General features: G+C 42.4%; 2 protein-coding genes and 1 non-coding gene across 3 annotated transcripts; 1 reads left to right on the top strand and 2 right to left on the bottom strand.

Moving 5' to 3' along the window:
* Positions 1-43,592: 43,592 nt before the first annotated feature.
* Trnal-cag lies at positions 43,593-43,667 on the bottom strand. Its single transcript has one exon. It is a non-coding gene; the product is annotated as a tRNA-Leu (tRNA).
* A 64,317-nt stretch (positions 43,668-107,984) lies between these two features.
* LOC124598630 (probable inactive protein kinase DDB_G0270444) lies at positions 107,985-163,923 on the top strand. The gene is made up of 3 exons (XM_047136015.1): positions 107,985-107,990; positions 123,526-124,533; positions 163,768-163,923. Exons 1-3 carry the CDS (start codon positions 107,985-107,987, stop codon positions 163,921-163,923), a joined length of 1,170 nt encoding a protein of 389 aa, XP_046991971.1.
* Positions 163,924-187,534: 23,611 nt separating this feature from the next.
* On the bottom strand, positions 187,535-516,663 carry LOC124558354 (heparan-alpha-glucosaminide N-acetyltransferase-like). The gene is made up of 14 exons (XM_047130906.1): positions 516,597-516,663; positions 370,653-370,709; positions 308,873-309,055; positions 303,068-303,195; positions 295,411-295,547; positions 276,681-276,882; positions 248,113-248,220; positions 247,807-247,903; positions 246,783-246,950; positions 220,430-220,551; positions 218,896-219,065; positions 204,643-204,829; positions 188,876-188,988; positions 187,535-187,936 (listed from the first exon to the last, which is right to left on the bottom strand). The coding sequence occupies exons 3-14, from the start codon at positions 309,020-309,022 to the stop codon at positions 187,755-187,757; spliced, it is 1,764 nt and encodes a 587-aa protein (XP_046986862.1). The 5' UTR covers positions 309,023-309,055; positions 370,653-370,709; positions 516,597-516,663; the 3' UTR covers positions 187,535-187,754.
* Between the last annotated feature and the right edge of the window lie 60,053 nt (positions 516,664-576,716).

Genomic DNA, 576,716 nt, shown 5'->3' with positions numbered 1-576,716 from the left:
CAGATTTTAAAACCTCTTCAATGCGTGGCAAAATTAACTGTTCCCAGATTATATGCGGTTTTCCAGATTTTTCAATAAGTAGCGAGATATTGTAAGGCGTCCGCAGACCATTATCATCTCTTTGTGACGTTGAAGTGAACATACAGTCCATTGTGGGTCCCTCTTAAAGTTTTTATTTAAGTTTTTTAAAGCATATCTCCACATATTTTATCAAGGAGACACCGTCTCATGTGACCGTCCAGCATGGATGGCTTCGTGGCGTCACTGCTTAGTACTTTGTTGGGTGAAAGGCACAAAGGTAATCGTTTGGTTGACAATAATCGAATGAAGCTAAACAAGTAATCAACACTGCTTATATTTCTTTTTAGATTCGGCGATGTTTAATATTAATTATCTGTGGATAAAAATTAAGCTGTTTAGCTGAATAGTATGAGACATAGCAATCAACATCAGGTAATGATTGGCGCGTCTCGACGCAGTCGAAGGAACTAGAAAAATAATTTGATAAAAAAAATTATTTACTTTTCTCTGGCACTCTCAAACAAGATGTCTTTTATTCACTGTAGCTTGTATGGTACCCAACTGCAGTCAGTTCACAAAGAGATAAACAAGGACTCTAGTTCTGGATCGGCTTCAGTCGGTGAAAGTCGGTCGACTTCGGACCGCTGATGTCTTGTATCCTGTTGCTGTCAGCCTTCTCAATGTAACACGGAACCTTACATATGTAACCACTGTGTAGTGATATCTGAGCCGTGTTGTGTTGTATAGCAAATTAATACATCTCATGACGAGTATTTCCTGGTCCGTCGTGGGCAGTGCCAGGTACTCTTTCACTCCTTCGGAGAAGGTTAAAGGGTAATACTTTACTAGAGAAAAAAATTAATAATGTCGCTGAATGCTACGAGCAGGAGAGCCAGGGAGACGAACAGTGAAGCCCACAGGAGCGAACTTCAGCTCTGTAAGAAGAATTCGGAACTTAGTTTGCGACTTTCGGATCGATTCTTATGTACCCCCATTTACATTTAATGTACTCCAATTCTCTTACCGATCACATGGACCCCTTGCAGGTTGGACTCTATCGCTGGATGGTTAATATGGACCTCTTTTGGAATCACTGAGATAGATAAAAGTTCCTGTCACATATTATCCTTCAACACACACACGCAGCCGTAAGGTGAACTCGTCCTTTTAAATCTGTAACTCCCAGCTTCATAGAATATTCACCACTGACTTCTTTGGAGAATCAACTGATTTGTCAAAGAGATGACGAAATTCCATATATAAAGGGCGAGTTACTAACTATTGCCACCAAGAATAACTCGTATGATAGGAGCTGAAAAGTTTGTGGGACAAAAGTTGCATGGGACAACGGAAGCCATAATATGACGTTGCTTTTTTGTTGCTAGGTCGGGTCGCTTTAGAGATATGACAGTCCACTTTCTTTAAAATGGAATGCTATAGTTTGGTACTTATTTTCCAATGATGTGTAAAATGAATGTCCATTTACAGAAGGTGTTCGAAGTGATGACCATTGATATCAATGCAGTGCTGCAATCTTTTTATCATGGACTGAGTGATATTCCTTATCACATGGGCACTTATCGAAGCACATGCTGTGACAATTCTCTCTCGCATATCTTCAGGTGTAGTTGGAACGTCTTTATTAACAATGTCTTTTACGAATCCCCACAAGAAAAAATTCAGAGGCGTTATGTCTGGCGAACGAGCCGGCCACGACACATCTCCTCCACGTCCAACCCAACTATTTGGGAATTGTCTGTGCAAATCATATCTAGCCATCAGCGAAAAATGTGCCGGACACCCATCGTATTGATACCATATCTGTTCCTTGTTCCTAAAGGTATTTCTTCCAATAACAGGCCTAATATTTCTTGCAGGAATGTGGTGTACTTCCTATCATTAAGATTTCCTTCGATGAAATAGGGGCCTATAACTCTGTCCTCCAGAATCCCACACCAAACATTCACCGACCCCGGTGTTTGGTGTGCAACTTGCCACAGCCAATATGGATTTTCAGTTGCCCAATAATGAATGTTATGCAAATTAGCATTTCCATGGTTCGTGAATATAGCCTTGTGAGTAAATAAAATCAAACTGATAAATGTGTCATCGCTCTGAATCCAAAGTAGCGCCCATCGGCAGAATTCATGTGACGTATAAAATCCGTACCAGTTAACTCTTGGTGGAGACTGATACGATAAGGTTGGTATTTATGGCTATTCAGAACACGAACAACACTACTCTGCCTCATGGCAGATTCCCTCGAGATTTGACGCGAACTAACACAGGGATCTCGAACCACAGCGGCAAGAGTACCAATTTCCGTTTCCTCGTTAGTAACTTTCCTTTGGTGGATATGTTTCCTATGCGTTAAAGATCCAGTTGTTCTCAATTTATCACACACATATTTAAACGTACGGTGTGTAGGGTGAGTACGTTGAGGATATCTTTCAGCGTATAAGTCTCTAGCTCTCACTGAATTCCGTTGGCGTTCTCCATAATGAGAAGCATATCGACTTGTTCTTCGAAGTGATACATCATTCACATTCGCATGATTCGACGATACTACTCTTACCGTTCCTATTAGTGTTGTGTTGCGAAACCGTCGAATGTTGTTTACATGTCAATGGCACGTTAGATGGATACGCCATATTCGGCGAATATTTACTATTTGCACGATATACGAGAGAGAATTGTCAGAGGATGTGCTTCGATAAGTGCCGAAGTGATAATGTTGGTTGGTTGGTTTTGGAGAAGGAGACCAGACAGCGAGGTCATCGGATTAGGGAAGGAAGTCGGCCGTGCCCTTTCAAAGGAACCATCCCGGCATTTGCCTGGAGCGATTTAGGGAAATCACGGAAAACCTAAATCAAGATGGCCGAACGCGGGATTGAACCGTCGTCCTCCCGAAGTGATAAGGAATACCACTCAATCGATGATTAGAAGATTGCAGCACTGCACTGATGCACTGCGAACACTCTCTGTAAATGGACGTCCATCCCACCTTTGTGACCTTCGTTGACCTTCAAAGACCTTACTGTTACACATCACTGGATTCGTCTCCATAGCCGCTATCAAAAAAAAGTACCAGACTACAGCATCCCATTTAAAAAAAACAAAGTTGACCGTATCTCTGAAGCGACCCCACCTAGCAACAAAAAACCAACGTTATATTATGGCCCCCGTTGTCCCGTGCAACATTTATCCTACAAACTTTTCAGCTACTATCATACTTTCGGAGTTATTCTATGTGGCAATAGTTAGTGACTCACCATGTATAAATGATATTCCTCACAAATAGAGATTTCATGGCCGACAACGACGGTACAAGGTTCTTGGTATCAGTACAGGACGCCAAGTCAGTTGATGACTATTTTAGAGTTACTGGGAGTTGAGTTTATCGACAATTTAAAACTTTCTTTCACATTTGGAGTTGTGACGCATACTCGGAAATCTTTCCCATGGCCCACCTGCCCCAGTCGGCCTGCATTTCATGCTAGAAGTGGTTAGCAAGAGGAAGGGTTGTAGGCAGGTCATGCGCTTCTAATCAGCGCCAACAGGGAATCAATATGATGCCGAGTCAGCCGGTGGTTGCAGTGCAGAGCCCATTCCCACCACTCTCTTATGCTTCAGCTTTCATTCGAGCAGAGGACTTTATGTTACCTGTCTCTCCCTTTCTCTCTCTCTCTCTCTCTCTCTCTCTCTCTCTCTCTCTCTCTCTCTCTGTGTGTGTGTGTGTACGTGTGTGTGTGTGTGTGTGTGTGTGTGTGTGTGTGTGTGTATGTGTTTGTGTTCTAACCGTCTAACCAAGCTTTTATTGGCCGTTTCCCTTTGGCTTTCTTCTTCTTGTCTGGGCACCAGCTAAATCAACGTGAACCGTTACCTGTATCGTCCTATTTCTTTATCCACTATGGTCATCGAGACTGGGGGATGTCCTCACAGTCCACCCCAGTTGAAAACTTATGTATTTCATATAACAGATTATAGAACGTTTTTATCTACACAGTCCTCATATTTTTATTTGGAATTACCTATATCATGTGCCAACTCCCTTCTCCATCCCGGCACCTGTATAAATGGCTGTCGAAAGTTGGGATTCGCACCTTTCAATCTGCAGAGAGGTCATTAAAATTACGGTGCACATCTGGCGCTATGTGGTCGGTAAGAAGTTCGAGCACCTTACTTTGCCTGGAGCTGGATGTTGCAGCGCACCGCCCTCAGTACCTGGAGTGCGCCGCCGTAGCACATTCCGCGGCTGCAGCGGGGAAAATTCCAGCCTGCAGTAGTGTCCCGACCCACTGGAGAGCCGTGACTGAGAATTACGCCGTGAGTCCATTGTGTCGCAGACCAAAGTCGAATGGTGCACGCGACACCACCAACAGCCATTCTGTCGTGGCACAACCTTTCCTGGCGGCCCATACGGCTGCCCGCCGGCCACGCTGCCTGCTTGCCTGTAGTCTACATCTACATCTATATCCGTACTCCGCAAGGCACCTGACGGTGTGTGCCGGAGGGTACCTTGAGTACCTCTATCGGTTCTCCCTTCTATTCCAGTCTCGTATTGTTCGTGGAAAGAAACATTGTCGGTATGCCTCTGTGTGGGCTCTAATGTCTCTGATTTTATCCTCATGGTCTCTTCGCGAAATATACGTAGGAGGGAGCAATACACTGCTTGACTCCTCGGTGGAGGTATGTTCTCGAAACCAACAAAAGCCCGTACCGAGCTACTGAGCGTCTCTCCTGCAGAGTCTTCCACTGGAGTTTATCTATCATCTCCGTAACGCTTACGCGATTACTAAATGATCCTGTAACGAAGCGCGCTGCTCTCCGTTGGATCTTCTCTATCTCTTCTATCAACCCTATCTGGTACGGATCCCACACTGTTGAGCAGTATTCAATCAGTGGGCGAACAAGCGTACTGTAAGCTACTTCCTTTGTTTTCGGATTGCATTTCCTTAGGATTCTTCCAATGAATCTCAGTCTGGCATCTGCTTTACCGACGATCAACTTTATATGATCATTCCATTTTAAATCACTCCTAATGCGTACTCCCAGATAATTTATGGAATTAACTGCTTCCAGTTGCTGACCTGCTATTTTGTAGCTAAATGATAAGGGATCTATCTTTCTATCTATTCGCAGCACGTTACACTTGTCTACATTGAGATTCAATTGCCATTCTCTGCACCATGCGTCAATTCGCTGCAGATCCTCCTGCATTTCAGTACAATTTTCCATTGTTAAAACCTCTCGATACACCACAGCATCATCTGCAAAAAGCCTCAGTGAACTTCCGATGTAATCCACAAGGTCATTTATGTATATTGTGAATAGCAACGGTCCTATGACACTCCCCTGCGGCACACCTGAAATCACTCTTACTTCGGAAGACGTCTCTCCATTGAGAATGACATGCTGCGTTCTGTTATCTAGGAACTCCTCAATCCAATCACGCAATTGGTCTGATAGTCCATATCCTCTTACTTTGTTCATTAAACGACTGTGGGGAACTGTATCGAACGCCTTGCGGAAGTCAAGAAACACGGCATCTACCTGTGAACCCGTGTCTATGGCCCTCTGAGTCTCGTGAACGAATAGCGCGAGCTGGATTTCACATGACTGTCTTTTTCGAAATCATGCTGATTCCTACAGAGTAGATTTCTAGTCTCCAGAAAAGTCATTATACTCGAACATAATACGTGTTCCAAAATTCTACAACTGATCGACGTTAGAGATATAGGTCTATAGTTCTGCACAACTGTTCGACGTCCCTTCTTGAAAACGGGGATGACCTGTGCCCTTTTCCAATCCTTTGGAACGCTACGCTCTTCTAGAGGCCTACGGTACACCGCTGCAAGAAGGGGGGCAAGTTCCTTCGCGTACTCTCTGTAAAATCGAACTGGTATCCCATCAGGTCCAGAGGCCTTTCCTCTTTTGAGCGATTTTAATTGTTTCTCTATCCCTCTGTCGTCTATTTCGATATCTACCATTTTGTCATCTGTGCGACAATCTAGAGAAGGAACTACAGTGCAGTCTTCCTCTGTGAAACAGCTTTGGAAAAAGACATTTAGTATTTCGGCCTTTAGTCTGTCATCCTCTGTATCAGTACCATTTTGGTCACAGAGTGTCTGGACATTTTGTTTTGATCCACCTACCGCTTTGACATAAGACCAAAATTTCTTAGGATTTTCTGCCAAGTCAGTACATAGAACTTTACTTTCGAATTCATTGAACGCCTCTCGCATAGCCCTCCTCACACTACATTTCGCTTCGCGTAATTTTTGTTTGTCTGCAAGGCTTTGGTTATGTTTATGTTTGCTGTGAAGTTCCCTTTGCTTTCGCAGCAGTTTTCTAACTCGGTTGTTGTACCACGGTGGCTCTTTTCCATCTCTTACGATCTTGCTTGGCACATACTCATCTAACGCATAATGTACGATGGTTTTGAACTTTGTCCACTGATCCTCAACACTATCTGTACTTGAGACAAAACTTTTGTGTTGAGCCATCAGGTAGTCTTTCGTTTGAAGTGGTTAAATAGTTCCCTGATGTTTTATAGATGTATGAAACGTCTCTCACAGAAAAAAGTAAATATATACTGCAATTCAGCGCACGTAATTAAAGCGCGTTTTCATGAAAGAGTATGAGAAGAAGTGATACATGAATGTTGCTAAGTTTTTTTCCGTTGTTAGCCTCAAGGGCACCAATGTGAGTGAAAGTTACAGCCGCCACACGACGAGACAGTGTGTCGTCTGTTATGCATAAAGTGATTTTAAGTGCATTTTTATTGAATCTGATGAATTATTTTTGGTTGTTACCTCGAGAGGACTGTGAAGGACAATTGATTAACGTCGGTCCAGCGTTGCGAGTTTCCTTTGCAAACACGTCAGTTTAATGTCTAACCTATTACATGCATTAAGTTAAGGACCACGTATCTGAGAAGCCTCGTTGATCAGAACCTTTTCCAGTGTCTGTGAACAGGATTTTCTGACCTTAGATTTCTTTAATTGAATGACACAACTACAGTATGATAACTAACCCAATTACCTACTTTGTAATTTAGGCACTTGTCACATACTGGTGCCTCCAACTCTCACTCTTCTATGTTTTACGCTAACACGCACTTGAAGCCAAGTCTGCTTATCCCACCTTTTGTTCAGCTATTTTATCAAATATCTATGGTCTAAGTACTTTAATTAGTCTATCTGAAACTATCAAACACTCCCTCCAGATTTTTTTATACTTGTATCAGGTATTCCCTGGAACTGAAAAGAATGTACCAACAAGTTACGTTCCATTAGGAATACAGATGCCGGCCGGACTGGCGGAACGGTTCTAGGCGCTACAGTCTGGAACCGCGCGACCGCTACGGTCGCAGGTTCGAATCCTGCCTCGGGCATGCACGTGTGTGATGTCGTTAGGTTAGTTAGGTTTAAGTAGTTCTAAGTGACCTCAGAAGTTAAGTCCCACAGTGCTCAGAGCCATTTGAACCATTTTTTAATACAGATGCACTTTATGATTGTGATGTGACTTTCAAAACGATGGAGCATAGCAAATCAGTCGTCCTTTTCTTTCAGGTTTTATTAAGGTTTTATTTCGTCTAGTGCCTAGCCATTTTCAATGCACTACTACATAGTTTCAATACACGTCCTCGTACGTCAGTCTCCTGTTGTTCGCGTTTCTGTCACAGTTCATTCAAGGCCAGAATGTATCAAGTTGTCTTGTTATCTATGTTCTCAGTGCTGATTTTCACAATTCTGATTTTTTGAGTACTTCGTTCTGCTGCCAAGCGTAGAAAGTGCAACCCCTCTTTTCGTGAAATTGTTCTGTCTGCCTACATTTGTGATAATTCACGTGAACGACTCCTCAATGACTTCTTTGTAGCTAATGTTGCACTGCTGTGTGGTTGAGTTAAATCTGTCTCCTATTTTGAAACACCTATTTCTGTTCTTTTCAACGTGTAAATCGTAAGAATTAAAAGTGCTGTGCTTTCGAACGAGCTGATTTCCTCCTGCATTTCTTGGCAAAGAATTTCTCCATTTTGTTTAGTGAAATTAATGTGCACTGTGTCCTACTCGCTTACATTAACTAGTGCAATTTTGTCAAAAACCAAATTGCAGTATTCTTTAGCACACCACGGTTCTTTCGTACTGAAACCTTCATTGCCTTAGTATGTCTCTGCTGCGGTTTTAATGGGGACGATGGTGAATGAGTAGTTCTTTATTCTCTTCAATATTGTGGTAATCTCTTAGCAGGGTCTCAGTTCTCGAATCTATGGTGGGTAGATATTACTAAGCAGGGGGAGCCAACAGATAGGAATTGGTGTGATTGTACCAGTAATCATGCACATAGTGTTGTTGAGGTTCGCTTCGATGAGGCTGGCATGGCAGCTACAACACCACACTGAAGCACAATTCTCTGCTAGCGAAAAAACCAGCGCAGGAGCAGGTGTACGCAGTGTCTCCATCGAACTCCCCCAGGGTGTGCCACACAGCGTCTAAATGATGTTGTTACCAGTTTTTTTTATCTTTGCTGATGTGTTTTCCGGATGTTTTTTATAAGACAGAGTGCAGTTGAGGGTGATGCCAAAATACCAGGGTACTTGTTGCGACGGAGAATATTGCCATCACACTGCACTTAGAGCCCAGTGTTAGCTTATTTGTTGTTAAGGTAAAACGCACAAACCTCGCTGTTACTGGTGCTGGACTTCAGTCTCCATTTTTTTGAAATGTGAGTTAAGGGCCGCTACATCCCCTGTTAGTGTTCCCCACTGACTGAGCAACTTCTTCCGATTGACAAGCCAGAGCGATATCATCTGCTATGCAGAATTTCCTCGAATACGTTTTTAGAAGGCCAGAAATATATACGCTGAGCAGGAAAGGTGTGAGAGCTGAGTCCTGTGGTAGACCATCATTTATTTTCATTACTAAGCTTCTATTTTCACCTAACCAAACCTGAAAATATCGATTACGTTAATGTTTAGTAATTAATTATTTTTGGTGATCTGTAAATCATCCCTTACCTCCAGACTGTGTCACATGCTGCTGTAGGGTAGATAAAGGTCATGGAAGATTTTAGTTTCTCCTGGAAACTGGGCTGCATGAAAGTCGTCGGAGCTAGTACCTAGATTTTGCAACCTCGGCGAGGCCTAAATCCTGCTTGTTCTACTGGAAAGTGTTTTAAAATACAACCACTAGTTCTGTTGTAAATAAGTCTGTCCAAGAGCTTATACGTGCGACTAACAAGGGAACCTCCCCATCGCACCCCCGTCAGATTTAGTTATAAGTTGGCACAGTGGATAGGCCTTGAAAAACTGAACACAGATCAATCGAGAAAACAGGAAGAAGTTGTGTGGAACTATGAAAAAAATTAGTGAAATATACAAACTGAGTAGTCCATGTGCAAGATAAGCAACATAAATGTGAGTGTTTATGCAGGAGCGCCGTGGTCCCGTGGTTAGCGTGAGTAACTGCGGAACGAGAGGTCTGTGGTTCAATTCTTCCCTCCACTGAAAATTTTACTTTCTTTATTTTCGCAAAGTTATAATCTGTCCGTTCGTTCACTGACGTCTCTGTTCACTGTAATAAGTTTAGTGTCTGTGTTTTGCGACCGCACCACAAAACCGTGCGATTAGTAGACGAAAGGACGTGCCTCTCCAATGGGAACCGAAAACATTTGATCGCAAGGTCATAGATCAACAGATTCCTCCACAGGAAAACACGTCTGATATATTCTATACGACACTGGTGACGGCATGTGCGTCAGATGACAGGAATATGTTGTCGACCCACGAAACTTGTACACTTAGCGAATGGGTAAAAAGATTCTTCTACCTTGTCCGATTTAGGTTTTCTTGTGGATGTGATAATCACTCCCAAAAAAGTGATGAAAACATAAGAGTCTGTCACATAAACTGAAAATAAAAAATTAAACTTTTCACTCGAGGGAAGACTTGAACCTAGGACCTCTCGTTCCGGAGCTGCTCTCGCTAACCACGGGACCACGGCGCTGTTTCACTCGCGTTACCCTTGATGTTGCATATCTTTGCATGGACTACTCAGTTTGTATATTTTACTAATTTTTTTCATAGTTCCACACAACTTCTTCCTGTTTTCTCGATTGATCTGTGTTCAGTTTTTCAAGGCCTATCCACTTAGCCAACTTATAACTAAATCTGAGGGGGGTGCGATGGGGAGGTTCCCTTGTAAGAAGGGAAATTGACCGAAAGATCTGGGGGAGATCCGGTGATTTGTTAGGTTTTAAGATCACCACAATTTTTGTATTTTCATTTCCTTGGGAGGTGTTCCTGTCTTCAAAATACTAGGGAAAAAGCGAGTCAGCCGGTGTTTGGCATTTTCTCCAAGATGGGATAAAAATTCTGGGTGTATATTATCAAACCCTGGAGCCTTACCCTTTCAACCTCTGTTAAAGCTACCTCTGTTTCATCTAGGGTGAATGGAGAAGAGAATTTTGAATCGCTTGGAGGCTGATCTTTTAGGTTTCTTAACTCTTCTTTGACAGAGGTATGTTGTTTATAGTTTATAGAGGAGCACCGATCCAAATTATACATCAGTTAAAGGAACTGGAAGTCGTGCATTCTTTTATCTGTCTTCAGCCAACCAACTGCGACACGAGGAGCTGTCAAGATGAGATAAGGAGACGGATCACACAAGAACGGGTCGCCATGAAAAAGCTCACCAAGATCTGGCGGAATAGAGTGATAACGACCAGGACAGAGGAATGGTTTGTTGAAACACTTATCTTTTCCGTCTTCTTTTATGGTTGCGAAAGGTGGACTCTTAAATTCAGAGACAAGCAGCGTATTGATGCATTTGAGATATGGTGCTGGCACAGGACACTACCCAAAAAAATGAACCGAAGGAACAAATGATTCCACTATTGAGCAACTCCATGTCTCTAAGTATCTTTCTTCCCGTATCAACTAAAAATTTTCCATTTCTTTGGCCATTTTACTTGAAGAACCGGCGAAAATACAGGGTTATTACAAATGATTGAAGCGATTTCACAGGTCTACAATAACTTTATTATCTGAGATATTTTCACAATGCTTTGCACACACATACAAAAACTCAAAAAGTTTTTTTAGGCATTCACAAATGTTCGATATGTGCCCCTTTAGTGATTCGGCAGATATCGAGCCGATAATCAAGTTCCTCCCACACTCGGCGCAGCATGTCCCCATCAATGAGTTCGAAAGCATCGTTGATGCGAGCTCGCAGTTCTGGCACGTTTCTTGGTAGAGGAGGTTTAAACACTGAATCTTTCACATAACCCCACAGAAAGAAATCGCATGGGTTTAAGTCGGGAGAGCGTGGAGGCCATGACATGAATTGCTGATCATGATCTCCACCACGACCGATCCATCGGTTTTCCAATCTCCTGTTTAAGAAATGCCGAACATCATGATGGAAGTGCGGTGGAGCACCATCCTGTTGAAAGATGAAGTCGGCGCTGTCGGTCTCCAGTTGTGGCATGAGCCAATTTTCCAGCATGTCCAGATACACGTGTCCTGTAACGTTTTTTTCGCAGAAGAAACAGGGGCCGTAAACTTTAAACCGTGAGATTGCACAAAACACTTTAACTTTTGGTGAAACGCCAATTTGCTGCACGAATGCGTGAGGATTCTCTACCGCCCAGATTCGCACATTGTGTCTGTTCACTTCACCATTAAGACAAAATGTTGCTTCATCACTGAAAACAAGTTTCGCACTGAACGCATCCTCTTCCATGAGCTGTTGCAACCGCCCCGAAAATTCAAAGCGTTTGACTTTGTCATCGGGTGTCAGGACTTGTAGCAATTGTAAACGGTAAGGCTTCTGCTTTAGCCTTTTCCGTAAGATTTTCCAAACCGTCGGCTGTAGTACGTTTAGCTCCCTGCTTGGTTTATTCGTCGACTTCCGCGGGCTACGCGTGAAACTTGCCCGCACGCGTTCAACCGTTTCTTCGCTCACTGCAGGCCGACCCGTTGATTTCCCCTTACAGAGGCATCCAGAAGCTTTAATCTGCGCATACCACCGCCGAATGGAGTTAGCAGTTGTTGGATCTTTGTTGAACTTCGTCCTGAAGTGTCGTTGCACTGTTATGACTGACTGATGTGAGTGCATTTCAAGCACGACATACGCTTTCTCGGCCTCTGTCGCCGTTTTGTCTCACTGTGCTCTCGAGCGCTCTGGCGGCAGAAACCTGAAGTGCCGAACAAAACCTTATGAGTTTTTCTACGTATCTGTAGTGTGTCGTGACCATATGTCAATGAATGGAGCTACAGTGAATTTATGAAATCACTTCAATCATTTGTAATAGCCCTGTATAAAGAAAAGAATCCCGGAAAGGAAGTTCGAGGGTGCGAGCCTGAGGGGACGAGCAGATAGCAGCTGGATGGATCAAACCAAGATGATCTCCGGCCTACCTCTTTAGCAAGCTCTAAGAGAAGCCTGGCTCAAGGGGCGACGACACTCAGCAGTGAGCACAACCAATTACAGACGGTCGAAAAAAGTAACTTGTGGGAAAGTCATTCGGTGGGGGAAAGCTAGCAGGAATTGACGCTTTGGTCGTTGCTAAGGGCAGAGTCGCTGGGGTGGTACAGGTGAACAGTCGATTTTGATAGATGCAAACTGCGACCTGAGTGAGTTGGGCTGGCGGCGGGGGCTTCAGAGGTCGCCACCGTTCATCGTGGCCTCTGGCAGTGCTGCGCGGCATTGTGCCGTCGGCCACCACTGTCGTCGCAACATCAGCTGTCAGATTGGGAGGCTCCGGTGCAAGATGGAGTCTTTTTTATGATGCTATTGAATGTGTTAATTTTTTTTAAGGAAAATGATATATTTGAAGAACTGTGGCTAGAGAAATAGTTGTCAGGCAACGTATCTGTGTCTGCGTTGGCAGCACTATTGGAGTCGTAGAATCTTTGACAGTCAGTAGCTGCGGTGTGCAACAGGCGGGGTTCGTTGAGTGTAAATTTCACTAAACTTCAGGAAGTATATGAGTTGCAGGTTTATTACGAGGAGGAGTGATGACTCAGATCAATGGTTGGATAGAGTATGGACATAAAAAGGTTTTGGAAATGAAGAAAAGGATATTATTTGTTGAGGTAAAAAGTTTATTTTTATTTTTTTATAGTTGTATCGTTGGTCCACTTCACCCTCGTCACAGTAGAGTTTTTGGTAATTATTCTGTTGATTGATCTTCCGAGTTAATTTACTGTACCATGGAAGTTATTACTTCAAATGAAATTTCATGTTTCAGTGTATAGTCCTATCTTTGATAAGTTCCTTCCTCACTGGAATTCCAGGACTTAAAGGTTGAGTCATGTGTTTCATTGGCATTCTGTGTCGAGATTATGAGCCCAATTTCCCTGGACCAACTGTAGTTAGTTTATAGCAATATTTTTTTAGCTGTTGCGGAGTCTTGCTGTTTCTGCCAGTACTTCATTTTGCAAGAGAGATTCATAATACGTGACTGTTTCGTTTCCTTTACACAATGTATGATCTGACGGTTCCCAGGCTATATGTCAGTGCAGAAATTTTCGTGTGTTTCAAACTACATTCTTATACAGGTCGAAGATACAGTTTGTTTTGGTTTTTTTATGCAGTTGCGTTCTTTTTTTCGTTCATTCAGTTCGCACTGACGAAGTCGACTGAGTGCGAAACTATTGGTTAGCATATTTATTAGCTTATGAATGAGATAGGTTTTTACACACAGGACTCTTTTCAATTTGATGTAAGTGATCCGGAATTGAGCTCAAAGAACATTTAGGTTGTCTCTTCATATTCCCGTGTTTGTATTTTCAATAATAAACGCATGAGTAAAGGTTTCTCATTTACACTGCCCAGAAAGACGAAAGAAATCCGCTTGTGGTATACAGACCGTTCAGATAAACGTCCAATCCAAAAAGCTGTCAGCACTTAATTACGAGTACAACATAACTTCCTGTCACTGTGTAAGGGGCAGTGACCTGATAAACGTTCTCCGACTCAACTAAGCGCAGGCAGCAACAGTGTAACGCGTTGGTTCACAACTCTTCCGTCAGTTATTGGTGGCTTTAGAGATCAGCATTGGTGTCTTGAACTGCTGACTTTTATTTCACTCAAGCCTTAAATATCCTATCTCTAAACTTGGACACTATCTTGTGGAACTTTGCTTGGGACACAAACAGGGAATTCATCAAACAGCAGTTGTAGTTCTCATAACTACTTGGAATTATGTTCAGTGGACATTTAAACATATCTTCCAGAAGACAATAGAATTATCATTATCAACATCTGCATTATTCCTACTACTTTCACTACTCGAAAATTATGTCTCTCTCTATCTCTTCGTCTTTCAGTCCGACCCGTTAATGTTCTTCTTTGAAGCATAGCCTAAAACAGATATAGTTTCCTTACGATAAGGGACGATGTAGCTACTCAAAATAAAGATACTGAAAATTAGGAACACACTAAAGTTTTGTGGTGACCTCGGAAAACGAACACATAGTTCCATTTACTCCTAGACGAAAGTAAGTGAAGAAACGACGCCAATGATCAACGTTTGTTGTCCACTGCGGTTTCGTTACTACGTTTCGTTTTCCACTGTCGACAACATCAACGACGTAGCATTTGCGGCACTGTAGCTGTCAGGTTAGATTAGATTAGATTAGATTAGTTTTCGTTCCATAGATCCGTGCCGAGGAAATCCTCGTGGATGTGGGATCTGTCAATTTCTTTTTTTTAAAGCTGAAATAACAATACTAATAGTATGAATATATACAATACATCATTTGTTTCTATTAAAAAATTCGTCAATGGAGTAGAAGGAGTTGACCACTAGTAAGTCTTTCAGGCTCCTTTTAAACTGATCTTTATTTGTAACTAAATTTTTTATGTTTATTGGCAAATTATTGAAGATGAGTGTTCCTGAGTAGTGGACCCCTTTTTGAACTAAAGTAAGTGCTTTTAAGTCCTTGTGCAGATCATTTTTGTTCCTGGTATTGTGTGTATGAACTGAGCTGCTTGTTGGCAAAAGAGATATATTATTTAGGACAAATTTCATTAATGAGTAAATATACTGAGAGGCAGTAGTTAGTATACCCAGTTCTTTGAAGAGGTTTCTACAGGACGTCCGTGAATTTACTCCACAGATAATACGTATTACACGCTTTTGGACTCTGAAAACTTTTGTTTGACTTGAAGAGTTACCCCAAAATATTATACCATATGACATTATGGAATGAAAGTAGGCAAAGTATGCAAGCTTTTTCATTTTTATGTCGCCTATGTCTGCTAACACTCGAATTGCAAATACAGATTTGTTAAGGCGTTTCTGCAGTTCTGTGGTGTGCTCTTCCCAACTGAATTTATTATCAAGTTGTAATCCTAGGAATTTAAGACTGTCAACCTCTTCTATCTGCTCTTCTTTGTATTTTATGCATATGCTGGGTGGAAACCTCTTACAGGTTTTGAATTGCATATAGTGAGTCTTTTCGAAGTTTAATGTCAGTGAGTTGGCTTTAAACCATTTATTAATATACATGAAAATATCATTAGCAGATCTTTCTAGAACTGCACTTGACATACTATTTATTGCAGTACTTGTTTCATCTGCAAACAAACGAACTCTGCTTCTGGCAGTGTAACTGATGAGAGATCATTAATGTACACAAGAAAAAGCAATGGCCCTAAGATGGATCCCTGTGGGACACCACATGTAATTTCTTCCCATTCTGATGATGACTGATGACTTAATTCACTAGTCCCTTGCACTGACACCCTTTGTTTCCTGTTAGTGAGGCATGACTTGAACCATTTTGCAGCACTGCCCGTGACACCATAGAATTCTAATTTACTTAAAAGGATGTTGTGGTTCACACAATCAAATGCCTTTGACAAATCACAGAAAATACCTGCTGCTTGTAATTTGTTATTTAATGAATTAAGTACATTTTCACTGTAGGTGTAAATAGCCTTCTGGATATCAGAACCCTTCAGAAATCCAAACTGTGTTCTTGATAATATGTTATTTGCGTATGTTACTGAAAATGAACCGTCTGCAATGTTTAAACACGAACGTCCCTAGAATGCAACTTCACGCAACGTTGTTACTTTCGTGTGTCGTTTCTACAGTAGCACACGATCGCTACACGTGCTGGAAATTGAAAGCAATGTCAGAGACAGGAAAGCTTTTCTCATTTGCGTGTCTCCCTCCTTTTACCTGTCCTAATGGCTATGTATACACATAATTTTTTCCTATTGTGTACATAAACGGCAAAGTTCCTTTCGAATTATATAAGTTTCATAGGCCTACATGTATAATTAATATTAAAAATTGGTTCTTCGATTTTCGATGCTCACGTATTAATGTTATGATCGTTAAATAAAGTAAATGCATTATCATGAATGTCCACATTGCTATTACTTTCTCTACGAAATAATTGTGTGTCTAGCTCTGCGTCTTGTTCTGTGACCCGTTGGCATTCTCCTTCTATGCATACCCTAAAATATACATAGTTTCCGCATAATAAGGGAAGTCGGGAGACGTAGTTATACAAAATGAAGAAATTAAAAATTAAGAACTTATTTCAATTTCTGCTAATGGCAGCAAATGACCACACAGTTACCCTTACAAAAAAGTAAGCGAAATAGCGATGCCAACACACAACGTTATTTACAGACTTCTTTACTGCGACATATTGATGTTCACTGCTGACAATGTCATCGACTTAGCAGCTGTCGCACAGCAGCTGCCTGGTATGCATTGTTACTGCAAATGAAACACAATCATGAAAGCCCCTAGAATGTGGTTTCACGAAATGTTATTACTTCCGTGTGTCATTTCTACCGTAGCACCCGATCGATGCGCAGCACAGACGTTGGTCTTCAAGTTTCGATTTCAGGTATTGGAGATTTTAATGCGTGATAGAGAATGTGGCATTGGTGTTATGAATGTGAAAGCTTCTACTTCCTTTTAGCACTCTTAACGGCTACATACATTATTTTTTGTTTGTGGACATCTATGGCAAAGTACCTTTTGAATTATATAAGGATCATTGGCCTCCTGGAACGGTTAATATTACAATCGGTACTTCAATTTTCGTGTTCATGTATTAATGTTATGGTAGCATGTGATCATTTAGTTGCTCAACAGCATGGGCAGCGCAAGTTTCCTGTTTATGTGGTACTACTGCCTGTTTCCTTTCTGTTGTTCGAGAGATACCAGTGAATGATGTCGCATCATCAATACATTGGTCTATGCAAACTGATGGCTCATGCGAATGATCGGATGCCGGTCATATGATACCAGGAGTTGGCGTACCCTCCACTGTGCGGTGATCCCGATCAAGACCGCACTGACCACGCTGTGCAACGATCTGTTCATTCCAGCCAGTGGTGTGACCACATTAGACTTCAAGTTCGTTTTGATGAAGTAAATGCCACTTAGATTTTTCACAAAGCAGAGTACCTGATAGCAGTGAGTGACAAAAATGTAATAGTGCGATACCAAATGCGTTCATGCCCGTATATTCAAAGTTCACAAGTATTTATATACAAATGTGTATTTCTTTACGGAAACTATAAGCCACAAGTCTGTCTTTGTCCGCTTTCTTTTATCTTTCTTCATTTCTGAACTTGGTAACTATTAACCTTTATTTGAACGTCTTTGAACGATAGTGCAACTATCGTGTACGTTTCATACGGGACACGATTAATATTGCTACATGACTACGTAACTATACAAATAGTGACATAGTCACGAAGAAGTTTTCAGTGATTTAGGAAATTATTTGCTTTATTATAATTTCAGTCTTGGATCATAATGTTTACCTGTAGTCAGATAATTAATTTCAGTCGGTAATGGCCATTTTCAGACCTGACTAGGAATATGTTGCATTGTACATATCACGCCATTACATGTGATAATACACTCAGAATCACTAGCTATCTTGGCTTTGTCAAATAAATAAAAATGTGGGATGTAAGGAGCACCATTGAAGTGATCATGCTGCACATGAAGGGAGAAACACCTGTACTGTATTTTATGCTGTATACCGAGTATAACTGTGCCTCTAGTCATGTGCAGTATGAATGCTTCAGTGTTTCTCTTGACATGCCACAATTTTATTTCTCTGACAAAGGCGGAATTGGCTAAAGATTTTATTACACCGTCACATGTAATGACGTGATATATATACTGCAACATGTTTCTACTCAGGTCTGAAGAAGGTCATTACCGACTGAAAGTACTTACCTGATTGCAAATAAATATCGTGATCCAAGAGTGGAATTATAATAAAGGGACTATGTAATTTGTTGATGTTTTTCTACAGTGATAATACTGATTATAGAATCACTTCTCCCCAATGTGTATTCTTCTAAACATAATGAAATTTGTTATATGGGATTGGTTACATTAAGAAAAATTAATTGTATCGAACATTGCAGTTAATAATTAGTGGATTAATTTCACACACATTTTAACAATTTAACTAATTATATTATATAAATAACATGCATTTGTTTTTGCGGACAGACAATGAAACAGTTTTACACTAAGATGTGCCCATTAGTTAGCAGTTACCACTACGTTAATTGCTACAATTCCATATGATGGTGAAATTCTGTAAATAATTGAATTTTTTGTTATTTTCATTTACATTTTCTTGAACATAATATTTTAGATATTTTCCTTTGACAGCATTTTGTACTTGTTGTTTGAAGCTATGTTTTTATTTGGTCACATCTGTTAAGTCTATATAATCAGTGTCAATGTAATTTAGCATAATCTAGCATAAGCTAGGTGTCTTTTGTATCTGCTTGGGCCCTTCTTTTCTAGTTAATTTCTCATTGAAAGTTTATGTTGCCATAAATTTCTAGATGAAGTTTAGTTTTTGAGATCCAGGAATGGGTGAGGATCCTATGCTCTCCCACAGCAGAATATTTGTTGTATTTTGTGATCTTTTTATAAGTTTATTGATTAACATTATGGCTCAGAATGTGTTATATTGATGCTACCTTAGCTGTGTCCAAAATTTAAGAGAAATTTTTGTCTTCCGACAACGGTTTTAGAAATTGTGAATGCCGCTGCGTGCACGCATTTGTAGTAGTACCGCAGCAGCAGCAAGTGAGCTGGCATTGGTCGACTGTGGTTGCCAACGTATTTGGACTAACTGTTTGTGCCGTGTTCTTACAAACCGTGTCACATGATTAATGTAGCACTCTAAGACTGAATGTAGTTAGTCTGGCTTGAAACGAATGCGCTACGGTCGCAGGTTCGAATCCTGTCTCGGGCATGGATGTGTGTGATGTCCTTAGGTTAGTTAGGTTTAAGTAGTTCTAAGTTCTAGGGGACTGATGACCTCAGAAGTTAAGTCCCATAGTGCTCAGAGCCATCTGAACCATTTGAAACGAATGATAACTGTGCTAATAAATCGTACAGTCAGTGATCTAGCATTAACTTATCATCTGAACCTTTCATTGTCCTGTTCCTAAAAATTATCAGCAGAAGGAAGTTTATAATTAAATACGTGGGGTAAGGAGGAGTGAGGCAGCATCTATTGAGATGACACAACGGCCATTGTGTTACAAGTTAATGTATCATTGCCCCAGCCAATTCCTTTGTACTCTTACCACAAAAATAACACGCAAGGACAGTATTTTCATCCATAAAAAGGATTTCCTTCTCAAACGATATTTGTAGGTGTAGAATCGTAGCTTCCGTAATTGGTCTGAACTCGTGCAAAAATTTACAAATTTTAGAGGAATTTATTTTGAGAAACAAACATTTCTTTTGGTGGAAAGCGTTAATTTTTATTTCATTTTTATTGTAAAGGATTAAAAGGAGACCCTCGTAATAGAGAGCAGATTTACGAAAAACAACGACACATTTATTGTATCGATAAATCTGGAAAAGGATTTTGTTGATATGGAAGGGAATAAAAGGCTTTCCATTCTGAGACATTCTTGAATCAAATGCAGGTATAGAATAGCAGTCCATTCTCTTTATGCAAAATGGGCTGGAGCAGTTGGGACAGATGGAGTGTAGAGGATGCCAAGAAGAGTGTAGTAGTGAGGTAGGTAGGATTGCTCATTGTCACCACAGTCGATTATTCTACGTTCTCGTGGACGGAAACCCCCAGTGGACGTTGGCTCTACAGGAGCCACGCCACTGGGTTCCAGTGGCTACATCTGGGCTGGAGAGGCGACCCTCCCACCACCACACGGCTTCTTACGGTGGCTCGGGGCTCCTCGGCGTGCAGGATGCGGGGCCAGCCAGCTCAGCAGTAGAGCCAGTCCTGGTGGTCGGCAGGTCGGCACTGGCGCGGGCACTCCTTGAGCAGCGGCGCCGTGTCGACTCCGATGCGGTTGCCCACGAAGTTGTAGACGGCCGTGTGGTTGCGGGGCGTCGGGAAGGCCCGCATGTGGCCGTGGCTGCGGTACTTCTGGCAGTAGTAGGCGTCGTGCTGCCACACGTCACCTGCGACAGCGGGTCGCGCGGTACGGCAGGCTCGAAACAGCATATGCAGACACTCCGGGATGATGGTGGCATTGAAACAGAGGATGACACGCGTAAAGCTGAAATACTAAACACCTTTCTCCAAAGCTGTTTCACAGAGGAAGACCGCACTGCATATCCTTCTCTAAATCCTCGCACAAACGAAAAAATGGCTGACATCGAAATAAGTGTCCAAGGAATAGAAAAGCAACTGGAATCACTCAATAGGGGAAAGTCCACTGGACATGACGGGATACCAATTCGATTCTACACAGAGTACGCGAAAGAACTTGCCACCCTTCTAACAGCAGTGTACCGCAAGTCTCTAGAGGAACGGAGGGTTCCAAAGGATTGGAAAAGAGCACAGGTAGTCCCAGTCTTCAAGAAGGGTCGTCGAGCAGATGCGCAAAACTATAGACCTATATCTCTGACGTCGATCTGTTGCAGAATTTTAGAACATGTTTTTTGCTCGAGTATCATGTCGTTTTTGGAAACCCAGAATCTACTATGTAGGAATCAACATGGATTCCGGAAACAGCGATCGTGTGAGACCCAACTCGCTTTATTTGTTCATGAGACCCAGAAAATATTAGATACAGGCTCCCAGGTAGATGCTATTTTTCTTGACTTCCGGAAGGCGTTCGGTACAGTTCCGCACTGTCGCCTGATAAACAAAGTAAGAGCCTACGGAATATCAGACCAGCTGTGTGGCTGGATTGAAGAGTTTTTAGCAAACAGAACACAGCATTATCAATGGAGAGACGTCTACAGACGTTAAAGTAACCTCTGGCGTGCCACAGGGGAGTGTTATGGGACCATTGCTTTTCACAATATATATAAATGACCTAGTAGATAGTGTTGCAAGTTCCATGCGGCTTTTCGCGGATGATGCTGTAGTATACAGAGAAGTTGCAGCATTAGAAAATTGTAGCGAAATGCAGGAAGATCTGCAGCGGATAGGCGCTTGGTGCAGGGAGTGGCAACTGTCCCTTAACATAGACAAATGTAATGTATTACGAATACATAGAAAGAAGGATCCTTTATTGTATGATTATATGATAGCGGAACAAACACTGGTAGCAGTTACTTCTGTAAAATATCTGGGAGTATGCGTGCGGAACGATTTGAAGTGGAATGATCATATAAAATTAATTGTTGGTAAGGCGGGTACCAGGCTGAGATTCATTGGGAGAGTCCGTAGAAAATGTAGTCCATCAACAAAGGAGGTGGCTTACAAAACACTCGTTCGACCTATATTTGAGTATTGCTCATCAGTGTGGGATCCGTACCAGATCGGTTTGACGGAGGAGATAGAGAAGATCCAAAGAAGAGCGGCGCGTTTCGTCACTGGGTTATTGGGTACGCGTGATAGCGTTACGGAGATGTTTAATAAACTGAACTGGCAGACTCTGCAAGAGAGGCGCTCTGTATCGCGGTGTAGCTTGCTCGCCAGGTTTCGAGAGGGTGCGTTTCTGGATGAGGCATCTGATATATTGCTTCCCCCTACTTATACCTCCCGAGGAGATCACGAATGTAAAATTAGAGAGATTAGAGCGCGCACGGAGGCTTTCAGACAGTCGTTCTTCCCGCGAACCATACGCGACTGGAACAGGAAAGGGAGGTAATGACAGTGGCACGTAAAGTGCCCTCCGCCACACACCGTCGGGTGGCTTGCGGAGTATAAATGTAGATGTAGAAATGTAGATGTAGATGCGCGGCTGAACACTCAGCTGCAGGTCGAGTGCTCACTCGGTGCAGGCGGCGATAGGCACCGCGGCAGCAGAATCCAGTCGCCTAATACACTCCGGCCTGTTGCTCGGATTGTGTCGCACGTCCCGGGGAAATCAGTGCGAGAAAATCGTTGTGTTCGTCAGCACATCTGACTGTGTCAGTAGCATCTGTTCTCAGAGATGTTGACAAACTCCAGCTGAAATCTTACAAAATAATAGTAGTGCAGCGTGTGACCAATTGCTTGATACTAATATCACATCTGCCTGCTGCACTCCGTACATAATGAGAGATTGATCCTGGAATGCAGTTTTTTAGTGATGAAGCGTGGCTGCATTTATCGACCACGTGAACGCCCCAGGCCCCCACAACCGCACGAGTGGTCGACTGTGAAGAGCGGACAAATTGAATAGCTGGGCGGCGGCCATTAGAGTGGTAAACTGACGCGCGGAGTTCGAATGTTTATACATCGCTTTTGGTTATAAAATGCCTTCCCGTAAGTTAGGTCGCAAACATAATGCCTCATTTAAATACGTTACTACAATATACTTTTTAATTTATGAACAAACAGCAACTAGTCACTGTTTATGAATTTATCTTACGTACTACATGGAATCTGCCGTAGCTAAAAGTTATGTACTGGACCCCTAGCATTTTTCGTAGTTCGTTTACGATAGATGTACGCAAAATGCATCAAAATACTCGAAGATTTGCCCACTATATTAATCGATATTTTTGACTCTACCTTGCTTTAGATTTTATGACGAGAAGTGCGTTATATATGGCATAGTGCTTTGGCAACTCACGACCAAATTATCAAGTTTCAACCTAACCTAGACCATGAAAACACTACCGATAAGCCAACTTTCATCAAAATGATCAGAACATGTAAAATGGTATTCTGTCGGTCGGAAATCTTGCTTCCTGACAGCGTGTAACCATTTTTGTAACAGGTGTGGTTTTGAGAAAGGAAACCTGCAAATAGATGCACAGACATTATGCTAATACCGTGTTACAAAAACATTTATTAAGCAAGCGCACTGACATACAAAACAACTTAAAAGATTCACATACCTGTGAAATGTAATATTCGTTCCTTTCTCGAATTTATTTGTACAATTAATCGCTGCACAACTCTTCACCATTGTACTTCTTTTGATTGGAATGTACAGACAGTAGAATGACCAGTAACAAATACTGTATGTACGCCCCAACAAATATACAATGTTGAATCAGGGTCTTCATAAACAACAATACTACACAACACATCAGACTACAACCACTATAATGGCGTCCAGCCGAAGGTTCAAATTATCCCGCGACTGCAGCGCCATCAGAGTCTAGTTATTTTTTACAAGGTCTTTGGAACGCCCACAGAACAGTAGACGACTGAGTTGCAGAGGCTCTGCGTGGTAATGAACACAGCAGAGTGTGCAAGGGTGCGACACTAGCAGTTGCATTATGGATGACTCTTAACATTGTGAGGCAACGGGCGAGTTGTGGCGCACTGGAAATATTATTTATTCGGATTTGGGGCGGCCGCACAGGGCGCTGGTCAAAGCCGCGGCCCGGCAGCGACCACGTGGAGCCGAACGTAAGCTGAACATGAGGGGAGCCCCAGCGTGTGGTCCATCCAGAACGTGGCTGGGAATTCCTTGGTGACGCTGTCCGCCGGGAGGGCCAAAGATGGCGGACTTCGTGAAACTTTCCTGCCAGACATTTCACAGTTCGTATAGAAATTAATAGTAGCCAGATGAATGATGATGTCTCAAAAAGAAACATGTACGTTACTACTATTTACACGACGATTCTGATGGTGTAATCAGATTTTCGATATCTTTATTAGTTTAAAGTTTAGTATCTGACGATAAATTATACAAGTAACACCCAGCAACGAATTTCCAAAATATAACCGCTTCATCCGATTTTGTCGATCGCCATGTCCTTAAAAAGCTATTAGTGTAAACCTAAATTTGTATGAATTACAGGCATGTAACTTGAATAGACATGAGTTATTGGAGGTCAAAGTGACCGATTACTATCGATCGTGTCAAGCCATAAGTACTCCACAATTACACCAAGAAGCGGCAGCAGCGTGCTTATAAACATATTTATTCGTCTATGTCTTTGTTTATATCCGATATATACTATTCATGAAGAAATTGGTTAAATATTTACTGTGTTTTAGAAGGCACAGAGACATTAGGCTACTGGCCTACCTTTTGTTCTATTCCTTTCATATATGTTTATTTAATTTAATTATGTATCTAACAAATGTCTTAGAGCGTGTTTATGGTCCAGCCGTAGTAATATTTATTTAATTTCAAGTTAGTTAAATGCAAATCCAGTATTTCGAAGGTGTTTTATAATGTTTGTGTGGGTGTGTTGGCTTGAAGACCTGGCGCGAGCGCTCTAGCCAATCACAGCGCTCGTGAATGGGGAGATGGGAGCGACTCTGGGAGAGAGGACAGGGGAGTTCGGCACGGGACACGGGAAGTGCTGGATGCGACGGCGCGACGGAGGCGGATTCGGCTAAAAGACTTGGACAGTGGAGCAGTTTGCCCGAGGTCGCGGAGAACAGAAATATTTCGGAGTGTCGACCTGTGCTCTTGTGTGATTTCCGTGGCTTCTGCTGTGAAGTCGTAGTATGCTTTCAGAAGTGAATATCTCGCGAGCTATGTTGTTGTTCATAACTAATTACGTGAAGTAGTAATCTATTGCTTCCCTGCTGTTCAACTTATATTTTATTTTATTGCTGGACCATCAACACCAATAAGTGTTTGCAGAAATATACCGCATTCTCAAAACAACTACTACTATAGTACTCATCATTTAAAGTTGTTAACATAGTACCTGCAGATTTTATGTAATTGCAATCTTTCATTTACAAATTTCTACGTTACATTCGCAATTGCCGAGTGATAGAAACCTTCGATCATTCTTTTCATGTGTATATTGATATTGTACACTGTAGACTCAACAGTATTTGACTTGTAATGCGGTAGCTACGTATCCTAGCCCCTAGACAACGAAACCAGCCAAAACGTAATATTTCAACTTTGAGTCTGAGGGTACGCAGTCGAGGGCCACAACACCTCACACATTTCACATTTTATTGGAAAGCCCGCAACATGGAAAACAGCTCGAAGTACTGTCACAGACGCAGAGGCAGTGTGCGCTCTTGCATTGTCCAGTACGTAAAACAGCAGCTCTTTTCGATAGTTTTACACTCAAAAAAATTGTTCCAATACACTTGTCACATTACCCGCTACAAGTTATGATTTGGCGACTAAAGATCCGTCTAATAACTGACGTTGCACTAACTGCCCACCACACTACTAACTTTGCGTCATCCACAGCCCCTTCGTGTAACTGATGAACTCCAACGTCGACTGTTCTACTACTTCACGTACCCTGTCAAATGTAACTGTGCTCCAGTAAATAGAAGCGTTTCGGAGCCATCTCCCCGTCATCCACAGGCTGCAGTACCCAGTTGCACCACTGACGTCGAGCAGCATTATCTAAGTTGGTCCGTTAATGTTTTACCGCTACCTCGTTAGGTTTCAGTTAGAGTGTCTCCACAACTCGGTTACTAAGTTGCTACTGACACACAAAACTCATAACTGCTAAATGGTGCGATGGTTAACCCTAACGTCCAAGGACTTTCCAAGGCATTTACTGAATCTTCCAGCTAACGCCATCACGCCATCGACCACAATCCGAGCAACGACCCGTAGCATTTGCAGTGATAGGAGCCTCCATTACAGGTACTGGTTGCTGCACAACTTTAGGCTCAGTGCGCGCGCCGTTCGTGATAAAATGTTAGGTTAAGCGCTAATAGCTAGGGGATCATGTAAAGATGGGATTAATGCACAACACAGCGTAAATCATTTACTGTATATTTACGATGCTCATACTATATGTTGGAAAGCGTTCTTACAGCAACGAGAAAACAGACAGGAAATTTTACACAGTGCACAGTAATCTAGCTATTTGAAAAGGATTCTAAGACTTACCGACGCAGTAGTCCAAATTATTGCAAAATCTCCACAATGCAACACAGGTATGAAGTGCAAAGCCCTACTAATAACCACACGGTTTATCAGCACCACGAAACAAAGAAAAACATATGATACAGTTCCCCATTTAAAAATCCTAAAATCTTTAAATTTTACACACAGGATATTTAAGATTACAGGTACAATAACAATGAAGATAATAGGCAAATCCTCTCACTCTCACTCAGTCGTGTAGTACAAACAGCAACTCGGCTGTACACCGTGTGTAGGATGGCAGACAGTCAAGAAATATTTTAGGGAATTAGTCCTAAAAAATTTATTTCAAAGGGCCAGTGGAATGTTTACAAGTTTTCTCCCAGAGTAATTCACGCCGTGTCTACGTGACACAAGTCGCTTGTCTTTCAAAACCGAGGCAGTTCTGTCCAGCTAAAGCTCCTGACAAGAGACGCCCGGAGCCCTCTGCTGAAACTGCTGGCGAATTCACGCCACTCATTTTAGCCAATAGCGTGCGCGGCATACCGATCACGTGTGTGGACGCCGGAGCGTCCTGCGGAGCAGAACACACTCGCTTCTCTCTCTTGGGATCCAGGCCTCGAGCAGAACAGACGTCTTTTTGGAAGGCAGAGCCCTAGGAGCGTCCTTTGTCCTCCGTTTATTGAAATAAAACCTCTTTATTGTACTTAATTTCCTGTTTTGTCATTTAACGGCAGCCCTGGATGCCCTCTATCAAATCCTGACCGCTCGACCACCTGCACATTGCCACCACGAGGCACATTTAACAACCTTCTTCCCCCATCCCTGCCATTTTATACATTGACATTGATGTCGGAAGTGTCTCTCCCCATCCCCAAACCACGTACTCTTTTACAATTGGTGACAGAAGTGGGATGTAAAAATTGAATCCCCCCTTCCCGGCACGTATTTCTTTTACAACCACTTAGTAAGCAAGTATCTCATCAGAATCACATGCCTCTTCGCCTGTTGAGCGATTTCGATGACTTCGTGTACCGGAGAGATGAGAGAGGAGCACCAAGAACCGTTTAGTGCCTCTGGCTTCGGGTTCCGGCAGATATCTTCCAGTTATAAGACTTCTAGAGACAGACGAGGAGATTCGAATACTAAATAACAACCCCACGGCCGGCATACGCCCACCTGACGAGGATTTAAATCCAAGCTCACTTCAAGAAAGACGGACCATTTTTCACCTGAAGGCCCTGCTGCGCGTTTAAATCTGTCAACTAAGGCTCACGTGACAGACATACCAGTGCGATTCGTCACTGAGAAACTACGGGTGCTCGTTGAATTCATCTAGGACTGGGATGGACCACTGCTGAAAGAATGCGACCTAATGGTACCTACAGGACGCGCCTCTGCGTTGTGTGGAAAGCCATGGGCCTAGAAACTGGAACTGGATAGAGGATTAGGTTTTATGCCGAGCGACTTGGCGTTTCCAAGTGTTTGTGCTCCGTCAGGTTATCTCTGGTACTACATAGAAGGCTGTCAGGAAACGGAGGAGATAAGAATGAGGAGACGGACTTTCACACTGTGGGTTGTGGAACGTTACACGTGCGACACACTGCAGCATTTTCTCTGAGACCACCATTTTCAAACGGGAAGATATTTACATATACTGGGTGATCAAAAAGTCAGGATAAATTTGAAAACTGAATAAATCACGGAATAATGTAGACAGAGAGGTACAAATTGACACACATGCTTGGAATGACATAGGGTTTTATTAGAGCCGAAAAAATACAAACGTTCAAAAAATGTCCAACAGATGGCGCTTCATCTGATCAGAATATCAATAATTAGCATAACAAAGTAAGACAAAGTAAAGATGATGGAAAGATGATGTTCTTTACAGTAAATGCTCAATATGTCCACCATCACTCCTCAACAATAGCTGTAGTCGAGGAATAATGTTGTGAACAGCACTGTAAAGCATGTCCGGCGTTATGGTGAGGCATTGGCGTCGGATGTTGTCTTTCAGCATCCCTAGAGATGTCGGTCGATCACGATACACTTTCGACTTCGGGTAACCCCAAACCCAATAATCGCACGGACTGAGGTCTGGGGACCTGGGAGGCCAAGCATGACGAAAGTGGCGGCTGAGCACACGATCATCACCAAACGACGCCCGCAAGAGACCTTTCACGCGTCTAGCAATATGGGGTGTTTTTTTTGTTCTAATAAACCCCCATGGCATTCCAAGCATGTGTGTCAATTTTTACCTCTCTATCTACATTATTCCGTGGTTTATTAAGATTTCAAATTTATACTGACTTTTTGATCACCCGGTATATACACATTTTTTTGCAGTGCCAAGAAGGTTTGAAACCTCCCCGCGCGCCACACGGGGCTGTACAGGGCGGGGGAGGAGTGACAGTTGGACACAAAGTACCCTCCGCCACACACTGTAAGATGAATTTTGGAGTGTAGCTGTAGGTATAGATGTGTGACCGTTGTTCAAAAAAGCGCCGCGACACCGAAAACTAGTTATATTCTGAGTGGAAATGATATTTATCGTCCGCAGCTCGTGGTCGTGCGGTAGCGTTCTCGCTTCCCACGCCCGGGTTCCCGGGTTCGATTCCCGGCGGGGTCAGGGATTTTCTCTGCCTCGTGATGACTGGGTGTTGTGTGCTGTGCTTAGGTTAGTTAGGTTTAAGTAGTTCTGAGTTCTAGGGGACTGATGACCATACGTGTTGAGTCCCATAGTGCTCAGAGCCATTTGAACCATTTGATATTTACCTGTAGGTTACTTCGATTTTAATGATAGTAAAACTATTGTCTTATTGTAGTTGTACAGAGCCAATATTCTTCTTCAGAAAAATGTGTAGTTTGTGGTGCTTAGTTTATTGGCTGTACTGCGTCTTTTGCGATCATTTGTCTCCAGTTTTCCGCGCCAAAACTAGCATCATTACTGCGAAATTCAGTTGGTACAGGGTGACAATTTTCGAATTATATAAACTAAAATCGTCATGACTTCTGGACGGTTTGCGTTAGGACGTTCAACTTGCAAGGTTGGCCGCGGGGCATGATGGGAAATAGTATGCGCTGTATGGTTTGGTTTAGTGACGAAGACCACTTTCATCTGGACGAGTTCGTCAATAAGCAAAATTGGCGCATTTTGGGGACTGAGAATTCGCATTTCGCGATAGGGAAGTCTCTGCATCCTCAACGACTGACAGTGCGGTGTGCAAAGTCCACTCACGGAATAATCGGTGCGAAATTCCTTGATGGCACGGTGACTGACGAACGGTACGTGAAGGTTTTGGAACATGATTTCGTCCCCATTATCCAAAGTGATCCTGATTTTGCCAAAATATGGTTCATACAAGACGGAGCTCGACCCAATCGGAGAGTGCTTGGTGTTCTGGAGAAGCACTTTGGGGAGCGCATTCTGCCTGTGGGATAGCCATAGCCCAATGGCATGGGCGTCGATTGGCAGCCATATTCTCCAGATCTGAAAACATGCGACTCCTTTACGTGGGCCTATATTAACGACAATGTGTAACACAATAACCGCAAAACGATTGCTGAGCTGAAAACAGCTCGACAGCATCGATGTTCCGACACTTCTGCGGGTCATTCAGAATTTTGCTATTCGTCTGCGCCACATCATCGCCAATGATGGCAAGCATATCCAACTTGTCATAACCTAAATCTGAATCTGTAGTGACGTTTGCATGTTGTATAAAGTGTGTGCACGTCGTAGTTTGTAACTAATTTACGTTTTTTTTTCATGTAGTTCAATAAGTGTCACACTGCATTTAGAAACCTATTCGCACGGTTCTAGCAGCTGCATTCTCCTAGAGAACGAAATCTGCCTTTGTTCGATTCAGTTTTACACAGAACTCATTATTATCATTTTGGAATTGACATTCTGAAAACAACATAAAATAATAGACACTTTTCCTGTTATCCTGTGAACCGCGCATAGAGAGGGAACGGTTTGAGGATTTTTGTGTGTATGTAGCTTCTGACAGAAACTGAAGACGGTGAATTCGGGGACCTCTCTTTATTTCCAGCGCACCATGTTTAACTGAAGAAACCGGGGATTCCTACTGACATTTGCTGTCAGAAAACAATCGGAAACCACGCCCACGTAATCCTTGATTTACTCGAAAAAATTCGCCAGCCTGTTTTTTTTTTAAAAAAAAACTTTATTGTAGGCCACGATGTGTTTCGGGCTGACACTCATCTTCCACTGGCATAATACATTTACGTCTTCGTCAGAATGAAGTGTTTGTCGACTGCACTTTGGATTCCTATTTTCCTCATGTACGTGCACAACACGAATACTTACGTTTACTGCTGCACTGACGGAGCGCAGCTTTTGCTGTGTGGCCTACAATCGTTTGCGCTATGGATATAAATACGGAAAAGGAGCCACAAATTACAGAAGGAAATGCAGCTGCAGCATTCATTGTGCAGTCAACAAAAATGTTGTACTGACGAAGAGGTAAATGTATTAAGTCAGTTATACGTAGATGGGTGACAGCCGATAAGCATCCCGGTCTAAAATAAAGCTATACACAAAAAGCGGATTGTTACTGTATTTCTCCAGATAACTCAGTCCACATCCACTGAGATCAAACACCAGTAACATGGATTAATTACTGTGTGTCCTCGATTTCTTTACTGCTTTCTCGCCACTGTAAGTCTGTGATACGAAATTACCTTCTGAGGAAGCGTGGGAGAGCATTCAGCATTGTAAACAGACCGCAGAAGTTTTCATCAGAGCCGGCCGGTGTGGCCGTGCGGTTCTAAGCGCGTCAGTTTGGAACCGCGTGACCGCTACGGTCGCAGGTTCGAATCCTGCCTCGGGCATGGATGTGTGTGATGTCCTTAGGTTATTTAGGTTTAAGTAGTTCTAAGTTCTAGGGGACTGATGACCTCAGTAGTTAAGTCCCATAGTGCTCAGAGCCATTTTTCATCAGAGATGCGCTATCTGACCAAAAGTCAATCAAGGCTTCCATTCAGTCCCTTGTTGACCAGTCTGATGTGGCAGCTGAAGATAGCAAAACGGAAGCCCAAGTTTTAAATTTCACGTTCAAGAAATCGTTCACACAAGAGGTTCGCACAAATGTACCGTCACTTGACCATCGGGCAGACTCCCGTATGGACGACATAGGAGTAAGCGTACCTGGCGTAGAGAAAGAACTGAAAGATTTAAAAACAAATAAACCACCAGGTCTGGGTGAAATCGCAGGTCGATTTTACAAAGAGTTCTGTACGGCACTAGCTCCTTACCTACATTGCATTTATTGTGCAGCTCTCGCCCAGCACAAAGTCCCAAGCGACTGGAAAAAAACGCAGATGACTCCAGTATACAGGGTGGTCCATTGATCGTGACCGGGCCAAATATCTCACAAAATAAGGGTCAAACGAAAAAACTAGAAAGAACGAAACTTGTCTACCTTGAAGGGGGAAACCAGATGGCGCTGCCATAGGTCAAACAGATATCAACTGCGTTTTTTTTAAATAGGAACCCCAATTTTTCGTGTAGTACGTAAAGAAATATGAATGTTTTAGTCGGACCACTTATTTCGCTTTGTGATAGATGGCGATGTAATAGTCACAAACACATGGCTCACAACTTTAGACGAACAGTTGGTAACAGGTAGGTTTTTTAAATTAAAATGCAGAACGTAGGTGCGTTTGAACATTTTATTTCGGTTGATCCAATGTGATACATGTACCTTTGTGAACTTATCATTTCTAAGAATGCTTGCTGTTACAGCGTGATTACCTGTGAATACCACATTAGTGCAATAAATGCTGAAAATTATGTCCGTCAACCTCAATGCATTTAGCAATTCGTGTAACGACATTCCTCTCAACACTGAGTAGTTCGCCTTCCGTAATGTTCGCACATGCATTGACAATGCGCTGACGCATGTTGTCAGGCGTTGTCGGTGGATCACGATAGCAAATATCCCACACAAAGAAATCCGGGGACGTCAGATAGGTGAAGGTGCGGGCTATGGTATGGTGCTGCGACGACCAATCCACCTGTCATGAAATATGCTATTCAATACCGCTTCAAGCGCACGCGAGCTGTGTGCCGGGCATCCATCATGTAGGAAGTACATCGCCATTCTGTCATGCAGTGAAACATCTTGTAGTAACATCGGTAAAACATTACGTAGGAAATCAGCATACATTGCACCATTTAGACTGCCATCGATAAAATGGGGGCCAATTATCCTTCTTCCCATAATGCCGCACCATAAATTGACCCGCCAAGGTCGCTGATGTTCCACTTGTCGCACCCATCGTGGATTTTCCGTTGCCCAATAGTGCATTTTATGCTGGTTTACGTTACCGCTGTTGGTGAATGACGCTTCGTCGCTAAATAGAGCGCGTGCAAAAAATCTGTCATCGACCCGTAATGTCTCTTGTGTCCAGTGGCAGAACTGTACACGACGTTCAAAGTAGTCGCCATGCAATTCCTGATGCATAGAAATATGGTACGGGTGCAGTCGATGTTGATGTAGCATTCTCAACACCGACATTTTTGAGATTCCCTATTCTCGCGCAATTTGTCTGCTACTGAGGTGCGGATTAGCCGCTACAGCAGCTAAAACACCTACTTGGGCATCATCATTTGTTGCAGGTTGTGGTTGACGTTTCACATGTGGCTGAACACTTCCTGTTTCCTGAAATGACGTAACTAGCCGGCGAACGGTCCGGACACTTGGATGATGTCGTCCAGGATACCGAGCAGCATACATAGCACACACCCGTTGGACATTTTGATCACAATAGCCATACATCAACACGATATCGACCTTTCCCGCAATTGGTAAACGGTCCATTTTAACACGGGTAATGTCTCACGAAGCAAATACCGTCCGCAATGGCGAATGTTACGTGATACCACGTACTTATAAGTTTGGGACTATTACAGCGCCATCTATAACAAAGCGAAAAAAGTGGTCCAACTAAAACATTCATATTTCTTTACGTACTACACGAATATGTAATAAAAATGGGGGTTCCTATTTTTAAAAACGCAGCGCCATCTATCGGGCCAACCATAGCGCCATCTGGTTTCTCCCTTCAAGCTAGACGAGTTTCGTTCTTTGTAGTTTTTTCGTTTGATGCTTATTTCGTGAGACATTTGGCCGGTCACTATCAATGGACCACCCTGTATAAGAAAGGTAAAAATAAATGACGCGCAAAATTACAGACCAATGTCCCTAACTTCTGTTTGTTGCAGAATCCTTGAACATATTGTCATTTCGAATATAATAAGCTTTCTTGGGACTAAGAAGCTTGTGTCCACGAATCGGCATGAGTTTACAAAGCATTGCTCGTGTGAAACTCAGCTTGCCCTTTTCCCACATGATATACTCAGAATTATGGATGAAGGGCAACAGGCAGATTTCATATTTCTTGATTTCCGGAAATCATTTGACATGGTACCCCGTTGGAGAATGTTAACGAAGGTAAGAGCATATGAAGCAAGTTCGCAGATATGTAAGCAGCTCGAAGACTTCTTAATAGAACCCTGTACGTTGTCCTCGACGGCGAGTGTTCATCAGAGACAAGGGTTTCGTAAGGAGTGCCCCAGGGAAGTGTGATAGGACCGCTGTTGTTGTCTATATACATGTTCTCTATATACGTAAATGATTTGGCTGACACAGATGACAGCAATGTGTTGTTTGCTGATGATGCAGTGGTGTACGTAAGGTAACGAAGTTGAGCGACTGTAGGAAGATAGAAGACGACTCAGATAAAATTTCCAGTTGGTGTGATGAATGGCAACTGGCCCTAAATGTGAAAAATGAAAGCGAATGCGGATGAGTGGGACGATCAAACCTGTAATGTTCAGATACAGTATTACTAGTGTCCTGCTTGACACAGTTAAGTCTTTAAATATCTGGGCGTAACGTTGCAAAGAGATATGAGGTGGAACGAGCAAGAGAAAACTGTGGTAGGTAAGGCGACTTCGGTTTACTGCGAGAATTTTAGGGAAGGGTGGTTCACTTGTAAAGGAGACGGCATAGAGGATGGTGGTGCGAGCTATCCTTGAGTACCGCTCGAGCGTTTGGGATCCGTACCAGATCGGATTGAGGGAGGACATCGAAGCAATTCAGAGGCGGGAGGCTAGATTTGTTACCCGTGGGTCCGAACAACACGTAAATGTTGCGGAGATGCTTCGGGAACCCAAATGAGAATCTCTTGACGGAAGCCGACGTTTTTTTTCGAGACACACGATTGAGAAAATTTAGAGAGCAGCCGAACGATTGTACTGCCGCCAAGAAATATCGCGCATGAGGACCGCGATGGTAAGATACGAGAAATTAGGGCTCATAAGGAGGCGTGTAGATAATCGTTTTTCCCTCCCTCTATTTGCCAGTGGAACAGGAGGTTCAAACCAGCGTCCGGCCATCCTGCTTTAGATTCTCCGTGATTTCCCTAGATCGCTTAAGACAAATGCCGGGATGTATCCTTCAAAAGGACTCGGCCTGTCTCCTTGTCCATCCTTCCATATTCCGAGATTGTGCTCCGTCCCTAGCGACCTACACCTCTTGCTATCCGTGTACAGTGTGTTAACTGTAAGACGACAGAGTTGTGAGGTGAGTGCGGGGAGAGTAGGAAGCAGGCATTGGATGGCGAGGGGAGGGGAGCCGTTGGGGGGGGGGGGGGGGGCCACGCCTACCAGTTGCAGTGCTGGCGCTACAAATTGCGCGTCATGCTTACACGAAAGCAGACGAAAGGCTTGGAAGTAAATCTCGCTTTAAATGTTGTTCGTAAACGAAACTGAAATCGTCGTGTCTGTATGTTTGTCTACTATGCGCACACAAACAATTCATCCGATTGCAATGAAACTTTGGTGAGCACCGGTAGGGGTTGTTGGCGACTACCGAGATGGGCCAGCAACTGCCTCTTCACTCATTTTGATAATGTTTAGCTCAACTGTACAATAAAAACACGCAGAACAGTACAGCGCAAAACAATAACGAAGCAGACGACAATGGCTACCTTGTACAACACAGTCAGCTACGTATTGTTGGCAGTAGTCGAAAATGCGTGCCTACCGAAGGCTCCCGACTTTTACCGACTTCTACCGATTCAGGACTAGGGAGAGGTCTGCCATCTAAAAGTTTACACACTGTACTCCTGCGTAACGTGGAATTGACCACTAAATGTCTCGAGAGGCGGGTCCTCCAGCATAACCCTTCCCACCTCAGCCCGTACGATCGTGTGGCTTTGGTTTTAAATTTGCCGCGCCTCAAATAATCACTTTCCTCCGTCACTCCAGACAGCAACGACCGTACGGGCTCCCGTATTTCATTCATTTAAGGCAATGCTGTGTAGCGTCTCCTGGCCAGTCGTCATAAAAAGCGTGTGTCAGATTTTTTTTCCGTGTGTGTAAGACCAGTTAACATGTATCGATATAGTGCGACGCACACGTCGAAAGAGAAATAATTTAAACACGAATAAACATGACCAAGTGAAGCAAGACTGTGTAAACATTTCACGAATATATTATATGTGTATGTAGAACATTCATAATTATTTAACGTTTTATGCATTTTTTTAACTATGAATCCGTGACATATTATCTTTGAAAATCGTATTCTTGTTAAATGAATTAGTGATTATGATCTGTGCCTCAAATAAAAAGGACAATTCAATACATGCATAAATAGTAAAAAACATCGTAATAATCTCTCTGTTCTCTTTGGGTTTCGTTACGAGTAACACTTGCGTGTTAAGCAAATGTATGCGCTGGCCGTGAGTCTTTTGTTCATGAAGCTCGAGATCCGCCATTAGGCGAATTGTTGTAAAAAGGTGTGTAAAATTAATGCATTTTTGTTTGAATATATAGAGTTTGAGCAAATATGTTTTTAAAATAATTTGTAAAGTTGCCAGCCATTCGTCCCGTAAATAATTTAGACATTTTCAGCATTTAATTTAGCGGAAGCTGCTGTACCAATCTGCGAGGGCAACGGCCGCAGACGCGGCACATTTAAAAAATATTTATTTCAGGCATCACAGTCGCCTCGCCGGTAAAGCGAGGTAACATAATAATATTTAACATTTTCTTACAGCTTCCAGCAGTGCCGGCAGACTATATTTTATTATTCAGTGCATTTCTCAGTTTGATTTGGAAGGTACTGTGCGACATGTTCAATGCGGGCACAAAAATATAACGAATAACTCTGTTATGACTTTATCATTTTCACATTTTGTGGCATGGTCTGCTCTGTGAAACTAAAGCAATATTTTACATTTTCTCCCTGAGATTAAGAGAACGCGGGCTAGCCGCGCGCCTGTTCTAATTAACAGTATTCAAACGTAACCAACATTCAGTGCTGTAACGATCATTTGAATTTCATTACTGACTTTTCTGAATACGATTCAAGGTGGTGAGTTCACATACAGTTTTCTTTCTTTCTTGATTACGTTACAGTAGCAAGTGAATGTTCCCTACATGATTATCAAGGGCAGATGTGGAATAGCAATAATTTGATCCACGGTGTGCCACATTTATGATAAAAGTGTTTATTCCCTCTCCCACTCCATGTCTGAACTTAACATATGTGTGCTAGTGTGACTCATACAGCCAAGGTGACATTACTCAAAGTTACTTGCTTTTATGAAGAAAGAGTTACCAAGTAAAGACAATGTAATAAATTGAATCAAAACCATAGCAACTTGTTACAAATAATTTTGTGTACTGCCATCAGTTCTCAGTTTCAGTTTCATATCAGTCTGAACACTGCAAATTCAAACTTTAATATCGTAAAGCAAAATTACTAGTTATTATGTACCAATTGTACTTGCTGCTACACATGTATAATCATATCTAAATAAATAAAACTACAAGCTGAACAAAATTGACTCCAGTAGTAAAAAAGTGAGAGGTGGAGTATGGGAGACGGAATAGCTGTATTATTTTTTACTGAGAACGTTTCACTTAACGTATATATTATGCCTAAACAAGTGCATGAAGTGCCAGTTGGTTTTTATAAGTGTTTATATTTGGAGCAGCTACGATCGTGCGCCTCAGGTGTTAATGGTGCCAAACTTTGACGCTAACCTCACTTTCACATGCACACAGTATAGTGAACATTCGCACTAAGATCTATGAACAAATAGCACTGGTTTTGTTTTTATGTACGAATAACGTATCCTTTTGTCTTTTGGGGTGAATACATGAAGAAACAATACAACTTATTTTGGTGGATTCCGATTTAAGTGACCTCTCCAGTGACGACAATAACGACGAGTTTGGGCCAAGTCACGTTGCATCAAGTGTGACCAGTTACATGTATATATCACTATTATCATACAATTGTATTCAAAGTCCTTTAAAGAAAAATGATAACAGCACTTCTTGAACAGCACAGTACATATCATTTGGACTGGGATAAAACCTAACTAGCACGATCGTACTAGAGACGTTTTGAAAAAACTATCACCCTGAGAATTTTTTCAGTATTTTTATCTGATCCCATAGGTCATAATGCATGGGAATTGGCATATTTCAGATAAAAGTTTGAAAAATTGTCTCTCAGGGTAGAAAGGGTTAAAAGAAGGCTGTGAGTATTGTGCTGTCAGTAGAGCAGCAGTAACAGCAGACTCACTCGGCCAGAAGAGTTGAGTGACTTGGAACATGGACTGGTCATTCGATCATCTCAGTAACGAATCAGTCAGGGACATGTCAACCACTCTAAAGGCGCCCAAGTCGACTGTTGATGATGTGACTGAAGTGCAAACACGAAGGAACGACCACAGCTAAACCGAGACCAAGCAGAAGCAACTGGTGCCTAGGCAGTTAAGAAGAATGTGCTGCAATGGTCGAGCAGCTCCTTCTAAGCCACGGTTGAGAGAGGCGCCAGTGGACATTGGATGTATGGAAATGTACTCTGTGGCACTTCGATGGAAGGGTTCGGGTTTGGAGAATGTCTGGGGAACGTCACCTGCCCTCATGTGTAGTGAGTGGCACCTGTGAAGTATGGAAGAGAGAGTGTTCCAGTATGTGACCTTGTAAGGGGTCCGCAGGCCCTTACTACTAGGTTTGCACTCACACAGGTCGACAGGGCAACTATCGATTAGTGTGTCGGGTCGCGAGAGCGAGAGTTGAGTCAAGTCAGTGCGTGTTGGAGGTTCCCGCGAGGCGGGCAGAGCTGAGCAGAAGCCAGCAATTGATAGAAATTACCGACAAAGGGAGTGGCCATCGCCGCGGTTCAACCCCTTTGTGTTAATATTATACGGGAAAGTGAGAAAGTATAATTAACAGAGTGATTCAGTGATATTTATGTGCAGTTATTGAGATTCCGCGTCTACCGCGCCGGCATTATTTGGATTACAGTGTTGGATTACAGTGATTGTATGTTGCGTGTGACGATTATGAATAGCGAGGAAGCCTGTGCTGAGATTAGCCGTTATTAACCGTGTATTGACGAAGGCAGTGGCTGTCTCCTTCTCTTTGTGGTTTTTGATAAGAATATAGGTTTTGTTTAGTGAAGCTGTGTTTGTTGTTCTTCTTGCCACCAAACAGTACATTATTACAGCATTTGAGAAGGACAAAATGGAATGTAACAACTCCGTAGCAGTCCAATCCGATTGCCAGCCCCATTAGGCACACGGTCACATTAATTAATATCTATCTGGGCTGCTATCAGATCCCGATCGAGCGGGATAAGTAAGTAGATCAAACCGGAGTGTTACAACCTCTGGTGCGTTTTAGTGATTATGGTGTGGTCCCATTATTGCATTTAAGAAAACTCTAAATACAGAAGAATATGAACACATTCTACAGTAATGAGCAGGGCGTGCAGTAGAGGAATAGTTCGGAGAGGCCGATTATGTGTATCAGCATCACAACGCACCCTCTCAAACAGCAGCTTCTGGGAGCAATCGTTTGTTGACAATAACATTCCTGAAATGTACTGGCCTGCACTGAGTGCCGACGTGAAGCCAGCAGAACACCTTTGGGATGAGTTGCAACCTCGATTTCGCTCCACACTGCTGCTTCGGACATTCATACTTTCTATGGTTTCTGCGGAATGACCTGCCATTCACCCACAGACATTAAGACAGTTCACTAAAAGTATCCCAACAGCGTTCAAACCTGTGTAGCTCGGTAGTCAGTGTAGATGGCGGCCGTGCTGAGGACCTGGGTTCGGTTCCTGTACACTGCCATCTATTTCTCCTTCGTGGGAGGGCTGGTACGGAGTTTATTCAGCCTCATGCCGACAACTGGCGAGCTACTGGATTCAGGAGAAGTCACTCCATGGACTGGAAAGGCTGCAAAACGGCAAAGAGACCGGTGTGCTGATCACACGTACCTATATACAGCGTCCACACGAGGCTGCAAGGCCTAGGATGACACATTGGACGATTGACATCCCTTTAGCCTTCACGGCCTGGCTAAGAGCTCATTTTTGGTAGGTGTCCGGAAACGTTTGATCAGATAGTGCATGACTACTAATGTACGCTTAGAATCTCATTCCAAGCACAAGGGAAAAGCGGCAGAAAGATACTCGGTCTTCAACGTGATTACGGCCTGAAATGAACAGCACTTTAATTGGCATCATTCTTTCGGACACAGTATCCCGTTACGCTCTTTCCTTACGCTAATCCATGAAATGAGGACCACTCCATTCGTTCAGTTACGCTGAAAGTGTAGGAAAGACAGTTAATGCTTGATGTTTTAAGAGAAACAGATACCAGTTCTGTAATTTTTGCATACACAGTATAATTGAGAAAGTCCTACCCAGTAAAATAATGAAGCTTTCGTTGCAACAAGCGACACAGCAAGCTATCTAGCTTAGCTGTTTGATCTAGTGAGCCATGAAATGAAACGAGTCCCCAGTTTACCTGATATAAAGTTTATCCAAACGGAACACACACGACGAGATAAGACTGAGCTAAAAGCACGGAAAACTGCTCGCTTTAGAGATTATACCGTCTGATGCACTTGCAAACTCATCTAACACCAGGATTCAACTCTTGCCCCACATTCACAGTTTATTTCTAGACATTAGACTAAAAACTTTTCCTGCAGTCTCTGTTGTTTAATATTACTCCTAATACTCTTAACGAAGGTACTACCTGAACACCAGAATAACTGAGCAGACTGGAGCAACCCGAGGCCTGTTGCGCTATTTATAAATGGACTTATTTTGTTAATATTTGCAGCATTGCGCCTCATCTGTGACATGGTTTGCACATTACGCAGGTCACCTAAAAGCAAACACGCCAGCCGGTGTGGCCGTGCGGTTTTAGGCGCTTCAGTCTGGAACTGCGTGACCGTTACGGTTGCAGGTTTGAATCCTGCCTCTGGCATGGATGTGTGTGATGTCCTTAGGTTAGTTAGGTTTAAGTCGCTCTAAGTTCTAGGGGACTGATGACCACAGATGTTAAGTCCCATAGTGCTCAGAACCATTTGAACCATTAAAAGCAAAACAAAATTCTCAAGAAGAGCCAAACACAGCATAAGGCAATGGATACAACAGCAAGGCAGTACACAAGCTACACGTCACTAAAGTGGAGATACAAAAACAAGCCAGCAAGAATAAAACCAATCTGGATAGGCCTAAATCAATACATGACAGTAACAAAATGTGCACTCACGTCGAAAAATTCATCCCACGACACGAACACAAAATGGCACACCGTAACATATCACAATCAATTCACAAACAAATTTAGTAACATCTTCAAGAAACGGAGTTGTTATAGCCTACAAGGAAAATAGCAAAATGCATAAGAAATTTACAACTGTTATAGAAGAGAAATATAAATACAGTAGTTCAGTAATATACGAATTTAAATGTTATAGGTGCATTCTAAATACGTCGTGTCCCAGAAATGTCGCAACAACCTTCCAATGGTTGTAGGCAGTGTCTTGGGGAGCGAACCGTGGACAGGAACCCGTGTCCAAAAACGTCATCCAACGACGTTAGAAAGTGTCGAAGCTGTAGGCGCCGATGCCTCGCACTAGAGCCACTCCTTCGTCAGTAAACATGACTATGTACACTGACGAACTGTGTGTGGAGCGTCTTGCAAAGCTGTTTGTTGTTCAGTGATCGCTACTGCTTGACACAATCGCCAGTGCAGAAGAAAGAGCTAGCTGCTGCCTCGACAGGCCTTGTCTCCTATTACCGCGGTGCTATATCGCCTTGATGGATGACAGTTTCAGACGCAAGTTGCCAGCTGTAAATAAACTGCAGATGAAAACCGTATCTGAAATGCTCATCCTCAAAAGCAACACAGTATCGCATTGATAGAAGACAAGGTCTTTCCACGCAGCAGCTAGCTCAATCTTCTCCATCGGCGATCGTTGCAGTCAGTCGCGATCACTGAATAACAGACAACAGCTCGAGACGTTCCGCCAGCGTACAGAGTCACGTTTGCTGCCGAAGGGGTGGCCTACTGGCAGGCGGCAGCGCCCATAACTTCGACGCTCTGTAGCATCATTGGATGTTGTTTCCGGACGCGGGTACCTATCCTCGATGTGTTTCTCACGACATCCTCTCCACCCCCTCGAAGTTTGCCTGTGTCTTTCGTAACACCCTTTATAAATGTGACCTATCACTGTACTGTGTCTGTTAGTGACTATAGAAGAACCCATGTGTATACGAAAAGAGTAGAAAACTGAAAGTAACTTCAAACAATCCTGTTGGAAAAACATCCACAACTGAGCATTGTAGCAGAGGTTGAAACGCCGCTTCAGTTACTGATTACTTTATTTTCACACGATAGAAGTGAACTGCGCCACAACTGATTATTTACTTCCTTGATGGCGGAAAACACTATGTTTGAAGCCTTTATCCCTCTTCTCTATTGGCGTTACTTCCGTTCTTAGACACTTCAACCGCTTCTCGGGCTCTCCTTCAATAAATGATACATTCTTAGGCTATATATAGGGCTCGACCAAAAAAAGAAACACCAAAAACACAACACATTACCGTGCCTAATACGGTGTAGGAAAACAGTTGGCGTTCCAGACAGCTTCTAGTCGTCTCGGGATGGATAAACACAGGTGCTGTGTGGTTTTAAATGGAATCTTATACCATTCTTCCTACGAAATTGTGGCAACTTCAGAAAAGCATGATGGAGGTGGTTAGCAATTAAGCACCCATCTCTCCAAAGTAGACCACAAAGACTGAAGACCATTCAGATTTGCTGCTGTGATGACCATGGGAGATGTGACAGTTCATCCTAGTGCTCACAAAAGCACTCCTGGGCGAAGCCAGCTGCATACGCAGGGGCCCTCACGTCTTGGAACACAGCTTCACCATTAGGGAACAAACACAGTTGTGGTGTCACCGCCAGACACCACACTTGCTAGGTGGTAGCCTTTAAATCGGCCGCGGTCCGTTAGTATACGTCGGACCCGCGTGTCGCCACTATCACTGATAGCAGACCGAGCGCCGCCACACGGCAGGTCCAGAGACACTTCCTAGCACTCGCCCCAGTTGTATAGCCGACTTTGCTAGCGATGGTTCACCGACAAATTACGCTCTCAATTGCCGAGACGATAGTTAGCATAGCCTTCAGCTACGTCATTTGCTACGACCTGGCAAGGCGCCATTACCAGTTACTATTGATGCTGTAAAACATGTACCGTCAAGAGCGATGTTCACCAATTATGGATTAAAGTTAAGTATTCCAGAAGCTACGTACTATTTTTGTTAGTCTCATTTACCTGTCCTGTTCCAGACCTCACGCCAGCCTGCGTGAGCTTAAACGCGTGCCTTTCGGCTTCCTCCTAGTGGACTGGTTGTCTTGCCAGTCCCCAACAGTTGGCGCCAAGGATTGGCGACGAGCTCACTTCGCGTTCGTATCTATACTGCCCTGATTTACTTGTGTAATGGCTTCGCCGCCATCTCCAGATGTGCTGTCCGCATTTTATCGCTTACAGAATCAGCAGACGCAAGCCTTACTTTATTTTCACACGATCAGCTTCAGACTGTTATAAGCCCATCCTCAGGCGTCGTAGCTGTGCTGTGGTCCCCGAGCGCCGCCTGTACCGGGTGCGGTGTGCTGCCTATGAGCGTAGAACAGGGGACCACAGTACAGCTACGACACCTGAGGATGGGCTTATAACAGTTCGAAACCGGTCATGTGAAAATAAAGTAATTTACAACTGAACCGGTACTTTCAACCTCTGCTGAAAGTAACTTTTAAATCACAAATCATAATTCAAAGTCGTTGGCTAATGTGAACGTGCTGCAAAGAATAACTAAACATCTCCTAATAAAATATACTTATGTATAACGAAATTTTTCAATATATCATAGACCAGAATGAGATTTTCACTCTGTAGTGGAGTGCGCGCTGATATGAAACTTCCTGGCAGATTAAAACTGTGTGCCGGACCGAGACTCGAACTCGGGACCTTTGCCTTCTGCGGGCAAGTGCTCTACCAACTGAGCTACCCAAGCACGACTCAAGCCCTGTCCTCACAGCTTGGAAGGTAGGAGACCTCAGTTGGTAGAGCACTTGCCCGCAATAGGCAAAGGTCCCGAGTTGGAGTCTCGGTCCGGCAAACAAGTGCTCTACCAACTGAGCTACCCAAGCGCGACTCACGCCCTGTCCTCACAGCTTGGAAGGTAGGAGACCTCAGTTGATAGAGCACTTGCCCACAAAAGGCAAAGGTCCCGAGTTCGAGTCTCGGTCTGGCACACAGTTTTAATCTGCCAGGAAGTTTCACATCGTAGACCAGTGATGACGCCTAGCATAAACATGAAGACATGTTTGGTTAGAAACATGAGTAGGCACGAGAAGGTTGAAAATGGCGCGACCCCTTGCGCTGGCAGATCCCCACCCGGCTCACCTCTGATGGCGGGCCAGATGTGCTTCGCGAGCAGCCACTGGTCCTGGCCCTTCTTGCCCTTGGGCTTCCCAGTGATGGCCTCTGCGAGCGCCTGCAGCGCCTCCCTCTTCAGCTCCGGGCGCGCTCCCCACATGCCGGCTGAAACAAAAGATGACACCGTCAGTACTCCTCAAGTCTCAGACGCTAGCCCACCATGCTGTATCCATTATCAGGAGCGGTGACTACTGACAGGTACTGCAATGCAATGCATTCCGGGTGGTCACTGTCAGATTAGATTAGATTAGATTAATACTAGTTCCATGGATCATGAATACGATATTTCGTAATGATGTGGAACGAGTCAATTTTTCCAATACATGACATAATTAAGTTAATTTAACAACAAAATTAAGTTAATATAACAACTTTTCTATTTTTATTTTTTTACACTTTTTTTTAATTTTTTGTTTGGTTTTTTTCTTTTTTTCTTAATTTATATCTAAAAATTCCTCTATGGAGTAGGAGGAGTTGTCATTCAGAAATTCTTTTAATTTCTTCTTAAATACTTGTTGGTTATCTGTCAGACTTTTTGATACTATTTGGTAAGTGACCAAAGACTATAGTGGCAATATAATTCACCTCTTTCTATGCCAAAGTTAGATTTAATCTTGAATAGTGAAGATCATCCTTTCTCCTAGTATTGTAGTTATGCACACTGCTATTACTTTTGAATTGGGTTTGGTTGTTAATAATAAATTTCATAAGAGAGTATATAAACTGAGAAGCTACTGTGAATATCCCTAGATCCTTAAATAAATGTCTGCAGGATGATCTTGGGTGGAGTCCAGCTATTATTCTGATTACACAGTTTTGTGCAACAAATACTTTATTCCTCGGTGATGAATTACCCCAAAATATGATGCCATATGCAAGCAATGAGTGAAACTAGGCGTAGAAAGCTAATTTACTAACATGTTTATCACCAAAATTTGCAATGACCCTTATTGCATAAGTAGCTGAACTCAAACGTTTCAGCAGATCATCAATGTGTTTCTTCCAATTTAATCTCTCATCAATGGACACACCTAAAAATTTGGAATATTCTACCTTAGCTATATGCTTCTGATTAAGGTCTATATTTATTAATGGCATCATACCATTTACTGTACGGAACTGTATGTACTGTGTCTTATCAAAATTCAGTGAGAGTCCATTTACAAGGAACCACTTAGTAATTTTCTGAAAGACATTATTGACAATTTCATCAGTTAATTCTTGTTTGTCAGGTGTGATTACTATACTTGTATTATCAGCAAAGAGAACTAACTTTGCCTCTTCATGAATATAGAATGGCAAGTCATTAATATATATTAAGAACAACAAAGGACCCAACACCGACCCTTGTGGAACCCCATTCCTGATAGTTCCCCAGTTTGAGGAATGTGCTGATATTTGCATATTATGAGAACTGCTTATTTCAACTTTCTGAGCTCTTCCAGTTAAGTACGAATTAAACCATTTGTGCACTGTCCCACTCATGCCACAATACTTGAGCTTGTCTAGCAGAATTTCATGATTTACACAATCAAAAGCCTTTGAGAGATCACAAAAAATCCCAATGGGTGGTGTTCAGTTATTCAGATCATTCAAAATTTGACTGGTGAAAGCATATATGGCATTTTCTGTTGAAAAACCTTTCTGGAAACCAAACTGACATTTTGTTAGTACTTCATTTTTACAGATATGTGAAGCTACTCTTGAATACATTACTTTCTCTAAAATTTTGGATAAAGCTGTTAGAAGCAGATTGGACGGTAATTGTTGACATCAGATCTATCTCCTTTTTTATGCAAAGGTATAACAATAGCATATTTCAGTCTATCAGGGAAAATGCCCTGTTCCAGAGAGCTATTAGACAGGTGGCTGAGAATCTTACTTATCTGTTGAGAACAAGATAAGCTTTTAATATGTAATTTCTTAGACTTTCCCAGCGATTTGATGACATCTCGTGGAAATCGGGTTTTCTGCCAGATATCAGCATCTTCCAAACACGATATATCATGTTTGGAAGACGTTGATATCCGGCAGAAAACCCGATTTCCACGAAGCTTCTAGCATTTTGCTGGAAATGCCATCAATTCCATGTGAGTTTTTGCTTTTAAGCAAGTTTATTATTTTCCTAATTTCACAGGGAGAAGTGGGTGAGATTTCAATTGTATCAAATTGCGTAGGTATGGCGTCTTCCATTAACAGCCTAGCATCTTCTAATGAACACCTGGATCCTACTATATCCACAACATTTAGAAAATGATTATTAAAATATTTTCAACTTCTGACTTTTTGTTTGTAAAGTTTTCATTCAATTTGATGGTAATACTGTCTTCCTGTCCTCTTGGTTGCCCTGTTTCTCTTTTAATAATATTCCAAATTGTTTTAATTTTATTATCAGAGTTGCTGATTTCAGATATGATACACATACTTCTGGATTTTTTAATAACTTCTCTTAATATAGCACAGTAGTTTTTATAATATTTGATAGTTTCTGGGTCATTACTCTTTCTTGCTGTCAGATACATTTCCCTTTTCCGGTTACAAATTATTTTTACACCCTTAGTAAGCCATGGTTTGTTACATGGTTTGTTAGGAGTATATTTAACTATTTTCTTGGGGAAGCAGTATTCAAATGCTTTTTCAAAAGTGTCATGAAATAAATTATATTTTAAATTGGCATCAGGTTCACGGTACACCTCATCCCAGTCTAACTGCTGTAGGCTTTCCCTGAAATTTGCAATTGTTAGATTGTTAACTGAACATACTACTTTGGAAGACTGTTTAGTACTGCTGAATGGAGCTATGTCATATACTGTAACTAGCTGTGCACCCTGATCAGAAAGACCATTCTCAACAGGCTGAGCATTTATCTGGTTAAACGTATCTTGGTCTATAAAGAAGTTATCTATCAGTGAGCTGCTATCCTTTACCACCCGAGTAGGAAAATCAATAATGGGTGTCAAATTGAAAGAACCGAGTAATACTTCCAGGTCATTTTTCCTATTACCCGCTTTCAGAGAATCTACGTTGAAGTCCCCACAAATAATAATTTGCTTCCCCCTGTCTGACAGATAGCACAACAAGGAGTCCAAATTTTTCAGAAATAGATAAAAATTTCCCGATGGGGACCTATATACAGTTACAATTATAAATGTGCCTTTATTTAATTTAAGCTCACAGGCACATGCTTCTATATGTTTCTCTACACAAAACTTTTTTGTTTCTATACTTTTTGCACAATGATAACTTTTGACATATATGGCAACTTCTCCTTTCTCCATATTTTCTCTAATTACATGTGCAGAGACCTTATATCCACTTACATTTACCTTATCCATATCAGTAACAATGTGATGCTCAGACAGGCATAGTATATCTATTTCATCCTCAGCTTCTAAATCTTCTAAATAAACCAGAAGCTCATCTATTTTATTCTTTAAACTCCCAATATTTTGATGAAATATACTTACATTATTTTTAGTTATACTTTTATGAGAACCTTTCCTTATTCTAACATTTGTAGTACTCTCCTGTCTGAGTTCCTCATTGTGCTTAGGCCTAGTTCCTATACCAGTGGTCACATGGTGTTCAGAGAGGCAGATTATGTCAACTGGGTTGGGTGACTTTAATTCATCAATGCAATTACCTAGGACTGAGATACAACTTGGTGGAGATAAAATTTCTGGTGATTGGTGGAAATTTATAATTGACAGCTGTGATTGGTGATCCAATGTTCTAGAATTGTGCTGTTTAATTTCTTTCCTAAACTGAAAATTTGTTTCAATCCTGACCTCTCGTAGAACATGACAGCTTTCTGTCTTACCTATCCTAAAAAAAGGTGCTGCTCCAACACCTGTAACCACTGGTATTTTACCATTCATGGCAGTGCCTCCCCCCCTTAAATTTCCTGCTATTACCCCAGCCAGTTTACCCTTCCCTTTCCTATTGAGATGTAGGCCGTGCCTGGTATAGTCCCACCTACTGAGAGAATCAACAGGAACCACACCAATATGAGCCCCTGCACCCGACCCAAGCAGCCGTTCCAACTCCAAATTAGCTCTCCCAACAGAAGAGTTCAAATGAGGCCGGTCATGGCGTCTCAGGACAGATACAAATTAAACATTGGTGTGTCTCGATGCCGACGCAATCTTTACCAGGTCACACTCTATACTGTACCCAGGATCTCTGTCGATGCTGTTCCCTGGCCCTCCCACAATAACCACGGTGTCTTCCCTGGTAAATCCTTTACAGAGTGAACCTAAATCCTCTGTCACCTGATCCACGCTAGCACTTGGTTTGAAAAAATTTGTGATCTGGTATTCTAGTCCTAATTCCTCCTGCAGAAGTTGGCCCTCACCTCTGGCATGAGAACTGCCTAACAACAAAACTTTCTTCCTTTTCGATGACTTTCCTACATTCTTTTTCAATTTCCTATTCAAAGTTTGTTGTGTCCTGTCTACACCTACCTCTACTTGAGGCTCATCAGTTTCTAACTGAAGCAACGGGTCAAACTTATTTTTGACATTCACCACAAAACTGTCAGACTTAGTTCTAGGCCTGTTCCTTCTGTTACCTGTTGCCACTTCCCACCTCTCTTTGCCCTTCTCCCTCCTTAACCTGTCCAGATCTTCCCTAGCCTTATCTAGCTCAGCCTGAAGGGCAGCAATTTTCCCCTCCTGTTCCACTATCTTCCTATCTCTGCTGCAAATCCTACATAACCACTGATGAGCCTGATCCACTTTCCCAACACCCACGCCACTGCAGTCCCCCCAGTGAAAAAAACTACTACATCTATCACACCAAACCCCGGAACTAACAATTCTACGGCAAGTCAGGCACTTCTCACTCATGGCAAAAATAATACTTTAGCTAGAATAAATCAATTAAATTACCGAAAATCAAAAAAGACGTTACAAGAATTAAACCTATTCACAAATGTATATAAGCAAGTTTCTGATTTAAAATTCCGCTATTTTTCTGAGGTCTGTATTAAAACAATGAAGGTATATGCTATTTAATATATATTTCACTCGGTGGAATGAAAAAATGGACAATTAAACGAGATACTTTAAGTTTGATTCTCCAAAAACGTTACGAGAATTAGGCCTGTAAACAAATGTATATAAGCAAGTTTCTGATATAAAGTTACGCTGTTTTTCTGAAATCTGTATTAAAACAATGAAGTTATACGCTATTTACGGTAGTTTACTTATTTGTTACCGAGAAACTAGTCAAATTACCGTGAAACAAGAAACAAACACGTTTACAAAATTTAAGCTAAACGCGACTTCGCGAAGTTACGATCTTTTCGTGTTTTCTGAAAAAATACGCAAAGAAAAGTGAAACCTTTAACGGCAAGACTAAACGATACACTAATGCACGTATTTAATTTGTTGTCGGTGTTAAGCTAAATTATATTGCTGTCTAAATCACTTAACTTTCTGGAAATAGTTTCTGGCGTCACTTACTCGGCGGCCATCTTGGAAGCAAGTTGAGAAGCAAACGATTGCTGTGTTAATCACAATGCTTCACCAAAAATGACCTTTTACTGTGAAAAAATACTGAATCCAGTTCCGTGGGGTAGAAGTGAACTGCGCCACGACTGATTATTTACTTCCTTGATGGCGGAAAGCCGGCCGAAGTGGCCGTGCGGTTAAAGGCGCTACAGTCTGGAACCGCAAGACCGCTACGGTCGCAGGTTCGAATTCTGCCTCGGGCATGGATGTTTGTGATGTCCTTAGGTTAGTTAGGTTTAACTAGTTCTACGTTCTAGGGGACTAATGACCTCAGCAGTTGAGTCCCATAGTGCTCAGAGCCATTTGAACCATTTGATGGCGGAAAACACTATGTTTGAAGCCTTTATCCCTCTTCTCTATTGGCGTTACTTTCGTTCTTAGACACTTCAACCGCTTCTCGGGCTCTCCTTCAATAAATGATACATTCTTAGGCTATATATAGGGCTCGACCAAAAAAAGAAACACCAAAAACACAGCACATTACCGTGCCTAATACGGTGTAGGAAAACAGTTGGCGTTCGAGACAGCTCCCAGTCGTCTCGGGATGGATAGACACAGGTGCTGTGTGGTTTTAAATGGAATCTTATACCATTCTTCCTACGAAATTGTGGCAACTTCAGAAAAGCATGATGGAGGTGGTTAGCAATTAAGCACCCATCTCTCCAAAGTAGACCACAAAGACTGAAGACCATTCAGATTTGCTGCTGTGATGACCATGGGAGATGTGACAGTTTATCCTAGTGCTCACAAAAGCACTCCTGGGCGAAGCGAGCTGCGTACACACGGGCCCTGGCGTCTTGGAACACAGCTTCACCATTAGGGAACAAACACAGTAACGTGGGATGGATCTGAGCACCAAAATGACCACAAACTCTTCACACCAGAAAAGCGACCATACAGACTAACCATGGGGCCCATCGAATACCACCCAAAGTGCCCAAATAATCACCAAACAGTGTGAAACAAGACTCATATGACCAAATGACATTCTTCCATCATTCCTTTTTCCAGGTTTTATGGTTTAGGCACCATGTTTTCCTGCTACAGGACTTTGTATCACTGATGAACCGTTCTTAAATTCCAACTCGTCCTGCATCTCCCTGTTTATGGGCTCCCTTCGTGTTTTCTTGTGCTGACGGGCTTCACGAGTGCGACATTCTCTTCTGCAGTGACTTTTGCACCTATCGCCCTCTTATTTTTCGTCACAGTCCTCTTCAATAACTGTCTGTCATGGTCCCGCAACACACACTTTTGTCCACCACGTGACTTACAAGGGAAAATACGCAACTGTCAATAAACGATGTTGATGAAATCTGGCTGGTGGGTAGAGGAGACAAAATAATGCAATACGTATTTCTTTGTGCCCAGTTTCACTTTTAAAAGGGGTAAAACAAACCACGAAAGGTAATTCGGAGAGATGGCGACTGCGCGCGGAGAAGCGGTCCCAACCGTAGACAATCCGCAAGGATTTTCTATTTCGTTAATTAAAAATGTAACTCATTATTAAGAAACAAAATCATTACAATAATGATCATCTATAAATAAATGCTTAAACATGACGTTTTCTTACACCAATCGCACAAAATGAACGAAATTTCTTCACTTAATGTAGAGAACAGGATATAAAACAAAATTAAGCAGGCTTTCAGATTATTGCGGCTGATCCTCTGAATATCCTGGTTTGTAGCAGACATATTTCAGTACATCGCTAAGCCTAAGTGAAAAGAATTGGTTATGTACTAGTGACTGTAGCTTAATTACACTATGTGATCAAAAGTATCCGGACACCATCAAAAACATATTTTTTTCATATTAGGTGCATTGTGCTGCCACCTACTGCCAGGTACTCCATATCAGCGACCTTAGTAATCGTTAGACATGGTGAGAGGGCAGAATGGGGCGCTCCGTGGAACTCCCGGACTTCGAATGTGGTCAGGTGATTGGTTGTCACTTGTGTCATACGTCTGTACGTGAGATATCCACATTCCTAAACATCCCTAGGTCCATTGTTTCCGATGTGATAGTGAAGTGGAAACGTGAAGGGACACGTACAGTACGAAAGCGTACAGGTCGACCTCGTCTGTTGATTGACAGAGGCCGCCGACAGTTGAAGAGGGTCGTAATGTGTAATAGGAAGACATCTATCCAGACCATCACACAGGAATTCCAACCTGCATCAGGATCCACTGCAAGTACTATGACAGTTAGGCGGGAGGTGAGAAAACTTGGATTTCATGGTCGAGCGGCTGCCCATAAGCCACACATCACACCGGTAAATGCTGGCCGCGGTGGCCGTGCGGTTCTGGCGCTGCAGTCCGGAACCACGGGACTGCTACGGTCGCAGGTTCGAATCCTGCCTCGGGCATGGGTGTAGTTGATGTCTTTAGGTTAGTTAGGTTTAAGTAGTTCTAAGTTCTAGGGGACTTATGACCTAAGATGTTGAGTCCCATAGTGCTCAGAGCCATTTGAACCATTTGAACACCGGTAAATGTCAAACAGCGCTCGTTTGGTGTAAAGAGCGTAAACGTTGGACGATTGAACGGTAGAAAAACGTTGTGTGGAGTGACGAATCACGGTACACAATGCGGCGATCCGATGGCAGGGTGTGGGTGTGGCAAATGCCCGGTGAACGTCATCTGCCATCGTGTATAGTGCCAACAGTAAAATTCGGAGGCCGTGGTCTTATGGTGTGGTCGCGTTTTTCATGCAGGAGGCTTGCACCCCTTGTTGTTTCGCGTGGCACTATCACAGCACAGGCCTACATTGATGTTTTATGCACATCCTAGCTTCCCACTATTGAAGAGCAATTAGGGGATGGTGACTGAATCTTTCAACACGATCGAGCACCTGTTCATAATGCACGGCCTGTGGCGGAGTGGTTACAGGACAATAACATCCCTGTAATGGAGTCGCCGGTACAGAGTTCTGACCTGAACCTTATAGAACACCTTTGGGATTTTTAAGAACTCCGACTTCGTGCCAGGGCTCGCAGACCGACATCGATACCTCTCCTCAGTGCAGCATTCCCCAAGAAACCTTCCAGCATATGACTGAACGTATGCCTGCGAGAGTGGAAGCTGTCATCAAGATTAAGGGTGGGCCAACACCATAATGAATTCCAGCATTACCGATGGAGGGCTCCACGAACTAGTAAGTCATTTTCAGCCAGGTGTCCGGATACTTTTGATCACATAGTCTATATTGTTTCTGAAGTGGAGTTTGACATCAAAATCATTCAGCAGGGCTAGATCTGCTAACCTTCTCACAGTGTTCTTTCGGTATCGAAAACCGTATACATACCATGTCTGTACCTGCACCGAGGGGGCCTCTGTGGCCGAGCGGTTCTCGGCACTTCAGTCTGGAACCGCGCGACCGCTACGGTCACAGGTTCGAATCCTGCCTCGGGCATGCATGTGTGTGATGTCCATAGGATAGTTAGGTTTCAGTAGTTCTAAGTTCTAGGGGAATGATGACCTCAGATGTTAAGACCCATAGTGCTCAGAGCCATTTGAACCTTTTGAGCCTGTGCCGTCGAGTCCTTTGGGATCACCAGGTGAATAAGTTTCTTGTCCTCTGGTATGATGGTCAAAACGGTTTCTTTACGCTGACGACCTATCTTTTCACAGTTTTAAAAGAAACTAATGGTGAGTGTGGACTGAGAATTCGAGAGTCTCTTTTTGAGGCCCCAAATGTCCTTGTGACAGCATCGAAATATGGTAAACAAACGTTTGACCAGGTCAAAAAAGTAGAGCAATTGCCCGCGAAAGGCAATGGTCCCGAGTTCGAGTCTCGGTCCTGCACACAATTTAATCTGCCAGGAAGTTTCAGGTCAAAAGATATTTGAAAGATGTTTTCTTTCCCAGTCAGGGAGAAAAAACTGTGTTATTGTTAGATTCTTAGGGCTGTGAATGTGAAAGAACCATATGGAGCATCGTACCTGAGGACGAAGGACTTGGGCATGTGGCGCTCGTAAAGGGCTCAACTGCACAGGTACAGTCTGGAGATAGAGATGGCTCTGGATGATGGAGGAACTTTGTGAGAAGGTTTCCAGATCTAGTTCTGTTGAATGATTTTCATGTCAGTCTCCACTTGAGGAACATTATAATTAAGCAACACCTTTTCCCTCGCTCCATTTGTGAGAGGAAAACGAAGGAGATTGACCAGCACTGGTGTAAAGTATCCTTCTGCATGCATTTTACAGTAGCTGGCCGTTCAAGAATCCATGGAAAACGAATAAAATCGCCGAGCGACTTGGAGTAGTGCTGAAGGGGTCCGTAGGGAGGGGGAGGGCCTCAACCTGTGGCAGAGGAACTGGGTCCAGACTGACGTGACTAGCTGGGACGTACTCACCCAGGATGGGGACGTCGTGAGCCGTGTGGTCGCGCATCACGTGGAACGTCGCGTTGGACTCCAGCCACTCCCTGACGGCCCCAACCTCTCGCTCCAACGGCAGGGCGTCCAGGTCCCTGGAGATGAACACGTCCACCAGAGGGTCAGCGATCGCCAGGAAGCGCCACGCGTTCTGCTGCCGACCTGCGGGCAGAGTGCACGTAGCTCACCTGGTCTGGCTAGCCGATCGAAATTCATGCTCTGTTCCAGCTCAGGTTTCATTGGAAGATTCACTGTTAGGATGCAAAGACTAAATTAAAACGCCTCAAACGCGGTAACGCAGCAAACTGAATGCACTTACCTTGAGCTGAGTACCTGTACAGAAAATTCAGCCTATTGGTTGTACTTGCCGAGATTTAATCGATATGTTCGTTGACGTCTTTTCTGAAGGAAAGCACTGCGGGTGCCGTTAGCTGCTCTTGAGTCGGCGTACACTGTAAAACATGCCTATCGATGGCTCCTCACAATGCTGAGAGAATTGTCAACAGCCCGTGCATGACTACTGCGACTATTGACCATACCGTTTCTGGTGTCACATGTTTCGCCTGAGACAAAGAGATACTCAGGAAAGTGAAGGTCTACCACAAAGAGCTGCAGCTCTCAACAAGACGTGAGGTCGAAAACCAGCAGGTGGTAGAGCTTGCACCGTCTGCGAATCTGGCAGGTTCTATCCAGAGAAATCTCACTCTACCTCTGATGTTGTCGTAGGCAGTTACTTCGCTACACAGTTTGTAACTTCCCCCTCACTTATCGACGACCTTAATGACAGTGAAAAATTAAACCGCGTGTACCTAATGGAAATTTGGGAAAAAGCAATCGTCACCGAAGTTAATCTGTCGGTAAAGACTGAGGAAAGGGTTACATCTAAATGAAAGGAAAAATGCAAATGAAACTGGTGGAAATTAATTTTGAGAAGGGGTAAAGTTAATAAAGAAAGTAAATGTGCGGCCGTTACGTTAACAATTAACTAGCGGTAATTAGGTATTTGAGATTTGGGGGAAATTACGGTCGCCAGTCCTATGGACAATTACTATAGTAACTGAAAAAGAAAGGTAATTACACATATAATTAGCACTAGAAGCGTGGCAACGGAAGGTTGACACGTGTAGTGTGAAAACTGAAAGTTTGTCAGAAGTAATAAATTTCGCTACACTCTGATTTAATTTAGCGAAAGAATTAATAAAACCGGAAAACTGAAAGTTAATTTAGTGACTGAATTTAATAGTGAACTTTGTTTCTGAAGCACTAGGAAATTAAATTAAACAATGTTAGTCTTGGGCTACCTCAACAATCATCTCAAAAGCAACTTGTATCTACGCAATTTAGAAATGAGAGATTTAACTTTCTACTTAAATTAAATGATTTCGAACAATTAACAATAGTAATATTTAGTACGTACCAAGCTGAGCTGCAGTCACAGGTAAGCTAAAACACGGTACCAAAACTCGCACTCTTAATTTGTACTTGTGTAATCTAAATGTAGTAGCCAGCTACGAATACCTTAACTGAACTTTGAAATTAAAGCAGTGAAATCGAATGATATTACTTTAATCATGGCGTTTGAATTTCAACGACACTCGGGTTCATTCCGGAAAAGGAAGGGACCCTGCTTGGTAATGCAATTGGGACAATGAGCAACAAAGATTCATGCTACGTTGCTGTAATTTTGTGAGAAAAATTTAACAGTTTGAAAAGCTGAGGTCTGCCATACAGTTCTAAAACTTTACGTGCTACCAGTCTTCCTTGTTGGTTGATTGAAGGTTTGAAGTCGTCGATCGAGGAGGTGGCGACAGTCACTCATTGTCGGCCGTCGCTGTTGCAGAAGCTGGATGTTGGCGCGCCTTCTTCTCGACACGGTCACCAGCCGAAACGGGCTGTTGATGTGTGCCAGCTAACGCTCCCGCCCGCGACACCATGTCAGAAACTAACATAGCAAGTCGAGCGCAATTACATGCTGGCAAACCCCGAAAGCGCGGCAACTCGCGGGAGCGTCACACAACACACCTGCTCCACTGCACCACCCCAGCCAGACCCTCTCTGCTCCTAAACACTTTGGTTCTCCACACGACCTATCGATGTATTCGTTCGACAGTATAGTTTTCCCTAGGCAAGACCCAGCGTAAAATACAAATAATATTTACAAAACAAACGAATTATACATCGACATAGAAGCATATATATATATATATATATATATATATATATATATATATATATATATATATACAAATAGTAAAACAATTACAATATATAAAGGCACAGAAATGTCATACATTCAGGTAACAAAATAAGGAAAAAATTCATAGTACAATAGATGGAAATAGGAGGATATGCATTTCCGGCGTTACAAGTTTCCTGAAAATATTTTAGATCCTCAGTGGCACAAACAGAGGAGCAGTTGAGAAACCTCTAAACGCTTTCCTCATTATGAAGGCGCTTTGTACGTTTTCCACATAGCAGAAAAGAATTTTCGGAGTGAGTCCGTAATAATATAATGGAGGAGAGCAAACATAATACATTCTAAGACAAAAACAAGACGCACCACGGAGGAGCTATACAATCTGGTCACAATCTGATATCCATACAAGTATCGGCGGTAAACGCCACATTGTAAACTTTGGCGGCCGATGAATGAATCTGTGACGCTGCAGGGTGTAACTGGCAAGCATAGTAAAAAGGGGACATGCCGATATTAGGGCATAAATTCGTTGCGAATTTCACTCCGTGGATTCAGTTCGACAGTGACTCTACGTAGCAGACAGGTGCGTGGACAATATACGCAAGTGTCAGCATTGGAGAGAGGTCGTGTAGTTGGGTCCAAAGAAGCCAGTTGTAGTAATTGGCGAATCACTCGAAATTGGAATAGTAGTGATGCCACTGTTCGACAATGTTGGCAGGAATGAGTCAGCTACGGCCGAACACCACGTTGAGAAGGATGCGGTCGAGCTACAGACGCAATACAACGTGAGGGCCGAGCAATCGTCAGAGAGGCACTCAGGAGCCCTGATTCATCATTAGCATCGATCTGACGCCCAACTGGTGCTTCAGTGATCATAAGCAGCACTAATAGGCGGCCCACAGAAACGGAGCAGAGCTCACGGTGCTTCTTGCCGGACTAACATTGACCTCTGTATACCAGCGAGCCCGTCTGCAGCGATGTCGAGCATTGTCAGCCTGGAATTTCATTGACTGGAGTAGAAGTATCTCCAGTGATGAGACCCATTTCGAACTGAGCCCCGATGACCAACGAAGACACCCCGGACAGTGGCGGGTTATCTACCTGACTGTCGCCCGCTATAATGTCCGACAGCCAGGAGTGATGCTCCGGGATGCCATGTCATTTCACGGTAGCTTTCGTTGTCATCCGTGGAGCCCTCACAGCACAGCGGCACGTCGACGATATTCTACTTCCACTTTTGTTGCTCTTCATGGCAGGCCACCCTGGACTTACATTTCAGAAAAGGTAATGCCCGCTCACACATAACGAGATTTTCTACTGCCTATCTTCATGCTCGCCAAACCCTACCCTGCCACACCTTGGCCAGCAAGGTCGCCGGATACAGAGGAAAATCCGGCGCTAGCGCCACACTTTAATTCTCTCACCACTGCAGATATGACTCGCATAGATATTAGTTTCGGTGGCACTGGGAGACAGCTGAAATCACGAAAACTCAACAAAGCACCGGGACCAATGAAATTCCTATCAGATTCTATACCGAATTTGTTGTAGTTTGCCCTCTCTTAATCAAAATACAGCGTCGATCCATCAAACAAAAAATTTTGGAACAACGTAGCAGGTGACAACCGTCAACAAGAAGGGCAGCAGATGTCATCCATGAAACTGTCATTTCATGTGCTTGACATCCATTAGCTGTAGAAGCTTAGAATGTATTCCGAGTTCAAACGTAACAAAGTATCTAGAACGTAATAACCTGCTCCATATGAACCAACAAGGATTCCGAAAGCATCGATCAAGTGAAACACAAATCTCGCTTTACACACGACATCCTGAAAGCCACCTATCAGTGCAGTATTTCTTGACTTACGAAAAGTATTTGACTGAGTACCACACCTAGCTTGTTACTGAAAGTGCGATCGTCTGGGGAATCAAACAAAATTGGCGACTACACTGACAATCTCTTGGTAGGAAGGATGGAGCCTGTTATGTTACACGGAGAGATATCTACAGGTATACACGTAACTACAGATGTGCCCCAGAGAAGTGTGTTAGGATCCTTGTTGATCACGTTCTATGTTATCGACCTTGCAGACAATATTAATGGTAACCTCAGACTTTTCGCAGATGATGCAGCTGTCTACAATGACTTACAGTTTGAAAAAATCTGTACAAATATTCAGTTAGATTTTACTAAGAGTTCAAAGTTGTGCAGAGATTGACAACTTGCTTTAAATGTTCAGAAATGTAAATCTGTCCCACTTCAAAAAACGAATAAACTGCAATATCAATGAATCACAATTTGAACCTGTCAACTTTATGCATAGTGTGACAATCTTTTAGTATATGAAATGGAACCACCATATAGGTTCAGCCGTAGTTAAGTAACGTGGCAGATTCGGCTCTTTGGTAGGACACTGGAAAATTATATAAGACTTCAATTCTTTGGTAGAACATTGGAAAATTATTTCATACTTCGGTTCTTTGGTAGGACACTGGAAGACTCTATCACTTTACAAAAAAGATAGCCTACTAAACACTCGTGCGCCCTATCCTAGAATACTGTCGAAGTGTGTAGCTTAGGGCCAGTACCAAACAGGACTAAGACGGAATGACGAACGTGAGACAAACATGGGCAGCACGAACGATTGGTTGATCCAGCACGATTTGCTTGATCCATGGGAAAGCTTCAAACAGATGCTGAATACATTGACCTGGCACACGCCTCAAGATAGAAGCAAAATATACCGTGAAGGCATGTAATGTCCCTGTACAGAGACGGCAGCAGGTTATTGAGTTGTGTTACTATTTTTCTGCTTTGACAGGTTGCACAATTCGACACATGATAATTAACATGAATTATAAGCAAAATGTTGATAGAAAGGCACAACCAGATGAATTTACTGAGGAGAAACTACCGCAATTGAGCGCCATATTGTCTCTCATAAGAGAAGCCATACCACTTCAGTTGTAAAGTCCCTATTTCAAATACCTGATACAATTGTGACCTCTGTCCTACCTCATCAACAATAATAAACCTGATAAGGGGGGAAATAATTAGACGTAGCTACTAAATAAACCATCCTAGTACCTTTTACCCTATCATTAGACACAGGCGTTCTCAGGGACGACTGGTCGCTTATCCATCTTTTGGAACAGCGTCCAAGACGGCGGGCATAGATGACCTCTCCCTGTCCAGGACAAGAGGCGGAGGAACCGAGTCAGTCCCCCAAGACCAACGGCTCCTCACCGAACTTTAGCTCATCTTTGTTTGACTTTACTACCCAGCTCTTGGTCTTTGCCTTACCCAGATAAAAGATAAATTGGTACAAAAAGTGACATTCCCCCGGCACTTTTGACTCCTCTGATACCGCATTCAAAACCATTCATGCTTTACCTCACGCTACAGGAAATTGCAGAGAGAGGAAGAAAGGACACACAACATGCATAATAGGAAATAAAAGAAAAACATACTGCGCCATATATATTCCACAGTCATGCTGGTGTACCTCTCACAGTGGTGTGACCGGGTTGAAACGCCAGAGCACAATCAGTTAACCACCCGCAAAACTGAATTTAGAACAACAGTAAAACAACTTGTGGACACTGCATACATAGGCACTAAAATGCCGTTCTGAACTACGGAATGGTACCGATTGTGCCGTTCCAAGCCTACTTACAAATTTTCAGGAACCACGTTTAAATGATGAGTCTAGGAATATACTACTTCCCTCTTCGTAGTGTTACCGTAGAAACCGAGACGACAAGATTAGACTAGTTACAGCGGCCACAGAGGCGTTCAAACTGTCTTTTCTCACGCGTTCCAAACATGAATGGAACCGGAAGAAACAGCAATGACGGGTACATTGGTAAGTGTTCTTCCATTCCCCCCACAGTGGTTTGTGTGAGAAAAGTAATGAGCTGACAACACTGCGAGCGATCTGCAACGCTGTGTTGTTTTACTAGTGTAAATCGGAGTGTTCCTCTCTCCCAAATGCTCAGTCCGAGTTTCAGCTCTGTGCAGCCATCATCACGTGATTTTTGAGAGCGCCATCAGTGATGTTGTGTTTTTGTACTGTGTTTCGAAAATGGAACAGCCAGATTTAGAGCACTGTTATGCCTTCAACTTTTGTGTTAAACTTGGGGAATACGCGAGTGTGGCCTTTGAAAAGTTCAAAAAGGCCTAACGGGAACATTTCATATCACGAGCACAAGTTGTACGCTGGCACAGAAGGCTGGAAGTCCGAGAACACGTTCAAGATGAATCTTATTCAGGGGTTGAAGATGAATCTTATTCAGGGAGACGAAAACGTCGAACGTGTGCATGCTCCTCCGCGATAAACTGCCAATCAAGTGTTAAAAAAGAAAAACTTATTCAAATTCATTGTTGTTGTTGTCTTCAGTCCTGAGACTGGTTTGATGCAGCTCTCCATGCTACTCTATCCTGTGCAAGCTTCTTCATCTCCCAGTACCTACTGCAGCCTACATCCTTCTGAATCTGCTGAGTGTATTCATCTCTTGGTCTCCCTCTACGATTTTTACCCTCCACGCTGCCCTCCAATACTAAATTGGTGATCCCTCGATGTCTCAGAACATGTCCTACCAACCGATCCCTTCTTCTTGTCAAGTTGTGCCACAAACTCCTCTTCTCCCCAATTCTATTCAATACCTCCTCATTAGTTATGTGATCTACCCATCTAATCTTCAGCATTCTTCTGTAGCACCACATTTCGAAAGCTTCTATTCTCTTCTTGTCCAAACTATTTATCGTCCGTGTTTCACTTCCATACATGGCTACACTCCATACAAATACTTTCAGAAACGACTTCCTGACACTTAAATCTATACTCGATGTTAACAAATTTCTCTTCCTCAGAAACGCTTTCCTTGCCATTGCCAGTCTACATTTTATATCCTCTCTACTTCGACCATCATCAGTTATTTTGCTCCCCAAATAGCAAAACTCCTTTACTACTTTAAGTGTCTCATTTCCTAATCTAATTCCCTCAGCATCACCCGACTTAATTCGACTACATTCCATTATGCTCGTTTTGCTTTTGTTGATGTTCATCTTATATCCTCCTTTCAAGACTTCAAGACACTGTCCATTCCGTTCAACTGCTCTTCCAAGTCCTTTGCTGTCTCTGACAGAATTACAATGTCATCGGCGAACCTCAACGTTTTTAGTTCTTCTCCATGGACTTTAATACCTACTCCGAATTTGACTTTTGTTTCCTTTACTGCTTGCTCAATATACAGATTGAATAACATCGGGTACAGGCTACAACCCTGTCTCACTCCCTCCCCAACCACTGCTTCCCCTTCATGCCCCTCGACTCTTATAACTGCCATCTGGTTTCTGTACAAATTGTAAATAGCCTTTCGCCACCTTTAGAATTTGAAAGAGAGTATTCCAGTCAACATTGTCAAAAGCTTTCTCTAAGTCCACAAATGCTAGAAATGTAGGTTTGCCTTTCCTTAATCTATTTTCTAAGATAAGTCGTAGGGTCAGCATGGCCTCACGTGTTCCAACATTTCTGCGGAATCCAAACTGATCTTCGCCGAGGTCGGCTTCTACCAGTTTTTCCATTCGTCTGTACAGAATTCGCGTTAGTATTTTGCAGCTGTGACTTATTAAACTGATAGTTCGGTAATTTTCACATCTGTCAACACCTGCTTTCTTTGGGATTGGAATTATTATATTCTTCTTGAAGTCTGAGGGTATTTCGCCTGTCTCATACATCTTTCTCACCAGATGGTAAAGTTTTGTCAGGACTGGTTCTCCCAAGGCCGTCAGTAGTTCTGAAATTCATTACATTATACATATTAACCCACTACCTAATTATATTAGTGGGTCCTATTGTCATACAGAAAAAATGCAGCTCTCTATTCTACACTACAGGTGGTTTTAATTATAATCTTACCGCTATGTGGCTCTTAATCTACTTAGTCTACAAAGAAACTAATCCTACCTGCAGCGTCACAGGTGTGCCAGTGCTCCTATAAACCTAATAGATGTTGGCCTGGCCCACTGAGCTAATCCCAGTGGGCGTGCCCCTGGCACTGGGCTGGACAGTAACTTGGTTTCGCTGCAGTCTATCCTAAAAGCCTTATCCTATCTTCTACGTCTACGTGTTTTGCAAAGGTGTCCTTGAAACACTCAGGAAAAGGGTGAATCGCGTGAGACAACTGGGTGCTGCACCATGACAACTCCCCATTTCACGCGGCCACTTCCATCGCGGAAATCTGACCTCAAAAGGCATTCCTGTTCTTCCACAGCCTCCTGTTCACCTGATCTGAGTCGTTGTGACTTTTTCCTTTGCCGAAATTGAAATCTTTTAAAAAGGGCCTCATTTTGGAACTCTGGAGAACCTTTAAAAGAATGTGATTGATATGTTAAAGACACTACCAGCTGAAGCCTTTGAACGCTGTTACCAAGAGTGGGAACGACTCCGCAACTACTTTGAAAGAGATAATATTGTTGTTTGAAAAAATAAAAACTTTAGTAGATAAGAAAACAGTTTCATTACTTTTCTCACACATTTCGTATGTATAGATGTAGATGCAGATATAGATGTGGCACGTGAATGTGATTGATATGTTAAAGGCACTACCAGCTGAAGCCTTTGAACGCTGTTATCAAGAGTGGGAACGACTCCGCAACTACTATGAAAGAGATAATATTGTTGTTTGAAAAAATAAAAATTTTAGTAGATAAGAAAACAGTTTCATTACTTTTCTCACACATTTCGTATGTATAGATGTAGATGCAGATATAGATGTAGCACGTGTAATGTGTGCCGCACGCAATTCTGCAGGAGAAGTAATGCAAGAAAAGCAGTTACTTCCTTACATCCACTGAACTCCTGTTGACTTGCACCTCACGACGTGCTGAACCAACTCATGTCGGAGCGCTGTATGACCGATCCTCACTTTGCTGGCTTTTCGAATGGAACGTTCTCTGCGAGAGACGAAATCCTCAGGTCCTAATGTTCTTCCCACTCTCTTTCTCTTTCTGTCTTCTCCTCTCCATTCTCTCCGTCCTCCTTTCCACTCTCTATGTCCATTTACTCATCTTTCTCTCTCTCTCTCTCTCTCTCTCACACACACACACACACACACATGCACACACCATTTCCTCCCTCCACCCACTCTGTCCGTCTCCTCTTGCTCCCTTCTGTCTGAGTTGATAGTTTATTGTTATTGGAATTGTTACTGAAAACCATGGGGGAATGGCCTGCTATCGTAGTTAAAACAGACTGCGAGAAAAAAAAAAAAAAAGGAAACCGCACATTTTCTAAGTATAGCGCAGCATTTTCTTTCTCGCAGTTGGGTTTAACAGAAAACTTGTGCATTGCTATTTAACATAAATTTAGCCTACGTCCATCCGAATGTTTGTTAGAGTATCGTGTAGAAATTTTAAGTAAATCAGCCAACAACTTTTCGAGATTTTTTCTAACAACATTTCCCTTGATATACTATGTGTGTTACTACATGACACATATTTTTAAAAATGTAGCTTATATCTTTCAGAACGTTTATTAGAGTATCATGTAAATAGCCGGCCGAGACACAAGCAGCAACAGGGAAGTAACCGATTTAACTGATTTTGTGACTTTTACGAGTTCCTAACCAGGAGCGAATTCTATAATATCATCTGTGTGCTTTAATAGTTTAATTTCTTGAGTTTCTGCGTGTTTATTTAATATCTAATAGCCACAGTTCTCGCGTTTTCGTTTGCGGTCTCGACGTGGTACGGACTCAACAAGTCGTTGAAAGTACCCTGCAAAAGTATTGAGCCATACAGCCTCTATGGCCGTCTATAGCTGCGAAAGTGTTGCTGGTTCACGAACTGTTCTCTCAATTACATCCGATAAATGTTCTACGGGATTTACATCGGGCGATCTCTGTGGCAAATTCATTCGCTCAAATTGTCCAGAATTGTGGCCGGTAAGATGGCGTAGTACCATCCATCAAAATTCAATCGTTGTTCGGCGACAATGATCCATGTAAACACAGCGTAGACCATTATGGAGCCACGACCAGCCTGCACAGTGTCTTGTTGACAGCTTGTGTCCATGACTTGGCGAGGTCTCCGCCAAACTCGAACCCTACCAAAAGCTTTTTTTTGCGCTGCATCAATACTTACGTAAACACAGCTTGTTGCTGTAATATTTGTCTTAAAGAGGCCAGATGGTAGGCGGATATTTGCAATTTTTTTTATATTTATGGTAGGTGTAGTTAAGAACCGAAATATTATAGTGCCAAAGAAGTTTGATGCAACTCTCAAAAATTCTCGAGAAAGCTGACGTTGAATATTTTAGGATACGTTTAATTCACTAAAGTTATAGCTATTGTCATGTCGGGCCTCGTGGCTTACTTGGTGCAGTCGGAGAATGGTAAAGAGGTAATCGATGGTTCACTGGCTCGAATCTCACTATTTTTCGGTTTACTTGTTTCGTTCTGTTCGAATACCTATATCATTTAAATCTAGAGTTCATCAAGTGTACGTTAATTAACACGTATATAATCCTCATTTTTGCGGAAATGCGCGTCTTCTTCTTTCTAATGACGTATAGCACTCACTGCAAATAAAAATTCTTAACAGTTATAGATATTTAATAAAGGCTTCATAATAAAGACTACTTAAATTTTAAAAAGTTACAGATTTATTAACAATTAGTTATAAAATGTCGATCGTTAAGAATTTATATTTGCAATGAAAACTGAAATTTTGCATGTGATGCGTATTTTAAAAAAATAAGACGGGCATTTCTCATAAAAGTGACGGTTGGCATGTGTTAATTAGCATACATATGATGTATTTTGCATGTAAATGGCGTAGGTATTCGAACTGAATGAAAAAATTTGAACGAAAAGGAAGACCACAGTGAGATTCGAACGAGCGATCAAGTTAATACCCTAATACGATCGATATTTGAGTTCTGAACTTCACGAACCATAAGTACAAAAAATAACAAAAATTCGATTCCCGGATTATCTCATTGTTAGTATGTTAGGCATTCAACATTTTAGATTACACTTCTTAATGAGTAAATTAATACAGTATTTTAAATTTTTAAATTCAGACATAAAAATATGAAATACTGAAAGCCAAATTTTCGGTGCCCCTGGAAGCTGTCCATCCGCGTCCAACCACCATGATTTAGGTTTTCCGTAATTTTCCTAATTCGTTTCAGGTAAATGCGGGGATGGTTCCTTCGAAACGGCATGGCCGACTTCCTTCCCCATCCTTCCCTAATCCAATGGGACCCATGACCTGGCTGTTTGGTCCTCTCCCCCAAATCAACCAACGAAGTACGTCAGAGACTTGTTGTCACCATCGTAATGGATCATGTAAGCAGTACGGAACTGTAACCAAAATATTTGGGGGACTTTAATGGGAATCAACATAATGAAGACGGTGTAGTTCCCGCGAAAATTTATTATGTTGGTTGAATTTAGAAAAGCTGCATTTAAAGATGTTGCATGGGGGCTTAATTAAATATCTTCGAAAATAATTTTTATTTTTTTAGTTTAGCTGTATGTCCGATTACGCTGTTTCGTAATCGGTTGGCCCTGACTAGTATTATTACGCAATCTGACTGCATAGAACAACAACAAAGAATGAAATGAAAATTTTCGTTAACACAATTAATTAATTAAGTCCCCAGCAACTATAAAACCTACGAAACCAAAGCACAAGTGTAATTGTTCTGTGTGTGGAAGTATGACTCAACGTACACATCTGGCACGGTTCTTCTTCAATAAGACAAGAAATTTTAAATATCATTTATACTGACGTGATAAAAAAAAACAGAAATACTATAATTGCGTAGGGAAAGCAGAATTACACTCTAATACAAGAACACAAGCCAGATGCTTTGTTGATTGAACCTGTAATGACACATTATTCAGGACATTGAAATAATGAAAAATAAAGAAAAGTAGTTTGTTACCTTAATTTATATTGATGAAAAGCACTCTAAACATTACAATCTCTCCACACCGACTCGCTACTACCACATCTCAACCAGAACTCTCCAATATCACATCTCAGCAAGCACTGCCCACTAGCACATCTCAACAAACACTCTACTACGAGCTCTCCCCAAGAACTGACTACCACGAGTCCTCGACAGGCACTGACTACTACGAGTTCTGCCCACGCACTGTGGAGGCGGCTGAATAATACTCTTTGGCGCAATCTCTGGCGCAGTGGCTCAGTGTAGCCACCTTTCAATGTCTGTGCGAATATATGCTACCACCGTCGAATACCTCGAAACAGAGGATTTGTCAGAATAAGGTGAGACAGATTAGGGTGGATACAGGGCCTTACAGGCAGTTAGTTTCCACTCGCTCAAGGCCTGAATCGAAGAGAACAGAAAATGGCCAATATCAGCACATTTCAGCACTCCACAGTGTATACTGGTGTACACGTAGGGCAGAAGTAGATGCAGTAGAGAACGTACCTCTGAGGTCCCCGTAGCCCGGGACGTCCCCCACGTAGCAGAGGTCCAAGTGCGGGAACTCCCTGGAGAGCCGGTCCAGCTCCCTGGAGGCTGCGAAGCGGTCTCCAGGGGGCACGTCGTGGTAGACGCGCATCGCCCAGCCAGGGTACAGGCCCCCGATGGCGGCCGCGTTGCGCTCGATGCCCTGCACCAAACCACCGTCACCATGCCACCTCGCCGTGTCTCAGCAAAAAACACACTGCTCTGCTCCATGTAGTGTCCCTTTTGCAATATTCACCATTATCGAGGTGAAACATAAATAAAAATGGCTGTATGTGATTCAAAATGAATTGCAAACATTGATTTATCATTGATTTAACCGTAAAAATATACAATATATATCGATAAATGCAGAAAAGACATTATTTTTAGTGTATGAGATTATAATGTGTAAGTAATTAAAAGAAGTATTATCATCTCTGTAAGAGTATAAAACACAATGCAATGTTCATTCTTCTGTCTAGTCTTTTTTGTTCTGTGCGTTCTGGTGTTAGCTGGAATAAGGTACGCAAGCTATTGTGCTGCGCTAGCATTTATTTCTGTCGTAACGTAATTGCAAATATTTAATGGTGTAAACTGTGTCCTAGTAAGAATATATTAGTACAAAGTGATCTCCGTGTGTTATTTCAAGAACCTACGCCACATTTATCTTATGAAAAGAATATTTAATGAAAATTATTTAGCATGTTTCCAGCTGCTGCGGAGCGAGTAACAGTGATCTCTGATTGTTAACAATTAGCCGCCATTACGCGGTACATTTAAAAATATTTTTTCACAGCACTATGTCTGATAGCCGGAGCGGAAGAAATTATGTAAAAATATTCAGTGAGATTAATTGAAGTAATCCGGTGATATAATTTTATTAAAACTTGTCTATTTTCTGTGATAGTGAACTGGAGCTGAGTAATACTACGCTATTGCATTTACAGTAATTTATAGGGAGCCTGGCGCTTGATAAAACCAGATATAATACGTAATTGGCAACCTACGAAATTCATCATTTTGCTTATTATATCTCTTTTGTAATTTTTTGAAAGCTAAAAGTAAAAACTAACTCCACTAAAAATCAGTAACAGATCACGATAAATCAAAGGACAAACAAATTTACTAGGAGAGTGTTTCCTCAAAATAAATAGTTACATTATTTTTTTTAAGAGATATAAAATCCAGATTATTTACATACGCCGAATGAGTGACAATTCTCCCTGATCGACACAGAACTGCTTTTCGCAGCGTGACTCAAATTACACTAACAGTAAAAAATCACAGTATCAAAAAATAATTAATGTAGAGTAACGAAATTTCAGAAATACATTTGTCTAGGTAACATATGGTAATATATGTAAGTGATTAACATTCCAAGTTCACAGTTTAATGTAAGCGCATGACAACCCATACGAAATCTGTAGTCCTGGTACATTAATAACACGTGTAACCCTATAATTTTGAATACAAGCACGCACTGTGTTGTGCAGTTGCCGTCTGTCAGTTTCTGGGTTGTGGTTCCATGCCTGTTGCACTCAGTCGGTCAGTACAGGGACGGTTAGTGCTGGTTGTCGATGACGCTGGAGTCACACATGTGCTCAACTGGAGACAGATCCTGTGATTGAGCCGGCCAAGGCAACACGTCGACACCCTGTAAGAGCATGTTGGGTTACAACAGCGGTATGTGGACGAGCGTGATCCCGTAGCAAAACATCCCCTGGAATGGTGTTTATGAATAGAAGCATCGCTGGCACCGAGCTAGATCCAGCTTTCATCAGAAAATACAACGGAGCTCCAGCCTGGCCTCTAGTGAGCTCTCGCTTTACACCACTGAAGTCGCAAACGTTTGTGGTGTGAGGTCAGTGGAATTCACACGGTACATCATCTGACTCGGAGCTGTCCTTGAAGTAATTGATCTGTAGCAGTTCGCTGTGTCACCGTGGTGACAACTGCTGCTGCAGATGCAGTACGATGCACCACGGCTGTAGTCCGAACACAACGGTCTTCCCTCTCGCTTGTGCTACGTGCCCTTCTGGAGCCCGGTCTTCTTGCGACCGTACATTTTCGTGACCGCCGCTGCCAGAAGTCACGTACAGTGGCTACATTCCTGCACTTTTTCTACAATATCGCAGAAGGAACATCCAGATTCTCGCAGTCCTGTTACGCAACCTCGTTTAAACCCGGTGAGGTGCCGATAATGACGTCTTTGTCGCCTTAAATCATTCTTGACTAACATCAACTCACCTCGTCCAATCTCAAAGGTAACTAACGCTCTCGACCGTTACAGAGTGTATTTAAGGCGATCCTGATTTGCATAGTGGTGCTAACAGCGCCACTCTTATGCGACTGTTGCGAAATTTGAAAGTCGTCGTTTTTCAGATGTAGAAACACGCCTACAAACTTTTGTTTATATAATACAGCTTCTTCTTGATGTTGCGATTTTTTTCCGTCAGCATATTTAGACACCACTATAACAAACAAGGCGTTTCCGTCGCGATGATAGAGGAAAACTAATTTACCAGTTTGAGACGAGGAACCGTGATAAGAGAATATGTGAGTCGACAGTTCCGATGTTATACGTGCCAAGGACGAATCTGCCAGAGCAACACGACATCTTGCGAACCTTTCTCTGGAGTGTGTACTAAAAGGATTTATTATGTACGTAGCTGCTAATACAGCAGGCTAACACAAACAGTGCCGGCGCAGAACCGCGACCCTGCACTGGGTGAAACTCGAGGGAACGGTGGTTTGGCTTGCGGTCCAGTCACATACACTTGCTCTCTCCGCGAGCTCCCTAAGTCGCTTAAGGCAAATGCTTAGATGTTTCCTTTCTTGCCCTATCGCTCACAACCTAATACTGTGCTCCGTCTCTAAAGACCTCGTCCTCGACAGCACAGTAAACCCGGCTCTTCCTTCCCTCCGTCACTGCACCGTAGGCGAGCCCGACTGGTGTGTCAACGTCCGTAGTTGTGACGCCAGGACAGCAGATTCCGTTGATTCAGTGTATATGCCGTTAATCATATCCAAATCACTTAATAAACTACATCAAGACTCTGCATAATGGAACTTACACTATGCTTAAGGTACCTAATTACATACACCAGTGTCCAAAATTAAAGAAACAAAAGAAACAAAGGGAAATTTTGCAAGTTTGCGTTTATTTTGGCACAAAACAGTGTCAACAGGTGATAGTAAAGTAGAAACAACGTAAAGAATACAGAACATAGAGAACTTCAAGGTGCATAACGGTAGACAAAAATGTTCCTCGTGTTTTGCAACTTGCCGCGTGGAGTGGCCGTTCGGTTTGAGGCGCCATGTCGCAGACTGCGCAGCCCCTCCCGCCGGAGGTTCGTGTCCTCCTTCACGCATGGGTGTGTATGTTGTTCTTAGCATAAGTTAAGTTATGTTACTTTAAGTAGTGTGTAAGTCTAGGCACCGATGACCTCCGCAGTTTGCCGGCCGGAGTGGCCGAGCGGTTCTAGGAGCTTCAGTCTGGAACCGCACGACCGCTACGGTCCTAGGTTCGAATCCTGCCTCGGGCATGGATGTGTGTGATGTCCTTAGTTTACTTAGTTATAAGAAGTTCTAAGTTCTAGGGGAATTAATGGAAGAAGGCTTACCAACTTGAGATTTGCTGATGATATTGCCTTACTGGCCAAAGACTTCGCAGAGCTCCGAAACTTAGTTACAAATCTTGCGTCGGAATGTCAGCTGGTTGGCTTGAACATGAACCTTTCCAAAACAAAAGTAATATCCAACAAATGGGTCCCACCTGGAGATGTGAAAGTCAAGGACAGTCTACTAGAAGAGGTCAGTGAATATGTCTACCTTGGCCAGATTATATATATGAAGGGAGACATAAGGCCAGAAATCTATCGACGCATCAAGCTTGGCTGGCAAGCATTTGGGAAGAATTCAAAAGTATTCAGATCAAAAATGCCAGTAAATCTGAAGAAAGCAGTATTTGATCAATGCATTATTCCTGTGATGACGTATGGCTGCGAGACATGGACACTGAACTCATTCACAAAAGGGAAACTTAGGACAGCACAGAGAGCCATGGAGAGATCAATGCTGGGCTATACAAGAAAGGACAGGAAAAGGGCAGATGACATCCGGTCTGTGACGAAGGTTAATGACATCCTAGAGAGAGTAGGTTCCTTGAAATGGCAGTGGGCTGGCCACGTTGCAAGAAGAAAAGACGACAGATGGACGAAACTAGTACTGGAGTGGAGTCCGAGAGAGCGCCGGAGGTCTAGAGAAAGACCACCAGACAAATGGGACAAAGACATCAAGAAGATCGCTGGTAACACCTGGCAGAGAACTGCCCAAGACCGTCCCACTTGGAGAAGACTTCTGAAAGCCTACCTGAATCCACGACTCGAAGAGGCCACATCATCTAATGATTGAATTGGTTGATGATGATGATGATGAAGAAGAAGTTCTAGGGGACTGATGACCTCAGAAGTTAAGTCCCATAGTGCTCAGAGCCATTTGAACCATTTCAACCTACGCAGTTTGGTCCTTTAGGAATTCATACACATTTGAACATTTTTTCCAACTTAACGGATTTGCACACACATTCCGGCGGCCGGTTAATGTGTTCAGTACGGGGTTTGAGCACCTCTGCCATCAGTACAGGCCTCACAACGACGGGACGTGCTGTGAATGATGTCTTGGAGAGTGGTTGGTGGGTGCTGGCGTGACGCAACCTGTCTCCATAGTGCAGCCCATGCACGCTCTACGGGATTCAAATCGGGAGAGCGAGCAGTCCGCGCCATGCGCGCAATATCTTCCATTTCCAAGACAACGTAAACCTCCCGTGCTCTATGAGGTCGAGCGTCATCGTCCATCAACACGAGGTCTGGGCACACAGCACCCCACAGCAACCGCACATGAGCTCCCAAGTTCTCGTCGCGATACCTGACTGCAGTTAAACAGAGGTGTTTGAGTGTTCAACATAAATCCTGCCCACACTCTTAAGGATCCTTCTCGAAATCGGTCTCTTTGCAAAATATTTGGATTCCAAATCGCGTTCCACGGTCCCTCCAGATGCGAATGCGTCGAGAACCACTCTCCAGACTAAATCGGGACTTACCTGCGAAAAGAACACTGGCCCACAGCTCAACCGTCTAGGTGGCATGTTGATGACTCCACTCTAGACCTTACCTTCTGAGAAGACTCATCGGAGACACACATATAGAAGGTCTCCAACAATAAAGGCTACTCTGTCGAAACCTTCTGTGCACCGTTTGTATCGATACAACACGTCCGGTGGATGCTGCGAGGTCAGATGAAGTCGCCGTCGTACCCTTACGGCCAAATAACGGTCCTCTCCTTTTGATGTCACACGTGGTCGGCCATGCCCTGGTCTTCGGGATGCTGTTTCGGTCTCTATAAACTGTCGCCACATCAGAGGAACAACAGAAAGATTCACATTAAGCCTACGCGCCACATTAGTTTATGACTGTCCTACTTCCATTCTTCTTATGATCCTCCACCGCAGAGAGTCTGGTAGGCATTTCTTTCTGCCATACTGCACAGTCTGCGACTGTATACACAGCGACTGTGGATGCGGGACTACCCGGCAGAAACTACCTCATTTAGTAGGTCCCCTGACGTCATCGTTGACGTGGTTATCCATTGACAAGAATGCCATCTTCCGTGAAGAACACTGTTATTCGAACATCTGTTGTTCAAAAATGTTCAAATGTTTCTCAAATCTTATGGGACTTAACTGCTAAGGTCATCAGTCCCTAAATTTACACACTACTTAACCTAAATTATCCTAAGGACAAACACACACAACCATGCCCGAGGGAGGACTCGAACCTCAGCCGGGACCAGCCGCACTGTCCATGACTGTAGCGCCTGAGACCGCTCGGCTAATCCCGCGCGGCAACATCTGTTGACATTTTGTATATTATACTGCGAATTAGGCGCAACACGGGAAAATAGCGGTTTGTTGCTTTAATTTTTGTCACCGATGTACTAGGAAGGATTTCAATAAATCAGGGTGTGAGACAAGGATGTGTTTTATTAATATTTATGCAAACTATGTCGTCTGAAAATGGAAAGAAGGAGCGACAGAAAGAATCCATACAGGGTGTAACAAAATTCCCCTTACAGACTTTGACGACTTGTAGTGGTAACCAAGACGGTTAACTTAAGCATAAGAACTCATGTTCGAATCGTATCGTTTGCCGCAACAGGCAAAATACACAACACGCGTACAATTCTCCTGCACATGGGCAGCAAAGAGGAAAAATTGTTGGATTCTGCTTATGACGACAATGTACGAGGTGCATTCAAGTTCTAAGACCTCCGATTTTTTTTCTAATTAACTACTCACCCGAAATCGATGAAACTGGCGTTACTTCTCGACATAATCGCCCTGCAGTCGTAAACATTTTTCACAACGCTGACGCCATGATTCCATGGCAGCGGCGAAGGCTTCTTTAGGAGTCTGTTTTGACCACTGGAAAATCGCTGAGGCAATAGCAGCACGGCTGGTGAATGTGCGGCCACGGAGAGTGTGTTTCATTGTTGGAAAAAGCCAAAAGTCACTAGGAGCCAGGTCAGGTGAGTATGGAGCATGAGGAATCACTTCAAAGTTGTTATCACGAAGAAACTGTTGCGTAACGTTAGCTTGATGTGCGGGTGCGTTGCCTTGGTGAAACAGCACACGCGCAGCCCTTCCCGGATGTTTTTGTTGCAGTGCAGGAAGGAATTTGTTCTTCAAAACATTTTAGTAGGCTGCATCTGTTACTGTAGTGCCCTTTGGAACGCAATGGGTAAGGATTACGTCCTCGCTGTCCCAGAACATGGACACCACCATTTTTTCAGCACTGGCGGTTACCCGAAATTTTTTTGGTGGCGGTGAATCTGTGTGCTTCCATTGAGCTGACTGGCGCTATGTTTCTGGATAGAAAAATGGCATCCACGTCTCATCCATTGTCACAACCGACGAAAAGAAAGTCCCATTCATGCTGTCGTTGCGCGTCAACATTGCTTGGCAACATGCCACACGAACAGCCGTGTGGTCGTCCGTCAGCATTCGTGGCACCCACCTGGATGACACTTTTCGCATTTTCAGGTCGTCATGCAGGATTGTGTGCACAGAACCCACAGAAGTGCAAACTCTGGAGGCGATCTGTTCAACAGTCATTCGGCGATCCCCCAAAACAATTCTCTCCACTTTCTCGATCATGTCGTCAGATCGGCTTCTGCGAGCCCGAGGTTGTTCGGGTTTGTTGTCACACGATGTTCTGCCTTCATTAAACTGTCGCACCCACGAATGCACTTTCGACACATCCATAACTCCATCACCACATGTCTCCTTCAACTGTCGATGAATTTCAATTGGTTTCACACCACACAAATTCAGAAAAGTAATGATTGCACGCTGTTCAAGTAAGGAAAACGTCGCCATTTTAAGTATTTAAAACAGTTCTCATTCTCGCCGCTGGCGGTAAAATTCCATCTGCCGTATGGTGCTGCCATCTCTGGGACGTATTGACAATGAACGCGGCCTCATTTTAAAACAATGCGCATGTTTCTATCTCTTTCAAGTCCGGAGAAAAAAAAATCGGAGGCCTTAGAAGTTGAATACACCTCGTACAGGAGGTCGTGCGGCGATTGGGCATCCAGGACCGCCATTAAATGACAGAACAAAAAATTAGATGAAATAAAGAGAATATATATTTCTGTGTACGGAATGCAAAGAGCGCGTCTAGGGCCGGAAGTTCCCAGTTGTAGGCTAGTCTAGGAGGACGAAAAACTAAATAAGTGGTCAACGGATGGGGAGGCGGTTCATGTTAACTTATGATGGCGGCCGGTCACGGGGCGCAGAGCAAGACGCTCTGCCTCCCAAGAAAGACGTCTGTCCTGCTCGAGGTCCGGATCACAAGAGAGGGCAGCAACTGAGTCCGGCACTGCAGAATCCTCCAGTGCCCACACACGTGACCCGTATCCCACGCAAACAATTGACTAAAACCGATGGCGTGTATTCGCTAGCAATTTCAGCATAGAGCTCAAGGTGTCTGTTGTCAGCAGCTTTAGCTGGACAGAACTGTCTCAGTTCTGAGAAGCAGGCAACCTATGTCATGTAGGCACGGCGAAAGTTGTTCTGGCAGAAAACTTCTAAGGATTTGACCGGGCGTTTAAAATAATATTTTTAAAACTAGTTCTCTTAAAATATTCCTTGACTCATTGCCACCCTGTACATTCCTTCCCAGTTCCAGAGGAGTAGTGAATCACGTTGTTTACAAAAGCATGTCAGTCACTCCCCAGAAAAATGTTTATCGGTGGTAGTGCCTTAATGCTATGGGAGGGATCTGTCACAATATTTCACTTAGTGCAAGTGGGAGGGGACGTACACACAGACAAGTTTATCAGATTTCATGAGTCAAGAAAACAGTAAAATATTAACTGTTCAAATTTTGTGCAGAAATAGAATAGCTTCTGTAATAACTGAAATCATCATCGTCGAGATAATCCGTTCTTAAAACACATGAAATTAAAATCATCTCAGAAAACTTCACAAAAGAGGAATGAATTATTATGGTTTCTGTTAGGGTGACGAAAAAAAATCTCTTATTAATCTGCTGTTGCAGTACTAAACTCATTTTCCTAGAAAGCAGATGGTGGGCGAACTGAATCACCACTGATCATTTAATGGTTTACAGGCGCCCCTAGAAATATTTAGTTGTTTGTGTTGCCTGGCAAATACCGATATCATTGCTACATAGTACTTCTAATAACAAAATATAAATTGTATCATCAACATAAGAAACTATAATGGAAAATCCACCATTATAACAAAATACTTATTTCTGTGATAATCAAATAATCTGGATTAAAAAAATAAATCAACTTAGTGCAGAACATTAACATCTGGCTTGGGTAAGAACTGGATTAAGTACATCTGAAAAAGAGCAATAACCTAAGTAAAATCTTTCTACGTCGTCTGACTATTTTTGCGGGTAGTAATTGCACAAAGTTTCACAGTAAAAGAGAGGATTCAGTTACTACGCTGAAGAGATGGGATACCATAAAACACCTATAAACCAAACCTTATCTATACTAACTCACTTTAAAATAGGGAAGTACAAAGCCTTTTCTTATACCGCCAAATACTGGAATCATGGATGAAATCAGGGGATAGTAAAGGCTACACATCAAAACCCGTGAATTTCTAATATTAACATTCCACCTACTCAAATGTTCAAATGTGTGTGAAATCTTATGGGACTACTCAATTTAGAATACCATTTATCACCTCGTAAGGCAACAGTCCTTCAAATCATTGCACTCTATGGCGTAGTTAGGAGTACACAGTAAGAGAGAGATAGAAAGAGAGTGACTCTGTAGTTTCAATCGGAACTGGGTAGCTGTAATCGATATTTGTCACAAGTTAACGCTCAGGATCCAACAATACTACCCAATTGCCAAATGAGTATCTGGTATGACGTCAAATATTTGTGGGGTGAATGCACCTAGAGTAAGGGCTTCCTATATATAATACAGTTTCGACTTATACTCATTAATTGTGGAAACCATATACTCATTTAAATGCTTATCTAATACGTAGAACCATAAAATAAAATCATCAACATGTGCCACATCATTACATTACATTTATAAAAAGAACGTAAAGCAAAAGTACTTGAGAGAACAGGTCTGTGGTAAATCTTTAATATCCATTATGTTACGTAAAAATAGTGTTCATTAACTTATCAAGACCATGGTAACAAAAGTACCTTTCGCAGGAAACACTTGAAAAATTACTAATTCCCATTATCTAAGAAGATAAAATATGAAAATACACCAAGAAAGTACAAGATCTAGTGCTAAGGATAGCACACAGATGTAATGTTTTTCCCAATAGCGTCAATCAACCACAATTTTCCGCAAACATGTTACAATAATAATTAACAAAATGTCGTCTATAGCTAAAATCACAACCACAAATTCAGAACCAGCATTTGTTGGATTGTCAATTGAGAATGAAGATCGGTTACAACTCTTTTTTTTCCTCTAAAACGGCAAAGTTCAAGAAAAAATATGAGTCCTATCAGCTGTTCTTAGAGTTTACAGTTACCAGATTATCGAACCTTCATTACCATAACATAAGCTTGTAAAACAAAGTTATAGGCATGGACTTAACACAAGGCAAAACTCTACAAAAGATAATTAAAACGTACGTCCACAGTGAAAAAACAGCTTGCAATATCCTTGTTCTGTTCATAAAACATCACATATACATAGAAGAAGGGAAAGTTTATAAAATATGAAAATATTCAGAGCTAGAATGTGGTTCTGCGCGACAGAAGCGCACGCACTGTTTGTTAACGACCTTCCGAGTAACGGGAGAAGAGCACGTGGTTTGTCCGGCGGCGAAGGAGAGACACGCGTGTGTGACGTCGGCAAACTTTAATGGCGCTTCTGTGTTGAAGGGTGATGGTGGTGGAGGGGGGGTTTATCTGTGGCATAACGCACGTCTAGCGGGAGGGGAAAGAGCGGAGAGGCAGGCGCAAGGAAGGATAAATGGCGAGAAGGCGGAGTGGAAGGTGGCGCTTTCAGCTCTCGGCACAGCACACGTACGCTTGTTAAAGCGATCTAGAAGGAAACGTTTTTCGAAGCTCAGCTGGTAACGTGTACTGGCGGTATAGCGCTAAGAGCGCGCATAAACAGAGTAAGACAATGCTGTCTGACAGCAGGTGAAACACCACGTACTGAGCGACACCAAATTTGTACAGGAAAGGATTTCAGCTTTTGAATGGCAACAAAACAACGGTTAGAAAGATTTAGTTCGAACCGTAGGTACAGTAAGTTTCCTTTAATTTACGTCTATGGTCACAAACTTCTTGTTGACAGATTACCTGTTTCGGACTGTAGTGACCATCATCAGACCTGCAGCAAAAAATGAGAAAAAACATAAATACACTCGCAGATTGTCTATAGCTTAAAAATTCTTATCCTGTGCACTATCAAAGGTGTTTATTACTTATGTCATTATCTAGAATATTGGCACTAGAGCATATTTCAACTACTGTCTCTGAATTCTTCCTCTTTTTAACAATCTTACTTTTGTCGTGTTCTATTTCATCGCTTTTTATTACTGTAATGCCTTTTATACGTTATAAGCTTATTACAGGCTTCAACTATTGTATCCCCCTTTATTTTCGCTGTTCAATTAATTATTGAAAACTAGTGTATGCCGACATTGGCGACATCTGGTGAACTTACAACACAAATAATCTTTGGCTACTGTAAGGCAGCTTGTTTTGAAGAGCAGTGCTACTGACAACATGACTCGTGCATATCATGTTATTTATCTATATTTGACGATGCTGATGCTGATTCTGCAATTAACATTTGACGATGCCACTATGGCTACAGTACATTAGGACTTTGTTTTTATAAAACAGGTATGCCTCTTCATACTTAGAGCGCACAAATGCATATATTTGTCAGTAGTAATTTTCATTGTGATCTATTTATTGTTTTTAACCTGTAGACAATCTGCGGGTGTATTTATGTTTTCCCATTTTTTGCTGCAGATCTGATGATGGTCATTACAGACCGAAACCGGTAATCTGTTAACAAAAAGTTTGTGACCATAGACGTAAATTAAAGGAAACTTATTGTATATGCGGGTCACTGTTTTATTCGCGACAATGTCCCAGCTTGTGAAGTTAGTACAGTACTTGTTTTAAATTTAAAATATAAATAGGGTGACAGAGTACATCTCTGTGTTGAGTCTCAGCAAACGCAAAATTCAGAAAACACTGGCCAGTTTTTTAGGGATTTGTTGTCCGCATAAAAACTACAACAGAGTCGGCTAAGTTTTGTTGAGAGAGACTTAAGCGAGATAGCCAATTCGGCGGACATGAGAATTAAAAACACGCAATTATTTTTAACTCTTACTGGCAGCTTGAAAGAAAACAGGAAAATAAATGCTTCTAAAGCGCAGTGGACTTTGCTCATCTGCGAAGCAGTAAAACATTAGTTAGAAAAGTCGATGAAGATTCGAAGTATCACAATCTACTGAACAATAAAAGACAAATAGATTAGCCACTGCCAAGAGGGGCTCCACATTCTAGATTTGACAACAAAACGAAACATTCAACGAAACAGACTTGTAATAAGTAACATTGTAGAAAAACTTCAGCAAGGTGAACTTGTTGCATTCTCTCGAAAGACAAAACAAAAACCTTGTCAATACAAGAGATCTACAAGCGAAATACAGTAAAACAGCAAAGTTCTACAACAAAGCTGAATAGCGCAAATAGCTTCATTCACCGCATGACAAAGACCTATGCGGTAGATGAGAGAGGGTACCTTAAAACACGTCCAAATCTTGAGAAATACTTAAACGTTCCACATAACACAAATAGGCACGCATCTGGGCCTTCCTTCTCATAAAATATATTAACAGATACCTACAACCACTCGATATTTATACTCTATACAATACTCTAAGTACACTGTGACTCAAAACCCTATGCAATAAATTACTTAAAAATATGAAAATATGAAAATTTCACTGGTAACATACCCTGCAAGTTAAACGACACCAAAAACACTGAAAATTCGCTGCATCATAAAATGAATCATGGTTAACGGTTTTGTTCTGACCTCTGGGGCGGCAGCATAAAATAGACCATTTAACATCACTGCATCTTCTTCTCTCATAAATTTGCAACATAATTAGCATTCAATGTACCTTCTTCAGCTTCCATAACAAAACATTATCCGTACAACCCAAATAACACCACTTAAAACAACCGATACAACAACTCATTCCTGCTTATAATTACCTTGAAACACATGAACGAGAGGACCTCTCGTCTGCTCACAAAGAACCTTAACAAAACAACGGCGTATATACAGGTATCTTCATATCAACAAACCTTTACTGCCCTCTGGAGGATAGCAGCCGGCAGTTATCATATCCTCTCTTATCAATCATTATAACTCTTATTACGGTACATCAGTTAACACATCGTAGCTTCATGCATTCAATTAACCAGTCAAGCAACTACCACTTACGAAAAACGGAAGGCATGGGCAGAAAAAGAATAAAAGTTCGGGAAAGAGAATTTACAGAGACAAGAAAGAAAGAAAGAAAAGGCAGGAAAACTTCATTCGTTTCGTTCCGCAATCCGGCATGCCACACAGCGTCGTATCGGTTTCAGTATTGTTGTTGTTGTTGTTGTTGTTGTTGTTGTGGTCTTCAGTCCTGAGACTGGTTTGATGCAGCTCTCCATGCTACTCTATCCTGTGCAAGCTTCTTCATGTCCCAGTACTTGCTGCAACCTACATCCGTCTGAATCTGTTTAGTGTATTCATCTCTTGGTCTCCCTCAACGATTTTTACCCTCCACGCTGCCCTCCAAATGCTAAATTTGTGATCCCGTGATGCCTCAGAACATGTTATACCAACCGGTCCCTTCTTCTTGTCAAGTTGTGCCACAAACTCCTCTTCTCTCCAATTCTGTTCCATACCTTCTCATTAGTTATGTGATCTAGCCATCTAATCTTCAGCATTCTTCTGTAGCACCACATTTCCAAAGCTTCTATTCTCTTCTTGTACAAACTATTTATCGTCCATGTTTCACTTCCAACCATGGCTACCCTCCATACAAATACTTTCAGAAACGACTTCCTCACGCTTAAATCTATACTCGATGTTGACAAATTTCTCTTCTTCAGAAACGATCTCCTTGCCATTGCCAGTCTACATTTTATATCCTCTCTACTTCGACCATCATCAGTTATTTTGTTCCCCAAATAACAAAACTCATTTACTACTTTAAGTGTCTCATTTCCTAATCTAATTCCCTCAGCATCACACGACTTAATTCGACTACATTCCATTATCTTCGTTTTGCTTTTGTTGATGTTCATCTTATATCCTCTTTTCACGACACTGTCCATTCCGTTCAACTGTTCTTCCAAGTCCTTTGCTGTCTCTGACAGAATTACAATGTCATCGGCGAACCTCAAAGTTTTTATTTCTTCTCCATGGATTTTAATACCTACTCCGAATTTTTCCTTTTTTTTCCTTTGCTGATTGCTCAGTATAGAGATTGAATAACATAGGGGAGAGGCTACAACCCTGTCTCACTTCCTTCTCAACCACTGCTTCCCTTTCATGCCCCACGACTCTTATAACTGCCATCTGGTTTATGTACAAATTGTAAATAGCCTTTCGCTCCCTGTGTTTTACCCCTGCCACCTTTAGCATTTGAAAGACAGTATTCCAGTCAACATTGTCAAAAGCTTTCTCTAAATCTACAAATGCTAGAAACGTAGGTTTGCCTTTCCTTTATCTTTCTTCTAAGATAAGTCATAAGGTCAGTATTGCCTCACGTGTTCCAACATTTCTACGGAATCCAAACTGATCTTCCCCTAGGTCGGCTTCCATCAGTTTTTCCAATCGTCTGTATAGAATTCGCGTTAGTATTTTGCATCTGTGACTTATTAAACTGATAGTTCGGTAATTTTCGCATCTGTCAACACCTGCTTTCTTTGGGATTAGAATTATTATATTCTTCTTGAAGTCTGAGGGTATTTCGCCTGTCTCATACATCTTGCTCACCAGATGGTAGAGTTTTGTCAGGACTGGCTCTCCCAAGGCCGTCAGTAGTTCTAATGGAATGTTGTCTACTCCCGGGGCCTTGTTTCGGCTTAGGTCTTACAGTGCTCTGTCAAACTCTTCACGCAGTATCATATCTCCCATTTCATCTTCATCTACATCCTCTTCCATTTCCATAATATTGTCCTCAAGTACATCGCCCTTGTATAGACCCTCTATAAACTCCTTCCACCTTTCTGCTTTCCCTTCTTTGATTAGAACTGGGTTTCCATCTGAGCTCTTGATATTTATACAAGTTTTTCTCTTTTCTCCAAAGGTCTCTTTAATTTTCCTGTAGGCAGTATCTATCTTACCCCTAGTGAGATAAGCCTCTACATCCTTACATTTGTCCTCTAGCCATCCCTGTTTAGTCATTTTGCACTTCCTGTCGATCTCATTTTTAAGACGTTTGTATTCTTTTTTGCCTGCTTCATTTACTGCATTTTTATATTTTCTCAATTCAGTATTTCTTCTGTTACCCAAGGATTTCTACTAGCCCTCGTCTTTTTACCTATTTGATCCTCTGCTGCCTTCACTACTTCATCCCTCAGAGCTACCCACTCTTCTTCTACTGTATTTCTTTCCCCCATTCCTGTCAATTGTTCCATTATGCTCTCCCTCAAACTCTCTACAACCTCTGGTTTAGTCAGTTTATTCAGGTCCCATCTCCTTAAATTCCCACCTTTTAGCAGTTTCTTCAGTTTTAATCTACAGTTCATAACCAATAGATTGTGGTCAGAGTCCACATCTGCCCCTTGAAATGTCTTACAATTTAAAATATGGTTTCTAAATCTCTGTCTTACCATTATATAATCTATCTGAAACCTTTTAGTATCTCTAGGGTTCTTCCATGTATACAACATTCTTTCATGATTCTTGAACCAAGTGTTAGCTATAATTAGGTTATGCTCTGTGCAAAATTCTACCAGGCGGCTTCCTCTTTCATTTCTTAGCCCCAATCCATATTCACCTACTACGTTTCCTTCTCTTCCTTTTCCTACTGTCGAAATCCAGTCACCCATGACTATTCAATCTTCGTCTTCCTTCACTACCTGAATAATTTCTTTTATCTCATCATACATTTCATCAGTTTCTTCATCCTCTGGAAAGCTAGTTGGCATATAAACTTTTACTACTGTAGTAGGCATGGGTTTCGTGTCTATCTTGGCCACAATAATGCGTCCACTATGCTGTTTGTAGTAGCTTACTCGGACTCCTATTTTGTTATTCATTATTAAACCTACTCCTGCTTTACCCCTATTTGATTTTGTATTTATGTATTTTTTATATATGTATATAGAATGGGATAGGAATGATGATGGAAATAGGATCACATTTGAGGAAGTGGAAAAAAATGGTCAATAGATTGCAGTGCAATAAAGCGGCTGGGGTGGATGAAATACAGTGGAATGTCAGGTCTTAAATGGCTACACAGGATAATTGAAATGGCCTGGGAGTCGGGACAGGTTCCATCAGACTGGACAAAAGCAGTAATCACACCAATCTTTAAACATGGAAACAGAAAAGATTGTAACAACTACAGAGGTATCTCTTTAATCAGCGTTGTGGGTAAAATCTTCGCAGGTATTGTTGAAAGGAAAGTACGAGTATTAGTTGAGGACCAATTGGATGAAAATCAGTGTGGGTTTAGGCCTCTTAGAGGTTGTCAGGACCAGATCTTTAGGTTACGGCAAATAATGGAGAAGTGTTATGAGTGGAACAGGGAATTGTATCTATGCTTTATAGATCTAGAAAAGGCATATGACCGGGTTCCTAGGAGGAAGTTATTGTCTGTTCTACAAGATTATGGAATAGGAGGGAAACTTTTGCAAGCAATTAAAGGTCTTTACATGGATAGTCAGGCAGCAGTTAGAGTTGACGGTAAATTGAGTTCATGGTTCAGAGTAGTTTCAGGGGTAAGACAAGGCTGCAACCTGTCTCCACTGTTGTTCGTATTATTTATGGATCATATGTTGAAAATAATACACTCCTGGAAATGGAAAAAAGAACACATTGACACCGGTGTGTCAGACCCACCATACTTGCTCCGGACACTGCGAGAGGGCTGTACAAGCAATGATCACACGCACGGCACAGCGGACACACCAGGAACCGCGGTGTTGGCCGTCGAATGGCGCTAGCTGCGCAGCATTTGTGCACCGCCGCCGTCAGTGTCAGCCAGTTTGCCGTGGCATACGGAGCTCCATCGCAGTCTTTATCACTGGTAGCATGCCGCGACAGCGTGGACGTGAACCGTATGTGCAGTTGACGGACTTTGAGTGAGGGCGTATAGTGGGCATGCGGGAGGCCGGGTGGACGTACCGCCGAATTGCTCAACACGTGGGGCGTGAGGTCTCCACAGTACATCGATGTTGTCGCCAGTGGTCGGCGGAAGGTGCACGTGCCCGTCGACCTGGGACCGCACCGCAGCGACGCACGGATGCACGCCAAGACCGTAGGATCCTACGCAGTGCCGTAGGGGACCGCACCGCCACTTCCCAGCAAATTAGGGACACTGGGGTATCGGCGAGGACCATTCGCAACCGTCTCCATGAAGCTGGGCTACGGTCCCGCACACCGTTAGGCCGTCTTCCGCTCACTCCCCAACATCGTGCAGCCCGCCTCCAGTGGTGTCGCGACAGGTGTGAATGGAGGGACGAATGGAGACGTGTCGTCTTCAGCGATGAGAGTCGCTTCTGCCTTGGTGCCAATGATGGTCGTATGCGTGTTTGGCGCCGTGCAGGTGAGCGCCACAATCAGGACTGCATACGACCGAGGCACACAGGGCCAACACCCGGCATCATGGTGTGGGGAGCGATCTCCTACACTGGCCGTACACCACTGGTGATCTTCGAGGGGACACTGAATAGTGCACGGTACATCCAAACCGTCATCGAACCCATCGTTCTACCATTCCTAGACCGGCAAGGGAACTTGCTGCTCCAACAGGACAATGCACGTCCGCATGTATCCCGTGCCACCCAACGTGCTCTAGAAGGTGTAAGTCAACTACCCTGGCCAGCAAGATCTCCGGATCTGTCCCCCATTGAGCATGTTTGGGACTGGATGAAGCGTCGTCTCACGCGGTCTGCACGTCCAGCACGAACGCTGGTCCAACTCAGGCGCCAGGTGGAAATGGCATGGCAAGTCGTTCCACGGGACTACATCCAGCATCTCTACGATCGTCTCCATGGGAGAATAGCAGCCTGCATTGCTGCGAAAGGTGGATATACACTGTACTAGTGCCGACATTGTGCATGCTCTGTTGCCTGTGTCTATGTGCCTGTGGTTCTGTCAGTGTGATCATGTGATGTATCTGACCCCAGGAATGTGTCAATAAAGTTTCCCCTTCCTGGGACAATGAATTCACGGTGTTCTTATTTCAATTTCCAGGGGTGTAGACTGGCTGGGTGAGATTAAGATATGTGAACACAAAATAAGCAGTCCTGCATATGCGGATGACTTAGTTGTGATGGCAGATTCGATTGAAAGTTTGCAAAGTAATATTTCAGAGCTAGATCAGGAATGTAAGGACTATGGTATGAAGATTAGCATCCCCAAAACGAAAGTAATGTCAGTGGGAAAGAAATATAAACGGATTGAGTGCCAAATAGGAGGAACAAAGTTAGAACAGGTGGACGCTTTCAAGTACTTAGGATGCATATTCTCACAGGATGGCAACATAGTGAAAGAACTGGAAGCGAGGTGTAGCAAAGCTAATGCAGTGAGCGCTCAGCTACGATCTACTCTCTTCTGCAAGAAGGAAGTCAGTACCAAGACTAAGTTATCTGTGCACCGTTCAGTCTTTCGACCAACTTTGTTGTATGGGAGCGAAAGCTGGGTGGATTCAGGTTACCTTATCAACAAGGTTGAGGTTACGGATATGAAAGTAGCTAGGATGATTGCAGGTACTAGCAGATGGGAACAATGGCAGGAGGGTGTCCACAATGAGGAAATCAAAGAAAAACTGGGAATGAACTCTATAGATGTGGCAGTCAGGGCGAACAGGCTTAGATGGTGGGGTCATGTTACACGCATGAGAGAAGCAAGGTTACCCAAGAGACTCATGGATTCAGCAGTAGAGGGTAGGAGGAGTCGGGGCAGACCGAGGAGAAGGTACCTCGATTCGGTTAAGAATGATTTTGAAGTAATAGGTTTAACGTCAGAAGAAGCACCAATGTTAGCACTGAATAGGGGATCATGGAGGAACTGTATAAGGGGGGCTATGCTCCAGACTGAACGCTGAAAGGCATAATCAGTCTTCAATGATGATGATGATGATGATGATGATGATTTATAACCCTGTATTCACCTGACCAAAAGTCTTGTTCCTCCTGCCACCGAACTTCACTAATTCCCACTATATCTAACTTTAACCTATCCATTTCCCTTTTTAAATTTTCTAACCTACCTGCCCGATTAAGGGATCTGACATTCCACGCTCCGATCAGTAGAACTCCAGTTATCTTTCTCCTGATAACGACGTCCTCTTGAGTAGTCCCCGCCCAGAGATCCGAATGGGGGACTATTATACCTCCTTAATATTTTACCCAAGAGGAAGCCATCATCATTTAACCATACGGTAAAGCTGCATGCCCTCGGGAAAAATTACGGCTGTAGTTTCCCCTTGCTTTCAGCCGTTCTCAGTACCAGCGCAGCCAGGCCGTTTTGGGTAGTGTTACAAGGCCAGATCAGTCAATCATCCAGACCGTTGCCCCTGCAACTACTGAAAAGGCTGCTGCCCCTCTTCAGGAACCACACGTTTGTCTGGCCTCTCAACAGATACCCCTCCGTTGTGGTTGCAGCTACGGTACGGCCATCTGTATCGCTGAGGCACGCAAGCCTCCACACCAACGGCAAGGTCCATGGGTCATGGGGGGGTTTGGTAACACAAGTGTTAATTGTGTAATTACGGCTGTGTATACACTTGGAGTCTCAGGTCGCCTAGCACCAATACTAAACTATAGACAATACCAGGATCGTCGGAATCCATGTCCCTTTTCTTACGTGGCCTAGACGCTCATTACGCATCTGTGCCTGGTCCTGTAATGAAAAAAAACTTCCGTCAAGGTACAATGGCTTAGTGCGCCAACGAGTTTGGAAACCTTGCAGACGCGGTATGGAAACACAGGGGTTTACAGAGTGTGCTCAAGTCTGTGGAGCAAGGAGTAGGAACCTACTTCCATCAGAGCACACGGAAATGATGCCTGTAGGGAATATGAAAGAAAATAGAATTGATCATGACACGAAAATGAAATGGAAAAAAATTACATGAACAGCTGGGAGGCTCCGTGGGTGCCAAACACACTGTGCAAGCTGCACATCCCTGGAGATTACTTGAAAGCTCTCAAAAATACACATTATAAAAATTCTCATCACAACAACTAACCGTGACATACTTCCACGACAACAGAGTTTAAAGCAAGTATAAGAACTTTACTGCAGTACATGGGGTCAACAAAAGTGTGTTTACACAGGCATTAACTAGCCAACCAAAAATATGTAGTGTTATTTAAACATCGATAAACTATCGATTAATCGTTAGCAAATGCACAATAGACGCTATCGGTAATCTGGTCTAACTATCGATAGTCCTATCGTTTACAATATAATTCTTTTTTTTAATTGGCGCCTGAAATTGTGTTTGGAGTGCAGAGGGAAAGTAGACCGTATGGAGGTATTTTATCAACATCAAATGTGGTGGCGCCTTAGTCAGAGTATGTTGTTTGTAAACTATGTTAGTAATAGATTGCTTCGCTGTAGGGGAGGGTCGTGAGACAGGTAATTTTCTTATTTGTCTTCCAGGGATGACAACCCACGGACGAGCGCATGTCGTACCCATCAGATGCTTATGGTAAAAACTACGTACGTAAATAACATGTATACGTGAATGCGCATTGTACAGATTGCCATCTTCAAATGTGTGAGCTTAGTTACTCGTAGCAAGTTATACAAATGTAAATAAGGCTTTTGTAATACAACGCAGTTAGTAGAGGAAAAACTGACGTTTTTAAAATTTGTTAAGTGTTTGTGATTGTACTGTATAACGCATTTTAAAGTAAAAGCAATTATTATCGTTATTAATTAAAGACACCTGCTACTGTCCTCTTCTGTTTCTGAGTCCTCATTGTACTTACAAGTGTTTTCAGTTGTACATTGTTAATGTGTAAGGTGATTCGAAAACACATAACACTGACGCAATGCTAATGCCCCACGTCACTTCTGCTTTTGTAGAAGCACAAATATCATTCATATGTTGGTTGTCCGTGTTGTACTGAATACAGTAAAAGCACAACCCGTGGAGTGTCAAGTATTTTTTAATTGTGTGGTGGCTGTTTCACCCGTTCTGCCCACTGCATAAACTCAACAGTACAAGACTGTTTCGAAGCAGTAACGTTTTCCAAAATTTTTTTGAAAACAAAGGTTATTGTGACTTTCTTTCATGACACTGCACTAGCCAGTGAGAAAATGCGCAATTTTCAAAAAAGAGCAAACAAAAAATACTGAGACTGATACAAGAGGCGCCGACTCAATGGAATAGCTCACGCCACACGCTCAAAAGAATTCTGAAAGCACGAAGTGAGCTTGAGATTGCGACCAATGAAAATTCAAAAGCACTGCCTACCGTTACAGCAGAAAATTTCTTAGCTATACAAGAGATAATAGTTCTTCTTGAACGTTTTGAAGTAGCAACAACAACAATCACAGGGAAGCCATACATCACTGCTTCCGTAATTATACCTCTTATACGAGGTATTGCTGCAAAATGTTCAGACTTGGAAAGCAGCTTAACAACTAATGAAGGACGTTCTGGATTGCTTGATTAAATAAGTTAATGAAAGGGTGAAACCATTTAACACATTGACTGTAATTTACTGGTCTCTACGCCCTTCTCCGAACAAATGGCCGCAGGTGCCTCAGTACATATCGACACTCTCACGCAGAATGCGTAGACGACAGTGGGGTGGCGGTTTAGGCACGTACGCACGCGGTACCCGCGTAGCAGCGGGCTGCTGGATGCACGGCGGGAAAAGTATCATCCCCGGGCGTTGAGGCCAGGACCCTAAGGCCGTCGGCACACGGACCGTGCTGTCAAACGTTAACGTTGAACGTACCGAGTTCAACGTGCTGCTGAACGCTCAGGAGCGATGCGACTTGTGCATACGGCACGTGGGCCCCAACGTGGTATACGCGATCGCAACGCGCTCCAGCGGCAGGTGACGGATGTTTCTAGTTCGTAAATCACACTGTTTACTCAACGGGCGCTCGTAAAATTCCCACGTTACCTCTATTAAAACGCACATTTCCTCCATCGTCCACGAAAAGGAAAGAACCATGTCCCTTCAGTAAGGACACAGGCTTATAAAAGTTCCATTACAAACAGTGCGGTACAAATTTGCAATACTTCTGCGCATAAGATAAACATTATTTCATCATTCCCTCATTTTAGTGAAACACCAAGGTCAGTCTTACTTGAGCACTGTTCCTACCCAGTAGCAGAATCTTTGCAACGTGTGAATTACGAAGCGTAAAAGAAAAAAGGAGCAAAATATATTTATACAAGTAGCGCAAGCTGTCCTGTAGATTAAGCCAATCGAACAAAGTCAAAAAAAGGTGAACTTATATTTACATAACATCAGATATTATAGTGTATACTTATACCAAACTAATAATAAAATATCAGAACCTAATAAAAACGCGAATGTTACGAAAAAAAATTAAGAAGTGTCAAGATGGGAACCACCGCCCCAACAAATAACGCAATACTGGACTGCGTCGCTACTTATTACACTTTTTTTTTTTTTTTGAATCGGTGTGGACGTCACGTGATAACCGTTCCAGTTCGTTGTTGATCCTTTCACTCAGTTTTTTTTTTATTTTTTTTTATTATTATTATTACAGAGGCCAACAAGCTCTCTGACCGAACACGCTGAGCTACCGTGCCGGCCGTTACACTAAATTAACAACACGCAATCTGTATCTAATCATATTACCTTACGTCTTGCTGAAAACCTTACTCGTAGATATGCTACTGATTGAAATTTAATTATAACAAATTGTACAAAGAACAATGGGTTTTGGGTGGATCTTCAGTGTGTCGCTGCCTTCAAATAGCCTACTCTCATGATACGTAAGCTACAATAATTCTTTTGTCACGAATATGATGTTTCTCATTATTTTATTGGAACGTATCACACAGTTAACATTGGGTTTTCCAGTGATTCTCAATTTTCTGGAGCTCAGAAACGGCATGTATACATGAATGCCAATATGGCGTCTCACAAGTCTGTACTGCGTGTGACGTAGATCTCGTTGTGCAATCTCAGTGGTCAACGCTCAGACGCACGCTCAGAATATCTCTTCAAATGTTTAAATCTCTGTGAAACGTTAGGTCGTCGGCACACGAGCCGTGCATCCGAACGTTGAGCGTTGAGCGTGCCGAGTTTCTGACGTCATATCGTGGGATAGCACGTTCGCGAGTCTTTCCGAACGTGCAGAGCAATATCTGGCATGTCAGAAATTCTGAGCGTGCGTCTGAGCGTTGACCCATGAGATGACACAACACCCCTACGTCACACGCACGCCGTCTCCCTTCAGTACAGACTTGTGCGACGCCATATTGGCATTCATTTCAAGCCTATATGTATATATGCCGTTTCTGAGCACCAGCAAATTGAGAATCACTGGAAAACTCTTTGTTAACTGTGTGATTCGTTCCAATAAAATAATGAGAAACATCATATTCGTGGCAAAAGAATTATTGTAACTTACGTATTATGAGAGTAGGCTATTTGAAGGGGCGACACACTGAAGATCCACCCAAAACCCATTGTTCTTGGTACAATTTGTTATAATTAAATTTCAATTAAGTAACATACGTACGATTAAGGTTTTTAGCAACGGGTAACATGCCATGATGTGATAACAGAGGTATATCGTTGGTGTAGCGTAATGACTAGCGTCACTCTCCGCTGATGAGTTGTGGGTTGGGGTGGTAGTTCGTAGTTCGCGTCCTGCCAATTCTAAAATTGTTTTCCTAACATTCATGTTTTTATTAGGTTCTGATACTTTCGTATTAGTTTAAAATAAGTATATACTATAATATCTGATGTTACATAAATATAAGTTCACCTTTTTTTGAGGGTGACTGTCAGTGATTTTAACTCCTGATGATGATGGCGGGGACAGCTATCGAATACTCTAGCGTTTTATTCGAAGTGAGGCGGCTTGTAAACCAAGAAGATTTTATTGAAGCACGCCACCGCGAAAGGGTTCGAGTACAAATTTTGGTGATACAGAATTTTTACAAAACTGTCTGTGTCTGTACAACAGCCTCCATGTGTCCCCTGCTTGAAGATTCTCCTGCCTGCGGAAGAAAGAGTGTCCAGGGTCGCTGCATGGTTGTCTGAGAAGCTACCTAGCGGGAAAGTCAGGAAAATAATTACGAAGGAGTGTCCCCAGGGCTCTGTATTGGGGCCACCTTACTGGGACAGCCATACGGAGCTATTACTAGACAGTATGCAGACGAATGAGGATATGTTGGAGGTGATAGCCTACTCGGACGAGCTCCTCCTGCAGGTCAGGTCAGCGGTCGCAGCCGGGAGGATTTAGAGCGAAAGATGGAAAGAGCTATGCAGTTGTTGCAGGAATGCTGCCAGATGATGAATATGAAGGTTGCTCCAGCTGAATCCATTTATCTGCTCCTAAAAGAAATCCGACGGTAAGAATTGAGGGCTCGCCAGTTCTTAGGCGTAGATATACATGATACTTAGGAGTCATCCTTTATGACAGGTAGAATTTCGGAAGGCACATTGAGACTGTAACCCAGAAAGCCTTAGAAGTGCTCAATAACCTTATATATATTGGGGAAAAGAGATTCTATTCACCGGCGGAGCTAATAAAAGTATACCATAATAGTATACTGACATCCAGAGTGGGTTACAGTTAGGAAGTATGGGCACACAGGCTGACGAGGTTCATCTCCGCCGTGGCCGTGACAAGGGTGCAAAGGAACATGTTGCTGCGTTCGGTAGGAGCTTACAGGACATCACCAGCAGGGGCTTTGTTGACGTTAATGGAGCTTTGTCCCCTAGACATCAAAATCGGGGAGGAAGCCGCATGGTTCTGGGTCAAACAGGGGTAGAATGGAGGAACAGGGGAAATTATGGGTCTTGAAGAAGGTTCACAGAAGAGCCTCTGTGAAGTTTGGAAGGCAGGAGACGCGGTACTGGCAGAATTGAAGCTATGAGGACGGGTCGTGAGTTGTGCTTGGGTAGCTCAGTCGATAGAGCACTTGCCGGTGAAAGGCAAAGGTCCCGAGTTCGAGTCTCAGTCTGGCACACAGTTTTAATCTGCCAGGAAGCTTTTTTTTAAATGTTTTGAAGTTTGCGACAGGAAGTCCATCAAAAGACGGGGGATATAATTATGGCAGGAATCGTGGGAGGCCGAAAACACTGGGAGAAGGACGTTCCATCTCCTACCTGATGTTAGGGAACGGGTAGCTATGGGGTATTTTAAACCATCGAGGGGATTATTCCACTTTCTCATTGGCCATGGACCATATCCGCCATGTTTATGCCGCTTTGGAGGAGGGCTACACCTGCGTACGACTGTGGGGCACGGGAGGGGACTCCCGATCACGTGGTTTTCGAGTGCCCCTGTACGATGTTGTGGCAGCAGTCGCCAAATCACGACACATTTAACCTGTTGCGACAGGAGAGTACATTTCAAATCTTAAATAACCTGGACAACGAGGTATCGCGCAAGGTTCTTCAGGGATGCTTGGAGAATCGCGAAATTCAGAAAACCATGAGGTGTACCTCGTCTCCTACCTTCGAAACTTCACAGAATCTCTTCTGCGAACCTTCTTAATCACCCATAATTTCCCTTACTCTTCCATTGCCCCCTTTCTTGACCCACACCAATCCCAAACCGCCGGGAAGTGGACTGGCCCACCGCCGTTATGGTCGGGATCCGCTCAGGGCTAGGGAGAGGGGTGCGCCAAACACCGGATTTGACTAACGCACTGAGTTTGACGTAATATTGTAGATATTAGTTCTAGGGTAGCATTAGATAATTGAAACTGCAGCCATTTCATAGTAGGATTGTATTAACTGGCACAACCTGTAACGCTGCAGCTAGTGTAGTAGTTGCTTAGCGAAGAATACTGTTAGAGCGTAGTCAGTAGCTAAAACTAACAGCGCAGATTGCCCGTACCAAATAATCACTTAAACACTACTTGTAGATTGCAGAATAGCTGCAATAACTAATCAGTCATTGTAACATCAATAAGAACCACTGATTACAGAAGGTAGTGGTTTATCTTGTATAATAATAATGAAGGTTGAAGTTAAGTCATTTAACCATGGTTCAGGCACACGTCTTCTCTTTCTGCGTACTTTGACAGTTCCTTTTAGGAGCAAATAATTTTTCTGTATCATATTCCCGTACTTTTACAAAGCCTGAGAGGTTTGTCTGTCTTGACTTTTTCGTAGAACTTCCAAATTACGCAATACAGGCACTAACTTTACTATCTTGAGCACATTCACACTGTTGACTCAAAGACGAGAGAAATCGTAGTGTAGAAGTCTGTGGTAGATGTTGCGTCTCTGACGGAAATAGACGATCGTAGGTCCATCGACCAGCAAATGATTTTTTTTTTTTTTCGAATTTCCTGTGGACGCTCCTCTGACTGAATATGATTATCAAAAATGGTTCAAATGGCTCTGAGCACTATGGGACTTAACTTCTGTGGTCATCAGTCCCCTAGAACTTAGAACTACTTAAACCTAACTAACCTAAAGACATCACACACATCCATGCCCGAGGCAGGATTCGAACCTGCGACCGTAGCAGTCGAATATGATTATCGACATAAATCATACTTCGTTTTGTTTCTTCGCTCTTCTCTTCAAAAAGCCCACAATTTGCTACGTTTCCGCTCAATCCTGATTGCGCGGGAGTAGTATATAGAGGGGTCTGTACAAGGGCGAGGTACTTGAGGGCAATATTATGGAAATGGAGGAGGATGTAGATGAAGTTGAAATGGTAGATATGATACTGCGTGAAGAGTTTCACAGAGCACTGAAAGACCTAAGTCGAAACAAGGCCCCGGGAGTAGACAACATTCCATTAGAACTTCTGACAGCCTTGGGAGAGCCAGTCCTGACAAAACTCTACCATCTGATGAGCAAAATATATGAGACAGGCGAAATACCCTCAGACTTCAAGAAGAATATAATAATTCCAATCCCAAAGAAAGCAGGTGTTGATAGATGTGAAAATTACCGAACTATCAGTTTAATAAGTCACGGCTGCAAAATACTAACGCGAATTCTTTACAGACGAATGGAAAAACCGGTAGAAGCCGACCTCGGAGAAGATCACTTTGGATTCCGTAGAAATATTGCAACACGTGAGGCAATACTGACCTTACGACTTATCTTAGAAGCTAGATTAAGAAAAGGCAAAGCAACGTTTCTAGCATTTGTAGACTTAGAGAAAGCTTTTGACAGTGTTGACTGGAATACTCTCTTTCAAATTCTGAAGGTGGCGCGGGTAAACTACAGGGAGCGAAAGGCTATTTACAATTTGTACAGAAACCAGATGGCAGTTATAAGAGTCGAGTGGCATGAAAGGGAAGCAGTGGTTGGGAAGGGAGTGAGAGAGGGTTGTAGCCTATCCCCGATGTTATTCATTCTGTATATTGAGCAACCACTAAAGGAAACAAAAGACAAATTCGGAGTAAGTATTAAAACCCATGGAGAAGAAATAAAAACTCTGAGGTTCGCCGATGACATTGTAATTCTGTCAGAGACAGCAAAGGACTTGGAAGAGCAGTTGAACGGAATGGACAGTGTCTTGAAAGGAGGGTATAAGATGAACATAAACAAAAGCAGAACGAGGATAATGGAATGTAGTCGAATTAAGTCGGGTGATGCTGAGGGAATTAGATTTGGAAATGAGACACTTAAAGTAGTAAAGGAGTTTTGTTATTTGGGGCCGGCCGAAGTGACCGAGCGGTTCTAGGCGCTACAGTCTGGTACCGCGCGACCGCTACCGTCGCAGGTTCGCATCCTGCCTCGGGCATGGATGTGTGTGACGTCCTTAGGTTAGTTAGGTTTAAGTAGTTCTAAGTTCTAGGGGACTGATGACCTCAGTAGTTGAGTCCCATAGTGCTCAGAGCCATTTGAACCATTTTGAATTGCTATTTGGGGAGCAAAATAACTGATGATGGTCGAAGTAGAGAGGATATAAAATGTAGACTGGCAATGGCAAGGAAAGCGTTTCTGAAGAAGAGAAATTTGTTAACATCGAGTATAGATTTAAGAGTCAGGAAGTCGTTTCTGAAAGTATTTGTATGGAGTGTAGCCATGTATGGGCGTGAAACATGGGCGATAAATAGTTTGGACAAGAAAAGGATAGAAGCTTTCAAAATGTGGTGCTACAGACGAATACTGAAGATTAGATCGGTAGATCACATAAGTAATGAGGAGGTATTGAATAGAATTGGGGAGAAGAGGAGTTTGTGGCACAACTTGACTAGAAGAAGGGATTGGTTGGTAGAACATGTTCTGAGGCATCAAGGGATCACCAATTTGGTACTGGAGGGCAGCGTGGAGGGTAAAAATCGTAGAGGGAGACCAAGAGATGAATACACTAAGCAGATTCGGAAGGATGTAGGCTGCAGTACGTACTGGGAGATGAAGCGGCTTGCACAGGATAGAGGAGCACCGAGGGCTGCATCAAACCAGTCTCAGGACTGAAGAGCACAATGAGAAATGCACTCAACAAACTTTGCTTTGAACTCATATGAATAATGTAATCAGTCGTTGTAAAACAAAACTAACCTATTTTCTTACTTGAGATCAAAATTTAATTCTGTAAGTGAACTAAACACTTTGTAAAACTCGTAGGTAGGTCGAATTATGTGACGTTGGAGATGTACAGTTCCCATACAAGTCGGGCCATCTGTTCATCTTTTCAACGTGCAAAACGAACCTGGGAGTAAGAAAGTGGCGGATTACGAGTACTGTCGACTTTGTCCTTATCGAACAGTTACTGCACGAGGAAAAAAAAAGCCTGGCGACCGACAGTGTGTTGGGCAGCCCATATCACTTGTAACGTCCCTTTAGAAAAATTATACATGACTGTGCTTAAACTGACACACAATATTTTTTAGCGCAACGCAATCTGACTTTCAGTAATCCCTAGAAAAGAATGGCCCTGACTAACATTAACCTATACCTTTCATGGATCATTTACCTCACAAAAATCTTCGTTACTCGAACTACTGCAATACAGCGAGCACCACTACCGCCAGCTAAATAAAAGATTCAAACTACGGAAGGCACTAACTACTGATAGGGATAGTTAGCAAATGAAAGATATTAATAGAGAACAAACAATGTATTTACCTTAATAGTCATAATATATATAGCAGTTCATGACATCCATTCTTACAAATGTACTGTTTCTGATGGACACACGTCCAGATTATCCGCTCTCAAAAATCCGCCATCTCACTTCCCCACATCCACCACTGCTGGCGGCTCACCTCCAACTGCGCAACGCTACGCGCTGTTCACAGCCAACTGCCCAACACTACAATAGCCAACAACAATGCAAACCAGCCACAGACTGCACACAGCACAGCCAGCGATTTTCATACAGAGCGCTACGTGGCGGTGGCGTTACCAATATAAAAACCTAAACAGCCTACTTACACACTGACGACTTGCAAAACGTGTAAGAAAGTGGCAGATTACGAGTACTGCCGACTTTGCCCTTATCGAACAGGAATTGCACGCGGAAAAATAACATGGCGACCGATAGTGTGTTGGGCAGTCCGTATCACTGCCGAGTTGCTCCACTGAGGATAAAAATCTGGAAGAAAACGGAAACTGCCACCTGTCCCCGAGTCGGGCTCCAACTGGATGCAGGGAAGAAAATATGAAAGTAACGAAGCGTTTCCTTAGTAACTAAACGGTACTTCGAGTCTCGTGGAATGTTCATTTCTCAGTAATGGATACTGCGGGGGTGCAAAATGTATAAAGTTCCACTCACCTCGTGGTGAATCCATTCTAACACGCATCACTCCTTGAAGTTACTGACATGCAGTTCTCAGCCGCAAACAGCTATATAAAAAGCAACTGTACACATCGTAACTACAGGTACCACTAAAACTGCTTTGTCTGTAAAAGGAATAGTTAAATAAAAGTATTTATGTGCGTAATATATCACTCTGTTACGATATGCTTCCTTTCACCAGTCACTACCAAGACTTACTCTAAACTGCACGAAATCTGAAAAGTCCACGCGCACACATCATCCGTAAGCGTAGCCAGTTTACGGTAATTATGAATTATTCTTCACCTAGAGTTTACAAACGAATTGTTTCTTTTAGAATAACTCGCTCAAACGTCGCTTTTAATCAGTCTCACAGAACAAAATGTTCAAGTCACCACATGCTCTGAATTTCACCCAGTGCATTAAATCGCAACTCTCTGTCACACTTTACGGCGCTTCTCAAACATTTTGGTACCGAAATATCAAACATTAATAACTTTCAACGGACCACATATCAATAGGTTTGATCATTATGACATCCAAACACCAACTCTACACATCTCTTTACACAACAGAAGTTTATAGTTCCCCAGAAATATGCTAATTTATGACTGACAGAGAAACATCACAGCCAATCAGAAAGCAATATCAAACCCGCACAATCCCATGCATGTATACAGAACCAAACAAAATTTGTCCCTGAATCAGAACAGTAAATTAACATGAATAAATTTTCAAAACCCACAAATATACAATTAATTCCTTCTTAACGAAACTACTTTACCGAAATTATAATCTCATTTCCCCTAGTACCACAAGCTGACGAAATAATTTATAACATATTCCCTGGTACGAATGAATAACACGCATGTCATTCTCAAACATTCCTCATGTGAACAATTACTTCACATTCACACCATTCACTCTCGTAACTAAGTTCAATTATAGTAGTAATTAGTAAACAATTAGAAAATTAAACATACAGAACTGCAAATAAAAATGACAGCATTTTGACAGCAGCTCAAACAGTGTTCGTTAAATGTTGACGTCTACCAGATCGCATAGAAACTACGTACACTCAAGCTGCCTGAAGCCACCTGTCTTGCGCGTGACTCATACTGCACGTCTGATCATTGCTGTAATGGTCCAGCAACAGGGCGAAAATTATTGAACTATATGAAAAAAATGTAAATTAGTTACAAACTACGGCGTGCAAACAATTTATTCAACATGAAAAGTCACTACAGTTTTCGTATTCAGATTATGACATGTTGAATATGCCTACCATAATTAGGATGATGTGGTTCAGACGAATAGCGTAATTCTGGATGACCCTTTGAAGTGTCGGAACATCGATGCTGTTGGTGACCTCCTGCATGGCCGTTTTAAGCGCAGCAATAGATTGGCGTTGTTGCTGTACACCTTAATATAGCTGCACAAAAAGTAGTCGCGTGTGTTCAGTTCCGGAAAATAAGGCGAACAATCGAGGCCGTTTCCAAAGCCCCTGGCTCCCCAGAGCCAGAATGCGGTCCCGAAAGTGCTCCTCCATGACGTCAAACACTTTCCTGCTTCGCTGGGGTCGAGCTCCATCATGCATGAAACACATCTTGTCGAAATCAGGGTCACTTTGGATAAATGGGGATAAAACGATTATCTAAAACCTTCACTTATCGTTCAGTAGTCAACGTACCATCGGGGAATGGCGCACCGATTATTCCGCGACTTGACACTGCATACCACACAGTCACCCATTGAGGATGAAGGGACTTCTCGATCGACAAATGCGGATTCTCAGTTCCCCAAATGCGACAATTTTGCTTATTGACGAACCCATCGAAATGAAAGTGGACTTCGTCGCTAAACCAAACCATATCAATTCCCAACATGCCCCATAGCCAACCGTGCAGTTTGATGTCCTGATGTAAACCGTTCAGAAATTATGACAACTTTATTTCGTGTAGTTCAATAATTGTCACCCTGTAAATAGGTACGATACACAGGCGCTACACTTCAGTACACACAATATACGAGGTGCATTCAAGTTCTAAGGCCTCCGATTTTTTTTCTCTGGACTGGAAAGAGATAGAAACATGCGCATTGTTTTAAATTGAGGCCGCGTTCATTGCCAATACGTCCCAGAGATGGCAGCACCGTGCGGCAGATGGAATTTTACCGCCAGTGGCGAGAATGAGAACTGTTTTAAATACTTAAAATGGCAACGTTTTCCTTATTTGAACAGCGTGCAATCATTCGTTTTCTGAATTTGCGTGGTGTGAAACCAATTGAAATTCATCGACAGTTGAAGGAGACATGTGGTGATGGAGTTATGAATGTGTCGAAAGTGCATTCGTGCGTGCGACAGTTTAATGAAGGCAGAACATCGTGTGACAACAAACCAAAACAACCTCGGGCTCGCACAAGCCGGTCTGACAACAGGATCGAGAAAGTGGAGAGAATTGTTTTGGGGGATCGCCGAATGACTGTTGAACATATCGCCTCCAGAGTTGGCATTTCTGTGGGTTCTGTGCACATAATCCTGCATGACGACCTGAAAATGCGAAAAGTGTCATCCAGGTGGGTGCCACGAATGCTGACAGACGACCACATGGCTGCCCATGTGGCATGTTGCCAAGCAATGTTGACGCACAACGACAGCATGAATGATGAGATGTGGATGCCATTTTTCAATCCAGAAACAAAGCGCCAGTCAGCTCAATGGAAGCACACAGATTCACCGCCACCAAAAAAATTTCGGGTAACCGCCAGTGCTGAAAAAATGATGGTGCCCATGTTCTGGGACAGCGAGGGCGTAATCCTTACCCATTGCGTTCCAAAGGGCACTACGGTAATAGGTGCATCCTACGAAAATGTTTTGCAGAACAAATTCCTTCCTGCACTGCAACAAAAACGTCCGGGAAGGCCTGCGCGTGTGCTGTTTCACCAAGACAACGCACCCACACATCGAGCTTGTAACCTCCCCCTCGTTTATCGACCTTAATGACAGTGAAAAATTAAACTGCGTGTACCTAATGGAAATTTGGGAAAAGCAGTCGTCACCGAAGTTAATCTGTCAGTAAAGAGGGAGGAAAGGGTTACATCTAAATGAAAGGAAAAATGCAAATGAAACTGGTGGAAATTAATTTTGAAAAGGGGTAAAGTTAATAAAGAAAGTAAATGTGCGGTCGTCACGTTAGCAATTAATTGGCGCAAATTAGATATTTGAGATTTGGGGGAAATTACGGTCGCCAGTCCTAAGGACAATTACTATAGTAACTGAAAAAGAAAGGTTATTACACATATAATTAGCACTAGAAGCGTGGCAACTGAAGGTTGACATGTGTAGTGTGAAAACTGAAAGTTTGTCAGAAGTAATAAATTTCGCTACACTCTGACTTAATTTAGCAAAAGAATTAATAAAACCGGAAAATCGAAAGTTAATTTAGTGACTAAAGTTAATAGTGAGCTTTCTTTCTGAAGCACATCGAAATTCAGTAAGATACGGTTAGTCTTGGACTACCTCAACAATCATTTCAAAAGCTACTTGAATCTACGCAATTTAGAAATAAGAGATTTAACTTTGAACTTGAATTAAATGATTCTAAACAATTAACAATAGTAAAATTTAGTACGTGACAAGATGAGCTGCAGTCACAGGTAAGCTAAAATATGGTAACAAAACTCGCACTCTTGATTTGTGCTTGTGTAATCTAAATATCGTAGCCAGCTATGAATACCTTAACTGAACTTTGAAATTAAAGCAGTGAAATCGAATGATGCTGGCGTTTGAATTTCAACGACACTCGGGTTCATTCCGGAAAAGGAAGGGACCCTGCTTGGTAATGCAATTGGGACAATGAGCAACAAAGGTTCATGCTATGTTGCTGTAATTTTGTGATTTGAACAGTTTGAAAAGCTGAGGTCTGCCATACAGTTCTAAAACTTTACGTGCTTCCAGTCTTCCTTGTTGGTTGATTGAAGGTTTGAAGCCGTCGATCGAGGAGGTGGCGACAGTCACTCATCGTCGGCCGTCGCTGTTGCAGAAGCTGGATGTTGGCTCGCCTTCTTCTCGACACGGTCACCAGGCGAAACGGGCTCTTGATGTGCGCCAGCTAATGCTTCCCGTCCGCGACACCGTGTCAGAAACTAACATAGCAAGTGGAGCGCAATTACATGCTGCCCAACCTCGAAAGCGCGGCAACTCGCGGGAGCGTCACACAACACACCTGCTCCAATGCACTACCCCAGCCAGACTCCGCTCTGCCCGCGCTCCACGCGGCAGAGTTAACACTACCAAAGATCCTAAACACTTTGGTTCTCGACACGACCTATCGATGTATTCGTTCGATAGCATAGTTTTCCCTAGGCAAGACGCAGCGTAAAAATACAAATAATATTTACAAAACAAACAATTATACATCGACATAAATGCATAAATGTATATACAAATAGTAAAACAATTACAATATATAAAGACACAGAAATGTCATATCTTAAGGTAACAAAACAAGGAAAAAAAATTATAGTGCAGCAGATGGAAATAGGAGGATATGCATTTCCGGCGTTACAAGCTAACGTTACGCAACAGTTTCTTCGTTATAACAACTTTGAAGTGATTCCTCATGCTCCCTACTCACCTGACCTGGCTCCTAGTGACTTTTGGCTTTTTCCAACAATGAAAGACACACTCCGTGGCCGCACATTCACCAGCCGTGCTGCTATTGCCTCAGCGATTTTCCAGTGGTCAAAACAGACTCCTAAAGAAGCCTTCACTGCTGCCATGGAATCATGGCGTCAGCGTTGTGAAAAATGTGTACGTCTGCAGGGCGATTACGTCGAGAAGTAACGCCAGTTTCATCGATTTCGGGTGAGTAGTTAATTAGAAAAAAAATCGGAGGCCTTAGAACCTGAATGCACCTCGTAAAGCAGCCACGGATGCTACTGGGCAGCACTGTGGAGTAGTCGCACTTGCGACATTGCCATGCCTATCAGGTTATGAAGACAAACGTCGGCAGGAGTGCTGATTGGCCAGCAGTCTTGTCGGGTGAACTCAAGTCTCAGTCCGTGTGACAGGGGCCTTACCTTAAGGTAATTGTGTTGATGAATGTCTGTTAAGGTCTTATGTTTATCACCCACGCTCAATGGACGAAATCAAACGCTGACCTCGGAAACAGTCTGCTTCATCTGCTACAAGACATGCCTTTATGAGTGCGACGAAGCATACTTCATACACGAGGCAGCCGCTCCTTATTTCAGTGATAATGCTCATTGGTTTCTGAACAAGAGATTCCGTGACAGGTGGAGGGACAGAGGTTGACCAATTCCCTGGCCTCTTACTTATCTGGACCCAAACCTACTAGACTTTTCCGGGATGATTTTTCGCTCTGCAAAAGAGTGTGTTCTGATTTTAAACTTTCTAGCAATATACACTCCTGGAAATGGAAAATAGAACACATTGACACCGGTGTGTCAGATCCACCATACTTGCTCCGGACACTGCGAGAGGGCTGTACAAGCAATGATCACACGCACGGCACAGCGGACACACCAGGAACCGCGGTGTTGGCCGTCGAATGGCGCTAGCTGCGCAGCATTTGTGCACCGCCGCCGTCAGTGTCAGCCAGTTTGCCGTGGCATACGGAGCTCCATCGCAGTCTTTAACACTGGTAGCATGCCGCGACAGCGTGGACGTGAACCGTATGTGCAGTTGACGGACTTTGAGCGAGGGCGTATAGTGGGCATGCGGGAGGCCGGGTGGACGTACCGCCGAATTGCTCAACACGTGGGGCGTGAGGTCTCCACAGTACATCGATGTTGTCGCCAGTGGTCGGCGGAAGGTGCACGTGCCCGTCGCCCTGGGACCGGACCGCAGCGACGCACGGATGAACGCCAAGACCGTAGGATCCTACGCAGTGCCGTAGGGGACCGCACCGCCACTTCCCAGCAAATTAGGGACACTGTTGCTCCTGGGGTATCGGCGAGGACCATTCGCAACCGTCTCCATGAAGCTGGGCTACGGTCCCGCACACCGTTAGGCCGTCTTACGCTCACGCCCCAACATCGTGCAGCCCGCCTCCAGTGATGTCGCGACAGGTGTGAATGGAGGGACGAATGGAGACGTGTCGTCTTCAGCGATGAGAGTCGCTTCTGCCTTGGTGCCAATGATGGTCGTATGCGTGTTTGGCGCCGTGCAGGTGAGCGCCACAATCAGGACTGCATACGACCGAGGCACACAGGGCCAACACCCGGCATCATGGTGTGGGGAGCGATCTCCTACACTGGCCGTACACCACTGGTGATCGTCGAGGGGACACTGAATAGTGCATGGTACATCCAAACCGTCATCGAACCCATCGTTCTACCATTCCTAGACCGGCAAGGGAACTTGCTGTTCCAACAGGACAATGCACGTCCGCATGTATCCCGTGCCACCCAACGTGCTCTAGAAGGTGTAAGTCAACTACCCTGGCCAGCAAGATCTCCGGATCTGTCCCCCATTGAGCATGTTTGGGACTGGATGAAGCGTCGTCTCACGCGGTCTGCACGTCCAGCACAAACGCTGGTCCAACTGAGGCGCCAGGTGGAAATGGCATGGCAAGCCGTTCCACAGGACTACATCCAGCATCTCTACGATCGTCTCCATGGGAGAATAGCAGCCTGCATTGCTGCGAAAGGTGGATATACACTGTACTAGTGCCGACATTGTGCATGCTCTGTTGCCTGTGTCTATGTGCCTGTGGTTCTGTCAGTGTGATCATGTGATGTATCTGACCCCAGGAATGTGTCAATAAAGTTTCCCCTTCCTGGGACAATGAATTCACGGTGCTCTTATTTCAATTTCCAGGAGTGTAAAACTGTGCTCCGGACCGGGTCCCGAACGTGAGACCATTGCCTTTTTGAGGGAATGTGCTCCACAGCCAGAGCTATCGAAGCGCGACTCAGAAGACGCCCTTACATCCCAATTCTGAACACAGTGGGAGATAAGGAACAGGAGGACGGAAAGCTTTGAGGTGGGTTCGTGATTCGTGCTTGGGGTTGCGCACTGGCCTGCTAAAGCACTTGCGAAAGTTGAAGCGGGTCGATGTGTGCCAACACCGACTCAAAGGAAGGCGTCGGCGCTTGTTGGTGACGTCACGTCAGCTAGGCACGGCGAACGCCAGCTCTGTTGCAGGCAGAAACGCCTGGGCGTGCTTATCACTATAAATCTCTTATTTTTGGACAAAATGTTTGGTATTGTTTTGGATTCTGCAGTTTTATTTAGATGAAAGATTTTCTTTCTATCGTAAAGCTACAAATGAAGATCATAGTTCTGTATTACTGAATCCTGTCGAAACAAACGTAGATCAATATGGGAAGATGCTTTGCCCTTTTGCAAGCTTCGGAAATTTTACATTCAAGTAACTATATTTACTCGATCCATTTTGCTATCGAAACTTACCCCAACCCCCTTACAATGAACTCGTTTCTTTTATCTATTTATTTATTTTCGTTTGACATCGTCACTGGAAATGTGAACTAATTTACATGTGTAAATGTCCAACTGTTGCCAGTCATTAGACTACAGTCGTTTTCAACGAGAGGAATTCTAAACAGGAAACAAAATAGCTTCATACGTCGAAAATACTGCTGAGCTTAAACTTTTTTAAACACGCACATTAGAAAAGACAAATATTCCCCTCTTGCAACTGAAAGGAGGAACTTTATAAGACAAAAAAATTTTATTTGATAAAACAAGTATCTCTCTTTTGCCTCTTCTTCTGTCCCACACCCCCTCCCCCAACGTGACCAATCGCAAGATATTTCATTAACATTCAGTGCTCCTCACCCCATAGTCAACCAAGATACCCAAAGAAGAGCACAAATATGTTCACAGTTTCTTGTAAAAGCAACCCAATGCAAACGTAACTTCCTCAGATTTACAAATAAGGTAAAGAAGCACGAATTCTGTTGCTGCTGGACCATGAAGTATATCAGTCCTTAAAACAGGTGGAAATTTAAGTTCAGGAGTACACTATTTGTTAAGAAGTGTAATGAATTGCACAATTAATTGGTCAACTACGGCCGATAGTTTCACATTTTCCTGTGTCAGGGAGGGAGACACCACCATTATGAGTATGCCTGCAACAGACCTGGCGTTCGCCGCGCCTAGCTGCCGTGACGTAACCAACAAGCGCCGAGGCCTTCATTTGAGTCGGTGTCACGCGTGCTCACCGTGAAGTAGCCCCTGGTGTTGTTGACGTCGCCGTAGTAGCTGAAGGCGACCACCCGCTGCCCGGGTCCGCGGGCCGTGGCGCCCTCCCCACAGGTGCTGTTGGGCCAGCCGCCCGCCGTCGTCACCTCGAGGGGCTCCTGCAGCGCCCCAGCCTCAGCCTCGGTCCCCGCCACCTCCTCCACCTGCAACGGTTTGGCTCTGGAGACCTCGCAAATATGCCGGCGAGGAATGCGCTTGTAACACTCTAAATGAAAAAAAAAATGTTCCTCCGGAGTCAGAAGACGGCGCTAGGGCGTGACGTATGAGGAACAGTACCACCCTCTAGGAGGAAACCGTGCATACTGTATCTGCGGCTGCACGGTGCAGCGCACATTACACTGCAGTCTCTGTAACAAAGTATGATTGAGTAAATGGTCTCTAGCATGGAAACCGTGCATTTCCGAACATAAGGTCATTAGTCCTCTTTTGTTCCGTGTCCTCCCATCGATCAGTCCCTAGATTTGAACATGGTGGAAAAAATCACCCTATATATTGAAGAATTTATTTTCGTTAGGGAATAACACTCCACTTTGCCTGCACACGTATATAATATATAGCTTACGGATTCGTGGCCTTAATGCTCAAAAACCACCTATACTGACGGAATTGTGGAACATAAGGTAAAGTTGGTAGGCATTTCTACATCTGAAAGATGTCTATTCAAAACTTCAAGCCAGTCGCATAAGAGTGACGCTTTGTGCTACTGTGAGGATGCGGATTAGTTTGGTTTAAGTACACGCTGTAATGGTCGTGACCGTCACTTATCTTTGACACTGTCTAACATTTTGCGTGGTGTCTGCTTGCTCTAAGTCGTGGCCGGCCGCGGTGGCCGTGCGGTTCTAGGCGCTCCAGTCCGGAGCCGCGCTGCTGCTACGGTCGCAGGTTCGAATCCTGCCTCGGGCATGGGTGTATTTGATGTCCTTAGGTTAGTTAGGCTTAAGTAGTTCTAAGTTCTAGGGGACTGATGACCACAGCAGTTGAGTCCCATAGTGCTCAGAGCCATTTGAACCATTTTCTAAGTCGTGTCTCCCTACCACTTTCGCGCAACGACGCTCTGAGCATGTTTTTTAGGGAATTGACTAGTTTGAACCTGGGACCTGCTGCTGGTAAGGAGACGCCAGACCACACATGACATGTAGAGTTCAGAAGAGTTCAGTGAGACTAGCGATGATATAATCAAATACTTGATGATTTCAGCGTCAGCTCCACTGCACTCCCTGTAAAAGAATCTTAATACTAACTGAACTTAGTGGAATGGGTTCAAGGCTTTCCTATTTTTAGTTAGCTGGTAAAATAAAGTCGAAAAAGCAGTTAAGTTTACCATTGGAATTTTTATTCTACTCACAAAACATTGTTTATAAATTGCACCATTGACAAAACGAAATATTTTAATACAGGATGATAAAAACCAACTGCGTTCAACAAAAATGTGAACGGATATTCCTTGAATGGGTTTCCAAGTTCTATAATGGATCGAAGGATGGCCTATGCCATATCACATCTATAATCTAGGTTTAAATTAAGTTTCATAACAGGGAAAACTATCAAAAATGGTCTACAGTGACCCTCAGTTATCTTTAATTACGTATTTAACTTGTAAATTACAGTGGCTGATGTGGCTTCTCAATAATTATATAACAGAAAAATCATCGCGTTTCAGATTTTAACTACAAGTAGCAAATGTGAATACCACGAAGTTTAATTGACGATCAACACTAGTATTACGTAAAAAGGGGATGTAACAGAAGAGACTTCTGCAGTTCTGAGTGAAGCCTTATGCGCTCTTATGAGGCATCGCGTGCGTTCATTACCTTGTCGGTGGTTAGGCAGCGTCAGGGGGTGGCGGGCGGCGCAGCTCCACACACCTCGCCGTATCAGTAGCAACTCTCTTGAACTTGTCCCTACTACTATTTACTGGAGTTGGTTTAAGAAAAAAGGTATCTGGCTGATTTTTCAACTGACCTATCAGCGTCTCAATGTTAACCTTAAGCTCCGCCTACAAAAATTCTGTCTATCCAATGAGAAACGTTATACTTTTCATGGTGGGGCAATGTTTTTAATGTTTGCTACGTAACAGAGACGCGTATAGTCTCACGCTAAGACTTGCAGCTGGTGCGGCTCTTTTAGTGTTATCGTAAGATCTATACTGTTCTTCTGGAGGGTTCTATCTTTTAACATGGACTGGGGGATGGACCTCCCGGCGGTCGGCCGGCGATGTGGGTGTCCCATTGTCCCGCTCTTATCGGAGGGCCTTCTAGCCTACACGGCTCTGCTCTCGGCTTCTGTTCTCGTTTCTCCCCTCGGAACTGCGTCTGTTTCACAGTGGGAAGGCATGACATGCATTTAGGCATTCTTGTGTTAGTCTGTGGTATTCCATTTGCTCACTCGTTGATCGTATTACTTTGGATAATTTAGTGTCAGGATTTATTCGGAGCTATGTGACATATTGCCGAATTTGATATCATGTCAGGGTTTTCATGGAAGGTGTTGGATTTGCCTGACACTTTACAACTGGACGTGGTGAGTTGATGTTAGCCAAGAATGCCTTTAAGGCGAAAAGTACGCCATTTCAGCACCTCGCCGAGTTTGAAGGAGGTCACGTGACAGGGCTACGAGAAGCTCAGTTTTCCTTCTGCAGTATTACAGAAAGTCTTGGAAGGAATATAGCCACTGTACATGATTGCTGGCAGCGGTGTTCACGAGAGTGTACGGTAGCAAGAAGACCGGTTTCCAGATAGCCACGTGGCACTACCTACAGTAAGACCATCACTTTCGGCGTATGACTCTGGCTCATCGTACTTCATCTCCATCAGCAATCTGAACAGCAGCTGGCATCACAGTGACACAACGAACTGTTACAAATCGGTCACTTCAAGGACAGCTCTGAGCCACACGCCCTGTATCGTGCGTTCCACCCCCAAACACCGCCATTTGCATCTTCAGTGGTGTCAAGCGAGAGCTCATTGGAGAACAGGGTAGAGATCTGTCATCTTTTCTTATGAAAGGTGGTTCTTTCTCGGTGCCGGTGATAGCCATGAGTTGTACAGAAGTTGGCCAGTTGGGAGCCTGTAACCAACATCTGTACGCTAGACACACTACACCTGGTCTAGGTTGCGATTTCATGTGACAGTATGGCCGCTCTCGTGGTTAGGCCTACTCCTTCATTTTATTTGATCTGTTGTGCTGCCATTCATGGAGACCATTCTATGGGGTGTTTTTCAACAGGATAACGCTCGCCCACAGAGCGCTGTGGCAATCCAACATGCACTATAGAGTACTGACATATTCCTTTGGCGCGCTCGATCACCGCATCTGTCTACACGCGAGCACGTAGGGGACATTGTACTACCCCATCGCCTATGCCTGTAGGTAATTAACCAGTATCAGTATCTAGAGGCCCAATGAACACTGCAAACTATCATTTGTTACTCAAGGATTTTTACTAACGCTAAATTGTGACCCTACACATTTCAAAAGGGGAGTGGAATAGACACACTGCAATTTAATTTTGTGACCAGGTGAGATATGTATACAGGGTGTTACAAAAAGGTACGGCCAAACTTTCAGGAAACATTCCTCACACACAAGTAAAGAAAAGATGTTACGTGGACATGTGTCCAGAAACGCTTAATTTCCATGTTAGAGTTCATTTTAGTTTCGTCAGTATGTACTGTACTTCCTCGCTTCACCGCCAGTTGGCCCAATTGAAGGAAGGTAATGTTGACTTCGGTGCTTGTGTTGAGATGCGACTCATTGCTCTACAGTACTAGCATCAATCACATCAGTACGTAGCATCAACAGGTTAGTGTTCATCACGAACGTGGTTTTGCAATCAGTGCAATGTTTACAAATGCGGAGTTGGCAGATGCCCTTTTGATGTATGGATTAGCACGGGGCGATAACCGTGGCGCGGTACGTTTGTATCGAGACATTTCCAGAACGAAGGCGTCCCGACAGGAAGACGTTCGAAGCAATTGATCGGCGTCTTAGGAAGCACGGAAAATTCCAACCTATGACTCGCGACTGGGGAAGACCTAGAACGACGAGGACACCTGCAATGGACGAGGCAATTCTTCGTGCAGTTGACGATAACCCTAACGTCAGCGTCAGAGAAGTTGCTGCTGTACTAGGTAACGTTGACCACGTCACTGTATGGAGAGTGCTACGGGAGAGCCAGTTGTTTCCTTACCATGTACAGAGTGTGCAGGCACTATCAGCAGCTGATTGGCCTCCATGGGTACACTTCTGCGAATGGTTCATCCAACAATGTGTCAATCCTCACTTCAGTGCAAATGTTCCCTTTACGGATGAGGCTTCATTCCAACGTGATCAAATTGTAAATTTCCACAATCAACGTGTGTGAGCTAACGAGAATCCGCACGCAGTTGTGCAATCACGTCATCAAGACAGATTTTCTGTGAACGTTTGGGCAGGCATTGTTGGTGATGTCTTGATTGGGTCCCATGTTCTTCCACCTACGCTCAATGGAGCACATTATCATGATTTCATACGGGATACTCTACCTGTGCTGCTAGAACGTGTGCATTTACAAGTACGACACAACATATGGTTCATGCACGATGGAGATCCTGCACATTTCAGTCGAAGTGTTCGTACGCTTCTCAACAACAGATTCGGACCAATTCCATGGCCTCCTCGCTCTCCTGACCTCAACCCTCTTGACTTTCATTTATGGCGGTATTTGAAAGCTCTTGTCTACGCAACCCCGGTACCAAATGTAGGGACTCTTCGTGCTCGTATTGTGGACGGCTGTGATACAATACGCCATTCTCCAAGGCTGCATCAGCGCATCAGGGATTCCATGCGGCGGAGGGTGGATGCATGTATCCTCTCTAACGGAGGACATTTTGAACTTTTCCTGTAACAAAGTGTTTGAAGTCACGCTGGTACGTTCTGTTGCTGTGTGTTTCCATTCCATGATTAATGTGATTTGAAGAGAAGTAATAAAATGACCTCTAACATGGAAAGTAAGCGTTTCCGGACACATGTCCACATAACATATTTTCTTTCTTTGTGTTTGAGGAATGTTTCCTGAAAGTTTCGCCGTACCTTTTTGTAACACCCTGTATAATGAAAGTCAAAGCTACCATACGTTCTATTGTTTATTACAAATCCTCACACAAAACGAGTGGAGTAGTTACTCTCAAGTATAATAAGAACATGTTTAATAACATCCTATTTACCGAAAAATTATCACGAGGACATGAAATATAAGTAACTAAGGTTGACGGAGATTCAAGAGCCGGCCGCTGTAGCCGAGCTGTTCTAGGCGTTTCAGTCTGGAGCCGCGCGACCGCTACGGTCGCAGGTTCGAATCCTGCCTCGGACATGGATGTGTGTGATGTCGTTAGGTTAGTTATGTTTAAGTAGTTCTAAGTTCTAGGGGACTGGTGACCTCAGATGTTAAGTCCCATACTGTTCAGAGCCATTTGAACCATTCTGAGATTCAAGACAAGGAACCGACAGGTACGTTACTACATTCTTAGTACCGTCATCCGTTTCCACTATCTGACGACAGTGATTGCCACAATTTGAGTTCGTAAAATTATGCATGCCGTGAAGGGCGTCTTGCTTTTACTCATTACCACTCTAAATTTTACTGAGTACATTGTGACCTATACACGCCGAAACAGATCTTGCCATTTTTTTAATAGTGTGGTGTTGTCCGGCAGTGCTTGCTGTCGGCAGTTGCTGTGTTTGACGGTGCCTGTGAATCTCAAAAAGCTATCTAACGTAAACTTTACATCACGCTATAGTTCCTGCTGCAAAGTGAAATGACTACTTCTCACACCGAATTATAAGTTCTCTAGAATGTTGTATTTGTCAACCTACGTTTCTGGATTTCTTTTTTCATGACAATTCAGACACGTGATACAATTAAAACGGCTGCAGTATTGTACAAATACCTTATCTTTTCACACCGTAACACGTTATTGAACTTGGACAGTTCACGTCCATAAACATTTCATTCTTTACATATAATATTTGTTTGTGTAATCTTAGTAGAATGCTATGTTAGAAATTAATGTACATAATTATATTTCTCTTTTCGGTTGTAAATCAATTTTCTCGCTAATGCAAAAACACATTTTACTGTGCCCATACACATTATACAGCACGTGTTTGTTGACTTCTTGGCCACTCCATCGTCTTTGTAACTATTGTGTTCAACATCTACATGGATACTCTGCAAATCACATTTAAGTACCTGGCAGAGGGTTCATCGAACCACCTTCACAATTCTCTATTATTTCAATCTCGTATAGCGCGCGGAAAGAATGAACTCCTATATCTTACCGTACGAGCTCTGATTTCCCTTATTTTGTCGTGGTGATCGTTCCGCCCTGTGTAGGTCGGTGTCAACAAAATATTTTCGTATTCGGAGGAGAAAGTTGGTGATTGGAATTTTGTGAGAAGATTCCGTCGCAACGAAAAACGCCTTTCTTTTAATGATTTCCAGCCCACATCCTGTATCATTTCTGAGACACTCTCTCCCATATTTCGCGATAATACAAAACGTGCTGCCTTTCTTTGAACTTTTTCGATGTATTTCGTCAGTCCTACCTGGTAAAGATCCCACACCAAGCAACAGTATTCTAAAAGAGGACGGACAAGCGTAGTGTAGACAGTCTCCTTAGTAGATCTGTTACATTTTCTAAGTGTCCTGCCAATAAAACGCAGCCTTTGGTTAGCCTTTCCCACAACATTTACTATGTGTTCTTTCCGATTTAAATTGTTCGTAATTGTAATACCTAGGTATTTAGTTGAATTTACGGCTTTTAGATTAGACTGATTTATCGTGTAACCGAAGTTTAACGAGTTCCTTTTAGTACTCATGTGGATGACCTCACACTTTTCGTTATTTAGGGTCAACTGCCAATTTTCGCACCATTCAGATATTTTTTCCAAATCGTTTTACAGTTTGTTTTGACCTTCTGATGATTTTATTAGTCGATAAATGACAGTGTCATCTGCAAACAACCGAAGACGGCTGCTCAGATTGTCTCCCAAATCGTTTATATAGATAAGGAACAGCAAAGGGCCTATAACGCTACATTGGGGAACACCTGAAATCACTTCCGTTTTACTCGATGACTTTCCGTCAATTACTACGAACTGTGACCTCTCTGAGAGGAAATCGCAAATCCAATCAAATAACGGAGACGATATTCCATAAGAATCCAATATTCCTACGAGCCGCTTGTGTGGTACAGTTGTGTTTCACAGGAACGATGTTTTCTAAACCCATGTTGACTATGTGTTAATAGACAGTTTCCTTCGAGGTAATTCATAATGTTCGAACACAGTATATGTTCTAAAATCCTGCTGCATATCGACGTTAACGATATGGGCCTGTAATTTAGTGGATTACTCCTACTAGCTTTCTTGAATATTGGTGTGACCTGTGCAACTTTCCAGTCTTTTGGTACGGATCTTTCTTCGAGCGAACGGTTGTATATGATTGTTAAGTATGGAGCTAATGCAACAACATGCTCCGAAGGGAACCTAATTGGTATACAGTCTGGACCAGAAGACTTGCTTTTATTAAGTGATTTGAGTTGCTTCACTACTCCGAGGATATTTACTTCTACATTACTCATGTTGGCAGCCGCGCGGGATTAGCCGAGCGGTCTCGGGTGCTGCAGTCGTGGACTGTGCGGCTGGTCCCAGCGGAGGTTCGAGTCCTGCATCGGGCATGGGTGCGTGTGTTTGTCCTTAGGATAATTTAGGTTAAGTAGTGTGTAAGCTTAGGGACTGATGACCTTAGCAGTTAAGTCCCATAAGATATCACATGCATTTTTTTCATGCTGGCAGCTGTTCTCGATTCGAATTCTGGAATATTTCCTTCGTCTTCTTTTGTGAAGGCATTTCGGAAGGCTGTGTTTAGTAAATCTGCTTTGGCAGCACTGTGTTCGATAGTATCTCTATTGTTATCGCACAGAGAAGGCATCGATTGTTTCTTGCCGCTAACATACTTCAGATACGACCAGAATCTCTTGGGATTTTCTGCCAGGTTTCGAGACAAAGTTTCGTTGTGGAAACTGTTATAAGCATCTCGCATTGAAGTCCGCGCTAAATTTCGGACTTCTGTAAAAGATCGACGACCTTTGGGATTTTGCGTCTGTTTAAATTTGGCATGTTTGTTTCATTGTTTCTAAGACAGTGTTCTAACCCGTTTTGTGTACCAAGGAGGATCAACTCCGTCGTTCGTTAATTTATTTGGTATAAATCTCTTAATTGCTGCCGATATTATTTCTTTGAATTTAAGCCGGTTCTGGTCAACACTTACATTATTAATTTGGAATGAGTGGAGATTGTCTCTCAGGAAAACGTCAAGTGAATTTTTATGTCCTTTTTTGAATAGGTATATTTTTCGCTTATTTTTCAAGGATTTGGGGTTTACAATATTCAGTCTCGCTACGACAACCCTGTGTTCATTAATCCCTATATGGGTTTTGATGCTGGTTATTAACTCAGGATTATTTGTTGCTAAGAGGTCAAGTGTGTTTTCACGTGGGCTCGTGAACTAACTGCTCGAAATAATTTTCAGAGAATGCGTTTAGCACAATTTCGGATGATATTTTATGCGTACCTCCGGAATTAAACATGTATTTTCGCCAACATATCGAGGGTAAATTAAAGTCACCATCAACTATTATCGTATGAGTCGGGTACGTGTTTGAAATCAAAATCAAGTTTTCTTTGAACCTTTCAGCAACTGCATCATCTGAACTGGGAGGTCGGTAAAAGGATCCAATTATTCTTTTATTCCGGTTGCCAACAATGACCTCTCCCCATACTAACTCACAGAAAGTATCTACTTCAATTTCGCGACAAGTCAAACTACTTCTAACAGCAACAAACATGCCACCGCCAACCGTGTTTAGCCTATCATTTCGGAACACCGTTAGGTTCTTGGTAAAAATTTCAGCTGAGCTTATATCCGGCTTTAGCGAGGTTTCAGTGCTTATAACGATTTGAGCATCAGTGCTTTCTATTAGCGCTAGGAGCTCTGGTACTTTCCCAACACAGCCACGACAATTTACAAGTGTTATGCCGATGGTTCCTGTATCTACGTTCTTCCTGTGTTCAGCCTGCACCCTTTGTGACTGAAGCCCATCTTGTGTTTTCCTGAGACCCTCTAACCTAAAAAACCGCCCAGTTCACGCCACACAGCCCCTGCTATCCGTGTAACCGCCTCCTGCGTATAGTGGGCACCTTGTAACGCTGCTCTAATGCACACGATACTTTTTAAAGCCTGTAGTATAGTAAGTTGACGGGCTTCACCTTATAAGAAAGGATTTTAGTATATATGTTGACCGCGTGTACCTGAATGGAGGCAAAATCAGACTTACACCCACTCAGTAACAACAATGATACGTCAAGCAAGTCTGAAGTGCTACTACACGTTAGGACGGACAAGAAACAACACAGCAGATGCTACCAATTGTTAATAATACGGTCGCCAACCTAATTAGGCATTAACTGAGTTTCTTCCCTGTACAAGTGGATGTACGTTCAAGCATAACCACACGTAGTAACACTGCATTATATGGTAAATTTTAGAACCAGAAAATCTACTGAACTAATAATTTCACTTTCTGTACTAATATGGACACGCCATAAATACACAACACACTATAATGTTTACTACAAACTTCGTATTGTCTATTGATCTGATTGAAATCGGGCATAGGTTACCCTAGAAATAGCACTTTCGAAATACACATACAATGTCAATTTCAAAAAGGGTAAAACACTGATAAATTTAGGTTTTATATTGACTTTAACTTTGCTGGTCAAATCAGTTCAGTACACTTCAGAATTCAAATGAATAGAAAAGAAAGAAAGGAGGGGGGGGGGGGGGGGGAAGACCCTGAAACTGTTATGATCACTGTATTGAAAATATTGATTATTGGAAGAATTAAGCATTCAAGATTTCCAATATATGAGTTACTACTCTTTTTGTCTTATTTCTTGCTCATTTAACTACCATTAATTTTATCTCAAATTAATTAAATTTCATTGCTTAACCAATTTCAACATTATCTTGCAACTTTGTCAGACCTATGTTATTTACCTATGTATTCATTAACAACAAAGTTCTTTAAACATCATTCTAACATAGATAGGTCTGCAGGTAATTATTATTAACATAAACTTTAAATCTTCATCTCGAGACACTCGGATTGCACAATATGTGGAAAGGACCCTGTCTCGGTTAGTTGTGAGGATAATTAAATGATAGGACAGTTCTGGTAAAATTTAAGTTGTTATTGAACAGTATGTAACAAAGGTAACACTGGTCCACACGAATACAGTACTAAAAGTTTCAACCTGTTCGTATCGATGCGGCGGTCGGCAGGCGGCGAGATGGCGAGGCACAAAGCACACATGCAATCACAGCAATGGCTCTTGAAATATTGGCACTTTACTTCTTCATAGCGTCGCAATACTTTTCCTTTTAGTGCCTATGGAATATTGCCATGCTGTATAGGCGTCGGAAACGGCTCATCCGAGGCTCAACGAAATCACGTTTTCCAGGAGAGCCTCCTCGATCCAGAACGTGTTTCTCAGACCGATGCCCAACTCCGACGACTACTCTTAGCCCGTTATGCCGCACAGCGCCCATGTGCATTTTCCCGCGCTCACCTGCCATCCACCTTTTACCGCTCCCCTACAGACAGGGTATTCACCACAGGTTTTGCATCCTACATACACTAATACATTGCCTACGTATGGACCAGGCGCACAATTACAACTTTAACATCTTACAACAGTTTCAACATTATTTACACTTCACTTCTATTATAACATTGCTTGAAATTTGACATAAATATTAATATTTACATCTAAAATTGTTTACCGTTTCTTCAGCGTAATGGCATGAAACAAAAAAGAAATGAAATCAGAACATCGATTATACTAATTTATCGAAATTCAGAAGAAAAAATTTATTATAGCGTTGTTGTTGTTACAACCTGACCTATTCAGCGGAACCCGAAACCCAACCACCCTTTGGCGCAAGTCGAGGAATCTGCAGTCTACACGGTCGGAGAACTGTCTGAGCCTCTGATTCAGACCCTCCACTCGGCTCTGTGCCAGGGGTCCGCAATCGATCCTGTCGACTATACTGCAGCTGGTCAGCTCTGCTTTCATCTTGCAAGTAAGACTGGCAACCTTTACCACTTCAGTTAGCCGCTCGAAACCAGAGAGAATCTCTTCTGATCCAAAGTGACACACATTATTGGTACCAACGTGAGCAACCACCTAATGTTGGCTGCACCCTGTGCTCTTCATGGCATCTGGGAGGACCCTTTCCACATCTGGAATGACTCCACCCGGTATGCACACGGAGTGCATATTGGTTTTCTTTCCCTCCTTGTCAGCCAAGTCCCTAAGGGGCCCCATAACGCCCCTAACGTTGGAGCTCCCAACTACCAATAGTCCCACCCTCTGCAATTGCTCGGATCTTGCAGGCTGAGCGATTTCCTCTGAAACAGGACAGGCTACAGCACCCGGCTCAGCGACAGTGTCAGCCACAGACAACACCTGGAACCTGTTTGTCAGACAAACCGGGGAGGCCTTACGTGCGGCCGCCTGGGAAGTCTTCCGCCGCCTGCTTCGCCCCGGGGCGACCTCCCTCTCGACCACAGGTGAGCAGTAACTGGGCGAGCAGTAACTGGGTTGGCCACCGGTGAGGACCGGTCGGAGGACCCTGACGTGCTGGACGTCCGTTGGAACCCCACGGCCGGCCCACAGCAGTGGTGCCCGTCCACTGCAGCCTCAAGCTGTGTAACCGAAGCCATCACAGCCTGGAGCTGAGAGCGAAGTGTCACCAACTAGGCTCGCATCCGCACACAACAATCGCAGTACCTGTCCCTACCAAAGACCATGGAAAACTAAACTGTGCAGATAAACGGACTATCGGCGCGTTCTGCGCAACTCTAATGTAGAGCCTGACGAAAACGCACGAACTCTGTCTAGTAATACGCAGATATTCAAGAACCTAACTACCGAAGCACTCAGGTGAAACTAAATAATTTGCCCCTGATAAGGAACTTGTAATATGTCACAAAATCGGTTTACTTTTTGATGCAAACGAGAACGCGAGAACTGTGGCTATTAGATTTTAAATTTACACGCAGAACTCAAGAAACTAAACTATTAAAGCACACAGATGATATAATAAAATTCGCTCCTGGTTAGGAACTCGTAAATGTCACAAAAGCGATTTACTTATCTGTTGCTGCGACGGTCGCGGTCGGCTACTGCTGCCTGCCTGACTAGCGCCAACAAGCCTTCTTACTCATATGAAGAAAACACGCAAACCACGTTTTGTAAATGTAGGGTGTGTGTTGTGATATTCGCTATTTTTGACTTCATTAAAACAGCAAATACGAGTAGTTAATACTTTCAGCCAGAAGGCAAATACTTGTTTATAAATAATGATTAATGTACAATAAGGCGTCGCATAGCGACGGTGGAATTTTCTAAATAATGTAATTCGTCGTCTTTGGGCGGCAATATGAACAGAAAAATGCGGATAGATATGCGATCCTTCACTATTTTGTTCGCTGCAGAACAAATGAAGTCTTGAGCGCTAAAGACTTGTACTGTTTTTTTTCTTAAGTAAGACGGACGCAGATTTGTGGCGGTCTGATCTAATTTTTTTACTAAATAAAGAAAAACGTGTTCCGTCTAGGTTTGAGTGAAGTGTAAGAAGAACTGTTATAACTTATCGTGACGACCCACGGGTGACTCAAAAGGACAATGGCTATATATAAGAGCGCTCAATGGACACGATACGGACATAAAAATCTACCGTCATTGTAGTACTAAGCATAACGTACGATATATGTTTTAGGTATAATAAATATTTGTTCTGGGAATACTGAATCATTTAGCAGTGCTCATTCCTATCATCTCCTCAGTATTATTTTCATTTTAATTATGCATTTTGCTAAGATTACAGACACCAAGATCAGCAGTCCAATGTGCGTGTCACATTGATAAAAAGAAAACTGTTTTATCGTCTTCTTGCATCAGCTCTAATATTCAATTTCCCTTTTGTGTGATGTTACAGTTGTTTTTGCGCCCTTAAGAACTTTCTGGTCTCTTAGGAAATTGTTTTGTCATAACAATAACTTCACCACCGAGTATGATCGTATCTACGATCATGAAGTAATTAGAAAGACGATAACGCAATTTCTTAATCAATAGCACGCTAGTTGTGACTGCCTCAAGCCACGCGAAACTGCAGGTAAAAACTATTCACATCTCATAATGCAATATTTTATGACAATGGTCAATCCATGATTCTTACGCCAATTGTGATTGATAAAACAGTAAGCGAAATCTCAATTTCCAACTTTCCATTGAATAACAATGTCACCATGTCTCTTCAGACAGGTGTCTTCTGTTTCAAAAGTTTTATCATTGCCGATTCAGGGTTGCTCCACATCGGGAGTGATTGGTCTATTGAAACAGAGAGTTAGTTTACAGACACAGCCTCAACTGCAGATAGAATTTGTTTTGGTTTCTTACTTCTTGCGTACTGGAAATTTCCTTGTGTGAACTGTTAATGTTAAGTATTGTGTTGAACAGCGCACTGACTATATGGTAACGGCTACTACATGTAAACTTTAATTATTAAATGTTAAGCGTGGAAAAATTGTTTATAGTGATGGTCATTGAACTGATATTTCTTCACCAAGCTGTAGCAGGAAATTGAGGTTGCACCAAGAATTTCAATTTAACTTTAAGTTAGTATACACAACAACAAAAAAGTGCTTGCGAGGTGATTGCCCGGAGCTATATAAATATGTAAAGAAGAGAAAAGGAGGAGGGTGCGTAAATAAGCACTTCTCTCAAGGTACAAGACGATTTACAGATTTATTTTTAGTAATGTAAGTACTTGAAGTTCTGTTGTAAAAGACCGAATTACCTGCTTAAAAAAAATATATGTTCAAAACGTCCAGACAGTGAACAGGAGTGGAGGAAATATCTTAGCTTAAAGTTCAGTTAAAGCGTACTGTTAAATGAGAAAACAAGTGGTAACCCACATGTATTCACGTAAGGAGACAATAAGCTGTAGTAAACTAACAAGGGAACCTCCCCATCGCACCCCCCTCAGATTTAGTTATAAGTTGGCACAGTGGATAGGCCTTGATAAACTGAACACAGATCAATCGAGAAAACAGGAAGAAGTTGTGTGGAACTGTGAAAAAATAAGCAAAATATACAAACTGAGTAGTTCGTGGGAAGATAGGCAACATCAAGGACACTGGGAACGCAGGAGCGCCGTGTTTTCGTCGTAACGTGAGCAGCTGCGTGAACGAAAGGTCCTTGGTTCAAATCCTCCATCGAGTGAAAAGTTTAATTTTTTATTTTCAGTTTATATGACAAACTCTTATGTTTTCATCACTTTTTTGGGAGTGATTATCACATCTACAAGAAAACCTAAATCGGGCAAGGTAGAAGAATCTTTTTACCCATTCGCCAAGTGTACAAGTTAGGTGGGTCGACAACATATTCCTGTCATGTGACGCACATGCCGTCACCAGTGTCGTATAGAATATATCAGATGTGTTTTCCTGTGGAGGAATCGGTTGACCTATGACCTTGCGATCAAATGTTTTCGGTTCCCATTGGAGAGGCACGTCCTTTCGTCTACTAATCGCACGGTTTTGCGTTGCGGTCGCAAAACACAGACACTAAACTTATTACAGTGAACAGAGACGTCAATGAACGAACGGACAGATAATAACTGTTCAAAAATAAAGAAAGTAAAATTCTCACTCGAGGGAAGACTTGAACCAAGGACCTCCCGTTCTGCAGCTGCTCACGCTACCACGGGACCACAGCGCTCGTGAGCTCACACTGTCCATGATGTTGCCTATGTCGCCCATGGACTACTCAGTTTGTATATTTTGCTTATTTTTTCACAGTTCCACACAACTTCTTCCTGTTTTCTCAATTGATCTGTGTTCAGTTTATCAAGGCCTATCCACTGTGCCAACTTATAACTAAATCTTAGGGGGGTGCGATGGGGAGCTTCCCTTGTAAGTTAGGTGAAATACAGTACAAATAGAGGCAAACCATGAAGCATCAATAATGTAGCGTACGTACTCCACGAGGCCATTAATTGGGTTGAAAGTAAACTATTTCCCTGTGATCTGAGCCCAATCTAAAGAGTATATGAGAAATGTTAGCTGACGAATTGATTTCAGTAGAATCAAGGTACTAAATAACCACACAGCAAGCCCCCTGTATCATAAATAAGTCCAAGTAAAGATCTTCAGAAGATTTGTAGTGTAATCTAGCGAACATTCAATACCCTAATTGAAGGCTAATCTAAAGAACAAGCAATGCAGTGATATTTGAACTTAATACTGACTATAACCAGAGTAAGACGTAGAAGTAGCAAAGCATGCTGTAATGAAAGAGGTTGAAATTTAATATGTGCCTATGTTTATTACGATAATTTTATTTACATGCAGATTTTATTGCAAAAATGTCTCCTAAGACACTCCTCTTATGAAATCCATTTTCCTTGTGCCCGTTCCTTTTGATCCTGGTTCATTAACCCAGACCAAGGGTCGACTTGTAAAAGGCACGTGTGCTTCGAGGCAAAGCAGTGCTTATGAGAAATGAGACACGTAGCGCGATGAACTTCGGATAGCTTTGGTAATGTTTGTTATGGACAGGTTGCGTCAATCCAGTGAAATGTGGGTAATTCCATTCATGCGAAAAATAGTAGACACGCGTTACCCTACTTTTTTTAACAGAGAACGATTGCTGAGTACATGAAGCGAAGAGGGAGACCTATTGTTATCCAGTTTGCCCTCAAATATAAAAAAAAATTGGCAAGCACAAAGGAAAGCACAAAAGAAAAGATTCAGCGTTAAATGCGTACTCATTAAGTAGTAGGTATGCTACGTGGCAGTAGAAAATGATCTTGGGTGCACTAAAGAATAAATGCAACGAGTGTTGCGGAATCTGTATTTTCATAATGAGGAGATGAGCCCTTAAAGAAAGTTTGAAAGAATATTTTTAGATTCATTAGTAAAATTAAACCTTGAGATATAAGCAGTTGTTCACTGGACTTAGCAAAAGGAGTGACCATTAACTGTAAATATTAGCTCGTAAGTGATCTTTTGTAAATAGTAGAATGTAAGTCTTTCTGTACCAATGGAGGAAACCTGCACAATTGATTGTTTTGTAAATGAACGCTATTGACGAAGGAACTGAGCACGAATGCTGTGTGAAGATGCACAATAAAGTGCGACGTGCATAATAAAAATAACTGTTCAGTGTGTATTAGTGGTAGTGCTGTACTGCAAGTGTAAAAACAAGTCAAGGCTACGATAACAGGTGCAACGCAAAGTTCAGTGTTGTTCTAAGTGCAGCGACAGCTTAAACATTCGTCGTCACTTACCTGTGAGCCTCATGGGAGGCAGTTCATGGAAAACGCGCGCGAGGTGTTTGTATCGAGGCACGCGCGTGATACGAAGTTCACAAAAAAAAGAGCGATCGACGACCGGCAGCTGTGTTATTAAACTGCTAACCGCCATGACTTCAATCGTACATACTGGAGGAAAGACATTTGCACACTTGTGTGATGACATTTTCATACGTAAATTAAGCAATTTTCTTGAGTTGAAGTTAAGATGAGTGATAAGTAGATTGTTAGATTACTCAGACCTTAAAGGCATTAATACCGGCACTCCTGAACACTGCTAAAATGAATTATAATCCTGTCTCTTGATGGACAAAGAAAATGAATGTGCACTATAGGAAGACCCTGAACTCCAGACCAGTCCCCATCCTTAACAAATGTATCCAGTAGGTTGTAAGTTATACTAATAATTTTCCACTTCTTCTGTTTCATATTTTAAATAAAAACCCGGGAAGCCACCTGAATTCCTGGCACCACAATGGAAAGGACAGATATACTGCATGATGAACGCCGTAGACAGCTAACACGAAAAGTGAAAGCATCACCAAGTGTAGTGCTACGCTATTAAACTGTAATTGAACCACAATGAGTCAACAGATGCTCGAACATTGTCCACTCTAGTTTAGTAGAAATAAGCACTCACTGTACTCATGTATTAGTTGTTAAGCTCAAGAGAAAGTAATTTCTGAATTCTATCCCCTGAAGTGTGAAATGAACGTTCACTTATTGTTATAAGCAAATATGGACCAAACTTAAATATGCACATAAATGTTAATCTTGGTATTGTGGAATGAAGTGACTCATGAACAAAGAGTGAAAAACTTTATTTTGAAAAATGATATTTATCTGATATATGTTTATAAATGTAATTTCAATTTATGTACTTCGTACGCCAGTAACATTACGTAAATGTCACACCAAAAATCACGAATATCTCATGAGGACATGAGGATCGAGGTAATCCTTCGGCATTCCCTCTCTCCTCATGGGAGGCAATGTGATATTCGCTATTTTTGACTTCATTAAAACAGCAAATACGAGTAGTTAATACTTTCAGCCAGAAGGCAAATACTTGTTTATAAATAATGATTAATGTATAATAAGGTGTCGTATAGCGACGGTGGAATTTTCTAAATAATGTAAGTCGTCGTCTTTGAGCGGCAATATAAACAGAAAAATACGGATAGATATGCGATCCTTCACTATTTTGTTCGCTGGAGAACAAATGAAGCCTTGAGCGCTAAAGACTTGTACTGTTTTTTTCTTAAGTAAGACGGACGCAGATTTGTGGCGGTCTGATCTAATTTTTTTACTAAATAAATAAAAACGTGTTCCGTCTAAGTTTGAGTGAAGTGTAAGAACTGTTATAACTTTTGTGACGACGCACGGGTGACTCAAAGGACAATGGCTATATAAAAGAGCGCTCAATGGACATGATACGGACATAAAAATCTACCGTCATTGTAGTACTAAGCATAAGGTACGATATATGTTTTAGGTATAATAAACTGAATCATTTAGCAGTGCTCATTCCTATTATCTCCTCAGTATTATTTTCATTTTAATTATGCATTTTGCTAAGATTACAGACACCAAGATCAGCAGTCCAATGTGCGTGTTACATTGACAAAAAGAAAACTGTTTTATCGTCTTCTTGCATCAGCTCTAATATTCAATTTCCCTTTTGTGTGATGTTACAGTTGTTTTTGCGCCCTTAAGAACTTTCTGGTCCCTTAGGAAATTGTTTTGTCATAACAATAACTTCACCACCGAGTATGATCGTATCTACGATCATGAAGTAATTAGAAAGACGATAACGCAATTTCTTAATCAATAGCACGCTAGTTGTGACTGCCTCAAGCCACGCGAAACTGCAAGTAAAAACTATTCACATCTCATAATGCAATATTTTATGACAATGGTCAATCCATGATTCTTACGCCAATTGTGATTGATAGAACAGTAAGCGAAATCTCAATTTCCAACTTTCCACTGAATAACAACATCACTTTTATTTTGTAACATCACAGTGTGTGTGCTGCCATAGAAATAGAATGGTGTGATTAAAAGCAGTTCCAGAGAATTAAACAGCACTCACATAGAGCATGTGCAAAAACATGTTAACTGCAAAATGTACAATAGAAATACTTGGTGAATCCGTTGCACAGAACTGTATACCAAGTAAGATTTCGCTGCATTTCGTGTTTTATTGACTTTAAAATCCTTTCATTAATGTTCCTGTGAAGGTAAAAAGGAAGAGCTTTCATAAATTTTCTGAACCGTAAAAGAAGAACTGTTTTGTTTAACTTTCAGGCAACCCCTTGCGTGACAGATCGCCAGAGGCCAGTGACGTTTACAGCATTCGACGCCGTGTGCACTGTCAGACATGCAACCGCAGTGTTGGCTGTGAAAGGCAGCAGGAGGAGGAACTGGAGGTAGCCTCCAATGGGGAGGAGGAACTGGAGGTAGCCTCCAATGGGGAGGAGGAACTGGAGGTAGCCTCCAATGGTGAGGAGGAACTGGAGGTAGCCTCCAATGGGGAGGAGGAACTGGAGGTAGCCTCCAATGGGGAGGAGGAACTGGAGGTAGCCTCCAATGGTGAGGAGAAACTGGAGGTAGCCTCCAGTGGGGAGGAGGAACTGGAGGTAGCCTCCAATGGGGAGGAGGAACTGGAGGTAGCCTCCAATGGGGAGGAGGAACTGGAGGTAGCCTCCAATGGGGAGGAGGAACTGGAGGTAGCCTCCAATGGGGAGGAGAAACTGGAGGTAGCCTCCAATGGGGAGGTGAAACTGGAGGTAGCCGCCAGTGGGGAGGAGGAACTGGAGGTAGCCTCCAATGGTGAGGAGAAACTGGAGGTAGCCTCCAATGGGGAGGAGAAACTGGAGGTAGCCTCCAGTGGGGAGGAGGAACTGGAGGTAGCCTCCAATGGTGAGGAGGAACTGGAGGTAGCCTCCAATGGGGAGGAGGAACTGGAGGTAGCCTCCAATGGGGAGGAGGAACTGGAGGTAGCCTCCAATGGGGAGGAGGAACTGGAGGTAGCCTCCAATGGGGAGGAGGAACTGGAGGTAGCCTCCAATGGGGAGGAGGAACTGGAGGTAGCCTCCAATGGTGAGGAGAAACTGGAGGTAGCCTCCAGTGGGGAGGAGGAACTGGAGGTAGCCTCCAATGGTGAGGAGGAACTGGAGGCAGCCTCCAATGGGGAGGAGGAACTGGAGGTAGCCTCCAATGGGGAGGAGGAACTGGAGGTAGCCTCCAATGGTGAGGAGGAACTGGAGGTAGCCTCCAATGGTGAGGAGGAACTGGAGGTAGCCTCCAATGGGGAGGAGGAACTGGAGGTAGCCTCCAATGGGGAGGAGGAACTGGAGGTAGCCTCCAATGAGGAGGAGGAACTGGAGGTAGCCTCCAATGGTGAGGAGGAACTGGAGGTAGCCTCCAATGGTGAGCGGAGGATGAGGCTACGCAGCGTGCTTCACTTGCTTACTCGACGAGAAACTCACAACAGTGCTGCAGTGCAAGTGGTGTTGATACAAAGCAGAGCAATGGCAGCGGTAAACAATGCAAACATTGCATTGTATCTTCAACAATAGTTACCGAAGATGGCATTTCCTCAAAAAGGAGCACAATGAATTTCGCAGAGTGAGAGAGAAGTGAAACATGAAACGTTAGCGTTTCTGCAAGATGAGTCAGTGGAATGTGTGGTGTCGTATACGCTCGACTGTGTAGACAACGTACTTGAGTTAGCACAAAGATTCAGGAACATGCTTAACAAGTAAAAGTAATACTGAAACAGTTTTCGAGCCATGTAGTTCATCATCCTTTTCAGGCAGGGAGCCACAAATCCCGTCTCCAGTGAAATGTGGTAGAGTGGAGCCGTTGTCCAAAGAGTTGGTACTAGACATAATTACGTACACGGAAAATCATCCGCAGCATAGTAAAAAACAAATGGGACCAGATTTCGAATAAACAAGCGGCAATATGACCGTGTAGTGCATGAGAACAACTATGGATATTCAAAGGAGGGCAAGGTGCACTTGTTAACAAAAACTAGCGTTTGCCTGCTTCAAGAATGTTCGATACAATTTAAAGAATGTCCATAATAGTTACCTACTACGTTTTGAATATCAAACTGCGAGCGACATAGATTAAAGTTATTTCAAGGGAAGCAGTGGAATTTTGCATAACTTCAAACAGTGCTATAGAAAGGGTAGATCTAATATAACGAAATTTTATATAAAGCGTTAATATGGCGGTGCACAGCAAACTGCGAAATCGGCCCGAAAATTTGTACATGAGATAAACAAACTTATCCCATCATTTAACAAGGAATTTGTTTTCAACTTCGACCACTCGGGATTTGAAGAGGAAATGCGTATGAAAGAAACCCTGGAAATCAGAGGTACCAAGAGAATTGTATCAAGAGCAACTTACATCAATGCCTTAATTCATTCGTATACAATTATACTGACTGTTAATCTGCATGGTAAATTTGCTGGAACGTTGTTTATTGTGTTGCGAGAAGTTGTAGGTACTCTGCCCCTACGATTCTCTCTCGTGTGTGTGATCTTGCAAGGGCGGTAGAGAATATTTACCTCACAGAAAGCAAGTTGGGAAAATGGGCGTAAGAGAACTACATCTATGGTTAATGCACCTGTTTTGGCCAATAGCTAGTGAAAATAATTTGCTTTTGCTTGATTCCTGGTCTGTGTATGAAAATCGTACTCCTGGATTTTTTTTTTTTTTTTCGTGTCTATACAACATGTTATCGCAGTATCTGTAACTACCTTTAAGGGATGATCTGTTTCACGATAATCTCCTCAACTGGTTGTTTTGTATTCCGTTGTGTGCCATCACATTCCATCAGTTCACATCACCCCGTTACACCAGTATGATTGTATATGTATTCTTCAAGTATGGGTACCAATCTGAACATCCTGCACGGTTTGTAACTCCCAAGGAGTTTGCTTTCGATTTTGTTTGTGTGAACCTTTGCGATCACTGTGGCGCGCCATTTTTCATTCGGTGTTCATGGTGCGAGTTAATGGTTCGTTTTCAACATTTCTTGAGTGCGAACGATGTCCATTTTCTGTAGTGTAATACATACATCTCGTAGAAGGTTGATTTCTGCACCTCCCGGACATTCATTTTCTGTCATTGTTCTGCTACGCATTGTGAGTTATAAGCAGAAAATATTTATCCTGTCCTATTTAATAACGCAACACAAAAGAAAAGTCACTAAAGAATCAACTTGCGACCTCACACTGAAGGGCTTTCTTTTTACTACACGCAACCAGTACCGAGCACCAAACCAGGTCCCCAGCAGGGAAAAAAGAAAATCTGTAAGTCATCTGAAGATGTATTTGTAATAAACCCGAAACGGTTAATGGCTAGACTCAAGCTTTTTAAATGGGGCTTGTGGCTGTTTGTTGGTTAAAGTATAGACCTTATGCAGGATGGTAATCACTGAACTACATGAAATGGAACGTAAATTATTTACATACTACGGCATAGACACACTTTATTCAACATGGAAACGTCACTACAGATATTCAGATTTACGTTATGACGTGTTCAATACGCCTGCCATCATTTTCGATGATGTGGCGCAGACGAATAGCGAAATTCTGCATGACCCGCTGAGGTGTCGGACCATCGATGCTGTCGATGACCTCCCCAATGGCTGATTTTAGCTCAGCAATGATTTTGGGGTTACTGCTGTACACCCTGTCTTTAAAATTGACCCACAAAAAGGAGTCGCTTGTGTTCAGATCCGGCGGCCTATCGAGGCCCATGCCAGTGGCCTATGGGTACCCGAGAACCAAAATGCGGTCTAAGAATTTTTAGCATATTGCAGCCCCGTCAGCAACTGCGGTAGACTAATATTTTGAAGAATCAGCCTCAGTTGCACAAATTTTCTGGTCTTTACCAGGTTTCGGCTAAATTAATCTAGCCTTCTTCAGTAGCATAAAATTACTATAACATGCCTGAGTAAGACACAGTCAACATTGAAATTAGAACGTATAGTACTGTGGTACCATGTGGAATGAAAACTGCTTAACTGAAGTCCAGCCCCGGCATCTCTTCATCACGCGGTCGGTTGGCAGCGGCAACTACGTTGGCAACATAGTAATTTTATGCTTCTGAAGAAGGCCAGATTAATTTAGCCGAAACCTGGTAAAGACCAGAAAATTTGTCCAACTGGGGCCGATTCTTCAAAATATTTCAAAATGCGGTCCCCAAAGTGCTCCTTCAGGTCATCAAACACTCTCCTGCTTCGATGTGGTCGAGCTCCGTCTTGCAAGAACCACGGCTTTTCGAAATCTGGATCACTTTGTATATTGGGGATGAAATCATCTTCCAAAACGTTGACGTACCGCTCGGTAGTCACCGTACCATCAAGGAATATCGCACCGATTATTCCGTGACTGGACAGTGCACATTTACCCGTTGAGGGTGAAGAGACGTCTCGACCGCGACCTCAGTCTCCCAAGAGCGTCAATTTTGCTTATTGACAAAGCCATGGACATGAAAGTGGGCGCATCACCACCCGCAGCCAACCGTGCAGTTTGAACGTCCTGACGCAAACTGTTCAGAAGTTATGACGATTTTACAAGGCGTGTTTTTGAAGTAAGTACCGTTTTGAAATTAAAAAAGACGTGCTAATATATCTCAATAATTTCATTTTGACATGAAAGCCTGTACCTTAATCTACGGACTGACGCTATCACAGTCTGATTCTTCCTTTTTTACTGTGTGTACTGAGAGATTAAGATTCCTCCAATAATCGTGAGTCCCACCGACTGTGAAGTACGGGCTGTTATCAGATTTCTTAGTATTAAAGGCCTAAAAGCGATCGATATTCATCGTCAGATCTGCGCAGTTTACGGAGAAAACGTTATGAGTGATGGAATGTTAAGAAAGTGGATGAGAGCATTTAAAGATGGCCGCACAAATGTGCATGATGAACAACGGAGTGGGCGTCCTTCGGCCGTTAATGAAAGTTTGGTGCAGGAAGTGGACAATAAGGTGAGAGAAAACAGACGCTTTACGATTTCCTCCTTGCGGGATGACTTTCGTAATGTTTCTCGTAGTGTTTTGTATGGCATTGTGATCGAGCACTTGAATTATCGAAAATTGTACGCACGTTGGGTACCGAAAATGTTGACACATGTGCACAAACACAAACGTTCAGACAGTGTATTGACTTTCCTTCAGCGGTACCAAAACGACGGTGATGATTTCTTAAGCCAAATTGTTACGGGCGATGAAACACGGGTGGCCTACGCCACACCAGAATCAAAGCAACAGTCCATGGAAGTTGAGCAAGGGCATCGTTTTGCTGCAAGACAATGCCCTTCCGCGCGTGGCGAATCAGACAGAAGATCTCATCACATCTTTTCGATGGGAAACTCTAGATCATCCTCCGTACAGCCCCGAGCTTGCGCCCAGTGACTACCATCTGTTCCTTCACTTGAAGATACACCTGGGCGGTCAGCGTCTTCAAGACGATGACGATGTCAAAACAGAGGTGATGCAGTGGTTAACAAGTCAGGCGCCAGACTTCTATGAGGAGGGTATTGAAAAACTGGTACAACGTTATGACAAGTGCCTCAATATTGACGAAAATTATGTAGAAAAGTAGATTAAGGTACAGGCTTCCACGTAAATATAAAATTATTGACATATCTTAGCACGTCTTTTTTTTTAATTTCAAAACGGTACTTACTTAAAAAATAGCTTCATATGTCGTATACTTCAATATCTGTGGCCCTATAGCTAGTGTGTGAAGTTTGTCTATGAGATAGGGGTGCACGTACAGAGAGAGGCGTCCAGTAACTGAATGGCTCGGACATGACACGCCCCCTACCTGCAGCGCCGGGTCGCGCCACGCGGAGCTGTGGCAGTAGTAGAGGACGAGCAGCAGCAGTGCCGAGGCAGCTAGCAGCGGCCCGACCAGTCGCGGGCGGAGCTGTGAGCCCGCGGGGTGCATGCCGCCGACTGCCTGCCCTCTGCGCGCCGCCGTGGGCAGCGCAGGCGGCGCCACGGGGAAAAAAATAAGGAAAACTCTGCGTCTCCGTAATCTCAACAGCGTCAGATGACACACACCGGCGAGATAGCCACAACGCAACACCCCCCTTCCCCTCCCCTTCCCTCCTCCCCCCCCCCGCCCCCCCCCCCCCCCCCGCCACACCACACACACACACACACACACCAGACTGCCATTTACGTGCAGGGTTACACCTGGTGCTGCACTCGAGCGCGAGTCGAACGGATCGACCAGACCGCGTCACAGCTCGAGAAATCTCGGCTACCGCTCGAGCTTTCGATCGCCACGCGATTTAACAACTTGTTGGTACTATCTCGAGCAGCATTGTTTCCGATCGTACACAGATCACAGTTTGACAGGAAGCGAATTAAAACACGATTTAAGAACTTGTTGGTACTACCTGCAGGAGCATTGTTTTCGATCATACACAGATCACAGTTCTGCAGGAAGGGAATTAAAACGTTTCCCTTCCTAACCAAAAAAAGATGTCAAAATTCTCGACAAAGGGACCTACACTCAGTCGCAAAAGTATTCGGACAGCACGTAACGGCGCATAATTTTGCAGTTTGTCGCATGAACAAATACAGAAATTGCACCTTGTAATGTATTTGAGGACTCTGGGTACGATGTCGGAACGTGAAACACGCGTCAAATACGAAGAACTGTTGTCGGACATGTGTCTGTTACGTAATATTTCCTGAAAACGGCATGGGAAGGTGCAACAAAAGTATTCGGACAAAGTCGGACAACGTGAGAGAATAGTTCATTCCGAGATGCACACAGGGTGAAGCGACTGCAGTGTGTCCGACATTTCCACGAGACGACAGCGATGATCAGTAAACACGTATCGCGAGCCTGTGCAGGTCGACGATGGGACGCAGAGGGAAGTGTTCTACGTTCGAGCAAAGCTAACTTGTCGTTCATCATCACGCGAAGGGGAAAACCTACAGGGAAATTGTCGCAGTAGTGAACATGAAGAAAAGTACAGTACACGACATTATTAAACGGTTCGAGAAAGAAGACCGATTGGAATTCCGTTGCAGTACAGGACGGCCACGGACATTTTCACAGACAGATGAACGTGTGATTGTGCGAAAGGTACAACACAATCCGAAGGCGACTGCTCGCTAGCGGCAACTTACTGCTACTGCTACACACTTCGTACTGCAGTCAACACTGCTCTCTGGTCTCAGATTCTCTTATAGCTTACATATCGCAGGCAGCACATACCTCTTACATAACCCTCCACTGGGGGGGGACAAAACTTTGGCAGCGATGGTGAGTCAATTGGACTTGCCATGAGCAACAAATGTTTCTAAAATCTACTTAATAAACTAAGTTGACAGTCACAGAGCATATACATATATATATAAGTACAGAACATAAAATGAAAGAGAGTGCACATGCACTGAGTACAGAACATATCAAGAAATCACAAAATATATACGCAATTTTTCTTAATTAAGCAAGTTTACAGTCACAGAGTATATACATATATATAAGTGCATAACATGAAATGAAATATAGTGCACATGCACTGAGTACAGAACATATCAAGCAATGACAAAATGTATACGCAATGAGTACAAATCATATTAACAAATGACATAAAGGGCATAAACACTGTAGTACAGAACATATCAAGCAATGACAAAATGTATACGCAATGAGTGCAAAACATATTAACAAATGACATAAAGGACATACACACCGTAGTACAGAACATATCAAGCAATGACAAAATGTATACGCAATGAGTACAAAACATATTAACAAATGACGTAAAGTGCATACGCACTGTAGTATTTTTTGTTACCCTTTTACTAGAACTAGGATAGGAAAGGGAAGGATTGCATCATGGTTGTAGCACATTAGTTTGCACGTAGCTGCACTGAATGTCCATATCTTTCTACAAAAGCACAACACCAAGTGAGACAATCTGAAGTTCTCCTCCCTGAAGTATTAATCAGTGTAGCCAAGACACTGAAATGTCGTATTAAAATTCCATGTTATCATTTTGGTAGTACATTAGGTACACCAAACAGTGGAACCATAGTAACATCTCCATTGTTCAAGGTGGTCGACACCATGATGTGTCAACACCACACTCATTCACCAACGTAGAATTAGTGCAGAAACGAAATATAGTGCTCCATGATCATAAGGATAGACAGGACAAACGTATATTGCAGTAATTTCTGGTAATTAGGTCACAAGGTGAATGACATTAAGTCTCATGCTAGTCATCATTGAGAATTACACTAGTCTATCAACCGATTTGACTAATTGTTGGCATTCATCGCCTAGTTACTGAACACTTCTGTACTATGCGTGAAGTATTACAGAATAATGTTCATAAATCACCTGATTACAGTGAACATTGGCACTCATTGGCCAGTTACAAATCATTTTTATACATTATTTAAAAGTGATCATTCAAAGCAAGAGTTAATTAATGGCATACCATTTACATAATTCATCTACTTATTGTAATCATTGGCACTCATTGGCCAGTTACAAACCATCAGAAGTCATCATTCAAAACAGGAGCTAATGAATGGCATAGTATTAACATAATTCACCTAGTTATAGTAATCATTGGCACTCATTGGCCAGTTACAAGCCATCAGAAGTCATCATTCAAAACAGGAATTAATGAATGTAGCATCCAGCTACTGGTATTCATATATAATAGCATGTAGGTGACATAATACAAAATTAAAATAAGAAACAGGGCATTCATTGGCCAGTTACTAAACATATAGCAAGTATTGAATAGTACAAAACATTTTTCATCATTCAAGTGACATACGACATATTTAAAATAATTATTGGCACTCATTGGCCAGTTACAAAGTATTCTTATATTTTTATAAAACCTTATTCAGTATTATTCAGAGGTTATCATTCAAAATGAGAGTTAATTATTGGCATAGCATTTATAGAATATAACAAAAATACTATTTACAGAAATTATTGGCATAGTATTTATGCATTATTACAAAGCATCATTCAGTATTACTTAGAATTCATCATTCAAGTGACATAGGACATATTGAAAATGTAACACACTGCCTATTACTCAAGGTCTGTGATTAGAAAACATCATTCAGTATTACTCAGAACTGATCATTCCAGTGACATAGGACATATTGAAAATGTAACATACTGTAACTATTATTCAAGGTCTGTGATTAGAAAACATCATTGAGTATTAATCAGAATTCATCGTTCAAGTGACATAGGACATATTGAAAATGTAACACACTGTAGCTATTACTCAAGGTCTGTGTTTAGAAAACATCATTCAGTATTACTCAGAACTCTCTTAAACTGGTAGCATTATTTGGGACTGGTAATACATTTTTTTTTCTAGCAATGCATTGCGTTGGGATCGATAATTAATTGCTGGGGCATGAAAATATTTGCTTTTGACTTATTGCTGCAAATGAGGATAGGTAACGTCATTCATCATGAGTCAGCTGTAGCAAGGTTATGAAACAAGTAGAGTATATGTGATCACATTCATGAATGACACACACAAATGGGTAAAAAAAATGCAAGTACTAGAACAGGTTTAATGATTAACTGCTTATAGCATATTAATTTCGTGAATAGCTTCTCCTAGAAAAAATACAAAATGGATTATTAAGCTGAAAGAAGAAACGCATATTATGCCGAAAAGTAGTGAACTTCGAATTAACAGGTAGTGAAATGTGTATATGTACTCTAGCTGTCCTTTTAAAACCTTCAGTCATTATACCATGCGACATAAGACATACTGTCAAAACGAACTGCAACAAATACTTAAATAACTACATAGCATTTCTTAACTAACAGTAAATATATAAACTTCATCATTATTCTCATCTGCAAAGAAAAACATCATTATTCATATTACCATAACTTCATTACTATCATCACCTGCAAAGAAAAACTTCATTATTCATATTACCATATTCTTCATCACTATTCATCATCATTCATTATCATCTGCAAAAAGACGCTTCAATATTCATTATTCATATTACCATTTACTTCATATAACTATTCATAGTATAGAGCTTCTTATTTCTAGCATATTTCATCACTAAAACTAAGATGTGTAGTTCTGTCTGACAGCCTGCATCAATCGCCTCGTATTCTGAAAGAAAAAATTAGTTAAGACTGCTATCATACGATGTGTATAGTATATTCTTGTTAATGTTTGTTAATTCTGATCCATTTACTCTTCGTGACGAGGTATTGCATCTTCTTTCGTTCATTCCGAAGGTGAAATTCCCATTTCATAGTAATCCACTGTGGTTTGTTTCATTTATTTCTTTTACACGTTATTGCTTTCTGAAAATGATGAACAATGATTAATGTCTTGCATTTAAATCTTATACCCATTAAATAAAAACTGGTTTCTAGTGATATAATTAAGCATACAGCATAGCATGACGGAAAACGTAATATGTCAAAAACACAGACAGTGTGCAGGTGCAAAAATGTACACAGAGTATCATAATGTAGTAGCAAAAAAATGTAAAATAGTCACGATGTTGAGATATCATAAGGCAAAAATGTCAAAGTCAACTGGTGTTTGTTATATCTTGAAGATTTCATAGTGCATACAAAGAAACAGGAAAACAATCATACATACATAAAAAAATGGAAAATGTGCGCGGTCTGATATATAACGACAAGAAATGACTTTCTTTGTGTTCAGCTTGTATGTTGTGTAGTTGATAGAGGCGAGAGTTGAAGACTTTAATGGAGAGAGAATTTGATAAAATTAATATGTCACTAGATAGAATTGCATAATTGTTCATAAAATATGTGAGTTTATCTGGAAAAATGTGCACGGTCTTATGTGTAACGACAAGAAAAGCGACCTGCTAACCTTACCTTGCCAAGAAAAAATATGATAATCATCAGTAAGTGTTCATGTAAATATAATTGTATAAGTGGTCATATAAAAATCAGGAAATGGCATTACAGTGTGATAAATCATAAAGTATATTCATTCAATAAAGGGTTTAATATTGGAGACGTGGTGATTGCCTTTCCTTTTTCTGGTTCTCAGAGTTGCGACGTGTACTACATTGGGGTGAGGAATGCTGCGAATTCTATATGGACCTGCGTATAGAAGCTCAAATTTACTACATCTACTCTTTCCTCTGTTAGATAAATAGTGTGTACGCACTAATATCTTCTGTCCAATGTCAAAGTCATGGCGTGTACAAACCTGTTTTTGCTGTCTTCTCCGGCGCTCTGCGGCACGTGTGATGTTGTTCAGCGCAATGTCAATTATTTCATGGTGTCGTAGTCGACGAGATGTAGGAAAGGATACAAATTCTTTAATTTTGTTAGGTGGTTCAACTTTTTTCAGTATAACAGTCGGAGATAGCATAGTAGATTCATTTGGTATGGAATTAATTACATCCTGGAATGAGAGTATTTGTGTGTCCCAATCAATATGTCTTTTATGGTAGTGTATTCTACACAGTTTACCAATTTCTTTCATTAATCGTTCGCAAGGGTTCGAAGAAGCATGATACTTGGATATATAGATCGGAGAAATGTTTCTTGTTCGTAACATACGTGTCCATATAGCAGATCGAAATTGTGGTCCATTGTCGGAAATTACTTTCAATACATGCCCTACATGAAATAAAATTTTTTTACAAATGCTTTCGAAACAGATTCAGCAGTAGCTTTGCGTAACGGAGTGAAGGTAACAAATTTTGAAGTGAGTTCCACAGCGACACGGATGTAGCAAAAACCTCTATTAGTTCTGGGAATCGGACCAAAAACGTCTACAGCGGCCATGTGTCTCAATTTAACAGGTACAATGGGATGTAATGGAGGAATATGTGAACTCGTGTCTCACTTAGCTTTCTGGCAGATTTTACATGACGCTAAACCTCGTCGAATACGTTTCTCCATGTTGGTAAAATAACAATTCTGTCTCAGTATTAGAAAACATTTTCTGGCTCCGTAATGTGCGCAACTTAAATTAGTATACCAAATTAATTTGTTAACAAGCTCGTCAGGAATGCATAGTAACCAGTTGTTGCTGTCAGGGTGAGAGCGGCGAAACAGAATATTATTGCGTACAGTGTAATGGTTTCTAATGGTAACATTATTCCTATCTTGCCAAAGGTGTTTTATTTCTTTCCATACGTTGTCTTTACTCTGCTCTTGTGCTATGTTTCGTAATGGCGACGAAATGAAATTTTCAAATGTAACTTGTTGAATATACATGACGCTGAAATTTGCTTTGCAGAAGTTGGTTGCGATGTCTTGCTGATTGTTGCTGAGAGAACGGGATAGTGCGTCTGCTACAATATTTTGTGTACCGGGAATGTGAACAATTGTAAAATTAAATTCTTATAAATAAAGTTTCCATCTGCTTAATCTGTTGTGTGTACATTTAGCGGAAAGTAAAATCTGTATAGCACTATGATCTGTGTAAACGGTAGTGTGTCTTCCATAAAGAAAATGCCTAAATCTCGTAAATGCCCATACAACACATAATGTTTCAAGTTCTGTAACAGAATAATTGCGTTCAGCAGGTGACAGAATGCGACTCTCAAAGGCGATGTTTTTAATTACTGTAGTACCATCTTCTTCAATTTCCTGAAAATGTGTACGCCTAAAGCGGTGTTAGAACTGTCGGTGGCAATGGAAAAATTTCTAGTAAGATCTGGATGTGATAAAAGTGGTGCATTCAACAAAGCTTCTTTCAGATTCACAAATTCAGAATGTGCTTGGCTATCCCAGGACCAAATAGTGTTTTTACCCGTCAACTGACATAATCTAGAGGTGTCTAAAGCAGAGTAATGAATAAATTTACGAAAAAAGTTAAGTAATCCCAGAAAGCTGGGTAATTGTTTCTTCGTCGTAGGAACAGTAATGTCACGTAAAGCTTGAAGTTTTTTCCGGGTCAGGCGCAATGCCTTCTGCTGAAATTACATGTCCAAGAAATTTTATAGAAGTTTTGCCAAAGTGCGATTTGCTAAGATTAACTGTGAGTCCTTGTGCACGTAAAGTTCGTAACAGTTGTTCAAAAATCAGATTGTGTTCAGACCAGTTAGCTTCTGCAATAAGAATGTCGTCTACATACGTTGTGATTCTGTCTTTAAGTTCTGTCGGAAGTATACTATTCAAACCGCGAATAAATGCTGATGAAGAAATAGTTAAACCGAACGATAATTTACAAAACTGATAACAGTCACCAAAACAGAGAAAAGCTGTGTACTTTCTGCAGTTCGGATGGAGCTGAATTTGCCAAAATCCCGATTTCAAATCTAACGTGGAATAAATAGCAGTACCATGAAATTTCTGTAGAAGTTATTCTAGTATCTGTGGGCGATCTGTTTCATTGATAATAATGTCGTTGATGTGACGCGAATCAAGTACGAGACGAAGTGAACCATCCTTTTTCTTAACAATATGGAGTGGGGTTTATGTACGGACTAACTGCCGGTTCAATAATTCCTTGGTCAAGCATAGCTTGCAATTCTTTCTTAACTTGTTCTCTGTGAATATACGGAATGTGATAATGTTTGGCTTTAAATGTGTCGTGCTGTTTAACTTGAAATTCATACATAAAACCGGACATAGCACCAGAGACGTTGTCAAAAACTGGAGCTTGCTGTAAAAGAATTTTGCGTAGTTGCGTGTGTTCGTCGTCTGTATTTGCACTGCTCCGTTTAACTTTATCAGAAATCATTTGTATAACGTCATAGTCGGCTTCGTCTGGAGTATTATATAGTTGTGTACGTACGTATCTGTGAACAATGTGGAATGACAGTCTATGTTACGTGATGCGGAAATGACCTCTGTACGATTAATTGCTTGTTCTTCTACAGATAAAGAGTGCTGAAATTCTAAAGCCAGTTGTACATTTTCATCCTTTAACATTAAATAGGAGTTTTGAAAGTCAATAATTGCGTCGTGTTGTACCAGAAAATTCGTACCTAAAATAACGTCTGTTGTCAATAAGGGAACAATCCAAAAATTTGAGTGAAATGTATGACCTGCAATACAAAATGATAAATGTGTCTGTAATTTTACATCTACTCCTTTACCAGATACTGCTCCTTTTACTTTAGTTTTGCCTAATGGTAACGTAGGATAGGTATTCTCTTTGTTACATTCATTGAAAGTTTCCTCATTTATAACTGACATAGGTGATCCAGAATCGATTACTGCTGAAAATCTGGATGATCCAATCTTTACCTCAATGACAGGGTGGGAAATGGTTTTTTGAATAACTGGTCTTTCCTGCAAGAGAGTGTCTCGGATGTCGTCAAAAGTAATAACATTTTCGTGAACGAGATTCTGCGTGTCAAAAGTATTGCTTGCGTTGCTGGAAGATGCAACCTGTACTATATCTAGGCAAATTCTATCTGACGTGCTATCATTTGCGGGAGGATGCTGTGGCATTTCCACTATTTGTACTGTTCTGTTACTTCGCCCTGACGTATTACGTTCGGGATGATATCTACTGTCTGGTTCATTCATGATAATATGTTGTTGCGGATGATTTTGCTGTTGATAAGACCGACTGTTATTTAACGTACTCTGAAAATTGTGCTCATTACTTTTATGTCTGTCATGATAATAATTGCTATACGGCGCGTTGCGATAGGAATTGAAATGATGTGTCTTCTGTACATAGTTGTTTCCTTGTTGCTGTGCGTTTTTATTTGGTGAAGCCGACGCTATACGTGTAGGCGGCGAAGCATTAAAGCTTGGTTGACCTTGCACATTACGTTGTTGGTTAGGTATGCTAACCGGCTGGCTTTGATGCTGTTGCGGGAAAAAACCTTCTGTTGTTACCAAAATGTGTTTGCGACTGCTGAAAATTTTGTACATACTGATGATTAAAATTTCGACTGTTATTAAAATTATGCTGGTATTTCTCATTTCGGGAGTGTCTAAAGAAAACTGTCACTTTCGGTAAAACTTGTCGTATCAGGTTTTCTTTACTCATTTCTAATCCTAGATAGGTCGATAGTTGAAGAGCTGTTTTGATAGATGTAAAGGATAGTAGAAGAGAAGGCAGCAGTGCAGAAAACTAAAGATGAAATAGCACTACTACGGCTCGGGGCCCTGTGCACGCTATGGCACATATTCATCGAAGTGTAATGAATCCCCTGAGGTTATTTATGCACTGCAAATAAACTTTAGTTTCTGTGTTACAGGCAACGCCGGTGAAAATTCAAAAACAAATTGTATCCAGTCCAAAGCGTGAATCTGTGTTCTGTCATTATTAAGTACCTTACATTTTTTTATGGATAAAAATTGCTTATAATCAACGTTGCCGTCAAATGTTGATCGTGTTAGGACAGCAACCAGCCACAAATTTACTTTGAGTTCCTTTATTCAAAGGAAACCGTTACCGGTTTCGAATCGTTGCGATTCATCATCAGACGGTTTACACGCTTTCTTTCTACATTTGGTGTGATTTTTACAGATTAATTGACCTAAAATATAAATAAAACATAATTACAAACACGTCACACACAGATGGTTGCGTTGCAGATTTTCGTTGCATGTGACTTACGTGAAACGTCGGTTTCGAGTGATTGTTTCTATAACGTTCATCCAATCGATGTAAATGCATTCCCACTGCATCCTCGTTGTTGCACACGTAATAGTTGTCACTGTACACTTTAGATCTGTCGCTGAGTTCATTCCAACCAAGCACAACATGTTTTGGTACATACAAAGAGCTTACAAACATATGGGTGTCACAGATGCTGTGATATATCGTAACATTTGAGGATGATGTCCTATGTTTGGAAAGGACCATATATTCTTTTACAAAACTGTAATGTCTTTTACATTAGTGTAGAGAGATTAAATGTTTTTTTTTATAATTTATATATAAATCTGTTATTGCTAATTTAATTATAAAGTTTTTTATATATATTCAGAGCTGTATAGGTAAAATAGTGCATTATTTTATTACATTTGGCAGTATGAGAATTATAGTAACATATAAATTTTCTACTTGATCTGCAGATAGGTGTATTAATATTATTTGCTTTGGAGGCTGGAAAGTAATTTTTGGAAATTTTTCAGGAAAGGGGCGTTAGCCAACTCTGTTTATTCGTTAAGGATATAGTCTGAGGTGCTGTTTTTGTGTGTGTGTATTTCTAATTCTTCTAATATATTCATAGTGGCCCCTTTTTCTGTTAGATGTAAAATTGAGGACAACTTAAAGATTTTACATCTAACAGAAAAAGGGGCCACTATGAATATATTAGAAGAATTAGAAATACACACACACAAAAACAGCACCTCAGACTATATCCTTAACGAACAAACAGAGTTGGCTAACGCCCCTTTCCTGAAAAATTTCCAAAAATTACTTTCCAGCCTCCAAAGCAAATAACATTAATACACCTATCTGCAGATCAAGTAGAAAATTTATATGTTACTATAATTCTCATACTGCCAAATGTAATAAAATAATGTACTATTTTACCTATACAGCTCTAAATATATATAAAAAACTTTATAATTAAATTAGCAATAACAGATTTATATATAAATTATAAAAAAAAAAACATTTAATCTCTCTACACTAATGTAAAAGACATTACAGTTTTGTAAAAGAATATATGGTCCTTTCCAAACATAGGACATCATCCTCAAATGTTACGATATATCACAGCATCTGTGACACCCATATGTTTGTAAGCTCTTTGTATGTACCAAAACATGTTGTGCTTGGTTGGAATGAACTCAGCGACAGATCTAAAGTGTACAGTGACAACTATTACGTGTGCAACAACGAGGATGCAGTGGGAATGCATTTACATCGATTGGATGAACGTTATAGAAACAATCACTCGAAACCGACGTTTCACGTAAGTCACATGCAACGAAAATCTGCAACGCAACCATCTGTGTGTGACGTGTTTGTAATTATGTTTTATTTATATTTTAGGTCAATTAATCTGTAAAAATCACACCAAATGTAGAAAGAAAGCGTGTAAACCGTCTGATGATGAATCGCAACGATTCGAAACCGGTAACGGTTTCCTTTGAATAAAGGAACTCAAAGTAAATTTGTGGCTGGTTGCTGTCCTAACACGATCAACATTTGTCTTCAAAAACAGCCACGGTCTCCAACATGTCATCATATGACAAAATTGCACAACGTTGCCGTCTCTGAATGTGTGAACAGGTTGAGGATTGCATGAGAATCTGTTTGCCTGTGTCTCTTCGGATTCTAAGTCACGTAGTCTCTGTAAATTACCTAAGTTACACTGGCTGTGTGAGTGTGACAAATGTTCGGAGCGTGGCGTATGCTGTGACGTGTTAGTGACTGAAACATTTTTCATTTCTGTCACTTTAATACGCTCGTCAATTTGGCTGATCTGTTGTTCAAATTTCTTATCGACTTCCGTATCCAGAGTGCGTGAAACTTCTGCTGACATTAATTTAAACTCGTCGCGTATCTGTGTTGCGTTTTCTGAACATTGTTCAGTGACTGCATTAATTTCATCTCTAAGTGATTCTGTTGTGGCTGCATGTGTATTATTTAATTCTTGTGCAACAGATCTAGTTTCTTCACTACTGTCCCTAGCACAAGCCTCAATTTCCTCACGTAATTGTTCTTTAGTATCATAACGTTGCACGGAAACGGTTGTAATCTGTTCACTAAGTTGTCTGTTCTGTTCGTTAAGGTTGTCGTGTTTTTCGTTCGACTGTTTGAAACTTTCATTAAACTGTTTGCGCGATTCAGCAAGTTGTTTGAAATGGTTGTCTAGTATTTCATTCCGCTGTTTGAAACATTCATTAATTTGTTGTTTGAGATTTTCACCAAATTGTAGCAATAATGCCATAACTTGATCCATGTCAAAATTAGCCGCTGTATTCTCTGTGCTGTGTGATGGTGTATCTGTATGTGTCACGTTTTGTATAACCATTTGGTCATTCTGTGATTCTTAAAAAGGTTTGCCAATCAGATGTGCACTGTGGGTCACTACCACGGAATCAAATAAATCTGACGTATTTTGCCTACATTGTTCATCTTCGTAAGAAAAATTTATCTGTTCACTATGCAAATTTTACAAACCGGGTGTGTCAAACTGAGCAGCGTTCATTGTAACGGAACGTGCCGCGTCATCAATTGTTACATTTACTCTGGACATAATTGCATTTGTTCGCTCATCATTAGCATTAAAATCATTACTAGTGATCGGTATGCACTGATTGTCTGCAAATGGAGGATTATCGCTATTACACTGACTGTCGCAAATATTATCGGTCAAACTATTCGAGTCGGCTATTTCACTCATTGCACATCGCGAAATGTACTGTTAAGAGTTTTTCGCGGCATTTTTTACAAATCAAAATAAAGCACAAAAATGAACCAAAGACAAAGCAAAAATGGAACAAACACAAGTACAATAAAGAGCAATAAATTGCCGATGATCTGTGAAAGAAAAAGTGACAAGTTAGTACATGCGTTGCGCCAGATGCAAACTACATTTAAGTAATAACAGCAGATATATGACTACTTCTCAGAAATTCACAAAGGAAATCCGATTCTGGCAGGGTCGCCAAGTGTAACCTCCCCACAAAATAAATAAAAATGAATATTATTTGGTTAATGATTCTAATTTTTGTGTAACCTTACAAAAAACTTAATTAATAATAATAATATGATTCTATTTTTTGTGTAACCTCTGAACAGAATTGTTTCCCATTTAATGTACGCACAAAATTCTTTTCTCATTTAATATAAGCTCGAAACAGAAAAATTCCTAAACCTCGTAATAAAAATAAATTCAGTAACCTGGTAAAATTTGGACGACAGCAGTGCTGCGTCATGGCCCTGTAAGATCATTCTGAATAAATAGCAAAAATTCTCATCTCGATAAAGTCGGCAACTATCTGCTCTTACAACAGCTCTTTTCCGGCACAGCTCTGTGCAATGCTGGTGGCCGGCCGAAGTGGCCGCGCGGTTCTGGCGCTGCAGTCTGGAACCGCGAGACCGCTACGGTCGCAGGTTCGAATCCTGCCTCGGGCGTGGATGTGTGTGATGTCCTTAGGTTAGTTAGGTTTAACTAGTTCTAAGTTCTAGGGGATTAATGACCTCAGCAGTTGAGTCCCATAGTGCTCAGAGCCATTTGACCCTTTTTTTTTTTTTTGCAATGCTGGCCTATACATTTGTTATTTATGAAAGGAAGCAAATGATTTTTCTTTAGCAACACTCGGAATGATCATGCATTAAAAAAAATATTAAATTCTTTAAATTGAAATGAATGCTTGTTAGAAATTAGACAAAGACATTGTAACCTCCCCACAAAAATTTTACATGACAGAAATATTATTTATGGAATGCCAATGGACATTGCGCTAAGTGTAACCTCTCTAGCAATTAAATTTAATGACAATAAAAGTGAGAATCGCGATCTGACTCAAATATAAGTTCTTCATAAAAATTAAAGTCCATTCAGTGATAAGAAAATCTCAGTGATAATAATGATTCAATAAAACCGAAATATCGGTCTTTGGCCCTGTGCAAAAAATCAAAATTAAAATTCTTACCTCATTACAACACCTAATCAAATTTCTGCTCTTGTTCTTGCGCACCGCTTGGAGGAACTGCATTGCAAATAATAATATTCCTTTTTTTTTGTAATCTAATTGAAAACTGAAACTTTTGTTTAACGGAAGTGGAACGAAATAGTTACTTCAATCAAATGAAAATTTTATGTAAAATTGCTTTTGAAATCAAAAGTTATTATTGGGGGCACTTGTTGAAAATTAGTTACAATAGTTAAACTTTACATTATCCAATGATTATCTTAATTAACAGTATACCTCATTCAGCATCTTGACCAGTGTTGTCGCCAGACCACATCACGCAATCCCACTGGACTGCTACCACTGACCGACCGCTCTGCATGACGACTACTGGCGTACTGCACGCCACTGAACAGAGCTACTGCTCGCGACGACTACTGACAGAGTACTCTACCCAACTAGACAGAGCTACAGACTCGCAACGACTGGCAGAGTACTGCACGCAACTAGACAGACTGAGAACCGCTCGCAACACTCGCGCGGTCAAGCGCATACTCTCTGGTCACAGATGCTACAATGCCTCGCCATCGCTGCTATGTTACATACGTGTTTCAACATTTTTAAAAGATTTACATGTGAGTTTACATAATATTACTAGATATGCGCGAGGCTGCTTTTTTTTTACCTTATACAATAATACTCAGGCTCCGGCATCGCTGCACCGCGACCGGCCCAGCCAACACGATACACCAGACAGGACTGACCAGCGCAGACAGGCGACTGTTCGCTAGCAACAACTTACTGCTACTGCTACACACTTCGTACTTCTGCAGTCAACACTGCTCTTTGGTCTCAGATTCTCTTATAGCTTCCATATCGCAGGCAGCACATACCTCTTACAACGTACATGAATAATAAGAGAAATGATCTTGTCCCTTCAGCTCAATAATTAATTCCAAGATAACCACTTCCCATGTCGTACGAACCGTACGGCCAGCAAAGATTTTTATTATTTTAGCAATTTGTTTTCCGATTCCAGAACTTATCTTTGCCTCGAGAATTCTAGACCAGCTGTTGTTCGCCATACTGATACAATGTTTTGTGAAAAGGATGTATTACCCGTTACGAATAGTCATGTTTTATGAGACACCGTTGCATCCACGATGTGATACATGTCTTTCCCACTGGGAGTACGCTATATTATGCTTGCGGAATCAGAGATTACATTCAGTGGTGAGAAATTTGCTCGGTTAAGAATAGTAAATCATTTCAGATGCCAAAGGATAGCCGTTGAGCTGAGTATGTACGACTGAGTCGAATAATACTTGCAGGGCAGTCAGATCGCGTAATTATACTATCCTTTTTGTCCTTATTCACTCAGTAAAAAGGGTGTCTATAGACAGGGCAATTTTATGTGGTATTTCAGAAGCCTGTTTTCTGTAGTGGCGTTCATTAATTTTACAGACACCATACAATGGGTACTCTGTTGTTAAACCAGAGGAGCGAGCAGATAGGTGGAAAGAACACTTATAGGGGGGGGGGGGGGGGGTGGAGGGGGCAGAGGGCCGCGGCGGAGGAGGCGGGCGGGAGGGACTTGCCTGATGACGTCACTGAGGAATAAATAGAATTCGGTGTGGAAGATATCAGGGCTCTAGTATTAGTTTAATAGAGCTTTGAAAGGCTTGCTACCAAATAAGGCTCACGCTTCCAAGTTGCACGCGAGAATTATATACAGAAGAACGCATAAGAAAATTGAGGACCTGATCGGTGATGATCCGTTTGGCTTACAGAACGGTAAGGGCACCAGAGAGGCAGTTATGACTTTGGGAATTACAACGACAGCAGGACTGAAGAAAAGTGAAGGCACGTTAATAGTCTTTTTTTCGACCTGGAGAAAGCGTTCGACAGTGTAGAATGGCGCAAGATTTTCTAAATTCTGAGAAAAATACAGTGAGCTATAGAGAAAGACAGATAATATAAAATTTGTACAAGAACCTAGAGGAAGCAATAAGAACGGAAGATCAAGAAGGAAGCGCTCAAATCAAAAAGGGTATAAGAGAGTGCTGTAATCTTTCACCTCTGCTTTCAAACTGTACATAGAGGAAGCAATGACATAAATAAAGGGAACATACAGAAGTAGGATTAAAACTCAGGGCGAAAAGATATCAATGACAAAATTCGCTGATTACATTGCTATCCTCTGTGAAGGTGGAAATGAATTACAGGATGTGTTGAAACGAATGAACACTATAATGAGTACAGAACACGTGTTGAGAGTAATTCGTACAATGAGTTTGGCGGCCAGCGGAAGTGATTTAAGTCAGAAGAGTGTTCCTGGAGCCACGGTGTAGCAATTCTGGGCTTGTGGGGTGTCGCATTGTCCTGCTGGAATTTCCCAAGTCCGCCGGAATTGCCAATGGACATGAATGGATGGAGGTGATCAGAGAGGGTGCTTAGGTACGTGTCAGTTGTCAGAATCGTAGCTAGTCCAACCGCACGCGCCCCACACCGTTACAGAGCCCCCACCAGTTTGGAAAGTCCCCTGCTGACATGCAAGGTGCATGGATTCATGAGATTGTCTCGATAACCGTATACGTCCATCTGCTCGATGCAATTTGAGACTCATCCGACGAGGAAAAATGTTTCCAGTCGTCAACAGTCCACTGTCGCTGCTGATGGGACCAGACAAGGAGTAAAACTTTGTGTTGTGCAGTCATCAAGGGTACACGAGGGGGCATTCGGCTCCGAAACACCATATCGATGATGTTTTGTTGAATGGTTCGCACGCTGGCATATGTTGATGTCCCAGCATTGAAATCTGCAGCAATTTGCGGAAGGGTTGCACTGTAACCTCCCCCTCACTTATCGACCTTAATGACAGTGAAAAACGAAACCGCGTGTACCTAATGGGAATTTTGGAAAAGCAATCGTCACCGAAGTTAACCTGTCGGTAAAGAGGGAGGAAAGGGTTACATCTAAATGAAAGGAAAAATGCAAGTGAAACTGGTGGAAATTAATTTTGAAATAGGGATAAAATTAATAAAGAAAGTAAATGTGCGGACGTTACGTTAACAATCAACTAGCGGTAATTAGATATTTGAGATTTGGGGGAAATTACGGTCGCCAGTCCTATGGACTATTACTATAATAACTGAAAAAGAAAGGTTATTACACATATAACTAGCACTAGAAGCGTGGCAACTGAAGGTTGACACGTGTAGTGTGAAAACTGAAAGTTTGTCAGAAGTAATAAATTTCGCTACACTTAATTTAGCAAAATAATTAATGAAACCGGAAAATCGAAAGTTAATTTAGTGACTGAAGTTAATAGTGAGCTTTCTTTCTGAAGCACATCGAAATACAGTTAGTCTTGGACTACCTCAACAATCATTTCTAAAGCTACTTGAATCTACGCAATTTAGAAAGAAGAGATTTAACTTTGAACTTGAATTAAACGATTCTGAACAATTAACAATAGTAAAATTTAGTATGTACCAAGCTGAGCTGCAGTCACAGGTAAGCTAAAATACGGTAACAAAACTCGCACTCTTAATTTGTGCTTGTGTAATCTAACTATTGTAGCCAGCTACGATGAACTTTGAAATTAAAGCAGTGAAATGGAATTATGCTGGCGTTTGAATTTCAACGACACTCGGGTTCATTCCGGAAAAGGAAGGGACCCTGCTTGGCAATGCAATTGGGACAATGAGCAACAAAGGTTCATGCTAAGTTGCTGTAATTTTGCGAGGCAAATGGAACAATTTGAAAAGCTGAGGTCTGCCATACAGTTCTGAAACTTTACGTGCTTTTAGTCTTCCTTGTTGGTTGATTGAAGGTTTGAAGCCGTCGATCGAGGAGGTGGCGACAGTCACTCATTGTCGGCCGTCGCTGTTGCAGAAGCTGGATGGTGGCGCGCCTTCTTCTCGACACGGTCACCAGGCGAAACGGGCTCTTGATGTGCGCCAGCTAATGCTTCCCGTCCGCGACACCATGTCAGAAACTATCATCGCGAGTCGAGCGCAATTACATGCTGCCAAACCCCGAAAGCGCGGCAACTCGCGGGAGCGTCACACAACACACCTGCTCCACTCGCTACCCAGACTCTCCCTGCCCGCGCTCCACGCGGCAGAGTTAACACTACCAAAGATCCTACACACTTTGATTCTTCACACGACCCATCGATGTAATCGTTCGATAGCAGTTTTCCCTAGGCAAGACCCAGCGTAAAAATACAAATAATATTTACGAAACAAACCAATTATACATCGACATGAGTGCATAAATATATATATACAAACAGTAAAACAATTACAATATATAAAGAGACAGAAATGTCATATCTTGAGGTAACAAAACAAGGAAAAAAAATAATAGTACAATAGATGGAAATAGGAGGATATGCATTTCCGGCGTTACACGTGCCCCACATTGTCTGAGGATGTTCGTGTAACGTAAACAGACTCAGAAAATGTCCCAAAAAAGAAAGAGCGGAAATGCATATGCTCAAAACATCAACAAAATTTAGCATTCGTCTAATTAACCATAAATCAATTTTTAGACCATAATAATTGAGTGGAGACACTCCTAATCTTATTCCACTCTGTCACCTTGCACAAAATAAAACAGGTTGACAACATATTAAAATTCATAGAAAATATAGAAAATGGTTTAGGTATTCCAAAATCATTAAAATTCGTAACACTATGAGAAATGGAATACTATTTGCAAAATTAATTAGATTGCATTGTCATAAAAACAGGTAGATCAAAATACGCAAATAAATAATTAAATAGACTACACATTTTATATAACCTTTTCATAATTAATATTCTCGTCACGAGAATCTGCTTAACGCTAAACAAAAAAATAATATTCAGTAGATCGAAAAAACATAAATATTGACAGCAGAATTCTTTCACATCAGCTGTCCGGGAAGAAAAACTATTCCGCCTTTCGTACCCGCAAGTACAAAGAATGCCGAGGGCGGCACGGAGAGCCTACGGCGGCACAAGAGCCGACAGCGGCTCCGCCTCGTCAGTATTGTTGCGCCCGCCTGTGCGGCGCGCTTGATCTCACTCGCCTGTCTAACGGCATTTCCAGAACGTCCGTTTCACTGAATTCTTTCGGAAAAACTCACTCCCGAGTAATCTCAAGGAGTCCATTAACACTATCACAGTGGATAACTCAACACTGTCCATCATCACACGCATGTACTAGCCTGAAACTTAAAACAGCGTCTAAGTACATCGGCAATGACTAATAAAACACACATTCATTAAATCATACAGCAAGTTACAAAATCATATTTACATTCCTTCATCTACTGTGACTCAGCTGAAAACTTAAACTAGCAGCTTGGTTTTAAAATTGATTAATATTCAGTAACTCTTAAATCATTTAATCAACATTAATTACTTATTAATTACAACTTCTTTAATGACCTCTAGGTCAGTCAAAAGCATGGCAATCTAGCAAATCGTTAAATCTTACACTCTATTTTACATACTGTACAAATTACCCATTGTGTGGTATTAATCGATCCTAGGTTGGTACAATTTCAAGTCTACAATGTTCCGTATACCTAATAGTTTTCCAGAGCTTGGATACTCTAAGCAATAAGCATTTGTGTGAGGTATACCAATGACTTTATATGGTCCATTATAAACAAACTTAAATTTAGAGATTTCATGGTCTATCTCGCTCGATTTCTCATGAGCTTTTACAAGTACTAAATCTCCGATTGCAAACTTAGCAAAACGCGCTTTAGCGTCAATACGACGTATGCCAGCATCGGCTTTAAGCTTCATTACTTATCGCAAACGATCTTTTTTCACACCAATACTAATGTCAATCTGTGGAGGGAATTTGATTATCTCTTCCACTAGACTTTTACTTCTGTCATCCAACAGGATTTCCTCTGGAGAAAATCCCGTCGATTCATGTCTCAAGGTGTTCATAATTCTCTCAAATTCTGCTTCATATTTGCCACATGCCCTATGGTTGTGATGGCAATAGGTACGGGAAAGTCGGCCTCGTCTTTGTTCGTGTGTTACGTTTGACACACCTTCTACAATACTTTCCAATTCACTTTCTACATTATTGTCAATGCCGAGATTCCTCACATTACAGTAGTTCAATTTCATACCTACGTGAATAGCATCCGGCCAGTTAACAATGTGTATAGGCTGGTATTGCCTATGCACACCGTCTCCTGCCTCGTCAAAACAAGCTATTATTGTTTTATCTTGTGACGTACATGTCAAAGTTTTGCTTTCGCAATTAATCACTGCACGGTACTTTAATAGCCAATCTAACCCGATAATTACTTCCGTAGTCAAGTCTGGCACGACGACAAACTCTTGTTCAAATCTTGCCCCACATATCTCGAAGTGGACAAAAATCTGTTTTGTGACCGGTTTACTGGCCTTCCCAGTAGCACCGATAATTTTCACTCCTGTTACTGGCATAACTACGATGCCGGGTCTGTTTTTCAGTAACTCAAATATTTTCCCAGATACAGCACTCAGTTCTGCACCGGTGTCCATCAACGCGTTTAGTTGTAGGTCGTGCATATTAACAGACACTACTATCTGTCTACACTTGTCCTCGACTGTTTCTTTATTTTCCCACAGTAAATCCTCGTCTAAATCCAGGTCATTCCAGAAAAAACCATCCGGCTTTGATCCCAAATCCGGCTTATCTGGCGGCTTTTTCAGCCTCTGTTCACTTACAGTTTTAATTTCAACACGTTTGTCCTGAGGCTTAGTCTCTAGCTTCGCTTCCAATACCGAAACCTTTTCCTGTAACTCGTCAACTAGTGAGTGTTGCTTTGCTATCAATTCACTAATTGTCACCTTCGTTGATTCCACTTTGGTCAGATTGATCTCATCTGCCAATCTACCTGGAGGAATGTGCCCAGTAGTATCTGCAATTACTTCCTCTAGATCTGCGCAACCCACACTGTTATCGTCTGACTGTATAATGTCAGCTCTAACCTCATACACGCCGTAATCTATGTGCTTTTCTACTAATCGTGTCCGGCTATCACTAAAATTTTCGTAATCTTTCTCCTTAATACTCTCGCAATGTTTAAACTGGATGTTCGCGTCGGATGGGTCGGCTACTTCCACCACAACAACTTTCGGTAAAGTCTGCCGGTTAGGGCCAGAACTTTCCGTTACTACTTCAACATTCAACTCCTGCGGGACGAAACACGACGCATCTTGCTCGTGCTCCCCCTTAACATCAACTATTTCTAGTAAAGTCTGCCGGTTAGGGCCAGAACTTTCTATCACTTCACAATCACTATCTTCCTGCGGGACGAGACGCGGCAAATCCTGCCCGCGCTCCCCATAAACACTTCTCCCGTACAGGCCCCTATAATCTCTTAGTTCGTCGTATAAGCGACCGAACTGCCTTAACCAGACCTCATCCCTCTCTGCATCCCCTCGCTCAATGACGGACGTGTTATCCGACATCTGATCTTCTCTCAACAATTGCGAATCATTCTTAAACTCAATCTCCAGTTCCGCTGTGGGTATTACAGCTGCCACTTTATAATCGATTTCCGGAACACTACTTAAATTGTTCTCACTGACAGTGAATGTACCTTCTACTGCCGTGTACACAGCTGATCTACTACTTGTGGGCGCACTCCTTTCTCCTAACACTGGCACACTCTCCCGCCGTTGATTATTCCACACGGAATTTTCATATCGACGACACCTGGGTTTTCTCCTGCTATTGGGCCGCCAAAATTTCTCCACGCCCGGTCGGCCCCTCAAAGCGCGGCTAATGGTTTCCCTGTCTCGTACCAGCAGATGCGCTCTCCGGATGCTGCTGAGGCGGCTTATCACACCCTCTGACGTTATTACTATTGCGCGAAGCCCGTATCACGCTAGTATGATACTGGTTTCCGTTATTCCTGTTACTATTTGCATTGTACCGATTGTTATTACGGTCCGAACCATTATTGTTATTGCTGCCATGGTTGCGGTATGCATTATTCCCATGGTTATCGTTGTTGTGGTTGCTTGTAACGTTCCCTGGCAAACTCACATTATTAAAAAACAAGAGTTTATTTGTACCATATACGCCGCTCTGGGCAAGTTGTATATATCGTAATTATTGAACAAAAATATTACTGAATGTGGTGTAAAAGACATTTGTTATTCTCCTTATATTTTTTGGTTGTAATATTTCTCTGTATTTAGGATAGGAATTTTTCTGTATTTATTATGTGATTGTAAAATGTGTCAGTATTTGCGATAGCAGAGATATGTTGCCAGAAGAGAATAATATCGTCAATTTGCAAAGAAATGTTAATAGTCAGCAATACTATTTAAGCACAATGCATTATGTATTCTTTGGTCTTCTCTGTTCAGAAGTCATTGCGGTAGGACACTGTGAAAGAGTTTTTTACGAATGGGTAGACTTCTTTTGTCTCTGTCTGGACTTAGCCGCCATTAGACGATGCGTTACGAATTAATGTGAGTTGTATTGTTGTTTGATCTAAATATATTAGAGTTTATCAAAAGTGTGAATTATTTATGTAAATTAGTTTGCCCACGTCATCTATAAAATTTCTTTAAGAATTTTTCAGCATTTTTTTAGCGGTGTTGCTGGGCTGTGCCGCGACCAACAATAGCAAACCCGTAAATCGGGAACAGATGCATAAAAATCAATGGTGAATTAAGAAATTGTTCTTCTTTTTCAGTGATCCTGTGGCTGATAAAATTTGAATTAATTATACGTTTGTGCATTCGTAGGCGGATAGCTAATGTTAGTTAACATTGAAATTTAAACAGTTTGGTTCTTTCAAAATATCTTAAATGTGTAATGAAGTGGGTTTGATCAGTGATAAATGTCGGCTTGGCAATAATTAAAACATTTTCTGCTAATAGAGGTAATCTTGTGTTCTATGGCTAGTGCCGGGATAAAATTCAGTAAAAATATTTAACAAAAAAACCCACTGCATCTGGAAAGTGTATGCCAAGGCCGAATGATTTAAAGGACTCAATTCTCAACCTAATATTCTTAACCAGTTCATATGAGTTCACGTAAATATTATTTTTTTTCTTTAAATATACGTAATTCTTAAGAAAGTAAAAATTTTTATTACCACACGAAAATAAGAGAGTGGTTCTACAACAAAGTTCGCACGAAAGAAAATTAACTTAAAAGCAAAAGATAAAATTCATTATTCTTCTTTAACGAAATTTCAAATCAATCCCATTCATTACGACGATTTCGTTAAATTGGCGCCCAACGTGGGGCACGAATATGCAGTGGCCACTAAATACCCGTGAGATAACTAGGGAATTAATATAGTCGAACTTTGTTGCAGAACATTTAATAATTTTTCTATGTATTGTATGTATTGCATAACCAATATTGTGTGGTAATACCTGTGTATGATTTTTTGCATGAGAACACTATGTACCCAGAGGCAAGCTGAAGAAGAGAGCTCAATATTTCGAAAAATTAATTACCTACCACAATATCAGGGGGCAGCTGCACCCAAGATAGATCACCAAAAGGTAAAGCTACAGTGTAGTTGTCCTGTGGGTAGTAAAGTAGCCTCAGTGCAGTGTTCTCGGATCATTAGTGGTGTGCTTGTTGTTAGTACTTTGTTTTAAAATAACAGGACATTTAGGTAGTTAGTCATTGTAGTATATAGTAAGTGTGTATTAGTTAATGTCCATTTCTTGTGTGATTATGTCAGTGAAACCTGAGTGTTAGGATATTTAGTTCAGATTTTATTTCTTTTGTTTACTACGGTTAGATTGCGTAGTCAGAAAGATATCAACATGGATAATGAGCAACAGTCAGTAAGTAGTGATACCGAGTTGGAAAGTGGGACACAAAGTAATGTTAGTGACGTAGTTCAGGAAGTACAATGTGAGAATCTGGGGGCAGAAGGGCAAGAAATGTTGCCACTGCCACCCAGTGATTCAGTTGATAGCGGAAATACTGTGCCATCCGCAAGCACTGGACACGGACCAGAGAGTGGTGTGATGTCAGAAGTGCAATCATTAAGAGTTATGTTCGAGCGCATGCTCAATTTCCAAGCTGAATTTGTACATATGCAGGCAGAGCGTGACCAGAGATTGGTAGCTGAATTTGCATGCAAACAAGCAGAACGCGATAAAGAACGTGATGCTAAACAAGCAGAGCGTGACCGACGCCTGCATGAGAGGGACTTGCAGTTGATGCAAACTTTAGAAGTTATGCAAAGTGAGATTGTTAGTTTGAAACAAAAATATGAAACCATACCCAAAACAGTGCATGAATTAAGCGAAAGAGTAGACAGTATTCAAGTGGCTAACGCCAATATCGTAGAGGAAATTAGGGTCCTGACTAACAGAGTCGAGCAATTGGAAATTGACACAACTCAGGTAATTGAGGACAAAGTGATCGAACAAGTGCACAAAGTAGAAAATGAAGTCATAAAAGAAATAGATCAGAAAGTGCACGCCGCAATTGAGGCCAGAGATGTGGGCTCAAGTGCGGATGTGCAGGATCTAAAAAGGATAGTGCACAAAGACATTCCGCTGTGGCAGCGGAGTGTGGACCGTCGTCTTGCCAAAATGGAGCGTAGCTTGCGGCATGACGAGGCGCAGGCGTATGTCACGCCAGCCAGGTCCAACAATGATAGGCATATAAATACTGCAGTAAAAAATTGCGACTGTGAGACAGAACAGGCAACCAATGTAAGCGAAACAAATAAATGTCATTCCAAAGTAGTGATTGAAGAAAGCTTGATTAGGAACCGACAGTTTCAGATCTTTACAACGGAGAAGAAATCTGTTCACCCTGTAGTGTTTATCAAGGGATTTAGAAACATTTTGCCTAGCGTTTGGAGTCATACCCAGAAAATACAGTTCGTTATGTCTTACATACAAGGAGATGCTGCATTATGGGCAACCGAAGCAGCTGACAGTTGTGATACATATGAGCAATTTGAAAAAGCATTCTTGGCCAAATATTGGTCAACATGTATCCAGGAGAGATTACGGAAGGAGGTATATAATCCAGAGCCGTATTCTCCACGACTAGGCAATTTGCGAAAATATTTCGAGAAGTACATTAATAAGACCCGTTACTGGGACGAACAGATTTCATCCCGGGATTTGATCAGACTTTTGAAATCACACTTGCCGATACATGTAAAGGAAAAACTTATACACGTGCCTGAAAATGATATGGAACATTTCTTGTCTGTTCTGGACTCAATTGACCTGATTCAGGAGGACGTTAAGGCAACCTCTGAACAGGCTAGAAGTAACGGAAATGGTTATAGAAATGGTAGAAATAACACGCCTCCACCAAGTAATGGAAACGGCGGAGGTAATAATAGGAGACAAGAGTATGCACAAAACGGAAATAGAGGTAGAGACCGGAACGGCAATAGTCCGCCGGTGAATAATGACCGGAAAAGGAGGTTCGATGACCGGTATGAGACAGGCCCACCAAGCAATAATAGATGGAAAAATGCCAGGGGGCCGAGCAACACTAATACTTATAATGATGCAAACCGAACTTGGCCGCAGAACCAGAGGCCCAGTCCGGACCGGCAAAACAGTGATAGATATGACAATAACCGACCGCCACCACAAAATGCGACAATTGCGCAACCGTGGCGGCCGACGCAACACAACGTGCACATAGTGGAGGTCAGTGACACAGAGCAGCCACACCCATCCACTAGCAATAATTCAACAAACTAGATGCAGCCGAGATACGCTCTCCATCGTCGGCTGAGGTTTGGAGTGAGAGCAGCCCGACACAGAACAAAACACCGAACAAAATCTGTATCCTTAGGTATAATGACGGGGTACAGATGGGAGATGAATTAATAACTGAACCATCCACGTGCGTAAAGGGGCACAAAGACAAAGTACAAGCGATAATAGGGGTCAAAATTAATAATATTGATGTACAAGCGGTCGTAGATACAGGTGCTACTGTCAGTGTTATGAGTATGGACTTATTCAAAGTACTGGGGAAGGAAAGGCGTATGCTGACTTTTCCCGTGAATAATTGTAAAGTCACTGGAGCCATAAGTGCACAGCGACAAATAATTAAACTCCAAGTGCGGGTAGAGATGTATTTAGGGGATGAAGCCATAGCGTGCTCATTCCTGGTAGTAAAGGGTTTAAAGGTAGCCTGCATTTTGGGGGTAGATTTTTTAAGAGAAAGGGACGCAATAATCGACCTTTCTCGGGAAAAATTAAGTTTGATGAATGCTGGTAGGAGAATAGAATTGTCCATGCTCAGATCTGAAGAGGTACCTGTACCTAATTGTAATGCTATTAACATAAAGTGTAGGAATCAGTCGATACTACATTTAGACAATCATGGTCTAGGACAGAATCTCTATTATCCCGACGTACAAGGTGATCAGTTAAAAGCAAATGTGGACGCACTTGTGAACAAAGTATCACAGTCCGAGAATTTGAACTCTATGCAACAGCAGGAGTTGGTACAGTTATTATTTAATTATGCAGATGTATTTTCTGAACGACCAGGAATTGTTAAGGGATATCAGTACAAGATCGAGGTAAAGCCTCACAAAAATTACTGTCGAGCCTCATACTCCATTCCTTGGCCCAAGAAGGAAAAAGTTTTTTTTTACGAACATTTGGAGAGTTAAATAAATTTTTCAGGTTATACATTGTATATAAGCACAGAAGATAAGAAAAGCAGGATGCAACCTTACCAGGTGCGCTCAGAAAAGGAAAGAAAAATATAATCGACATGTGACGAATAACCAAAAATTTAGTGTTGGGGACTTGGTACTCTTACGTAATCATCCTAAGTCCTCGGCATCCTTGAAACAGAATAGCAAGTGGCAATTGGTGTACAATGGACCTTTTAGAGTAGTAAGTGTGCCACATGAGTGTAGCTATCTCTTAGCAGATCCCCACTCAGGAAGAGTACGGGGACTGTATCCGCGTAAGGATGTAAAAGCATTCCTACAGTAAAAGACTAATAGTCCTATGTGGACACCATTCTTTTGTAAATAATGAACATTAATGATGTGTGATCTTTAGAGATAATGTACTAGTGTAGAAGTGTTTAGTTATAAGAATATGATTGACTTTCTCATGTGTATGGATATTTGTGTTATGTACCCTTTTAATTTGTGTTATCTAGAACATGCTCTAAATGTTTGCACAGATAATCTGATTAGTGCAATTATTTGTAGTGTTAAGCTGTGACAGAGTTCAATCAAAAAGAACATTTTAGTAATGATTAGTTAGTGTACTACATAATTCTCTACGTGCCCAAATTTGAAATATTTCTTGGCACAATCTTTTCTATTATGTGTATGTATGTATATATGTGTAGTTGTCAGATTGACAGATTCGAACCCAGAATAATATCAATAATATGAGGCCCTGAGAACTTTATTATCTCACCAATGTTATTAGAGAAAATAATGCACCCAGTAGTGACCCGAGGGCACCACGGGAGGCAAACTTGTTGCAAATTTATGTAATGCAAAGTTACGCACAAAGAAGCTTCAATTGAAGCATGTGCAGATTCAAACAGTAAAAAAGAGCTAGCCAGATACAGTCCAAGTCAATTTTTGCCTACAGAGACTACACTGTAGTTACGTAGGACGTTGATAGTAAAGTGTGACATGAGTTCAAAGGAGTTATTGAACAATATGCCTGAATCCGGCTGGAATGCACAAATAAAATCTACCTGAACACGAATATAGATGACTTTTGGGCAAACTAATACCAAATTTTAATATTTTGTTACCATGTACGCAAATATCACACCTTGGTAAAGAGTTACGAATGCGCTATTACAAAAAAAAAAAAAAAAAAAAAAAAAAAAAAATTGCACAGCGGACATTGTAAATAAAAATAAAGGAACTTAAACAAAAGTGCAGTATTGTGCGGCAGAGACAGACAGTGACTGTTAAACCTGCAGCAATACGTCACGGAGTAGTTGAGTATAAGTAATAAAAAACTGTATCATCGCCGTGTGTGCAAGTGGACAAGGAACTAGCACGACACGAACAGTGAACCGATAAAGGACGGTGGATCAAGCTAGTGTCAAACTTTAACTCTTTGTGTGTCAAGGGACGCTAGGAAAGCGCATTGACTACAGAGATACATTTTGTCCAAAGGTGAAAACTTGCGTGTGACTAATGACAAGTCATGACATGGTGAAAAATATTGTATGCCCATAAAACGTGTTACTGTGACAACGAAACATTGTGCAAACCAGACTAGTGAAGGCCTACTGAGTAATAACTGCCACTAACTGTGTGCGTTCTTTCCCACAGCAGGAAAAATGCCTATAAGGATAGTACACTGTTTCTGAACTTGTTGCATGTTTCCTGGAGCACTGCAAGAAAACGTCGCACGGGCGAGCGGATATCCAACGCGCATCCGGCTACATCAGCTATGCAGCGGCCGCAGCAGCCCGTAGCAGACCAAACAGACAGCCACGCCCTCCGCGCCGTAGCTGTCAACGCCGGGGGCGGTGACCTACACGGAGTCAGCGCGCCGCGCCGAGCGCCGCTCAACAATCACTCCGCACCGCTCACCAAATACAGCATTATTGATTTTTTTTTATGTTCACATAAACTGAATAACATGTCAATGACTTCATTTCGATAAACATTGAACATTTACTACGTAGGACAAGTGACCTTGTAGTGTATCACAAGAATAATAGTATCACACACAAAAAACTTTAGTCGAACTGTATGTGACTGTGATATTGTGTAATTGTGTAACCGTTTGTGACGAACTGCATTTAATTCAAATGAATAACTGCTAAAAAGACAATATTGACCATCAACCAACTGGGATGGCTGGGCTCCGGCACAGTTTTGCCCAGGTTTCCTGTTTGCCTACGCCCAAATGGGGGAGCCATGAACTTATATAACCCTGGGACTAAATAAATGAGCCATTCCGTAAAATATACAAGTGTAAAGAACGTTACTGGCACCATTGTGTCAAAGTGTAAAACCTCTTTGCCAAATGCTGCCAGGGGGCAATGTAACGTTCCCTGGCAAACTCACATTATTAAAAAACAAGAGTTTATTTGTACCATATACGCCGCTCTGGGCAAGTTGTATATATCGTAATTATTGAACAAAAATATTACTGAATGTGGTGTAAAAGACATTTGTTATTCTCCTTATATTTTTTGGTTGTAATATTTCTCTGTATTTAGGATAGGAATTTTTCTGTATTTATTATGTGATTGTAAAATGTGTCAGTATTTGCGATAGCAGAGATATGTTGCCAGAAGAGAATAATATCGTCAATTTGCAAAGGAATGTTAATAGTCAGCAATACTATTTAAGCACAATGCATTATGTATTCTTTGGTCTTCTCTGTTCAGAAGTCATTGCGGTAGGACACTGTGAAAGAGGTTTTTACGAATGGGTAGACTTCTTTTGTCTCTGTCTGGACTTAGCCGCCATTAGACGATGCGTTACGAATTAATGTGAGTTGTATTGTTGTTTGATCTAAATATATTAGAGTTTATCAAAAGTGTGAATTATTTATGTAAATTAGTTTGCCCACGTCATCTATAAAATTTCTTTAAGAATTTTTCAGCATTTTTTTAGCGGTGTTGCTGGGCTGTGCCGCGACCAACAATAGCAAACCCGTAAATCGGGAACAGATGCATAAAAATCAATGGTGAATTAAGAAATTGTTCTTCTTTTTCAGTGATCCTGTGGCTGATAAAATTTGAATTAATTATACGTTTGTGCATTCGTAGGCGGATAGCTAATGTTAGTTAACATTGAAATTTAAACAGTTTGGTTCTTTCAAAATATCTTAAATGTGTAATGAAGTAGGTTTGATCAGTGATAAATGTCGGCTTGGCAATAATTAAAACATTTTCTGCTAATAGAGGTAATCTTGTGTTCTATGGCTAGTGCCGGGATAAAATTCAGTAAAAATATTTAACAGAAAAACCCACTGCATCTGGAAAGTGTATGCCAAGGCCGAATGATTTAAAGGACTCAATTCTCAACCTAATATTCTTAACCAGTTCATATGAGTTCACGTAAATATTATTTTTTTTCTTTAAATATACGTAATTCTTAAGAAAGTAAAAATTTTTATTACCACACGAAAATAAGAGAGTGGTTCTACAACAAAGTTCGCACGAAAGAAAATTAACTTAAAAGCAAAAGATAAAATTTATTATTCTTCTTTAACGAAATTTCAAATCAATCCCATTCATTACGACGATTTCGTTAAATGCTGTGGTACCCGTTGTTGTTACCACGGCCTCTACCACTGTCGCGATTATTGCGCCAATTGTCCTCGTCCTCCACTCTTTCCAGGAAATCATTTATTGTTCTGTAATTGCTTCCTACGTAGCGTTTTGTATCATCTGGAAGCTTTTTGTAGAGTTCCCAGACTATTTCGGATTCCGTGCGGCCATCACGCAAGTATTCCAACTTGCGGATCCAGCCCTCACAAAACTCCTTCATCGAACCGCGCGAATTCGCATCGAAAGGCCTCGATACGACAAATTCGCGCCAGACACTTTGCTGTTTTTGCTCTGACCAGTATTCAGCCAGAAACAAATTTTTAAATTCGTCAAAAGTCAGGTCCGTAAAGTTGAGGTTTAAGCCCCAACGCTTGGCATCACCAGCCAACACATCAAAAATCGCATTAATTTTTCTCTCATTAGTCCATGATCTGGGTAAAACTCTTTCACAATTCTTAATGAAATCCGTCGCGTGTATACCTCCTTTTTTCAAGGGGTCGAACCGCTCCTCTTTCGTCAACAATTCCGAACTATGTGCATAGATTGGCACATAGCTCTGTTTTTCGTCAAGTTTCCTTTCTAATTCCGACACCCTCGTAATCACTTGGCAAGTGGTTGTCGCAAGCGTTTCCACTTCCCTCTTTAATTGTCCCCCCGTATTCGTCATCAAGGGATTCGCATTTGGTTTTCACTTCCGACTCCGAAACATTTTCTAAAGTGTGGAATTCCATTTCTGCTCCTTGTTGCGTTTCGGCGGTCGCGTCTTTCATGCTAGCCGCCTGTCCCTGAACAATGTGTACCGCGGTGCGCATTCCCCACTGTTCGACCGATTGTTCCTTATCCAAGTCTACCAAATTTTGGTAATTGTTGCCTTCATTCATTTTAATAATTTTGAATATAAATGCCAAATCTCAAATATAATTAGGATTACTCCCACTACTTATTCTCGCTGACGTAACGGCCTGTACATAACCAGTACTCTGTTACGAGATTAGCAACATACAAAATTCGTGTCCAGAACAACCTCAAATCTGAAGATTGTCCTGTCACGGTCGCCACCTGTAACCTCCCCCTCACTTATCGACCTTAATGACAGTGAAAAACGAAACCGCGTGTACCTAATGGGAATTTTGGAAAAGCAATCGTCACCGAAGTTAACCTGTCGGTAAAGAGGGAGGAAAGGGTTACATCTAAATGAAAGGAAAAATGCAAGTGAAACTGGTGGAAATTAATTTTGAAATAGGGATAAAGTTAATAAAGAAAGTAAATGTGCGGACGTTACGTTAACAATCAACTAGCGGTAATTAGATATTTGAGATTTGGGGGAAATTACGGTCGCCAGTCCTATGGACTATTACTATAATAACTGAAAAACAAAGGTTATTACACATATAATTAGCACTAGAAGCGTGGCAACTGAAGGTTGACACGTGTAGTGTGAAAACTGAAAGTTTGTCAGAAGTAATAAATTTCGCTACACTTAATTTAGCAAAATAATTAATGAAACCGGAAAATCGAAAGTTAATTTAGTGACTGAAGTTAATAGTGAGCTTTCTTTCTGAAGCACATCGAAATACAGTTAGTCTTGGACTACCTCAACAATCATTTCTAAAGCTACTTGAATCTACGCAATTTAGAAAGAAGAGATTTAACTTTGAACTTGAATTAAACGATTCTGAACAATTAACAATAGTAAAATTTAGTATGTACCAAGCTGAGCTGCAGTCACAGGTAAGCTAAAATACGGTAACAAAACTCGCACTCTTAATTTGTGCTTGTGTAATCTAACTACTGTAGCCAGCTATGACGAACTTTGAAATTAAAGCAGCGAAATGGAATTATGCTGGCGTTTGAATTTCAACGACACTCGGGTTCATTCCGGAAAAGGAAGGGACCCTGCTTGGCAATGCGATTGGGACAATGAGCAACAAAGGTTCATGTTAAGTTGCTGTAATTTTGCGAGGCAAATGGAACAATTTGAAAAGCTGAGGTCTGCCATACAGTTCTGAAACTTTACGTGCTTTTAGTCTTCCTTGTTGGTTGATTGAAGGTTTGAAGCCGTCGATCGAGGAGGTGGCGACAGTCACTCATTGTCGGCCGTCGCTGTTGCAGAAGCTGGATGGTGGCGCGCCTTCTTCTCGACACGGTCACCAGGCGAAACGGGCTCTTGATGTGCGCCAGCTAATGCTTCCCGTCCGCGACACCATGTCAGAAACTATCATCGCGAGTCGAGCGCAATTACATGCTGCCAAACCCCGAAAGCGCGGCAACTCGCGGGAGTGTCACACAACACACCTGCTCCACTCGCTACTCCAGCCAGACTCTCTCTGCCCGCGCTCCACGCGGCAGAGTTAACACTACCAAAGATCCTACACACTTTGATTCTTCACACGACCCATCGATGTAATCGTTCGATAGCAGTTTTCCCTAGGCAAGACCCAGCGTAAAAATACAAATAATATTTACGAAACAAACCAATTATACATCGACATGAGTGCATAAATATATATATATACAAACAGTAAAACAATTACAATATATAAAGAGACAGAAATGTCATATCTTGAGGTAACAAAACAAGGAAAAAAAATAATAGTACAATAGATGGAAATAGGAGGATATGCATTTCCGGCGTTACAGCACTTCTGTCACGTTGAACGGTTCTCTTCAGTCGTCGTTGGTATAGTTCTTGCAGGATATTTTTCCAGCCACAGCGATATCGGAGATTTAATGTTTCACCGGATTCCTGATACTCACGGTACAATCCTGAAACCGTCGTACGGGAAAATCCCCAATTCATCGCTACCTCAGAGGTGCTGTGTCCCATCCCTCTTGTGACGACTATAACACCGCGTTCTAACTCACTTAAATCTTGATAACCTGTCATTGTAGCAGTAGTAACCGAAAACCTGCTCCAGACACTTGTTGTCTTATATAGGCGTTGCCGACCGCAGCGCCGTATTCTGCCTGTTCACATATCTCTGTATCTGAATACGCATGACTATACCAGTTTCTTTGGCGCTTCAGTATAATTTGTACAGTCAACGCCGAATATTATGTCTTTTTAAAAAAGTGAGGAATTTGATGCCGACTCCAGTGGAGGGGGGACCCAAAAACAGTCGTGTGAAGTTAGCACCCCTTTTTCAAGAAATATACATTTTTTCACAGTTCTTGATAGATGTAGCATAGTTCTAGAGTTCTTTGTACAAAATTTCAATAGTTCTGCAGAATTTAGCGACGAAAACAATACTCGAAAAAATTTTCATATCGAAAACGTTCTTTGGCAATTTCCGCAAAATGTAAATAAGTACAAGAGTTCTGAGCACAGCTCTGAACAGAGCTCCAAGAGTTCTTTCGAAAATCCAAGTAACATTTTTTTGTGCAGCTAATAGTTTACGAGGTAATTGCATTTTAATGAGAAAATCTTTTCACTTACTGTGAAGTTGGCACCATTTTTTTCAGAAATATATATTTTTTTCAGAGTTCTTGATAGATGTAGCATAGTTCTAGAGTTCTTTGTACAAAATTTCAATAGTTCTGCAGAATTTAGCGAAGAAAACAACAACATTCAAAAAAATTTTCGTATCGAAAACATTTTTTGTCAATTTTCGCAAAAATTAAACTTGTACAACAGTTCTGAGGACAGTTCTGAACAGAACCCCAAGAGCTCTATCGAAAATCCCAACAACATTTTTCTATGGCGATAATGGTTTGAGATAAATTGATTTAATATGGGACACACTTTCTCTACGGAAAATATAAATATATTCGTACAACAGTTCTGATGACAGTTCTGGACACCACGTGAAGAGTTCTATCGAAAATCCTAGTGAAATTTTTTTGTGCAGGTAATAGTTTAAGAGGTAATTGCAACTTAATTAAGAATTCCATAAGAGCTCCTACTGTGAAGCTGGCACCCTTTTTTTCAGCAATATATATTTTTTTCAGAGCTCTTGATAGATAAGTCACAGTTATAGAGTTCTTTATACAAAATTTCAATAGTTCTGCAGAATTTAGAGAAGAAAACAACAACACTCGAAAAATTTTCGTATCGAAAACATTCTTTGGCAATTTCCGCAAAATGTAAATAAGTACAAGAGCTCTGAGCACAGTTCTGAACAGAGCTTCAAGAGTTCTTTCGAAAATCCAAGTAACATTTTTTACTGCAGCTAATATTTTACGAGATAATTGCATTTTAATGAGAAAATCTTTTCATTTACTGTGAAGTTGGCACCATTTTTTTCAGAAATATATATTTTTTTCAAAGTTATTGATAGATATGGCATAGTTCTAGAGTTCTTTGTACGAAATTTGAATAGTTCTGCAGAATGTAACGAAGAAAACAACAATACTCGAAAAAAATTTCGTATAGCAAACATTCGTTATTAATTTTCGTAAAAAGTAAATTCGGACAACAGTTCTGAGGGCAGGTCTGAACAGAACCCCAATAGTTCTATCAAATATCCTAATTACAATGCTCCGACACCGGTGGCGCCAGCGCCTGTGAGTGAAGAGCAGGGCGCGGCGGGGGATGGGCTAGCGCCTCCAAGGCAGACCAGGTGGGCGGAGGTGGCGGCGGGGGCGACGGCGGGGGCGGTGAGCGAGGCGCCCCCAGGGGCTGCGGCAGCCACTTTGCCAAGTCGTTCCCAAGTCGCGCCACATTCCTCAGCAGGGGCTGTTTATACCGGCCCGGCCCGTGTTGTTTTAAATACGTCTTGGTTTGCTGGCCGACCGTGAAATTCCCGAGGCTAAAGTTTTCGCTCTCCGTCGACTTTGTGGGCCTCGCGGGAGCGGTCGCGGCTCCTTGTAGCTCTCTGCCGGGCCCTGGGACCGCGCGCAGACGTACGGGCCTCCGCAGGACTTGAGACCTCCTCGCTGCGACCCCTCTGGCTCCTGTGGCACCGACTTCCTCCTCAACGTCCTCGCATTCAACCGACCACCGCACAGGGTATTTTTCTTTCCTTAAGGAGAGACCCAGGGTCCTGTCTTTTCCCTGACATACGAGGGTCACTCCAAAAGAAATGCACACTATTTTTTTAATAATACAGTTTTCATTCTGCATGTGTGAAAGTTTGAAAGTGTGTAGATACATCCTTCCCGCTTGTTTTCAAACTTAGTTCAACCTGTTCCCGTGAGTGGCGCCGTCACAGCATGTCTTCAAGATGGCTGCTACACTTGTCGTTTGTCAGAAGCAACGTGCTGTCATAGAATTCCTGTGATGTGAAAACGAGACAGTGGGGAACATCCACAAGAGGTTGAAAAGGTGTACGGAGATGCTGCTGTCGATCTCAGTACAGTTACTCAGTGGGCAGGCAGGTTACGTGACGAAAGCGGGCACGGCAATATTGAGGATTGTCCTCGCAGCGGCAGGCCTCGTACTGCACACACTTCAGACAATGTGCAGAGAGTTAACGAATTGGTGACTGTTGACAGACGCATCACAGTGAACGAATTGTTACGCTACGTTGGGATAGCGGAAGGAAGTGTTTGCAGAATACTGAAAGTGTTGGCGTTAAAAAAAGTTTGTGCCAGGTGGGTTCCCAGGATGTTGACAGTGCCTCGCAAAGAAGCAAGAAAAACGGTATGCAGCGACCTTTTGGAACAGTACGAGCGTGGTGGAGATGAATTTCTCGGAAGAACTGTGACTGGTGATGAAACATGGCTCCATCATTTTTCACCAGAGACGAAGAGGCAATCAGTGGAATGGCATCATGCAAATTCACCCAAGAAAAAAAATTCAAAACCACACCCTCTGCTGGAAAAGTTATGGCTACAGTGTTTTCCTATTCCGAAGGACTCTTGCTTTTGGACATCATGCCAAGTGGAACCACCATAAATTCTGATGCATATGTGACGACACTGAAGAAACTTCAAGCTCGACTGAGTCGTGTTCGACCACATCGGCAAATGCAGGATGTTTTGCTGTTGCACGACAATGCACGGCCACATATCAGTCAAAACACCATGGAAACGATCACAAAATTCGGATGGACATCACTGAAACACCCGCCTTACAGTCCTGACCTGGCTCCATGTGACTATCATCTCTTTGGGAAACTGAAAGACTCTCTTCGTGGAACAAGGTTTGAAGATGATGACTCCCTTGTGCACGCTGCCAAACAGTGGCTCCAACAGGTTGGTCCAGAATTTTACCGTGAGGGTATACAGGCGCTGGTTACAAGATGAAGTAAGGCAGTTGAGAAGGACGGAAATTATGTGAAGAAATGAAGATATTGTTCCTAAGGGTGTATCTACACACTGTAAAACTTTCAAACATGTATAATAAAAGATGTATTTTCTAAAAAAAATAATATGCATTTCTTTTGGAGTGACCCTCGTATTTCCGATGTTTATCACCCGTTATCTCGGAGACTGTGACAGGTACGGATTTCTGCCAAGTACACTATCTAATCAAAAAGTATCTCTACACCCTATGCCATGCGGAATTTACCACTAGGTGCCACGAAAGGTGGCTCAACTAGTATAAAAGAAGACGGGGAGTATTGAGTTGTCAGCAGAGAAGCAGAATGACTGAGTCATCAGACCTCAGTCACCTGGAACGTGGACTAATCACTGGATGTCACTTGAGTAACACATCTGAGTCCTAAGGCTGCCCAGGTGGGTTGTTGGTGGTATCATTGTGCCCTGCACACGCGGAGGAATAGCCACAGCTACAACAAGACCAAGTAGACCTCACGTACAGTGAGCTGACAAAAATCTTGGGATACTTCCAAATACCGTGTCGGACTTCCTTTTACCCTTCGTAGTGCAACTCATCGTGGCGTGGACTCAGGAAGGCGTTGGACGTCTCCCTCAGAAATATTGAGCCATGCCGCCTAGGCAGCCTCCACAATTGCGGAAGTGTTGCTGGTGCAGAATTTCGTGCAGAACCGGACCTGTCGGTTATGTCTCATAAATGTTCGATGGGATTCATGTCGGGCGATCTGAGCGGCCAAACTCTTCACTTAAACTGTCCAGAATGTTCTTCCGACTAATCGCCAACAGTTGTGGCCTGCTGACATTGAGCGTTGTCATTCATAACAATTAGATCTTTGTTCGTAAACATGAAGTCCATAAATGATTGCAAACGGGCTCCAATAGTCGAACATAACCAGGACAGTGCCCATTCGAAGTAAATATGGCCCATCCATTATGGAGCCACCAGCAACTCCATGGCTTCGTGGGATCTGAGCCACACTCCAACCCTACTATCAGGTCTTACGAACTGAAAATGGAACCATCTGATCAGATCACGGTTTTCGAATCGTCTACTATCCAACCGATATGGTCACGAGCCTCCTAGGCACAGCAGGCGATGTCGCACATTAATTCCCGTGATTATTTTACGCATAGTTGCTTGTCTGTTAGCGCTGACAACTCTACACAAACGACGCTGCCCTCGGTTGTTAAGTGATGGCCACGGTCCCGGACTGCAGCGCCTAGAACCGCACGGTCACCGCGGCCGGCTCACTTTTGTCCCCTCAGTGTACTGACGCACAGCAACCGCCGTGCTTTGCGAAGGGTGGTTGTAAAAAATTACTTGATATCAGGAGAAGGAGTCACTGTTGGGTTTCATACAGCTAGCCTCTCTTGTAACGTCTGCCAGTGGAGTTTGTTCAGCATCTCCGTAACGCTCTCTCGTCAGCTAAGCGATCCCGTGACGAAACGCACCGCTCTTCGTTGGTACTTCTATATCCCCTCTACCAGTCCTACCTGATAGTGACCCCAGATAAATGAACAATACTCAAGAATAGGGCGAACAAGCGCCTTATAAGCCAGTTCTATCGTGGATGACTAACATTTCCTTCAGATTCTTCCGATGAATCTGAGTCTGGTGTCTGCTTTTCCCACTATCTGTTTCATGTGGTCATTCCACTTAAGGTCATTCTGGATAGTTACGCCTAGACATTTTACGTCAGACGCCGCCTCCAGCTGTTTCTCATCAATAGTGAAACTGTACAATAGTGGATTTCCTCTCCTTGCACCATTCATTAATTCTCTGCAGGTCGTTTTGCAAATTCTTACTATCTTCTGGTGTTGCTACTTTGGCATAGACAACTGCGTCCTCTGCAAATAGCCTTAAAGAGCATCGAACGCTTTCTACTAGATCATTTTATATATATACGAGTATATATTGTAAACAGCAACGGTCCTATCACACTTCCCTGTAGTACTGTGGATATTACCTTTACATCTGTCGATTTAGTTCCGTTAAGAGCGACGTGTTGAGTTCTATTTGCAAGAAAGTCTTGAATCCAATCGCAGGTCTGCTCCGATACTCCGTAAGCTCGTATTTTTTTCATTAAAGGGCAGTGTGGGACGGTGTCGAATGCCTTGCTGAAACCAAGGAACACGGCATCAGCCCGAGCGCCGTTGTCCACTGCTCTGTGGATCTCATGGAGGAACAGAGCGACCTGCCACTGTCATCTTAGAGACAAACAAAAATTGTTGTAACAGTTTTGCGCAAAGCGTGAGTCCATATTGGGCAGTGTATGAGTGCGTCTGGTCTTTCAATTTACCGACAACTGTTTTCGTAACTTTCTCACCCCCGAATGATAACGTTCTCTTACTAGATGTGTGATACTCACACCCTGTTTGATCCGCATTTATAATGAAATCAGATCTGAATTACGGAGTTATAATGGATTTTAGAGGAGAAACAGTCTTTCCGTTTGCCGGCCGGTGTGGCCGTGCGGTCTAGGCGCTTCAGTCTGGAACCGCGTGACCGCTCCGGTCGCAGGTTGTTGTTGTTGTCTTCAGTCCTGAGACTGGTTTGATACAGCTCTCCATGCTACTCTATCCTGTGCAAGCTTCTTCATCTCCCAGTACCTACTGCAACCTACATCCTTCTGAATCTGCTTAGTGTATTCATCTCTTGGTCTCCCTCTATGATTTTTGCCCTCCACGCTGCCCTCCAATGCTAAACTTGTGATCCCTTGATGCCTCAGAACATGTCCTACCAACCGATCCCTTCTTCTTGTCAAGTTGTGCCACAAACTCCCCTTCTCCCCAATTCTATTCAATACCTCCTCATTAGTTACGTGATCTACCCATCTAATCTTCAGCATTCTTCTGTAGCACCACATTTCAAAAGCTTCTATTCTCTTCTTGTCCAAACTATTTATCGTCCATGTTTCACTTCGATACATGTCTACACTCCATACAAATACTTTCAGAAACGACTTCCTGACACTTAAATCAATACTCGATGTTAACAAATTTCTCTTCTTCAGAAACGCTTTCCTTGCCATTGCCAGTCTACATTTTATATCCTCTCTACTTCGACCATCATCAGTTATTTTGCTCCCCGAATAGCAAAACTCCTTTACTACTTTAAGTGTCTCATTTCCTAATCTAATTCCCTCCGCATCAGCCGACTTAATTCGACTACACTCCATTATCCTCGTTTTGCTTTTGTTGATGTTCATCTCATATCCTCCTTTCAAGACACTGTCCATTCCGTTCAATTGCTCTTCCAAGTCCTTTGCTGTCTCTGACAGAATTACAATGTCATCGGCGAATCTCAACATTTTTATTTCTACTCCATGGATTTTAATACCTACTCCGAATTTTTCTTTTGTTTCCTTTACTGCTTGCTCAATATACAGATTGAATAACATCGGGGAGAGACTACAACCCTGTCTCACTCCCTTCCCAACCGCTGCTTCCCTTTCATGCCCCTCGACTCTTATAACTGCCATCTGGTTTCTGTACAAATTGTAAATAGCCTTTCGCTCCCTGTATTTTACCCCTACCACCTTCAGAATTTGAAAGAGAGTATTCCAGTCAACACTGTCGAAAGCTTTCTCTAAGTCTACAAATGCTAGAAACGTAGGTTTGCCTTTCCTTAATCTTTCTTCTAAGATAAGTCGTAGGGTCAGTATTGCCTCACGTGTTCCAACATTTCTGCGGAATCCAAACTGATCTTCCCCGAGGTCGGCTTCTACCAGTTTTTCCATTCGTCTGTAAAGAATTTGCGTTAGTATTTTGCAACTGTGACTTATTAAACTGATAGTTCGGTAATTTGCACATCTGTCAACACCTGCTTTCTTTGGGATTATATATTATTATATTCTTCTTGAAGTCTGAGGGTATTTCGCCTGTCTCATGTCTTGCTCTCCAGATGGTAAATTTTCCCGAGGGCATGCAGCTTTACTGTATGGTTAAATGATGATGACGTCCTTAGGTTAGTTAGGTTTAATTAGTTCTAAGTTCTAGGCGACTGATGACCTGAGAAGTCAAGTCGCATAGTGCTCAGAGCCATTTGAACAATCTTGGCAAACAATTACACGTTTAACGTAGGCCTTTGCAGGCTTTGATTTGTACTGCTGTTTGTAAATTGTACGTCACGTTAAGTTTTGTGTAAGACTCTTAAGAAACAGATCCAAGACGTTATAAACAGTCCTTACGTTTAATTATTGAAGAGGCTGGCATTAGTGTTTCACACTTTTGTTCATTTTCCAGTGCCTTATTTTGTGCATTGAATGCTCCATTATTTCTTGCAGCATGCAGAGCCGTATCAGAGTAATTTTGAAAAACGAAGTCGGCATAACACCTGCCCGCGGCGAAAGGTACGAATCCCAGTCATGCACCATGTTTTAGTATGACAGAAAGTTTCGTCATGTGTGATCTTTGGATGACGTAAATTTTTAATGATCGTTCTGTTTAACACACAAAATACGTTTCCTCGGATTTCATCTCGTATCGAGCCTCTATAGACCGCGTCCAAACAACCGACCTCATTTTCAGAGTCTAGATCTGTTTCATCGGCCGGCTTTGACATCCTGCCAGCATCCCCGGAGCGCATCAGTCGGCGTTTTGTTTCGCTCATCTGTCAAAGGTACCCCGCCCCCGTCCCTCCCCCCCCTCTTCTGTTTTCGGACGCGAACTTTTAGTCGGGAACCACTCATAAATTGAGTGTAGCTCCGGAGGTAATGGGGAGACGCATATAACTATTTACCGGAGAAGAGGGGATGGCGAGTAGCTTGGATCAGAATAAAAGGTCGGATGAGAAGACGTTAAGTATTGAAAATTAAATGGATATACGTGGGACGTGGGTGGCAGATGGACCAAGCAAGATACCTGCTAACTGAGGAGCTCTTTTGCAGCGAATGTCAAATGTCTGATTATGACGACGAAATAAGTAGAACAATACTGAAATGTGGCAAGAAAAACCTTTTTCGAAAGGACTGTTATTCTTTGTGTGTAGTGAGTAACACGTTCATTTCCCATCATTTGAAGCGAGACAGAAAGTAGTAGTTGCTGTTGCACACGCATGCGGCTTTATAGCACATGATTGTTTTTTGTATGGCACGCATGGGATGTGTCCACTCTTCCCCTTCATGAAGGCTTGAACTCTGTCGGGGTGCTTTCAAATTTCAAAGAGGTGTCTCAATTTGTGAGTAGGAATGGCAGGTAGCGATGTTGGAGGCTGGTGTCTGAAGTTAAGTCGACGTTCTGACTCACCTCTAAAGTGTTCCATTGGGTTCAGATGAGAGCTCTGGGCAAGTCAGTACGTTTCAGGAACGTTATTGTCGACAAATAAATGCCTCACATATGGGAGTTAATGATGCTGCTACAATCATTGCCTCCGAACTGTTCCTCAACTGTGTGGAGCACACAATGCTGTGAAATCTGTTCACCTCCTTCCGAATGTAGCGTTTCCGTAAGTGCGATAGGGAGACCACACCCTAACCATTGTGCTGATATTCTTGAGCGAATATCGCACATTTTTTGCTATCAGCACTGCCTTCCTTCAAGAACGCTGCTCGTCGTATGATCTTGAGGTGACAATACTATGATATATGAAGTAGCACGTAGTTAACGAGTTTCGTGGTTAATATTCATCAATGTAATGGGCTGAAATTATTTAAAAGATGTACTGTGTGCAGCGTTTTTTGTGTTCTGATGTTCCATGTGTTCGAGTACGCTGAAACAACGACGGCGGACTGGCAGCAGCGCGGTAACGGCAGCTGAGGAAGTTGGTCGCCGTATGCGCCGAGCCGACAACCCTGCCACGCCAGAGAACGACGGCGTTGGGCTAGCAGATTTGACACAGAGTAAATCATAACATTGTTAACATTGTTAATAAGAAAAAGAACTTGTTACTAGTTTAATTTTGTTCAGTTCATGTCTGTATTCCACTAAAGTCAGACGGTGGATGCAAATGTTGAAAGGTCTCTGTTGGATCCCTTTCATGTTAATTTCTTAAATCTGTTGTCATTTACGGCATAAATTCCTCTTCTAAATTTACTGTGGCGTTTCTGACTATCTGGGAGGAGACTGAGTAGTGGAACGTGTTACTTTTACACATAAACAAGAACGATCTGTCACACTACTACACTTTAAAACACAGTTTATATGTAATTCATGTCACACAGTCTCATACGGAACCTACATCCGCTTTCTTTTATATACTGTATATTATAAGATACTGTCATCCCCCTTCCCTTGTGTGTGAGAGGATGAATGAGCAAATGTATTTCTAGTTCCATGCTTGAGGGTAGCAGACAAGCCTGTCTGCTAGAGAGCAGTAGGACCAATGTCGGAACAGGTAGCTACGCTTTCTAAAAGCAAAGAGGTTTCTGTCCTTAGTATGGTCCTGTCCATCCCTTGTCATGTTGGTGTAGGAAGCTGCCCCTCTGGCCACTTCCGTTTGTGTTTGTGAGCCACCCTCGGGAAGGGACCAGGTCAGTCTGTCCGCGGCGAGCGTCTGAAGTGGTAAGATCTCCGGCTAAGCGCGTGTCTGCTAAGTCCGTAGGACAATGGATTTCTTAAGTTCAGGATAACTGAAAATTTAATCACCTTTATTTCAGGTTTAGCTCTAAAATATCTAATGTTATCTTAAATTGCAGTGCAGTGTAATTCTCGTGTGAAGTTCAGAATATATTTCGGTAGTTGCTTTGTCACTACTTTGTGAGTAAAGTGGAACCACGTGTTGATCAGTAACTCTAACTAGCATCATCAGTCTTCAATGTGAATGTGCGTGAGATTATAACGTCTCGTCTTGACAATATTTTTCAATATAGCAACTTTTCTTTATGTTCAACCCACGTGGGGTGTACTTTGTGAGACCAGTACCACGTGCTTATACAATTGTTTGACCCATCAGGTTAATAGTAAGACGATAGTAACCAGTTCGAGGTTTTTCTTTTGTAAATTGCTTTTCGATCTAATTTATTTTAATTATCAAAATTATTGTGGAGTTACACTCTTTGTGTAAACCAAGTTGACCACGTGAAGCATGTGGTGTAAGCATCAAATAGCCCTTAGCTATTCTTTTCGGGAAGATTTCACAGAGAGTTAGTATGAATTTAGTACACCAGTGTGTGGTAATTTCATGACGGACAGGATTGCACTATGAACATAACTTCTTTGGGTGAAAATTGAATCGGTTGGTTGTCGTTAATTTCCTCTTGCATATGTTTCAACGTTCTTTGTGTGTTATTTTATGAATGCAGTGTTGTATGCAGTCTCCCAATCTTGGCTCCATATTTGATGTGTTCCGTAAGATTACAAACTCACATTTTCACAGTCCTAAATAAGGCACCAGCTTAGTTATGACTCACGTTTAATATGCTGAAATTTCAATGATCAATGTTAAAATAAATTTCCAAATATAAACTGATTTATTTCTTCTTATTTAAATTCTCTTATATATATATATATATATATATATATATATAAGAGAATTTAAATAAGAAGAAATAAATCACCGGTTGTCGTATGACTTTTAAAAGATTATAATTGGTTGGGAATTTGGTAAGCTAGACTGGATACCTGGTGAAACAGTTGCGCAGTAATGCAAGGTTAACTTCCCCAGACAGCTCACAGCTTTTAACCCGCTTTTATTGGCTATCGGCACCGCCTTCATAGCAAATTAAAGCAACAACATTACAATGTATACCGTACTATGTGTATTCTGAAAAATTATCCATAAACCAACGTAGAAGATAATTATTGTGAAAAGAAAGAAGCTGCTGTTGGAAATTTTTATTTCGGAAGTGTGCATGCTTGAAGTTCGTCATCAAAACTGAAACGAGATCTTAATCAGCTGAAAAGGAGAGATATAGGGCTAAATAATAGACAAGCAAGAAACACTGGAAAATCATATGACTGCTCACTTTTTTTGCTTAATGTCGTGATTAATTTGTTCTCATGGTTGTGAGTGGGTTTCTTTGATAACAGTGGGAATAGTTAAAATTAATCTGAAAATTATTGACGATTTTTAAAGTTTATTGGAAGTTTCGTAGGGACAAATGAAATATTTTGACAGTTGCGCTATGCGAATCAGATATATGCTTTACGCTATTGCTCGCTTGATTGTTTAGTAATGCGCACGAGCATCTCTGGTTGTCTTGACAACAGAAACTAACTGCAGTATATCCGAATACGAAAAACAGCTTAAAATTGATATTTCCGTGGATACATTTCTGTGGTCAGTACGTGTCGCTGGCGGTGTGGCCGAGCGGTTCTAGGCGCTACAGTCTGGAACCGCGCGACCGCTACGGTCGCAGGCTCGAATCCTGCCTCGGGCATGGGTGTGTGTAATGTCCTTAGGTTGGTTAGGTTTAAGTAGTTCTAAGTTCTAGGGGACTGATGACCTCAGAAGTTAAGTCCCATAATGCTCAGAGCCATTTGAATCGTTTGGAACCAGTACGTGTCCAGGTGCCCGCGCGTCGTACCCGAAAAACGAACCCACACCATGACATCACCTCCTCCACACTTCAACTGTTGGCACCATACTGGATGCCAGATAACGTTCTCCAGCCGTTCGCTAAGCCCAAACTCTTCCATCGGATTTCCCCGGGGCACAGAGTGATTCATCAGTCGAAATCACCCGTTTCCAGTCGATCAGTGAAGAGTGCCGCTTAGCGGTCACTACAGAAATGTGTGGCTAATGAGGAGCTTCTCGACCATTGATTTGATATGATTTGATTTTATCATGGAAGCAAAGACAACATTGGTCAAGCCCACTGCTGCCCACACCGAAACAGAGGTTATTGTGCGGTATCGTTCCCTGTGTCTCTAGTAAACCCAACCAATGCCCTCGAACAGTGCAAGGACATCCTTTACCATTGCTTTGCTAGACACAGTTCCTTCAGGTCTGGTTGATCCGAATATTCTGTGTCTTTTAATCTCCAATGACTTGCATTCGAAGATCAAATGTGATGTGGTTTCCTCGCCCACACCACACGTCCTACATTTGGGGTCTTCTTCTAGCATCCCCATTGAATGTAGGTGTTTTTCGAAATTCCCATGGCCTGTGAATAGTCCGACCATGAGTTTTATTTATCTCCTGTTCAAACCCAGGATTGAGAGACTTCTCTTAGAACATGGCTTCGTCATCAATACCTTGCCATCTTTTTGTTTTGGACTTTAGCTCAATATTCTACATGCTACCTCCTTATCCGATCTCGTAGTTTTATTTTGATCAACGCCTTGGTGATTGTCGAGAAAGGTTCCGGTCCAATAAATGGTGTCATCGCCCCTACCCTGACCAACCTATCGGCTTGCTCATTACCACTAATCCCTGACTGACCAGAGACCAACAACAGGTTTACCCTGTTGCTTTCCCGTAGCTCCACAAGAACTTTGTGGCATCCTGCCACGATCTTTGATCTTGTTTCATAGGCTGCCAGTGCTTTCAGGGCTCCTTGTCTGTCTGAATAACTGAAAATGCTACGACCTCTGTAGCCCTTCCACAAATTCTCCTCCACACCCATCCTGACAGGTGATATTTCTGCTTGAAACACAGTGGCCGTCTTCCCTAGAAACATTGCACTCTCCAGCCTTCGCTGCACTAGGTTTACCCAGCCCCAGCACCTTCGTCTGTTTTCGAACCGTCAGTGAAACAGACTATGTCCCCAGTACGGTGTCGAAATTTGTTCTCCCAGAGCTCTCTACTTTCAATTACTACTCCGAAAGGCTTGTTGAAGCAGCTGGGAGCTTATCGATCATTGTGTACTGTGTATTGTGTATTGAACCGGGGCTGTAGAAACGATGGAGAGGCTTCCTCCCGCTGTATCCCTCAGTGGTTCACAACCCGACAACAGGCCACAGCAGTCCACCCACTCCACCGCCGCATAACACAGAACCCAGGGTTATTGTGCCCCCAGTGGACCCCCCCCCCACCCCCCCAACCCCCTGTAACGTCTGATACCAGACGAGTGTAGGCCCAGATGTTTGCATGGTAGAGTAATTATGGCGTATGCGTACGTGGAGACAGTGTTTGCGGAGCAATTGCAGACGTAGTGTAACTGAGGCGGAATAAGGGGAACCAGCCCGCATCCGCCAAGGTAGATGGAAAACCGCCTTAAAAACCATCCACAGGCTGGCGAGCATACCGGATCTCGACACTAATCGCCGAGTGATTTGTGCCGGGGACCAGCACGCCTTCCGGCTCGGGGATCAGCGCGTTAGACCGCGCATGCGCGGGGGGGTGGGTTTCTCGACCATTGGATACCATTCCTTTAAACTCCCCAAGCACAGCCACTGTGCTAGCTGGACTGCTGGAAGAACTTTGGAACGCACTAGTGATTCCTTCTGCCAATTTCGTGCGATTTTTTACTGCCACTCTCCGAATGATCGACAGTCCCTGTCAGTACATAAGATATGCCTGGTCTTGGTTTAAATGTGCTTGTTCCTTCGCCTTCCCGCTTCGCAATCAGATCACCAAAAGTCAACTTGGCCAGTTTTAGAAGGGATGAAACGTCTCTGATAGATTTGTTACCCACGTTCAGAACCACTGAGGTCTTAACATTATATTGGGAAGCCCAGAAGCTTTTAATCACATAGCGTGTATCACGAACAGCTTCATTTCTCAGTGTGGTCTCCTTTGTGATAAGATGTACTCTGCGGGGCATGCTAACCGACATGTTTGCGCTCAGGCTTATTCTCGACTGTTTACAACGCAAACAGTTACACATTATCTTCATAACGGGATTATGACTGTTTGGAAAGGCTCTCTCTCGCTTGTTTGGATTATGGCACAATCCGCAACAGTCTGTGACTCGCAAACGTTACAACTCTCTTTCGTCTGCGATGCTATACGAAAGCAAAATATTCACTTTTATTGTATTCGAGAAACAATCTAACCAAGCCCTTTTTCTCCATTAGCACGTCACTCCTGAATTAAGTTTTTCTGCTTCTTATTGCTGGCCTGTTAATTATTTACTGGTTGAGGCCAACTATGGCCAAGTTAACCTCACTGCATTTAGCAGTACGGTTTGTTTTCTTCCACCCTTTTTGTGAGTGGACTTGTTTGCGCTTCTCTGTCCAAGGACCACAGAGTCTTGTTTAAAGATGTTCCTCTTGAAGTATCCCCGTTTGTCACAGACTTTTTGCAGACGAGAGCTCTTTGAATTGTAATGTTTGATGGTCTTCTTTAGTTATTATATATCCGGCTACTGCAGTTTTGCGCCCAAAATGTCAAATATCTTGATGGGACTGCATAGGCTTTCCAGGCGAAATAAGTCTTGACAGTCTCTTCGGGTTTGCTGCCGGGTCCTAAAATCAACTCAAGAACTGTTCTCAGCGTCACTCAGCAGCAGCTGCGTTCTCCTGAAGATGAAGGTCAGGTTGATCGCGAAATATTGGATCGAGTTGATTTCATGATCCGGCAGCAAATCCGAAGACACTTTCTGGCCAAATACCTTGTCCGTCTGCCTGTTTCCATTTAATCGTTAGAGGTGATCACAAATCATGTCCATTTTCGGATAATTTTTGTGAGTTTTTCTACTTTCTTGTGAATTTCTTTGGTGGATTTTGTTTTGTGTATGTCGTTATTGTAACTGAATCCCAAAAGAAGTCCACTAGGCACTAAACGAGACATGCAAGCTTGTTACTGGATAGCTGCGGTCTATACCACTTGACAAAGTATTTTATTTATTTTATTTATTTTATTATTCATCTTTAGGCGTTAAAAATGCAATTGATATCGTCATTTGTGTACATATACAGTTTACATAACTAACAGAAATGGTGTAATATATTGTAGATCATTATTGTCTAATAAGATACAAAAATTTGTCCTTGATGCTGCACAAGGTATTTGCATTGTATTTACATGTATAAGTTTAATCTAAGTGAAACTATATTAGTACCGGTACTTAAGATCATCTTTAGTGCACATTATGAACTCTTCTATTGTATAAAAAGCTTTTTCTCTAAGCCATTTCTTTGTGACACTTTTAGACTCATTTAGTGACACATTATGTGCCTCTATTGGCAACATGTTAAATAGTTTTATTCCCATGTACCTGTAACTATCTTGAGTTTTCTTTAGTCTAGCAACTGGGATGTCAATTTCCTGTTTTATACGTGTGTCATGGTGATGGATAGATTGTCGTAGTTTGTGACTGTGTTCGTTTCCTTTTGTGTGTATCAGACAACTTAGTATAAAGAGGGCTGCAACTGTTGGTATTTTTAGATTTTTGAAATATGGTCTACAAGACTCGTTATTTCTGACTCCATGGATGCATCTGACTGTCTTCTTTTGCCAAATGAAAACTTGTTTTGCTCTGGGTGGGTTTCCCCACAACAAAGTGGCATATGTTAAATGGGTGTGGAAAAAGGCATAGTATACACTGAGTAATAACTTACCACTAACACATGACCTTAGTTTACCTAACAAATATGTCACATGTGCTAACTTAGTACAAATATAATCGGTATGACTCTTCCACGTTAATTTTGAGTCAAGATGGATCCCAAGCAGTTTAGCTGAGACACAATCAATCTTATCACTCTTAACACACAAGCTAAAGAGAATATTTACAGTTTTATCATGATTTATATGCAAGTCATTGAGTTGGAACCACTTGATGGCTGCTCTGAGATGAACCTCACTTTCCTCGTTTAATTTTCCTAACTCTTTCCCTGCTGTAACAAAAGTTGTATCATCTGCATAGAGTGTGGGTTTACATAACATGGTGCTGGGCAAGTCATTTACATATATTATAAAAAGTAAAGGTCCAAACACAGAGTCTTGTGGTACTGAAGTACACCATGTGGCAGGAATTGCTCCTCCAGGCAACCGACGTGAGGTTGTTGCCCATGTGGAAAGAGCAATCCCGGTCACCTTTATGTGAGTTTGCAGTAGCCATTCAGAGATTGAGGTCCAGAAAAAGCTTCATGAAGACCACAACATCCCGCGAATGACTCCATCCAAAGCAAGAATGCAAATGTTAAATTTACAAGCTCTAAACGACCCCATTTGGGCTCACCTATCTGAGCAGTCACATGAAAAGCAACAGTAGCTGAACTTAATTGTTTGGGAGGCTCAGTGGTATGTTTGTTCCAGTACAAGATTTCATCAACATGTGCACCCAAAAACTTAGAGCATTCTGTCCTGTTCACTGACATCTGCTCACGTGCTACATCTGTTGTTGGTATAAATCTTTTCTTGTGCGAAACTGAACATAGTCCGTTTTTTCAACATTTAGGAACAGTCCTTTATCTGAGAACCATCTAATAATTCTTTGCACTCGTCATTTACAATTTTTCTGTTGCTTTTCTCTAATAGGACGTATTATAACACTATAACTACCAGGTCTGCTTGTTGGAGGTTAAGTGGAAGATCATTCGTATACGCAAGGAATAGGAGTGGAGCCAAAGTTGAACCCAGTGGGACTCCTTTTGTGATTTCTCTCCAGTCACTAAAATTTTCTACCTCTCCAGCACTGTTTGAATTCTTTGCCGCCACTGGGGAACAGCATTTCAGAAGTGTCGTGTAATGACTTACACTGAAGTTCTGTGAAGGCATTTCTTTCTCGCTTGGGAAGACAACATTTTCGAGAGGCAACTGTCTTAGATGAGGTAGCTTTTTTATTCCACTATCTGTTGGCTTGCAGCCATTTTCAAGTGGTTTTGAACCATCATAGCGCTTGACACCGTTGAAACGATACAACCAGTGTGGCAAATATTTGGCATTGTTAGTCGTCATGATTGCTCATGGGAAAATGAAATATGGTGCCTAATGTGTCTTCGCTCTTAATGTTGTTCATGTAATTCTCTGAGAGACGTCAAAGGATATGGAAGATCTGTTGAACGGCATATATAGTGTCCTGAAAACAGGTTACTGACAGAGGCGGCACACTGAACTGAGATTCGGGAGGATGACGGTTCAAATCCACGTCCAGTCATGCTGCTTCAAGTTTTCCTCGACGTCCCTAAATCTCTTTAAAAAAATGCCGGGGTCGTTCCTTTGAAAGGGCACGGCCGATTTCATTCCACTCCTTTTCTGAATGGAGCTTGGGCTCCGTCTCTAATGACCTCGTTGTAGACTGAATGTTAAACACTAATGTTCTTTCTTTCTTCGAAAAGTGGTTATAGGATGAATATCAACAAAATTTTAAAAAAGGAGTGAAGTCGAATTAAATCAGACAACGCTGGGGGAATCACATTAATTAATGAGACACTAAGAATATTAGGTTGATGCATAAGTTCTTAGCGGTTTTGTTTCGCACGTTGGTATTCCGGTCGCTATGGCTTTCTTTATCGATTGTGTACTGGTTGGCTTCCTCCTCTGGCAATTTGCATTTTGCGCCATTGTAGTTCTACCACTGTTTCTCTGTGTTCTACAGAGTCTTGGATGGGCCTAGGTGCGCGAGTGTCTGTGCAGTGACCCCAGGGGCGTCAAAGATGACAGTGTGGATGGTTCAAATGGCTCTGAGCACTATGGGTCTTAACATCTGAGGTCATCAACTACTTAAACCTAACTAACCTAAGGACATCACACACACCCATGCCCGAGGCAGGATTCGAACCTGCGACCGTAGCAGTCGCGCGATTCCGGACTGAAGCGCCTAGAACCGCTTGGCCACCGCGGAGTGGTGCAAGCTAGCCAGGTGCTCAGTTCTTGATTACCAGTGTTTAAGGACGCAGTGCTGCATAGGGGCACTGCAGAGACGAGGCAGGGTGCGTTTGCCAGGGTCGTGGGTGCTGATAGCATGCGTGTCCGTTGGCGCTAAGCTCTGCAAAAGTGTTGAAATATGTCTTAGCGTGTGATACGTGTTACAAACAGGACACAATAGGAAGGACCGGGCCCCTTTGCTTTTTTTCTTTTATCACTCGTTTATTACATCAGAGAAATACACATTTTAAGACAAAATTTAACTACATGAAATATTGCTCCGAGTAAAGGTTAACATACGCAGTGACAAAACTTAGTTCTCTTAAGGGTTTCTGCTGACAACAAATTTTAAGGAGGCAATGTAAGGTTTATATCAATTCAGCTCAAACACGTAGCTAGTGATTGAATCACGAGACAACCACTTTAACAATTTCGGCAACAAATAAATAGTGTGAATTTGTACTCACAGTAACCAACTAATCAACAGCCTTGCCATTGAATAAGTAGTAGGCCATTTGAAACGAATTAGCAACACCCAAGAACTAGGGCAGTTAATACCATCAGTCTTTAAATGTCTTGCTCCCCATTACATAAACAAACTTACAGTAATTAAATGAATAACAAATTACACATACTACGCTCCACTCAAACTCTTTAGTGGAAGCCAAGCCAAAATGAAGATTCTATTAACTGACTAGTATGAAGTCACACTAAAGCTCATCTCTGTGTTCCCAGACACATGTGGGGTAAATTTACACAAGACAAGATTTTGAAGGGAGCACATCAGTAAAACCGGTAGTGGAGCTAACTCGTGCCACTGAAAATTAAGGTGCTAGACCGGGGCACCAGGTGGTATACAATGAGGGTGCCTTAGTGCTATACTGCGCTCCAAAATGTTAATTCAAATGGCCAATTCAAAATTAAGTACACATAAACCAGCATTAATATTAACGAGGAGTGACACCAGGTCGCTCGAAGGGATGACAACACTCAATTGGAAAGAGGAATGCCGGAGGCGGCAGTAACATCAAACACCTTCTCCGAGTTTTAACCAGGAGTCACTTCCCACGATACAAGTAAACATTTAACCAAGCACAAGGAAGGAACCCCAAAGAGAAAATTCAAATAAAACCCCCAAAAGTTTATAAAGGACAGGGAACCCCAACTATTTCAATTTAAAAAAATTAGCTCTCCCCAAAGGCAGTGTAAACGCTAAGGCCACACTTAAGAGACCACCACAATTGGTTACGAAAGGTCTTATACATTTTGTCCTTTTCTTTAAAAGATACACAAGGATGCTTAACTTGTGCTGCACGTCCGGTATGGCTCGTGTAGGATACACCACGCAGCAACCCAAGCTAGGCGGTCGCAAGGCACGGCGAGCGCAATCAGGAGAGCAGACAGGCAGGCAGCCTCCATCCTGAACCGGCAGACCGCGTACAACCAACTCCACATATACGTGGTTGCTTCCCACCTCGTACCTCGCGGCGTCTCAGCAGGTCGCCCGAGCAAACGTCAACTGCCACTCGCCCCACGAATGCGGAAAACAACAAGGCAAACGAAGATAAGAAACATCGAAGGATCGATAATGGACATCCAAGAGAGTGGCGCGCCAGTAATGAGCGCCACGGCTCAGCATGCACTGAAAGAACGTAGGATCACGACATGCTTCCACGGCTGTTAGATCCGCCTTTTCATTCCCCGCAGTACTCATGTTCCCTGGTACCCAGCAGAAAGGCACCTCCTTCCCCAGTTGTTGTAGTTGGAGGAGGGTGTCCTGGATGTTCTGGATGACTTTATCTCATAGGTATAAGAGTTGGAAAGAGTGAGGGGTGTTCAGAGAATCTGAACAGACAAGAAATTTAGCACTGAAAGAACATTTCATCTACTCCACTGCCCGCAACATTGCATATAAGTCTGCATCAAAGACATTAAGTTCTTGAGGCAATTAGATCTTGAGGACACAATCCGCGAAAAGCACAGCACAACCAACAGTCCCCCCGGCTTGGACCCATCCGTAAAGACAGCTCATATAAAAGTCAAAAAATGTGGCACTAAAAACATAGGCAGAAGTGCACTCTCTCCTTTACTGCACTTGAAGACGGTTAAAGCCCTGGATTTGTGGTTGTACTTACTCCACATGGAGCACAGGCTGCACGGAGATCCCAAACGGCATTGTGACTCGTAGACAGTTGGAGAAAAGGCGTTCCAAAGGCGGACAAGCAACATTACAACAGTATGGAATCCAGGTGAAGTCGGAGCTGCGAGGAATTTAAATGCCTGGTGCACCTTCAGGAGCTGCCACCAGTGAATGGCGGTTCCCGGCCTCAGCACAGAGATGGGGTATGGGACTGCACCTATAAGCAACTGTGGTCAGCCGAATACCCTCATGGCAGATAGTGTCAGTGATCTTCAAATAAGAAGGCCTCACCACTGTGCACCCATAGTCCAGCCACAAATGCACGAAAGCCCTCTAAAACTGGAGCAGATGTGCCCTGTCCACTCCCCAAGACCTGTGACGTTGATAGTGAGATGAGTAGCTGGATGTGACTGACAATAAGATCCGTGTAGTAAAGCCCACAACTCAGCCATGGCGTACTTCCTTCCAAGCCCTCCTACCCCTGTGACCATCCCCACCTCAAGACTTGTCCTACAAACACTCTTACCACAACCTATAGCAGCCCTGTAACTGTCAAAACATATATTATCAAAGGGAGAGCCACCTGTGAAGTGACACATCATATACCAGCTGTTATGTAAACACCGTTTGGTCTTTTACATCAGTCTGTCACCATACGAGGTGGAATCCAAAATTTCCAGGACTGGTGCTGCCATCTGGAAAGTAGGAGTAGTAGATCATTGCACCGCTAGGTGGCGAAAGCTGCATATCTGATGATTCAGTGTGCGGAGTGGCACTCAGTTGAGAGGACGTGTTGCGTGTCCACAGTGATTTCCGTAATACCCTGTGTTTGGTGTGCGGCGATTTTACGACAGATCCATGAACAGAACAGTGTGTGTGTATCAAAGTCTGTGTGAATCTCGGGAAAAGTGCTATGGAGGCCCTTGCAATGATTCAATAAGTGTTTGGGGGACAGAACACGAGCCACATGCGTGTGTTTGAGTGACTCTCCAACACCCTGAAAAGTGAGGCAGGTGAAGAGCAAAGTGAAGAGTATTATCATCGTTTTCTTTGATACCAACGGAATTGTGCACAAAGAATTCATCCCACCCAACCAAACAGTGAATTCCGCATATTACGGTGACAGTTTGCGACAGCTCCGTGAAAATGTGCGGCGACAACGGCCCGAACATTGGCTGCATCACGACAACACGCCTTGTCACACATCCTTCCTCACCAGGACGTTTTTGGCAAAAAACATCATGGCGGTTGTACCCCACCCACCATACTCACCAGATTTGGCACCTTGCAACTTTGTGCTATTCCCAAAACTGAAACTCAAGTTAAAATGCCATCAGTTCGATACTCTAAAGAGGATTCGAGAAGCATCACTGACGGTGATAAACACCTGCAAAGAACAGGATTTCTAGAAAAAGTTTGACCAGTGGCAGAAGTGTATGTGCGTATGGGAACTACTTTCAGGTTGATGGTGACCGTTAGTCCAAAGATGGCAGAACCAGTCTCGAAAATTTTGGATAGCACCTCGTATTATCAGTTAGGATGAATGGGCATAGGCAGAGGGTGTATACTGGCAACACACAATATCCTGTTGCAGAGCACGCCCTACAACATGACAATCGTTACCTCGGTGCCTGTTTCACCACATGTGCCATCTGGATTCTTGCCCCAACGTCAGCTTCTCAGAACTCTGCAAATGAGAACCAGCACTACAAAATGGTCTTGGTTCTTGCCACCCATCTGGCCTTAATTTACATTAATTTCTTCCATGTCAGCATTTCTTCACAGTAACTACTTCTTTCTTCACTCCATTTTAGTTTTCTACATCTTTCAGTTTCTGTCTATTTTTCACTGTCCTCCTCCCCCTCTGTTATGTACAGTGCACTTGGCTTTTGACTTTTATTAACTCATACACAATGTTTTAGTAGTAATCTCTGTCTTGAGTATTACCCAGTCTTCAACCTTTGAGCTCCCAGGTTTTAAATCTCATCCAGTGCAGTCGGCAAAATCAGTCTTTCCTTCTCATTCCCTCCGCTAAGTCTCCCCTGACCAGCATTCCCAGTGACTTTTCCAAAGTCTACCCCTTTTCCTAGACCTCTCTAGTCCTTTTCCTTCACCCCTCTTCCTTCCCCTTCAACCCTTCTGCCATAAGAAGGAGTCACTGGCTCCGAAAGCCTGCATAATTATAACCTTCTTTTATTTTCATATTCTGCTGCCGCTTAGTGAGTAGATTTTTTATCTATCCAATTGCATTATATTGGGAGAACCATTAGTTAAAAGTCACATCAGCATGTAGAAATATATAGATAATATTCCCAAGCCCTTCTGAAGAAGAAAAAACTACATTTGGAGAGGATATGAAGGGCTTATTTCAAAAGTGGTACAAGTCCATTTTTGTTCATATTGAGATACAGAGTCCTCAAGTTAAATGAGAGCTGAAAAATCTGCAGTTGAGATACTAGAAATATTCAGGCATATGGCTTCTTGCTAGAGATGAACCTTTCTTTCTGTTTGTTTCGCTCATTAATTTCAGAAGCATTATAGACAGAAAAGTGGAGGTAATGGACTCGTACCACTATTGAAATAAGCCCTTCCTATAAAACCATTACGAGTGGTCCCTGATGCACTAGGACTTCTCATGGGAGGTGCAAGATGTGCCCCACAAAAGATGTCAAAAAATCTCTGCAGAAATGCTCAAGATGTAAATCCTTTATTTGCAAAGCTCATGCAAACATAATATGTACAGGTTGTGTCAGTGATTTAGAATGAACTGCATTAGGAGTATTAATATAAATTCTCCATATTATGTTTGTATTACTGTTATTTTCAACTGTACTCAAGAAAATCATTCATGTTTGTTGTTTTCTAAATGAGTTATTTGTTTCCCCTATCCTTGAAGAATATTTCAAAGACCGAACAGCAAAGATTACACTTCCTCCACATCTGGCAATGAATGTCCATCCAATATGATATGCTGTGTCCTTTTTTACCAAGAAATCCAAAATCCAATGACAGATTTCAATGGTATCTCATATGACTGAACGGAAGTGAAATGTTGGGCAATAAACATTCAAATAAGAAGAGAACAGCAGCTTCTGAAATGTGCTGCTATAGAAGAATATTGGACATTAGGCGGATGGACCACATAACTAATGAGGAGGTGCTAATTCAAATTAGAGAGAAAATAATTTATGGCATAACTTAACTAAAAGGAGGGATCATATTCAGAGCCATCAAGTAACTGTCAAAGCAGAACAGGAGGGAAGTTTTGGGTTAAAAATTTGTAGAGATAGAGGGAGACTGAGGGATGCATACAATAAGGAGGATCAAACGTAGGTTGTAGTAGTTATTCAGATATGAAGAGGATTGCATAGGATAAACATGCACTGATGAGCTGGATCAAACCAGTCTTTGGACTGAAGATCACAACAACAATAACAACTACTACCCACATGACTGTACTTTCATTAATAAATGCGACAAATGCTGTTTGGAAGTGCACCTGCCTTCAACACTTCCTTATTTTATTGTTATATTACTACTAGTACCTTCAGGTACATGGAAGGTAACTGTGGAGAAATTATGCATAATAAGAAATACTTCAGTTGATCAAAGAAAGAACTACAAAAATGTGCAAGGAAATTCAGGAATATAAATAGAAAGTGTAGGGAAGCTAAGTGAAATAACTGCCTGAAAAATGTAAAGAAATTGCAAAATAAATGGTTGTCTGAAGGACTGCAGCATATAGAAAAGTCAAAACATTTTTGGATGAGATTAAAAGCAAGGGTGATAACATTAAGAGTGCAATGGAAAATTCCACTGTTAAATGCAGAGGAGGCAGTGGATAGGTGGAAAGAGTACATCGCAGGTCTCTATGAGGCGTATGATTTGTATAATGATGTGATAGGAGAAGAAACTGAAGTCGACAGGGAAGGGATAGGGGATCCAGTATTAGAATCAGAATTTAAAAGAGCTTAAGGCAGAAAGGATGGATACCAGTAACATTCCATGAGAATTTCTAAAATTATTAGGAAAAATGGAAACAAAACAACTATTCACATTGGTGTGCAGAGTGTATGAGACTGGTGATCTATCATCGGACTTTTGGAAAACCATCATCCGCACAATTATGAAGATAACAAGAGCTGACAAGTGTGAGAATTATCACACAATCAGGCAAACTGTTCATGCATCAAATCTGCTAACAAGAGTAACATACAGAGAATCGAAAAGAAAACTGAAGATCTGTTAAATGATGATCTGTTTGGCTTTAGGAAAGGTAGAGGCACCAGGGAGACCGTTCTGACATTGCAGTTAATATTGGAAGCACGACTGAAGAGAAAACAAGACTCTTTCGTAAGATCTGTTGACCTGTAAAAAGTATTCAACAATGTAAAAGGGTGAAAGATGTTAAAAATTCTGAGAAAAATAAGAGTAAGCTATGTGGAAACATTGGTAATATACAATATGCACAACTGCACTGGAAGACCAAGAATGAAATGCATGGATTAAAAAGGATGTAAGACAGGGATGTAGTCTTTCACCCCTATTGTTCAAACTGTACATCAAAGAAGTAATGGCAGATATAAAAGAAAGGTTCAAGAGTGCGGTTAAAATTCAGGACAAAGAGGTATCAATGATAAGATTCACTGATGACACTGCTATCCTCTGTGAAAATGGAGAAGAGTTAAAGGACATGTTGAAATGAATGAACAGTCTAATGAGTATAGAATATGTACTGAGAGTAACTCAAAGAAGGACAAAAGTAATGAGATGTAGCAGAAATGAGAACAGTGAAAAACTTAATATAAGAACTTGGCATCACAAAGCAGATGAAGTTAAGGAAATATGCTACCTTGACAGCAAAATAACCTATGCTGGATGGAACAAGGAGGATTTGACAAGCAGACCTGAAATGGCAAAAAGGGAGAAGTCTACTAGCATGAAACATAGTTCTTAATCTGAGGAGGAAATTACTGAGAATGTACATTTGGAGCACAGCATTGTATGGAAGTGAGTCATGGAATGTGGCAAAAGTGGAACAGAAAATAATAGAAGCATTTGAAATGTAATACTACCGAAGAATGTTGAAAATTAGGTAGACTGATAAAGTATGGAATGAGGAGGTTCTCTGCAGAATCAGCAAGGAAAGGAATATGTGGAAAACATTGACAAGAAGAAGAGACAGGAGACAGGATATCTGTTAAAACATTAAGGAATAGCTTCTTTGGTACTAGAGGGAGCTGTAGAGGATAAGATATATAGAAGAAGACAGAGACTGGAATGCATCCAGCTAAAATTGAGGATGTTGGTTGCAATTGCTACTGCGAGACGAAATTGTTGGCACAGAAAAGAATTCATGTTGGGCCCATGAAACCAGTTAGAAGAGTGATGACTTGAAAAAAAGCTTCAGATTGTAAAAGTCTCTATTTCTGAGTAAAAAATACAGGACTCATGTGTAGATGTTATGGATATAAGATTATACTTTCATTCTTTGTTCACATTCATGCAGTTTTTTGTCTGTATTCTACACCATAAAAGGAGCTAGCAAAAGTGGTTAAATTTAAGAAATACTATAAAGAAAAATAGAAAAATAATCATTCTTTAATATGATTACAGGTACAGTCTGATCTGTGATATGTAGTATGGCATTATGATATTCATGTCCATTCACTGTAGTTGTCAGTAGATAAATTGAATTCAAATATTTATGATTAAAAGTAAAAACTGTTCACTTAAAAATGAATATTTACAAATTTTATACATTACAAAAAAAAAGGTCATATTTTCATTTTTGTACATTGAATTATAAAGCCAAAAAGAACTTTATATGATAGAGCCACACAGCTATTATCACCCAAAGGGCTGTTCCCCATATTGATTCTATAAGCAACATGAAATGTGTGTTCATCCTGCCTATGGCCCAGTGCCATGGGAACAGATCATGACCTATTTCATGTCCTACATACATTATGGTGGCATTCATTCCTGTAACAAACAGAGAACAATTAGACTAGCACAGTGGAATAGGCAAGAAAAAGACTATTTGATCTACCAATAAACCTCTCAAATGGTAGTTTTCTTATAAATATTGGATCCTTGTCACTTTGGAGACTTTGTCCACTTAGAAGAATGTTGGGCCTAGAAAAACAGCCATTTACACCATTCTTTTTAAAGTGTTACTAGCATATATGTAACTGATGTATTTTCAAGGGTAATACACATTATAAAAGGGCCAAGCTTCAAGATTTGTTTTTAATATTTACTTCAGGTCTTTGAAAAATTACAAAATTTTAAAATAATTGTGACAGAAAGTATAATTCTCCTCCCAAGACAAAACCTTGAAGTGAGTTATTGAGCAGTTTCTTCCCCTTGAGCTTCCAAAATGTCTTGCTCTCTCAACAAATGTGACATATTTGTAGCAGAATTACAGCAAACTGAAAAACCTTCTGAGTACATGAATGAAATTACATCAGTGCAAACATGTTGGCTCAGCCCTTCATGACAGCAGCTGTTAAGCTCGCTAATGTTTCCTTCGAAATAAATCTAGATATTGACAACAGAAGGGGAAGAACACAAAATGACCACATAGTGTTCTCACACAAAATCAGTACAGTTTTTGAGCAATAGGTGGCTCATGTGTCAAGAAAACTGCTCCCCGACTTAGGTTTAGTCTTTTTAACACAAAACTGTGGCCCGAGTTATGCTAGGTGTGGTCTCCAAAGTGTTAATCAAATAGTGTATCTGCACTATTTCTTTCTATAAGTTACAGATAAAATAATTATACTTTTAGGGAATCAATTGTCTATTTTAATTTTCTTTCCCATTTTTTAAAACTGCCCGAGTGAGTTGCAAGTGCCACTTCAAAGAAATTCACAAGAAAACAGGCTGCTTGTACTCTTCCTGCAAACAAGTGTAGAAACTTACCAGGATAGAAAAATGGGGCTCCACTCCACCAATGTTTGACATCAATCAGGAAGTAGCAAAAACTCAGCAGGTAGAATGCAAAGCATGATGTCACCAGCACAAAGGACAGTGACCTACAATCAGTAACGTGAAAGTGTTAGACACATGTTGGAAGAAACATGACCCTAAGTGATATTCACACACACACACACACACACACACACACACACACACACACACACACACACACACACACACTCTCTATCTACTTTCATCCACAGCCATACTCTGCAAACCACTGTAAAGTGCATGACAGAGGTATGTCCCATTGTACCAGTTATTAGGGTCTTTCCCTGTTCCATTAACGTATGGAGTGCAGGAAGAATGACCATTTAAATACCTCCTTGTGTGCTGTAATTAGTGTGATTTTGTCCTCACAATCCCTATGGGAGCGATATGTAGGGGTTGTAGTATATCCCTAGAGTCATCATTCAAACTTTGTGGGTATGCTTTCTCGGGACAATTTATGTCCACCTTGAAGAGTCTACCAGCTAAGTTCCTTCAACATCTTTGTGGCACTCTCTTGCAGGTCAAACAAACCTGTGACCATTCGTGCTGCCCTTCTCTGTATATGTTCAGTGTCCCCTTTTAGTTCTATCTGGTACGGGTACTATGGGTAGCACATACATGAGCAATATTCTATGCAGAGGCACATGAGTGATATGTAAGCAATCCCTTCTGTAGGCTGGTTGCATTTTTCTAGTATTCTACAAATAGACTGAAGTCTGCTACCTGTTTTACCCAGAATTGAGCCTATGTGATTGCTGTGTTTCATGTCCTTACAATGTGTTAAACCAGGTATTAGCATGATTTTGCTGATTCCAATTGTAATTCACTCATGTTATAATCATAGGACACTACATCTTTTTTTCCTATTGTGAAGTGCAAAAATTTTACACTTCTGAGCATTTAAAGCAAGTTCCCAATCTTTGTACAAGCTACACTTCATTATAGATAACAGTATCATCTGTGAAACATCTGAGGTTACTACTAATACTATCCACAAGGTCATTAATGTACAACATGAATAGTGGCATACACCCAAAGTTACCTCTACATCAGCCACTGACTCTCCATCCAACATAACTTGCTCCATCCTCTCTATCAAGAAATCCTCAATCTGGTCACAAATTTATTTTGATATGCCATACAGTTGTACTTTTGATAAGCATAGGCATAGTATTGCATTAAATGCTTTTTGGAAATGAAGAAATACTGCACCTACCTGACTCCCATAAGCCATGGTTTTTAGCATGTCATGTGAGAAAACTGTGAGCTGGGTTTCACATGATTGACACTTTCAAAATCCATGTTAGTTGGCATGGAGGAGGTCATTCTGTTTGAAATAAGATTCCATAACAAGTAGATGTGAAGGATATTCCATGGTAGTTCTGTGACTCACTTCTGTTACTATTCCTATATACGGGTGAGAAATGTTCTTTCTTATAACTACTGGGCACAGTTTTTTGTTTGAGAAATCTATGATGGATTATAGTTAACATAGGAGCTAAACTAGCTGCAAATTGGATATAGAATCAGATAGGGATTCCATCAGGCCATGGGGCTTTGTTCATTTATAACAATTTCAGCTGTTTCTCAACACCACTGACAATAATATTTATTTCACTCTTCTTTTCAGTGCTACAAGAATTATATTAGGGTAATATTCCTGGCTTTTTCTTTGTAAACAATCAATAAAACCAGAATTAACAATTTCTGATTTTATTTTGCCATCCACAATTTCAGTTCTATCTCATCCACGAATGTCTGGACACTTAACTTTGGTTCCACTAGTAGCCTTTACATACAACCAGAATTTCTTTTTGTTTTGTGAAGCTATGATAGTCACTGATGGCTTCATGGATTACTCCTTTGACTTTCATTCAGTATATCTCTGTCTATAGCCTTGTGCTTTGATTTACACCTCCTATTCAATAGATCCTGCTCCTTTAGAAGTTTCTTTACAGTGACTGTGTACCATGGAGTAGCCCTCCCATCATGAACTGTTCTACTGGGTACATATCTGTCCAATGCATGGTCAACTATTCTTTTAAATGTGACCCATAGTTCCTCTGCATGGTCTTTCTGAGCTAAAAGTTTGAAGTTCCTCACTGAGACATGACACTACTGCTTCTCAACATAGTTTATCGAACATATAGATCTTTCTACCCTCTGTACTTTGGCATTCGTTGTTGTTACAATAGCCTCACGGTTACTGATACCAGTGTAAATGTGGAAACTCGTGTTATAATACATACTGGCAATGTTAACTAGTTCTTCCAAAGTTCCAGAATATGGATGAAAGTAACGCTGTGGGGTGGAGACATGAGTCATGCTTGGCTCTTGTCCACAAAAGACAAAGGTCCCAAGTTTGAGTCATGGTCCAGCACACAGTTTTACACTGACAGGAAGTTTCTGGTTCCAGAATTCCAAACAGATGAATAATACCTATGAATTGGAAAAGGTTGAGAGGATTACCTTTTCTTAATATTCTTCCAATAAATCTCAGCTGGAATGTGCTTTTCCCACAACACCCTGCAGACCATATAATTGCAACACCACAAAGATGGCATGCAAGAGGCATCAAAGTGGCCCGAAATATACTACATACTGCCATATGTAAATGATCAGCATTTCAGCACAACCACACAAAGTAGGTAAGGAATGCCATCCAGAAATTTTATATAAGGAAAGATTACACAGTTGGTTTCTCATTCAGAAATTGTATTTGAATGTTGATTGTTTGTAACAAGCTCATGTGATGCCTCATGTAAGAAGTACTGGAATTTGATAGTGGCAGTGATATAGCCTATCAAGACTGCAGTTTATGGTTCATGATATTGCTGCTCACGTTGCTTGGGATCCCATGATTGTTATGTGAATATGGTATTGGTTCAGGAGGGTCATGCTCAACCTCATGCATTATCATACAGCCAAGTCACAAACTTGAAGTGAGGATATGGTCTTTTCTGCATCAACACAAGTATCCACATAGGCAGTGCGACACTGTATGGAGCATCATGGACTGTCACGAGGGTGACCATTGTTGCAGCTTCCCATGTCATGGCAACAGAGAGTGGTGTGCCAACACTGGTGTGAACACATTGGATGCAGCAGTGGCCTGTATATCATCTCTTCAGACAAGTCCAGATTCTGTGTACAACATCACAATGGATGTAGCCATGTGTGGTGTCTCCAAGGAGAATGAATGCAGCCATATTGAATTTGACATCATCACACATATCTAGCACCTGGTATGATGGTATGGGGTGCCACTGGGTACACACACAACACCCTGTAATTTCAGCTGCACCCATTACACTTTAGACAAGCTAAGGACTAAGGCTCTGGCCTATCTTTTAAATTTCCATAACTTTACCTTTCAACATGGTGCAAGACCACAAGTTGTCCATGCTTTCCTGGCCTATCTTTATACAGAGGTGTTCCACTGTTGCCCTAGCAACATTTACCCCAAATGTCACACCCACAGAAAACATCTGGTCATGGGTTTCCTGGAGACTGCCACACCACCACTCACCAGCCACTATGATTGACAAACTCTCACAGAGCTGAAGCAGAGCTGAGATAGCCGTACGTGTAACCAAGCGCAGTCCAACTCAATGCCTAACCTGTTTAGAGATGCTGTGGTTGCCAAAAACGCCAGCACTGTGTTCAAATTTTCCAGTTTGTTTTGCCATAGTGGTCTGCTCACAGTCTTGGGTGTGATATGTCTGAGAGAACTGATAGCTTGTGGTTTATTATGGAGTAAAAATAACTTAACTGATTAATTTTTGAACTAAATATTCACAATTGACAATTTCAATTCATTTTAACAAAAAATGGTGTCAAAAAATTGAATATAAAAAGTTAAACAAGGTAAAATCCAGGATGGAATGTAACAATATTATGAAAAAGACAGCTGCTACTCACCATATAGCAGAGATGCTGAGTCACATACAGACACAATAACAAGGCTGTCGGAACACTCACTCATGCAAATGTAACTCACACACACATGACCACAGTCTCTGCTGCCAGAGACTATGATCATATGTGTGTGAGTTATATTTGCGTGAGAGAGAGAGAGAGACAGAGAGAGAGAGAGAGAGAGAGAGAGAGAGAGAGTGTGTGGGTGTGGGCATGCATGTGCTTCTGTACCCCATCGGTCCAAACAGTTTCGAGGCTTGATTAATAAAACATAGAGCAAAGTTAAGATGGTGGTCTGAATGCTTCATGTGTTCTGAATAGTACTCCCCTCTTGAATAAAATGCACAGAACTATCAGAAAAGTCCTTCTTTGGTGTGTGCACATTCTTTGGTCTTGATGAACCATCAGCAACCCATTCAGCACTTTGCCATTTTGTGGTAGGTGTATTGTCACTCATCATGATATTTTCCAGAAAAGCAATCGAGTCATGACTGGCATCCACACATTATCATATTTGTTCAGGAGTCAAGGTGTGCAGGACAAACTTTGCACACACTTTTCTCTTCTGGAGAGTGTCTTGAACACATGATTTAGAGATGCTTATTCATTCTTCCAATGTGAATTGTAACACAACATTGACACACTACTATCACAGGCCCACTACTTAACACTGACTGGTCAAATGCATGTCTGTTGTTTACAATTGTTAGTTCAAACTGCCACCACAGCTACATTGCATGTAAGCCAGAAATAAAGAGTCTCAGAGTTTTCTGGATGTATGTTGTAGGTTTACTGTAGCTCACCAAAGGATGTGTGCAAAAGCTCATAAAGTTTCCAGTCTTTTTTGTGTACTTGTCAGTGAGAAGCATAGCAAGTTGGGACATCACCATCTGCTATTATTCTACACTTTGTGGCATCGATAGGTCACATCAATGACATAAAGTATGATCTCTGAACTCTAACTGCTCTGACAAGTCACCATGTTAATGTCCGAGTCAGCCTTTGTACCTTGTACAGTGTATATGTGTATCTTTCTTTGTGCTGAAATATATGTATGTATAGACATTTATGGGAACAGTTTGTTGCATATACAGTTATCCGTATTCCCGTTTCCCATATTGGTGACCCCGAAGTTTCTACATCTTCCACAACTTCTGTGCAGGCTGTGTGTAATCAACAGGTTTTACGTTCGATGCCGATGGCGCTTCACCCAATGTTTTATACAAGGATTTGGGGGCTCAGCTACTACTACCAGGCAACTCCAATCCCCTGCCAATGGTTGTTTTGCCGCTAACGGACAGTGATTCACATCTCCAATGAAGTTAACCTCAAACTTTGCAGCTCTACAACGGCCAAGTGTTACGCCGTTACCTCAAACAATGGACTCAGGTTTCGTGTCGCCAGACTGTGCACACCAACATATGAAAGGTGAAGTGGACAATTTCCAGAATCGTGTAACGATCGAACGCTTGTGTAGTTTTCAAAGGGACCCAAATTCACACATGTGCTTTGATCCTCTACGCACCGCAACGTCAGTGTGCAACACCGTGTGCAATGCTGCCATTCGTGCAAAACACACCTGCAGTCAACTGCTATCAAGCTATGCCAGTTTTGCCTTCCTCACAGTTTAATACCGGACATTTTTATACATCAAGTTCACCAGGCTCAACTACCAGATCTGTCGCCCAGTTTCTCAACCACGTGGGTTCGAGCACACCTGACGGCGCTTCACCATCCTGGAACGTTGTACCATGACAATGTGACTGCCAGCAGGCTTCACCAGTGATTTATGGTCCTACCACACTACCACACGGGGCGCATTTCCAATGTGCACAGAAATCTCTCGCTGTTGCCACACTAAGTACCACACCAACCCCCGCTACCCTCCCCCCCCCCCCACACATATGTGTGGATGGAGATATGTGTGTGTGTGTGCGAGTGTATACCCGTACTTTTTTCCCCCAAGGTAAGTCTTTCCGCTCCCGGGATTGGAATGACTCCTTACCCTCTCCCTTAAAACCCACATCCTTTCGTCTTTCCCTCTCCTTCCCTCTTTCCTGATGAGGCAACAGTTTGTTACGAAAGCTTGAATTTTGTGTGTATGTTTGTGTTTGTTTGTGTGTCTATCGACCTGCCAGCGCTTTCGTTTGGTAAGTCACATCATCTTTGTTTTTAGATGTATTTTTCCCAGGTGGAATGTTTCCCTCTATTATATTTACAAAATAAATAGGTTGTTCTAAGTGTCACTGGACTCTAATTATGCATCCTGACCACACCAACACAATAACAGTTAAAAACATTTGTTGTTCAATTTTCATACTGTTTAAGGACAATTTCTCTCCCCAAGAATTGTAAATTTTACTTGAATAAATGAATGAACTTGAAGGCACAATAAGATAATGTTACTTGAGATTCCAAGATTAATCAGTTTACAGAAAAGATGAGTGTGGTAGCTAATTATCTGCATATTTCATGGATCATAATTGCACCCTCACCATTTTTTTAGAAGAATGGCAACATACTACTCATTTACATGATTGTTTAAGGTTTTTCTCCATCATACAGTGATTTATACTTAAATTAATGGCCCATCTCTCTCTCTCTCTCTCTCTCTCTCTCTCTCTCCCTTCCTCCCCCACCCACCACCCCTCTCTCTCATACATACAATTTTTATTATCACCCTGTAACACATAACAAATGGCCCATAACCATCGGATAGTGCCGAACTCTACTATGAATGCCACTGCTGGTTTACTGGCTTATGAGTGATGGAGACTGTTCTCCAGCTTGGAGACAATTGACCTTTATTCCCTTATCCAACTAAATGGGAGGTAGCCTGGGATAACCATGTTATTTTGAAAGAAAATTATTTCCACAGGGTGGTTGTTGTTCCCTTACTCGCCTTTGGAAAGACCTTCTGAAAGTGTCGACAAGAAGAAGCACCTTGCAGCAAGCTCTATGAGTATTAACAGAAAATAGCCAATTGAAAACCTACATTCTGCTCTAGAGGCTTACTGACCCAAAGGTCTGAATATTAAAATAATTTTGGAGCAGTTTTGGAACTTGGGGCCCAACTGGCAAACCTCAAAAGGGTAGGATGGAAATCACAACCCTGATGTTTTAAACATATTGTACATATAGGGTGTCCAGGAAGTAGGGATGAATATTAAAGTGCTATATAACATACAAAATTTATTGAAAATGTAATGTTTTTTTCCACAAACATTAAATAACTTCTCCCATTTTTGTATGAAAAATTATACCCTCCATATGACCACCCAAGGCTGCACAGTAACAAGCAATGGGTTAGTTGAAATTCTCGGTGATGTGTTCACAGACATCTGCTGGGAAGCTGTTAACAACCCTTTTAATTTCATCCTTCAATTGGTGCATTGTTTGTGGTTTGCTCACCTACACTTTTGATTTCAAAGATCCACACAAAAAAAAATCACAAGGCATAAGATAGCATGATCTGGCAGGCCATTCCTGGTTGCCACGCAAAAAGATAATATTTTGAGGAAACTTCTCACTCAGCACAGCAATTGTTTCATGGGATGTGTGACATGTCGTACCATCTTGCTGAAATGAAAAATCATCATTTTCAACAATAAGAGGGAAAAACCATTCAGAAAGCGTGTTTTGGTAATGGTCAGCATTCACAGTGACAGCAGCTCCCTCATCATTTTCAAAAACATACGGGCCGATTACTCCTGCTGCCCAGAACCAACACCACACAGTCATGCATTCTGGATGCATCTCACCTTCCACAGTCACTCGTGGATTTGAGTTACCCCAAATTCTGCAGTTCTGCGTATTGATGAAGCCACTGAGATGGAAGTGCACCTCATCTGAGAATATTATTCTTTTTGTGAAGTTCTCATTCCCTGCTTGTCAAGCCAAGATCCATTGCATAAATCAATGTCTCTTTCCATGATCGGCAAACATCAACTCTTGGGTAAGTTGAATCTCGTATGCATGCATTTTGAGATCTTCTGAAAGTGTTTCACAGTGAACTTGGTCATAAATTCAATTGTTGAGCTTGTCAGTGAACCATTTTTCTGGGGCTTATGGTCACACTGCCATGCACAACAGCAATATTTTCTTATTTTTGAACAGAGCATGGTTGTCCAGTTTTTTAACATTTGAGACAGGACCTGTGGTTTCAAACTTCCGGATCAACTTTCAAACTGATGATTTGGTTAGAGCAGTACTGTGTCTGACAAGGGAATGGTCCAATAAGACGTGTCGAAACCTACCCTGAAATTTTTTACACAGAAAGAAGACAACGAAATAAATGCACTGTCAAAATTTTAGCTGCTAAGAGTCATTGCAAGTATGAAACAAAAATAGCTGAAAACTGCCAAATTCATAACACACCAGGAGGCAGTAGAAATGTACACCCCTACTGGCACTGTAGCAACTGCACATGCACAACTAAGAACACACACACACACACACACACAAGGTCAGCAGTACATTTGTAAACAGGAAACACGACACAACCCGATTGTAATTTGTAAAGGATGTTTCAGGTAGCTGTTCGTTGATAGTTTAAATTCAGGGGCATGATGCTGGATCTGTTACCAAGAGAAGATATTCTATTTGCAAAATACTGTTGAGAAAATTAAGAGAAACTGCATTTGTCGCTGTCCTCATAACGAATCTAATGCCCTCAACTTACATTTTGTGTAAGGACCATGATACAAGTTAAGAGAAATTAGGGATCATACAGAGGCATGTAGGCAGTTGTTTTTCCCTCATTCCATTTGCAAGTGGAACATAAAAGAGAATGACTAGTGTTGGTACAAGGTATCCTCCATCATCAACCATATGATGGGTTGAGGAGTATGTATGTATGTAGATGTACACCAGTTTTGTTGGCAGCAAGCAATAATTACTCAAGAACGTTAATTACAAAACTAAATTATCATCTCTGGGTACAAGCGTTCTGAAAACCATGGAAGTACAATTTTGCTGACTTAGTTCACTATCTGATTTTTCAGTGCTTTCAGCTACAGTTTTGCTAACTCAATTCACCATCTGATTTTTCAGTGCTTTCAGCTACAGATTTCGTGGTAACTGCTGAACTATATCTGACTGTTTATTTTGTTAGTGATGATATCATTCTTTCTACAAAAATGCCATTCTATTTCCATAACTGCATTTACACATCGCGTACTTCTGATGTTAGTGAAATCCAGAGTTCATGCTTCTGACTTGTTTGTCTTCTGCATGATCAGTAACTGTTTTATAAATGACTGTCTAGGTATTGTATTTAAAATACAAATTGTGTCAAATAGGCGTAATAAACATCTTAGTTATGGGAAATAGCATACAGGAAGAGATATAAATCCAAGCAATAGTTCTTTACTTGAAGTCAAAAGTTCTATGAAGTATTTTGAGCTCTAAAACCCAAAATCCTGTTGATCTGTCACATCTGGATACCTTAGTGAGAGGGTTCCAAGAAAGTATTAATAAGTTTTGTTCAACTGCCCCCCTCCATGGTGGCCCCAGTAGGATGCCAAATCATAGTCTGCCTTGGTAAGGTGGTGATGAATTATATGTTGCTGTTGTGGTCTTTAATCCTGAGACTGGTTTGATGCAGCTCTCCATGCTACTCTATCCTGTGCAAGCTTCTTCATCTCCCAGTACTCACTGCAACCTACATCCTTCTGAATCTGCTTAGTGTATTCATCTTTTGGTCTCCCTCTATGATTTTTACCCTCCACACTGCCCTCCAATGCTAAATTTGTGATCCCTTGATGCCTCAGAACATGTCCTATCAACCGATCCCTTCTTATAGTCAAGTTGTGCCACAAGCTCCTATTCTCCCCAATTCTATTCAATACCTCCTCTTAGTTATGTGATCTATCCATCTAATCTTCAGCATTCTTCTATAGCACCACATTTCGAAAGCTTCTATTCTCTTCTTGTCCAAACTATTTATCGTCTATGTTTCACTTCCATACATGGCTACACTCCATACAAATACTTTCAGAAACAACTTCCTGACACTTAAATCTATACTCGATATTAACAAATTTCTCTTCTTCAGAAACGCTTTCCTTGCCATTGCCAGTCTACATTTTATATCCTCTCTACTTCGACCATCATCAGTTATTTTGCTCCCCAAATAGCAAAACTCCTTAACTACTTTAAGTGTCTCATTTCCTAATCTAATTTCCTCAGCATCACCCGACATAATTCCACTACATTCCATTACCCTCGTTTTGCTTTTGTTGATGTTCATCTTATATCCTTCTTTCAAGACACTGTCCATTCCGTTCAACTGCTCTACCATGTCCTTTGCTGTCTCTGACAGAATTACAATGTCATCGGCAAACCTCAAAGTTTTTATTTCTTCTCCATGGATTTTAATACCTACTCTGAATTTTTCTTTTGTTTCCTTTACTGTTTTCTCAATATACAGATTGAATAACATTGGGGAGAGGCTCCAACCCTGTCTCACTCCCTTCCAACCACTGCTTCCCTTTCATGCCCCTCGACTCTTATAACTGCCACCTGGTTTCTGTACAAATTGTAAATAGCCTTTCACTCCCTGTATTTTACCCCTGCCACCTTTAGAATTTGAAAGTATTCCAATCAACATTGTCAAAAGCTTTCTCTAAGTCTACGAATGCTAGAAATGTAGGTTTGCCTTTCCTTATTCTTTCTTCTAAGATAAGTCGTAGAGTCAGTATTGCCTCACATGTTCCAACATTTCTACAGAATCCAAACTGATCTTCCCCGAGGTCAGCTTCTACCAGTTTTTCCATTCGTCTGTAAAGAATTCGTGTTAGTATTTTGCAGTTGTGACTTATTAAACTGATAGTTTGCTAATTTTCACAACTGTCAACACCTGCTTTCTTTGGGATAGGAATTATTATATTCTTCTTGAAGTCTGAGGGTATTTCGCCTGTCTCATACATCTTGGTCACCAGATGGTAGAGTTCTGTCAGGACACTGGCTCTCCTTAGGCTGTCAGTAGTTCTAATGGAATGTTGTCCTCTCCTGGGGCCTTGTTTCGACTCAGGTCTTTCAGTGCTCTGTCAAACTCTTCACACAGTATCGTATCTCCCATTTCATCTTCATCTACATCCTCTTCCATTTCCATAATATTGTTCTCAAGCATATGGCTCTTGTATACACCCTCTATATACTCCTTCCACCTCTCTGCTTTCCGTTCTTTGCTTACAACTGGGTTTCCATCTGAGCTCTTGATATTCAAACAAGTGCCTCTCTTTTCTCCAAAGGTCTCTTTAATTTTCCTGTAGGCAGTATCTATCTTACCCCTAGTGAGATAAGCCTCTACATCCTTACATTTGTCCTCTAGCCATCCCTGCTTAGCCATTTTGCACTTCCTGTCAGTCTCATTTTTGAGATGTTTGTATTCCTTTTTGCCTGCTTCATTTACTACGTTTTCATATTTTCTCCTTCCATCAATTAAATTCATTATTTCTTCTGTCACCCAAGGATTTCTACTAGCCCTCTTCTTTTTACCTACTTGATCCTCTACTGCCTTCACTACTTCATCCCTCAGAGCTACCCATTATTCTTCTACTGTATTTCTTTCCCCCATTTGTGACAATTGTTTCCTTATGCTCTCCCTGAAACTCTGTACAACCTATGGTTTAGTCAGTTTATCCAGGTCCCATCTCCTTAAATTCCCACCTTTTTGCAGTTTCTTGAATTTTAATCTACAGTTCATAACCAACAGATTGTGGTCAGAGTCCACATCTGCCCCTGGAAATGTCTTACAATTTAAAACCTTGTTCCTAAATCTCTGTCTCACCATTATATAACCTATCTGATTCCTTCTAGTATCTTCAGGATTCTTCCATGTGTACAACCTTCTTTTATGATTCTTGAATCAAGTGTTAGCTATGATTAAGTTACGCTCTGTGCAAAATTCTACCAGACTGCTTCCTCTGTCATTTCTTACCCGCAACACATATTCACCAACCATGTTTCCTTCTCTCCCTTTTCCTACTCTCGAATTCCAGTCACCCATGACTATTAAATTTTCGTCTCCCTTCACTACCTGAATAATTTCTTTTATCTCATCATACATTTCATCAATTTCTTCAACCTCTGCAGAGCTAGTTGGCATATAAACTTGTACTACTGTAGTAGGTGTGTGCTTCGTGTCTATCTTGGCCACAATAATGCATTCACTATGCTGTTTGTAGTAGCTTACCCGCACTCCTATTTTTTTTATTCATAATTAAACCTACTCCTGCATTACCCCCATTTGATTTTGTATTTATAACCCTGTATTCACCTGACCAAAAGTCTTGTTCCTCCTGCCACCGAACTTCACTAATTCCCACTATATCTAAGTTCAACCTATCCAGTTCCCTTTTTAAATTTTCTAACCTACCTGCCTGATTAAGGGATCTGACATTCCATGCTCCGATCCATAGAACGCCAGTTTTCTTTCTCCTGATAATGGCGTCCTCATGAGAAGTCCCTGTCTGGAGATCTGAATGGGGGACTATTTTACCTCCGGAATATTTTACCCAAGAGGACACCATCATCATTTAACCATACAGTAAAGCTGCATGCCCTTGGGAAAAATTACAGCTGTAGTTTCCCCTTGCTTTCAGCTGTTCACAGACCAGCACAGCAAAGCTGTTTTGATAAGTGTTACAAGGCCAGCTCAGTCAATCACCCAGACTGTTGCCCCTGCAACTACTGAAAAGGCTGCTGCCCCTCTTCAGGAACCACATGTTTGTCTGGCCTCTCAACAGATACCCTCCATTGTGGTTGCATCTACGGTACGGCCATCTGTATCACTGAGGCACGCAAGCCTCCCCACCAACGTAAAGGTCCATGGTTAATGGGGAGGGGGGGGGGGGGGGTGAATTATATAGATGATAACTTTTTACTTTGAGTGTGAGTGTAACACAGGAACCATGCAACACAGCCTTCAAATATAGGATAAGCTTAAATAATCCACTGGGTTTCAAAGTACTGCATATAGACTGGTAAACAATGTACAAAGATAGGTGATAAATGAAAATATGGATACACTTACCAAGTTTAAAAAGCTTGCCTTGTGACTCGCATGCGCACTAAGTGGGAGGCCTGTGATGGCACTCTACAAGATGGTGTCAATGCAGGAGAAGAGTTTTCGTGTGTTATAATATGCGGAGCGAAGGTCAAGCATTCAGCTTCCATTCATATGCAAATGCAGAAAAGCTGCACCTGGTCGCCAGAGCACTTAGCATTGGTTCCACCAGTTTCATGATATTGGGTGTCTGTCCAAAGGTTAAAGAATGGGGCAACCACATGTCTCAGATGAAATCGTGGAACAGGTAAGAGAGCATTGTGCACAAACCAAAAGAATCAACAATTCATGCAAGCTGTGAACTGGGGGTTCCACAAAAAACAATGTTAAATGTTTTGCGACAGCATTTGCATTTCAAACCCTACCATTCACAACTGTTACTACACCTGACTCCAGACAATTATGCTACTGATTAGAGTTTTGTACCCAAAAGTAGCAAGCTATGAAAGACAATGATGACTTTGCAGGAACTTTGATATTCAATGATGAAGTGACTTTCCATCTGTTGGGAAATGAGGATAATCACAATGTGAGTGTATGGGGTCCTAAGTTGCCACACATATGTGTGGAGTTGGAAAGGTGGTGGTTAGAGTTTAACGTCCCGTCGACAACGAGGTCATTAGAGACGGAGCTCATGCTCGGGTTGGGGAAGGATTGGGAAGGAAATCAGCCGTGCCCTTTTCAAAGGAACCATCCCGGCATTTGCCTGAAGCGATTTAGGGAAATCACGGAAAACCTAAATCAGGATGGCTGGAGACGGGATTGAACCGTCGTCCTCCCGAATGCGAGTCCAGTGTGCTAACAGTTGGAAAGGGCTTCACCAAAGGTGAAATGAAACAATATTATGAAAAGGAAAGTTGCTACTCACCATACAGCAGTGATGCTGAGCTGCAGATAGGCGCAACAAAAAGACTGTCACAAACAATGCTTTCAGCCAGTAAGGTGACAGACACAGACACAAACACAGTCACACAAATGCAACTCACACACACATGAGTGCAGTCTCAGGCAACTGAAGCCACTCTGCAAGCAGTAGCACTAGCGCTTGATGGGAGTGATGACTGGGTGTGGTCAAGGAGGAGGCTGGGTGGGGAGGGGGAGGGATAGTAGTTTAGGGGTGGCGGACAGTGAAGTGCTGCAGGTTAGCTGGTGGGCTGGCAAGAGGTGGGGAGTGGGGTGGGGTGGGGGTGGGGGGGTAGTAGTGGAAAAGGAGAAAAGTAAAAAGACTGAGTGTGACAGTGTAAGAGGGCTGTGTAGTGCTGAAATGGGAACAGGGAAGGGGCTGGATGGGTGGGGACAATGACTAACAAAGGTTGGGGCCAGGAGGGTTATGGAAATGTAGGATATATTGTAGGGAAAGTTCCCAGCTGCACAATTCAGAAAAGCTGGTGTTAGTGGGAAGGATCCATATGGCACAGGCTGTGAAGCAGTCATTAAAATGAAGGATGTCATGTTTGGCAGCATGCTCAGCAACAGGGTGGTCCACTTGTTTCTTGATTTGTTTGTCCGTGGCCATTCATGTGGACAGAGAGCTTGTTGGTTGTTATGCCCATATAGAATGCAGCACAGTGGTTGCAGCTTAGCTAGTAGATCACATGACTGCTTTCACAAGTAGTCCTGCCTTTGATGGGAGAGATGATGTTTGTGACCAGACTGGAGTAGGTATTGGTGGAAGGATGTATAGGACAGGTCTTGCGTCTAGGTCTACTATGAGGGTATGAGCCATGAGGTAAGGGGTTAGGAGCAGGGTTTGTGTAGGGATGAATGACACCTGTGCCATATCCAAGACAAAGGTGTATGGTCCCCTTTCTCTCATCAAGCAAACAGTGACACATTCCATACACCTTCATATGTTGCAGTTGTGTTTGTTGCCATAACTGACTACTCATTACCAAGCTTTCATCTTTCAATAGGATGGGGATCAACCTCACTGGAGGATAACTGTCCACATCTTTCTCAACAGAGAACTGCCATATAGCTGGATATGACACAATGGTGTTGGTGAAGTTTCCCTGTTGCCATGACCCACCAGGTTACCAGAGCTCATGCCATGTGATTTCTTCCTGTAGGGTTATGTTAAGGACAAAGTTGATGTACCCCCAATGTCAACAACACTGCAAAACTGCAGGAACACATCACTGATACTGTGACAGAAGTTGACAGTAGCATGCTAGTGGACATGTTGACAGAACTGGATTACTATTCGAATGTGTGCTGGGCGACCAAGGGTGCACACATTGAACATTTGTAGATTGTCCCAGAAACATGGTGAGTGTATCTATCTTTTCATGTATGATCCAACTTTGCACTTCATATACTTGTAAATAAACAGGGCTTTGGAACCCAATGAATCATTTACGCTAACCGTGTACTGTTCTAGATATCCAAAGACAAGCTAGAGAGCTCCCTCTCTGTTCAAGAAATCTGTGAATTGGATTCCTTATCTGACTATAAGATTAAAGTGAATGTTATCCTCATTATCAGCTTCATTTGTGCATCTTATTTTATGTAACTAAGTATACACATTTCATCACACAGTAAATGAGAAAAATAATGCTTCGTATTGGCATATGTCATCTATGTCAGCAAGCCACATCAGAAAAAAAAACCACACACACACACACACACACACACACAATCTATTTATTCAAGTATTTAACTTTGTGTCTTATTTCCATATAAAATGAGGAAATTACTTTGTGATTAAGATACACTTTCCATAATTGCTTACCACAGATTCTTGTTCACGGGTATCCAGCCATCTTCTTTGCTGGCCAAGCATAATATTGCTCCAATTATTCCACATATAGTACCCCAAGAAAGCCATCGAAGAATCCTTGACTTCCATTCCCAGAAGAGTATTAGTGTTGTTCCAGCTTGGACTCCAAGGATGACTTGAAAAATACTAGTGATACAGCCTGCAACGAACAAAGAAGACAGCACTTTTAAATATTTCTATAAAAGATTATATAGTGGTCTCCTCTAAAAATATTAAGTGAAGGGCAGAGTTTCTATGTTTCTTTTTTTTTCAGTATATATTGTGAGCAGCAAGTTGTGAGTTCCTGTTTCCACACTCAACATTCTAATTAAAAGGCTGGCCACTATGGATGAGCGGTTCTAGGCGCTTCAGTCCAGAACCACACTGCTGCTACAGTTGAAGGTTCAAATCCTGCCTCAGGCATGGATGTATGTGATGTGTTTAGGTTAGTTAGGTTTAAGTAGTTCTAAGTCTAGTGGACTGATGACCTCAGATGTTAAGTCCCATAGTGCTTAGAGCCATTTGAACCATTTGAATCCAATTAAAAACTTCTGAGATATTAAAATTCTTTTTTTAATAGCTGTATTTATAATAAAAATTGACACTGAAGGTAGAAAGAGCCATAAAAAAATCAGACTTTTCTTTCAAAATACCTTCATAAGGAATGGAGAACCCTACTATATTCTTTCTATTCAATTTTTTTAAATTAATGTCTCGTATCTCTGCTCCAAATCCTCTTCTCTTTTTGGTATTGCAGCGTTGTGTTTAACACTCCTAAATCATCTTGGACTTCCCAAAACAAACTGTTCTTGCTTCTGTTTTTTCAAACGTAGTTGAAATGTTGCTTTGGTAGACTGATTTCTGATAATCTTTAAATGTAGCAGAAAAGTTAATTTTGCTTTCTCACATTGTATTTTCTATTGATTAAAAATGCATTTCTGAGAATTTTTGGAACCTACCATGGTCCTTTGCATAATCCATGAGCAAGTTGTAGTAAATCAGCGTTTGTGATTTAGTCACTGTTGCAGATATTATAACTAACATATTGTGTTACATCTAGTTTTCCCTTATATTATCTGAATTTATCATAAATTAGCTCTGTTTTTGAGTTTTCTAACAACTATAATTAACCTCAAAAACATTTTAGTAAACTAGTAGTTTTTACCACAAGTTTTTGTGTTGCCATAATAGGAATCTTCTTTTGTGTATCTGTTAAATTCTTGTAGGGAATTAGCCACTTTTTAGCTCAACAGATTAAAAGATAATCAATGGGCTTAATTTATATTTATTTGTTCACTGCCTTGTAACACATTGCACCAGCCGAAATGCAACCCCACTGTGAATGCTGTTCTCAAACATGGGATGAGTTGGTTGATATTCATATGCAGCTGAAAATCGCAGTGACTACTGTCAAACAATTGGTGGCTACTGCGAACCCAAGTGTTGGAAGAACTCCTGAGAGTCATGTACCTGTGATACTGGTACCAAAGGTACCTCAAGGACTCAGGGTGTTGTACCGAACCCCCTAATCAGCAAATTTGAGATGCTGTCTTTCACAGAAACTGAGGCAGTGGGATTCACTTCACCTGTTTTGGTGAAACCTGTTTTGTCTGGTGTCGAGAGGAGGCAAACACAAAAGTGTAGGGCCTATTAATCATTGCCAGTTCAAATGTATGGCGAATTGTGGTACCTGTTAGGAAAATGGCAGCAAGAGACAGGAAATGACACCAGGTGCACTCAGTATGTATGCCTGGGGCCCTCATTCAACATGTTAAAGAGGCTATTCCAGAAGCCACTGAGGGAACAGAGTGCAACCAACTACAGATTGTGGTGCACATTGGAAAAATGATGCCTGTAATCTGATTCTGACCTCATATTTGGGTCATTCCAGGGCTTGGCAGAGAAGGTTGAGAAGATTAGCCCTGCACACGGAGTTTCAACAAATCTCACACTCTGCAGTATTGTCCCCAGAAATGACCATGGCCCTTTGGTTCTTAGTTGAGTGGAAGGACTGAGCCAGACTTCTGTGATGAGCTAGTCTGTGACTTCCTGGACTTGTACCATAGAGTTGGGAACTGAAGGGTCCCCCAAAATGGCTGAGATGTGTGCTACACACATGAGCGTGCTACTCAGGTAGCTGACTGTGCATTGGTGCAAACAAGGGTTTTTCAGAGCAGAAGTCTCTCTGCCATGCACCTCATGGTGGTTTACAGAGTATAGATGAAGATGTAGATGCAATTTCTCAATAGATAATTTTACAAAACAAGGGTAATAGAACATAGTCAAATTATGTCAGGCAGTTCTGGGGAAATTAGATTAGGAAGTGAGACACTAAAGGTAATAGATGAGTTTTGTTATTCGGGCAGTAAAATTACTGATGATGACTGATGTAGGGAGGATATAAAATGTGGAGTGGCAACAGTATGAAAAGCATTTCTGATGAAGAGAAATTTGTTAACACTGAATACAAATTTAAGTGTTTGGAAGTCTTTTGTGAAGGCATTTGTAGCTTTGGACAGAAGTGGAACATAAGCAGTTCACACAAGAAAAGAACAGAAGCTTCTGAAATTGCAAGCTACAGAATAATGTTAAGATTAGATGGGTAATGAGGAAATACTGAAAAGAAGTCGTTGGAGAGAAAAGAAATTTGTGGTATAATGTGACTAAAAGAAGGAATCAGTTGATATTTCACATTCTGAAACACCAAGGAGTCAAGAGTTCTGTATCGGAGGGAAGTGTGGGGCATAAAAATTTTAATGGGAGACCAAAGATGAATTAAGTAAGCAGTTCAACAAAATGTAGATTGCACTAGTTATTCAGAGGTGAAGAGGCTTGCTCAGGATAGAGTAGTATGGAGAACTGTATCAAATCAGTCTTCAGACTGAGAACCACAACAACAATATATATTGTTACTCATCACATACAGGAGGTGTTGAGTGGCAGACAGGAACACTGAAATAAAGACTGTGTGATATACCTGGTCATAAACCAGCTCGTAGTTCCTCGGTAGCAGCAATCACAGCAAAAAACTGGCCATAAATATCGATGAGTACAGCACTATTTACATCCAATAATGTAGTTGACACACACATTTGGTTTCACAGGTTTTATTTCCATAAGTTGGAGACCTCCTCACTGAACTAGTTATAGCCAGTCTGTGTCTTAATTACATAATTAAGTCTCATTTATGAGGTATGCACATACTGCACTTTCTAATTACACAGCAATAGACACTGTGCAGTATAACCTAACCGACTAGGAACAGTCTCACTCAGATGACTGATACATGTGGCATTTATGTATTAAAGTCAACCAGCAATCATTGTTAACTGCCCTATCTAATTGTCTGCCTTCTTATTCACAACAACATGTCATTGCACTATTACATTTTTAGAGTTCTGACTGACAAGGATTCCATGCTCAGAATCTTGGAACAAACTGAGCTAAAAATGGGTTCAGGCACAGTGCTTATACAGCTTTGCAAAAATGGTTACTAAAGTTTCACATTGCTAAATATGTAACTGTGATAATTTACATTTAGAATTTTACCTCTCAAACTAATTGAACAGTGCAGAAAAATTTGGCTTTGGTTTGAACTTTATGTTACAATTAGAGTTCCGACTGAAATAAGTCTTCTTGATGATGAAACTGCAAAAACAGCTATTATTAACAAACAAACCATACATAAAACTGTTAATCATCCAGAAAATAATTAAATGCTGATATTCCTACCATATTTTGGAAATTAGCTACATGAATACTTTAAGGATTTCTATGGGCTATTTTTCCAACTTCATCGGCAATACAGTGGTTCATCTGTTTACTTGTCAACACTGTGCCTGGAATAGGAAATAATTACTGTTAGTTAACTGAACTGAACTTTAGCAAAACTACTTACCTGAAATAGTTCAAATTAATTAGGAAATTATTCTGACCAATGTAATTTAGCAAAGCTGGGCCTGGTCTTAAACTCAGAATTACAGAATGACAACTTTATGCTATGCCACATCTTGCACTAACACTATTAATAATTAAGAAAGCAATAAAAATTATTTAAGGAGGCAAATAACAAAACAAAATGGGAATGGGTCCCACTTGCTTTGCTACAACTGCTAAATATTATCAGCCATTACACCAAGTCTTTTGTGAGATTGTGAGATGTAGACAAAGTAAAGTTGTAAGGTACAATTGGCTGTGAAGCACTGAAGGACAGGTTCTGTTACTTAAATGGAAAGTTTTCCTCACTGCCACCTTTCCTTCACAAAATGTGAGAGTTAAGTGTTTAAATTATTCTGATAAGTGTATGTGACTGTAAGGGGCATATGTATGGTGTGATGTCATGTTTGTGTTGGATGATGATGATGATGATGATGATGAGAGAAGGGAGTGAGTGAAAGCCAGTGCCAGCACATAACTTATTCCTCTTGAATAGCAAAAGGGGACTGCTGACCTTAACGTCCCCATCCAATGGACAGATTGTCATCATCAGTGTCACATAGCCTCATTCCATGAGTCACTGTGGAGAGATTTGGAATTTAATACAGGTCAGTGACACAAAGACTGGTAATCAGAAACTTTATGCCATCACCTGACCTCCTTTATTCCTAAAGGCAAAGGGAAGGCAACCAACAGTAAGTGGTTTCCCAGTTAGTTTGTACAGTACTTGTTGCAGTCGACATTGTTTAGCTTTGGTGGTCTGATGAGAACCAGTGTATTCAATTATGCTAGGCCATTGGAAGGAGATGCAAATAAAACACACACACGTTCACACAAGCATCAGTCACACTCACACATGGTCACTGTCATCTCCTGGCACATAAGCCTGGCTGTGTCTTAGGTGTACAACAATCTTGATTGGGGTGGGTAGTGTGGTACAAGAGAGATGTGGGACAGGGAGGAGGAGGCATGCACAGTAAGGGTGGGGGAAGATAGCTGATAATAATTAGCAGTTTTTCTTCAATGTGTCTACCTGCTCCCAACGTCTCCTCTATTTGGTGAGTAGCAGTCTACCCTTTCACAGTGTTTAGCAAGATCTTTCTTATACTTCCCCCGAGTGAAAACAGAATTAAATAGTTCATCAGATGTCTGAGGTGAACAGGTTATCTGTCTCATCCCTTACAATTTATATGTAATCCACCAACTGATAAATAAAAAAAACTACAGGACTCGTCACATTTCTGTGTGCATTGCTGCTGCTCAGTGCTTTCAAAAGATGGTAAGTGGTAGTTTAGTCCAATTAGGTTGTCTGCATGTTCCATGTTCATATTGATGACATTTTCCTATAATGGGTAACAAGTCAGTTGATCTGCAAATATATTTTCTGTCAAATGTGGATGTGCTAAACACATACACTTACACTGATCTTAATTTCTATTTAAATTTAGGGTCTAGCATTACTCAGAAATTGATCTATGGAGTGGAAGGAATTGTCAAGATAAATTTTTTGTACTGATTTCATTCTGTGTCAGTACCTTTAATAAAAGAGAAAGTCAGGAAAATTTATTAATGGTTAGATACTGCACTTCCTTCAATACACGATCAAGGTTAAGTGGCAAATAGTGGCTGCCAAAACATCCACATCCCCACCCACATTCAACTCTGCAAACCACCATGCAGTGCATGGCAGAGTGCACTTCCCATTGTACCACATATAAGAGATACTTCTCATTCCATTCATGTACAGGGTGCAGCAAAAATGACGGCTTAAGATCTCTACGTGCATTATAATTACCTTAATCTTACCTTCATGGTCCCTACAGGAGCAATATGTTTGTAATACATTCCTAACTTCCTCAATTAACCCCTTAACAATGGACGCTGAGAGCGTAGTGGGCGACACTGTGGATGGGACGTACAGTTGGCTGCTTGGTCCCCCTGAATGACCAGTTTGAGGCCATGTGCAGCCAAGTTTGATTTTGCCAGTTGTTGTTGTTGTTGTGGTCTTCAGTCCTGAGACTGGTTTGATGCAGCTCTCCATGCTACTCTATCCTGTGCAAGCTTCTTCATCTCCCAGTACTTACTGCAACCTACATCCTTCTGAATCTGTTTAGTGTATTCATCTCTTGGTCTCCCTCTTCGATTTTTACCCTCCACGCTGCCCTCCAATACTCAATTGGTGGTCCCTCGATGTCTCAGAACATGTTGTACCAACCGATCCCTTCTTCTAGTCAAGTTGTGCCACAAGCTCCTCTTCTCCCCAATTCTGTTCAATACCTCCTCATTAGTTATGTGATCTACCCATCTAATCTTCAGCATTCTTCTGTAGCACCACATTTCAAAAGCTTCTATTCTCGTCTTGTCTAAACTATTTATCATCCACGTTTCACTTCCATACATGGCTACACTCCATACAAATACTTTCAGAAATGACTTCCTGACATTTAAATCTATACTCGATGGTAACAAATTTTTCTTCTTCAGAAATGCTTTTCCCTGCCATTGCCAGTTGACATTTTATATCCTCTCCACTTCGACCATCATCAGTTATTTTGCTCCCCAAATAGCAAAACTCCTTTACTACTTTAAGTGTCTCATTTCCTAATCTAATTACCTCAGCATCACCCGACTTAATTCGACTACATTCCATTATCGTCGTTTTGCTTTTGTTGATGTTCATCTTATATCCTTCTTTCAAGACACTGTCCATTCTGTTCAACTGCTCTTCCAAGTCCTTTGCTGTCTCTGACACAATTACAATATCATCGGCAAACCTCAAAGTTTTTATTTCTTCTCCATGGATTTTAATACTTAATCCGAACTTTTATTTTGTTTCCTTTACTGCTTGCTCAATATACAGATTGAATAACATCGGGGATAGGCTACAACCCTGTCTCACTCCCTTCCCAACCACTGCTTCCCTTTCATACCCTTCGACCCTTATAACTGCCATCTGCTTTCTGTACAAATTGTAAATAGCCTTTCGCTCCCTGTATTTTACCCCTGCCACCTTCAGAATTTGAAAGAGAGTATTCCAATCAACATTGTCAAAAGCTTTCTCTAAGTCTACAAATGCTAGAAACATAGGTTTTCCTTTCCTTAATCTTTCTTCTAAGGTAAGTCGTAGAGTCAGTATTGACTCACGTGTTCCAACATTTCTACGGAATCCAAACTGATATTCCCCGAGGTCAGCTTCTCTCAGTTTTTCCATTCGTCTCATAATCCCTGATGTATTAATTATTTGCAAGTTGTTTGGTATTTTATGTTGGTGACACATTATACTTATATTATATTTCCTGCTCACCGTTGTAAACACTCATTTATTATAGCACACAAAGGTTTTTTTCTTTTGCAACCACACTGGTGCAGTAAAAAGATTAAAAAATGGTACTGAAGTGACACATAGTTCTGTTGTGAAACCAATTATACCCTGAAAATAAATATAATTGTTGTACTTACTTTCATGCATTCTATTTGAAAACTATCAACAATCACATTAAGGAATACACGATTTATTATCAGTGATCTATCATCATCATCAGGTAACACATTTTTCACATTGTACAAAATGCTGCATAAGACATTTCACCACTTGGAGACGTGAACTTACCTTTTTTTTCATTTCAGACAAACAACACATATATTATTTACACTATTTATGAGTTGGCACAGTAGAAACAAACTCAGTTTCTGCAATCATTTTATACACATTGTTCGCAAAATTACATATTACTTGAGAACACATAAATATACACAATGTTTACTGTTCACACAAAAATACACACACAATATTTAGACGCCAATGTTAACTTACTTATCAGGACAAGAGGATATGTTTTTCACTTCATGATACACAGCAAAACAGGGAAATTCATATAGTATCTGCTTGTATACTTTACAGAAAATTCTTGTCTGCTTTCGTTTGTTGTATTTTTACTTAAAAGTAAAACATGTTGCATACTTTTGTAGTTGACCTGGAAGATGAAGTCCTGCAGTCATCCTTCATGGGACATCAATTTGGCTGCCACCTCCACTTGGACTCCTTTTGTTTATCTTTTATTTTCGTAGTACTTCTTGAATTAAGCCCAGTTGGGAATTCACTTATGGCCGCTTACCGGATGACAGTTTGTACAAACAAAATGTGTTGAACAACCTCATGTCATTCAGGCAAAAGAAAAATTTTTGCTACCTTTCTGTGCTCTTATTGACACTTTTCTTTGTTTTCATGATCATATCACTCCAGTCAATGCTTCCCATTGACTTGTTATAATCAATTACAACAGAAGGTTTTGAACATTTTGCACCTGTTGTGCAGTCCTTTTTACATGTCTCTTGCATGTCTGCTGAATGAAAAGTTGACAGCATGTGAACATCCCTTCTGTCACACCATTTCATTGGCAACATTAGCCCTGCAACAGACCTGAATGTCAGTTCTCCCTTTTACAATTTCTCTGCCATTTTTAGCATATCTTTTCTGTTGGGCTGTACCATACCACATGCATTACTTGGCTGCTCATACAGCCAATGGAAGAGTGCTGGGCTTGTGTACCAATTATCTCTAAACAATGTATGCTCCTTCTGCAAATATGCTGAATTAGATTTGCAATAACGTCTCCAGACACCCCGAGAGTGTTTTGTGACATCTGTGTGACTTTGGCAGTAAACAGTGAAGTCCAAAATATTATTTGTTTGAACATCATAAATCAAAATAATTTTTATTGCAAAACAATTCTGCTTTGCTGAGATATATTGCTTTACTTTTAGTCTCTCTCTCTCTGAACAGAAGGAGTAATTCATCCATGCAACAGTTTTCAAATGGAAATAAATGCTTTTTGAAAATAATACTAAAGTGGCCCAAAATAGAATGAAGTTTGAACAAGTAGTCTGTTGTATATGCAGTATTATCATTGATGTATAAAAATCTAGAGTAGACAAATATGTATCCCATGAAAGAAGTAGTGAAAAAATTGGAGGTTTCAGAAGTGAATGTTTTGATCAGTACTCTGAAAAAGACAATTTTTTACTCTTGTCATAATTAGAGACTTAGTTACAAAAATAAAAAATGTATTTAGTGGCACATATTTCCACTCTTTCTTCATACTGTCAGTCAGATGTTCAGACATTGAGTAAAATACCTATTTGTTTTGTTACAAATACAAGCCACAATTTCTTCACTTACAAACAGGGAAAACAAGCTAACAAAACTTCTTGTGTCAACTATACTGTTCAGTCCAGAGAGTTCTCGTGATGTTAGATTGTCCATAGCAGTTTCTGTTTTGTATGCAAAGGCTTGATTCCTTCTTTCTCATTCTCCTCATCTCCTGATGAGTCATCAGATATTCCTACGCCTGGTACTGTTGAAGGGCCAGAAAACACCAATGTACTTGAAGACGTCAGTTTATCTGAAACCATCAAATGGCCTGCAGAAGGGTACTGTTGTGCCAAAGCGTAGTACTGAATCATTGTCAGATTCACTTTGATTGCTGACTTTGAAATAATTGTCTAATAGTAACTTCAAAGTTTTTGGCTGAGTAAAATAGTTTACTCATATTCAAAAAAGGAACGTTGCACAAAATGAAACACCTACAGCCAAGGAAAGAGGCAATACAGATTGTGTATATCGACAACAAAAGTGTCTCTGCTCACACTGCACTGCTAACTGAAAGTCTAAAATCCTTTAGCTGTGACACAATGCAAAGTGAATTCCTGAGACATCAGGAGGTAGTAAATGCCACTAAATGTTACAGTAAGCCTGCTAGATAGTGCCAGGGACATTCTTTCAGTAACACTTTAACATAGCACTGCAAAAGAAGATAGTCAGAACAATTATGTTCAAAAAACAGAGAGACACTAGTAAACCATTATTTAAGAAACTAAATATTTTGCCCCTCCCATGCCAATATATACTAGAATTATTATTCTTTGCCAAAAAAAGTATCAACAAAATTAGCAAAAATATGGACTACCACAATTATGACACAAGATCAAAAACCTCTCTAAGAATACTTCCCCACTCAACAAAACTGTACAGTGATGGTGTCAAATGCATGGGAATAAAATTATATAATCATCTTCCAACTTTTATACAAGAAATCCAAGAAATAAATAAATTCAAACAGGCAGTGAAATCTCTTTTAATAAAAGAATGCTTTTATACCATCCAGGAATATTTGGAATCAAAATTGTCTTAGTGCATGATAATGTATCAAAGCTGAATGTTGTTAAGTCAGTCTTGTCACATCATGTAACAATTCTCTGTAAAGCTGTAACTTTAATTAACATAATTTGGTAGGTAATGTAAAATAATCTTTCTTCTATACTCTTGTTTACTATTTTAGACTCCTGTAAACTGTATATTTGTATTGACTTATCCCATATCAGTTGTACAAGCCATTGTACTGATTTGATCTATGGGACAAATAATAAATAAATAAATAAATAAATAGCAAAATGGTAAACACGTGGAGTAGGCTGGACTGCTAAAGCAGTCCACTGGAGGGAACATCTGTTTCCCAGCCAACTTCTACAGTAATTCCGCCATAGTGCCAATTAAGTGGACTTCCACAGAAATCAACCATAGTTAAAGGGTTAATAATGGTTCTTGAAACTTAGTAACTAGAATTTCATGGAATAGTAGGCATGTATTTTCCAGAATCTGCCTATTCAGGCTTATCAGCATGTCAATGATGCTCTAATATGGGTCAAACATGTGACCCATTCATATTGCCCTTCTTTGTATAAATTCAGTACTCCCTATTAGTCCTATTTGTTATGGATTCCACACACTTGATCAGTATTCTAAAATTTCTTGTCTATGGAGTATCATCTCAGTTGTGTGACTGGATTTGTGATTTACTGTCAGAATGGTCACAGTTTGTAGTAATTGATTGGAAGTCACCACCAACCATAACTGTATGGGTGTGATACCTATCGAAATGAAGCTATGTAGTGCCAGAGACCTTTACAAGTCTCAAACGTCTATTAAGTATATATACAGGCTCGAGCAATAAACAAAAATTTATACCATGGCACCTATGCCTGGGTTTCAGGCAGGATCCCCCACTTCACTTGATCCTGAAGTACTGTTCCAATAGTGTTGGAGAGCCTGTGCAATTCTATTTGAGTTTAGGGGAATACCAAGTGGGCTGACGTGAATGGGAATTTGGATTGAGGAGGGAGTTGTGCTAGTATAGTCTGTGCAGTTGTGCAAAGCCACTTTGTTGGGGTGGCATAGTGGTTAGTGCATCTGCCTAGAGAGTAGGAGACCAAGGTTCGAATCCCAGCCTTAGTACAAATTTTCATTCCACCACTTCAGCCTCCATATATATACATTGTATTTGAAATGAGACTCAAGTTTTCCTTTCGCCTATCAGCAACTGCATTATGTGAGTCAGGGGTGCTGTAAAAGAAACCAATTATTAATTTAACCTCTAACCCAGGGTCAGCCACAGCATCCAAACTGCACACAAGAAAGTTACATGGGCCTTGTGTAGGCCAAGGCTCAGCCTGTCTCAGCTGTACTCAGTCCTCCTTGCTAGTACGTGGTACATCATGATGTTTCATTTACCATTGCAGTGCACCATTGTTTCATCAGCATGACTTTCTTCGGTTCGGTAGAATTGCAGTGTCAGTGCTGTTTAACCTTTGATATTTTTTCCTGGTATAATGGAAGTTCACAGGTCCAGGCAGTCTAGTAACCTATCTTCACAAGCCTTTAATAATGAACAGGAATGACAAAAGAGAAGGATCAGAATTCTCAGTTTCTATTATGTAGTCGCATTACTGAAGCGTACTGCAAATCTGCTGTGGAATGGCATTATATCATCACACAGAAAGAATTAAATCAAACAATGGAAAATCCAGGAGGTAATGTAACAATATCATGCGAAGGAAAGTTGTTACTCACCATATAGTGGAGATGCTGAGTCGCAGATAAGCACAGCAGAAAGACTTTCGCAATTAAAGCTTTCAGCCATTAGCCTTCATCAACAATAGACACGCATACGCACATGTGCATGCGCACACCCAAGCATGCAAGTGCCAACACACACACACACACACACACACACACACACACACACACACACACACACTGACACACACACACACAAATGTAACTCACACACACAACTGCAGTCTCAGGCAACTGAAACCACATTGCCACACAGTGTGGTTTCAGTTGCCTGAGACTGCAGTCGTGTGTGTGAGTTGTGTTTGCATTAGTGTGTGTGTGTGTGTGTGTGTGTGTGTGTGTGTGTGTGCGCACACACCAAGAACTGAAAGCTTTAATTGTGAAAGTCTTTTTGTTATGCCTATCTGCGACTCAGCATCTCCATTATATGGTGAGTAGCAACTTTCCTTCTCATAATATAGAAAGAATTTAAAGATTTAGCTGATGATGAAAGAGCAAAATATTATGATCATCAGATGGGACTCATTCTTCTGTACATCAAGAAGCACTTTGTGCTAAATTTGCAGGTATGGATCACATGATGAAGTTGGTAGTATTATCAGTAAATTTTCTGAAGTTGCAAGCCTTATTGCAGTTTTAGTCATGACAGTTTAAGACGGAATAGAACAAAGAGTATGAAAGGTTTATACATTGTTGCAAAGTATATTGTTTAAGTCAAGGGACATGCCTGGAATGATTTTTTGATTTAAAAACCACTATCTTCGAACTTATGAAGGAAAAAGAAGAGCAGGAACAAAAATTAGAACATCTGGAATGGATTGCAGGCCTCGCATTTTAAGTGAACTTGATCACACACCACCCACAGTGAGACATTGTGAGGTGAGATACAACTTATTTCTGATTTGATGTCAATGCATTTAAAAAGAAAATTTCGTTGTGGAAGGGGCAATTGTGACAAAAAACAATCAATTTCCATAAGCTCACTGGTGTTAGAGAAGATGTGAGGTTTGAATAACTAATTGTGGCCCTCAAAGAATTACAAAGGTAGCATTCCAAACGCTTTGAGTACACTGCCAGTCTCACATCTGTCTTTAGACTGTTTGCTGTTTTAGTTGAAAGAAGCCTGTGCATGTGCAGATGGAACTGATTGATCTGCACTGTAACCCCCATGTAAAAGATAAATTCCTTTATGCTAAAACTGTGCAGGAGGTTTGTTTACCTCTGGTAGAATTTCCACATATCCATAGTGAAGATGCAAATGTGATAAAATATGTTTTTAAAAGACTTTCTTTGATATTGGAGCTAAGTAAATGATGATTACATGGGAAACTGAGTGTGAAAATCCATTAAAATTGTCTGTCTCTGTCCATATACTGGCAGTTTATACTAGATAAAAATTATATGTTTTCTGTGCACCAAAAATAATTAAATAATACTGAAAATTTGTTTTGTTTGGGATCTGTGCTGTTGAGAAATATGAAATCAAGTCATATGCAGTTCAACTTCATTGCCATTTTAATGTGGCGCATTTGCAATTGCCAATACCAAAACTCTCATGTCAATGTCTTCATAACGGAAGAGTGTAATTAAAGTAGCAATGGAAATTCACAACTTAACAAACCTGGTAAACAGAGACTGCTATGTCTTGGCATATAGCCCATCAACATAACAGTACTGCACCATGGGTTGCCTACACATGAAAGCACAAGGGTTAAAACAAGATCCCAAACAACACATACCTGTATTTTTCTACAGAATTAATACTTTGTGCCTTAGCATCTAGTGTCTCTTCATACCTGGCATTTTTTCTTTCATCCATGATTTTTCTTTAACATACATGTTCTGCACTTCAGGACATACAGTGGCTTATATATCAATGAAAATAATCAATTTCTGAAAATATTATGTAACTGAATGGATAAAAAATATAGTCACCAAGTGACGGCAGGAGAAAACACATATAAAAGTTAAGGAAATGTGCAAGTTTTCAGAGCCAGTGGCTCCTTCTTCTGGCAAAAAGTTGAAGATGAAGGGAGAGGGATGAACAAAAAGGACTAGCAAGGGTTAGAAAATGGGGAGAGTTATGGGAAAGTCGCCCAGAACCCCAGGCCAGAGGAGACACAGTCTTTCCTTTTCATCCCATCCAGTATGTCTCCCCTGATCCTGGGTTCTGGGCAACTTTTTCATGACTCTCCCCATTCCCTAAACCTTGCCAGTCCTTTCCTTTCATTCCTCTATTCCTCTTACTAACCCTTTAGTCCTTTTCCCAGAAAAAGGAGCCTCTGGTCCTGAAAGCTTGCACATTTTCTCAACTTTTATATGTTTTCTCCTGCTGTAGTTTGATCAGGATATACAGTGGATGACCTGAGAACACTTACCAACTAATCCTTCTGGATCAAATGGTCCAGAACCATAAACAGCCTGAGCAGTGGGATGCTGGTACAGGTGATCTACACCCAGTACTAGACGGTCTATGTAGCCTACTGCACCACCAACACATTCCTCAAATTGGCCATTTTCATGGATACCTCCAGGTCCCATATAGCCCCTGTAAGAGTTACAGGTAATTACAATTCAAAAGTGCTATACTTTAATGTCTAGTTTCTGTCACCAAACATTTCTTTTTTACATGACTGTAAATTTTAATATTTAGCTTTGTAATTGTGCTCTTTCACTTAATATTAATAATATTGATTACAGTATTTAAGATTGTAGCTGTATCCTTTAATTTGACTACACTACTGTTACCTACACATGACAAAGCACATTTCATGTAAAATGACCAGTGCCAAATAAAGAAAAATAAAAACATATTTGTGCTGTAAGATGATGATAGGAGGAAGATGGAGTAAAACCCAGTGACGGCATACAGCCTACTCTCCTTGAATAGCACCAAGGGGACTGCTGAGCCTAGTGTCTGCCTCTATTGGATGGATTACCATCAGCAATGTCACATCCCCTCACTCAGTGAGAGGTCTGGACTCCAACTAAGTGCAATGGCACAGTGTCTTGCAATCACAAACTGCATGCCACCACATCTTCTCCCCTTGCTGGCCAAATACAGCAGATGTAATTTTTTTTCACCATCAGGATTTGAGCCGACTACTTCCAAGCTGTGAACTACCACACAAGTATGTATCAGCAATCGCACATAAGGAGGTGGGTCAAGAGCTCCTGGAGACCAGCATAACAGCACAGTAAACACAAACATTTTTCTTTCAGTTTGTACCAGACTACTTTTAAAACTACTAAAAGCAAGTTGAGCTCCCATATTGTTATGTGTTCCTATACACCATAATCTAAAAGTGGTGTGTGATTAATTGTCTTTCCTCATTCTTATCTATTTAATAACTAATAGCATCCTACATACTGGCAAAGTACAAGGGATATTTTTAAGGTATTGCTTAACTGGCTGCAACTGTGTAAATTTCACATGCCTGTAGAAATGCACATGCATGATCAGCAGTCCGACACTGATAAAGGGGAGGGAAAAAAAGCTGTTTAAGACTGGCTGTATTCATGGACAGCTCATGCCCATGATGTGGACATCATCATCATCATCATCATCATTTTAGACAGTTTCCAGTCTCTGGCTGGTTCTGTATGGAACATAGGCCTCTCCATCATATTCTGTCTTGCCATTTAATTAATATAATGTCCATGATGTGGACATAAACAAATTAATTTCATGTTACAATAAATGTTTAAATTATTGAGGGAACTATGTAGGAAAAATATTTTAAGCTGTAAGGAGTGAACAAAAAAGTTAGTGACATGATCTTTACTAGTTTGGTTTATAGTGAAAAACAGAGTCCAATTAATACAAGCTATTATCCAAAATACTTACATCTAACACATATGAAGAGAAAGTAGATTTAGAGAGACAGAGAATAAATAACACAAATTACTTACTTTGGACACCCTGGGACTTCAAAAAAGAATGTAATTGCACAATTGCCAGCTATGGCTGCAGCAGCAACAACCCAGAGTGGCAGCAGGATTATTATATCTTGCATAGCTGCTAGCAATTTAGTCTGTAAATATTGAACATTTGTAGAACATTTGGGTAGCTGTTTTGACAGACAACATCTAAGAAGCGGCAAGAATTTGGAGAATGATGCATAAAATATTACAAATTCTTGTTCAATATCTATACTCTGTAGATCAGTTTAAAATACACGGTAGAAGAGTGAACAAAAAAATTAGTGAGAAGATATTTACTAGTTTGGTTTCATACTGTGCTGATGTGAGAGTACTGAGTGTTTATAAGTGTCTATGTGAATTATTATCCTAATATTAATTTCATCATGTGGAGGACCCAGATTTGATTGCTGAAACTGCCAAGGAGTCTTCCTTAGTGGGAGGACTGGTAAGGGATGCACACAACCTCATGATGCCAATTGAGTAGGTACTTGATTGAGTAGTAGTGGCTCTGTGGCCTGGAATGTCTGCAGGATGGTCAGGAGAGTGGTGTGCTGACCACATGCCCCTACATATTGCATCCGCATGATGCCACATGGCACGGGATAACATGGTAGCCAGTACACATGCTTTGGGTCTTCATAGCCTAGACAAGGAGCTCATTTTATAGTAAATGATGTCTCAAAGATGATTCCTATGAGTTCAAAAACAGGTAAACTTCTTGTCGGACAGGTTCCTGCTACTTAGACACCAGACTTCAAGTCATTGTGGCAGGTGTACTGCAAGACGACCAAAATTTCTGATGAAACTCAGAGTACTGAAAGCAGGTTTTCACATTTTGTTTTTGATAACACAAGAAAAGGTTGTATTGCAGTTTCTATAATGATAAATACATTGATCATTCACACTTTTCTTGTGAGCCTCCAACATATTCTGCAAATTGCACCAGAAAAACTAACTTATTCATGAGGAAAGGTCCAATTAAGTCCAATTCAATCAGGGACTTGGAAAAACTCTAATGTTACCTACCTGATGAACAGCTACCTTTCTGCAAAGAAATTTTGAAGTGGCCTATAAAGAACAACAGCCAAGACAGTTACTGAATGGACTGTAGACACTGATTATTGTTGTAGAATGATGCATCAGTATTGTGAAATGTAGAACTGTGTGTGTTATCAATACAATGTTATCAATACAATGTTGATGTGAATGAAAAGGAGTGAGTGATTTCAGTTTCCCATTATTACAAAACCAAAATAAAATTCAGTCTCTTATCCAACTATCATATTTGCATCATGTAAAATAACAGTGCCAATGAAGATGCCCTTATAAACTGATTATACAATTTAAAAAGTTTTTCTCTATTTCCCATAACTGTATGTCAGCTGGCTTATGCCTCTTTAAAAATATTAAATCTTTGCAGTTACCTATTGATGTAAGAAGGTCACTTCATAAAGCGCATAATTACTTTGAAATCAAGGGTTCCATCTCACCTTTACTAGACATAACTCAGATGTAACTGAATGGGCCTACAATGGTCCTTCTCAAACAGTTAGAATTTCTGGCAAAATGTATAGCGCTGCAGACAGACAGACAGACACACACACACACACACACACACACACACACACACACACACACACACACACACACACACACACACACACACACACACATGAACGTAAAAGTGAGACACTACCTAGCTTTCAGAGCTAATAGTATCTTCCTCAGAGAGGAGATAGGGGATAGATTCAAAGAAGCAAATATTGACTTGCAAGCAACATAAGAAGCATTACTGATCACAGACTAAATGGAACACATTGTAAAACATTCCTTGGGTCCCATCTGCATAACCAGTTAAAATGGGAGTAACATATAGCTAAATTAATCAAGAAGCTCAGTTTGGCTTGTTTTGCTTTTAAAAGTATCTGAGACTGTGTTGACCTAACAACTTGAGTGCTGATTTATTTTGTATATTTTTATTCCCTGCTGTCTTATGGAATTATCTTCTGGGGCATTGCAGCTAAAGTAAGGAAAGCATTTATTCAGCTCAAGTATGAAAGGAGAATATTGTGTAAAACAGATAACTGCACATTCTCCAGACACTTTCTTAAAGGGTCTTGCAATTCTTACATTCACTTTCCAGTTCATTTACTCCTTAATTGCCGGCCGCTGTGGCTGAGCGGTTCTAGGTGCTTAAGTCTGGAACCACACTGCTGCTGCTATGGTCGCAGGTTCAAATCCTGCCTCAGGCATGGATGTGTGTGCTGTCCTTAAGTTAGTTAGTTTAAGTAGTTCTACGTCTAGGGGACTGATGACCTCAGATGTTAAGTCCCATAGTGCTTAGAGCCATTTGAACCATTTGAACTCCTTAATTGTTCTTGCTGTTGCTCATAAAAACCAGAGGTCTGTGCAATCACAATACAAGACAGAAAAGTGATTTTAATGTACATTTTGCCTTTTCTTGCATTTCAGATTAAAGTTAAACAATGGAAAATCCAGGATGGAATGTAACAATACCAGAGAAGGCAAGTTGCTATTCACCATCTAGTGGAGATGCTGAGTCGCGATAAGCACAATAAAAATCACTTTAGGAATCCTTCCTAAAAACCCAGAATCCTAAACCCCTCACCTGATTCAGATTCATTGATGACATCTTTGCTATCTGGATTGAAGGTGAGGACACTTTATTCACATTCCTCCAGAACCTCAACAACTTCTCCCCCATTTGCTTCACCTGGTCCTACTCAACCCAACAAGCCACCTTCCTAGTAACCACCAGCAATACCTCCACTTCGACAGCTGCCACCCATTCCATAGCAAGAAGTCCCTTCCGCACAACCTAGCCACTCGTGGTCGTTGCATCTGCAGTGACGAGCAGTCCTTCTCTAAATATACCGAGGGTCTCACTGAAGCCTTCACTGACCGTAATTATCCTCCCATCCTTGTACAAAAACAAATCTCCCATGCCTTATCTCTCCAGTCTCCCACCACCTCCCAAAGTCCCACAGTCTGGCCACAGAGGAGCATTCCCCTCGTAACTCAGTACCATCCAGGACTGGAGCAATTGAATAACATTCTCCATCAGGGTTTCGATTACCTCTCATCGTCCATCCTTACACAACCTCTGCTACCAATCCCTTACCTCATGGCTCATACCCCCGTAATATGCCTAGATGCAAGACCTGTCCCATACATCCTCCTACCACCACCTACTCCAGTCCGGTCACTAACATTACCTATTGCATCAAAGGCAGGGTTTCCTGTGAAACCAGTCATGTGATCTACAAGCTAAGCTGCAACCACTGTGCTGCATTCTATGTAGGCATGACAACCAACAAGCTGTCTGTCCGCATGAACGGCCACCGACAAACTGTGGCCAAAAAACAAGTGGACCACCCTGTTGCAGAACACGCTGCCAAACATGATACCCCTCATCTCAATGACTGCTTCACAGCCTGAGCCATGTGGATCCTTCCCACCAACACCAGCTTTTCTGAATTGTGCAGATGGGAACTTTCCCTGCAATATGTCCTACATTCCCGTAACCATCGTGGCCTCAACCTTCATTAGTCACTGTCCTCACCCATCCAGCCTCCTCCCTGTTCCCATTCCAGCACTACACAGCCATCATTTCACGGCCACACCCAGTCTTTTAATTTCTTTTCATTTTTATTTCTCTCCTTTCTGCTACTTACCCACTCCCCCTCCACAATTTCTCTCCTGCCCTCCATCTAAACTGTAACGCTTCACTGTCCGCCACTCCCACCATACTATCCCTCCCCCTCGCAACCCCAGCAACCATCTTACCCCCACCCATTCGCAACTCCCATCATGCACTGGTGCTGCTGCTCGCGGTGTAGTTTCAGCTCTCTGAGACTGCAGACGGGTGTGCAAGTTGCGTTTGCATGAGTGTGTGTGTGCGTGTATGTGTGTCTACTGATGACAAAGGCTTAATGGCCAAAAGCTATGAGTGTGTGAATCTTTTGATTGTGCCTATCGCGACTCAGCATCTCCGCTATATGGTGAGTAGCAACTTTCCTTCTCTGGTATTGTCAGATTAAAGTTATAAACTCTGGTGCAAAGGTAATCTGCAAGTTCCCATTCACTCATTAAGTAAAGATACAATACAATACAGTACAATAAAACTCAGTATTTCCAGATGGAGGTACATATTTGATTTGGAAAATGCCATTGTAATCAAGTACTGATATGAAATAGCAAATACATGGGAAATATATAGTGAAATTGAGAAGACAGCAAATTTTTCCAAAGTAGTAGGTCTATATTTTTGGACCAAAGTTCTCTCTAATTACTGATAGCAAGCCCTTCGTTACGTTATTCAGGTCCCGGTCCAACCTCCCAAAGTGATCAGTTAAACACCTCTAGCACTGGGCCTTATTCCTGAGTGCATACAATTATACCATCTGGGTTAAGCCCACAGCACAACATTCCAATGGCAATGCGTTGTTGCACCTACCCATTGGCTCAGACCATGATTTCAACCAACAATAGGTCCTCTGCTTCCTCATTGATACTGCACGGCAATATACTGGGTTAAGACTGAAAGCTATTACAGACACTGGCTGTGAGCAAGCATTGATTTAAATGAATGGTGCAAGTTGAAAATTTCTGCCATACCAGGATTCAAACCCAAGTCTCCTGCTTACCAGACAGATGCACTGACCACTGCACCATCCAGACACAGTGGTCATTGTAACTGCATGAACTACCCTAGCATGCCTCCCATCAGACCCAAATTCTCAACTTATACCACACACTGCTGATGTAGTGCCCCTTGTCCATTATTCTCATTACTCACAGCATTTTTCTAATTCCTGTAAGAGTACAAGCCTTGTGTGCATTGAGTGTGCGTGAAGTGTGTTTTTTCATGTGAATGGGTATATGTTTTCTTTGCTGAAAAAGGCTTTGGCTGATAGTCCCTGCATAACTGTCTCTTCATTGTGTCTGTCTGCAACTCAGCAGGGCATCTCTAAGGTGAGTAAATATCTATTCTATTCCTTATATTGTTGTTATTGTAACCTCCCACACAGTAAGTCTCCCCTGGCCTGTGGTTCTTGGTGACTTTTCTGAAATCTACCTCTTTTGCTAGAGCCCCTCCAGTCCTTTTCTTTCACCCCTCTTCCTTCCCCTTCAACCCTTCTGCTGGAAGAAGGAGTCACTGGCTCCAAAAGCTTGCCTAATTATAACCTTCTTTTATGTTCTGCCGCCACTTGGTGAATAGATTTTTTTATCTATCCAATTACGTTGTACTGTCAAAAATTGATTTTGCAACACGACAAATTTCCCATCTGTAATCATTTTCCTGTCAAATCCTATGAATATAGCCTTGATGTATGTTGGAAACTTTTGGTGTTATCTGTTGTTGCACCCCTGCCGACGTTTCCCAGAAGAAGAGGAACAAACACTATGTCTTTAGGAACAAACACTCTCTTTAATACAGCACCATGCATAGCAGACAATTGGGGTTAAATCAAGAGATTGTGGTGGCCAGGATATTGTCTCACCATGTCCTATCCCAGTCACCACATTCCTACAGGGATACTTGACAACTTCATAACGATAATGTGGTGGCACACCATCTAGCTGCAAAATAAATTCTGTACCTGTATCCACTTGTAATTGAGGCACTAGATAATGCTCAAGGATGTTTATTTATGAAATGCCAAATACAGTTAACTTGGCAAAAAGGAAAGGACTGCTGGCCGACCCTGACATGGTGTCCTATGTGATACACAGCCTTTTTTTGTGAAACGATCAGATCAGTTAATAACAGTTTGTCTGAGGTGGTGGCTTGTGATATCTGGTCCTCAACTGTCTCTAAACTGTAATGGCAGTGATGACTGTAGGAATAAATAATTCACGTATTTCACCTAGCAGGAAGATCAGAAACTAACACTGTTAGTTGCTGTATCAAACATTTCTGTAAGATATTTACCCTTTTCACAATCAAATGTTACTTTTGTATAACTAATGTATGAAAACATGTACATGCATGGCTTCCCCATTATGGTCTCACATGTCACCATAGCCGCCACATGCTGCAACCCATCCTGCAGCAGATCTGCCACTACATAACCCATAGCTGGCCAGTCTACCTCACCCGTCGATTGGTGACCTAACTCAACCTCTAGAAACACATTTCTCACAGGCTCTCGGTTGTCCATAACATCATTCTCTTGGATACCAAGACTGACACATATCTGGTGATCCTTGCCACCAAATTGCAACAAGAAATCTTGAGCTCGCTAAACTGGGGACATTGAGGATGTCCCACATGAAGGAGTTGGCTCACAGGCTCTTGTACTGGCCAGGTACCAATAACAAGATGGAGAGCATAGTTCATGGCTGTATGGTGTACACCCAGCATCAAGCAGCACCCCCACAATCATTTGCACCCTGGCCTACAACCCATCATCCCTGGGGCCATATCCACCTCGATTTTGTGGGCTCGATTCTGGGATCGATGTGGCTGCTCATGTGGATGCCTACTATAGTACACATATGTGGTGCTACCATAACTGATGGCAGCCTCACTGTCTTTGCCCACATTCTGGCCACTGGAGGGTTACCTCTCACTCTAGTCTCTGGGCCCCAATCCATACCGTCTGCTTTAAATGAGCCAGTATATGACCCACAGCAGATCATTCTACCTCACCCGTCAGTTGGAGATCAAGCTCAACCCCTAGAAACACACTTCTCATCATGATGTTCTCCTAGATACCAAACTGACACATATTGGGTGATCATTTCCACCAAATTGCAACAGGAAGCCTTTGGTTTCATCCTTCCTCAAATGAGGAAGCAGAATGTCTCATTTGAACCTTTAAGCAACAGTGAAGACGGGTGTTGAATCCCCTGCCACTAACTTGGCCCTCAGCCTGATTTTCAGTACCTACCACATCATGCTGATTGATGGGCATAGCCCCACTGACCTGCTCCATGAGTGGCAACCATAGGTCTTGCTTCATCTTTTGATGTCACCCCCTCCCACACCCCATGCCAGATCATCCCAGAGTTAGAAGGGCTCAAGTGCCATCACCACAACCAGCTCTGCCCTTGAACATAGGTGGCACACCTGTCACCACAAGTTCCCCTCCGCCTTCTGAGGACCATGAGGCCCCAAGGCCAGTGCCACTGGCGACTTCTGACAACTGCCAACGGCTGTGCCAGCACAACCTTCTGCATCCACAGCGGTCAGAGGAACCCACCGCAGCACCCTCACCTCCAGTGTCAACACAATGGAACTGCTAACCAACCTCCCTTCCAACATCTCGCAGTCAAAGGCTCCAGGTCTTCACCCATACCCTTTTTCGCACCCCTATGGCAACCATCCATGGTGTTTCCACCCATATGCACCTGTTTTAGGGTGGATTTAGTTTCTGTCACTGCAGAGGTTGAATAGCTGCCAGCAGAGATGGACTTACATGGCTGTTGGCAGGCACTGTGGCCACTGCTTAACTGTGCTTGCATGGCAAGAGTGCCAGCATACCACCACATGAGTACAGCAGCTTACAGTGGCTGATAGTGTTTCGTGCAGCCGGCATATAGGCAGCCGCCTAGCACACAGTCGGTCTGTTCAGACACACACTTGATACTTTGTGGTCTGTCCTGGCTATACTAGGACTATTTCATAGCTTCCTTGATTGTCACCTGGTTACCTTCTTCTTGGATTTGTCTCTCAACTGTTCTTGACATTGCTCTTGTCATTGTCATGACAGCTTTGCCTAGATTAGATTAGATTAGATTTACTTTCATTCCAATTGATCCGTAGTGAGGAGGTCCTCCAGGATGTGGAACATGTCAGAAAAACAACAATACATGACAAATATTTAAACTAAAACAAATAAGCTAATGTACCATTCCACAGGTCCCAAGTGGAATGATCGTCATTTTTTAATGAACACTAAGAGTCATTTTACAAATACTATTGCACTGAATTTAAAATAAAAAAGTTTTTTATTTATTTATAAGGTAAGAAACATGTAATACAACTACTGTAATACTTATTTACAATGAACACATTACTGCACTGAAATGGTGCAGAAGTTAGATTATACTTACACACACACACACACACACACACACACACACACACACACACACACACACACACACACACACAAATTTTCAGTGAACACATTACTGCACTGAAATTGTGCAGAAGATATGTTGTACTTATATACAAATCAGTTGGTTTTCCTCAGAAATTCATCAATGGAGTAGAAGGAGTTGGCCACCAATAAATCCTTTAGGCTTCTCTTAAACTGAATTTCATTGGTTGTTAAGCTTTTTATGGCTGCTGGCAAGTTATTGAAAATGTGTGTTCCTGAATAATGCACACCTTTTTGTACAAGACTAAGTGACTTTAAATCCTTGTGAAGATTATTCTTATTTCTAGTATTGATTCCATGAATTGAGCTATTGGTTTGAAAAAGTGATATATTTTTAATGACAAATTTCATTAAGGAATAAATATATTGGGAAGCTGTAGTTAGTATCCCTAGTTCCCTAAACAGGCTTCTGCAGGATGTTCTTGAGTTCACACCACATATAATTCTTACTGCACGTTTTTGTGCCCGGAAAACTTTAGCTTGGCTTGATGAATTACCCCAGAAAATAATCCCATATGACATTATGGAATGAAAGTAAGCATAGTATGCCAGCTTTTTCATTTTTATATCCCCTATGTCTGACAAAATTCGCATTGCAAACAGAGATTTGTTAAGACGCTTCAGCAGTTCTGTGGTGTGCTCCTCCCAGTTGAATTTATTATCGAGCTGTAATCCCAAGAATTTAACACCGTCCACTTCTTCTATCTTCTTGTCATCATATGTTAGACATATACTCTTGGGACACCCCTTACAAGTTCTGAACTGCATGTAGTGTGTTTTTTCAAAGTTTAGTGACAAAGAATTGGCTAGGAACCAGTGATTAATGTCTACAAATATTTTATTGGCTGATCTTTCTAAGACTACACTTGATTTGCTATTTATTGCAATGTTTGTATCATCAGCAAACAAAACAAACTTGGCATCTGGTAATGTTACTGATGAAAGGTCATTGATATACACAAGAAAAAGTAAGGGCCCCAAAATGGAACCTTGTGGGACCCCACATGTAATTAGTTCCCAGTTGGATGATGCCTGATAGCTTGATACATGTCTCTTTCCTAATAACACCCTTTGTTTCCTGCCAGAGATATAAGATTTGAACCATTTTGCAGCATTTCCTGTTACACTATAATATTCTAGTTTACTTAAAAGGATATTGTGATTTACACAGTCAAATGCCTTTGACAGATCACAAAATATACCAGTTGCCTGCAATTTTTTGTCTAATGAATTAAGTACATTTTCACTGTAAGTGTAGATAGCCTTCTCAATATCAGAACCTTTTAGAAATCCAAACTGTGACTTTGACAGTATGTTATTTGAGATAAGATGGTTATAAAGACGACTGTACATTACTTTTTCGAAAATTTTTGAGAATGCTGGCAACAGTGAAATTGGACGGAAATTTGATGCTATTTCTTTATCTCCCTTCTTAAACAGTGGCTTAACTTCAGCATATTTCAGCCATTCGGGAAATATTCCACTGATAAACGACTGGTTACACAGATAGCTTAATATGTTACTTAGCTCAGAATCACATTCTTTAACTAACTTTGTTGATATTTCATCATACCCACTAGATGTTTTTGATTTTAAAGATTTTATGATGGACATTATTTCTGTTGGGGTAGTGAGGGTCAAATTCATATTATGGAAGTTACTTGAAATGTCTGGTCTAAGGTAATCCATAGCAGCATCTACCGAACCTGACAACCCCATCTTTTCAGTAACAGTTATAAAATGTTTGTTAAAAAGTTCTGCAACACTATACACATCTGTCACCAATGCATCATTTACTCTTAATGCTATTTGTTCCTCTTCATGTCTGGTTCTACCGGTCTCCTCCTTCACTATATCCCATATTGTCTTTATTTTGTTATCTGATATGACTATCTTTTCCTTGTAATATATTTGCTTTGACATCCGTATTACAGTCTTTAATATTTTGCAGTATTTCTTATAATGTGCTATAGCATCAACATTGGAAATGTTTCGGATTGACAGATACAGTTTTCTTTTTGTTTTACAAGATACCCCTATTCCTCGAGTAATCCATCGCTTCTTTGTAGACTTTGCTCTAACCTTGGTAAGTTTTGGGGGAAAGCAGTGTTCAAATAAGGTAAGCACTTTATTAGCAAAAATGTTATATTTTTCATTCATGCCATGAGCACTGTAAACATCAGTCCAGTGAATGTCTCTGAGGAGTGTCCTAAAATAATCAATTTTTGGCTTACTGATTACCCTCTTGAGCTCAGATTTAACAGATTTTATATCTTGTTCAGTATTAACATTTAACAGAAGGAACTGCATGTCATGGTCTGAGAGGCCATTGACTATTGGTTTTGTAATATAATTTTGTTCATTTGACTTTTCTATAAAGATATTATCAATGGCTGTTTGTGAGCAAATGGTTATCCTAGTGGGGAACTTTACTGTGGGAATTAAGTTGAATGATAGTGTTACTAACTCAAATAGGTTCTTATTGGGAGAGTCTTTAAGGAAATCTACATTGAAATCACCAGCAACCACTATTTCTTTGTTTTTGGTTGTTAAATGGGCCAGTACAGCTTCAAGGTGGTTTACAAACAGATTAAAGTTACCTGCAGGTGCTCGATATACACTTAATATTATGAAAGATTTTTTGTGAAATTCTAATTCTGTTGCACATGCTTCCATATGCTGTTCTAGGCAAAATTTATGAATGTCTATGTTCTTAAATTTATGACAGTTCCTGATGAATGTGGCAACTCCTCCTTTCTCCATTTCTGATCTACAATAGTGAGATGCTAACCTAAACCCTGTAACACTTAAAAGTTCTATACCAGTGGTCACATGATGTTCAGAGAGGCAGATTATGTCGGCTGGGTTTGAAGACTCTAATTCATCTATGCAGATAGTTAATTCATTAATTTTATTTCTCAGTCCTCGAATATTTTGATGCAATAAAGATAGCTGACATTTCACATTGACTGACTTAAAATTGGATGGAGTTAAAATATCTGCTGACAGTTGAAAATTCTTAACCAATGGCTGTTTATGTTGATGTAATAAGCTGGAATTATGTTTTTTGATTTCTTTCTCAAACTGAAGGTTTGTCTCAGTTCTAACCTCTCTTAAAATTTGTTTTCTTTCTGTCCTCCCTACCCTAAAAAAGGGTCTTTTCTGAATCCTATAACCACTGGTATTTTACCACTCATGACAGTGCCTCCCCCCTTTAACTTTCCTGCTATTTCCCCAGCCAATTTACCCTTCCCCTTCCTGTTGAGGTGAAGGCCATGCCTAGTATAATCCCACCTACTGACAGAATCAACATGAACCACACCAATGTGTGACCCCGCACCCGACATGAGCAGCCGTTCCAGCTCCAAATTAACTCTCTTGACAGAAGAGTTCAAATGAGGTCGGTCATGGCGCCCAAGAACAGATACAAACTCAACACTGGTATGCCTCGATGCTGATGCAATCTTCGCCAGGTCACACTCTATGCTGTACCCAGGATCTCTGTCAATACTGTTACCTGCCCCACCCACTATAACCACGGTGTCTTCCTTAGTGAAATCTTTGCAAAGTGATCCTAAATCCTCTGTCACCTGCTCCAGACCAGCACTAGGTTTAAAAAAATTGGTGACCTGGTATTCTGATCCTAGTTCATCCTGCAAGAGTTGGCCAACACCTCTTCCATGGGAACTACCTAACAACAACACTTTCTTTCTCTTTACTGATTTCCCTACATTCTTACTTTTCAATTTGCTGCTGAAAGTTTGTTGTGCCCTGTCTACACCTGTAACTCCTCTTTGTCTGTTGTCTTGTCCACAGTCCATCTGTCACATTTCATTTGCTTACCACTAGTTTAGGTTAGTTTTCCACAGACAGTTCCCCTGCCTAGTGGCTTCCTGCATTTCTCCGTTTTTTCCAGAACTCTGACAAGTGCATTGATATCCAGCAGCCCCTAGATATAGGAGGTATGAACAGTATCAGATATTGAGTGACCACTGGCAAGACACAAAGATCCACATATTCATGTAAGACAGCATATCAGCACCTGGCATTAATCTGAAATGGACCTCACTATGTGTCTCACTTTGGCCAGCTAGTGAAATACTGCAATATTCAGATTTGTGGGGTATACTGATATGACACTGACCCAGTGCTGGACTGCATGAGAAGTGAGGGCAGGTATACTCGTTGCCCAGGTTCCAGTGGACATCCACAAGGGAGCACCACAGTGCTGTGCACCAAGCATGTCTTAACCCTTTCACAAATGTGCCTGCCATCCAAGAATAAGAAATGGACTCCCTGCAACATTCAGTGCCATCCCACACCATTTGTCGTGGACTAGAAGGTACATTACTAGAGAATTACATCTCATCCATAGGTTGCCATCAACATCACAATACAAACAGCTACATTAGGAGTATTTTCATGACGGGGAAACATGGATTGCTAATGAAGGACATTGCACTACATTCAGGAGGACCATCACCAGTTATTATGACGGTGACCTGGAGAGAGAGAGACTCTATTTTTCCAATATTCTGGAGAAGTGCAGCAGTGGCACTCCTGGTGTCCTGGTTGGGAGCCATCATGAATGTCTTCAGGTCATGGCTGGTAGTGATTCTGGGTACTCTTGTGGCACAACAGTATGTCATTGACCTCCTGCATCCTCATGTTGCACCTCCCATGTGACAGAATCATGGTGCTATTTTTCAACAGGACAATGTTTGCCCACATATGACATGTGTCTCTATGAACTGTGTGATATGATGTCAACTCTGTCTCAGTGTCAGTATCCAGGATATCAAGGATCATTTACAATAGTCATGGGCTAGCTTGCCTCAGGATAGGATACAACAGCTTGATGACACACTTCACAACAGAATCAGCATTTGTTCAGACCAGAGAGGTGCAACATCATACTGATAAGTTGACTAATACTGCCAACATCAGAAATTTGATTTGATACTGTAATCACTGAAATAGCATCATGTTCCATCTCAAATTGTGAAGTTTCATTTCATTTCCTCCTCCCCTTCTGAGTGCTTCACTTTTTTTGTCAGCAGTGTAGATCCTTAATTAGAGGTGGTTTGTTTATCTCAGATTTGTAGATGGGCACATTTAAGCCTGTCAGAAAATATGCCAAGTCATTGATTGATTACAAGGACAGCTTAACAGTATTCCTATCAGGTCAGCACAAAATTTTAATATACTACTAAAAACATCAAAACAGCTAGCAGAATTACTACCTTTTAGTGATCCCATGAATTCTGTAATCACATTTTGGATTGTGTTTTCAAAACCAATGTCTGTTAGAGATGCATGCAGTGCCTGCACAAGTAAAGCTAATGCATCTGTATTTGGTTGTTTATTACGGGATGCAACATTAGATGTCACTGTGTAGTATGACACCCAGATGGGGTCCATTTTACATTCTGCCTCATTCCGCCTTGGTAATAATTACTGAATAGTTTGTATGTATGCAATTTATTTCACAAGCTAACATAACAAGAAGATGTTTTATGCACGAAAGCACTGAGAGCCAGCATGGCTAATTTTATGATGTATTCTCACCAGGATGGGGTATATTGCCACCGGGAGCCTTCGAGACATGTTGGCAGAGTAACACTGCTGATAGTTCCTCAGATTAAGAAGCAGATTTGCTGCAAAGGCACTGCTTCCTTGCAAGAATGGCATTGTCCAGCTTGCCCAAGTGGGAGAAAGACACAAAGTAATGTGAAGCATTTTTAGGTTTGACAAAAGCTCTTCCTAGATTTGGAGAGAGAGATAAGATGCAAGGTGCAGGAATTAACTTTGGTAACCTCCCTGGGTACTTATAGAAAGAGATCTAGTCAAAATAGTTGTTGCTCCTCCTGAACCAAGGCAATGAGCTTTCTGGTTTTTGGAGAGAGGGCATTATGATTGGGCACCCAACTGAAACCTTTGTGTGTGGCCAATAAAAACAATGATGCAGCTGAAATAAATATTGTGGAGTTAATCATGACAAGAGTTACAGAGAAGCTACCAGACTCCTTTGTGCTCTATCACGAGCCTATAAAAACAATAACGCAGCTGAAATAGATACTGTGGAGTTAATTGTGACAAGAGTTGCAGAGACTTATTTGTGCTCCATCATGCTGCATTATGCTGAGGGCAGCTTCAGCACTGGCTATTCATACCAGCTGCAGCTGTTAATGTCTTGCCTTGGTGGTAAAGATGGCAACACAACCTCGCAACTTGTTTCATGTCTCACAGAAGTTACTGATGCCCTAGTGCTGCATGTTTGCATCTTTCTGTCTGCAACTAAAATTTAATGATGGCGACCGTGTTGCTATAAATAATATTCTGTTTTCAAGTGCTCTAACATTTGGTGAAATTTTGAGAGTTGTGAAGTAAAGTGTAAGACCCGTGTGGCAGAAGTAGATTTGGCTCTTTCTGCTTTGGTGCCATGGAAGTGCTTTGTCTTTTGTATCGCTTTAGAAAACCACCGTACTTCACGGTAAATGATTTCCTGTCAATAGACAAATTTCTTCTGATTGACTCACTGATCAAACCCTTTCTCTAACAAAAGTAAGTATTTTTCCCTTCTTTAACTGTGTTATCAAGAGAGCACATCACATATTCACACATTTTGAGAACAACAAGCCGGCAAGTGTTCCAGAGCTCCAACCTGTTAGTCAGCAGAGCGATACACAATGCCACAGTATGTGCATTCAAGTGGAGGTCCAATAGTATGCTTCCTGGGCGCTAGTGAAAAGGTGAGATCATGTGCCATGCTCAGTTGGTCTACTCTGCAAGACGAAGCATGCTGTGGAGCAACTATGAGCAATTAATCACTGAATTTGGTACATAGTGATTTAAAAGTGTCACCATATCTGCCAGAGCCATTTTCTGAGGGTTTAATTTCAATTGCCTCACTATTTCTTTTTGTTCCTTGTTCAATTAACTTCCAAATAGCTTCTCCTTATTCTTGGAGTGTTTTATTTTTTGAGCATGGTACATGTGTTTTGCTTTTTTAATGAAAAAAATGTTCAAATGTGTGTGAAATCTTATGGGACTTAACTGCTAAGGTCATCAGTCCCTAAGCTTACACACTACGTCAGCACCTTAGGCCACCCGGCTAATCCTTTTAATGAAAGTCTCAAAGATTTTATGATACTGGTGGTAACTAAGTTTCAAAACTTGACTACAGCTTGATCTCTAATCTAAGTGGAGCTCTCTCTCCCTAGCACAAGATACTTTAACTCCAGGAGCTGTCCACTCCTTATCTTTGCTTCTGTTGAATTTTCTCCATATTTGTGTTTGGAGGCAACAAAATTTATAATTGTGTAGGAATATGTTTAAGAAAGAGTTAAGTTGTGTGCCAATGCTGTCTGCTTTATAATTTCTTTCCAGTGTTCTTCCCATAATTCTATCTAGACACTGAGATCAAGCACACAATTCTGCAACACAATATCTTGCTTCTGTGGTCTGCACTTAACTGGTCAGGATACTTTAATGTCAAAATTTGACCACAATGGTCAGATACGCCTGAATCAGCAATTAGACAACACTGCAGAGCAGACAACCCCCTCGAGTAACGGAGCTATGAGCAGTAATTACACGTAGGCCTTTCAGATTGCAAACTTCACATAAACAAACATCTGCAGCCCTTAATTTAAACATTAGGCCAGCAAAGAATGCTGACAAGCTCAGAAAATGGAAGCACATTCAGTCACTAGTACACATTACTCCAGGATGAAGTAGAACAAAACTGGGTTACAAGTCGCAAGTCAACTGACGAAATCTCAGGGAGTTAGTGAACGTACCTGTCCCATCCACTTATCCTTGGGCAACTATTCTCATTACATCTTTTTTTGGTAAAGTATCTGAGGATGTGTCAGCCTTCCTGGATGATGTGAGGAAAGCAGCTCAGTTAGAAAATTGGTTTGATGTGACATGCCTGTCTATAGTTATGTTATGGTTAACAGGTGATGCTAAAATGTATGTCACAAACCATGAAACCCTTAGTAAAGCACACACATTTGACCAGCTGGCAGACAGGCTTACCCAACACTATCATAAACAAAATAGTGACAGATTTGTCACGGAAAATCTCATGGGATTAACACAGAAGCACATTCTATCAGAAGAGGCATTCTCTGATAGAATCTGTAAGGCGAACAGGCAGATGAGTTAATGCACAATACAGATGTGGATATAATCCTCTTGTGAGAAGCAGAAAATATGGTCTTTGACATATTTATAAGGTGTGTTTTAATGGATATGTCAGGTTGCTTGAGGATGAAAACTCCTAGTGATTTGTTCTCAACTATCAGGACTGCCACGCAGCAGGAAGAGATAGACATTGTGACACAGGAATTGAGTGACTGTGGTGTCTTCTCCTCTGACATCAAATGCTACAAGAACAAGTGGGCCATGTGACAACTACAAACTTATAAAGTAGGAAAACAGAAATGGAAGAAGTGTTTTTTAAACATAAATGGGAGTGCCTTAAGTGTAAAAGACCATTCCCAGTAAAATGTTATGTTGCAAGGATGTGTGCAGAAATGCACTGTTGCTTGCTTGGCACAGTGGATAATAAGGAACATAAATTCTTAATGGATATGGGTATGCATGTCTTGGTGGTTCGTAGGACAGAACAGAGCAAATGTGTGGATGATTTTATGAATGGTGTTATGCAAATGCCTGTGAGTTGGTTTGATGCAGTTAATAAAAGTAGAGAGGAAGTATCAGCCCCAATATCTTGTGAAAACATGGAATCTGAAGTAGCTGTGGCATCAAACAAAGATAGTGTGGGCTTTGCTTAAGCAAATGCGTGTTAAATAGCAACATGGGTAATACTGATTTAGTTGCAGTAGTATCTAGGCCATTGGGCCCAAGGATTGTTGTTTTGAGGCCAAGGAGCCTCGACCAGATGTACAGGAAAGTGCAAACAATGATTTTACTGTAGATACTATGGAGAAAGCATAGGGAGCTATTGATGTTGTTAGCTGTGTTGTGAATGTTATCAATAATGGGTAGTACAGACGTATCTGTTTCCAAAGGATGCAGATTTGTCACCATTTCTGACAGTGTCACCTTCTCCATAGTGGGGAGGGGAGAAGGGAAGAAGGAGGAAAGATGCTTGTAAGGCTAATGAGTGGGTGGACAGGACTGAATCCTTCCAAAAATTTGCACCAGGGGATCATGGTGAATCTGATAATACTTGCAATATTATACATAATTAGGGTAAGAGAAAAAGCTGGGTAATTGTTCTTAGAATCACATACATTGTTTCAAGTGAATGGGACAGCTACAAGTGAGGCAACATCGCAAAGGTCTATTATCATGAAAGTAGAACCACTTAAACCGTGTATAGCATCACAAAAATTCAGTGCACATGGTAAAGACCCAAAGAACACAATGAAGTAGATCTTGAAAAGGAAACATGTAAGGAAGAATGGCTTTGTGAGGTGTAGTTAGTCAGTAAGAAACTGTAAGATAAGAGAGGTAATCAGAGCCACCGACCAGTATGGTGTATGTGGTAGTACTGCAAGTAGTTTCTTGTGAATATAGTTGTAAGGATGTATGCTTTCAGCAAATGCAAGGGAAACTTTTGTTTCAATTGCAAAGTCCCAGATGATGTACCAAAATGGTAGGTTAAAGAACCACCTGACAGACAAAGAAAGAAGCTGCAGCGCATGACTAGTAATTAATGTAATAATTTAAAGGGATTATGATGTGAAATTAGTTTCAATTTAAAGGCAGAGATAACACATAAAAAGTAAATTAATCGAAGCTGTATACTAGTTAGTAGAGCACAACAATTTGGGATGAATTTTATAAATGACAAGGTGATGATGCATAGAAAAAATGGTTCAAATGGCTCTGAACACTATGGGACATAACTGCTGTGGTCATCAGTCCCCTAGAACTTAGAACTAATTAAACCTAACTAACCTAAGGACATCACACACATCCATACCCGAGGCAGGATTCGAACCCTGCGACTGTAGCGGTCACGTGGGTCCAGACTGTAGCGCCTAGAACCGCTTGGCCACTCCGGCTGGCGATGCATAGAAGAATAGTAATTAAGCAAGGGATAAAATTTTGTTGACAGCGACTGGGACAATGCTAAGTAGAGAACACCCATTGAGGACACAATGATGACATAACCAATATCGACACTCAGAAAAGCCAATATACAAACAAGCAGGAAGCTCATTGCCTCAGACTGCGTGAGAGGCAATATCAGGAACATGCCTTACTCAGCAATTAGATAACAGTGCAGAGCAGACACAACATTCTTCTGTAACAGGCTACATGTAGTAACTACACCTAGGGATGATGCAAGGATGACTTTCAGGCTGCAAACTTTGCATAAAGAAATGCTCTGAAATTAAACACCAGCACAGCCAAGAATGCTGAAAGGCTCAGAAAATGGGAGCACATTTGGTAACCAGTACAAGGCTGTCACATCATCGACTGCTATAAGACCCTCACCTTCTTTCCACTCAGTCTCAGTGTCTGGCCAATCCACCTCCATCATTGATACCGATGGGTCATTCGTTCAAGATGGCGGCTACAGTAAAAGTTAAGCAAGTGTCCTTCCAGAAAAACTTAAATTTTGCCGTAAAAAAGAAATCGTGTGAAAATTGTAAAGACGAAATCAAGAAACTGAATGAACGCATAACGAGCTTACAGTTCATAATCGGCAGTTTGAAAACGGAAATTTCGAAAATACAACAAGAAAATAGTGAACTGAACACGCTAAAACTTGTGCGAGATAGTTCGTCCGCTACGGAAAAGTGGTCAAATGTAAAGTGCAAAAACAGCAAGTCCAAAGTGCAAATTCGGAAAACCTGCGAAAGTTACGCAAGCTTTGTGCACGAAAACACATTTCAAGTACTTTCGATCGCCGATAGTGAAAATGCAACTTACAGTTCGCATGAACGTTGGGAAAAGCAAAATGGCACTTTGGGGAATAAGGTAAGAGAAGAAAATTTACTGACGCAAACAACTGTGAAGGAGGTCAATATAAATGTGCCGACCAAAAATTGTGTCGAAGTGTGTGGTAAAACAATACAAAACGATTCGCAAATTGTGAACTCCAATAACAGGAAACTGTTTGTGTTTTCAGACAGCCATGGTCGTGGACTTCCTAGTAAACTAAAAGAAACAACTGAAACATTTTCGTGTGGTATAGTGAAACCGGGAGCCCCACTTAGCGAAATTAAAAAAATGACCGAATCCGCAGAGGCAAAAAATCTGCATGACAAAGACTTCGTTGTACTTATGGGAGGCGCAAACGATGTCTACAAAAATGAAACATTGAGTGCAACGCGCGATCTTAAACAGTGTCTGAGGAACCTCACTCACACTAACGTAATACTTGTAAATATTCCGCAGCGCTATGATCTTGCAAGATGGTCATGTGTTAACAGGGAAATAGAAAGTGCCAACAGTCAGTTTGCAAAAATCTGCAAACATTTTAAAAACGTGAAATGCGTTGATATAAGCAGTATTGGACGTAGATTCCACACGCAACACGGACTTCACCTGAATGGCTTGGGGAAAGATTATCTGACAAGCCTGATAACCAGGGTAATAAAAAACCACCAAAACATATTCAAAACCAAAACGATAATTGCATTGCCATCGCCTGACTCCATTTCGAAAACACTTCAAAAAAATTCATTAGAAACTTCATCAGCAGCAGCTAAACATGTAAAAAAAGACCAAATTTTAACAGAAAGAACAGTGGACATCGATTTCAACAACAAAAGAACTACTGTTCCTCATCAGCCAAGTATTATTTTAGACGAAAATAACAAAAACGAGAAGACTCCAAGTTCACAAGGAAACACAGCAGTAGTGGTAGAACCAACATTTGAAGTGTCAGAAACAGCACCACCATCAACAACAACAAATAGAAGGCTGTTGGACAGAAGAAATGCTGAGCCTCCTTCTCATCTCAACGATTTTTTATGTGTGGGCCCGAAGAAAAAGAAGGGACAACAGTAGGTAGCGTCAGGTGTCTCCTCTCTCCTGTCTCAAGGCAGACTCCAATGGATTCTCAGTCAGGTAACAGCACTAATAGAATGAAAAAGCAAGAGGAAGGCATCTCTTTCTTTCATCAAAATATAAGGGGCCTCTTAAACAAAATAGATCAACTCCTTATTAACATTAGTGAAAAGGACAGTATAAATAATGCCCAGATTTTGTGCTTAACTGAGCACCATGTTACTGATAAATGTGCCTTGCCATCTATAGCAAGTTATACTTTAGTAACATACTACTGTAGGGAAAATAAAGATAAAGGTGGAGTAGCAATTTATGTTAAGGATAGTGTAGCATACAAAGCTATAGATATTAAGAAATATTGTGTGGAACAACAATTTGAGGCATGTGCCACAGAAATAACAACTAAATTCTATCCAATAATAGTGTTGGCTGTCTACAGGGCTCCTTCAGGTGACATAAAAACTTTTCTGCATTCAATGGAACTCCTTCTGTCATGGTTACTTTCAAAAGCGAAGGATATTGTAGTATTAGGTGATTTTAATATAAACTTTTTGACAGAAAATAAGAATAAAATAGACTTTGAGATTGTGATGAACTTACTCAATCTGACTTCAGTTATAAATTTCCCAACAAGAATTACATCCGAGTGCCAAACTATGATAGACAACGTTTTTTTAGATGTAAATAGACATGAGAATTATATTGTCAGGCAGGTTATAAGTGGGCTTTCAGATCATGATGGACAAATTCTCACTATTTATGACGTTAATCTGTTCAAAAAAGAATTTCCTCGATGGAAAGTCATAAGAATAATTAATGAAAAGGCGAAAGGAACTTTCAACCACAGGTTGCAGCAAATGGATTGGTCTTTAGTATATAGCCATGATGATGTTGATACTAAATTTAACTGTTTTATAAATGAATTCTGTGCTCTTTTTGAAGAAATATTTCCCAAGAAATGGGTCAGAAACAGTGCTTCCAATTCTGTAAGCAAGCCTTGGATTACAAAAGGTATAAAACAGTCATGTAAAACCAAAAGGGAAACTTATGCTGCAATAAGATTCTGTAAAGATGTAGAAAAATGGGAACACTATAGAATATACTGTAAAATTTTGAAGAAACTAATACAGAAATCAAAAGCCCTTTATTATGAGAAGAAAATAGATAATTCTAATAATAAAATAAAAGCAATTTGGAGCATTGTAAAAAAAGAAACAGGAAGAGATGCAACAAGTAAAGATGATATAAATAATATCAGATATGAAGGTATCCTAATAGATAACCCCAAAAGGGTGGCTGAGATTTTTAATAAACACTTCCTATCAGTATCTCAACAGATTGGTTGCAAGCCCGATGTTGATGAAGCTGTAACTCTTTGTCAAGCTGTATATTCTAACACAATTTCAGAAATGCACCTTAATCCTGTCACTGTAGAAGAAATTCAAAAAATCATCATGTCTCTAAAAAGTACGAATTCTGCAGGGGTTGATAATATATCTAGTAATTTATTGAAATATTCTTGTGTGTGGATAAGGGACATTCTCTGTCATATTTTCAATGCTTCCCTTCAGAAAGGTGTTGTTCCCAGTAGACTTAAGTATGCCATTGTGAAGCCCCTGTACAAAAAGGAGGATAAAGCTGAACTAACTAACTATCGACCTATCTCTTTGCTGACAGCTTTCTCCAAAATTCTAGAAAAGCTAATACATGTAAGAATTACTGATCATCTCATGAAGAATGGAGTTCTCAGCAAAAGCCAGTTTGGCTTTCAAAAGGGCCGTTCAACAGAAGACGCAGTCTACGCACTTGCAAATGAAGTTCTAGAAACCCTTAATGAAAAAATGCTAGCACTTGGTGTCTTCTGCGATTTATCCAAAGCGTTTGACTGTGTTGATCACCAGATTCTCTTGCAAAAAGCAAAATTAGTAGGAATAAGTGGTGTTGCAGGCAATTGGCTACAGTCGTACCTCCAAGACAGAAAACAAAAAGTTGTATTGAATAGCTCGGGTGGAGTATGTGACACTTCCTCAGATTCTGAATGGAGTTCCATTACATGTGGAGTGCCCCAGGGCTCAATTCTTGGGCCACTATTATTCCTGATTTTTATAAATGATCTACCATCATGTACAAGCCTGCCGTGTAAATTTACATTATTTGCTGATGATACCACAATTTTTATGAGCAGTAGAACAGTCAACAATCTTGAGGAACTCAGTAATCACATACTCTCAGATATGGTTAATTGGTTCAAGGTGAATGGTCTCTCATTAAATTCCAGTAAGACCAGCTTTATTCAATTCTGTACAAAAACAGAAAAAGAGAGAGAGATAAGTGTGACATGTGGTAATCAACCAATAGTCAGAATGGAAACAACAAAATTTCTTGGAGTGCACATTGACAAGAGAATGAACTGGTCTTCACATATTATTGATCTCTGTAAGAGGCTTAGCTCTGCTACCTATGCTTTACGGGTTGTCACTACATGTGTTGAACCTAACACTGCAAAAGTGGCCTATTATGGCTATTTTCATTGTCTCATTGAGTACGGAATTATTTTTTGGGGCAACCAGCCATTAGCAAGGAAAGTGTTCATTGCACAGAAGCGAGCTTTAAGAATTATATGTAGATTGCGCCCAAGAGACTCTTGTAGAAATAGTTTTCGTAATCTTAAAATATACACAACTACATGCCAATATATTTTTTCTCTCATGTGTTTTGTTTGTAAAAATATAGATATATTTCAACCAAATAGTAATTATCATGAGCATAACACACGGAGGAAGAATGACATACACAGTGAACTCAGAAATTTGAGCTTGGCACAAAAGGGTGTCCATTACACTGGAGCAAAACTCTTCAATGCTCTTCCTCCCGAAATAAAGACAAAGATTCATAACAATAGCGAGTTTAAGAAAGCACTAAAAATATTTCTGCTAGAAAAAGCTTTTTACAGTCTAGATGAATTTTTAACTAAATAAATTGTAATATTTTAATATTATATAATACAAGTTGACATAATGCCACTACGAATTTTATTTAACCTGAGATCTGTATCTGTGTGTGCTCCGTATCTGTTTTCTGTAGTGTTTTAATAATTCTAAGAAAATATGTATTTTCTTTTTCTATATTGCTGCCCAAAGAATTTACTGTATAAGTTTTTATATAATTATGTACTCAAATTTCTGTATATGCTATAAGATTATCAGACTGTATTTGTAAAAAACTGACTCGTTCCACGTCCTTGTGTATTCAACACAGTTGACCTATGGAACACGAAATAAATCAAATCAAATCAAATCAAGGCCAGCACTACTAGTTGCAGGTTGACTCAGTGAACATGACAAAGTATTACCAGCCACCACCAGCTACAAATCCACAGCCATCCGTCTGTGAAGGAAACTTCAACTCTGCAAGCTGCATTCTTGCTTACCCGAAGATGAAGGCCAGTCCAGTCTCCCATTAATGAAGAACTGATCTTCTCCTCTGTGAGCTGTTCAACATGGGAGCAGGGTGCTTGTGCAAGTACAGTCTTACTGGTGCTGTGCTGGGCCTGCCTCTTGGGCTGTCCTCTGTGTCACTGTAGGGTCATTGACCTTCACCCTATCACAACAATGACGACATAGGCATGCAGATTTCTGCAGCGAAACCTAAGTGCAGCTACACATATGAGAATGCTGAGGCTGTGAAAGGCATCCACAGTCACACCAGGCTGCAGATACGCACCAGCCCGTGTTCCCTCCTATGACAGGGCCGCAGAACTGACTCAGATAATGCCACAGGCAGCACCATAAGATTCCTTGCTGGGCACTGACACACTGCCCTGTGCTTCCACACAATGCAGGCTCAGCACATCCTCTGCTAGACCACACTGGGAAGCAGATAGAGTGATTGTAAAACTCTCAGAAGTAAAATGACTGTTAACTGAATGTCATCTATGTAGCTCCTCAGCATACCCCAGGTCCGCACCTCCTCTTCAAACACATAGAAGGCTGAAATCTGGTGGGCTGCTACAGTGTATGCAACATTAGTTTTCACCTGATGAACAATGGATGAACCGTGGGTGTTGCCAAGGTGGGGTGAGCTGTGTGCTTCAATGATAAACATAGCCATAACACAGGCGCAACCACAATGGAAGGTATCTGTGGAGAGGCCAGAGAGGGACAGCAAACTTTTCAGTAGTCACAGGCCAACAGTCCCAATGATTGACTGGTCTGACCTTCGAACACTAGCCAAGTTTGTCTTGCTGTGCTGATACTACAAATGGCTGAAAGCAAGAGGCAACTACAGCCGTATTTTTTTAAATTTTTTTTATTTTATTCTCCCCCCCCCCCCCCACCACCACCACCACCACCACCACCCCCCCCCCCAACCACCCACCCACACAACACCCTTCCTGAAGACAAGCAACTCTACTATATGACTTAATAATGGTGTCATCCCCTTGGGTAAAATATTCTGAAGATAAAATACTCCCCATTCAGATCTCCAGGTGGGACTACTCAAGAGGTGTCACCATTAGAAAAAACAAAACTGGTGATATACGGTTCAGAGCATGGAATGTCAGTTCCCTTAATCAGGTAGTTGGGTTTGAGAATTTGATAAAGGAAATTGACAGGCTGAAGTTAGATATAGAGGAAATTAGTGAAGTGAGGTGACTGGAAGAACAAGTTATCTGATCTGGTCAGTACAAGGTTATTAACACAAAATCAAATGACGAGTAATCAATAAGAAAATAGGAATGCAGGTAAGCTACTATGAATGCATTATCACAGCCATGATAGACACAAAGTCAGAACCCACCATACTAATGCAAGTTTATATGACAACTAGCTTCACACATCTGAAGAAACTGAAATAATGTATGATGAGATAAAGGACATCATCCAGATAGTTAAAAACTTGATTGTGATGTGAGATTGAAATTTGATAGTATGAAAAGGAAGAGAAGAAAAATGGTAGTTGAACATTAACTGGGGGAAAAGACTGAAAAAGGGATCCACCTGGTAGAATTTAATCATCACTAATACTTGATTTAAAAATCATGAAAGAAGGTTGTATATGCAGAAGAGTCCTGGACACACAAGAAGGTTTCAAACAGATTAGAAAATGGTAAGACAGGGGTTTTGAAACCAGATCTTAAAGTGTAAAACATTTACAGGGGCATTATTTATTGGTTATTAACTACAGATTAAAACTGAAGAATTGGAGAAAAGTCAGAAATGAAGGCAGCAGGACCTGGATAAGTTGAAAGTTCTTGAGAGTTTCAGACGGAGCATTTGACAACATTGGACTGAAACAGGGGAAGGTTAAAAGTAGAAGACAAGTGCGTTGCTTTGAGAGATGAAATAGTGAAGACAGCAGGTGATCACATAGATAAAAAGAGAATGGCTAGTACATATCTTTGGCTAACACAGACAATACTGTATTCAGTTGTTGATAGGAGAAAATATAAAAATGCTGTAAATGAAGCAAGGGAATACAGCCATCAAAAAAATGAGATTGACAGGAAATGGAAAATGTCTAAGCAGGAATTGCTAGAGGATGAATGTAAGGCTGTACAAAATTTTACGACTAGGGAAAAGATAGATGTCACCTACAGGAAAATTAAATAATCCTTTTGAGATGAGAGAAGCAGCTGTACATATATCAAGAGCTCAGACAGCAAGCCAGTACTAAGCAAAGGAGGAAAAAGCTGAAAGGTGGAAGGGATATACAGAAGGTCTATTCAGCGGTAGAAACCTTGAGAATAATATTACAGAAAGAGAAGAAGAATAGGGTAAGTGAAATGGGAGATGTGATACAGTGAGAAGAATTTGACAAAGCACTGAAAAGCCAATGACAGGAAAAGGCCCTTGGAATAGATGAGATTCCGTTCCAATTATTGAGATCCTTAGGAGAGCCAGCCATGACCAAATTATGTGATTAATGAATAAGGTTCATTCACTCATTCTTTAATTAACTGCCAGCATGCACTGTTTTACTGAGGTAAATTCTGTAGTTTTGCAAGTTTTTGGTAGTTTAGTCTTGCTCAGACATTTCTGTTAATACACTGCTTATGAGCTTTATTAAGAAATTTTTGTTAATTCATTGCAAATAGAAAATACTACCCATAACTATGAATGTTACAAATAGATGTGTAATACACTGACACTAGGACAATTTGTAAGACACTTAGTTTGAAGAGATTAAGTAACTGAAGAATGCCTTACCTTTGGGGGATTAAAGTTGCGGCACGTGAATGTTACCAATAGGGTTGCAACCACAAAGTAAACAATTCCAAACCGCTGCAGTACTCCAAAAATGCGTATTGTCTCAAGTTTGTTGTAGCCACCAGAGGTGTTTATCATCATGCCCAACAAGAATAATATGCAAGATCGCTGTTGAATGAACAAGTCTTAGTGAATACAGGAACTAAAACATTATTCATCAGAATAAACTAATAGCACTCTGAAAGAACATCAAGAAAGCAATAAGGCTGAAGTGTGAAAAATTCTTGCAGCCTTCTTGTTATGTCAAACACTTAAGAACATATATTGATTCTGAATGTCATGTATAATACCAATAGCACTGTATATATAGAAATATACATACAGAGGAAATATAGTTTTATAAATAAACGTATATTTATGTTCACCACAAAAATTTTGTTCTGCACACACATATATATTTCTGAAATCAGAATGCAGAGCAACAACTCTAACTGCAACTGTGGTTACAGGTTCATGACACAAAGAAACAGGCTCAAACACTACTGATATACATCTACTGTGCATAACACTGGTATCTCAGGTACCACAGACACATTTCTGAATATTCGCATAACATCATTATGATGTATGCCAGATGAATACAAGCTGACAGCAGAATTAAAGAGAGATTGCAGTAGCAGTCACTACCGTAAGTTGTTTTTTATGATTAAGTTAGCAGTGGAAATAAAAAAATGAAAGTTTTTATTCAAAATTTAACTAGCAACAGTATTGTAAATCAGATTTTGTGTGCAAAAATCTTTGTTTCCATATGGCAACAGGAAATAAAAACTGTTACATCATTACACATCACCAACTTCCTCTTTACTATGATTTTCATCCAGCAAAGAATTTCATTAGCAATTGTGAGTAATGAAGAAGGAAATCATTGCAGGTATCAGCATTAAAATGTAATACTAATCAACATTTCCTGTTTCTAGTGTGATCATTGGTTATATTCTATCATTCATAAACAGTGAACACTTACACGTAGAATACCAGCTATTATTTTGCATCTCGGTGTGTTCCTTTTCAGCTGGGACCTAACAGATATTGGTACACAAACACCCATGATCCACATGAACCTGTAAGATAAATGCTTCCATTTGGTTAAGAGTAATGGTAGTTCATGTTGTCTGTAATTTTAAGTTCATATAATATTATTGTACCATCAACACCGTAATGTGCAATTACTATTTGCATGTTGCTTTGATAAGACCACCACCAAATTTTTAGAGGACTATTCCCTCTAGTTCTTTTATAGTGTTACTCAATATTATAATGCTTGTACTACCAAGGAAACAGCACATCAGCAACATTGAGACCATTCCAAGTTGTGTGCTCAAGGAACCAATATTTCCCAGCTCCATCGTTCACAAATATCATGAGCACAATGCTTATCCTGAAATATAAACATTCCACTATAAATCCTTTTATATGCACTTAGCACATTTGTTCATAAATACTTACACAGAATGTAAATTACTGATAGAATAAAAGGAACATGTATTACTTAAAAATTAATCTTCATTGTCACTTCCTGTTGTCCTGTTGCATCCCATTTAATGCTGGAATATGGCAATTTTCTAACTAAATGTTCAAACATTTGTTTCCCCCACTCATTTTTTTTTTTTTATTTCAAATGATTACAGAAGAGATCAAACTAAGCGGTTTCATATATGAAAACTGTTCAATTGTGAGTGAACCAGGAGCTAAAACATCATCATTTCTCACAGCAGAAGCATTAGCACATCCTATAGCAACAGGAATGAGCCTCAGTGTTTTTTATGGTAAGTCAGACGAGAGAGAAACACACCAAATCAGTTGAAACACCTCTCTCATGTATACAAAATGAGCCATCAGTGCCAAAGGTGGAACTGACAACTCAAGTATTGAAAGAAAATTGCTCTTGTACCAAAGAAATATTTTAATGCAAATGTTAGAAAGACTAAACTTTGATCTGCGATCTATTAAAATAAGTCTTCCTGTTATAACTAACAGTGTAGTAATGAATAGAAAAGACCACTCTGTCTGATGTATTTAAAAATAAAACTAAGAAATATACTGCACTTGCTGCAGGCCCTGGGAATAACAGAACAAGGCCTAAAGCAGAATGAAATAATGTACTTTAAATTATATGGCTATTGCCTTGTAAGAAGATCTGTAGACAGCATGAGAAAGAGAATGGGCTGGCTCTTTATGTTAACTAACATATTAAAGTGGAAAAACTACTTTTTTTTAACAGTAGGGGAGGGTGTTGTACCTGGAGGATAGTCCATGTTTCAGTCTAGTGACTAGTTTTAGAATCATATAAAGAACCATGCACTAGAGACTGCCATAAGCAGTTTCCAGCATTTTCTACTGTTATTGTTCTTGTGAGACATGAGGTCGTGTTTTATGCAGCATTTGTAAATATCACAAATTTTATATATTTAAGTGACACATAATATATTAAAGCTATTTTCAGAATACTGGCAATGCTTCAATTACACTGGTTTATGGTGAGTAAAATTCGGTATATTTTTAAAACTGATTACATAACATGCAAACAGTTAAGCTATATTTCATCAGTCATGGATCATTTTGTACCTTGAAGCTGAAAGTCTTGTTACTGCCATTGAACACATGATATTTGGAAATGAAATGAATTTCTCTAATATCTCAGTAATTTTTCTTGTCTCAAAAAAATTAATTTTATTTGAAAATGTTTATAACTTTTAAACAGTTTTTGATAATATTTCTTCTTAATTTGATTTCCCTTACTGATTATTGGTGGGTAGTAGAGTGATAACATAAAAGATATAGGTCTACTATTAAATACAGTTTTGACAAGATTTTCTTGATTGGAATACTTTTAAATTTGAATAGGATGTGTGATTATATTGTGCCTTTCATGTTTGGTAATTTTACTAATTTCAGAAAAAGATTCCAGCACACATAAAAGTGAATGCTATCATTTGAAACTGGAATAACAAAATATACTACACTTCTAATATAAACCTGGATAGACGTTAAAACTACCAGCCAGATTAGTCAAGCTCAGATGGAGTATCCATGACCTCTATATGAGGGTGGTTTGATAAGTTGTAAATTTCCATGAAAGAGCAGAACATTTTTGTTGTGCCTTCATGGTTGGTAAGCTTGATTATTCCAAGGATCGTATAAAGAATTTCAACAACGCACTATGTACAGTCCATTGTCGACAGCCATTTGAATTGTTCAGTATGTCACTGTGACCGAAAATGGAGAAAACCAAGTTTCATGCTGTTATCAAACATTTCCATTTTAAAGGTTGCCTGTCATACAGATCAAAAAAGAACTGGATGAAGTTCATGCTGACTCTGCACCATCCTTGAAAACTATTTACTTTTGGATTAATGAATTTAAACTTGGTTGGACAAGACTGAAGATGAAGCATGCTACAGCCGCCTAATTGAAGTCACCACAAAGGAAACCACTGACAAAATGCATGAAATGGTAATGCAAGACTGCCTAATAAAAATTCATGAGACTGCAGGCATCTCAACTGAGAGATTGGATAATATACTGCACAGAGAACTGGCTATGAATAAGCTGTGTGTGAGGTGGGTGCCACAATTGCTCACAGTTGACCAAAAGTGCAGCATTTCAATACAACATCTGGTGATGTTTAATCACAGTCTGCAAGACTTTTTGCACTCATCTGTTACTGTTGATGAAACCCGACTGATCTGTGACTATTGACGAAACCCAGACACATTACTACACACCAGAGTCAAAATTACATTCAAAATAATGGGCAAAGGCTGTTGAAAGTGCCCTGAAGTAGGCGAAGACCATTTTGTCAGCTGATAAAGTGATAGCCACTGTTTTTGGGATTCCAGAGGAATAATCCTCATAGATTACTTGGAAAAAGGCAAAACGGTAACTGGATCCTATCATGCTTCAATGTCAGATTGCTTGGACTTTGTATTGGCTGAAAAAAGACAAATGCTGCCGCACAATAAAGGATAATGTATCATCCCACACACAAGCGATAACAATGGCAACACAGCATGAACTGGGCTTTGAGGTGCTTCCTTATTCACCCTATTCACCAGACATAGCCCGCCGTGACTTCTTCCTGTTAGCTAACTTGAAACTTTCTTTGGCTTGCTGAGAAGAAATTTTCATCAAATCAGGAAGTGACGACGGCAGTCAACGAGTATTTTGCAGAGTTTGGAAGAAACAAATTTCCAATGGCATGAAAAAGTTGGAGGGTTGCTGGATCAAGTGTATAGTGCACAAATAAGATTATGTTGAGAAGTAAGATGGGTTTTTTATGAGACAAACCCTTTTTATTTCTTTTTTACCAAGCTTATCAAACCATTTGTATGCTGCAGAAATTATCTGTTTTGCAAATTTTCAAAGAAAAATATACCAGTGTAATGCAAGGTTTCAAATCGGATCTAAATCTTAGGAAACAAGTATACGTTCAATCAGTAGCAGAGTCAGCAAATGTAAACCGTCCCTCCTGAAACCCTATAAACAGATACTGTAAAACATGCTTGAACACAGAAGGGTACCCATAAATATCAGAATAGAGGTCAAGTAATACAAGACCAAAAAGCTTTTTGTAATATTCTTAACAAGCATTTTATCTCCCCAACTGGCACCAAAATTCCAGGCACTGATCCTCTCAGCAATCCAATACACTGCTTCAGCAGATTAGGACTTTGAATTCCAGGAAGTAAAAGAATAAGGGATAAGCAAAATAATTCTACAGCTGAAAACCAAACACTCAGGGGCTTGGGATTGTCTTTCCAGTTCAATAACTAAACAATGCTCAAAAGCCATGGTTAAACCAATTACATATCTCATCAATTGTACCATTGAACAAGATATTAAAGAGTGGCAATCTGACAACACCGTAACCACATGGATGGTAACTACGTCTGTCATCACAAATTAGTTGTGCTGTACAGTTGGTGTAGTGGGTAGAGTTTTGGATTAGCATACAGGAGGTCGAAGGTTCGATCCTGTGTTGATGCATATGTTTTTTATTTGGTAAATGTAGACAAGGTGGTATGGTATCTGGCATCTTAATCATCAGCAGCGATTGCAGTGAGTCCTCTAGAAAACATCTGCACTGAGATTAAATGTTGTGCAGCTAGGGCGTACCATCAGTTAGACCGGTCATCTGGTGCAACAAGGTTTTTTAGTTGACACCACTACGGCGACTTGCGTGTTGATGGGGATGACATGATGATGAAGATGACACAACAGCCAGTCCCTGAGCAGAGAAAATCTCCAACACAAGTGGGAATTAAACCCGGGCATCTGTGCATGGCATTCTGCCACGGTGACCACTCAGCTATTGAGGCAGACAACATTGGCACTTATATAACTTCAATTGTAGAAGTGGAAGATTGGTCAGCTTTGAAAGGAGACCTTTCCATGTCATGGGAGTAAATTTTATTACTCTTGCCTCGGTCAGGTCCATTACATTTCGTTAGGGCCTTACGTGACTAGTAAGACTAGCGATGTGCTTTGTGAATAATGTCCAAACTCGGTTACTATTTGTATGTCTTATCACCATGGAACCACTAATTATGCCTTTCAACATTGAGTCTGATAACCGCATGCTGTTTGGTACATATCTCAATGCATTATTATCTTCTTTCCTTTCTCAGACGTTATGTCTGGTTAAAAATGGAAAGTGACACAGACCTTGATCAGGCATGACTTCCTTTTAACTATACGGAATATGTTACATTGCATTTAGGAACTTTCGGGTAATTGAACATGTATCAATAATTACAGATTTCTGTAGTTGTATATATACACGTTTGGATGTAGCTGTCTTGCATTGATGTACTGGTGGATATTGTGTGGTATGACTCCTGTTGTTGATAGTATAATTGGTATAATGTCAACTTTATCCTGATGCCACATGCCCTTGACTTCCTCAGCCAATTGGATGTATTTTTCAATTTTTTATCCTGTTTTCTTCTGTATATTTGTTGTATTGGGTATGGATATTTCGATTAGTTGTGTTAATTTCTTCTTTTTATTGGTGAGTATGATGTCAAGTTTGTTATGTGGTGTTGTTTTATCTGTTATAATAGTTCTGTTCCAGTATAATTTGTATTCATCATTCTCCAGTACATTTTGTGGTGCATACTTGTATGTGGGAACGTGTTGTTTTATTAGTTTATGTTGTATGGCAAGTTGTTGATGTATTATTTTTGCTACATTGTCATGTCTTCTGGTGTATTCTGTATTTGCTAGTATTGTACATCCACTTGTGATGTGATCTACTGTTTCTATTTGTTGTTTGCAAAGTCTGCATTTATCTGTTGTGGTATTGGGATCTTTAATAATATGCTTGTTGTAATATCTGGTGTTTATTGTTTGATCCTGAATTGCAATCATGAATCCTTCCTTCTCACTGTATATATTGCCTTTTCTTAGCCATGTGTTGGATGCGTCTTGATCGATGTGTGGCTGTGTTAGATGATACGGGTGCTTGCCATGTAGTGTTTTCTTTTTCCAATTTACTTTCTTCGTATCTGTTGATGTTATGTGATCTAAAGGGTTGTAGAAGTAGTTATGAAATTGCAGTGGTGTAGCCGATGTATTTATATGAGTGATTGCTTTGTGTATTTTGCTAGTTTCTGCTCGTTCTAGAAAGAATTTTCTTAAATTGTCTACCTGTCCATAATGTAGGTTTTTTATGTCGATAAATCCCCTTCCTCCTTCCTTTCTGCTTAATTTGAATCTTTCAGTTGCTGAATGTATGTGATGTATTCTATATTTGTGGCATTGTGATCGTGTAAGTGTATTGAGTGCTTCTAGGTCTGTGTTACTCCATTTCACTACTCCAAACGAGTAGGTCAATATTGGTATAGCATAAGTATTTATAGCTTTTGTCTTGTTTCTTGCTGTCAATTCTGTTTTCAGTATTTTTGTTACATCTTTGTCTATATTTTTCTTTTAGTTCTTCTTTAATATTCGTATTATCTATTCCTATTTTTTGTCTGTATCCTAGATATTATAGGCATCTGTTTTTTCCATCGCTTCTATGCAGTCGCTGTGGTTATCCAATAAGTAATGTTCTTGTTTAGTGTGTTTTCCCTTGACTATGCTATTTTTCTTACATTTGTCTGTTCCAAAAGCCATAAATATATCATCGCTGAATACTTCTGTTATCTTTAGTAATCGGTTGAGTTGCTGATTCGACATAAATGTCTGCTTGTGTCTGTGTATGTGCGGATGGATATGTGTGTGTGTGCGAGTGTATACCTGTCCTTTTTTCCCCCTAAGGTAAGTCTTTCTGCTCCCGGGATTGGAATGACTCCTTACCCTCTCCCTTAAAACCCACATCCTATCGTCTTTCCCTCCCCTTCCCTCTTTCCTGATGAAGCAACTGTTTGTTGCGAAAGCTTGAATTTTGTGTGTATGTTTGTGTTTGTTTGTGTGTCTATCGACCTGCCAGCACTTTTGTTTGGTAAGCTCATCATCTTTGTTTTTAGATATGTTAAATAATTTAGTTAGATGTGAATGTGTTGAGGTGAACTTCTTTAGCCAGAAATTTGCTATTTTATCTTTTCCAGGGGCTTTCCAATTGTGTGTAGAATTAATTGCTTGGGTGACTTCATGTTGCAAAATTATCGCTTCAGGCATTTGAGGTATCATCTTGTATGTGTCTGTTTCTGCTTGTATCCACCATGCATATCTGTTATGTTGTACCGGGTTTGACCATATGTTGCTCCAGAAGTGTTTTCTTTTCATCTAATTGCTCTATTGCTTCTTGTTGTGAGATTTTACCTAACCTTTTTCGTTTTTTGTCTGATATTTCATTTCTTATAAATTGTGTTAACTGTCCAACGTCTTTTCTCAGTTTTTCTATTCTGATCTGTAGCCTGTGTTGCCATGCTGGTTTTGTGGGTTTCTTCTGTGTGTTGGTTGGTTCTGATCTCTGCCTAGTGTGTATATTTAGTGTAGTGAGTGCTCCTATATAAACCAGTAGTTGTAACTCTTCCATACTTGTATTTTCATTTATTTTGTTGTGTATGACTGTGTTGATAGTTGTTATTGTTGTTTCGACTTGTGGGTTATTTGGGGGTCTATGCAAGAATGGCCTAATGTCTGTATTTGTGTCTTTGTATTCTATATATGTCAGCTGAAATTTGTCTTCTATATCTAACATGTGTGTCACTTTGTGTTATATTTGTGCTTGTTCTGGTGGCTGTCTTAAGATTTCGTTTTCCTCTGATTGTTTAATTGATGCGTGTTGTTCTTTGTTTGTTTGCTCTGGTATGTTTGAGTCCATTACTGTATTTTCTTCTTCTTCTGATTGCATATTATTTTGTTCCAGTATTTGTTGTACTTGTTGTTTGATGTTTTCTAATTCTGACTGCGGTGTCCTGTTATTTTTGATTATTACATGGATCTGATCAGCTAGTCATTGTTCTGTTAAAAATTTTAATTCTGGGTATCTGGTAATAAATGTTGTGTATACTTGTGATCTGTATCCAGTTGTGTTGATTCCTAAGTTTGTTGCTTGGTAATAACAGAACATGAGGTGTTGGTTAACTTCATCTGACCATCTCATCCTCTGTCTTTGTTTTCCTTCTAGAGTGGTTGCAGGAAGGATATCCTGCAAAACACCTCTATTTGGATTTAAATCATTTTCCGTGTGGCTAGCAGTGTCGTTACCATTGTGGACGGGCATAGGGTCATAGTGTCGTCCCCGACCATCTGAGGCTTCATTAGTTCTGTCCTGAACCAACTAATCACACTAAAAGGGGGGTTAGCCCTATTAGTGGTTTGTTCTTTTCGTCGCCTTTTGCGAGTGGCAGAACATACCGGAGGCCTAGTCTTTTCCCAGGCCTCCACGAGGTGCATTATTATTATTATTATTATTATTATTATTATTATTATTCTATCGATGGGATTGTGGAAACATCACATCTATTACCATTAGGAAGACAGTGTAATCTGAAATAATAATAATAATAATTGAACATTTCATGATTAGAAACAAATACTAACAAAGAGATAGAGGGGCTGGCCAGTACTTACCTCAGCTCAGTACAGCCGATAGATACACATAAAACAGAACCGATAATTTACGTTCCTAGTTTTCGGAACAAATGTTCCTTCATCAGGGAGGAGAGAGGGGAAAGAAAGGGAAGAAGGGAAAGGAGATTCAGTTACTCACAACCCAGGTTATGAAGCAACAGGGAAAGGAAAATAGGGAGGGTAGCAAGGATGGAGGCATGGTTGCCAGAGGGAAGCCAAAGATATTCTACTGTAAGTACTGTGCCAGCTTCAAACCAAAGAGGATGCATACAGAAGTAAAGAGGTATATAGTATAAAGATAAACACAACTATGTAGGATGAAAAGATGCGTGAATGGCTAAAGAGGAAAGGGAAAGAGGATAAGACTGAAGAGTAAATGGGAGTGAGGTTGTTTAACGTAGGTTCAGTCCAGGGGGATGGCGGGATGAAAGGATGTGTTGGAGTGCAAGTTCCCATCTCCACAGTTCAGAGGGACTGGTGTTGGGTGGGAGAAGCCAAATGGCACATACGGTGTAGCAGGTTCCTAGGTCCCTAGAATTATGCTGGAGGGCATGCTCCGCTACTGGGTATTGGGCATCTCCTAGGCGGACAGTTCGTCTGTGTCCGTTCATGCGCTCAGCCAGTTTAGTTGTTGTCATGCCGATGTAAAAGGCTGTGCAGTGCAGGCATGTCAGTTGATAAATGACATGTGTAGTTTCACACGTGGCCCTGCCTTGAATTGCGTATGTTTTACCAGTAGCGGGGCTGGAGTAGGTGGTTGTGGGGGGATGCATGGGGCAGGTTTTGCAGCGGGGTCGGTTACAGGGGTAGGAACCGCTGGGTAGAGAAGGTAGTCTGGGAATATTGTAGGATTGAACAAGGATGTTACAGAGGTTAGGGGGGTGACGAAAGGCAACTCTGGGTGGTGTGGGGAGAATTTTGTCAAGGGATGATCTCATTTCAGGGGTTGACTTGAGAAAGTCATATCCCTGGCGGAGTAATTTGTTGATGTTTTCGAGGCCAGGATAATATTGGGTGACAAGGGGGATGCTTCTGTGTGGTCTGGGGGTAGGAACATTGTTGTTGGACGGGGAGGAATGTATTGCTCGGGAAATCTGTTTGTGGACAAGGTCTGCAGGATAGTTGTGGGAGAGGAAAGCACTGGTAAGGTTATTGGTGTAATTGTTGAGGGATTCGTCACTGGAGCAGATACGTTTGCCACGAATACCTAGGCTGTAAGGAAGGGAGCGTTCGATGTGGAAAGGATGGCAGCTATCAAAGTGAAGGTACTGTTGTTTGTTTGTGGGTTTGATATGGACAGAGGTGTGGATGTGAGCTTCAACAAGATGAAGGTCAACATCCAGGAAGGTGGCTTGGGTTTTGGAGAAGGACAAGGTGAAATTCAGATTCGAAAAGGAGTTGAGGTTATGGAGGAAATTAAGGAGTGTTTCTTCACCATGAGTCCAGACCACAAAGATGTCATCTATAAACCTATACCAGGCCAGGGGAAGCAGCTGTTGGGTCTTCAGGAAAGCCTCCTCCATGCAGCCCATGAAGAGGTTGGCATAGGATGGAGCCATCCTGGTTCCCATGGCCGTTCCCCTGATTTGTTTGTAGGTCTGGCCTTCAAAAGTGAAGTAATTATGGGTGAGGATGAAGTTGGTAAGTGTGATAAGGAACGAGGTTTTTGTAAGATCTACGGGTGGGTGTTGGGAGAGGTAGTGCTCAAGGGCAGAGAGACCATGGGTATGTGGGATGTTTGTGTAAAGGGGTGTAGCATCTATGGTGACAAGAAAGGTTTCAGGTGGGAGAGGGGTGGGAATGGATTTGAGGCGTTCTAGGAAGTGGTTTGTGTCTTTGATGTAGGATGGGAGTCTGCGGGTGATAGGCTGGAGGTGCTGGTCTACCAGAGCTGAGATACGTTCGGTTGGGGCTTTGAAGCCTGCTACAATGGGACGGCCAGGATGGTTCTCTTTGTGGATTTTGGGTAATAGATAGAAGGTAGGGGTACGTGGCTCAGGTGGAGTGAGTAAGTCTATGGAAGTCGTTGTGAGGCCTTGTGAGGGACCTTGGATTTTTAGGATTTTTTGCAGCTCAGTCTGGATGGAGGGAATGGGATCCTGGGTAACAGCGTTGTAGGTTGAGGTGTCAGAGAGTTGACGCAGTCCTTCTGCCACATACTCCACACGGTCAAGTACAACAGTTGTGGAGCCTTTATCCGCCGGAAGGATGACAATAGAGCGGTCTATTTTCAGCTCCTTAATGGCACGGGATTCAGCTGGGATGATGTTGGGGGTTGTCGGGATGTTCTTCAAGAAGGACTGGGAGGCAACACTGGATGTGAGGAATTCCTGAAATGTCTGCAAGGGATGGTTTTTGGGGAGGGGAGAAGGATCCCTTTCAGAAGGCAGTCGGAACTGTTCTAGACAGGGCTCAACACTGGGTCTAGTATTTGGGGGCTGTGTTTGGGTAGTGAAGTGATATTTCCAGTTGAGGTTCCGGGTGAATGAGAGGAGATCTTTAACCAGGGCAGTGTGGTTGAATTTAGGCGTGGGGCTGAAAGTTAAGCCTTTTGATAGAACAGATGTCTCTGAAGGAGAGAGGGATCTGGATGAGAGGTTTACGACTGAATTGGGACTGGTGATATGTGGCATTTGACTGTGGTTATAGTTGAGATTTGGTCTGTGTGAGGTATGTGCTGGGATGGGGAGATTGAGTGGGGTGGCTAGGCTAGGTTTGCTGGCTATGAGGGGGGTTTGTTGAAGGTTCTGTTGTGGTTGGTGTTTGTGAGGGATAGGGAGAGGGACCCCACTTCTTAGGTGTTGCACTAGCACTGTGGATAGTTTTTTCAGGTGGCGTGTGGCATGGAACTCAAGTTTGCAGCTGGCTTCTAGGATGATGTTCCTGAGTGTGTTCTCCAAGCAAGGGTTTGAGAGGTGGAGGACTTTGAAGAGAGATAGGAGCTGTTGGGAGTGGTGGTTACATGAAATAGTGTAGAGATTCAGGACAAGTTGGGTAAGGGCTAAGGATTGAAGGTTCTGGAAGTCCAGGAGAGACTGGTGGAAGGAGGAATTGCACCCAGAGATGGGAATTTTTAAGGTAAGCCCTTTAGGGGTAATTCCAAAGGTTAAGCAGGACCGGAGGAAAAGTATGTAGGATTGCAGTTTGGCTACGGTGAATGCATGTTTCCGGAATGAATGTAAATAATGTGGTATAGGATTAGGGTACATAGTGGGTAACTGGTGGGTAGGGAAATTAAATAACTAAAGTTGAAATAGTAATCATAAGAAGGAATAAGACGCGGAGGGAAGGACGAGAAAGAATGAAATTAATTGTGTTGGTAATGTTCAATACCAAAGCAAGACCACTAAATAAGAAAAATACGGAAAAAGTTGACCAGACCAAGCAAGTATGTCCAGATCAGGGGAAAAGAACACACATTGCTCAAAAACAGAGATAGCGAGTGGCGAAAAAATGATCGCGCGTGCCGCAAAAGCGATCGCGCCTGCCGCAAAAAAGATCGCACGTGCCGCAGAAATGTCGCAAAAAAATTTTCTTGTGACAGAGAAAGATAGCCAATGGCACAAAAATATCGCCAGCAACAAGTAATCGACGGAAATGGATGATACTGGTAGGTGTGGAAGAGATTCTTGGTAGTGATTGTTGGCTGGAAAACAGCGAATAACGAACGTTAAAACTATGGAATTTTGAATAAATAAATCAATAAATAAAAAAGAGAAGAGGACTATAAGCGGAACAAGATAATAGGAGGAAGATGAAACTAGCACAGTTGGTGACGAAAATATTTATTTATGTATATATAAAACACTGAAGAAGAGAAAGTGTTAAGATGACAGACGTAAGTGATGGCTAACAAAAGGGACAAAACAATGAAGGATGTGGACCATATAGGTGATCTAAATGATTAATGGAAAATCTCATATAAAGATGTGAAACAAATACTAACAAAGAGATAGAGGGGCTGGCCAGTACTTACCTCAGCTCAGTACAGCCGATAGATACACATGAAACAGAACCGAAAATTTACGTTCCTAGCTTTCAGAACAAATGTTCCTTCATCGGGGAGGAGAGAGGGGAAAGAAAGGGAAGAAGGGAAAGGAGATTCAGTTACTCACAACCCAGGTTATGAAGCAACAGGGAAAGGAAAATAGGGAGGGTAGCAAGGATGGAGGCATGGTTGTCAGAGGGGAGAACACACTCAGGAACATCATCCAAGAAGCCAGCTGCAAACTTGAGTTCCATGCCACACACCACCTGAAAAAACTATCCACAGTGCTAATGCAACACCTAAGAAGTGGGGTCCCTCTCCCTATCCCTCACAAACACCAACCACAACAGAACCTTCAACAAACCCCCCTCATAGCCAGCAAACCTAGCCTAGCCACCCCCCTACATCAGGCCATAACAGTTTTCAGGAAACAAAAGGCAATTATAAGAATAATGAAACAAGTGAGCAGCAGAAAATCATGCAAACCTTTCTTTAAAGATCTAAAGATCCTACCCCTTCCCTGCATTTATATACTGGAAATAGTCACGCATGTCAAAAAAAGCATACTGAGAAAAGAAAACCTTTATCCTCAAAACAAAAGTGTCCATAATTACAAATGGTTCAAATGGCTCTGAGCACTATGGGACTCAACTGCTGAGGTCATTAGTCCCCTAGAACTTAGAACTAGTTAAACCTAACTAACCTAAGGACATCACAAACATCCATGCCCGAGGCAGGATTCGAACCTGCGACGGTAGCGGTCTTGCGGTTCCAGACTGCAGCGCCTTTAACCGCACGGCCACTTCGGCCGGCTCCATAATTACAGTACCAGGTCAGACAGTGACATACATGTCAATCACTGTAACACCACATTATGCCAAAAAGGTGTATATCATGCAGGAACAAAACTTTACAACAGATTACCAAGACATATAAAATCTCCTACTGAACTACAAAGCTTTAAAAAGTCTGTGACATCCTACCTTCTGAAAAACTGCTACTATTCAGTCTCACAGTATCTTATGCAAGAAAAAATGTAATTTGTATCTTTAATTGTAGAAATAAGTTATAAATACACAGTATTTCAAAAATTTGTAATTATTAACTGTATAGATCCAATTTGTCATAAAAATTTATAAAATTTATGTTTGATATTTGAAAATCCAATAGCCAAAAAATGTTTTCTGTCCAATATCCTGTGTACAATATATGTACATAAAAAGAGATTTATGTGGACAAATAAATAAATAAATAAAATAAAATAAACTCAATCTCCCCATCCCAGCACATACCTCACACAGACCAAATCTCAACTATAACCACAGTCAAATGCCACATATCACCAGTCCCAATTCAGTCCTAAACCTCTCATCCAGATCCCTCTCTCCTTCAGAGACATCTGTTCTATCAAAAGGCTTAACTTTTAGCCCCACGCCTAAATTCAACCACACTGCCCTGGTTAAAGATCTCCTCTCATTCACCCGGAACCTCAACTGGAAATATCACTTCACTACCCAAACACAGCCCCCAAATACTAGACCCAGTGTTGAGCCCTGTCTAGAACAGTTCCGACTGCCTTCTGAAAGGGATCCTTCTCCCCTCCCCAAAAACCATCCCTTGCAGACATTTCAGGAATTCCTCACATCCAGTGTTGCCTCCCAGTCCTTCTTGAAGAACATCCCGACAACCCCCAACATCATCCCAGCTGAATCCCGTGCCATTAAGGAGCTGAAAATAGACCGCTCTATTGTCATCCTTCCGGCGGATAAAGGCTCCACAACTGTTGTACTTGACCGTGTGGAGTATGTGGCAGAAGGACTGCGTCAACTCTCTGACACCTCAACCTACAACGCTGTTACCCAGGATCCCATTCCCTCCATCCAGACTGAGCTGCAAAAAATCCTAAAAATCCAAGGTCCCTCACAAGGCCTCACAACGACTTCCATAGACTTACTCACTCCACCTGAGCCACGTACCCCTACCTTCTATCTATTACCCAAAATCCACAAAGAGAACCATCCTGGCCGTCCCATTGTAGCAGGCTTCAAAGCCCCAACCGAACGTATCTCAGCTCTGGTAGACCAGCACCTCCAGCCTATCACCCGCAGACTCCCATCCTACATCAAAGACACAAACCACTTCCTAGAACGCCTCAAATCCATTCCCACCCCTCTCCCACCTGAAACCTTTCTTGTCACCATAGATGCTACACCCCTTTACACAAACATCCCACATACCCATGGTCTCTCTGCCCTTGAGCACTACCTCTCCCAGCACCCACCCGTAGATCTTACAAAAACCTCGTTCCTTATCACACTTACCAACTTCATCCTCACCCATAATTACTTCACTTTTGAAGGCCAGACCTACAAACAAATCAGGGGAACGGCCATGGGAACCAGGATGGCTCCATCCTATGCCAACCTCTTCATGGGCTGCATGGAGGAGGCTTTCCTGAAGACCCAACAGCTGCTTCCCCTGGCCTGGTATAGGTTTATAGATGACATCTTTGTGGTCTGGACTCATGGTGAAGAAACACTCCTTAATTTCCTCCATAACCTCAACTCCTTTTCGAATCTGAATTTCACCTTGTCCTTCTCCAAAACCCAAGCCACCTTCCTGGATGTTGACCTTCATCTTGTTGAAGCTCACATCCACACCTCTGTCCATATCAAACCCACAAACAAACAACAGTACCTTCACTTTGATAGCTGCCATCCTTTCCACATCGAACGCTCCCTTCCTTACAGCCTAGGTATTCGTGGCAAACGTATCTGCTCCAGTGACGAATCCCTCAACAATTACACCAATAACCTTACCAGTGCTTTCCTCTCCCACAACTATCCTGCAGACCTTGTCCACAAACAGATTTCCCGAGCAATACATTCCTCCCCGTCCAACAACAATGTTCCTACCCCCAGACCACACAGAAGCATCCCCCTTGTCACCCAATATTATCCTGGCCTCGAAAACATCAACAAATTACTCCGCCAGGGATATGACTTTCTCAAGTCAACCCCTGAAATGAGATCATCCCTTGACAAAATTCTCCCCACACCACCCAGAGTTGCCTTTCGTCACCCCCCTAACCTCTGTAACATCCTTGTTCAATCCTACAATATTCCCAGACTACCTTCTCTACCCAGCGGTTCCTACCCCTGTAACCGACCCCGCTGCAAAACCTGCCCCATGCATCCCCCCACAACCACCTACTCCAGCCCCGCTACTGGTAAAACATACGCAATTCAAGGCAGGGCCACGTGTGAAACTACACATGTCATTTATCAACTGACATGCCTGCACTGCACAGCCTTTTACATCGGCATGACAACAACTAAACTGGCTGAGCGCATGAACGGACACAGACGAACTGTCCGCCTAGGAGATGCCCAATACCCAGTAGCGGAGCATGCCCTCCAGCATAATTCTAGGGACCTAGGAACCTGCTACACCGTATGTGCCATTTGGCTTCTCCCACCCAACACCAGTCCCTCTGAACTGTGGAGATGGGAACTTGCACTCCAACACATCCTTTCATCCCGCCATCCCCCTGGACTGAACCTACGTTAAACAACCTCACTCCCATTTACTCTTCAGTCTTATCCTCTTTCCCTTTCCTCTTTAGCCATTCACGCATCTTTTCATCCTACATAGTTGTGTTTATCTTTATACTATATACCTCTTTACTTCTGTATGCATCCTCTTTGGTTTGAAGCTGGCACAGTACTTACAGTAGAATATCTTTGGCTTCCCTCTGGCAACCATGCCTCCATCCTTGCTACCCTCCCTATTTTCCTTTCCCTGTTGCTTCATAACCTGGGTTGTGAGTAACTGAATCTCCTTTCCCTTCTTCCCTTTCTTTCCCCTCTCTCCTCCCTGATGAAGGAACATTTGTTCCGAAAACTAGGAACGTAAATTATCGGTTCTGTTTTATGTGTATCTATCGGCTGTACTGAGCTGAGGTAAGTACTGGCCAGCCCCTCTATCTCTCTGTTAGTATTTGTTTCACATCTTTATATGAGATTTTCCATTAATCATTTCATGATTAGTGATGTTGGGATGAATCAAGCAGAACAATATCTGTCAGAGGGGTAATGCGCATTAGGTGGAACAGCGCACACGACTCATGGCATGTTTATACTGTATGTGCTGTCCACCAGACAGGGACTAGTTGCAAGCAGAGTAATGTGCCCTTGACAGACTCCAATGTACAAGGGTATGCATATCAGATTTTCTCACTGTAAACCTCTAAACGAGTGTGGCAGACTCATGGCATGCACAAACAATGAATATGTGGATATGCTTCAGGTCCTTAGCGCATCTGATAACCAGGCTGGTGTTGCCACTTGTGAATATGCTGCAAGACATAAATGTGTGTTTTGTCATCTGGAGCTGCGCCTTCAGGAGTCAGGTTCTCTCCTTCCATCATCAAGTGACAGAGGTCATCCACAGACTTGCCATATTCCAGCTACTGAGGAAGCTATTCTGGAGGTCATACACCAAAAACCTCAGAGAAGTACACGTAGCGTAGCAAGGCAGCTGCATGTCTCGCAACGCACAGTCATTAACGTGCTGCATGAGCATGGGCTGCACCCCTATCATTACGTTTTCATGCAACACCTGCATCCTGCAGATCGCCATCAGCGGATGCAATTCTGTGCATGGTTCCAACAACAGGAAACCAATGATGACTTCGTTAACACCGTAATATGGTCGGATGAAGCAGCATTCAGTTGTGAGGGTGTCTTTAATATGTACAGTGCCCACCATTGGTGTGAGGTTAACCCGCACAGCACCTGCAACCATGGATATCAATTTTGCTTTGGTATCAACATCTGGGCCGGAATATTGGACAACAGCTGTTTGGGCCCCTAAAATGTTACCTCACTGGTTGACTGCATGAAGGTATCATGCATTCCTCTCAAAGTATCTGCGTGATGCGCTGGAAGATGTTCCACTACATCTTCAGCAGAGGATATGCTTCCAACATTATGGTGCACCTCCACACTCTGGAATTAATGTCTGACAGCTTCCGGAAAGAACATGGTTAGGGAAATTGCTCAGACATGTAGGTCTAGTTGTATGGCCATCGCACTGACCTGACCTAAAACACCTGGAATTCTTTCTGTAGGGGCACCTGAAGGAGCACATGTATACTCTACTCCACTGACAAATGTGGAAGAATTGGTTGTGTGTGTTCATGCTGCTCTTGTGACTGGACACACCTTTGCTGCGAAGGATTCAGAGCTGTATGACCTGGTGGATTGCACAATGTTTGGACGTGCAGGGAGGTTGCTTTGAGCATCTGTTGTTCTGAGGGAAATTTATTTTGTTGTGAAGGTCATGCAGTCATTAATATGGACATTACAATTGCACTGGTTGCTAGTCTGCGACATCTGAGCACTCATATTACATATAGTATAAATGACCAGTAGATGTTGTGTTATTGTACTGTGCTATAATCTTTAGCATATCGAAATTGAGATTGTTTTTGTTGTTATTCTGTCCTATGACAGGTCATTTGTTTCAACTGTGTATTTTTTTATTTTTCTAACTACGTATTTGGTATGTTCAGCATTGCAAAATGTTGTAAATTTAGGATACATGTGACCTAAGAAACAGTGTATATTACAGTATAAAACGTCAGAATGAAATTAGCAAATGAAGAAATGCGTCCTAACCCAGGATCGAACCCTCGACCCAGAACTATATCCACTGCACCAAATGTACAGCACAACATGTATGAGCTGACAGATGTAGTTACCGTACATGTGGTACAGTGTTGCCAGATTACCACTCTTTAATGTCCTTTTTCTTCCGTATGTACTCGCCAGATGAAATTTTGGGATAGACATTTTTTTATCGCTGGCATGTGAGAAGTCACGCTGCGAAGCCTGAGGGCATAAATATGTATATGGTTCATCTATAGGTTTTGATGAGTGAGTAGGTGAATATCAAAGTATGTAATGTAATTAGGCATATTTTTTGACTGCGTTGACTTAGAAACTTAATTCTTTTACACCACCTATGTACCATAGGCCTTGGTATTTGACATAAATTTCAACTTGATACTTCCATTCCTCAGGAAAAGGGGTCTTAAGAGACAAACAGAGAGATGGACAACAAATGGCAAAAAATGCTTTGTACGAGGTATAATTACAAATTAAATCATGGAAAATCCAGGGTGGAATAATGCAGTGTTGTCTCAGCATTTCTTCACAGTAACTACTCCTTTCTTTACTCCACTTTAGTTTTCTACATCTTTCATTTTCTCACCTGTCTATTTTTCACCCTCTACCTACCATCTCTGTTACACAGTTTGCACTTTGCTTTTCACTCTTATTAACTTGTGCATGATGTTTTAGCAGTAATCTCTGTCTTGTATATTACCTTGTTTCCCACCTTTAACCACTCAGGTTTTCAAGATTCTTCTGGTGCAGTCCCCAACAATCGGCCTTCCTGTCTCATCCTGTTCGGTAAGTCTCCCCTGACCCATGGTTCTGGATGACTTTTCCAAAATTCACCCCTCTTCCTAAGCCTCTCCAATCCCTTTCCTTCACCCCTCTATCTTCCCCTTCAACCCTTCTGCTGGAAGAAGGAGCCACTGGGCTCCAAAAGCTTGTGTAAGAATAACGTTCTTTTATATGTGTGTTCTCCTGCCACCGCTTGATGAATAGGTTTTTTTATCTATCCAAATACATTAAATTGTCAAAAATTGACTATTTTTTCATTTACATAATATTGTGAAGAGGATAGATTACTACTTACTGTGGCAGCCAGATACTATGGTGTTGTGTGTGGGAGTTGTATTTGCATTTGTGTGTGTGTGTGTGTGTGTGTGTGTGTGTGTGTGTGTACGTGTGTGTGTGTGTGTGTGTGTGTGTGTGTGTGTGTGTGTGTATGTATGTTATCTAATTCTAGTGAAGGTCTTTTTCGCCAAAAGCTTACTTGTTTGACACTCTTTTGGTTGTGCCTATCTGTGACTCTGCACCTCTACTATATGGTTTAGTAGTAATCTATACTTTTCATAGTTACAAATTAACAATTTTTTGATTTTTTTCCTTTACTTGTATTGTGAGAGTTTACTTCTAGTCAAATTTCATTATTCTCGGTCAACAGGAAGTACCCGATTGGTTTTGATGAGCGAGTTTGGGAATATCAAAATATGACAGAAATGACTATCTTTTGACTGCAACAACTTAGAAGCTTAAATTTTTTTACACTACCAAGTGGCGTTAGACCTTGGTATTTGACATAAATTTCAAATTGATACCTATATTGATTCTCAAGAAAAGTGGGTCTTAATAGAGGGACAGGCTGACAACAAAGTTATCCTATATGGTTTCTGTTTTTATCAACTGAGGTACGGAAGGCTACAAAGGATCAAAGGGCAAAGTATCAAACTATATACCACTATCACTGATTCCCATATTTAGTAAGGCTTTTGAATAGGTGAAGCTGACACACCTTAGTGCCTTTTTCACACAAAAAAGACAACTCCTCACAGAAACCCAACAAGGACTTCAAAAAGACCACAATACCACAATAGCTATCACAGAATTTTTACATAAAGTTCAAAGTTGTCTAGATGAAGGAAAGACTACTGTAGGCATATCTCTAGACCCCACAAAGGCTACTGATCTGTTCGACCATCCACTTCTCTTGCAGAAGCTGGGGCCGTGCAGTATCACACACATACATATGTTGAACTCCTGCCTACATACCTAAAGAGATGACTTAGAAACTTAATTCTTTTACACCACCTATGTACCATAGGCCTTAGTATTTGACATAAATTGTTCGTACATGTAAAACATTAAAAGATCATAGACTTTGTCATAAAAGACATCAGAGGATACTGCAAGAACATTGGATTTTCGTGAACCATACTAAAATGGCACATTTAAAGGGCATACTTAAAGAGCACATTCTTATGTCCAGATTCCCAATGAAGTAGGCCTCAACCTGATATTAAGCTTTTTGGTGTGGGTTTCGGGATATAAATTTTCTTGGAGTACCAGTACTGTATTAACTCATTTTTGATTCTTTATTATGGCATAATGCCACATGTACTTGAAGATGAAAACGTGCACTTGAAAAGCAGCGAGCAGTTGAAATTAGCAAATAGTGTGGAGCTAAACACTTCGTTTCAAACACATTGACTGCCTCACTGTAAAAGATTAATAAAAATCAAATTTCTTTAGCAAACTGACAAAAATAACTTCATTGTTCTACAAGGCGATTAATGCATGGCTGTCAGAAAAGTGGGAATAAAATGAAATCTGAAACTAACAATGTATATTAGCCTTCTGTAATTAATTCACTTGATAGCTCCCGGCCACAGAAATCCTTTTTATTTTCATTTGGCGTGAGAGCAGTAAACGAACAGGAAACACCATAATCACTAAATGTTAGCCGGCTGGAGTGGCCGAGCGGTTCTACGTGCACAGTCTGGAAACACGCGACCGCTACGGTCACAGGTTCGAATCCTGCCTTGGGCATGGATGTGTGTGATGTCCGTAGATTAGTTAAGTTTAAGTAGTTCTAAGTTCTAGGGGACTGATGATCTCAGAATTTAAGTCCCCTAGTGCTCAGAGCCATTTTGAACTAAATGTAAACACGGGTCACATGGAGACTACACACTTCCCCACTGTAACCTAGACTGCTCTGAGCATCAGCCCCGGATCTACGACATTTCTGAATCGGAGGTGCTTGATACATAAAACATATATGTTCGAGGAAATGTAAGACATGTTATTTGGTCTTAAGTGTGCCAGAGTGTGGTGCCACCCCTCTTCACGCGGCATTCTTCTATCGCATGTCACTGTATTTCACTCCATGGAATTGAAATGTGTATATTTTGTACTGGATGCCACCAAACTATATTCAGGACAGCAGAAATTAAAATGTCCTGTGGTGTCTCTCCTGCTCCCTTGTAATCGGGAGAACAAGAACTCTTCAGAAAATTTGCACTCTTGATTGCCTGTTAGCTAATAACTTTCTGTTTTGGGTGACATAAAATTAAATATAGGATACATAAAACCAGTAAAGACAAGAGACAAACAATACAGTACACATTTCTTCAATCCTTAGCTCCTATCGTTGTTTTTGCTCTAACCTTGCTACAGCTTTACATGGCGTGCTTTCCTTTCTGCGAAAGAATCTATTACCTCATCAAAGTTCGTCAAACGTTTTGCTACATGAAAAATCAAAATATTGTTGTCTAATACTGCGTAAGCTGTTAATACAAACAGTACTCAAGACTGGTGTGGGTTCTCAATTTGATTGCATCTATTTTGTCAATGTCTGCTAGATAAAACAAAATAGGCCTTTCTAACACTGCAGAAGTTGTAGCACACACCAAATAAATGAGACTGTTTTGGCACAAATGGTCATTTTTATAACATGACAGAATATAATTCACAAAGACCAACATAAAATGCCTATTATGCCTACTACAAGCAAAAACCTTTATGTTAAAAAACAGCTTCACATTTCATTCATACACTCCAGTTTCTCGAGCATGAGATGGAAAAGTACGATATTATTATATGAATTTAGAATCGTCATATTCTTCCCTAATTTGTGTGATGTCCTCATTTCTTCTCCTTCCTCATTCCAATGAACAATCTTGTCATGACTAATTCTGAAACTATTCCTGCCTTTGTCAAAACTTACTCGCCGGTTAATTTCACTAACCCTGCCAGAATCACCGGTTTAGTTATCCCTTATTATTCTCCGGTTAGGCATTGCTATGTTCATACAAACCATTTTCCATGCTACTCGCAGAATAGAACTTACGCGGGTGCTAGACGGAGACTGTACAACTGGCCCTTACTAGTGTAGCAACCTGGCTGAAAAATTTCTGACAAAATTTCATTTTCCTGGATACACCGAGAAGATAATACAAAATCTTTCTTACCTGTTATATCTGTTAGTTGTTTATTTCCACTCTGGAAGTCTGAATCTATGGATTTTCCTAGTAATTATAACAACACTGATCATTCGCAAAGCCAATCAACAACATAAACAGACAGCAATTTGCGTTCACTTGTTCGGCTCTACTCCTCTCAGCTTTTATAGCCCAGTCCCCTTTTGCCTGCAGGAAAGTTTATTTCTAGATGCAATGAGGATTCCCCTACCACAGACATCACGAACACTACGCACGCATTCAAAAATCAACTTATTTATTTAACTATGGCACCAAACTGCTGATGTCATTGGTCCCTAGGCTTACATACTACTTAATCTAACTTAAACTAACTTAACGCTAAGGACAGCAAACACACCCATGCCCATGGGAGGATTCGAACATCTGACGGGGGGAGCCACACGAACCGTGACAAGTCGCCTCAGACCGCACAGCTACCCCGCGCAGCTTATGATTCATCCAGAAATCAGCTTACAGAGTGTGTTCAAAAGCCAACAGGGATGCACATCAAAATCATATGAGTAATCGATAGACCAACGTGAGCTAGATGCTAGGCACCTTGTGAAACAAGGTTTTTTCTCCTCAAGAATATGAATTTACCCCCCCCCCCCCCCCCCCCCCTCCATCATAGATACAGGACCGCTGCGCATGCGTGAATCTGGTAGCTTGGGCGTGGCAGGAAAATTTTTCCCAGATGCATCTAGCTGCTTGCTGCGACTGTTTACACAGCCAACAGCCCCATTTCTGTAGCCAGAAACGTGAGAAGGTACTACTCATACACCATTCAACTGCGCATGCACATGAGCCCGCTCATAACTGCTAAAACGAATCTAAATAGTTGTGACGTCACACTCATCAGAGGCAATTTGCTGTTATGAAGCATTGCATAGTCTTCCTTAAGCTTTTGACACATTTTGCTGTTGGCAAACACTTGTGTGAGCACCGTGTTTTTTTGTTGTATATGGCACATTTCCTTTGCGATTTATGTTTTATTTTCGTTTTTTTTTTTTTTTTTTCTTGTTAACATTTTATTGTTGCAGTATTATTCTGCAGTAGCAGGATACAGTAATATCCTTTGTTAGAGTATTGATTCATACCAGTCAAAATTACAAAAATTTAACTGAAAACTAAAACAACGAAAAATTCCCGAAATTCTAAAAAATTCCCGGGTTTTTCCTAGTTTTCTCCCGGATGCAAAAATTTCCGGGTTTTTTCCAGTTCTCCCGGGTCATATACACCATGTGTTTACTTTGTATGCAGGAAAATAAGCAATGCACTGTGCTTGCTTAGCCAACCATACAAAATCGTATGTAATAAAATGCTGAAAACAATTTTCCCATTTATAAGTTATGGGATGGAGCTCTGGTGGAGGGTGGGGCAAGGTGCCAGTGATGTCCACTTGAACAGAATACAAAAGGTGTCAGGCTGATACATTGTCTAGGATACAGGGAGATTTGTTGTGATGCTTTTATCAAAAATACATATCTCAATTTTCTGCAAGCCATCAGGGTGACACAACCAAATGTTATGATTTACATAAACAATACAAGATATAAGCACAGTTTTTACAAAGAATCAAACTAAAAGTAACAGTGCCTCAGTGTGACAGCAATAAATTACCAGAATCCATAAGAGCACATACTGGGGAGCCATTTACAATGAAATTAAAATCTTTTCTTATAAATTAATGTCAGTATTCACTGGAAGGATGTATTAACCTTCATAGATAAATGTGTAATGTATTAACCCTTGGTGTACAAACATATGTGCTATATTTTTGTAAACAATGACATTTGCAACAGTCATCATGTGATGACTACATACAAAAAGAAATGTAAATAAGAAACAAAATATGAAGTAATCCCTTGTTCTGAAGTTTTTTGTTGCTTTGCGTGGAAATTAGACATTTATTCTACCTATAGTAAAGTATAGTTCCTCCTTGTAACTACATTTTTCATTACAGATGTTCAAAGATATTACTCATGAGCAATGTGCATGCATTTTTTGTCTAAGATAAGTCATTCATTGTTTTTATATCCATTTATAAATCATCAAGTTACTGCATGCTGTAAGTTGTCACACACAATCTGTTTTCCCTAGTATTTAAAGTTTAATTTAATTGATGAAAGTAATGAAATTTAATAATGATACAGGGCAGTTCATAAAAGATTTTAAAAATCAAATAAAGGTAAAAATAATTGTATATGACACAAGCATTTAACATAATGTTTTTAATGATCAACAGAAGCTTCATGTAAAGAAATTTTTAGAACAGTGCAATGTTTATTACATAGTTTGAAGACCACGGATAGTGCACACCTTAAATGGAAATAATATCTGAAATTTTACAACTGTTACTAATTTCAAAGATTACCAGTCTAGTATCTATCTGTTGCACCAAACAATTCTTTTTTTCTATTTTTGTATGATTTTCTTCCATTTGGCAGATCCTTTGCTTCATGTGTGTTTTAAAACACAAAATACTTATACTGTATTTTATGAAATGTTTTTTCTAATGTATATCATAGTTGTAAAACAATTTCAACATCTAAATTACTTCTGTTAATTGTGGGACAAAATAAGTTTGTATGTTAAGAGAGTACACTGATAATGATTACAAACAGGTTGTCACCATTTTCATGTACACTATTTCCTAGCTTTCTGGATTAATAGTTCCTCAGGGAGGAGAGAGGGATGGTTTGAGAAAGGTTAAAACGAAACTGAAATTGATAGCAGTGAGATTTTGGGGGAAAATTTAAATGTATTTTGAAAGGATTGGCAAATGGGAAATGGAGGTGGTGAATTTTTCAAAGCAGACAAGAAACTCAGATCCACCGATATAGAAATTGAAGCTGCATGTGAGATTGTTTGGGCAAGATTCAGCATCAGGGGTGGGCATAAAATAACTGTATCCTTCTATCACCCTCCAGACTCATCTCCTGATGTAACGAAAAACTTTAGAGAAAATCTCAGTTTACCTGTATGTAAGTTCCCCAACCACACTGTAATCATCAGTGGAGACTTTAATCATCCAACAGTAAATTGAGAAAATTACAGTTTTGTTAGTGGTGGTTGTGATAAGGCACCCTGTGAAACTCCGCTAGAACCGAGCGACCGCTATGGTCGCAGGTTTGAAGGATGTGTGTGATGTCCTTAGGTTAGTTAGGTTTAATTAGTTCTAAGTTCTAGGCGACTGATGACCTGAGAAGTTAAGTCGCATAGTGCTCAGAGCCAAACTCCGCTAAATGCCTTTTCTGATAACTACCTAGAACAGATAGTTACGAACCCCATTCATGATGGAAATATATTGAATCTAATGGCAACAAATAGACCTGATATCTTTGAGCATGTCCACATGGAAACCAGTGTCAATGACCATGATGTGGTTGTGGCAACAATGATTACCAAAGTATAAAGGACAACTAAACCAAGTAGAAAGAGATATATATTCAGTAAACTACATAAAAAAATCAGTAGTGCCATATCTCAATGAGGAACTTGAAACTTTCAGCACAGGAAAGGAGTGTGTAGAGGACCTCTGGCTCAAGTTTAAAGGAATAATTGACCATGCACTGGACAGATATGTACTCAATAGAACAGCTCATAAATGGAGGAAACCTCCATGGTGTACAGTCGCTGTAAAGAAACTTCTAAAGAAGCAAAAATTACTGCATAATAGATGTGAAACAAAGTGTAGGGCTATAGATAGAGAGATGCTGAATGAAGCACCTTTGGCTGTCAAGAGAGCAATGCATGAAGCCTTCAATGACTACAGTAGTTGAATATTGTCAAATGACAGTTCACAAAATCCAAAGAAATGCTGATTGTATGTAAACGCTGTTAGTGGCAGCAAAGTTAGCATCCAGATCCTACTGAATAAGACAGGTACTGAAATTGTGGGTACCAAAGTAAAAGCTGAAATGCTGAACTCCACTTTCAAATGTTCCTTTACAAAGGAAAACCCAGGAGAATTTCTCCAATACAATACTCATACCACTGAAAAGATTATGGAATAAGTAATAGTGTCAGTGGTGTTGAGAAACACCTGAAATCGTCAAAACGGAACAAAGCTCTAGGCCTGACAGAATCCCTGTCAGATTCTATACTGAATTTGCACCTGAGTTAGCCCCTCTTCTAACTATAATCTATTGTAGATCCCTTGAACTGAAAACTGTACCCAGTTCTTAGAAGAAGGCTCAGGTCACACCCTTCTACAAGCAGGGTAGCATAAGTGATCCACAAAATTACCATCCAATATCCTTGACATCGATTTGTTGTACACTCTGAACATTTTCTGAGTTCAAACATAATGAGGTATCTCGAACAGAATGACTTCATCAATGCCAACCAGCATAAATGTCAAATAAATAGGTCATGTGAAACCCAACTCTCACTTTTCTCACATGACATACTGAAAGCTTTGGATCAAGGCATCCAGTTAGATGGAATGATTTTTCTGAAAAGCATTTAACTCAGTGCTGCACCTATGCTTATTATCAAAAGTTTGATAATATGGGGTACCAAATGAAATTTATCACTGTATGGAGGACTTTTTGGTAGGGAGGACACAGCATGTTATCTTGGATGGAGAGTCATTGTCAGATGTTAAAGTAACTTCAAGTGTGCCCCAGGGAAGTGTGTTCAGTCCCTTGTTGCTCATGTTGTATATTAATGACCTTGCAGACAAATATTAATAGTAAAATCTGGTTTTTGCAGATGATGCAATTATCTATAATGAGGTACTATGAGAGAGTATCTGCATAAATATTCAGTCAGATCTCATTAAGATTTCAACATGGTGCAAAGATTGACTCTAAATGTTGAGAAATGTAAAATTTTGTACATCACAAAACTAAAAATACATAGTGTCCTATGACTATAATATTAAAGACTCAAAGTTGGAATCTGCCAACTCATACATATACCTGTGTGTAATACTTTGTAGGGTTATGAAATGGAATGATCACAAATGCTTAGTCATGAGTAAAGCAGGTGGTACACTTTGGTTTATTGGTAGAATACTGGGGAACCGCAATCAGTCTACAAAAGCAATTGCTTACAAAGCAGTTGTGTGACCAGTTTTAGAATGTTGCTCACATGTGTGGGATCTGTACCAGATAGGTATAACAGGGGATATTGAACATATACAGAGAAGGGCAGCATAAATGGTCGTAGGTTTGTTTAATCCAGGGAAGAGTGTCACAGAGATAGTGAAGGAACTAAACTGGCAGACTCTTGTAGACAGACATAAACTATCCTGGGAAAGTCTGTCAACAAAATTTCAAGAACTGGCTTTGAATGATTACTCTAGGTAGTGTGAGGGTAGGATTGGAATAATTACTGCATGCACCGAGGCATTCAAACAATCATTCTTCCTGTGCTCCATATGTGAAAGGAACAGAAAGAAACCATAATAACTGGTACAATGGGACATACCCTCTGCCATGCACCTCACAGTGGGTTGCAGAGTATAGATGTAGATGTAGAAGTGCAAGTCACTCAGACCCCAGGTTGGGAAGGACTTACCTGTAGTGAGGATGTGGGTAGACACGATGAAGAAGGAGGCGGCAGACATTCTAAATATAGTACATATCTGATACCACTAGAGTCTTCACATTGAATGATGCTTTCTTCACTTGTATCAATATATTGTTGGTATTTTTCTTGCTTTGGCCTTCTTTTGTGATTCTTACTGCCTAGATACAGGAATTCATTCGATTTTTCAACCATCGAGTCACTTTCAAGATTTATATTTCACTTTCCTTCTTTCTGCTATAAAACATTGCCTTCATTCTAACTTTGCTTATCCTTAATCTACATAGCGTACTGCCAGTGAATACTATCTTTTCCATTCAGTGTTTCTTTCATGCCTTCCTTTTTTTGGGCCAGAAGGATTATGTCATTGGTACCCATTCCCATGGAACATTTATTCTTGACCCAAAGTTTTCCTTTACTTCTTTTGTTTCTCCTTTGACATTTAAGTTGAAAAACAGCATCAATAAGCTGCAATGTTTTCACACGTGGTATTGCCTAACATGAGTTTGCCTTTCTTGATCTTCCATTTTTATTAGTTACACTTGGTTTTTGTAGATGCTTTAGATTCCTTATCTCTGCTTCTGTACTTTAATCTGACTCATCTCAGTGTAGCAAGCATCTTATTCCACATTTTGTGATTAAAGTCTTTTGCAAGGTCCAAAAACTAGAAGAATGTCAATTTTTTTCAAATTCTTATCTTTATTACCAAGTGTAAAGTCAGAGTTCTTCTCATGTTTGTACCCTGTCCTTTTCTGAAACTAAACCGATCTTCATTCATTCTTTTAGTTTTTCTGTCTGATTTTCTGCTTATATTACTTTGACAGCTCAGCAGCTATATACAGTGATCATATACGTGTGTGTGTGTGTGTGTGTGTGTGTGTGTGTATGTGTGTGTGTGTGTGTGTGTGTGTGTGTGTGTTTTGTCCTTTTGGCCTTTTGGGGGGTTTGGGGGGTTTAGGAGTCTTTTTGTTGAACCTGTCTGTGACCCAGCATCTTCACTATATCATGCTTTTCATAATATTGTCATTATTCCACCCTGGATTTTGAATTGTTTGCCTATATTACTATGTGGGTCTTTTAAAAGCATGATATGACAAAGATTATCTGATAGTCCCACATTTAAATATCTGTGTGGGTCTCTGTCATGTGACAATAACACTTCTCGGGAAATTTGATAGTAATTCACCCAATTTCATGGAGTTTACTATTAATGCCCATGAGAAATTTTTCAGACTGTATGAAATCTTGCATTGTTGCTACCACATGAATCATATAACTTTAATACAATTGTAATATAAGAAAAGGTCATGTACTTCTTAAGACCTAAAAAACTTTACAGGTTTGTAGTAAGGATTATACATACCCCCTAAAAGTGTCAAGTGATTTAAGCCTTTGTTTTGCTTGCTGTTGTTGGTTTTGGTCCTTCTCGGCACGTGGTAAGGAATCCATTTGTTGAGTAGTTGGTGTGATAATTCTATTTTTCTTAAACCAACGATTTGTAATAAATGGAATTCCAGCTGATACTATCCACAGCACCAGTAGGCCAAGTATGCATATAACAAGAGCTGTTAACAACAATTAATGAAATTAATTATTGTCTCCATATGCATTTAATCAAAATTATTATTCTACTACAGTAACACTAAGTACATGCAGAAAATATGTTTTGCTGGGGCCACAAACAAGAAGAAAATATTTTTGTCTAGAAACATTTTTTGAAGCAGATTATAACAAATATTATTACAGGAGCCTCTGATCAACAATAGATTATGACTATCCTGACTGACAAAATTTGTGATTCCCTTCTTTTCCTCAGCTACATTTTTTTCTAAAATTGATGTTCAGAAAGAGTGCCTATGAGATCAATACACTGTACGGGAACATTTATTTAAATTTCATTCTTTTCCGTGTTTTCTGCAGTATTTTTGAACTCCATATCTATCTCTCCATTTAACCCTGTAGCGGGCAGGCCTGTGTACAAAGTGCGCCAATCACAAATAACATTGTTTGTTCCATTCCACTATTGTTTTACAATTTTGTGCCAGTACCTTTCTTATTGCTACAGTGAACACAGTAATAAGTGGTGTTTTCATACATCCAAATGAGTAGCAGTAATATAAAATAAACAGCAATTTAGGTAAGGAAAAATGTATAGTCCGTGTGCCAAAAATGACCCAGATTCCAAGCTAACAGTACAATCACACAATGGGGCAGTTATCTACGAGACAAGTAGTAATCCAGCAAGCCACTGGCATAGATCTGATGCAACTGCACTGTCTAATGCTTCGAGAGGGTCATTACTGTGAGGTAACACTCATATGGAGCAAAAGAGTGATATCATGAAATGATAAGTTTATTTTATCAAACAATGGGAAATCCAGGATGGAATGTAACAATGTCATGAGAAGGAAAGTTGCTACTCACCATATAGTGGAGATACTGAGTTACAGATAGGCACAACAAAAAGACTCTCACAATTACAGCTTTCAGCTGTTGAGGGCTTCGTCAACAATAGACAGACACACACACACACACACACACACACACACACACACACACACACACAACTGCAGCCTCAAGCAACTGAAACCACACTGCGACAGTTACCTGAGACTGCAGTCGTGTGTGTGTGTGTGTGTGTGTGTGTGTGTGTGTGTGTGTGTGTGTGTGTGTGTGTGCGCGCGTGTGTGCGTGCACGTGCGCACGCGCTCATCTATGTCTGTCTATTGTTGACAAAGGCCTTAACAGCTGAAACCTGTAACTGTGAGAGTCTTTTTGTTGTGCCTATCTGCAACTCAGTATCTCCACTATATGGTGAGTAGCAACTTTCCTTCTCATAAGTTCACTTTATCAATGTTTAATTAAAGTAAGATTAAACTGTGAACTTTCTCACACGTATTTACCTTGGTGACATAGTACAGCTAATCTTTACACATCTACAAAGTGCGCTGCACACCCACTCCTGTTCTACAAAATGCAACGCCTGCTTGAGGGTTAAGGAAGATGATAAACCATGGGGCTAGAGCCTCCTGTTGGGTAGACGGTTCACCTGGTGCGCGTCTTTTGAGTTGACGCCACTTCGACGACATGTGTGTCAATGGGGGATGAAATGATGATGATAAGGACAACGCTACACCCAGTCCCTGAGTGAAGAAAATCTCCGACCCAGCCGGGAACCGAACCCGTGCCGTTAGGTATGGCATTCCATCGTGCTGACCACTCAGCTACCAGGGGCAGACAAGGAAGATACCATCCCATAAATTATGTTTATTTCTTTTGACCATAATAGGTATATATTTTCATTATGCAATATCTGGTTACCAAATTTTCTAATAACACTTTATTTTTCCTTTACAATTAGAACTGTTATAATTTTTCATAAAAACCAGTCATATGGAAGAAATACAAGATACCAGTTATCTTTTACAAAAGCTCTATTTCAAAATCATGTTCAATGATACATAATTATTACATAGTGTGTCCATAATTTTACTTACAGTTTCAAAATGCCATAGAAAGAGAACCACTGCTCAGAATGACATCAAATTTGATCAGCATGATACTGATGTGGAGGGGTGGGGGAATGTGGATAAAGAAAATGAATGAGAAGCGTCTTAACACAAATACGGTCGGCTACAAATGACAGATGAATCACAATACGACTGCCATGATTTGAGTTGCACATTACACCATCTGTACTGTTCAATATACATGACTGCACAAATTCAGCAGTCAACAGCTGTGGCACTATCAGTTAGGTAAGCCCATCCATTATGGCAAGGCTGTACCACAGTTGTTGAGGAAAATCAGTTTTTAATTTCCTGATGCCAAAAGCCACATAAAAAGAAAAATGACATTGATGTTTAATTGTCCTGGGGGCAAAAGCTACATAAAAATCAAAATGCCATTGGTTTATAACTGTCCTAGGGCCAAAAACTGCATAAAAAACAAAATGACATCGGTTTCTAATTGTTGTGAAACTGATGCTAGACTTGTTCAATATACTGTCCAACATTTTCTGCCACAAGTTGAAATCTAGAAACAGCATATTTTACAATAGATTGGAGTGTCTTGGGGGTCATGTCTGAATTAATTGCACAACATATGCCTTCAATTCAGTTATGTCCATAATTTGAGCACTTAACACAACATCATGCAGATAACCTCACAGCCAGGAGTCACACCAATTACGACCAGGTGATCTGAACAGCCAGGCTGTAGGGAAATCCATGACCATTCATTGTCCACTAACATGTGAGCAAGGAATTCCAGAGCGAACATTTGGCTTTCTGGCAAAGTCATCAGGAAGCAACTCCTGAACACGGGTGATTTTATGTGGTAGCAATCTACATCTACACCTACATGGATACTCTGCAAATCACATTTAAGTGTCTGGCAGAGGGTTCATTGAACCACCTTCACAATTCTCTATTATTCTAATCTAATATAGCACACAGAAAGAGCAAACATCTATATCTTTCTGTACATGCTCTGATTTCCCTTATTTTATCATGGTGATCATTTCTCCCTATGTAGGTCAGATTCAACGAAATATTTTCGCATTCAGATAAAAAAGTTGGTAATTGGAATTTTGTGAGAAGATTGCTCTGCAGCAAAAAATGCCCATCCCAAATCCTGTATCATTTCAGTGACACTCTCCCCCCCTATTTCACTATAATACAAAACGTGCTGACCTTCTTTGAACTTTTTTTATGTACTCCATCAATCCTATCTGGTAAGGCTCCCATGTCGGAAAGCAGTATACTTCTTTCTTTATTCGTGTCAGAGGTACACCAAAATGAACACATATACAATACATACAAAGAACACTACACAGTATTCGCCCAGAATTGGGCAACTTTGATAGCATTAGGTGCTGCAGATGTAAGTCCTTCATGCTACAACTGGTTGAACATGAGTTACATTTGAAGAGGTGCTGGGTTGCCTGAAATTCACTGCATTCGCACAGTGTTGTGTTGACAGTTGGCAGTTGGAAGTTCCATTTAAGGAGATTGTCCCTCAATCTTGTGACTTTGGTCCATAGTCTGTTCAAGGACTTGCAGATGACCCACTTCTCCATGTGTCCAGGTGGCAGGGATTCTTGTGGTGTCATCCAGTTTGACAGGTGTTGGCATCTTTCTTTCCACTTGATGAGTCGGGTAGCTGCAGCTGACCCTTCTAAGGGCTGTGAAGTTGTTAGGAAATTCTTCCTGGACTTCAGTCTTGGCTAAAAGAGGACGAACAATTGTAGTGTAGGGAGTCTCCTTAGTAGATCTGTTACATTTTCTAAGTGTCCTTCCAATAAAATGCAGTTTTTTGGTAGCCTTCCCCACAACATTTTCTGTGTGTTCCTTCCAAGGATGTTTCACAAAGATATTACGCACCATGCTCACAGGTATGTTCAACAATTGGGTAATTCCCTTTGCACTGCATGTTTGTGCACAATGGTCAACCCCTCCTGCTATGCTGTGGCCACACCTTCAACTGACATTGGATCAACTGCTTCCATCCATCAGCCACAATGCGCTTCAAAAGCACCTGTCTTTTCGAATTTTTTAATCATTTTTTCCAGACCATTAGCAGAGATTGGGCAAATCCCTTTTTCATACCCTTGAGCATCTGGAAGTTCTTCAGGACTATTGGTGTACAGTCAGGATTCTTGTAAAAGACCCTTAACAGTTTACCAGCAGCACACAATCCGTCACAGAGACAGTCATGTGGGGTACCTCAAAGGCAAACTGAGGAACAGCTGCACGCCATGCATGTGTTGTTGACCACATTCTGACACTTACAGTGGTCAATTTTTTTAATTGGTGTTTTCTCCTGTGTCAATAATATGCCATTCAAACTTGACATCATTCTGAGCAGTGGTTCCCTTTCCATTACATTTTGAAACTGGAACTTAAATATGGACACCACCATGTATTTCTATAAATTTTGCTTTCTGCAGGAATCACAATTTCTTTGTATCTGTTCACTCATTTATGCAGAAAAATATATACCAAAATTATTTTTATTAACTGCTGGCTCAGGAACAATCTAGAATTGCAAGCTGTAGTATGTCATCGGACTTCAGACCAAAAATCAGTCAATCTTTGTTTAGCTTTCATGTAAGACTGTCTTTGTACTGCTCTCAGGGTGGACAGTCTCTGTTTTAGAGCAGTGTAGTTTGCTTCATCTGCGCACTGTGAATTAAGTATGCCTCATGTATGTCACTTTTATTCAAACTCATGACTTTTAACTGAAAATGTATTTGAAATGTGAAACAATCTTGTCAGCTCTGGGACAGTGTTTATAAGAAAAAAGTTGAAGACTGTGTTTAGCAAAGTGCATAGAGCTGAGGCATGAAGCTGATTTTTTCCATGTGTGCACAAAGCTAAATGTTTGCCATGTGTGAAGTGGAAATAAATCACAATGTCTTGAGAATATGAATACGTATCTTCACATACATTTAAAACCCTAGTCCTGAACAGCATCCCCTAGACAACAAGAAGACATCAACTGAAGACATAAAAGCTTTGGTAAAACGAGATAAGTATTAAAAACTCTTTCTTCTCATTGTAACAACAATTTTAGAACTGGTTTTCTGCACTGTTGTTTCCCAATCTATTAAACTAAGCATTTACATAGCAGATCGCCTTGCTGATGAAATGCAAATAGACCAGTAACTAATTACATAACAAAGACTTATAATTGAACTTAGGTAATGACAATGTTAGAAGGTACAGCAATTTTTCTGATCTTCCCAGCATATTCGCCACTGTAACCAAGACAATTTGTACACTGTGGAGCAATCAAAGTCTGCTGCCTGATACTGGAACCAGTGTGTGTCAGCCATTAGGACATATTTGTCACAGTGAGAAAGTTTGCCACTCAGAAATCTCTCGAGTGTAAGGTAAGATGAAGAACAGATGGATGAAATCAGTACTATAAAATTAGATGACCAAACCTATGAAATATCTGCAGAAATGTGTTTCATACAGAACTGAAATGAGAGCAAGCGCTGCCAAGCACTGTGTTTCATTCTTGTTGTTCTGGATGGTTCATTGCAAGATCAATACTCAGAATATCAATTGGAAATGTCTGCTGAGTCTTGTGACTGTAAAGTGACAGTTCTCCATAATTGTCAATTATTGCATGTGATAGTTACAGACTATACGAGGTGCATTCAAGTTCTAAGGCCTCCGATTTTTTTTCTCCAGACTGGAAAGAGATAGAAACATGCGCATTGTTTTAAAATAAGGCCGCATTCATTGTCAATACGTCCCAGAGATGGCAGCACCGTACGGCAGATGGAATTTTACCACCAGCGGCGAGAATGAGAACTGTTTTAAATACTTAAAATGGCGACGTTTTCCTTACTTGAACAGCGTGCAATCATTCGTTTTCTGAATTTGCGTGGTGTGAAACCAATTGAAATTCATCAACAGTTGAAGGAGACATGTGGTGATGGAGTTATGGATGTGTCGAAAGTGCGTTCGTGGGTGCAACAGTTTAATGAAGGCAGAACATCGTGTGACAACAAACCGAAACAACTTCGGGCTCGCACAAGCCGGTCTGACGACATGATCGAGAAAGTGGAGAGAATTGTTTTGGGGGATCGCCAAATGACTGTTGAACAGATCGCCTCCAGAGTTGGCATTTCTGTGGGTTCTGTGCACACAATCCTGCATGACAACCTGAAAATGCGAAAAGTGTCATCCAGGTGGGTGCCACGAATGCTGACAGACGACCACATGGCTGCCCGTGTGGCATGTTGCCAAGCAATGTTGACGCGCAACGACAGCATGAATGGGACTTTCTTTTCATCGGTTGACAATGGATGCCATTTTTCAATCCAGAAACAAAGCGCCAGTCAGCTCAATGGAAGCACACAGATTTTCCGCCACCAAAAAAATTTCGGGTAACTGCCAGTGCTGAAAAAATGATGGTGTCCATGTTCTGGGACAGTGAGGGCGTAATCCTTACCCATTGCATTCTAAATGGCACTACGGTAACAGGTGCATCCTACGAAAATGTTTTGAAGAACAAATTCCTTCCTGCACTGCAACAAAAACGTCCGGGAAGGGATGCGCGTGTGCTGTTTCACCAAGACAACGCACCCGCACATCGAGCTAACGTTACGCAACAGTTTCTTCGTTATAACAACTTTGAAGTGATTCCTCATGCTCCCTACTCACCTGACCTGGCTCCCAGTGACTTTTGGCTTTTTCCAACAATGAAAGACACTCTCCGTGGCCGCACATTCACCAGCCGTGCTGCTATTGCCTCAGCGATTTTCCAGTGGTCAAAACAGACTCCTAAAGAAGCCTTCGCCGCTGCCATGGAATGATGGCGTCAGCATTGTGAAAAATGTGTACGTCTGCAGGGCGATTACATCGAGAAGTAACACCAGTTTCATCGATTTCAGGTGAGTAGTTAATTAGAAAAAAAATCGGAGGCCTTAGAACTTGAATACACCTCGTACCTTTCATATGTGGTCAAGCCTCAAACCAGATTCTGGTTGGAACTGCCAGTGGTAGCAGTCATGTGTACATGAGGTGTGCTCACTTATGTGAATGTGTGTGTGTTTTCTTTGCTGAAGGTTTTGGCCAAAAGCTACAATGCATAACAGTCTGCAACTCAATGGGTCATCTTTACAGTGAGTAGCAAGCTATCCTTTTCCTAATATTGTTGATATTCCAACCTGGAGTTTCCACTGTTTGATTATGTCTAAAAAAAATATTCTCCATAACAGACAACAAAATTATAACTCTTCAATTACAATGATTTTTGTATCACATTAGGTTTGGAGTGGGCTAGGTTATCTATGTAATGGTTCAGTATTCATATCACAAACAAACTGAGCTGGCATCCAAGCTACGCAGAGCAAATGGAAATAGGCAGGAGCCGATGTGATTTAACAGAATCATTTAAAACAAAAAAAGAGCAGTTTTGGGGCTTTTGCATAAGATAGGGACTTTGATGAAGAGAGTAATGTTCAGATCTCAGAACTGGAAGAATAATTTGATATTTAGCAAGATTTTGCAAGGTCTGCTGCAAGGTGTAAACCAAAGGACTTTGCTGTGTATCCTACAAGAAAATTGCCATTGTCCCTACAACTTGTAAAATGTGCATGGAATATTACAAGTGGAATTTCCTTCACAGCTGGTGGTTTTTGCAACAAAGCACCATTAATCTCATCCTTTTATCATTGATACACTGCAGTAGTAAAGCAACTTTTACTAATAGTGAGATCATCCACCTATTCAACTGATATCTTTGTCAGCAAACCTTGAAAGGTCACACTATGTGCAGTTCAGAATTAATCTGTGACAACAATCAGAGCGAAATAGTGGACAGTATTAAATTTTGCAATTGTAAATTGATAATAAATTCAACTGAGGTGAGCACACCAAAGAACTACTGAAAGATCTAAACAAATTTTATTTGTTATGCATATGTCAGATATAGGTGATACAAAAATAAAAAATTAGTAAACTTTGCTTACTTTCATGCCATAATGTCATAGGAGATCATTTTTCAGGATAACTCATCAAATAAATTTTAAGTTTTCCAAGTTCAAAAGCATATAATATGAATTATTTGTGGCTTGAGTTCATGAGCACCCTGCAGTGGCCTGTTCAAGGAAATTGGGATACTAGCTATGGATACTAACTATTTATTCCCAATACATTTATTGCTTCATGAAATCTGTCATAAACAACACCTCTCCTTTTGAAATCAATAGCTCAGTTCATCAAATAAGTACTGACAATGACAAAGGCATTCAACTCGGTAAACCTTAGGTTCCTTCTAGAAAAACTGAAGTTGTATCATATCAGGGATCCAACCATGAATCTTCTAGCCACATATGTGTTGAATCATAAACAATGCACTAAACTGACATACAAACTACCTGCTCACAAACATAGTTCCTAGCCAAATACAGAAAATAGTATATTAGGGAACAACTTACCCCTTCCTTACTTATGGGATCAAACTATTGGTGTCCAATTAAAAAGAATACTGTCTTTATGGAAAGAGCAATAAGGCTTATACGTAGGATGAGCCAAAGAGATTCATGTTGTGAGGTGTTTGTGCAGCTCAAATATCTAACAGTATATTCTACATACATATTTAAATTAGTTGCAATTTTTGAGAGACAACCAATGGAAGCTATTAAGTGCAGTGATGTACATGATCACAACACCAGGACAAAATTTAACTATTTCAGAAAAAGAACAACATTAAAAATGATAGGTAGAAGTCCACATATCACTGGGTTGATTAGGTTTGACAAACTACTAAATTATCTAAGAATATGCACAGGGAGAGCAATATTCACAGAAACTTTTCTCACAGATCATTGGCAACACCCGAAATTCTATAGCATAAATATGCTGGCAAAGCAAGGAGAAAGGGGGTGACCCCAAGGGGGAATAACAGTCCTACTGAAACCGTGGATAACACCAATTATAGCAACAACAGAACTAAATCACTCCATTCTAATAGAAGTAAAACAAATCACAATATTAGCAACATACTTCCAGCCAAGCGAATCGGCCATAGACATAATTGATGAACTGAGACAACAAATAAGATGGAGCAAGAAAGACATCCCTTTACTTATAGCAGGGGATCTAAACTGTCGGTTGGATGTACAGAATCACAAAACAAAATTAGTAATCGAATCACTACAAGAAGAAGGCCTCATCCTGCTAAACAACACAAATGTCCCTACGTACTTCTGCCATAATGACAAAAGTGCTATTGATATCGCCCTCATAAGAGGAAACATAAAAGGGGACATAAGCCCACTTTGGAATGCAAATCACTTGCCTATAAGAAAACACATCCCGATGAACATAGCCATACAAAGTGATTGGAAGGCAAGAGAGAACCAAGAGAAGAGACTGCTCACGAGGAGACTGGATCCAAGGAAAGTGGAAGAATACCACGACCAGATAGAACAAATTGAGTCCTTAATCGACAACTCAAACGTAGAGGAGGCAGCGCTTGAACTGGAGAAACTCTTAAAACAAGCAACTACCCTCAGGAAAGTGAGAAGAGCTAAACCATGGTTCGATCAAGAGTGTTATCAGCAAAGAAAAGAAGCACTCCAAGCTTTACACCAACTAAAAACGGACACAGATAATCACTCACTACTACAAACATACGCTGAGAAAAGAAGATCCTACAAAACACTAACAAGGGAGAAGGGAACGGCACACAGGGAAGAAGACTAGCTGAAGAAGCCAGGAGAGACCCATTCATTGCAATCCACCCCCGAAAGCAGGCACGGTCACACTATATAAGCAAGGAAGAATGGACAAGACATTTCAAAAACATTCTCAACAAAGATGGTAGAGAAGGAGCAAGTCAAGAGCTCACACCGCAAGAGATGCCAGCATGGTCCCCACTCACTCCAAATGAGGTCCGAAACATCACTGAATCGACAAAAAGGAAGAAAGTAGCGGGACTGAACATGCTTTACAATGAATACCTTAAAGACACAGCCCATCTGCTAGCACCAACCTGGACAAAACTTTATAACAAATGCATTGAAACAGCAAAAATCCCAGGCCAGTGGAGAAAATCAATAGTAAGGGTAATGTACAAAGGGACGGTCGACCCAAAGGACACAAACAAATACAGAGGAATAGCCTTGGAAAACAACCCTTTTAAGGTATTCACAAAACTAATCACAGGAAGAATAAGACACACTTTGGAAGACCACCTCCCAGAATCTCAATTCGGGTTCAGGGAAAAAAGATCCACTATCACAGCAGTGGAGCTGCTTTTAAAAAACATATGGGAAACCATCGATAAGAAGCAAAAATATTATGCCGTATTCATAGACTTCACAAAGACCTTCGACCTCCTCAATCAATCATTAGTAAAAAGGATGCTCGACGAAACCCTGGGAAGAGACAGCGTCTGGATGAGGATCATAAACTCCATAAATGAATGGAATGAGGTAAAGATCTCGGACAACCACGACCTGTCTGAACCAATAAGGCAAACAAACGGAGTACTCCAAGGAGAACCACTAAGCCCGCTCCTGTTCATTCTGGCAGCAAAGGACATTATGGAAATCGCTCAAGACGAAGATGTCGAAGCATATGCCTATGCGGACGACATTGTGATAGGCTCAAAAAACTTAAAGAAACTACAGGAGACTATAGAAGATGTGGAAAAATGGTGCACCAAACACAAGTTTGTAATCAACACCGACAAGATGGAAATGATGGTATTCAGACCAGGCGGGCAAATCTCAAAAACGACAAGAATTGCACTACAAGGAAAGCAAATATCTATCACAAAAGATCACAAATATCTAGGGATAACACTCCAGCCATCCGCAAAGTGCTTCACTAAACACACAACAGAGAAAGCGACACAGGCCATCAGAGCGATAAACGAAATAAGTTCCATCAGAACACTAAATCTAGACACAGCTATGGCACTCTTCAAATCAAAACCGATACTGGCTTATGGTATAGAAATCATATGGATCCACCTAAATGAAAACAACTTACAAAAATTGGAAAGAGTAAAAGCAACCTATATCAAAAGAGCATTAGGGGTAGCAAAAACCACAAGATCAAGATTAGTCTACCTTCTCACCCAAGAATCTTTCCTCATAGAGGATCTAAGGACAAGGTTCTTACTTCCCAACACATCAGCATCAGAGAACCTACTAAGATCACTACTCAAGAAAAGAGAGGAAGTACCAACGGAATTCTATGGATCTGGGGCCATGATCGACCGCACTTGGACAGCAGCAAATTCTGAGATGAGACATGTACTTACAAGATTCGCAGTACACGGATTCCACCATGAAATTTGTGCAAATACAACATACCATGAACCGTCAAACCTTTGCTAGTGTACACTATGTGGACAGTCTTGTGAGCGATACCATACAGCAATATGCAACAAGAGGACCAGATCAATTAGAGACTACGCAATAAATGGTTCAAATGATAATCTGTTATAATACCTGCACTGAATGTAATCTACTACTAAGAATTATGCAGACACTCAATACATCCTTGTAATTCACTCTCGAATGATTCCAATCAAATGTATAACCATAATGGCTATTTTGCTGCAATAAATCGTTTATGAATGATTTTAACACAAAATTAAAATCTTTTCCAACAGAAAAATGTTTGTATCACTCAACAAACTTTAAAACACTGTTTGTAACATGAACCAGTAGCATATCAGCTGTAATGTTATAAATGTATAAAATAGATATAAGATGCAACCATTGCTGTGTATAACATATTTTGTAAGTGTTACTATTGCCATACTAGTGTTCCTGATTTTTTGTAAAAGTAATCATTGTGATAGCTCCATGCAAAGAAAATATTGATAAATAAATAATTTACATTCATATTTAAAGTCAATTACTTTGGTCCAGAAAAATATCCATATTCAGGAACACACATTTTCAGTAACTTGCCAATGGTATAAAAAGTTTAGTTACTAATAATGTTCAATTTAAGAAGACCCCACAGGATTTATTGGTAGCCAATTTCTTTGAACCCACATGAATTTCACAGCAGAACTAGCTGATGTGAATATATTATTAATATGAGGGTTGGAACTTAAATAGTGGCAATTATTTATTCACAACCGATACAAAAGAGTTACATGTTTTCACCTGTTATTGTCCTTCAAAGTAGTCACCAGCATTGTGTAGAAGCCATTTCCAGCGATGTGGAAGGTGTAGTATACTGTTAGCAGAGCCTGTTCTGTTGATGGTGCGAATGGAGCGGTCTACTGCCTGTCAAATCTCTAGAACAGTTCTGAAGCGAATGCCACGAAGTGGTTCCTTCGTCTTCAGAATCAAATCAGAGTCACAAGGAGGAGAGTATGGTGGATGGTACAGTACTTCCCTGTCCCATCGACTGAACAGAGCAACCACAGCTTGCACTGTATGCGCCCACGCATTGTCGTGCAAAATAATGGGTGGGTTGTGCAGGAAGTGTCACCACTTCTTACGCAAAAATGGACGCAGGTGATGCTCCAGAAACGAACAGTAATACAACTTAAGTCTTTGTGACTTTGATTTGATTCCAAAGATGAAGGAACCACTTTGGGGCATTCGCTTCAGAACTTTTCCAGAGATTCAACAGGCAGTAGACGGCTCCATTCGCACTATCAACAGAACAGGCTCTGCTAAAGGTATAAGACGCCTTCCACATCGCTGGCAATGGGTTCTACACAATGCTGGTGACTACTTTGAAGGGCAGTAACTGGTGCAAACATGTAACTTTTTTGTATCAGTTGTGAATAAATAGTTGCCACTATTTAAGTTCCAACCCTCATATTATTAATTAATGTGAGTGTTGCACAAAATCTTACTTCTCCACATTTTCAGTGCAGTAATGTAATGTGATATATGTAAATAAATGTGGTAGACTGATTTTCTGTTTGAGGATGCCTGGCTACAGTACCATAGAACTGTTATTTGATCCTCAGTATATTGTACAGGATGGGGCAAATAAAAGTGGCCTAGAGAATAGAGTTCCAGGGTACAAAGAAACACAGCGGAGAAAAGGAAATACAGTACTCACCTGATTATAGAGATGTTGAAAGTGACCACCATTCATCTCTTGCCACTTTTGGGCCCTGGTCAGCAAGTTGCTGAAGGTGGATCAAGATGGACTGCTGGAATTGCTGCAATCTCATCTGAAACGTTTTGCGGCAGTTCTTGAGGACTACGTGGGTTTTTGTGATACACCTTAGACTTGAAGGCTCCCCACACAAAGTAATTGCACACTGACAGATCAGGTGATCTGGGTGGCCAGCTTAGACTTGAAGGCTCCCCACACAAAGTAATGGCACACTTACAGGTCAGGTGACGTGGGTGGCCAGCTGTGACCACGACCAGACAGACCTCTGCTAACAACTCCGTCAGATGTGAAGATTGTGTAAATGTGCTCCAAGGTTCTACTGGCTGTATGGAACTGACTAGAGTTTTTTTCCTCCTCCATTAATACTGCCACAAATGGTCTGGGCCACTTTTATTTGCCCCATCCTGCACATTTATATGTTTTGTTTATGTCCCTAAAGATTTCCTCACTATCGAACAATGGAACAAAAGTACATCAAATGGAGTGCAGTAGCTACTCTGAGAAATGTCACTCCCCTCCCTCTTAGAGTACTCAGGTGCTGTTTCTATCTATGCAGGAGTACATCAAAATTGCAACAACACAAAATATACAAAATCATGAAATTTTATTTATTGTGTGTATGCTTTATAGTAGGAAGATCATATGATTCAGTTATTAGGTGATTTATTTGTATACAGTGCACAAAAGTTAGTATGCAAAGTTCCCAACCCTGGCAACAAAAATAGCTCTGATCTGGATAGTCATCAAGTCAAACTGACCTTGGATGACAGATATGGGTATGTCATTCTACGCTGATAAATCCTAGTTGCTGGAGAGTGGTAGCATGCTAACCCCTCGGTAGCCTGTGACCAAACCTTTTCATTGTCTGAGGGATCTAGAAAAACTGCTGGTCAGGGCAACAGCTGAACATCACCTGTATCAAAGTAGGTCAGGACAGCAAGGGAATCATCCTGTCTTACATTATCTTGTAGAAGCATAATATCATGGCTGAGTGAACAATATGTCTCTCCTCTTGGGCAGCAGTCACATGAGGCTGTTGAGTTCCTGCACAGTGTTGAATATGGAACTTCTGGACACACTGATTCCATATTTGCATGACAGCCATGGTATCCACACCAACACAAGCAGCAACATTGTGTAACAATAAACCACAGTCACGACAGGCCACGATCCTGCTACTGTCGAGTTCCAATATGTGCTAGCAGATGTTTCTTCTTCACAATCTTTTTACAAACAAACAACATTCAAATTTGATCTCTGAATGAGAAATGCACTGTGCAATCTTTCCTTATATAGAGATTATAGATGGCATTACTCTGACCTACTTTGTACAGTTCCACTGAAATTCTAATAATTTGTATACCAAAGCACTTAGTATATACTTCATGCTAATTTGTTATTTTTGAAAATATAAGTAACTGGGTGGACAAAAAATATACTTACCAAGTGGCAGCAGGAGAACACACATATAAAATGTATCACAGTTTTCAAGTTTTCAGAGCCAGGTGCTCCTTTTCTTTTGGCAGAAGGATTGAAGGAGAGGAAGAGGGGTGAAAGAAAAGGACTGATGAGGCTTAGGAAAAGGGGTAAAGTTAGGAAAGGTCACCCAGAACCCTGAGTCAGGGGAGAATTACTGGATGGGATGAGAAGGAAAAAAGGTAATTATTGGTGTAGGAGACAGTGGTGAAGGTTGGGGGCAAGAGGGGGGGGGGTGCTATCGGTAGGAGAGGGGTTGTGGTTGATGGTGTAGCTGTTTAGGGCTGAGAGATGGGGGGCAGGGGGGGAGGGGTGTTAATGAAGTTGGCCAAGCTCAATGTGTAGGAGGGAAGTAATGATTGATGGTGTGGCCCATAATAACTTCTTTCCTTCTTATCCCGTCTAGTAAGTCCCCCCTGACCCTGGGTTCTGGGTGACTTTTCCAAACTCTACCCCTTTTCCTAAGCCTCACAAGGCCTTCTCCTTCACCCCTCTTCCTTTCTCCTGAACCTTTCTGCCAGAAGGAGCCGCTGGCTCCAAAACCTTGCAAACTGTGATACCTTTTAATATAGATGTTCTCCTGCCACCACTTGGTAAGTGGATTTTTTATCTATCCCATTTGATATTTCTTGCGTCATACCTTCATGGTAGTTGTGATGGCTAGCAATGTAACATTTCAAACAAAGCAATTATCTGATTTATTTTGCTTTAAAGACCACTGTTAGCTAAGTATGTACTGCAAAAGTCTAAAAAATCTAATATGAAATTTAGTTTTAACTGTAATTTTTATTCCAGGATAAAAATAATCTGATAAATTATTGTTGTTAAATATATGGAGATTTTCAGAATTCCCTGTCCAATGTCTTCTGGGAACTTGTTAAGGATTTTTGTATCAGACTAAGAATTCCTTTCTGAATTACAGAGGGATGACACATAGTCTATATGAAAGTTATTTTTTTCTTCCAATACTATGGTTGTAAATTCCACATTTTATCCTAAGTTCCCTTTCATTATTAACAACACTACCATTAGGGAGTAAATGTATCGGCACATAAGTTTAAGCCCTTCGGTCCCTTTAGAGACTTCTGCGAAATGTCATGTTAATAACTTTATGTAGAATTCTTAGATTAGATTAGATTAGATTACTGAACATGTCTGTAGAATAAATACTTTTTTAACCTTAGCTACACTGCTCCAGAAGATAATGCAATAGGACACTGAACATGTCAGTAGAATAAATACTTTCTTAACCTTAGCTACACTGCTCCAAAAGATTATGCAATAGGACAGTACTGAGTTTAAGTATGCAAAGTACACTAGCAATCCTAGAGCAGATCACAATCTTACAACCTGTACTGTTGATAAATGTTCTTGTCCAACATCAATTGTGAAGATTTGTGCCACCACTAGATAAACCATGCAATCTGATATCATACTTACTGAAGACAACACAATGAATGAGTAAAAAATTTTACTGGAATTAAACTTCAGAAGTGCTCCATGAGCATTAAATGTGTAAAGATTTCTCTATATATGTATTATATAGATGAAGAAGCATTTGTAAGTTCAGGAGCAAGTAGCATAAAAGGAATTTATGGTAACTAAAGGTTAAATCTGGTGGCAGAAAACAGAGACTGCAATATAACCAACAAATAATTCAAGATGATGTGAGTAAGTGATAATCTCAGATGAACAAGTTGGCACGGGAGTGTAAGTCATGGTGGGCCACATCAAACTGTCCATAAGACAGTTGGAAAAATAATCCAGATTGTGGTTTTTACAAGGGCCACTTAGGAGCTATCAGCTTGTGGACTTCTGTACAGAGGTTCGAAGAGGGACTTGGAGCATCAGGCATAGAAGGTGCAGAAGAGACCTCCAGGGATGAAACTATAACATTTTGTTTAAAGAGTAGACTGTTCAATCAAAAAATGGAAACCGTAGCTTCCTGGCAGATTAAAACTGTATGTCACACTGACACTTGAAAGGCAAACGTCCTCAGTTTGAGTCTCAGTCTGGCACACAGTTTTAACCTGCCAGGACATTTCATATTGGTGCACACCCTGCTGCAGAGTGAAAAATTCATCCTGGAATGGATAATGTGCCCATCCACTGCTTAATGTGTCCTCTATGTGGTGAGTGGCAGTGTATCCTAACTCATATTGAATTTGTTCCTTTAATTTCAGTCTATGATCAGGATGTTACAGCCTGTAAAACTAATTCATATTTTTAGGCCATCACAGAGTTTCCATTGTTGGAATGTGTTTTAAGACTAGCATGTAAACAAAGACTGTAACAGTTTAGTTTCTAATTGTCCATCTTAGGCCTCACGTTACACGGGGGAATGGGGGAAGTTTTTGTTCTACAGTAAGAGCTCATGGGTTAAAAAATTATTTACTGGATGAATTCTTGTGACAGTAATCAATCACCATTGACTGAAGAGTCCATTTCATTCAGTATGGGTATGATCTATTGTCTTTCTGCTGAGTTTATGGAGGATTTACACTGCTACAGGATTTACGCTGTTGCAGAAGTGGAAAGCTGGTACAGAAGTCCATTTCAGAGGTAGGAGAACACATTACTTCCTCGAAGTACTTATAGAGTGAGAAGAAAAGATATTCAAAACCAAGTGACATTTCACTGAACTAGGTTAGTAAGGTTTTACCACCCGAGATATTATCCCTTGTCCATATATTTTCACATGCTGTATTTCAATAGAATAAGGACAGTGTGACAAGAGCAGTGAAAGCTATCTTCTAGAAATTATGATTACCACAACTTCCTTGCACTGCACATTCATCTGACATGGCGTCCATGGAATGTGTGCAATATATGGTTGGTCAGCTACTCATTCATCGAGGGCTACCAACCGTGCTTCATAGTTTCACATACAAACTGTGTGGAAGGAGAGTCCCCAGTAACATGTGAATCTTCTGTGATTGCAGACAATTACATTTCTAAAATGGGTTCATTATGCAGGGAAGATATTTGTGCTGCACTGAATTTTCAAAGTCTGAGATCACAGACAGCCCTGAAATCATAATCATCTTCGTCTTATTGTACACTTACTCTGAAGTGTAAACTTCATTTCAGCCACAAGTATCATTCCTGGTGCTGCAATTTTCACAAACGTTACTGTATATCCACATGCTTAAGAACATTATTACATAACTTTGATAAGCAAAGATGAAATTTTATGTATATGGACCGAAATGGCGAATGAACATTTGGGAATTGAACCCGGGTCTCCTGACCAATAGGAAGGTCATTAGCCACTAAGCCACCTTGACACAGTGGTTCACACAACTGCACAAATTACCATGGCACACCTCCCTCCTCAATCCAAATTCTCACTGTTGCCCCAATCAACTTCAAATTCCCCCTTACACATGAACAGAATTGCCAAGGCTCTCCATGTTCTGGAATACACCTCAGCATCAAACTTAAGTGGGGGATCCAGCCAGAAACCCAGGTGCAGGGACTCATACAGATGAAATGACACAAATTCAGATACTTCACTGGCCTCATACAGATATTATTTTATATATATAGACTGAAGTGGCAAGTGAAAATTTGTACTAAGGTCAGGAATTGAAACTGTGTCTCCTACTTACTAGGTAGGTGCAATAGCCACTAAGTCACCTTTTCACAGTGGTTCACACAAATGTACAGATTACCTCAACTCATCTCCCTCCTCAGTTCAAATTCTCACTGCCGCCCCAGGTTAACAGGGAATTTAAAGTAGACTGGGGTGGCAGTGAGAATTTGAACTGAGGAGGGAGACACGCCAGGGTAATCTGTGCAGTTGTGTGAACAACTATGCAAGGTGACTTAGTAGCTATTGCACCTGCCTAGTATGCAGGAGACCCAGGTTTGATTCCCGGTCTCGGTACAAATTTTCACGTGCTGCTTTTTTGCAATTAACAATCTAAATTTTATTGACAAGTCTGAGGATTTAATAGATGAAATAGGGTATCGTGTAAAACTCACGTAGATAAATGTTGACTGGTTCCAGTATGGTGTGCACTTCACATGTTGCTTGAGATGAATTGCCACCCTGAGGCTTCACCTGGAGTTCATACACTCCAAATTCTCCGAGATCTGCAGACGTCTCGCACAGAACTGCACTGAGAATAAAAGTTCGTAATCTTGATAATATAAGTCAATGCAACTGTTGCAAATTCTGCAAGTAAGTATTTCTTTTATAAAATCACACAAAATATATCTACAGAACACTACTTGTGAATGACAGAATGAGAAAAGAAAATGTCTTCCTATTCAACACTACGAATTATCTGATGATCTATATTCCTTCTTCTCATCATAAAGAGCAACAATGACATTGCTGAAAGCCTTCTGTTACTACAGTATGCACATAACCCATTCTTTGATTATTCTTATGACATCACTGTAAATAAGCATACTGGACAAAAAACTAGTCATTAGAAGACATAAAGCTGATACTGTGTAATGCCACCACTGGCCTTGATGTCAGCCTCAGTTTGACGAGGAGGAGAGTCCACAAGTTTCTCTGGGTGTGCCATATCCAGCTGAAGCCATTCATTGGTGATTAGATCAAGCAGAGCTAAGAGCTACCAACTTAAAGGGATGTTGGTTGCTACATTTCACCAGCTATTGCAAACATTCCCAGACATTTTCAATGGGATTAAGATCGAGTGATTCAGGGGGCCAGAAAAGACGAGATAGGGTGCCTGAGTGTTCATCATATCAGAAATATATCTGTACAGCCCTGTGTACATGGGCTTTGCCACCTGATAAGACGAGTGTACCCATAGCATGCTCATCAAGAAGAGGCCCAAGAAAGGCATAATGGGATGATAGGATATATTGGGGAACAAGTTCCCACTTGGAGAGTTTGGGGAAACCTGTTGTGACAGTGCCATGACATTTAACAGTGCCGCCACGACAGTACGCGCAAACGGCGATAGAGGCGCTCCGCAACTCAGCTGAGCGCGGGAGCGCCACCTAGCTACGAACGGCACTGGCCGCATGTCACGGCACGGCAGTCAAATGAGAGATAGAGAGATAGAAACAATAGCTGGGTACATGATAACAACTCAGTGTTATCATGTACCCAGCTATTGTTTCTAAGTGAGTGTGTTTGAATATCCACGTAATTATTGGTGATTAAAGGTTATAACACTTTTTGGCGATGAGGTCGGATATTTTCACTGCATTGTGGATTTGTGTGTTCGTGACGGGGCAGACATGGAACAGCTTATGCAAGCACTCATTGAACAACAAACACAGCTGACGGCTGCTATTCAGGCATTGTCAACGTCGCTTACTCATCGTCTGTCTTCCTCTTCTCCGCCTCCATTCCCTCCTTACGACGAGGCCGCTGAAGACTGGGAGGATTATGAGAAGCATTTGTGGCAACACTTCTTGGCTTTCGGCGTTGTCGACGCTCCTATGTGTAAGTCGTTATTTCTATCTTGAATTTCCCCACGGATCTATCAGCTGCTATCTCAGTTAGCCCCTCTGCGGGAACCTGCCTCCCTGTCCATCCAAGAAATGTGTGACTTATTGTCTAACTATTACCGCAAAAACACCCACGTCATTGCCGCCCGCGTGGCGTTCTACCGGTGTCGTAAACAGCCCCATCAATCTTACCGGGCTTGGGCGGCGGAACTACACGGTCTGAGTAGGAAATGTCAGTTTGTCACGGACACTCACCATGAGTCTTATGCTGATTCAATGGTTAGGGATGCTATTCTACGGCTTGCGCCTGATAAAGAAGTTCGGCAACATGCCCTACAACTACCAAACCCGTCGTTGTTGGAAGTTCTAAGCATCGCTCAATCCTTTGAAGTGTCTCACACTGCTGGAGCGCAAATAGACGCGTGGTGTGATGTAGGCGGTGTACAGTCAACTTTCGACACGGACAATTTGCCTGTTTCACAGGAGAACGAAGATGTGGTGGCGGTTCACTCACGTAAACAACGTCGTGTTGGGCCACAACGCTCGCAGCGAAAACAGCAACCACAGAAGCAGGTTCGTTCCGCACTTCCTTCTTGTCCACGTTGTTTCGTACAACATGACAGGGCCGCGTGTCCAAAACGTTGGGCCACGTGTAATTCATGTAGGAAAAAAGGCCACATTGCTTCTGTGTGTCAGACCCCTAAAGTTCCTGCCGACGAGGACGAGGCATCGGACATGGATGTTAACTGTGTGCTTTCTCAAACAAATAAGTTGTTTGTTACTGTTTGTGTTCTGGATAAAGACATTCGCATGCAAGTGGACACTGGCTCTGCAGTAACTCTCATTAATTCTCGCACGTATTTGGAGTTGGGCTCCCCTCCCTTGTCTCCAGTTACACGAAATCTGAGAACTTATAATAAACAGAAAATTCCTATCATTGGCCAGTTTGATGCTTACACTGCCTACAAGTCTGTTGTTAGGCCCCCTCACGTTTTATGTGGTGGATCATGCGGGCACTGAAAACCTGTTTGGTTATGATGCTTTCCATTTGTTCTGGTTCTCCATTGATGATGATGTGCACCTCATATCTGAGGATATTCTGTATCAACAGCTGGAAGGATTGTGTTCTGAATTATCGTCCATGTTCTCTGCTGGTCTGGGTCGTGCCAAGGATTTTGAAGCCCACATTACTCTTAAACCTACAGCTCACCCTAAGTTTTTCCGGGCACGCCCTATTCCGGTGGCGTTGCGTGCACCTGTCAAGGCTGAGATAGACAGGTTAACAGCTTCAGGGATTCTCCTTCCTGTTACCTCCAGTGAATGGGCATCGCCCATCGTGGTGGTTTCTAAACCAAACGGGAGTCTGCGATTGTGTGGTGATTTTAAAGCCACTGTCAATGCTCAGAGCCTCATTGACACTTATCCTCTTCCCCGTCCTGAGGAGTTATTTACCAAGCTCGCTGGGGGCCAGTTCTTTTCCAAACTTGACTTATCGGAGGTGTACCATCAGTTGCCGTTGGATGCTTCTTCCAAGGAATTTCTCGTCATCAACACTCCTTGTGGGTTGTATCAGTACCAGCGGTTACCATTTGGCATCGCTAGCGCGCCGGCCATTTTTCAGTGGTTTTTGGAACAGCTCACGGCTTCCGTTCCCGGCTGCATAAACTATCTGGATGACATTGTTGTCACGGGGGCATCCACTAAGGAACACCTTCGCAATTTGCGTTCCCTGTTTCGGGTTTTGCATTCGGCTGGGTTGAGGTGCAATCTGGACAAGTCACAGTTCTTCGAACCCTCCATTGAGTATCTCGGTTTCCACTTGTCCCGTGAGGGTATACGTCCTCTACGTCAGCACGTTGCGGCCATTAACGCTCTACCCCGGCCGTCTACAGTCAAAGAACTTCAGGCGTTTCTAGGCAAGATTGCTTATTATCACAAATTCATTCCATCTGCAGTGGCAGTAGCTCATCCTCTGCATCAGCTGTTACGCAAAAACGTCCCTTTCTGTTGGTCCAACGAGTGTGAGCAGGCTTTTGTCCACCTGAAGGCTCATTTGCAGTCGGCGCCTTGTCTTGCCACATTCCGTCCAGGTCAGCACTTGGTTCTGGGGACTGACGCGTCACAGTATGGCCTAGGGGATGTTCTCGCCCATCAGTATGAGGACGGGTCAGAACGACCCATCGCCTATGCTTCCAAGACCCTCAACGATGCGCAACGGCGTTACTCTCAAATCGAAAAGGAGGCGCTCACTATCATTTATGCTCTAAAAGAGTTCAGCGTTTTTTTGTATGGTTCTAAGTTTCACCTCATCACCGACCACAAGCTGCTGGTCTCTCTGTTCAGCCCATCGGCGTTGCTTCCAGATAAGGCAGCTCACTGCCTGCAACGTTGGGCCTTATACTTGTCTCGTTTTCACTATGAGATTCACTATCGCCCCACGGCCCAACACGCCAATGCTGACACATTGTCGCGATTGCCGATGGGCCCCGACACGGTTTTCGATCGTGATGAACTACTCTGTTTCCACATTGATGAGGAAGAACGTCGTGCGGTCGATTCCACTTTCAGGTTCGCAGGTCGCGTCGGCTACTGCGCAGGACCCAGTCCTGCGTCAGGTGATCGGTTTTGTTCAATGGGGTTGGCCGGACAGGACCAAGGGCCGGGCATCGGATCCCCTTCGCAACTACCATGCCTTGCACCTCTGTCTGTCCGTTCGTGATGGTGTTGTTCTTCTGGCCACGGATGGCACATCTCCACGGGTCGTGGTGCCAGCCTCTCTTCGCAAAGATGTTCAAACTGTTGCATGAAGGCCATTGGGGGATTCCTCGGACTAAGTCCCTGGCCCGCAGGCACGTTTATTGGCCCGGTATTGATTCGGATATCGCCCACATGGTTGCTGCGTGTGGTCAGTGTGCTCAACAACTGGCTGCACCTCATACAATGCCCTCTCCGTGGCCTGATCCGGCGCAGCCATGGGAACGGGTGCACGCTGACTTTGCCGGCCCCTTCCTCGGTACTTATTGGCTACTGTTGATTGACGCCTTCTCGAAGTTTGCGTTTGTTGTTCGATGTCCGTCGCCCACCACTGCGGCGACGACGCTGGCTTTGTCCAAAATCTTTGCGCTAGAAGGTCTTCCATCCACGATCGTCACGGACAATGGCCCTCAGTTCTCTTCGCAGGCCTTCCATGATTTTTGTACTGGACAAGGGATTCATCATGTTACAGCACCGCCCTTCCATCCGCAATCGAATGGGGGGGTCGAGCGCCTTGTCCGCTCTTTCAAAAGCCAGATGAAAAAATTCCTTAGTGATTTTTCCACAGATGACGCTCTGCTGCAATTTCTGAGTTCTTATTGCTTCACGCCTCTGGGTAATCGCAGCCCTGCTGAACTCTTGCACGGCCGCCAACCGCGCACTCTACTGCACCTGCTTCACCCTGTCAGGCCTTGTGCTTTATCCCCTAGTGTGGGAAAATACTCGGTGGGCACCCGCCGACGTGTGGGCACGAGGGTATGGATCTCGCCCTAAATGGATTCCAGGGGTGGTCAAGGCTCTTCGTGGCCGCCGGCTTTGTGAAATACGTACGGACGACGACACAGTTGTTCGCCATTACGACCAGATGCGCCCACGAGTGGTGGCCACGCCGGTGCCACCGCCCCTTCCTTCGCCTCCACCAGCCCGAGAAGCCAGGCCTGTCACTGCTGCCGACCTACTGTTCGTGTTGATGCAGCCGACGTCGCTACCGCTTCCAAGTACGCTGGAACCGGCCCCAGTCGCGCCGCCGCCTTCTCCGGGACCCGTCTCGCTGGAGCACACCCCCAGGTCCACGACACCTATGGATGCTGCTCCGGAGTTTTCACCCATCATCTCGTCCAGGAGGCACGTGACGACGGTTCAATCCCGTCTCCGGCCATCCTGATTTAGGTTTTCCGTGATTTCCCTAAATCGTTTCAGGCAAATGCCGGGATGGTTCCTTTGAAAGGGCACGGCCGATTTCCTTCCCAATCCTTCCCTAACCCGAGCTTGCGCTCCGTCTCTAATGACCTCGTTGTCGACGGGACGTTAAACACTAACCACCACCACCACCAGGAGGCACGTTCCACGCACGAGCTTCCATCCTGGACATTTTCGACCATACTCTCGTGTCTCTCCGCGGGATCTTCTCGGGGCCTCACAAGAGGCCACGGATGTCTCCGCACTGTCCATGTCTCCAAGGAAGTGAGTGTTTTTTTTTTTTCAAGGGGGGAAAAGTGTTGTGACAGTGCCACGACATTTAACAGTGCCGCCACAACAGTACGTGCAAACGGCGATAGAGGCGCTCCGCAACTCAGCTGAGCGCGGGAGCGCCACCTAGCTACGATCAGCGCCGGCCGCATGTCATGGCACGGCAGTCGAATGAGAGGTACTGAGTTGTTATCATGTACCCAGCTATTGTTTCTAAGTGAGTGTGTTTGAATATCCACGCAATTTTTGGTGATTAAAGGTTATAACAAAATCGGTAGTGGATGGATATGGTAGAAGGTGTTGAGTCATGGCGTAGATGATGCTCAGCAGCTGTGCATTGGCTGCCCCCAAGAAAGGACATCCCTTCTGTTTCCATTCATGCATTCTTCCTGTTTAGAGATGGTCGTTCCTGTATGAAATGCCATGCAGTGAACACATCGCAGTTCATAAGCAAATTGCATGGCTTCACATGTTTCTCTGCCTTTGATGTTGTACAAATTTGCAATGGTGTAGCTGGAGAAACTGGTAATGGGTGGCTGTACGAAACGGGTTTTACAGCAACAATCACTGTACGGATAGGAACCTTGGAGTCGAAATAGTAATTTGGGAATGACACATGGATTTACAAGGAAGTTGTAGTTATTAGAAGGCAATGAAAGGCAGCCTTGAATGGTATGGGAAGAATATCAGGGAGAGATAATTTCATTTCGTGGTTTGACACTGAAAAGTCACAAACAATTGGGGGGAAGGGGGCAGAGTTATATCTGAGATCTGACAGGTCCATCATATTGAGAAGATGGATGCTTCTTGATGTTTTGGAAGTGGTAACTATGTTGGTGAGAGAAGGAGAGGAGCACCTGCAAGAGATTGTTGATATAGCCACTGAGGGATTCAGATATGTTTGTCGTGAGTGATTCGGCTGTAGGTAAGGGAGTATTTGAGGTGGAAGAGATGGCAGTTGTCAAAGTGGAGACATTGTTGCATATGGGCTGGTTTGGCTAAGGTTTGTATATGAGCTTCAATGAGATCGATGTCAAAACTCAGATGTGTGGTTAGGATTTGGAGAAGGATCAGGTGAATAAGCATTGGGAAAAGGAGTTAGGCTGTTGTAGGAATTGGAGGAGATCATGTTCACTGTAAGTCTGAGTCAAAAAAATATTATACGTGAATCTTTACTGATCCTGCTGGCACTGCCTCTGGGAGTTGAGGGAAGTCTGTATCATGCAGCCCATTACAGGCTGGCATAGGATAACACCATTCCAATTCCAACAGCCATCCTCTTGATTTGTCTTTAAGTCTGTCCCTCAAAGGTACAGTAGTTATGATTAAGAATTATTATGTTGTTCATAAATGGAAAGAAAATACTGAAACCAGGTATACATATAAGTAGCAATAAAGACAAGTGATGGGAATATATCAAAATTTATTACAAATAAAAGTACAGTAACAGAAGCAAGAAAATGATCTACCTAGGGCAAGAAATCATCCAGTTTTAAATATTCTCATCAGCAACCTTCAGCTGTGAAAATCTGTCATATACTCTGCAGTGTTGCAATCTAAATGAAGAGCTGTTGATACTAATTTACTAATGTACAACATATTCCAAAAATGTGCTATGGCATGTAATAACAAGGTTCTTTCTATATATGGAAAGACATCTTGAAGTTCTCATAACTGAAACACATACAGATGATCTTTCACTCAGCAAAAGTATCCATACTTTGGTTTGAACCTTCTACTTCTTATGTATTTATCCTGGTGTTCAAGACAGTTCAAAATTCAGCAAAATTGTTCTACAATTTATTACAATAAATTATTTATGAATGTACTCTGTTGTTATGAATGTATTGCTGTTTTGCAAAAAATGGATTGAAAACATCTGAAAAATTTAACTGTTCTACATCCAAACAGGAGAAAGCACAGTATGTGATTTCTATATTTACTGAGACAAAATGATGCTAGTATCCAAAATCATATTTACCTGTAATCTGAAGCAGGAAGGGCGGTGCCCACAACGCTGGTAAGTACCCTCCATGTGTACCTTCTTTGGGTGGAAATTTTCAGAGTCTCTTGAGGTTTATTGGGATCAGTTAGAAGTGTGAATGGACACTGAAACAATAATGAAACAATCCATAAAAGCAGTGATATTTGACAGTCTCATTATTTCCCATAGCATAGAGAGTCACCATAGTAAAAAGAACCATAATTTATCCAAGGATCATAATGTAAGTCATGAGCAATTCCCTGTTGCATAAATTTTTATCTTTTAGACAAACTATGCACATCATGCACAGATTTTTATGTCATTTTTCAACATAGTTTCCATTTCTTCTCACATGTTTTTCCCACCAATCTGTAAATCTGTAACGCTTAACGTACAAGACCATTCTGGCTGCCTTCAGACACTGACACACCATGCACTACTTCTGAGATATCTAAAGCATCTTGCAGTGCTAGGCTCACAGCTATTCAACACTAGAACTGAATAGATAGTGGTCAGTGGGTGCCACAGTGGGATTGTTGACACGGTGTAGAATACTTTCCCACTTGTATGTCCCACTTTTGTCCACAGTTACATGAGTAGTGTGAGATCAAGCATCATCATGCTAAAAATAACCAGAATGTAACCTTTTTTTATACCAGAAGTGGCTGGCGATAACTTTCCCAGCAGATTATGCTGTTCTTGCTTTTTTAAAAATTTTTATAGCAAATACAAATAGAACTATTCCACAATCTGGCATTTTGTTTCAGCCTCATAATGATGGAATCAACTTTCATCAGCTGTCACATCACTCATTTTGAAATTTCTGAGGAAGGCTTTGGGGTGATGGTTCTTCTCTGAACTTCATTGTCTTCGGCCAATAAATATGAGACCCAATTCGCATAAACTTTTTCCATAAGGCAGGCTTTAAATTGTTTCCTGCACCACGCTGTCTCATGTCCCAAATTTTGTTGTGATTTCATTCACAGCGACTAGTCTGCCTTCTGCAATGAACTCATCAATTCTCTCTTGTTGCATATCAGGGGAGCAGTTCAGGGGGACCACTATGAGATCATATTCCCAGCTTCAAAGTCTCCTAACACTACTGTGTACTGGGGACCATGCACTCATCTTGATATGCATTCTGGTGATCAATTTTTGCGCCTCTTTAACAAAGAATCCAATGATTGCACATTGTAGAAACAAAGCCTAAATGCCACCCATGGTAGCCTGCAGTTGCATCACAGAATTTAATGACATCACAATGTGTCCACACTTAGTGTTAAGTCTGTATGTTAGTCCTTTAGTACAGGCATGGGGTGCTGTGGACACTCCACACATTAAATACTGATTGTATTATTAGTTTAAATTTCCATAATTGTCTAAAACTCATGTTAGCTTTCTATAAAAGAATTATGTACATAGTCACATTGGAATAACTATGTTTCAGTTATCATTGTTGTTCATTTGCCAAAGCATACACTGGGGTGCCCAGGACATCCCATGCCAGTCCTAATGTAACAAAAATCAAAATATACCAAGTGTTAGGTTTTTAAAATTTTACAGCCATTTCATTGGTGTCATGTCATGTTATACTAAGTGAACCCATTGTTGTCTAGAACCACTATTCTAATTGCTTTCCAAGTTAAATAAAGGCCTTGGAGTCAGTTTGTTTTCTGTCACTGTATGATAACAACTCAATTTACGGTATGTGCACATAAGACATTAATGAAAGTTGAATTCAGAGACTACTTGAAGAAGCTGAAGCAGAAGAAACATGATAAATCAGATCCAAAATCATCTAGTGAGTGTGAAAACTTGAAAACAGAGATAGATAGTGATTATGCTGTATCCTGCTACTAGTGCATGACAGTGTGACTCTGCTGAGTGTGATGTCACTACACATACTTGTCTGAATTGGCTGCCAACTGTATCAGAGCAGGCTGGCCACTGGAGGCTGCCTGTGGGAGGCATGTGCACTGTGTCATTTCCCCCCACACTATCTGCTGGCAACTCACACATATATATGCTTGGAGTAGTGCTGACTGACTCCCTCTATGTGATTCATGTCTCTATTGCACACATCAGTGTTTTGTGTCTTGTGGAGTCCCAAGAAGCTTACTGTTCAGAGGCTATGATTAAAGCCATCATTATGTGATTTGGATCGGTTTTGTGTATTATTTAGTTACTGTAGCTTATAATGAAATAAGTTTTGAAAATAACAATTTCTGCTTGGAAAAAGACAAATCAACAAAATGGATGAAGAACACTCCATCAAGAAATGTAAGGACACAATATCAAAATACCACATACTATTCCTCACCAAGTGGAGACATGCAGTCAGAATTACAAAATTGATCCTAGAGTGCTTCCTTTTGTTTTTTGATGGAGGGGAAAAAATATGTGGATATACTTAAGGGAACATAAGAAGCATTTCGTGGAATTTTGCCTGGAAATCAAATACCAAAGAGACAGATGTGACTGAAATTAAGGCTTTTGTTGCTTCACTTATACTGACCCATTTTTACTGCTCAAGACATGTGAACCTAAACAGTGGGACACAAATGATTATAGAACTGAGATGTTTCATGCTATGCTGAGTTTGTACCAGTTGCTGCTCCTGTTCAAATGCGAACTGTTTGATGACATTCAAAGCAAGCAAGAGAGTGTTATGACTATCGACCCAGAACAGTGAACTTTACACTTTGTAAAACTAAGTTCCTTGACTCTAACAGTTCTGTTCCCTGTTTACTTGGTGTGCAGTTTGATTTTGTACGTCGGTTTCTATAAATGTGTGTCTCAAGATAATTATAGCTTTTGTGTGTTTATCATCATCACATTAGGAGCAGAAACCCACTTTGGTTACTCCGAGTTGACAAGTCTTCTGATCATCAAGTACCAGGTGGTTAAAAGTACCAAACTTGGTAGCATTAATGTCCAGAGTATGGGGTGCACAATTTCCAAGCATCACAGTGCCACCATCCAGTTCCAACTACAACCACCAGATGCGGTGATCAGTCATTGTGATTCATGGGCTCACACATCTGACCAGTCGCAGTGCACTTGTTGACATGACAACAGGAGCTAGGACAAACGGAGCAGGGCATAATTGGTGAAGCTCTATTATCAAAACAACAGTAATGCTGCAGCTGCACTTCGAGAATATCACTGGCTGAAATTATTATGGAAGGGTCCTCTTTCTCCATCTGCTGTGTGGAGCTCGATGAAGAAGTCTGAATCAACTGGAGTATTGGGTGTCGCTCCGAGAAGAGGTCGATGACTTGTTGCACCACAGGAACGTGATGAAATCGTTGTTGCTATGGCACACAACACTGCGCACAATTCCAATCAGGCACTACATGTACTGTGTCATGACAGTTGAACATACCATGATCCACTGTACAGAAGGGGCTTTGAACCATTTTCAAATGGTATCAGTACGAGGTCCATATTGTGTAGCAGATTGCATCACAGGATGCACAACAACATTTTGACTTCGCTCTTCACTTCCTCGCAAGGATTGAAGTTGACGAGGACTGACCCTTGACCATTCTATGGACAGACAAAGCTCATTTTTGTCTGACAGGTGAACACACAGAACAGCTGAGTATGGGGATTTCCACCTCCAGTCACTGTTCATGAAGTTCCTCTGTATAGTTAATGTGTCACCATATTGTGTGGCTTCAGGCTACATTCATCATTGGCCCATCATTCTTTGAACAGGTTGGTGTTCAAGGACCAAAGACGTAGAGTGTGACTGGCCAGTGTTACTGTGATATGCTTCATCAGCATGTCATACTCGCCCTACAGGAGAGAGATGCATTGAACTCAATAGTTTTCATGCAAGATGGGACCCCAGCACACATTGCTCATGAAGTTCACCTGCTTCTCCTAAACACATTTGGAAATGATCGAATTATCAGCCAATCATTTCCAAATGCTTGGCCAGCACAGTCACCTGATCTCACTCCCTGCGATTTCTAGTTGTGAGGCTACCTGAAGGACAGGGTTTACCAGGAGAATATTCACACATGTGCTGATCTGAAGCACAGCATATCAAGAAAGGTACCCAGCATACACACGGACATGCTTCATTCTTCTGTGCAGAATGCAATCCTGCACTTTCAGACATTTCAGGACAGTGACGGGCACCATATTGAGCCCCTTTCGTAGTAGTAATGGTACCGGTATGTAATTGTATGATATACCATAGCAGTACATGAAAAGTGTTCCAATTGAACTGATTCTGCATTATTTCTCTTCCCCATGTTCTTGACATTAATGCTACCAAGTTTGATACTCGTATGGTAATTAGCTTCCAGGTTATAATGTGTTAAATAGGGAAAGTTTAACTATAACTGCCCGGTACATGGGGTCCTTTGTGCATATGCTAACGTGGACAATGGAATGCCTGCTGCTAGCTAATTCTTATCATGTGTTGCCTACGCACCCACTGACATTTGACCATGAATCACATATGCTTTTACTGACACAAAGTATGAGTGAATGTGAAAATACGCACTTGCATTTGGCCACTAACAGCTAACTTAATGTCTACTGGTTCACAATGGCATGAAATACACATGGCATAGTCAATTCATACACGAAGACTTTCTGACAGTCAAGTTCTCTTCAGGACAGAACTGTGGACCACTGGCTTTGAAGCAGGAGTATCTCCGATGTACTCCTCGGTCTATGCTTCACACCCAATTCAGACAGCCTACAATGATGCAGTATGTTCCAATGGGCAAGTTTCCAATGTTACCTCAACTTCAGAGAAACAATTCTGACACTTGGTTTGCAACTGGACATACACAGAATAATGACCAACAATGCGAGGTTCATCTCTCTGATAAGCCACCTCCATGACCACATGGACCTCATAAATGACTTATTCCTGGAGCCTGCAACACACAAGTACACCACTGCTAAGACAGCTGTTATTGAAAGCCTGTCACACTCTCCGACCAAGGTGATACATCATTTAATCTGTGAAGAGCAATTAGGCATGAGATTGCCTTCAAAAGTCTGCCATCATCTATGGGCACTAGTAGCTCATGAGGTTATTAAAGACATCACTCTGTGTACTCTATGGGTGTTCATATTGAAATATGTCTGCTTGTGTCTGTATGTGTGGATGGATATGTGCGTGTGTGCGAGTGTATACCTGTCCTTTTTTCCCCCTAAGGTAAGTCTTTCCGCTCCCGGGATTGGAATGACTCCTTACCCTCTCCCTTAAAACCCACTTCCTTTCGTCTTCCCCTCTCCTTCCCTCTTTCCTGATGAGGCAACAGTTTGTTGCGAAAGCTTGAATTTTGTGTGTATGTTTGTGTTTGTTTGTGTGTCTATCGACCTGCCAGCGCTTTTGTTCGGTAAGTCACCTCATCTTTGTTTTTATATATAACTAAATAAATAAATAACACACAATGTAATGGCCTGTAATTTATGGGAACTACAAGATCTGTCCATAGACATATGGTGTCACATGCCTCCAGAAATCTACCAGGGGCTTGTTGAATCCATGCCATCCCAAATGAGCCTATTTCTTAACACTTACTTGTTTATATTTAGGCATATTATGTAAGAAACTCATGACTCCCATACTTACAACATCATTCCCTAAACTTTCCAGCTGAAACACCTATGAATACACGAACTAGAGAACTGATGAATCCATTTCATTTAAGGATAATGTGTGAACAAATAATGACTGAAGCTGCGATGTTCTCTGTGGTGCCACAGTTTGGCTGGCACTGTACTGGATAACTAGAACAGAGGGTAAAGCAGGAAGATACCAGCTAATACCTTGTAGCACTCCTCAGAGAGCGAGTACAGGTAGAGTTTGTCGGTTCCTTTGATCTGTGACGTCACGTTGACGAACGCCTGGTCGACACCCAGGTCCCTCAGGTTGAGGCCCCTGAACACGTCGACACCCGGGTCTTCTATCCAAGACATGGCTGCCAGCTACTGCATCGCCTTACCGCAACCCTGGAACACAAAACATATGAGCAACGGGATTACTCACGCACAGTTTTGAGTCATTAAAGAAAAAGTGTCAGATAGCTCAAGAGCATGATAGGCACTGGACTTGTAGCTATTCACAATGCTGCACAGGCTCCCTCTTGGAATCCAGGGTATGCACTTTTCATTTATTTCAGAATTCTGACTTCTCTCTAGAAATTATTAAATTTCTACAGAATGTGCCAAGAGCGAAGGAAAGTAATGCAGATTTAGCAACTTTAAGTTTAATTGGCTGGCAGTGTGTCCACAGGATATTATACCAAGAAACCCCAAATTCTTTAAAGGATCGAATTCCCATCTATAAATCAGCTTCAAAAGTCTGATTACTTAGCAAATGAGTTATCAATAACACATTAAATGTTTAAGCAAGTAAGCGAGAAGAAAGTTCAGGAGAGGTTTGAAATTAGGCATAAGTTTGTTGGAAGTCACTAAGTGCTCTCATTATGAAACAGTGGATGAATATAAACTGGGCAATTTGTGCTCTGATTTTAAGCTAAAGTTAGTTTTCCATGGATTTCAATATTTATTGTGTCACATCTCATGAACTATGGGCCATACAAATTACCTTGTAATAAGCACATTTTTATCTACAGTCCTCCCTGAATATTATGTATAAAATTCAAAAACAATAATAAAATACTTCTCGTGGTATAAGTTTTTTGCTTCTCCTGAACATTTTACCTTCTGTGACATTGAAAAGTTGTTCCTCTTAAAACATCAATAATACAGTATTTCACCCTTTGTCGAAAAATTAATGGTAGTTGCTCCCCATCTCAAATCCTGGGTATACTCTTGAAGAGAATAGGCCTACCACACACCTTAACAAGCACATATTCCAGTATGCAGTTCAACAGTGGCAGTAAAATTGGGATAGGTGTGTTTGCTCCCAAGATGACTGCTTTGGAAGTAATGGTGCAGCATAAGACCTAAATAAGATTTAAAAATTGTAATCAATATATTTTGAAAGCTATTGGATACCACCTTCAACATTTCTATAGGATTTTCGAATGAATCTCATCTGGCATCTACTTCCCCTAGAAGTAATTTTATTTCATCGTTACACTTCATATCGGTCCAGGGGTTACTCCTAGACGTTTTACATTTGTTAGTGTTTCCAGTGACTTGACAGCAATAATGTCATCGAACAGCACAGTAATAGCAGCTGAACAATTTGAAAGCTTCAGTTTTTGCTTACTTGTTACAGGAAAGTACTGGGTGCTAATTGTTCCCCTTTAGTGAAGGCATCGGGTAAGTTTCATAGTTGCGAAGCCTTTGCAATAGTTCATTTGGTCATAGTCCTTGAAAGTTTTGCACGCTCTTTGTATTGGAAAGGACGTTAAATGTTTTCGGCATAACAGTTGGGAGACGGACCTATGAAATTGCTCCGCTATACATGTAGCACATTACTGTGTGTACAACAGTTGTGTTTGAATAACACTACGTTGTTATAGGCTTATACATCCGTGTTAATACTGGGTGTCCCAGAAATGTTGTGACAAACTTCGAGGTCTTTAGAGGGTGTCTTGAGGAACAAACTGAGGACAGGAACCTGTGTTTGGGAACGACATCCAATGACCTGCCTCTAAGCCACCGCTTTGGCAGCAAACGTGTCTTTGTATACCAATGGACCATAAGGCAACATGTCTTACAGTGTTGCTTGTCATTATGTGGACTGATTGCCACAATCGACAGTGGAGAAAATACAACTAGCTGCTGCATAGACAGGCCTTGTCTTCTATAAATGTGTTGCTCTGTTGCATAGGTGGATGACGGTTTCGGACATGGGTTGTATACCGAAAACCATTGAGGGTTTTAGAGGATTCCAGGAGAAAAATAAACTGCGGATGGAAACTCGTGTCTGAAAACGGCATCCACCAAGACAAAAGAGTATCACATTCATGGGAGACAAGGGCTTATTAAGTGGCAGCTATCTTCCTTTCCTCTGCTGACAATTGTGGCAGATAATCATGATCACTGAATAACAATCAACACTGCGAGACGTTCCAACTACAGTCCGTCAGCATACAGTTTAAAATCATGTTTGCTGCCGAGAGGTGCCCTACTGGCAGGCGTCACCTATAACTGCGACGCTCTGTAGCGTCATTGAATGACGTTTCGGGGCACAGGTTCCTGTCCTCGATCTGTTCCTCAAGACTTCCTCTACAACCCTTCAACGTATGTTGCAACATTTCCGGGACACCCTGTTTAATGCAGACAAGAACCATTTAGTGTGGATATATTTCGTCAACCATCGCCAAAATTTTTCAAATTAATAATACGATGGTCACTCCAAAAGAAATGCACACTATTTTTGAAAAAATACAGTTTCCATTCTGCATGTGTGAAAGTTTTACAGTGTGTAGATATATCCTTCACGCACGCTTGTTTTCAAACTTAGTTCAACCTGTTCCCGTGAGTGGCGCCGTCACAGCATGTCTTCAAGATTACTGCTACACTTGACGTTCGTCAGAAGTAGCGTGCTGTGATAGAATTCCTGTGCTGTGAAAACGAGACAGTGGGAAACATCCACAAGGGGTTGAAAAAGGTGTATGTAGATGCTGCTGTCGATCGCAGTACAGTTAGTGGGCAAGCAGGTTAACGTGATTAAACCGGGCACGGCAATATTGAGGATTGTCCTCGCAGCAGCAGGCCTCGTACTGCACACACTCCAGACAATGGGCAAAGAGTTAACGAATTGGTGACTACTGACAGACGCATCACAGTGAATGAATTGTCACGCTACGTTGGAATAGGGGAAGGAAGTGTTTGCAGAATACTGAAAGCGTCGGCATTAAAAAAGTTTTCTGCCAGGTGGGTTCCTAGGATGTTGAAAGTGGCTCACAAAGAAACAAGAAAAATGGTATGCAGCGAACTTTTGGAACAGTACAAGAATGGTGGAGATGAATTTCTTGGAGGAATTGTGACAGGTGATGAAACATGGCTCCATCAATTTTCACCAGAGACGAAGAGGCAATTAATGGAGTGGCATCATGCAAATTCACCCAAGAAAAAAAAATTCAAAACCACGCCTTCAGCTGGAAAAGTTATGGCTACGGTGTTTTTCGATTTCGAAGGACTCTTGCTTCGGCAAAAGCAGGATGTTTTGCTGTTGCACGATATTGCACGGCCACATGTCAGTCAAAAAAACATGGAAGCGATCACAAAACTCGGATGGACAACACTGAAACACCCGCCTTACAGTCCTGACCTGGCTCCATGTGACTATCATCTCTTTGGGAAACTGAAAGACTCTCTTCATGGAACAAGTTTTGTAAATGATGACTCCCTTGTGCACGCTGCCAAACAGTGGCTTCAACAGGTTGGTCCAGAATTTTACCATGCGGGTATATAGGCGCTGGTTCCAAGATGGCGTAAGGCAGTTAAGAGGGATGGAAATTATTTGGAGAAATGAAAATATTGTTCCTAAAGGATGTATCTACACACTGTAAAACTTTCAAACATGTAGAATAAAAGATGGATTTTTTTAAAAAAAAGTGTTCATTTCTTTTAGAGTGACCCTCGTACTTAGAAATTGACAGCAATTTTTTCAGTGAGAAAGCTCTTAGCTTCTTTGAAATCATTTGCTGTTGCGAAACTTTGGCCCTCCTGTCTTACTTCTGGGCGTTTATGATTTTGCACCGATAGTGACTAAGACCCAAATCAAACCATTTTATCATCTGACACAGCAAATAATGAATAAACGGACGGTACGGTTTAAGGTAACTTAGCGGGAAAGGACGTTTTTTGAGTGAAGACAATCGCCATAACAGTCACCTGTCCGTAAATAGCAAAATTTCTATTATCAGAAACTGTCAGATAATTCTGTTGCTTCTACTGCACTTGCCATTTAATGGCGACAGCATGATATTACAGCTGATTTTTTTTCTTTGCGTAATAGACAAATTGGTAAAAGGCCGTTATACATTCATGCAGCAGCGCGATTTGTGTTCCTGACGCCCAGGGAAAATTTCGAAATTGCGGTCCCTCCCCCCTCCCCTCGTCGCCTCCTTAACAATTTTCCTTAATTACATTAATCCTCAACTCTGCTTAGCCCGTTTATTACACTACTGCCCATTGAAATTGCTACACCACGAAATGATGTGATACAGAGGCGAAATTTATCCGACAGGAATAAGATGCTGTGATATGCAAATGATTAGCTTTTCAGAGCATTCACACAAGGCTGGCGCCGGTGGCGACACCTACAACGTGCTGACATGAGGAAAGTTTCCAACCGATTTCTCATACACAAACAGCAGTTGACCGGCGTTGCCTGGTGAAACGTTGTTGTGATGCCTCGTGTAAGGAGGAGAAATGCGTACCATCACGTTTCCGACGTTGATAAAGGTCGGATTGTAGCCTGTCGCGATTGCGGTTTATCGTATCGCGACATTGATGCTCGCATTGGTCGAGATCCAATGATTGTTAGCAGAACATGGAATCGGTGGGTTCAGGAGGGTAATGCGGAACGCCGTGCTATATCCCAACGGCCTCGTATCACTAGCAGTCAAGATGACAGGCATTTTATCCGCATGGCTGTAACGGATCGTGCAGCCACGTATCGATCCCTGAGTCAACAGATGGGGACGTTTGCAAGACAACAACCATCTGCACGAACAGTTCGACGACGTTTGCAACAGCATGGATTATCAGCTCGGAGACCATGGCTGCGTTTGCCCTTGACGCTGCATCACAGACAGGAGCGCCTGCGATGGTGTACTCAACGACGAACCTGGGTTCACCAAAGGGAAAACGTCATTTTTTCGGATGAATCCAGGTTCTGTTTACAGCATCATGATGGTGGCATCCGTGTTTGGCAACATCGCGGTGAACGCACGTTGGAAGCGTGTATTCGTCATTGCCATACTGGCCTATCACCCGGCGTAATGGTATGGGGTGCCATTGGTTACACGTCTCGGTTACCTCTTGTTAGCATTCACGGCACTTTGAACAGTGGATGTTACATTTCAGATGTGTTACGACCCGTGGCTCTACCCTTCATTTGGTCCCTGCGAAACGCTACATTTCGGAAGGATAATGCACGACCGCATGTTGCAGGTCCTGTACAGGCCTTTCTGGATACAGCAAATGTTCGACTGCTGCCCTGGCCAGCACATTCTCCAGATCTCTCACCAACTGAAAACGTCTGGTCAATGGTGGCGAAGCAACTGGCTCGTCACAATACGCCAGTCACTACTCTTGATGAAGTGTGGTATCGTGTTGAAGCTGCATGGGCAGCTGTACCTGTACACGTCATCCAAGCTCTGTTTGACTCAATGCCCAGGCGTATCAAGGCCGTTATTACGGCCAGAGGTGGTTGTTCTGGGTAGTGATTTCTCGGGATCTATGCATCCAAATTGCATGAAAATGTAATCACATGTCGGTTCTAGTATAATGTATTTGTCCAATGAATACCCGTTTATCATCTGCATTTCTTCTTGGTGTAGCAATTGTAATGGCCAGTAGTGTAATATCAACACTACATTACCACGCGGTAGTAGGTACATACTTGAATAATTATTTTTTTTTTTGTGACGAAATTCAAAACATGGAAAAACGCAGTCCATAGTTGCATTGCTAACAACAATATCGCAGTTTCATAACAGCGCACAATCCGCTGCAGAGTGAAAATATCATTTTGGAAATATCGCAGTTAGTTTTGCATTGTTTCAGTGCCGATCACTGGAAGCCGAAAAAAACAACTAAACAACAATCACAAAATCTATTCTTGGGATGGCTGATGTGGCATAACGAGAGTCGTTCCATCTGGTATCCGACAACAAGACCACGATTCTGTCCCACACATCTTCACCCCCTTTCCAGTTTTGCAAGCTCCAATCTATTCCTTTCTCTTCTTCTTCTTCTTCTTCTTCTTCTTCTTCTTCCCCTCCTCCACCCTCCCTTTTATCCCCTTTTTGCCCTTCCTTGTTATTATTATTTTTTCGCTCCTCACGATAGTGCACCCCCCGAAAACGGCTCCTAGGGCATGCGACCTTGCTGCTGCTCGCTTCACTGTTACGCCACTGCATTCAAGGAATGTGGAAACACCTCGATGCACGCTTGAACATAAATGCAGATGCTGGTTAATCCTGCACGTTCTGCCGATGTATTTGACCACGAACGGCACCTGTGCAGTCTGCTCAATACGTAGCAAGTGTCAGGCCCGGTCCGAAAAGTGCTCCGAGTAGTTGTAACTGCATTATCTCGGAGCGGATTCGAATGTGGGCAAATTGTTGGTGCCCGTACAGTGGGTGCTTCCATTACCATTCGAGCTGAAGTGTTTGGTGTTTCACGAGGCACTGTATGAAAGATTTATACCGCATATATAGATAAAGTGGGAAAATATCATACGCTAAGTCAAAACGCGGACGAAAGACTGTGTTGAGCGATCGTGACAGATGGACACTGAAGAGGATTGTGACGAAAAATAAGAGGACGACAGCTGTAAAGGTCACTGCAGAACGGGATGTCGCATTCGGGAACCCTGTCAGCACCAAAACGACACGAAGGGAGCTCCATAAACAGGGAAATCCAGGGCGAGTTGGAATTCGAAAACTACTCGTCGTATGCAAAGTGCCGTAACAGGAAAACGCGATGCCGAAACCATAGAAACCTTCACTATGAAACAATGGATGAAAGTCATTCGGTCGTATGAGTTGTTTCACACTGTCTGGTGATGATTTGGGCAGCCGTATCGTGGTACCCGCTGACCCCCATGGTTACTCTGCAATGTGTAATTACTGCCAAGGATTGTGTGACGATTTTGGCTGATGAGGTACATCCCATGTGTAAGCATACTGTCATATCGCTGGCTTGATTGCAGAGTATCTTTGCGGGCAGCGCGTTAGCTGAGTCGAGCGCATTGCTAGTATGGAAGTTGAAGTGTTGCTACAAGTGATGTTACAGTAAAGTGATGAAATATGGAAATGATTCAGAGGAAAGTGCGTCAAGAAGTAATTTAAAAATATGAGCAGTGCCGCCGACAACGTATTTGTGTATCCTCTCGTTGCGTGTCGTACCGTACTGTATCGATCATCCGCGCCGTGCATGGTCTCTCAGAATGAACTAATGTGAATCAGCAAATATTAGTTACCATAAAAGAGTGCAGTCAAGTGCCAGTGTGTCGTAGCGGGCGTGAGGACGTGCGTTCGATCATCGTGTTTCCGCATTATCAACAATCAGCCGCGCCGCGACGGTTATGCGCACGCTCGTACAAGTGACAAATGATAACTGAAAAAGTAACTTTACGAACAGTGTTATAACATTACTAGTGTCAAGGAGGAATGGTACCAAAAGAAATCTGTGTATGCGTGGCGAACGTAAGACTTTTCGTTCGATTATTCGGCTTTCGCACCATCAACAATCATCCGCGCCGTGCTCGGTTACGCGTACGCTCGTCCAAGTGATTTTATGGACAGATAATCATCTAGAAGTTGGCATCAAAACTTATGACTTAGAATGTAAGTAGTGCAACCTGCGATTTTCTTTTATCCTCTCAGAATACAGTTGTCCATACCAGACGTAGGACAGTGTCGTGCTTGACTTGAGTGGCTCCCCTAAACCCGCTTGCATATTTAGATGTATAATTCAGGCTAGCCAGCAGCAGTGTGGAGGAGGACAATACGACCGCCGCGGAATTATCTGGTACGTGGTGTGGACAGGGCGCACGGTCCAAACGACAACCGGTTGAAGGGACACCCCCGCCATTTGTACCCCCGGGCACATGGTACAATGTTTGTTCCCCAGTGGTTATGCCGTGTTCCAAGACGACAGGACACCTTTTCACACAGCTCGCTTCGTCCAGGACTGGTTTTGTGAGTACGAGGATAAATAGTAGCATCTCTCCTGGTCACCACAACCACCAGACCGCAGTATAATTGATACTTTATGGCGTACTTTGGAGGTAAGAGTGCGTGATCGTTGTCCATCTACTCCGCAGGAAGATCGGTATTAGGTTCCTTTGAAAAACATACGAGACTTACATTTATCCGTTCCGAAATGACTGGACGCTATTTTCGATGCCAACGGTTTTCCTACGCCGTATTAGACGCGGTATGTCTCGTGTTTTTGGTATTTCCATGTTTCCCTTCAATCCCAGTATGAGCGCTGCTATTCCAGATGCAACTTGCCGTGCGAGTGCTGAGGCGAGTAGCCGGGGCTCTGTGTGTCTGATCGGGTGGACGGGCAGGCAGCAGCACGCTCCCGGATTTCCGGGGCAGCCAGCGTGAGTGAATCTGGAGCCGTCCTCCAGGCGACCTCGAGAACCCAAAAGGCCACCTGCGTGCAAGAACCGCACTGCAGCACGGGGGGCAGGTCGTGGCTGGCCCAGCAGGACAGTGGGCTGGGCGGAGACAAGAGTCTTGCACACCTCGCCCAGCCCAGAAGGCCGCTAGCAGCCGCTGGGAGAGGCCCACATCACGCCGTGGCGAGCTAAGCTGGACACACTGGGGTCGCCACAGAAGCAGGTAAGGGCGCTAGCTGCTGTACGCAACACGTGTTCGTGGGAAGCAGCCTGTGTGCTGCGAACAAACTTCCTGGCACAGAAAGACTGGAAGTAAGGTGGTAATTCTCTTGTCCACTGATCATTTTACAGTCTGTTGGGTAAATGAGCAATTCGAAATTAAAACATGATGCACAAAGGTTTCTACATTAACACAATACATATAAGTGTATAAAAAATAGTTCAAATGCCTCTGAGCACTATGGGACTTAACATCTGAGGTCATCAGTCCCCTAGAACTTAGAACTACTTAAACCTAACTAACCTAAGGACATCACACACATCCATGCCCGAGGCAGGATTCGAATCTGCGTCCGTAGCAGTCACGCGGTTCCGGACTGACGCGCCTGGAACCACACGGCCACCGCGGCCGGCTATAAGTGTATAAATCAGTGCTACACATACATCAATAAATTCAGTCACATGTAAATGATGTTACAATCATTTACATATTCCTTGGTCTAGAGTATACGAATAAAAAAGTAGCTCTCCCCGCCTCTCTCTGCTCCCCCTTTTCTCTCTCTCTCTCTCTAAAAAAATGGTTCAAATGGCTCTGAGCACTATGGGACTCAACATCTGTGGTCATGAGTCCCCTAGAACCCAGAACTACTTAAACCTAACTAACCTAAGGACATCACACACATCCATGCCCGAGGCAGGACTTGAACCTGCGACCGTAGCAGTCGCGCGGTTCCGAACTGAATGCCTAGAACCGCTAGACCACCGCGGCTCTCTCTCTCTCTCTCTCTCTCTCTCTCTCTCTCTCTCTCTCTCTCTCTCTGTCTCTTTTCTCTCTCTCACACACACACAAACACGCACACACACACAGACACCAGACACACACCAAAAGTATTTGGATGATGTGACAGCAATTATAATAATGTGGATACAATTAATGTTTCACTGTCTCGATTCGAGTGTAAGTATTCGGGAACCCTATGTGGATTAGAATCAAGTATTGTTTCAGTTGCCTTCTGAAAGCTGAAAACGCGTCTGTACTCCTTACATTGTAATGATGAGTGTTATTAAATAGCATCCGGTCCCTGTGGGGTCCTTTTCGATTAGTGACAGCCATTTCTTCTGTATACAGTAATCATTGTTCTCCCACTGGGCCTCTATATCACTGATACACGTAACAGATAAATTATGTCGTTACATGTCCAAAACTTTTCAATTAACTTACTAAATAAACTCTCGATGAGGTCAAAAAAGTCAGAAAAACAAAAATACGTAACAGGAATTCGGAATGAATTTTCATTCTACGACGGAGTGTGCGTTGATACGAAACTTTCTGACTGATTAAAACTCTTTGCCGGCCTGGGACTCGAACCTGGGATCTTTGCGTAAGATAGGAGGTTTGGAAGGTAGGAGATAAGGTACTGGCGAAAGTAAAGCTGAGAGATTAGGGCAGGTCAGGCGGTAGGGTTATGTAACACGTATTTAGAAAGTAACTGATATTCCGATGTTCCTTCGCTGGACCTAAGTAAAATAGTCCTAAATGATGTGGAATAAGTAAAAAAATTGACAGATTATTTCATTTAATAACGAATAAAAAATTTTACTTGCATTAATGGATGAACTTGAAGGCAGAATAAGATGATGTTACTTGAGATTCGAGTGATGAACGCTTAAAGAGATGATAAATTTATCTGCATGTTCCAAGGATCATAACTGCATTCTCACTATGACGCGGAAGGACTCAGTTTTACGATTACAGTACATACTCTCACTGAGAGATATGGCAAAATGCTGACAGTTAACACGATTGTTAAACTTTTTTCATAAGACTGTGATTTATGCTTCCCCCAGCCCCCTCCTCTCACTCTCTCTCTCTCTCTCTCTCTCTCTCTTTCTCTCTCTCTCTCTCACACACACACACACATACACACACACAATTTTTATTTTTACACTTATAGCATAACAACATGCCCTTGGAGAATATAGACTGTTCTCCAGCCTGGAGATAATGGGCCTTTCTTCCCTTAATCCAGGTAAATGGATATTTTTCGCCATAATCCTCTATGACCGTCTGTCAACTTAACGGATTTGCATACACATTCCGACAACTGGTTAATGTACTCAGTATGGGGTGCGACCACCTCTGGCAGCAATAAAGGCCTGTCAACTACGCGGCATGCTGTGGCTGACGTCGTCAATGTAACGTTGAGGCAATAACGCCCATTCTTCCTGCAGAGCTGCTGCAAGTCTTGGAGAGTGGTTGGTGGATGTTGACTTGATGCAACCCATTTCCCTAGTGCACCCCGGACATGCTCTACGGGATTCAAACCGGGAGAGCGAGCTGGCCTCGCCATGCGTGCAATATCTTCCGTTACCAAGAAAACATCATCAACCACTCGTGCTCTATGAGGTCGAGCATGCTGAGGCAATAATGCCCATTCTTCCTGCAGAGCTGCTGCAAGTCTTGGAGAGTGGTTGGTGGATGTTGACTTGATGCAACCCGTCTCCCTAGTGCATCCCGGAGGTGCTCTACGGGATTCAAACCGGGAGAGCGAGCTGGCCACGTCATGCGTGCAATCTTCCGTTTCCAAGAAAACATCAACTATGAGATCGAGCATTTTCAAATAGCTCTGAGCACCATGGGAATCAACATCTGAGGTCATTAGTCCCATAGAACTTAGAACTACTTAAACCTAACTAACCTAAGGACATCACACACATCCATGCCCGAGGCAGGATTCGAACCTGCGACCGTAGCAGTCACGCGGTTCCGGACTGAAGTGCCTAGAACCGCACGGCCACCGCGGCCGGCTTCGAGCAATATCGTCCATCAGTACAAAGTCTGGGCCCGCAGCACATCGCAACAACCTCACATGAGGTCCCAGGATCTCGCCACGGTACCTGACAGCAGTTAAACCTTACCGCCTCACCCGTAAAATTTCATCAACATGTGTTCGTGTGGTCAACATAATCCCTGTCCACACCATTAGGGATCCTCCTCCATATCGGTGCCCCAAATCGTGTTTCATGTTCCCTCCAGATGCGAATCCATCGCCAATCACTCTCCAGGTCAAATCGGGACTCATATGTGAAGAGAACATTGGCCCACTGTTCGACCGCCCACGTGGCATGTCGGCGACTCCACTCTAGATGTCCCCTTCTGGGAAGAGGCGTCAGAGGTACACATACAACAGGTTTCCGATAGTAAAGGCCACCTTCCTGAAGCCTTCTGTACACCGTTTTGCCTCGATACAACGCGTCAGGCGGATGCTGCGAGGTCAGATGCCAGCTGTCGTGCAGTACTACAGCGGCACTGTGCTCCTACACGTGGTCGGTCCTGCCCTGGTTTGGGGATACAGTATCGGTCTCTATAAATTGTCTCCACATCCGAGAAATAACAGGACGATTCACATTAAGCCACTGGGCCACACCAGTGTGCCACTGTCCTGCTTCCGTTCTTCTTACGGCCGTTCCCGCAGACAATGTCCGCCCCGATAGCGCCGGCACGGTAGCTCAGCGTGTTCTGTCACAGGGATTGCTGCCCTCTGTAATAAACAAACTGAGTTAATGGATCAACGATAAACTTGAACAAGCGTCATGGGACGTCCGCCCCCCAAAAAAACACAAATAATAAAATAAAGGATTTGAAGTGAAGAAGAGAAGAACTGGAGGAACAGTGTGGACAGAAGACCGAAGGGAGCAGCACAGAGAGAGGATGAAGACATATTGGCAGAAGAGAAAAGAGGAGGAGCGCAATAGGAGAAATGTACATTGAAAAATAGTTGTTTAACGCGGTCCCTAGACGGCCAAAATCGGAATTTAAAAAAAATAAAAAAATTAAAATTAAAAAAAAAAAACATCTCAATGGTCAGCGTGACGGACTGCCGACCTAAATGGCCCGGGTTCGATTCCCGGCTGGGTCGGGGATTTTCTTCGCTCAGGAACTGTGTGTTGTGTTGTCTTCACCATCATTTCATCCCCATCCCGTGCGCAGGTCGCCCAATATGGCGTCGAATGTAGTAAGACCTGCACCAAGACGGTTGGACCTGCCCCGTACGGGGCCTCCCGGCCAATGACGCCAAAAGCTCATTTCATTTTTACCGCAGAGAATGTGGTAGGCGTTTTTTCTGTGCCGTACTGACTGACTGTGTAGGTGTCGTGACGTCGTCGTTGTCTTGGTTGTCCGTTGAACGGAATGCCATCTTCCGTGCAGGACACGATAGTACGAACATCTGTTGACCGTTTGTATGATTATATCCTGAATTAGACACAGAATGGGGAAATGGCGGTTTGTTGCTTTAATTTTGGATATGTTGCTGGGTGCTGTTTATATTTTTGTTTGTACTTTGCGCTTTGCCCTCAACCTAACGCTCCGTTCCGCTGTCTTGACTACAAACTCCTCTCAGAGCGAAAAAAACTGTGTTTTCGCTTCCGAAACAGGGTAGTCAGCTACGGATCTAGTCCGCGCCACTAATTAACGGGCGCTATTGTTCAGGATGGTAGGTCTAGTTGCACGAAAGATGTCTGCTAAAATAAGTTGGTTCATCAACCGACGAAACCACTGCTGGGCCTCATTAAGTCACATAACATTCTCCCTACACGTAAGGTGCTAATAATCCAAGCACTTGCTCCGATTTTACATGGTTTGCGTAAGGAATTGTTCACATCGCGGCACAACAAAGGGTTCCAGTATTCAGTAGGAGTAACCGAGACGTAAATCTTTTTATAATAATCATTCGATGCTTTGATCAATCATTTTCTACCTTCTGACAATCTTTCCAGCTCTACATAACTACTACAACCAAACTGCTGTATATAGTCTCTTAAGCATATTTTGGTCTTGATCAGCCCTACTACTTTTCCCCTCTACTGCTGCTTTCATAGCCAAGATCCTTGATGCCATAGCGAACGTGCCATTAACCCGCCCCTTTCAACAAAACGGGATGGTGGACCTAAACTGAAATAGTGTAAATGGTCGTGTAATCAAGTGGTAACCTAATCACGGTATGTTACAATAGATTTAATTTTGTTAGTCAAAAGTGGTTAATTCCGCAAGTGGGATTCTGAACTAAAGAGAATGAATTACATTTACTGTCCAACTAAAAATCAATAAAACTGCACTCATACAGTCGCTCTGCACATTTGATCAAACATTCGAAAAACAGGAACAAAAATATTAAATTAATATTATTCTGTGATATCAAATATAGTTCTTACAAGCCTCCGTGGAATGTAGCTCTTCAATCATACAGATCCCCCCTGCCATAAAAATCACAAGTTTGGATTTCTGAAAACTTGCGGCGAAGCTTGTAATGAGACATCATTTTTTTTGTGCAAAATACTGCTCTAAAATTCACATTTTTAAATAACATTTTTTTATAATCAAAACAATAAAACCAAAGATTTAATAAGAATAGCGTAGCAGTATCATTTTGACCCCTTAGTTCTGCTCGAAACATATCGACAGAGGTCAGTAGTCTTCATTACTATGACATGATGTTTTCAACCGCTGCCAATTGCAGCGTTCAAACAGTTGCATTGTAGCTGCTCGGTGAACGTGTGTTCAGTTTTAATTAATAAGGGATTTAGCGATGATTGACGGTGAAGATATTCCTGGCCCATCGGCAATTCAACTTCCCCAGGGGCTGAGGAAAAACAAAAAACGGTGTGACAAGGGACACGGAGTTAAATGCTTAATAAATGCTTTCAGTGCGTTTTGGCATCGATCACAATCTCGGAACGATGCTTAACTTGTCATGGGTGCACACACACACACACACACACACACACACACACACACACGCAGTACCTTGCTACACGCCCTCGCCCATCCCACCACGCTTGTCACCCATTATCGCGTTCATTGGTGCGGCGCAGCAGCAAATTCTATTTACGTTGTGATGTAATGCACGTGAAGTATTTAAAATATGCAGCGCCTACTTGTTCCAGTGAGTTCAAAAAAAGATTCTCTCCCTGAGAGACGATGGAACGCCGTTCTGGCCCAAATAAAGCCCGGTCACAAGTGCACAGTATCAACGGTGCTGTTTAACAAATATGCATGCAACCAGAAATGCACTCCAGTCGAAACACACGGAGGCGCCTAACCCATGGTACTCGCCAAGTATTGTAAGCAAACCAGCTGTCAGATTTGCGTAAGGCGCCTGATGCGGTTCTTGAGCAACAAGAGCAAAGCAAACTTATGATTTACTCTGTTCATCATAACAAACACAAACGTGATGTAAACAAACACAAACGTGATGACTGGTCAGAAGCCGTAGCACACGTACACTGGTGTTACGCTCTTGGAAGTAGGTCCTAATTATGTCTTAAATATCTTGTTACTAAGTTACGTTAAATAAAACTTTAATATATTCTAATGCATTAACAGCGATCACGTTCTCTTAATCACGGCTTAGCTCTGAAGTTTCTTCCAAAAATCGTGTACAGTCGCAGTCTCTGTACGGTTGTGCCCTTTTTGTCGCGCTGTTAATACGCAGCATGAAAATGGCTGCAAGGCTGCTTCCTGCTCCGGAGTGAAACACACGAGTTGAAAAGGTTAAACAGTGCCGAGAAATAGGTTATCCTTAATATTTTTGACAAATTTACAAAAAAAAATCGCCTTTGAAGTTTTCCGAGAGATTCTATTTGATACAGCTGAAATATATACTAGATGTATAGTGGAATCGGTAGCGTAGTAGATTGATAACCTGGTGCAGTTCATGGAGCATTGTTTCAAGTTTCGCCTTGGTCATCCCTTTTTTCCGTTCAATTTGAAATACCTACATCTCGCAATCGTAAAATCCGTCATTTTTATGAATAATGCACGTCTTCTTGTTTCTAATTACACATTGCACACGAAATTCCTGTTTTCATTTCAAATATAAATTCTTAATTACCAATATTTTATGTAAGATGGGTAATAAAGGTTGGTTAAATTAAGAAAATATAACAATTTAATTTTTAGAAAAAAATATAAAAACACATATGCTTTATTTGGACTTCGTCCATTGTTTTATACCACAGATGTAGTCTCAAACAAACCAGAGTGATTAGTGTCGTAGAAACATGAAAAACAATCATTTTCACATCATCGAGCACACCAAACAAATGTTGCATTTTTACATTTGCCACTGCACCATTACAATATGAACCGAACAGAACTGATCTGGAGCCAAGATAAGGGACTTGTGCGAGAAATAACAAGACTGTTAAGCTGCTACACGTACTGGGAACTAACGCACGCAGCTTTTTCACATGTCACTGCCGAACGCTGGCGGGATATAGAACGGCACGTCATAAAAGAAGAGGAGAAAATGCGGCGCCTAGATGGCTTCGTGGATTCTGTTGTTGATAGACTCATTATCAATGCAGCAGCTGACAGTTGCAGAACTGAAATGCATTTCTCGGATTCGGATATGGAAGGAGCTAAAACATTTCCGAGACGACTGAGTGAAATTAATACCTTCAGTCACACAATACGCTGAAATCCCTTTACACATAGCTCGCTCGGAAAAATTACTATTGTGTTATGGTTAGGTATTTTCATCACTCTTGTTTGCAATTAGAATACCAAGTTGGGTGAGAGGGAGAGCATTTTATGCTTCCTGTCTGGTCACCTAAGAAGCGTGCGGTAGTGCTGGAGTTTTAATCATCGGTATAGCAGTAGTCCCGCATTATCACTCGCGCTATGTGCGTATAACACGCCATAAAACGTATCCTCATGATCGTAACTTGATTATACCGGACACCGCTTGGCTTCCGCTCCACGTGAAACAAAATCCAATGAGAGTCAAGCAAACGCGGAAGAATAAATGGTGTAACGTTTTCTTCAGGTTTTTCTTATGATGAACACACTAGATTCAGGAGCGCGCCGTATAATGGCAGCTTGCAGATTTTAACTTATTTATTACGTGAGAAATCAGAGCGTGTGGGAAACGGAAAATGCACTGAATGAATGGGACAACGTGTGACTATTATTTTACAAATCAACAGAAACATTGTAGGGATGGATGTGTAGCGAAAGGTATTGTTGCGGCGACAATATTGTTGTCTAAGACAATATAACAACAGGAACACTTTTTCTGTTTGAAGAGAAAGCTTATAACACACAACATTTCGAATTGAGAGCCTGATCTTGTTTAGCTGTCTGTTTCAAAAAATTCCGTTTTGACTGCACCTCACCTGGTTGCAGAATTCTCAGATGGTGTAGCGACGATGACGCGCCATACTGGTATTCGACATTCTGTGTTGAATAAAACGTCTCCAGATCCGTTTTATATATGCGACTGCTCTACTGTCGCAATTGCCGTCAGAAGCTTGATGTCGTGGGATTGAAGATCCTGAGTGTGCAAAATTTGAAAAATACGCCGCTGACTCACAGAGTCTATTTGTCTACAAGATGTACTCACCAGTGACGCTCCGACATGCGTCCCCTGCACAAGGGAAAACTTAACAGCGCACAGTTCACAGTTTCCTCAATAGTAATCGCTGTCCTGCAGTTGACACTGATATGGGGCAATACTAATTTAAATACCTTATTCGTGTCCTGAATGCCAACCCGCCAGTCGTGTCGTCACAACAGCCATCAGTCACTGATCCTACCACTCGATTGTTCAGTTTCGACTGTCGAATCAGGCTCTCTTGCAACAAAGATGCTTAAAACTAAAATTAAAAAAAAATTTATGTTCAGGCAGATGTGTTCGTAATATTTGAATGTACTGACATTTGCCGGCCGAAGTGGCCGTGTGGTTCTAGGCGCTGCAGTCTGGAACCGCGAGACCGCCACGTCGCAGGTTCGAATCCTGCCTACGGCATGGATGTGTGTGATGTCCTTATGTTAGGTATAACTAGTTCTGAGTTCTAGGGGACTAATGACCTCAGAAGTTGAGTCTCATAGTGCTCAGAGCCATTTTACTGACATTTATTAGTAAATATAATGAAGAGAACAAAATAACAAAAAGGAGAGAAAGATGTGATCCTAGAGCTTTACATCGTTCCTCTAGCATGGATCTTCTATAGACTTCTATCTTCCCTAGACATCTTTCTATAATTGTTCTTCCTGATACTTCATTTTGTACTTTATCCGAACATTTTTAACATTCTTCGATAGTACCTCATTATTTTTAGATGCATACAATTTCTTGATCCCAGATTTCCAATGTTCCAGGTTCCACTTACGTAGACTGCTGCACTCAATATGTACATTTTCCTATATCAGTAGCTGATACCCGTAGAGTTATTCTGCTAAGGAATGCGTTCTTGGCCTGCATCAGTCTACTTCTGGTATCTTCCTTGGTTCGGCCATCCTTTGTAATCCTTGCTTCTTACATAGGAGGATTTTTTTTCACTTTTTCCATGTTGCTTCGTGATGTCAAGGATGTCATAATTTTTCTTCCTACTACTGTTCACCACATTCGTCATTGCTTTGTTTACCCTTAAGCCACGTTCTGTGCTCAGTATTATTTTCATTCCTTTCAGTATGTCTTCTAATATTTATCACATCCTACCAGAAGGACTGTGCGTCTCTACTGGTACGTGTTGCCCCTGCGGTCTATTTCCTCTTCTGATTTTTTTTCTTTCTTCATTATCTTCTTGAGGCACAAGTCGAACAACAGTTCCAACCTTGCCTTACATCTCTCTTAACACAAAGTTATCTCTCGCTTCTCCTTACACTTTTATTAATGATGTAGATTATTCGTCTGTTTAGGTACTTTACTTTCGGTCTTCTAAGGGTTGTGAACATCTTACTACACCCTGTATTGTCTAATACTATCTCTAGGTCCACAAACGATAGGAAGGTACACTGACACTCCTTCAGGACTGAATTTGAGCCCAGAGCCTTCGGAGCACCAATCATAAATGGCTCTAAGCACTATGGGACTTAACATCGGAAACCATCAGTCCCCTAGACTTAGAACTAATTACACCTAACTAACCTAAGGACATCACACACATCCATGCCGGAGGCAGGATTCGAACCTGCGATCGTATCAGCCGCGAGGTTCCGGACTGAAGCGCCTAGAATCACTCGGTCACAGCAGCCGGCGCACGAATCATATATTTACTGCTTCGTAATAAGCGTTTATTTCCGTCCAAATCGTTAAGAAGTAGGAGCTAAGTAAAAGTGCATGTTCTTTGGCCGAGTGAAAGCGGTTTCATTACACCTAAATTTCTCGTTAGACATGTAACGCACTTACTGCTGCTCAAGCATGACTGGTGCCAGAGACGGCTATAAAAAAAACCTGTAACGCATAAACAGGTTGTTAATGCGCGAGTCGTTACCCCACAAACTGGTTAACGACCTTGTAAGTGTGTCACAGAATACTTACGTCTGGCATGTTAGCTTCCCTGTTTACGTTACAAAAACCAATACGAAGTCCGCTTAGAGAAACTCTTTTTGGTGTATACCAATAAATAAGATCCACACCCACATGATTACCCTGAATTCAATCGTAAGTATTTGTCAGAGGATGCATGCAACTGTTTCATTACAACCACTAACTATTTCTCAACTATTCAGTTCTCGAATAGCACGTGCATAAATCAGCGTCCCAATCTTTCCATGTTAGCTCTGATTTCTCTTATTTTATCCTAGTGGTCATTTCTCCTTATCCATGTGGGAGCAAAACAAAAAATGGTTCAAATGGTTCTGAGCACTATGGGACTTAACATCTGTGGTCATCAGTCCCCTAGAACTTAGAACTACTTAAACCTAACTAACCTAAGAACATCACACACATCCATGCCCGAGGCAGGATTCGAACCTGCGACCGTAGCAGTCGCGCGGTTCCGGACAGTAAACAAAATTCGGAGGAGTAAGGTGGTGATTGAAACTTCGTGAAAAGGTCACACCGGAACGAAGTACGCCATTGCCATCCCAGTTCGCTTACTGGTGGTGGACACAAATATAAAACCAATACAGACACATTACCATGCCTAATACGATGCAAGAAGACCGTTGGCTTGCAAAACACGTTACAGGTGTCCCGAAATGGATAAATACAGGTACTGTATGGCTTTCAAGGGAGTCATGTGCCGTTCTTCTTACAAAATAGTGGTAGGCTCAGGTAACGATGATGGAGATGAATAGCGATCAAGCAAACTTCTCTCCAAAGTCGATCACAACGGCTCAATAATATTGAGACCTAGCATTGTGATGGCCAGGGGAGTTGCGACAATATATCCATGTGCTCGCAAAAGCAGTCCTGGACGATGCGAGCTATGTAAAGAAGGGCCCTGTCTTCTGAAACACAGGATCACCACTGGGGAACAGACATTGTAACAAGAGAGGGAAACAATCAGACAAAAGCTCACATGACCCTTGGCAGTAATGCGACCTTGTAGGTACGGGGCCCATGGTGTACCACGACATGGCCACCTGTAACCTCCCCTTCACTTATCGACCTTAATAACAGTCAAAAATTAAATCGCGTGTACCTAAGGGAATATTTGGGAAAAGCAATCGTCACTGAAGTTAATCTGTCGGTAAAGAGGGAGGAAGAGTTACATCTAAATGAAAGGAAAAAGGCAAATGAAATTGGAGGAAATTAATTTTGAAAAAGGGTAAATTTAATGAAGAAAGTAAATGTGCGGTCGTTACGTCAACAATTAACTGGCGTTAATAAGATATTTGCGATTTGGGGAAAATTACGGTCGCCAGTCTTTTGGACTACTACTACAACTGAAAAAGAAAGGTTCAAATGGTTCAAGTGGCTCTGAGCACTATGGGACTTAACATCTGTGGTCATCAGTCCCCTAGAACTTAGAACTACTCAAACCTAACTAACCTAAGGACATCACACACATCCATGCCCGAGGCAGGATTCGAACCTGCGACCGTAGTGGTCACGCGGTTCCAGACTGAGGCGCCTAGAACCGCACGGCCACACTGGCCGGCGAAAAAGAAAGGTTAATGTACATATAATTAGCACTAAAAGCGTGGCAACTGAGGGTTGACACGTGTTGTGTGAAAATTGAGCGTTTGTCAGAAGTAATAAATTTCGCTACACTCTGACTTAATTTAGCGAAAGAATTAATAAAACCGGAGAATTGAAAGTTAATTTAGTGACTGAATTTAATAGTGAACTTTGTTTCTGAAGCACTACGAAATTAAATTAAACAATGTTAGTCTTGGGCTACCTCAACAATCAGCTCAAAAGCAACTTGAATCTACGCAATTTAGAAATGAGAGATGTAACTTTCAACTTGAATTATATGATTTCGAACAATTAACAATAGTAAAATTTAGTACGTACCAATTTGGGCTGCAGTCACAGGTAAGCTAAAATATGGTAACAAACTCGCACTCTTAATTTATGCTTGTGTAATCTAAATATAATTCTGTTTGGTTATGGTAGCCAGCTATGAGTACTTTGACTGAACTTTGAAATTAAAGCATTGAAATGGAATGATATTACTTTAATGCTGGCGTTTGAATTTCAATGACACTCGGGTTCATTCCGGAAAAGGAAGGGACCCTGCTTGGTAATGCAATTGGGACAATGAGCAACAAAGGTTCATGCTAAGTTGCTGTATTTTTGTGATGCAAATAGAACAGTTTGAAAAGCTGAGGTCTGCCATACAGTTCTAAAACCTTACGTGCTTTCAGTCTTCCTTGTTGGTTGATTGAAGGTTTGAAGTCGTCGATCGAGGAGGTGGCGACAATCACTTATTGTCGGCCGTCGCTGTTGCAGAAGCTGGATGTTGGCGCGCCTTCTTCTCGACACGGTCACCAGGCGAAACGGGCTCTTGATGTGCGCCAGCTAATGCTTCCCGTCCGCGACACCGTGTCGGAAACTATCATAGCAAGTCGAGCGCAATTACATGCTGCCAAACCCCGAAAGCGCGGCAACTCGCGGGAGCGTCACACAACACACCTGCTCCACCGCCCTACTCCAGCCAGACTCTGCTCTGCCCGTGCTCCACGCGGCAGAGTTAACACTACCAAAGATCCTAAACACTTTGGTTCTTCATACGACCTATCGATGTAATCGTTCGATAGCATAGTTTTCCCTAGGCAAGACCCAGCGTAAAACTACAAATAATATTTACAACACAAACTAATTATACATCGACATAAATGCATAAATAAATAAATACAAATAGTAAAACAATTACAATGGCACAGAAATGTCATATCTTCATGTAACAAAATAAGGAACAAATTTATAGTACAATAGATGGAAATAGGAGGATATGCCTTTCCGGCGTTACACCCAAGTCGTCACCGAAACTACTCCATGTTTCTCTCTTGGGGCGTAAACTCGGCCCGAAGTCAGAAACAGCGTGAAACAAGACTCATCCGAGAAAATGACATTCTTCTATTAATCCAAAGTGCAGGTTTATGGCTCCGGCACCATATTTTCCTGTCACAGGCATCTGCATCACTGATAAGTGGTTTTGGAATTCCAGTTCGTCCTGAAATTCCCTGGTTATGGAATTCCCTTCGTATTCGTTTTGGTGCTGACAGGGTTCGCGAGTGCGACACTCCGTTCTGCAGCAACTTTTTACAGGTGTCGTCCTCTTACTTTTTGTAACGATCTCCTGTGATGACCGTCCGTCACGTTCATTCAACACACATTTTCGTCCGTGTTGTGAGCTAGCGGATGATGTTTTTTCTGCTTCCCCTGTATGCGGTGTAAAACTTCGATACAATTCCTCTTGAAACACCACACTTCGGCTACCTCAGTTACGGATGCATCTAAGATACGAGCACCAACAATTTGTCCACGTTCGAATTCCTCTAGCTCCGACACAATGGACTCGTGCCTACACAGTGCACTGTTCTGACCTCGCCTGTCACACATAACATACGCAGGACCTCGCACAAGTGCCGTTCGCGCCAAATAAATCAGCACAACCCACAGGCTTGGCTAACGTCCGCATTTCTACTCAAGCGTGCATTTTTCGCGATGTTTCCATATTTTCGTCCAACTACTGTGTAGCAAGACCCTTTTTTGTTTCATAAGAGACATTAGCGCGTGAATACGAAAATTGGTGTTTTGCCTGTGGTTGTATATCAATCTAACCTCGAGATGTATGCTCCCCAATCTCTGATGATTCCTCTTTTTAACATTCTATTTTGTCCTTAGCTGATATACCAAGATTCCTTAACTGCTATAAATACTGAACCCTTGTGGAAATTGTAAAAATAATTTAAAATCATTCTTCAAACTACTTAAACATTGTGATTTCTCTGTATATATGATTTTATGTTTCACGAGGCAAAAAAATCCTCCCTCTGACGAGGAACAACTGTGACAAGCTGCGCTACCAGAAAACTTGTTCTGTCCATACTTGACTATCGCTCCTCATTATAGGACACTTACCAGAGGAAGACAAGAAGCTAAATTCTTTTGAAGTGTGATGCTATAGACGCATGCTCAAAATAAAATGTATCGACAGGGTCACAAACGAAGTGGTTCTGGAAAGAGCAGGTGAGAAGAGAAGCTTCTGGAGTTTCACTGTTAAAAGAAGAGTGCAATTTACAAGTCATCTATTAAGACATAAAGGACTCCTGAACACAATATAGAGGGATATGTCGAGGGAAAAAGACCAAGAGGAAGACCACGGCTGAGGTACATGGATCAAATCGTGAAAGATGTGGGATGTAACACCTATAAAGAAATGAAGAGAAAAGCTGAAAGACGCACAGAATGGAGACAAGCTGCCATTGTAGCTGTTGCAAGCCAATCCATGGATTGACCACTATAAAAGAAGACCAGATAGGGCTGATAACAAAATAGAAAAAATCCAGAGAAGAGCAGCCCGTTTCGTCACGGGCCCTTTATTAAACGTGCAACCGTCGCAGAGATCCTCTTCCACCTCCACTGGCAGACGCTACTAAAGAGGCGTTATGTATACAGTGCGGCTGATTGTTAAAATTGCGAGGGAACACATTCCTCGAAAACAACATATTTCATCCTACTGCATATATCTCGCGAAAAGACCACGAGGGCAAAATTAGAGGGATTTCCTAACAGCCCTTGCCACACAACATTCGCAACTGGAGCAGGAAAGGGGTTTGTAAGATATAGATAGTTTTGTAAGTGATCTCCTTCGTGGGTGCGTCTCGCTTCCCTGGGGTTCTTCCGGTATTCCTCAACGTGGCATCTGCCTTTTACGGGGCTTAATTTACGTGGTCATTCTATCTTGAATCGCTCTGATCAGTGACTGCTACATACTTGACGATTGTTACTGATTCCAGTGATTGATGGTCGATTTTGTAGGAAAATGAAATCGTGTCATTTCGTCTATTAACATTACATTACATTTGTTTGCGTTCATTGTCAACTATCAATCTTTGCAACAGATGCTGCTTAACTTGAACACTCTCTTTGCATTTCGTAACATTTATTGTGGACGTGACCTCCCTGTACGAAAGTACCTTCTCCGTAAATACAGAGAGCTAAAAACGTTGTCTCGTAAGTCATTTGTATCTGTATATAACGAACGGTAGCGGTCTTATTACGCTTCCTTTGGGTACATCTGAGACTAGTTTTCTTTCGCGTTTCCAGTAAGAATAACTTATCGGATTGTGTTAAGAGAGTTTTCAAAGCCGTTATTATTACGCATCTTGAGCTAGGAGTCATACAGAACTACAGCTCCAAATAATTCTGTGTACTGCGGAACTGTGGACTCGCTAGAAACCTATATACGACATATGGGCACCATTTTGGCGGTGTAGTAAAAGTTGTTTCGAAATTGCCTTCAACGATCAGGTCACAGCGGTTTGAACAATGAGACTGGCCTCGCGTACTCACGGGACAGCAAGCCACGCCTACGCTCGCACGACAATGTGGCTTTGTCTTACGTGCGCTGTGACGTAGGAGCCCCGTTTTGCAGTCACCTGGCACAACTAGGAGTTTGTGCTGTACTGTTCCGATCGCACGTGACAGCTTGTGTGATAAAGTGGGGCACGACAAGCGTACATTTCTGATAGCAGCCGACAGGACGTCGGCTTCAGCCTAAGATAACGCAACAGTATGCGCGACAAAAGCATCGTGCAACTCCATTCCCCTCTGTACGTACACAGCTGAGACTTTCCAAGTTCAAAGCGTCTCTTTAAACCTCTGCTGTCAAGTCGCTCTAAGAAGCGTCACATTCCACCTCCCTGTACGGGTAATCAAACTTAGGTACTCCGTGTTTTCTGTTAAGTCGCGATAGGCGAATCCTCCCATAGTTTTTTTTTCAACACGATCACGTTCGGTTTCTTTCACTTCTGCAGCTTAGCTGGTGCTGTGACTACCGACCCAGATATCGACCCCTCTTTTCCAAAAGTCATCAGTCAAATAATTTCAGTTCCACTCAGCAACACAATCAGTTAGAAAGAAAACGGGTAAATGTGCCAGGAATGAAACATTACTTATCCCTACAATTTCGACACTTTCATTGCTAGACGCCATCTTTATACAAATATCTCGTTTGGTGAAGACACAGTTTAGCGACCCTCACAAACAAAAGATTCTACATTTTTGCAAGAGCAGAATCTTCTAAAGATAATTTTGTCACTATCAGCAAATTTATTTATTTAGTTCTGAAAAACTGCCCTCTTGTGTGTCTAAAGTAAGTCGTACAATACGTTCAATGCACGAATTATTCCTTACGTAATAGTATTTTTCTTAGCTCTAATAATGCAATACTGCAGACAGTAGCTTATGGATATAACTTAACAATAATTTTAAAAAATCTTAGTAAATTAGGAAGACTTTGAATGAAAATAAATAAATGTGTGAAATAAACAAACAACTAACTACTAGCAGGAAAACTGAAATTAAAAAAGAAACAGAGATATGAGAAAAAGTTACACGTCCTGATTGTCACAGTTCATTTGTAATTCAGGAAATATTCAAGATTTTAAAATTCGACAGTCAAGCTCCAGAAGGCGTTTCGAACGAATTTTAAATTTTAGAAGCGAAAAAACGATCAAATTTTTAAGGTTCCCCACCTCAGTTGGTAAAAGCGGAACCCTTAGATGACCCGAAGTGGCCGTGCGGTTAAAGGCGCTGCAGTCTGGAACCGCAAGACCGCTACGGTCGCAGGTTCGAATCCTGCCTCGGGCATGGATGTTTGTGATGTCCTTAGGTTAGTTAGGTTTAACTAGTTCTAAGTTCTAGGGGACTGATGACCTCAGCAGTTGAGTCCCATAGTGCTCAGAGCCATTTGAGCCAGCCTTAGATGACCACCCTGTTGTCCGCGTGTTAAGACGCCTTTTCTCGGGAACGGGTGCAAATGTGAAACTGAAATATATATCAGATACTAAGGTCTACGATCCTTGGCGGAATAAAAAAATTAAGCTTCTGAGTCAACACAGTCAATAAAAACGGCAATTTATGACACATATTTTGATACACGCAAACTCACCCATCTAAACATTACATTTCATTTATCGTTTTCCATGGACCCCTTGGGAGGAGTCTCTGGGATGTGGAAAGAGTCTCTTTTTTTTCAGATACATGGATGTTGTACATTTCTAGTGCAGACAGAGTTATGAGCTATAATCCTACTGAAGATATCCATCGCTGGAGTAGAAGGAGTTGGCCAACAACCTGTAGATGAACTATTTACACGCATAATTAATTTCGTACGGAGGAAGAAATTTCTGAGAATGCATTTTGGAGCTCAGAATGTATGTAGTGGTACGTGGACAGTGGGAACACCAGAGAACAGAATCGAAGCGTTTAAGATGTGGTCCTACAGAAGAATGTTGAAGATTAGTTGGACTGATATGGTAAGGAATGACGAAGTTCTCCGCAGAATCGGCAAAGAAAGTAATATAAGAAAAACACTGACAAGAAGAAGGGACGGGTCATGGGACGTGTGTTGAGGCATCAGGAAATGACGTCCGTGGTACTAGAAATAACTGTAGTGAGTAAAAACTGTAGGGGAAGACAGAGATTAGGATACAGCCAGCAAATAATTAAGGACGTAGGTTGCAAGTGCTACTCTGAGACGAAGAGGTTGGCACGGGTGAGATATTCTGGTGGGCCGCATCAAACCAACTGATGACTCAGTACGTCCGGTGTGACTGAAGACAGACTGGCTTGGCGTTGCTACTGTAAATACGAGCAGAGAGGTAGCTGAGACGCTCGTGACACACATGACTTGTATTCCGTAAGATGGCAGTTCAAATCCCCGTCTGTGCGTCCAGATTAGGTTTTCTGTAGCTTTTCTGAATCGTTCAAAGCGAATATGGGGATGGTAACTTTGAAAAAGACGCAGCCGATTTCCTTCCCCATGCTTCCCCAGTCCGAGTTCTGCAGTGTCACTGATGACCACGTCATCGACGTGCCGCCAGTTTCTCACCTCTCTTCCTTCCTCGGTACTACGAATATTCCGACGCACGTTTGTTTAATACACTGCGGCGTTCCGTGGCCTGCACGTGCAACATTTGTGACCCTTTCTGCGCTGCTGGCTGGATGCCCGCTAGATGGGGTCCCTACATGTTGCGCTGAGTCAAGAACACAGAAGTTGGTTGGCCGCCGAACTACTTTTCTGTACACTGCTCTATTGCAAATGGAGTGTAACGTTATTTATCTTCAACACATGAGCCAGTTCACCCGTTCAATTAAGGGCGAACCCAAATTTGCATAATTTTCTAGCGATTCTAAAAAAAATCACATAAATATCGAAAAAATCTGGATCAAGCGCGAACGCCTAGCAAACACCACATGCGTCTATTATTTTCCATCTACATATATTCTCCACAGTTGACTGTATGAGGGGGCGTTTGAAAAGTCTGTGTAAAAAAAAAAAAAAAAAAAAAAAAAAAAAAAAAAAAAAAAAAAAAAAAACACTTACGTGTTTGGGGTAAACCTTTTTTATTTTTCGACATAGTCTCCTTTTAGACTTATACACTTCGTCCAACGCTGTTCTAATTTGTTGATCCCTTCCGAATAATAGGAATTGTCCAAGTCTGCAAAATAGCTATTAGTTGCTGCAATCACCTCCTCATTTGAATAAAATCGTTATCTGGCCAGCCATTTCTTCAAATTGGAGAACAAATAGCAGTCCGAGGGGGCCAAGAACGGAGAATAGGGGGTATATGAAACGAGTTGGAATCCTATTTCCATTAATTTTGCCACCACAGCTGCTGAGGTGTGTGCTGGTTCATTGTTGTGATGGAAAAGGACTTTTTTGCGGTCCAATCGCCGGCGTTTTTCTTGCAACTCGGTTTTCAGACGGTCCAATAACGATGAATAATATGCACCTGCAATACCTTTACCCTTTTCCAGGTAGTCGATGAGGATTAAACCTTGCGAATCCCAAAAGACAGTTGCCATAACCTTTCAGGCCGAAGGAATGGTCTTCGCCTTTTTTGGTACAGATTCTCCCTTGGTAACCCATTGTTTAGATCGTTCTTTTGTCTCAGGAATATAGTACTGTATTCATGTTTCATCCACAGTGGCGAAACGACGCTTAAAGTCCTGCGGATTCTTCCTGAACAGCTGCAAACCATCCTTGCAACACTTCACACGATTCCGTTTTTGGTCAAGCGTGAGCAATCGCGTAACCCATCTTGCGAAGCAATCGCGTAACCCATCTTGCGAATAGCTTTTTCATGTCCAAATGTTTATGCAAAATATTATGTACCCGTTCATTCGAGATGCACACAGCACTAGCAATCTCACGCACCTTAACTCTTCTGTCACCCATCACCATATCAAGGATTTTATCAAGGATTTCTGGAGTCTTAACGTCCACAGGGCGTCCAGAACGTTCAGCATCACTTGTGCCCATATGGCCACTCCGAAAATTTTGAAACCACTTATAATCTGTTCTGATCGAAGGTGCAGAGTCACTGTAATGTTTGTCAAGCTTCTCTTTAGTCTCCTGAGGTGTTTTGCCTTTCATAAACAAATGTTTAATCACCATACGAAATTCTTTTTCGTCCATTTTTTGACAATCACTCGACTTCCTTGATTCACTCGAATACTGTTTCTTTCAGCCGTTTCACCTACGTTCGCGAAGTCAAGCTTCCTGTGTTTTCTTGCCCCTTAGTGGAGGGTCTAAGTGTTTCTGCAGTGCCTGTCTCAACTTCGTGAGGGTTGTGGTATACCCGTGGTCTTAGCAACCATGTCAAACTTGCTACGGTGACCTTGGGTGAAATGTCCAAGTAGGCCGCCAGACCAAAGCGCCATGCAAGCATCTGGAAAGTACGCCGTGGTAGGCGTAGCTCGTAATTAATGGTGTGCTTCTGCCGAGGTGTTGTTTCCATTTTGTGCACAATATTGCAACGACAGATTCATTCGTCTTTTTCTGGAGCTGCGAGGTTTGCCGTTAGGTTTACTCCCTAACGGACTGGTTGTTGTCCGGGCAGCGACATAACAGCAAATGTCGCAGCTTCCGAAAAAGACGGCTGGATCGGTCGTTTCAGTATTGTGCGTAAAATGGAAACAACAACTCGGCAGAACACACGGAAGCACGCCATTAATCAATCACGCGCAGAAAACCTGAGAGGTCACATATCTCGTAATTTCTAGAATTGCTTGTCATTTTAGAGATTCCTAGGTTTGGTGCTACTTTATTCCCTGAAAGCTGGCTGAAATATCTCGAAAGTGATACATGTAAAAGTATCGCTTTTACCATCATGCTTGTTTTCTTTCTTTTTCTTTCGGAGGAGGCTCATGACCCCATGATCCCTCCCATTGTATCCACGCCTAAATGTATGACATGTAGATCAACGAAATTATTTTCTGAATTTCCGGAGATCTCATAAGACAGTCGACAACGTAAGGAGCGACATGAAGACGTATAGCTCAAGATAGCAATTACCAAAATCTATAGATGAGACTTTTACCCAGCAGGAGACGTCAAATGGCTGATGGTGGTGCCGGTAACAATGGTAATCATGATGATGATGATGGTGGTGGTGGTGGTGACGGTGATGATGACTGTAGTGGTACTGAGCGCGACAGGGTGCATTTCGAAGTTCCCGTCTGTCCAACCTGACGTTGGATTAGCGTGATTTCTGTAAGCTGCTGAAGGTCAGTGCCGAAGGACCCATCCCCTTCCCCCGTGCTTCCCAAATACGATCCTGTGCCCCATCTCTGACAACCTCCTCATCGACGGACGATAAACCCCAAACTGCCTTTCGTTCCACTGGTAATGGTTAGCTACCTTCTTTGTTCTATAAAATAGTTCTCGTGTTTTTGAGATTATCTTTACAAATGTCCTCATTAAGCGAAACAAGTTAAAACAACCATTATTTTAATAATAGACAGATTGCCATTTTTATTAAAGAATCTTTTCACTGATAACGAACATGGATTTCATCACCATTTGAATTAACTTCTTTAGGATTTACTTTCTGTTCTTGCAAGCTGAAAGAAGATTTTATTTGCATCAGATAGACGACGCATATTCAGAGATAACAGACCCGTTTTGGCCACCTCGATTTGCCACTTTCGGTGACCTCCCTAACTCACTACTGAGTGCTGGTATAGTATTTTTTTTTAATTCCATTTTCCATTCTTATTCATTAAGGACTTGTTATTAATCTCTCATGACCCACTAGTCGACGGGATATTGAAATCTGCCTAAACGAGCCATACCTGACCATGTACTGACAAAGTGTCTGTGCTTGAACGAAGCAGAACGGTGTGGCAACATCCAGAAGATGGCAGTAAGTCCCCAGTCGAAACACGTTTACGATTCCTGTGGGCAAACGGTCGGGTCAGCAGGAGTAGGTAACGGTAGCAGCAGGGCAGGGCATCTACATTCTGGAAGCGTCCGGGACGGAGGTCACTGAACCCCAGCTCCTGCCTCAGCGTGCGATGCGTGCCGTCCACAGGTAAACAGCGGCCAGAGGCAGAAGACGCTAGATAGAAGGCGTCTCCGGTATGTCCCGCTGCTCAGGCGCCCTATCTTTGTTATGGCGATTCCGATATGCATGCTACCAGCTAAACATCTATTGCGAATAAAAAGTGACTTTATCGAGACACTGGATTTATGGCAACACACAGAGTAGTTCTAGCTGGCACCACGAGAGGCGACACACGTGATCGTTGTTGACTGACAACATTTGGACAGGAACTATTTTTTGTTTAGGGCTTAGGAAGAGTGTGATGTACGTAGTTCCAACTGTCACCAAAGGTAAGTCGACTGTCCGAATCGATGGTCCGTTTTACGACGTGAAACCGAGTGCCGCCATGCTCGACAGAGTTGCAAAGGTGTCAGGCATGCGATGATGCTCAGGAAAACCTGGCAGACTGATTGATCACATGCTGTTAATCACTTGAGCATGCCTCTAATAAAACGTAATTTAGGTGCAATTGTAGTTTTCTATTCCCAGAATCTGGCTCAAATGGTTCAAATGGCTCTGAGCACTATGAGACTTAACTTCTGAGGTCATCAGTCGTCTAGAACTTAGAACTAATTAAACCTAACTAACCTAAGGACATCACACACATCAATGCCAGAGACAGGATTCGAACCTGCGACCGTAGCGGTCGCTCGGTTCCAGACTGAAGCGCCTAAAACCGCACGGCCACATCGGCCGGGCTATTCCCAGAATCTTTCAGACATCTTATGCACGTATTCTTAAACGATGGTTTAAAAAAAAAAAAAAAAAAACCTCCTCAAAGAAATTGCCCTCTAGCCGTGTCCTGTCGATCCCCATATTTTGTAAGCGATATCCTGAAATATCGGGACCGTAAAGTGTATTGAGGTGTACATAACGGTTATTTGGGAATTTAACGAATCCGCGTATATATTCAAGTGTAGAGTTCCAAACCCACAATCTCCGTGTACATGATTCTTTATTTGACCTCTGAACTTATTCTTTCATCTGTAGTTGTAGGTTAACAGCTTATCTTCATGAGGATTTCAGGAGAATATCAGCAGCTCACAGGGTAAACCAGTATTGCAGAGAACAGAAAGCTGAAAGGTGGAAGGAAGATACAGCAGCTCTGGACAGGGAAAATGAGCTTGAAGACAATATTACGGAAAGAGAAGAGGAATTAAATAAAGATGAGGTGAGAATTACGACAACGCGAGAAGAACTCGACAGGGCACTGAAATGCTTAAGTCAAAACAAGGCTCCTGGAGTAGACAGCATTCCCTCTGAATTAGTGTGATCTTCGGGAGAGCGAGCCATAGCAAGCACTATTCCACGTTCTATGCAAGATATGTGAGACAGGCGAAATACTCTCAGACTTAAAGAAGAACGTAATAATTCCATTTCAAAAGAAGACAGGAGCTTACAGGTGTGAATACTACTGAACCATCAGTTTAATAAGCCATGGTAGCAAAATACTGACACGAATTATATACAAAAGAATGGAAAAAGAGGAAGAAGCGGACATCACGGAGGATCAGTTTGGATTTGGGACAAATGTAGGAGCTCACGAGTCAATCAATACTAACTCTACGATTCAGAAGTCAAGTTGAGGAAAGGGAAACCTAAGTTTATAGCATTTCAAGATTAAGAGAAAGCTTTTGACAGTCCTTACTAGAATATTCTCCTCGAAACGCAGGCTAAAATACGGGCAGCGACAGGTTCTTTACTATTTGTGCAGAAGCTAGACTGCAATGATAAGAGTAGAAGAACATTAAAGGGAAGCAATACTTCAGAAGGAAGTGAAACAGCGTTGTAACCTGCTTCCAACGTTATTCACATTGTTTAGTAAGAAAGCAGTAAAGGAAATCTAGGAGAAATTTGTAAAGGTAATTAAAGTTCAAGGAGAAGAAATAAAAACTTTGAGGTCTCCCGATGACATCGTATTTCTGTCAGAGAAGGCAAAAGAGTTGGGAGAGCAGTTGAACTTAATGAATAGCGTGTTGCAACGAGATTATAAGATAAACATAAATAAAAGTAAACAAAGAATAATGAGTCAAATTAAATCAGGCGATGCTGAGGGAATTATACCAGAAAATGTGGCACTGTAAGTTTTCGATGAATTTTGCTATTTGGGCAGCAACATAACTCGTAATGACCGAAGTAGAGAGGATATAAAATGCATACTAACAGCTAAGATAAATTTAAGTGTTAGAATATCTTTTCTGAATTTATTTGTATGAAATGTAACCTTCTACAGAGAGGGAAAGTGGATGATATGCAGGTAACGCAATAATAGAAGTTTTTGAAATCTAGTGCCACAGAAGCATGCTGAAAATTAGATGAGTAGATCATATAACTAATGAGGATTTTGATTGAGTACACAGACATCTGTCTGCGTACTTCCACGATACTAGACTCATAACTACCAGAAAACTGGAAAACGCCCTGGGTGTCCGAAATCTGGTCACGGTGAACCAAAATGAAAGTTCTGTTATTTGATTCAGAGTAAGGACAAGGTGCTGAATCGAATTAGTGAAAATGCGTTTTGTGGTGCTACTAAACAGAAGTGACAGGTTGAGAGCAGACACCCATTCCTTCTAGTAACTGAAGTAAGTGTGGGGGATGAAAATTGTAGAGGAAGACAAAGGCTTGAATACAGAAAGGTTCAGAAAGGTTGGCTGAAGTAGTTATGCAGAGATGAAGAGGCTTCCACAAGATAGACTGAAGATCATAACAGCGGAAGTTATGTTAGCAGCGGATAACGTAACCGAATAACTTCCCATTATGTTTGTTTATTTCTTATTTGCAGGTCAAAAATCTCCCATTGAATGCCACGTGCAATGCCCCCCTTACCCCCCCCTCCCCGCCCCGCTGATTTGAGTCAGCTGAGGCAACTTCCTGTAAAATAGTGGCTCTTACGTCATCATTATTGTCAACACAGCCAGACGGCGATATGACTCTTAATTCAGTTTCTAATATGTACAGTCATGGTTAATGTAAGCTGTAGGCTAGTTTTCTGTTTGATTCCGTGAATCATAACAGAAACAGGAATCTCTCAAACAGTGTCCATTGTCTGAGGACACTCATTATGTTTGTAATATATTCACTGAAGTAGTTAGCTTGAGGATAGCAAAGTTAAAAATGTAAACAAACTGACAAAAACTGAGCAGAATGTTACGTTCATGCATATTAATCGATAGCGACTTATTAGGGACTAGGGACTAGGGACATTTGACTTCACAACTCATGGACGATGGCGAACTGTCAATCAGTATCTGGTCGACTGCTTCCGACTGTGAGCTCTACCTTCGTTTGGCCTCAGCTTCCACGTACTGGAAGTGCGTTCTGGCTTAACATAGATAATACATACTGTCGGTTACAACATGAAGTTTCTTGAACTTCTCTGTCTGTTTTCATAACAAGCGTTCTACATATATTTCACTGTCATTTGTCATCGTGTGATTTTCGTTTCGTTTCCAGGTTACAAATTATGTCGAACGTCGCTAACACATCATTGAAAGTCAGAACCACTTTTCATTCTCAGTGAGGTAGTAGGGGACACATTCCATAGGTTAATGCTACGAAAACTGATACGAAAACTCTGCCCCATTTGCCTTTTGATGCTTAAAAATAAAAATAATAATAATTACAGTCTTTTGAAAGAATTGATAGACCACACTCGGGGAAGGAGATAAAATATTTCGGTTCATACAGGTAGTCTATCATAATAAAAGACAATATTTCACTCAAAATGAATAGTAGATATCAAAATGGCAATATCGAGTGCCGACATTTTTATTTTATATTAAATTTTTTCACAATTTTCGATTAATATTTGTATTTCCCCTTTTGAAACTGTGGTAAAACTTAATTTATTTTCACTGCATGAAGGAGTCTTACTACTTTTTGAGTTTTTGTCATATTGATTACTTTCCAAATACCTTGCCTCGACAAAATTTGATGCCATAACCATCAGACACATATTGTTGTGCCCCTTACACGTAGTTATCATTGTTAGCAAACTGGTAATCGCCAAGCGAAAATGTGCATCGTTTTCCTTTCAATTCTAGCTCTAAAGAGAATAGGCAGGTTGCTAGCTTAGCTTGTCGATTTGTAGCATATCAATTAATAAATCAAGACTGAAATATACAGCTCTAAAACCGGCACTATGTTTACAGTGTGCAGCCGATATTTTATAGACAGGTACGTCGATATTTTTTATGTCGATATATCCACGTATCGGCGCTTTCCTTCGATATATCGAGCACTTCTAATGGTATTTTTTAATTATCGATATATCGGATCCCGATATTTTTAAAAATATCGACAGTCCTTGTAAGTAACTGTATTAGGTAGCAAACTTCTGCCGTATCCAGTATTCGGAGAACGCCAGAGGCGGAATGAGGCGTTTGTGGAGACGCGCGACGGCGATGACCCAGAACATTGGGCAGTCAGCGGTTAGGTTACCTCCGAGTCCTCACATTACCAGCGACCAGAGGCAGCTCTCCGTGTTACGTCAGGTGGAGCGCAGGCAAACCTGTTCCCCAGGCCACCGCGGGCTTCCGCTAGTCCATTGAGAAACTCCCAGCTCGCTCTTACGTTAGTAGCCTGCACACTTCTCCTTGGCACGGATTTGCTCCTGTGTAGTGTTGCAGCTTGTTTGCATACGATCTGAACACTACAGTGCTTCACCACACAAGGTGCTATTGGTCGTGGCATGCCTTTTGCCTTCCTCCGACACTTGAGCTGACTTATCCAGTAAGTTATAAAGCGACCCACAATTTAACACTGACTCCGAACCTCGGTGCAACTCGGAATTTTTTACACCGTCCAATGATCACCAGAGATGAAAGATGCGATAACTTGTTTACGTGCCTTGGGATATCTAGAGGCCACGTGAACATTTAGATAATGATCTGACCTTATTTACGCCGAGAGGAGTGATAGAAACGGGAATGAGAATTTCCTTAACATCAAAATCGCGAACCACAGAGGAATGGAGGAAACGAAAGAACTAGCCTTCCTAGGAAGCGAGATTACATAGGACTGCTGAAGTAAAGAAGATGTCAGAAGCGAGGAAAACTTCCTCCAGTGAAAAGCCTGGCATCAGATATTGGTATGGAATTGAGAAATAAGTTTCGAAAAGCATAAATCTGAAGCATGGCGCCTTATGGCTGTGAAACGTGTACCAAAGGAAATTTGACGATAAGAAGTTGAAGGAATATGAAGTATGATTCTCTCAAAGAAGTTAAGAGTAAAGTGAATACAAAACTTCAGCATGAAGAAGTAGTAGAAAAAATACGTAAGGAATGAAGCATAGTGAGGAAGGTGCAGGTTTGTGGGAATAGTTTACCTGGCGCTGGAACCAGCAGTAGAGCGGAAAAATATTTTAGTGGCAAGTAAAGGCTAGAAAACAAATTACAGGGGACGCTAGGTGCAGTGACAAAGCGAACGCAAAAGTACTGGCGTAGCATAAGGTAGGAAAAGGACAGCGTCAGAGCAAACGAAATGCTCATGGGGAAAAAAAAGTTGGTAAAATTCCGCAACATGAAGCTGTTTAAAGAACCTACAATGTGCAATGTCTGTACCCTAGACTGACGACAAATAATTATGACTACCAAGACGAGCAGACTGTCTACTTGCAGAGTCTCACGGGTTTTGTACGTAGGTTGTTGTTGCCCCCCCCCCCCCCCGCCCCCCACCTCGCATCTTTACAATGGTGATACGTAGGTGGCTCATCACTACGTATAGCTGACAACCTGCCAACCAGTTCTTGAAATTTCCGAATTAGGTTTATGATTTTTTATTTTACGTGACGATGTTAGGACCTTCACACGCTGTTTTACATCTGTCGAAGCTCCTTAGACTTAATCTACACTACTGAATTTACTCTGTGCGTAGCAAATGAGTTCCACATGGTAATAACAACAACATATTACAGACTAAGAAACACATCTTTAGAAAAATGAAACTAATGCGTTATTTCACAGCAGTTAGAACATAATGTTTATTTGTGTATGTATGCTTAACAATTAATTAAAAGCTACATAGGAAAGAGAAATTGTAAGGAAATTAGTGCTGCGCAAAGCATTGACAGTGTGAAACGTACTTTTCTCATAATATCCTTCTAACTGGAGTAATAAAGTCAACAGAAGAGATAACGAAACAGTAACGATTTTGAAGACGAAAGAAAAGAAGGAGAGAAAGACATACGGATAAGGAAAGTGTTGACTATGAAAAGAAATACTGCTTCGCTTTTGGACGAGGAAGGTAGGTGGGATATGCCGAGAGGGAATCTACGTCGATGATAACAGGTAGACGTTTAACCTTCTCCCGAATGTAGTGTGGTTTCGGATTAAACGCCAGTCAATTGGCAGTTAGTTTTAGAGTCGTGTGACTGAAATGCAGAAAGCTATACAGAAATATTCTGTCTTTTGCACAGGAATAGTCACGACGTAGATCTTGCACTGCAATTACGGAATGCTGGGAAGGATGCAAAAGACGCCAGTGACTGAGAAATGGTTAAGAAAGCAAAGCACTAAAAAAGGCATGTTGATTATCTGGATGTGTCCATAACATAATGAAACAACCGAATTTTCCGTGCATTATGCAAGAATTCACGGAGAGATCAGCAGTAGTAATGACTGGACAACCTGCAGTGTTGCAGCAAGAGCGCAGAATAGAATTCTTTTCAAAAATTCGGAAAGTAGGTTATAATAGCTGTGAAAATAATACAGGAGAGAAAAAACATCCTATTTTAGAATCAACTTTGGAAAAATTGGTGCTTCTTCCGGTAGCTATAAGGATAGTTTTTTAATCGCTGTTATCTTCTGTTGGAAATGCTCTTATAGTAAGCGCTTTCCACGCTGAGAATAAGCCAGTTCGAAACCATTACAAGTCGGGAGCTTTATTGCCCAGAACCGAGCGAAAAGAGGTCTGGATGAACAGAGAAGGTTTACCAGCTTCCATGGAAAAGACGCCCTTATTGAAGTTTAATTATTTAAAGAGGTTTGCTCTAGTATCAGGGGCAAAGATTAATCGAAGCCATTTCTCTGTATCAGTATACTAACTAAAATATGTAATTGTAGTAAATAAATACAAATGGGATGTTTGACTATTATTGGCACATGAGGCAACCAGGGGACAGTGAAACAAGCAAATAATCCTAATAAACATTGGTTACTCCGATAAGAAGTATTAGGACTGAGTACATGAACACCATAAAAGGTGACCCTGAGGATCCAAATTACAAACTATCTAACGATGTTCCTTACGGTTAAGGAACGCGTATGTGGTACATGCATGATGGTGCACAGGAACATTTTCATGTGAACGGGAACAAGCGTAAACCCGTAGAGCTTTTATTTGTGGGGATATTTAAAAGCTTTGGTGTATTCCAGCCCTGTTGATAGCGTCGATGAAGTCCGGGACCGCATTGCTGGCGGTTGTCAGTGCGTTCGGAACACGCCTGGGATTTTTGAACATGTACTGGACTCGATGAGGAGACGAGCTGCATCCTGCCCTCACATGGACGGTGTCCCCATGGGGGGTCGCTTGTAATGTGTTTGTCCTCAAGGGTACATCTGCAGTTGTGATCCTCGGAGATTCTGTTATAAAATGTTTATATAGTGAGTCGTAATATGTCGTATCGGAAAAACTTATTGGCTTCCAATGTTTATGAGAGTTATTTGCTTGTTTCACTGCCCTGTAGTCGTCTCTTCCGTTTCTACTTGCGGTAATGTATCGTGAAATTTTTCAGTTTTCGCTGTATCCTAAGAATCCTCATGCGTGTACCAACTGAAATATTTCAGCACTTGTGTTATACTCTTCTTAGTCAAACAAAGCTCTTCGTTCTCGCAATATACACTGAAGCGCCAAAGAAATTGGTATAGGCATGCGTATTCAAACACAGAGATATATAAATAGGTAGAATACGGCGCTGCGGTTGGCAACGCCTACATAAGACAACAAGTGTCTGGCGCGGTTGTTAGATCGGTTACTGCTGCTACAATGGCAGGTTATCAATATAAAGTGAGTTTGAACGGGTTGTTGAAGTCGGCGCACGAGCGACGGACAAAGCATCTCCGAGGTAGCGATGAAGTGGTGACTTTCCCGTACAATCATTTCACGAGTGTACCGTTAACATCAGGAATGCGGTAAAACATCAAATCTCCGACATCACTGTGGCCAGAAAAAGATCTTGCAAGAACCGGACCAACGACGACTGAGCAGAATGGTTCAACATGACAGAAACGCAACCCTTCCGCAAATTTCTGCAGATTTCAATGCTGGGCCATCAGCAAGTGTCAGCGTGCGAGCCATACAACGAAACATCATCGATAAGGGCTCTCGGAGCCGAAGGTCCACTCATGTACCCTTAGTGACAGCACGACACAAAGCTTTACGCCTCTCCTGGACCCGTCAACACCGACATTGGTAACATGTTGCCTGGTCGGACGAGTCTCGTTTCAAATTATATCGAGCGTATGGACGTGTACGGAGTATGGAGACAACCTTATGAATCCATGGATCCTGCATTTCAGCAAGGGGACTGTTGAAGCTGGTGGAGGCTCTGTAATGGTGTGGGGCGCGTGCAGTTGGAGTGATATGGGACCACTGATACATCTAGATACGACTGTGACCGGTGACACGCACGGAAGCAGCCTGTCTGATCACCTGCATCCATTCATGTCCATTGTGCATTCCGACGAACTTGGGGAATTCCAGCAGGACAATGCGACACCCCACACGCCCAAAATTGCTACAGAGTGGCTCCAGGAACACTACTCTGAGTTTAAACACTTCTACTGGCCACCAAACTTCCTAGATATGAACATTATTGAGCATATCTGGGATGCCTTGCAACTTGCTATTCAGAAGAGATCTCCCCCCCCCCCCCCGGCCCCTCCCCCCCGTACTATTATGGATTTATCGTCTCTGCAGGATTTAAGGGGTCAGTTCCCTCCAGCACTACTTCAAGCATTAGTCGAGTCCATGCTGTAAGTAGGCTGTTTATGTTTTCTCTATGTAAGTAGGCTGTTTATGTTTTCTCTATGTAAGTAGGCTGTTTAGGTTTTTTTATGGTAACGCCACCTCTGTATGAAAATCACTGGCTGTGCTGTGTGCAGTCTGTGGCTGCTTTGCATTGTTGTAATACTCGCCATTGTAGTGTTAGGCAGCTGGCTGTGAACAGCGCGTAGCGTTGCGCAGTTGGAGGTAGCCGCCAGCAGTGGTGGATGTGGGGAGAGAGATGGCGGAGATTTGTAATTTGTCATGAACTGCTATATTTATATATGATGATATCAAGGTAAATACATTGTTTGTTCTCTATTAATATCTTTCATTTGCTAACTATCCCTATCAGTAGTTAGTGCCTTCCATAGTTTGAATCTTTTATTTAGCTGGCAGTAGTGGCGCTCGCTGTATTGCAGTAGCTTGAGCAGCGAAGATTTTTGTGAGGTAAGTGATTTGTGAAAGGTATAGTTTAATGTTAGTCAGGGCCATTCTTTTGTAGGGATTTTTGAAAGTCAGATTGCGTTGCGCTAAAAAAAAATATTGTGTATCAGTTTAAGGACAGTCGTGTATAATTGTTCAAAGGGGACGTTTCAATGCCACATCGTGTTGTGGCACTTCTGCGTGCTCGCGGGGGCCCTACACAATATTAGGCAGGTGTACCAGTTTGTTTGGCTCTTCATTGTCGTTGTAGATTAGAGGCGAACAGAAGCTCTTACCAGATGAGGACGGGGTCGGGAGTTAGTCGCGGTGTTTTCATAAGGTCCACTACGGCAGTCGGCACAGAAAACATAAATCTAGACTCGAACCTCCGTTTGACCCAAATGCGAGATCAGTCAATGAGGTTTCCGCAACCGTGACTATTACGCCGCAACTGTAGTTCGCATCACAGTCAAAATATGGCTCGATCAGTCCGTAGACCCTCAACGCCACGGTACTATTTTAAGGCATATGTTGTTGGAGGAATGCTACAACCTGTCACGTCAAACCGTGGAAGGGCTGTTAACGAAGAAAATTTGCAAAAGAGCACTTCTATGGATCATACGAGAGTACTTAAGCGTATCTACTCCGTATCAGGTACCAGTAACACGAGACATCGTGCTCAAAGAAACAAGGGCGTCGCGGTGTGAAATGTATTGTACTACAGGAGGCGAATAGAAAACAAATCTGTTGGAAGGTTTCTGACGCAAAGAAGATAACTGATTAATCGGAAGGAATCTAGGGAAGTGTATTGTATCTGTAAAGGAAATGGCATACAATGGCATACAAGATGCTAGTGTGATGAGTTCTGGAGTACTGTTCCAGCGTTTGGAGATCGTTTGATATCCGTATAACACCGGACAATTGACTCTTAACTGACTTGTACAGCCCATGTGAATGTATAGCAGGAGGACACACGGAACGTTTAGGAGAAAGACGAGGTTGTTCTCTATGAAATCAACTTGAGTAAATGTAGAGAACCGGTATTAGAAGAAAGTTGCGCGAAATTGTGCTGCCATTATCGTATAGCTTGCGTAGGAATCATGAGAACTAGCTAAGAAGAGTAGGGCGTATACGCAGTCATACAGACAGTAGTTTTTCCCCCATTCAATACGCGAATCGAATAAGACGACAAGCGCTAGAACTGATACGAAATAATCTCCGCTACTCGCTTTACGTAGCTAGTGGAGCGTATATGTAGTTGTACAGTAAATAGTTTTACACCACATTTTACTAACATCATTCTTCTCGTTTTAGTCCGATTGTTTTGAAAATCAACTGAAATACTTGATGAGGGGTGACATAGTCACTATGAAGGTGAGATCGAACCAGTGTTATGAAGTTTTGGAAGTACCACAACTGTCTCTAATTTCAAATATTTGTGTATTCAGTTACCGGTTTCAAACATTAAAATCGTGTTCAGATTGATCTAAAAAGAGAAAATGTGCATTTTAATGTATCCGATTTAGTTTTAAGCAATGTCTAAGATCATATTTCTGAGTTTGTATCACGCCGTCACTACCCCTTCCGATTTGGTTAACATTTTAATAAATTTACACAAATATTGTAGTATAAATGCGTCGCCCGAGAACAAGTCCGTCCAATGCGACGGACCCTTCCGATCTGATCAGGCAACACCGTTACTTCGCCTGGGAGACCGATCTAGGCGGAATTCCGAAGACAACCGAAGTGCTTCGTCTCCTTTTTTGGTTAGGTTTCATTTTTAGTTTTACATTTAATTCTGACTTTCGAAATAAGTAAACTATAGCAGGACATTTAGAGATACCTATCCCTCACAACATCAGTTGCGTTCCCGCAACAGGGAGAATGAAACAACGAGGAACCGAGACCAATTTTGTTATAGTCGTGTCTTGTAGACAGTGTTACACAGGGAAGTTTGGGTCAAACTGGGAAGCATGCACGGGTAGACGAAGAGGTTAGGAGGACCCCTCACAGTAAGTGGGAAACCAGGTTTTGAGTCGCGGTGTGGCACAAATTTTCATACGTCACTACCAGGTAGTAGTAGACCTGTATCTAATACAGCTAATATTAATGAACTCGCGGTCAGCCAATTAATTTCGAAAATAGCTCGTACAGCTGTGGATCGTCAACAGCGTCTGTTCTTTCAGACATGCATGTTAAGTATGTAAGTCTGCAGGTTTTCGTGGCCGTTGTCATTGAAGTTAAAATCTTCTGGGTTATTAGGCCGTGTCATATTTCCTCTAAAATAATCGACGTTTCGACCCCCTTGCTGGGATCTTCCTCAGGATCTTCCGGTGTCCACTACTGCTACAACACTGTCAGAGACCAGTGTCGCGTTCCCTTATAAAGAGGAGTTTTCCCGCGTTAGTGCTGGAGAAAAAGTTGCGGGATTCGTGCGGCCTGTCGCCGTAGACATGTCGTGTGACGTAGCTCCAGAATACTACCAAAGACTTGTCGAGTACATGCCAAGCAGAAACACTGCTGTACGAGGGGGGACCCAAAAGAAACCGGATTGTTGTCAGAAAAAATTTATTGATGAACCTTTTTACAAAATTACTTCAGTCACCTTCAAAATACTCTCCATTACATGCGATGCACTTGTCAAGTCTCTTTTCCCACTGTTGGAAGCATGTCTGGAACTCTTCAAGTTTGATATTGTCCAGTCCCCTTTACGAAGCTGTTTTTACTGCCTCCACATCGTCATAACGCTCCCCTTTTTAGCGTTTTTTTTCATTCGTGGAAATAGGAAAAAGTCGCACGGGGCTAGGTCAGGCGAATACGTAGCGTGGGGAACGACAGACCACCTCTGAGATGCCAAATAGTGGGTCACTCGTAAGGCCGTGTGTGCTGGAGCGTTGTCGTGATGCAGAAACCAGTCACCCGATCGCCAAAGTTCCGGGCGTTTCCTCCTCGCATCCTCTCTCAGACGCCTTAAAACATCTAAGTAAAAGTGCTGGTTAACAGTCTGGCCTGGGGGTACGAATTCCCGATGCACAATTCCATGAACATAAAAAAAAGACAATGATCATCGTCTTCACATTTGACCTCACTCGCCTTGCTTGTTTTCGTCTGGGAGAGTTGGGAGTCCTCCACTGGCTTGACGCTTGCTTCGTTTCTGGGTCATACCCGTAACACCAACTCTCATCCCCTGTAATGACTTTGTTCAAGAAGTTTGAATCACGTGCAATATCTGCTTCCAAGTCCTGACACACATTCATGCGGATGTTTTTTTGCTCCTGTGTGAGAAGGCGCAGATCAAATTTAGCAGCAACACGTCTCATGTGCAAATCCTCACTCAGAAACCGCTGGCACGAGCTCCAACTGATTCCTGTCTCTGCTGAAATTTGGTCGATCGTTTGGCGACGATCCTCGTTGATCTTTTAGCTGACCTTTTCAATGTTCTCATTTCGCGATGTTGAAGGGCGCCCAGAACGAGCTTGGTCTTCAACACACATCTCACCACGTTTAAAGCGCCCAAACCACTCGAAAACCTGTGTGCGGCTCATAGCGCCCTCCAGCAAAGCTTCCTGAAGCATTTGGTGTGTCTCCGTTGCAGTATTTTTAAGCAGGAAACAAAATTTCACACACACTCTTTGTTCCTTTAAAGTTGCCATAACGACTTCGCAGAGGTAACCCGCCAACAGTCAGAGAAATACAGTACCATACTTGAACGTTCAGCTCTACACTGACGCCATCTGCACAGCTGTTTCATGAAGGTCTCTACTAACACCATCTAGCGTGAGAACCCTGCACTACGTCTACGAGTGGCAGCGCCCTCGGAGTGCGGTTTCTTTTGGGTCCCCCCTCGTATCACATTTCAAAGATCGACCAACTACAATGGTTTGGCTTATCACTGTATACTGTCACATTAGCTGGAGGTACGCGCGGTCTCTCATTTGCTTCAGTCGAAGTCTGTTCATTTACAACTACACAATGGGTCCTGTCTGCAGGAATTTAATACACTTGCACATCCGTTCAGATATTTCGTATTTACGTCTTTTGATTACTAGACGAAGTTGAAAATCTGTATCGATGGCTCCATAGTCGTCGCGGCATGGTAGACTCTCTTCATTCTTCCACATTGACAGCTCTGTAATAATGACCAGTCCTCGTGCACGTTCAGAGAAAACAGATGTGTCCTACTTAAGAGGGGCTTCAAACTGTTTTACGCGCTGATTTCTCGCAACCGTTTCTCTTTTCTCGTCCTTTAATTCTCCTTTAGCGAGAGTTCTCCTGCAGGGTTTGTAAGGTAGGTCGCGGTGTTACCTCGTGTCGTGCGGGCGGAGGGCGGAAGCCTGCTGGTGTCGGCTGGTCGCAGAGTCCCTGACATTAAAGGCATCTGGAATGCGGCACCCAGCAGGTGAGTCTCAAAGAGCTGAGGGGTCAGACACTCTGCACCACCTCCATGACAGATATAGCAGGGTTCCCCAGGCACAACAGATAGTGTTGTTATAGAATCCTAGTGGTACAGCTCTTTAGAAGCATGACTTTCTTTGTTGACACACGCGAGGAGAGCACGCGGTTACGTTCAGCAAAAAAAAACGGCTATCACGCCGAACGCTGACGTGACAAAAAAGCGGACCACCTCAAAACTGAGAAAGAACGGTGCTGCAGATTGTACTGTATGTAAAGTATTTGAGGCTTTCTGAAGGAGGAAATCATGAAAGATACGTTGTGATAAAGATACACCACAGTGAAATACATGCTTCTGTGCAGTGGAGTACTCAAAGAATCCTCTCTGTTAATGTTAGACCGAAACAGATTTTCTGCGTGCAGCAAGGAGCCAAAAACAAATCTTGTATAACAATAACTGCGCTGCATTTCTTGCACGTATTTCACACGCCACAATCTACTACTGTTTGGTGCAATGACACAGCAAGCTCTGAATATGTCTGTTTCTTGCCCCAAACATTCAACGTCAACAAGTCCCTTCCCTATGTTGTTTTGACTTGCTCCTATGGAACGTCTCATTCTTGCACCAGTATGCAGTGGTAGTAAAATCTCAGTTACGACCAAAAGTGGACGTATCTGGTTATTGCGCCAATGCCTTCAATTGTATCCACATGAACATCTACACATGCATCTACAGGGCCGGCCGATGTGGCCGAGCGGTTCTAGGCACTACAGTCTGGATCCGCGCGACCGCTACGGTCGCAGGTTCGAATCCTGCCTCGGGCATGGATGTGTGTGATGTCCATAGGTTAGTTAGGTTTAAGTAGTTCTAAGTTCTAGGGGACTGATGACCTCAGATGTCAAGTGCCATAGTGCTCAGAGCCATTTTTGCATCTACAGGGTGTTTCACAACTCATGTTACACACTTCTTGACGTTGTAGAGTGGACCTGGTACATCAGGTTTTTACATAGGAACCCATGTGCAGAAGCGTGATCCAGCGACTGCAGAGCGTCAAAGTTATAGACGTTAGCGTTTGTAAAGATATATATATATATATATATATATATATATATATATATATATATATATATAGGGTGGTCCCGTGATATTGTTAGAAACTTTCTAGAATGATAAAGAAAGATAACTGCATCAGTTTGAGGTAAGTGTCCCTCTACCGGAAACGAACGAGTCGAAAGCTGTAAGCGAAAACCGTCCTGATACTTTTGTGGAATACATTTACTAGTACCGTTGTTGTTAAGAGTGTAGGGTAGGCAACTTTCCGCAGTAGTAGAATGGGCCAAAACAAGAAAAATGTCTAGTAAAGATGAGCTCTAAGATGCATACCTTAACTGCTATGAGCATTTGATCAGTACGGATACATGTTCCACAGTAGCGAAGATGAACAAGTGGCCATAGCTCCTCAGGTATGCATTTTGGAGCCCACGTTTACTGGCCATTCTTACCTTGTTTTGGTCCACACTACCTACCCTACAGTCTTAGCAAGAACAGTACCAGTACATATATTCCACTGTCAGGAGTATCAGAACGGTTTTCACTTACAGCTTTTGACTATTTCGTTTCTGGTACAGGGACTCTCACCTCAAACTGATACATTTATCTTTCATCATCATCCTAGAAAGCTTGGTAGATCGTCACGGAATCACCTTGTATATACACACGTTTACAAGCGCCGGCGCCTACAGTTTTGATGTTCAGTAACGTCGCTGGATGACGTTTCCGGACATGGGTTCGTATGTAAAACTGGATCTACTTAGTCCCCTCTATAACCTCTAGAAGTGTGTAACATGAATTGCGAAGAAACCTGCATATGCATAGACCGAAAGGCAGTTTGCTCTAGCCGCGCGGGATTGGGCGAGCGGTTTTTGGTGCTGCAGTCATGGACAGTGCAGCTGGTCCCGGCGGAGGTTCGAGTCCTCCCTCCGGCATGCGTGTGTGTGTTTGTCCTTAGGATAGTTCAGGTTAAGTAGTGTGTAAGCTTAGGAACTCATGACCTTAGCAGTTCAAAAATGGCTCTGAGCATTATGGGACTTAACTGCTGAGGCCATTAGTCCCCTAGAACTTAGAACTACGCGGCTCCAGATTCTAGCGCCTAGAACCGCTCGGCCACTCCGGCTGGCTGACCTTAGCAGTTAAGTCCCATAATATTTCACACACATATCAACATTTTAACAATTTGCTGTGCGTAGCTGATGATACTTCTGGTATCACCCGTTTCCGGAGCTAATTGTTGGATCGCCTGCGGGAAGAGCAACTCTTGGTAAGCCACCAAACGAGTTCTGATTTGTCTGATTTTCTCGTGTTTGTCATTTCGCGGAACGTGTGTCTGCGAGGAAGTAGTACGACTCGTGGTACATACCGGAACGCCCGCTCTCTGATGCAGAACGCCTCTCTCCTGTAGGGTTTAGTTGAGCACTGTCCGCCTACGGCAGGTGGCGCGCCGCCGCCTGTGTTAAGTGGGCCGTGTCGCTCTGGGTCCGCAGCCCAGCCGCGGGCAGAGGACAGCGTCACACGCCACTGGGAGCGGCCGGCCGTGCGTGACGCCTGGACCACAGGGAGGGACGCGGTCGCCTCGGGATGCGAAAGCAGAGCCACGGCCGCGGGACGCGTCCTGCTCCAGTTGGGGGCGGCCGTGTCGCCTCTCGTCTTTTGTCCCCTCCCCGTCAGCCCTCCGCCAGCGCTGCAGTACGAACCACGGGGCGGCCAGACTTGGGAAGCAGCACTGTGGCTCCACAGTCCCCAGAGGCGGGACGTGAGCCGAGGCCTGCGTGAAGGGAGGTTTGCCGCTGTCTCTGGTGCCGTCACAGTCTGCGTGCTACGCCCAGACACAGGCGTGACGGCGCTGTCCGGCTCACAGGGCGAATTATACACTACTGGCCATTAAAATTGCTACACCAAGTAGAAACACAGATGATTAACGGGTATTCATTGGACAAATATATTACACTAGAACTGACATGTGTTTACATTTTCACGCAATTTGGGTGCATAGATCCTGAGAAATCAGTACCCAGAACAACCACCTCTCTGGCCCTAACAACGGCCTTGATACGCCTGGGCATTGAGTCAAACAGAGCTTGGATGGCGTGTACAGGTACAGCTGCCCATGCAGCTTCAACATAATACCACAGTTCATCAAGAGTAGTGACCGGCGTATTGTGATGAGCCAGATGCACGGCCGCCATTGACCAGACGTTTTCAGTTGGTGAGAGATCTGGAGAATGTGCTGACCAGGGCAGCAGTCGAACGTTTTCTGTATCCACAAAGGCCCGTACAGGACCTGCAACATGCGGTCGTGCAGTATCCTGCTGAAATGTGGGGTTAAGCAGGGATCGAATGAAGGGTAGAGCCACGGGTCGTAACACATCTGAAATGTAACGTCCACTGTTCAAAGTGCCGTCACTGCAAACAAGAGGTGACCGAGACGTGTAACCAATGGCACCCCATACCATCACGCCGGGTGATACGCCAGTATGGCGATGACGAGTACACGCTTCCACTGTGCGTTCATTGCGATGTCACCAAACACGGATGCGACCATCATGATGCTGTAAACAGATCCTAGATTCATCCAAAAAAATTACGTTTTGCCATTCCTGCACCCAGATTCGTCGTTGGATACACCATCGCAGGCACTCCTGTCTGTGATGCAGCGTCAAGGGTAACCGCAGCCACGGTCTCCGAGCTGATAGTCCATGCTGCTGCAAACGTCGTAGAACTGTTCGTGCAGATGGTTGTTGTCTTGCAAACGTCCCCATCTGTTCATTCAGGGATCGAGACGTGGCTCCACGATCCGTTACAGCCATGCGGATAAGATGCCTGTCATCTCGACTGCTAGTGATACGAGGCCGTTGGGATCCAGCACGGCGTTCCCTATTACCCTCCTGAACCCATCGATTCCATATTCTGCTAACACTCATTGGATCTCGACCAACGCGAGAAGCAATGTCGCGATACGGTAAACCGCAATCGCGATAGGCTACAATCCGACCTTTATCAAGGTCGGAAACGTGATGGTACGCATTTCTCCTCCTTACACGAGGCATCACAACAACGTTTTACGAGGCAACGGCCGGTCAACTGCTGTTTGTGCATGAGAAATCGGTTGGAAACTTTCCTCATGTCAGCACGTTGTATGTGTCGCCACCAGCGCCAATCTTGTGTGAATGCTCTGAAAAGCTAATCATTTGCATATCACAGCATCTTCTTCCTGTCGGTTAAATTTCGCGTCTGTAGCACGTCATCTTCGTGGTGTAGCAACTTTATGGCCAGTAGTGTAGTATGGAAGCTAGATACAAACGTATAAAACGTCATACAGTGTGCATTTCACGGAAATTACATTGCTCTATACACTGAGGTGATAAATTGTAATGCAAACGTGTATTACCTTCACGTGTTTAAGCCAAGTATTACGCACATTTATGTGATCGGGAATGCTCAGTAGCAGCCAGGCTACATGTACATTTGACAATTAAGCGTCAGCAAGGAGCATTAGTGACGAAATCATTGGAGGCAATGTTGTGCAACCTTAGTAAGGGACAAGATCCGACTATTCGGGAATAGGATCTACATCTACATTTATACACCGCGAGCCACCCAACGGTGTGTGGCGGAGGGCACTTTATGTGCAACTGTCATTACCTCCCAGCTGGCCGAAGAGGCCGAGCGGTTAAAGGCGCTACAGTCTGGAACCGCACGACCGCTACGGTCGCAGGTTCGAATCCTGCCTCGGGCATGGATGTGTGTGATGTCCTTAGGTTAGTTAGGTTTAAGTAGTTCTAAGTTCTAGGGGACTTATGATCACGGCAGTTGAGTCCCATAGTGCTCAGAGCCATTTTTGAACCATTACCTCCCTTCCGTGTTACAGTCGCGTATGGTTCGCTGGAAGAGCGACTGCCGGAAAGCCTCCGTGCGCGCTCGAATCTCTCTAATTTTACATTCGTGATCTCCTCGGGAGGTATAAGTAGGGGGAAGCAATATATTCGATACCTCATCCAGAAACGCACCCTCTCCAAAACTGGACAGCAAGTTACACCGCGATGCAGAGCGCCTCTCTTGCAGAGTCTGCCACTTGAGTTTGCTAAACATCTCCGTAACGCTATCACGCTTACCAAATAACCCTGTGACGAAACGCGCCGCTCTTCTTTGGATCTTCTCTATCTCCTCCGTCAACCCGATCTGGTACGGATCCCACATTGATGAGCAATACTCAAGTTTAGGTCGAACGAGTGTTTTGTAAGCCACCTCCTTTGTTGATGGACTAGATTTTCTAAGGACTCTCCCAATGAATCTCAACCTGGTACCCGCCTTACCAGCAGTTACTTTTATATGATGATTCTACTTCAAATCGTTCCGTACGCATACTCCCAGATATTTTACAGAAGTAACTGCTACCAGTGTTTGTTCCGCTATCATATAATCATACAATAAAGGATCCTTCTCTCTATGTATTCGCAATACATTACATTTGTCTATGTTAAGGGTCAGTTGCCACTCCCTGCACCAAGTGCCTCTCCGCTGCAGATCTTCCTGCATTTCGCTGCAATTTTCTAATGCTGCAACTTCTCCGTATACTACAGCATCATCCACGAAAACCCGCATGGAACTTCCGACACTATCTACTAGGTCATTTATATATATTGTGAAAAGCAATGGTCGCATAACACTCCCCTGTGGCACGCCAGAGGTTACTTTAACGTCTGTAGACGTCTCTCCATTGTGAACAACGTGCTGTGTTCTGTTTGCTAAAAACTCTTCAATCCAGCCACACAGCAGGTCTGATATTCCGTAGGCTCTTACTTTGTTTATCGGGCGACAGTGCGGAACTGTATCGAACGCCTTCCGGAAGTCAAGGAAAATGGCATCTACCTGGGAGCCTGTATCTAATATTTTCTGGGTCTCATGAACAAATAAAGCGAGTTGGGTCTCACACGATCTCTATTTCCGGAATCCATGTTGAATCCTACAGAGTAGATTCTGGGTTTCCAGAAACGACATGATACGCGAGCAAAAAAGATGTTCTAAAATTCTACGACAGATCGATGTCAGAGATATAGGCCTATAGTTTTGCCGATCTGCTCGACCCTTCTTGAAAACTGGAACTGGCTGTGCTCTTTTCCAATCATTTGGAACCTTCTGTTCCTCTAGAGACTCTCGGTACACGGCTGTTAGAAAGGGGGCAAGTTTTTTCGCGTACTCTGTGTAGAATCGAATTGGTATCCCGTCACGTCCAGTGGACTTTCCTCTGTTGCGTGATTTCAGTTGCTTTTATATTCCTTGGACCCTTATTTCGACGTCAGCCATTTTTTCGTTCGTGCGAGGATTTAGAGAAGGAACTGCAGTGCGGTCTTCCTTTGTGAAACAGCTTTGGAAAAAGGTGTTTAGTATTTCAGCTTTACGCGATTCCGCACAGGTGGTCCTTCTTTGTTCTTTATGGTCTTCACTTAAGGGACGAGGAATGCAGCAGGCGCACACTGTTTGAGTTCCCCGGCTGGTGGATGAGAGTGTCCGCACGTTTCAACGTTGCAGGTGGGAAAGCTGTGTGCGGCTGGCCGGCACTCGGCACAGGTTTGCGCGACCTTGTTGCGATGATGGCAGACACCTCGCCCAACGACTCATCGTACTTTTGTTCACTGCCAGGTCTAGATATTCTGCAAGCGCCTCTGAATATCTGCGGGGGTCTGATTTTCCGCCAAATGAAACTCCGTTGTACAAGCCATTTTGAATGCTGCCTATACCGCTGCCACCTATCGGAACTATAGGGGCTGAAGAGGGAATATTCCACTTTGTCCCACAGCAGCCGGCCGCTGTTTCCGACAGGTGCTAGGTGCTTCAGTCCGGAACCGCGCTGCTGCTATGGTCGCAGGTTCGAATCGTGCCACGGGCGTGGATGTGTGTGATGTCCTTAGGTTAGTTAGGTTTAAGTAGTTCTAATTCTAGGGGACTAATGACCTCAGATGTTAAGTTCCATAGTGCTCAGAGCCACAGCAAGTTGTGCCTTTTTTTAACCGACATTGCGTGAAAAAGACACGTGTTGCATTCCTTATTGAACGCTCATCGTATAGTGATATCTTTACAGGTCCTATTGTACTTCTTTCAGGCACACCCATGATACTACCGTGTCTATGGTACATTCGCCCCCCCCCCCCCCCCCTCACGCAGTCCTCTGCAATGTCCCTCTACGTAGCGACATCATCATTGTGTAACGGTTAATATGTAAAATGTATCGGTGTGGTAAACAAATGAGCGAGTGAGAAAAAATGCAACTGTACAGTCTTGTCACGTCTCACAAAAAGGAACGAGGTACGAAGTTTGCCAACAGCTGAGAGTGTAGGGAGTCTGGACGGGCAAGGCTTTTAGCTGTAGCACACACACACACACACACACACACACACACACACACACACAGAGAGAGAGAGAGAGAGAGAGAGAGAGAGAGGGGGGGGAGTGGGGAGGGGAGGGACAGAATGGAGGCAGGCGGCGCGTGCTGTCCACAGCCGTGACCCGCCCCCGCATAAAGGTCCGCCGTGCGGCAAAGCGGTTTGCGGCGCACAGTGGAGAACGGCGGACCGGAAAACGAAATCTAACAATGCCGAGCGATACGCAGCAGGCGCCGCATGGGATGCTGTGGCGGCAGAGGAACGACGAACAAGACGACGGCGGGACGTTACAACAGTGTAAAGTAGTTGTCACCTGATACTGAAGGGCACAAGTTGCGGGCTATAACACACCAGGCGGCCTGGATGCGGCAGCTAATAAAACAATGACGTTTCACTGTAGCCTGCGCGCTAGCCAGCTATGATATCCTGGCTGCGGCAGCCATTAGAACATCGGATAAGTCTGTGGTGGCTTTCGACACGGAAAAATTTATTCGTGAAATTTTTTTCTGCATTTTTTGTGTTCTACTAACGCAACGTTTTTTATTTTACATTTTATCATCTGGGCTAGTGTCATAAATCTTTGCAGTTATTAGTTGCCACGGATTTTTGCAAGAACAAACACTTCACTTTTGCTTCAATAAAGAAATAAGTAAATCGTGACTGTAGTCGCCCCATGACCCCTCAATTATTTTCAACTATTATTAAAAAATTATCATTTTGGTTTTTTGTACTCACTTCGGAGTAATTAACAGTTTTCCTTGTGGGGCTATACAAGCTCGCATAGAAGTATTCGTACCCATAATAATTTCTTATATTTTGCAAAAGGGTATCAAATTATTGCATTGACATTCTTGTAAATTTAAAAAAGACCAGTGTAGTTTCGAAGATCCTTAAAATAACTTTTAAATAAGCATTTTGTGTGCAGCCCCAGAAGTAGAGGATGAATCCGTGTCATTTTTTGGCTTTTGTTTCTTATGAGATAAAAAGTAAACATATTCCATGTCTATTTCAAAGCTGAAAGGTCACGGATACAAAAACACGGGATCGCTTCGCAAATGCCGTCGACGTGTAACGCGGAGCGATGTCGGAAGTGGCTGCCGCGAGGTATGTCGGAAAGGCAAGATGCTCTGTCGACAGCTGATTTGAATGACCAATGAACAGCGGCAGATGACGCGTTTTGTAGCCCTGAATTCAAACTCGTGTCCTAACCTAACCACAACCTCGTGATGTGCGATGTAGCCGAGAAAACGGCGGTCAACAGTCTACGGCAGAACTAAAATCACGATCGCTTCGATCACGGCTATTAGAGCTAACCTTTACGAGCAAACTCCACACAGAAAAAAAAAATGTAGTTTCAGCGCTAGAAGCAAACTGCAATTTCTAGTTATCATTTGTTACCTAAAAATATCCTAACACTGGCTTCATGAGCTGCCACGCTACCAATCGATGAGCATTCCTGGGTGGCACTTTGTTGCAGATTACAGACGACACAGGCAGACTCGAAACGAAAAAAGAATGGCAGGAAAAAAATAAGAGCAAATAAAAAATTAATACGATGATGAAAAATGACGCAGCGAATGTTAGAAATAAAAAAATTGCTTTTAACTCAATTAACTGAATAAAAACAATAATCAAGTATTTTGGTTACTTTAGAAATTAAAAAATTACGCTAAATTTGACATGATTTGAACCGACGACATTCTAAAGGTGGGGTTATTGCACTAACCATTAGGCTCTGCCACATCAAGAAAGGATGCCGGACAAGGAATTGAAAGTGAGCTGACCAATTGTGGAAATTTAACAAAGGCGAACAGTTCGGGCGTGACAATGACAGCTCTGAGTTGAGGAAACCAGGTCCAACGCATGGAGTGTCAATTATCAAGTACTTTCAATCGGACTATGGTGCGTTATAGCCCGTACATTCTGCAGGCAACCAGCTCGGGTGTCCACTCTTCGCCGCGAAAGAAAATCGCTTTAAAGTCTCTGTCTCCTACAAAAAACCACGTAACAAATGTGAAATTCGCGAATTGAATACATCTCTACAATGTCTCTAGCCATGAAAAAATCTGTTCTTAATTTCGATTAGGTGCGGAGATACATTTTTTTTTTCTTGAAACGTAATTTACGTGCCTGGAAGTGGTGGAGACCTGTGCAGGCACGTACTGTACTTTGGACAGCAGAAGTGATGACACAGCGGGAGCCGACAATTCCAGTACAACTGCCACTGGAGTCCAGCTCGCAAGTGCCGGCTGCTTTAAACAAGAGTACAGACCACAGTACGGTGTGTGGCGGAGGATGCCTATATCATTCCCCACTTTCCTAGTCACGTCAGTCCCTCCTATGATAAGTGAAGGTGGACCCGACTGGCTAGGCGACGTGATTATAACACACACTGTTTACTTCATCGGTTTCCTAGCCACTGGTGTTCTTTATACTCATCTCCGTATCAAATGTCTGTCATCATGCCACAAGCGCTGCAAAACCAGATTTGACACGCCCAGTACCTTGCCTGAACGTGTGTTTAACGCTAAATCTTCTTTATTTCAGTCACACGATTCCAGAACATCTCACCTAGTTTCCTGCATGCCATTCAGATCCACTCCACACTCAAACGGAGGCAAAAGTTTTACCCGTTATCGTCGAGATAGCCTGCCTCACGGCATAACCCAGCTGTTCAGTAGTACACCAGTATCCCTACTAGTATTCCTGTCACGTTGTCAACACTGTTCATACCTTTTCACCCTAATTAGATTCTTTTTCTCTTCTGCTTCGGATGCTGATTTTGCGCTTTATTACTCGCTAGTCCCTGGACCACCGAGCGAGGTGGCACAGTGGCTAGCACACTGGACTCGCATTCGGAAGGACGATGGTTCAATCCCTTGTCCGGCCATCCTGATTTAGGTTTTCCGTGATTTCCCTAAATCGCTCGAGGCAAATGTCGGGATGGTTCCTTCGAAAGGGCACGGCCGACTTCCTTTCCTAATCCGATGAGACCGATGACCTCGCTGTCTGGTCTCCTCCCCCAAAACAACCCAACCCAAGTCCCTGGACGAGTCAACTTCTTAGTCAAATTTTATTCCCTTCGACGGGACGTTAAACCCAGTCTTCCTTCCCTATTTTTATTGCCTCTGTACTTGCCAAGGGCTTATGTTATAGTTATTATTTGTATTTTCCAGCTACCAGTCACGTTTATTGACTAGTATTTTGTGTTTAATTAAGTATCTTCAAGAATGTTCTTCTCATGGCTCAAACGGCTCTGAGCACTATGCGACTTAACTTCTGAGGTCATCAGTCGCCTAGAACTTAGAACTAATTAATCCTAACTAACCTAAGGACAGCACACATATCCATGTGCGAGGCAGGATTCGAACCTGCGACCGTACCGGTCACTCGGTTCCAGACTGTAGCGCCTAGAACCGCCCGACCACTCCGGCCGGCGTTCTTCTCATCATCAAGCGTTTATGCATACAGATGAATATTACTCAAAGATAAAATGTCTTCATCAAAACTGACAGAACCATCGCACCATAACAATTGATGCAAAACTGCCTCTATCGCGCAAACGCTGCGTTGCCAGTCACAACAAACAGCGAGGCTGACTACACGTCAGCAGAAGACAACCACCGGACATCGATTTCTGGCCGCGTACTGCCAGCCCCCAGCCCGCCCCCTCCCCCTTCCCCCAAATACTCAAGCAGCACATCCAACAGCAAAACAGCGAAAAAAGCCATATTCTACGTCAAGTTAGATTACGTCATTTTATCTTTAAGTCACATTATCTGTATACATAAACACCTTATCATGAGCAAAATATGCTTGAAACACATTGGACTATGTTAAACATAAAATAAATGAATGTTACCGGTAGTAGAAAAATATATATAATTATTCCACACGGTCACGGTTCCAGAACTTTGCCAGCAAGGCCACAGTTAATTTCTGTTAGATATTACTATTCTCATTCGACAAGGAGATTATGTTACGAGGAAATTATTTAGCACAATACGACTGGCATTACGGTAATGCCATACATTCACTATTACCACTAAAAATTACTTACAGCTCAAGTACTGTGCACAATATAGAGATTACTCTCTCTGAGGATGTCTAGTTAGATACAAGGCAGCTTGCATGATGAAATAAATAAGTAAATAAACCATTCGCTGAAACTACAGTGCAAAGATGGTTGTCATCATCTTCGCTCTGTAAAAGATCGAATGTCTTCAATTTTAGCCTCGTGTTCATTACGTTAGGTGTCTGCTCAAGCAAGTAACGCGATTGTTGACACGTAGTGGAACAGCAGATTCCTAAATCTCGTCAGAAAGGCTCTCTTCGCAATGAAGAAATCCAGCCGCAGTTTGATGAGAATATCAGCGAAGCTCTCACTCTAACTAACAAAAAAACCGTGACATTTCGCACAACTGTTCTTTGACCCTTCGCTACCTCTTCCGTTAAACCAACACGGTAAGTGTTCGGCCATCCAGAGACACCAGTGCAATCCTTAAAAAGATCCCAGCAGAGGGATCGAAACGCTGAGTGCTCAACAAGTTTTAAGAGACCCAACGAATCATAGGGTTTTCGTCATCAGTAACAACGGCCACGAAAGCCTGCAGACTTTTATGCACCTTGGAAAAGCTTCCACATTCAGTATTCAAGAATTGGTCGGACGAAGGTTTTGTGAGTTACTGCGGTCGTGGGTTAATTTCTGCAATAAATTTCAGTCTTGCGTCTGCCTTCCCCCACGGTTAGATGTGGCCGTCCCACCTCCAATATCACTCCACCTTGAGACGTCGGGCAGTGATGAGATATTGGAGTAGCTATTGAGAGGATAGCATTTCAAATCACTATCCATATTTAGATTTGCCATGGTAACCTAACTCGTTTAAGGAAAATCTCTGGATAGTTTCAACGAAAATGGACATGGTTGATTTCCTGTCGACGGAACGTTAAACAATTGCCTTCGCACCCTTCTTCATATGGCTTGAGACATGTACTCCTAGACACTTGACAGTTAAAGGTAATTCAGTAACGAATCTCTTATCTAGATCTTTTCGTGTACATACGTGCATTACAGTAAATCAGATTTACGAGATGTATTCGAGAAGTAATGGCCATTCAGTCATTACAAACGAAAAAAATTGTTCGTCAGCAAAAGTTTATCTTTTTGGTTTTAATTTTCTATAAACTTACCGAACTTTTCGACGCAATCACTTCTTAGTACTCTTAGTAACGTTGCTCTAGCATGGGAACTGGACTGCTTGACAACTTCTTCGCCATCTTCACACCGTTCTCCATCAGGACTGATTCTGGCGTTGGTGTAGGATATCCACATACAGTCGCCCTTAAGACTGCAGGAAAATCAAAATATATCCATTGTGTACACAGCGGTCCAAAAACATCCGTCCACTTTAGCCTCTGGCTTTTTCAGCAATTGCGCGCAATTTTTGATAGCCGAGCTTTTCCTTAATAGTCGTGTAAATATCTCCAACGTGAAGAAATTCAGCATTGGTAGCACCAGTCAACCATCAAATCGCAGTATTTGATCCACTCATGACATTGTTGTTTGCTTTTACTCAAAGTCAAAAGACTAGTTAATATTTCTGTCGATAGATGACACAGCATTCATGCTAGTTCCTGCACGTAATTATGTTGAGAGTCAGCTGTCACGCTGATCCTCTCCAACTGTCTCTGCATTTCGTAACAGGTGCCACCTGTCTGGCAACGTCACCACCCCGTTGTAACGGGACATCCTCCTCTAGCACTACTTTTCGTCAACAGTAGTTGTCGATACCACTTTTCGTCAACAGTAGTTGTCGATACCAGTATTATTTTTCGAACTTTGGACAGGTTGCATTTCTGAAAAGTCTCATATAATTTTATACACAGTACTTTATATTTCAAGCTAAAATTTATGAAAATTAATTACTTTATAAAATGTTTTAGTCTCGATGTTATAATCGAGAAGTACTAGTTCTGAATGTACAGTTAAAATTATTTTTTTTAGAGATATTTGAAACTACGAACTATTGGCAAACTTGACTCTTCTATTATTAATTACGCGTTACTGTACCGTTTACTATGTTTATTTCTGGAGTCATTTATGAAATAATAATCGAAAGTAATAATGTAAAAGAAACTAACAGAAATTCATTTGTTTACAAAAATAGTGAACCCTTTGGAATATGGTTATTTCCGCGGAGTGAGAGAGTCGTAAGCTGCCTCTGACGTGATCGGACATATTTTTGTATTTTGTACGAACAATGTAATTTCGGCTTTGATAATGTTACAAATCAAAAGACTGTATGACATACTAAAATGTGGAAAATATATTTACGAAAAAACAAAAATTCTGCAACAAGAATCTTCAAATTTATTTAGATCAATGCTACCGTGATGACCTAAAATGTGACTTTTCAGCGTCAAGAATCAGACCCCTGGATAAGAAGAACTGGAACCACCTCTACATGAGAAGCTAAGTAAACTGGCTTATTGTAATCTTCGCTCCTCTCAAATCTTCACTAAATGACCAATGTGGACAACAGCTGCAAGTGTGAAGGAGGGGCTAAATTACACTGTACGCAACTGCTTCAAATACGAATACAATCAGAGAGCTAGAACCGTTACCTGTATAATATAAGGGCGACAGCTGTTATCGTATAACATATGACAGTTGCTTGCCAAGAGACAAAAGATATTGATGCTGTCGGGTCAGGCTGACCAGAAGACCAGCGCACTGCTTTGCGGGGGACCTAGTTCGAATATCGGTCGAGGCCCTGGTTGTCTGCGTGGGCGGCCTCTCCCACGCCTCGAGGGGCCACGCAGTGGCGTGGGGGCGGGGACGGGGGCAGGAGCGCGGGGGCGTGCCCTCCTGACCCAACGACTGCCGCTCTGCTGGGTACGGACCGCGCGCGTCTGTGGGAAGCGGCCAGCCGCCTCCGGTTGGCGGTCGCTCTCCGCCTCCACCGCCGAGGTCGCTGACGCTCGCCTATGTGGTGGCACTCGAATGGGACGTAGCCGGTGTATTTACGCTCAGACATTACGAAAAATCCGCGCTAGAGTCGGCGTAAGATGATGATCCTCGATAGCTAAGAGCGCTGTTGCCAGCTTTCAATTGCGAAGCGTAAACAGCTGCTGAAGAAGTCAGTAGCCGACAATATAGTTGTGGCGTTGCCATAGAGACGTTTACAAAATTACATTATATGACTGACTGACATGGGCGTGCGAAGCTACTGTGACCAGCCTACTGTCAGTAATCAACACAACCGACTCAACTATAGCTACCCATATACACAACAACAAGTTGTTGTTGTTGTGGTCTTCAATCTGGAGTTGGAGCTCTCCATGCTAGTCTATCCTGTGCAAGTCTCTTCATCCCTACATAACTTCTGCAACCTACATCCGTTTGTACCTGCTTCAAGCCTTGGTCTCCCTCCACACTTTCCTCCCCCCTCCCCAGGCCCCTCCCCCCTACCTACATATACACTTTCCCTTCATCACAAAACTATATTTATTATTTCGAGCTTTTCCTCATTACAGAGGCTTATCTCCAACATAATAATTTACTTGGAAATTACAATACAAACAATAAACGTTCTTAAACTACACTCTCAAAATATTTCTCCAGGTGTTTCGATCTTGCGTGTCCTCTTCCTCTGCGCCCATTCTCCTCATTGTGTGCTGTACATTTTGGAGCCAGGTGGCCATAGGTCGTCCTCTTCTTCTCCTCTCCGGTTCCCACTCCAGTATCAATTTTGGTATTCTGGTTTCCTCCATTCGTCGTACATGCCCGCACCACTGTAATTTCTTCCTATCCATTACGTCATATATTCTTTCTTTTATTCCCATTCTCCTTATTACTTCGGTGTTCCTTATCTTTTCTTTCCTGGAGATTCTTGCCGATCTTCTCCAAAAGTCCATCTCTAGAGCTTGTAATTTTTTAATGTGCTTGATGTTAATTGTCCAGGTCTCCGTTCCACACCCTCTAATATCACAAAACTGACTATCGATAAATCCCGTCTTTTAGTCAACTTGTGCCACATCGCTGTTTCCTCCCCAATTCGAATGAGCACTTTCCGACCTACTCATCTAATTTTCAACATTCTCCTGTAGTACCACATTTCAAAAGCATCTATTTACATCTAGTCATAACTGATTAATAGCCAAGTACATTTTCGTATAAGGCTACACCGGAAAAATATTTTTAGAAAAGACTTTATAATAGTTACATTTATAGATTCGGTGTCAAGAGCCCGCCTCCGTAGCCGAGTGTGTGTGTGTGTGGTGGGGGGGGGGGGAGGTACGGCTATCGGTACTACCAGGGATTTTTCGTTGGTGGGAGGACTGGACCGAGTATGACTGATAAGTAGCGACTCCAAGGTCGAAACGTGGACAACGTCTGGGAGTGCGGAGTACTGACCCCATGCCCCTCCATACCCTATTCAGTGGTGAATAACGGAGGACGATATGGCGGTCGGTTGCTTTTCGCAAGGTCTACAGGTCCACATCGCAGGGTTTTCTTATTTTTCCGTTTACTCGATATTAAGAAATTTTGCTTGTCAGAAATGGTTTTCTTGCAATTGGCAGTCTGCCTTTTATATACTCTTTATTTCGGCCCTTGACAATTTATTTTGCTTCTCAAATAGCGAAACTCATCTGCTCCTGTAAATCTCTTACTTCCTAATTCCTCACCATCGCTTTATTTGTAATGGAATGTAGTTAAATTTAACTACATTGCATTACTCTCCTATTACTTTTCTGGACGTTCTTTTATAATTTCTTTTCAGTGATCATCCATTTCACTCCAATGATCTACCAAGCCTGTTGCCGCCTCTGACAGAATTGTGCGAGTAATGCATCGGCAACATAATGTAAACGGAAAATCTCAACGTTTTTATTTCTTCTCCTTGGCCTTTATTTCTTTTTCAAAATTTATTTTTAGTTTCCTTTACTGCTTGTTCAGTGTGCCGACGGAATAACTTCAGATTTAGGCTACAGCCTTGTCTCATTCCCTTCCCAATTGCGTTCTCTGTTTCACGTCCAGCTAACTGAAGAAATCCAATTTAAAAGAAAGTATGTAGTAAACTTCTACCGAACAATAAGCTTAACAGGTTATGGTTTGCAAAATACTAAGACGAGTTCTGTAGAAAAGAATGGAAAAAAATGCTAGAAGCCGACTTTGGGGAAGTTCAATTTCTGCTCCGAAAAACTGTAGGAACATGTGAAAAAATACTTACTCTACGATTTATTTAGAAGATACACTGATGTAAGGGAAAGCTACGTTTATAGTGTTTGTAGATTTACGGAAAGCTTTTGACAATGTTGATTTGAATACACTCCTTCAAATTCTGAAGACAGCAGGGATTAAATACATTGAGCAAAAGGATATCTACAACTTGTTCGGGAACCTTTATCTCTTTAAGCTTTTGCAATAACAAACAAAACTGCAGTAAGTGATAAAACTGTCATCTCCACTGAAATGATCTGAAACTGGAAGACATATTGTCGCTGGACTTGCGTGTAACATCGACACCCACAGCATTGGGGCAACATTTACCTGATTACTTGAAAAAAAACACGACGACAAATCAACTTTGATTCCACCAGGAACGGTTGTGCTCAGCGACCCCATACCATAAGGAAGGAAAGCCACATAGCAGTGAGTCGCAGTCCCATTAGAGTTTATTATTTTTGCAAAACTAAATTTCGGCTGCAAATAGCCATCTTCAGTGCATTTTCGTTACAGTTCAACAGACTCCCGGCATTCATATCACCATATGCTCTTACAGGTGTATAGGCAGAAGGACCCATTGTAAGAAGGGATGGTGACATGGACTGCCGCGAGTCTGTTGAGTTGTAACGAAAATGCACTGAAGATGGGTACTTATAGCCGAAATCTAGATTTGCAAGAATAATAAAAGCTAATGGGATGGCGACTGACTGCTGTGTGCCTTTCTTTCCTTACAACAACAAATCACTACAATTGCTGTATATCTCCTAACAATATAATCCACAGGCATGGAGCTCTACCATTATTACCACGTATAAATCAATGTCGTCAAATTTACCTGGATGCAGAACCTCGTCGTCCGCAGGAGTCGGCGCGCAGTTCGCTTTGCGATGCTCTGGAACACACAAAAAATCCCTCTTATGCAATGAGATATATCGATACACTGATGAAACACTCAAACACTTGCCAACTTTCTTAAAATTCATGTCTCTGTAGTTTTGCTACTGCGACGTAACAGTTTTTGCACTTCTCGTTTTCTCCATTGAATTTTGAAGAGTATTTACCTCCTGGAGAATAATTCGTCCGCAAGCCAGTCATTAATTACGCACAATGAGGCCTCTCGATTTCGATCCCCAAGATTTACCGCTCCGCATTTACCAGGATTCTGTACAGAGATTATCGTCACAAATGGCTTAGAGTCTGCCCTGTTAGCCATTCGGTCTAACGCGGCACGTATCCGCCCGGCGGATGTGTGTCGAGGTCCGCCGGCTAACCTGTGGACGGTTTTTACGCGGTTTTCCAACTGCCCCTGTGAATGCGGGCTGGTTCCCCTTATTCCGCCTCAGCTACACTATGTCGGCGATTGCTGCGCAAACAAGTTGTCCACGTACGCGTACACCACTATTACTCTACAACGCAAACATAGGGGTTACATTCGTCTGGTGTGAGACGTTCCCTGCGGGGGTGTACCGGGGGCCGAACCGCACAATAACCCTGGGTTCGGTGTGGGGCGGCGGAGGGCTGAAGTGGACTGCGGTAATCGTCGTGGGGTTGTGGACCACTGCGGCTGCGGCGGGGACGGGGCCTCTCCGTCGTTTCTAGGCCCCCGGTTAACGTACAATGCAATGCAATACAATGGCTTAGTGATATTGTTGAAAGCGCTTGGCATTTTTATTGTGTAAGACTCGCGGTCATTGTGTCAATGACGGTTTTTACTTAACATACGCGGTTCGCAAAGTCTTTTCTTATTTTTTCAGATACGACCAGTTTCGGATTTACAAACATTTCATCATTAGATTTATGCCTTTTTACAAACTACCACGTCCCCTCTAGAACCAGAGTCATATCGGAGGAAACCCGAAAAGCGTCATATTTGCAAGAATAAAAAAAAAATAAAAAAACGAGAAGCCACCCGAGACAAAGAAACCTTTTACAGCTGAAAGTACACATTACTAGATGTTAAAAATACCAGTAAACATGAGTGCGAAAAAGAATCGTTCATGAGATAATTCTGAAATTTTATTGAGAATGCGTTTTGCAGACTTTTCTCCACAATCAGGCGGCAATTGCGATGTTTCGCCCGGGCGCATTGCTCCCGGGAAAACCAACGACGTCGAAATATCTGTAATTGTGTGTATCTTCGTTATGTACTTTCCTACAGAGATCCACAGTTGAGCCTTAGTTACACACTCACTGGTTACAAGGGTGTAGTTTATGAAAAGTATGTGTGTGTGTAAAGTAGAAACGCAGAGCTCTTGAGGAAATTATCCAACGAAGAAACACAGGAGTGTACATACTTCGACATCGTAGGTTTCCGCGGCAGCACTGGGCCTGAACAGCCGCAACTATCAGCTGTCAGTGGAGCAAAGCGTGGGCAACTCAACGTAAACGAAAACTTAAAGCTTAGAGACTGTTTGCATTCTGTGGTTTTTATCTACAAACAATCACGAAAACAGGTTGCCAAACATGTTTACGTTTAAAAATGTGAATATTTGTTGATACCAGCTGCTGAGAGATTCATTGTTTAAAATCGAGTTAGGAAAATGGCAATGGTTAACAAACCTTTTCGATACTTTGGTAGACATACGCTTCTGTTGTGACATCTTCCAGGATTTCTTGAGGATGTTCTTTCGACCAACGCCAAAGTATGTTGTGCATACGGCTTTGACTGTCGATCCGCGCCTTTTATAAGTTACATCACTACGGATTATGATATAACCAGTACAACTCACCAACACAAAGTATTATATATCCGATCAACTCTTGTAAGTAAGCTGGACCACCGGCCTATTAACCTTCCCGCGCTTTGAGGTGCCATGTCACGGATTGCTCGGCCGCTCCTGCCGGAGGTTCGAATCCTACCTCGGGCATGGGTGTGTGTGTTGTTCTTAGCATAATTTAGTTTAAGTAGTGTGTAAGTCTAGGGACCGATGACCTCAGCTGTTTGGTTCCTTAGGAATTCACACAGATTTGAACATTTTCTTTACTAACCATCCGAAACAAACACCACAGCAGACTACCAAATGGTTCAAATGGCTCTGAGCACTATGAGACTTAACATCTCAGGTCATCAGTCCCCTAGAACTTAGAACTAGTTAAACCTAACTAACCTTAGGACATCACACACATCCATGCCCGAGGCAGGATTCGAACGTGCGACCGTAGCGGTCGCGCGGTTCCAGACTGAAGCGCCTAGAACCGCTCGGCCACACCGGCCGGCAGCAGACTACCCCAGTCACACGTTTGACTATGCTGATGTTTCTTTGACGCCTTCTTCTCTACAACTCAGCGTCTATATTTTTATGTTTAAGCTCCATCACATCGCCTCCGCTACCAGACGGCTTTCTACTGCATCTCTTATCAACACATTCCATCTTCACGTCTTCCGAGTCCATACATCCGTCACTTTCTGTGAACAAAATATCTGTTTACTGTGTATCGTACCAGCTTTGTGGTTGGATTCAGGACTTAACTAGCAGATAGAACGCCATTTTTAACGGGATGAAATCGTCTGAATGTAAAAGTAACTACCTACCACCAGAGTGTTTTGTAGGACTGCTGCCATTCGCGATAATTTTTTGTCTTAAAGCTTTCAACATTGGCATGACAAAAAGAGCTTTTCTTTTGCAACAAGTTCTATTTATTCACCACGGAGATTTAGGTTTCTTATGTTGTCCTCAGGCGAGAAGTGACTCTTGCAGCTTCATGTAAAATAACCAAAGAAGAAACAGAGTTATCAGATAACGTAGAAGTTGAGATATTTAGAAATGCTAAGTTTATCCTTGATTCCAATTTTATGCAAGACGAAATTTTGTAATAAAAATCGTATCGTTGTGATTATGCAGTTTTTTCATTTGTCTCTGGTCCGTTTATCTAAGTACTTTCCTTACCGCGTCACGTGCCCGTACGCCAGCAGGCGAAACTTAATTTAACAGAGATGAGAGGTCAAAATGGTTTTCATTCATTTGGAACTATGTTGGATTTTTGACACATATGCTGAGGTTAATTATATTTTCAGTAGTTGCATGTTTCTGCCTTTCTTCGCGGCACGGAGATCACATTGTCCCTTGTAAGGATGTGTTTCGTCAGGAGCAAATTTAATACGGTCGTCAGCTTCTCTAATTTTCAGGCTCCCATCAGACATAATTTTTAGAATGGCGGGGGGTGGGGAGATGAATAGCGACAATGTATAATTTTTTCTTGTTACACATAGTAAATTCTTCCATGTGACGACGTCTTTCAGACGATGCCATTTCAATGACTTCCATTTTTTGTGGGGAACTTAGCACCACAATCAGAGACAAATGATGAGACATTCCTTTTATAGCACGCAGGCCCTCCTACTCATTCTAGGAACCTGGATACTAAATCAAAAAGCTCTGAAGAAGGGCACAGATTACTGAATAAAAAGGGATGAATTTAAAAGTGAAAGAAATCGTGAGAAAATCTATGCCACCCGTAGATGAAATTAGAGCACTGCTCCCGGAAGACTGGCACCGTTTTCGGGGTACAGCAAGAACAGGAAGACGAGTTCAGAGCAACTACTTAGTTTAAAATTTTTGCAGCTTATCAGGGAAAAGATTCAGTATGTGACGGACCAGGGATTACACTCGAACTATCGGAAAGGATAAACCAAATACAGGTTGGAAGTGCAACTTATAAATTATTGGTAGCAGCTAAGCTATAACCATAGTGTACGCGAAAGAACTTGCCCCCTTCTAACAGCCGTGTACCGAGAGTCTCTAGAGGAACGGAAGGCTCCAAATGATTGGAAAAGAGCACAGGTAGTCCCAGTCTTCAAGAAGGGTCGTCGAGTAGATGCGAAAAACTATAGACCTATATCTCTGACATCGATCTGTTGTAGAATTTTAGAACACGTTTTTTGCTCGCGTATCATGTCGTTTCTGGAAACCCAGAATCTACTCTGTGGGAATCAACATCGATTCCGGAAACAGCGATCGTGTGAGACCCAACTCGCTTTATTTGTTCATGAGACCCAGAAAATATTAGATACAGGCTCCCAGGTAGATGCTATTTTTCTTGACTTCCGGAAGGCGTTCGATACAGTTCCGCACTGTCGCCTGATAAACAAAGTAAGAGCCTACGGAATATCAGACCAGCTGTGTGGCTGGATTGAAGAGTTTTTAGCAAACAGAACACAGAATGTTGTTATCAATGGAGAGACGTCTACAGACGTTAAAGTAACCTCTGGCGTGCCACAGGGGAGTGTTATGGACCATTGCTTTTCACAATATATATAAATGACCTAGTAGATAGTGTCGGAAGTCCCATGCGGCTTTTCGCGGATGATGCTGTAGTATACAGAGAAGTTGCAGCATTAGAAAATTGTAGCGAAATGCAGGAAGATCTGCAGCGGATAGGCACTTGGTGCAGGGAGTGGCAACTGCCCCTTAACATAGACAAATGTAATGTATTGCGAATACATAGAAAGAAAGATCCTTTATTGTATGATTATATGATATCGGAACAAACACTGGTAGCAGTTACTTCTGTAAAATATCTGGGAGTATGCGTACGGAACGATTTGAAGTGGAATGATCATATAAAAGTAATTGTTGGTAAGGCGGGTACCAGGTTGAGATTCATTGGGAGAGTCCTTAGAAAATGTAGTCCATCAACGAAGGAGGTGGCTTACAAAACACTCGTTCGACCTATACTTGAGTATTGCTCATCAGTGTGGAATCCGTACCAGGTCGGGTTGACAGAGCAGATAGAGAAGATCCAAAGAAGAGCGGCGCGTTTCGTCACAGGGTTTTTTGGTAACCGTGATAGCGTTACGGAGATGTTTAGCATACTCATGTGGCAGACTCTGCAAGAGAGGCGCTCTGCATCGCGGTGTAGCTTGCTGTCCAGGTTTCGAGAGGGCGCGTTTCTGGATGAGGTATCGAAGATATTGCTTCGCCCTACTTATATCTCCCGAGGAGATCACGAATGTAAAATTAGAGAGATTCGAGCGCGCACGGAGGCTTTCAGACAGTCGTTCTTCCCGAGAACCATACGCGACTGGAACAGGAAAGGGAGGTAATGACAGTGGCACGTAAAATGCCCTCCGCCACTCACCGTTGGGTGGCTTGCGGAGTACAAATGTAGATGTAGATGTTTATACTTGCTGTAGGATGGATGTTTGGGTCCAACAGTTGCGCTACCACCGTGGGAAATCTCTCATAAGGCGTACGCAAAAACGCGTACTTCCGAAATTAAAAGGAGAATTCAATGCAACACCAGTAGAAGCACTGTTAGTAGTTCTGGGAATGTATTCAACCGGTAAACTGCCATGCACAGAATTGCTCGCTACTGGCCGAGGGAGTGGGACACAGAGTAGGTGAGAACAGGTAACTGAAGTCTTCGATACCTCTTCACCGTCTCACAAACAAACTGTCAGTTTTCAGCTTAACCTAGACCTCAGGCTAAGCTATATATCAGGCTGTCCCCAAAACCGAGAACTCAAAAAATTATGTGTTGTCACTGTTCTACTTCTCCTTGTAAACGTATGACATCACACGTCACATCATTACATCACGAGTCAAAGTCAACGTTCGATACCGGTTAGTTGAATCCTTATTCTACATACCTTTGGTGAAACTGATCCCTCGAAGGTACTGCACTGTACCAATGTGATGTGCGAAATACTTACTTGTAGTCGCTTAATAACGGTGTCAGGTCGCACGTTTCGTTCGTATTTTCTATTTCACGGACAAACGCTTTTCACGTCTCGTGTAAACGTGCTCATTTCTGGAACGACGAAAGAATCGTTGGGAATGGAGAAAGGTACTAGGTCTGAGAGGTGGGAATCAGTTCCGCCCCACCCTCTCTACGCCCAATGTGCTGAGAGAGTGACAGCCGACTTAAGGGGCTCCGGAAAGGCTCAAAATCATGAAAAGTTCAATTTTTACTTTTTTGCGTTTTCTGAATCTGCAGAGTATTACCTTTTAATAGATATATAATGTATTCAATTCCGAAGACTACAACTATTTTTAAATTTTTTTTTGAAATGTGTTCTACATGGGCGTGACCCACTGTGGCGCTGTTAAACTGCTGTCAAATGGTGTTATTATTAACGTCCGTGTTCATCAGGTACATTTTAGTGATGTGAGATAAAGTATGTGTTGTGGCTAACCTGTGATGGTTCAATATATATCGCTGGTGTGATTGTCGATTGTTTCACGTTTATTTACTCTGTCGTTATCTCGAAAATATTCGTAATTAATTCTGTTTCTTGAGTCTCTGTTTTGTTGAAGTATAATAATGAGTAAAAGTAAAGTTATTATAAATCCTCTGAAGGCTTTTAAGAAAAGGAGAAATGTTGGAAAGCCAAAGGTATGTGTTATTACTGTAAACAATAAAGACGATAACCAAGTGAGTGAACCTAACCTCTCAAGTACACCTGCCCATAGCAGTCAAAGTGGGTAAGAAAATACTTCACAGAAGAAATTTGGTTCAATGAGTGAAAACTATGCATGTTTTATGGGCGAATCGGATGTGAATGAAATATTTGATATGTCGGTTCTCAAAGGAATTTTTTCAAACTGTGTAAGATGTATTCATTGTAGTGAAGTTGGTCTGGAACTCTCCATAATAAAGCACGTAGGACTTGCTAGTGAAATACAACTGAAATGTGATAAGTGTTCATACATGACCACCTTTTGGAACAGTGTTGCAGTAACTGCAACTGAAGAAAATGGTAGCAAAATCTACGAACACAACAACGAGCGATGCTTGCTTTAGACAAGGAACGCCTTCGGGCTGCAGACAGGGCTGTAAAGAGTCTAGAAATACAAGTAAGAGTCAACAGGAGGAGGAACAAGAGGAAGCTGGAGGAGGAGTTTGCAGAGGATGAAGATAATCCATCCTATGGACCTGGAATGCACTAAAAAGTTAATCCAATCTTTGTCGCTCGATTCCCAAAACTTTTATTTTCTCATACTAATTACATGTTTTCTAAGGATCTTCCAAACATATTTGTTTCAAACTTTCAGTAAATGTTACACTGTACCTTCTGCATAATTTAACACAGCCTTTTTCCAAAAAACTGTATATTTTTGAATATATAAATAAAAAATTGCAAAAAAATGTTGTGAATTTTCATTACAATTGAAAAAAAATCATCTTTAATAACTGAACTAAAACTTTGTAAAATCCCTGTGTTAAGTTGTAGCCCATATTCCAATAAATAATCTGTAAAAATTTCAACTTCCTACCTCAAATACTTTGTGAGGAAAGACGTAATTTATAAGCGTTATTTTAACATTGCAAGTATAGGGCGTTCCGGAGCCCCTTAAACACGGAACGGTGACGGTGCGTGAGAGAGCGCGAACAACATAGCGGCAGGCGTCTCCTTGAGCTGTGGATCTCTGGTCCAGTCTGAAGCGACTCGGCCTGTATGCTGGCGCTTCGCCCGGGAATTCACGAAGCCAGGGAAAGCTAGCTGTTTGGCGGCCAGCTGATCTACAAGGCAAAAGGTCTCTCTGTTCCCGCGGTTGCTGCGAGCTTGCATGTTATAGTAACTCTGACATGACGCGCGCTATGCCTTTACAGACATACGAGAAGATATTCGCACGAATGATGAAAGCGAGTGTTGATCGCTGGAGGATACCGTAATGCGCAAGCAAATGTGAAGGCCGACAGCTCTACCTTCCCGTGTGTAAATGGCTTTAGTTTTACTTGGTGCGTCGGATTAGAACTGAAATTCCAGCTTTCGACGATAACCCCCACCGTCTTCTTGGGGGGCAACTCACTGCCGTCATGCAACTAGAGATCGTGTCGATGTATGTGGTGCTGGTGGCGCCCACTGGAACGTAAACAGCTCGACGAATTCCTCTGCGGTCTGACGACGCTGGAAGTTCGCTTCCAGGCACCACTAAGGTTACACAGCCGGTCCCCACTTCAAGATACTGTTGCTCGCCCTGATCTCTACGGCCTTCGTGATAACCGAGTCCGCAGTGGAGGAATGTTTTTGACTGACGCAATGGTCACGGGCTCCAAATACTGTCATTCTTTACAACTATAAAAGTGCGAAACTGTCGCAGAGGTCCCCTGGTTTATTGTGTTTGTCGACCGTCCAAAAAGATGCTGCGCCCGGTTAAGGATAGTGTTGCAGTCATAGTCTCTGGATCTTACAACATATCTTCGCAGTGCTAAAGCGACTATATACAGTATGTGATCAAAAGTATCCGGACACCCCCCAAAACACACGTTTTTCATATTGCGTGCAGTGTGTTGCCACCTACTGCCAGGTACTCCATATCAGCGACCCCAGTAGTCATTAGACAAGGTTAGAGAGCAGAATGGGGCGCTCCGCGGAACTCACGGACTTCGAACGTGCTCAGGTGACTGGGTGTCACTTGGGTCATACGTCTATACGTGCATTTTACACATTCATAAGCATCCCTTGGTCCACTGTTTCCGCCGTGATAGTGAAGTGCAAACGCGAAGGGACACGTACAGCACAGAAGCGTACAGGCCGACGTCGTCTGTTGACTGACAGGGACTCCCGCCGGCATGGGTGTGTGTGTGTTGTTCTTAGCGTAGGTTAGCTTAAGTAGTGTGTAAGTCTAGGGACCGTTATCCTCAGCACTTTGGTCCCTAAGGAACTCAGACACACACATAAATACAGCTTTCCTGTTTGCTAACAATGTTTCACTAGTGCATTTTTATACCTATATATTTATATATTAAAAGGTATATCGCCTATGTGTGTCTAAGCATTTGTTACAGTAACGACTAAAAATCTGAAACGTCGGAAAGGCACATTTTGAGATTTATTGGTAACAATGTTTTCCTTTTATATAGATACGTGTGTGTGTGTTAAAAATATACATATATTAAAGAATTAGGTACCTGAAAACACGACAGTATTAGAATTCAAAGCAGCTGGTCAACATTTCCCCTTGTATTTCAGATATATCCAGTAGGCATCTACATAAACACTTGAGTATACGAATGCAACATTGTGTCAAAATATCAAATGGTTCAAATGGCTCTGAGCACTATGGGACTCAACATCTTAGGTCATAAGTCCCCTAGCACTTAGAACTACTTAAACCTAACTAACCTAAGGACATCACACACAGCCATGCCCGAGGCAGGATTCGAAACTGCGACCGTAGCAGCCCCGCGGTTCCGGACTGCAGCGCCAGAACCGCACGGCCACCGCGGACGGCGTCAAAATATCAAAGCATCTTATGAAGAACTGTTGGAGATTTGAGATTTTGAACATCCACGGTTGTACATACATAGAAAATGCAGATGTTCCTAGTTCCAAATCTCGTTAAGTTTTTGACGGATTGCTTCGAAATTTTAACACAACGTTGCTTTCGTATACGTCCGCATTTTTGTACCTATTTTTTAAATGTATGTAATACATAAATTTATATAAATGTAATAATACGAAAATGTTGTTATAAAACATCTCAAAAAGATGCATATACGAGGTCATTCAATAATTAAGGAGACAAATTAGTCTGCGGAAAAAACTGTTAGTAGGGCAAGTTTGGTACTTTTATGGCTTTGAGTTGGCATCACTAGGATATGGCCTGGTCAGCTAATGTATCAACATCGTTTTGGTTGTTGTTGTTGTGATCCTCAGCCCTGAGACTGGTTTGATGCAGCTCTCCATGCTACTCTACACTGTGCAAGCTTCTTCATTTCCCAGTACCTACTGCAGCCTACATCCTTCTGAATCTGCTTAGTGTATTCATCTCTTGGTCTCCCTCTACGATTTTTACCCTCCACGCTGCCCTCCAATACTAAATTGGTGATTCCTCGATGTCTCAGAACATGTCCTAGCAACCGATCCCTTCTTATAGTCAAGTTGTGGCACAAGCTCCTATTCTCCCCAATTCTATTCAATACCTCCTCATTAGTTATGTGATCTACCCATCTAATCTTCAGCATTCTTCTATAGCACCACATTTCGAAAGCTTCTATTCTCTTCTTGTCCAAACTATTTATCGTCCACGTTTCACTTCCATACATTGCTAAACTCCATACAAATACTTTCAGAAACGACTTCCTGACACATAAATCTATACTCGATGTTAACAAATTTCTCTTCTTCAGAAACGCTTTCCTTGCCATAAGCAGTCTACATTTTATGTCTTCTCTACTTCGACGATCATCAGTTATTTTGCTCCCCAAATAGCAAAACTCCTTTACTACTTTAAGTGTCTCATTTCCTAATCTAATTCCCTCAGCATCACCCAACTTAATTCGACTACATTCCATTATCCTCGTTTTGCTTTTGTTGATGTTCATCTTACACCCTCCTTTCAAGACACTGTCCATTCCGTTCAACTGCTCTTCCAAGTCCTTTGCTGTCCCTGACAGAATTACAATGTCATCGGCGAACCTCAAAGTTTTTAATTCTTCTCCATGGATTTTAATTCCTACTCCGAATTTTTCTTTTGTTTCCTTTACTGCTTGCTCAATATACTGATTGCATAACATCGGGGATAGGCTACAGCCCTGTCTCACTCCCTTCCCAACCACTGCATCCCTTTGATGTCCCTCGACTCTTATAACTGCCATCTGGTTTCTGTACAAATTGTAAATAGCCTTTCGCTCCCTGAATTTTACCCCTGCCACCTTCAGAATTTGAAAGAGAGTATTCCAATCAACGTTGTCAAAAGCTATCTCTAAGTCTACAAATGCTAGAAACGTAGGTTTGCCTTTCCTTAATCTTTCTTCTAAGATAAGCCGTAGGGTCGGTATTTTCTCCGCCGGCCGGAGTGGCCGAGCGGTTCTAGGCGCTACAGTCTGGAACCGCGCGACCGCTACGATCGCAGGTTCGAATCCTGCCTCGGGCATGGACGTGTGTGATGTCCTTAGGTTAGTTAGGTTTAAGTAGTTCTAAGTTCTAGGGGACTGATTACCTTAGAAGTTAAGTCCTATAGTGCTCAGAGCCATTTTTTGAGTATTGCCTCACGTGTTCCAACATTTCTACGGAATACAAACTGATCTTCCCCGAGGTCGGCTTCTTCGTCTGTAAAGTATTCGCGTTAGTATTTTGCAGCTGTGACTTATTAAACTGATAGTTCGGTAATTTTCACATCTGTCAACACCTGCTTTCTTTGGGATTGGAATTATTGTATTCTTCTTGAAGTCTGAGGTTATTTCACCTGTCTCGTACATCTTGCTCACCAGATGGTAGAGTTTTGTCAGGACTGCCTCTCCCAAGGCTGTCAGTAGTTCTATTGGAATATTGTCTACTCCCGGGGCCTTGTTTCGACTCAGGTCTTTCAGTGCTCTGTCAAACTCTTCACGCAGTATCGTATCTCCCATGTTATCTTCATCCTCTTCCATTTCCATAATATTGTCCTCAAGTACATCGCCCTTTATAGATCCTCTATATACTCATTCCACCTTTCTGCTTTCCCTTCTTTGCTTAGAACTGGGTTTCCATCTGAGCTCTTGATATTCATACAAGTGGTTCTCTTATCTCCAAAGGTCTCTTTAATTTTCCTGTAGGCAGTATCTATCTTACCCCTAGTGAGATAAGCCTCTACATCCTTACATTTGTCCTCTAGCCATCCCTGCTTAGCCATTTTGCACTTCCTGTCGATCTCATTTTTGAGGCATTTGTATTCCTTTTTGCCTGCTTCATTTACTGCATTTTTGTATTTTCTCCTTTTATCAATTAAATTCAATATTTCTTCTGTTACCCAAGGGTTTCTACTAGCCCTCGTCTTTTTACCTATTTGATCCTCTGCTGCCTTCATTATTTCATCCCTCAAAGCTACCCATTCTTCTTCTACTGTATCTCTTTCCCCCATTCCTGTCAATTGTTCCCTTATGCTCTCCCTGAAACTCTGTACAACCTCTGGTTCTTTCGGTTTATCCAGGTCTCATCTCCTTAAATTCCCACCTTTTTGCAGTTTCTTCTGTTTTAATCTACAGTTCATAACCAATAGATTGTGGTCACAGTCCACATCTGCCCCTGGAAATGTCTTACAATTTGAAACCCGGTTCCTAAATCTCTGTCTTACCATTATATAATCTATCTGATACCTTTTAGTATCTCCAGGGTTCTTCCATGTATACAACCTTCTTTCATGATTCTTGAACCAAGTGTTAACTATGATTAAGTTATGCTCTGTGCAAAATTCTACCAGGCGGCTTCCTCTTTCATTTCTTAGCCCCAATCCATATTCACCTACTATGTTTCCTTCTCTCCCTTTTCCTACTATCGAATTCCAGTCACCCATGACTACTAAATTTTCGTCTCCCTTCACTACCTGAATAATTTCTTTTATCTCATCATACATTTCATAAATTTCTTCGTCATCTGCAGACCTAATTGGCATATAAACTTTTACTACTGTAGTAGGCGTGGGCTTCGTGTCGTTTTGGTAATGACCTCAAAAATACATTTCAAGATAGCGTGTCCGCTGAATGATCCACATTAGTAGAACAACATTCTGTTATTCGTTTTTTACTTGCTGAAGGCGAGAAACCAGTGAATATGTACTGTAGAATGTGTAGAGTTTATGGTGAAGGTTGTATGAATCGTGCAAATTTTTACAAGTGGACAGAGCAGTTCAAAAATAGTCGCGACTATGTGACTGACGAGCACCGTTCTGGCCGACCAGTTGCAGTTACAACTCCCTCACTTGAAAGTTGAATCGACGACATTATTCGTGCCGACTGCCTTGTGACTATGGAAATTATAGCTGATAAGGTTCGAGTTAGTACTGGTACAGTTCATAACATTATTTGTAACAATCTGAAGTTCCGCAAAACATACGCAAGATGGGTCCCAAAGGAGTTGACGCGACTACGTAAGGAAACAAGGTTGAGAGTGTGCATAGAGCTAAAGAAACGTTATGAAAGAGAAGGTGAGCACTTCCTCAACAAAATTTTAACTTGTGGTGAAACTTGGGTTTGCTGTTATGAGCCAGAATCAAAAGACAAACCATGGAGTGGAAGCACACCAGCTCACCTGTCAAGAAAAAATTCAAAACCCAAGCAGCAGCCGGGAAAGTCATGTTGAAGGTGTTTTGAGATGCTGAATGTCCAGTTTTTTGTGATTATCTCGGAGAGCAGCGTACAACGAACAGCAAATACTACTCGGATTTGCTTTTAAACAAGCTGAAGCCAGCCGTGAGAGGGAGATGTCATGGATCTCAGAGGACAGGTGTGATTCTCCAGCAAGACAACGCACGTTCTCATATTGGTCAACTAACCCGCGGAACCATCGAAAAAATGGGCTGGGAAGTACTGCGTCATCACCCTTAAAGTTCTGATTTAGCAGCTAGTCATTTCCATTAGCTTGGTGGACTGAAGGAGGAATTACGTGCGAAGAGGTTCCAGGACAACGAGGACGTGTAAAAGTTTGTTCAGACATCAAGATAAGGAGTTCTTTGCAGCCGGAATAAAAAAAGCTTGTAGCCCGATGGAGAAGTGCATAAATGTTCAAGGAGACTATGTTGAACAGTAGAAAAAGTATTCTTTTGTAAAAATAAACGCTTTTTTCTCCAGACTAATGTGTCTCTTTAATTAGTGAATGACCCACGTACATATATACCGTATATTACAGTATTAGGACCTAAAACATGACCGAATTATAATGCAACATTGTGTCAAAATTTCTAAGCAATCGGTCAAGAACTTTGTGAGAAACACGATTTTGAACAAACGAGCATTTACAGTTTTATTTATATAGATGTTAAGAACTGCCTCTTTTACAGAAGCGGTTTTCTTGCAATTGCCGGCCTGCCTCTTATATAATCTCTACTTCGACCACCGTCAGTCAGTCTGCTGCTCGAACAGCAGTACTCATGTAGCTGGTTTAGTTTCTCATTTCATAACCTAAACCCGTCTACTTCGTTTGGTTTAATTCAGACACTTGTACACTAGTGAAATCTGCTTTACGTTATGACTACTAGCCCGCATCTCGTGGTCGTGCGGTAGCGTTCTCGCTTCCCACGCCCGGGTTCCCGGGTTCGATTCCCGGCGGGGTCAGGGATTTTCTCTGCCTCGTGATGGCTGGGTGTTGTGTGCTGTTCTTAGGTTAGTTAGGTTTAAGTAGTTCTAAGTTCTAGGGGACTGATGACCATAGATGTTAAGTCCCATAGTGCTCAGAGCCATACGTTATGACTACTTCAGATGTGGTGAATCTGCGGTACTGCATTTTATAAAGCATGGTGCGGCCTGTCTTTCTACCGGCGGACTTGACAACCCGCGAAATGTTCACGCGATTTGCACCGCTGCGTCGTCTTCCACTTGGCAAAGCTCAAAGAAGTCAGGCAGGAAGAAGCGTTTCTGCGGTTTGGCGACGTCAGCATTCGGAGAAAAACCGCCACACCCGACTCTTCCTGCAGGAGGCGACTGCGGGGTCGGTCGGCTGCAGTACATGTCGGCGCCTGCACTGGAGGAAGCAAAGCCGTGCGGCCACGCAACGCGCTGAGAAAAGTACACAGGGTGTCCCAGAAATGCTGCGACAAACTTCGACGGGTTGTGGAGGGGGCCTCGAGGAACAATTCGAGGGTAGGAACCCGTGTCCAGGAATGTCATCCAGCGACGCTACAGGCCGTCAAGGTTATAGGTGCCGGCTACTGCCGCTAGCCCACCTCTTCGGCAGCAAAGGTGACTCTACGCTGACGGACCATAAGGCGGAACATGTCGCAATGCGGCTTTTTATTCAGTGATCGCGACTGACTGCCACGATAGCCAGTGGAGAAGATGAAGCTAGCTGCGGCGTGGACATGCCTTGTCTCCTAACAATGCGATGCTCTGTTGCCTAAGTGGATGACGGTTACGGACATGCGTTTCCATCTTCATTGTATGCTCCTTCTGGAACCCTCTAAAATCACCAATGTTTTTCGGTATACAAGAGAAAAATAAACTGCAGCTGGAAAAGCCATGTTCCAAAATGAGGCAACAGAGAATCGCATTCACAGGAGACAAGGCCTGTCTACGCAGCAGTTAGCTCCATCTTCTCCACTGGCAATAGCGGCAATCACTTGTGATCACTGAGTAACAAACAACATTGCCAGACGTTCCGCCTACGAGCCGTTAGCGTACAGAGTCATGTTTGCTGGTGAAGGTGTTGCCTAGTGACAGGCGCCAGCGCATATAATTGCGACGCTCCGTAGCGTCTTCAGATGATGTTTCCGGGCTTTGGTTTCCCAACTTCGGTTTGTTCCTCAAGACACTCTCTACAACCCCCTGAAGTCTGTCGCAATATTTCTGGGACATCCTGTATAAACAGAGCAGAGACAAAGACAAATAGGCAGTGAATCTAACTACGAACCTGGCCTCAAATGGGCAAATCCAATGACATCAGCGACTCTGACAAAGGGCAGATTGTTATGATCCGAGGCCTAGGAACGAGAATCCCGGAAACGAAGTTAATCAGCTATTTGCAAGCTACTGTCTCGTGTATCTCTGGAAAGTGGTTGCTGCGCGGGATTAGCCAAGCAGTTTGAGGCGCTGCAGCCATGGACTGTGCGGCTGATCCCGGCGGAGGTTCGAATCCTCCCTCGGGCATGTGTGTGTGTGTGTTTGTCCTTAGGATAATTTAGGTTAAGTAGTATGTAAGCTTAGGGACTGATGACCTTAGCAGTTAAGTCCCATAAGATTTCACAAACATTTGAACATTTTGAAAGTGGTTGAAGGACGGTGAAAGCACGAGTTGGCGAGAAGATGTTGGATGTCCACGGCTCATCACTTAACGTGGAAATCAGAGATGTGGAGATGTGCTTGCTGTGTAAAGGAGAATAGGTGGCATCTGTGATTGTTATGACAGCGTAGTACAAGGCTGCTACAGGCACAAGTGTTTCGGGGCGCACCGTCTAGCGCAGACGGGGCTACGCAGCAGACAACCCCTACGTGTTCCTTTGTGTGCACCCAACGACACTGTCTATTGCCATTGCCGTGTGCGCGGAATAATTGAGACTGGACTGTGGATCAATGAAAACTTGTGGCATGAATAGAGTTCCCTGTTACGCCAGGTCGATGTTCATATCTGGAAAGTCCTCAGCCAGGCGAGCGCCTGTTCTAAGCAAAAAACATCTCAATGTGAGCCGTTTCATTGGCTCTTTTCAGCTCCACTCAGCCTTTGTATACAGGGTGTGCTAGATAAGTAATGAGACTGGCCGCCGCGCGGCGCCCCAGTCGCTCGCAGGGCGGTCTCCACCTGTACGTCACGTGGTGGGGGATCTGAGCTAACAATAGAACCGGTTCGCAGTTGCGTCGGAGCTCTGGTGCAGTGAGGGTCGAGCTTCGCGTATTACGTTGTTTGTGTGCCCGTGACACTTGTGAAAACGCTGAAGATGGATCGCTCGATAGAACAGCGGTATGCAATCAAAATTTTGCTTTCGCTTGGGCAAAACTGCTTCGGAAACTTTTGCTATGATTACGGAGGCCTACAAAGAAGACTCCCTATCAAGAGCTCAAGTGTTCCGGTGGTTTAATGAATTTAAAAACGGGAGGGAATCCATTGAAGACATGGAACGATCTGGACGCCCTTCAACGAGTCATGTGGATGAAACAGTGGCCAAAGTGAAAGAACTCCTGGACTCCGGCCGTCGTTTAAGTCTCAAAATGATCGCCGATGAGGTCTCCGTGAATAAATTTATGGTTCACCAAATTGTTACGCAAGATTTGATGATGAGGAAAGTTTGCGCAAAATTGGTTCCCCGAGTCCTCACCGCCGAACAAAAGCAACAATGAGTGGACGTTTGCCGTGACATGTTGAATGATTTGGAAAATAATCCACACTTTTTAGACAACGTAGTAACGGGCGACGAATCGTGGACGTTCCAGTACGACCCGGAGACGAAAGCCCAGAGCCCGGAGTGGCACACACCGGCATCCCCGCGGCCGAAGAAAGCAAGAATGTCAAAGTCCCGCATCAAGACAATGCTGATTGTGTTTTTCGACAAGCGGGGGTTAATTCACAAAGAGTTTGTCCCTCAGAGGAAGACTGTCAATGCCGAATTCTACAAAGAAGTCCTTCAGCGATTGTACAGAGCCGTCAAACGGAAGCGACAGGACCTTGCTCAACGCTGGCGTCTCCACCACGACAATGCTCCGGCGCACACAGGGTTCCTTGTGACCTCCTACTTGACCCGAATTGGAGTTGAAGTTTTGCCACAGCCACCATACAGCCCTGACTTGAGTCCTCCTGATTTCTTCCTATTTCCGAAGGTCAAAAGATGCCTGAAGGGTCATCGTTTCGACGATATTCCGAACATCCAACGTGCTGTCACGAAGGCACTAACTGGGATAACTCAAACGGACTACAGTGGGGCCTATGAAGCTTGGAAAACGCGCTGGCAGCGTTGTGTCGACGCCCAAGGCGAGTACTTCGAAGAATATTAACGTTTTGTACAAATTGGATCAATAAATTTGTTTTTCTAGACTGAGTCTCATTACTTATCTACCACACCCTGTATTCATTTGCATCTCTGTTGGTCGATGCATCTGTGCTTTCCATTCTGGGTCTGCAGCTCGTGGTCGTGCGGTAGCATTCTCGCTTCCCGCGCCCAGGTTCCCGGGTTCGATTCCCAACGGGGTCAGGGATTTTCTCTGCCTCGTGATGACTGGGTGTTGATACTTACTCCATGGAGACGAGCCCTAGGCCTGCTTTCTATCTGACCATTCGGATAGGACGTGTATTTGAAGCACCAATAGGTGCCATACAACCAGGCACCCCCGCATGGACGCAGGTCGGTAGGGGCAGTACTGTGCTGTGGAGGACATTCACCTGTGCTACCACGGAATCCGTGATAGTAATCGAAGGCGCCGTAAGTAAATTAATGTCTTCCCTGAAGGTGATGGCATCTTCCAGCAGGATAAATCTTCATGTCACCAGTCCAGTATCGTCCTACCGTGGCCTGAGTGTCGTGATAGTAAATGTCGTTGATATCTTGGCCACCAGATTCGCCTGATCTGCACCCCTTGGAACATATCTCACCTCTGCGTCCGCAAACAACCGACCCGTAATTTACGGGAATTGAGTGACAGGTGCGTAGATATCTGATGCGATATACCTCCATAAACCTAGCAAGGACTTGTTGAATCCTTGCCACGCAGAATCGCTGATGTACTTTGTTCGGAAGGTAGAGCAACGCGATTTTTGCGCAAGTGGTCGTAATGTTCTGGCTCATCGGTCTAAACTCACAGTGGCTCCCGTGATGGCTAACATTTTGTCGCCATGTGTCCCTGCATGCTGTGACCCGGTGTTCTATTATCAGAATCACAAATTCATTGGCTACCGAATGGATTAGTGTCCCTGACATGAAAGATGAAATCAGTGAAGATACATTGCCACCAAATGACGGTTTCCCTTTTGGAGCTCATTGGCACGCGATTCCGCCACACAGTGCCACGCTGTTATATAATTCTTGTAGTGCAACTCTAAAACAAGAACACGCCTTACTTCAATTCTGAAGTAATTTCCATTCCTGTATTTGGCTAGCAAATGTGCACGCACGAGCGTGCTAGCGTGTTTATCTCTCTCTCTCTCGCTCTGTGCGTGTGTGTGTTCAAAAATGGTTCAAATGGCTCTGAGCACTATGGGACTTAAGTTCTCAGGTCATCAGTCCCCTAGAACTTAGAACTACTTAAACCTAACTAAACCAAGGACAGCAAACAACACCCAGTCATCACGAGGCAGAGAAAATCTCTGACCCCGCCGGGAATCGAACCCGGGAACCCGGGCGTGGGAAGCGAGAACACTACCGCACGACCACGAGCTGCGGATTGTGTGGGGGTGGGGGGGGGGGGGGAGGGGGAGGGATTCTTCATCACCAGACTTGTGCGCCAATGTCTTGGATTACATTCCCGTTCAGGAGTCTCTCATCCAGTCATGATACGTGACACTGATACGTGATCCATTCATTGGATCAGAAAGTTAGCCTCGACGTTCCTATTGATGCTACTCGAGAGGATGATAGGAGGGACGATTATGGTGTAGTGTACGCGTATCATGGGACACCTCATCTTTTTTATTAACGCACATCTTTTTAATTATTAATATGTACATTAATACCTGAATTTGCCTCTGGACTCAGTACCTCTTTGATTTCATTGTATGGATAAAAAATTACCGTGGAAAAAGGAATTCTTGAAGAAGATATTGTGCTCGCCAGACTGCCATGTGAGAAAAACGTGCTGCTGCTGTGAATACTCGCGCGGTGTTCACACCATCAGGACAAGACATGCAGATGGAGACACCACGCTAAAGAGAAAGCAGCGCTGGCAGTTCCAAAGGCAGCAGTCTGTAAAAGTCGGAAGGTGGCGATGTTGTCAGGGGGGCGGTAGACGGTAGAGAGAATGGCATGAGCCACGGTCGGATCGAGTGATTGATTTCATTGTCCCCGAAGTGAGTAAGGTTATTGACAAAGATGAAGCAGTCGGTGGTGGCTCTGTACAGTAACAGATGGTGTCCATCATATAAGTGGTCAATAATAATTGTAACTAAAAAAAATTCAATTGTAGGTTTATTATTCTACACCCTCACTTTCCCATAAACACCAAACAGTTCGCCACCGTTGCACACGTAAAACAGAACACATTATTGGCGTACTCCGGAAATCATCACTTCACATGTAGAGTACAGATCAAGACACACATTCACAATGAAGACGGTGGAATCAAGTATTTATGAAGAGACATTATATGTCAAGGATTCTTTTATAAATGCCGGCCGGAGTAGCCGAGCGGTTCTAGGCGCTTCAGTCTGGAACCGCGCGATCGCTACGGTCGCAGGTTCGAATCCTGCATCGGGCATGGATGTGTGTGATGTCCTTAGGTTAGTTAGGTTTAAGTAGTTCTAAGTTCTAGGGGACTGATGACCTCAGAAGTTAAGTCCCATAGTGCTGAGAGCCATTTGAACCATTTTTTTAATTATAAATATTACGTAGTCAAATTATAGGAAAACAAAGTCGATGCGCTACAAAGAATTAAATGAGGGTTACATAGTTATAAACAGAAAAAAAGACATTTTAATACTAATTTTTTTAATTATAAATATTACGTAGTCAAATTATAGGAAAACAAAGTCGATGCGCTACAAAGAATTAAATGAGGGTTACATAGTTATAAACAGAAAAAAAAGACATTTTAATACTACAGACTTAACGTCCAATAGTAGTTCAGTAAATCATAATTTGCTTTCGGTGCCAGAATAAAAGCAAATGGCAATCTCCTAACAACCTCTTTTAGGTGGGAGGTGTCAGCTTTGTATTTTCAAACGGGAAACCCCCATTTTTATTGCATATTCGGATTCTACGCCAAAACATATGCACGGTTTACTCCAGCTACTGTTTCCTATTCGTGGTAGTTGGCACAGTAATCGACAAATTTACGTGTGCCTGTTTTTACAATTAAGAAACGACGCATTTGATTCTACATTTCATTTATCACGTAATTGTAAACCTTCGAGTTATAACGGTTAATAGCATGTTCGAAATTTACTTCAGTGTAGAAAATTTTATTTTACCGTACAATAGCTTTAGCCATTTCAAGGTCTGACTTGAAACTAAGCTTAGTGCGATCCAGGAACAACTACGTGGGTGTAATAGTCTTATGTTTCCATCGGGATGCTTGATTTCGCCGAGTCCCCTTGCCTCTCACCATTGTGGTGCTTGATTTCGGCGAGTATTCCTGGCAGTTGCGCCTGTCACTATTAGTTCATGCACATTTTACGTTATTACAGTAATTGTGGTTTGTATTCCGCCGGTAGCCGCGTAATGGGCAACAAGAGAGGTGCGGCGAATGGATGGAAATACAAACCAAAATCAGTCACCTTAATGGCGCGGTTCGAGGGCCTGCCACCGAAATCAAACTTTCCGGTGGTTCGGGGACTCACCACAGTCAACCCCGTAGGCAACAGAAAACTATAATCCGATTCACGAACGATGGCGTTTCGCTCATGTCGAGGCACGGACGGGGGATTCCATTGTTGATGATTCGAAGCAACAGTTGCGGAAAGCGCATGCGCGTGTTTTCCGCTTGAAGAAAACTTGTATCCTGCAAACTATGTATCTCCCTTACTCATGCAGAATTTATCACTTACCACAACAGTCAGCGATCGCAACTCGCAACAAATGGAATCGGAATTCACTAACAACTCCCTGTAATCACGTTTAACGCTCGCATGAGCTACGGCATCCACAGCAGGGCGCTCAGAACATAGTGAACGCTCATTGGCTGCCGGAGAACACGTGACGTAGGTGTGCAGAACAAGCCTAAACTCGTCCGCCGTCGTTCGTGAATCCAAATATACGTTTCCATACAAGTAGCTTATTCGCGAGAAATATCAGTGTCTAGCCACATCTTTGTACTGTACAGGCCACACTTGCAACACTCAAGTAACGTTTGAACATCAATAAGAGCAAAGAACGCACAAATTTTTACATTTACATAATTACATCGTAAACGAAATGTTGGATCAAATGCATCGGTTCTTAACTGTAAAAATAGGCTCACATAAATTTATCGGTTACAGTGTTCTCTACTACGAATGGGAAACAGTAGCTAGAGTAAACCATGCGTATTTTTTTGCATAGAATCCGAATATACAATAAAAATGAGGGTTTCCCGTTTGAAAATACAAAGCTGACACCTCCCACACAGGAGGAGGGGTGGTTAGGAGACTGGCAGTTGTAACACAGATAGATGACGCTCCTACTGATATTCTCTTTTCACCTAGAACATTTTTTTCGTACGATGCGTCGTTTTCTAAATACTTGGGTGTGTCAAGGTAAAACAAACACCCTATAAATGGATTACAGTGCACACCTACTTCAATCAGTAAAAACTGTCGTAATATAATGATTTAACATCCTGTCGAAGACGAGGTAACGATCTCATTAGCGACGACGTAATTACAGACGAAGCGCAGGCTCTGATTGCGAAAGGATGAAGAAGGAATCGACGTTGTTCTTTTCAATGGCACCATCGCGGCACTTGCCTAATGAGATCCAGAGAAAACAACGAAAACCTTAAACCTGGATGGTTAGGCGGTGATTTGAACCGCCGACTTTCCCGAAAGTGTTTCTAGTGTCTAGATATACACCTAAATCTATATCTGACGATTACTCTACATTCTCACGTGTTTGGCAGAGATTTCATATAAACGTTTTTCAAAGTATTTCTCCGCCGTCCCACTCCCGAATAGCATGCGGGAAAAATGAACATTTAAATCTCTTCGTGCGACCTTTGATTTCTCTTATTTTATCACGAAGGTCAATACTCAGTAGAAATCTGATGATTGTAGTTTAGTGAAAACATCCCGCCACAACAATAAACGCCGTTGTTTTAATGACTACAACTCCAAGATGTTAATCAGATCCGTTACATTCTCTCCTCTCTTTCGTGATAACACAATATTGCCTGTACTTCTTAGAACTTTCTCAGTGCCCTGCATCAACCCTGTCAGGTAATAATCCCATATTGCACAGCAGTAGTCCAGAAGGCGAAGGAGAAGTAGCAGTATACGCAGTCACTTTAGTTGCATCTTCCATTATGTGATGGTCCCAGTTTAAGTTGTTCGTAGTTGTAATCAATAGGTCTTTAGGTCAATCACCTACTTTTAAATTTATGTAATTTATTGTGTAACCGAAATTCGTTAAATCGTTTTAGTAACCTCGTGGAAGACCACACACTTTTCATTGTTCAGGGACAATCGACACTTTTTGCACGTTGCAGATATCTTGTGAAAATCACTTTGCAATTAATTACGATAATCTGATGACTGTAGTAGACGGTAAACGACAGCATTATGTGAAAACAATCAACAGGCTTGCCCAGATTGTACCGTGAATCGTTTATATAGATTGAGAACAGCTGGGGGCCTGTAACGGTTCGGTGAAGATCGCAGATGTAACTTTGATTTCACCATATGATTTCTCGTCAATTACTACGAAATTACTTTGTGACAGGAAATCACGAATCCAGTTGCACAATTGAACCTACTCTCCAGAGGCACGGCATTTGATTAGAACCAGTGGTGTCAAAAGCATTAAGCAAATCTGAGAATGCGGAATCAACTGAGATGCCCTGAGGACACTACTCTTTACTCTGTGTGAATGAAGAGCCAGTTGTGTTTCACAAGAACATTTTCTCACTCCGTGTTGGCTTTCTTCGAGGTATTTAATAGTGTTAGAATAAAGAATATGTTACAAAATCCTACCAAAAAAAAAATATCGAAGTGAATTATGTGTATTACCATTGCATCGCATTCGAGAGAAATAGGTTATGTGTTGAGACGAGGTTTCACCTTCTCCTTTCTCTCATACAATCACACATTAAAGACACTACATAGACATCCTCTACAGTCACCTACGCTCAACAGATACAGTTAGACCCCAGTATCACACGACATCAGCAAATGGAGTATTGTGCTCGGAGGAAAAAAAAAAAACTCTTTCCAATTAGGTGGCTCAAAAAGACAGAATACCACAAAGAGGCAACTCCTCGACCACGGTGAGGAAAAGTAAAGAACCTTCCGCTATGTTTCGTGTAGGCAAGAGAAAGGGGAACGGTACATGTTAGTGCATAAGAAAATTACGAAACAGCTCACCACTGAGAGTATTTGAGCAAACATAGCCAGAAGCAGTATTACTTGCTTTTGATGCATTGACATGGCGGGAGTTTCTTGCAAACAGCTTTCGCCTGACGTCCTTCTGCAGGAGGCCGTCTCTGCACGTTCCTTCTTTGCAGGGAGTTGGAAAATGAAAAATACAGGCACAGCACTGTTATACAATCCCTTTTTGTCGTTCACTTTATACAGAAATTTGACTTAAAAATGTGAAGAACAAATGGGAGTGCTTTCTGCTGAAAATCAATTTTCTCTTCTCATCCCAATAACCAATTTCTCAATTACCAGCTTGTTTTTCAATGGGAACCCAGAGTAAAATAATGAATTCACATGTTTTCGTAACGTTAAACACGTAGAAGTTCTTTCCGAGCTGATGTACAAGACAGATGTACAAAAACCACAAACAGAAAATATTTTTAAACAGTATTCACTTAAAATGGGAATAGAATATGCATGCAGTTATAAGCTGAGCAAACGCTAGATATGATTTTGAAAAGAAATTCGGCAGTTGCTTACACTGCAGGTTCGTACACGTATTCTCTCGTTTCCGAAACGACCGCAGAATGCCAATAGCAGCTAGTAGTACAGTGTGACACCTCAGGGAACACTAAATAACATGGCACAGCCTTTCTAAGAATGTTCTTCATCGCTGATGTGGCTGAACCTGCCCTTTGGGGTCTCCCATCCTACACTACTGGCCATTAAAATTGCTACACCAAGAAGAAATGGAGATGGTAAACGGGTATTCATATTATAGTAGAACTGACATGTGATTACATTTTCGTGCAATTTGGGTGCATAGATCCTGAGAAATCAGTTCCCAGAACAACAACCTCTGGCCGTAATAACGGCCTTGATACGCCTGCGCACAGAGTCAAACAGAGCTTGGATGGCGTGTACAGCTACAGCTGCCCATGCAGCTTCAACACGATACCACAGTTCATCAACAGTAGTGACTAGTGTATTGTGACGAGCCAGTTGCTCGGCCACCAGTGACCAGACGTTTTCAGTTGGTGAGAGGTCTGGAGAATCTGCTGGCCAGGGCAGCAGTTGAACATTTTCTGTATCCAGAAAGGCGCGTACAGTACCTGTAACATGCGGTCGTGCATTATCCGGCTGAAATGTAGGGTTTCTCAGGGATCGAATGAACGGTAGAGCGACGGGTCGTTACACATCTGAAATGTAACGTCCACTGTTGAAAGATCCGTCAGTGCGAACAAGAGGTGACCGAGACGTACAACCAATGGCACCCCATACCATCACGCCGGGTGATACGCCAGTATGGCGATGACGAATACACGCTTCCAATGTGCGTTCACCGCGATGTCGCCAAACACGGATGCGACCATCATGATGCTGTAAACAGAACCTGGATTCATCCGAAATAATGACGTTTTGCCATTCGTGCACCCAGGTTCGTCGTTGAGTACACCATCGCAGGCGCTCCTGTCTGTGATGCAGCGTCAAGGGTAACCGCAGCCGTGGTCTCCGAGCTGATAGTCCATGCTGCTGCAAACGACGTCGAACTGTTCGTGCAGATGATTGTTGTCTTGCAAACGACCACATCCGTTGACTCAGGGATCGAGACGTGGCTGCACGATCCGTTACAGCCATGCGGATAAGATGCCTGTCATCTAGACTTTTAGTGATAGGAGGCCGTTGGGATCCAGCACGGCGTTCCGTATTACCCTCCTGAACCCACCGATTCCACATTCTGCTAACAGTCTTTGGATATCGACAAACGCGAGCAGCAATGTCGCGATACGATAAACCGCAATCGCGATAGGCTACAATCCGACTTTTATCAAAGTCGGAAACGTGAAGGTACGCATTTCTCCTCCTTACACGAGGCATCACAACAACGTTTCACCAGGCAACGCCGGTCAACTGCTGTTTGTGTATGACAAATCGGTTGGAAACTTTCCTCATGTCAGCACGTTGTAGGTGTCGCCACCGGCGCCAACCTTGTGTGAATGCTGTGAAAAGCCAATCATTTGCATATCACAGCATCTTCTTCCTGTCGGTTAAATTTCGCGTCTGTAGCACATCTCCGTGGTGTAGCAATTTTAATGGCCAGTAGTGTACAATGCCATATGATCTTTCTTAGACGTGACGCGACGAAAACTCACGTGACGCGACATACAGGTGACGTGACGTAACATAATGGTGACTTGACGTGACGCAAAGTTGACGTTCCGTTAACGCCTCGTTGTGCCGTCACATTTTAATACGTACCGGCATGACTTTGCTTGTCGTGGAGTGTCACAGCGAGTAGTATCATCCAGCGTGTACCGACACCTCGCCCTACACTGCACAGCCTGCACGCTACACTCCCTTGCGCACGTAGTGTAGGAGGGTGACCGGCCGCCTTCCTCGGCCACTGCTGGGAGGCCGTTAGGCAGTCACGACCGGCAATCGCGGAGCGCCTGGACTGTACCCAGGCGTGACGCCGCCCGCATTCCCGGCAGCCCACAGAGGCCGACTGTGCTGTCTCTCCAGCTGCGACTGGCCGTCGAGGGGGGCGTGACCTGGCAGAGGCGAGCGGTGGAGAAGTGATGGCTCTGACCGAAGCCTGCTCCGTACATTTAAGGGAAGCAGCACGTGAGAAGATATGATCTTTGCCATACACATAGCGTTCCACAAATATCATCAAGAAGAATGGCCTTCCAGGAATAAGGCAAGAGTCAAATTACGCGGTAAGCGGCAAAAGACGCCACAACAATCCACTTCTGTACACTACTGCCCATTAAAATTGCTACACCACGAAGATGACGTGCTACAGACGCGAAATTTAACCGGCAGGAAGAAGATGTTGTGATGTGCAAATGATTAGTTTTTCAGAGCACTCACACAAGGTTGGCGCCGGTGGCGACACCTACAACACGCTGACATGAGGAAAGTTTCCAACCGATTTCTCATACACAAACAGCAGTTGACCGGCGTTGCCTGGTGAAACGTTGTTGTGATGCCTCGTCTAGGGAGGAGAAATTCGTACCATCACGTTTCCGGCCGGCCGCGGTGGTCTAGCGGTTCTAGGCGCTCAGTCCGGAGCCGCGCGACCGCTACCATCGCAGGTTCGAATCCTGCCTCGGGCATGGATGTGCGTGATGTCCTTAGGTTAGTTATGTTTAAGTAGTTCTAAGTTCTAGGGGACTGATGACCATAGATGTTAAGTCCCATAGTGCTCAGAGCCATTTTTCACGTTTCCGACTTTGATAAAGGTCGGATTGTAGCCTATCGCGATTGCGGTTTATCGTATCGCGATGGTCGAGATCCAATGACTGTTAGCAGAATACGGAATCGGTTGGTTCAAGAGGGTAATACGGAACGCCGTGCTGGATCCCAACGGCCTCGTATCACTAGCAGTCGAGATGACAGGCATCTTATCTGCATGGCTGTAACGGATCGTGCAGCCACGTCTCGATCCCTGAGTCAACAGATGGGGACGTTTGCAAGACAACAACCATCTGCACGAACAGTTCGACGACGTTTGCAGCACCATGGACTATCAGCTCGGAGACCATGGCTGTGGTTACCCTTGACGCTGCATCACAGGCAGGAGCGCCTGCGATGGTGTACTCAACGACGAACCTGGGTGCACGAATGGCAAAACGTCATTTTTTCGGATGAATCCAGGTTCTGTTTACAGCATCATGATGGTCGCATCCGTGTTTGGCGACATCGCAGTGAACGTACATTGGAAGCGCGTGTTCGTCATCGCCATACTGGTGTGTCACCCTGCGTGATGGTATAGAATGCCATTGGTTACACGTCTCGGTCAGCTCTTGTTCGCATTGACGGCACTTTGAACAGTGGACGTTACATTTCAGATGTGTAACGACCCGTGGCTCTACCCTTCATTCGATCCCTGAGAAACTCTACATTTCAGCAGGATAATGCACGACTGCATGTTGCAGGTCCTGTACGGACTTCTCTGGATACAGAAAATGTTCGACTGCCGACCTGGCCAGCACATTCTCCAGATCTCCCACCAATTGAAAACGTCTGGTCAATGGTGGCCGAGCAACTGGCTCGTCACAATAAGCCAGTCACTACTCTTGATGAACTGAGGTATCGTGTTGAAGCTGCATGGGCAGCTGTACCTGTACACGCCATCCAAGCTCTGTTTGACTCAATGCCCAGGCGTATCAAGGCCATTATTACGGCCAGAGGTGATTGTTCTGGGTACTGATTTCTCAGAATGTATGTACCCAAATTGCGTGATAATGTAATCACAAGCCAGTTCTAGTATAATATATTTGTCTAATGAATACCCGTTTATCATCTGCATTTGTTCTTTGTGAAAATTTTAATGGCCAGTAGTGTACATTGTCAACCAGTTATGAATACCTCATACTGATAATAATGGGAATTCCTTCTGCATTAATACATGCAATGTGACCATAATTCAAGTTTCAGTTTCGAAACGATGAAGAAACAGAACCACCGTTCAGTATGACCTCAAATTTGAAAAGCATATTTTTGACGCAGGGGGAAATCTCATGGTACAAAAAAATAATGAAAATTATACCAATAGCTGGCGCTCTAAGGCGGAGTGGCCGCGCGGTTTGAGGCGTCTTGTCACGGTCTGCGCAGCTCCTCCCCGAGGAGGTTGGAGTCCTCCCGCGGGCATGGGTGTGTGTGTTGTCCATAGCGTAAGTTAGTTTAAGTAGCGTGCAAGTCTAGGGACCGATGACCTAAGCAGTTTAGTCCCTTAGGAATTCAGACACATTTGAACATTTTTGTAAATGGGGTTGGCTACATATGACAGGTGAATCGCAATACGATGGCTGTGGTTTGAGTTCCACATTACACCATCCGTACAGTTCCATCTGCACGACTGAACATGTTGTGGGTTGGCAAGAGAGCCAATCCGGTATACTAGAGTAAGCCGAAAGGCACGCGTTTTAGCTCACGCAGGCTGGCGTGAGGTCTGGAACAGGTGAAGGAAATTAGACTAACAAAAAAGGACGTAGCTGTGGAATACTTAACTTCAATACATAAGTGGTGAGCCGGCCGGAGTGGCCGTGCGGTTATAGGCGCTACAGTCTGGAACCGCGTGACCGCTACGGTCGCAGGTTCGAATCCTGCCTCGGGCATGGATGTGTGTGATGTCCTTAGGTTAGTTAGGTTTAAGTAGTTCTAAGTTCTAGGGGACTGATGACCACAGTAGTTAAGTCCCATAGTACTCAGAGCCATTTGAACCATTTGAACCATAAATGGTGAACATCGCTCTTGACGGTACATGTTTTACAGCATCAATAGTAACTGCTAATGGCGCCTTGCTAGGTCGTAGCAAATGTCGTAGCTGAAGGCTATGCTAACTATCGTCTCGGCAAATGAGAGCGTATTTTGTCAGTGAACCATCGCTAGCAAAGTCGGCTGTACAACTAGGGCGAGTGCTAGGTAGCGTCTCTAGACCTGCCGTGTGGCGGCGCTCGGTCTGCGATCACTGATAGTGGCGACACGCGGGTCCGACGTATACTAACGGACCGCGGCCGATTTAAAGGCTACCACCTAGCAAGTGTGGTGTCTGGCGGGGACACCACAGAACAAGTTCGGCAGTCAACAGTTGCGGCACTCTTAGTTAGTTAAGCTTATCACTATGGTAAGGTCGTATCACACCGGATCGGAAAAATCGGTTTTTAACTGTCCTGATGCCAAAAATCGTGTAAAAAGCAAAATGACATCGGTTTCTAAGTGTGAGACTGTCAGAAGACATGTTCAGTATGCTGTCTACCGATTTCTGCCCCCAGCTGAAACAGAGAAACAGCATCTTCCACAACAGACCACACAGTCTCGGAATGTGTGTGTGGGGGGGGGGGGGGGGGGGCGAAGGGGGGGGGGGCGCTCTCACGTTCAGAGAGCGTTGCGCAGTGCGTGCCTTCAATTCACCCACGTTCGTAACTGGAACACTGATGAAAACATCTTCCGGATAATCCGACAGCCAGCAGTCACACGGATTAAGATCAGGTGATCTGGACGACCAGGTTGTAGGGAAATGACGGCTGACAGTTCTAGTATTTCCGAAATGCCTCTGCAGCAGCTGTTTCACCGGTGGTGCAATGTGAGATATCTTGCATATCCGAAACCCACGCTACTGAAGCGTTGGAATGACGTTGGTGTGCAAAAAGAGTCTCATAGCGTTTACTAGTGACGGTAGGGGCAACAGGACCTGCGATACTCATCTCCTCGAAAAAATACGGCCCTACGATAAACAATGCTATCAATCCGCACAACACAGTCACCTTTGCAGAAGGAAGTGGTATCGCATGATGTGCTTGCGGATTTTTCGTATTGATAAGTCTTTCGAAATGGGCTTCGTCTATGCGTAAAGTGTTCCATGCCCATTCATTGTCCACTTCCATACGAACAAGAAATTCCAGACCGAACGCTTGTCTTACTGGCAGGTCAACAGGAAGCAACTCCTGAACATCCCTGAGTTTTCATGGATAGCAATGCAGGATGTTTCGTAGGATGTTACGCATGTGCTCTCAGGCATGTCAACCATCAGCTCAATTCCCCGTGCATGCGTGTTTGCATACCGCCCGTCGACCCCTCCCGCAGTGCTGTTGCCACATCTTCGACAGACGTCGAAGCAACTGCTTTAGCCCCTCTGACACACTGCACTTCAAAACAACCTGTCTTTTTCGAATTTTGTAATGATTTTCTCCAGACCTTTAGCAAACATCAGACCAATGCCATTTCTTATACCCGTGAGTGTGCGGAACTTCTGCAGGGCTACTAGCACACGGTCAACGTCCCAGTAAAAGAGTTTTACCAGCTTTCCAATCATTGAATGTTTATCTGACAGTCGGCAGATGACGTTTGAAGTGATCGCTGCTGTATCAAGCAGAAATCTACAGATGCCAGTCTTTGAAGGTTGGCCGCTATTTTGGCGGGAACCGAGGTTGGAATCCTCTTACACAACGGTCAGGGGGGGTCTGAAAATGGCGTAGTCAATCGCTGGAACTGGTAGCTCAATAAAATAGCAATTTGGAAATTGGGAGGTGTAAGCGTACTGTCATATCGCTAGCTTAGTTGTGGAGTATCTTTCCGGGCAGCCGCGTCTGCAGAGTCGAGCACGGGACACGGAACTGTTGTGTTGTGGGTAGCTCTGCATGTGAGAGGCATTGTTAGCATGGAAGCTGAAGTATTGTTACAGGTGCTATTACAGTAAAGTGATTAAATATGGAAGTAATTCAGAGGAAAGTGCGTCAAGATGTGATTAAAAATGACCAGTGACGCCGATAACGTATTTGTGTATCCTCTCGTTGCGTCTCGTACCGTACAGTATCAATCATCCGCGCCGTGTTCGGTCTCCCAGAATGAAGTAATGTGAATCAGTAAAAATTAGTTACCATAAAAGAGTGCAGTCAAGTGCCAGTGTCTTGTAGCGAGCGTGAGAAAGTGCGTTCGGTCATCGTGTTTCTTCATTATCAACAATCAGCCGCGCCGCGACGGTTACGCGCACGCTCGAACAAGTTGGAACTGAGAACTGAAAAATTGACGCTATAAAGTGGTATATGATTACTAGTGTCAAGGAGGACTGGTATAAAAAGAAATCTGTGTATGCGTGGCGAGCGTAAGAACTTTCGTTCGATTATTCGGCTTCCGTATCATCAACAATCATCCGCGCCGTGTTCGGTTACGCGTACGCTCAGAGTGATGTTGTGGGCTGGTAACCGTCAATTAACTGGGATAAACACCTATGACTTAGAATGTAAACAGTGCAACCTGCAATTTTCTTTTATCGTCTAAAAATATAGTTGTTCACGCCAGACGTAGGACAGTGTTGTGTTTTAACGTTGAGTGGCTCCCCTAAACCCGCTTGCATATTTCGATAGATAATTTCAGGTAAGGCAGCAGCAGTGTGGAGCAGAACAGTACGACCGCCGCCGGATTATCAGGTACGTGGTGTAGACAGGGCACACCGGAGTGGCCGTGCGGTTCTAGGCGCTACAGTCTGGAACCGAGCGACCGCTCCGGTCGCAGGTTCGAATTCTGCCTCGGGCATGGATGTGTGTGTTGTCCTTAGGTTAGTTAGGTTCTAGGCGACTGATGACCTCAGAAGTTAAGTCGCATAGTGCTCAGAGCCATTTGAAACATTTTTTATTTATTTATTTATTTGTTTTGACAGGGCCACACGGTCCGAAGTGAGAAAACGGTAAAAGGAACCCCCCGCCACTTGTGCCCCCGGGCCTTTTACAAAGGCTAAAAGGTGTTTGATTTGACATTCTGTGCTGAACAGCCGAATCCCGCAACGATCTGTGAAAAGATGGACACACAGGGACGCACGTATACTGCGAGCTGTAGTCGCCTTTGCACTGTCCTTCTGGTAGATCCAATCGTTCTGAGCAGAAACAAATTGCATGTAGGAGTGGAATGGTCCCCAAGGATAGATGCTCACTTCTGCTGACCGTTTGCGCCTTCCGGAGTAATGAGATCGTCCAGGGAATGCCACGAAAGTATTCCCCAGACCATAACACTCGCTCCACCGGCCTGGAACCCTTTTCTTTCGGACGTTTCACACCTTACATGCCAACGTTTTTTAAAATGTGATTCATCGGAAAAGACCACCTGTCGCCAGTTGCGGTCCTGGCGTGCAATTTCCAGCCTCCGTCAGCAGTCAGCGTGGGTGCACGAGCCGGTCACCTGCTGCAGAGGCCCGTACGCTGCAACGTTCGCTGGAAGGTCTTTGAGGAGACACCGTTGGTCGCCCCCTGGTTCGGCTGGGCGGTCAGTTGCTCAACAGTTGCAGGTCTGTTCGCCCGTACACATCGCCGCAGCTGTCGGTCACACCCGTCATCTTTGGCCCGCGGTGTACCACAGTTCCCTCAGCGGCAGTTTTGAACAGTGCCACTTTACCATGCACGGTATGCTTAAACAACGGCGGCACGCCAACATTTTACAAACTTAGTCGTTTCGGAAATGGTTCCACTCTCGGTCCGAAAGCCAGTGGTCACGCCCTTTTCGAGATCAGATAAATCGATCCGTTTCCGCATTACGACAACGACAGCACTGTTTTCTGCGTCCTCCGCTGTACGTCCTCCAGTGTGCCCTTCACTGTTGTGCCGACACCTGCCGTCTTTGAGTGGCTATTGCATGTTGACGTCGAACATAGGCGGTCGTCACATTAATGTGACTCGGCCGTGTGTGATGGTCCATTGTTTCCTTACTACTTCCACCAACACAGCATGGGCCGTTGCAGCGCTGCTCACCTTTGAACGCAAAAAACACACTGCCGCACGATCCCGCACTTTATCAATGGACTGCGCCACTACGTTTTGATTGCTCTAGCGCTGTGCTGCTGTATTGTGGCGCTGACGTTTCGGTGTGTACTACACTCATGCTCATAAATTAAGAATAATTGCAGAATGTGGTGCCACACAACGTGGCACTACACAAAACTGGCGCTAATAACATAGGCACATAGGGAACACTCACGAGACGGATCTGTAAGTCCACGGTATTGCTGTCCGCAGCTCGTGGTCGTGCGGTAGCGTTCTCGCTTCCCACGCCCGGGTTCACGGGTTCGATTCCCGGCGGGGTCAGGGATTTTCTCTGCCTCGTGATGACTGGGTGTTGTGTGCTGTCCTTAGGTTAGTTAGATTTAAGTAGTTCTCAGTTCTAGGGGACTGATGACCATAGATGTTGCGTCCCATACTGCTCAGAGCCATTTGAACTTTGAACCACGGTATTGCTCATAAGTTGAGAAAACCGTCCCGAAATGCATGTGCTACAAAACGCCACTGTTTCCTGCGCATGTACCCCGACATCAATATGGCATATGATCATCATGCACACGTACACAGGCCGCACAACGGTTTAACATACTTTGGATCAGGTGGTCTGGCAGCTGCTGGGGTATGGCCTCCCATTCTTGCACCAGTGCCTGTCGGAGCGCCTGAAGTGTCGTAGGGGTTTGAAGACGTGCAGCGATACGTCGACCGAGAGCATCCCAGACGTGCTCGATGGGGGTTAGGTCTCGAGAACAGGCAGGCCACTCCATTCGCCTAATATATTCTGTTTCGAGGTACTCTTCTACGATGGCAGCTCGGTGTGACCGTGCGTTATCATCCATCAGGAGGAAGGTGGAAACCACAGGAGGAAGGTGGAACCCACTGCACCCCTGAAAAGGCGGACATACTGGTGCAAAATAACGCCCCGATACACCTGACCTGTTACAGTTCGTCTGTCAAAGACATGCAGGGGTGTACGTGCACCAATCACAATCCCACCCCACATCATCAAACCAGGGCCTCCATACAGGTCCCTTTCAAGGACGTTAAGGGGTTGGTATCTGGTTCCTGGTTCACTTCAGATGAAAACCCGGCGAGAATCACTGGTCAGACTACATCTGCACTCGTCCCTGAATATAACGTGGAACCACTGTTCCAATCACCATGTACTGTGTTCTTTACACCAGGCTTTACGGGCTCTCCTGCAACCAGGGGTCAGTGGAATGCACCTTGCCGCACAGGATTAGCCGCGCGGTCTGAGGCGCTGCAGTCATGGACTGTGCGACTGGTCCCGGCGGAGGTTCGAGTCCTCCCTCGGGCATGGGTTTGTGTGTGTGTTTGTCCATAGGATAATTAGGTTAAGTAGTGTGTAAGCTTAGGGACTGATGACCTTAGCAGTTAAGTCCCATAAGATTTCACACACATTTGAACGTTTTTTTGGAATGCACCTTGCAAGTCTCCGGGCGAATAAACCATGTCTGTTCAGTCGTCTGTAGACTGTATGTCTGGAGAGAACTGTTCCAGTGGCTGCGGTAAGGTCCCGAGAAAGGCTACCTGCAGTACTCCGTGGCCGTCTGCGGGCCCTGATGGTGAGATATCGGTCTTCTTGTGGTGTTGTACACTGTACCGTAGTGCCCGGACACGTCTCCTGTCTGCTGTAATCGTTGCCACAATCTTGAGATCACACTTTGTGGCACACGGAGGGCCCGTGCTACGACCTGCTGTGTTTGACCAGCCTCCAGTCGCCCTACTATTCTACCCCTCACAACGTCATCAATATGCGTTCTTTGCGCCATTTTCAACAGACACTCAACATTAGCACGACTGAAAACATCTGCACACCTACTCGCTGCTCCGTACTCTGACATGCACCAGCACACCTCTGCGTATGTGGACTGCTGCCAGCGCCACCGTGCGACGACCGCAGGTCAAATGCACCGCACGGTCGTACCCCGAGGTGATTTAAACTCACAAACCGCCCACCAGAGCGTTGTTTCACCATGTATCAGCATTATCCTTAATTTATGGTCATGAGTGTAGCAATGCCTGTACGTGACGGAAACAAACAAAAAGTTAACTACATAGCTGTATTTTGTCGAGGTTGTAATTAAAACAGTACGAGTGCCTCTTGCAAATCTGACGATGTTGGTCCGTTAATAACGTGAAGGTTACATTCGTGGAGCAAGCGGTCACTTGTAGCCGCCGGCTGTTTTTTGCAGGAGCAGCTGTTATGACCGGATAACAGCTCTCCATCCCTCCGCCCTCCCTCTTATCCTTCGTTAGCATTCACAACGCCGCGGCCTCGCCTATGGCGACAATTTACTGTGCGCGTGGCTTTCTCTGTAACACTGCGCCACTCTGTCCTCTGCATACGGCTTTTCCCGCCACGGGCAGCTCGTCACCACAACCAGCACGTCCTCAAGGTCAGCCACGGCGCACACACACACACACACACACACACACACACACACACACACGCGCGCGCGCGCGCGCGCGCGCGCACACACACACACACACACAGAGAAACAAGCACACGGCCGGCCGGAGTGGGCGAGCGGTTCTAGGCGCTACAGTCTGGAACCGCGCAACCGCTACGGTCGCAGGTTCGAATCCTGCCTCGGACTTGGATGTGTGTGATGTCCTTAGGTTAGTTAGGTTTAAGTAGTTCTAAGTTCTAGGGGACTGATGACCACAGCTGTTAAGTCCCATAGTGCTCAGAGCCATTTGAACCATTTGAAACACGCACACGAAAAGAGAATCTCGTCTTTTCCGTGCTGCGCTGACCACTGTACATTTTGTTGTTGTCAGCACATCGTTCTACTTTCGAAAGATGTCAATGCGACTGTAACAAATCAGCTTACAGCTTCGTAAGCATGCCATTACCTGGACTGTACCACCAATAGCGATTGACGTAGGTAACAGATGCAAAACTGCACTCTTACCGACATCCCTAATACGGAGCAGTTGACGTACAAAAATCAGTCCCTTACGCCGGCCGGTGTGGCCGTGCGGTTAAAGGCGCTTCAGTCTGGAACCGCGTGACCGCTACGGTCGCAAGTTCGAATCCTGCCTCGGGCATGGATGTGTGTGATGTCCTTAGGTTATTTAGGTTTAATTAGTTCTAAGTTCTAGGCGACTGATGACCTCAGAAGTTAAGTCGCATAGTGCTCAGAGCCATTTCAGTCCTTTACTCAGTAAATGAGCGTTGAGGTCAGATGCGAAAATCCAGGTACACTGAATGTGATCTACCGTTGCTTTCCTCCCAGCTGCAGTGAAGTTTCGGATGTGTAGCCGTGTCGTCTGGATGACTCTGATGAGCGCTTCTACAGTTTATTATTGTGCCTGTGTTGTATGATGATGAGAGAAGAGAGACGGTGAAACCCAGTACCAGTGTTAACCTACTCCTCTCGAATACCACCAAGACGACCGCAGAGCTTATATTCTCGAACTGATGGACCGATCATCGGAACAATACCACATGCCCTCACTCCACGAGACACTGCGCAGAGCTTCCGAACTAACCTAAGGACAATACACATATCCATGCCTGAGGCAGGATTCGAACCTGCGACCGTAGTAGTCGCGCGGTATCGGACTGAAGCGCTTAGAACCGCTCCGCCACCACGGCCGGCTAGGGACGAAGATTTTCAACGATTGAGGAAATAAAAACTGCATCACTGGAAGTATTCAAGGCTGTACAAAAAAGTGCTTATGAGAAGTGCTTCGAGGATTGGAAGAAGCGTTGGCACAAGTGTACTGTATCTGAAGGGAATTACTTTGAAGGGGACAACATGAATATTCCAGAATGAGATTTTCACTCTGCAGCGGAGTGTGCACCCGGAAGTGCCCGCAGTGATGATCAAGAAAAGAGGCACAGGATGGCTTTCTCGCCCAGAAGTGACAGTAATGTTAGCACGGTGAGCACTGGAAGTCTGAAGATTCACCATCGACGATGTGGCAGGTGGTGACCAATGCGAAGTCCCACAGGTGCCAGTTTGTGGTCACTTGGATTTTGGCATCTCAGGTACAGTGAACAGCATCTCAGTGAGTAGACACAGGGGTGTCACTACACCATAATAATCATGGAATCGAATGCTATCGGTATGAACGCCATTGATCCTTTGATCAAATGAATTCAGAGCTGGAGGAAGGGGTATTTATGGAGGCTGATGTAAGGTAATGACGTGAGGCTCTGTTTGTTATGACCAGATGTGACCCGATTCTTTACCAGTTGTCAGTTGTCCTGCAGTTCCACTGCATTTGCTTAGCAATTTGTTGCAGGCTCTTAACAGCATTGGCAGGTCTGAGATAATACTTGTTGCAAACGAATATGTCTCCGTCCCTCTCTCTCTCGGTTGACATTTTGCTGACTGTGTAACTTATGCACGGTGATGGTGCCGACATGTGATCACGTGCGGAACTGACAGTGTTTTTCTGCTGCACAGCTATTTCCAGACCTCTGCCTGGAACAGCCTGGGACTGTGCTAGTGTGAACTTACGAAAAATTTAACTGTTTTCCCTTTTCTGCTCTGTGGTGTAACAACATCAACGGTGGCCGTGCGGTTAAAGGCGCTGCAGTCTGGAACCGCAAGACCGCTACGGTCGCAGGTTCGGATCCTGCCTCGGGCATGGATGTTTGTGATGTCCTTAGGTTAGTTAGGTTTAACTAGTTCTAAGTTCTAGGGGACTAATGACCTCAGCAGTTGAGTCCCATAGTGCTCACAGCCATTTGAACCATTTGAACCAACATCAACGAAGCTTTTAATTTCAGTTCGTATTATTTGTTATTTTGTCTTTATACATCATCTTTGTTCTTGGTGTGAAAACAATAATAATTAGTAATTATGTGATTAGTACGTGTGTAAAGAGGTCCCCACATGCCCAGTAATTATTGTGTAATAACACTGTTTCGCTATACAGGGTGATTCAAAAAGAATACCACAACTCTAGGAATTTAAAACTCTGCAACGACAAAAGGCAGAGCTAAGCACTATCTGTCGGCGAATTAAGGGAGCTATAAAGTTTCATTTAGTTGTACATTTGTTCGCCATTTCAGCCAATAAAGTTTTTGGTCCAGTTTTCTTCGAAGGTGCTACTGTAACTGGACTACAGTATCTGGAAATGTTAGAGAATTGGCTGTTCCCTCAGCTCGAACAAGAAGCACAACAATTCATATTTCAGCAGGATGGAGCGCCACCACATTGGCACTTATCTGTCCGTAACCAGCTGAACGTCAACTACCCGAGGCGATGGATCGGCCGCCAGGCAGCCCGTGACAGAGCACTTCATCACTGGCCTCCAAGAAGCCCCGACCTTACCCCCTGCGATTTTTTCTCATGGGGGTATGTTAAGGATATGGTGTTTCGGCCACCTCTCCCAGCCACCATTGATGATTTGAAACGAGAAATAACAGCAGCTATCCAAACTGTTACGTCTGATATGCTACAGAGCGTGTGGAACGAGTTGGAGTATCGGGTTGATATTGCTCGTGTGTCTGGAGGGGGCCATATTGAACATCTCTGAACTTGTTTTTGAGTGAAAAAAAACCTTTTTAAATACTCTTTGTAATGATGTATAACAGAAGGTTATATTATGTTTCTTTCATTAAATACACATTTTTAAAGTTGTGGTATTCTTTTTGAATCACCCTGTATTGTGCGGAAGTGTGAGGCCAACAACAGCACGATATTACTGCGCAGTATTTATGCCCGGGACACGTCGGTTAGAACTCTGCTTTCATTGTGAGCATATCGGTGCTCGATGATGTAGAACTCGCATGTATTGCGATTGCAGTCGCTACTTTGTGCAAAAAGGAAAGTAAGAAGAAGATGCGGTGGGAAAAAAAAGTTGCTTGGAATATTTTCGCCACACGGCCATACTAACATACTAAGAAAACTCACAGCAGACCCAGATGACTACCGGAATTTTTTAAGGGATCTTTTCCTGAATTGCTGAACTTCGTTACACCTACGTCCACAGAAAACATACTCTTTATATGCTCATCGGATTTCACTTTTCACAATGCTGGAAGCGATTTGTCAACCTGAAAAGAATAAGACAAATTATTGCAGAGGACCGGTAGGTAGTGTTGTTATGTATTTCTGCGATAAATAATTCAAATGTCTGGAACAAATAAGCAGTTGCACTGTTGTTTTCCTGCACCTAAATGCTTTTGCCAAGTGTGTCTACAGCTAATTACTGAATAAGTATCAAGTATGTAACCAAACTACTCCCCTGAATACACCTCCACAGATGACTGCTTTCATTTGGCTCACTTGATATATTCATATGACTTCGCTGTGTTATCGTTTGAATGTCCGCAAATCACGAAGTCTCCACAGGACCTGCCGCATATTGCACAATATCACCATTACACAGTACGGTATACTGAGCGACCATTAATGTTTTTAAAGCTATGCAGTCCCTTTAAGTACGAGGTGCATTCAAGTTCTAAGGCCTCCGATTTTTTTTCTCCGGACTGGAAAGAGGTAGGAACATGCGCATTGTTTTAAAATGAGGCCGCATTCATTGTCAATACGTCCCAGAGATGGCAGCACCGTACGGCAGATGGAATTTTACCACCAGTGGCGAGAATGAGAACTGTTTTAAATACTTAAAATGGCGACGTTTTCCTTACTTGAACAGCGTGCAATCATTCGTTTTCTGAATTTGCGTGGTGTGAAACCAATTGAAATTCATCGACAGTTGAAGGAGACATGTGGTGCTGGAGTTATGGATGTGTCGAAAGTGCGTTCGTGGGTGCGACAGTTTAATGAAGGCAGAACATCGTGTGACAACAAACCGAAACAACCTCGGGCTCGCACAAGCCGGTCTGACGACACGATCAAGAAAGTGGAGAGAATTGTTTTGGTGTATCACCGAATGACTGTTGAACAGATCGCCTCCAGAGTTGGCATTTCTGTGGGTTCTGTGCACACAATCCTGCATGACGACCTGAAAATGCGAAAAGTGTCATCCAGGTGGGTGCCACGAATGCTGATGGATGACCACATGGCTGCCCGTGTGGCATGTTGCCAAGTAATGTTGACGCACAACGACAGCATGAATGGGACTTTCTTTTCATCGGTTGTGACAATGCATGAGACGTGGATGCCATTTTTCAATCCAGAAACAAAGCGCCAGTCAGCTCAATGGAAGCACACAGATTCACCGCCACCAAAAAAATTTTGGGTAACCACCAGTGCTGAAAAACTGATGGTGTCCATGTTCTGGGACAGCGAGGGCGTAATCCTTACCCATTGCGTTCCAAAGGGCACTACGGTAACAGGTGCATCCTACGAAAATGTTTTGAAGAACAAATTCCTTCCTGCACTGCAACAAAAACGTCCGGGAAGGGCTGCGCGTGTGCTGTTTCACCGAGACAACGCACCCGCACATCGAGCTAACGTTACGCTACAGTTTCTTCGTGATAACTACTCTGAAGTGATTCCTCATGCTCCCTACTCACCTGACCTGGCTCCTAGTGACTTTTGGCTTTTTCCAACAATGAAAGACACTCTCCGTGGCCGCACATTCGCCAGCCGTGCTGCTATTGCCTCAGCGATTTTCCAGTGGTCAAAACAGACTCCTAAAGAAGCCTTCGCCGCTGCCATGGAATCATGTCGTCAGCATTGTGAAAAATGTGTACGTCTGCAGGCCAACACGTCTAGAAGTAATGCCAGTTTCATCGATTTCGGGTGAGTAGTTAATAAGAAAAAAAATCGGAGGCCTTAGAACTTGAATGCACCTCGTATATTGCACAAACCGTCAATACCGCTCTCGAGGTTCAATATTACCGGGCAATACCCAGTATTGTACAATAATTATTGTGTACGTCATGCGCCCCTGTAGTGGAATCCGTTAATGAAATCCGTTCTAAAGGCATTACGTCTATTGAAAATTCATTGGAGAAGGTTTTTTTAGGATCTGTGATTTTTTGTTGTTCTGTTGATCACTACGGCACTACTGCGGCAAGCACAGTGCTGACTGCGGCAGCATATCAATGTTGTGCATACTCGACAATACGATTGCTCTAAGTTAACCACGTCATACATTGACATCCTTAAATATACGTGTCCCTATAGACATTTTTTTAACGTTAAAGGATACGCTTTGTAACATAGACGATGCTAGATGTACACAGCTGTTACGACATGATCACAATATGATTTGTATTGACATATTTCATAAAACTGTATACAGTTATTCGTGGCAACTGTCTTGGAACAAAAGTATATGTCGTATCCCTCTTACGTGTGTACTTGACTCAATACAACCTGTTTCGTCCCCTACTGTTTCCATTTGCTTGTTCACGAACGAAAAATTCCGCAACTTGGTACAAACCGTTTCATTACGGCTGATGCACCGAGCGCTTCAACGTGTAAACAGAGACTGTGGTCTTAGACATCTTCACATCAGGACTGCCCATGTCAGTGAACACATCACGCCATCTGCAGTGCGCAAAGGAGATTATTTGCAAAACACTCATTTGTCATATCCTAGAATATTGCTTAAATGTGTAAAATCGACTCCAGTTAGGACTAAAATGGAATTGAATGTATACAAAGTAAGCAAGCGCGAAAGGTCACAGGTTTGTTTGACTCACGAGAGAACGACAAGTAAATGCAGAAAAACTTGAACTCGTATGCACTTGAAGATACGAGTCAATTATCGTGTGAAAGCCTGTTTACGGAATTACAAAAACCAGTGGTAAATGAGGAATGGGGAAATATACGACAGGCCCCCTGCGTATAGCTATAGCAGGGACCGCGAAGACAAGATTGCACCATCTACAACGCGCCTAGAGGGGTTTAAGCAGTTATTATTCCCGTGCTGCACACGCAAACGGAAGGGGAAGTATCCTCTGTCATGTTCCTCACAGTGATTTGCAGAGCATGTATTTAATGTATATATGTGTCCCGTGCTGCATACGCAAACGGAAGGGGAAGTATCCTCTACCATGTACGTCACTATGGTTTGCAGAGCATGTATTTACTGTATGTATGTATGTGTTTACTGTACCGCAAAAACAAGATAGCCGATTCAGTTGTTACGGACCAGGGTTCCTTAGCCCAGTCGACGTACTTGTCCTACTCTGTGGTCCCTGAATGTTTGCATCTTCCTCTGTATTTAGATGTAACCTTTGCGTCGCCACGCTGGACAGCTTAGCAGTCAAGAATATGGTGCACTGATTGCGGGCACTTCACTGCAGTGCCATTCCCCTCTGTACACCTTGAAGTAACACCTGTTGGTGTCTCGCAGCCGGCTCGGTGCAGTGTTTCGAGGCGAGGCGAGATAGAAAGAAGGGCCTTGCCTCCCTTAGCTCTCTGCAACTGCTCTCTTTTTTGTCGAGTTAGCGGTGAACGCCTGGTGGAATTTCCTGGCCAGGCACTTTTATTGTTCGAGCCACGTTACACTGCTTACACTTCAACGGTACCCCGCGGCATAAAGCAGTCTTATGTTCTGCGCAGCAGCAGACATAACGCCAAAGTATCAGACTCCTCGCCGTCTTAACGAGCGAAAGCACAGTAGAGCAAAAAAACTGTTGCAGGCAGAGCCAGGAAGAGGAAGCACCTGTCCCCACTCGCAGCAGAGGTTTTGGAAGAGTGGCCCGCACCAGAAACTGATGGTACGCAGCTGCTATTATTTCCGGATTCCTCCAGCCCAAGTCAAGTGGCGCTGCTGTCTCCGTGGGTGCCAATACCGAGCCGGAGATTGCTTCCGCGATTCTAGTGAAACGACGTAGCAGAAGAGCTCTCTCTTCCTCGAGATGTCATTATCGTCCGGACCGCAGTTTCCAATACTGAAATGGGAGGAAGGCAGTTATTTCAGTCGTCAACTCCTATGCTGGTTTGAGGCGGTTCTTCTTTTCCCGTAGCCTGCCAGATTTTCATCCCAGCGTAACTGCTGCACCCCATACTATGATAGCTGCGCGGGGTAGCCGCGCGGTCTTCGGCGCCTTGCCACGGTTCGCGGGGCTTCCCCCGTCGAGTGTTCGGATCCTCCCTCGGGCACGGGTGTGTGTGTGTGTTATCCTTAGCGTAAGTTAGTTTAAGTTAGATTAAGTAGTGTGCAAGTCTAGGGACCGATGACCTCAGCAGTTTGGTCCCATGGGAACTTACCACAAATTTCCAACAAAATTCCACACTACCTTCGGTCTGTTTGATGCCAGGTCTTGTCACAATCAGTAGCAAAAATTACTACGGTTCAAAGCATACGATAAGAGAAGCGAAACCGTTTCCTTCCACCATTTCTCCAAATACAGTCTGCAGCAACTACCCGTGTCTCAGAATGTGACCAACCCTTCTACCTCAGCGACTCATTATTCATTGAGGTGACAAAATTCAGGGATACATCCTAATATTGTGTCGGATCTTCTTTTTCCCGGCGTAGTGTAGCAACTAGACGTGGCATGGCCTCAAAATGTCGTTAGAAGTGATACCGAAGAAACACTGACCTTACTGCCTCTATAGCCGTCCGTAATTGCGAAATTGTTGCCTGTACGGGAACTGACCTCTCGATTACATCTCATAAATCTTCGATGGGTGGCCAGGTCATTCGGTCGAATGGTCCAGAATGACCTTCAAACCAGTCGCGAACCATTAAGACCCGGTGACAAGGCCCGTTGCCATCCATAAAATTTCCACCGTTTTTTGGAAATAGGAAGTCCACGAATGGCTACAAATGACCTCCAAGTAGTGAAACATAACCATTTCTAGTCAATGATCGGTTCAGTTGGACTAGAGGACCCATTTCATGCCATGTAAACACTGCGCACCAGCTTCCACTCTGCCTTGTTGATAACCTGCGTCCATGGCTTCGCGGAGTCCGCTCCGCATCATCTCTTACCAAGTGAAATCGGGATTCATTTGTCCAGGCACGGTTTTCCAGTCGTTTCGGGCACAACAGATGTGGCCACGGGCCCTGGAGAGGTGCTGCAGGCGATGTCGTCGCGTTAGCAAAGGCTCTCGCGTCGGTCGTCATCTGCCTCAGGCTATCAACGCTAAATTTCACCGTCTGCCCGACGGATACGTTCGCCGTACGATCCACCTTGATTTCTACGGTTATATCACGCAGTGTTGCTTGTCTGTTAACATTGACAACTCTACGCAAAAGCCTCTGCTGTCAGTCGTTAAGTGGACGCCGTCGGCCACTGTGTTGTCCGTGCTGAGAGTAATGCCTGAAATTTGGTACTCTCGACGCTCTCTTAACACTATGGATCTCAGGATGCTGAATTCCCTAACGATTTCTGGAATGGGGTGCCCCATGCGTTTATCTCCAACTACCATCCCGCGTTCAAAGTCTGTCAGTTCCCGTCGTGCGGCCATAATCAGGCCGAAAACTTTTTTACACGAATCACCTGCGTACAAATGACAGCGCCGCCAATGCACTGCCCTTTAATACCTCGTGTACGCGATACTACCGCCACCTGTATGTATGCATATCATTATCCCATGACTTCTGTCAACTTTATTAAGGTGTTTTATTTAGATAGGCAATCCAACTTTGGTTCATTCTTACGCAGGTCAAATGATGCAAGTTGGGTTGTCTCTCGTAAGGCGCATGATATATTTTCCGGGGCAGTTTTCTTTTAACCATCGTGTACAGTCTTCCTGGTTGTTTGTCACGTTTATATACTTTTCTGGACGCTTCATACGCCATTCAAATTCTTGTACTACCGTCTCAGGCCATGTTCTACATCTACGTCTACATCTACATCCGTACTCCGCAAGCCACCTGACGGTGTGTGGCGGAGGGTACCTTGAGTACCTCTATCTGTTCTCCCTTCCATTCCATTCTCGTATTGTTCGTGGAAAGAAGGATTGTCGGTATGCCTCTGTGTGGGCTCTAATCTCTCTGATTTTATCATCATGGTCTCTTCGCGAGATATACGTAGGACGGAGCAATATACTGCTTCACTCCTCGGTGAAGGTATGTTCTCGAAACTTCAACAAAAGCCCGTACCGAGTTACTGAGCATCTCTCCTGCAGAGTCTTCCACTGGAGTTTATCTATCATCTCCGTAACGCTTTCGCGATTACTAAATGATCCTGTAACGAAGCGCGCTGCTCTCCATTGGATCTTCTCTATCTCTTCTATCAACCCTATCTGGTACGGATCCCCACTGGTGAGCAGTATTCAAGCAGTGGGCGATTGCATTTCCTTAGGATTCTTCGAATGAATCCCAGTCTGGCATCTGCTTTACCGACGATTAACTTTACATGATCATTCCATTTACAATCACTCCTAATGCGTACTCCCAGATAATTTATGGTATTAACTACTTCCTGTTGCTGACCTGCTATATTGTAGCTAAATGATCAGCGATCTTTCTTTCTGTGTATTCGCAGCACATTACACTTCTCTACATTGAGATTCAATTGCCATTCCCTGCACCATGCGTCAATTCGCTGCAGATCCACCTGCATTTCAGTACAATTTTCCATTGTTACAACCTCTCGATATACCACAGCATCATTCGCAAAAAGCCTCAGTGAACTTCCGATGTCATCCATAAGGTCATGTATATTGTGAATAGCAACGGTCCTACGACACTCCCCTGCGGTACACCTGAAATCACTCTTACTTCGGAAGACTTCTCTCCATTGAGAATGACATGCTGCGTTCTGTTATCTAGGAACTCTTCAATCCAATCACACAATTGGTCTGATAGCCCATATGCTCTTATTTTGTTCATTAAACGACTGTGGGGAACTGTATAGAACGCCTTGCGGATGTCAAGAAACACGGCATCTACCTGGGAACCCGTGTCTATGGCCCTCTGAGTCTCGTGGACGAATAGCGCGAGCTGGGTTTCACACGATCGTCTTTTTCGAAACCCATGCTGATTCCTACAGAGTAGATTTCTAGTCTCCAGAAAAGTCATTATACTGGAACACAATACGTGTTCCAAAATTCTACAACTGATCGACGTTAGAGATATAGGTCTATAGTTCTGCACATCTGTTCGACGTCCCTTCTTGAAAACGGGGATGACCTGTGTCCTTTTCCAATCGTTTGGAACGCTACGCTCTCCTAGAGACCTACGGCACACCGTTGCAATAAGGGGCGGCAGGTCCGTCGTGCTCTAACAAGGAGACGCGGACGGCCCTGTTTCTGGATACAGGTTGGTCTCGCCCCTTCGGCCTCATGCGGTATCGTGGCAGAGAAACTATACAGAATTTTCCTGTGCAGTTGTACCTCTACATCGGCGACCCTTAGAAAACGGTTGCATGACGGTAACCTCTTCATGCTGGTCCTTTGTTTCCTCGGCCTGCCACGTAATATTGAAAAATGAAAACGTGTCGCTAAATAAAAGCCTGAAAGTCTCCATTTTTCCCACTAAAATGATTCTACATCTACATCTACATCTACATTGATACTCCGCAAGCCACCCAACGGTGTGTGGCGGACGGCACTTTACGTGCCACTGTCATTACCTCCCTTTCCTGTTCCAGTCGCGTATGGTTCGCGGGAAGAACGACTGTCTGAAAGCCTCCGTGCGCGCTCTAATCTCTCTAATTTTACATTCGTGATCTCCTCGGGAAGTATAAGTAGGGGGAAGCAATATATTCGATACCTCATCCAGAAACGCACCCTCTCGAAACCTGGCGAGCAAGCTACACCGCGATGCAGAGCGCCTCTCTTGCAGAGTCTGCCACTTGAGTTTATTAAACATCTCCGTAACGCTATCACGGTTACCAAATAACCCAGTGACGAAACGCGCCGCTCTTCTTTGGATCTTCTCTATCTCCTCCGTCAACCCGACCTGGTACGGATCCCACATTGATGAGCAATACTCAAGTATAGGTCGAACGAGTGTTTTGTAAGCCACCTCCTTTGTTGATGGACTACATTTTCTAAGCACTCTCCCAATGAATCTCAACCTGGTACCCGCCTTACCAACAATTAGTTTTATATGATCATTCCACTTCAAATCGTTCCGTACGCATACTCCCAGATATTTTACAGAAGTAACTGCTACCAGTGTTTGTTCCGCTATCATATAATCATACAATAAAGGATCCTTCTTTCTATGTATTCGCAATACATTACATTTGTCTATGTTAAGGGTCAGTTGCCACTCCCTGCACCAAGTGCCTATCCGCTGCAGATCTTCCTGTATTTCGCTACAATTTTCTAATGCAGCAACTTCTCTGTATACTACAGCATCATCCGCGAAAAGCCGCATGGAACTTCCGACACTGTCTACTAAGTCATTTATATATATTGTGAAAAGCAATGGTCCCATAACACTCCCCTGTGGCACGCCAGAGGTTACTTTAACGTCTGTAGACGTCTCTCCATTGATAACAACATGCTGTGTTCTGTTTGCCAAAAACTCCTCAATCCAGCCACACAGCTGGTCTGATACTCCGTAGGCTCTTACTTTGCTTATCAGGCGACAGTGCGGAACTGTATCGAACGCCTTCCGGAAGTCAAGAAAAATAGCATCTACCTGGGAGCCTGTATCTAATATTTTCTGGGTCTCATGAACAAATAAGGCGAGTTGGGTCTCACACGATCGCTGTTTCCGGAATCCATGTTGATTCCTACATAGTAGATTCTGGGTTTCCAGAAATGACATGATACGCGAGCAAAAAACATGTTCTAAAATTCTACAAGAGATCGACGTAAGAGATATAGGTCTATAGTTTTGCGCATCTGCTCGACGACCCTTCTTGAAGACTGGGACTATCTGTGCTCTTTTCCAATCATTTGGAACCCTCCGTTCCTCTAGAGACTTGCGGTACACGGCTGTTAGAAGGGGGGCAAGTTCTTTCGCGTACTCTGTGTAGAATCGAATTGGTATCCCGTCAGGTCCAGTGGACTTTCCTCTATTGAGTGATTCCAGTTGCTTTTCTATTCCTTGGACACTTATTTCGATGTCAGCCATTTTTTCGTTTGTGCGAGGATTTAGAGAAGGAACTGCAGTGCGGTCTTCCTCTGTGAAACAGCTTTGGAAAAAGGTGTTTAGTATTTCAGCTTTACGCGTGTCATCCTCTGTTTCAATGCCATCATCATCCCGTAGTGTCTGGATATGCTGTTTCGAGCCACTTACTGATTTAACGTAAGACCAGAACTTCCTAGGATTTTCTGTCAAGTCGGTACATAGAATTTTACTTTCGAATTCAATGAACGCTTCACGCATAGCCCTCCTTACGCTAACTTTGACATCGTTTAGCTTCTGTTTGTCTGAGAGGTTTTGGCTGCGTTTAAACTTGGAGTGGAGCTCTCTTTGCTTTCGCAGTAGTTTCCTAACTTTGTTGTTGTACCACGGTGGGTTTTTCCCGTCCCTCACAGTTTTATTCGGCACGTACCTGTCTAAAACGCATTTTACGATTGCCTTGAACTTTTTCCATAAACACTCAACATTGTCAGTGTCGGAACAGAAATTTTCGTTTTGATCTGTTAGGTAGTCTGAAATCTGCCTTCTATTACTCTTGCTAAACAGATAAACCTTCCTCCCTTTTTTTATATTCCTATTAACTTCCATATTCAGGGATGCCGCAACGGCCTTATGATCACTGATTCCCTGTTCTGTACATACAGATTCGAAAAGTTCGGGTCTGTTTGTTATCAGTAGGTCCAACATGTTATCTCCACGAGTCGGTTCTCTGTTTAATTGCTCGAGGTAATTTTCGGATAGTGCACTCAGTATAATGTCACTCGATCCTCTGTCCCTACCACCCGTCCTAAACATCTGAGTGTCCCAGTCTATATCTGGTAAATTGAAATCTCCACCTAAGACTCTTGAGGAGTAGAGTAATTTGAAGTTCCAATAAGCCTCATATTCTAATTAATCTACTTCGAGTTTGAACTATAAAAAGTTTGATTAGAAAATAATAGTACTCTTGGATTACGTAGTTATTACAAATGTCGGTCTGGGACACATACTGAATGGGTGTTAGCAGATAAGACATTTTTATAACTCGTGATGGTTAAAGGGCAAGAAATACAAATGGCATTTTGTTCGCATGAGAAATCAGCGATCTGTCGTATTAATTAATAAAACAGCTTCTATCACATTTTATTAACTGTTGTTGCCGGTTTCTGCTGAATGATACGAGCTTCAGATTTAACGCTCATGCGTACAGGAACTGTTTTCAAGTTATTTAAAATTTAAAAGAACATTCACTTCGTTTCGTGAAAAAAACTACGCCTAATAACTGTGCCAGCGGTTGCTTGAGTTATGAGCACAATTATGTTAGCCTCCTAGCATATATGCAGGTTTTTCAGAGTGTGTATAAAGTTATAGTTGACACCAAAAGATTGTCGTAAGTGAGAAGGTTATCGAATTGCAGAAGTTGTAAAAATTTGTTGTGATTTAATGAACTAAGTACGATTTAGTGATGGGCCCTCGCCCTTCTTTTCCACTTATTTGCTTCATGAGATTTTCCTTCTCTGTCGTTAAATTACTGCAGACTGAAAGCGGTTGGTCAATAGTTCGGCTCCTTCATTACTTACGTCTAGTGCGACTTGCGGTTTTTGAATCGTTTGTAATAAGATTTCAGTTTCTCAGCGCCTGTTAACATGACTGCAAAATTCGGCGATAGTGGTAGCTTAATCGTTAAATGTTGGCGGATTGGAGGAAAATACGATATTGTGTTTCTCCGTTTCTAGTTGGTAACCGTTCAATCGCCCATTTGTTTCCAAACTCTAGTCTTAGTTGTTTCTTTATTGCCGTTCTCCGCGATCGGCCTCTTCTCGTAGCTAGATTGTCAGCTAGTTCACTCTCCCATAACGCTTTATGAGCTTTAACCCATCCGAAATCTGCCTGCCAGTTGGGATTGCGTAATCTTCTGATTTTACGTCGTATTTCTTCAATCAAGAAGTTATGATTCGTCTGGTTTCGTAACGAATGCAACGTTATCCTGCTGTCTGTGTGGATTACTGCAACTACGCAGCATTCACGAGATTACTCACTGACTCAAGCCCATTTAGGACGGCAAACTGTTCTGCGTGGCTATTTGAGTAGTCGTTATCTAGTTTGAGCTATAATTGATGAATAAGTTTATTCTTGATAAATGTATTCCTGAATCCACTCCGTCGTCTGATTTGCTTCCATTCGTGTATACTTCAACAGAGTACTATTACTTACACTGGACGAATGACCGTTGGTTTAAGCTAGTGGATTGAAGAACAGTTAATGATCAGTATGATTTGTTTACCACAAGTCAATCAGAAAAAGAAGGAAAACAACCGAAAACGTCGCATCATCTTTCATCATGAGAATGCCGGCTGCCTCCGCAGTAAGTCAAACGACTGATATGTGGCAGAGGAATATTTGCAGTTAATGTTTCATTACCCGTACCCACCTGATTTATCACCTGGCGACTTCTTTTAATTCCCTTAAGTCAAACGAAAAAGCGTCGACCGCGATTCACGTCAGGTCAAGAAGGCGATGAGTCCGCCCAAAACGATATTTTCAATGCCCTAACGTCAAAATGGAAAAAAATATTCCCAGAAGAGATGTACGCATTTTAAAGGCTAATATGTTGAGAAAAAATAAGACAATTTGTATCAAAATAATATTTTCCTTTGACTGTTTTCGTAAAACCTTAAAAGGCGGTCTTTGTACAAACCGGGCACTGAACCATCGCTACACCCACCCCGTGCCCACGTAAGAGGAAAGGTTAGAACGGAAGCAGAGAGTCGAGCACCATTTGTGCAACATAGTGCTGATAAATCTTGATTCGGTGCGTAGTGAGTGTCTCGAATCACCTCGCAAGCAAAAACTGCGCTAGACCATCTTCGGACTCGGATCGCGCGGATTACCCAACCGTGGCCTCGGCCACGTAAGTGGGAGCTCCCTATTGACGCGTGTCTCGGGCAAACGGGTAGCCTAATCTCGTGTGTGTGTGGGCAGCCGGTATCTGGCAGATAGCCGCGTTCAAAGGCTGCGGCAGCGGAAACGAAAACACGTGGGCGGCAGTCGGCAGAAGTGGCAGACCATCGACCGCACGTGGCCTGCGGCTCGACGCGTCACCATGGCAACGGGCCGTCGTCACGCCACGAAGCAGAGGCGTGTCTTACGGCAGCTGTGAAACAAAGAAACTGTGATCTGCAGAAACTGACTGTATGGAGGCAAGTTCCTGTCCAGTAAAAGCATGACCTGATTTAAATAATGAATGACACAATTGCAGGATTTCTTGAAACATCGAATGTGACGAGTGAAAATAAGCGTGAATGCTGGTACGAGAATATCTGCTTGCGTCAGAAACTCCACATAGTCAGAACCTCCGTTAAATGGCCGAAAGAACAAAGACAAATCTTACTGAAACTGTTTATACCACACTCGTTTGTCTCTAACCAGATAAATTCCCCAACACTAGCGTTTTAGTACAACTTCCACGGATTCCATTCACGTTGGTGAGAGCCTGAGACGGTCAGCAGTGTGCAGTTTTGGTCAACTGTGACTCTAGTTCGTTACGCGCTATGCAGATGCTTTGGGTTCCCGGTGCTTTCTGGTTGACGATTCCTACCGCTGGCCTTGGAAGCGTCTGGCTATCTGAGAGGGTGATATTCTCTGGGTACGTTTCTGCAGCAATGTGTGTACCTGGCGGTTAGTTTTCCCTTACAGCAGTGATAGTCAAACTTTTATTGTTGGGAGGCACCTCGAGACGCATATCTAGCGACCTTATTAATAGTTTGTAACCTGCATAAATTAGTGCTCATAGCCATTTGAACCATCTTCGACCCTTCATAGGTCTCTTCAGTTTTGAGAACAGGAAAAAGTCGCAGGTACCCAAATCCGGTGAATATGGTGCCTGAGGCATGGTTGTCGTGTTGTGCCGGCCGAAGTGGCCGCGCGGTTCTGGCGCTGCAGTCTGGAGCCGCGAGACCGCTGCTGTCGCAGGTTCGAATCCTGCCTCGGGCATGGATGTGTGTGATGTCCTTAGGTTAGTTAGGTTTAACTAGTTCTGAGTTCTAGGGGACTAATGACCTCAGCAGTTGAGTCCCATAGTGCTCAGAGCCATTTGAACCATTTTTTTGTCTTGTTGTTTTTGTCCAAAAATTCTCTCACAAACAACGATGAATGAGCAGGTGCATTTTCGTGCATGAATTGTTTTTCCGCAACTCCAGACGTTTTCTGCGTATTGCTTCTCGCAAACGGCGCATGACGTCAAGGTAATACTCCCCGTTGACCGTACGACCTTGTGGCAAAAATTCATGATCCACTACGCCACGGTAATTGAAAAAACAGACAGCAAAACTATGACATTTGATCGGCTCTCCGGTATACTTCCATTGGGACCATTAGGCTTTGGTTTCGTCGTCATTACCGGAAACACATGTTTCGTCTCCAGGATCATCACTGACGTCAATTCAAGAGCTGCTCGGCGATGCTCATGCGGCGGTTCTCCCGATCAAAAACTGAGAAGTTTTGGAACAAACTTCGCTGACACACGTCTCGTGCCCAAAACATCCGAAAAAATTGGATAGCACGAGCCGACCGATATGGAAACATTCTCAGCAACCTCTCTTACGGTAATTCGACGGTTTTCCAAAACAATTTTCTTCACAGCTTCGACCTTATCATCTGTTGTTGATGTGCTGGAGCGTCGAGACAGAGGTTTATTTTTGGCATCTTCTCGGCGATCTTGGAAGAGCTTGTACTGCACGTGCCGGCCGGTGTGGCCGTGCGGTTAAAGGCGCTTCAGTCTGGAACCGCGTGACCGCTACGGTCGCAGGTTCGAATCCTGCCTCGGGCATGGATGTGTGTGATGTCCTTAGGTTAGTTAGGTTTAATTAGTTCTAAGTTCTAGGCGACTGATGACCTCAGAAGTTAAGTCGCATAGTGCTCAGAGCCATTTTTTTTTGTACTGCACGTAAACATTTTTTTTTTACTTAGAGCAGGCTCACCGTATGCCACTGTCAACATTTCAAGTGTTTTAGAGCACTTGATTCAACTTTTCACACAAAATTTGTTGCAAATTCTTTGCTCCATTGATTATAATAATCAAAAAATCGCCGAGCACACTAAAATACGTGTAACCTATCTGTCAAAAACAAGCGAAGTACGCTGTACACTTGAAACTGTGAACATATGTTCGGGACATAATAGAAAAATGATCGACAATCGAGTGTACATTGACCGCGCATTTTGGAATGTCACCTTACATTTTGAACAGCCCGCGTATAAACAGACAAGTGCGAGAAGAACTCTGAACTGGCGCTCTGATCGTTCCGTACAAACTTAATTATGTACGTCGATAGTTCATCTGCAGGTTTTCATTAGTGAATTTGCCAGTATCAAAATATGTCACATAATTGTTCGTGTCTTTGGATTGCGTTAACTTAGAACCTTAAATTTTTTAGACCGCCAAGGGACCGTAGACCTCAGTATATGACATAAACTTCAATTTAATTCCTCTACCTCTTCAAAATGGTTCAAATGGCTCTGAGCACTATGGGACTTAACATCTGAGGTCATCAGTCGCCTAGACTTATAACTACTTAAACCCAACTAACCTAAGGACATCACACACATCGATGCCCGAGGCAGGATTCGAACCTGCGACCGTAGCAGCAGCGCGGATCCGAACTGAAGCGCCTGGAACCGCTCGGTCACAGCCGCCGGCCCTCTACCTCTACTTGATAAAAAGGGGATCTTAGGAGACAGACAACACAGTGATTATTTAAGGGTCCCGTTATTACCGACCGAGGTACGGAACCCTAAGAAGGGCAGCGCACTGGAGAAGCTGTCGTCTGTAGTCAGGTGATTCGCGTGGAAAGGTTCCCAATGTGATTATGTCCGCACGACGGGGACTAAGAGACTTCCAACGCCGAACTGTACTTGGAGCCACACGCTTGGGACATTCAATTTCCAAAATCGTTACGGAATTTAATATTCAGAGATCTCAAGAGTGTGCCGAGAAGACCAAATTTCGGGCATTACCTCTCGGCACGGACAACACAGTGGTCGACAGCATGCACTTAACCATCGAGAGCAGCGTCCTTTGCGCTGAACTGTGAGTGTTAACGGACGGGACAAGCAACACCGCGCGAAATAACCGCAGAAATCAATGTGGGACGCACGATGAACGTATCTGATACGACAGTGCTATGAAATTTGGCGTTATGGGAGCAGAAGACTCACGCCATTGCCTTTGCTATAACAGCGTCTTCTGGGCTCGTGACCACGTCGGTTGTACCTTAGATGATGGAAAGCCGTGGCCTTATCAGATGAGGCTCAACTTCAGTTGATAAGTCTTCGTACATCCATATTTAAATTGGAGGATGGTGGGACATGGCTGGTATAATTTTTTATTAAAAATGAAACTCCTCCAGCTGTACTTAAGATTTTATATTTATTTGGCTTCTAGTTTCGACTTTGCGTCAACGCCATCTTCAGGCCGTATACAACGCACCATACATAAAACAAACAATGTGAGACATCCGTAGTCTGTGAGCTATTGTACAAAATAAATATATTATAAACATAAGGATGAATTATTTGAAAGTAGTTACATTTCATTCATTTTCATTAAGATGCAATTTACCTTGACATTAGCAATTTATATGGTACAAACAAGGGCAACGATGTTAAATATACACAGTTATTTCCATTACAGATCAATACCAAACATTTGAATAAAAATGGGGGTATATATAAGTCTAGGTGCGTTACCCTTAGAGATAATAATGTAGGCATGAAACAATACTAAAATTGTGTTAAAAGCGAATAATAATACCCTAAACCCTTCTTTGTGCGCACAGTTTAACTAACAGGGTCCGCGCGGGATTAGCCGAGCGGTCTTGGGCGCTGCAGTCATGGACTGTGCGGCTGGTGCCGGCGGAGGTTCGAGTCCTCCCTCGGGGATTGGTGTGTGTGTTTTTCCTTAGGATGATTTAGGTTAAGTAATGTGTAAGCTTAGGGACTGATGACCTTAGCAGTTAAGTCCCGTAAAATTTCAGACACATTTGAAGATTTGAGGAAGAAAAATATGCATTGCCAATCAGAGAATCAGACATATGTAACGTATGATTCCATTGTTTATAAATAGTGAAAGGTGGGAAAGGTGGAAAGGAGTTACGTTTGCATAACACTGTGTCGTCATCGCTGTAAAGTAACAAAGTCAAATAGGTTACTGAAACAACATCATTCATAACGATGCGAAACACATAAATAAATAAATATAAAAAAACTTAAGTACAGCTGGAGGAGTTCCATTTTTAATAAAAATCAGTTGATAAGAGCTGATGGTAGGTTTGGAGTGTGGCGTAGACCCTATGAAGCCATGAAATCAAGTTGACAGTAAGGCACTGTGTAAGCTGGTGGTGGCTGGTGTGCCCTGTCTTTATGTGCAATGGACTGGGTCCTCTGGTCGAAAGGAACTGGTCATTGACGATTTGCAGCCATTGATGGGCTTCATGACCCCGAACAACGATGGAATTTTTATGGATGGCAATGCGCCACGCCATCCGGCCACAATTGTTCGCGATTGGTTTGAAGAACATTCTAGACGGTTCGAACGAGTGTTTTGGCTACATATACTGCCCAACATGAACACTGTGGAACATTTATGGGACATAATCGAGACGTCCTGCACAGGCAACACTTTCCAAATTATGGACGGCAATAGAGGCAGCAGGTATTTCTGCAAGGGACTTCCAGCGACTTGTGAAGTCCACGCCACGTCGAGTTGCTACAGTACACCCGGAAAAAGGAGGTCCGACACGATATTAGGAGGTATCCGGTGACTTTTGTCACCTCAGTATTTTCGCGCGTACCGTACTGTCGCCTGGATAGGCAGAGTGCACGCAGAGAGGTCGAGATGAGGAGAAACATCTGGAGGTTGGCCAGAGTGGAAAGGAGAAAGGAGGCGGGATCTATATGCAGTCGAGAGAAAGCGGAGCGAGGGTTGCGGCGCGGCTCTATCATCGTCAGGGAGAGCCGGACAGTGGACAGTCGCAGTGGGACCATGGGGGAGGGGGGGGGGGGCAGGCAGGAGAGAGACCGGTGAGTGACCCACTCTGCACACAGCAGGCGACGTGACATCCGCGGGTTCTCTGTGGCTCGAGTCCTTCTCAGACAAAGAGTGTTGTTTCGGGAGGAACAGTATGTACTGTAGGAAATGGTTGTATATACTAATTAGAATAAAACAATCCATTTAAAACGAGTTCAGTTTTCATACGTTACAGAGATAAGTTTTCATTTCGAGTGATGATACTCCAGTTGGTACGGGTTTATTCTTATTTTGAGTTCAAGTTGGGAAGCTGTGCTTAAGTTTACATAATTGAATTTTTCAACTATGACTATGATTAGTAGACCACTTCTACTATACTGTTTAGGCATACCGCACGTATCTACAAATGCTGAGAATGCCGATACGATATTTGTGTTTCGTAATGGAAAGGCTTATTTTGCTTCTAGACAATACGGTAGGCAATTTCCTAACAAAAGACTACAAGATTTTTTCACTGAGCGTAATGATACTGGTGTGGTGCAAAGAAGTCATATTTCATCTGAACATGTAAATGAACAATGTTAATGACGTAGAAGGCATTATTGAGTTGGTAGAACGTGGTCCCTCAATAAGTACACGGTGAATTTCTATGCGTATCTATGTATCAGTAGAAGGATATGATAGACATTACGGACGAACAGCCTCTATTCTTATCATCTGCAGTACATTCGACACCTTCAGAAAGGAGACGAAGATAGATTATTGCAATTTTGTCGTTGGCTAATTGCAAATCGCCAAGCAATCCCATTAATACTGTTTACCGATGAAGCCTCTTTGAGTCGTGACAGTATGCATAACAAATGGTTCAAATGGCTCTGAGCACTATGGGACTTAACTTCTGAGGTCATCAGTCCCCTAGAACTTAGAACTACTTAAACCTAACTAATCTAAGGACATCACACACATCCATGCCCGAGGCAGGATTCGAACCTGCGACCGTAGCGGTCGCGCGGTTCCAGTCTAGCGCCTAGAACCGCTCGGCCACCTAGGCCGGCCATGAATAACACTCCTAACGCACTTCGGTGGGTGGCTCGCCTGAAATTTACATACCTTTGTGGAGACATTCTCAAGAGCTCTTCTGTGTAAAAGTGTGGTGTGGTCCTATTGTGCTACCGCATCGTTTTACAGAGCCCCATGTTAACTAGACTTTCTTACAAACGAGCCTCCGGCGTTGTTGGGAGAGGTTTGCTTTGCATACAGTGATCGGTACTATCTTCTAGTATAACAGAGCCTTGTTCATTTTAATCATTACATGACGCTTCATAGACACCTAATATTCCCCCAAAAATGTATAAGTGAATTTTCATTTTTTTCGTCACCAGCGTTCCGCGACTATACCCCCTTCTTCCCCCCTCCTCTTAGGTTTTTGCCTGTGGAGATAACTGAAAGAAGAAATCCCCCTCCCCGGAGATTCGAGTCCTTCTTAGGACATGGGCGTGTATGTTGTTCTTAGCGTAAGTTAAACTAGTGTGTAAGACTAGGTACCGATAACCTCATCAGTTTGGTCACACACATTTGAACATACAAAGAACAAGTAAAGAAGAGAGACAAACTGGTCTGATTATGAATATTGCTATCCAACAAAAGAATGTCAGAAGAGCTACACGTGGTGTTGCCAAGTGCGTTGAAGTCGGAATGTCAATATTGAACTTAATCATTTTCCAATGTTTAACATCTTCTGTGAGTATTTGTATGCGTTGCATTCTAACAGCTGTACCTCTGTAATCGATAAAAACTGTGGACACTTCTTACACAGAACGTTTTGTCAGAAACAGTCTATACTAGCACCTCCTGAAAGACACGAGTCGCAACACCGGAAACTAATTAATGTAGAGTAATGAAATTTTGGGAACACATTATTCTAGATAACATATTTGAGAGATTAACACTGCAAGATCACAGTTTAACGTAAGTACTAGACAAGCTACTGCAAAAGTGAAATGCTGGTACATCAATAACCGGCGTAACCGGCTGAATGTTGAATGTAAGCATTCAAACGTGCATTCATTGTGTGCACTCCCTGGACTGTTGCTCATAAATGGCAGCATAAAAGGTCGAATCACCAGATCGACGTACAGATTCGCAATGAAGGTGCGTGGCATAACCACGAGAGTGGTTCTGCTGTCACACGAAATCGCACTCCAGACCATAACTCAAGGTGTAAGTCCATATTGGTTGCAGGACCTCAGCCGGGCCCATTCTAACCCAAACCCGTCCATTACTGACACCGAGGCAGAACCGGGATTCAACAGAAAACACAATGGACCACCTCCCTGACCTCCAATGAACTCTTGCTTGACACCACTGGAAGTGGCAAATGGCAGTGGTTTGGGATCAGTGGAATGCAAGCTACAGGACGTCTAGATCGGAGCTTGTAAAATGACTTTTATCTTACAAGGGGAGGCCGCCAATTGTGAAATTCAGATTCGATTCATACTGCGCATAATAAAAGATCATGGCCAGAGGTGTAATGTGGCAAAGCACCAAGATGCACTTCTCAGCCGTTGTCGAGAAAATCGACAGTTAAAAGAAGCCGTTGCGGTGAAATACTCTCTACGATTAATGATTTTCTACAGCGTCGTATCGCAGCGGTAAGCGCTGGGGTTCGTAATCAGAAGGTCGCCGGATCGAATCTCGCGCCAAGCAATATTTTTTTATTATTAGTTTTTGCAATTCATATATATATATATATATATATATATATATATATATATATATATATAAAAACTATTAATGAATTGCTTATGCATGTTGGTGAAGGCGGATCGCTCTCCAATTGTACCGCCTCCATTTTTCCGTTTGTTTAACAGGGTGTACCAAAGCTCTCCCGTCCGCACTGATTTTCGACGATGTTATAAGTTGCGCTAGGGACCGCATCTACCTTCTTTTGAAGTTAGCAGGCAACTACGCTGTTATGCGGCGGCTCGTTTCGGCCCATTCAACATCTGTCCTTAAAGTGTAACGAGCGAGTTACGGAGTTTATATTTCATACCTGCCACAGCAAGTTTGTGTTCGTGGGGTCTCTATTCTAATTCGAACGTTTGACTTACGCTATACGATTCGTTTCTACGTCTTCCGTTAACTATACGTGGTTAACATTATGAAGACAATTAATAACATTTGTGAAATACAACTTTCTTTGTGGAAAACATAATGATGTTCGAAGTCGCCAGTTTTTCCACGACAAACTTATTATATGCATAATTGTTGTAACTGATTGCCGGGAATTATATATATATATATATATATATATATATATATATATATATATATATATAATTACAAAAAGCAAATACTAAAAAAAAGTTGCATGGAGCGAGATTCGATCCGGCGACCTTCGGATTACGAACCCGAGCACTTACCGCTACACCACCACACTGTAGAAAATTAGTACTCGTAGAGAGTATTTCACCGCAACGGTTTCTTTTAACTGTCGATTTTCTCGATAACGGCTGAGAAGTGCATCTTGGTGCTTTGCCACATTACACCTCTGGCCATGAGCTTTTATTATGCGCAGTATGAATCGAATCTGAATTTCAGAATTGGCGGCCTCCCCTTGTTAGTAATATGGATATTTATATATATATGGTTGGAGAGAGAGAGATTGATTTTTGATTGAGATTTTTACTTAAAGTCGTAACTGGTACCTAAATTTTGGTTGCTGCCTCCTTGAATGATCAGCTTCTGCACCAGTTGTTGACGTATTGCAATTTGGAGGAAGTTTTTGTTCTTTAAGGTTTAAAATACGACTCTGTTAGTTACTTGGCCGCATTGCGGATAGCTTTGAGCCCAAGTTTTCGTAGCTTTACACGCCTAAGGAACCACTGTTGTAAGTAAATAAGATCAAACAGCAATCGGCTTTTCGTGAAAAAAGGAGAGTGCTTAACACACAAACTTCCTTCAAACTACACGTCCTGCTACATCAAAATTGGTCTGTGGAGTTCAGCACCATACTATTGTACAATAACATAATCCAATTGCTGTAATTAAGAAATTATGAGAGGTTGTTACTGATTGAATGAAAACTATAGAGAATGCATTTCTTTTCCTGTATTTTAGGGAACTTTGTAGACTTACAATTCTGTCGACTGATAGACGGCAACGACAATGAAGTTCACCTCCTTTTCCAGAAAATTTGTATACATAGATGTTTGACAACTCTTACTCATACTTCACTCGGTTTTATCACTAGAATATCAATTTACATTAAATGTAACAATACGTTCCGAGCGACGGCCTAGCAACACGTCCTCTTTCCACAAGATACAGGTTAACAGTCTTTTTTTAAAATAAAATCAATTGTCTTTCTTTTTTAGAGTCCATACTCAAAGATTCACAAGTACTATCGTTGCGGGGACTGCGCGCTAAAGAGTTTCTTGCTCTCCAGCTGCGTTTCACTTCACTTCAAGTACTCTTTGAATCACGTTTACATTTTCGATATTTACATACATTACTGTCCGCCCTCGTGGTCTCGCGGTAGCGTTCTCGCTTCCAGAGCACGGGATCCCGCGTTCGATTCCCGCCGGGGTCAGAGATTTTTCCTGCCTCGAGATGACTGGGTGTTGTTGTGTCATCATCATCATTCATCCCCATTACCGTCGGAGGAAGGCAACGGCAAACCACCTCCATTAGGACCTTGCCTAGTAAGGCGGTGCGGGTCTCCCGCATCGTTCCCCTACGCTCTGTAAAGAAGCATGGGACTTCATTTCCATTTTTCCACATACATTACTAAGCTTCTCAGAATAAAATCAGGCACAAATTAGTTAAAGAAAACAAAACAGTGAGACACACATAACATTACAAGCTGTTCTTGAAGTAAGCGATTTGTAACAGTTCGCTGTGTCACTGTGGTGCCGACTGCTGCTGATATTGGTGCTGCACATGCCGTACGATGCGCCAGACCCACACGCCGAACACGATGGTTTTCCCTGTCGGTAGTGCCACGTGGCGGTCCAGAGCCCGGGCTTCTTGCCACCGTACATTCTCGTGACCACAGCTTCTAGCAATCATGTACAGTGCCTACAATCCTGCCAAGTCTTTCTGTAATGTCACAGAAGGCAGATCAAGTTTCTCGTAGCCCTATTACACGACCTCGCTCGGACTCATGAGGTGCTAATAACGGTGTCTTTGTCGCCTTAAAGGCATTTTTGATTAGCATCAACTCACCACACCCAATGTCCGCCCCGATAGCTGAGTGGTCTTTTTGCTTTTCCTTTTTCCTTTCTTTTTCTTTAACCAGAATTTATATTTCTTTTTCTCTTTCGCCGATGTGTTCACATAATTTCATGATATTAGTGAATCTTACAAAAACACATGCAAATAAATAAATAACAACGCCTTCCACTACTGTTGATTCCCGTGTCTCCCACTTCCCTAAGCACCACAGGCTCGGTGGTGGTGAGGAGGACACTGTGGCCAGGCCTCGGGTTTCGACCCCTGCCCACTTTGCCCCCCGAGCCCCCACCGGTCCACTACATTAAAAAAAAAAAAAAACAAAAAAAATTAAAAAAAAACAAAAAAAAGATGGTAGAGAAAAATAATAAAAGTTGGTAGAGCACTTGCCCGCGGAAAAAAAAAGCGTGGTGAGTAGCGTGAGTATTAAGTGAAATTGTTATGTTTGGGCGGTGGTTCGCGACTCGCCAGTACGTAAATTCTTTTTTCCTAACATTTGCGTTTTTATTAGGTTCTGTTACTCTATTGTTAGTTTAATATAAGTATATACTATAATTTTTGATGTTATTTAAATAGAAGTTCACTTTTCTTTGGGTGTTAGATTGGCTTGATGTACAGGACACCTTGCGCTACTCGTGTAAAGCTATTTTGCTCCTTTTTTTTTTACGCTTCGTAATTCACGTGTCCAAAAGCAAAACAAGGATAATGGAATGTAGTCTAATTAAGTCGTGTGATGCTGAGGGAATTAGATTGGGAAATGAGACACCTAAAGTAGTAAAGGAGTTTTGCTATTTGGGGAGCAAAATAACTGATGATGGTCGAAGTAGAGAGGATATAAAACGTAGACTGGCAATGGCAAGGAAAGCGTTTCTGAAGAAGAGAAATTTGTTAACATCGAGTATAGATTTAAGTGTCAGGAAGTCGTTTCTGAAAGTATTTGTATGGAGTGTAGCCATGTATGGAAGTGAAACATGGACGATAAATAGTTTGGACAAGAAGAGAATAGAAGCTTTCGAAATGTGGTGCTACAGAAGAATGCTGAAGATTAGATGGGTAGATCGCATAACTAATGAGGAAGTATTGAATAGGATTGGGGAGAAGAGAAGTTTGTGGCACAACTTGACCAGAAGAAGGGATAAGTTGGTAGGACATGTTCTGAGGCATCAAGGGATCACCAATTTAGTATTGGAGGGCAGCGTGGAGGGTAAAAATCGTAGAGGAAGACCAAGAGATGAATACACTAAGCAGATTCAGAAGGATGTAGGTTGCAGTAGGTACTGGGAGATGAAAAAGCTTGCACAGGATAGAGTAGCATGGAGAGCTGCATGAAACCAGTCTCAGGACTGAAGACCACAACAACAACAACAACAATTCACGTGTTGCAAAGATTCTGCTACTGGGTAGGAACAGTAAAAAAAAAAAAATAAATAAATAAAAAATAAAAAGAAGAAAATAAAGAAAAAAAGTGGTTAGCGTGACGGATTTCCGTCCTACGGGCCCGGGTTCGATTCCCGGCTGGGTCCGGGATTTTCACCGCTCAGGGAGTGGATGTAGTGCTGTCTCCATCATCATTTCATCCCCATCCGGCGCGCAGGTCGCTCATTGTGACGTCGAACGTAGTAAGACCTGCACCAAGGTGGCCGGACCTGCCCCGCAAGGGCCTCCCGGCCATTGACGCCAAACGCTCATTTCCATTTTATCACATCCAATCGCAAAGGTAACTAATTAATCCTCGTAGTGGCGCTGCTAGCGTCACTCTTATGCGAGTGGCACGAAACCTCGGCAGACATCATCTTTCACATGCAGAAACATGCCTTCCAACTTTCTTTTATGTCGCAGAACTCCTATGTGTTGCAGTTTTTTCCCCTCAACGTATTTACTATTCCTGATGAAACAGCCTATATATTACAAGGGCCACTATAAAGCACATGGTGGAAGGTGTTTCGTACCAGCACTGTTACTTTACCTGTACTCTTTCGTTCTCGTATTGAGGGACATAAAAATAGCTGTCAGTATAATTTTGTACGTGTCCCAATCTTTCCTGCTCCATTTTCGTTATCTCTCCGCCAGATGCACGATGCAGACAGCACAGTCTTCCTCCAACGCAGGACTCGAACCTCCGCCGGGATCAGTCCCACAGTCCATGACTGCAGCGTCTAAGACCGCTCGGCTAATCCCGCGCGGCTAGCTATCCTAGGAACGTTCTCTGAATTCGTTCACTGTATAATGCCACGCTCACTTGATAACAGCTTCTGACGTGGGAACCGCACAAGTGATAGCAGTAGCATACTGTAGGCGGCTTTCCTTTATACACGCACAGTACATTCCTAGAGTCCTTCCAACAGTTCTAAACGTTCCATTCGCGTCTCTACTACGGATGAAAAGTGTTCGTCTCATTTCATACATCTCAGTATTAAGCACACATATTCATACGATGTAAACCACTCCAGATGTTCGCCACGAATTAATCTCACAATCGGATGATGATGTTTGGTTTGTAGGATGCTCAATTGCGCGGTCATCAGTCCAATGTAGCCACTGTCAAGAATGATGATGATGATGAGGAGGAGGAGGACAACAACACAAATATCCAGTCCCCAGGCAGAGAAAATCCCAGTCCGGCCGGGAATCGAACCCGAACACCCGGGATCCAGAAGTAGCAACGCTAGCCACTAGACTAACAGCTGTGGACACAGTCGGATACTATCAGATCTTTTCCTTTGTTCTACGCCCTAACTTCCATAAATCCACACATTCAAAGAGAGCTTATTTCAGTGCACCAAATCCAGGTACTTCGGCACAAATCGCTTATGTAGTTTGGGGGCAGTCTTGCAACGCTTCAGTCGGGAACAAGCTTTAAACCCAGTCGGGAACAAGCTTTGAAACATTCGCCGTCCAGTAGAATGTATGTTAACTGCTTTTCATTGGGAATAAATATAAATACTATAAAACTTTTGAGCCAATCACATATGAACGAAGATACTTCTTTCGGGGACAGGTGATTAGTGTAAATATATTGTGGTACAGTGTGCAATGCCATTCGTGAATGTGTGTGGCTGGTGTTAGATAGTTCTTGGCATTTTATGGAATAAGTTTATTCTAAAAAGAATAAACTGCATTTCGATGTGTGTTGTATCGACGTGCAGCAGGCGTTGGTTAAGCTGTGCCAGGTGGTAAAATACACTACATGACAAAGAAAGTGAAGGAAGCAGAAGACGTGGTTGGATATGAGAGTAATTTCGCACGCTTACACACCATTGGCGGGCGGGTATGTGAATAGTAACAGCAGAACTTCCTTGTGACAGATAGAACGGCCAGCAAAAAACATGCGTGTAGTTCGTGGTTAGTGCTGTTACCAGGCCCGGTAGGGTACATCCCAAGTGTAGAAGTATGAAACCGGAATTTCGCTATAGAAGGTGCTAACCGTCAGTGTAGGACCCGTGAGACCGCCTCTGCAGCGCCATCTGCTTCCTGTACCGGCTGACGACGAATGTCAGCACACACTAACCCAAGTTCGTTACACCGGTATCTGTTTTACACCCGTAAACATCTCGAGTTTTGTGCCTACGAACTATGATTTGCGGACAGCATTCGTTTTCTGTTATCATCTGAAGAAAACTGCTGTAGAATCGCATCGTATGTTTGTCGAAGCATTCGGCTCTTGGGAAAACACAGTGTTTTGAGTGGTTCACACAATTTAAAAGTGGTGATTTCGACGCGAGAAACGACGAGCGACGGAAACCACCGAAAAAGTTCCAAGACAACGAAGTGCAGGCCTCATCGGATGACGATGGTACTCAGACTCAACAGGAACTCCCGGAACAATTGAGTGTGACACAGAAAGCCGTTTCTCTCCGGCTAAAAGCTATGGGAAAGGCCCAGAAAGTAGGAAAATGGGTTCCGCATAAACTAAATAAAAATGGTTCAAATGGCTCTGAGCACTATGGGACTTAACTGCTGAGGCCTTCAGTCCCATAGAACTTAGAACTACTTAAAGATAACTAACCTAAGGACGTCACACACAACCATGCCCGAGGCAGGATTCGAACCTGCGACCGTAGCGGTCGCGCGGTTCCAGACTGTAGCGCCTAGAACCGCTCAGCCACCACGGCCGGCAAACTGAATGACAGACAGCAAGCAACTCGAAAGACCACTTGTGAAATGCTGCTCGCCAGGTACAAAAGAGTAGTGGCAGGTGATGAAAAATGGATCCTAAGCGTCGTAAATCATGGATGAATCCAGGCAAACCATCGACATCCACTGCAAGATCAAATCGCTTTGGAAAGAAGACAACGCTCTGTGTTTGGTGGGATCACAAGGATGTCATATTATGAGCTGCTCAAACCTGATGAAACCGTTAACACTGATCGCTACCAAGAGCAAATGATTGATTTAAATCGGGCATTACGTGCAAAAACGACCGGAATATGGAAAAAGACAACACAAAGTCATATTACTCCATGATAACACCTCATCACACACAGAAAAACGGGAAAACGATCGAGGCATTCAGATGGTAAATACTAGAGCTAGCTGCTTATTCTCCAGACTTGGCTACGTCCGATTATCATCTATTTGCATCACTGGGACACGCTCTCGCTCAATAACGCTTCAATTCGTATGAAAATGCACGAAAATAGCTCTCTGACTGGTTCGCTTCAAAGGAAGAACTCTTTTCTGGCGTGGCATTCATGGCCTGCCAGATAGGTGAGAGAAATGTACACACATCGATCGCGTCCGCATTGTTACTTTGTGCTCCCAACAAGGGAAGTGTCCAGGCGTCTCGGAGTGAACCATGTCCTCGGACATGGAGGAGATACAGAGAGACAGGAACTGTCGATGACATGCCTCGCTCGCCGCCCTAGGGCTACTAATGCAGTGGATGAGCGCTACATCTACATCTATATCCATACTCCGCAAGCCAACTGACGGTGTGTGGCGGAGCGTACCTTGAGTACCTCTATCGGTTCTTCCTTCTATTGCAGTCTCGTACTTCAAATTAATACTCGTTTATCATCTGCATTTATTCTTGGTGTAGCAATTTTAATGGCCAGCAGTGTAGTTGGCGTAGATAGGAAGTGAAAGTTTCAGGAAGAATTCCGTGTAAAATGAGTTTGGTTTTGGAAATTGGCGCTCCCTCTACCCTGATACACGAATCAGGCTCATCTTTCTTTTCCGAGTCGCAACAGCCGATGAGTCTTACTGGAATGTAAACTATGAAGAAACTTCAGCCTATCCAGGTTCCGATCAATAAAGAACATTACGGGCGTAAACGTTAGCGGCCAGCCAGGGGGAATGGAAGCTCGGGCAGTAAACACGCCTGCCGTAGCCCCGGGCCCGGCGCGGTCAAACTCCGCTGTAGTCTCAAGAACAGCGATTCGAGACGAGACTATCCGATACGGCGAATTTCGCGGACCGCGCTTCGCTGAGTCTCCCCACTTTAACTCGGCCAGCAGCGCGTAACTAAGTCGGGGCGGAGAATCGACGCTGACAACAAAGGTCAGGGGCGACATTTCTCTCTCGGTACGACTCCAGCATCTGAGAGAGAACGAGTCACTCGCAGGGGGAGGGAAGTGTTCTTCGCCTACACAATATACTGATTGGCATACTTGATGCACACTAGGAATGAACTACCATTCGCCGGCCCGTGTGGCCGAGCGGTTCTAGGCGCTACAGTCTGGAACGGCGCTACCGCTACGGTCGCAGGTTCGAATCCTGCCTCGGGCATGGATGTGTGTGATGTCCTTAGTTTAGTTAGGTTTAAGTAGTTCTAAGTTCTAGGGGACTGATGACCACAGCAGTTAAGTCCCATAGTGCTCAGAGTCATTTGAACCATTTTTTGAACTACCATTCGTTTTTTGCGTAAGACGTTCTACTGTGGTGAAAACTCAGAAAGTTGTACTTCAAAATTAAGCTGTAGACAGGGCATACTATTCTGACAGGAGAAACAACAAAATTCACGAATGGAGTCCCACAAGGTTCAATATTGTGTCCTCCGTTATCTCTCACACAGGTTAATGATCAACCATTTAACACACATCAAGCAGAATTAATTACAGCTGTAGATTACACAGGTGCTATAATCAGCCGCAATAAAGTTACAGCAATAGAATAAAATATAAACACGGTGTTTAGAAGGATTATTGGCTGGTTTTCTGCAAATGATCTCTTTTTCTCTCTTAATTTTAAGAGGAGATAGCAGATTCAGTTCTGAACTCGAAAGGATACAACCCCACTGGTAAATTTAAAGCAATGGTAAGGAGCTACTAAGCATGGCGAAATCGTCGAAATTTTTGGATGTACATACTGATGAGGGTTTAAATTGAAAAAAAAAAGAACACGTTAGAGCTTGTTAAAGTACTCAGCTCAGTCACTTTTGAATTCCATGCTTTTGCGAGCCTTGGACACAGATAATTAGTCAGTTAACATACTTTGCTTATTCTGAGTCAAAAGTGTCAGATACGATTTCAGGGTTAACCGGTTTTTAAGGAAGGAACTCTCCATTGCACAAAAGTATGCCTTAAGAATAATATGTGGGTGCTCACCCGCCATCATCTTGTAGAGATCTGTTTAAGGAGTGATGTATTTCAAATACAGCATCACAGTACACATTTTCTCTAACGAGATTTGTTGTAAGTAATCCATTAAAGTTCATAAAGATAAATGATATCAATAAACACAATAGTAGAAGAAAAAATGACCTTCATTACTCTCCATTAAAACTGAGTATAGCTCAGAAACAGGGTCAATATTGCTGCTGCCAAAATTGGTAATCACATACACAACGACAGCATATGCTTGACAGATGGCAAAGTTGAATTTGAAAATAACTTCCTTCTTGGCAACATCTTCTGTTTCATAGAAACACTTGTTTATTTAGAAACGCATATCTAATTTAGTTCGAAAGTGTTACTTGTTTATGAGATCTCATCCGTAAATGATCAGCGTACAGCCGTACCTAAATACCAATTAATGTCAGTACTGTAAAAACTGACTCGTTCCACGCCATTGCAAGTGACTAATGAAACGTGTAACACACTAACTAGGTACTTAAGTCGCAGGAGAACATATTGATGGTAGCCGCACAGCACATGAACTCCTTGTGAAGCTTGTTACCAACAATCAGTTACAGTTTGAGAACAACTTTAACATCTGGAAATTAATACTGGAAAGCTAAATTACTATCCGCGACTTATATGTAATGAGGCACAGGAAGGGAAAAAGGTACTCAGCCATAAAAATATTTCATTACTTATCTAGTAATGTGGAGAATCTTACAGATAATAAAAAAAAACTTGAATCACAAACTTGAAAGCATAACATCTTAACAACTCCCATGCCGTACGCATAATTCTTGGATGTGTATGTGTGTGTGTGTGTTTGTATGTGTGTGTGTGATAGAGAGAGAGAGGGGGGGCTGGAGGGGGAAGGAGGGGACGAGAGAAGTTGCTCACTGTTTGATATAAATCACGAAAAGAGAAGAATGATTTGCAAAAATCTTCCAACCAGTCAACCAGTTGCAGGTATAAAGGTTTATTAACAACCCCTGACCGTGGTTTGAACAACTGCAAATGTCTTCTTCAGAAGTACATGGGTACGTAAAATCACATGCTGGCGACGACAAACCCCAGAGGAAAGAAGCTCATGTCGTCACCAAGAATACAATTTTACAATTGTTGAAACTGTGGTCAAAGGTTGTTAATATACCTTTATACCAGCAGTTGGTTGGCTGATATTCTCAAATCATTCATTTACATTCACCACTGCTGAACAGCAGCTATGTTCAAAATTCTAAATATGTATAAAAGATAAATATATGATAGTTTAGGATTAATGCAAGTTACAGACACATAAATGGTCAGGATGTAACCACATTTTTTTCCAGAGTAAATGTATTATAACAACAAATAAACAGTCTTTTGCCTCCTAGTAAGGGGCAAAAGAGGCACTTTATAAGAAAAGGAGAATCTTCTGCAGCGATCTGGACAGAGAACTCAGAAAGAGACTGATAAAATGTCTTGTATGGAATGTTCTTCTATATGGCGCTGAAACATGGACTATGAGGAAAAAAGACAGAGAAAGACTGGAGGCTTTTGAGATCTGGACATGGCGGAAGATGGAAAGAATAAGTTGGATGGACAGAGTAAAAAATGAAGAGGTACTGAGAAGAGTGGGAGAGAAAAGACAGTTACTAGATGTAATAAAGAGAAGAAAAATTAAATTGGATTGGGCATATATTAGGAAAGAATGACGGACTGATGAAAACAGTTTTAGAAGGTTATGTAGAAGGGAAAAGGAAGCGAGGAAGGAAGAGATTTCAGATACTGGATGGCATGATGGACGGTACAACATACAGCAGCCTTAAGAAGGAAGCAATGGATCGCAGAAAATGGAGAGGCAAAGGACCTGCTAATATAGCAGATAACTGATGATGATGAAGGGCTCGAACATTACGACACATGGAACATGCAAATAACTAAACTAAACTGACAGGGGAGAGGATGAAATCCTTCTTCGGCGCTATCCGGTAAGCAAGACATGGGAAACAAACTCAGATTTCCCTCCGAAGGCTCGTCCCCATCAATAACACACAGGCATGCAGTCACACAGTCTGATTATTAGGAAGTGTGTACTGTCACGCCTAGCAGCTTGCTGCCCCACTCCCGTCCTCGTGAACGTTCACGTGCGCAAGCATTTCCAGGCAAATTTCAGCGACGGTAGTTTCTTACTGCGATGGCATTCAAAACAGATATCTCACGATCGAATGCCGCAACATCAATGCCACTCAGTGTGAAGATCAAGTTCCGTACCAAAAATGTGTGAATTGTTAGCGGCAGAATAGTTGAGGAATGCGGAAACACGTACGAGAAACAAACGTAAGAAGCAAATTAAATTTTTATCTACCTGTACACCCCATGTGCAGCTTTGCTTTTCAGCTACCAAAGTATTTATCTAATTTTTCTAGTGTATCTCTCCTGTTAAAACGTTTGATTATTTTAGTTTCCGCTGCGACTCAATACTTCGGAGACAATTTACCAACAATATTTCAAACCCTGTGTTCCGGTACGCACTATGACACAGAGTGAGTACTAACAGTCTTGTGGTGTCACCGCCAGACACCACACTTGCTAGGTGGTAGCTTAAATCGGCCGCGGTCCATTTAGTACATGTCGGACCCGCGTGTCGCCACTGTGTGATCGCAGACCTAGCGCCACCACAAGGCAGGTCTCGATATACGATAGAGCACTCGCCCAGTTGTACGACGACATTGCTAGCGACAGTACGGACGAAGCCTTCCTCTCATTTGCCGAGAGTCAGTTAGAATAGCCTTCTGCTAAGTCCATGGCTACGACCTAGCAAGGCGCCAATTGTAACAGTGCATGTATCTTACGAGTCGCATTTGTATAGTCAAGAGAGATGTATCACAAGGAGTCATTAAAGTTAAGTATATTCCAAAGCTACGTATTTTCTTGATAGCAGTCATAACGTATCTTGTTCCAGAATTCACGCCCGTCTGCGTTAGATAGCGTGCCTATCGGCCCCCTCAAAATAACACTGTGTCGGCACTTCTGTCGACACATCAAGTCTCCGTTCGCTATGTATTTGCTATATCCGACAGGTTTCTAATCTAAAGCTCAATTCACAATTCTAGTCTTATATACAGGTATGTCTAAATGGTTCAAATGGCTCTGAGCACTATGGGACTTAACTTCTGAGGTCATCAGTCCCCTAGAACTTAGAACTACTTAAACCTAACTAACCTAAGGACATCACACAGATCCATGCCTGAGGCAGGATTCGAACCTGCGACCATAGCGATCGCGCGGTTCCAGATGTAGTGTCTAGAACCGCTCAGCCACTCCGGCCGGCATGCAGGTATGTCTGCTGCAGGACGTATTTACGTGACGATAATAATACAAGCGGTCTTTGCGTGTCGAGCAAAGACTGAATTGCTGTACCAGTTGTAATGACAAAACATATAGTAATTCTGTGCACGAGAATACGTACACTGAGTGAGCTTATTCAGAAGTCTTCTAGCCGTTATAAGTTCAAATGGTTCAAATGGCTCTGAGCACTATGGGACTTAACAGCTATGGTCATCAGTCCCCTAGAACTTAGAACTACTTAAACCTAACTAACCTAAGGACAGCACACAACACCCAGCCATCACGAGGCAGAGAAAATCCCTGACCCCGCCGGGAATCGAACCCGGGAACCCGGGCGTGGGAAGCGAGAACGCTACCGCACGACCACCAGATGCGGGCTAGCCGTTATAAGTCATCAAAATGTTGGAGTACAACAACTTTCAACATGGGCTTACTACGCACTTTCATCCACAACGCGCGTGATCCAGGCGAGAGTAGCAAAAGAGTTTCGTACGCAGTTTTTGACGTGGATAAGATTTTTAAATATCTCTTCTTAATTAATACACTCTCTTCCTCCTTTTCCTCACGATTTCATTGATATTTACGAAAGTACTGATAACCTTATTTCATCGTGTTGACTAAACCGGAACAGCAGATGTACAAGAACTATTCATGGAAAACAACAGCCGTTCGGAAAGCCGGTATTTTTGAGCTAGCAAAACCGTTCGAAGCCTAACATGTAATCAAAAGGACGAAAATCGGTTTCTGAAAATCGATTTTCATCTTCCGGGAGTTGTGCTTCATAACAGCGAACTTAATAACGCAGTAGACATGGGACAGCCAATAACACAGTCCTGTTTGCACCGACGGGAAGGAAGGGAGAAATAGGAAGGGCTGTTTCCCCACTCCCGCCCTCATGGCCGGGTTAGGGCCCAAACGATATAAGTGGCCGCTTGGGGAGCCCAGCTCAATCCAGAGGGGCGCCAGAGGGGTTTCCAGTGCAGAATTTGTACACAGAGTGCATCATAATTAGTAGCGAAAACCACCCACTCCCGCGCCCATAAAATTTAGATTTAGTTGTAAAGATCTTACCAAGAGTCCAATGAACGACAACTAATGAATGAGGGAAGGAAAGCAGGGGGCCTGCTAAATGATATGGTGCTTATATGGGAAAACAGAGGGCGGGGGGCGCCAAATGGTACGACACTTCTGTGGATAAAATACGTTCTCGAACCGTCCCTGCCCGCCCCACAACTCGTAGACATTAATTGCTTATAAAAGACACAATCTAACTGTCAATACGAACAATTTATCGTCGGTGAAATCAGTATCGGCAGATAAATGTGTGTTACCTATTACTTTAGTGAGAAGGTTTTTCAGGCGAGATATCGGTCGATTTACAACGTGAAAAGGCGCTAGATTTACGCATTGTTGACTGACTCACATCGAAAATTCTGTCCTGTTTAGCTGCTGTAGGTAAACCGTGCGTTGTGTGACGTCTTCCTACTTCGGCCAAGATGCATAAGGAATTTATAAATCGATTAACTGAACTGAGCAGCGCGTCTCCGTGCTTTTGGCAGATATTAAACAAGGGCTACTGAAATGAAAACCTGAGACGCTTAGCTTATAAGAAGTTAGTGGAATACGGGAGAAAGTTTGAGAAAGATCGTACTGCAGCCGACGTAAAACAGAAGATCCAAAAGCTTAGGATCACGTTCCGTAAAGAAGGGAAAAAGAGAGAAAACGAAATGGAAGTGGTGCTGACAGTATTTATATCTATGGTACTATCACTTGGTTATGCTTGGCAAAGACGACAGCATTTTCCGAGTATTGAAAGCATAGTGATTATCAACTCGTTTTCTTCAGTTGAACATATATCCTCTTAAAGCATAGATAACTGATAATTCACTGTCACTGACTCCTACCGTACTGTAGTTTCCTTCGGATAGTTCAGGTCGATTTGTATTGTCAACCGACCAGCGCGAGCAATACATCTTTCGAATTTAACGACGTAGCTTGTGATCTAGACCACCTAAGGACATACAAGTAATCGGCAGATAAGTTACACCTCTCACCAGTCTCCGTTTATGGCTGCTTTGCGAAGATAAAACTATGAGATTTATTGTCAACAAATATCTTCAGATATCTCTGAAATTTATCTCGCCACTTACGACGGAATTTTATAAACCGTTTCACACGTATATTTTCTGTTGCGAGGATGCTATACGGTGCCAAGGAAGATAAACAGATGTGTAAAATCAGAACGGACAGTTGAAGGAAGGTCAAAGAAGGTGGACGTGAGTTTTCCTAAACATCGAACGTGTGGAAATGAGGATTTGAAAGACTCAAGCACTAACACTAGAAGAGCTGTGTAAAAATAGAGTAAAGAAGTGTGATTCAAATTAAAGTTGAAACTTCCTGGCAGATTAAAACTGTGTGCCCGACCGAGACTCGAACTCGGGACCTTTGCCTTTCGCGGGCAAGTGCTCTACCATCCGAGCTACCGAAGCACAATTCAGGCCCGCGCCTCACAGCTTTACTGCAGAGGGAAAATCTCATTCTGGAAACATCCCCCAGGCTGTGGCTAAGCCATGTCTCCGCAGTATCCTTTCTTTCAGGAGTGCTAGTTCTGCAAGGTTCGCAGGAGAGCTTCTGTAAAGTTTGGAAGGTAGGAGACGAGGTACTGGCAGAAGTAAAGCTGTGAGTACCGGGCGTGAGTCGTGCTTCGGTAGCTCCGTTGGTAGAGCACTTGCCCGCGAAAGGCAAAGGTCCCGAGTTCGAGTCTCGGTCGGGCACACAGTTTTAATCTGCTAGGAAGTTTCATATCAGCGCACACTCCGCTGCAGAGTGAAAATCTCATTCTGCAAATTAAAGTTGTTGAGATTGTGCAAGCGATTTATCATCACTGAGGGAGTAGTCTCTGAGCTCACTCTACAAATGATGCAAAACTGTACCTTTTTACAGAATTATGGGGAGGAATGATTGACTACTAAACAATACTTTTGTGAAGGCATGGCACATCTTATTGCTTTATGTGCCCTTCCTGTTTAATTAAGGATCGCGCTCCTACAATCACATATCGGGCGTTGCGATCAAATACTGAAGTTTGGCGACTGTGAGCAAACTAAAATATTAGTTTCACTTGGATATTTCTTCATACACTGTTCCGAATGTTTAGTTTTCAGAAAAGCTCTTTATGTCAAGCCAATTTGCCGCCCAAGAGCATAAATGATTATTTTAGTGCCTATTCGCGTAAAGGCAAGAAAGGCGCCACGCCAACTTATCAAAAACAGTATTACTCGCAGAATTAAAATGGTTCAAATGGCTCTGAGCACTATGGGACTCAACTGCTGAGGTCATTAGTCCCCTAGAACGTAGAACTAGTTAAACCTAACTAACCTAAGGACATCACACACATCCATGCCCGAGGCAGGATTCGAACCTGCGACCGTAGCGGTCTCGCGGTTCCAGACTGCAGCGCCAGAACCGCGCGGCCACTTCGGCCGGCCTCGCAGAATTACTCGCTATCCTCATACGCCACGAGATAGGAGAGACTTCTTCGTACATACACTATGTGATGAAAAGTATCCGGACACCTGGCTAAAAATAACTTGCAAGTTTGTGCCGCCCTCCATCGGTAATCCTGGAATTCAATACGGTGTTGCCCGACCCTTAGCCTTGATCACAACTTCCACTCCCGCAGGCATACGATCAATCAGGTGCTAGAAAGTTTCTTGGGGAATGACAGCCCATTCTTCACGGAGTGCTGCACCGAGGAGAGGTATCGACGTCGGTCGGTGAGGCCTGGCACTAAGTCGACGCTCCAAAACATCCCAAAGGTGTTCTATAGGATTCAGGTCAGGACACTGTGCAGGCCAGTCCATTACAGGGATGTTATTGTCGTGTAATCACTCCGCCACAGGCCGTGCACAGTGAACAGGTGCTCTATCGTGTTGAAAGAGGCAATCGCCATCCCCGAATTGCTCTTCAACATTGCAAAGCAAGAAGGTGCTAAAAACATGAATGTAAGCTTGTGCTATGATAGTGGCACGCAAAACAACAAGGGGTGCAAGCCCCCTCCATGAAAAACACGACCACACCATAACACCACCGCCTCCGAATTTTACTGTTCCCATTACACATGCTGGCAGATGACGTTCATCGGGCATTAGCCATTTCCACACCCTGCCAGTGGATCGCCACATTGTGTACCGTGATTCGTCACTCCCTACAACGCTTTTCCACTATTTAATCGTTCAATGTTTAAGCTCCTTACACCAAGCGACACGTCGTTTGGCTTTACCGGCGTGATGTGTGGTTTATGAGCAGCCGCTCGACCATGAAATCCAAGTTTTCTCACCTCCCGCCTAAGTGTCATAGTACTTGCAGTGGATCCTGATGCTGTTTGGAATTTCTGTGTGATGGTCTGGGCAGATGTCTGCCTATTACACATTACGACCCTCTTCAACAATCGGCGGACTCTGTCAGTCAACAGACGAGGTCGGCCTGTACACTTTTGTGCTGTACGTGTCCCTTCACGTTTCCCCTTCACTATCACATCGGAAACAGTGGACCTAGGAATGTTTAGGAGTGTGGAAAACTCGCGTACAGACGTACGACACAAGTGACACCCAATCACCTGACCACGTTCCAAGTCCGTGTGTTCCGCGGGGCGCCCCATTCTGCCCTCTCACCATGTCTAACGATTACTGAGGTCGCTGACATGGAGTACGCGGCAGTAGGTGGCAGCACAATGCACCTAATACGAAAAACGCATGTTTTTGGGCGTGTCCGGATACTTTTGATCACATAGCGTATCTTTGGACACTGAGAAACACTGACAGGAAAAGTGAAAAAATAAACAGAGTCACTTGTACATAACAAAAACCAATGTACAGTTTAAAGACTTCCTTCTCTTATGTACATAAAAAAGAAGCAAACTCACAGGGGAAAGTAACTGGACAGTGATAGATACTGCCTGTTAAAAATGTGAAGCGTCCAGAAGACATGGTAGGATCTCAGTACAACTTCATACAAGTAAAAACCGTCGGCGGATACGTATATGATTAGAACTGGAATACTCTGAGCGAGGTACGAGGTGCATTCAAGTTCTAAGGCCTCCGATTTTTTTTCTAATTAACCACTCACCCGAAATCGATGAAACTGGCGTTACCTCTCGACGTAATCGCCCTGCAGACGTACACATTTTTCACAACGCTGACGCCATGATTCCATGGCAGCGGCGAAGGCTTCTTTAGGAGTCTGTTTTGACCACTGGAAAATCGCTGAGGCAATAGCAGCACGGCTGGTGAATGTGCAGCCACAGAGAGTGTCTTTCATTGTTGGAAAAAGCCAAAAGTCACTAGGAGCCAGGTCAGGTGAGTAGGGAGCATGAGGAATCACTTCAAAGTTGTTCTCACGAAGAAACTGTTGCGTAACGTTAGCTCGATGTGCGGGTGCGTTGTCTTGGTGAAACAGCACACGTGCAGCCCTTCCCAGACGTTTTTGTTGCAGTGCAGGAAGGAATTTGTTCTTCAAAACATTTTCGTAGGATGCACCTGTTACTGTAGTGCCCTTTGGAACGCAATGGGTAAGGATTACGCTCTCGCTGTCCCAGAACATGGACACCATCATTTTTTCAGCACTGGCGGTTACCCGAAATTTTTTTGGTGGCGGTGAATCTGTGTGCTTCCATTGAGCTGACTGGCGCTTTGTTTCTGGATTTAAAAATGGCATCCACGTCTCATGCATTGTCACAATCGACGAAAAGAAAGTCCCATTCGTGCTGTCGTTGCGCGTCAACATTACTTGGCAACATGCCACACGGGCAGCCGTGTGGTCGTCCGTCAGCATTCGTGGCACCCTCCTGGATGACACTTCTCGCATTTTCAGGTCGTCATGCAGGATTGTGTGCACAGAACCCACAGAAATGCCAACTCTGGAGGCGATCTGTTCAACAGTCATTCGGCGATCCCCCAAAACAATTCTCTCCACTTTCTCGATCATGTCGTCAGACCGGCTTGTGCAAGCCCGAGGTTGTTTCGGTTTGTTGTCACACGATGTTCTGTCTTCATTAAACTGTCGCACCCACGAACGCACTTTCGACACATCCATAACTCCATCACCACACGTCTCCTTCAACTGTCGATGAATTTCAGTTGGTTTCACACCACGCAAATTCAGAAAACGAATGATTGCACGCTGTTCAAGTAAGGAAAACGTCGCCATTTCAAGTATTTAAAACAGTTCTCATTCTCGCCGCTGGCGTACGGTGCTGCCATCTCTGGGACGTATTGACAATGAACGCGGCCTCATTTTAAAACAATGCACATGTTCCTATCTCTTTCCAGTCCGGAGAAAAAGAATCGGAAGCCTTAGAACTTGAATGCACCTCATAGAACGGCCAGCAGAATGCGTGGTGTCGGAACCGCGCTGCTGCTACGGTCGCAGGTTCGCATCTTGCGTCGGGCATGGAAGTGTGTGGTGTCCTTAGGTTACTTAGGTTTAAGTAGTTCTAAGTATAGGGGAATGATGACCTCAGATGTTAAGTCCCATAATGCTTAGAGCCATTTGAAAAATTTGAATGTGTCGTGTTCAAATCAAATGGCTCTGAGCATTATGCAACTTAACTTCTGAGGTCATCAGTCACCTAGAACTTAGAACTACTTAAACCTAACTAACCTAAGGACATCACACACTTCCATGCAAGATGCGAACCTGCGACCGTAGCGGTCACGCGGTTCCAGACTGAAGCGCCTAGAACCGCACGGCCACACCGGCCGGCGAATGCGTGGTGTTGTTGGTATTTTGTGTTGTTACAAGGCCTAGTAGAATGTAACAGGCGGGAGCAGTGTCGGATGTTGAGTGATCGCTGTGAAAGACTTTGAGACACCCCTGTATTCATACGAGACAGCGTTATCAGCATCTTGCGGGATTGTAAACAGGCTTCATTGTGAGTCTTCATGTGGCCAGCGGATCAAATTGTGCAATATCCGGATTTGTAAGGCAATATGATGTGACAGAGGCCCGATGTTGAACTGCATGGGAACGTGAGGGAGACATACTACTCATCAAGGTTCTGGTCGACCGCGCCTGACAACCGCAAAGGAGGATCAGTTTATGATGCACCAAGCACATCACAACACCTTCAGATCTGCACCTGCCTTCCGAGAACAAGTAACGGACTCCCAGCAGCATAGTGTGTCATTCCGGCACCATTGGTCTCATGACATTCTGAAAGCTATGGATCAAGGCAGTCAGTACCACACCTATGCTTATCTTCAAAAATAAGATTGTATGAGGTATCAGGTGACATTTGTGACTGGACTGAGGATTTCTTGGTAGACAGGATGCAGCATATTATCTTGGACATGGAGTCATTGACAGATGTAGAAGTAACTTTCTGTGTGCCCGGAGGAAGAGTGTTGGGTCCCTTGCTGTTTTGTTGTATGTTAATGCCATGCAGACAATATTAATAGCGCCCCCATACTTTTTGCAGATGGTGCAGGTAACTACAATGGAGTACAATCTGAAAAAAGGTGCATAAATATATAGTGAAACATTGATAAGAATTGAAAGTGGTGCAAAGATTGGTAATGTGCTTTACATGTTCAGAAACTAAAAATTGCACACTTCACAAAAAGAAAAAACATAGTACCTCTAGTACTATAACATAAGTGAGTCACAATTGGAATCAATAACTCGTACAAATACCTGGGTGTAACGTTGTAGGGGTATGAAATGAAATGATCACATATAGACAATGTCTTGGGTAAAGCAAGCAGATGGTAGACTGGATTATCAGTAGAATACTGGGAAAATGCAATCAGTCTACAAAGGTCATTACCCCAAATCACTCATGTGACCCATCCTAGGGTATTGCTCAAGTTTGTGGGGCCTGTACCAAATAGGACTAACAGGGGTATTGAGTGTATAGAGAGAAGTGCAGCACAAATGGTCACAAGCTTCTTTGATCCGTGGGATGGTGTCACAGAGATGCTGAAGAAAATGGGCTGGTAGGTTCTTCAAGATACAGTATCCTGAGAAACCCAGCTGAAGACGTTTCAACAACCAGCCTTAAATGATGACTAGCAATACGCTACTATGTATCTCTCCCGTAGGTATTCTGAAGACACGATTAGATTAATTACAGTAAGCATGGAGGCATTTAAACAACCATTCTTTCCACACTCCATATGTTCTTGTAAAGGGGGGAAACCCCTAATAACTGGTTAAAGTGGAACATACAATCTGCCAAACACTTCACAGTGGTTTTCAGAGTATAGATGTGTATGCTATATTTAACAGATTTTAGAAAAAAGCTAAATTCCATGAGCCTGGAACAGAAGAGAGAACCAATAGAGGTACTCGAGGTACCCTCCGCCGCACACCGTCAGGTGGCTTGCGGAGTATGGATGTAGATGTAGATGTAGATTGGTCGGAGGCTAGCTGCAGCCGCAATAGGCAGCTACCGCCCCATCAGTAGCCTGCTGTTGACGCCACAACACAAACTGCTGCGTTTGCAGCGGTACCGTGACTGGAAAGCATTGCTGTTGATCAATGGCATCGCATTGTGCTCAGCGATGAATCGCGGTTCTGCACTAACATGGATAACCATCGTTGACGAGTATAGCAGAGATGGAGAGACGTCCAATTCTTAAAGCACAACGGTGTTACTGCTGCCGTCGTGGTGTAGGGAGCCCGTTTTCATAACTGTAGGTGACGCCTGGTAGAAATCTCTGACCACAACGGTGCATCACGGACGTCATGCAACCTCATATGTCACCTTTGTGCAGCATATTGGGGTGCCATTTTTCATTAATACAATGCTCGGCCACAATGGCTTGTGCCTCTATGAATTTTTTTGCTTGATGTTGGGGTACACCCCTTCGCTACCAAGATCCCCAGATCTGATCCGGATAGAAAACACGTGGGACCACCTTGAACGTCAACTCGATCCCAGGGCCAGGGTCCAGGATCTGAAGGACCAGTTACAAAAGTCGAAGGCAAGCTTGCCTCAGTAGAGCATACAACGGCTTTGTGACATCCTTCCCAACCGGATCAGAGCATGCATGCAAGCCAGAGCGGGTGCGACATCGTGCTGATAATTAGGCTCATACTGGCAAGTTCTTTGTAAATCTGATGCGATATTGTAGTTACTGAAACATCATCACATACACTCACAACCCGTGAAGTTTCATTTCGTTTACTCCTGTCCTTCTCCGTGCATCACTTTTTTAGTCAGGCAGTGTACTTACTTGGTTTTCCAGCGGCACAGGCGTTTAACAAACAGAGTTTATAACTGCCATGATACCGTGTAGCTAGCAACACGTTTAAAGATAAAATAATTTGGGAGCAGTAATAAGCACACCTACGACCAACAGCATATCAACTCTACTAGCAGGAACTGGTCAAATTATGAAAATTCCTCAGGTGTCAATGTGTCGAATTTGAATGTTAACGTGTGATGCAACTGCAATTCTGCCTCCGAAGTAAAAGGAAGTAGCGGGGGAATATTAGTACGGAGATAAAAAAAGAAGTAAAAATGCAGATACACTAATAATACTACACTCCTGGAAATGGAAAAAAGAACACATTGACACCGGTGTGTCAGACCCACCATACTTGCTCAGGACACTGCGAGAGGGCTATACAAGCAATGATCACACGCACGGCACAGCGGACACACCAGGAACCGCGGTGTTGGCCGTCGAATGGCGCTAGCTGCGCAGCATTTGTGCACCGCCGCCGTCAGTGTCAGCCAGTTTGCCGTGGCATACGGAGCTCCATCGCAGTCTTTAACACTGGTAGCATGCCGCGACAGCGTGGACGTGAACCGTATGTGCAGCTGACGGACTTTGAGCGAGGGCGTATAGTGGGCATGCGGGAGGCCGGGTAGACGTACCGCCGAATTGCTCAACACGTGAGGCGTGAGGTCTCCACAGTACATCGATGTTGTCGCCAGTGGTCGGCGGAAGGTGCACGTGCCCGTCGACCTGGGACCGGACCGCAGCGACGCACGGATGCACGCCAAGACCGTAGGATCCTACGCAGTGCCGTAGGGGACCGCACCGCCACTTCCCAGCAAATTAGGGACACTGTTGCTCCTGGAGTATCGGCGAGGACCATTCGCAACTGTCTCCATGAAGCTGGGCTACGGTCCCGCACACCGTTAGGCCGTCTTCCGCTCACGCCCCAACATCGTGCAGCCCGCCTCCAGTGGTGTCGCGACAGGCGTGAATGGAGGGACGAATGGAGACGTGTCGTCTTCAGCGATGAGAGTCGCTTCTGCCTTGGTGCCAATGATGGTCGTATGCGTGTTTGGCGCCGTGCAGGTGAGCACCACAATCAGGACTGCATACGACCGAGGCACACAGGGCCAACACCCGGCATCATGGTGTGGGGAGCGATCTCCTACACTGGCCGTACACCACTGGTGATCGTCGAGGGGACACTGAATAGTGCACGGTACATCCAAACCGTCATCGAACCCATCGTTCTACCATTCCTAGACCGGCAAGGGAACGTGCTGTTCCAACAGGACAATGCACGTCCGCATGTATCCCGTGCCACCCAACGTGCTCTAGAAGGTGTAAGTCAACTACCCTGGACAGCAAGATCTCCGGATCTGTCCCCCATTGAGCATGTTTGGGACTGGATGAAGCGTCGTCTCACGCGGTCTGCACGTCCAGCACGAACGCTGGTCCAACTGAGGCGCCAGGTGGAAATGGCATGGCAAGCCGTTCCACAGGACTACATCCAGCATCTCTACGATCGTCTCCATGGGAGAATAGCAGCCTGCATTGCTGCGAAAGGTGGCTATACACTGTACTAGTGCCGACATTGTGCATGCTCTGTTGCCTGTGTCTATGTGCCTGTGGTTCTGTCAGTGTGATCATGTGATGTATCTGACCCCAGGAATGTGTCAATAAAGTTTCCCCTTCCTGGGACAATGAATTCACGGTGTTCTTATTTCAATTTCCAGGAGTGTAATATCATATTGCCAGCGGCCTGCTGCAAGTCTTTCAATTCGACGCATACTCGGGGACTTGCGTGTCGCTCAGCCAGTGGCACCTGGCGTACCCAGACGGTCACTCATCCAGGTACTAACCGGGTCCGATGTTTCTTCGGTAATCGTTCGATAATCATTGTTTCCAATGTGGCAAGGCCATGGCCACCGGTATACTTTCGCTGTTATACAACCATACTGGTAAGAAATCGTCTGCCGGCCCGAGTGGCCGAGCGGTTCTGGAACTGCGCGACCGCTGCAGTCGCAGGTTCGAATTCTACCTCGGGTATGGATGTGTGTGATGTCCTTAGGTTAGTTAGGTTTAAGCAGTTCTAAGTTCTAGGCGACTGATGACCTCCGCTGTAATGTCCCATAGTGCTCAGAGCCAGCCAAAAAATCATCTCGTGTATAAGCAACTATGCTTCAGAGCTGCATATTTTACACTGAAGAGCCAAATAAACTGGCACACCTGCCTAATATCGCGTAGGGCCCCCACGAGCACACAGAAGCACCGCAATACGAAGTGGCATGGACTCGACTAATGTCTGAAGTAGTGCTGGAGGGAATTTACACCATGGATCTTGAAGAGCTGTCCATAAAACCGTAAGAACATGAGGAGGAAGAGACCTCTTCTGAACAGCACGTTGCAAGGCATCACAGATATGCTCAGTAAAGTTCACGTCTGGAGAGTTTGGTGGCTATCGGAAGCGTTTAAACTCAGAAGAGCGTTCCTGGAGCCACTCTGTAGCAATTTTACACGTGTGCGGTCTCGCATTGTCCTGCTGGAATTGCACGAGTCCGTCGGAATGCACAATCGACACGAATGCATGCAGGTGATCAGACAGGACGCTTACGTACGTGCCACCTGTCAGAGTCGTATGTAGACGTCTCATGGGTCCCATATCACTCCAACTGCACACGGCCCACACCATTACAGAGCCTCCACCAGCTTGAGCAGTCCCCTGCTGACATGCAGGGTCCATGTATTCATGGCAGTGTCTCCATACCCGTACACATCCATCCGCTCTATACAATTTGAAACGAGACTCGTCCGACCAGGCAATATGTTTCCAGTCATCAACAGTCCAACGTCAGTGTTGACGGGCCCAGGCGAGGCGTAAAGCTTCGTGTTGTGCAGTCATCAAGGGTACACGGGTGGGCCTTCTACTCCGAAAGCCCATGTCGATGATTTTTCGTTGAATGTTCGCACGCTAACACTTGTTGATGGCCCAGCATTGAAATCTGCACCAATTTCCGGAAGCGTTGCACTTCTGTCGTGTTGAACAATTCTCTTCAGTCGTCGTTGGTCCCGTTCTTGCAGTATCTTTTTTCCGGCCGCAGCGATGTCGGAGATTTGATGTTTTACTAGGTTCCTGATATTCACGGTACACTCGTGAAATGGTCGTACGGGAAAATCCACCCTTCATTGCTACCTCAGAGATCCTGTGTCCCATCGCTCGTGCGCCGACTGTAACACCATGTTCAAACTCACTTAAATCTTTATAATCTGCCATTGTAGCAGCAGTAACCGATCTAACAACTGCGTCAGACACTTGTTGTCTTATACAGGTGTTGCCGACTGCAGCGCCCATTCTGCCTGTTTACATATCTCTGTATTTGAATAGGCATGCCTATTATACCAGTTTCTTTGCCGCTTCAGTCTTACAAGGCCATCGCACCCCCCTCAGGTTTAGTTATAAGTTGGCACAGTGAATAGGCCTTGAAAAACTGAACACACATCAATCGAGGAAACAGGAAGAAGATGTGTGGATCTATGAAAAAATAAGCAAAATATACAAACTGAGTAGTCCATGCCCAAGATAGGCAACATCAAGGATATTCTAAGCTCAGGAGCGCCGTGGTGCCGTGGTTAGCGTGAGCAGCTGCGGAACGAGAGGTCCTTGGTTCGAGTCTTCCCTGGAGTGAAAAGTTTACTGTTCTTATTTTCGCAAAGTTATGATCTGTCCGTTCGTTCATTGACGTCTCTGTTCACTGTAATAAGTTTAGTGTCTGTGTTTTGCGACCCCACCGCAAAACCGTGCGATTAGTAGACGAAAGGACGGGCCTCTCCAACGGGAACCGAAAAGATTTGATCGCAAGGTTATAGGTCAACCGATTCCTCCACAGGAAAACACGTCTGATATATTCTATACGACACTGGTGACGGCCTGTGCGTCACATGACAGGAATATGTGGTCGACCCACCTAACTTGTACACTTGGCGAATGGGTAAAAAGATTCTTCTGATACAATAGCTCCCTACTTGGCAATCATATACAACCGCTCGCTCACCGATAGATCTGTACCTCCAGATTGGAAAATTGCGCAGGTCGCACCAGTGTTTAAGAAGGGTAGTAGGAGTAATCCATCGAACTGCAGACCTATATCATTGACGTCGGTTTGCAGTAGGGTTTTGGAGCATATACTGTATTCAAACATTATGAATCACCTCGAAGGGAACGATCTATTGATACGTAATCAGCATGGTTTCAGAAAACATCGTTCTTGTGCAACGCAGGTAGCTCATTCGCACGAAGTAATGGCCGCTATCGACAGGGGATCTCAAGTTGATTCCGTATTTCTGGATTTCCGGAAAGCTTTTGACACCGTTCCTCACAAGCGACTTTTAATCAAGCTGCGGGCTTATGGGGTATCGTCTCAGTTGTGCGACTGGATTCGTGATTTCCTGTCAGGAAGGTCGCAGTTCGTAGTAATAGACGGCAATCATCGAGTAAAACTGAAGTGATATCAGGTGTTCCCCAGGGAAGCGTCCTGGGACTTCTGCTGTTCCTGATCTATATAAATGACCTGGGTGACAATCTGAGCAGTTCTCTTAGGTTGTTCACAGATGATGCTGTAATTTACCGTCTAGTAAGGTCATCCGATGACCAGTATCAGTTGCAAAGCGATTTAGAAAAGATTGCTGTACGGTGTGGCAGGTGGCAGTTGACGCTAAATAACGAAAAGTGCGAGGTGATCCACATGAGTTCCAAAAGAAATCCGTTGGAATTCGATTACTCGATAAATAGTACAATTCTCAAGGCTGTCAATTCAACGAAGTAGCTGGGTGTTAAAATTGCGAACAACTTCAGTTGGAAAGACCACATAGATAATACTGTGGGGAAGGCGAGCCAAAGGTTGCGTTTCATTGGCAGGACACTTAGAAGATGCAACAAGTCCACTAAAGAGACAGCTTACACTACACTCATTCGTCCTCTGTTAGAAAATTGCTGCGCGGTGTGGGATCCTTACCAGGTGGGATTGACGGAGGACATCGAAAGGGTGCAAAGAAGGGCAGCTCGTTTTGTATTATCACGTAATAGGGGAGAGAGTGTGGCAGATATGCTACACGAGTTGGGATGGAAGTCATTGAAGCAAAGACGTTTTTCGTCGCGGCGAGATCTATTTACGAAATTTCAGTCACCAACTTTCTCTTCCGAATGCGAAAATATTTTGTCGAGCCCAACCTACATAGGTAGGAATGATCATCAAAATATCTAGGCGCGCAGTCCGGAACCGCGCGACTGCTACGGTCGCAGGTTCGAATCCTGCCTCGGGCATGGATGTGTGTGATGTCCTTAGGTTAGTTAGGTTTAAGTAGTTCTAAGTTCTAGGGGACTGATGACCACAGTAGTTAAGTCCCATAGTGCTCAGAGCCATTTGAACCATTTTGATCATCAAAATAAAATAAGAGAAATCAGAGCTCGAACAGAAAGGTTTAGGTGTTCGTTTTTCCCGCGCGCTGTTCGGGAGTGGAATGGTAGAGAGATAGTATGATTGTGGTTCGATGAACCCTCTGCCAAGCACTTAAATGTGAATTGCAGAGTAATCATGTAGATGTAGATATACCTTGCCCGATTTAGGTTTTCTTGTGGATGTGATAACCACTTCCAAAAAAGTGATGAAAACATAAGAGTTTGTCGGATAATAATTGTCTGAAAATAAAAAATTAAACTTTTCACTCGAGGGAAGACTTGAATCAAGGACCTCTACTTCCGCAGCTGCTCACGCTAACCACGGGACCACGGCGCTGCTAGGCTTAGAATATCCTTGATGTTGCCTATCTTGTATATTTTGCTTATTTTTTCATAGATCCACACAACTTCTTCCTGTTTCCTCGATTCATCTGTGTTCAGTTTTTCAAGGCCTATCCATCCACTGTGCCAACTTATAACTAAATCTGAGTGGGGTGCGATGGGGGTACTTCGGGGGGCGCATCAGTAGCGCGCGGCCGCCGCTGGAGTCGCCTGGAGGCTGGAGCGGCCACCGGACCGCAGCTCGAGCGCTGGAAAGTTGGCGGAACCCGGTGGCCGCCGCCACCTGCCACTGATATAATGACGCTGCGGCGTTACGCGAACCGCCTGGCCGGCTGTAGTTGCGCAAAGCCTGCAGCAAGGCGGGGAACGCAACTCCACAGCCAGCGAGGGCCGACCGGCCGCGGCGGTCTCCCTGCGTCAGACCAGCCAGCGCTGCGCAGCGCCAGTACGTCGCCTGTTACGGCGTTCTCGTCTCGGCTGCCGGCGTACAGTGATACTTCGCTGCCGGTCGCGCCCCTTTTCTTCGCCAATTACTTCCAACTAATTCAGTAATTATAGTGCACTGAAGCGCCTAGGAAACTGGTATGGGCATGCGTATTCAAATACAGAGACATGTAAACAGGCAGAATACGGCGCTGCAGTCGGCAACACCTGAATAAGACAACAAGCATCTGTCGCAGTAGTTAGATCGGTTACCGCTGCTACAATGGCAGATATAAAGATTTAAGTGAGTCTGAACGTGGTATAGAGTCGGCGCACGACCGATGGAACACAGAATTTCCAAGGTAGCGATGAAGTGCGGAATTTTCCCGTACGACCATTTCTACAACTACATCTACATCTACATGATTACTCTGCAATTCACATTTAAGTGCTTGGCAGAGGGTTCATCGAACCGCAATCATACCATCTCCCTACCATTCCACACCCGAACCGCGCGCGGGAAAAACGAACGCCTAAACCTTTCTGTTCGAGCTCTGATTTCTCTTATTTTATCTTGCTGATCATTCCTACCTATGTAGGCTGGGCTCAACAAAATATTTTCGCATTCGGAAGAGAAAGTTGGTGACTGAAATTTCGTAAATAGATCTCGCCGCGACGAAAAACGTCTTTGCTTTAATGACTTCCATCCCAACTCGCGTATCATATCTGCCACACTCTCTCCCCTATCCCATGATAATACAAAACGAGCTGCCCTTTTTTGCACCCTTTCGATGTCCTCCGACAATCCCACCTGGTAAGGATCCCACACCACGCAGCAATATTCTAACAGAGGACGAACGAGTGTAGTGTAAGCTGTCTCTTTAGTGGACTTGTTGCATCTTCTAAGTGTCGTGCCAATGAAACGCAACCTTTGGCTCGCCTTCCCCACAATATTATCTTTGTGGTCTTTCCAACTGAAGTTGTTCGTAATTTTTACACCCAGGTACTTAGTTGAATTGACAGCCTTGAGAATTGTACTATTTATCGAGTAATCGAATTCCAACGGATTTCTTCATGGATGACAATTCGCGCCCCCATCGTGCACATCTTGTGAATGACTTCCTTCAGGCTAACGACATCGTTCGACTAGAGTGGCCAGCATGTTCCCTATCGAAGATTCCGTTGGGCAGTGGGACGATCTGGACCAACAGTGCCTTGACGAACTTGTGGATAATACGCCACGACGAATGACATGCATGCATCAATGCTAGAGAACGTGATACTGTGTATTAGAGGTAAAGGTGTGTACAGGAGTCTGGACCACCACCTGTGAAGGTCTTGCTGTATGGTGGTACAACACGTCTTGTGTGGTTTTCATGAGCAATAGAAAGGACGGAAATGATGTTGATGTTGATCTCTATTCCAGTTTTCTGTACAGGTTCCAGAATTCTCGGAACTGAGGTGATGCAAAACTTTTTTGATGTGTGTATATAAGAATCGATCAGTAGAACAAGAAAAAATTACAAATCCAACAAAAAAACTTCTCCAATGAATTTTGAAGAGACGTAACGACTTTAGAACGGATTTCATTAACGGATCCCACCTCAGCTTGGCAGAGGGCCGAAGCAACTTTATTATTTTCCTCTCTCTAGTGCTGCCAGTAGAAATTTCACCACGTCCCAGCAGCGATCCAGCACCTGAAAACCGGCCGCCGTCTGGAATTTAGCCGCAAAACAAGATCGTAGCGGTCGAGTGGTCGCCCAACGCAACGAGACGCCGCCGCTTTCCAGTGACAAAAGTTTTCCTGAACTCTGCCTTTCAAAAAAACCACAGGCGGTCGTGGTCGGAGACCTAGTAGAGAAAGGGCAACCGGAAGAGTTACAACAGGTCCTCTACCTCTTGAAAACTACTTTTTTCATTTGTCATAGAAGTACTTCTCTGAAAATATTGCGTAATAAGATGAGACGTACGTTGACATTCTAAGTAGTAGAAGGGTTGTTCAGCACTTGCCACAAGTCAAAGCCGTATTCCGCATGGAACACAGCACAAACATATATAGAATGAAATTTCCACTCTACAGCGGAGTGTGCGCTGATGTGAAACTTCCTGGCAGATTAAAGCTGTGTGTCGGACCGAGACTCGAACTCGGGACCTTTGCCTTTCGCGGACAAGTGCTCTACCGACTGAGCTACCCAAGCACAACTCACGCCCGTCCTCACAGCTTTAATTCCGCCAGTACCTCGTCTACTACCTTCCAAACTTCACAGAAGCTCTCCTGCGAACCTTTCTTCCATGGGTGCTAGTTCTGCAAGGTTCGCAGGAGAGCTTCTGTGAAGTTTGGAAGGTAGGAGACGAGGTAATGGCCGAATTAAAGCTGTGAGGACGGGGCGTGAGTCGTGCTTGGGTAGCTCAGTCGGTAGGGCACTTGCCCGCGAAAGGCAAAGGTCCCGAGTTCGAGTCTCGGTCCGACACACAGTTTTAATCTGCCAGGAAGTTTCAGCACAAACATTATTTATCATATCACTCGCACTGAACATATAATATGACAGGCTGCAGGCGCTGGTCAGATTCAGTATCGTATTTTGTTGTCTGCTAGGAAACTGCAGCAAGTTGCAGACTTCACTAGTCACGTAAGTAGTATAATGAGAAATTACCCCATGGAGCACGTCTTCATTAATGATGAGCGTTTTCGAACTGACTAGCACAACATATTAAGAACTAGACAAACAGTGTCACATTCTTACCACTGTTCTGCTAATCAGATCGAAATCGGTCATCACCAACAAACAAACAGCGGTCCAGACGGTGTTTTTCACTCATCGTACCAACTGAGATCACGGTTTCCTGCGACTTGTTGGCAGCTGTGACGTAAGTAATGTCTGTAGCTTAGATACCCAGTAGCAGGTAACGCCGAGTGCCAATTGTAGCTCTGGGAGATCCCGGCCCTGCCAACCACTTTTAGCTTTCCACAGTTTCCCTAGATGTGCTAAGGCAAATGCAGGGATGGTTTCTCTGAAATGGAGCCCGTATATCAGCATCTACCGAAAAAGCAATGGGTAGAAACCAGCGGGAAGAGAGAGACAAGTTCTCATAAATTTATGTAAAAAAAGTGATTGTTCATTTATTTAAAAATAAATTTATAATATAGTACAGTTATTAACCTTTTAAAACTAACCAAAAACTCTTATTTAATGCCAGAAGTACGAAAAATTAATACTTTTGCATATAAATACATAAACTTTGATATTTCTTAATTTTTTACAAATAAACTTTTTGTTCATCTCTCCTTGAAATAATATACGTTATTTGTCTCAAAAAAAAAAGTTGGCTACCTTAGTCATGGCCGAAAACAATTGGTTGTCTCACAATAAGTGAAACAATTTAAACCTGCAGAGTGAGTCGAAAACATTCGTAGAGCTGATGTGGCGACTGAATGAGAAAACAATCGACTGGCCGATCAGACAGCAAGTCGGTTGTCCCATCACTACACTGAGGAGTTGCCTTATGGCTACAGTGGCACCGACATCGGTGGATTCTGCCGATGACTGACATCGGCCGAAGACGGCCAATCTTTTCGAAGCAGTACGCCACGGCCCCAGTGCTGGGAAAGTACAGACTTCGGACGACGGTCGGTGTAATTCAAATCAGCATGCTTTCTTCGGTCGAATCGGCCTACGTCCTCCACACGCAAAACATTGATTGTGAGAAATTTTTAAGTTTAGTACTAGAAAGAAGGACTTTGTGGCAAGCGAGATGTCTCGGGATCTATGCTCTGAAATTCCTACTTTATTGGAAACCACAAGTTCCCAACAACTTAGAAATTTAAAAATGACTGAGTGAACATTCCTTTATATTATGTATGTTCTGTGGCTGTCCGTCATTCCACCCTCATGTCTATATTTTATGCAGCATGTAATCTGGAACAAACGCAAAATCTGTAGCTGAAATACAGATTATAACCTAAAAAAATTATGTGTTCAAGTGAGCTGGGAGGCGTATGTCAATTTTGATGCTTAACGTTACTGTAACCGATCGTTCTTGATTTGTGGTAGATTAACATCAGCTGAATTATTATTACGTTAGCTGAATTATTATTAATGTCCACTGATGTTTTTATGCCAGTAGCGTGATGATCTTCCTACATGAGATGGTTTGCAAATGTGGTGTGTATTTATTCAATACAAAAATGACTTTCAAACTTGTTCTTCTTAAATAACTCGAAAACTGTGGCCTCCAGCGAAAATACATACCCAAAAATTAACTGCATTATATTTCCTACAAAAAGGTCCTGTTCATTTTTTCTGTAGGACTAATAGTTTGCGCGTATCGACCGTGAGAATATGGAAACCTCGAGCGTTGTTTTTGACGGTGTAGCGGTTTCATAAAACCCATAGGCAGAGGTAGCTTACTCACCCTGTATATTCGTAAAACTTGTCTAATTATTCCAATAACTGTGGAAAGAGTGTACGGTACTCGTCACTTCTTTTCGAGGCAGATATAGGTTAGAGTACATTCTAACGTACTTGACAGAATAGATTATAACCTCCTCGATACCGTCAAAAACTGACGAAGATCGGGCGCACTGTGAGCAAACAGTCAACCGAATGTATTGGGCAGCCTCTGGCGATCTTTATCGGTGCCACTGCGAATGCAGGCAGAGATGTATACAAAATCGCGTACGTAATTGATTGAGGTAGGCGCGCAAAGGAAGTTCACTGAAACCGCCTGGGTTCTTACTTCGCCGAGTCTACTACAGGCGTCCTTGTGGGCGTTCTTTGCTTAGAATGTGAGATACACACAAACACTCAATTTCATCTTTCAACCTCAGAAAGTATTGATTCTCATTTCATAGCATCTGTTTCATTTGTCTATAACGCACAGAGGTTACGCTATTACTTCCGGGCGCTGTGTAACTACTTCGTCATAAGCCTGACGTAAACTTCATTAGAGATTGTACATAATGAAGCTGCTCTAATGAACGATAGCTTTCAGGTTTATCTTCCGCCGTGTCAGTCACTTCACTGTGGCGCTTCGAGAGCCAATGCGATGTCGGCCATGACATGACGCACCTACGGCGCTGAGCCGACAACCGGCGCCAGAGATGGTATTTAACGGTAGAGGCAGTCACGCAGCGCGGTGACCTTGGGAGAGCCGTTACTGCTCGCGGAGCCGTTATTAACTCGCGCCTGAATCAAAGACGCCGGCTCACTGTTGACGCGTGTTGTTTGACAGCTCTGTCCTGCACACGGCACCTCGCCTCTCCTCTACTACAGCGCGAGTAACGCCGTGAACGATCGCACATATCCGGTATTAAAAACGAGTGCGCACAACTCCTAGGTCCCGGCGTTTCCTTTTTGTTGTGTTCCTCATCCCATTGTAAACACCAACAATAGCTTCATAGGGGGGGGGGGGGCAAAAGAAGCCGTAAAATGCTGAATCCCGCTATACTTGTAAAGAGAGAAAATAAGGGCTCTTCAGAACCATCGTCAGCGTTGGAAACCTCTCATAATTACTTATTCATTGGTCATCTGTGTTAAGAGTACCGGAACTGTACGTGTGTCCTCAACAACACACACACACACACACACACACACACACACACACACACACAGAGGGCCACATTCTCCCTCTGTAGCTGTACATTTATTAAGACCGCTTCCTAATTACACAATTAGTTTCTGACTGTTTACCCAGAGCAATCCAGAGAACGCAAAGCTCGTACTGCCGTTCTCTTTGGTTTAGAAATTATAGCAGAAGCGCCGCCGTTCGTGACTGTCTGATAAGCATTCCGGGAACTCAAGACGCAAAATAGCTGTGCACCGACAGTTTGTCAAACCATAGGCACGTATTTCAGTACTTTTGTTTCCTTCGCTAAGGTGTGTATCGGGCTGTTAGAGGTCCGAGCACTTGTAATGCCCAGCTGTTTCCACGAGAGCTGATATAGCAGCGACACTACCTTTTTGGGAAGGGATTTCCAGTCCTTGCATTAGACTTGCAACCAAGGAAAACTTCCCAGAAATCCGTGTGGCAGCTGAACGTTTAAATTTTTAGACAACATAGTTGCGTGGAGATAGCAGCGATTGGTTTACTTATAATCAATCAGTCAAAATGACAAGTCACAATCGTGTTATTTATTTTGTCGCCAACCGGTTTCAACCCGCGATGGGGTCATCTTCAGGGCAATTTACACCATTTGGTCGCTCGCTGGAGTTGTCACCCTGCCTGTGGTATAGTTACCAACCGTGCACACGCAGGCGAGCGACCAAATGGTGTAAATTGCCCTGAAGATGACCCCATCGCGGGTTGAAACCGGTTGGCGACAAAATAAATAACGCGTTTGTGACTGTCATTTTGATTGATTGAGGTGAGCGTTTGGAGTTGGTTTCCCATTAGACCACTGATCAACCCCCAGAGTCTTCCAAACTGTGACTGTAATACGTTAACGGAATTTATACTTTTATTGGCTATGGTATACTCCTTTCTCTTTCTTATAGAGAGAGTAGCAAAATCAGTGTGGAAATTTCTACTTATGTAACATGTTATTAATCATATACCTTTCCGCCTCATTGTCATCACCATCATCATCGTCATCTTCTGGTATGAGGCCTTCTTTTATTGTTTTGCCGGTAACAGTAACCATCGCTTTGTCCGTCTTCCTTTACTTACTCTCCCAACTGAATTAAACGTTGGTATCAGGTGGCTAGGGTGATGATGAATCATCAACAGTCATATACCTGGACATTACTCAAGTCTTCAACAAGGCATGGCGCAATGTTTTTATTTTTTTACGTTGTTGTTGTTGTGGTCTTCAGTCCTGAGACTGGCTTGATACAGCTCTCCATGCTACTCTATTCTGTGCAAGCTTCTTCATCTCCCAGTACCTACTGCAGCCTACATCCTTCTGAATCTGCTTAGTGTATTCATCTCTCGGTCTCCCTCTACGATTTTTACCCTCCATGCTGCCCTCCAATGCTAAATTTGTGATACCTTGATGCCTCAGAACATGTCCTACCAACCGATTCCTTCTTCTGGTCAAGTTGTGCCACAAACTCCTCTTCTCCCCAATTCTATTGAATACCTCCTCATTAGTTATGTGATCTACCCATCTAATCTTCAGCATTCTTCTGTAGCACCATATTTCGAAAGCTTCTATTCTCTTCTTGTCTAAACTATTTATCGTCCACGTTTCACTTCCATACATGGCTACACTCCATACAAATACTTTCAGAAACGACTTCCTGACACTTAAATCTATACTCGATGTTAACAAATTTCTCTTCTCCAGAAACGCTTTCCTTGCCATTGCCAGTCTACATTTTATATCCTCTCTATTTCGACCATCATCAGTTATTTTGCTCCCCAAGTAGCAAAACTCCTTTACTACTTTAAGTGTCTCATTTCCTAATCTAATTCCCTCAGCATCACCCGACTTAATTCGACTACATTCCATTATCCTCGTTTTGCTTTTGTTGATGTTCATCTTATACCCTCCTCTCAAGTCAATAAAATTGAAATTCCTTTTGATATACTGCAAGGTTAACTCGTTCGTATCTTCTAGATCGTATATTAAGTAATTCTCACCTCAACCCCATAAGCGCCAGAGTACAACAACGCCCCATTTTCGAACAGACACTGTTTAATATGAGGGGCAGTCAAAATAAAAACCGAACATCCACAACAACGGGATAATCGTTCCATTCAAAAGTAATCATCACGCGCGTTTATAAATATTTATCGTACAGGGAGCCGAGGCGATCAATTCCTGTTTCCTAGAAAGCGTTCGGCCAATGACGCATACACAACCACACCCGCTCTTGCACTTCCATGTCCATCTGAAAACGATGTCCACGTGTGTCTTTCTTCAGGCCGCCAACGATGCGCAAATCACACGGTGAACGATCCGGTTCGTGCGGAGGATGTTGCAGTGTTTCCCAACCAAATCGCTGAAGTCTTCGCCCAATTGGTAGTGTGGGGGCGCGTGTTATCGTGTTAACTTCGACTGCGGGAGCCCTCTACTCGTCCAGTCCCTCGAGCGTGGAGCCAGAATCAGTACGCAGCGTTACGGAGACATTTTGCAGAAGTTGCAATGCGCCATAAAGTCAAAATGCCCGGGAATACTGTCGGACTGAATCATCCTATTGCACGAGAAGATTGCCCCCCCCTCCCCCCCCCCACCCCCCCACCCCCCCACACACACACGCTGCCAGTCGACCGAACTGTTCAAAACAAAGATTTACTTGAAATCTGTCACTGTTTATTTATCTCTACGACGCGTTTCAAAGGTTTAAACCTCATCATCAGGTGGATTTACACTTGTTAGTATGACATTTGTGTGTGTGTTGGGTTACGATTTTTTGGAGGAACTTGTGGAGAAAACAAAACAGCATTTCAGAACATGGTTTTGGGTTTCTTTTGACCTAAAATGTTTGCAGTTCCACTTCAGTTTGCCTGTGGCAATAATGCGGGATTTCGGCATCTGCCCACTGCATTGATCTTAAGAGAATGGGACTGGCTTCAACTTAGACTCAAGATTGACAAACGTCCCACATATGATCAGAAATCTCTAGCAGCAAATTGTAAATTCAATTGTTCGGCCGGTGAACTGTTACGGCGAAGTTGTAGCCATTAGGAGACGACATTTAAAATTTCCTGTCTGAAGCTTGAAGTTATGTCGGGGGCCTAGAGCTGATACCCGTTGCGTAACCGCGCCTCTCGTTGCGTGTACAGCTACACGCAGAAAGTGTGACGAGGATGCTCAGGCGCTCTCTGACCTTTATCTCAGGAACAGCGATCGTAATTGGAGACGAGCGAGCCGGTTAACTGCGGTTAGATGCTCTGTCATGCGCTGCGGAACCGATTGCTTAAACGCTCGCCCTTTTTTCTCGGCAAAGCTAGTGATTCGTGCATTTACGTTACGAAATCTGTGGATAATTACACTTCCTGCTGGTCTTGGAAAATCGACATCGCCACACTTATTACTTTTTAATTTCTAGGTTACGGAACGATTTCGCGAGCTGAAACGTTTTTAAACTTTTCATCTTATCCGTCATTTGTGAAAATATTGGGGCTGTGGTAAGCTGTAACACAAATGGTGTCTGCATTCAGAAAGGCGTTACTTTTAAATCACTTGTAATTACGTTCTCACCCCGTGAGTACAAATCGACGATCCTGTGTACACCGAACGCGGAAACGTGTTTCGATCTTTTCCTTCACGAGTATCAGAAGGCTGTGGACAACGATGTCCAGACTGAGGCCGTATTGCTTCACTTGCGTAAAGCCATCGATACCGTGCCGCGAACTTGTCCACGCCGGCGATTGAGGCCGAGCGGTTCTAGGCGCTTCAGTCTGGAACCGCGCGACCGCTACGGTCGTAGGTTCGAATCCTGCCTCGGGCATAGATGTGTGTGATGTCCTTAGGTTAGTTAGGTTTAAGTAGTTCTAAGTTCTAGGGGACTGATAACCACAGGTGTTAAGTCCCATAGTGCTCAGAGCCATTTGAACCATTTGAACCAAGCCCTTGTCCACGAACGAAATACAGGAGTTGTACAAAAATACGGAAAAGCCGCGGGAAGTATATGGTTAAACATAAATGCAGACACCAGTCGAAGCTACAGGGTGCGCTGTTGTATTTGATCTCGAAGCCACCTGTGCAATGTCCTCCATACGTTGCAAGTGTCCGTCGTCGCCAGAACAGTGTTCTGTGTAGTTCTGAGTGCAATATGTCGGAGCTAAGTGAATTCGAACGGGGCAGATTGTAGGTGTTGGTGCGCTGGCTGCTTCAGTAACCAAGGTAGCCGAAGTGTTTGCTATTTCAAGAGGAACTGTATCAAAGATTCTTACCGCTTACAGAGAAAGCGGAAAAACATCAACCGCTAAGTCATCGCGCGGAGGAAAGTGTGTGTTGAATGATCATGACAGACGATCATTGAAGAGGACTGCGACGAAAAATAAGAGGACGTCAGCTGCGAAAGTCACTGCAGAACTTAATGTCGGACTTGCGAATCCTGTAAGCACCAAAACAACACGAAGGGAGCTCCAGAAGCAGGAAACAGAATGGCGAGCTGGAATTCCAAAAGTACTCTGCACTGGTGCTAAAGCCCTGTAATCTCCCCCCTCCTTCCTACTTCCATCTATAGTGCAATTTAAGTCTTTTATGAAGATTTGAGAGGAGCAAAGATTACAATAAACTTTCTAGTTTACTTAGCTTGTCATGATGAGATGGCTCCAGTTCTTGTCTAGGAAGCTGATACTTTAAGTTGAAAATCTCACATTTTAGGTCCTCACTGTTGGATTGAACTAAATAAAGTTGAAGGTTGTGTAGCAGAATTTTTGTTTTTACGTAAATATATTTACTCCCATTTTAATATATCATACAGTATTTTGATTTTTCACATTAACAAAGCCTAAAATACATTGTTCGCACAAAAATACAAAATACGTCCGATTACATCAGAGGTATGCTTACGAGTCTCCCACACTCCGCGGAAAATCACAATACCCCAAAGAGTTTACAATTTTTCTTAACAAATGACTTCCTACTAGTCTTCTTACATTATTGATTTCGATCATTATTTCATAAATGAATCCACAAATAAACAAAGTAAACAGTACAGGATTGGGTAATTAATAATAGAAATGTTAAGTGCGCCAATAATTCGTAATTTCAAATGTTCCTAAAAAAATAATTTTACCTGTACATTCAGAACTGGTACTTATCGATTATAACATCGAAACTAAAACATTTAATAAAGTAATTCCTTTTCATAGATTTTAGCTCGAAATATGATATACTGACTATAAAATTATATGTAAGTTTTCAGAAAAGCAACTGGGATAATATTGGCCTGCCCAAAATCGAAAAATAATTTTGGTATTGACAACTCCTATTGAGGAAAGATAACGCTAGAGGAGGGTGTCCCGTTACAGCCCGTAACAGTTAAACGTGGTGCCAAAGCATAAAACCTGGACTGTGGAGCGAATGCCTCGCCAATATGCTGCCGATATGGTTGCACTATCGGTCGGAGGATGGCATTCACGTATCGTACAGCCGTTACGGCGCCTTCCATGACAACAAGGGGCGTACGTCGGCCCCACATAACGCCACCCCAAAACATCAGAGAACCTCCACCTTGCTGCACTCGCTAGAGGCGTTCAGTCTGACCGGGTTGCCTCCAAACACGTCTCCGGCGATTGTCTGGTTGTAGGCATATGCGACACTCATCGGTGAAAAGAACGTGATGCCAATCCTGAGCGGTCCATTCGGTATGTTGTTGGGCCCATCTGTACTGCACTGCATGGTGTCGTGGTTGCAAAGATGGACATCACCATGGACGTCGGGAGTGAACTTGGGGATCATGCTGCCTCTTGAGCACAGTTTGAGTCGTAACACAACGTCCTGTGGCTTCACGAAAAGCATTATTCAACATGGTGGCATTGCTGTCAGGGTTCCTCCGAGCCATAATCCGTAGGTAGCGGTCATTCACTGCAGTAGTAGCCCTTGAGCGGCCTGAGCGAAGCATGTCATCGACAGTTCCTGTCTCTCTGTACTTCCTCCATGTCCGAAGGACATCGCTTTGAAACTTCCTGGCAGATTAAAACTGTGTGCCAGACCGAGACTCGAACTCGGGACGAGGTACTGGCAGAAGTACAGCTGTGAGGACGGGGCGTGAGTCGTGCTTGGGTAGCTCAGCTGGTAGAGTAGTTTAGCGCGAAGGCAAAGGTACCGAGTTCGAATATCGGTCCGGCACACAATTTTAATCTGCCAGGCAGTTTCATATCAGCGCACACTCCGCTACAGAGTGAAAATCTTATTCTGGAGACATCGCTTTGGTTCACTCCGAGACGCCTGGACACTTCCCTTGTTGAGAACCCTTCCTGACACAAAGTAATCGATCGAACCGCGGTATTGACCGTCTAGGCATGATTGGACTATAGACAACACGAGCCAGGTACCTCCTTTCTGGCGGAATGACTGGAAGTGATCGGCTGTCGGACCCCTTCCGTTTAATAGGCGCTGCTCATGCATGGTTGTTTACATCTTTGGGCGGGTTTAGTGACATCTCTGAACAGTCAAAGGGACTGTGTCTGTGATACAATATGCACAGTCAACTTCTGTCTTCAGGAGTTCTGGGAACCGGGGTGATGCAAAACTTTTATGTTTTGTGATGGGGCAGTTAAAACGCAAAACTCCCTGAAGAGGTACCTACAGACGACCGGGCCTGAACACCACATATTATTCTTAGCCGGCCGTGGTGGCCGAGCGGTTCTAGGCGCTACAGTCTGGAACCGCGCGGCCGCTACGGTCGCAGGTTCGAATCCTGCCTCGGGCATGGATGTGTATGATGTCCTTATGTTAGTTTGGTTTAAGTAGTTCTAAGTTCTAGGGGGCTGATGACCTAAGAAGTTAAGTCCCATAGTGCTGAGAGCCATTTGGACCTTTTTTTTATTATTCTTACTGTGCACTTTTGTGTAATCAGTGCTTTATTTCTAAGCCATGAGTTACCCTAGAAAATTATTCCGTAAGAAATTACTGATTGGAAATATGCAAATATATCAGGAAGCTGATTCGTGTGTTTCCAAGGCTAGCAATTATACGAAGAGCAAAATTAGCCGAACTTAATTGTTTGAGAGGTTCAGTAATGTGCACCTTCCAGTTCAAATTTTGAGCATTATGTACATCCAAATATTTGAACATCGAAAAAGATATGATTGTCGGAAGGACAGACTCAGCATACAGGAAAGTCAAAACAACCTTTGGTGACATTAAAAGCAATGGTGGTAACATTAAGAGTGCAACGGGAATTCCACTGTTAAATGCAGAGGAGAGAGCAGATAGGTGGAAAGAATACATTGAAAGCCTCTATGAGGGTGAAGATTTGTCTGATGTGATAGAAGAAGAAACAGGAGTCGATTTAGAAGAGATAGAGGATCCAGTATTAGAATCGGAATTTAAAAGACCTTTGGAGGACTTACGGTCAAACAAGGCAGAAGGGATAGATAACATTCCATCAGAATTTCTAAAATCATTGGGGGAAGTGGAAACAAAACGACTATTCACGTTGGTGGGTAGAATATATGAGTCTGGCGACATACCATCTGACTTTCGGAAAAGCATCATCCACACAATTCCGAAGACGGCAAGAGCTGACAAGTGCGAGAATTATCGCACAATCAGCGTAACAGCTCATGCATCGAAGCTGCTTACAAGAATAATATACAGAAGAATGGAAAATAAAATTGAGAATGCGCTAGGTGACGATCAATATGTACAACAACCAAGAGGGAATAAAAAGAGTGGACGATCAAGAACGAAGTGCTCGTATTAAGAAGGGTGTAAGACAAGGCTGTAGCCTTTCGCCCCTACTCTTCAATCTGTACATCGAGGAAGCAATGATGGAAATAAAAGAAAGGTTCAGGAGTAGAATTAAAATACAAGGTGAAAGGATATCAATGATACGATTCGCTGATGACATTGCTATCCTGAGTGAAAGTGAAGAAGAATTAAATGATCTGCTGAACGGAATGAACAGTCTAATGAGTACACAGTATGGTTTGAGAGTAAATCGGAGAAAGACAAAGGTAATGAGAAGTAGTAGAAACGAGAACAGCGAGAAGCTTAACATCAGGATTGATGGTCACGAAGTCAATGAAGTTAAGGAATTCTGCTACCTAGGCAGGTTGGTAGGACATGTTTTGAGGCATCAAGGGATTACAAATTTAGCATTGGAGGGCACCGTGGAGGGTAAAAATCGTAGAGGGAGACCAAGAGATGAATACACTAGGCAGATTCAGAAGGATGTAGGTTGCAGTAGGTACTGGGAGATGATGAAGCTTGCACAGGATAGAGTAGCATGGAGAGCTGCATCAAACCAGTCTCAGGACTGAAGACCACAACAACAACAACAGGCAGTAAAATAACCAATGACGGACGGAGCAAGGAGGACATCAAAAGCAGACTCGCTATGGCAAAAAAGGCATTTCTGGCCAGGAGAAGTCTACTAATATCAAATACCGGCCTTAATTTGAGGAAGAAATTTCTGAGGATGTACGTCTGGAGTACAGCATTGTATGGTAGTGAAACATGGACTGTGGGAAAACCGGAACAGAAGAGAATCGAAGCATTTGAGATGTGGTGCTATAGACGAATGTTGAAAATTAGGTGGACTGATAAGGTAAGGAATGAGGAGGTTCTACGCAGAATCGGAGAGGAAAGGAATATGTGGAAAACACTGATAAGGAGAAGGGACAGGATGATAGGACATCTGCTAAGACATGAGGGAATGACTTCCATGGTACTAGAGGGAGCTGTAGAGGGCAAAAACTGTAGAGGAAGACAGAGATTGGAATACGTCAAGCAAATAATTGAGGACGTAGGTTGCAAGTGCTATTCTGAGATGAAGAGGTTAGCACAGGAAAGGAATTCGTGGCGGGCCGCATCAAACCAGTCAGTAGACTGATGACCAAAAAAAAAAAAAAAAAAAGTTATATACCGACTCCGGTTCGTGTGCTACAATTGTTGGTATGGCAACAGGTGGAGCATTGGGTTAATTCATTGCAAGACGTTGAAAGGTTTTGCCGGTGTTGCTGGGAGTCGCGGCGCACCGGCTGACAGAGTGCAGGCGACAGGTTGCGAATCCAGGACAGCGTTGGCGGCTGCGAAAGTGAAAGCCTCGCCTCGCCGCGTAACGAGCTGGCTGGCTGGCTGGCGGCGGCGACGCCCAGCACGGGAAGAAGGCGCAGGCTCCGGCAGAACCGCTACGCCGCGCTGGGGTCGGCCCGCCGGCTAACCTGTTCCGGCCGAGGAATGCGGTTTGCCGCTGCAGTGGGGCGCGCACTCCGCCGCCCCAATACGAGATCGACACAGCGCGGCGGCTCCGGAAACACGGAGCGGCGTGTTGCCTGTCAGGGCAGCGAGGGCGAAACCGGGTCCACGCACGCGTGCACCTGTGTCCGCGGCAACGGTCCCGCTCAGGCGTGACTAACCCGCACGGCAGCCCAAGCCGAAGTCACGCGGGCCGCGGCACTCAGCGAGCAACGAGCTGACCTGGTCTCCACTGTGCTGTACACACTATGCACGGGTTCTCTAAATTGACAAGCGTAAACTATGTCTGCGGTAGATTTAAGCCGTCTGCCCTCGGAAAGAGGCAGGTGACGTCGACGTGGACCCGAACGCTAAAAGTAGCCGCACGAGACACAGCGCCCACGTGACAATAGATGTGTAGGTTAATCAGATGTGCCCAAGCAACTCGCGAGCACGGGGTCCCGGGTTCATAAAGACCAAATGTGCAGCCCTTCTACTGAAACGAACGCTCGCCATCCAGGACAAAAACCCTGACAGCGTCACAGCCAAGATAATTGGAAGATAGAAGCCCGCATCGCAAGAAGCGCCGGTCGACACGAGGCACATTCCCTTCAGAATGCGACACGTCAGGCTGCACTACGCCAACAAAAGATACGTTCCGGACACCGTGGTGAACCCCAGCCACAAAACAGCCGAGAGAATATACTGGGCCCTCAGGGGGAAGCCGGCAAAAAACAAAATTGAACAAAAACTCCCGCAATACAAACAAATATGGGGGAACGTCTCGGAAAACGTGTTGCCTAAACATGCGAAGGAGACACGGTACAAAATAATTAACAGAACGGTACCAACCAACCAAAGACTGGCGGAGATAAAACTCGTCGCAAGTGACAAGTGTGACGTATGTAGCACGACCGACACCCTCGAGCACCGATTCGCCTACGGGAATTCCATCAACATCTGGGAAGCGCGCCAGCAGATGGTGGACCACATCGACAGAACTGCGCCGGGAAGCATCACGGTGGAAGCAATCACCGCCCCAGACTGCAACCCATTTCCACGGCCCGAGCGACTGGCGACTCTCTGGATCCTCGCCATGACGGCACACGCCATCGTAGCGCGGAGGCAGACCGACCAGCTGGCCTTCCTGATGGACCTCTGGGAGGAGAACAAGACGGCCCACCGGGTTCCCGGGTTCGATTCCCGGCGGGGTCAGGGATTTTCTCTGCCTCGTGATGGCTGGGTGTTGTGTGATGTCCTTAGGTTAGTTGGGTTTAAGTAGTTCTAAGTTCTAGGGGACTGATGACCATAGATGTTAAGTCCCATAGTGCTCAGAGCCATTTGAACCATTTTTGAACCAAGACGGCCCAGCAGCACAGGCGATACCGCGAGATCTTCAAAAACTTCCTGCAGATTCCACTGCAGACAGCGATCGCCAGAGTCCTTCCCAGCCTGTGACCCTCAGCACCGCCACCAGCCACCTCACCCCACCACACTCACCACAAGAATAACGTGTGCAGTGATAGCGAACAAGTGCAACAAAAAAGATAACGTGCTTTCTCCTCTCGCATCAAATAGTGAAGTATAGTAGTATAAAGTGTTTCTCCTTAGTGAAATCAGTGATACAAAGTGCTTCTCACCAGACATCTGTCATGCTTGCAGCCAAAACAGTGTCAAAAGTATGCACAGTAGTACTACCAGTTTTTTTAATTAACTTTTCTTCCATTTTTGTACTATACTAACTAGAAAACAAGCATTACTTAGTGGAAAGTGCCAACTACTCATTATTATTATTATATATTTTTTAAATGATTTCCTTCACTTTGTGCCTATAAAATTCTATTGATTACTCACACTCTCCTTTCTGCTTCTCTTATGTAATATGACAAAATTTTCTCTCTTCTTCAATTTAGGTATATTCTGTAGTATATGTAACAAAGTTTCTTCCACTTCTGCTCCACCTATCATGGTGACGTTTCCCTCATACTGTCCCACTTAACAGTGTAACTAGAGGAAGAGATCAAACCAGAACACACAATGTGCCTGTGGCATCACAAGTGCATCACATACAGAAACATAAACTCAGAATCAATGCATCGATGCCAAATATAAACTGTTATGCCTGTCCTGCAATGTCTACCCCCTCAAAAAAAAAAGAAGGACGACAAATGGCCATGTAAAAGGGTTTAAGGAACAACAATAAGAGAAAACAGAAAAAGGAAAATATAAAAACGAAAACATATAAAATGACAGCAATATTAACCAACACTAGGAATATAATAGGTTAATAGAATAAAATGTCTTTTTTTTAATGTATCGTTGTTAATATATTTAAATAAATATACAGGGCTATTACAAATGATTGAAGCGATTTCATAAATTCACTGTAGTTCCATTCATTGACATATGGTCACGACACACTACAGATACGTAGAAAAACTCATAAAGTTTTGTTCGGCTGAAACTGCACTTCAGGTTTCTGCCACCAGAGCGCTCGAGAGCGCAGTGAGACAAAATGGCGACAGGAGCCGAGAAAGCGTATGTCGTGCTTGAAATGCACTCACATCAGTCAGTCATAACAGTGCAACGACACTTCAGGACGAAGTTCAACAAAGATCCACCAACTGCTAACTCCATTCGGCGATGGTATGCGCAGTTTAAAGCTTCTGGATGCCTCTGTAAGGGGAAATCAACGGGTCGGCCTGCAGTGAGCGAAGAAACGGTTGAACGCGTGCGGGCAAGTTTCATGCGTAGCTCGCGGAAGTCGACGAGTAAAGCAAGCAGGGAGTTAAACGTACCACAGCCGACGGTTTGGAAAATCTTACGGAAAAGGCTAAAGCAGAAACATTTCTTAAACAGGAGATTGGAAAACCGATGGATCGGTCGTGGTGGAGATCATGATCAGCAATTCATGTCATGGCCTCCACGCTCTCCCGACTTAACCCCGTGCGATTTCTTTCTGTGGGGTTATGTGAAAGATTCAGTGTTTAAACCTCCTCTACCAAGAAACGTGCCAGAACTGCGAGCTCGCATCAACGATGCTTTCGAACTCATTGATGGGGACATGCTGCGCCGAGTGTGGGAGGAACTTGATTATCGGCTTGATGTTGCCGAATCACTAAAGGGGCACATATCGAACATTTGTGAATGCCTAAAAAAACTTTTTGAGTTTTTGTATGTGTGTGCAAAGCATTGTGAAAATATCTCAAATAATAAAGTTATTGTAGAGCTGTGAAATCGCTTCAATCATTCGTAATAACCCTGTATATGGTTACCAAAAAAAAAAGTTCGATTACCGGTGGGGTCAGGGATATTTCCTGCGTCGAGATGATCGGGTGTTGTTGTGTCGTCCTCCTCATCATCATTCATCCCCATTACGGTCTGAGGAAGGCAATGGCAAACCACCTCCGCTAGGACCTTGGCTAGTACGGCGGTGCGGGTCTCCCGCATCGTCCCCTACGCTCTGTCGAGGAGTATGGTACCTCATCATCATTTTAAATATTTGGGCGTAACATTGCAGAGCGATATGAAGTGGGACAAGCATGTAATGGCAGTTGTGGGGAAGGCGGATAGTCGTCTTCGGTTCATTGGTAGAATTTTGGGAAGATGTGGTTCATCTGTAAAGGAGACCGCTTATAAAACACTAATAGGACCTATTCTTGAGTACTGCTCGAGCGTTTGGGATCCGTATCAGGTCGGATTGAGCGAGGACATAGAAGCAATTCAGAGGCGGGCTGCTAGATTTTTTACTGGTAGGTTCGATCATCACGCGAGTGTTACGGAAATGCTTCAGGAACTCGGCTGGGAGTCTCTGGAGGAAAGGAGGCGTTCTCTTCGTGAATCGCTGCTGAGGAAATTTAGAGAACCAGCATTTGAGGCTGACTGCAGTACAATTTTACTGCCGCCAACTTACATTCCGCGGAAAGACCACAAAGATAAGATAAGAGAGATTAGGGCTCGTACAGAGGCATATAGGCAGTCATTTTTCCCTCGTTCTGTTTGGGAGTGAAACAGGAAGAGAAGATGCTAGTTGTGGTACGAGGTACCCTCCGCCACGCACCGTATGGTGGATTGCGGACTATGTATGTAGATGTAGATGAAGTAGAAAATAAGATCTTGCTGATTTACGACCGCAGTTCTCACCACAGCAGTTGTCTGGCTCTTAAATCACACAGCTTTTTTACGAAATGGACGGGCGTAGAATTCCTACGTTAGCTATATTAAAACACATATTACCTCCCTTGTCCATGGGCTATTCATGTTGTTCTGTCTGTAACATACATAAACAAAAACATTGATACCCACGAACACGCTATAAGACAGAAAGGATGTTCCATGTCCAGACAGTAAGTACATCAGCATACAGGAGTTCCATTACAATGGTGGATGGTTGGATGGTAGAGAATTTAAGGAGACGTAACAGCGAAGGTCATCAATCTCCTATTCACCCCTTCCCCCAAGATGGGAACACGTTCCGTCTGCATATAGAGTAAATTCTGTGTGCAAGTGCGAGAAAGTGTTTTAATCGTTGCGTAGTGTATATCTGAGGTGGAATATGGGAATCAGCCTGGTATTCACCAAGTGGGATATGGAAAACCCCCTAAAAACCACTTCCGTGCTGGGCAGCACACCGACACCCCCCCCCCCCCCCCCCCCCGCGATAATCCGTCAGGTACTTTTGATCGGAGACCGGCGTACCTCCCTATTCCGAAAGCAGTCGCATTAACGTAATACAAATTTACAATAGTCTTCCATCATTCTCACTTTTTAATAAAACCCATACTTTACCACTGTTTCTAGTCAGTAGCAGAATCTTTAGAACGCGAGAAACACAAGGCTTGTAAAAATGAAGTGCAAATAGTAGTGCGAGTTCTCTTGGCACTTATAGTTACGTAACATCGAATATTTACAGGACATACTTCTATTAAATTAATAAGAAAAGTCCTAAAACCTTGTAGAAAACGCGAAAGTGAATTTAAAAAATTTCGGTTTAGGGAGAGATACCGCGCACACCCCACCGTAGCTCCACACCTCTGTTCATTACACTAGCCTGAACTTCCGTAATGCAGGACCATGTCGTGTCTGTTACCATCTCCTGAAGACTTTAGTCGCCGATATGTCGTTAACTCAAATTGCAAAATGCTGACGCCTTGTATCGGCATGCTTTCACAACTCGCAGGTTATAACGCGAAAACATCTAAATACGAAAATTCTTTAATCATCAATAACACATCCCCCGTCATATTATTATAACTAATCATGCCATCAACGATTCCTTTTCGATAGCTTCTCAATGAATTGTTGCTTTGAGACGGCATTTATTCACAGGACGTAAGTTGAAATATAAAACCCACATAACATGGGCTTCAACTGAAGTCCAATAAGGCGCTTCACAATTCTGTACTGTAAAAAGATAAGAGAGGGAGATGTGACGTAGTTCGCTATGTTCAAATGCGCTTTCAGTATATGTGACGTTCTCGATTTTGCTCTGCACGTTCGGTATGGCTCGAGAGCATAACCTTTCCTAGCTACGACGTCAGAAACTCAGCACACTCAACACTGACGTTCGAATGACGTGCAGTGTGTCGACGGAGTACGCTGCGTGTTGCTCATTCGCGGGCGGAAAACTTGATGATCAGGACAGATAAAGCTAGAAATCTGGCTAATAGGGAGAAAAGTGAGAAAGTACCGGCGTGTGTTTTGGGTACCGTAATCCAGTCCTCCGGATGCTGGTACGAACACCTCAGTATTTCGCTAGGTATAGTCGTATTGAAGATGATGTGCTACTGTCCTTTCCAACCGATCAACACGTTTACCAAGCCAATTTCTAAATTGATGGCCGCATAGTACAGGAAGTGAAAAAAAAGTCTGCCGCCACGGAAACAAACTAAAGCTTGGCCGACTAAGCAAGAATGATACAGTTAGCAGACTAGGATAGGTATAGAGAGCGTTTTCCCCCAAAGGAAGTCTTATAGTATCGAACATAGGCCTTAATTTGAGAATGAAATTTAAGCAAAATACATCTACATCTACATAGATACTCTGCAAATCACATTTAAGTGCCTGGCAGAGGGTTCATCGAACCACCTTCACAATCCTCTGCTATTCCAATCTCGTACAGCGCGCGGACAGAACGAACACCGATATCATTCCGTACGAGCTCTGATTTCCTTTATTTTATCTTGGTGATCGTTCCTCCCTATGTAAGTCGGTCTCAACAAAATATTTTCGCATTCGGAGGAGAAAGTTGGTGATTGGAATTTCGTGAGAAGATTCCGTCGCAACGAAAAACGCCTTTCTTTTAATGATGTCCATCCCAAATCCTGTATATATTTCTGTGACACTCTCTCCCATGTTTCGCGATAATACAAAACGTGCTGCCTTTCTTTGAACTTTTTCGATGTACTCAGTCAGTCCTATCTGGTAAGGATCCCACACCGCGCAACAGTATTCTAAAAGAGGACGGACAAGCGTAGTGTAAGCAGTCTCCTTAGTAGGTTTGTTGCATTTTCTAAGTGTCCTGCCTTCCCCACAACATTTTCTGTGTGTTCCTTCGGATTTAAATTGTTCGTAGTTGTAATACCTAGGTATTTAGTTGAATTTACGGCTTTTAGATTAGACTGATTTATCGTGTAATCGAAGTTTAACGCGTTCCTTTTAGAACTCATGTGGACGACCTCACACTTTTCGTTATTTAAGGTCAACTGCCACTTTTCGCACCATTACGATACTTCTTCTAAATCGTTATGCAGTTAGTTTTGATCTTCTGATGACTTTATTAGTCGATAAACGACAGCGTCATCTGCAAACAACCGAAGACGGCTGCTCAGATTGTCTCCCAAATCGTTTATATAGATAAGGAACAGCAAAGGGGCTATAACACTACTATAACGCTACTAAAAAATAAATAAAGGACGAACCACGAAGGAATTATCAGAATGGGACGGAAATCGGTAGATGTGATGCACATACACAGACAAACAACTGATTACAGTTTCAGAAAAGTTGGTCAGTGTCCTCCTCAGGCATATACACCCAAATTCTGTCCAATTGGCGCGTTAGTTCGTCAAAATCCCATAAAGCGCCAAACGTTCTCAATTGGGGAGACATTCGGCGACCTTGCTGGTGAAGGTGTGGTTTGGTAAGAAAGACGACAAACAGTAGAAACTCTGACCCTTTGTGGCCAGTCATTATCTTACTGAAATGTAAACCCAGGATGGCTTGCCATGAAGGGCAACAAAACGGGACGAGCAATATCGTTGACTTACCGCTGAGCTGCACGGGTGCCGTGGGTGATGACAAAAGGACTAATGCTATGACAAGAAATGTCTCCCCAGACCACTTCTGGTTGTTGGGCCGTATGGGGTCCAGCAGTCACGATAGTATGCCATCGCTGTTTGGGACGTCTCCAACCATGTCAAAAGAGCGAGCTGGCGCAGTGGTTAACACACTGGACTCGCATTCGGGAGGACGACTGTTGAAACACGCGTCCGGCAATCTTGGTTTAGGTTTTCTTAAACCAATTCAGGCAAATGCCAGGATGATTCCTTCCCTAATCCAATGGGACTGATGACCTCGCTGTTTGGTCCTCTCCCCCGAATCAACCAACCAACCAAACAAGTATTCGGCCTGGAAGCTCTTCGACTGGAGTAGAATTGTCTCGAGTGATGAGTCCCGCTTTGAACCAAAGCCCGAAGGCTGGTGAAGACGTATCCGGGAACGCCCCAGACAGTGGTAGGAATACCAGACTAACGGTCGTTCTCCGTACAGCCCAACAACCAGTTTCATTTGATTGTAGGACCCCTAGGGTTGGATTCCGCCGTACTCTTACAGCACAACGGTACGTGGACGATATTCTACACCAACGCCGGAGGATCGCTCTCCAAATGAGAGCGTTTGGAGCATTATCGGCAGGGCTCTCCAACCAACACGTGATTTTGACGATCTAACGCGCCAGTTGGACAGAATTTGGATGGATAGCTGTCAGGAGGACAGTCAACAACTCGGTATTCAGTGTTACCCAGCAGCAAGTTTTAAATTTACAGATGTCCACATTCGAAGTGACTGCCTCTATTTTGGTAACTGCCTTGTTTTTATTTCAAAGAAAAGTTATTTCTCAGTTTCATAGGACCTATTCTTTCATTCCCTAATCTGTTTAGATCTAAAATTACACACTTTCACAGATGTTAAGGGAGAGCAGAACTTATTTTGAGCAGCTAATATCTGCTGACAGGATGTTGCAACGACAGACATCGCAATTAAACTAACGGAAGAGAGCGCCACACCAAAAAATAACTAATGTAGGGTAATGGAGTTTCAGGAATCATTTGTCTAGGTAACATTGCAAGATCACAGGTTAATGTAACCGCAAGATAAGCCACTGAAAATGTGACGTGCTGGTACGTTAATAACAGTTGTAACCGCCACACAAACGTGCTTGCATTATGTTGTGCAGGCGCCGCATGTCAGTTTGTGGGATGGAGTTCCATGCATGTTATACTTGGTCGGTCAGTACAGGGACGGTTAATCCTAGTTGTGGATGACGCTCGGGTTGTCTTCCGATGATGTCTCATATGTGCCCTATTGGAGACAGATCTAATGATCGAGCAGGCCAAGCAAACATGTCGATACTCTGTAGAGCACGTTGGGTTACAACAGCGGATTACACTCCCTGGAATGATGTTCATGAATGGCTGCACAACAGGTCGAATCACCAGACTGACGTACAAATTTGCAGTCGTGGTGCGTGGGATAACCAAGAGAGTGCGCCTGCTGTCATACGAAATCGAGCCACAGACCATAACTCCAGGAGTGTAGGTTGGTTTGGGTTGGGTTGTTTGGAGGAGGAGACCAGACAGCGTGGTCATCGGTCTCAAAGGTTTAGGGAAGGAAGTCAGCCGTGCCCTTTCAAAGGAACCATCCCAGCATTTGCCTGGAGCGATTTACGGAAATCACGGGAAACCCAAAATCAGGATGGCCGGACGCGAGATTGAACCGTCGTTCTCCCGAATTCGAGTCCAGTGTGTAGGTCCTGTGCGCCTAGCACACAGATAGCTTGGTTGCAAGTCCCCGCCTGGCCTCTTTCTAACCAACACACAGTCGTCACTGGCACCGAGGCCCAACTGGCTTTCATCAGAAAACACAGCAGACCTCCACGGTGCCCTACAAAGAGCTCCCGCTTGACATCACTGAAGCCGCGATTGGTGGTGATTTGGGGTCAGTGGAGCGCACGGTACAGGGTTTCTGTCTCAGTGCTGTCCTTGAAGTAAACGATTTGTAACAGTTCTGCTGCAGATGCAGTTCGATGCGCCAGAGCTATACCCCGAGCACAATGGTTTTCCCTCTCGGTAGTTTCACGTAGCCATCTTCTTGCGACCGTACATTCTCGTGGCCACAGCTGCCGGCGTTCATGAACGGTGGCTTCATTCCCACCCCTCTTTCTGCAGTATCGCAGAAAGAACACTCAGCTTCGCGTAGCTCTTTACACGACCTCGTTCAGACCCAGCGACGTGTTGACAATGGCGTCTTTGTCGCCTTACAGGCATTGTTGACTAACAGCAGCTCAGCGCGTCCAATCCCAAAGCTAACAAACGCTCACGACCGTTACATTGTGTACTGAAAGCAAACCTGATTTGTATCCTCACAGTGGCATAAGCAGCGCCACTCTTATGCGACTGGCGCGAAAATTGAATAGACATCGTCTTTCAGATATCGAAACACGCCTACCAACTTTCGTTTACGTCGCACAACTCCTTTTTGGTGATGCGATTTTTTCCGTCGGTGTATATTCATAATATCTCAGAATTTATAAAATAATATACATGTAATACAATGGGTCTCTAAATTCTTAAAATAGCGCTTGATTTGTGTTATACACGAAAAAACGAAACTGGTAACTGTCAGCTGCAGTTCGCACGGCGCGCATGGCGTGACGCGGCCTAATTGCACCGTCTCGTGACTTCGCTACATCTATATTTATACTCCACAACTCATCCTGCGGTGGGTGATGGAGGGCACTTTGTCTACCACTGGCAAACCACCACCCCCGTTTCTTCCCTGTTCCAATCGCGAATGGTTAACGTGAAGAGCGTCTGCAGGTCAGCCTCCGTGTGAGTTCGAATCTTCATGATCTTTTCGGGAGATAGGTGGAAGCAATATATTGCTAAAGTCTTCTAGGAACATACGCTCTCGGAACATTAAACCACACTGTGGTGCAGAATGCTTCCCTTGCAGTGTCTGCTATTGGATTTGGCGGAGCACGTGTGTGAGGCTTTCGTGCCTACTAAAAGAAATTGTAACGAAGGGTATTGGTCTCGCTTGTATCCTCTCTGTTTCCCCTTTCAATCCTATCTGGTACGGATGCCAGACTGACGAACAACATTCAAATGAAACTTCCTGGCAGATTAAATCTGTGTGCCGGACCGAGACTCGAACTCGTGACCTTGCCTTTCGCGGGCAAGTGCTCTACCATCTGAGCTTCCCAAGCACGACTCACGCCCTCTCCTCACAGCTCTACTTCTGCCAGTACCTCGTCTCCTACTTTCCAAATTTTACAGAAGCTCTCCTGCGTACTTAGCAGAACTAGCACCGCTGAAAGAAAGGATATTGCAGAGACATGGCTTAGCCACAACCTGGGGGATGTTTCCAAAATGAGATTTTCACTCTGCAGGGGAGTGTGCGCTGATATGAAACTTCCTGGTAGAGCACTTGCCCGCGAAAGGCAAAGGTCCCGAGTTCGAGTCTCGGTCCGGCACACAGTTTGAAGGGGCTCCGGAAAGGCTCAAAATCATGAAAAGTTCAATTTTTACTTTTTTGCGTTTTCTGAATCTGCAGACTATTACCTTTTAATAGATATATAATTTATTCAATTCCGAAGACTACAACTATTTTTAATTTTTTTTTGAAATGTGTTCTACATGGGCGTGACCCACTGTGGCGCTGTTAAACTGCTGTCAAATGGTGTTATTATTAACGTCCGTGTTCATCAGGTACATTTTAGTGATGTGAGATAAAGTATGTGTTGTGGCTAACCTGTGATGGTTCAATATATATCGCTGGTGTGATTGTCTATTGTTTCATGTTTATTTACTCTGTCGTTATCTCGAAAATATTCGTAATTAATTCTCTTTCTTGAGTCTCTGTTTTGTTGAAGTATAATAATGAGTAAAAGTAAAGTTATTAGAAATCCTCTGAAGGCTTTTAAGAAAAGGAGAAATGTTGGAAAGCCAAAGGTATGTGTTATTACTGTAAACAATAAAGACGATAACCAAGTGAGTGAACCTAACCTCTCAAGTACACCTGCCCATAGCAGTCAAAGTGGGAAAGAAAATACTGCACAGAAGAAGCTTGGTTCAATGAGTGAAAACTACGAATGTTTTATGGGCGAATCGGATGTGAATGAAATATTTGATATGTCGGTTCTCAAAGGAATTTTTTCAAACTGTGTAAGATGTATTCATTGTAGTGAAGTTGGTCTGGAACTCTCCATAATAAAGCACGTAGGACTTGCTAGTGAAATACAACTGAAATGTGATAAGTGTTCATACATGACCACCTTTTGGAACAGTGTTGCAGTAACTGCAACTGAAGAAAATGGTAGCAAAATCTACGAACACAACAACGAGCGATGCTTGCTTTAGACAAGGAACGCCTTCGGACTGCAGACAGGGCTCTAAAGAGTCTAGAAATACAAGCAAGAGTAAACAGGAGGAGGAACAAGAGGAAGCTGGAGGAGGAGTTTGCAGAGGATGAAGATAATCCATCCTATGGACCTGGAATGCACTAAAAGTTAATCCAATCTTTGTCGCTCGATTCCCAAAACTTTTATTTTCTCATACTAATTACATGTTTTCTAAGGATCTTCCAAACATATTTCTTTCAAACTTTCAGTAAATGTTACACAGTACCTTCTGCATAATTTAACACAGCCTTTTTCCAAAAAACTGTATATTTTTGAATATATAAATAAAAAATTGCAAAAAAAATGTGAATATTCATTACAATTGAAAAAAAATCATCTTTAATAACTGAACTAAAATTTTGTAAAATCCCTGTGTTAAGTTGTAGCCCATATTCCAATAAATAATCTGTAAAAAGTTCAACTTCCTACCTCAAATACATTGTGAGGAAAGATGTAATTTATAAGCGTTATTTTAACATTGCAAGTATAGGGCGTTCCGGAGCTCCTTAACCCGCCAGGAAGTTTCACATCAGCGCACACTCCGCTGCAGAGTGAAAATCTCATTCTGGAATATTCAAGTATTGGTCGGACTAGCGTTTTGCAAGCTACCTCTTTTGTGAGTGGACTGCACTTTCTCAGGACTCTTCCAATGAATTTCAGTCTGGCATCTGCCTTACCTGCTCCATTTTAAATCGTTCCGTGCTCATACTACCATATATTTAATGGATATCGGCTTACAATGATTCCTCGGCAGTTGTGCAGTCACGTAATAACAGGTCTTTCCGCCTATTTATGTGCAGTATTTGTTGTTGGTTTCGACGCTGAGCATAGCAGACGTAAAACTTGTGCAGTCTACATCTACCAGTATCCACAGAATATAACAAAGGTAGTCTGCACCTGTGTCCTTCGCTTTCGAAGTAGGCAGAAAAAGCTCCATGAAAGTAGCTTTTCTACTAAATTTGAGGCACTTTCCATCAGACAGTTGTTTACAAAACGCGGTTGATTGATTCCGTTTAAAAGCGAAGTGCGGTTCGTTTAAAGATACATCTCATCGAAAAAAAGTACATTAACATTTAGCGTACATCGGTAGCTTATCTAATAAATTGCGTGTTTCGACATTGAATTAGGTCATTGTGTTAAAAATGTACAAAAATGTGAATGTACAAAATACTTTTCTTCATTCTTTTTATGGTGTACTAACCTAATCGTCATCCAAACGGATCCGACAACACCAAGTAATCATGACACGGTCTCATTAGTTTTACGTCAAACGGCTCCAGAATTATATTAGATCTGTATATGTATCAGTATTTTGCTTATATTATTATAAAACAGTGCAAATATACGTGGTATCAGCTCATCCAGTAGTACGTGTTACATCCTTAGAGACACGGGTCGCACGCAGCTTGGTTACAGCTGCTCCTTGTTGCTATGTTAATGCCGATGACGAAGCCTTCTGACAAAATGCACTATTTATTGAAAAAACTATAGGTCGCAGATAAAAATTATTACACTTTTCTTAATCTAGATTAAAGTAACGCAGAGACGAAAACACGAGACAATACGAGTAATTTGAAATTAAAAACAATTAAACACGTTTTGTAGCGAAGCGCCGATGGGAAACACCTACAGTTTTCCAGGCACGCTGCGTTCATGGTCTCCTCGCAGGGGATTTTTTTTTTTAACATTCTGGAAGTCAGTGTCTCAGTGAGAGACACATCGCTATTTATCTTTTTGTTCAGGGACGCCCGCCTTAAGCTCTAGTATTGCCGGTGCTGTATACCGTATTATTATCATAACGTAACGTAACGTAACGGTAGCGACACGCACCGTGATTAACGGCATCGGTGACGCCCCTGAGGAACTTCCTGGTACAGAGGCCACCGTAAGCTCAGTCAGTAATAACGCGCGGTGTACAACCAGACGATGTCTACGGAAGCTCAATCCGACCGAGGAAGCCTTCGAACACTCGGGGCGAAGTGAGGAATGGTGGAACGCAATGACGAGACGTGACCTTCGCGGTACAAGTCTGTTCTGTGATTCACGATAATAGAACCCAACGCAGCCGCGAGCTGCTTCATTTCTGTGCATTTCAAGGAGATATTATTCACCCTCGAGGTGAATACGCCCATTTGCGTACCCAACAGAAGGATCGTCTGAACGTAACTATTCTACAGTACTGGGTCAAAGTTTGAATATTACACACTTCTTCCAGCTTAGGCAAATGGAGCAAACGGGTTGGTTCTTTTTGCATTACATGTAGTCTACGGTGCGCCTTCAGGGGCTTATGGAGCCACAATTTAGTTCATTTTTCACGGTCATCAGCGGATATGTAAATAACTAACAGCGGCAAATTGTTCAAATTTTAACAGTATATTCTCTAGGCGCTTATCTAGAAGTGCCATGTCCCCGCTTCCAAAAATCTTTATCCGTCATCGAGAAACACACCAAAAACATGGTGTTTTGATACCAGAACTGAGCGGCGGACTCCAGAACGGCTCTGCACGTCACATGGCTGAAATTTTTACGATGTATCCCTTAAAGATCCAGATTTAGAACATTTTCTTGATATCTTTATCCGTTTCCGGAATGCAGAAGTCCGTAGTTACCCAACTGCTACACGTAAAATACGCACGTAAAATTCGGCGGGAGGCGAAAACGTAGTTTATGAAGTGACGTAGCACGGAGAAACATGCTGTAAAGTGTCTCTGTTCTCATCAGAATGATTCTGGTAACCCCATGTTGTAGTTCTGAAGCACACGCAAAATTTTTGTGCACGTGAAATCCGGTCTGAGGTGTAAATTTAGTTTAGCGTTATTTCAGTTTCATGTAAGTAAACTATCAAAATTTTAGTGACCCATAAACTTCTTTTGATGTGAGTGACAAGCCCAACTGTAGGAAGGAGGGAGACAGTGGCTGTGGAATATCGTTGACAGTGACGGGACAGTGCTATGAAAGGAGTGAGGGAGGCAGCGCCAGGGGGAGAAGAATTGAGAGAAGGAGGTAGTGGAAGTGGGCGCGAGCCAGTGATAATGAGAGACACAGTCTGTGACAGTGACGAAGAGGAAAAGAGAGAGAGAGTGGCAGCGAGAAGAGACAGCAGCAGTGGGAAGGAACGAATGAAATAGTTGCAGTAAAAGATAGCAAAAGGAAGACAGTGAGAGTGACAGGAAACAGAAACAGTAGGACAAATCGAAGGAAACTGTGGATATGAGACAGAAGACAGTGACAGAGAAAGAGATAATGACAATGAATGGGCTAAATGAGTGAGTGAGAATGGGCTAGTGGGAGCGGATTAGTAGCAGCGACTTGCAGTGACGCACCTCCGGGTGTGAGCGAGTTACAGTCAGGGGAGCTTGTGCGAGTGAGAGGTGAGTTAAATATTAAAATTTTTGGGAGTATTTTTAAAGAGAAAGGCAGGTTGATGTACTTTAAATGCGAACATTTTAGGTTAGGCTTTACCGTGACTGTTGTTGACATTAAATGAAACAACAAGTTTGCTGTTACCAGTCACTGTTTATTTACCTCCACGAAGCGTTTCAAATGTTTAAATGGTTCAAATGGCTCTGAGCACTATGGGACATAACTTCTGAGGTCATCAGTCCCCTAGAACTTAGAACTACTTAAACCTAACTAACCTAAGGACGTCACACACATCCATTCCCGAGGCAGGATTCGAACCTGCGACCGTAGCGGTCGCGCGGTTCCAGACTGTAGCGCCTAGAACCGCTCGGCCACCTCGGCCGGCTCAAAGGTTTAAACTTTCATCATTAGGTTTTTGTTTACAAAATATGACAGTACATGTGATGAGTTACGACAGTGAAAGGAACCTGTGAGCACTGGAGGCAGTGCCACAAGTTCCTCCAAAAAATCGTAACACAACACACACACAAATGTCATTTTAACAAATGTATATCCATCTGATGATGGGGGTTTAAACCTTTGAAACGCGTCGTGGAGATAAATAAACAGTGACTGGTAACAGTTAACTTGTTGTTTCATTTACGTTGATATAGCTGTTACCCCACTTTTCATAATTTGTAATCTCTGCATTGTTTACATCGTTTTATAAACAACAGCACTGTGGGTATAATTAAATGTTACGCTATGAAGAAAAGTGAGTAAAAACATAGTAGTCCAATCTGCAAGCAAATTTAATCGTCTTTGGTCAAATATGAACTGTTTTTTGTAGATGTCTGCTATGTAATTGAACTGCGATATCACTATTCAAACGGGCGCCTGAGTAGATGGAAGTGGCATTAGAAGCAGTAAGAAACAGGGTCACTGCATGATAAAAAATGTAAAGAACCCAGAAGTGGAGAACGAAACAAAATGAAACTTCACGGTTTGAGAGGATGTGTGATGTTATTTAGGTGATTACAAAATCAAGTGATATCTACAAAGAACTTGGTAGTGGCAGCCCACTTATCAATATGACGTTGTATCCCCTTTGGCCAGGATGCATGCCCTGATTAGGTTGGGAAGGATGTTCATCCTCCGCTGAGGTAAGTCGAGCCACAACTGTTGTAAATGGTCCTTGATATCCTCGACGCTGGCAATGGGATGGAATTTATGTCCGATCTGATCCCACACATCCTCTGTCGCGGACAGATGTGGCGATCTCGCTGGAGACGGAAGTATTTCAGCATCACTCTCACGGTTCAGAGAGACACGTGTCGTATGTGGACGAACATTGTCCTGGCACCATGATGCTGTCGCAGGAAAGGTACAAGTGAAGCGTAGGATGCCAGTGGTTCAAAATGGTTCAAATGGCTCTGAGCACCATGCGACTTAACTTCTAAGGTCATCAGTCGCCTAGAACTTAGAACTAATTAAACCTAACTAACCTAAGGACATCACACACATCCATGCCCGAGGCAGGATTCGAACCTGCGACCGTTGCGGTCGCTCGGCTCCAGACTTTAGCGATCAGAACCGCACGGCCACTCCGGCCGGCGGATGCCAGTGACCTACTGTTTTGCCATCACAGTCCCCTCTATCACTAGCAGCTCTGGCCTAAAGTGACACAAAATGGCTTCCCGTACCAGGGCGCCAGTGGTGGTAGCACCGCTGTGCCACTCCGAAATACTGGAAGAATGGAACCTCTCCCCAGGGTGCCACCACATTAGCCGGCGATGGTCATCCGCGGCAGTGCCGAACCGCGATTCATCGCTGAACACAACGCGACGCCATTCAGCAGCAGTCCACGCTACGAGATCACAGCACCACTCCAAACGCATCTGCTCGTATTGTGGCATTAACGGCAGCCTACGTATGGGAAGGTGGTTCCCTGGCCCGGCTGCTGATGGTCTTCGCCCAATAGTAAGGACGACATGGAATGTTGCAGGAACTACACTATTTGTTCTTCGACGGCAGGTGCGGATGTGAAGGCGTGATGATGTGTTTGGTGGTACGCAATACTGCGATCCTCTTTTGTGGTGGTCATGCTTTGTCGATCGGAACCTTGACGATGAGTAGCCTATATTTGCCCTCACGTTTCTATGCAGTCCGTGGTTAGCACACTGGAATTGCATTCGGGAGGAAGACGGTTCAAACCCGCTTCTGGCCATCCTGATTTAGGCTTTCCGTGATTTCTCTAAATCGCTTCAGGCAAATGCTGGCATGGTTCCTTTGATGGGGCACGGCCAACTTCCTACCCCATCCTTGCCTAATCCATGAGCTCGCTGTTTGGTCCCCTCCCCCAAATCAACCAACCAACCACGCAGTTCAACATTGGATCATAGTCACATGCGAATGCCCCACGAATCTGACTATTGCACGATTCGACCAGTTGGCCAAATGGAGATCCACAATGAGACCCCATTCGAATTCTGCTTGGTGCTGATCTACATCTACATCCATACTCCGCAAGCCACCTGACGGTGTGTGGCGGAGGGTACCTTGAGTACCTCTATCGGTTCTCCCTTCTATTCCAGTCTCGTATTGTTCGTGGAAAGAAGGATTGTCGGTATGCATCTGTGTGGGTTTTAATCTCTCTGATTTTATCCTCCATGGTCTCTTCGCGAGATATACGTAGGAGGGAGCAATATACTGCTTGACTCTCCGGTGAAGGTACGTTCTCGAAACTTCAACAAAAGCCCGTACCGAGCTACTGAGCGTCTCTCCTGCAGAGTCTTCCACTGGAGTTTATCTATCATCTCCGTAACGCTTTCGCGATTACTAAATGATCTTGTAACGAAGCACGCTGCTCTCCGTTGGATCTTCTCTATCTCTTCTATCAAACCTATCTGGCATGGATCCCACACTGGTGAGCAGTATTCAAGCAGTGGGCGAACAAGCGTGCTGTAACCTAATTCCTTTGTTTTCGGATTGCATGTTCTTAGGATTCTTCCAGGGAATCTCAGTCTGGCATCTGCTTTACCGACGATCAACTTAATATGATCATTCCATTTTAAATCACTCCTAATGCGTACTCACAGATAATTTATGGAATTAACTGCTTCCAGTTGCTGACCTGCTATATCGTAGCTGAATGATAAGGGGTCTTTCTTTCTATGTATTCGCAGCGCATTACACTTGTCTACATTGAGATTCAATTGCCATTCCCTGCTCCATGCGTCAATTCGCTTCAGATCCTCCTGCATTTCAGTACAATTTTCCATTGTTCCAACCTTTCGATATACCACAGCATCATCCGCAAAAAGCCTGAGTGAACTTCCGATGCCATCCACAAGGTCATTTATATATATTGTGAATAGCAACGGTCCTACGACACTCCCCTGCGGCACACCTGAAATCACTTCGGAAGACTTCTCTCCATTGAGAATGACATGCTGCGTTCTGTTATCTAGGAACTCTTCAATCCAATCACACAATTGGTCTGATAGTCCATATGCTCTTACTTTGTTAATTAAACGACTGTGGGGAACTGTATCGAACGCCTTGCGGAAGTCAAGAAACACGGCATCTACCTGGGAACCCGTGTCTATGGCCCTCTGAGTCTCGTGGACGAATAACGCGAGCTGGGTTTCACACAATCGTCTTTTTCTAAACCCATGCTGATTCCTACAGAGTAGATTTCTAGTCTCCAGAAAAGTGATTATAGTTGAACATAACACGTGTTCCAAAATTCTAGAAATGATCGACGCTAGAGATATAGGTCTATAGTTCTGCACATCTGTTCGACGTCCCTTCTTGAAAAAGGGGATGACCTGTGCCCTTTTCCAATCCTTTGGAACGCTACGCTCTTCTAGAGACCTACGGTACACCGCTGCATGAAGGGGGGAGGGGGGGGGGGGGCAAGTTCCTTCGCGTACTCTGTGTAAAATCGAACTGGTATCCCATCAGGTCCAGCGGCCTTTCCTCTTCTGATCGATTTTAATTGTTTCTCTATCCCTCTGTCGTCTATTTCGATATCTACCATTTTGTCATCTGTGCGACAATCTAGAGAAGGAACTACACTGCAGTCTTCCTCTGTGAAACAGCTTTGGAAAAAGACATTTAGTATTTCGGCCTTTAGTCTGTCATCCTCTGTTTCAGTACCATTTTGGTCAGAGAGTGTCTGGACATTTTGTTTTGATCCACCTACCGCTTTGACATAAGACCAAAATTTCTTAGGATTTTCTGCCGAGCCAGTACATAGAACTTTACTTTCTAATTCATTGAACGCCTCTCGCATAGCCCTCCTTACACTACATTTCGCTTCGCGTTATTTTTGTTTGTCTGCAAGGCTTTGGCTATGTTTGCTGTGAAGTTCCCTTTGCTTCCGCAGCAGTTTTCTAACTCGGTTGTTGTACCACGGTGGCTCTTTTCCATCTCTTACGATCTTGCTTGGCACATACTCATCTAACACATATTGTACGATGGTTTTGAACTTTGTCCACTTATCCTCAACACTATCTGTACTTGAGACAAAACTTTTGTGTTGAGCCGTCAGGTACTCTGAAATGTGCTTTTTGTCACTTCTGCTAAACAGAAAAATCTTCCTACCTTTTTTAATATTTCTATTTACGGTGAAACACGTATGTAACGCAGCAGCGATGGCGAGGCATTGTAGCATCTGTGACCAGAGAGTATGCGCTTGACCGCGCGAGTGTTGCGAGCGGTTCTCAGTCAGTAGTAGTCTTTGCGAGTTAGTTGTCGCTATGCAGAGTAGCAGTCAGTCAGTCGTCGCGAGTCTGTAGCTCTGTCTAGTTGAGAGCAGTACTCAGTCTGTAGTCGTCATGCAGAGCGGTCGGTCAGTAGTAGCAGCCCAGTGCGGTTGTGTGATGTAGGCGGTCGGCAACAATGGTCAAGATGAGGAATAAGGTATACTGTTAATTAATATAATCATTAGATAATGAAAAATTTTATTTATTGTAATTATTCTCCAACAAGTCTCCCAATAATAATTTTTTTATTTCAAAAGCATTTTCTCAAAACTTTAATTTTTTTGAACTAAAGATCTCGTTGCACTTCCCATTTCATTCCACTTCTTTTGAAGAAAAATTTCACTAGAATTACAAAAAAAAGGAGAATATTATTATTTGCAATGTAGTTCCTCCAAGTGGTGCGCAACAACAAGAGCAGATATGTGACATCCATTTATTCTGAGGTAAGACTTGAATTCTGATTGTTTTTACACAGGGCCAAAAACCGATATTTCGGTTTAATTGAATTTTCTTGTCACTGAATGGACTTTAATTTTTTGAAGGATTTATAATTGAGTCAGATTGCGAATTTCACATTTGTTGCCATTGTCAGTACATTTGATTGTAGGCAGGTTACGCATAGAGCCATGTCCATCAGCATTTCTAATTAGTATCGTCCTTTTCTTTTAAAATTTTTGTGGGGAGGTTACACTTGGCTCCCATTTCTATTAAGTATTGCTATATATTTTCTTTCTTTTAAAATTGCGGTGGGGAGGTTACACTTGGCGACACCCAGTCCAGGATCGTATTTCGTTGAGAGTCTTTTGAGCGACAGTCAGATATCTGCTCTTATTTGCTTAGATAATTAGGATTTGGCGCAACGCTTTTAATAATATTGTGACTTTCTTTCTACAGGTCAACGGCAATTTGCTGCTTTGTTGTATTTGTGTGTTGCTTTTGCATTGTGCTTATTTGTTTTGTGAAAAATTTTGACTATTGTAAAAATGCCGCGAAAGACTGTGAATAGTGTATCGCGAAGTATTGTGAATGAAATTACCGACTTAAACAACGTGAGCGATAGTAATTGTGATACGCAACGTAATGATGACAATCCTGCGTTCACTAACAATCAGTGCATTCCAACCACTAATGATGACTTTCACCTTAATGATGAACAAACGAACTCAATTGTCTCGTCTGTTAACTTGACGACAATTGATGACGCAGAATGCTCTATGGTAATGAGCGCTGTAGAGCTTAACACACCCGATTTGGAAAATTCAAGTAATGTACAGTCAAATCTGTCTAATGAAAATGAACAGATCACACAAAGTAGGACAGATGTATTTAATTCCGAAATAATGTCTGACAGTGTATGTCTAACTGGCAAACCTTTTTCTAAAATACAGAATAACCAAATGGTTACAGTAAGCGAGAGAGTTCCAGATCCACCACTAAACAGCACAGAGAGTATAAACGCTAACTTTGGCTTTGAACAAATTATGGCAAGATTGCTCAAACAACAATTTTGTGAACAGGATAAAAAATTTAATAAAATTAATGAAAAACTTGACAATAATGACGAAAATTTTAAACAACTTAGGGAACAGAACAAACAAGATAACGAAAATCTCAAACAACAACTCAATGAACAGGTCAAACAACTTAGGGAAGATAACAAACACTTAAATGAAAAACTTGACAATAATGACGAAAATTTCAAACAACTTAGTGAACAAATTACAGCCGTTGCCGCGCAGTGCCATGACACTAAGGAACAGTTGCGCGTGGAAATTGAGGCTTGTTCACAAAAAAATAGCGAAGAAATAAAGTCGGTTGCGCAAGAATTAAGGGAAATGCAAACAGCCGCGACAGATACACTCAGAGACGAAATTAGCGGAGTCGCCAAACAGTGCTCTGAAAAAGCTACACAATTACGGGACGAGTTTAGAGCAATGACGGTAGAACTTTCGCGCACTATGGACGCAAAGATAGACGCGAAATTCGAACAGCAGAACACTCAGATTAACGAGCGCTTTAACCAGCACATACAGAACAGTGATACGCGTTTCCGCAGATTTATTCAGGATCAAAACAAAGTAAAACGACAAGTTATGGAAACAATCACTGCACAAAGACAAGAGGACAAACGTAAAATATTCGCGAAAGCGAAGACGTATGTAGACAATAATATTACTACAGTGTCCGACAAAATTAATACCATAGAACAATTGAACGCGGAATTACGGGATGAAATTTCTGATCTTAAAGCAAAAACGGATACACACACAGTAAATATTCAAACAGTGACAGATAGATTTGAACAACTAGATCTAACACAGGATTGCGATGTCATCAAAGCTGATGTTAAAAAACTGAGCGAAACTACGCGCAAGTTGCAAAAACAGATTAATGCGTCTGATTCTAAAACCGATGATCAGGTTAAAATACTGACTGGAAAATGTGATGAATTGGCCAGTCGTATTGATGTTATCGAAAATACTAATGTCAATAAATCAGACGATACTGCACCGGTTTCTTTTATCCAAACACCTGAATTTCAAAATTTACAGCTGACAATTAATGAGATCGATTCATCTAACAACACGTTACGTAGGAAGTTATCAAATTTACAACAAGAAGTAACAGAAATGAAAAACACTTCTGTTAATAATACACAACAGACGCCACTTTATGAACATGTGTCAGAGTCACGCAGCGTGTATAATGTGAGCAATTTACAGCAACTACGCGACTTAAAATCCGAAAAGCCACGCGACTTTAAATCTGAAAAGCTATGCAACTTGAAATCCGAAATGATACAGACGAACAGATTCACACACAAGCCTGAGCGTGTTATCAAATTCAGTGACGAGAGCGTTGATTATGAGCAATTTGCATTTGTAAGAAAATGTAAGGAATTTAATAATGGCAGAACACAGATACACGATTTGCGCTGTATACGACAATTTGTTTTTATGCTTTCACCGCTATTGCGTGTAAGGCAGAAACTAGCTTTGAACCAGATGCGACAATTTATTTTTGTATTTACAACAGCATTGCCTGTAATGAAGAAATTTGAATTAGCACAAATACAACAATTTGCCTTTGAAATGTTACCGCTATTGCCTGTAACACAAAAGCTAAAATTTATTTGCAGTGCGTAAATGACCTCAGGGGATTCATTACGCTTTAATGAATATGTGCCGTAGCGAGCATAGGGCCCCGAGCTGTAGTAGTGCTGTTTCATCTTTAGTTTTCTGCACTGCTGCCTTCTCTTCTACTATCCTTTATATCTATCCAAACTGCTCTTTAACTATTGCTCTTTGTAGTATTAAGAAACATGTAATGAATATCCGATGTGACAAACTTTTACCGAATGTGACAATTTTCAGTAGGCACTCCCGTAATGACAACTACCGCCGTAATTTTAATTACAGATAAAATCGTAATCATCAGTATGTGTAAAAGTAAAATTAACAGCAAACGCATTTTTTGGTAACAATAGATGTTTTTCACCACAATAGCATGAAAGTCAACCGCTTAGCATACGTAACCAACAATGCAGTCTACAAGGTCAACCAAACTTTAATGTTTCGCCGCGTGCACGTATAGTCCCAGGCCCAACAAATAGTAACGCATGGCAGCAAAGAAATAACTACGTACAGACAACACACTATTTCAACTCGCATCGCTATGCGCCGTATAGAAATTACTATCATGACAGATGTAAAAATAACGAGCACAATTTTCAGCGTACATTTAATAACAGTCGATCTTATGAGCAGCAACAACATCAGCAACAACAAATAATCATGAATGGAACAGACAATAGGTGTCATCCATAGCGTAACACGTCAGTAAGAAATAACAGAACAGTTCATATAGTGGATATGCCACAGCATCCTCCCGTAAATAACAGGACGAACGATAGAATTTAACCAGATACAGCACAGATTGCATACTACAGTAACGCAAACATTACTTTTGACACGCAGAATTTTGTTCACGAGAATGTTATTTGAAACATGCTTTATTGAATGCTCTACTTTTATCGCACCCAGATCTCACCAGAAATTTTTCCATTGCCACTGACAGCTCTAACACCGCTTTAGGCGTACACATTTTCCAGGAAATAGAAGAAGATGGTTCTACAGTAATTAAAAACATCGCATTTGCAAGTCGCATTTTGTCACCTGCTGAACGAAATTATTCCGTCACAGAACTTGAAACATTATGTGTTGTATGGGCTTTTACGAGATTTCGGCACTTTCTTTATGGCAGACATACCACCGTTTACACAGACCATAGAGCTATACAATTTTTGCTTTCAGCTAAATTTACTCACGATAGATTAAGTAGATGGAAACTGTATTTACAGGAATTTAATTTTACGATTGTTCACATTCCCGGCACACAAAATGTTATAGCAGACGCACTATCGCGTTCTCTCAGCAACAATCAGCAAGACGTAGCAACCCACTTCTGCAAAGCAAATTTCAGTGTCATGTACATTCAGCAAGTTGCATTTGAAAATTTTATTTCATCGTCATTACAGGACATAGCACAAGAACAAAACAAAGACAATGTGTGGAAAGAAATTAAACACCTTTGGCAAGATAGGAAAAATGTTACGATTAGGAACCACTACACTGTACGCAATGACATTCTGTTTCGCCGCTCTCATCCTGACAGCAACAATTGGTTATTATGCATACCTGACGAACTGGTTAACAAATTAATTTGGTACACTCATTTAAGTTACGCACATTACGGAGCACGAAAATGTTTTCTTATACTGAGACAGAACTGTTATTTTACCAACATGGAAAAACGTATACGACGAGTTTTAGCGTCTTGTAAAATTTGCCAGAAAGCTAAATCAGACACCACTTCACATATTCCTCCTTTATATCCCATTATACCTGTGAAATTAAGACACATGGCCGCAGTAGATATTTTTGGTCCGATTCCGAGAACTAACAGAGGTTTTTGCTACATTTTTGTCGCTGTTGAGCTCACTTCAAAATTTGTTACTTTCACTCCGTTACGCAAAGCTACTGCTAAAACTGTTTCGAAAGCATTTGTAAAACATTTTCTATTTCATGTAGGGCATGTAATGAAAGTAATTTCTGATAATGGATCTCAATTTCGTAGTAGTGTATGGACACGCATGTTACGAGCTAGAAACATTTCTCCGATTTATATATCCAAGTACCACGCTTCTTCGAACCCTTGTGAAAGATTAATGAAGGAAATTGGTAAGCTGTGCAGAATATACTGCCACAAAAGACATATTGATTGGGATACACACATACTCTCATTCCAAGATGTAATTAATTCCATTCCAAATGAATCCACTATGCTATCTCCGACTGTTATACTGAAAAACGTTGAACCACCGAACAAAATTAAAGAATTAATAGAATTCCCCAAAAATCGTCGCCTACGACACCACGAAATAATTGACATTGCGCTGAACAACATCAAACGTGCCGCAGAGCGCCGGAGAAGACAGCAAAAACAGGTTTGTACACGCCGCGACTTTCACGTTGGACAGAAGATATTAGTACGTACACACTATTTATCCAGCAAATTAAAAGGTAAGTGCAGTAAATTTGAACTTCTATACACAGGTCCGTATCGGATTCGCAGCATCCCTCACCCCAATGTTGTACACGTCGAAACTTTGAGAACCAGAAAATCGAAAGGCAATCACCATATCTCAAACATTAAACCGTTTATTGAGTGAAACCACTGTATGATTCAACACACTATGATGCCATTTACTAATGCAATTAATTCACCTGACTACTTATTGATGATTATCGTATTTTTTTTCTTGGCAAGTGCCCGGCAAGGTAAGGTTAGCAGGTCGCTTTTCTTGTCGTTACACATCAGACCGTGCATATTTTTCCAGATGAATTTACACATTTACGACTATTTCTGCAATTATATTTATGTGACTACTTATTGATGATTATCGTATTTTTTTCTTGGCAAGTGCCCGGCAAGGTAAGGTTAGCAGGTCGCTTTTCTTGTCGTTACACATCAGACCGTGCACATTTTCCATTTTTTTTGTGTATATGACTGTACTCCAATTTTGTTTGTATGCACTATGAAATAGTTAAGATATAACACACACCAGTCGACTTTGACATTTTTTTTTTTGCCTTATGACATCTCAACATCGTGACTGTTTCACATTTTTTTTGCTACTGCATTGTATTATTCTGTGTACATTTTTTCGCATCCGAACACTGTCAATGTCTTGGACATATTACGTTTTCTGTCATGTTATGCTGTATGGTTAATTGTGTCACCATAAACCAGTCATTATTTAGTGGGTATAGGATTTAAATGCAAGACATTAATCTTTGTTCATCAATTTCAGAAAGGAATGATGATTCTAAGAAATATATTTAACATAAATGGGAATTTCACCTACGGAATAAACGAAAGGAGATGCAATAACTTTATGAGGAAGAGTAAAGGGATCAGGATTAACAAGCATTAACAAGACTATACTATACTCATCACAGAATAGCAGTCTTAACTAATTTTTTCTTTCAGAATACAAGGTGATTGATGCAGGCTGTCAGACTGAACTACACATCTTAGTTTTGGTGATGAAATATGCTAGAGATAAGGAATAGTTATGTAATGAGTAATGAAGTGATTTTTTGCAGATGATAGTGAATACTGATGAATAATGATGAAGGAAATGGTATTATGAATAATGAAGTTTTTCTTTACAGGTGATGATAATGGTGAAGTTATGATGATATGGATAATGAAGTTTTTTCTTTACAGATGAGGATAATGTTGAAGTAATGTATTTATGCTACGTAGTTATTTAAGTATTTGTTGCAGTTTGCTTTGACAGCAGGTGTTACATTGCATAGTAGGATGACGGAAAGTTTTGGAAAGGACAGCTATGGAACACATTTTATACACATTTCACTACTTGTTAATTCGAAGTTCACTACTTTTCAGCATAGTGTGCGTTTCTTCTTTCAGGTCAATAATCCGTTTTTGTATTTTTTCCAGGAGAAGTTTTTCATGACACTTACTAAACCTGTTACTTATTATACCTGTTCTAGTACTTGCATTTTTATATTTTTTACCCATTTGTGTTTATCATTTATAAATGTGATCACATGTACTGCCTTGTTACATAATCTTGCTACAGCTGACTCATGACGAATGACGTTAACTATCCTCATTTGCAGCAATAGGTCAAAAGCAAATAGTATTATGCCTCAGCAGTTAATTAACGATCCCAACGCAATGCATTGCTACCAAAAAAATGTATTACCAGTCCCACATAATGTCACTAGTTTATGATAATTCTGAATAATACTGATCAACTCTGCATAGCATGTCACTCGAGTAATGACCTCTTAATGAGACTATATTCAAAATAATGCTTTGTCACTAGCTAATAACTGCCACTGTTTATTGTAATGCCTGTGATTACTAATGATTTGACTGTAATTAACTGATTTTTAATAATGACTTTGTAATGATCTGAATAATACTGAATGATGAACTATGTTTTATTCTATTCAATACTTGATGGCCACTGAGTGCCAATAATTAATGTCAATCAACGAAATTGTTATTAATTATGCCATTAATTAACTCTTGTTTCCAATGTTGATACTTTGTAATTTGAAATGAATGTGACTGTTTCATAATGCTTTGTAATTAGGAAAAGACTAATGATTCTTAATAGATTGGAATGACACATAATTAATTAACTATGGTACTGTTTAATAATGCTTTGTAATTAATTAAGGCTACAAATGATTAATTAATTAACTGTAATTAGACAAATGATTAATTAACGACAAATGATTAATTAACTGTAATTATACAAATGATTAATTAACTGTAATTAGACAAATGATTAATTAATGACAAATGATTAATTAACTGTAATTAGGAAAAGGTTAATGATTCTTAATTATACTCTGTAACTGAAAAGAATGCGATTATTTCATAATATTTTGTAACCAGGAAAAGAAGGCTACTGATTCTATGTAAAACAATTAATGAACATTTTTCTGTAATACTACATACTTGGTACAGAAATGTTCAATAACTGGGCTATGAATGCCACGAACTATCAATGAAGACTGTAATTGTCAATATTATGTGACTTGATGTCCTTCACCTCATAAGCTGACTACCCTGAATTACTGCAATGTCCATTTGTCCTGTTTATCCCAGTGATCATGGAGCACTATATTTGGTTTTGCACTAATTCTACGTTGGTGTGCCTTGTAAGAGTGTGGTGTTGACACGACATGCTGTCCACCACCATGAGCGATGAAGACATTATTATGGTCCCACTGTTTGGTGTACCTAATGTACTGCCAAAATGAAAACATGGAACATTACTACGACAGTTCAGTGTCTTGGCTACACTGATAAATTCTGATGGGAAAAGAACTTCAAGTTGTGTCACTTGGTGTTGTACTACTGTGGAAAGATATGGACTTTCAGAGCAGCTGTGTGCAATCTAAAGTGCTACAACCATGATGCAATCCTTCCCTTTCCTATCCTGATTCTTGTCACATAAAGAAAAAATTTTTTTTTTGGTACCATCATTTATGTTCATAGGTTATACATTTTTCGATTCGCTAAACTCCAGTGTGAGTACACTTATGTCACTGGTCGACATGATGTTTGCCATTATGTTTATTTGTTGTGAAAATACTAAAGACATTTTTCAGTGCATGTGCACTTTGGACATGAATTTTTTTTTTTTGCCATTATGTTTATTTGTTGTGAAAATGCTAAAGACATTTTTCAGTGCATGTACACTTGTCAACATAATATTTTTTGCCAGTCTGTTTATTTGTTCTGAATATGCTAAAGAATTTTTTCAGTGCCTGTGCACTTTGTTATCTGTCAAATAATTTGTATATACTTTTCTGATTTGCTACTATGTTTTGTACTCACATTTTGTCTTTGTCTGATATATTTTGTACTTAGTGCGTGTGCACAACATTTACTTTATGTACTACATCTAATTATTCTTGCCAGTCTGTTTATTTGTTCTGCATATGCTAAAGAATTTTTTCAGTGCCTGTGCACTTTATCTGTCAAAAAGTTTGTATATACTTTTTTCTGATTTGCTACTATGTTTAGTATTCACATTTTGTCCTTGTCTGATATATTTTGTACTTAGTGCGTGTGCACAACATTTAAATATTCTGTAAGTTGTAGGATTTTGTTAATTAAAGAAAAATTTTGCCGCGCTTGGCAAGTCCAAATGACTCACCATCGCTGCCAAATTTTTGCCCCCCGAGTGGAGGGTTATGAAACACGTATGTAACGCAGCAGCGATGGCGAGGCATTGTAGCATCTGTGACCAGAGAGTATGCGCTTGACCGCGCGAGTGTTGCGAGCGGTTCTCAGTCAGTAGTAGTCTTTGCGAGTTAGTTGTCGCTATGCAGAGTAGCAGTCAGTCAGTCGTCGCGAGTCTGTAGCTCTGTCTAGTTGAGAGCAGTACTCAGTCTGTAGTCGTCATGCAGAGCGGTCGGTCAGTAGTAGCAGCCCAGTGCGGTTGTGTGATGTAGGCGGTCGGCAACAATGGTCAAGATGAGGAATAAGGTATACTGTTAATTAATATAATCATTAGATAATGTAAAAATTTATTTATTGTAATTATTCTCCAACAAGTTCCCCAATAATAATTTTTATTTCAAAAGCATTTTTTCAAAAATTTAATTTTTTTATTGAACTAAAGATCTCGTTGCACTTCCCATTTCATTCCACTTCTTTTGAAGAAAAATTTCACTAGAATCAAAAAAAAAAAAAAAAAAAAAAACAGAATATTATTATTTGCAATGCAGTTCCTCCAAGCGGTGCGCAACAACAAGAGCAGATATGTGACATCCATTTATTCCGAGGTAAGACTTTAATTCTGATTGTTTTACACAGGGCCAAAGACCGATATTTCGGTTTAATTAAATTTTCTTATCACTGAATGGACTTTAATTTTTCATCAGGAATTTATATTTGAGTCAGATTGCGAATTTCACATTTTTGTTGCCATTGTCAGTACATTTCATTGTGGGCAGGTTACGCATAGAGCAATGTCCATCAGCATTTCTGATTAGTATCGTCCTTTTTTTCTTTTAAAATTTTGTGGGGAGGTTACACTTGGCTCCCATTTCTATTAAGTATTGTCAATTTTCTTTCTTTTAAAATTGCGGTGGGGAGGTTACACTCAGTCTGTTTATTTGTTCTGCATATGCTAAAGAATTTTTTCAGTGCCTGTGCACTTTATCTGTCAAAAAGTTTGTATATACTTTTTTCTGATTTGCTACTATGTTTAGTATTCACATTTTGTCCTTGTCTGATATATTTTGTACTTAGTGCGTGTGCACAACATTTAAATATTCTGTAAGTTGTAGGATTTTGTTAATTAAAGAAAAATTTTGCCGCGCTTGGCAAGTCCAAATGACTCACCATCGCTGCCAAATTTTTGCCCCCCGAGTGGAGGGTTATGAAACACGTATGTAACGCAGCAGCGATGGCGAGGCATTGTAGCATCTGTGACCAGAGAGTATGCGCTTGACCGCGCGAGTGTTGCGAGCGGTTCTCAGTCAGTAGTAGTCTTTGCGAGTTAGTTGTCGCTATGCAGAGTAGCAGTCAGTCAGTCGTCGCGAGTCTGTAGCTCTGTCTAGTTGAGAGCAGTACTCAGTCTGTAGTCGTCATGCAGAGCGGTCGGTCAGTAGTAGCAGCCCAGTGCGGTTGTGTGATGTAGGCGGTCGGCAACAATGGTCAAGATGAGGAATAAGGTATACTGTTAATTAATATAATCATTAGATAATGAAAAATTTTATTTATTGTAATTATTCTCCAACAAGTCTCCCAATAATAATTTTTTTATTTCAAAAGCATTTTCTCAAAACTTTAATTTTTTTGAACTAAAGATCTCGTTGCACTTCCCATTTCATTCCACTTCTTTTGAAGAAAAATTTCACTAGAATTACAAAAAAAAGGAGAATATTATTATTTGCAATGTAGTTCCTCCAAGTGGTGCGCAACAACAAGAGCAGATATGTGACATCCATTTATTCTGAGGTAAGACTTGAATTCTGATTGTTTTTACACAGGGCCAAAAACCGATATTTCGGTTTAATTGAATTTTCTTGTCACTGAATGGACTTTAATTTTTTGAAGGATTTATAATTGAGTCAGATTGCGAATTTCACATTTGTTGCCATTGTCAGTACATTTGATTGTAGGCAGGTTACGCATAGAGCCATGTCCATCAGCATTTCTAATTAGTATCGTCCTTTTCTTTTAAAATTTTTGTGGGGAGGTTACACTTGGCTCCCATTTCTATTAAGTATTGCTATATATTTTCTTTAAAAATTGCGGTGGGGAGGTTACAACGGTTGAAATCATCGATGCAGTAACCGCTTTATGATCGCTGATTCCCTGTTCTGCGTTAACTGTTTCAAATAGTTCGGGTCTGATTGTCACCAGAAGGTCTAATATGTTATCGCCACGAATCGGTTCTCTGTTTAACTGCTCAAGGTAGTTTTCAGATAAAGCACTTAAAGAAATTTCACTGGGTTCTTTGTCCCTGTCACCCGTTATAAACGTTTGAGTCTCTCAGTCTATATCCGGCAAATTAAAATCTCCACCCAGAACTATAACATGGTGGGGAAATCTACTCGAAATATTTTCCAAATTATCCTTCAGGTGCTCAGCCACAACAGCTGCTGAGCCAGGGGGCCTATAGAGACATCCAATTACCATGTCTGAACCTGCTTTAACCGTGACCTTCACCCAAATTATTTCACATTTAGGATCTCCGTCAATTTCCTGCGATATTGTTTCACTTCTAATCGCTATAAACACGCCTCCCCCTTCACTGTCAAGCCTGTCTCTGCGGTATACATTCCAATCTGAGTTTAGGATTTCATTACTGTTTACGTCTGGTTTCAGCCAATTTTCTGTCCCTAGTACTATAATGCTGTCTCAAACAAGTACGCGGCATCTCCGTGTTCTTCACAGCGATCGTCCAACGTCTGGCACAGTCTCACAGTCTTGGAGATCACGGACTTCCTCGGTCCGGTGGTGACGGAGGCTAAGCAGCGGTGCTGCTGTTCCTCCTTAGACTGCTCAGGTGTTGTCAGGATGGCCTCTCGATGGGGTGGGCCTCTTGCTACTTCGCAGGTTTGACTGGCGAAGTAGACGGTTTCTGGCATAATACGTGCATGAAGTCTGGATTCTGTTCAATGAATCGGTTCATTCCTTCCATAGTGAAGTTCTTCTCGAGCTCTTGGAATTGCTGGTATGCTGGATGCTGTTGTATTTCTGGGCGAACATCCCCAGCCGCCGCGCCCCAGGCTGAGACCACAAAGATGTGTTCCCAGTCCGCGGGCGTGAAGACAGGGTGTTGATTGATGATGGCCAGGTCCTTCCTCGATACCAGTCCTCTAAGACCCTTGTTGTTCCTCACTGGTCCGTAAGGCTGGTGAGGAAGGGCCGGTTTCGTCCTGTCGGGTGGAGTAAATGGGTAGGGGTTGTCAAGGTGTGGGTATGTCCCGTCACGAAGAGACGCGGCGATCTTCTGCAGCACAGGCCGAACGCTGTGCTCCGTAGGGAGCGGCAGGCATTCAGTTACCGTCGCGGCAAGTGGTGCTGTCACAGTGTGCGTCTCCTCGTCGTGTGCCCGCGGCTCGACCTCCCCGTCGGGAGGGAGAGCAGGCTGCTCCACTTCAATGTCCATGGGTGCTTCCGGTCCGCCCGTCACGTTGACTGGCGGCGCTGGTGGCTCCGTTTGAGTGGAGGCGTCAACCCCCGCTGACCGACTCGCAGTGGAGATGTTGACGCCTCTTATATACTCTACCAAGCATGGTAACAGTACTAACGCAATCTGGTGGCTTTTCTACTCGTCATAGGGACTTGCAACTGTAATAATTTACATACCCGCTGATGGTGCGTCTGTGTATGAAGTTAAGTTGACATCCGACCGTGTCTTCCCGTTGATTCACGTTTTTGTCAGGCATTGTATTTCACCTTCACTCTTCCTTTCATAACAACACAAACACTTTACTAATGGCACAAGAACTTATTATAGCCATACACAAAACATATGTTAACAAGTCGGAGGGAAGTAACGGGTGAATCATCCTTATGAGGACTTTGCCCTGGACTACCCGTATTGTTCTCGTACCGCCAGACAATGGAATACACTTTGACATTAAATTAAGTTGCCTCCCTGAATACATCGTCGAGAAAGTGCGATAGTAGAAGTGCGATACTTGGCTATCAATGGTGATCGCATCAGATATGGAATTCCTTGGAAGAACTTAAAAATGTCGAATGCAAAATACTTATCAGAAACAAATGTTCAAACAGCTTTTGTGAATGCAGTCGGGTCACTTGTTCGACAACGCTCTTTGCAATTGTGCCTTCAAAATGACGGGGTGTTCACCTGTCGAAACATCGGCAGTTGTCGAAGACGTCACTCGGCTGCATTCCCTTTAAGTTGTTAGAACATTTTGTACGCCGGGAGGCACTCAGGTTACACAGAAAGAAAATGTAACGCCAGATATTCCGTAAGGAGGTTTTGTATTAATGGTCATATTCTCATCATGTATATTGGCTTATCGGGCATCAGAACTCCTCGTTAATGTTGTTCTTACCTCCAGATGAATACCATGGCGAATCCCGGAGGTAGCGAATGTTACCTCGTGTCAAAAAGTGTAAAATCCAGGGAAGCGAGCAAAAATAAGAAATTCCGATAGCTAACTATTATAATAATATCAAGCAGAGATATCAGTCTCATCTATAAAGATGACGTGGCGAAGCTACATGCTGTGGAACAAAGATTTAAACTCACTTCTATATAAAACGAATACAATATAGTTTCCATAAAAACCATCCACGAGCACAATACTTCGATTTATTGTAAGAATTCCAGAAATGTGCTGAGATTCTGCAAACAAGGATGTGTTGAAGTCCTGTGCGATCTACTCTTGAATAGTGTCGGAGTGTTAGAAAGCTGTGTCACGTCCGAGCAAACGAATTTATTCGAGACAGAATTCGTAGACGTTCTGCTATTGTTGCAGCCAGCAGCAGGAGAGTATGATGGAGACAGGCAAATACCTCACGTGGACGTGGGTGGATGAAAGATAAATGTAGAACACTAGCGTTCAAGGCAGATCATAAAAGAGTTTTACTGCCGCCTTCACATATTTTGTGGAACGACCGCAAGAATGGGTCGGAGAAGGTGCGGAAGCATACGGTAGCACACAGACAGTGAGTGTTTCCCTGTTCCATCCGCAACTGAAATAGTAACGGCAGCGACTTGTAAAAAAAGGAAGTAACCTCTGCCACTCACTGCAAAATGACCATATAATTTGTGGGTGCCTCTTTAAGATGTCGAGCATTGTCTTGTCCATCGCTAACACAGAGAATTGGGCGATAAGTGGCTGATGTAACCAATACACACAGTATGAAATTTACAATAACATCCGACGTAATTTCCGATCTCCGTCTTTTCGACTGGTGCATCAGCATAACGCAAATCAACAAGTTTGCTAATGTACAAGGACATCTTCTGCCGCTATTTTCTCAGTAGCTACGAGGCTACAGTTCTGTATTTGTCGTAACGCCAAGAGAAGCTGGTGTGAACTTGTGTACTATGTCAACGTATTATCTAGGTACAATAGAAATTCCGCGGCGCATAATCCTGGACCGTCATTAGTTGCAATCTTTGCTTCGACAACAAGTTGTGTCAGTTATCATGGTTCAAATGGCTCTGAGCACTATGGGACTCAACTGCTGAGGTCATCAGTCCCCTAGAACTTAGAACTAGTTAAACCTAACTAACCTAAGGACATCACAAACATCCATGCCCGAGGCAGGATTCGAACCTGCGACCGTAGCGGTCTTGCGGTTCCAGACTGCAGCGCCTTTAACCGCACGGCCACTTCGGCCGGCTCAGTTATCATGCGTCCAGCTGTACGCCGTATCACCGCATCGTTTATACCTGGGCAACAAATAACGACGACCATTAGGTGACGTCAGCATTGCTTTAATTTTTAACTTTGCTGTAGAGTCGAAGCTTCAAAAGCTGATGGACGGATATGTTGCATTTCAGACTGGCTGTCATAGGTACATAAGCGCCTTTGCTAATCTGCATTGTAAACACAATTGATAAATAATGTATGTATATGTGCACATTCTATAATCGTAGTTGGGATAGAGTGGCTAATACTGCCTTTAAGTGTGCCAAGAGAACGAGTAAGAAAGAGTCAGCAGCTACAGATTAAAATTGGTCGATGGCACAGCTCTTCGGGTGAGGAGATGAGAAACTGCTACGGACGATCTTTGTATGTCCATCTCTGCAGAATATGGTGGATAAGAAGTCGGCTGGTCATTTGAAGTAAAGGGCAGTACACCTCCAGCCCTAGATTCTGAACTCTTTATTACGCTAACGGTTTAGATGTTACAGTATATCGTCATCTGGCCCCTTGACAAAAGTAGATGGGATACAATCGAATTGCATATAGTCATTGCAGGAGCTACAATAAGATAACCGGGATATGTAGCTGTCTGATATAAACGACATTATCATCCCGTGCATCTACCGACAACTTTTAGAATAAACGCTCAAATCAGAAAGGTCGAAGATTAGAGCCAGTGTAGTACGGAAAATCAGTGGTTCTTATCTTTGACCTTCTTGTTTTGAATGTTTAGTCCAACAGTTGTAGGTAGACGCACGGGCGATCACATCGTTTATCTCAGAGATCTGCAGATGTCGGTTATCTTGTTGTGGCTCTTACAATGAGTGTAGGCCGTTCGATTGTATTCAGTCTGCTTTTGTCAAGGCACCGGATGACGATTAGTGTCACATTGAAACCGGCAACGTAATAAAGAGTTCAGAATTTATGGCTAAAGGTGTACTGTTGTTTACTTCATTATGATACGGATGAGTCTCGAGTCTAGATCCAACGTCTAAATTTGCAACGGTATCCTGCAAACAACTACAAGGCGCGTGGCGAAAACCGAAGTTTCTTCTTTCTGATTTACGCATGGAATGTAGGATGACTGACTGCTTACAGAAATGCCCCTCTGCTGCCTGTTTTACGGTCAATATTATCTTCAACGGGCGCAAAGTTGAGGGATACGAAAAAAAATCGTAGAGCTGACAATGAAAAGCAGTTCTTGATATTTTGTAGTCAAGTCTTTGGGAAGTACTAGGTCTCTTTTCACAGTGTTTGTTTATCCATATATACCGCCGGGAAAAAAATGCAGAGCCCTCAAGGAGTGTGTTCGCTGGCACCAGCATATGATACGTGCACACTGAGGGGTGGTAGCGATTCATTTGTCACGGTCATCAGAGACCAGATGGCGCTCTGGAGGCCTTTCTGTGCGCCCCGTGTTTTGACTTTGCAGGCAGTAACTGTGTGCAGTTTAGAGGTGTGCAACATCCATTCTAGAATACAACCACGCCTCCCCGACGAATACCTACCATTGTTGAACAACTTCAGCCATTTGAGCAGGGTCGCATTATGGGCCTGCGGATAGCTGGATGGAGGTGACGACGGGTTACTGTACATGTCGGGCACAATGTATCGATGGTGTGTCGCTGCGTTTAGGAGTGGTCTCTGGCGCATACCGACACTCGCTGAGCAGGTTCTGGACGTCTGCAGAAGGGGGAGAAGGAGAAGGACGAGGAGGAGATTTGTGGCAGGCCGCTGTGGCCGAGCGGTTCTAGGCGCTTCAGTCCGGAACCACGCGGCTGCTACGGTCGCAGGTTCGAATCCTGCCTCGGGCGTGGATGTGTGTGCTGTCCTTCGGTTAGTTAGGTTTAAGTAGTTCTAAGTCTAGGGGACTGACGACCTCAGATGTTAAGTCTCATAGTGCTTAGAGCCATTTGAACCATTTGGAGATTAGTGTTTAACGTCGACAACGAAGTCATTAGACGGAGCACAATCTTGGATTAGGGAAGGATGGGGAAGGAAGTCGGCCGTGCCCTTTCATAGGAACCATCCCGGCATTTGCAATTAGCGATCTAGGGAAATTACGGAAAATCTAAATCAGGATGACCGGATGCGGGTTTGACAGTCATCCTCCCGAATGCGAGTCCGGTGTGCTAAACACTCCGCCACCTCGCTCGGTCTGGACGTCCTCGTAGTAGACAGGACATCAGGATCGACGCATTGTGGGAGCAGCAGTGGCCGACCGGACATTGTCCAGGGAACAACCCTGGGCACATACGAGCGGCATTTGAAAAGACTGTGCAAAGATAAAAACTACTTACGTGTTAGGGGTAAACATTTTGATTTTTCGACACAGTCGCCTTTTAGACTTATAAACTTCGTCCAATGCTGTTCTAATTTGTTGATCCCTTCAAAATAACAGGAATTGTCCAGGTCTCCAAAGTAGCTATTAGTTGCTGCAATCACCTCCTCGTTTGAATAAAATCTTTGTCCCACCAGTCATTTCTTCAAATTGGAGAACAAATAGAAGTCTGAGGGAGCCAAGTCTGGAGAATAGGGGGGTTGTGAAACGAGTTGGAATCCTATTTCCATTAATTTTGCGACCACAACTGCTGAGGTGTGTGCTGGTGCATTGTTGTGATGGAAAAGGACTTTTTTGCGGTCCAATAGCCGGCGCTTTTCTTGGAGCTCGGGTTTCAAACCGTCCAATAACGATGAATAATATGCGCTTGTGATAGTTTTATCCTTTTCCTGATAGTGAATGAGGCTTATCCCTTGCGAATACCAAAAGACAGTCGCCATAAACTTTCCGGCTGAAGGAATGGTCTCCGCCATTTTTAGTGCAGATTCTCCCTTGGTAACCCTTTGTTTAGTTTGTTCTTTGGTCTCAGGAGTATAGTAATGTATCCATGTTTCATCCACTGTGACGAAACGATGCTTAACGTTCTGCGGATTCTTCCTGAACATCTGTAAACCACCCTAGCAACACTTTACACTATTTCGTATTTGGCCAAGCGTGAGCAATGGCGGAATCCATCTTGCAGATAGCTTACTGATGTCCAAATGTTTATGTAAAATGTTATGTACCCGTTCATTCGAGATGCCCACAGCACTAGCAATCTCACGCACTTTAAGTCTTCTGTCATCCGCCAACATATCATGGATGTTATCAATGATTTCTGGAGTCGTAACCTCCACAGGGCGTCCAGAACGTTCAGCATCACTTGTGCCCATATGGCCACACCGAAAATTTTGAAACCACCTATAAACTGTCCTAATCGAAGGTGCAGAGTCACCGTAAAGTTTATCAAGCTTCTGTTTAGTCTACTGAAGCCTTTTGCCTTTCATAAAGTAATGTTTAATCACCGCACGAAATTATTTTTCGTCCATTTTTTTGAAAATCACTCGACTTCCTTGATTCACACGAATGCCAAACACAAACAAATGGACCAATATGGCTGAAACTTGGTGTGCGTTCTTTCCAAAGATGCTACTAACTAAACATGACCTGGATACGCGCCGGTGGTGCCATCTCTCGGACGTTGCACGGACTTTTCGAACGCCCTCGTGTACCACCGTTGTGGCATGGCATGACAGGGAGTGCCGCTGCTACACACACTCGAGCACCCGCCCTACACTCCTCATCCCTCCGCATCCGATAATCACACTTTCGGTACCTTAAAAAAAGGCCTAGAAGGGTCGACGGATCCTGTCAGACGAGGATCTGCAGCAGCCAGTTATGAACTTCTTCACGCAGGAGGACAGCGTGTTTTACTGAACGGATATCTTCTGCCTGGCACGTCACGGCTATTTGCCTAATTGTCATACTGATTGTGGGCAGTACGGCCTTCGAACGGAAACTTTTTGATCGCCTTTTATGCAACACAAAATCGAGTAATGCAGCAGTCCTCATAGAAATGCAGAGGAACTGTGACGTTGCCGTCGCTGCACGAACAGCTCAGCATAAGCGCCGTTGTGCTGCTCTTCCATTGTATTGGATGGCAATGTATACGAGATCTAGTAGATAGTGTCGGAAGTTCCATGCGGCTTTTCGCGGATGATGCTGTAGTATACAGAGAAGTTGCAGCATTAGAAAATTGTAGCGAAATGCAGGAAGATCTGCAGCGGATAGGCACTTGGTGCAGGGAGTGGCAACTGACCCTTAACATAGACAAATATAATGTATTGCGAATACATAGAAAGAAGGATCCTTTATTGTATGATTATATGATAGCGGAACAAACACTGCTAGCAGTTACTTCTGTAAAATATCTGGGAGTATGCGTGCGGAACGATTTGAAGTGGAATGATCATATAAAATTAATTGTTGGTAAGGCGGGTACCAGGTTGAGATTCATTAGGAGAGTGCTTAGAAAATGTAGTCCATCAACAAAGGAGGTGGCTTACAAAACACTCGTTCGACCTATACTTGAGTATTGCTCATCAGTGTGGGATCCGTACCAGATCGGTTTGACGGAGGAGATAGAGAAGATCCAAAGAAGAGCGGCGCGTTTCGTCACAGGGTTATTTGGTAACCGTGATAGCGTTACGGAGATGTTTAATAAACTCAAGTGGCAGACTCTGCAAGAGAGGCGCTCTGCATCGCGGTGTAGCTTGCTCGCCAGGTTTCGAGAGGGTGCGTTTCTGGATGAGGTATCGAATATATTGCTTCCCATAACCGTGATAGCGTTACGGAGATGTTTAATAAACTCAAGTGGCAGACTCTGCAAGAGAGGCGCTCTGCATCGCGGTGTAGCTTGCTCGCCAGGTTTCGAGAGGGTGCGTTTCTGGATGAGGTATCGAATATATTGCTTCCCCCTACTTATACCTCCCGAGGAGATCACGAATGTAAAATTAGAGAGATTAGAGCGTGCACGGAGGCTTTCAGACAGTCGTTCTTCCCGCGAACCATACGCGACTGGAACAGGAAAGCGATGTAATGACAGTGGCACGTAAAGTGCCCTCCGGCACACACCGTTGGGTGGCTTGCGGAGTATAAATGTAGATGTAGTAGATGTAGATTAAATTTGGCCAGCTCTCCATCTACAAACCTATCCATACTGTTGCGCATAGTTGTTTGCGCACAGCTAACACTGCCGGAAAAACTAAACCTGACACAAAAGCCGAGCAGTACTGCATACTATTCTTTCTCCACATCCTGAATGAGGCCTTCCTAGTTCTGTATCGATAGAGCGCGCGCAGAATTACGTGGTCAGTAGGTGTGCGGTTGGCAGGGCACGCGTGGGGAGAATGGTAGAGATTGGGGAAGCGGATACAGGCAGGCGCTGTAGGGGAAATGCCTAGTGCCATTCTAAACTGAAGTCTGCGTCCACATTTTTGTAGACATTATGCGGAGCTCCACCACGCTCACGCTTGCATGGTGACCGTTCAAAAGGACCTGCTCCATCTGCTTTGGTTAGTAGCTAAAAAAAAAAAAAAAAAAAAAAAAAAAAAAAAAAAAAAAAAAAAAAAAAAAAAAAAAAAAAAACGATGAAAATGCAATGAAAGCAGCGATTTATTTTCGTCTGGCTTGTTAACCATTTGTAGCTTTCAGAGCAGCGTCATGTGTGGCAAATTTTAAGTAAACTCTACATTTCTCTTGTTGCCATGTTAAATTTTGCATCTTTTGCCAGACACAGAGGTGTTTACTCAGTGTCACCTCAAAAATGTGTGTGAAATCTTATGGGACTTAACTGCGAAGGTCATCAGTCCCTAAGCTTACACACTACTTAACCTAAATTATCCTAAGGACAAACACACACACCCATGCCCGAGGGAGGACTCGAACCTCCGCCGGGACCAGCCATGACTGCAGCGCCCTTGACCGCTCGGCTAATCCCGCGCGGCCAGTGTCACCTAACTAACATGTTGTGCAGACTCAATTACGAGATAATTCTGAAACAGTTATTTATAAAGTGAGGAATTGAATAAGGGCATAGCTTATGAATAAGCGTTTCCTCGATACAAAAATAGACGTGTAATGTCTTCAGCTATGTCGTTCCAAAACCCGTACCATTTCCCGTTCCACCAGCTATCGATGGCCCTTAAAAATTACAATCTTTCTTTGAAAAAGTCTGTAGACAGCGGAGTAAACTATATGGCAAAATACTCTTCTCTTTGCGTGCTATCATTTGCCACAATCTCATTTCGATATCTCAACCATTTCTGAAATATGAGGAATATTGTGGCTATTCCACTTTTGCTTATCTCTGGCGCGCGCTGTCGCAAGCGAGTGTGCTACATCAGATCAATTTTCTCGATACAAGTGACAAATAGAGACCTAGAATCAAGTCTACAGAAAAATTCGGTATGTTAGCTTAATTTCATGCCCACAAAATATTATGTTATATGCACCAAACGCAAAATCAAAGCGACCTGCATTTTACGTTTCAAACTTTTTCGAATTCCTCGCAATGTCTTACTTACATGCAGATATCGCAATACCTATGGCCTTTAACGGAATGACTGGCACGTTGTCATGAAGCTAACATATAAAGCTATGAGTAACGCACAAATGAAATTTTTTACCGAATAGTTCCTGTAAAATCGTTTGTGAGAGAATGCAGGGCATGCACTTCGATTCTGCCCGCCCCCGGTAGCCGAGTGGTCAGCGCAACAGAATGTCAATCCTAAGGGCCCTGGTTCGATTCCCGGCTGGGTCGGAGATTTTCTCCGCTCAGGGATAGGGCGTTGTGTTGTCCTAATCTAATTTCATCCCCATCGACGCGCAAGTCGCCGAAGTGGCGTCAAATCGAAAGACTTGCACCCGGCGAACGGTCTACCCGACGGGAGGCCCTAGTCGCACGACATTTACATTTTTACTTCGATTCTGTCTTTGCTGACAAGCGAAAGGGAGCAGATACTGTCGGCCTCACCTTCCGAGCACACGAATTAACTTGCTCAGCTCTTGGGACTAAGGGTAACTGCTCGTCGGCCACCGTATCTTGGCACGGACTTGTAGAAGTCGGTCGAATTTTGGACAGCTAATGTTTTGTGCCCGCCCGCTGCCAACATTTACGACGTAACACTGCAGTACCCGTTTATTCCGTAGTCGTCTCAAGTTGATTGTTGTGCCTTGCCGTGCCAAAGCAGTAAGCAAATATGTAGCACCAGCACTGAGTGACGATAGCGCGGATTATTCACTCGCACCGGCACACCCCCTCGGCTGCCCATGTGCTTCTAGTCGGCGGGCATATCTTGCTTCCTCCGCTCCTCACATCCCCGTAAGAATTCGTTCAGCGAGTCTCGAACAAACTATACTAGCTTGAGGGCGAAGAGCAAAACAAGCATTATTGTTGTCAACGGCAAGTCCTGTGAGGACGGAACAAGTTTTGCATCCAAGCAAGATAAGCAGCGCACATCGTCGGAATTTGCACACTATTTAAGGAAGTGTCATCCTAGTGCAAATGTTCGCTGAGAGGATGCTGGAGTCCGTTTGAAATCAGCAGATGTTACTAACCAGTAATCCAACAAAGGAGCATATGTGAAGGAATGAACAACAGCCTGCACAGAAGTCGCAAACTAACACCGCAGTTCAGAGTCGAGGGAATGTCGCGCACTCATCTCTATGACAAGCTTTCTGATGATGCAGGCAGTCTAGCTTCTCCTGTGTGCGCAAAGTATTCCGCGCGGCACTGAGCGGAAAGCTTTAGCGAAGTTATGCAACGCACGCTTCATTAGTTTCCCCTATACACAAATGAATAAGTAATGTTAGCAGCGTCCCAGTTACGAGCTCTGTCTGCGTATGCTAAAAAGTGGAGTGTATTACAGACGTTCACATACTGTTCGTAGACATCAAAACGAACCTATCACAGCATACATCGACAAACACTGCTAAACATACTAAAAGAGTTTCAGATTCAAAATTAATCAGATTAATTAACAAGCGTACGAAAGAAGCTTTCTGTTGAATAAATTCACCAATGGGAGAAATTGAAAATTTTAAAGCGTGTACCAGACGGAGAAACACGTTGGCTTTCTCACACGTATTATTTAACCTCATCTCGGATGAAACTGATAGACAATTTAAAAACTTATCTCAAAAGAATACATCTGCAGCGCCTAAACATTACCACAGGCACCTACACCGATTACTGTTACATTTCCGAGAAGACAGGACTACTTGGTAATCAGGAGAAGACAGAATACCTGATGAAAATTAAGAAAAAAATCTAACTAAGTAACACTTGTCTGTGGTCGGACCATCCTTCAAGAGAGGTTTATCAGAACTGTGCAAACACCATAGCGTCGTCACAATGCTAGAGAAGGGATCACGAGCATGGAGCCTTTTGTACTTCGAAATGGATTGCAATTAGTGGAAAACAATAAATACAGATGAGTGAATATAAAAAAATTGTAATAAAATGGAAGAAATAGTTTTTATCTTCCGTAATAAGTTATCTATTTCTGTGTTCTTTCTTCCATCTTATCTGCTAACCTTAATCTATTTTTTATCTCTGTTCACCGGTTCTTCTCCACGTTCGATTTCTTCTGTGCTGCTGCCAAACATATCTGTTAGTACGTCGTTGCTTCTTCCATTTGACAGGAGCGTCACTAAACTGAATGTTAACAAGAATAACATTACTGTGATGCAACACATACACTAAAACACCGAAAAAGGGGGCTAAAACAGCGGTAAGGCACTGGACTCGCATTCTGGAGAACGACGGTTCAAATCTTCCTCCCTCCATTCTGATTTAGGTTTTTTGAAGTTTATGTAAATTGGTTAAAGCAAATGTCGGAATGGTCCCTTTCCCATTCTGTGTTTGTGCTCCATGTCTAGTTATTTCGTCGTCGACGGATTGTTAAACCCTAATCTTCCTTACTACATTTATAACTACAACTTATCATTATTACTAATATTACTATCAATAAGGTACGCCACTTATTGTATTGTTAACTCTCTTAGGGTATCTGGGTGATTATATAAGACGACCTGATAACCCTAAACCAATCGGATGAAATTATTCGTAATTAGATAAATGAAAAGGTCGGACGCCAGTCTACCTGATACAGTATTCTCTAGAAAAACAAGTGAAACACTAGGAAATAATTTTTTTAAAGAAATTTCCGCCATTTGGCTATTAATTGTTCATTAATTTTACACAGTTATGATTTCGGCTTTGTAGCAATTCTCAAGTGCATGCTGAAATGTTAAAATATGTCTGACCCGTCTGCGAAATGTCATCGTCGAAAAAACATATTTCTGGTCGTAGAGACCAGTGTCGTATTACAGGATTATTGGCTGTTAAATACGCCATATTGTATGTTAATGGTTTCTCATTGTGTACAATGTCAGCCCATATTATCTATCTTCGATATGTACTCGTGCCCTGTAATACGACAACTGGTCTAAAAGACCAGAAATATGTTTCTTCGACGATGACATGTCACAGGCAGGTCAGACATTTTGACATTTCAACGTGCACTTGAGAACGGCTACAAAGCCGAAAACGTGACTGTGTAAAATAAGTGAACGATTAACTGCCAAATGGCAGAAATTTCTTTCAAAAAATTCTATATGAATGTGGTCCTCCACGACGGCAAGATCGTTAACTAGGAAAGAAGACCCAGAAGTGTATGGTGGGACAACATAAGCAGGATTAATATCGACATCGAATGGACAGGGTCCGAGAAGACAATATTAGACTAATTACAGAAGTTAAGCAGTCATTCTTCCCACGCTCCATACGTGAATGGAACGAGAACAAACTTTGATAGGGGGTACAGTGGGAAGCACCCTTTGCCGTGCACTTCGCGGTTGTTCGCAGGGTACGATTGTAGCTAGACAACAACGCTTTAGGCAGAAAAATATGGAAAAGGCGTATGGAACATGGGAACGGTCCAGTCCCCTTTCTACACACAATTAAAAGGAAGTACACGTTTCCAACACACGGTCTCATCGTCAGGAGCACGTAACGGTAGCAGAGCACAGTACCTGGATCGGCAGCCCACGGTGCACGCGAGGCGAGCTCCGCCGTCAGACTGAACTGTTGTTGCGGCGGCCGAGCTCTCCCCGGCAGGTAGCGGGGACTCCTACCTCTCTCTGCATACGGCCTCTCCCCGACTACGGCGCTCCGCGGAGGAATGTCCAATGCCCGCCACTTTCGGGTCACATCGCCGTCCTTCTTCACCCTCCTTATTTTAGTCGGAATATCTACTCCCGTACTTCGCATTGTGCCTTACACTCATTCGCTAGTTGTTTTCACCTGTGGAATCACCCCTTTATCTCGAGTGCCACTTCACAATACTTCGCCTCGCACGTACTCCGCTTTGAAGTCTTGCCGCTTCGATAATTGAAACATCCACAACGATTTCTCACACGTAATGCTCATACTACAAAGTACACTTATTGTTGAAACTTACTGGCAGATTAAAACTGTGTGCCGGACCGAGACTCGAACTCGGGACCTTTGCCTTTCCCCGAGTTCGAGTCTCGGTCCGGCACACAGTTTTAATCTGCCAGGAAGTTCCATATCAGCGTACACTCCGCTGCAGAGTGACAAACTCATTCTGCAAACACTTATTTTTGTTGTTATCAATTCAAAAAAATGTTCAAATCTGTGTGAAATCTTAAGGGAATTAACTGCTAAGGTCATCAGTCCCTAAACTTACACACTACTTAACTTAAATTATCCTAAGAACAAACACACACACCCATGCCCGAGGGAGGACTCGAACTTCCGCCGGGACCAGCCGCACAGTCCATGACTGCAGCACCTGAGACCGCTCGGCTAATCCCGCGCGGCTGTTATCAATTACAACAAGTTTTTGCGATCACCAGAGTAATGAATCAACTTTCGTGCTTCAATTGAAATGTTTGATCCTGTGTAAATTTCTGCCTGACTTGAGTTAAATTTTAAAGTTAAATTATATATTCCACATCTAAAGATAAGTTCCCATATATTGACGACCAAAACACTATTATCTGATTACATAATTTTATTTTTCATTTAGATTGTAAAGGTTGCAGAGGTAAAATACAGGGAGTGAAAGGCTATTTAAAACTTGTATGTGAACCAGGTGGCAGTTATAAGAGTCGAGGGCCAGGAAAGGGGAGCAGTGGTTGAGAAGGGAAGTGAGACAGGGTTTTAGCCTCTCCCCGACGATATTCAATCCCTATACTGAGCAAGCAGTAAAAGAAACAAAACAAAAATTTGAAGTAGGAATTAAAGTGTAGGGAGAAGAAATTAAAACTTTGAGGTTTGCCGATGACATTGTAATTCTGTCACAAACAGCAAAGGACTTGGAAGAACAGTAGTACGAAATGGACAGTGCCTTGAAAGGAGGATATAAGATGAACATAAACAAAGGCAAAATGAGGATAATGGAATGTAGTCGAATTAAATCAAGTAATGCTGAGGGAATTAGATTAGGCAATGAGACACTTAAAGTAGTTGATGAGTTTTGCAATTTGGGCAGCAAAATAACAGATGATGGTCGAAGCAGAGAGGATATAAAATGTAGACTGTCGATGGTAAGAAAAATGTTTCTGAAGAAGAGAAATTTGGTAACATAGAGTATAGATTTAAGCTCCATGAAGTTTTTTCTGAAATTTTTTTATGGAATGTGCCACGTATGGAAGTCAAACATGGACGCTAAACAGTTTAGACAAGAGGAGAATAGAAGCTACAGACGACTGCTGAAGGTTAGATGGCTAGATCACATAACTAATGAGGAGGTGCTGAATAAAACTGCGGAGAAGAGGAATTTGTAGCACAACTTGATTAGAAGAAGGGATCGGTTGATAGGACACGTTCTGAATCATCAAGGGATCACCAATTTAGTATTGGAGGGAAGCGTGGAGGGTAGAAATCGTAGAGGGAGACCAAGAGATGAATGCAGTAAGCAGATTCAGAAGGATGTAAGTTGCAGTAGTTACTCGGAGATGAAGAGGCGTTCTTAGGATAGAGTAGCATGGAGAGCTGCATGAAACCAGTCTCTGGACTGAAGACCACAACAACAACAACATCGATCCTTTTAGCAACACCGATCTTGGTTCAAAATGGTTCAAATGGCTCTGAGCACTATGGGACTTAACTTCTGAGGTCATCAATCCCCTAGCACGTAGAACTACTTAAACCTAACTAACCTAAGGACATCACACACATCCATGCCCGAGGCAGGATTCGAACCTGCGGCCGTTGCGATCGCGTGGTTCCAGACTGTAGCGCCTAGAACTACTCGGCCGGCACACCGATCTTGAGATATGAAAATTAGTAGTTACAATTGTTAACTTCAATGTGTCAAAAACCTCTGTACAGTGAAACTAGTATTATTATGCTTCAGTTTTCATGCAAACAAACTTTCTGATTTTATTTTTAATTTTTCTTATTTTATTATCAGTAATTCAGTCGACATTTATACACAATTTGCAAGCTTCAAAAATTAATTATCAAGCGTATAAATCTTTATACTGTATAAATAGTTATTTCCAGAAAACATTGTGTAAATTATACCTGAAAAATAATTTCAGTGAAGACAGTCATAATAAAATTCATTTGAACTACATTGTGTTCTAGATCTGGAAGCTATATACGGAATACTATAGAAATTTTAGGCGCCAAATAGTTACAGCTGTTGTCGAGATTGGTCGTTGTAATTATCAAGTCTTTGTGCTGTGTTGAAATGTTGCACAATGCATTTATTTAACAAGTGGTGTTGTAGAAAGTATCAAGAATTTATTAATAAATACTAATTATGTCGAAAGCAACAATATTCCAGCGGCTTTTACTGAAAAAAAAACTTGGACTTAATAATTGGAAAGCATAGACGGGAACCGCCACCCTAGACAACGCGACAGCCAAAGCAAGATAAGTAACATTTATCTGCTAGTATAATGTTTCTGCCCTTGTGAAATTATATAAATGTTGACCATACGATTAGTTCAACGGCGAATATTTACTTTCTGTACATCTACGAAGATTTTGGTAGTAAGGGAGAAGCAACTTTATACTAGTCACAATTTACGTATTTCCACTACTCGTTTCGGAAATTTAAACTTCCATCGCCACATAGACTTATGTCTACTAATAAGACGGGGTGTTGTGTGTACTACTTGTAGGTAACCTGCGACACGGTCTCGAATGATAACAAGCTGTTTTTCTGTCAATTACGTTACATACAATATCACATATCGTACATTACGTATACACCGAAGTAAGTAGTTGCGCCACTTAGTTGCTAAAGTCGGACAACAACATATACAAGTCATATTAAGTGACATAAATCCTCCTGATGATGGGCGATTAAACTTCCGAAATGCATAGTGGAAATAAAAGAAATTGTGAGTCGCTACAGAAAACTTGCAGGTAAATCCTAAGTAGAGTTGCTCCCATTTAAAGTTGCTGTTGTTTTTGCTGTTGTTACAGTCGTCAATACGAATACTCATTTATTGCAGCTTGTCAGCATCCTACAGCCAACCACGTCGGAATTATTTACTGCATTTCCCTCTTACACTACCAATCAACCGAAGACTGACTGGTGCTTTACACATCAATGTGCCATTGCGATCGTTTTATTTCACCCAGTTACTTTTCGCAATACATTTAAATGACGTAGTGGTTAACGTCTGAAGTTACTTGAGGTGTTTCGAACATGATATTGCTGTATACAGAGGAACTGCCATGCTAGAAAATTATACCGAAATGCAGAAAGATCTGCAGAGGATCGGCTTTTGGTGCAGGGACTGGCAGTTGACTTTCAACATAAACAAATTTAACACACTGCGCGTAGATAGTCAAAAAGAGCCATTATTGTATGCTTGCACAATTGCTGAAAAATCATTGGGTACAGATACACCCGTAAAATATCTGGGAGGATGCGTACGGAGCGGTTTGAAGTGGAACAACTACCTAACACTAGTCGCCCGTAAGGCAGGTGCCGGACTGAGATTCATTGGAAGCACCCTCAGGAAATGTAGCCTACCCACGAAGTAGGTAGCTTACAAAATACTCGTTCGATCAATAGTTGAATGATGCTCGTTAGTCTGGGATCGATACCAGATAGGATTAATAGGCGAAACAGAGAAGATCCAAAGAAGAGCACTGCGTTTCGTTACATGTCCATTTCGTAAGCGCACAAGCGTCACGGACATACCCAGCCAACTCCGGTGATTCGGATTTTCCATCCAAGGCAACCCGCTGCGTCCCCCATACCAAGAAATCTTCAATCCAGAGGCGATCGCGACGTGGTTTACTGGTAGACTTTCGAGGGCGTACGCTTCTAGCCGAGTCGAGTAATATATTGCTTTCTGCTACGTATACCTCGCGAAAAGACAATGAAGGTAAAATTACAATTGAGGTCACAAACAACAAGCAATGTTCTTCCTGCGGACCATTCGCGACTGGAATTGGAAAAGTGAGAAGTGACAATGGTACGGTACACAAAGTGCCCACCGCCACACACTGTAAAGTGACTTACGGAATATAATTGTAGATTTAGGTGTATAAGTTGGATTATTCCATTGTGACTAGCTGATATTGTAGTCATAGTATACTAAATTTTTTCGTTTTTTGTCTACACAATTACACATATCTGGACATTTAAAGCATGTTACCGATATTTGCATCATTTTGAAATGTTATCAAGATCTGACTGGATATTTATACAGCTTTATCAGTCTGTACTTGGATAATTGCATCATCTCTGAAAAGTCAGCCTTTACTATTGCTACGGTCTGCAACTTCAGTTATAAAGAACATGAACAACAAGCGACGCAATAAACTTCACTGGGGCACACCTGAAGTTACTTCTACGGAACATGCGTCGAAGATTTTCCATCCAAGATTTTTCCTCCATACCAAGAAATCTTCAGTCCAGTTACAAATTCCACTTGATACCGCGTATGATCGTACTTTCGATAATAAACGTGCGGTGGTAGTGAGTAAAATGTTTTCAGAAATCATGAAATATTGCCTCCATCTTACTGTCCTAAAATACGGCTTTCTGTTTTTCAAGTGATAAAAGTGCGAGCTGTGTTTCATGTGATCGGTGTTTTCGAAATCTATGCTGGTTGTCAAGGAGGAAGTTACTCTGTTCGAGTTCTAGAATTTACTGCCCTTCAGGAAAGTTCTCACGTTCAAATTGTTCTTGAGACAGAGACCTGACTGAAACCCGAAGTGGAAAGCTTAGAGATATTTAGCTAGTGGTGGAACGTATATCGGGAAGACACAGGGGAGTATTCATTGCAGTTAACAAAAATACTGTCTCTATTGAGGTCGAAGTTGAGTGTGAGAGTGAAGTTATCTGGTCACGTATAACCGGTGTAGATGAAAGCAAGTTAATTGTTGGCTGTTTTTCGCGGCCACCCGACGCCGCTCTGACAGTTCTACAGTCATTAAAATTAAGTCTACGGTCAGTAGCGCGGAAATACCCAGACAGTGTAATGCTAGTTGGAGGCGACTTTAAACTATCGAGTGTAGACTGGGATGTCTATGTTCGCGCGGCTCCCCCCGTCCGAGTTTCGTGTCCTCCCGCGGGCGTTGGTGTGTGTGTTGTCCTTAACATAAGTTAGTTTAAATTAGATTAAGTAGTGTGTAAGCCTATGGACCTAATACCTCAGCAGTTTGGTCCCATAGAAACTTACCACTTGGGATGTCTCTGGATTCATTGCGGAGGGTACAGACAGATAATCATGCGATATACTTTTGACACGTTTACTGAAAACTGTCTTGAGTAGCTAACTCGGCAGCCTGCGGAATGGAAATATCTTAGATCTTGTAGCTACAAGCAGGCCGGACCTTAACGACAACGTCAGTATAGAAATGGGGATTAGTAATCATGATGTCATTATAGCAACTATGGTTACGGAAGTTAATAAATCAGTCAAGAAGACTAGGATAGAGTAGATAAACAGTTGTTAGCGTCTCACTTAGTGAACTGACATCACTTAATTCCAGTGAAAATGGACGTAGAGGAATTATGGGCGAAGTTTAAGCAGATAAGTGCAGCCCCTACTTTTCCCATTAACCTATCTTTTCGATATACAGTTCAACATCTGGGTTTAGTAAACTTTCTTATATAGTAGTGTATGAGATCCACTGCTTTTTAGGGTAGTGTGATGGATTCGCTGTGTTGACTATATAAATCTACATCTAATAATTTTTTCATAATGTCGGGCCACAGTCATAATATATTTCTTTAAAGTCAATACCTCCATTAGACTGTTTTTATTTGCAGTGTTATATTTACAAGACCATGATTTCGGCTTTAAAGTGCCATTATCAAGTGTTTTAATGTTATACAGTGCCTGTCTAATAGTGTAATTTAAATACGACAGTATGCCATCTTAGGCACTGTGTAACATTAAAACACTTACTTGATAATGGCTCTTTAAAGCCGAAATCATGATCGTGTAAATGTAACACTGCATATAAAAAATAGTCTAATGGCGGTACTGACTTTAAAGAAATCTACATGTATTTGTATGCACCGCAAGTATGTGGCGGAGGGTACTTCGTGTGGTATCGACCAAAGACCGCGTTGCCGTAATAAAGTCGGTGGATTCCGCAACGACGAATAGTGGGCGTTGGCGAAGCCTCACCCCCCCCCCCCCCCTCCCCCCGCCGCATTGCCAACGCACAGAGGCCGATGTATAGCCGAGCCTCTGCTCGCTCAGTTTGTGACCTGCGATCAAGCAAACAACATCGTCTAGTTGGGACAAGTGTGTTATTCTTTTCTTAGATTGAACTGTCATTTTGAACTATGTGAACTTTGTAATTCAAGGTAAGTGTTTCGCAAATATGTGCATCAAGCGGTGCTATAATATTCATAGTCGCCACATTCTTATGGCAATGGATTGTTTAAAGTTGAGTAAATATTTTTATCATTATTGTAAAATGTGAACTAATAATGCTTGTTCTAGTTCCACTCCACCATCTCCCAGAGCTATCAAAGAGCCCACAGTTATATTGGACGACTGCAGTTTCGTCAGGTTGTAACAATTTATGCACCGCTGTCACTTTCTCCTTTTCTGTTCCAGCCACGCATGGTTCACGGGAAGAACTATCGTTGGCAAGGCCTCGCGTGTGTTTGAATGTTTCTCATTTTAACTTCATGATCTGTTCTTGAGATATGTGTAGCAGAAAGCAACGTACTGGTTGACTCTTCTAGGACTGCACTACCACGGAATTTCAACAGTAAGGCAGTCTGTGATGCACGACGCCTCTCTTACATCCTGTGCCACAGGAGTTGGGCGAGCATCTCCGTGACCTTTCGCACTTACTACATGAACGCATAATGAAATGCACTGTTTTTTCTTCGATCTTCTCTGTTTCCTCTATTAATCCTACCTGGTACGGATCTTAGACTGCTGAGCAATATTCAAGTATTGGTCGAAAGAAGAGTTTTGTGAGCTACTTCCGTAAGTGAGTGGACCACATTTCCTGAGGATTTTTCCAGTGCATCTTAGTCTGGCATCTGCCTTACTCGCTATTACTTTCGTACGGTCGTTCCACTTTTAATACTACCGTACGGATATTCGCAGATACTTTATGGGTTGACTGCTTCTCATGACTGTTTTATCATACAATAACTGATCTTTTATTCCTGCTTGCGCGCAGTGCGTTGCATTTGTTTATGTTGAGGATCAACTGCCGATGCTTGAACCAAGCGTAAATTACCCGCATATTACTGCGTATCGGTACAATTTTCTAGCGTCCGACTTCTCTGTACATAACAGCACCATCCACGAAAAGCTTCAGTGAATCCTAATGGATCTTTATGTATACTGAAACTGTTCCGCAATTATTTCTTAAACTCGTTTATATTTGTAATTATTGTTTGTTCTGCCGAAAGATCTATTGAAATATGCTTCGTTGCATCGCTGACAATAATAGAATTCTGACTGAGAACAAAACGAAACATAAGTCAATTACTCTTCCTACAAAGCATACAGAAATCAGTCCTCAACGGTCTGATTGCGAGCTTTAAAATATTCTTCAACAACTGTTCTGCAATGGTCCTGTACTCAACGGACAACTTACCTCGTCTTGCCGATGCAGCTGCATGATCAACAACATGCTAAAAGTATTTTAAAAGCAATATTGCAATCCATGCAGACTGCAATGCATGGTCATAATAATTGTAAAAACTACTGCCATATTTTTGTTTATAGACAGATTGAACGATCAGGAGGGGTTTGGTCAATTGGTCTTAAACGGTGTAAAAAATAAAAGAAACCAATAAAGACTTTAATTTACCATATCCGCAAAATAGATTACTTTAATACTGACAAACTTGACACAGACTTTAATTACTCCACAATGTCTGTACTCAACAAACATGTCTCTGGCCACAGCAAAGATACGAATGTTAATGGCTCTGAGCACTATGGGACTTAACATCTGAGGTCATCAGTCCCCTAGAACTTAGAACTAGTTAAACCTAACTAACCTAAGGACATCACATACATCCATGCCCGAGGCAGGATTCGAACCTGCGACCGTAGCGGTCGCGCGGTTCCAGACTGTAGCGCCTAGAACCGCTCGGCCACTCCGGCCGGCTACGAATATTACTCTCAATTTATGCATACACAAATATGACAAAATCCCTCCAGTGTGCAGCAAGCAACAACTACGTGCAACAAAAAGACAAATTACCAAAAAATCCTCAATTAATACCAAAGTCCCCTCCGGCGCTACTAAGCACGATCACGGCAGGCAGGCTGCGACCTCTCACTTCGCGCGCCTTCTTTCCACCGCAGGCTGCGCCCGGCCACTTCCGACTCCTCTCAACAACTGTTCGCTCGCTACTACTCGCCACAATAATATCTCAGACTAAGAGTTCGTGCATGCACAATACAGCAGAATCATTGATCAACTTTGCAAAGAAGTATCAACGTACAAATTTCAAGACTGTGAAAAGTAATGGTCCTATAAAACACTCTCAAGTTACGTTCGACGTTACTTTTACGTCTGCACATTTCTCTCCTTGGAGAAAGAAATATTGTTTTTTGTTTGCTAAAAGTTCTTCAATTTAATCATACAGCTAGTCTGATATCCCGTATGCTCTCACTAGCAACTGTACGAAAAGTTCTGAGACGGCGTTTGCTGTACAAGCCCTACCGATTACAACCTACCCAGGCTCTCGACCCCAATGACAAATTATTACAAATTATTAAATTTTTTAAACTGATATCAAAAATTATGAAAAAAAAATCTGAAACTTCCTCTTTTCAGTGGTATAAACGTTGTTCATTTTTGATCTGTATTTGAATAAATACGAAGTTTTTAAAACGGATCCATCATTTAGAACAACCCTGTATTTCCCTCAAGTACAATGCCCTTGTATAGACCCTCTATATACTCCTTCCACCTTGCCGCTTTCCCTTCTTTGCTTAGGACTGGTTTTCCATCTCAGCTCTTGATATTCATACATGTGGTTCTCTTTTCTCCAAAGGTATCTTTAATTTTCCTGTAGGCAGCATCTATCTTGACCCTAGTGATATGTGCCTCAACATCTTTACATCTGTCCTCTAGCCATCCCTGCTTAGCCATTTTGCACTTCCCGTCGATCTCATTTTTGCGACATTTTTACTCCTTTTCGCCTGCTTCATTTACTGCAGTTTTATACTTTCTTCTTTCATCAATTAAATTCAGTATCTTTTCTGTTACCCAAAGATTTCTACTAGCCCTCGTCTTTTTACTGCCTAATTCTGTGCTGCCTTCACTATCTCATCTCTCAAAGCTACCCATTATTCTTCTACTGTAATTCTTTCCTCTATGCTTGTCAGTCGTTCCCTAACGCTCTCTCTGAAACGCTCTACAACCTCTGGTTCTTTCAGTTTTCCTACCTTTTTGCAATTTATTCAGTTTTAATCTACAGTTCATAACCAATAGATTGTGGTCAGAGTCCACATCTGCCCCTGGAAATGTCTTACAATTTAAAACATGGTTGCTAAATCTCTGTCTTACCATTATATAATCTATCTGTAACCTTCCAGTGTCTCCATGTCTCTTATACGTATACAACCTTCTTTCATGATTCTTAAACCATGTATCAGCTATGATGAAGTTATGCTCTGTTAAAATTCTACCAGGCGGCTTCCTCTTTTATTCCCTAACGCCAGTCCATATTCACCTACTACTTTTCCTTCTCTTTCTTTTCCTACTATCGAATTCCAGTCCTCTATGACTATTAAATTTTCACCTCCCTTAAAATGGTTCAAATGGCTCTGGGCAGTATGGGACTTAACATCTGAGGTCATCAGTCCCCTAGAACTTAGAACTACTTAAATCTAACTAACCTAAGGACATCACAAACATCCTTGCCCGACGCAGGATTCGAACCTGCGTTTGCTGAAGCGCCTCCCTTAACCATGTGAATAATTTCTTTTATCGCATCATACATTTCTCCAATCTCTTCATAATCTGCGAAACTATTTGGCAAATAAACTTGTACTACTGTGGCAGGCATGCGCTCCATGTCTATCTTGGCTACCATAATACGCTCACTATGCTGTTTGTAGTAGCTTACCCGTGATCCTATTCTTTTATTCATTATTAAACTTACCCCTGCGTTACCCTTATTTGATTATGTATTTATAACCCTGTATTCACATGACGGGAAGTCTTGTTCCTCCTGCCACCGAACTTCACTAATTCCCACTATATCTAACTTTATCCTATCCATTTCCCTTTTTAAATTTTCTAACCTACCTGCCCGATTAAGGGACCTGACATTCTGCGCTTCGATCCGTAGAAAGCCAGTTTTCTTTCTTCTGGTAACGACGTCCTCCTTAGTCCCCGCCCGGAGACCCAAATGGGGGACTATTTTACCTCCGGAATATTTTACCCAAGAAGACACCATCATCATTTAACCATACAGTAAAGCTGCATGCCCTGTAAAACTGCAGGTAAGTGGCACAATAAATGGTGTCTGGAGGGTGCATCGTTCGGTTTCCTCACAGATCGGAATTGCTCGGAACGCTTTATGTCGGCTTCCCTGTTTTTTCACTTCTCGAAACGCCAGCGACCTAGCAGCTGTAGTGTTAAAACTGCTTGGTGAATTTAAACGTTGCTGTTCCTATTCGTAGCGCCAAGTGCCGATTACGTCACCATTTCCCATCGCACGTCTCCGCCCTATGCAACGACCAAGCTTGTCATTTAGATTTTTGTTCATCATTTTTAGCAACTGTTTTTGAAGGGTGTCGATGTGAAGAAATAGCACTCTAGTTGCGTTAAAATTGTTTTTTAACGCAACTGGAGTGCTGTTGCTTCACTTCGGAAACCTCATTATTCCCTTCACACCGCAACCCCCGCCCCTCTCCCCCCTCCCCCCCCCCCCCTTCACAGTGCAGTTGGAGTTCTTCGTGTGTGCCACATATACTTGCTTCATTTGCTGCACACAGTCAAAGAGAAAGATTGGACGTGATGAAAGCTCAAAAAGTAGTAGGGCTCCTTCACAAAGTGAAAGTGAAATTGTGCCCTACTACAATTTTAAAAGAACAAATATTTACCGAAAATTGTGAAAGAAATATCGATATATCGAGGGATAAAATCGCCTATGTATATCGATAATTTTTGGAAAAATATCTATATATCAATGTATTGATATTTCATCAATCCAGTGTGGCCCAGGTAAGTTAAAAGGTTGGACACCCATGGTTTAATCTTTCGTCCAAAAAGACTCACGAAGCATACTATTTTATCCAGTGTGAGTACCGCATAATTACCACGATGCTAAATTAGAGTAATTCGGACCCATACAGATATCTCTCCTTTTACCATCTGCAAATGTCGGAGGAAAGTGTGCTGGTACACAATGTGTTCTCCAGCCAACACTGTATGGTTCTGCAAAAAACATGTGGGCATACAAAGTGGCCATGAGGTATGTCCTGCACTGTTCGGCATTCGGGGTGCGAGCTCAGCTCACTATTTGTAGTATCGTACCTCGAGTTGATCCTGTCCTCTCGCCTGAACCGTGTAGGGTGTAGGGTAGCGGAGTGCGTGTGGCGAGCACATGGAGGGTTTTCTAGGTTAGAGAGACCCTCCCCCCGCTACCAGAGATCAGTCATGAATTGCCTGCCGAAATCGAAGACAGATTAGACACATTATTCTTGGTGAACACTCGTCCTCGCAAATCAGAAACAGAAAAGATTAATTCTCTTTCTTCCGAATTTGTCCATCAATCGACAGTGTTGGATATAAAGCTTCTTGGCGTTTCTTTTGTTCGTTTCTGTTGTGTAGTGTGTACATAGCTCCGCGTAGTCAGCGCGTACACAACTTTCCCACTAGAGCGCGCCCCGCTAAGCACAGCAGCGCAGGCGCAGCGCTCGTCCGTCTCCACACTACGAGATGGCGCTGTCTTAGAGACGGACCAAATTCTGCTACGCCGATCCGCGTATTAATATGTAACGCAGCCAGTAAGATTGCTTCTAACGTAGAACCGTTTCTCCTCGCGGATCACACTCGCGCAGTGATACCTGAACGCGCGAGGTATTGTAACGAGTGTACAGACCTCCGATTAGTCAGTCTGCATTAGTCTGCATTTGTCATTGCCAGTCTATTGTAAAGTTTCAGTCTGCGCCTAATAAGATTACCATATTCCTGTACATAGCCATGAAGATAGATGAATAGACACTTTGTCAAGTATCAGAGATATGAGAGGATAAGATTCACGTACCAAGACCAAGGGAACTTCAAATTGTCAATTGTAAACAGCGTCCAGAACCAAGTTACGTAATGTCTATGTTTCTTTATTATTTTAATAAATGTGTGTGAAAATTAATCAAGTTCTGTTTAAAGTTGGTCACCATCAATCTGCTACTCTAAGCGTGCAAGTGGCATTTCTATTGTCTGACCTAACGGCAGAAGATAAACACGCCACGATAAGACCACGAGACATATTGCTGACACTCGCCTACTTCGTTAGAGCGACAAGTCAAATAATCTGATGGTGTGTGTACCGAAGGTCTTACAGTACGCACACCAAAGCTTCCCAATGAACCTCTTATTCTTTCACTTCTGTTTTCTCCTCCGCGGAAAATTGCTTCGAACACATAGAGAACCACCTGTTGGCGATAACGTCTTAGACCTCCTAGCAATAAACAGACCTGAACTTTTCGAATCAGTTAACGTAGAAGAGTGCATCAGCAATCATAAGGTTGAGATAACATTAATGACTACGAGCGTTATAAGAAAAGTAGAAAAATACTTCAGCTTAACAGAAATGACAGGATACAAATTGCAAAGTGTCTGAGTAGTCAACGTTAAATATTTAGTACTGAGAACGAGGGCGTGTAGTACAAACGGATAACATTTAAATCATCGTTCAGTATGTTCCGAGCAAAGAAGTCGAAACCTAGCTGAAAAGCAAAAGTTGAACGAAGCGAAAAGGAGGGTAAGAAGGGCAATGAGAGAAGCGTTCAATGAATTTTAAAATAACACTTTGTCAACCGATCTCACTAAAAACCCTAAGAAACTTTACTCTTATGAAAAATCAGTAAGCAGCTTGAAATCATCTATTCTGTCTCTCCGTGACCATTTTGGCACTGAAAGGCCACGGGAGAACGTAATACGGTCCCTCATTTCAGTCGTTGCAGGAATGCCGAATTGCCAGTATCGAGATAACTGATCGCGGAACAAGAATGTAACTGCAAGTGTTTGGTAGTGCATAGGCCTCTGGATACCTGTAAGCTTCTACAGAGATCATGTGAAAGGACTTCCTCTCCTTGTAGCAGCAGTATATTGTAGCTCACTGGACCAACGAAGGGTACGTAGTGACTGAAAAAAAAAGCCTAGGTCATTCCTATTTTCAAGAACGTTCATAGGACAAGGGTACATAATTATAGGCCTATATCGCTGACGTCGATGTCTTGTAACATTATGGAACATGTTTTATGCTTACCTATTATGACGTGTTTAGAAAACGAGTATGTCCTTCATAGACATCAATATGGATCAGAAAGAGACCTTGCGAAGCTCAGCTCGGTGTGTTTGTACATTTGATCCAGAGCGCCGTAACATGGGTGCTCTGGTTGATTCCGTGTACATTAAGTTCAGAGAAGCATTTCATATCATTCCGGACTGTCGTTTAGTGCAATAAATACGACCCTGCCGAGTATTTGACCAGATTTTCGACTGAGTTCTGGACTTACTTGCAGACAGGACTCACTATGTCGCTCTTAGAGGAACAAAATAGAGAGACGCCATTGTAATTTCAACAGTACACCATTTAAGTGTGATAGACCCCTACTATTTACATTCTTATTAACGTTTAAAAACCCCCGGTGTGACGTAGATGACACTGGGACATGTAATTTAAGACAAATTGGGCCGCAAATTTCGGGAAATACCCCAAAACTGGATAACAAATACTGAACATATGACGTCACCAGATGACCTACCTCGCCGCAAGTGCAGCAGAAACCCAAAATACGGAGGGATTTTCGTGTACGTCCGTGAAGGGATGAGTGGGCGATGCAATACTTTCATTCAAGCAAAAGGTGGAAATACCGAACATCTTTTGTAAATGTGATCTGTTGTAAACGCAGAAATTACAAAATTATTGTCCTCGCAGTAACCAAGCAAAAGCTGTTCTTATTTTGTGTTTCTTTCCTTTTGTCCCTTCTTTTTTTGTTTACAGACTTTATTTAGTTAAGAAAACGTAGATCATTTAATGGCAGCGACGCAGTTCGGAAGCTTATACTCATTTACTTGTGACGCAATACAGTGGGTTTTTGTCGTCCTCTTCATTGCAATAAACCAGTGGAGAACGGAAGACTAGTAAATAAAATTATAAATCTTACCTCAATGTAAAAACGTAATTGCCTAAGGCAATGCAAAAACACACTGCTTGCCAGACGCAAGATTCGAACTCTGCGCCCCACCCACAAAATTCCCGCAGGTTCTCTTCACCTAGCGCGGGATGAATGCTGCCCGTTTTTCGCTTCCTCCGCCCGAATGTCTTGAATTAACAGCCATCGGTTCCTAAATTCTCAAGATTAATCTAGCTGCCGCTTGAAGTTTGTATAACAATAATATATTTGGCTCTTCTCTTCTCATCAGTAAATATTCAGCAGAAAATATTTCTGTCCACTTCTCCAGTTGCCAATACACGTTTCGGGTCAGTTAGAGAAATGTGTGATGTGATCTTGTTTCTGTCGCAGATTGTTGGATAGTGCCTTCATATAAGAGTGGTCTTTCAGTAGTGAGTTATTATTGTCAATAACTTACAAATTAAACATGAAATACGGTTGTTTTATAATTTGCAGTATGCCTTTTCAAGGTAACGGAGCATGGAAAATTTATCATAAACACATCATCATTACCATTAAATGTCACTTAATAACGCATCAACGATATAAGCTTTCAAAGGTCACACGGTAAAGTGTTAAAATAATGGATAACATCAAGCTCTCTGAAAAGGAAAGTTGTGGGTTCACATCGCATTAAATGCAATCTTTTTCAAAAAAATGGCTCTTAGCACTATGGGACTCAACTTCTGAGGTCATCAGTCCCCTAGAACTTAGAACCACTTAAACCTAACTAACCTAGGGACATCACACACATCCATGCCCGAGGCAGGATTCGAACCTGCAACAGTAGCGGTCGCGCGGTTCCAGACTGTAGCGCCTAGAACCGCTCGGCGCAATCTTTTTCATTTTAGCTTTGTTAACACGGTCAGGGACTTTCTTATCAATGTAATATAAGTGTGTCCTGCAATATTCGAAGTTATTTATATTCAGTCTGATTTGAAAGTGAAGGGTGAAATAAATAATTAGCGATTTCCGAATGTGTGGTTATGCAGGAACCTAAGAGGACAGTTTAAATTGCTACAACTGAGACAAGCAAGAATAAAATTCGTATTCTGCCTCGACACAAATATTTCTCTGTTTATTTAGGAATATGTGGCGATATCCGAGTGTGTGGGTTACGCAGGAATCTAAGAGTACAGCCTTGATTGCTGCGACTGAAACGAGCAGCAATAGTATACTGCATTTTCACAAATATTTGACTCTTCGTTTCCGAATATGCGGCGATTTCCGAGTGTGTGGTTAGGTTTACTGGCAGCAATAAGATTCATATTCTTCCTTGTCACAAATACTTCAATTTTTACTTACGAATACGTGGCGATTTCCTTATGTGTGGTAAGGTGGGAACCTAAGAGCACAGCAAATAAATGCTGCGACAAACACGACTGCTATAAAACTCGTATTCCTTTTTCCCACTTTATTTCCGTATATGTAGTGACTTCTGAATATGCGGTTAAGCAGAATAGCTCAAATTGCTGAGAGTGAGTCGAGGAGCACTAACATTCGTATTCTTCCTTTTTACAAAATCGAAAGCCGATCATGCGGTCGTCGATATTGCGCGTGTTGTCAAAATGACGTCAAGTTTGCGGGTAGGAGTGTGGTACAAACATTACCCTTCGTTAGGCGCGGATGGTAAAAATTCAATGTATACCCCTTTGTTTTTAAATCGTAATTCAAAGGAACTCATAATTTGTAATTTTTAGTTCATGCAATAGTTCATTACCATTACAAAGTCTTCAATTCTACGTCACACAGAAATAAGTACAACATGCCTTGTTTTACGACTTATACTGACTATCGACAATACGTTCAGCGTATTCATTGCAACATTGGCAACTTGAAGGATTTCCCGTCAAATTTGACGGGATTTGATGTTGTGTGGCGGGTAAAATTTAGTATTGACGGTTGACGGTAATTATTAAAACTGGGCCTATTTTTTGGTGGGTTTTTCTGGTTTCATTTAATTTTGAAAAGAAAAATATCTTCGATGAAACTATTACGAATACAAATCTTTGTGCAGCTGCAAGATAATGCCATGGATGTATTGCAGTAAAACTCTTAAGTTTCATTCAGTGTGTTGCAAAAACGGGCTGTACTTCTCATTTGTTCATTCAAATTAAATACATGTAGGATATAATCGAAAACTGAGTTGAAAAACCTTAGATTTCCTTCCTACTGAGCTACATGGCTATTTTTTAGCCAACAGTATCAAACATCTCTGATGACTGGCAAGTTCAGCAATGAAAACATAATGCTGTGGCAAATGGCTCTAATTTCTTTTGTAAGCAAAGATACAATAGTAAGTAAGAGTCCCATATTCACGAACTGCGCTTAGGGAGCAGATGCAGGAATCCTGAAACGCCATCCTGGGAAGCGGATATGGGTTTGCCATTGCCATTCTCCGACCTCTTACTAAGTGTCGAGCGTGTTTTTGTACATTGAGGATGACAGTGCTGGTACTGTGTGGTGTCGTGTTTCTGTTTCCATAATCATCAACGGCCAGGATTCGAACGGGCTTTAAATATACGATACGTGGCTCTAGCACCAGTGGCACACTAACAAAAATATGCTTTGCTCTATGAGTTAATGCCGCGGATTCTGTATAGTGAGCACAATACGTTATTGTATGGTACTTCTGCGATTTGTAACTTGGCATCCGTCGAGCGGGTTTTGTGGGCAGAGGGAAGAGCGGACAAGCTATGCTACTTTGTAAGGGGAGGCCGCCAATTGCGAAATTCAGATTCGATTCATACTGCGCATAATAAAAGCTCATGGCCAGAGGTGTAATGTGGCAAAGCACCAAGATGCACTTCTCAGCCGTTGTCGAGAAAATCGACAGTTAAAAGAAACCGTTGCGGTGAAATACTCTACGATTAATAGTTTTCTACAGCGTCGTGGCGCAGCGGTAAGCGCTCGGGTTCGTAATCCGAAGGTCGCCGGATCGAATTCGCGCCACGCAATTTTTTTATTATTAGTTTTTTGTAATTCAAACTATTAATGAAATGCTTATGCATGGTGGTGAAGGCGGATCGCTCTCCAGTTGTACCGCCTCCATTTTTCCGTTTTTTTAACAGGGTGTACCAAAGCTCTCCCGTCCGCACTGATTTTCGACGATGTTATAAGTTGCGCTAGGGACCGCATCTACCTTCTTTGGAAGTTAGCAGGCAACTACGCTGTTATGCGGCGGCTCGTTTCGGCCCATTCAACATCTGTCCTTCAAGTGTAACGAGCGAGTAACGGAGTTTATATTTCATACCTGCCACAGCGAATTTCTGTTCGTGGGGTCTCTATTCTAATTCGAACGTTTGACTTACGCTATACGTATTCGTTTCGGAATATCGTTTCTACGTCTTCCGTTAACTATACGTGGTTAACATTATGAAGACAATTAATAACATTTGTGAAATACAACTTTGTTTGTGGAAAACATAATGATGTTCGAAGTCGCCAGTTTTTCCGCGACAAACGACTTTCAACAACTTATTATATGCATAATTGTTGCAACTGATTGACGGGATATATATATATGAATTACAGAAAAACAAATACTAAGAAAAAAATTGCATGGTGCGAGATTCGATCCAGCGACCTTCGGATTACACACCCGAGCGCTTACCGCTGCGCCACAACGGTGGGGAAAGTTATTAATCGTAGAGAGTATTTCACCGCAACGGTTTCTTTTAACTGTCGATTTTCTCGACAACGGCTGAGAAGTGCATCTTGGTGCTTTGCCACGTTACACCTCTGGCCATGAGCTTTTATTATGCGCAGTATGAATCGAATCTGAATTTCACAATTGGCGGCCTCCCCTTGTTAGAGTGATAGGTTGCGAGGGAAGGAGGGATGGTGGGGGAGACCAAACTGCACCCAGTGCAGGCAACTGAAACCTATGTTGTGAGCTTCCATGTGCTCCCGATAATAGATTTTCTTCCCCTAAATGGAGTAGAAGATAGCCGCCGTGGTGAGCCAGCAAGCGCATCAACACTCATTTTCGTAAAAATCACAATGAATATAGCGCAACAAAAGACAGACAGCGGCGGACAGCTCAGCTCTGCAACAAAGAACACGACAATACAGTTAACACAGGCCAACGGCACGCTGCGCTGTTGGCAACGAACATCTGCAAATCACTACGACACGAATTCTCCCGGCTGCTGCCGACGGCTACCGATCATAACTAGGCAGCTGCGTACCAGGTTACAGACTACAGTGGTGTAATGAGTTATTGTATGTTTGACAACTAGCGTCTAGTGCTCTTTCTGTTTGTTTTTACAACTGACTGAATGTGTCTGAAAAGAATGTCAAGCGGTATGTACGACATTTTAGAAAAGAGTGGTTAACTGATAAAAAAATTAAAGGATTGTTTGTTAGAGGTGCCCAGGGAACCTAGTGCGCGGTGTAAATATTGCCAATGCAACCTGAATGTGCGTTTTTCGGATTTACTTCTGCATGGAAAAAGTAAGAATCATTTAAAAGCAGTTGAATCACTTTCATCTTCACGACTGTCAGTATTGCCATATCAGTCTATCAAACATAACGTACGAACGTCCAGCTGTTCAAGCTCTCTTGTAGTTAATCACTATGCAATTAGATCCGTTGTTCATCTTTCAGATCTAACCAAGAATTTTTTTTTTTTAAAGTGCTGACCATGCATGTCTTTTGTGACTACACCGTACGAAGAGCAGTGCTTTGATCAAGATCATTCCCTTCCTGGCACTTCAAATCAGAACTACAGAACGAAGTTGGTTAATGGACGTTTCAGTCTTCTTATAGATGAATCTACAGACATTTCTGTTCCCTAATTGTTGGTTGTGTGCACTGCATATTTTTCAAAACAACAAAGCAGAGCTATTTCCACCTTTTTAGGAATTGTTGAAGTAGAACAGTGTCCTGCTGCCCAATTGCTACCAAGGAATCTTGAGTTCTTAATTTGTGAAACTTATTCCTGGGTTTCTAAATCTTCTTCTCAACAAGCCATGTATAGTGAGTTAAACTAAAGCAATAAATAATGGACCCGAACCCCTTAAAATTATACACGAATCAGACACAAGGCGGCTATCGATCGAAGTTGCTGTTAATCGCATTTTTGACTAAGATGTCAAGACCGACTCTAGAAGAATGTCAAAAGGCCAATAAATCATTCCAATCAAGTACATCAGACCGTTCAAAGCTACTGCAAGACTCAGTTTTTGTTATTGTAGATCTTAGGAGGCGGATTGTTGTCCCCGGTTACAAGGGATTTGCTAACGGCAGGATTTATAAAATACAAATTCCCTAATATTTATCTTGGCCATGAAGTAGACGTTTCATTGGTAAATATAATGAAAGAACACAAAATTAACTCAGAAACCAAAAACATTTTTCACAATAGATGCGAAAATTTTCTGCTTTGCTTTGCAGAGGAGCTTCGGAGACGACTGCTGAATAATGTCAGGGTTTTGCAAAAAAAAAAAAAAAGAAAATGTGCCTAATTGCTACAGAACCGTGTTTGACGATAGTAGAAGAGAGTATAATCCCGCTAGCTCAGGAATTTCAATTACGTGACACATAAATTAAAAAAATGACATCCAGTGGTCAAAATTAACTACTGTTCAATGGAAAAACGTCGACAATGCAGTAGAACTTTGGCAAGGCATTTCAGGAGCTCTCAGATTTTGCAATAATGCTTTTGGTGTTACCTTGGTCAAATTCTGAGTTCGAAAGAGCATTTAGCATGCTCAACAATGTGAAAACTTTCTCTCAGGAATAGGTTTAAAAACCAATATGATAAACGCAATTCTCACCGTTCAGACCGGACTTAGGCGTGTAAACAAGTGCTGTCATAATTACGTATTACCAGAGCGTGCTTTGAAGCAAATTGGCACAATAGCTGCTTACCGGGGAGGCAAAAAATCCAGCACGTCAAGGGGCAGGGACGATGTGGATTATTTTAATAAACATAGATGAATAAATATTCTTAAATTTCTGCATATTCACGTTTTCGTGGCGCAATGACTGCTGCGCATAATTTCGGTTTCTTCTTCTAATATTTCGACTGTATGCTGTCCAGCCTGTCTATTGGCTGATTCTGAAGATGACTGGACGCTGTACAGTAATATTAAAAGTAGAAGCTGAATGTGTGCGACTGTATGACCTAAATTTAATAGAGCGCATTTAAATTTGCTTGTTACTGTTCCATTAAAATGTGATGTCGTTGTCTAATAATATATATTTTGGGCGAGTTCGACGGATTTTCAAATGTTTGCCCGCCTCGTACACTAAGTATGAGTAAAATAAATTTTAGTTTCGTCTTTTTATTTGCAATAAAATACGGAGTTACCCGATTTTGGCGGATTTTTAAATGTTTGCTCTATGCGTAGACAAAGTAATGAATGTAATGTTTTAAAATACGTTTTATTTTTTCTTTGTACGGAGATATTTCATTTCGACGGATTTTTGGGTGTTGGTTTGATGGAAAAAAATAATCTAGTGTTGGCAACACTGATTCATTGTTGATACCTTTACCTTGTTACGAGAGGTTTCTTCTGAATCCTCTATGTGCTCCTAGTGGATTCTCGAGTTTGCAGGAAATGAAAATGAACTTATGATCGAGTCAGTTTTTAGCACCCAAAACGATATGTTCTCTATTCATAAATTTTGCGAAATGAACTCTACAGTGCAGTGCCTGAGGTGTGTAGATGAAGTACTGCGATTAGAATGTGGAAGCTACAAGGACATAGCGAACAGCGGCAGCGAAGGACAAGAAAACGAATCACACAAGGTTAGTACAAGTTGAGTTTCTGATGAAGAATACAACCGCACTCCTTGGCGATCATGTAATAGAAAATAGGCTTCATCATCGATTCGTAAATGCAGCAGAAAAAAACTTAACGAACTTGTTTCCTGCATTTTACTTTGAACAGTTCGATGTTCGTGGAATAGCTGTTATTCAAGCATCAGTTGAGGTATACATTTCATATCATGGTCGTCTTGGTTACAGAAAAATTAATAATTTAGCGAAGATATATGTAAGAAGTATGCAGCTTAACAGTCAACCGTAACCTCGAGGTATAATAATTGTCATTTTATTATGAGTCTGTTACTGTGCAGATTACAGTTCTTCTTGCCAGATTCTGTTTTGCTGTATGTATTATGGAGAGTAGAGGGGTAACAGTTATTGAACCATAATACGGAATAGGAGGCAGGACAGGTCTGCTTACTCTAGTGCAGCCCTTTTTGTTGTTTGATCCACGAATTATATGCACGAAGATATTATGTGCCTTGCAACATATTAATCTATATCAAATATGGTGTACCTTTCAAGTGCTTCTTTGGCTGCTTATTCTAGGAGGTGTGACAATTTGAACTTAGTGGTTGGCTTGTTATTTTCGAAGACTATACAATACACTCGTTATCCACATTTTCATATATTAAGAAATTGTTGTGTGTTATAGGTGCCATCTTTTGAATGATTTCTGTCATCATGTGGTTTGGAGATCCAGATTAATGGGGAAATGATTATAGCTATTTAATGCCTGCATACTTACTTCCTTTTGTTCTGAAATAACGTAGAATAATACATACTGTACGCCATTTACCCAGAAGTGTTATTGCTATGAAGATACTAGTTTCTTCTCAGCAGAGAGAAAGTTCACCATGGGCGTCTGCAGAGATTTTTCCAAGGGTGGGGTCAAGATTCAAAGCTTGCCAGTTTGGATATAAATGGTTGCGTGAATATGAAAACGTGTCGTGTCTGAAGAAATGAATGAGAAAGAAGTACTAAAAAATTATTGCATCTCAAAAGAGTGATAGTCATCTAGTTACTGTAGTATTTTTAAGGTACACTACTTTGTTACCCAAGCGGTAACGATATTAATAAAATGCATGCAATGTACATCATTTTATGTTAGCACTTTTATGTAAGCACTTGTTTGATTCAACGATCTGAAATTTATTCTCATATAATTTAATCTAGGTTGTCCAACTAGTTATGAAATAAAGCTGGAAATACTCAAAAAAGTAATTTACTTATACTACCATAACGTTAGATTCGAACTAAAAATTGAAAATCTGAAATAGGAGATAAAAGTCAGAATACGAAAAACTAGCTGGATATCAACAGAAATGCTACATTTCTACCGCTCGAAGTGGAGAAACAGGGGATAAATTTAAAAAATGGGTTATTTAATTTTGATCGTAGCAAATTGGAAACTGCAGTGAAAATCCGATGAAGCTTTGCACAGATGTCTTGGGCAGTGTCTCTTTATAGTACGCCCGTCGATCGCTTCACGTCTCTCATTTCAGTTCTGATTAGATTAGAGATTAGAATTACTTTCATTACAATTGATTTACAACTCAAACAAATAAGCTAATGTACCATTCCACAGGTCCCAAGTGGAATGATCGTAATTTTTTAATGAATACTATATGAAAGACTCATTTTACAAATACTAATGCACAGAATTTAAAATAAAAAAGATTTATTTATTTATTTATAAGGTAATAAACGTGTAATACTTATTTACAATGAACACATTACTGCACTGAAATGGTGCAGAAGTTAGATTGTACTTACACACACACACACACACACACACACACACACACACACACACACAAACACTTCTTTACAATGAACACATTACTGCTCTGAAATTGTGCAGAAGTTATATATATACAAATCAATTGGTTCTACTGAGAAATTCATCAATGGTGTAGAAGGAGTTGGCCACCAATAAATTCTTTAGGCTTCTCTTAAACTGAATTTCATTGGTTGTTAAGTTTTTTGTGGCTGCTGGCAAGTTATTGAAAATGTGTGTTCCTCAATAATGCACACCTTTTTGTGCAAGACTAAGTGACTTTAAATCCTTGTGAAGATTATTCTTATGTTCACACCACATATAACTCTTACTGCACGTTTTTGTGCCCGGAAAACTTTAGCTTGGCTTGATGTATTACCCCAAAAAATAATCCCATATGACATTATGGAATGAAAGTAAGCATAGTATGCCAGCTTTTTTAAGACGCTTCAGCAGTTCTGTGGTGTGCTTTTCCCAGTTGAATTTATTATGAAGCTGTAATCCCAAGAATTTAACACTGTCCACTTCTTCTATCTGCTTGTCATCATATGTTAGGCATATACTCGTGGGACACCCCTTACAGCGAGCACCTAAAGATGCCTAGAAAATAGTTTCTCCCACCAAGTATGGGGGTGTCAATGTAGCTCCACCCTGATACTGTAGCTCACATGAAGCCCGTATTACACGATGCGCCCAAACCGTACACCTATGCACCAGCGAACCTAACTTGCATATCTGTAACTACAGACTGGTTCACTTCCGACCTATTACACCATCCACGCGGTATATGCCTAGCGCGCATGCGCAGCAGCAGACGATACGCGCGAGAAGCAGACGATACCCACGAAAAGAAAATAGAACTGTCTGATGTCTTGTAAAGTCGTTCGTTTTACCGCGCGCAACTCAAGGGCGACTGTGTGATATAATGGAGCGTCATACGTTCAAATTATTTCTGTGAGCTCAAGGTTCTTTTTTAATGAAAAATTGGTTTTTACCATTATTAAGTAATCGTTTTTCTCTTATGTAGGTTAGTAATGTTCTGAATTACGGACTCAACAGTTTTATATTACGACACTTGGTTACATATCGAAATTTGCATTTATATAGCATATTGCACATGGAGGATCCACTTGTTTTTGGAGCTATTGCACTGACAGCGACAGTAAATCTTCGGATTTGGGCAGAACGGCGACGAAAACGAGAAGTCAGAGGTTGATGGGTCGGACTGTGGCTGAAAAGAAGGGAAGGGGGAGTATATTCATTGTTAATGAAAGAACTGTGGCCCGAAGATCCGCAAGAATTTCGGAACTTCGTTAGGATGGACATGGCCTGTTTCGAGAAGCTGCTGTCTATGATAGTAGATGGAATCAGAAAGTGTGACACAGTCACGAGGGAGGCTATCTCAGTCCGTAGCTCGTGGTCGTGTTTGTACAACGCAACGACGAAAGTATAAGTCGGAGCGGCGACTATGTAGAGAGGTATCCGTGAGGTGCAGCTAACAGTTGCAAATAAAACATTTTTGATTTTAACATTGGTTTCCATTTCGAGCCAGTCGGACATTACTTTCCGAATTGCCCGCGTATAACACTTTGGTTATATAACTTACCGTTAACTGATTTATTGCATTACTTCAATGATTTATACTTCTTAGTGTCGATTTACATAACTACAGTTGATTAAAAAGTGTTTTGAAAGCTACAGCACAGGAAAGCTTAGCAACAATCGTTGAACTGCGAAACATTCACGATTGGAACACGAACACAGGGAAATAGCAGTGGTACATTAAGTACCTATCTTCGCTACGCACTAGAAGAGAAGAATTAGTATTCCATTGTACTGTCATCCATTTATGAGCTAAGTTGAAAGTTTCAAGTCCATAGCTTATCGGGAAGTTAGTTCAAAATCAATTGCAAAATTTGTACCGAACAGACAGACCGAAAAAAGTTCACTTCGCCACAGGCCAGACTCGAAAGCGAGTGAATTTGTAGTGTCATCCACTTCTGAGCTATGTTGAAAGTTTCAAGTCTCTAGCTTATCAGGAAGTGAGCCTAAAATGAATCGTAAAATTTGTATTGAGAAAAAGAAACAGACCAAATAAAAATGTGCTAAAAAGTGACTGTCCATTTATATACACACAAATGAACAATGCAGCACCAGATATTAAACTTTTAAAACCAACAAAAAACTGATGTTTAATGCCAGAAGTACAAAATTCGTATTTCATTAAGTAAATACATATATTTTGAATATACTTTATTTTTAGACATATACTTTTCATTCACATCTCCTTGAAATAAGACACTTCGTCTTTAAAAAAAGTTGTCAAGCCTAGTCATGGTTCATGTATAACGGAAAAGGCTGAAAAAGATGTAAGACACTCAAACACAGTAAGTGAGTTAAAACATTAATATGACGGCCGCAGCCGACGGAGACTTGCTTCATTCGGTTGTCCCACATTGAATAAAACCACTTAAACGCGGTGAGTGAGTGAAAACATTCGTGTAGCTGGCATGGCCGCAGAGACTAGTTTCTTTCGGCTGTTTCATTCGACTGAAAAACCGACTGATCTAAAATAAAACCGGCTGACCAATCGACTTTTAAAGGCAGTCTATTGTCCCATCACTATACCATCGCGTCACAGTTGCGTGTGAATCGATCTGAATAAAATGGCAGTTTTCTGTTGCAGCTGCGATAATTGGCAAGAGCAAGATAGTGGCACAGCGGCGAAAAGATTGCCATACGAGTGTTTACATTGCAGCATATATGTGAGACACTTAGTAGCTGAGCAGCGGCAAGAGCATCATTAGTTGATTCCTGATCGGGTTTTCTCCGCTGTGTCGAGTATGGCTGTCGCAAGTTTTCGCTGCTGAAATACTTCCCCAAGTTAACATCGCGAATATTTGCGGGCCTTTGATGTTGTCTTGCAGCAGGATCTTGGCCACTTTCTCAGAGAATTATGCACTAAGCAGATACTTTTAACAGTATCGCAAGCCACAACTTAGATAATGTGTACTTTTATGGCTATCCTCCGTTCAGGACTAATTGTACCGAATGCGGCCAATACTTAGAAAGAACCTCGGGCCTCATTCCTCTCGTATGTTCTAACATGTATACCTCACCGCTCCCTCTTCTCCTTTACAGGGAAACCAAACTCCCATCCACATTGTTACGGAAGAGTATGTAATAATTAGGTATCACAAAAATGCCGATTTCACGAGCTGTTTGGAGTTTTTCTCTGCTACTGCTTTAATCTCAGCACACGACGAGCTGCCTTGACGGGGTTTCCCCCGTATCTGTACACACGCCTACTTTACCTCTGTACGGTTGCGGAAGCTTACGATCGACTCTTATCGTACTGGCTGCTCAAAGGCCCGCCTCCTCCTCCCACGGCAGCCAACTTACAGAAACGATCGTGTAATAGGTTAATGCGTCTAGAAGTGACGCGAAGTTTATGCAGAGTCACTAGAAGAACCAGGTACCGACAAAGCCTCTTCACTCATTCTTGTAAATAATATTGACAATCACTTCGTGCAACACCGCACACGAATCAACTCTGTTCACACAATGGGTACTTGGTGGTTAGGGACACGATACTGTTACATAGCTAACGTTGGCAGCGACTATAAACATTCCGGAGCCGTCCGAAGTCAGCCGACTTTTGTACGATCAGGGAGGGGCCAAGTAATATTGTGCGATTAGTATGTCGTAACCTGTTATCGTTTGAGGCGAGTGTTCTAATACGGCATTGTGGTATTACGACACACGGTGGATAGCGTCAGTGGTCAGTTAGTTACACTGTGACTCGATCGAGTTAATAATCAGCGTTTCGTTCTTTACTGGTCAATTTAAGATGGACAATTTTATGAACAGGCAGAAAAATGCTAACTCACCAAGTGTAAGTGATGGTCAGTCTAGGCCTAGTTTTAGTGATAACATGTATGAAAATGAAGGCAAAGGTATTGCCGAGAGTCGTAGCAACAAAAAACGCCGTTCCAGGAAAAAATATCGCAGTTATCGTCCCTATGAAACCAGCAACTTCCATGGATCAGTCAGATACAATAAGGTAAAGGATGTTATTTTTTGTAAAATTTGCAACAATTATTTGAAGAAAATCATTTTCAGTTTTCTCACAAAATCGAAAAACTCTTTCATTGGAACTGATTTTTCGTACTGGAAGAAAGCGGTAGAAAAGCTGAAAGTGCACGAAACATGCTGACACAGAGAAGCTGTACTCGGATTTCAATTCTTACAATCGAACGTCAAAAGTATTTAGCCACATTCAAAAGAAAAACTGACGCAAATGAAAGAAAATCGTGCTTGTTAACTAAAAGTCATATCTTCCCACCGTTACTTAGTTGTGCAGGTGCTTGCGATACGAGGGATTATTGGTGAAAAAAGTAACTTCGACAATTTATAACGCCTTCCTTGGGAAGGCCACCAGCCACCTTCAATGTGGCTACAGCGCGAGGCCTACAAATGGACCTCTCATAATGAATAAAATCAATGTTGGGTATTTTTAAGTCATATGCTTCTTAGAAAATTATTGGATGTTATCAAAAATGCAATTTGGTGTCTGTATAAGGTTTGTTCATGCATTGTGAAATATAGGAGTGTTTTTTAGAGTTATGCTCTACACAAAATACCGTAGTTAGAGCTCAGTTTAATACTATTATCGATGTTTTAAGAAGCTTTGATTTATCTGCATCTAATTGTAGAGGCAAATGCTTTGATGGTTCAGCTAACATGGCCAGAGCACCAATGAATTTAGCATAGTGAGCCCTATTGTTCTTCAGAGTGCTTAAATATCCCCACAGCTGAGGCACTTTCCATTCCTCCACTGGATTCCTCATATGTTTTCTGACAGTAGTCTTCGCGCAATTTTTTTTGTTATTAGTGGTACACTTTTTAGTGCATCCATGGCAATGTTTTGGCAGTGCACCAACAACAAGCACCTTCCCGGTACCAATACTCAGGGCAGCAGCACAAGAATTTTTGGATTGATGGGTCCGTTTCTGCCATGATCCATCAAATGCTGTGCACATACTGTTACAACTATTTTCTTCCACTGCTTCAGATTTCTTTGATTCCTCTGCAGTTACTTTTACTGTTTCCCTTAAAGCATCTCCGTATCTTGAAACATTAGTAGGGGGCCTTGACAGATTCATAAGAGCACAGTTTTCAGCCCTAGGGTCTTTATTGATACATCTCAGTCCATAGAAATATCTGCCGTTTGTCTCAAAAAGGTTATTGTTTTCACATTTTCCAGGTGTCCCAAATTCTTCCTTACTGTCACAACCCTAACATGAGATTTCCAAACTAATAACTAAACCGTTTCTTTTGAAGTCATTTTCAGAAATTATTTTATCTCCGGTACACAAATTACAACATACAGTTTGATTAAACATAATATTAAACTGATATCACTGGTACTTGTTTCACTGTACACTTAGTTACTGTCCACAAGCCTCGTTTTGGAAGCACTTGGTTGTCAAGAACTTGTTCAGTGTTGCTTGCCCTAATCTCATTCTCTGGACGTAAACTTACAAAAGTGCATGTTCTGTAGAGTCTGTTTCTCTTACTTTTTCTCTTCTTAAACATTCGTATTGCTGGAGTCATATTAAGAGAGAAACATACTGAACGAGCAACAAGCCCAAATATAAACAACAAAAGGTGTAAAGCACCTTACAAACTGTGGATGGTACTATAACACAAACTAGAAGAGATATCACAGCAACAAATGTAGCCAACCTCTGCAGTGGCATGTTTACTGTGATACTTAGATTCGTCCAGAATGAACGAAACATACATCAAATTAAAGCTAAAATTTCAATCAACAATTTTCCATAAATAAATAAATAAAAATCGATATTTTATGTACCACACTATCTTTGGTACTCCACTTAGATGCCCCTGTGCGTAGTGTAAGTAATGTAATCCTTATGGGAGCGACAGATAAGGGGTTGTAGTACATTCCTAGATCATCGTTCACAGCTGATTCTTGAAACTTTGTTAGTAGGCTTTCTCGGAGAAATTTCCTTCCATGTTCGTCTACCTGTTCAGTTCTTTTAACTTCTCTCTTTCGTACCGGTGAACCAAGAGGTCGAGATAGCTTTTGTGTTTGAGGTCGAGACAGCTATTGTGTTTGAGCTCAAAATACGTCTAGGTTCTACCAAAAATGCATGTCAAAGATATAGGAAGGTAATTTTGTGGATCACTTCTGCTACCATTATTATAGACAGAGGTGACCTGTGCTTTCATCCAGCTACTGGGCTTGGCTTTTTATTCGAAGAATGTACGGTACATTATAGTTAGATCTACGATACGTTTCAGCTAAGAGGGGCCAAATCAGCCGCAAATTGGGTATACAATCTAATCGGTATTCCATCGAGCCGTGGTGCCTTGTTCAAGTTCAGTTCCTGCCTTGCCCATGAGCGATTGGACACTAACTTTGGTCCCTTTACATACGACGAGACTGTCTTTGGAGTTTGTGAAAGACCTGCTCTCCTGACGTCCATATGTGTTTCATTCAGCATCCCTGTATCTATAGCCCTAAGCTTTATTTTACACCTATTATGCAGTGGTTTTCCTTTACTGTGACAGTGTACCATTGAGAATCTATCCGTCTATCCAGTGCATGGTAAACTATTGTCGCTATGCAGCTCCTCTGCGCGCTCCTGCCCTGAGCTAAAAGTTTCAAGTTCCTCTATGAGATACTGCCACTACTGTCTTTGTCTAGTTTGCTGAACATACAGGGTGTTACAAAAAGGTACAGCCAAACTTTCAGGAAACATTCCTCACACACAAAGAAAGAAAATATGCTATGTGGGCATGTGTCCGGAAACGCTTACTTTCCATGTTAGAGCTCATTTTATTACTTCTCTTCAAATCACATTAATCATGGAATGGAAACACACAGCAACAGAACGTACCAGCGTGACTTCAAACACTTTGTTATAGGAAATGTTCAAAATGTCCTCCGTTAGCGAGGATACATGCATCCACCCTCCGTCGCATGGAATCCCTGATGCGCTGATGCAGCCCCGGAGAATGGCGTATTGTATCACAGCCGTCCACAATACGAGCACGAAGAGTCTCTACATTTGGTACCGGGGTTGCGTAGACAAGAGCTTTCAAATGCTCCCATAAATGAAAGTCGAGAGGGTTGAGGTCAGGAGAGCGTGGAGGCCATGGAATTGGTCCGCCTCTACCAATCCGTCGGTCACCGAATCTGTTGTTGAGAAGCGTACGAACACTTCGACTGAAATGTGCAGGAGCTCCATCGTGCTTGAACCACATGTTGTGTCGTACTTGTAAAGGCACATGTTCTAGCAGCACAGGTAGAGTATCCCGTATGAAATCATGATAACGTGCTCCATTGAGCGCAGGTGGAAGAACATATTGACGGAAATAAAATGAGCTCTAACATGGAAATTAAGCGTTTCCGGACACATGTGCACATAACATCTTTTCTTTATTTGTGTGTGAGGAATGTTTCCTGAAAGTTTGGCCGTGCCATTTTGTAACACCCTGTATAAAACTACCACTGGCTGTTCGAGTCCGGTTACGGCATTGAGAAATGTTCATGTGATCTTGCCACGAAAAAGTAAACAAATCACTAAATCTTCAGGCCAGTTCGCCATTTTTTCTAGGGTATTTCTGAGACCATACTGACGATCCCCCTACTGTTGTCGGACGGCTGTGGGAAACCTCGTGATAGCAACACGCACGTCATCAGCCCTGCTCCTCCGTTGTCTGCTGCGGAAGCGCTGAGATAAGATGCGGCGCCCACGTGACAGATCGATGTGATAGGAGAGCTGCCGCCGCGTGCTGCTCGCTTCGCCGCTACTGCCAGCCAGCTGTTGCGCGCATTTGCTAGACTGCGGTTGGCGCTGCGTGCCTTTTTGGCGGCAAGCAGGTGTGCAGCTCAGCACAGCAATTTGTCTTGGGGGGGGGGGGGGGGGGAGGAACACCGGCGCTGTGCGCGCCTAGCACCGCATTCGATCGCCGGCCAGTCTGTAGCGTGCTGCTGCTTACGGCGCCCATAAGCCGCCAGCATCATCACGGTGCCTTGTGACGTAGCTCACTCACTCCCTCCGTCGATGAGTACCACCGTTCTACCGTTAAGGGGCTCCGGAAAGGCTCAAAATCATGAAAAGTTCAATTTTTACTTTTTTGCGTTTTCTGAAGCTGCAGACTATTACCTTTTAATAGATATATAATTTATTCAATTCCGAAGACTACAACTATTTTTAAATTTTTTTTGAAATGTGTTCTACATGGGCGTGACCCACTGTGGCGCTGCTAAACTGCTGTCAAATGGTGTTATTATTAACGTCCGTGTTCATCAGGTACATTTTAGTGATGTGAGATAAAGTATGTGTTGTGGCTAACCTGTGATGGTTCAATATATATCGCAGGTGTGATTGTCGATTGTTTCATGTTTATTTACTCTGTCGTTATCTCGAAAATATTCGTAATTAATTCTGTTTCTTGAGGCTCTGTTTTGTTGAAGTATAATAATGAGTAAAAGTAAAGTTATTAGAAATCCTCTGAAGGCTTTTAAGAAAAGGAGAAATGTTGGAAAGCCAAAGGTATGTGTTATTACTGTAAACAATAAAGATGATAACCAAGTGAGTGAACCTAACCTCTCAAGTACACCTGCCCATAGCCGTCAAAGTGCGAAAGAAAATACTTCACAGAAGAAGCTTGGTTCAATGAGTGAAAACTATGAATGTTTTATGGGCGAATCGGATGTGAATGAAATATTTGATACGTCGGTTCTCAAAGGAATTTTTTCAAACTGTGTAAGATGTATTCATTGTAGTGAAGTTGGTCTGGAACTCTCCATAATAAAGCACGTAGGACTTGCTAGTGAAATACAACTGAAATGTGATAAGTGTTCATACATGACCACCTTTTGGAACAGTGTTGCAGTAACTGCAACTGAAGAAAATGGTAGCAAAATCTACGAACACAACAACGAGCGATGCTTGCTTTAGACAAGGAACGCCTTCGGGCTGCAGACAGGGCTGTAAAGAGTCTAGAAATACAAGCAAGAGTAAACAGGAGGAGGAACAAGAGGAAGCTGGAGGAGGAGTTTGCAGAGGATGAAGATAATCCATCCTATGGACCTGGAATGCACTAAAAAGTTAATCCAATCTTTGACACTCGATTCCCAAAACTTTTATTTTCTCATACTAATTACATGTTTTCTAAGGATCTTCCAAACATATTTGTTTCAAACTTTCAGTAAATGTTACACAGTACCTTCTGCATAATTTAACACAGCCTTTTTCCAAAAAAACTGTATATTTTTGAATATATAAATAAAAAATTGCAAAAAAATTTTGTGAATTTTCATTACAATTGAAAAAAAATCGTCTTTAATAACTGAACTAAAATTTTGTAAAATCCCTGTGTTAAGTTGTAGCCCATATTCAAATAAATAATCTGTAAAAAGTTCAACTTCCTACCTCAAATACTTTGTGAGGAAAGATGTAATTTATAAGCGTTATTTTAACATTGCAAGTATAGGGCGTTCCGGAGCCCCTTAACCTCCCACCCTCCGTATGTCCACTTGCGCTGTATAACTAACGATTCGTACGTATTCGGTAGGGTCGAGAGACGTACGCACTGCAAACTGTTTGTTACTCGTTACAAACGTCATTAATGATTTTTTTCTTCGTTGTTATTTTAACCCCCTTGCCGCAAGTAGGCGGTTTGCGGTACAAACATTTCCTCTTCAGATAAAATTAAACACAAAAATATGTATTGAAAACACATCAGAAATGATGACGTATCTTTCAGAAAAGAGCTTAGCACTTTCACTAAAAAACAGAAGTAGCTCCACTGGAAAAAAATTATTTGGGAGGGAAAATGTGTTCTGTAGTGTTGGAGGGTATCGGTAAAAAAATATAGAGGTTTGTTGGGTAGTATCTGTGGAGATAGCCATGCCAAAAGAGTTACAATTGCTTAACTTTGTGACGCCATTATTATTCCCCCACCACCGATTAACGTCATTCGACTGCCATCTTGTGGCTTAATGTCGAAGCACCATCACAATATTTCGATTTCCATGTTAGTAATTGTGCAGTGTGTGTGTCTGTGTGTGGTGGTCTTTTTTCCAGTGCCAAAAAATGGCCGGCCGTGTGGCGGAGCAGTTCTAGGCGCTTCAGTCTGGAACCGCGCGACCGCTACGGTCGCAGGTTCGAATCCTGCCTCGGCCATGGATGTGTGTGATGTCCTTAGTTAGGTTTAAGTAGTTCTAAAGTTCTAGGGGACTGATGACCGCAGATGTTAAGTCCCATAGTGCTCAGAGCCATTTGAACCAAAAAATGTCTAAGAGTAGGCGTGAACAACAATTGTGCAGTTTATTGAACTGTATGAGATGCAGCTTTGTTTTTGGAAAGACAAAAACGAGTGCTACAAAATTAAAGATATCAAGCATTGTTTGAAATTATATCTGAACATCCCTGGTTGTGACTTAAGCATCCCAAAAGCTCAAATGAGAATCATTCGCAATGCCTGTATAAACGAACACAACAAAGTGTTGAAGTTTACAAGAGGGGTGCATCTGCAGAGCCATCGGGCACCCAAAAAGGTTTATTTTATGTGTATTTAGAAGTAAAACTCAATGTTCCTTGAAATACAAGTGAGATAGTTGTGAAAGTTCGATAAAAATAGTACTGTATGTTGCTGTACTTAAACCAATACCAGCAATCTGTCATTTTATGTCACACGGAAAGTGCACAACTGTTATGACAACAAAATGATCTGGAGTATGATTTTACTTTGGATTGTGAGTACCAAGCAACTGTGACAAAATGATGTGTGTGCGTTTATCCTAATTGTATGTGTCCTGAACCATAACAACATCGTATTTTGACAGGAATATAATGCTTAGTCTCAGCATCCAAGGTTGCTGGTAGTAAAGATTTTTCCATTGCATTTATGAACATATAATGGTTACGATATATGGTGAAATTATTTGATGCATGAAGAAGATTCGTGTTTGTGTGTGTGTGTGTGTGTGTGTGTGTGTGTGTCGGCAGGTATTATTGAGTAATTAATGGAAGGTGATTTGTAGCTTCACAGCAGCTCTCTTAATTCTGCAAGTGGTGTAAATTAATGCAATACTGGCAGTATGTTCAGATTCTAGTACTGTCAGCTGCGATACTCTTAAAGACTTGCCTAGTGATTCTGAGAAAGGATGTAACAAGTTTTCTGGTGGCAGTATAATTTCATCTTGAGCTGACATTATACACACATCAAAAAACTTTTGCATCACCTCGGTTCCGAGAGTTCCGGAACCTGTACAGGAAATTGGAATAGTGATCAACATAAACATCATTTCCGCCCATTTTATTGCTCATGAAAACCACACATTGCATGTTGTACCACCATACAGCGAGACTTTCAGAGGTTGTGGTCCAGATTGCTGTACACACCGGTACCTCTAAAACCCACTAGCACGGCCTCTTGCATTGGTGCATGCCTGTATTCGTCGTGGCATACTACACACAAGTTCCTAAAGGCACTGTTGGTCCAGATCGCCCCACTCCTCAAAGGCAATTCGTCGCAGATCCCTCATAGTGGTTGGTGGGTCACCTCGCCCATAAACAGCTCTTATCAATCTATCCCAGACATGTTCGATAGCGTTCATGTCTGGAGAACATGCTGGCCACTCCACTCGAGCGAAGTCGTTATCCTGAAGGAAGTGATTCACAAGATGTGCACGATGGGGGCGCTAATTGTCGTCCATGAAGACGAATGCTTCGCCAATATGCTGCCGATATAGTTGCACTATCGGTCGGAGGATGACATTCACGTATCGTACAGCCGTTACGGCGCCTTCCATGACCACCAGCGAGGTACGTCGACCCACAGGGAACCTCCATCTTGCTGCACTCGCTGGACAGTGTCTGAAGCTTTCAGCCTGACCGGGTTGCCTCCAAACACGTCTCCAACGATTATCTGGTTGAAGGCATATGCGACACTCATTGGTGAAGAGAACGTGATGCCAACCCTGAGCGGTCCATTCGGCATGTTGTTGAGCCCAGGTTGGCCTACCGATTATTCATATTATTTTGAAAAGCATCTCTGATGGTTTTTGAATATTTTTGAACACATTCTAAGTCGATTTCTGAACGAATCGTAGGACGATTTTTGAATGCGTGCATAGCGTAAGTGATGTCTCTGCCAGGGAAATCCCCGTTGCATCTAGAAATTAAAAAAAAAAAAAACTTTCCTGCAGTCAAAACGGATCGGGGCTATGCGAGTTGAGCTGCATAAACCTGAATGGGTGAATGCCGAAGGCAAATAGCATGCCAGTCTCAATCTGTTTGTGTGGTTGACTGGGTGTGCGGATAATCAGCGTTGCTATAATTATTGTAGGTACTGATTACTAGAGTCGAAATAAACGACTAACAGGAATAACAAGTAAGAAGTATTAAATATAGTGTATCCAAGAAAACGAAATTTTGACAGAAAATTTTTGCCGGATTGCTGCATTACTAACGACCAGTTGCACTGTCTCCGGTTAGCAGACGCCAAGTTCTATTCTCGGAATAGCGCGGAAAGCTCATAGTACGAACACATAATAATGCCTAGCCGGAGAATAAATGCGAGATAACTGAATTGGCAGGATTAGTGAATTTAACCGAAGAATAAGTTTTGACAATGGCAGGAATGGTTACAGAATTAGTGATGACGAAATTGTTTTTTAGAACGAGGAAGAAGAAAAAACGGGGATTTCGCACAAACTATATGGGAGAATATGACGATTCTAGATTTGTATAGAAATGAACCATGTACCTTGCCGTTGGTGGGGAGGCTTGCATGCCTCAGCGATACAGATAGCCGTACCGTAGGTGCAACCACAACGGAGGGGTATCTGTTGAGAGGCCAGACAAACATGTGGTTCCTGAAGGGGGGCAGCAGCCTTTTCAGTAGTTGCAGGGGCAACAGTCTGGATGATTGACTGATCTGGCCTTGTAACATTAACCAAAACGGCCTTGCTGTGCTGGTACTGCGAACGGCTGAAAGCAAGGGGAAACTACAGCCGTAATTTTTCCCGAGGGCATGCAGCTTCACTGTATGATTAAATGATGATGGCGTCCTCTTGGGTAAAATATTCCGGAGGTAAAATAGTCCCCCATTCGGATCTCCGGGTGGGGACTACTCAAGAGGACGTCGTTATCAGGAGAAAGAAAACTTGCGTTCTACGGATCGGAGCGTGGAATGTCAGATCCCTTAATCGAGCAGGTAGCTTAAAAAATTTAAAAAGGGAAATGGATAGGTTAAAGTTAGATATAGTGGGAATTAGTGAAGTTCGGTGGCAGGAGGAACAAGACTTTTGGTCAGGTGATTACAGGGTTATAAATACAAAATCATATAGAGGTAATGCACGAGTAGGATTAATAATGAATAAAAAAATAGAAATGCGGGTTAGCTACTACAAACAGCATAGTGAACGCATTATTGTGGCCAAGATAGACACAAAGCCCATGTCTACTACAGTAGTACAAGTTTATATGCCAACTAGCTCTGCAGATGATGAAGAAATTGATGAAATGTATGACGAGATAAAAGAAATTATTCAGGTAGTGAAGGGAGACGAAAATTTAATAGTCATGGGTGACTGGAATTCGTCAGTAGGAAAATTGAGAGATGGAAACATAGTAGGTGAATATGGATTGGGGGGAACAAATGAAAGAGGAAGCCGCCTTGTAGAATTTTGCAAAGAGCATAACTTAATCATAGCCAACACTTGGTTCAAGAATCATAAAAGAAGGTTGTATACCTGGAAGAATCCTGGAGATACTAAAAGGTATCAGATAGATTATATAATGGTAAGACAGAGATTTAGGAACCAGGTTTTAAATTGTAAGACATTTCCAGGGGCAGATATGGATTCTGACCACAATCTCTTGGTTATGAACTGCAGATTGAAACTGAAGAAACTGCAAAAAGGTGGGAATTTAAGGAGATGGGACCTGGATAAACTGAAAGAACCAGAGGTTGTAGAGAGTTTCAGGGAGAGCATAAGGGAACAATTGACAGGAATGGGGGAAAGAAATGCAGTAGAAGAAGAATGGGTAGCTCTGAGGGATGAAGTAGTGAAGGCAGCAGACGATCAAGTAGGTAAAAAGACGAGGGCTAATAGAAATCCTTGGGTAACAGAAGAAATATTGAATTTAATTGATGAAAGGAGAAAATATAAAAATGCAGTAAATCAAGCAGGCAAAAAGGAATACAAACGTCTCAAAAATGAGATCGACAGGAAGTGCAAAATGGCTAAGCAGGGATGGCTAGAGGACAAATGTAAGGATGTAGAGGCTTGTCTCACTAAGGGTAAGATAGATACTGCCTACAGGAAAATTAAAGAGACCTTTGGAGAGAAGAGAACCACTTGTATGAAAATCAAGAGCTCAGATGGCAACCCAGTTCTAAGCAAAGAAGGGGAAGCAGAAAGGTGGAAGGAGTATATAGAGGGTTTATACAAGGGCGATGAACTTGAGGACAATATTATGGAAATGGAAGAGGATGTAGATGAAGATGAAATGGGAGATACGATACTGCGTGAAGAGTTTGACAGAGCACTGAAAGACTAGAGTCGAAACAAGGCCCCAGGAGTAGACAACATTCCATTAGAACTACTGACGGCCTTGGGAGAGCCAGTCCTGACAAAACTCTACCATCTGGTGAGAAAATGTATGAGACAGGTGAAATACCCTCAGACTTCAAGAAGAATATAATAATTCCAATCCCAAAGAAAGCAGGTGTTGACAGATGTGAAAATTACCGAACTATCAGTTTAATAAGTCACAGCTGCAAAATACTAACGCGAATTCTTTACAGACGAATGGAAAAACTGGTAGAAGCGGACCTCAGGGAAGATCAGTTTGGATTCCGTAGAAATGTTGGAACACGTGAGGCAATACTAACCTTACGATTTATCTTAGAAGAAAGATTAAGAAAAGGCAAACCTACGTTTCTAGCATTTGTAGACTTAGAGAAAGCTTTTGACAATGTTGACTGGAATACTCTTTTTCACATTCTAAAGGTGGCAAGGGTAAAATACAGGGAGCGAAAGGCTATTTACAATTTGTACAGAAACCAGATGGCAGTTATAAGAGTCGAGGGGCATGAAAGGGAAGCAGTGGTTGGGAAAGGAGTGAGACAGGGTTGTAGCCTCTCCCCGATGTTATTCAATCTGTATATTGAGCAAGCAGTAAAGGAAACAAAAGAAAAATTCGGAGTAGGTATTAAAATTCATGGAGAAGAAGTAAAAACTTTAAGGTTCGCCGATGACAGTGTAATTCTGTCAGAGACAGCAAAGGACTTGGAAGAGCAGTTGAACGGAATGGACAGTGTCTTGAAAGGAGGATATAAGATGAACATCAACAAAAGCAAAACGAGGATAATGGAATGTAGTCAAATTGAATCGGGTGATGCTGAGGGAATTAGATTAGGAAATGAGACACTTAAAGTAGTAAAGGAGTTTGCTATTTAGGGAGTAAAATAACTGATGATGGTCGAAGTAGAGGGGATATAAAATGTAGACTGGCAATGGCAAGGAAATCGTTTCTGAAGAAGAGAAATTTGTTAACATCGAGTATAGATTTAAGTGTCTGAAAGTCGTTTCTGAAAGTATTTGTATGGAGTGTAGCCATGTATGGAAGTGAAACATGGACGATAACTAGTATGGACAAGAAGAGAATAGAAGCTTTCGAAATGTGGTGCTACAGAAGAATGCTGAAGATAAGGTGGGTAGATCACGTAACTAATGAGGAGGTATTGAATAGGATTGGGGAGAAGTTTGTGGCACAACTTGACTAGAAGAAGGGATCGGTTGGTAGGACATGTTTTGAGGCATCAAGGGATCGCAAATTTAGCATTGGAGGGCAGCGTGGAGGGTAAAATTTGTAGAGGGAGACCAAGAGATGAATACACTAAGCAGATTCAGAAGGATGTAGGTTGCAGTAGGTACTGGGATATGAAGAAGCTTGCACAGGATAGGGTAGCATGGAGAGCTGCATCAAACAAGTCTCAGGACTGAAGACCACAACAACAACAACATAGAAATTTCATACTACTACTACTGCTACTTCTCGATCTCATGCTTGAAAAGCTGGAGCATATGAGTGAAATGTGAAACTATTTCCAAACATTAAACTTTTTGCTTGTAATAGGCCTGATAGGCATCTGATATTAGCACTTCGTGAATTGTATTATGTCGTGTTATTTACGTAAATGAGGTAGATAAAAATGACTGTTTGTGCCAAAACAGTCTCGCTTATTTGGCGTGTGTTAGTAAGGCCTATTTCCTTATATCTAGCGGACAGTGACGAAAAAGACGTAATCAAATTAAGAAGCTTGGGTACTATTCGTATTAACAGTTTTTTCAGTGTCAGACAACGACATTTTGATTTTTCATGTAGCAAAACGTTTGACGAACTTTGATTAGGTAACAGATTGTTTCGCAGAATGGAAAGCACGCCGTGTAAAGCTGTAGCAAGATAAGAGAGAAAAAATGCTGGAACCTAAGGATTGAAGAAATGTGTACTGTCTTGCTTGTCTCTTGTCTTTATGTTTCCTATACTTAATTTTATGTCACGCAGAAGAGAAATTTATTAGCTAACAGGTAATAAAGAGTGCAAATTTTCTGAAGAGTTCTTATTCTCGCGGTCACAAATAATCCTACCCAGTATTAATTGTAATTTTTTTTTCAAGGGGATAGGAAGTCAAACCGGCCCACTGGGAGCAGGAGATGCACCACAGGACATTTTAATTAACAATGTCCTGACTATAGGCTTGATGACTCCATTACAAAATATACACATTTGAATTCCACAGAGGGAAATACAGTGACGTGTGAGAGCAGAATGCTTTGTGAAGAGGCGTTGCACTGCTCTTTGGCACACTTGAGACGAAATAACGTCTTACATTTTTGTCGAGCATATATATTTTATATATCAAATTCTTCAGAAAGATGTGCGCTACAAAATGAACATCTGTTTGAAAAATTGATTTTTTTAAAGAAATTCTGACGTCCTATCTCAAACGCTCGGATGGCGAGGGAGGGGGGGGGGGGGGGGGGGTTCCGGATCAAAAATGGCTCTGAGCACTATGTGACTTAACTTCTGAGGTCATCAGTCGCCTAGAACTTAGAACTACTTAAACCTAACCTAAGGACATCACACACATCCATGCCTGAGGCAGGATTCGAACCTGCGACCGTAACGGTCTCACGGTTTCAGACTGTAGCGGCTAGAACCGCTCGGCCACTCCGGCGGCGGTGTGGGGGGGGGGGGGAGGGGGGGGGGAGCACTGCCAAGTTTTTGCCCTGGTTCGGAAATACCATAAAGCCGGGGCTGCACAACACAACAAAGTGTACGTTTGAGAACGTGGTGTAAATATTGAAAAGATGCCAGGTGATCACTAGACGTCAAATATTGAAGTGTGACTTCCAGTTTCACTCAAGTCAGGACTGGATCTCTAATGTGAGAGTCAATTTTTCTTTTTAAAGTAGATATCGGGCCACAGCTGTACAAGTACATACTCGAAACTGGCATTTGTTGTTGTTAAGTAGTTCACAAATGCGTCTCCGTTTGCAAGTGCAACTTCCGTTTTAAGTTTGTTTGATGCTACTGTATTATTTCTGCTTAAAATGCACTTCCAAATTCAAACTTTATGTTTTCGCTTCTTTTTGTACCCTTTGCTAAGTTCTAATGCCATAACCTTAGATGCAACATTGATGTCGCTGCCAAAAAACCCCAGCTCACACAATATTGATAATAAAATAGTGGCACTGAATTTTGACAGGAGTGTATGGAAACAGCAGCACACGACTCTGCTGCCATAACAGCCGTCATGCTACTTGATTTATTTATTTATCGTGTCAAAAGTACAAAAATATGAAAAATATATATGTAAGTGTTGACATAATTTTATACAAAAGAAGACCAAAATCTAGACACTTCAGGTGCATTTGGTGTGGCTTTCATAAGGGCTTGCATGGTTTAGGTGTTTGGTGATGAGGAACACTGAAGGAAATGGCTGTTAGTCTGCTCAGCGCCACACCGGCAAAGAACTGGTCCACAGAGAAACCCCAAGTCCGCAGTTTGGTCTTGCATCTCGTTGTGTTTGATCGTAATCTACTCAGAAACCTCGATATTGACCACTTCTCCGAATGTCCAGGGGGAAGTTCTTCCTTTGGAGCCATCCATTCTCCCAAATATCTACATTTCTCCCGCCATCGCGAGATCCATTCCGCATGTGGATTCTCGATGAGAGCCTCAGTAGTTGTCTAGGTCTTTCTTGATTTCAGCCTAGGATGTGCGGGCTGACGACCATATAGTGGACGGGCTTCCTTCGTTATGGCCTTACTTTTCTCAAAAATCTCGCAGCTACCTAACGTCTGATTTCAGGAGCAGCTATGCCAGCGAGGCAAAGGAGTTTGTCCACAGGAGTAGGTCTACAGCAACCCGTGATAATCCGGCAAGACTCATTTAGAGCCCCACCTACGTTCCTGGCATGACTGGACTTGTACCATACCGAACATGCATATTCAGCAGTCGAATAACATAGAGCTAGCGCGCTTGAGCTCACGGTGCATGGATTAGCGCCCCATGATGTACTGTCAATTTTCGCACTACGTTATTTCTGGCTGCCACTTTCTGTTTGGTGTTTAGGGAATGCTTTTTATATGTTAGCGCGTGATCCAAATGTACTACAAGATATTTGTGAGTAGGATTATGTTCGAGTACGATGCCTCCACAGGATATATTTAGGGATCTATTTGCCTGTTTATTCTTCAGGTGGAAAGCGCACGTCTGAGTCTTGGCAGGATTAGGTTTCAAGTAATTCCCATGATAGTAAACAGTGAATTCTTCCAAAGATTTTGGTAGAGTATCTTCTACAGTCTCAAAACAGTCAGCCTGGGTCGTGGTAGCGCAGCCATCAGCATAAATAAAGCTTCGAGTTCCTTCAGGTATAGCTTGATCGTTGGTATAGATGTTGAATAATAGCGGCGCAAGCACGCTGCCTTGTGGTAGCCCGTTTTTCTGAGTTCTCCATCTACTTTTCTTACCCTGAAATTCCACGAAAAATCTGCGGTTCTGGAGAAGGTTTCTAATATTGCACATAAGTGTGAAGTCTTTAGTTATATCATAAACTTTATTCAGAAGGAGCCGATGGTTGCTCGTATCGTAAGCCGCGAATAGATCGATAAAGACAGCACCTGTAATGAGCCGTTTCTCATATCCACCTTCGATATGTTGTGTTAAGTTTAATGTTTGAGACGTGCAACTTTTCCCTTCTCTAAAACCTGCTTGCTGTGGTATTAGAAGAGGCTCCACCTTTATAATCATTCTCTGAAGAATGAGCCTCTACAGTATTTTGTAGAGGTGACAGAGTAAGGAGATAGGTCTATAATTTTTGGGGTCTTTCCTATCCTTCCCTGGTTTCGGTATGGCAATTACTTTTGCTTTTCGCGATACTTTAGGGATCTTGCATTCTCGGATATAGTTGTTCATAAACCCCAGTAACCAAAGCACTGTATCAGGACCAAACCTTGATTTGTTCAGTTCTAATGTCATCCAATCCTGCTGCTTTTCCCAATTTACATTTATGCAGGGCTGAATTCAATTCTTCAAGAGAGAAAGAAGGGGATAAGATACTATTCTCTTGATACGTTTGCCAGAATAATTGTTTCCTCTCTATATTTTCGGGTTTAGTTGATTTGCCATTAATGAGGAGTTGGTGAGCAGTTTGGTCTGGTTTAATATAACCATATGTGTTCACCTGAGTATTATCATTACACAGGCGACGGGTAATAGCCTGGAGGCCTTTTGGCTACCTTTACTCATGTCACAGTCCACCATTAATTGTATCCATTCATTCTCTCGTAGCCTCAGATATTGAAGAGAGGACATTCTGTGTAAGGCTTGATGTGGATTCACTGAAAGGATCTTCTTCAAACTTCCTGTAGTATTCTTCGAGCGTTTCAGGTGCTATACCCTTGATACAGTTCATTCTGCATCCCCTTGGAATTGATGCTCGGGAGGAGGCATTAACGATGTTAACAAAATTCTCATATTGATCTATCACACGATCTATAGTTACAATTTTCTCATCTAATAATTTTGAAAATTTCTGCCATTTTGAAGTTGTACCTTCGTCTGAAAGGGATTTTTTTGAGGTCTTACTTGTGGGAGAACTTGACACATAACTGGTCGATGCTGTGTATTCGGTATCGGCTTACAGACGGATTTAGTGCAGGTATGAAAAATTCTTCATCTACATCTACATTTATACTCCGCAAGCCACCCAACGGTGTGTGGCGGAGGGCACTTTACGTGCCACTGTCATTACCTCCCTTTCCTGTTCCAGTCGCGTATGGTTCGCGGGAAGAACGACTGTCTGAAAGCCTCCGTGCGCGCTCGAATCTCTCAAATTTTACATTCGTGATCTCCTCGGGAGGTATAAGTAGGGGGAAGCAATATATTCGATACCTCATCCAGAAACGCACCCTCTCGAAACCTGGCGAGCAAGCTACACCGCGATGCAGAGCGCCTCTCTTGCAGAGTCTGCCACTTGAGTTTATTAAACATCTCCGTAACGCTATCACGGTTACCAAATAACCCTGTGACGAAACGCGCCGCTCTTATTTGGATCTTCTCTATCTCCTCCGTCAAACCGATCTGGTACGGATCCCACACTGATGAGCAATACTCAAGTATAGGTCGAACGAGTGTTTTGTAAGCCACCTCCTTTGTTGATGGACTACATTTTCTAAGCACTCTCCCAATGAATCTCAACCTGGTACCCGCCTTACCAACAATTAGTTTTATATGATCATTCCACTTCAAATCGTTCCGCACGCATACTCCCAGATATTTTACAGAAGTAACTGCTACCAGTGTTGTTATATACTGATGTGACTTTCAAAAATCAGATCCGGATTACAGCCACGTTTCCAGCGTCCACTGTAGAAAGAATGAGGTAGTTTGCTGTCATGAAGGAGGGAGAGATGGAAAGTTTCAGCCCACAAAAGGACAGCCTCACCGTTTTGATCCTCTTGACTGTACCCCCAAACATGGCTGTTAACTGTTGAAATCATCTATCACAATAGGAGCTTTCCCTGTACTAAAATTTTCAGGTGGGGCGAAGGAAACATCTGTTGCTGGAGGTTTATATACTGATGTGACTGTACAGTTACTTAACAGTAATAACTTCAATTTTGTTATCGTCTGACTGACAAACACTACAGACTTCAAGGTCAGGTGTTACAAAGATGGCGCTTCCATACTGTGCATGTGATCTTTCAGTAACGAGATTCATTCAAGGAACAGAAGGACGTCTCTGCTGGGTATCCCTATGTATTTCTTGAACACACAAAACATCAGAGTACTTAGTGTGGCACATGTCTTGCAAGAGCTGTTACTTGCAGGGAGATATTCCTTCGATATTCACGGATATTATAGTCAACACTGGTCCTAAAAACGACCGTTGATTCGATGTCTCTGATAATTCTGATGTGAAAGGATCAGCCGGCATGTCATTCTGAGTTGGACTCTGACGTTGCCCAGGTAAGCCCGATTGCAATTCATATCTCTGTACTTATCATCAAACGTTGCCATCTTCGGGGAGGTCCTTTTGTTGAAACTCGCGTTTAATACTGTGGAATATCGAAAAGCTGGCGATTTGCCGTACGGTATATACCATAGCATGTGGCAAGAGGCAGTTTGGGGATTACGAATACAGCTGAACCGACCAAGTCGTACACGAATTGCATGCAGCGGAAAAAAACCTTGCAGAGTGGCAAAATTTATTCCGTACTTCGTGTCACTGACAACTTTGAAACCTGGTAGTCAAGGGACGGCAGGATTCGGTTACGATTGTGGACGGGGCCGTAACCAGTTACTGTTGGTTGCCTTTTACAGTTACACACATTTATTTTTGAAACAGTAATTCCAGACTCAACAATAAATCTAAAAAATACCACACGTTATTAATGAAGGAATAAACAGCTGTGTAAATAATAGTGTTTTCAGTGCGTTACAATTTAGCAAATCACCATATAATACAGAAACAGATTAATGTTAAAAAAATAAAAACAAGCCACTGTGATAACGGCTGAAGGCCTTACACGCCAAGAATGGCAATAAATTAAGAATGTTTAAGAACTCGCTGCCATTACAAATTACAGGTATTGAAATATTGAAAAGTAAGTGGCCACAAACACAGCAGAAGGTATCAGATGCCAGGAATGGCAGTACATAAGTTTTTAAGGCTTACTGCTAAAATACAAATATCGAATTATTTTTTCATAGCAAATGAACACAATCACAGCTGAAGGCCGTACACGCCAGGAACGGCAGTAATATAAAAAAAATTAGAATCCTGCTGTAAAACAGCAAATAGAGGCAAAGGTTAATTAAAAGAAACAAGCAACTGACCACCAAACGGGCGAAATAGATGATGGTAACCTTGTAACACAACCCTTACAGTGCTAGATTTATTCCAGAAGTCGACCGGAACTATTAACTAGACATACACAATCTTTAATATAGGCAATACAAGGTATGGTAATAAATAACACAATAATAAAACACAAGGGCCAGTCACAGGCGGTGCTCTAGGAATCGACCTCTGAGAAGGTCCGGCGAAAAACACTTTCGCGAGCGATGAGATAGGCAGCCAAGAGTTGTATTCACTTCACAAGATGGTAACTCAGACTAGTGGCAGTCTAACGAATGACTAATGACAATCTTGCTGAAGCTACCTGACGTTCAATAAACCAAATGCAAGAATGGAACAACACACCAAAGCCAGAATCGGCGGTCTGCACTACGTCCAGAATACTGTGTTTGGAGTGCCCGGAAAGGAACCACCACTAGATACCCGTCCGATTCCACAAACCCGAAAATCTGTACAAACAAGTCACAGCACAGAACACCAGACAAACTAACAGTAACTAAAACCCCTCTCGATTTGCGTGCGAGGCGAAACCGAAATGTAACCAACCAGAATCAGCAACCACACGTCATTGCGGAAACAATCGCAAAGCGATCTAAAACCAAGTACCAAATGAGAGACATCAGATTCATTAGGCACTCAAACGCACACTGAACTCACTGTGACGACTTTTGGCAGAATGAAACAAATCTCTTCAATGCTTAATTAATCCACATTTGAGTAACCACACTGTCTCATCACTGAGCCAAGTGCTTTTAACACAGTAGGGTCTTCAAGTATAACAGGTATGCAGATCCACCAAACCGCACATGATGGCGCGATGATAATTTCTCACAACATCACATACTTACTACGGGGCCCATACATCTACATCTACATCCATACTCCGCAAGCCACCTGACGGTGTGTGGCGGAGGGTACCTTGAATACCTCTATCGGTTCTCCCTTCTATTCCAGTCTCGTATTGTTCGTGGAAAGAAGGATTGTCAGGTTGCATCTGTGGGCTTAAATCTCTCTGATTTTACCCTCGTGGTCTCTTCGCGAGATATACGCAGGAGGGAGCAATACACTGCTTGACTCCTCGGTGAAGGTATGTTCTCGAAACTTCAACAAAAGCCCGTACCGAGATACTGAGCGTCTCTCCTGCAGAGGCTTCCACTGGAGTTTATCTGTCATCTCCGTAACGCTTTCGCGATTACTAAATGATCCTGTGACGAAGCGCGCTGCTCTCCGTTGGATCTTCTCTATCTCTTCTATCAACCCTATCTGGTACGGATCCCACACTGGTGAGCAGTATTCAAGCAGCGGGCGAACAAGTGTACTGTAACCTACTTCCTTTGTTTTCGGATTGCATTTCCTTAGGATTATTCCAATGAATTTCAGTCTGGCATCTGCTTTACCGACGATCAACTTTATATGATCATCCCATTTTAAATCATTCCTGAAGCCTACTCCCAGATAATTTATGGAATTAACTGCTTCCAGTTGCTGACCTGCTGTATTGTAGCTAAATGATAAAGGATCTTTCTTTCTATGTATTTGCAGCACATTACACTTGTCTACATTGAGATTCAATTGCCATTCGCTGCACCATGTGTCAATTCGTTGCAGATCCCCCTGCATTTCAGTACAATTTTCCATTGTTACAACCTCTCGATATACCACAGCATCATCCGCAAAAGGCCTCAGTGAACTTCCGATGTCATCCACAATGTCATTTATGTATATTGTGAACAGCAACGGTCCTACGACACTCCCCTGCGGCACACCTGAAATCACTCTTACTTCGGACGACTTCTCTTCATTGAGAATGACATGGTGCGTACTGTTATCTAGGAACTCTTCAATCCAATCAGACAATTGGTCTGATAGTCACTCTACTTGGATTGAAATGCACTCGTCCTGAAGCTTGATGGATCCAGTTTACGGCGAGGTCGTGCACCCTCGTGCTACACTCACACGACACGGAAAAACAACGTCGCCCCAAAGATAGGGCAAGAGTTACTACATATCGATAACCGCCGTTGCTGCCACTAGCGGACAGGCAACTAAAGGATACGGTCTGGCCTCCACCGGACGGAAACCTACAAACGGCACCAACGCGAGTCGCAGCACGGCTCAAACTTGTACCACCGTGAATAAGAAATCAGAGGAAAACGAAAACTACCGAGTCGATATGGACGTGTGAGAAAGCAACATGTGAGCAACAAAACATTTCCATTATCCCGAGTCCGCTGAGGTTAGCAAACTGGAAGAGTATGAAAACTACAGACTTGGCTCGAGTGAGGTCAGAAATTCGTCCGAGGAAGAAAACATTCGAGTTCCGAAACGTTTCGGGCAGTAGCAAAACGTTGCTTCGAATTTCGAGTTGCAAGGGAAACTCCTCATCGCAACCCCCCCCCCCCCCCCCCCCCCCTAGATTTAGCGGTAAGAGGGCCCAGTTGACAGCCTGAACTGTGAAAAAAAAGGAAAAATAGCAATAGTGAAGGGTCCAGACACAAGTGCAACAGAGAACAGTATGGAAGAGCCACAACGTCTTTTGTGGGTAAGTGGTAACGGTATTGGGCGGGCGAGCCGTATTCAAAGTTAATTCGTAATTTGTTATTTTCCTTCGCTGTATTCAAATTTGTGTCTGTGTCGTGATGTCCGTTTGCAACAGCGAGATGTAAGGAAGGGACCTATAATGAAAGTTGATTCGCACGTCTACTCCATTAGCAGCCGAAAGGAAGCGGTTTTCGAATGGGAACCGCAAACGTTATATGACAAGGCGGCAAGTCAACCGAATCCTCCACCGGAAAACACGACTGGTGTGTCATACACAGCGATAGTGACATTACGTGTGTCATTTGATAAGGAATGTCTTACCGACGCACCTAATTCGTACGCCTGGTGAGTAAGCCTCCTTGCCCGATTCCGATGTTCGTATGAATGTGAATGTGATCGCTCCCAAGGAAATGATGGAAACATAATAGTTCGTCACATGAGCTGTGCTGCGACAAATGAACCAACGGTTCCACCATCACAGTTTCCCTGTGCTCTGTCAAAACATGTTTTTAACGTTTTTCAAACTGCGTTCCGTTTTGGACATTTTAACTCTTGAATTCCTTTGTTGTAACAGTTCAGACCCGTTGCTTTGTTGTTTTCATTTCTGTGTGACGTCTGAGTGGTATTCCGCCTGCTCTCACTATTCATCACATTTACTTGCGACGGTAATGTATTCGTACCACATGACTCATAATCCTGTAACTAGTGTGTAGTATGACAACTGCCAAGACTATAGAAAGGGATCAAACATTTCATCGACCGGATGGGCAGTTCATAATTTTTTGAAAAAAAAAAATAAACGACATGAAAGAATTTTGCATCCAGGTCGTCCGCAAAGTTGTCCAGCACTGTTAAATCGCGACTCCGTACATCTTCGAATGTACTCGATGTTGCATTTGTTAATCTTGGACCATACTTAGCTTTTTTTTTCACACTCAGTGTAACTTCTTCCTGTATTCATGCTTGATCTGTGGTCAGTTTTTGTCAAGCCATCTTACCACTAAATCTGAAGGCGGTGCAATGGAGAGGTTCCCTTGTCAGTAAGTAATACATATGCAACAGCCGTAATCTCTATGGCTAAGAAGTTCAGCAATAACTACGCGATGCGGCTTCCTCTAGGGGTAGTGATACCGAGTAGTGTAAAATTAAGGATTGTATGCAGTAAGTAGAAGAAGTAATTAAAGTCAAGAACTTAGAAAACGTTATTAGCTATTAAGTACCGAAACTGCCCTTTATTTTTATGTGTAGTGCAAAGGCGACAGAGAGATTCGGACACTAACAAGGGGAGGCCGCCAATTGTGAAATTCAGATATGATTCATACTGCGCATAATAAAAGCTCATGGCCAGAGGTGTAATGTGGCAAAGCACCAAGATGCACTTCTCGGCCGTTGTCGAGAAAATCGACAGTTAAAAGAAAACGTTGCGGTGAAATACTCTCTACGATTAATAACTTTCTACAGCGTTGTGGCGCAGCGGTAAGCACTCGGGTTCGTAATCCGAAGGTCACCGGATCGAATCTCGCGCAATGCAACCTTATTTTTTAAAAAATTTTTTTGTAATTCAAATATATATATATAATTCCCGGCAATCAGTTGCAACAATTATGCATATAATAAGTTGTTGAAAGTCGTTTGTCGCGGAAAAACTGGCGACTTCGAACATCATTATGTTTTCCGCAAACAAAGTTGTATTTCACAAATGTTATTAATTGTCTTCATAATGTTAACCACGTGTAGTTAACGGAAGACGTAGAAACGATATTCCGAAACGAATACTTATAGCGTAAGTCAAACGTTCGGATTAGAATAGAGACCCCACGAACACAAATTTGCTGTGGCAGGTATGAAATATAAACTCCGTTACTCGCTCGTTACACTTGAAGGACAGATGTTGATTGGGCCGAAACGAGCCGCCGCATAACAGCGTAGTTGCCTGCTAACTTCGAAAGAAGGTAGATGCGGCCCTTAGCGCAACTTACAACATCGTCGAAAATCAGTGCGGACGGGAGAGCTTTGGTACACCCTGTTAAAAAAACAGAAAAATGGAGGCGGTACAATTGGAGAGCGATCCGCCTTCACCAACATGCATAAGCAATTCATTAATAGTATATATATATATATATATATATATATATATATATATATATATTTCAAATACAAAAAACTGATATTAAAAAAAATTGCATGGCGCGAGTTTGGATCCGGCGACCTTCGTATTACGAACCCAAGCGCCTACCGCTGCGCCACGACGCTGTAGAAAATTATTAATCGTAGAGAGTATTTCACCGCAACGGTTTCTTTTGACTGTCGATTTTCTCGACAACGGCTGAGAAGTGCATCTTTGTGCTTTGCCACATAACACCTCTGGCCATGAGCTTTTATTATGCGCAGTATGAATCGAATCTGAATTTCACAATTGGCGGCCTCCCCTTGTAAGTGTAGCTATGAAATAAAGGACTAATGCTGTCACAGAGTAAATTCGCAAGCGCCAAACATGAACGATCAGTAACCGTGAACCGTGAAACGTGAAGCCTTCTCACTCAGTCGAATGCAGCACACACTGTTCATCATAAGAATAAACCTGATATAAACATTACGTACGCTATGTATTCTTCCGCGTTTGCTTGAATCTCATTGGATTTGGTTTCACGTGGAGCGGACGCCAAGCTGTGACCAGTACAGTCAAGTAATATCAGTACAGTCAAGTAATATCATAAGAATACCCTTTATGCTGTATTACAAGCACACAGACTGAGCGACAATGCGAGACAACAGCATTGATGGCGCATTAAACTTGGACAGCACTGGCCAGCATGCGGTCCAACTAACCTTCAATGATGTGACAAGTTGCAGTTCAAACGTAAAAAGAGACGTGCAAAGAAACAATATAGCTTCGAACGTCATTTAATTTTTAAAGATAATAAAATAATATTCGGAGAAACTCCAGCACTACTGCGCGCTTCTAGGTGACCAGACGAAAGCATAAAATGCACTGGTTCTCACCTGACATAGGTTTCTAATTACAAACAAGGGTGATGAGAATTTCTAACTTAAACACAGGGTAATTCTTCTCAGCGAGCTGTGAATAATGCAAAAGCATACTCCAGGGATTTCACCGTGCTGTTGAATACTGAAGACAATGTAGGTATTAATTACAGTCAGTCGTCTGGTAATCTCTTAGCTCCTTCCTTATCCGAGTCCGAGAAATACGTTTCAGTTCTGGAAGTGTCACCTGCTACGTTGATAACGAGCCTATGAACAACAGAATCCACGAAGCTAACCAGGCACCGCATTTTCTCTTCTTCTATGACGAGCCGTTCTACATTGAGTCTAAAAAGTATTCGTCTGGTTGTAATTTTTTTTAAAAACGATGTATATGTCACGTGAAAGGAAGGGAAAATAAAATGTGAACATCCAGTCATATGCAACGAACCTTGGTAAGTCATTTTTATTGATGGACAAGGAAATAAATACATCCATAGTGATAGCAAATTTGACAAAATGGAGAATTTATTCAAGGGCTACTTCAAAAAGTAATCGTCCACTCATATTTTTTTGATTTGCAATCTGAGAATATGATTTCAATTACAAAAATTAATATTTAGTGGGGTTTCCCTTTGCAGCTATTACTGCTTGTAGTCGTCTGGGCATCGACTTGAACAAGTTTGCCGTCAGAGAGGCTGGAATTTTGTCCCATTCGTCTTGAAGTGCTTCTAGTACTTTCCAAAGGTGTTCAATAGGATTAATGTCTGGGCTCTGAGGAGGGGTGTTAAGTTGTTTTGGGGTATTGTACAGGAGGCACAGTCATGTATTTAGAGCCATATGCTTTGGGTCGTTATCTCGTTGAAAAATGTAATTTCCGTGCAGACCTAATAGTTCGTTGCTAGGATTCAGATTGTCCTTTAAAATGTTGATATACATATGGTGACCCATTGTACCTTCTATGAAATGTAATTTTCCAACACTTGCAGCATTCACACAGCCCCACACCATCAGGGAGCCACCACTGTGTTTAACCGTTGGCACAAGATTGCGTGGCAACATCTCCGCATTCTTCTTACGCCACACCATTCGCCTGCCGCCCGACCCTAATACGTTATATTTACTTTCATCAGAAAATATTACTCTATTCCAGAGGTATTCATTTTTGAATCTATGTTCCATCGCAAAATGAAGACGTTTCTTTCGATTCTGTTCACTGACCCAAAATTTCTTGCGCGCTACCCGGCCGTGATACCCATACGTTTTGCAGGTATTTCTGATTTTGTTGGCACATACCTTCTTTCCCCTAGACTCTTATCTCCCCAGCCGACTTAGGAGTGCTGATTGTAGGTTTCTTCTTCATTTCCCTCATGATAAATCTCACGTCTGCTTCACTCAAAATGTGAGAGCGTCCGGTACGTGTTTGGTTTCTTAGTGATTTTGTTGCGCAAAATTGATCTATTGTCGACTGAACCGTCGATATAGGTCTACCGACTGGGGCCGCGCACGGTTGATTCTAGTGTGTGCCGTGGGTCAGCGTTATAGTTTGATCACTGCGCGCAGAACTTCGGCATGTTCAGATGGTGGACAAATACTTTATGAACTAGTTCTCGTATTACATTTTTCATTTTGTTAACCTTGCTGTCGATTTGGATGTATTTCTCTCCTGCTTTTCAACAAACATGACTTACCGAGGTACTTCTTACATAACTGGCTGTTTAGATTTTGTATACATTCCTTTTCATATTACACAGCCTTTGTTTTCTAAAAGATATGCAGCTAGACGAATACTTTTTGGACTCACTGTATATCCCGCATGCGTTCCGCAGTGACATGTGTAAAGCTGCGTGCGTTAGTTGCGGCACGCCTGGCGGCTAAACAGTCTCGTTACACATCGTGTCAAATCATGCAAATTGGCTGCAGATCAATTTTTTTGGATTCGTTTTGTAATGGAACAGTAGCAAATGCTAGATGCTGTGAAAATGATTGTTTTTCATGTTTATTCGATACTTATCTACCTCTGTGATATAAAACGATGGACATAGTGTAGATAAAGAGGATTTGATTTTTCATTTTTGCCTTAAAAATTAAATTGTTATGTTATCCTAAGTTAACTTTTATGAACGCTGATTATCATTAAAACATCGATAATTAAGAATTTGTATTTGAAATGAAAACAGGAATTTCGCGTCCAGTATGTAATTAGAAACAAGAAGGCGTGCATTATTCATAAAAAAAATGATGACGAGTTTTATAAAGGTATATCAAATTGAAGGAGAAAAAATGATAGTGGGGAGATTAGAACCAACGAACCATTAATTGTATTTGATTAGCACTCTTTTTAATCTTTTGTTTGGCACTGTTCTCGCGTTTGGTCTGGGCGGACGTAAGATGACATCCGTTCAATTTGATCGTCGATAACATTTTTTTTTTTTTTTTACAGAGGGCAAGCTGACCTCTGACCGAACACGCTGAGCTACTGCGCCTGCTTGATAACCATTACATCACGGAACCACAATATTCCAATACGCTACCGACTGCGCTACACATACAATGTGGGTTCGTGTATCTTACATACAGTGGCTGGGAGAACTTCGAAGCGACTATCTCTGTAAATTTATGAAAAACATTAAGAACAGCCTATTTCTCTGCACTTTTTATCCGTATTCCACATGCGTGTTTCACTACGGAACAGAAATCAGCCTCAGCCATTATCTTGCTTACTTCAGGTTTATTCTTAAGATGAACCGATTACAGACAAACGCAGTGGGGCCATGGCCTTCGTTGTGGAAGAGGTGTCATTTTGTTTTGCTGGAAAAATGACAAGTGTAATAATAGAGCAACGGATTGTCTTGGAACTTTCATATGAAATTTGGAAAAACTGCTACTGGAACTTATCTTTTACCGAAAGAATTCTATGGCGAAGACTGTTTATAGTGTACACAATGTTGTAAGTGGTTCAAATGTTTCCAAGATGGCTGAGATGACTCACACCCGGTACGCCCGTCAACATCAGAAACAGATGAAAATATCTAAAAAGTAGTTAATCTGATGTGATCTGACAGTCGCTTGAGTATTCCATCGATTGCTAAAACTGTAGGAATTGACAAAGTATGCCCAAGGCAAATTCTACAGAACCAAATAATACGAGAAAAGTGTGTGCGAAACCGGTGCAGAAAATTAACTGGATCGAACCAAAATAAGCTCGTCAAAATGTTTGTACTGACACTTAGAAATGAAAATAATCGTAATTTCTTGGAAAGAGTGATAACATCTGTCGAGTCTTGTGTTTTCACTTGTTGTTGTTGTTGTTGTTGTTGTTGTGGTCTTCTGTCCTGAGACTGGTTTGATGCAGCTCTCCATGCTACTCTATCCTGTGCAAGCTTCTTCTTCATCTCCCAGTACCTACTGCAACCCACATCCTTCTGAATTTGCTTAGTGTATTCATCTCTTTGTCTCCCTCTACGATTTTTACCCTCCACGCTGCCCTCCAGTACTAAATTGGTGATCCCTTGATGCCTCAGAACTTGTCCTACCAACCGGTCCCTTCTTTTAGTCAAGTTGTGCCACAAACTCATCTTCTCCCCAATTTAATTCAATACCTCCTTGTTAGTTATGTGATTTACCCATCTAATCTTCAGCATTCTTCTGTAGCACCACATTTCGAAAGCTTCTATTCTCTTCTTGTCCAAACTATTTATCGTCCATGCTTCACTTCCATACATGGCTACACTCCATACAAATACTTTCAGAAACGAATTCCTGAAACTTATATCTATACTCGATGTTAACAAATTTCTCTTCTTCAGAAACGCCAGTCTACATTTTATATCCTCTCTACTTCGACCATCATCAGTTATTTTGCTCCTCAAATAGCAAAACTCCTTTACTACTTTAAGTGTCTCATTTCCTAATCTAATTCCCTCAGCATCACCCGTTAATTCGACTACATTCCATTATCCTATTTATTTATTTTTTATTTATTTATTTATTTATTGTTCCGTGGGACCACATTTAGGAGAAGTCTCCATGGTCATGGAACGAGTCAATACATGAAATTATAACACGATTGTAGAAACACATAAAATGAAACAAGTCGTTAGTTTAAATAAAGAAAATCAAGAATGTAACACTGGAATTTGCTTAATTTTTTATCTCTTCCAGGAGCTCCTCGACAGAATAGAAGGAGTGAGCCATGAGGAAACTCTTCAGTTTAGACTTAAAAGTGTTTGGGCTACTGCTAAGATTTTTGAGTTCTTGTGGTAGCTTATTGAAAATGGATGCAGCAGAATACTGCACTCCTTTCTGCACAAGAGTCAAGGAAGTGCATTCCACATGCAGATTTGATTTCTGCCTAGTATTAACAAGTTTTGCTTTTGTTGATGTTCGGTGGCTGGGGTGGCCGAGCGGTTCTAGGCGCTTCAGTCTGGAACCGAGTGACCGCTACGGTCGCAGGTTCGAATCCTGCCTCGTGCATGGATGTGTGTGATGCCCTTAGGTTAGTTAGGTTTAAGTAGTTTTAAGTTCTAGGGGACTGATGACTTCCGATGTTTAGTCCCATAGTGCTCAGAGCCACTTGAACCATTTGTTGATGTTCATCTTATATCCTCCTTTCAAGACACTGTCCATTCCGTTCAGCTGCTCTTCCAGGTCCTTTGCTGTCTCTGGCAGAACTACAACGTCATCGGCGAACCTCGAAGTTTTTATTTCTTCTCCATGGATTTTAATACCTACACCGACTTTTTCTTCTGTTTCCTTTACTGCTTGCTCAATATACAGATTGAATAAGATCGGGGAGAGGCTACAACCCTGTCTCACTCCCTTCCCAACCACTGCTTCCCTTTCATGTCCCTCGACTCTTATAACTGCCATCTGGTTTCTGTACAAATTGTAAATAGCCTTTCGCTCCCTGTATTTTACCCCTGCCACCTTTAGAATTTGAAAGAGTATTCCAGTCAACATTGTCAAAAGCTTTCTCTAAGTCTACAAATGCTAGAAACGTATGTTTGCCTTTCCTTAATCTTTCTTCTAAGATAAGTCGTAGGGTCAGTATTGCCTCACGTGCTCTAACATTTCTACAGAATCGAAACTGATCTTCCCCGAGGTTTGCTTCTACCAGTTTTTCCATTCGTCTGTAAAGAATTCGCGTTAGTATTTTGCAGCTGTGACTTATTAAACTGATAGTTCGGTAATTTTCACATCTGTCAACACCTACTCTCTTTGGGATTGGAGTTATTATATTCTTCTTAAAGTCTGAGGGAATTTCGCCTGTCTCACACATCTTGCTCACCAGATGGTAGAGTTTTGTGAGGACTGGCACTTTCACTTATGGTGCAGAAACTTAAGCACCAAACCATGCATTTGAAAAGCGGAAAAAGTTCGAATGAGGAAATCAAAATTCAAAGCGACGATAATTTTTTTCGATATTCTTGCAATCGTGTATCTTCTCTGGGTTCCTTGTGGTCTTATCTTCTCTGGGTTCCTTGTGGTGTAGCTATGAATCAGCGTTACTATCTTGAGGTTCTTGCTCAACTCCATGATAAAATAAGAACAACACAACCCGAATTGTGGATGAACAAGTCATGGGTTCTGCATCAAGACAGAGTACGGGCTCATACAGCGTTGTCCGTTAAGAAGCTTCTTGCGAAGTACAACATCCCACTGTTAGATCACCAAACATATCCGCCTGACCTGGCACCGTGTCTCTTTTACCTATTTCCCAAGGTCTAATTGCATGAAAAGAACAAGATTTCAGCCCGTTGGATCTGTGAGGGAAAAAGCGAGACGTGTCATCGAGGAGCTCACTGAGGAAGACTTCCAGCACTGTTTCCATCAGTGGAAAACTCGCATGGAGCGCTGTGGGGATAGAGCGGCGTATATTGATGACTAAAATGTATGTTTTTGGAATAAAATTATTTACAGTAGTAGTCCCGTTACTTACTTATTATCGCCAAAACAGCGATTACAGTTAGAACGGTGTTTTTTTAGGGAAGGGCCGACGTTCAGGCGCATAGATACACCTGCGAAGTGAAATTGGCGGTTCAAGATGTCGCCAGAGAATAGCTACCTAATGTACATGGATTTGTAAGAACGTGATTCAGAAAACACAGGCTGGTTACAAAACGTAGTGCTACTTTGGTCAGCTGATTGCTTTCCACTGGGCAGGAGTTTTTAATTAGGACCCACAAAACAAACAGCCGCACCCACTTTTAAACTGGACTTTTAGCGATTGTTCTTGTGAGTCAACAGACCACACGGACAGACAGTTTAGGCGACATTTTGATAGAAGTTTATCTGAGTAGCTATCTCAGAAGTTAATGGAAGGCCACCTTTTCAAAGAGCAATAGCGTTATTACTCGCTGAGTCACGATAATTCGCTGGCAAATTCTACGGTGTTGGCACGCATGTACGGCCACGAGGTCGTCCTTGCCGCCACTCAGGCAACGCCAAGGTTTCTGCTTCTCACCTGACGATACCTCTCTCTCGCTCGCCGAGTTATTTGAGGTTTTTGTTTATCTACGATTTCCATTATCCAGAAAGCCGAGCAATAACTGCCGGATTTATTTTATTCGAGTTCTATTAAGCAGGCGCTATTTACTCTCTCTTTCAGTGCAATAAACTTGTTCAGTCGGTGTGCTTTTTTTGAATGGCTTTTAATGGGTAGTTGTAGATTGTGAGGAATAGGCTAACTAATGTATTGCTTGGAGTGCGCATTGCTTGACGCCATTTTACTCCTCTCTTAGTACTCCTGGAAAAGCGTTCACGATCACTTAGGTTGGCAATGCAAATCGAACTTTGAGAGTATTTAGGATATTCGTTGTTGTAAACATGAGTGAGTAGCGTTCCAAATGTCAGAATTATGCTCTTAAGGACATTAGTGACTAGGAAACAAGCGAGTTGATACCGTCACTTCTTATGGAAGTATTAATGAGAAATATTTAACCAAGATTAAAAGTATTGCGTACATGTACAACATTCATGCATAGAGCGTAAATCTCGTTATGTGACAAAATAAAGTTCTGGTGCGTTTCAAGGTAAGCAAACATGCCAGAAAAAAATGCTCCGTGACACATGATGCTACCTATAGCTTTTATGATCATTATAATTCTACGTACTGCGGCAGCGATTTTGAAAATGTAATTGGAAATATTGTGTGGTACGTTCAGAGAGTCCTGCGTTCTCTGCTAGCATAAAGATCGTTGAGCAGAACTTAAAATTATGCTTCACAGTTCTGACGTATTGTTCATTAGCTAGATTCTTGTATTTGGATCACTCAGTGGTTAATTAACCGAAGTAGCAGTGGGCGGTCTAACGAAGGATAATTAAGTAGCAGTGGGTGGCCTAACCGAAAGATAATTTAGCCTTCATTTGTACGTCCATTCTTCATCAAATTTCTGATACAGATCCAATTTTTAACATGTAGTGGTCACTAATAACTATATTGAGACATATAGAGTGAAGAAAAATTCGCAATCGGATTTCGCAGCGCGCTCCTTCACATACTGGCAATACAAAAATGTCTGTCACAAAATTTCGTCGTGCGCATATTTCGGGCAATAAATGGACGTTAAAGACTGGCAATGTGGCAACACTATAATAACATGCAAGGTAATTATCTCTGTCAGCAAATAAAGTACTGCTGTACAGTTTGTGCAGCGGGTATCGTTTTGGGTTAGCGTGCAGGAGGTCGAGCGTTCGATTCTGGTTTGAGGCTTATTTATTTTCATTTGCCAAAATTAGTCTGCCTGGTACGATATCTAGCGTCCTAATCGTCATACAGAGATTACTGTGGGTCTTCCACAAAACATTTGCAGTTACGTACTACGAACACAGAAGTGGAAGTACAGTCGTTTTCGCTGGTCTGCTTTTAAAGAAGTCTTTGGCGTGTCGTGGCCACGAATTGTTTCGCGCGACTGCATCCTGTTTTCTGTGTACCCTCCCCCCAATGGTCCTATCTAAATTACTTGCAAAGCACGTTGCTAGCTGTACTGGTGACGTAAAGTCCTAACGAAGTGTAATCGACCTGAATGTGACAAGAATAATAGTTGGTATTAATCGATGAGACCATTGGGGGAGGGTACACACAAAACAAGTTTGGTAGACGCTGTGGTGTGAAACAGTTCGCGTCCACGACATGCAAAGGACCTCTTTAAAAACTAACCAATGAAAACCCCCAAAACCCTATCCACTACACCCAGTGGACAGCAGTGCTCTACCTGTTGACAGTGTTGCCACATTGTCAGTCTTTAACGTCCATTTAGTGCCCGAAATATGCGCAGGACTAAATTCTGTATTGCCAGTATGTGGAGAATCGCGCTGCGAAGTCAGTGTGTACGAATTTTTCTTCACCCTGTATATACTGCAGAGGAGGAAAGCAGTTGCCATATTTTCAGTAAACAACCGTAACCTTTTTTATACTCCCGAGGTATAATTATACCAATGGAGAACATGAATGTTAATGTCCGGTTTGTTTAGACTCGCCTGGGTGTTGAAGGAGCAGCAACTGCTGTGTGCATAACTCTGGGTTGTGCTATTATATCTAGCCATTTACCTCCGAGATAGGTTCTCCATAATTTCCGTCAACGGTTTAAGGCAGATTCCGGGGCGCTAGCTGAAAAGCACACGGCAGATTTCCTGCCCCGTTCGTGCCCCAACATTTGTCACGACTGTAATAAACACGTCGGACATTAATCCCTACTCTTCCTTTCGTCGGTCTTATTGTGCCGTATTGTTGTAG

This window comes from Schistocerca americana, chromosome 1, assembly GCF_021461395.2.
Source record: "Schistocerca americana isolate TAMUIC-IGC-003095 chromosome 1, iqSchAmer2.1, whole genome shotgun sequence".
NCBI lineage: Eukaryota > Metazoa > Arthropoda > Insecta > Orthoptera > Acrididae > Schistocerca > Schistocerca americana.
This window is presented reverse-complemented; position numbering and strand designations above follow the sequence as displayed.

Coding starts and splice junctions, on each gene's coding strand:
- LOC124598630 (XM_047136015.1), top strand. Junction 124,534..163,767: donor ATGGTGAGGAGGAACTGGAG/GTAGCCTCCAAT, acceptor GGCTCCTTGTAG/CTCTCTGCCGGGCCCTGGGA.
- LOC124558354 (XM_047130906.1), bottom strand. CDS start 309,022: ATGTCTTGGATAGAAGACCCGGGTGTCGACGTGTTCAGGGGCCTCAAC. Junction 303,196..308,872: donor TCTCTGAGGAGTGCTACAAG/GTATTAGCTGGT, acceptor TTATTGTTTCAG/TGTCCATTCACACTTCTAAC. Junction 219,066..220,429: donor GAAGTCCCAGGGTGTCCAAA/GTAAGTAATTTG, acceptor TAACTCTTACAG/GGGCTATATGGGACCTGGAG.